This window comes from Anolis carolinensis, unplaced genomic scaffold, assembly GCF_035594765.1.
Source record: "Anolis carolinensis isolate JA03-04 unplaced genomic scaffold, rAnoCar3.1.pri scaffold_12, whole genome shotgun sequence".
Lineage (NCBI taxonomy): Eukaryota > Metazoa > Chordata > Lepidosauria > Squamata > Dactyloidae > Anolis > Anolis carolinensis.
In genome coordinates this window covers 8,014,635-8,591,350 of record NW_026943823.1, presented here as the reverse complement: position 1 = coordinate 8,591,350, position 576,716 = coordinate 8,014,635, and the positions used below count along the sequence as shown (strand labels likewise).

The window sequence follows — 576,716 nt, the reverse complement described above, 5'->3', positions numbered from 1 at the left end:
CAACAGAGCGGAAGAAGTGGAGATCCCAAGGAACACCTTTGGCTACTCAGGTAAAACAAGTGTTGCTTATATTGTCTTATTTTCGCTCTTCTCTGGGCCCTTCCACACAGCCCTATATCCCAGAACATAAAGGCAGAAAATAATAATAATAATAATAATAATAATAATAATAATAATAATAATAATAATAATAATGGGTGCTGTGCCAAAAGATCTCAGCCGGCATTTGGAAACAATAGACATTGACAAAATTACGATCTGCCACTGCAAAAGGCCACCCTGCTGGGATCTGCACGCATCATCCAAAAATACATCACACAGTCCTAAACACTTGGGAAATGTTCGACTTGTGATTTTGTGATATGAAATCCAGCATATCTATCTTGTTTGCTGTGTCATAATAAAATAAAATAATAATAATAACTTTATTTTTATACCCCGCCTCTATCTCCCCAATGGGGACTCAGGGCAGCTTACATGGGGCCAAGCCCGAATAAAAACAATAGCAATATAAAACACAACAATAGACAAAGAACATGCACAATTATAAAAATTTAAACATTAGCCAATAAAAATCCCACCTTATCTCTCAGATAAACCAGTTTAAAGCAGATCTTGTGGTATTTTCTGCCCTAATATTCTAGGATATAGGGCTGTGTGGAAGGGCCCCAGTATATTTGTCTTTGCTGGTAGGATTTCAATTATTGGCAGACTTGTTTACTTATTTGATCTGCACCTTTCGCCTTCAAAAGGTCTCTAGGGAAGCTCAGGACACCAGAATAAAATCTGAATAAAATCCCACGTTAACTGCTTTGAATATATGGCAGTGTGGACCCAGATAACCCATTTCAAAGCCGATATTGTGGCATTTTCTGCTTTGATATTCTGGGTTATATGGCTATGCGGAATGGCCCTCAGAAAGAATTAAAATGACTGGAGTAAAACTTTCCAAACTGTGCCTGAGAAGATGCTGTGCAAAGGAGAGTGGAATGACCCAAGATGGTATCCTTCTCTATTCTATGTGTAAAAGCGAAACAGATACGGAGTTGAGAAGATCTCTTTCACACAATTATACTTTTTCAACTGGCGTGAGAATGTCCCAGTTTCTTTCTTATCCTCTGTGACGCCTCTAGGCAGCGTGAGCACTGGGAACCAGACACGGAGGCCAATAAACAATCTAATATCTTTATTAAAGAAACAAAGGAGTCAAACAAAAATAAGCAGAATATATAGTCCAGCAATAGTCCTTTCAGGAAAGGTCAAATATAGTCCAGTAAAGTGAAAGTCGATGTCCAGTATTAGAGTTCAAAGTTTTAAATCCAATAACCGAAACACACTCAAACTTCTAACCAGTTTGAGTGGGGAATATAGCAAGGTCTGTCAAAGAGTTCCAGGTTTCAAGTCCGAGGCTAGGATAACAAGGCAAGGCAAAGTTAGTCATGGTAGAGCTGAATCGTTGTCCAGGCTTGGCAGGGAGACGAGATGCAACGCCTAGTCTACTCGAGAGTAACGCGCCACAGAAACTAGAGTCGATGTGAATTCCTCAACTGACACGTTGACACCGCAAAGGCCAGCCCGCGTACAGAACTTTTATGGGACTTCAAATCTCCCCTCAACCCAGGTGTCTGAACACTTTTTCCCAAGGGAAAGTGGACTGAACACAACAACTTGCCAGATGCAAACCTCCCTGGAAACTCTCAAGGGAACTGGTTTAATTAGCGCTTGCTTTCTCTGCTAATCTAGTGCTTTTTCTCCTATTCTCCTTCCCAAAACAATTTTTTATCAAAAGGAGAGCTCTCCGGGGAACCAGGCTCTGATTCAAGGGCTTTTATAATTAACTGTGGGCTAAAACTGTCAACAGGGGATATCTGGAAGGGAGCTGAATCTTGCTGAGTCGGCACAAACCCTATGTCTTCTTTGGTCTGATCCATAATGGCTATGGGGTCATGACTCGAGGGTCTCTTAGACATTACAGCCTCCCACTTTCTTGCTTTTCCCAGTACGCTTAAGGCAAAAGCAAACTTCTGTGATCTCTTCTAACTTTGCTGTTCTTTGTCATTAAGACCTTCTGCCGTCCTAGCCATGCTTTGATATTGCTAGGCTACACGTGTTCTGGTTTTCATCTGGTTCTGGTTTATGCTCTGGCTTTCCTTGGGAACAGTGTTTTATTTGCGAGGCATCATATTAGCCCACTGATCTTTCTTGATGGCAGCCTTTGGCCTGAAGGTTTTAAGAAGTTTTTCAAGTTGTTGGTAGAGCCTTGCTTGACAACTGTTTTTTTCCAATTCCTCACTCTCACCATGTAACAGTTTTTGCTAGGAAAGCACAGTCATTAGACAACTGCATTTCTTAGGGGCATTTTTCTCTCTTCTTTTTCCTTTATTGTTAATCTTTCCCTAATAGTCTTGTTCATCACCGAAAATATTTTGCAGTCTCACTCCAGCAGCAAGGAAACAACTGTTGTGATTATTAGATGACTTTTCCTCCAAAGGCGAACAGGTTTTCTTCCTCATCTGCATCAATGTCTGAAGTTTTTTTAAGTTGTGAAAAAGAAATCCATGGGTTTTTTTTTAATTGTATAAAGTAGTGAGGAGTCATCTTTAATCTTCATACAGCCTAGCACGGTTCTTAAATGATTCAAATATATGTCACCGCTATAACCCCCGAAATGATCTAAAAGGAAGATTTATATGATCCTCTGCATATTGCTGTTTCCAAAGGGGTTAATCTGTTGCAAATAAAATAAAGAAATAAATACAAAAATAGAGTCCGGTAAGCACTGTGCAGACTAACCTATTTATCACGGCCTGAGCTTTGGTGGATTATAACTCCTTCCACCAGATGTTGTGTTATCTAGAATTTGAGATAAAAGCACGCGCAGAGAGAGAATCTCTGAGATTCTGGATAACATTTCATGCATTTGATAAAACCATGGGTGCATCTACACCAAGTATCATCATCATCATCATCATCATCATTTAATTACTTATTAATCGCCCTCCATCCAAGATGCTCTAGGCGATTTACAAGATAAAATTGTATGGGCAAATTTTGGCCCTCCAGGTGTTTTGGACTTCAACTCCCACAATTCCTAACAGCCCCAGGCCCTTTTCCCCCTCAGCCGCTTAAGCCAGGGAGTCCAATGAAGTCTCATTCTCTGGAGGTTTCAAACTGAAGCTAGATGGCTCTTTTTTTGGGGGGGGGGGGGGGCTTTGATTTTGTGTTCCTGCCTGGTTGAAAAAGATTGGACTAGATGCCTTTGGGGGTCCCTTCCAACTCTGTGCTTACACTTCTCCAGATTGCAACATAGTCCGATCCCAGAGGAAGTTCCCATCCAGTTTAATGTGTCTTGCTTTGTATACCTCACAATCTCTGAGGATGCCTGCCATAGATGTGGGCGAAACGTCAGGAAAGAATGCTTCTGGAACATGGCCATACAGCAGTGATGGCCAACCGATGACATGCGTGTCAGCACTGACACGCCTAACCATTTTTGCTGACAAGCTGCCGCATGCAGATTGATTGGATGACTATGTCTTTTGTGACCAAATTCGGTGTGATTTGGTCCAGTGGTTTTGTTGTTTACTCCATGGGAATGATGCACATTACATTATCATGATATCATTCTATTATTATACTATTATTGTACTATATTATCATATTATTACTATTATATTATTATTATATTATTCATTATTCATGACTACACTGAAACTAGAATAGAGAGAAATCAGCGTGGAAACTGCAAGAGGTACCATAGATTGTTGTACATGGAAATAAGGGTAGTAAATAGTTTTTGATTTATTAAATACAGTTATATATTACAATTACAGTAGAGTCTCGCTTATCGAACGTAAACGGGCCGGCAGAACGTTGGATAAGTGAATATGTTGGATAATAAGGAGAGATTAAGGAAAAGCCTATTAGAATATGATTTTACAAATTAAGCACCAAAACATCATGTTATACAACAAATTTTACAGAAAAAGTAGTTCAGTACACAGTAATGCTATGTAGTAATTACTGTATTTACGAATTTAGCACCAAAATATCATGATATATTGAAAACATTAACAAAAATGCGTTGGATAATCCAGAACGTTGGATAAGCAAGTGTTGGATAAGTGAGACTCTACTGTATACATTTTTGTTATTTAAACTACACATATTGCGAAATTATGGGTTTTTTTCTCGAAGTGACACACCACCCAAGTCTTGCTAGGTTTTTTGGTGAATTTTGACACACCAAGCGCAAAAGGTTGCCCATCATTGCCATACAGCCTGTAAAATTCACAACAACTCAAATGTAACATAGTGTAAAGAAGGGTAAAAAAAGAAAAGAAAAGCAAACATATTAAGAGAGTTTGAGTAAACAGCTGGTGACAAGGTTTTGTTTGTTAAAATCAAACTAAGGGAAGTTTGAAGGGCAAAGCCGGAGCCTTGAGGAATTACCCGATGGGACACAATATTTGCTGACCAAATGATTATTATGGTAGAAGCTTGTCGAAGTTCAGGGACACCGGCCACCTCCAACTCCTTTGATGCAGGGCTTGCAAAATGCATGGCAAATAACCATGTTTTCCTCAGTGCAAGATGGCATCTCAGATAGTGGTGAAGGCTTCTTGTTTGTGCGGCCTCAAAGAACTTTAGCTCAGTAAGGTTGGAAAACAAAAATGTTCCCCTTGGACCTAATTTTTTGTTCCTGGTTTGAAAGCGTTGTTGTTTATTCGTTCAGTTGCTTCCGACTCTTAGTGACCTCCTAGACCAGGGGTCCCCAAACTTTTTAAACAGGGGGCCAGTTCACGATCCTTCGGACCGTTGGAGGGCCGGACTATAGTTGGCCACTGAGCAATAATAATAATAACAACAACAACAACAACAATAATAAAGGGTTGGAAGAGACCCTTTGAGCCACTGAGTCCAATCCCCTTCTGCCTTTGTGCACCAAAAGCACAAGCAAAGCACCGACAGATGGCCACCCAGCCTCAATGATAATAATAATAATAATAATAATAATAATAATAATAATAATAATAATAATAATGAGGGTTAGAAGAGACCCTTTGGGCCATTTAGTCCAATCCCCTTCTGCCTTGTGCACCAAAGCACAAGCAAAGCACCCCTGACAGATTACCACCCAGCCTCAATGTTAATAATAATAATAGTAATAGTAATAATAACAACGATCTGCCAACTGCAAAGGCCACCCTACTGGGATCTGCGTGCATCATCCGAAAATACATCACACAATCCTAGACACTTGGGAAGTGTTCGACTTGTGATTTTGTGATACGAAATCCAGCATATCTATCTTGTTTGCTGTGACATAAAATAATAATAATAATAATAATAATAATAATAATAATAATAATAATAATAAAGGTTGGAAGAGGAGACCCCTTGGGTCATTTAGCCCAACCCCCTTTTGCCCTTCTGCCGTGGGGGCCGGATAAATGGCTTCGATGGGCCGCATCCGGCCCCCCGGGCCTTAGTTTGGGGACCCCTGTCCTAGACCATCCCAGGCCAGAGCTGTCGGCAGTCGGCTCCTTCAAGGTCAAGCCAGTCCCTTTAAGGATACCGTCCATCCATCTTGCCCTTGGTCGGCCTCTCTTCCTTTTTCCTTCCATTTTCCCAGCATCGTGATCTTCTCCAAGCTTTCCTGTCTCCTCATGATGTGGCCAAAATACTTCAGCTTTGCCTCTAATATCCTTCCCTCCAGTGAGCAGCCACTGGGCATTATTTCCTGGAGGATGGACTGGTTGGAGATTCTTGCCAAGGTCCAAGGCACTCTCAGGATTTTCCTCCAGCACGAAAGTTCAAAAGCATCTCTCTTCCTTCGCTCAGCCTTCCTTATGGCCCAGCTCTCGCATCCATAGGTTCAATCAATCAATTTATTAATGCTCCGACCAATGGTCATGTGCATTTATAGAAACAATATCAAACAAACATCTATACAAAACACTGTAATATCCAACAGTTAAAAGTAGGATGCAAACAGAGCATGCAAAACATACATTGTGAGGTGCAGCAGCACAAGTGCAACATGTGCTGAAAACTGCACAATTACCGGTAAAATGCCAATACAGTAGAGTCCCACTTATCCAACATAAACGGGCCGGCAGAACGTTGGATAAGCAAATATGTTGGATAATAAGGAGAGATTAAGAAAAAGCCTATTAAACATCAAAAGAGGTTATGATTTTACAAATTAAGCACCAAAACATCATGTTATACAAAAAAATTGATCGAAAAAATAGTTCATTACACATTAATGCTATGTAGTAATTACTGTATTTACGAATTTAGCACCAAAATATCACGATATATTGAAAACATTGACTACAAAAATGCGTTGGGTAATCCAGAATGTTGGATAAGTGAGACTCTACTGTATGTAAGATCAGCCAATTAAAAAACATAAGTAACAATATAAACCAAGCATCTATAGAAACAGTGTAAAATTCCACAGTTAAAAGCAGGATGCATGGAGTATAAAACAGCTTGCAAAATATAACCAGTAAAAAGCCAGTATAAAATCATAGAATCATAGAATAGTAGAGTTGGAAGAGACCTCATAGGCCATCCAGTCCAACCCCCTGCCAAGAAGCAGGAAATCGCATTCAAAGCACCCCCGACAGATGGCCATCCAGCCTCTGCTTAAAAGCCTCCAAAGAAGGAGCCTCCACCACAGTCCGGGGGAAGAGAATTCCACTGTCGAACAGCCCTTCTCACAGTGAGGACGTTCTTCCTGATGTTCAGGTGGAATCTCCTTTCCTGTAATTTGAAGCCAAATATCAGTCATGTTAAAAACTAGATAAAAGCATCCCCGGCGCAGTCGACTGTAATGTCCACAATCAGTCTTGCTCTGATTTTATTTGCTGTCAAGTTAAAGAGCGAGACCTTATACATGATAAAAGGTAGAAGATCTTTTCTGCAACCGTGTTCGATTGTAGTTAACATAGAATAGGCCCTAAGAATTTATTTCTTGGTGCAGCATCCATAGGTTACTATGGGGAATACCACTGCTTTGACTATGCGGACCTTTGTTGCCAGTGTGATGTCTCTGCTCTTCACTATTTTGTCAAGGTTGGCCATTGCTCTCCTCCCAAGAAGGAAACGTCTTCTCATTTCCTGGCTGTAGGAATTTTCATGCCTAGAAATACAAAGTCTGTCACTGCCTCCATGTTTTCTCTCTCTATTTGCCAGTTATCAATAGGTGTAGTTGCCATCATCTTGGTTTTCTTGATGTTTAACTGCAACCCAGCTTTTGCACTTTCTTCTTTCTTTCCCTTGGTGATAAGGCTCCTCAGCTCTTCCTCGCTTTCGGCCATCAGAGTGGTATCATCTGCATACCTAAAGTTGTTAATGTTTTTTCCAGCAATTTTAACTCTGGCCTTGGAATTATCAAGTCCCACATGTCGCATGATGTGTTCTGCATACAAGTTGAATAGGGAGGGTGAAAGTATGCAGCCCTGCTATACTCCTTTCCCAATCTTGAACCAGTCTGTTGTTCCATGGTCTGTTCTTACTGTAATGTATATTATCATTTATTGTATTGTTATGATTTGTTGTTCTTTTTATATTCTGTTATAGTGTATTGTTCTGGGCATGGCCCCATGTAAGCCGCCCCGAGTCCCCATTGGGGAGATGGTGGCGGGGTATAAATAAAGTTTATTATTATAATAATAATTATTATTATTATTATTATTGCTATTTGGATGTTATACAGATTCCAGCATAGTCGTAAATGTGTAGCACGTTTCTTCCTGATAGTTGGGGGGGGGGGGGGGGGAACAATTATCTGAGGCTGAGAGAGTGTGACTTGCTGAAGGTGCATAAATTAGTGAAAAAATTCCTAAAAATCAGTGGATGATCAGATCATTCTGAAACTTTTTTTTCATGTCAGGAGCAACTTGAGTCGCTTCTGGAGTGAGAGAATTGGCCGTCTGCAAGGACGTTGCCCAGGGGACGCTCGGATGTTTTGATGTTTTACCATCCTTGTGGGAGGCTTCTATCATGTCCCCGCATGGAGCTGGAGCTGATAGAGGGAGCTCATCCGCACTCTCCCCGGGTGGGATTCGAACCTGGCAACTTTCAGGTCAGCAACCCAACCTTCAAGTCACGAGGTTTTAGTCCACTACGCCATCGGGGGCTCCTGAAGTTCTGAAACTGTACACAAATGATGCTCTACTCATGTTCTGTTGCTGTGGGAGAATTCAAAAGGATACCTCTCTTGGGTTTTTTTTTAAAATGTTATTTGTAAAAACTTTATTAAAATTTCCAAAAAAATCAGAGGATGAGAGAAACATTGCGAAACTTGTCAGGCTAACGGTCGGAAATGTGTCCTACAAGTCTGCCAAGTTTCATCTTGATAGACCTACAAATGACAAAGAAACGAGGATTTAAATTTCCCCCATTGGATGAGATGTCAATGGAGATCCTGTTTTTTATCATTGTGACGCGCTCAACCTACAGGGGGCGCTCTCATTTTCCCTAGAAGGGAGGGGGGGAAAGAGGATTCATTTGCGCATGCTCGTTTCCCTTCGGGCTCTCCCCCGGCGGAGGGTTGTCAGCTGCCGGAGTGAAGCGAAAGTTGCCGAATGACTGGGAGAAGAAGAGATTCATTTGCGCACGCGCATTTCCCTTCGGGCTCTTCTGAGGCGAAAGCGGCCGATTCATTTGCGCCTGCGCAATACGCGAAAAAGGGAGGGCGAAGCAAAGAAAAGAAGGCGGGGTTCTAAACTCCTCCCCTTTGGTTAGGCTCCTCCCCTTCGCCGAGGGAGAGGCCGCTGCGCAGCAACAGGAGGAGGCGGAGGAGGAAGAAGGAGCAGCGGCGTCGACGAACAGCTTCTTCAGCCGCAGCCCCGAGGCGGAGGAGGAGGAGGACCACCCGCCGCCATGGTGAAGATCGCCTTCCAGTCGCCCTTCGCCCACAAGGACGAGCCCAAGAAGGAGGCCGCGGAGGCGCTGGTGGCCGACAAGGTGAGGGGAACGCAGCCAAGGCTTTCGCCTGCGCCACCGGCCGCCATTTTGTGTCCGTGGAAAAACAGAAAAGCCCCGGATGTAGAGTGAGGGAGAGCAGCCAGGGCAGCCCCCTCCCCCCTCTTCTTCCTCGGGAAAGGAGACCCTCGGGGCACAAAATGGCGGAGGCACCCCCTCCCTGCCTTTTCATCCTTCCCAGCGTTTTGTGGGGCTTTTAAATATATACACATTAAGTGCAGTAGAAAAGCACATTTTGATTCCATGCACAACATTATTTAAAATGTGGGATGTATAAAGTGTATTTTATTAGGATCATATCCTGGATCCCAATATATGGTGTATATAAAGATACGCATACGTATACACACACACACGGTATATAAAAAGTGTATATTATTAGGATCATATATTGGGTCCCAATACATGGTATATAGGTAAAGGTAAAGGTTTCCCGTGACGTTAAGTCCAGTCATGTCTGACTCTGGGGGTTGGTGCTCATCTCCATTTCTAAGCCGAAGAGCCGGCGTTGTCCATAGACACCTCCAAGGTCATGTGGCCGGCATGACTGCATGGAGCGCCGTTACCTTCCCTCCGGAGCGGTACCTATTGATCTCACATTTGCATGTTTTCGAACTGCTAGGTTGGCAGAAGCTGGAGCTAACAGCGGACACTCACTCCGCTCCCCGGGTTTGAACCTGGGACCTTTTGGTCTGCAAGTTCAGCAGCTCAGCACTTAAATACACTGAGCCATTGGAGGCTCCTATATGGTATATATAAAGATATATATAAAGGTGTGTGTGTATATATATATATAATGTACATTATTATTAGGATCATATCTTGGGTCCCAAGATATGGTATATATAAAGATATGCATACATACATATATACACATACACACAATATATATAATGTGTATATTATTAGGATCATATCTTCAGTCCAAACACAGCATATATAAAGATATACATATATATATATATATATATACACACACACATACCATATGTGTGTGTGTGTTGTATATATTATGTCATATCAAAAGCATTGCATAAATTAGTATAAAACTGATAAAAAAATAGAAGGAGCACAAGTGGCTTAATATCTTTTGACCAAAAACGGGCAACAATTCTTCCTCTGTACATGAGGCAGGACACTGCAGACAAGCATACAGATGCAGAGTTGTCTGCTCTGCTCAACAGTCACACAAGGTGGAGGATTCTTTTAGGTAGTGCCATTTTGCCAGGTTGTCTTTTGATCTGCCCACTCCACTTTTGAGTCTGTTCAGGGGCTTCCAAGTTGCCCATTCTTGGTTTGCCCCTGGAGGCAGACCTTCGTAGGGGGGCCTCTAACTGGGATTTCCTGGTTTAGCTGCCCAGAGGGCAGCTCTCGCTAATGCTGGGGGAACATCAAGAGGAGTGGTGGTCCTCTTGAAGTTTTTCCTTGATTTGAGTCTACTGGGAGGAGCCTGATAGCCATGCAGTGGGTGTCTTTCACAGTGTTTAACCTTATTTCTCTCACAATTAGCAGCAACTTCCTGTTGCACATGGGGGAGGGATGATAGCTAGCTCGTAGAGTTTATCAACAAGTGTAGGTTTAAGACATCCTGTGATTATTCTGATGTTTCAGTCAATGCTATGTTCACCTGCTTCGTATGGGCAGACTTGTGCCAAACAGGACAGGCATATTTGGCTGTTAAGTAAGACAAGGCCAGGGCTGATGTTCTTATTAATTTTGGGTCTGCACCCCAGGTATATATGGTATATATAAAGCACATATTATTATTAGGATCATATCCTGGGTCCCATTCACTACACAAAGAATATACACTGTTATGTGTGAACCTGTTACACTTCATTGCATGTATACATGTAAGAAAAGGCACAAGCAGATTGTACCTGTGGTTTAGTTCCAATAGAAACCACTCATCCCTAAATTTAAGACTGGACCTATGTCCACACAGATACCTTTTAAGACAGTGAAGGTTTACAATCACAAATAGGGTTGTGTCTTAAACCATGATCCTAAAACATTTTGATAGAAACCAGTTCTACAAACACACCTAAGATTTCCCATAACAGAACATAATAAAAGACCTCACCCAACAAGACTTTGCTTGGACAGTCTTGCCAGATTTCCTGTCTGGCAGCTTGAGCAGTAGCAATGTGCACCCAGACTCCTGTCAAATGTTCAAATGGGAGGCTGATTTATTTGTTGTTACAGATGTTTCCTTTGTCCTTAATCACTTTCATTTTAAGTCCAATGATTTTGCCCAGAGCCAAGATATCCATGAACCCTCCTTTGCTTTTTCCAGCAACGGTGTGGGAGGCTTGTTTTGTCAGCATTTTCCATTTCACTCTTGCTATTTTAGCAGCCAAATCAATTGTGGAGAATTGACTTAAAGAGTTCATGTACTGTTAATGCATGATTTAAAGGGTGAAGCCTACAGATCAGAGGAAAGGGAAGAAAGGAGTGGAGAGAGTAGTGTAAAAAATACTTGCCAGAACCTTTGTTTACTGAGATTCCTGTATAGTTTAATATTTGAATAATCGTTTATTGCACATGAGCAAAGCTTATGTTTACTGCTTCCTCCAGACAGATAGAAGGTTTAAAGGCTTACTAAAACATAGGATGACACCTGGCCACTTAGCTACTTATCTCAGGCATGTTCAAAAGAATGTTCATGGTGTCTGGCTTCATAGCTCTTGTTTATAGAAAAATATCATTTGTTGGTCCTTGTTAGAAGGGGAAGCTAAAAATCAATATTAGTAAACATAGTTTTTTCATGTTGGAGTGATTTCATATGTGACTTCAGAGTTACACCTGGTAGATTACGTTACATAAAACGTAATCTACTATGTTCTCTGACTAGTGAATGAGATTTTTAAAGAATTAAAAAGTATTTCAAGAAGACTTCAGTTGAAATGGCATGTACACCATTTTCAGTGTACATGCTGTTTAACTTTCTATTGTTCGTGGCAGGAGTACATAGGTATTTGTTTCAAATGCTGATAGGAAAATAAATCAGCATTGCTTGAAATTCCTCCTAAAATGTGGGAGCAGTCTGTTTTTGCTTGTACAGCTAGCTAGCTCGTCAGTATCTATAGAATTCCTAAGCTAAGAGGCTCTGGGCAGGTTGCAGCCTGACTCTTGACGTCTCCCAGTTATGTGCTTTCAGTTGAGTGGCATATTTAAAGCCGTAAAAGGCATCTTGGATTTCCACATGCTAGCATCAAATGACAAGTTTCTTGAGTAAGCTAATAGAAGAAAGTATCCTGTTTTTACATATCCATGCAGGCCCTTCATGAAGGCGAAGAACCACATATTAAGAAATATATCAGGATTTTATCTATCTAGGCTACTAATACTTGCATGTGTTTTGATAGTTAGATTTTTTGGCATTACATTTTTTCAAGCCAAAATCTCTAGTATTGTTTGTTGACACTCATAGCCAGGGGTCCCCAAACTAAGGCCCGGGGGCCGGATGCGGCCCTCCGAGGTCATTTACCTGGCCCCCGCCCTCAGTTTTATAATATAATATATTGTATATACATATAATGTTGATAATAATATTATAATGTAATACAATATAACACTAATAATAATACCATATAATAATATTAATTATATATTCTATATTACATATAATGTTACTAATATTACAGTATAGTGGTATAGTTCAATATAGTAATATATAATGCTAATATTGTGCTATGCTAATAATATAATATATTGTATGTACATATAATTTGTAAGCCACTCTGAATCCCCTTTGGGGTGAGAAGGGTGTGATACAAATGTAGTAAATAAATGCAGTAAATAAATAATAAATAAATTTTAGACTTAGGCTCACCCAAAATCTGAAATGACTTGAAGGCACACAACAACAACAACAACCCTAATTAACTTGACTATCTCATTGGCCAGAAGCAGGACCACACTTCCCATTGAAATCCTGATAAATATATGTTGGTTAAAATTGTTTTTATTTTTAAATATTGTATTGTTCTTTCATTGTTATTGTTGTTTTTGCACTACAAATAAGACAAATGCAGTATGCATCGGAATTTGTTTGTATTTTTTTTCAAATGATAATCCGGCCCCTCAACAGCCCTCGGCTTAAAAAGTTTGAGGACCCCTGCTCATAGCTGTTTGAGTGGTTTGTTTTGGATTCTGGAAAGTACCAGAATATTTTTGCATAACAGAATTTATTCTGACTCTGGTGCTGACACTTCTTTTTGACCACCTCGTGATAATGTTCCTCTTTCAAACCTGTGTGTTGATAGATAGGGATTTCCCACTTCACTTTTCATGGAAATTTGTCATTTTGCTTTTTGTTAGATTAGTTTTAGGGTACTTTTGACTCTTAAATTGGCATGAATGAAAATCCATTATAACAATCTAATTTACCTATGTAAATATAATTTAATACTCTGAGTATAACTCAAGTGTTACAGGGAAACTTGTGTTTGAATCCTCAAACTGAATAAATTATATCTGCTGAACATTCTAGATTATGTGTGTTGCACTTATCTAAATAGCTTTTTGTTCTAGAAAAAGCTAAGCCCTTAAATTGTGGGAGAAACCTAATTTCACTGATAGAAAACTCAAGAGGAGAGCAGTTACAATAGACAACCCATGGAATTACATTTGTGAAGTCCCTCAATAAAATGTTCCACAATATATTATACTCTTCTCTGTTGCTTACATTTTATGCTGTTAGCATCCTTGTGCTTTTGACGATGAAGACTTTAAAAATAAACGTGAAAGTGGGCAGCATGAGTCATAACCATAAGTGTGCTAAAGGATGGTTAAAATATCAGAAATATTTTAGTGGCTTAGAAGATTTAGCTCTAGCATAATTCTGAAAGTTGATAAAGGATTCCTATTCAGCTATAATCTTTGAAAGGGATGTGAAACAATAAATATTTTAGTTTTGTTCAAAATTATTACTGAGAAATGTTTATGATGAGACCTTCCTATAGAGTTTTTTCTGGTACAGTACTTTGTCTTTTACCCCAAGGAACGATGTTATCTTCCCAATTCAAGATCAGGAGTAATTAAAGAAAATCTTATTTCCAAGACAACAAAGAACTTAAGGATATTCTCTTTCTCTCCCCTTCCCAGGATCCGGAAGTTGCAACACACGGCCATGAAAATTCATCTGGAAGATGTCTTCTGACACTCTTGGGTCTTGCATTTATTTTAGCAGGAGTAGTGGTTGGTGGAGCATGCATCTACAAGTCCTTCATGTCAAAGGTAAATGGAAAGATTGGCCTTTTCTTTTTATTTTGCTGGAATAAAGTTGGCAAACCAAACACAAACATTTCAAAGTGATATAGTCCATGCATGACATATAATTGAGTTGTAGCGTGGGCATAAACATCAAACTTGCATACAAAAGTTTTGTCAGTGAAGAACCATGACACTTAAAAGGAACTATATATCCACATTTCTTTTAAGGGAGTGGATGTGTTTCTGGAGAAGGGAGAACTCTGTTTCTTCTCTCTCTTCTTTTGGATGCCTTTACTGCTTGTTAATGTCAGTACATTAATCTGTTGCTAAGGATGTTCTAGAATAATTTGTTGGCCATGGACAAGTTAGGAACCAGTTCTAAGGTTCTTGAAGCAACATTTTCTAGCTATCCTTGACCAATCAGAACAATTGGGGGGAAACCCACTCAATATAGCATTTATCTAAGCATGAAATGCTGTGTCCTGAGTTAAACAATTTTTGAACATACTGCAGTTTTAGATAAAGCCATATTCAAGTAAAAGAGGCTTTTTATCATTGGGAACAGTCTGAAACATGGTTCTACATGTTTCTATCCGTTGTAGTTATCACTTCAAACATTTAATGTTTGCTATTGTGAGCACATTCATGAGCATATTTGAAATGCACCATAGTTTTCATCTTCTTGACAGAAGTTTAATCAACAAAGCATTACACTAGGAAATTCCTTGAATTACTGCAAAATTAATCACCGCTTGTAATAAATTCACTATCATTTATTCTCAGCACCACCAGGCATGGAAATATGGAAAGTCAGTTTATTTAGTTTGACAAAATAACGGAGTTATTCATCTGCTACTTTTTATGGGTTTACTATGGCTGCAAACCTTATTAGGTACATCGAATGAGATTGGATAGAAAATGCTTTGTACATTTGTTTGTTGTTTAAGAATTGTGAAATGCCCCCATTCTTTCTTTCAAGCCTGCTATCGCAAAACCACAGTTTTTCAATTTCAGTTGCAGAACAGAGTTTTTTCAGCTGCAGTAAATTGCAAATATGATATTAGCTCTTGTTTGCATCACATCACTCTTTTAATTCAGGAAACATTTAGGAGTGACAATATCCCTAAAGTCATTCAGTTTGCTGAAGCTTTTTAACATTATGATGTGTCTCCTCTTTGTCATTTGTGGAGAGCCCAGGACATATGGGAGGGAGAAAAACTTGGCCTAGGGCTTTATCTGCAGAGAGTCTGCAGTGTTACACTGCTTTTTGAGAGAGTAACAGACAGGCACCTACTGCAGCTATGACTAGTTTTTCAAATTTTCCGCCTGCTTCAGCAGTAAATGGATGAAGAGTCCTTTGGGTGTAGTAGCCAACTGAGTTATTTGCCCCTTTGTACCCATTATTCCAGTTCTGAAACGATTTCATAGCTGCTTCCTTTTATTTGTAGAACAAAGTGTTCCGGGGGCAAATGTGCTACGTGGGAGAGGACAGCCAGGACCGTGCGGGGGAGCCGTATTTCCTGCCCATCGCTGAGGAAGCTGACATCCGTGAGGCCGATAACATTGCCATAATCGATGTTCCCGTTCCCAAATTCTCAGACAGTGATCCTGCTGCGATCGTTCATGATTTTGACAGGGTGAGTTTGTTGTTCAATGTCTCGTGTTCTGTTTGGTAACGCATAAAACTTTGCATGTTACTGCTACGTGAGAACCTGCTTTCAGTTTAAACTACTGCTCTGATTAGGAAATCAAACTTCTTTCTACCAAAACTACAGTTTTTGAAAGCAGCCATTGTCCCTATTTGACCTGGAACATTTCCCATGTTCCCCGTTTTAGAGAAAGCTCTTTTCCTGCAGCAGAAGGAATGTTGGTGGCGGGGAATGCTTCCTGTTTCAGGAAAGGAACATGTCTGCACTTCCAGTTGCTTCAATAATCTCATAATGTAAAACACCAAATGAACTTTAGATGGGATTTAAAAACAGTAACCATAAATTAGTTTGCAGTCCATGTACTGAGATTTCTTCTTGTCTTTTTACAGCTCCTTACAGCCTACCTTGACTTGCAGCTGGGCAATTGCTACGTGATCCCTCTGAATACCTCCATTGTTATGCCCCCACGGAATCTGATTGATCTTTTTGCAAAATTAGCGGTGTGTATTCATTTGTCTCAGTTTAGTATGGGAAGAGACAGTTCTTGTCCTTGACAATTTGATATAATCCCTGTAGCAGTACCTTCTTTGAGGGTGTCCCTGAAAACTTCAAAATTGACCGGACTTGCTCAGCTTCAGAGTAGACACTGTATCCAAAAGTACTGTTACAAAATTACTTCAAAGGAAACAATGTGCTTATTTTGAATGATACAAAAAGCAACAGTTTAGAATTTCCAAAATAAATTGTGGGAAATTATTTATAAATATTGGCTTGCCTAATATGAAGAGTATTTTTACATATCTGAGGTTGTGATTTTTGACTATTAAAGAAGTATGGGACCTTGTACATGAGGGAAGTAAAAAAGAATTTACTGAGATTTGTATTTTTAATGAGGCGGAATCTAGATCTGGCATGTTGCTTTTGCCATCTGAAGAACTGTATGCCCTGTAGTGTCTTAAACTGTTTTTCAGTAGACTAAAACTGATAATAATTCTCTTTGGGGTATGGGTTTCTCTGGCCTTTTTAAAATGAGTATCTTAAATGATGGGGGACAGCAACAGATTAAATATTGCAGTTGATTTACAACTGCAAAGAGAGATACTGACTTTGTAGTCTTTAAAATGTTGCAGGAAGTCAGAAACCAGACTTCCTTCTGATGAAACACAATGTAGAAACAGAAAATAACAAAAGTAACATCATATTTGGTCCTTTTTGTTGTGTTTTTACAATCTCCATTAAACTGTCTTGAGTTGCTAAATCTAGGCCCAGTTACCCATTGATTATATCCAAAAAGGCCAGATGAACTTTGTCTTTAGAAAGCTCTTGTTGTGACACCAGACATGGTCAGAATTGCTTAGTGGCTGAACTGGGAATTGGATAGCCGTGTCTTAGAACAGATATTTTTTTCCATTGGTATTAGCTATGGATTTCTGGTGTCCCAAAAAGTCTGCAAATGGGCATGAACAATTTATTTCTTGACAAATAAAGCCTGCCGATATGCATTGACAAGAGCAAGGTCATATCTGAATGGAGAAAAGACAACAAAGCCAAGTTGCTTATAACCTCCGCAATAATAACTTGAATCAGAAGATTCTGCTCCCTGCCATTACTTTTCAAATGTGACATGATATTACACGTTATATGTTTTTTTCCCCTTTGCAGACTGGTTCATATTTGCCTCAGACTTATCTTGTTCGTGAGGAAATGGTCGTGACAGAAGAGATTGATAATGTTTCAGATCTGGGCATCTTTATTTATCAGCTCTGTGTAGGAAAGGAAACCTTCAGACTTCAACGCAGAGAGAAGATAAATGGTGAGTTTGGGGTTTGGCAGTAAACATGATTTAAAGAGGAGGATATTGTATAATGCAGAAGGTTTATCATTTCAGAAAATAGATGGTATTTCAGCCTGAAACATTGGATCAAAGCAGTGAAAAGTCAAAATTTGATTTTTAGTAGTGGTTAAGCATAACAAGAGCTTAACCATGTTCACTCCTGGAAATAGTGGAACATTTGAATTGCAAAATTTCAGCTAAATTTTTCTTGACCAGAGTTTTTTCTTGTTTCGTGTGTGTTAGAGATAGCAATGTGTGTATCTGTTGCTTTTCTGATTATTGTTGGTGAAACACTGTTCTCATGGTGTTTTGAACTAGAATGTGTGTTTGGGGATGGGACCCACAGTTTAAGAAGCCCTGGTTCATGGGCCATTGACAGCCTTCCTAGAAGAGAAAGAGGCTGCTATGTTCTCACATGAATTGTTCAATTTAAGTGAATGGCCATTCTGGCCTTTTCCTCCTCCCTCTAGGCCTCCAGAAACGTTCGGCTGAGAAGTGCCATTCAATCCGGCACTTTGAGAACATGTTTGTCGTGGAGACCAAGATCTGCCAGCAGTGAAAGCATTTCAGGGCGGAGACTGACAATCGCGCATCTTCATTGCGAAGTCCAAGCTTTACATCTTAAGAAACTTCAGAATTAAAAATGTGCAGTGATAATCAAAAGCCTTATGCTTTTTTTTCCCTTTTGTGAATTGCTTAGATTTTAAAGACAAAAAAAGGGCAAACACCCAGATTCTCCATCGCTTTTCCTTTGGCTCCCAGGTGCTGCCGAATTTTCCAGATACTTATTGTAAATGGAAACTTACTGGTACTTGATGAAATACCAATTAGTCACCTTGAATGTCTATTTCAGACTTTATTATCAAAAAGAAAAGCAAAAGCACATGCACCCGGCTCCTTGCATACTCATGTTAATCCTCACCTGACTCCTCACAACATGGTGAAACTCATGCATTGATCTCTGGTTTGCACATTTTTGCTTAGATTTGTAAAATTGTTCTGCACTTGGTTTCTGCTATAGAAGAAAAACAACACACATCGGAACTTCTAAGGTTTAGTTGAACTTTATGTGTGTAGCATGTAAACTTTAACCTTGGTAATCATAAGCAGCTAATATTGCTTTCTTTTTCCATTTTGTGCAATTACTGTATTGAACATGTATGTATATTTGGAACCTTCCTTAAAGCTGACCTGGCTACCTTCCTCCCCCCCCCCCCCCCCCCCTTTTCTTTTGTTTTTGTGATATTTAGTTGTATATCAAAGCACAGGTATTCCTTAAAGCTTTTATGTTTAGTATTTTGATGATGCTGGACTAGTTTCAGCGTCTTAAATATATGATGAGCTTAATGTAATGATGACCGGATTTGGCCCAATTGTCAATGTTTCCATAGCTGTGAATTCCCTCCCGGCCGATCTTTACGAAACTTTTAGAGCAGATCTTCTTATCAGCAAATTAGCACCAATAATGCAGTATTGTCCAAGCAGATGACTGTGGAACACGATGGGAAAGGGATGGCTAGCGCTGCTAATGTGAGTGTTTTATAAGGGACTTTATATTTCACACGATCTTGCAACCCTCTAATAAATGTTTCTCTTAAGACTATGGTAGTGACGTCTTTTTTAAACATTTAAATAGTCTCCAATACGATACTAGCGTCGCTTCCTGCGATCCCATGTTGCCAGGCCTCCAATGGCTGTAGAGCAGAGGAAATTCCATAAGTCTTTGTTGCTCAACCAGGTAACAAGCAACAAAATCATAGAACAATGGAGTTGGAAGAGACCTCATGGGCCATCCAGTCTAACCACCTACTGAAATTCCCTCTTGTCTGTGTTGACTTACAATAACCCCCCATTTTGTTTTGTTTTTTGTGTGTGTGTGTGTGTGTTGGGAGCAACTTCAGAAACTGCAAGTCTCTTCTGGTGTGAGAATTGGACATTGCCCAGGGGACACACTGATATTTGATGTTTTTACCATACTGTGGGAGGCTTCTCTTGTCCCCGCATGGGGAGCCGGAGCTGATTGAGGGAGCTCATCCACTCTCTGGATTTGAACCGCCAACCTTTCGGTCAGCAGTCTTGCTGGCACAAGGGTTTAACCCATTGCACCACCCCCCATGATTGCCAGGGTCTTTCTTGGGAAAGGAATTCCCAGAGGTGGTTTTGCTAGTCTTTTCCTCTGAAATGGGGCCTGGGATCCTACCCAATCCCTAACCAATGCCAACCCTGCTCAATTTCCAAGGCAAGGCATGACCTTGGGGGCATTTATTCCTTCTAGTCTTTGCCTCACCTGGGAGAGAACCCCCTTCGTTTTTAAGAAATGTTTAAGAAAACTGCACAAAACCGAAGCAGGTCAATATATGAGATGTGTCAAGGGTTTTCTGGCCATCCTGTGGATATATATACACACACATATATTGGTGTGTATATACACGTCACAAGGGGTTATTGCTATTATTTTGGCCCACCCACCTCTGCATTTGTTAGATGCCAACTGGTGAAATAGAGTATCTGCACAAGAGATACTGAAAAGGGAAATAAATGTCACCCCACCCCAGCAACATACAAATGCAGACCTATGCGCAAAGTAAAGCAACCCCCCCCCTCCCAAATTCATGCTATTGGATTGGTGTGCAGAGCAAGAGATAATGTAGTTGTGTTTTCGCAGGCTTTCAGAGCCAGGTTGTTGTGAGTTTTCCAGGCTGTATGGCCGTGTTCCAGAAGCATTTTCTCCTGATGTTTCACCTACATCTATGGCAGGCATCCTCGGAGGTTATGAGGTATATTGGAAACTCTGCAAATGGGGTTTATGTTTCTGGAATGTCCAAGGTGGGAGAAAGAACTCTTGTCTGCCTGATGCAGGTGTGAAGGTTTCAATTGGCCACTTGATTAGCATTGAATAGCCTTTCAGTTTCAAGGTCTGGCTTCTTCCTGCCTGGGGGAATCCTTTGTTGGGAGGCGTTCCAGACATGAATCAATCAGGGCCTGCTAACACCTCCCAACAATGGATTCCCCCAGGCAGGAAGAAGCCAGAAGTTGAAAGGCTATTCAATGCTAATCAAGGTGGCCAATTGAAACATTCACACCTGCCTCAAACAGACAGAATTTCTTCCACGGATATATAAACCCCAATTACACAGTTTCCAATATACCTCAAGACCTCTGAGGATGCCTGCCATAGGTGAAACATGTTGTTGCCTGACCCTATATAATTTTTTGGCAGTACTTTGTTTACTGTTTTATTGTTTATATGCGTGTTTTATATGCTTTTTATGTGTTACTGTTTTTAAATGTATTTGATATTGCATTTTATGATGAACTGGGCTTTGTCCCCATGTGAGCCGCCCCGAGTCCCTTCGGTGAGATGAGGCGGGATACAAAAATAAATGTATTATTATTATAAACATCAGGAGAAAATGCTTCCGGAACATGGCCATACAGCTCAGAAAACTCACAGCAACCCACTGATAATTTAAGTTTTTTTTTCTTTTTATTAAAAAAATCTAATCTTTTACCAAGTTTTCCCTCTTTGCTTCATTGTTCCCTCTTCCCTTCATCTCCAAAAATGGTTCAATGAAGGAGTGCGTTTGGGGGAAATACAAGTGGTGCAATTTCCTAGTGTGACCAGGAGATGTCAGCAAAGAGGCACCTTTTATTACAACCCCATAGGCTCAAAAGAATGCAACTTTAGTTTGTGGCCACTGGATGGCAGCAAAGGACCGTGCATTGGAGCCACAGAGCTCATTACAGCAATTGCATTAGAAGTACTCTGCTGCAAAGCTTAAGCAGCTGAGGGGGCGGAAAGGAAGGGGCCTGAGGCTGTTGGGAATTATGGAAGTTGAAGTCCAAAACACCCAGAAGGCCCACGTGTGCCCATGCATGATCTAGACACTGCTGGTTGAAACACGTGGCCAGGAGAAGCCGGGACAGTATCGCCCGTGGACGAGACACCTCCAGATAATGGACAGGATGAGCTTTAGATTACACTGACCAATGCACGTTTTGGTGCTTCAAATGTAAGCCCTGTTTCGGGGTTTATTTGATCAGCTAATTCTAAAAATGGCACCGGTTTCCCCCTATCAGCTCTAGTATTTGAGATACAGAACATACGCCATTTGCCATCGAAAATCATGGTAACCATATCTAAGAAACTAGAGCGGATGCAGTTTATCCAATGTTGTTTTCTGAATCAGTGCCCCAAATAACTCGGGGAACAGGCCTAAACACCAAGAAACAAAATGAGAGTGACTCACTATCCCAGGTCTTTCTCATCAGAAAGGTAGAAACCAGGGAAGGGGATCATGTTTTGATTGCTTGACCAGTGAGCAAAAAGACCGTAAAGAGGGTAAGAGTGTTTCCTAGTTTCAATATATGCAATTAAAGGAATACTTTAAGAAAGACAAACAATTAGGCTTTTTAGATTAGTATCTGGGACAAAATACTAAAGACAAATACGAAACTAATCACAAAAATATATAAAATCCCGTTGCAATGGTCGACAAACCAAGCAAATAAAAGATTGTATGGTCAAATGGGTTGCCAACATTGGACATAATATAAAAATGGAAGAATGGGAGAAATTAAGTTATACATACTCCTATGATTTAAAGGAAAATTGGTACAAGATACAACACCGGTGGTATATGACACCGGATAAATTAGCGAAATGCTATAGAAATGTACAACCGAACTGTTGGAAATGCGAAAATCATATATGCACTTTTTATCATATGTGGTGGACTTGTAACGAAGCAAATAGGTTTTGGAGGAATATACACGAAAGAATAAAAAAAATATTAAAATTAAAGTTTCCAATGAAACCAGAATACTTTCTATTAGGTATAACAGGTTCAACTTTTAATAAAAATCAAGATAAACTACAGTAGAGTCTCACTTATCCAACATAAACGGGCCGGCAGAACGTTGGATAAGCGAATATGTTGAATAATGAGAGATTAAGAAAAAGCCTATTAAACATCAAAATAGGTTATGATTTTACAAATTAAGCACAAAACATCATGTTATACAACAAATTTGACAGAAAACATAGTTCATTACACATTAATGCTATGTAGTAATTACTGTATTTACGAATTTAGCACCAAAATATCATGATATATTGAAAACATTGTCTACAAAAATGCGTTGGATAATCCAGAACGTTGGATAAGTGAGTGTTGGAACAGCAAGAGTGTCCCTCTGGGCAGCTAAACCAGGCAATCCCAACTGGATGGCCCCCCATGACGGTCTTCCTTCCTCCAGGGGCAAACAAAGAGTGGGCAACTTGGAAGTCCCTGAACAGACTCAGAAGCGGAGTGGGCAGATCTAAAGACAACTTGGCAAGGTGGCATTACCTGGAGGAACCCTCCACCTTGTGTGCCTGTGGAGCAGAACAAACAACTCTGCATATGTATGCTTGCCCACAATGCCCTGCCTCATGCACGGAGGAGGAGTTGTTCAAAGCCACTGACAATGCGGTCACTGTTGCCCGCTTTTGGTCTAAAACTATTTAGCTGCTTGTGATTTTCTTTATTTTATCACTTTTAAATTTATTATGCAATGCTTGGCCCTCTGAGTTATCTCACAGACAGCAATTCTGGGTCTCATCTCATATTGCTTCTGGTTTTCTCCCCCAAAGAAGCCAGACACAGGAATCTTCATTCCCCTCTCCTATGTGGGCATCCTTCTGAACCTCTTCTCTACCGTCATCACTATCATTCCCCTATCCTAGAATGGTACATCCAGCCTAGCAAAGGAGGGGATTCAGTTCCCGAAGAGCTTACATTTGCCTTCTAACCCTCAGGACGGGCATGTTGGAAGTGCAATGCACATGTTGGTCATTTCAGCAACATTGCAGATAATCGGCAGACTGGTCATTCTTTGTTTTAAATGCAATTTTTTGTCCTGTATTTTTGTTTTAATTGATATATTGTATTACTGTTTTACCTTTTTATAGTGTGATTTGCATTATTGTTGCCTATGTTTTGTCCTATGTTGTTTTGGTCTCTGCCCCATGTAAGCCGCCCCGAGTCCCCGCGGGGAGATGGTGGCAGGGTATAAATAAAGTTTTATTATTATTATTATTTTATTATGACACAGCAAACAAGATAGATATGCTGGATTTCATATCACAAAATCACAAGTCGAACACTTCCCAAGTGTCTAGGACTGTGTGATGTATTTTCGGATGATGCCTGCAGATCCCAGTAAGGTGGCCTTTTTTAGTTGGCAGATTGTGATTTTGTCAATGTCTATTGTTTCCAAATGCCGGCTGAGATCTTTTGGCACGGCACTCAATGTGCCCATCACCACCGGGACCACCTGCACTGGTTTCTGCCAGAGTCTTTGAAGTTCAATCTTGAGGTCCTGAGAGCGGCTGAGTTTTTCCTGTTGTTTTTCGTCAATGCGACTACCACCTGGGATGGCGACATCAATGATCCAAACCTTTTTCTTTTTCACAACTGTGATGTCTGGTGTGTTGTGTTCCAGAACTTTGTCAGTCTGGATTTGGAAGTCCCACTGTATCTTTGCGTGCTCATTTTCCAATACTTTTGCAAGGTTTGTGATCCCACAAGTTCTTTGCTGCTGGGAGGTGGTACTTGAGGCATAAGTTCCAATGAATCATTTGGGCTACATAGTTGTGCCTCTGTTTGTAGTCTGTCTGTGCGATTTTCTTACAGCAGCTGAGGATATGATCAATGGTTTCGTCGTTTTCATTGCACAGTCTGCATTTTGGGTCATCAGCTGATTTTTGGATCTTGGCCTGAATTGCCTTTGTTCTGATGGCTTGCTCCTGGGCTGCAAGGATCAGGCCTTCTGTCTCCTTCAGGGTCCCATTCGTGAGCCATAGCCAGGTATTATTATTATTATTATTATTATTATTATTATTATTATTATTATTATTATTATTACTACATGTGACAAAGGCCAGAGATTTAACAAGATCCACCCCTTGGCTGCAAACTGCCAACACCCAGTTTCAAATCTTTGACAGTTATAGAACCTGCCTTTGAACTGGCTGCTGGCTAGGTTCTCAACTGCCATGGAGCCCTCCAGTGCCATCACCAGGGCAACCCGTTCAAACCATCACCAGATCCTTCATCTCTCAGATCAGGCAGAAAGATCTCTGAAGATCTTCCTGTCTTTTCTGGTCTGAGATCACTCTGTTGGAGAAGCCTTTCCTTCTCCCTGAAGGGATTATTGATGGTAGGCTTATCTTCTTGAGCAGTTTGTCTTTACTTTCTGAATTAGGGCATAGCAGGATCTTTGGACTGCCATTTCCCTCTTCTTCCTTACATCAGTGAGATACCTCTGAACCATTTTTGTCACTTTCCTTTGATTTGCCCATCTCAACATTGAGGATTCACATTCAGCATTCAGAGAGCTGTAGAGTTGAACACAACTACTTCCACTTTAGTAGGCACTTATCCATATTGGTGTTAACCAGTTTATGCCACAACTGGTCTTTATTGAGTCAAAAGCTGCTGCTGAGTCAACAGAGGCAACAAATAGGTGTTTAGTGGGTCCATGAATTGCTTGAAAGGGGTAAGATGTGACCTTCCAAACTGCTTTTATCTAAAAGTCATCTCTTTTTTTGTCCTTCTACCGATGAAAAACTGAAAACACAGACACCCTCTGGTTCCTCTCCTGACTCCATCTTGGGGGTCAGTCCCGAAAAGAAGTCTCCTCTTTCCATACAAGCTCAGGATCTAACTCCTTGCGAGTCTCACTTTAGCAGATGTTGCCATAGGACAGGACTCATGTGTACATGACTCCTTATTTTCTTGTCTTTTCAGCCAACCTGCGTCATGGACAAGGAGTCTGTGGAGAGGTCCGTCTGGAGAGAGAAGAAGGCCCACATCACCAAGTGGTTTAGAGGCCCCCATTATTGCTTTCTGGGGTTCCTGCTTGCCCTTGTTGGATGGTTCTTCTGCATTTTGGCCCTAGAAAGCCAATGGCAAATCCGGCAGGTGGGAAACATCCGAGGAATCCAAGAGCTTAAGATTGGGCCATGGAAAGTCTGTTTTGAGCACCATCCTCTTGCCCAATACGTGAAGACACACTGCATACAATTCTACCAACTAGAGAATTCCGCCCTAACTGGAATGGTGGTGGTTCGGTTTCTGAATCTCCTCCCTCTCCCTCTCCCTCCTCCTCCCTTTTTAAGAGGAAACAGAAACTTATTTTATTCAGTTTCTGCTCAGCAGCACTAGTGATATTGCTAGTTGGCATTGTTTTCGCCTTGCGGTTATTAACCACAATACCAAACAACCTTGTAGGTAGCACCATCCTCTTGCCCATGATGTGAAGACACACTGCATAAAATTTAACCAATTAGAGAATTGCGCCCCAACTAGAATGGCGGTGGCTCAGTTTCTAAATCTCCTCTCTCCTTTTTTAAAAAAGGAAACAGAAACTTATTTTATTCAGTTTCTGCTCAGCAGCACTAGTGATATTGCTAATTGGCATTGTTTTCGTCTTGAGGTTATTAACCATGACACCAAACAACCTAGTAGGTAGCACCATCCTTTTGCTCAAGATGTGAAGACACACCAGGGCCGGTTCAAGGCTATACGCAACTACGCGGCCGCTGGTGGCGCTGTTGTCCCAGGGGCGCCAGAGGCGCCTGTGCGTGTGCATGCGCACGCGCGCACCCCTGCCTCCTCCTTCCAGCCAGGGTTTCAATCAGAAACCCCACACCAACATTCACGCACAGCACCATCGCCCAAAAGCGCCCTCCCTCTTCTCCCTCCCTCCTTCCTCTTTTACCTGGTCTCCCTTTCTGCCTTGAAGCCAGGCTTTGAGGCTGCGGCGGGGGCGGGGCCTAAGGGCACGCACCTCCCAGGAGACCACGCCCCCTGCTTCCGAAGGAGTGCCTTGGAAGTGCCCTTCGGCCCCGGCCCTTCCGCAGCCCGTGCATGGCCTGATGAAGATGGCGGTTTCCATGGGCTGTCTGGCCATGTTCCAAAAGCATTCTCTCCTGATGTTTTGCCTGCATCTATGGCAAGCACCCTCAGTGGTTGCAAGGTCTGTTGGAAACAAAGCAAGTGGGGTTAATATATCTGTGGAATGTTCAGGGTGGGGAAAAGAACTGTTGTCTGAGGCACGTGTGAATGTTGCAAATGGCCACCATTATTAGCATTAAATAGCCTTGCAGCCTCAAAGCCTGGTTGCTTTTTGCCTGGGGTAATCCTTTGTTGGGAGGTGTTAGCTGGCCCTGATTGTTTCCTGTCTGGAATTCCTTTGTTTTCTGAGTGGTGTTCTTTATTTACTGTCCTGATTTTAGAGTTTTTAAAATACTGACGTTTCACCCACACTTCAAGTAAATCACCCCAGCTTTGCCATCAGAGTTGTCAGAGATTGAAAAGAAGGTCTGCTCATCATTCTCATGCTCAGCAGAGGACAAGTACCATAGTTATCATGCTGAGTATATTCTCTAAAATGCCAAACCCTAGTTACTGTAGCCCTATTGAAGCTTCTATCTGAGTAAGAAGGCTAAAATTACCATATTTACATCAATCTCAGCCACACCTTTTTTGCCTAAATGACTATTCCAAAATTGAGGTGCACATTACATTTGTGTAATACAGTAAAGACAAGTGGGTTGCTGTGAGCTTTCTGGGCTGTATGGCCATGTTCCAGAAGCATTCTCTCCTGACATTTTGCCTGCATCTATGGCAGGCATCCTTAGAGGTTGGAAACTAATCAAGTGGGGTTTATATATCTGTGGAAAGTCCAGGGTGGGAGAAAGAAAGAACTCTTGTCTGTTGGAGGCAGGTATAAATGTTTCAATTGCTTGGCTGCTTCCTGCCTGGGGGAATCCTTTGTTGGGATGATTTATTATTATTATTATTATTATTATTATTAGGCCTTGCTCCAGGGAAGGTTCTTCTGCTGTGGCTCCCTACCTACCTATCTACCTTTCCACATATTTTCCACATTGTGTGTATGTGTATGTATATATAAGATGCACACACACACACACACACACATACAAACACATATGCAGGGACCATATGTGCTGTGTGTGTGTTCTATTCACCTCTACCTTCTACCTTTTATTTTTCAGTGATTGGTTTGTCGGGGGGAGGGGGGGGGCAAAAATACTACTTGCTTACACTTGAAAATTTCCTAGGGCCGGCCCTGAGACACACTGCCTAAAATTTAACCAATTAGAGAATTGTGCCCCAACTAGAATGGCGGTGGCTCGGTTTCTGAATCTCCTCTCTCCTTTTTTTAAAAAGAAAAGAAATTTATTTTATTCAGTTTCTGCTCAGCAGCACTAGTGATATTGCTAGTTGGCATTGTTTTCGCCTTGAGGTTTTTGATGGCCCTTCTCAGTTGTCTCACAAACAGCAATTCTGGGTCTCATCTCATATTGCCTCTGGTTTTCTCCCCCAAAGAAGCCGGAGACAGGAATCTTCATTCCCCTCTTCTATGTGGGCATCCTTCTGAATCGCCTTTCTGTCGTCATCACTAGCATTGTCCTATCCTGGAATGGTCCATCCAGCCTAGCAAAGGAGGGGATTCAGTTCCCAAAGAGCTTCAATTTGCCTCCTAACCTGCAGGACTGGCACGTTGGAAGTGCAATGTACATGCTAATCCCTTACCTTCCCATACCATGCTTCCAGTGTGAGATTGGTTACTATTTTCTAATTCCTTGCAATTATAAATCTCGCCACTGTGAGTAAAATAATCACTAATTCTTTCTTTTCCATTTGTAAATTCACCTTTGTATTCATTCATTCATCATGCTAACCTAGCACCCGGAGAGATGTTTAATCCTATAATGTTACTGATTTCTATAAATATGTGGTTCCAAAATCTCTTCCACTAGGGGGCATTCCCACCATGGATGAAAATATCTCCCTTTGTGCATGCCATGTCTCCAACAGAGGTTACTTTGCTTCCTATCCATCTGGTGTATAACCGGTGTGGTATCTCCAGATGACTTTGTATACATTTTCTTTTCATCTTATTGACAGATTTGTAACCACTCTCCACTTGAGAACCTGATATCGAGAGGTCAATCACCCCCTGCTTTCAAGTTAATCTGACCTGCGGCAGGGAGTTCCACAGGTCCCAAGACCCACAATTGGATGGAATGGGGTGGGAACATGATCCAGTCTGCAGCCACCCATCTGAAATGCTTCTTCTGATCTCTTTCCTAACCCCAACCTTGTAACAAATCCCCTAATAAAATGTTTCCTAACTTGCAACTTTATTCCTGCCTTTTTGATACTTTGTGTCCTTTTCCTTCCAAAAATAACAAAAAAAGCCTTATAAACTACCTTTTGGGGCCGTGGGAAGCCACTGGCCAACCCAGGGGGCCTCCATAGGCAACCTGGGGGGAACAGAACCACATCTCTCCAAACCGCGGATACGGAAACCCCTCACTAACCCCCGTAACCGCGGGTCCGCCAAAACGCTCCGTTTCGGTGGCATATTCTTCCTGACTAAATCCTAACACTAACTGCTATCTCACTTTTTGCGCCAAGGGCTCCTGTGCTCGGAAAATAACCTTTTTGTTTTAAGAGCCAAATTTAAAGGGACAAACAGCTGATTATTGAAACTCACTGGCTCCGCTCTCCTCATCCACGCCTGGGGATCGCAGCTGGGGATTTCAGCAATGGTTCCCCGAAGCTGCGACCCTGAAAGATTCTCCAAGGACCAAGGGCCAGCTCTGGGCCCCCGCAGAATGGGACTTTGCCTGGGATTCACCCTCCTTCTAACCCCATGTAGACTGCCAGGCTGCTGCCAAGAGATCCGGATTTTCCACTATGTTTTAATGCTCTAATTTCTCTCATTCCACCCTTTATATGGACTGTATGCTTATATGTTTATGAAATATTAGAATCAATTCTTTATTAACTATTTAGCCAAATGTAACTTGGTCTATGGGTTCCCTGGAAGACCCCCAAACTCATCGGTTTCCCCTTTACATATATTTTATTACAGAGAAACCCAGGTTTTCCCTTCCCTTTAAAACCGGAGGGAATCTGAATTCCCTCCCCTCTGTCCTCAGACGAACTGCGATACTGCCGGATTGCCTACCCCCAGCATACATTTTCATTCATAACTCACTCAATTTTGCACCGAGAATCACCCCTTTTCATATTTATGGCTAGAATCGCCTAATCTTTAAAATACAACCACCGGAGACCATTTTGGACCGTTTTTTCTCTCCTCGTCAGCTGATTGTCAAACTGCGTTCTTTGCGTAAACAGCTTCCCGCCTTGCGCTATTAGCGTAGGAATGGAAAATAAGCTATAAATGTTATTATTTAGTACTTTTTTTTGGTAATTTTGGGGTGAAATGGCTAGAATATGATTCTCTATATTTCTAAATTCCAATATCTCTTTTCCTTGTGCCTGACCTCGCCCTGACCTTCTACCCAGTTTTTTTTCCCTTTTTGTTCTCTTCCTGGAAGGAAGCGCCCCGCCGATTGAAAGGGAGCAATCAGCTTATCATACAAAGTTAATCCCAAAGTACATTTGCATGGGACAAGGACAAAGGAAATCCTCCTGGTCTCGGAGCTGGTCCATCAGCGAGGATCTCTGCATGGAAGACTTAGTCATTTTGCTTTGGGGATCCAAAAGAGCCTTAGGAAAGCTTTTTAATCCCCACAACAATAAAAACTTATTTTCTATATTTCACGTCCACGCCAGTCTCACATTGTAGGTAATCAAGGAACCGTTCAAGACAGGAAAGCTGGACATAATCCTATCAATGTCTCATCCAAAAAGACAATAACTCTAGACTCCCCTTGTAGGCAAAAGCCTCGGGGGGTTGATTTGCAGCCCGATTACACATGAATCATTCATCAGTACATTGTCTCTCCCTGTCCCGCCTCCCTGCCTCCTGATTCACTGCCGCGGAGACGAAGAAAGCCCGTGATTGGTTCCTGGAGCAAGGCGGGAGACCAAGCCTCCTCCCAGCTGGAACGTGCCGGCCAATTAGCAGCCAGTGGGCGGGAGGAAGAGGGCGGGAAATTTGAAGAGGCTTCACTTTGAAAATATAAAAAAAGTATAAAAAATGGCATTTTTCTTTGTATCCACATGCTTTGCCTAACAAACTATCGCGGCATCGCATCCGCTTCAGCTGAATCGCAATAAAGATCACCTCGGTGGCATTTCCTTCAACTTTGGCTGAGTCTTTCATTTCGTCTCAGGAAAATCAATGGATCTATAGATTGGGCTTCCCTGGCTCGCCAAAGTAGCGATCCCTCCTTGTTGGGATCATATTGTCTCCCCTCACTGGGGCAGACTTCCCAAAGTTCGCGGTCGATTTCAAACCCTTTTCCAATTGAGATCCGTCAGAGGCCCTAGGTCTCCCTCCCAGACCTTTTCCAACAGCTTCAGCCCCATTTCTTCCCCTATTAATCATTTGTATATTTTCCCAATTCATCCTTTCCCTGATATTTCTTGCTTTTAAAGTTTACTTAGCCATTCTACATATTTATGTAGCTCTCTACACCTGGAATTTTGACCTAACCAGTCCTTTTCCCAATTATATCATTGTTGTCTCTCAAACCCATTCAGGACACCTTCTTGTTCTAACTCAGTGATTCCCAAAGTGGGCGCTACTACCCCCTAGTGGGCGCTGCAGCAATCCAGGGGAGCGGTGATGGCCACAGATACATATATATTTCTGTTTAATTGCTATTAAAAAAATTAAAAATTAATTTCCAGGGCGCTGAGTAATATTTTTTCTGGAAAGGGGGCAGTAGGCCAAATAAGTTTGGGAACCACAGTTCTAACCTGTTAAACCCACCCCTCGACTTTTGTATCCATTCCTTCCAAAAAGAGCCATTTCCACCTCCATTAATCTTTTATTCTTAAGTTTAATTCTCAGACTGAGAGGGACGTGGATTTAAAAAGAACTTTCAAAGATACTTGTAATGACTATAAGGCCCTATGCCATCACACCCAGGCACCTTTTAAAGCTTTAAGATGTGCTTCTTCCTTTGCCCAGGTAAACTGCAGGGGCCTTACTTAGAAACTCTGGAAATCCCAGTAACCAAAGACACTTCAAGTTGAACAATCAAACAATATTTTGTTTTCACAAAGTCCTTGGCAGACTTGGCACACGTAGTTAAGGTTGCAAATATAAACAGTCAACCTGGTGGTGCAATGGGTTAAACCCTTGTGCCAGAAGGACTACTGACCAAAAGGTTCATGGTCTGAAGCCAGGGAGCGGGGTGAGCTCCTGTCTGTCAGCTCCAGCTTCCCATGCAAGAACATGAGGCCTCCTACAGGATGGTAAAACATCAAACATCTGGGCAATGTCCCCTGGGCAACGTCCTTGCAGACGACCAATTATCTCACACCAGAAGTGACTTGCAGTTTCTCAAGTCACTCCTGACACAAAAAAAGTATAGAGCGTGAAAATATCCCAGGTGCTGGAAACCCCAGTCAGCACGGCAGATAGGAGATTTGGGGTTCCAAAAAATAGCCTTTCCAAGGTCTGTCTACAATTTGGATCTATAAAATGGGGCCTGGAGGTGGAGTTGGGGAGCAATATTGAAATCCACCTTTCCCTATTTTTCAAATACGTTTGGAAATCCATGAGGATTTGGTTCCAGAGGATGCTCAAGCCCCACTAAATACGGTGGGGTAGGTAAGTCAAGTGGTGTTCCTTTCATAAAATGGTAACAAAGTTTTCTTTTGGGAATTTGAAAAAAATATTTTGAAGCTGTGGATAGCTGAGCCTGCAAATACAGATGCTGTGGATACAGAGGGCCGACGGTGTCAGTCATGTTAACCAAATCAGCAACTGACTGAGACCTCAGTAGGCCTGCTGCCTTTGCTCATGGCACATACTGTCGCTTGTCAGAATCCAGACAGTGTTTCCTTCCTTCACCCACCTGCAGCGTTGCCACGTTTGAGCTCTGCTTGCTCCGTCGGGTTCTTCCGATCTCGCCTTTGCAAAGCTGTGGTTTCCATTTGGCTGTTATAAAGAAGGCAGAAGAGAGCGAAGGTGTTGGTAGAACAAAGCCTTATTATACGTGTGGGAAGCAGGTGTTTTTGTTCCAGTCAGAGATGTTCATGTTGATAAGTTGGTGATGCAGACGTTCTTTGCAAAGCAACCCCAAGCAGCTAAAGACAGTATGTCTATCCTCCAACAATCCAGAGGAAATCTAAGGCAGGTTAGTGCATTATCGGAGTGTGAGCAACTTGGAAAAAGTTATTCATGAGGAAAATGAGATGCTTCAGCAGTTTGCTTTTGCCTGAGCCTATTGGGAAAGATGACTTAAATGCCTTACAGGCATCAGATCCCATTTGATCTTGGAAGTTAAGCATGTTCAGCCGAGGTCAGCACTTGGATGGCATATTAGGCAAGGTTTTCCCCTGACGTTAAGTCCAGTCGTGTCCGACTCTGGGGGTTGGTGCTCATCTCCATTTCCAAGCCCAAGAGCCGGCGTTGTCCATAGACACTTCCAACGTCATGTGGCTGGCATGACTGCATGGAGCGCTATTACCTTCCATCCGGAGCTGTACCTATTGATCTACTCACATTTGCATGTTTTCAACCTGCTAGGTTGGTAGAAGCTGGGGCTAACAGCAGGAGCTCACCCCGCTCCCCGGATTCGAACTGCCAACATTTTGGTCAGCAAGTTCAGCAGCTGAGTGGTTTAACCCGCTGCGTCAGAGGGCTCCCTGCAGTCAGTGTTTCGGGCCTAAGTAGATGACCTTTCAAAACCCTCATTCAAACTCTAGCTTTGGAATAATATAAATGACGTTCGGAATAGAACACCACGACACAGGTGAGATGTTTTTTTACTTCATTTATTATCATTATGATTCCCATACATTGCAGAAATAGCCCTGTGCAGGAGAAGAATCCAAAGTGCGACAACAGAAAAAAAAAGTTTGTCGCTAAGAAAATAGGCAAAATATCACCTCGAAAATTTTTGGCATCACATTGCAAACTAATGGGTTTTTCAAAAGGAAGAAACAGATATATAATAGGTACAAATGTTAGAAGTTTCTCTATCTATATATTTTTCCGTAAAGTCAGGAAAAAGAGCGTTAGAAAGAATCATTCCAAAAAAAGAGTTAATGTACTATCGTTATATATATATATATACACACACACACATATATATTTATACATACTTATATATATTCTCACATTTAAAAATATTTGGCACACAAGTTATAAAGTTTGATGTGTTTTTAAGGCTTTCAATGGCCTTGCAGCTTCAAAGCCTGGCTGCTTCCTACCTTGGTTGCGAGGTGTTAGTTGGCCCTGATTGCTTCCTGTCTGGAATTCCCCTGTTTTCTGAGTTTGGTTTCCATACATTCTGTCGGGAGAGGGAAAAAAAATATTCAAATCCAATCCCTATATAATACAGATAGAATTGTATTTACAAGAGATCCAGAGTGGTTGTGCAAAACGGTAACACAGAACCAAGAGTGTATACAAATGAATGGAAATAAATTTCTCCTGCCAATAAATTACAGATAAACAAACAAATACTATTTTGTTTTTCCCATTTCTATTCTGTCCCAGAGTCCTCATGAAAAACATAAAAAAGTCCAAAATTCAGTGCAATATTTGTCATCCACTTGTGCTTTTTGTTTTGTTTCCCCTTTTCTTTCCATCCTTTTTTCCTTCTGCATTTTTGGAAATATATGTATATATTAAAATGTGCAGGTTTGTAAAGTTGTGGATGGCAAACTTCAATATTTCCATTTCTTTCTTTTTTCATTTTTAGTTAGGAAAAGTAGCCAAAATTCCTTCTTTTTGGGCTAATTTAAACTCCCGGTGGAGATTTGTCAGAAATGTTTTTCAGCACGTTGTTGATCCAGTCGTTTTCGATGATAACTGAAATCAGAGAAATGCTGACATCAATAATGCAAATACTTATTTTTGTCCAAATTTCTATCACATTTTTGGAGGAAAAAAAGGGGATTTCAGCTGAAGCTATTGAAAGTACTGCAAATCCCATCATCCGTGGTCCATTCTCCCCCAAACCTCACCTGAACGTAAAGTACATCATGGGGGTTAAATGTGCCAAGTTTGCTGCAGGTGTGTCATTCGTGGCAGTTGTAGTTGTCAGTGGAAGTGGCAGCCAATCAGAAAGCTGCCACATACATACACACATACAAACGTATAGTAAAAGTGATATATTTATTTTTATGTATCTGTTTGTGGGTGGCCTTGTGTCTTCCAGATTATTATTATTATTACTATTATTATTATAATATTGGGGATAAGTTTCAAAATTATGAATATTATTACTAAAATATAAATACATAACATATACTTATAATATTATTTTTAAATATAATGTAATTATTATTGGAATAAGTTCCAAGATATGAAGATTACTATTATTATGTGTTAGCATTCCTAGCCTTTACCTTTGAACACAGCATAAGGGACGCACTTCCCAGGAGCTTCCATCAGGAAAGCCTTCAGATCTTGGTCTAAACTGACTTTTTTGGCTCCTTAAAAGGCAAGAGAGAAGAGAAAAATGTGAGAACCTTGCAGCATGATAACAACAAAAACAAAGGGAGGGAGCTTCCCACCATCGAGACAGAAGACTAGAGTGGCATCTTCCCGCCATAAAGAAACAGCACCATTTGGCCCATAGACTTTGCAAATGATTTAGAGATAAGGTTAGATGCAATGCTTCCAGGTTAGGGTTCTCTTTTGGCAAAAGAAAGAAAATAAATGAAAAAGAGTGGCTAAAGAAAGAGCAAATATAAAGCCTGAAAAAAGTTACTTTTGGACTATAGGATGCTTAATATTTTGTTGGGACATATATTGTGTGTACATGTATGTATGTGTGTTTGTGTAATAATAACCATGTGTGCGTAATAATAATATGGGAAGTCAATTATTTCTATCACCCCCATGCCAATTATAATAGGTAAGTATTTTAATGAACCTATCTGAAGGTGCATCTACACTACCAAATTGATGCGGTCTGGCGTCACTTAGACTCCATGCTATGGAAAACAGTAAAAGAGCATGTTTAAGAGTGCCTCCCATAGGACATAGGTAAGGTAAAGGTTTCCCCTGATGTTAAGTCCAGTCATGTCTGACTCTGGGGGGGTTGGTGCTCATCTCAATTTCTAGGCCTAAGAGCCAGCGTTGTCTATAGACACCTCTAAGGTCATGTGGCTGGCATGACTGCATGGAGCACCGTTAACCTTCCCACCGGAGCGGTACCTATTGATCTACTCACATTGGCATGTTTTTGAACTGTTAGGTTGGCAGAAGCTGGAGCGAACAGCAGGTGCTCACTCCGCTCCCGGGATTTGAACCTGTGACCTTTTGCTCAGCAAGTTCAGCAGCTCAGACATTTTTATTTATTATATTTATTATTATCTATCATATTTTTATTTAAAGCTCTATATATTATATTTATTATATATACATTTATTATGTTCCTAACCAACATTCTATCTTAATTATTATCTTTATTATTAATCATTCTTATATGGACTATATTTCCTATATTTATTATGCACAATCATATATTTATTGTATTTATTATACCTAATTTATTATGTTTATGAAGAATCCTGACTATGACATTACAGATATAGATATATCTGTAATAGACATACAGGAGCCGCCGGTGGTGCAGTGGGTTAAGCTGCTGAGCTGCTGAACTTACTGACCAAAAGGTCGACAGTTCGAACCCCGGGAGTGGGGTGAACTCCCGCTGTTGGTCCCAGCTTCTGCCAACCAAGCAGTTCGAAAACATGCTAATGTGAGTAGATGAATAGGTCTAGAATATACACACACATACACCTCATATTTACTGTCTTTTTCCTAGGTGTTTCCACTGTTCCTGGGAAGGAGGAAGAGCGCAAAATGATGGTGACAGACGTGATCAAAGTGAATGGGAGCCTCTTCTGGTCCTATGGCTGCTGTTGCGGTACTGAAGGCCTGGGCAGCAGAGAAACCAAGGACTACATTGATATGTATATAGGAGGGCATACATGATGTGCTCAGAATCAGGACCTTTATGCATCTCTACCTATCTGTCCATGCTTCCATCTTGATCTCCATTCTCCACCTCCTTCATGATCTCCAAATTGACCTTGATCTTCACTTTCACCATTCTCACCTGGATTGTCCACTATTTTTTCTTTTGCAGGTGCTGCCCATGGCCTCTTCAACCTGGACCACCTAATCTCTTCTTTGGGGCCCAGAGCGTGCGGCAAAAGAAACCCCACTGAGTGCAACGCTGAAGGTAGCCCCTCCTGAAACAACAAGGCCCTGCCCTTAGGACTTCCACTTTAGAAGAGACAGGAAGAGGGAAGAAGGAAGGAAAAAGGAAGGAAACAGGGAGGAGGTAAGTAGGAAGGAAGAGAGACAGAAGGAAACAAGAGGGAAGGAAAAGGGAAAGAGGGAAAAGGAAAGGAAGGGAGGGAGGAAGACAGGAGGAAATGAAAGAGGGAACAAATGAAGAAAATTCCTAGGAAGGTATTCTCTCTAGTAAGCTTTAGGTGCTAAAGTACACATTTTAATCAAATCCATGAATTAAATATGCAAACGTGGAAGGTTATCAGTATATGCAAAATTACGTATCGGCCATACTTTGTTTTTTGCTTTGTTTTTTTTAAGACAGGAAAACAGGCAAAAGTATGCCAGTAAACCCATAAACAGGTCAGGGAGAGCCAGCAAGGACTTCATTAAAAGGTTAAAGATAGGCATGGAAGAGACCCCGTAAAGGGGTGAGGGAATGCAGTCGGGGACCCCATAAAGAGGCCAAGTAATGCCAGCAAGGTCTTCATTGTAATTTTAAGTATTGGCAGCAGAGACCGCGTAAAGAGGCCAGCACATCCACAAATCAAAGGCATACATTATCCCATAATACACACATCAGTTTTCAAAGTCTGCAGTAGCCCCCACCCAAGAATGCAACAACAGTGCAATAACAATCACGATGCAAAAAAGGAAAAAAGACCTGCCCAAACATGAGTTGGAACAGGTGGGTGCTTACCTTTGATGTCTTCTTCACCTGGCTCAAAGTGGTCCTGGCGGTGTGTCACGCAGGAAGGCCGCATGGGTTTTCTGCTGAGAGCAGAGGCAGAAACCCTGCAGCCCTCCAAGCAAGGAGGAGGCCCCTCCAAGAACACCACAACAAGTCTTTCCCCTTACCTGGCCCTCTAGCCAATCATCCAATCCAAGCACCACTCTGTACTGTTTCTAAGAAGAAAACCATTGATGTTTACAAAGGCTGCCAAAGACCCTTCTGAATGTATGGCGTATAAGAACATGCCAAAAACTCTCATTCCAAAGACAAGAACTACCATATGCTTAGACATGCTCTGAAACATCATTCCAACAACCACAGTAAGCATCGGAAAGAACCTGTCCCAAACCTGAAAGGATTGTAAAGCAACAAAAGGACTGAGGAAATATCCAAAGAGAGCCATGTAAGATGGGGATGGGCTGACAAATTTGGAAGGTGCTCAAGTTGGAGGAAAGACCTCCATATTGCCAATGCCACAGGTCAAGATCAAAATAAATAAAGCCCTTGATTTTAGGCAGCACCAGAAAGTGAAATAAAGCACAAAATAAAACTTGTTTCCTAATTTAGATAGGGTCTCACTGACAAATCATGTCATTTGTATGGTTTATAAATTCAGAAAGAACCTACACAATTATTCTCACTACCATTGACATTGGCCATTGACATCCACAAATCAAAGGCATACATTATCCCATAATACACATCAGTTTTCAAATGTTGCAGTATCCCCCCACACACACACACACAATGCAACATCAGTGCAATAACAATGCCCACAGTGCAAAAAATAAATAAATAAAAAACCTGCCCAAGCATGAGTTGGAACAGGTGAGTTCCTACCTTTGATGTCTTCTTCACCTGGCTCCGAGTGGTCCTGGCAGTGGGTCATGCAGGAAGGTTGCATGGCTTCTCCGGAAAGAGAGGATGCAAAAATGCTGCACCCCTCCAAGCAAGAAAGTCTCTCAGGGACGACGACGACAAAAAAAACTTCCCCTCAAGAAGTTGTTGCCTCAGGGCGCGCTTATATACTTCCCGCCTATTGCCCAGTCCCGCCCTAATCCCTTTATCCGGGCCTCCCATTGGCCGCTCGCCGTGCCAATCAACAGCGGCTTCTTTTTTACCTCGGCACGCGCTTTATATACCTCCCGCCCATTTGCTTGGCCCCGCCCAAACCTCCCTTCATCCTGGCCTCCTACTGGCCTCCCGCCGTGCCAATCAAGCTATTGGGCATGCTGCTTAGAACAAGTTCGAGAGGGAAAATTAACGCATGCGCAGAGGGCGTTTTGGACAGCTGCGCTTCATCCCAAGCTTGATGTGAATCGAAATGACGTCACTCTGGCGCCACCTGACGGCAGAACGGCGAGTCGGCGAATGTCGCCTGAAAGTGAACGGGAAGGCCAGGCCGGACGCTCCTCCGCGCGGTCCTAAAGCCCGCTCACTGCTCCTTGTTTGGACCTTTGTTAACCGAGGTCGCTTCAGCTGTTTAGATCTATGGCTTGAAGATTCAGAGTGGGCAGGGGGCCCTAAAGGCCATCTAGACTGACCCCCCTTTTTTTACCAGGCAGAAATATAGAATAATAATTATTATTATTATTATTATTATTATGTAGTATGGGACTCATAAGGTTGGAAGGAACCCCAAAGGCCATCTAGACTGACCCCCTTTTTGCCAGGCAGAAATATAGAATTATTACACTATATTATTATTATTATTATTATTAGTAATAGTAGTAGTAGTAGTATGGGATTCATAGAGTTGGAAGGGACCCCAAAGGCCATCTAGACTGACCCCATTTTTTTTGCCAGGCAGAAATATAGAATTATTATACTATATTATTATTATTATTAGTAGTAGTAGTAGCAGTAATATGGGACTCATAGAGTTGGAAGGGAGCCCCAAAGGTCATCCAGTCCAACCCCAGGACAGAAGGCACCATCAAAGTACCATACTAGATACCAGAGGCTATATTTCAGAGGAAGGGACTTGCATTCATTGCCTATGAAAACCCTCTGAAATTCATGGGGTTAATATAAAATGAAGGTGCATGTACCCACATACTAGGAAGCGGAGGAGTCTGCCTTTGTTTCCCCCCATGGCAGCCTTACAAACAACACAGTAGCCAAATCTGATATGGTACAAAAATATATATTTAAAATAAATTACCTCCTTCAGACATATTAAATTAACACTTTATAGTCATTTTGACATGTCCAAATTTTTTTTTGAAAAGTTCAGCAAAAGCAAAATGTGTCGCTTTGGAGCTCTGATACATTTCAGAGAAACAAAACATAAGGAGCACCCCGACTTTCAATTCATTTAGATTGGAATCTCCCAATGTTTGCAAATGTTTTCATATACAACAGTAATTCCCAACCTTTTCTTGACCAGGGACCACTTGTAGTCTATACAGGAAGGAAAGAGCTTCAGTTGTGACAAAATGTGGAAATTACACATAGATCCATCTAGGTCAAGGGTTGCTTAGCTTATCCAGGTCTGGATTTGAGTTTCTAAGTATTTGCCATGTTAAGGTGGCAACTTGGTTGCGGTTTTTTTCTGAGACATTTCTGGTCTTTAAGAGCTTTGCAACCTATCAATTGTTATCTCAGAATATGGAATGTCAATTTGAAAAACAAATTGTTAATGCTGGCCCTTAGAATGGACAAGATTAATTCGTTGCCACTAATGTGGAATCACATAATCTTTTGCAAATACTGATTTTTTTTTCTGTGTCAGGAACAACTTGTGAAACTGCAAGTCGCTTCTGGAGTGAGAGAATTGGCCATCTGCAAGGACGTTGCCCAGGGAATGCTCGGATGTTTTGATGTTTTGACCATCCTTGTGAGAGGGTTCTCTCATGTCCCCGCATGGAGCTGGAGCTGACAGAGGGAGCTCATCCACACTCTCCCCGGGTTGGATTCGAACCAGCAACCTTCAGGTCAGCGACCCAACCTTCAAGTCAGCAGTCCTGCTGGCACAAGGGTTTAACCCATTGTGCCACTGGGGGGCTCCTGCAAATACTGATAAAATCACTTAATTCATAACATGTGTTTTATTGTATGCTGTGTATTAATTGTTTGTTTTATTTGATTGTTGTGATCATTGTTTCTTAGTTATTGATATTGGTTTTAATCTTGTTATACTTTGTCTCTGTTTTGGGCTTGGCCCATGTTAGCCGCCCCAAGTCCTTTCGGGGAGATGATGGTGGGATAGAAAAATAAAATATTATTATCATTATTATTATTATTATTATTATTATTATTATTATTATTACAGTAGAGCCTCACTTATCCAACATTTGCTTATCCAACGTTCTGGATTATCCAATGCAGTCTGCCCTTTAGTAGTCAATGTTTTTGTAATCAATGTTTTCAATACATTGCGATGTTTTGGTACTAAATTCGTAAATACAGTAATTACTATGTAGCGTTACTGCATATTGAGCTACTTTTTATGTCAGATTTGTTGTTAAACATGATGTTTTGGTGCTTAATTTGTAAAATCATAACCTAATTTGGTGTTTAATAGGCTTTTCCTTAATCCCTCCTAATTATCCAACATATTCGCTTATCCAACGTTCTGCCGGCCTGTTTATGTTGGATAAATGAGACTCTACTGTATTATTATTATCATTTCCAGAACTAACTGTGGGATTCACAAAGAGTGCTGGGCCTCACCAAACTACAGCTCCCAGGGTTCGGTTGCACTGAGCCATGGCAGTCACAAGTGGTACTAAACTGCATTAATTCTACAGTGTAGATGCACTCTTTGCTTTAGGCAGGGCCAGATTGGGTGTTAGTACAGTAGAGTCTCACTTATCCAACGTAAACGGGCCGGCAGAATGTTGGATAAGTGAATATGTTGGATAATAAGGAGAGATTAAGAAAAAGCCTATTAAACATCAAATTAGGTTATGATTTTACAAATTAAGCACCAAAACATCATGTTATACAACAAATTTTAAAGAAAAAGTAGTTCAATATGCAGTAATGTTATGTTGTAATTACTGTATTTATGAATTTAGCACCAAAATATCACGATGTATTGAAAACATTGACTACAAAAATGTGTTGGATAATCCAGAACGTTGGATAAGCGAGTCTTGGATAAGTGAGACTCTACTGTATTTTGATCTTAACTATGTGACAGAGGAGAATCGTTCTCTAAAAAGAGAGATATTCTCCAGTGTCACAAAGTTAAGGCACTTCATACAGGACACCTGGAATGGTCGTGTTTATCTTTTAATGATGTCTTGAAATAAATCTAAGGATGCATTTGCAGAGAGGATTCAGCATCTCCAAGCATGCTTTTCGGGAGGGCTTTCTTCAGTTGTGTCAACCCATCCTTTGGCCACCATGGCTATGAAATCTGATTTTCAGAAAGCAGAGCTCCTTATCTGACTGTGGGATTATTCCTCCTTCGTTCTTTGGACAATGACACTGATGCGGGACAACAACTGCATGCACTTTGGGCTAACCAACACTCTTCAGTTTTACCAGGAGTAGACAAAATGTGGTCTGGTGTGAAAGGTTTTGAGGCTATGAGGCATTGTCAGTGCTTTTGAGGGGGAAAGAGGGGATGCCAAGCCCTGCAGTGCCCAAAGAAGAACAGGCATATCCATAGGAAAACATAGGATCGTATCACACGAGGCAGGTGGATCACAATTACAGCAGGATAATAGTGAGACTTATCACATGGTGTCATTCCTCATCCCGTTGGGAGATCATGGGAAGGAAAGAAACAGGAGGTCATGAACTGAATATTTGTGCTTGTAAATTAAAGACTTTCCAGGGAGAGAAGAAGAGCATTGTCATATGATAAATCCAAGGCAAAGATAGTGTCCTGCTGGAATTGCAATTTGCATGCTTCATGTGATAATCTCCTTACAAGAGCATACCACCCGAACAGAATCTACTAGTGCAGTGGTCCTCAACCTGTGGGTCCCCAGATGTTTTGGGCTTCAATTCCCAGAAATAACAGCTGGTAAACTCTCAAGTCCTTGCATGGAGCTGGAGCTGATAGAGAGAGCTCATCCACGCTCTCCCTGGACTGGATTCGAACCGGCAACCTTCAGGTCAGCAATCCAACCTTCAAGTCAGCAGTCCTGCCGGCACAAGGGTTTAACCCACTGCACCACTGGGGGCTCCTGTAAATACAGTAGAGTCTCACTTATCCAACATTCTGGATTATCCAACGCATTTTTGTAGTCAATGTTTTCAATACATCATGATATTTTGGTGCTAAATTCGTAAATACATTAATCACTACATAGCATTACTGTGTATTGAACTACTTTTTCTGCGAAATTTGTTGTATAAGATGATGTTTTGGTGCTTAATTTGTAAAATCATAACCTAATTTGGTGTTTAATAGGCTTCTTCTTATTCTCTCCTTATTATCCAACATATTCGCTTATTCAACATTCTGCCAGCCCGTTTATGTTGGATAAATGAGACTCTACTGTATTGATGAAATCACTTAATTCATAACATCATTTCCAGAACTAATTGTGGGATTCACAGAGTGCTGGGCCCGACCAAACTACAGCTCCCAGGATTCCGTAGTACTGAGTTGGTAAACTGGCTGGGATATCTGGGAGTTGTAGGCCAACACTCTTGGTGAGCCACACGATGAGAACCACTGTACTAGTGGAATCTTTAAAAGTCAAGTAGTCCATAGAATAGCAAGAATATCAGAACCTCACTCATGCCTGACCAATACAATTTTGAGCTCACTGAAGCCATATCAGTGAGTACTATTGGGTTTCTCCATTGCATCCTCAATGGCACCCCCTTGCGTTGAGTCAACTTGGTTTCCGTAGCGCCTGTTGTGGAGCTGAATGCTGTCCTGTAAATCCTGCCTTGAGAGCCGTCTTCGGAACTCATCTGTGGTAAAATAATAAATGACCGGGTCCACGCAAGAGTTCAAGCTGGCAAGGCACAAGGCCACTGCATGGAATATCAGGATCACCTTTCGAGAGTAGCAGTCCTTGATCCTGTTGGCTTTCACCAAGTAATCCAGTGGGAAGCTGACGTGGTAGGGAGCAAAGCAGATCAGGAAGACCACTGCACAGGTCAGGATCATCTTGAGGGCTTTCTGTTTCTCTCCAAGGTCTTGGGGGACCAAGTTCTTCTCCTTGAGAGACAAGACGGTCTTCCATGAACAGTACAGGATGATCAGCAAAGGAGTCACAAATCCAACCAGTTCGCCAATGGTCATCATCACAATGGAGATGGTCCCATCGACGGTCTTAACGGGAAGATCCACGAAACATTTGTTGTTCGTGTGGGTCTCGTTGGAGGTAAGCCGTAGGAGGGGGAAAGGCAGGCAACCCAGGCAGACGACAACCCACCCCGCCAAGGAGATGTAGATGTCGTAGATGCGCTTGCAGTCACTGAACTTGAAGGGGTACATGACGAACAAAAAACGCCGCACGCTGATGCAGACTAAAAAGAAGATGCTTGCGTACATGTTGACGTATTTCAAGTAGAAGCAAAACATGCAGACCCCTCTCCCCAGGTGCCAGCTTTCGGACAGGTAATAGAAAATCCGAAGCGGCAAAGATAGAACCTGTGCCAAGTCCGCCACAGCGAGGTTCATCATGAAAATCACGGCTCGCTTGGTTTCTTTCATGTAGCCATAAAACACCCAGAGAGCTAGAATGTTCCAGATCAGTCCTGGCACCAGGATGATGGTGTACATGATGGCGTAGAAGCGCTTTGAGAAATCATTCTCTCCATTGCATTCATCACCGCCCACCACCATTGTGCTTTTCACAAAGTGCTGGAAAAGCGTAAGACGATCAGCTCAAGATTTGAGAAAGGAAATAGGACAATTTGAGAAGCAGCAAATGCAGAATCCAGGTGTGACACGCTTTCTTGACATTCTCTTGGGCTTTTATGAAACCAAATCTTGCATAATTGCTGCTGGTCACAAAATCTTTGGGCTTTTCGGAGGATTCATTTCTTTAGAGATGTTTGGATTTGTTTCTGTAACAATTCAGAGATGATATTCTTCCATTGTCATCCTCTTGAATTTGAGTTTATCCAGAAGCATGTTTAACACGTTGCCATTTGATTTTGGGGAGAAACATGGTCACATGAAACAATCCACGTGCCACGGCCATGCGGTTTCAGAGACAAGCTGAGGAAGAGGGTGTCTTTGGGTCTAGATTCGTCAAATGAAAAACGCATGATGAAAAAGAAGCCAGTTGAAGACGGCTTCTGGTGTAGCTACAGCCATGGACAGATCTTTGTCTCCATTCTGAGGGCCACGTTCAATGGACAACCATATTTCTGATGCTGTTGCAAGTGGCTGTCGTACATCTACAGCTGAAGAAGAACACAAACATCTGTTACTTTCCAGTGCATTTTTACACAATGCAAAATCTAATGGTTGTTCTCATGCTAAGGTTTTTAGCATTCTCTACATGAGCCACCAGCCCAGGCTTTTCTACCTTTAATAGTTGAGTGAACAGAAGTTGTGGGTTTTGTCACCACAATGAAAGAAGAGGACTCTCTTCCATCTGGCAACCCTATAACATCATCATCATCATCATCATTGTAAAGAAGTGTGTTTTTATTTTGATTTATAGATGTCATGTTTAATTTCGTTTTAAAAGTCATTTTTGGCTATGTTTAAAAGGGTAAGTATTAGTTACCAGTGCGAGGGGAATGGTAACCAGTTCAGCATTCTGAGGCAGGTTACCATAACAACGAGGGCGGAGCCAACGTCCGTTTGAAGGAAAAGGAGGGAATGTTTTAAAAAACAGTTGAGTCTGTGGTCAGTAAACCACAGGGAAGGTTAGTTTTAGAGTCGGTGCCCTTATGAGGTACCGAGAGACTGATTCTGGTTGAGGGATCAGGGTGGCTCAAATGATTGGACATTTTGAGTCAATTTTAAAATAAGTGGTGACTTATTTTAAGTTAGTCTGTGATTTTTAGTCACAGGGAAGACACTGGTTCCAGGTTAGGGAAACCAGGGAAACTCAGATCTCTAGTGGTGTTGAATTAAGCAAGTTCGGTGACTTGTTTAGATTTACTTGTAGAGTCTGAGTAGGAAGGGAAAGTAATCCCAGTTAGATCTGAAGTGATCAGTTAATAGTTTTGGTTGGGAAAGGAAAGGAGAAAGTATTTGAAAGAGTATTCATCATAAGTTATATTTGTAACTGATTAAGAAAGTTTAACTCTAAGAAGTAATATTGTAACTACCAAGCTCTGTGCCTGAAATAAACTTGTTTTGTTCTTCCATATCTAAGTCTCTGTCACATATTTTCAAACTAAGTTACGATACCATCTAAAGTAAATGAAAAAGAACAAAGAAGATAAATTCCCCTCTGCCTGACATCTCCACAATTGGTGGCAGCGGAGATAGTATGTGTGTGTGTGTGTGTGTGTGTGTATATATATATATATATATATAAAATTAATAAAAAGATTCCTCCTCTACCCCACATCTCCACAATCATCATCATCATCATCATCATCATCATCATCATCATCATCATCATGTAACTTTTTTAAACATTAATAGAGTATGAACAAGCTTGTTTTCTGCTTCCCTGGAGACTAGGATGCAGAACAATGGCTTCAAACCACAGGGAAAATAGGAGATTCCACCTGAACATGAGGAAGAACTGTTCAGCAGTGGAACTCTCTGCCCCAGAGTGTGGTAGAGGCTCCTTCATTGGAGACTTTTAAACAGAGGCTGGATGGCCATCTGTTGGGGGTGTTTCAAAAGTGATGTTCCTGCTTCTTGGCAGGGGGTTGGATTGGATTGCCCAGGAGGTCTCTTCCAACTCTTTGATTCTATTATTAAAATGCATTAACTTTTTAAATTTCCAGTCTGATGAAAAAGCAGTGGTATGGGATTTTGGATAGAGAAGCAGAGTACAGCCAGATAAACAGAAAGAGCAATGAAGCTTTGGGAAAGCTTTGCTTTTGATTTCTTCGATCTATCAGTCCCTTGGAAGGAGCTGCATTCCTTGTTGTGTTTTAATGCTCAAGTCAGAATGGCAGGATAGATGGAGTCCTTGGCAGCAAAGCCATTAGTTTCAAAGTGCATACACTTAACTTGGATTTGGTTGCAATGAATAAAACACGTTGCCTAATGTTAAATTGTTGGGAGGGAAAAAACAACATTGTCCTTGCAAATTGCTATCATGTCGGCTTCGGCTTAAAGTAACCCTATGAATGAGAGACCTGCAAGGGTGCATTTGGACCAGTGGTTCTCAAACTGTGGGTCCCCAGATGTTTTGGCCTTATAACATCTGGTAAACTGGCTGGGATTTCTGGGAGTTGTAGGCCAAAACACCTGGGGACCCACAGGTTGAGAACCACTGATTTAGACCAGGGGTCCCCAAACTAAGGCCCGGGGGCCGGATGTGGCCCTCCAAGGTCATTTACCTGGCCCCCGCCCTCAGTTTTATAATACAATATTTTTATATCAGTTTTAATAATATAATATATTGTATATACATGTAATATTGATAATAATCTTATGTTATACAATATAATATCAATAGTAATACCATATAATAACAATTATATGTTAGATATTACATATAATATTACAGTATAGTGGTATAGTTCAATATAGTAATATATAATGCTAATATTGTGTTATGCTAATAATATAATATATTGTATGTACATACTGCTGCTCTGAGTCCCCTTCGGGGTGAGAAGGGTGGGATATAAATGTAGTAAATAAATGCAATAAATAAATAATTAATTTTAGACTTAGGCTCGGCCAAAGTTTGACATGACTTGAAGGCACAACAACAACAACAATGCTAATTAACTTGACCTAATTCATTGGCCAGTAACAGGCCCACACTCTCCATTGAAATCCTAATAGGTTTATGTTGGTTAAAATTGTTTTCATTTTTAAATATTGTATTGTTCTTTCGTTGTTATTGTTGTTGTTGTTGCACTACAAATAAGACATGTGCAATATGCATAGGAATTGGTTTTTTTTGTTTTGTTTTGTTTTCAAATGATAATTCGGCCGCTCAACAGTCTGAACGATTGTGGACCAGCCCTCTGCTTAAAAAGTTTGGGGACCCCTGATTTAGACTATAGAATTAATGTGGTTTGGAAACACTTGAACTGCTGTGGCTCAATGTTATGCAATCACGAGAGCTGGAGTTTGGTGAGGCACCGACAATCTTTAGCAGAGAAAGAGAAAGACCTTGTAAACCTACAACTCCCGTGATGCCGTAGCATTGACCCATGGCAGTTTGAGTGATGTCAAACTACGATGGAAGGCATTGGTGCCAGTACATTCCCAGTAGCTTGCTTGTGTGAAGTTGTGAACCCGCCCTGCACCACAAGAACAGTCTGAGTCAGAAGGTGCCAAACTGAGTCAAGATGAGGCGGCCTGGAAATGTCACACCATACTTTCTGCAGTTAAAAATACATGCGGGCATTTTATACCGATGGAAAATCCAGAGATATACTGTGAAAGATGTGCAATAGGGGGATTTTTTAGTATTCTAATAGTAAAGGGCCCCAGTGGCACAGTGGGTTAAACCGCTAAGATGAAGAATTTGCTAACTGAAAAGTCAGCAGTTCAAATCCGGGGAGCGGAGTGAGCTCCCACTGATAGCCCCAGCTTCTGCCAACCTAGCAGTTCGAAAACATGGAAATGTGAGTAGATCAATAGGTACCGCTCCAGTGGGAATAGGTACCGCTCCAGCCACATGACCTTGGAGGTGTCTATGGACAACACCAGCTCTTCGGCTTAGAAATGGAGATGAGCACCAACCCCCATAAGTAAACAATTATGAAAACTACAGGAACTCTTATTTCATCTGGCAAGCTTACAGCTGCCGCATAAACATTTAATGGAATTTGTGCTTCTCAGCTGCAGCCGCTTCATGAAAAAAAAAAGCATTGGGTTTATTGATTGATTGACCGATCGATTGATTGGATGATTGCCCAGTCCAAAAACATCCAAGAAGCAGAGTTCTCTGGGTTGTTTACAATACATTAAAGGATAAAATGCAATAACAGAACAGTAAATAAAAACAGCACATAAAACCAACAGTGAATACATTTACTGTTGCATAGGGCCAGCTAACACCTCCTAACAAAGGAACCCTGCAGGCAGGAGGCAGCCAGGATTTGAAGCTGCAAGGTCATTCAATCAAGGTGGCCAATTGCAATATTCACACTTGCCTCAAGCAGACAAAAGTTATTTCTCCCTCCCTGGACATTATTCCACAAATATATAAATCCCACTTGCCTAGTTTCCAACAGTCCTCACAACGTCTGGGGATGCCTGCCATAGATGTGGGCGAAACGTCAGGAGAGAATGCTTCTGGAACATGGTCAGACAGCCCGGAAAACTCACAGCAACCCAGTGATTCAACAAAACATCTACTACATTTATATATCTGCATGGAGAGATACAGAGTTGTATCTTTTCTGTTTATGCTCCACTATCACGGTGCATTGGGAAACAGAATAATATTTATTACCTAAGTACAAGACAGGCTGAGTTTTGTCTCTGCTATGTTTGCAGACAAAAAGCAACATCACTGCCAGCAATGAACATAATTGTAATTTGGCATTATTATCTAAAGGCATGTTTCTGTATCAAGCCATAAAAATATATGGAGCTTAATTCTGATATACGGCACTCCTTCTCAGAGCAATGGCACTGAATTTAATGTAAATGGAGTAAACTATCACGTTCTGTGGATTGTTATTGGTTTGCTCCTAAGCAGAGACATGCTTGGCTACAATATATTAGAAAAAATTGTTAGGTAAAGGTAAAGGTAAAGGTAAAGGTAAAGGTAAAAGTTTTCCCCTGACATTAAGTCCAGTCGTGTCCGACCCTGGGGGTTGGTGCTCATCTCCATTTCTAAGCCAAAGAGCCGGCGTTGTCTATAGACACCTCCAAGGTCATGTGGCCATGGGCATGACTGCATGGAGTGCCGTTACCTTTCTGCCGGAGCGTTACCTATCCATCTACTCACATTTGCATGTTTTTGAACTGCTAGGTTGGCAGAAGCTGGAGCTAACAGTGGGAGCTCACCTTGCTCCCCGGATTCGAACCTGGCAACCTTTCGGTCAGCAAGTTCAGCAGCTCAGCAGAAAAAATGTTATATAGACAGAATTAAAACAGACCTTTGGATAATGTTACACTGGTAATTTTCCTTGCAAATGAGTTAGATTTTTTTTTAAAAAAAATCAATACAGTAGAGTCTCACTTATCCAAGCCTCTGCATTATCCAAGCCATTTTTGTAGTCCAATGTTTTCAATATACAGTAGAGCCTCACTTATCCAAGCCTCACTTATCCAAGCCTGCGTATTGAACTACTTTTTCTGTCAAATTTGTTGTATAACATGATGTTTTGGTGCTTAATTTGTAAAATCATAACCTAATTTGATGTTTAATAGGCTTTTCTTTAATCCCTCCTTATTATCCAAGATATTCGCTTATCCAAGCTTCTGCTGACCCGTTTAGCTTGGATAAGTGAGACTCTAGTGTACTTATCTCTCTGCAAAATTTTAGTACAAGACCCTTTGAACACACTGCCTTTTTAGGGGTGAATGGTTTGATTTTCCTTTTGTATTTGTACAAACCATACATATAAAAATATTCTCATTTTAGCTGGGATAAAGGATGAATATGCCTTTGTGCTGGTAGTAGTGTATGTTACAAGATACAGTAGTCTCACTTATCCAACATTCTGGATTATCCAACGCATTTTTGTAGTCGACAAGTCGATAAATTGTGATATTTTGGTGCTAAATTCGTAAATACAGTAATTACTACATAGCATTATTTTGTATTGAACTACTTTTTCTGTCAAATTTATTGTATAACATGATGTTTGGGTGCTTAATTTGTAAAACCATAACCTAATTTGATGTTTAATAGGCTTCTCCTTAATTCCTCCTTATTATCCAACATATTTGCTTATCTAAGCTTCTGCTGTCCCGTTTAGCTTGGATAAGTGAGACAAGACCCTTTGAACACACTGCCTTTTTAGGGGTGAATGGTTTGATTTTCCTTTTGTATTTACACACACCATACATATAAAAATATTCTCATTTTAGATGGGATAAAGGATGAATATGCCTTTGTGCTGGTAGGAGTGTATGTTCCAAGATATTCATACAGGCTATATTTCTCTCTCTTTTCAGCTGCTGTTTTGTTAAGATTGTCCTCCCCACCACCATCAATTCCACTCATAATTGTTTAAACTTTGAATAAAAATCAATATGCTCATCCTTTGAGAAGATATTATTTCACTGATAGGCTTTTAAGCAAGAGAAATCTACAATGAGACTAGTTAGATTGGATTCACAGTCAAATTTCGTATAAGATACAATCATCAGCAAGGTTAGCAAAATAAAAGAGCAATAAAACCTACCTTTCCTAATTTCTGTCTTGGCTTCAACTGAATTCGGCAAGGTACAAGTCTAACGTAACCACGGATGCCACCCACCCACCGGTTTCTCACCTCCGGCTTAATATAGAAATGAAAACTGTAACAACTCAGGGTTTTCAAGATCACAAAGCAAGCCTTAGTAGTAACGTGATCACAATGCTTCTGGAAGGCTTTTGCAAATGCCTTGCCGTCAGCGCGTGCAGCATTGATTTTTTCCCAATAGTAAGAGAGCACCTTGTGACCATTGAGCACGATATGCGCCTCAGACAGAGTTCAGCGCCTGTCACATGGCAGAGGTAGAAAAGTCACTGCTTCTATATATAGGCATGGGTTTTTTGGTCTCAAAATGGGATTCAGACTCATCTCGAGTCATGGTCGATTCTGTGGTTGCAAACAGAGCTATTTATCATTCTGCTCCTTGGTGGTATCCCTCAAAGATATTACAGTGGACTTTATTGCACGAACCCACTATTTCACTACAGTCCCACTATAGCAGGTATGGGCAAACTCCGGCCTTCCAGGTGTTTTGGACTTCAACTCCCACAATTCCTAACAGCCGGTAGGCTGTTAGGAATTGTGGGAGTTGAAGTCCAAAACACCTGGAAGGCCGGAGTTTGCCCATGCCTGCACTATAGAGTCAAATCCCTTTGATATCACACCTCCCATTTGCACCAATTCGCCAGTTCGAACTCCCAAACTTGTTCTTCCACACAACCTCGTAATCCTGTTTTCCTGCACAGTAATGCCTCCACCTTCGTTAGTTGGGTTTGGATGAGAATATTTTAATAAATCAAATGCAGAAATAATCCATAGAATGTGCTCTTTAACTACCACTATTCATTTTTCCACATAATCACAGACAATTGGATACATTTCTGCCAAAGATGAACAAATTTTCTGAAGCCGTCACAGAAGAAGTTGACACTCTGTTTCTGCAACCGGCGTCTCGCAGTCCCCATCATGCACAGATCTTCCGATAGCCAAACAAAGCAATAATGTGACCCACATGTTCTTGCGAAATGCCAATTATGCTTGAAAATTCTCTCTGAGCGATACGACAATCGTCCTGAATCAATCTGTCAACCTTTTGCTTGTCACAGGACGTCCAACTCTTTGTTTGTCACGCAAGTTTTTATGTTGAATGTTTTTATGTTGAATGTTTTTATATTGTGGAATGATATTTTAAATTGTAAGTCGCTCGGAGCACTCTGGTGGAGAGCGACTAATTAAGAAATAAAGTGAAGTGAAGTGAAGTGAAGTGAAGTTAGATGTTCCCACCTCAACATCTTTAAACTTACTTGCCCAACAATGCACAGTACTCAAATCAACACAATCACCATAAACAGTTTGCAGTCTCTGATGAATCTCCTTTGGGGTGACACCTTCTGCTGTCAAGAATTCAATGACTGCATGTTGCTTAAGTCGCATTGACTGACCATCTGCACAGGGTTCCATACTTTGCACTTTAACAACATAACTGTTCAATGCTAAGGCTTCCCTCCAAATGGAACTGTAGAGGAGAGTCTACTGAACAAGCCAGTACCTGCTTCATACCAGTACTGCCATCTGCTGAGGAGTTATGAAGATGGAGGCATTACTTTTCATTCAACCCTTGTATGTTGGTTTGACTGTATTGTTGTTGAACACGATACCCACCTCTCTAGGGTTTATGTTCGTGTGCATGTTGTACTGTGGATAACCCATTTGAACCAGGAGTATATGACATCTCATGATCACCATTTTTGGCCGAGCTACTGCTAAAAATAAAAAGGCTTCATGAGGATTGGAAGATCCGAGGAACAAGGAAAGGAAGATCCCAGGGTCAGTGGAGCAGCTTGAACGGATTTGTTCACTCTGTTTACAAATAAAATGCTTTTCTAAAGAGGAGGAGGTCAAGGAACTGTGTTGCCTTGACATTGCCTCAGAATTGAGAGAGAGAGAGAGAGAGAGATTGGAGGCAAATGTCACGTAGTGCCTCCTTCTCTCGTTGGTGGTTTGTGTCTCTGGCTACAATGGCTAAATGCACTTTATTCAGGGTTATGAAATAGTTTGGTGCATTGAAAAGCTGTTAGTGGGTTTGAAAACTGTACTTTTGACATTAAAGTGTGGAAAGACTGTGTTTGTACCTTCTGTGTTGGTTTAAGTCTCTGTTATAATTCCATGCCTTCAAGTCAATGATGGCCTGTGTTGACTCTATCTCAGGAGGCTTTCCATTGGCCTTCCCTAAGGATGTACCTTGCAACTGCCACCAGAAAAATGGATAATCCAACCTGGATTTTAAATCCATTCATTTCACCATTCCTCTAAGTTGAGCATTGCTTGCAGTGTGGAGAAGTCAATAGCCTCAAAGATCTGCTAAGATTCATGTGCATGGATCTGTATAAGCCTGCTGCTGCTAAGTGCTGTTGTTGATACTTATTGACATTGTTGGTTGGTTGGGATTTTGTCTTTGTAAAAAAATATTATCTTTAGAGCTGAAGAGCATCGTTTACAGGATGTCATGTGGTGTTTTTATTCATTCCTTCAAAGCAAATCAAACCCCATGTGGATGGAGAGCGAGCAGGAAGTTGAGCATTTGCATCAAAAATGATCTTGTTACAGATTCAGCAATTTGCTTGGTTTCATTTCTCTGCATATGACAGAGATGGGCTTAACATAAGCAGGCGCCGCTTTTATGAACAGATTCCATTACTACAGGCAGGGAATTTGAAAAGACAGGCTTCTCAGATGGCTAAGACATGGGCTGGCATTCTATTAGTGGATGAGTGCACATCTACACTGACCATTTAGGTCGGTGTGAGACCGGATCAGCTCGTATGTGGCTGCAAGATGCATATGGACTAATATGATTTAGCCGCTGCACCTCAGGTTAAGATAATTTAGGGGAAAAGCCAAATCCCGCACCAGGATTTAGGGTCCCTCCTATGTTATGGTAGTCCAGACAGCCTACCCTTAATCTTGCATCTTTCCACATTAATGTGATTGCATTGATATGTCTATTTGTGGCCCTGTGAACAGACTTCTGCATGTCCTTATAATTCTGTATTCCTGTTCTACACTCTGAGGACACTGTGAACCCAATCGATTATGGATTTAAACCAAACCTGGCACACATACCCAACATGGCCAACTTTGAATACTAGTGGGGTTTGGGGAGGACTGTCCCACTATTTTGGGAATTGTAGATCACCCGCAATCAAAGAACACTGTGAACCCACCAACGATGGATCTGGACCAAACTTGGCACACCAACATGGCCAACTCTGAATACAGGCATGGTTTGGGGGAATTGACCTTGGATTGTGGGAGTTGTAGTTCGCCCACATCCAGAGAACAGGGTGAGCCCAATTGACGACACTGATCTGGACCAAACTTGGCACACAGACCCAACATGGCCAACTTTGAATACAAGTGGTGGTTGGGGAATTGACCTTGGATTCTGGGAGTTGTAGTTCACCCACATCCAGAGAGCACTGTGAACCCAACCAGCGATGGATTTGGACCAAACAGAAGTAGAAGGGACATATCGCCCCAAGGTTGAGGACAGAGAACAATCCACGATTGGGAGCTATTGATGGGCCGGGGAAGGCAAACCGGCAGCAAGATGGACATGGAGTTATGTGTTAGGTACTAAAGGTTGCAGGAGCCCCGGTGGCAAAGTGTGCTAAAGCACTGAGCTGCTGAACTTGCAGACCGAAAGGTCCCAGGTTCAAATCCCAGGAGCGGCTTGAGCGCCCGCTGTTAGTTCCAGCTCCTGCCAACCTAGCAGTTCGAAAACATACCAATGTGAGTCGATCAATAGGTACCGCTCCGGCGGGAAGGTAATGGCACTCCATGCAGTCATGCCGGCCACATGACCTTGGAGGTGTCTACGGACAACGCCAGCTCTTCGGCTTAGAAATGGAGATGAGCACCAACCCGCAGAGTCAGACATGACTGGACTTAATGTCAGGGGAAACCTTTACCTTTACCTTACTAAAGGTTGCAATGTCAGTTTGCCTGCATTGTCAAACTTGCAAGTGTATTATGTCATTTGTTTCTTCATTGCAAGGTCCAAATTCTCATTCAACCGTGCCCAGTGAACAACCTATCCCTCCCCAAAACACACACTTTTCTTGTTTCAGTCTCCTTAACATAGCCATTAATAGACAAGTAACAAAGAAACATTCAACTATGTTGGGTGCGTAACAATAAGGCCACTCTGTAAGATCTCCAGATGACTCTTGGGGGGTCCTGGATGACGGATGTTGCTGTGCTCAAGCTGTAGAAACATCACCAACAACAACAGCCACAAAATCAGAACGGGTGCAACATTTCAAGGTGGTTTTTGGGGTGTTCATTGAGAAGAGAGGCAATGAGATTTTGCACCAAGTCTCCCAGGTTCAAGATTATGGCACTGTTGAATTCGTCATGCTATTGTGTTCTGCTTCATAGGCTCTTTTTACTTTTTACAGGAAATGAGACTAAAGCATTTCAAATGAGGGAGAAAGTGAAACCAAAATTCGGTTTCCGCCAATCCCCAAGGCATTGAGTGCATAACTCACAAAAATCTGGCTTTCCATTTCTGAGTATTCTCCCACATTAGTGCTGAATTAGAATTTACTTAGTTTTCCTTCTGAGAGACTCCTTAACACTTATGTCAGGCAGTTACACTGATCCTTTGATATATTTTAGGGGTTGCACACTTTTCAGAAATGTAATAAATGTGCAAAGTTTGTTTGAAATATTTACTTACAAATCTTCTTTCTTTTTTTGCCTTTTATTTGCCATCTTTCACGGAAATGCAATATATTTCAGCTGTGTTCCTGTTTGCTCTTTTTTCCAGTAAATGCCCGTTTTTCAAAACCAGTTTTCCCCAGCCTAAGAATATTGGATTCCTGCTCCAAGTATATTAGATTTTAGGGAGGCTTATTGAATTTTGAGTGTATTATAATAAAACTAAATAAGGTAAATGATTATTACATTGAATCCTATGATCGCCAAATAGGACAACACATAGACTATAATAGGGAGTCCGGATGTCTGGGAATTATTGTTTTGGTTTATGTCTGTCTTGAAACAGTTTTCTGTATAGTAAACATTCTCGCTTAGGATTGGAGGCAAACAAAGGGGGCATCTATATATATGTGTTTCATAATGATTGTGATTTTTTTAATGCCTTTTAAATTTATTTGTGTGTTTTTCTATTTGATATTACTGTATGCTGTATACTGTATGCTGGTTTTATATCTGTAAGCCGCCCCGAGTCCCTCTGGGGAGATGGTGGCAGGGTACAAAAATAAAATTATTATTATTATTATTATTATTATTATATACAATATATACAATATAATTTACAATAATATATAATAATTATAACATATTGTATATACATATAATATTCATAATATTATATTGTAATACAATATAATACTAATAATACAATATAATGTTAATTATATATTATATTTTACATGTAATATTACTAATAATATTACAATATATTGATACAGTACAATACTAGCTGCGCCCGGCCACGCATTGCTGTGGCGAAGTCTGGTGTTATGGGAAATAAAGTATTGAGGAATTGGTGGTAGTTAAGGTAAAGGGTAAAGGTTTTCCCCAGACATTAAGTCCATTATAAATGGGTTATATAGCTGTGTGGAAGGGCCTTGAGTCTACACTGCCATATAATCCAGTTAAAATCAGATAATCTATATTTTATAGGCAGTGTGGAAGAGGCCTGAGGCCTAACTCTGCCTGTCCCCTGGGCTGAGTGGGTTGCTAGGAGACCAAGTGGGCAGAGCTTAGCCTTCTAACTGGCAGCAATTGGATAAAACACAATTATTCCTCTCCCTCCAATTAGGACTTTATTTTTCTTTTCTTTTTGTTGTATGAACGTAGAGGCATGGACGAGGGGTTGTGCTGCCAAGTTTACGGTTTCTGGGATGTGTAGTTTTGTTCTTTTGTCCTAGGCCGAAATTTCATTACCCTTTTATATATATAGATAGTAATTTATTACCAGTATTGTACTATGCTAATATAATATTGTATGTAAATTTAATTTGTAAGCCGCTCTGAGTCCCCTTCGGGGTGGCATATAAATGTAGCAAATAAAATAATTAAATAATTAAATAAATAAATAAATCTACACTGGAGAATTAATGCAGTTTGACACTTCTTTAATTGCAATGACTCTATTCTATGGAATCATGAGAGTTTGTCTCTTTTCCTCATACCCACCCACCCTTCCTTCCTTCCTTCCTTCCTTCCTTCCTTCCTTCCTTCCTTCCTTTCTTTCTTTCTTTCTTTCTTTCTTTCTTTCTTTCTTTCTTTCTTCCCTTGCTTTCCCTCATAGACCTTTCCAAGCAGCAGCCAATCCTTTGTTTCCCAATCACATGACATAGGGACACTTCACCTAGCCACAGCCAATCCAATTTGTTTCTTTTCTTTCCCTCTCCTCTGGACTCAAAAGGGGTCCTTTTTTTCGTTCAAACTCTTCAGCTATTTTAAGTTAGACAACAAAGAGTATGTGTGCCAAGTTTGGTCCAGATCCATCAAGCCATGCAGCAGCCTTTGTGGATCAAACAAATGCGCACACATTGATATGATTTACCATGTAGGGAATAGAGTTCATGAATGTTAGTGTTAGAGCTAACATACTAAATCATTAAAGACATTTTATTTGAAATGTTGAGATTTGCCAAACAAATCATAATGTTTTGCTTAACTCCAAAAAATTATTAACTTTTCACATTTAAATTTATGCAAATGGCCAGCTATAAATGAAAACAATTTTAGTTATAGCTCTGAGTAATGTTGTTCTTATTTAATAAAAATAACAAATATTAACATTGTTGTTTGAAATATTTAGTGAGGAAAAGATGTTAATTTGGTTGGTAGTGGTTCCCCCCCCCACTCCTTAGGGAGATAGATACACAGTAGGCCTCATGAGATACAGTAGAGTCTCACTTATCCAACGTTCTGGATTATCCAACACATTTTCATAGTCAATGTTTTCAATACATTGTGATATTTTGGTGCTAAATTCATAAATACAGTAATTACTACATAGCATTACTGTGCATTGAACTACTTTTTCTGTCAAATTTGTTGTATAACGTGATGTTTTGGTGCTTAATTTGTAAAATCATAACCTAATTTGATGTTTAATAGGTTTTTCCTTAATCTCTTCTTATTATCCAACATATTCGCTTATCCAACGTTCTGCCAGCCCGTTTATGTTGGATAAGTGAGACTCTACTGTATTAACATTGTTGTTTGAAATATTTAGTGAGGAAAAGATGTCAATTTAGTTGGTAGTAATATTTTTCCCACTCCTTAGCGGGATACATACACAATGAGACCCATGAGATATACAGCTCTGTCCTTCAACATCTTGCTGCCTGTCAGGCCCCATCTACACTGCCGTATAATTTATTTATTTGTTTATTTATTTACAGTATTTATATTCTGCCCTTCTCACTAAACCCTTACTATATACTGTATACTCGAGTATAAGCCTAGTTTTTCAGCCCTTTTTTTAAGATGGAAAAAGCCCCCCTCGGCTTATACTCGGGTGAGGGTCCTGGTTGGCTTATATTTGGGTCAGCTTATACTCGAGAATATATGGTACATTTATTATTATTGGTATTATTACATTTATTATTTTTCTCTATTATTGTTGCTACTATTCCATTTATTTTACTCTATTTTTATTTTATTATTAATACATTTATTATATCACTCTGATCTTATTACAGTAGAGTCTCACTTATCCAACACTCGCTTATCCAACATTCTGGATTATCCAACGCATTTTTGTAGTCAATGTTTTCAATATATCGTGGTATTTTGGTGCTAAATTCGTAAATACAGTAATTACTACATAGCATTACTGCGTATTGAACTACTTTTTCTGTCAAATTTGTTGTATAGCATGATGTTTTGGTGCTTAATTTGTAAAATCATAACCTAATTTGATGTTTAATAGGCTTTTCCTTAATCCCTCCTTATTATCCAACATATTCGCTTATCCAACATTCTGCTGGCCCGTTTACGTTGGATAAGTGAGACTCTACTGTATTATTACTGCATTTATTATTTTACTCTATTGTTATTAAAAGGATACATAAGCACGTTTACATTGAAGAAGATGAGAATAATGATTTGATCAGAGTTGGACAGTCTTATCTTAAATTTGAGCTTTATGTAAATATTCAAAAACATTTAGCCTACTGATGCCTCAATTAATGTAATTTTATTGGTATCTGTTTTTATTTCTGAAATTTACCACCCTCGGCTTATACTGGAGTCAATGTTTTCCCAGTTTTTTGGTGGTAAAATTAGGTGCCTCGGCTTATATTCGGGTCGGCTTATACTCGAGTATATACGGTACATTCATTTTCTGTTGTGCTTGCCCAGAATTGTGCACAGGATTCCAAGTAGACTCACACCATAGAATTAGATAAGAACAAATGTGATTTTGGCAGCTTTATTTGGAACGCCTTGGTAACAGCCTCTGAAAGGGAAGTAACATAAAACATAAATGTTCCAAATCCCAAAAGAATATAGGGATCAAGTTCATAAATAACAAAACAACGACAAATAGTACAAATTGCTCCTTTTTGGCTATCCTATTTCTCACCGTTGATTCGCATAAGGATGACTTTTTGGCAGGTCTTCTTTTCTTTTTCCTGGCGTTCTCCAGTCCAAAAGTTCTATCAATTTGGCATGTTATGCAGGAAAATGGCAGCTGCCAATGGAAGAAGTCATTACAGATGTGGAGACCATCAATATTGCTGCACAGGCAAAGTCCTAGCTTACCTGGGAAGCTTCTATTAGGTCTTTGAGTTGAAGGGAAGTCAATGCATGTCCACCATGGTTGGGTTTTCTGTGGAATGTAGAGACAACAGATTGCCCAGGGCTGCTCCAAAACAAATTGACAATAGCACATGCATTTTTTGGTTCCTACCGGCAGTTCTAGCCCTAATAATTGCTATAAAGTCATTCATAGGCTGACATGCATACATTTATTCTGATAAGTTCTATTTTATTTATTGTGGAAGGAGGCATTCAATGTGCAACATCTCAACTCCCTATCCTGCCAGCTTTAGGCATCTCAGCAACTATTTACCCAATGGAGATTGGAAAGGATGGCATTAGCTCTCTTCTCTATGTTGTAGAACTGTAGCTACGTGCTACCTGGGCATTTCTTCCTCTCCTTTTGTGGGAATGGGACTGAGATTGCCAGATATTTAGCAGGAGAGGTAAGAAGGTGCCTGTGGCCTGAGCTAGGTAAAGGTAAAGGTTTCCCCTGATGTCAAGTCCAGTCGTGTCCAACTCTGGGGGTTGGTGCTTATCTCCATTTCTAAGCCGAAGAGCCAGCATTGTCCATAGACACCTCCTAGGTCATGTGGCCATAGGCATGACAGCATAGAGTGCTGTTACCTTCCAGCCAGAGCAGGAAGGTACTGCTAGGTTTCGAACTGCTAGGTTAGCAGAAGCTGGAGCTAACAGCGGGCGCTCACTCCGCTCCCCGGATTTGAACCTGCAACCTTTCGGTTTACAAGTTCAGCAGCTCAGAGCTTTAACACACTGCGCCACCGGGGGCTCCAACTCTAGAAATGATGGTCCAATTCTGTGCCGACTGGGTGAGTCACATATTATCAAACTCAGAAAACTAAATGACAGCATCACCTTAGGGTTGCCCTAAGTATGAAATAAGGCACTCAACAGTAGCAAATCTAGTGTGCATCTGCATTCTATAGTTAATGCAATTTAACACTACTTTGCCGCAGCTCAATGCAATGGAACTGTAAGAGTTGTAGCTCGACAACGTCTTGAACCTTCCCTGCCAAAAGGTGCTAATCTACAACTCATATGATAACCACAACATGAACCCTGGTGTCAAATTGCATTAATTCTACTGTGTAGCTGCAACTCTAGATTCACCTGTTGGAAGTCATGTCTACCTCCCACTCTTTGGAAAAGACCTTTCCCTTCAAACCAGTTCAGAGAGCCTTGGAATTGGACCCTGTTTGACATGCCCTTTGAACTAGCTTGGTTTCCCCAGCTACTAAATGGTCCCTGCAATCCAGTATGGCGTAGTGGTTTGAGCATTGGACTATAACTCTGGAGACCAGGGTTAGCATCCTATTGGGCTATTGAAACCCACTGTGTGGTCTTGGGAAGATCATATTCTCTTAGCCACAGAGGAAGGGACCGGCATATCGTGCCAAAAGCACATAGAAATGTCACATTTCCTAGTAAGACTCGGGACTTTTTAACATACAGTCCATACAATCAGCAGAAGCCCATTAAGCACAAAGGACAGGAATCAAGTGAAGAACACACGCCTGTCAACTGCCCCTTAGTTATTCAGAAAGGGGAGACTCCATGCCATCCTGTTCCGACCTGTGTGGCCGAAGAGTCCACAAATATGTCATCAACACACTTCTGTTCCTCTTAGCCCGCTCACCCTGTTCCCCTCCCGAGGAGCCCGGGGACCTGCTGCTGTCGAGATTGGTGAGCCGGCTCCAGATGTTGGCACGACAGTTCCGGAACAACTTTTCCTGAAACTCCGATGTCATGAAATAGTAGATAATTGGATCCAGGCAGCAGTTGAGGCTTGCAAGGCAGAGAGAAATGGAATGGAAATACAAAGTCCTGCGGCGTGCGGAGCAGTCTCGGATGGCCTCCTGCTTCACCATCATAAACAGAGGGAAGTTCACATGGTAAGGCGTGAAGCATATGAAGAAGACGGCTGCGCATCCTAAGATCATGCGCCAAGCTTTCTGCTTCTCGTTGGCGTGCTGCAAAGGGGCGTGGGACTCCTGGAGGGACTGTCTCATTTTCCATGTGCAATAAAGGATGATCACAAGGGGGAGCAGAAACCCAGAGAGTTCGGCCACCAGCACCATCGCAATGGAGGTTCCCATGTTCAGTTGTCTCACTCCAAGATCGGCAAAACAAGTGTTGGTGCTATTGGTCAAGCTGGGACTCCTCAAAATTGGGAGAGGCAAGCAAGCGGCCCCCACAACGATCCAGATGGCCGCACTTATGGCTACGTCGTACCGGCATTTCCAGTCCTTGGCTTTGAAAGGATGGCGCAGGAAGAGATACCTTTGGATGCTGATGCAGGTGAGGAAGCAAATGCTAGCATACATGTTAAGGTACTTCAAGTAGAAGCATAACTGGCACAGGAAACCCCCAAAAGGCCAGCTATGGTTGATGTAGTAATACATCCGTAAGGGCAAAGAGATGATGTGGGCCAGGTCTGCTGCGGCCAAGTTCATCATGAAAATGACAGCTTTATTCTTCTTATTGATGAAGCGGCACAAAACCCAGAGGGCGATGCCATTGCCCAGGAGGCCTGGAATGAAGATGACGGTGTATGTGGCTGCGTACAAGGTGGCCTGGAAATCCATGGATGGGTCGGTACAATTTCCTAAAGAATTGTTGTCTCCCATCTTGATCAAGTTGGTAAGATCCCCAAAGGCAACTGGAGTTGAGTAGAAGAGTCCTATTTAAAAAGGAAAACATCATAACATGTTATATTATGTCTTGAACAGAGAGATCAAACACATACTGTGTTTCCCCAAAAATAAGACAGTGTCTTATATTATATTATTTTCGGGGGATGTCTTATTTTTCCACGAAGAAGAATTCACATTTATTGTTGAACAAAAAAAAATGAACATTATATACTGTACAGTAGTTGTCATCATAAACCAGCATAACCAGACAAACTATGAATCCTATCAAGAATTTATTTTTATTACCATTATTTCCATGTACAACACTCTATGGTATGTACATTTACCGATCCTACATTCTCTTTGGAGGGCATGCTTCAAAAAAAAAAAAACTTTGCTAGGTCTTACTTTCAGGGGAGGCCTTATATTTAGCAATTCAGCAAAACCTCTACTAGGTCTTATTTTCCGGGGATGTCTTATTTTCAGGGAAACAGGGTAGAGCAGGGGTCCCCAAACTAAGGCCCGGGGGCCGGATGCGGCCCTCCGAGGTCATTTACCTGGCCCCCGCCCTCATTTATAATATAAAATTTTTATATCAGTTTTAATAATATAATATATTGTATATACTTATTATATTGATAATAATATTATCATTTTATACAATATAATACTAATTATAATACCATATAATAATATTTCTTATATGTTATGTATTACATATATTACAGTATAGTGGTATAGTTCAATATAGTAATATATAATGCTAATATTGTGCTATGCTAATAGTATAATATATTGTATGTACATACAGCTGCTCTGAGTTCCCTTCGGGGTGAGAAGCGTGGGATATAAATGTAGTAAATAAACGTAGTAAATGAATAAATAATTTTAGAGTTAGGCTCGCCCAGAGTCTGAAATGACTTGAAGACAGACAACAACAACAATCCTAATTAACCTGACTATCTCATTGTCCAGAAGCAGGCCCAGACTTCCCATTGAAATCCTGATAGGTTTATGTTGGTTAAAATTGTTTTCATTTTTAAATATTGTATTGTTCTTTCATTTTTTTAAAAAATATTTTTTATTTGATACATTCCAACAATTAACAAAATGTTTGCGATGTTTTGTTCTTTTATTGTTATTGTTGTTGTTTTGCACTACAAATAAGAAGTGTGCAGTGTGCATAGGAATTTGTTTTTGTTTTTTTTTCCAAATGATAATTCGGCCCCTCAACAGTATGAAGGATTGTGGACCGGCCCTCTGCTTAAAAAGTTTGCCATGACCCCTGCCATAGAGACATCTCCTGCTTTAGGGATCAAGGCGTTGTTAAAAAGTGGCAATGGTTGAAAAGGGAAATACAATGTTACTTTAGCCTGCAAATGCAAGACTGAATGGTAATGACAACTCAGTGTAGAGGAGAAAAACAGCATAGTCGACTAAGTAATTTTAAATCTAATTGATCTTTTAGTCTCTGCTGTATGTATTTTTAAGGCATCAAATGGTTACCATATGTAAGTCGCCTTGAGTCCCCTTCAGGGTAGAGAAAGGCAGGGTAGAAATAAGGTAAATAAGTAATAAATACGGTAAATAAGATGGGGAAATTGATACGGAGTTGAAAGATTGAGCCAGGGGTTGAAAGTGCAGTACATACTATGGTATCACAGTGAGTTAAACCCTTATGCTGGTGAACTGCTGACCTGAAGATTGGTTGAACTGCTGACCTAAAGGTTGGCAGTTCAAATCCACAATACAGGGCGAGCTCCTGTCTGTCAGCTCCAGCTCCTGCCAACCTATCAGTTCGAAAACTTGCAAATGTGAGTAGATAAATAGGTATCGCTTCAGCGGGAAAAGGCAGAAGATGGCAATTGCAGGAGATGGCTGTATTTCCTTAAGGAGAGCCATAGACACAAATGAGACATTAAATCTGCAACTCTGAACTCCTTCATCCTCTCCTTTTCCTTTTTCCTCTTCATATTTGTTCATATTTCTGTCAGTTTCTCAAAACTACAAGGCAAAAATTAAGGCAGATATTCCTATTTTCCAATTTACCTTTTCGACAAGGCAAACTTTGTCAAACTTTCATTTATTTTGCACCTTCCAATCCATTACTGGCACCAGAATATATAGAATATATAGAAGGTTTACTTCTATAACTACTTCTTTGAAATTAGATAGAAAGGAAACAGAGCTGAGTGTCGTTGGCACTAAACCCCTCCCGGCAATTCCAGGTATATTTTTTCACAAATTCTTATGAGCCACAATAGGTAGGAAAAGACTTATCTAGTCCAACATTGCTTCCCATTATGGTCAATAAGCGAATAATAATAATAATAATAATAATAATAATAATAATAATAAATATAATACTTTATTTATATTCCACTCTATCTCCCCAAAGGGACTCAGAGCAAATTACAGGGTACATACATAGCAAATATTCAGTGTTGTTATATGGTTGACAACAAAGACAGACAATACATAAACAGAGGCAAAGCTTCCCTCTTTTTTCATCTCCGGCATCTGGAGGCTGTGCTCAACTCGGCCATGGAGAGGTGCTGTTGTTTCATTTTTCCACGCTGAGGCACCATGGAAGCCTTCCTGATCGAATTGCCGGCATGTTTTCAGGGGTGCCAAAGCAATACCTATTTATCTACTCACATTGCTGTTTTCGAACTGCTAGGTAAGCAGAAGCTAGAGCTGTTGGTGGAAGCTCACCCTGACCCTCAGCTTGAACTGCCAACCTTCCGGTCAGCAAGATCTTCTGTAGCTGGTGGTTTAACCTGCTGTGCTAGCCGCGGCTCCCTTTAGAAGCCCTGAATCAAATAATGGAACAGCATCTTCCCACTCACGTTTTCCAACAATGAACATATTGGTTTTCTTCTGCAGGCACCATTGAAGAAAACTTGCAGAAGCATAAGTATATGACTAATTTAACAAGAGGAACTAAAGTCATGGTATTTTTAACCAGATTCACAACATCCTGTTAATGTCAAGGCTTGGGTGTGTCCACTAGCAACAGACATTTTCATACATCTCCAAATGTAATTAAATAATGGTCCTTCCTCTTTGATGTCTCCATGAATGTGTCATAATTTCCCATTCAAAGGATTCCATATCCAGAGAGCCAGGAAATCTCAAACTAATGTGTTTAATGCATGATTTAAAGACAGATCTGTCCCCTAGAAAAGGGAAGTCACACAAGAAATGGTCTTAGGACTATTTGTCGAAATTCAGTTATATGCTGTTCTCCTACTTTAAAGCCTTACATTATGAAGGGTCTCAAAATAGTCATTTTCTGGCATTACCTGCATAATTGTCAGAATAATGCAATTGTTAAAAGTAATGCTACATGACCTTGTAAGACTTTATATAAGATACATTTGGACACTGTAAAATGCATGCAGATTGACACAGCTTAGACAGTTAGGAGTCGTAGTTTGTAAAGTACAGTAGAGTCTCACTTAACCAACATAAACGGGCCGGCAGAATGTTGGATAAGCGAATATGTTGGATAATAAGGAGGGATTAAGGAAAAGCCTATTAAACATCTAATTAGGTTGTCATTTTACAAATTAAGCACCAAAACATCATGTTATACAACAAATTTGACATAAAAAGTAGTTCATTACACATTAATGCTACCATGTTTCCCCGAAAATAAGACAGTGTCTTATATTAATTTTTGCTCCCAAAGATGCGCTAGGTCTTATTTTCAGGGGATGTCTTATTTTTCTATGAAGAAGAAATCACATTTATTGTTGAACAAAAAAATGAACATTTATTATATACTGTACAGTAGTTGTCATCACAAACCATCATAACCAGACAAACTGTGAATCCTATCAAGAATTTCTTGTTATTACCAATATTTACATGTACAACACTCTATGGTACGTACATTTCCCAATTCTGCATGCTCTTGTGTTCTGTTCGGTGGGCTTGCTTCCAAACCAAAACTTTGCTAGGTCTTACTTTCGGGGGAGGCCTTATATTTAGCAATTCAGCAAAACCTCTACTAGGTCTTATTTTCTGGGGATGTCTTATTTTAGGGGAAACAGGGTATGTAGTAATTACTGTATTTACGAATTTAGCACCAAAATATCACATATTGTAAACATCGACTACAAAAATGCATTGGATAATCCAGAACGTTGGATAAGTGAATGTTGGATACGTGAGACTCTACTGTACTGTAGTTTGTTGCTTCACCAACATCTCAGGATTCCTTAGCATTGAGCCATGACTGTCCAAATGTTGTCGAACTGCATTCATTCCACAGTGCAGATGCATCCTCTGACGAAAGCACACTGCTGCAGCCTTTGCTGGCTTGTCTGTTCTTCCTCGACACTTGCCATCTGATGTTGCTTGGCTGCATCTCAGAAATGTTGGAAGGGCATTGGCTTCCCTTCTGGAGTAACAGATATCAATTTAACGCTATTTTTATCAGGACTGCATTGCAAGCAGAGACGGTTAACTATCCTACTCCCTGCACGTTACTATCCTAATAGCCCTGCAGATCTGCAAGACAGATATGACCACGGTTACCATTGGAAGGCAACCAGTGTTCATTCTTTCGCTTCCACAATGGTGCCTGCTTTCTTTCCTGTGGGTCTTGATGTAGTTCCTCTTCACAGAAAGGCAAAAGCCAGAAGCCTTCTCATTTTGATTATTTCTCACCATGTGTGAAAACGTAGCTTCCAAGACAATTTTTCAGACACATGCAAGTCATGCAAACCAAATCCCAAGGGTTGTATATGGACATATATATTTCCTATGCATATATGTCTCCTATCCTCAATACCTGTTATTGAATGTTTCTTATCATTACAATATAGAACAAAAAGAATTGGGTTATTTAATATTTTAAATAATTTTGTGCACGACACAAAGTTTGTGTACACTGAACCATCAGAAAGCAAAGGTGTTAGTTACTGTCTGTGTGGACAATTTTGGATTATGGAGCATTTCGGATTTCCGGACATTCAACCTACAGTTGGAAAATCGACCTTACTGGTATTTGATTCCTTGAAGGAATATATTGATTGGATTTATAACTGTGTCCATTTTAATATAACTGTTTAGGTTTCTGTCTTATGATGTTGTTTTACTATGTTTACTATGTTCAAGTTGTTGTATGACAATTGACTGTTTTTGCACACATGTTGGAAACCGCCCTGAGTCCTCTCGAGGATATGGAGTGGTATATAAATAAAGTTTTATTATTATTTTAAAATCTTAAACCAAACCTAAAACTAAGAATACAGTAGAGTCTCACTTATCCAACATTCTGGATTATCCAACGCATTTTTGTAGTCAATGCTTCCAATACATCATGATATTTTGGTGCTAAATTCGTAAATACAGTAATTACTACATACCATTACTGCGTATTGAACTACTTTTTCTGTCAAATTTGTTGTATAACATGAAGTTTTGGTGCTTAATTTGTAAAATCATAACCTATTTTGGTGTTTAATAGGCTTTTTCTTAATCTCTCAACATATTCGCTTATCCAACGTTCTGCCAGCCCGTTTACGTTGGATAAGTGAGACTCTACTGTATTAACAAAAGACTATTTCTCCCTGAATATGTGTTGTTGAAGGCTTTCCATGGCCGAAATCACAGGGTTGTTGTGTGTTTTCTGGGCTATGTGACCATGTTCCAGAAGCATTATTTCCTGACATTTCACCCACATTTATGGCAGGCATCCTCACAACCTCTGAGGATGCCTGCCATAGATGTGGGCAAAACATCAGGAGAGAATGCTTCTGGAACACAGCCATACAGCCTGGAAAACACACAACAGCCCTCTTCTTGAATACATGAGCAAACTGAACATTGCTTGTTTTCTGCCTTCAAATGGAAACTGGTCACAAAGATGCATATAGCTGGTCCTGTCTTTGTAAGTCAACTCTATTGAATTCAATGCAATTTCCTTCCTTGCAGGCCAAGACCTTTCCATCTGCTCAGTTACTTGTGTATCCTGAATTCCTCACACAGTAGTGTCTCACTTATCCAACATAAACGGGCCGGCAGAATGTTGGATAAGCGAATATGTTGGATAATAAGGAGGGATTAAGGAAAAGCCTTTTAAACATCAAATTAGGTTATGATTTTACAAATTAAGCACCAAAACATCATGTTAGACAACAAATTCGACAGAAAACGTAGTTCAATACGCAGTAATGCTATGTAGTAATTACTGTATTTACGAATTTAGCACCAAAATATCACAATGTATGGAAAACATTGACTATAAAAATGCGTTGGATAATCCAGCACGTTGGATAAGCGAGTGTTGGATAAGTGAGACTCTACTGTACTTGGAACTGAGATCCCTTCTACACTGCTATATAAAATCCAGATCATTTGCTTTGAATTGGATTACATAAATGTAGGCTCATATAATCCAGTACAAAGCAAATCTATATATATAAAAGGGTAATGAAATTTCGGCCTAGGACAAAACAACAAAACTACACATCCCAGAAACACTAAACTTGGCAGCACAACCCCTCATCCATGCCTCTACGTTCATACAACAAAAAGAAAAGAAAAATAAAGTCCTAATTAGAGGGAGAGGAGTAATTGTTTTTATCCAATTGCTGCCAGTTAGAAGGCTAAGTTCCGCCCACTTGGTCTCCTAGCAACCCACTTAGCCCTGGGGACAGGCAGAGTTAGGCCTCACTTAGGCCTCTTCCACACTGCCATATAATCCACTTCAGTGTGCATTTTATACAACTGTGTAGAAGGGGCCTCATATAATCCAATTCTAAGCAGATAATATAAGATTATAATTATACAGTAGAGTCTCACTTATCCAACATAAACAGGCTGGCAGAACGTTGGATAAATGAATATGTTGGATAATAAGAAGGGATTCAGGAAAAGCCGATTAAACATCAAATTAGGTAATCATTATACAAATTAAGCACCAAAACATCATGTTATACAACAAATTTGACAGAAAAATTAGTTCCATGCACAGTAATACTATGTAGTAATTACTGTATTAAAAATTTACCACCAAAATATCACAATGAATTTAAAACACTGACTACAAAACATTTACTACTAAAAAGCAGACTGCATTGGATAATCCAGAAGGTTGGATAAGCGAATGTTGGATAAGTGAGATTCTACTGTAATATATACCACCATACTTTGCCACAGCAACGCGTGGCCGGGCACAGCTAGTAATGTGATAATCTGGATTATATAGCAGTGCAGAAGAGGCCTGACAGGCCACTGATTTCAGTCATTTTCTTTCTGCACGCAACTGTGCTCTGAAATGCAGCTTTCACTTTGCCAAAGGAAACAGGCTCTGGACGAATCTTACCTCTCGACAGTTTCCATTCTTTCAAACGACGACAGCCACCCCATCTAGAAATGAGAATGCCGGAAAGCCAAGGGACCCTCTTGTGGGCTCGGCTGCGTTGCCCATTTTGCTTCACAAGGTTTTTCTCTGACACCTCCGCCGCTCTTCTGGGAACCCGAGCTTTCAAACTGACTGGACGGATTTTTCAGGAGCTTGAAGACGGGAGCAATGACTGTACTCAGAGGAAATCCTGTATCTTGTTTCTCCTTCCCTCTCGAAAGGCGCTCGCCACAGCTCTCTGGACCAGAAACAAATCAACAAATGACATCACAATGATAGGTTTGCCATGAGAGGAAAAGTTTGCCTGTTGGCTTTCTGTGCATTCTTTGCAACCAAGTCCTATTTTCGATCCGCAGTTATTGACTCGGTGTGCCAAAATAGAGGCCAACGTGGGAACTGTTTCCAGGAAGTTTGAATCCCAGTTATGAGTCCATTGGAAACTCTTAAATTGTAATTATTCCATTCCAACCCCACTCTTATCCCTCCTGCCGGCAGTACACATGCAGGAGCCCAAGAAACACTGGATGGCAGTGGAAATTGTTGCAGCTGGTTCACACTGACCCGAAGTCAGTGGAAAGTCTCAATTCTGAGGCAGAATTCGGACATTATTATTATTATTATTATTATTATTATTATTATTATTATTATTATTTACAGCATTTATATTCCGCCCTTCTCACCCCGAAGGGGACTCAGGGAGGATCACATTACACATATAGGCAAACATTCGATGCCTTTTAACATAGAACAGAGACAAGACAAACATAGGCTCCGAGTGGGCCTCGAACTCATTACCTCCTGGTCAGAGTGATTCATTGCAGCTGGTTGCAGCTGGCTTGCTCTCCAGCCTATGCCACAGCCTAAAGAAAGCCACTAAAGAACCACTCCCAGGTGCTGGGCAAGTTATACTTTAAGGCACCTGACCCCATCTGATTTGGAAACCAAGGAGGGTCAGCCAGTAGACATGTCCAAAAAATCGTTTTAAATCATATATCGGAATTATTTCGGATTGTTCTCGCTTTTTGATACACATTCCGAGACATTGTCTCACAGCGTAACCAGCAATGTAATTCGAACCAACCAAGTTGACCCATTCTCTAATTGTTTCTTAATGTTTCGTTATTCCCCCCCCCCAAAATTTTAAACATATTTTTTAAAAATACTTTTTTTAAAAAAATGTTTCTGCAACCTACCTTGAATGGGAGCTTAGCTCAGCCTAACATGGTTCTTTCTCTAAGCAAGGGAATTTCTAGTTTTCAAAGTATCTTTGCACTCCTTGCCAGGGCATTGCTTGGTCCATTTCTAATTGAAGGCATTGGGTTGAGGCTTGTGGGATTACATAGCCAGAGACACCATTGATTTCCAGTGTCCTTCTTGCTTACAAATATAGCAAGGGAATTTCTAGTTTTCAAAGTATCTTTGCACAACTTGCAAGGGCATTGCAAATTTGATGAGGATAGCTCAAGAAATGAGGGCGGGAGAGCCCTTAAAAGTCCCCCCCCCCTCCTTGGGTTCCTTTTTTTTTTTTTTGGCAATTGCGCATGCGCGTCCACCATTTTAGAAACATTTAGAATCATTACGAATTTTCGGAAATATCCGAAATGTTTGGGTGAAAAAATCGGAAATACTTTCTATATCGAAGCGCCAGTGCCCCCTACTTTAGAAACGAGAATTGAAACATTTTTTTCAACGATCGGACATGCCTATCAGCCAGCTTGAAAGCTGAGACCAGATATCCTAAACTGGAGACTAAAAGGAAGACCCTTGGCAAGGCCAGCCTTACTTTCCCTTGCAGCAAGTTCTGACATCTCTATGCAGTGGTTGCTGGAGGGAGGCTGCTGTGGTCTAATAAAGCAAAGCGAACTCCTGCCTGTTGAACTACCACACAATGCAGAGTCACACAGAACTCCAATTAAAGTATATTTAGATTTCAGCCTTCCGAGCGTCGACCTTTGCTCCTGAATATTTCCATCTAACCTCTTCACAGAGCTAGGCTTCTTTCTTCCCACAAGAGCCAGGAGCAAGTCAGTTCAATACTTTCCCACAAAAACAGATAGCGATGCCAAAAGACAACACATCTTGGCATTCCGACATCCGTATTGTCTTTCCAACTCTGTTGTGTGTCTACGAAACATGAACCTCTACAAACGTCACTCTTGACTTCTGGACCGATTCCATCAGCGTTGCCTCCGAAAAATCCTGCAAGTCTCTTGAGAAAAAGACAAATAGACAAGTGTCAGTGTTCTGGCAGAAGAAGCAAGGACCACCAGCATTGAAGCCATGATCCTCTGCCATCCACTTCGCTGGACCAAAGGCCATGTTGTCCGAAGGCCCAAAGATCACTGTTGCTTTACTCTCAGCTCAAGAATGGAAAACTAAATGTCCAGTAAAGCCCAGGCCATGAAAAGAAGAGAAGCAGGTGAAACCCCCCCGGATAGAATAATTAGAAGGAAATTAGAAACACATAAAGGAATGACTGGGCTATGGTATGATGTACTAATTACCTTAACTTATAATACGAAAGAAACGCTTACAGAGATCTGGAAACAGGAAAAAAACTTTACTGAGAAACTAATTGGGTCATGGATCAATAATATTCATAAAATTAATCATATAAGGATCAAAGAAACACAAAGGAAAATAATCACAAAATGGTGTAGAACCCCCCTACAATTGGCTCATATAACGGGAAGTACCTCGAAGAATTGTTGGCATAAATGAGGGGGAATAGGTTCATTCTCCCACATGTGGTGGGACTGTAGAAAAATTCAAATCTTTTATAGCAAAATAAGAAAAGAAATGGAAGAAATAATAGGGAAAGAATTAATATGGGACAAAGCCAGATTTATGTCCCTCACAATAAAGGTAAGGGAAGATAACAATAATTGGACTGAGATTTTAAAATATATGACAGCCGCAATACAAGCCACAATAGCCCGAGGATGGAGGGATGAGACAAACGATTCCAAAGGATCGTTTAAAATGTCATTTAAGCATTACTTACTTTTGGTATTATGTATATTGAAATAAGACATGCATCGCTAAAATTTTGTTAATTGTTGGCATGTAATAAAAATTTTAAAAAAAGAAAGAATGGAAAATGAAATGTCTGTGGACCGTAAAAGAGATTTAAAGATGAGCTTAAAGCTAACTTTAAAAATGAGGACTACACACCGCAAATTGAGAAACCCTGGCCCTCGAGTTTTTAACTGGAGATCAGCTGTGGCCAACAGTGTTGTGGATTTTGAAGAGGCACAGACAGAGAAACCTGCCAAGAAGAAGAAGGCACCTCAATCAAACATTAGTTGTCACCCCAATCTGGAAATATATGTTCTCACTGTGGAAGAAAGAGCATGTGGATCCAGAATAGACCTCCATGGTCATTTACAGATCCTCCACCAAGACTCTATCCTTGGAAGACCATCAGACTCGACTACAAGGGATTGCCTATGATCTGGACTCGGAAGCAACGGCTACAAAAGCCAAAAAAACACAAGGTGCGGGAATATCGCGGATTTTAGCTGAATATCTGGATCTTCGCATTGTATGTCCCTGCAATTGAGTATCACGGAATTTCTGGCTACTAGTATTAAAAAAACTCTAAAATCAAAACAGTAGATGGGAACCAACACTCTGAGGGCAGAGGACAGCTAATGACTGAACAAAGGATGCCCCCAGGCAAGAGACAAAACCTTTCCAATGCTAATTAGGGTGATTAACTGAAACATTAATGCTGGCTTCCCAGTGACAAAGGACTCTTGCCACACCCTGGACTCTCCACAGATATATATTCTTTCCTTTCCTTACTTAGTTTATCCATACCTCACAACCACTGAGGATGCCTGCCATAGATGTGGGTGAAACGTCAGGAGAGAATACTTCTGGAACATGGCCACACAGCCCAAAAGACATACAACAACCCTGTGATCCCGGCCATGAAAACCTTCAACAACACATCACGGATTTTTTTTATCTGGGTTTGTTCCTGAGTTTTAGATGTTTGTTCCTAATTGGCCGGTTTCTAAAAAGAAGGTGACACTTGAGTAGAAGGCAAAAACTTTGTCATGGGAAGAGGAACTTCGTCCTTCACCTGTTTAATGAAGTTTGTGGCAGAAAAATGAAGTTCCTCAGGTGCATCGAGTACTTTCACAGTAAGCAATACACAGTGAAGCAGGAACAGACACTTTCAAATCATTAACAGAATGCCATCATTAGTCTCATTACTCAGACCTTGTTGTATGGCCATCTGTGCAGACAGGTTTGTGCCAGGGAACAACAGGATGATGTTGTTGGGTTATATATGTCAGTTCTTCATTGGGTGTATGCTGACAACATGGGTACAGTTTAGTAAATGGCATGGCAAAAACTTAGTACAGTAGAGTCTCACTTATCCAACATTCTGGATTATCCAACGCATTTTTGTAGTCAATATTTTCAATACATCATGATATTTTGGTGCGAAATTCGTAAATACAGTAATTACTACATAGCATTACTGCGTATTGAACTACTTTTTCTGCCAGATTTGTTGTATAACATGATGTTTTGGTGCTTAATTTGTAAAATCATAACCTAATTTGATGTTTAATAGGCTTCTCCTTAATCTCTCCTTATTACTCAACATATTTGCTTATCCAACATTCTGCCGGCCCGTTTATGTTGGATAAGTGAGACTCTACTGTACTGGCTGTTGGGACATGGATTTGCTGGGTAAAACGGTAAAGGTTTTCCTCTGACATTAAGTCCAGTCGTGTCTGACGCTGGGGGTTGGTGCTCATCTCCATTTCTAAGCCGAAGAGCCGGCGTTGTCTGTAGACACTTCCAAGGTCATGTGGCCGGCATGACTGCATGGAGAGGAATGTAAATACTGAGAGTCAAGGTCATGCAGGTGGCTAATAGAAACAGCCATGTATAACCCAGGAACAGCACCCCATTTTTCCACGCCAGAAGTACACAACCAAATCTGTCTGAACAGATGGCCAGGCAGCCAGGCTGTAAAAAGTGTCAATAATGACAAAGTTCTGTTCCTGACTTGAAAGTGTGTGTTCCTGTTTTATTGTGCAGTGCTGACTTAGGCAATAGTGGTCCTACCCTATGAGGTTTATTTGTGTGGCAGATACTTCATGAAAAGTTTGGAGGGCACAGTTTTTCTGGCCAGGACAAAGAACGGGACTTTTGCAGAGATCCGCATATCTGTATATCCACATATCCACATCCATTTTGGGAGCCTCTAAATCTCGGAACAAAGCAGCAAGTCTGGACAACGAAGGCAGAAATCCCAGGACTAACAGGTCTGTATGTGGACCTCTTCTGGAGTCCTGGGATTTTTTTCCCCTGTTTAAAACTGATGATTTAGTGCTGTCTGGAAGCACTCTGAGTCCACACTGCCATATATCCCAGTTCAAAGCAGATAATGTAGGATTTTATTCAGCTGTGTGGAAGGGGCCTATGTCTCATACTTTAGTTCTGAACTCTCAGTATTTGGGATGTTCTTTAATGAACATTTTTGAGTCTTGGCATTTCCTTCCTTTTCCTCTTTTTAATGAAACGCAGCTGCAGAGATGACGGGCTTTGGGAGAAGGTTTTAAGGGGAAGTGCTTCCTATCATAGCTTCCCAAACATGCTAGTGTTAAACACCGCATCTGCCATGACGGATATACTGTAGTAGATGATCGTTGGTGACGCTGTATATCAGGGGTCCCCAAACTAAGGCCCGGGGGCCGGATGCGGCCCATTGAAGCCATTTATCCGGCCCTCATGGCACAAGGGCAGAAGGGGGTTGGGCTAAATGACCCAAGGGGTCTCTTCTTCTCTTACAACCCTTATTATCATTATTATTATTATTATTATTATTATTATTATTATTATTATTATTTGAAACACAACAAGATGAGTCCACAGCAGACACTCTGCTGGCTCTTGTACTGGATCACATGCCAAACACTTCCCAAGTGTCTAGGTCTGTGTGATGTATCGGCGAATAATGCGTGCAGATCCCAGCAAGGTGGCCTTCTGCAGCTGGCAGATGGTAATTTTGGCAGCACCGATTGTGTTTAAGTGCAGGCCAAGGCCTTTAGGCACTGAACCCAGTGTGCTGATCACCACTGGGACCACCTTGACTGGCTTGTGCCAGAGTCTTTGTAATTCGATCTTTAAATCCTCATATTGTGTCAGCTTTTCCAGTTGTTTCTCCTCAATCCTGCTGTCCCCTGGGATTGCAACATCTACAATCCATACTTTGTTTTTTAACACGATTGTGAGTTCAGGAGTATTGTGTTCCAAAACCCTGTATTATTATTATTATTATTATTATTATTATTATTATTATTATTATTATTATTATTATTAACATTGAGGCTGGGTGGCCATCTGTCAGGGGTGCTTTGCTTGTACTTTCGGTGCACAAAGGCAGAAGTGGATTGGACTCAATGGCCCAAAGGATCTCTTCCAACTATCTTTATTGTTGTTGTTGTTGTTGTTGTTGTTGTTGTTATTATTATTATTGCTCGGTGGCCAACTATAGTCCGGCCCTCCAACGGTCCGAAGGATCGTGAACTGGCCCCCTGTTTAAAAAGTTTGGGGACCCCTGCTGTATATGTTTGTGTGAAATGGTTCAAAATCTGGTGCTGCAGGGTATTATTTAGGCCCTCTCCAGAGCAGGGCCCAAGATGGAAATTGTAAAAGTGAGGAACAAGTAAATAAGAATTAAATAAGCTACAATGTTTAAAAGCCGAGCACTGAATTAAAAGCATTCTAAAATGAGAAAGGAGGGTGTGCAAAACCACTACATCCCTATTAAAATATATGTCCTTATTGGAACATGCTGTTTTATCTGTTTTACCCTGTTTTATTGTTTTGGGCTTTGTCCTGTGTTAGCCACCCCGAGTCCATGCGGGGAGATGGAGGCGGGATAGAAAAATAAAGTTGTTATTATTATTATTATTATTATTATTATTATTATTATTATTACAGTAGAGTCTCACTTATCCAACATAAACGGGCCGGCAGAATGTTGGATAAGCGAATATGTTGGATAATAAGGAGGCATTAAGGAAAAGCCTATTAAACATCAAATTAGGTTATGATTTTACAAATTAAGCACCAAAACATCATGTTAGATAAAAAATTTGGCAGAAAAAGTAGTTCAATACGCAGTAATGCTATGTAGTAATTACTGTATTTATGAATTTAGCACCAAAATATCACGATATATTGAAAACATTGATTACAAAAATGCGTTGGATAATCCAGAATGTTGGATAAGCGAGTGTTGGATAAGTGAGACTCTACTGTATTATTATTATTATTATTATTATTATTATTATTATTATTATTATTATTATTTATGACACAGCAAACAAGATAGATATGCTGGATTTCGTATCACAAAATCACAAGTCGAACCCTTCCCAAGTGTCTAGGACTGTGTGATGTATTTTTGGATGATGCGTGCAGATCCCAGTAGGGTGGCCTTTTGCAGTTGGCAAATCGTGATTTTGTCAATGTCTATTGTTTCCAAATGCCAGCTGAGATCTTTTGGCACAGCACCCAGTGTGCCGATCACCACCGGGACCACCTGCACTGGTTTCTGCCAGAGTCTTTGAAGTTCAATCTTGAGGTCCTGATAGCGGCTGAGTTTTTCCTGTTGTTTTTCGTCAATGCGACTGTCACCTGGGATGGCAACATCAATGATCCGAACCTTTTTCTTTTCCACAACTGTGATGTCTGGTGTGTTGTGTTCCAGAACTTTGTCAGTCTGGATCCCATGGATGACCTGAAGCTGTATGGGAAAATGGAAACTGAAATCCAGTCTCTGACTAACACTGTCCGAATTTTTAGCACTGATATCAGCATGGAGTTTGATGATGATGATGATGATTATTATTATTATTATTCATCAACAGTCACTCTGAGGATGTCAAAACCAAGACAATCAATGCAGAATGAAAAGTAATTGGGAATGGAAATGCAATCAGTAAAGTATTGAGGTTTTGGGTTGCTGTGAGTTTTCCAGGCTGTATGGCAATGTTCCAGAAGCATTCTCTCCTGACATTTCACCCACATCTATGGCAGGCATCCTCAGAAGTTGCGAGGTCTGTTGGAAACTAGGCAAGTGGGGTTTATATATCTGTGGAATAATGTCCAGGGTGGGAGAAAGAACTCTTGTCTGTTGGAGGCAAATGTGAATGTTGCAATTGACTAGCTTGATTTAGCATTGAATGGCCTTACAGCTTCAAAGTCTGGCTGCTTCCTGCCTGGGGAATCCTTTGTTGAGAGGTGTTAGCTCGCCCTGATTGTTTCCTGTCTGGAATTCCCCTTCTTTCAGAGTGTTGTTCTTTATTTATTGTCCTGATTTTAGAGTTTTTAAAATACTGGTAGCCAGTTTTTATTCATTTTGATGGTTTCCTCCTTTCTGTTGAAATTGTCCGCATGGTTGTGGATTTCAATGGCTTCTCTGTGTAGTCTGACATGAAAGGCATTGCAGACTAACTCAACCAGAGATGTCAGCGATAGCAGAGCACTTGACGAACCAACCTGGACGCATATAATATAATTTGAGAACACAGAAATGCTGGACCACTCTCACAACTACTTTGTCTTGGCAACAATCTGCCGTTAAATATAACTCACAGGATGCACCTGGAGGAGTAAAGAATATCCGGATGCCTTTTGAGAATCAAAAGAAGAAGCAGAATATTATCTTGTATATTTGTGTGGGGGAAATCATGGGGGCGTGAAAAGTACTGCTCCTCTGTTCCCCAAACGTCTTCTTTTATAGTTTGTGTTATCAATAGATATTCCTACAAGAGATGTTCCTACAAATTTACAACTAAACCTAGGACCAATGTATATATGGCTAGGGGTGGGGAAACATGGATCAAATATGGTCTAATTTACTCATTCAAACCAATGAATGCCTCAGTTCCCCTAATTTAGCAATGGAAAAACCTAAATCAACCATGCATAGAAAAATATGTGCATTAGGGGAAAGTCTACGCAAGAATGCAAACAGTCATTGAAATAATGTTTTAGGATTTCTTTTTAGATTAAATGTCTGAACCGGCCTTGTATTTATCTGAAAAATTGGTGGGCAGAACTGATAACAGAACTCGTCCACTTTTTTCTTCAAAACTATTATTTTATTCATCTAAACTCTTTTATTGTTTGAATACATGTTTATGGAGATAACAACATATGAGTTCATGGATGGATGGCTGAAAATTCAAGCAGGAGCCCCCAGTGGCGCAGTGGTTAAACTCTTGTGCTGGCAGGACTGCTGACTTGAAGGTTGGGTTGCCAACCTGAAGGTTGCCGGTTCGAATCCAACCCGAATGCAGTTGAGCTCCCTCTATCAGCTCCAGCTCCTTTTGGGAACATGAAAGAAGCCTCCCACAAGGATGGTAAAAACATCAAAACATACAAGTGTCCCCTGAGCAACGTCCTTGCAGATGGCCAATTCTCTCACACCAGAAGTGACTTGCAGTTTCTGAAGTTGCTTCTGACATGGAAAAAAAAGCTGAAAATTCAGACGATGAGTTGGATAAAACCAAAATGGTATTGATCGTCCCGACTAGAACAGCAGGAGCAACTGGATCTCTTGTTGTGTGAACTCAGCTTAAATAACAATAGCCTGAAAAACTAGTAAGGTAGAAGACACTAGGAAAAAAGGAGGCCACCCAACAAGTGGATGGATTGAATGAAGGAAGCCACAGCAAGACCTGAATGAGCAGGGTTCCTTCCTGGAGGTTTCTCATTCGTAGAGCCACCATTAGTTGGTGCCAGCGTGATGGCAAACATCAAAAACAACAAGTTTTACAGAAACCATTCCCTGAAAGCCTTCTGCATAAAACTCCAGTGGTTGGGATGGATGCACTTATGAGAAGATCTGCAACCAGCAGAGAAGAGCTCCAGTTGCTATACTAGCATCTACAGGTAGGTCTCCTAAACCTCCCAGAGATTTTCTTTTGGACCTTTGAAGAAACAAATGCATTCAATGTCCTTCTTCTGGGTACGTCCCACAATAGTGCTCACATTGAGTCCCTGTAAGTCTAACACTGAGCCGCCGGTGGCGCAGTGGGTTAAACCGCTAAGCTGCTGAATTTGCTGACCAAAAGGTTGGTGGTTCGAATCCGGGGAGCGGAGTGAGATCCCGCTGTCAGCTCTAGTTTCTGCCAACCTAGCAGTCTGAAAGCATGTAAAATGTGAGTAGATCAATAGGTACTGCTCCGGTGGTTCGAATCCGGGGAGCGGAGTGAGCTCCCGCTGTCAGCTCCAGTTTCTGCCAACCTAGCAGTCTGAAAGCATGTAAAATGTGAGTAGATCAATAGGTACTGCTCCGGTGGTTCGAATCCGGGGAGCGGAGTGAGCTCCCGCTGTCAGCTCCAGCTTCTGCCAACCTAGCAGTTTGAAAGCATGTAAAATGTGAGTAGATCAATAGGTACTTCTCTGGTGGTTCGAATCTGGGGAGCGGAGTGAGCTCCCGCTGTCAGCTCCAGTTTCTGCCAACCTAGCAGTTTGAAAGCATGTAAAATGTGAGTAGATCAATAGGTACTGCTCCGGTGGTTCGAATCCGGGGAGCGGAGTAAGCTCCTGCTGTCAGCTCCAGTTTCTGCCAACCTAGCAGTTTGAAAGCATGTAAAATGTGAGTAGATCAATAGGTACTGCTCCGGTGGTTCGAATCCGGGGAGCGGAGTGAGCTCCCGCTGTCAGCTCCAATTTCTGCCAACCTAGCAGTTTGAAAACATGTAAAATGTGAGTAGATCAATAGGTACTGCTCCGTTGGTTTGAATCCGGGGAGTGGAGTGAGCTCCCGCTGTCAGCTCCAGCTTCTGCCAACCTAGCAGTTTGAAAACATGTAAAATGTGAGTAGATCAATAGGTACTTCTCTGGTGGTTCGAATCCGGGGAGCGGAGTGAGCTCCCGCTGTCAGCTCCAGTTTCTGCCAACCTAGCAGTTTGAAAGCATGTAAAATGTGAGTAGATCAATAGGTACTGCTCCGGTGGTTCGAATCCGGGGAGCGGAGTGAGCTCCTGCTGTCAGCTCCAGTTTCTGCCAACCTAGCAGTTTGAAAGCATGTAAAATGTGAGTAGATCAATAGGTACTGCTCCGGTGGTTCGAATCCGGGGAGCGGAGTGAGCTCCCACTGTCAGCTCCAGTTTCTGCCAACCTAGCAGTTTGAAAACATGTAAAATGTGAGTAGATCAATAGGTACTGCTCCGTTGGTTTGAATCCGGGCAGTGGAGTGAGCTCCCGCTGTCAGCTCCAGTTTCTGCCAACCTAGCAGTCTGAAAGCATGTAAAATGTGAGTAGATCAATAGGTACTGCTCCGTTGGTTCGAATCTGGGGAGCGGAGTGAGCTCCCGCTGTCAGCTCCAGTTTCTGCCAACCTAGCAGTCTGAAAGCATGTAAAATGTGAGTAGATCAATAGGTACTGCTCCGGTGGTTCGAATCCCGGGAGCGGAGTGAGCTCCCACTGTCAGCTCCAGCTTCTGCCAACCTAGCAGTCTGAAAGCATGTAAAATGTGAGTAGATCAATAGGTACTGCTCCGGTGGCAAGATAACGACACTCCATGAAGTCATGCCAGCCACATGACCTTGGAGGTGTCTACGGACAATGCTGGCTCTTCGGCTTAACACCAACCCTCACAGTTGGAGACGACTAGACTTAATGTCAGGGTAAAACCTTTACCTTTACCTAAGTCTAACAAAAACACGCATCTGAAAGACAGGAGAATGGTTGCCAGCCCAGTTAGACACTGGTCTTCACTGGATGAAAGGCCAGACATGCTAGAATCATTGTCTATGGTCCTCTGTCCGATTCCCAGTCCAGCTGGAGTTATTCTTTAACAGAAGAAGCGCTTTCTTTGCTCATCAGACGGCTCCGGATGGCCAAGCTGCTGTGCCTCAATATCTGACCCTGGAACTCCGACGTCATGAAGAAGTAGAGGATGGGATCCAAGCAACAGTTCAGGCTTGCAAGGCTTAAACAAAAAGGGTGAAGGTACAGGATGGGTTGGCTCAAGGCACAGTCTTGGATGACGGCTTCTTTGACCATCATAAAGAAAAAGAAGACAATGTGGTATGGTGTGAAGCACACCAAGAAGACGGTGGCGCACATGGAAACCATCCGCAACGCCTTCCGCTTTTCCATGGTGTTTTCCAAAGGGACGTGACGTTCTTGGAGTGACACTTTGGTCTTCCAGGTACAATAGACAACAATGACAAGCGGGACAATGAACCCGATGATCTCCGCCACCATTACCACCACAATGGAGTGGGCCTTGCCCCCAATTGGTTTGATTTTGAGCTCTGTGAAGCAACTCTCTGGCTTCTCAAAACTTCTCAACAATGGGAACGGCAGGCAAGCAGCTCCAATCACAACCCACAGCACAACACATATGGCCACATCATGCCTTCGCTTCCAGTTTTTAGCCTTGAACGGGTAGAGCAGGAAGAGGTATCTTTGCACACTGATGCAGGTGAGGAAGCCTATGCTGGCGTACATGTTGAGATACTTCAGGTAGAAGCAGAGCTGGCAAAGGAACCTCCCAAAAGGCCACTTGTAATTGACATAATAATATATCCGCAGAGGCAAGGAGAGAACGTGGATGAAGTCAGCCATGGCCAAGTTCACCATGAAGATGACGGTTTTATTCTGCTTGCTGATGAAACGGCATAGAATCCACAGAGCCATGCTGTTTGTCAGGAGACCCGGGATGAATATGATTGTATATGTGGCTGCATAAAGGGAATGCAGGAATTTGTCACTTGGATCACTACAATTATAGTGTTCTGAACCTGGGCTTGGCAACAACGGCACAATTGCACTCCAGTTAAGGACAAGGTGGGCTGGAAGCGTGATGTATCCGGACCCCCTGCAAAGAAGAAAAGAGGCAGAAGGTTTATAATGTTCACTTTTGATGCAATGCATCGCCATCATCTGGGGGAAGACATTCTGTGCAAACTTCACATTTTAAGGAATCAACACATAATTTTAGCCATTTTCTTCTTCTGTCCTGCAGTTTCCCCAAAGATTATTCACATTATGAGCTTTTATTTGCACCAGTTATACACTTGGGGATGGATTCCCCGGTGGCACAGCAGGTTAAACTGCTGAGCTGCTGAACTTGCTGACCGAAAGGTTGGTGGTTCGAATCCAGGGAGCGGCGTGAGCTCCTCCTATTAGCCACAGCTTTTGCGAACCTAACAGTTCGGAAACATGCAGATGTGAGTAGATCAGTAGGTACTACTTTAGTGGGAAGGTAATGGCACTCCATGCAGTCCCTTCTGCCTTTGTGCACCAAAAGCACTAGCAAAGCACCCCTGACAGATGGTCACCCAGTCTCAATGTTAATAATAATAATACAGTAGAGTCTCACTTATCCAACACTCGCTTATCCAACATTCTGGATTATCCAACACATTATTGTAGTCAATGTTTTCAATACATCGTGATATTTTGGTGCTAAATTTGTAAATACAGTCATTGCTACATAGCATTACTGCCTATTAAACTACTTTTTCTGTCAAATTTGTTTTAAATATGATGTTTTGGTGCTTAATTTGTAAAATCATAACCTATTTTGATGTTTAATAGGTTTTTTCGTAATCTCTCCTTATTATCCAACATATTTGTTTATCCAATGTTCTGCCGGCCCGTTTATGTTGAATAAGTGAGACTCTACTGTAATAATAATAATAATAATAATAATAATAATAATAATAATACAGTAGAGTCTCACTTATCCAACATAAACAGGCCGGCAGAACGTTGGATAAGCGAATATGTTGGATAATAAGGAGGCATTAAGGAAAAGCCTATTAAACATAAAATTAGGTTATGATTTTACAAATTAAGCACCAAAACATCATGTCAGACAACAAATTTGACAGAAAAAGTATTTCAATATGCAGTAATGCTATGTAGTAATTACTGTATTTACGAATTTAGCACCAAAATATCACGATGTATTGAAAACATTGACTACAAAAATGCGTTGGATAATCCAGAACATTGGATAAGCGAATGTTGGATAAATGAGACTCCATTGTAATAACAATAATAATAATAAAGAAAGTGTGAAGAGACCCCTTGGGCCATTTAGTCCAGCCCCTTTTGCCTTTGTGCACCAAAAGCACTATCAAAGCACTACTTAATAATTAAATATTGATTAAATAATAATTAAAATACTGTTATAAACACTCCGGCGGGAAGGTAAAGGCACTCCATGCAGTCATGCTGGCCACATGACCTGATGTCTATGGACAATGCCGGCTCTTCGGTTTAGAAATGGAGATGAGCACCAACCCCCAGAGTCAATCACTACTGGACTTAATGTCAGGGGAAACCTTTACCTTTTTACTATAAACAAAAGCAAAGATTTGGAAGGTGTGCACCAGGTGAGGGAGGAAGCGGGAAAGGCAGGAAGGAGCTGCTGCCACAGGGGCCAGATGAACAGCTTTGATGGGCCACATATGGCCCGCGGGCCGTAGTTTGGGGACCCCGGGCTAGAGCAATGTTTTTTAGTTTTTGAGTTTCCAGATCTTTCGAATTCCTGTTCCCAGAAACTTCAACCAACATGTTCAATTATCAACAGCTTCTAGGAGAAGAAGCCCAATATATATGAAAAGCAAAATATTGAGAACCGACACGCTCAAGCAATCTGGCTGAGACGTCCTTTACTTCAAGTCCAAGTTTCCTGAGGATGCAGCCATTGTAGTGAAAGTAGAACTGCAGTGCTGTTATTGTGATGAGCAAAAGAGACCTTAGAGTCAAAGCTCTCCATTCTCTTTCTGGCAAATTTGCCTAACCTTTTGGGTTTTGTAGCTTTGAGCAGCAGCACAAAATGTTCCCAGTAGCTGTTTAGAAGTTTATTCTCTCTTTCCTAAGGCTTGGCATGGACTGCAGTATCTCCACCCATTCTAAAACAGATCTGTAGTGCTTTAAGGGGTTTCCGGTGCCAAAAAGGCAGGCCCCTTCTTGTTTCAAGTTTGCAAGCTATATACTGACTTTAGCTGAATCAGCAACAGGAGGAGAAGGCAAGTGAACAAGAGGTGGGCGGTAGCCATTTGGCTGGGCAAATCTACATGTGGCTATTTTCAGCAATCGCCTCATCATACAGCTTCCATAACATAAAACTTAACAAAATGTGGACCTCAAATAATGCTTGCATGCTGTTTGGGTCATATATAAATATGAATCAATTTGACCATACCCTCCAACGTTTCATAGTTTGAAACTGGACACATGTGAGGAAGCACAGTATGGTCAAGATGGCAAAGGTTATCAATAAGGAAGAACTGCCCAAGTTAGGAGAGGATGCAGCAGTTTGCTGGACAACACTAGAGAAACACATAGAGAAAGAGAGAGAGAGACCTAATGCTCCTGCATTAAAAAAGAAAGTACAGTAGAGTCTCACTTATCCAACATAAACGGGCCGGCAAAACATTGGCTAAGCGAAAATGTTGGATAATAAGGAGGATGCCTGCCATAGATGTGGGCGAAACGTCAGGAGAGAATATCTCTGGAACATGGCCACACAGCTTGAAAGACATACAACAACCCCATTAAGAAAAAGCCTATTAAACATAAAATTACATTACAATTTTACAAATTAAGCACCAAGACATCATGTTTTACAACAAATTGACAGAAAAAGCAGTTCAATACACAGTAATGTTATGTAGTAATTACTGTATTTACTAATTTAGCACCAAAATATCACGATATCTATATGTATAAAAATATTTCGACAGTTTTTCTCTTAACTTAAACAACAAAACTACACAACCAAATCACACCAAATTTGGCCACAAAAGACATAGTCATCCGGTGTGTGTTTTTACATTTAAAAAACAACAACAATCAAGTCCACCGTCAGACAGTATGAACTATTTAGGAGTTCCTTCCAATGTTTAGATGAAATCCTATTTATTATATTTAGACCTCTTAGTTTGGATTCTAATCACTGACGCAGCAGGCAAAAAATTAGTCCTGACATGTTTGTGTTTTTGTTTAAATTCATCTGCTCAAGCAGTTGTTAAATCAACTTATCAAACTTCAGTTGCATCTACACTGCAGAATTAATGCAGTTTGACACCACTTGAACTGCCTTGGCTCAATGCTGTGGAATCTTTGCTTTTGTAGTTTGGCAGAGAAGGTTAAGGACCTTGTAAAACTACAACTCATTCTATATCAGGCATGGGCAAAGTTGGGCCCTCCAGCTGTTTTGGACTTCAATTCCCACAATTCCTAACAGCCGGTATGAGTTGAATTGTGGGAGCTGAAGTCCAAAACAGCTGGAGGGCCCAACTTTGCCCATGCCTGTTCTATACCATTGAGCCATGGCAGTTCAATTGGCATCAAACTGCATTCGTTTTATAGTGTAGATTTCTCTTATATATACCCTGTTTCCCCGAAAATAAGACATCCTCAGAAAATAAGACCTAGTAGAGGTTTTGCTGAATTACTAAATATAAGGCCTCCCCCAAAAGTAAGACCTAGCAAAGTTTTTGTTTAGAAGAATGCCTGGCGTCTGCCAAACAGAACACCAAAGCATGCAGAATTGGTAAATGTACTTACCAGTTGTACATGGAAATAATGGTAGTAACAGGAAATTCTTGATAGGATTCACAGTTTGTCTGGTTATGTTGGTTTGTGATGACAACTACTGTATAGTATATAATATATGTTCATTTTTTTGTTTAACAATAAATGTGAATTTTTCTTCATGGAGAAATAAGACATCCCCTGAAAATAAGACCTAGCACATCTTTGGGATCAAAAATTAATATAAGACACTGTCATATTTTAGGGGAAACACGGTAGTTACTAAATATTGAAGGTCTTTCATTCATAAATAAGGTCGCCATAATCGAAGTTGATTTGATGGCAATAAACGACAATAAACTAAATATTTTTTTCTGGACTGGAAGTCGACCATGTGATTGAAAAGCCTTACCTCATTGGAATGATCCCGGCTTTGTCAACAATGAATCCTGGAAGGTGGAAACACACTTTTCGGAGCACCTTGCTGTTTTCACATGCGGTTAAAAAAGCCAGGCGATATGTAGCTGCTATCATAGCTGTACAGCTAGGTTTTCTTAACAGGAAGTTTTAAAAGGCCACGTGAATTCGCCCGGTAGTTTAACCGCAGCAGCTTTGTTTACACACAGGAGAGTCTATGTGAGTAAGGACACTGCTGAGGTGGTTGGTGTTAGGCGGAAACATGCAACCAACGTCTAGCCCAGATACATACATGCAAGCAGCATAGTGCCTTCTTTTGGCAGGGACAATTCTAGTGAATCTCCTGTCTGCAGACTTCTTCGGCTGATGTTAAAATGTCCTGGTTTCTCCATCCTTCTTCCACTGTCCACCTTCATCTTCAGTTTATTTCAATTGCTGTATTCAAAGTGCAGGAGTAATTTGCACCTAGTGTTGCAGCGGGTTAAACAACTGAGCTGTTGAACTTGCTGACCGAAAGGTTGGTGGTTCAAATCCGGGGAGCGGGTGAGCACTCACTGTTAGCCCAATGATGGTAATGACTCCTCCTGTATTTGATGTCCAAGAAAAAAAATATAACTATTTCCCCGAAGCTAACCTAGAACTATATTTGCATAAACTGTTTATTTCAGTTTCAAGCTAGCTTCAAAATGTGGCAACTGAAAAGCACAGTGCATGAAAACGCACTGCAGTGCACTTTAAGCCTGATAGTCCAATACAAAGTCAGGGAATCATCCGAAATTGAGCCAAAATTGAGTGTAAACCATATGACATACTGAAACCGGCTCTTCGGAATGGGAATCAGTATGAAACTCGAGCTCCACTGATGCGCACATGCTTTTTCTGGAGAGTGGAGACGGAAAAAAAACATTCTCAGCCCTTGTGATGCTGCAATATGCAGTTACAGTAGAGTCTCACTTATCCAAGCCTCGCTTATCCAAGCCAATGTTTTCAATATATCATGATATTTTGGTGCTAAATTCATAAATACAGTAATTACAACATAACATTACTGTGTATTGAATTACTTTTTCTGTCAAATTTGTTGTATAGCATGATGTTTAGGTGCTTAATTTGTAAAATCATAACCTAATTTGATGTTTAATAGGCTTTTCCTTAATCCCTCCTTATTATCCAAGATATTCGCTTATCCAAGCTTCTGCCGGCCCGTTTAGCTTGGATAAGTGAGACTCTACTGTACTAACTGGGGATTTGGGTGCTGTTATTTAATAGCCCGGACTGTGGCGCAGGCTGGAGAGCAGCCAGTTGCAACCAGCTGCAATGAATCACTCTGACCAGGAGATCATGTGTTCGAGGCCCGCTCGGAGCCTATGTTTGTCTTGTCTTTGTTCTATGTTAAAAGGCATTGAATGTTTGCCTATATGTGTAATGTGATCCGTCCTGAGTCCCCTTTGGGGTGAGAAGGGCAGAATATAAATGCTGTAAATAAATAAATAAATAAATAATTTCTTACATTTTATCCTAATTCTGACACAGGACTCTGGAGACTAGGATTCGAATCCTTGCTCGGCCGTGGATTGGAAATCCACCGAATGACCTTGGGCAAGTCACACTCTCTCGGCTTCAGGAGACAAATCTTGACAAGGAAATCATATGATACAGTTGCTTTAGGATTGTCATAGCTCGGAAAAAAGTTTTGAGCCAGAGGCTGTTAGCTGTTAGCCACTGTATGCATTCTCTTAATGAAACTTTGCTTAAATGACTCATCTTTCTTTCCGTATTGCGGTCTGTTTAGCCGGAGTGGTGTTTCATTCTCTGGCTTTCATGTCAGACAGTTCATGCTCAGCTTGCAGGTGGCGAAGAGGATGTGGCGGAGGGGTATCTGGGCCGTTTGTCCCTCAGGAGTGAGATTGACATCTCTGCAACTGAGTCACGCACTCAGCCCTGTGCTCAACTCCCACCTCACATCTTGCTCAGTTTTTCCAACCCAATGCCAAGGTCTTACAGTGGCTGAAACTGAAGGTGGTGGTTGTCAAACCCTGGAAGAGTTCCTTTTTTGAACTCGGATTTCCAGAATTGTCATTGCCACTAGTTGGTCTGCTGGCTGAGAATTCTGGAAGTGGTAGCCCAGAAAAGTTTTTCCCCCCCGTGTTTGGGAATGTTAAAACAAAAAGGGCATTTTTTTCAAACTGTCAGTAAGACTTTTTTTAAAGACAGGAGGGGGAATAAAAAAAATCTGTGGAGATGATGTGCTCACAGTTTAACAAATAGTCAGAGAGAAGTATAGGCCAACTGTGAGGTGTAGGATGCCTGCCATAGATGTGGGCGAAATGTCAGGAGAGAATGCTTCTGGAACATGGCCATATAATCCGGAAAACACACAATAACCCCAGATATAGGATAGTTGCTTCCTCTTCCTCTTCTTTTTCCTCCTCTGATGAAGAAGATGATGATGGTAGAAGCAAAACAAAAAACAAACAAAAACCCAATCTCAAAACATAAGTTGCAAAGAAAAAGTATAGAACTCTGACATCACTAAGAAGGGTGTTGGAATTAAATAAATACCTCGGTGGCTTCTGCTTCAACTTGGTGAGATCTATTCTGGAATTATTGACTTCTTTTCCCCACCAGGCTCAACCCACAGCTGCTTGGATCTCACTATCCACTGCTGCTCTAAATTGCTTGATAACAATGTTCTGCAAAGTTTCTTCTCTTTCCAGGGATGCATCTACACTGTAGAATAAATGTAGTTGAAAACCATTTTTAACTTCCATGGCTCAATGCGATGGAATCCTGGGAGTTATAGCTTGGTGAGGTAGCAACGCAATTTGGCCTCGAAGGCTAAGAACATTGTAAAACAACAACTCCCAGAATTCCATAGACTGAGCTATAGCCGTTAAAATAGGATCAAACTGTATTCATTCTACAGATGCATCCTAGGATTGGCTCTCTTAAAGACTCACTGACGATTGATTAAGATTGTTTATATGCTTTTATAATTTTATGTTGTTTTAAACTACGGTTTGATTGTTCTGTTTTATGTATGATGTATGTGTTTTAAATTGTCTATTTTATGATGTTATGATGTTGATTGGGCTCGTCCCCATGTAAGCCGCTCAGAGTCCCCCCGGGGAGATGGAAGCGGCATACAAAAATAAAGTTATTATTAAAGAAGGTAAAGGTAAAGGTTTTCCCCTGACGTTAAGTCCAGTCGTGACCGACTCCGGGGGTTGATGCTCATCTCAATTTCTAAGCCGAAGAGCCGGCGTTGTCCGTAGACACCTCCAAGGTCATGTGGCTGGCATGACTGCATGGAGCGCCGTTACCTTCCCACCGGAGCGGTACCTATTTATCTACTCACATTTGGATGTTTTTGAACTGCTAGGTTGGCAGGAGCTGGAGTTTGAACCTGCGACCTTTCAGTCTGCCAGTTCAGCAACTCAGCCCTTTAACACACTGCGCCACCACCAGTGGCCCCAAAAAGTTATTATTATATTATTATAATTATTATCCTAAATCCTTTTTTCCATGTTTCTCCTGATTAGTCACAAGATGGCAGTATACCCCTTAGCTATCTAGGAGTCTATGTCTAACAATTCGGTTTTCATTCTCAAACATAAGAAGAAATTGGGTTGCTGTGAGTTTTCCAGGCTGTCTGGCCATGTTTCAGAAGCATTCTCTCCTGACGTTTCACCCACATCTATGGCAGGCATCCTCAGAGGTTGTGAGGTCTGTTGGAAACTAGGCAAGTGGGGTTTATATATAATTGTGCGCAGGAAAAGAGATTCCACCTAAACATTAGGAAGAACTTACGGCAGGTCTCCTCTGAAGAAAATTGACATTACAGTAGAGTCTCACTTATCCAACACTCGCTTATCCACTGTTCTGGATTATCCAACGCATTTTTGTAGTCAATGTTTTCAATACATCATGATATTTTGGTGCTAAATTTGTAAATACAGTAATTACTACATAGCATTACTGCGTATTGAACTACTTTTTCTGTCAAATTTGTTGTATAACATGATGTTTTGGTGCTTAATTTATAAAATCATAACCTAATTTAATGTTTAATAAGCTTTTCCTTAATCTCTCCTTATTATCCAACATATTCGCTTATCCAACGTTCTCCCGGCCCATTTACGTTGGATAAGCGAGACTCTACTGTATCTTTGAAAGAGCCACTGCCCCATCTCCTTAATGTCTCTCCCTTTGCAAACATGACTTTTTGTGCTGCTATGGTGGAGTGGTCTAAGCATTGGATTATAACTGTAGGAGACCTGGGTTGGTCCTAGAAACCAATGACATACCCTTGAATTTTCTTAGCTTCAGAAGAAGACAAAACCAGCAAACCTCATGCAAGAAAACTTTGTTCTTGGCTCACTTTAGGGTTGCTAGAAGTCAGAGATGACTTGAAGGCACACAACAACATCCAGGGGAAGGAAGAAGGAAGGAAGGGCCTCCGGTGCACAAGTCCGTCATCTGGAAAACATTGTTCTGGCCGAGGAAATGAGAGGTAAGTCCCCACCAAGGCGAGACGGCTGGGCATGGAGGCCGTGTTTGTTTGTGCCGTTCTGCATCTGGTCGCCTGAGCAACAGTTGCCTCCCGTGGTGAGAGAAGAAAGAAAACACATGTGTCCACATGCGCTCGCCTGACATTTTCCACCAACCACAAGCCAACTTGTGGGAATCGAGAGTGGGCGTTTGAGACAGGCAAATGGGCAGTCATTCCCTTGACATGCACAGTGACAGACTAGAGAGATGGGCCGAAACTAACAAAATGAAGTTCAACAGGGACAAATGCAAGATACTTCACTTCGGCAGAAAAAATGGAAATCAAAGATACAGAATGGGGGACGCCTGGCTAGACAGCAGTACATGTGAAAAAGATCTTGGAGTCCTTGTGGACAACAAGTTAAACATGAGCCAACAATGTGATGCGGCAGCTAAAAAAGCCAATGGGATTCTGGTCTGCATCAATAGGGGAATAGCGTCTAGATCCAGGGAAGTCCTGCTCCCCTCTATTCTGCCTTGGTCAGACCACACCTGGAATCACACTGTGTCCAATTTTGGGCACCTCAATTGAAGGGAGATGTTGACAAGATGGAAAGCGTCCAGAGGAGGGCAACTAAAATGATCAAGGGTCTGGAGAACAAGCCCTATGAGGAGCGGCTTAAAGAACTGGGCATGTTTAGCCTGCAGAAGAGAAGGCTGAGAGGAGACATGATAGCTATGTACAAATATGTGAAGGGAAGTCATAGGGAGGAGGGAGGGAGCTTGTTTTCTGCTGCCCTGCAGACTAGGACGCAATGGAACAATGGCTTCAAACTACAGGAAAGGAGATTCCACCTGAACATCAGGAAGAACTTCCTCACTGTGAGAGCTGTTCGACAGTGGAACTCTTCTCCGGAGTGTGGTGGAGACTCCTTCTTTGGAGGCTTTTAAGCAGAGGCTGGATGGCCATCTGTCGGGGGTGCTTTGAATGCGATTTCCTGCTTCTTGGCAGGGGGTTGGACTGGATGGCCCATGAGGTCTCTTCCAACTCTACTATTCTATGATTCTGTGATTCTATGACTTAAAGGGAGAGCCATTGATGTCTTCTGCATGGTGGAAGTTATAGCTCTGTATAAGTGTCTGTATAAGTGGACACCTCTCCCACACAAACACACACACACATTTTTCACTTTTATTATGTGTATAGATATAGAATCCGGGTAGCGGGGTGAGCTCCCGCTGTTAGCCCCAGCTTCTGCCAACCTAGCAGTTTGAAAACATGAAAAGACTAAGGGAAAATACCAATATGTAATCAACGAAAGAGAAAACTCTGAGGTCAAGGTGGGAAGTCAACCAATTTTTTAAATTCTTTTTTTTTTCTTTCTTTCTTCCCCCCCCCCTCCGTTTTTCTCTCTTCACCTACTTTCAGAACCCTTTCACCTCCCTCACTTTCCTATCAATATATTGTTCCACCACTTTCGATGTATTATGTTTCTTTACAAAATAAAGAGCATGAAAACATGAAAATGTGAGTAGATCAATAGGTACTGCTCCAGCAGGGAGGTAATGGTGCTGCATGTAGTCATGCCAGTGGCCACATGACCTTGGAAGTGTCTATGGACAATGCCGGCTCTTTGACTTAGAAATGGAGATGAGCACCAACCCGCAGAGTTGGGCACGACTTGACTTAATGTCAGGGGAAAACCTTTACCTAGATAGATAGATAGATAGATAGATAGATAGATAGATAGATAGATGATAGATAGATAGATAGATAGATAGATAGATAGATAGATAGATAGATAATTTATTTATTTATTTCCATCATTTCTATCCTGCCCTTCTCACCCAAAGGGACTCAGGGCGGCTTACAAAACTGGCAGAATTCGATGCCAATACACAACAATACAAAAGAAGAAAACATAAGCAGTTAAAAACAGATTTAAAACAATACAAAATGCTTGAGCCATTCATCCACAGAACCTTGTACATAAACCTTAGTCCAGACCGAGTCGAAGCCAATGAAACTTATTATCTGAATGCTTGCTCGCATAGCCAGGTCTTCACTTTCTTTCTAAAACTCAAAAGTAATGGAGCCTGCCAGATGTCATTAGGGAGGGAGTTCCACAGCTGAGGAGCCACCACTAAGAAGCCCTGTCTCTTGTCCCCACGAGCCGCACCTGTGAGGCTGGTGGGACCGAGAGCAGGGCCTCCCCTGAAGATCTTAAATTACGTGGTAGGTCACGTTCGGACAAGTAAGCTGGTGTTACACCCCTAGGCAGCGAGAGCACCGAAAACCAACACAAAGACCAATAACAATATAATATCTTTATTAAAGCAAATAAAGTTCCAAAAGGAAATAAGCAGCAAAGTTGAATAACCAATTGACCTTTCAGGAAAGATCAAAATTAGTCCAACAAGTAAAAGTCTTATGTCAAGTATTAGAGTCCAAAGTCCAGAAACCGAAACACACTCAAACTCAGCTTGAGTATTGAGTGGGGAAAAGAGCAAGTGGCAAGAAGAGTTCTCCAGAATAAATGTCCAAAAACAGGATTTCAGGGCAAGGCAGGAACTAGATGTACAGGAGCTGAAACGCAGTCCAAACTTGGCAAGGAGGTAGACCGGCGCCCGGTCTACTCAAGAGTAAGTGCACCGTCAGGCCGCTTGGGATCCAGGAGCTGGAGACGATGATGTTTCTCAATGAGAAGTAAAGTTGTCACCGTGAAGGAAAGTTCTCAGCGCAATACTTTTATTGAAGTTCGTAAGCTCCCCCAAACCAGGTGCCTGACTCCCTAAAACTTCCCAAGAGAACTGAGCTTGTTACAGTCACTGCACCAGGTGTCTAACTCCCCAATTCTTCCCAAGAGAACAGGGCTTAGCCATAGTCACCATGCTCCGCTAATCTGGCACTTCTCCGCAGGCTTTGTTTTTGTGATCCTTCTGTTTGTACAAAGGCTCTACAATCAAACACTAAACTTTCCGGAGAATCTGGGAGAGCCGGCACTGTTTCAAGGGCATTCTTAATTGGCTCTGGCTCGGAGATGTCAACATGAGGCATCTGGAAAGGAGTTGAATCTTGCTGACATGGGAGTAAACCAGAATCTTCTTCATCCTGGTCAGAAATGGCCACAGGGTCAGGGGCCAAAGGTGCCCTAGGCATCACAGATGAGCCGGAACCATTTAGAGCAGGGGTCCCCAAACTAAGGCCCGGGGGCCACATGCGGCCCATTGAAGCCATTTATCCGGCCCCCGCCTCCTCCCTTGCCCAGTGCACGCTTTCCAGAGCTTTGCTTGTTTATAATGGTATTTTAATTATTATTTAATAATTAATTAATTAATTATCAAGGGGGTGCTTTGCTAGTGCTTTTGGTGCACAAAGGCAGAAGGGGGCTGGACTAAATGGCCCAAGGGGTCTCTTCCAATCCTCCTTATTATTATTATTATTATTATTATTATTATTATTATTATTATTATTGACACAAAGACACAGTATAACACAGCAAACAAGATATATATGCTGGATTTCGTATCACAAATCACAAATTCCCAAGCATTTAGGGCTGTGTGATGCATTATTATTATCATTATTAACAACATTGAGGCTGGGTGGCCATCTGTCAGGGGTGCTTTGCTTGTGCTTTTGGTGCACAAAGGTAGAAGAGGGTTGGACTCAATGGCCTAAGGGGTATCTTCCAACCCTCTTTATTATTTTTATTATGATTATGATTAACATTGAGGCTGTATTTGTTCCCGTTTGGTTTTTTTTACTTAAAAATAAGAGATGTGCAGTGTACATAGGAATTTGTTTATAGGGTTTTTTTCAACTATAATCCAGCCCTACAACGGTCAGAGGGACCATGAACTGGCCCCCTGTTTAAAAAGTTTGGGGACCCCTGGTTTAGAGCTTTATAGGCTAAAGCCAGCACTTTGAATCATGCTGGGTAACTAATCAGCAGCCAGTGGAGTATATAATGTATATGTATATGTATCAGGCATGGGCAAACTTTTTGACCAACGTAAACTTAACAGTATATCAATGGAAGACCCCAGGGGCCATCCAATCCAACCCCTTTCTGCCATCCAGAAGAAGCACTGTGGAGCACACTTTGAGAACCGCTGCTCTAGGATATTAGCGTTCCATCTTAATTCGGTCTCATTGGCAGATTTGATAAGCATGTCCTCTCTTCCCCCATCCAAGTCATCCAAGCCTTGTATCGCATCACCCAAGTCATCCTGTCCTTCATTCAGGGAACAAAATGTCTTGAACTCGGGGAAGTCCAAGGAGATTGACATGTGTTTCTCACCCAAAACTTAGTCATCCAGATATTCTGGAAAAGACCTTGGAAGCTCAAACTCCCCATTGCCTCATGAAACCCCCCATTTCCAGCAGATGTTTCTTAACTGAAAGGGTATTCTCCCAAGGGAAGCAAAGAATAACGGAAAGCCGATCCTTCTCAGATGTGAAGGAAGGTGAGGCCATTCAAAACACATTTATCCCGAGGCTACCATATAATGCCAGGAAAACGCTGCACCTTCACTCCTCCACCCACACTCCCATTTGGTTTTTGGCATGTTCCTGAAACAGGATTCTTTTGCTTCCTGCCTTAGTAATTCAGAGTTTGCCCCCAATAGCAAGCAAGGTCTTAGAATCATAGAATCATAGAATAGTAGAGTCGGAAGAGACCTCATGGGCCATCCAGTCCAACCCCCTGCCAAGAAGCAGGAAATCGCATTCAAAGCACCCCTGACAGATGGCCATCCAGCCTCTGCTTAAAAGCCTCCAAAGAAGGAGCCTCCACCACAGCCCGGGGCAGAGAGTTCCACTGCTGAACAGCCCTCACAGTGAGGAAGTTCTTCCTGATGTTCAGGTGGAATCTCCTTTCCTGTAGTTTGAAGCCATTGTTCCGTGTCCTAGTCTGCAGGGCAGCAGAAAACAAGCTTGCTCCCTCTTCCCTATGACTTCCCCTCACTTATTTGTACATGGCTATCATGTCTCCTCTCAGCCTTCTCTTCTGCAGGCTAAACATGCCCAGCTCTTTAAGCCGCTCCTCATAGGGCTTGTTCTCCAGACCCTTAATCATTTTAGTTGCCCTCCTCTGGACGCTTTCCAGCTTGTCAACATCTCCCTTCAACTGTGGTGCCCAAAATTGGACGCAGTATTCCAGGTGTGGTCTGACCAAGGCAGAATAGAGGGGAGCAGGACTTCCCTGGATCTAGACGCTATTCCCCTATTGATGCAGGACAGAATCCCATTGGTTTTTTAAGCTGCTGCATCACATTGTTGGCTCATGTTTAACTTGTTGTCCACGAGGACTCCAAGGTCTTTTTCGCACACACTGCTATCAAGCCAGGTGTCCCCCATTCTGTATCTTTGCATTCCATTTTTTCTGCCGAAGTGAAGTATCTTACATTTGTCCTTGTTGAACTTCATTTTGTTAGTTTCGGCCCATCTCTCTAGTCTGTCAAGATCGTTTTGAATTCGGCTCCTGTCTTCTGGAGTGTTGGCTCTCCCTCCCAGTTTGGTGTCGTCTGCAACTTGATGATCGTGCCTTCTAACCCTTCGTCTAAGTCTTCTGGGGTTGTTTTATGTTTTCCGGGTTGTATGGCCATGTTCCAGAAGTATACTTTCAGAACATGGCCATACAGCCCGGAAAACATACAACAACCCTGTGATCCCAGCCATGAAAGCCTTCGACAACACAAGGTCTTCTAATGGCATAGAATTATGCATCTGGAAAAAAAATCTGATATATAGGTAGGGATAGACACATACCTCTTTAGGATTACAAGTAGGTGTTCTGTCTTCACAAAAATTTTTTTTATATACCACAGCCTCCAAAGGATTATTTTCTTATCAATACATTGACAGAGATGACTAAAGGTACTAGATCCCATCTGATGTCGGAAGCTAAGCATAGTCAACCCTGGTTTGTACATGGGTGGAATATCTCCAATGAACAGCAGGTGCTGTAGGCTTTCAGAGGAAGAAACTGACAAAAGCACCTTTGAGTATTCCTTGCCTAAGAAAATGCCATAAACTGAAGTTCCAAATAAACTGGACTGAATGCTGGACTGGGAGCTATGGGTCCCAGTTAAGCCATGGTTCCATCTGAACTGGACTATAGACTCCTAGGATCTAGTTTTGGAAGTTCCTGAAGTGAGTCTCTGTCTCTCAACTGAATGGAATTGTTGGGATGATAAAAGAATAGGAGAAAAAATTAGATAAACTGCATTGAGTTCATCAAAGGAAAATAGCAGATAAATGTAACTAAAAATAAAATTGAAAACTTCTTCAAACTCAGCCTCAGAAGCCTAGGGATGACTTTTTTATGTCACTCTTGTTTGTCCAGAAAAGGTCAAAACTTACACAACTGCGTTTCCAGGTATTGTTTCCTAGTGTCCTTTGAAATTAGCGGAATACGTTCTAGAAGTTGGAAAATGTAATAATTTTTTGAGGTCCTGCTATGACCAGGCAACTTTCTCTAGCTTGGAGAAGTAATTTTGTTTGTTTATTTGAGATAAAACTTCCAAACAAATCCAATTAGTATTGAATAGGGTTGCATCCACACTGTAGAACTATTGCAATTTGATGTCATTGGGTTGCTATGGGTTTTTTGGGCCGTTTGGCCATGTTTCAGAAGCATTATCTCTTGACATATTGCCTGCATCTGTGGCTGGCATCTTCTGAGGTTCTGTTGGCAATGAAGCAGTGTGTATGTATGTATGTATGTATGTATGTATGTATGTGTGTGTATATATATGTATGTCTGAATATCTATCTATCTATCTGTGGAATATTGTCCAGGGTGGGAGAACAAACCCTTGTCTGTTTAAAGAAAGTGTGAATGTTGCAACTAGTAAGCATAAAGTAGCATTTGAGTAGCCATGAAATTTGCAAAGTCAGTCAGTGACGGTATCTGCATAGAGCAGTGGTTATCAACTTGTGGGTCCCCAGATCTTTTAGCCTACAACTCCCAGAAATCCTAGCCAGTTTACCAGCTGTTAGGATTGCTGGGAGTTGAAGGCCAAAACATCTGGGAACCCACAGGTTGAGAAGCACTGGCATAAAAGAAGCCTGGCCTTTGTTGCCTGGAGGCATCCTCTATTTCAGGGGTCCCCAAACTTTTTAAACAGGGGGCCAGTACACAATCCTTTGGACCGTTGGAGGGCCGGACTATAGTTGGCCACCGAGCAATAATAATAATAACAACAACAATAATAAAAGAGTTAAAAGAGACCCTTTGGGCCATTGAGTCCATTCCCCTTCTGTCTTTGTGCACCGAAAGCACAAGCAAAGCACCCCTGAAAGATGGCCACCCAGCTTCAATGTTAATAATAATAATAATAATAATAATAATAATAATAATAATAATAATAATAAAGAGGGTTGGAAGAGACCCCTTGGGTCATTTAGTCCAACCCCTTTCTGCCTTTGTGTAGTAAAAGCACAAGCAAAGCACCCCTGACAGATGGCCACCCAGCCTCAATGTTAATAATAATAATAATAATAATAATAATAATAATAATAATAATAATAATGGTTGTAAGAGAAGAAGAGACCCCTTGAGTCATTTAGCCCAACCCCCTTCTTCCCTTGTGCCGTGCGGGCCAGATAGATAGCTTCGATGGGCCGCATCTGGCCCCTGGGCCTTAGTTTGGGGACCCCTGTTCTATTTGATGTCACATTAACTGTCATGGGCCAATGCTATAGAATTTTGGGATTTGTATGTGATGTGTTTTCCCTTCTCTGCCAGGCAGTTTTGGTGCTACAACAAAATCAGCATTCCCAGATTCCAAAGAATTGAGCTCTAACAGTCAAAGTGGTATCAAACGGATATAATTTTGCTTTGGGATCTATAGTCCAACAAGTACATTTTCTAAGTTCTGCAAAAAAATTTTTTAAAAAAACCCACACCAGAGAAATTTCTTTTCTTTCTGATCCTGCAGTGAGAGAAATGAGGCTGAAAGGGAGCAGGAGCCTGTCTGGATTTGACGTTTGCTTTCGGCTGGCTTTGTGAACGGATCAAACCCATCATGGGACTGCCTTGGTCTTGTGATGCCCCAGACAGGCCGAAGTAGTCGGCTGCCTCTGAACAACTTCAAAGGGAAGTATATAATGTGAACCCGGTTGACTCTGATGTGATGATAATGAAGTTTTAAAAAAGGAAGGGAAAGCCTGGAATTGTGTTATGAAAACAAAGAAAACTTAGTTGTATTCCCATGCTCTTAAAGGAAATGTGGCTCGGATGCACGCATTAGTGTTTTGTGAGTGATGTTGTTTCATGCTGCCCTTTTTGAAAGTGTCACAAGAATGAGTTCCTTCTTTGGATGGCGCTGAACATGAAGCCACAGACTTCCATGTGGACCCTTTTCATTTCCAAGGCAGGGAATTGGAAACACTTTTGCCACATCATCATCATCATCACCATCATCATCATTATTATCATTTTAATTTTATTCCTGACCTCTCCTTCCAACTTCATGAGTACAGTCTTCAGTATTTTATAGCACCTGTTGTACCTGCACAAGGCATATACAGTAGAGTCTCACTTATCCAACACTCGCTTATCCAACATTCTGTATTATCCAACACATTTTTGTAGTCAGTGTTTTCAATATATCACGATATTTTGGTGCTAAATTCATAAATACAGTAATTACTACATAGCATTACTGTGTATTGAACTACTTTTTCTGTCAAATTTGTTGTATAACATGATGTTTTGGTGCTTAATTTGTAAAATCATAACCTAATTTAATGTTTAATAGGCTTTTCCTTAATCTCTCATTATCCAACGTATTCGCTTATCCAACGTTCTGCTGGCCCGTTTACGTTGGATAAGCGAGACTCTACTGTATATAGGAAAACATGGCTGTTAACTCATAAGCCTATATTAGAAACGTAAGCATGTGTACATACAGATATAGACGTGTATCTGCACTGTAGAGTGATTGCAGTTTGACAACACTTTAACTGCCATGGCTCAATGTTGTGGAATCCTGCAAATCACCTAGTAGTGGATTAAAAACCTGTGCCAGTAGGACTGCTGACTTGAAGGTTGGGTTGCTGATCTGAAGGTTGCCAGTTTGAATCCAACCCGGGGAGAGTGCGGATGAGCTCTCTCTGTCAGCTCCAGCTCCACGCGGGGACATGAGAGAAGCCTCCCACAAGGATGGTAGAAACATCAAAACATCTCTTGGGTAGATGGTCAATTCTCTCACACCAGAAGTGACTTGCAGTTTCTCGACATTTTTTGCACCTTGTCCCAGATCTTTGGATCCAACTCATGATTTTAACATTTTATTTTGTATATTGACCTTTTATGACTGTTTTTATCGATGTTGATGTTTTATTGTTGGTTGATTTGCTTTGTTTTTGCTCTGATTTTATACTGTTGTGTCCGGGCATGGGCCCATGTAAGCCGCCCCGAGTCCCTTCGGGGAGATGGGGCGGGGTATAAGAATAAAGTTGTTGTTATTATTATTATTATTATTTTATTATGACACAGCAAACAAGATAGATATGCTGGATTTCATATCACAAAATCACAAGTCGAACACTTCCCATGTGTCTAGGACTGTGTGATGTATTTTCGGATGATGCGTGCAGATCCCAGTCGGGTGGCCTTTTGCAGTTGGCAGATCGTAATTTTGTCAATGTCTATTGTTTCCAAATGCCGGCTGAGATCTTTTGGCACGGCACCCAGTGTGCCCATCACCACCGGGACCACCTGCACTGGTTTCTGCCAGAGTCTTTGAAGTTCAATCTTGAGGTCCTGATAGTGGCTGAGTTTTTCCTGTTGTTTTTCGTCAATGCGACTGTCACCTGGGATGGCGACATCAATGATCCAAACCTTTTTCTTTTCCACAACTGTGATGTCTGGTGTGTTGTGTTCCAGAACTTTGTCAGTCTGGATTCGGAAGTCCCACAGAATCTTTGCGTGCTCATTTTCCAATACTTTTGCAGGTTTGTGATCCCACCAGTTCTTTGCTGCTGGGAGGTGGTATTTGAGGCATAAGTTCCAATGAATCATTTGGGCTACATGGTTGTGCCTCTGTCTGTAGTCTGTCTGTGCAATTTTCTTACAGCAGCTGAGGATATGATCCATGGTTTCGTCGGTTTCCTTGCACAGTCTGCATTTTGGGTCATCAGCTGATTTTTGGATCTTGGCCTGAATTGCCTTTGTTCTGATGACTTTCTCCTGGGCTGCAAGGATCAGGCCTTCTGTCTCCTTCTTCAGGGTCCCATTCGTGAGCCAGAGTCAGGTCTTCTCCTTATCAGCTTTTCCTTCAATTTTGTCAAGGAACTTTCCATGCAATGTTTTTTTGTACCAGCTGTCAGCTCTAGTTTGTAGTGTATTATTATTATTATTATTATTATTATTATTATTATTATTATTATTATTATCAAGTTGCTACTGACATGAAAAAAATCCAGCAATTATGAGCTGAAAAACCAAACTTAAAAAATCCAAAACCCTGTAGGAGGAGGCATGAGAGTTAAAGTGGTTTCGAACTGCTCTTATTCCACGCTGTGGACGCACTTTGTCTCTCAGCACCCATAGGTGCCTAAATCCAACCTCAGCGCTTCCACGATCAATTCATAAAAGGGCCTTGAATGCAAAAAACATAAAAGGTTCTCAGTTTTGCAATGCGGTCTTGCATTTTACATGAGGAAACTGACCACTGCTCTTGGCCCTGCGGATCTGCAAACAGAAAATGCCGTCAGCCTTGGCAGCCCTTTGGGCGCCAAAAAAAGAGAGAGCGCACTATGCTCAAATGCGAGCTGGTCCTATGTGTGGCAAACTGGAGACCATCCAGCGGAATTACGCTTCTTGCTTTCAATTTGGAAAAAAAAAATGAGACAGTGGTTTCTTTGCAAGCAAAAGCCCCCACTCCTTTGAAAATGAAGAAATGTTGTCAACTTCTCCACTGGAAGGCTAACATTTAAAATCTCCTTGGCATCAAGTGGAACCATGCACTTCATCCCCCCCCCCCCCCAGTTTCTCTGTCGCTTTCAACTTTGGCCTAGTTTTTCCTCTGCTTTTCTATACGTTGAGAACAGCTTTGCTTACTTTCGTGAACTCAGGAGGCGGTTTTGGCTTTCGGAGACGGCGTTCTCAGACTTGGCTGGCGGCTCCAGAATCACATCTGCACGAAAGGGCTGGGGATGGTGTGTGCTTGGATGTGTGGCCATTGAAGGGAAGATTTGTACCCTGCAAGCTGAGCGGTTGGGGGGTTTCGCCCTCCCACCCCATTCAGAGAGAACTGCAGTTTCCACATGGAAAAAAAAGGAAAAGTTGTCTCGTGCCAGGTCTCCAATAGATGCCAGGTTTCTCTCCACAATTAATAGCATTGGGTTCTTCCAAAACAGGGATAGCCAATCTCCGAAATTAAATGAGGGGCCAATTTCTGGCATAAAGGACTTTTTTTCGCAGAAGCACAATGAAATCAATGCCAGCTATTTTCTCTGCCAGGCCACCATGGTAACTCCAGACCCTTCTATGCTGACATGTAAAATCCAGATTATCTGCTTTGAGCTGGATGATATGTCAGTGTGGTCTCATATAATCCAATTCAAAGAAGATAATCTGGATTAAGACGGAGGAAATCTACAGTATCTATATATATAAAAGAGTGATGGAATCCTGGCGACCGCCAAAACAACAAAACTAAACACCCCACAACCTCGAAAATTGACAACACAACCCATCATCCACGCCTCTAGGTTGATACAACAAAAAGAAAAGAAAAATAAAGTCCTAATTAGAGGGAGAGGAATAATTGTTTTTATCCAATTGTTGCCAGTTAGAAGGCTAAGCTCCGCCCACTTGGTCTCCTAGCAACCCACTCACCCAGGGGACAGGCAGAGTTAGGCCTCACTTAGGCTTTTTCCACACTGCCTATAAAATAGATTATCAGATTTTAACTGGATTAGATGGCAGTGTAGACTCAAGGCCCTTCCACACAGCTATATAACCCATTTATAATCTTATATTATCTGCTTTAACTGGATTATCTGGACTCCACACCATTACCCTTTACCTTAACTACCACCAATTCCTCAATACTTTATTTCACATACCACCAGACTTCGCCACAGCAAAGCATGGCCGGGCACAGCTAGTAGCTGTATAAAGGTAAAGGTTTCCCCTGATGTTAAGTCCAGTCAAGTCCAACTCCGAGGGTTGGTGCTCATCTCCATTTCTAAGCCAGAGCCGGCGTTGTCCATAGACGCCTCCAAGATCATGTGGCTGGCATGACTGCATGGAGCGCCGTTACCTTCCCGCCGGAGTGATACCTATTGATCTACTCACATTTGCATGTTTTTGAACTGCTAGGTTGGCAGTAGCTGAGGCTAACAGCAGGTGCTCACTCCACTCCCCGGATTCGAACCTGCGACCTTTCAGTCTGCAAGTTCAGGAGCTCAGCGCTTTAACACGCTGTGCCACCGGGGGCTCCTGTATAGTATAGCTGTACAGACACATTATAAGTAGATACAGACTTTCAAGGAGGCCCCAACTACCTTAGGTATACAAGCCCTGACTTAAAGGTCTCGCATTCATAGGGAGCATCTGATGGTGCAATGGGTTAAACCCTTGTGCTGGCAGGACTGTTGACCAAAAGTTTGGTGGTTTGAATCCGGGAAGTGGGGTGAGCTCCCACTGTTAGCTCCAGCGTCTGCCAACCTAGCAATTCGAAAACATGCAGATGTGAGTAGATCAATAGGTACTGCTTTGGCAGGAAGGTAACGGCACTCCATGCAGTCATGCTGGCCACATGACATAGGAGGTGTCTATGGACAACGCTGGCTCTTTGGCTTAGAAATGGAGATGAGCACCAACCCCAGAGTCGAATACAACTAGACTTAACGTCAGGGAAAAGCTTTACCTAACCGTTGTCTGCATTTGAGACTGACTAGACTAGAATGAGTGTGAAAGTCAATGTGTACTGCTACACTATTAGTTATGGACAACATACTTCAAGAAGTGTCCTCTCCCAGTTCTTCCACTTACAGGACGAGCCCCATTTCAGGTATCTTTTATTTTGGAGGCTAGTAAGGGTTCAAAGGACAGCCATACTGAGCATTAAAAGGGGAAACAACATGTCAGGGGAAATATTCCTGGGACTAGGGAATTTCTTCTACTGTATCAAACTGAGGAAAATAAATATCTGTATCTGCAGAGGATACATTCCTGGACTTTGCATGGACATACGAAATCGTGGATGATAGCAAATCCTATTGAAATGAAAGACTTCTGGCCCAAGAATAAATAACATAGTCAGAGAAGATACAGTAGAGTCTCACTTATCCAAGCCTCGCTTATTCAAGCCTCTGGATAATCCAAGCCATTTTTGTAGTCAATGTTTTCTATATATCGTGATATTTTGGTGCTATATTCGTAAATACAGTAATTACAACATAACATTACTGCGTATTGAACTACTTTTTCTGTCAAATTTGTTGTATAACATGATGTTTTGGTGCTTAATTTGTAAAATCATAACCTAATTTGATGTTTAATAGGCTTTTCCTTAATCCCTCCTTATTATCCAACATATTCGCTTATCCAAGCTTCTGCCGGCCCGTTTATGTTGGATAAGTGAGACTCTACTGTATCTGTATCTGTAGAGGATATGTTCCTGGACTTTGCATGGACATACGAAATCGTGGATGATAGTAAATCCTATTGAAATGAAGGATTTTATGCATATGTGATGGAGGTGCAAGAAAGTTAAAAACTACTGGCAGATGATACATAAGGAAATGGTGAAGATAACTCAGAAGAAATTTGATATGAAACCGGAATATTTCCTATTAGGTGACGGCAGCCAGGATTTGTCTGGCAAAACTATGGAAAACACAAGAAACGCCATCAAGGGAAAATTGGCTTTTAAGACTCTTAGAAATTAAAAACATGGACTTGTTGACTCAATATATAAAACAGGACGATGCTACAAGACATGAGACAAATTGGTCTCTACTGAGAGATTATATGAGTAAAGAAAGTATGAATTATATGTAACTATAGTAAGAAATTAACTTAGGATTTAAATGCACCTAAGTGCGCCGCAGAAATAAATCCTACTTTGGAAAAGGTGTTGTCATGCAAAAGGGCCGGAAGGCGAATTGTGGGGGTTGTTGGTTGTGTGTGTGTTTTTCTCTCTTTTTTTCCCCCCTCCTATGTTTGTATTGTATTTTATGTATTATAAAACTCATAAATAAAAAGTTTTAAAAAAAGAAATGAAGGACTTCTGCCCCAACAATAAATAATATAGTCAGAGAAGATATTTTGTCAAACATGGATGAATGACATTGGGGATACCAGCCCCTCGGATACCAGGTTCATAATGTATCTACTGACTACAAATAATCGGCTCTGCTGAAATCAAGATACAGTAAAACATTTTTATTATTTTGTAGCTTTAAAAGCAAGACGCAAATATGGACCATGTTACTAGTTAAAAATGGGATGATGAGTTTTTAAAAGGCCAGAGAAACATCTGGCTGTGCATATACATACATCGTGTATATGTTCACATATATGCACACATATACACAGTTTCCAGTACAGTTCCCATCTTGGATGGTTTTGAATGGAGTTCCGAATGGAGTCCTATGGGTGGTAGAGAAAGCTCCGGGATCAAAAACTTGATTCAGATGTCACCTCTCCCCCATTTGTGATGGCCCGGTGGCTCATCTCTTCCTGCATGGCTGGCAGGCCAATCTTTGTTAAAGGAGTTTCAGTTTTGAACAGGGAATCCGTTTTGAGGTGTGGAGTTATATAGAAAGACTTCTGGAAGGACTCTGATGTGAAGTAGTAGACGAAAGGGTCAAAGCAGCAGTTCATGGTGGCAATGCACAAGGTGATGGGGTAGAAAGTCCTCACGAATCTCTCCAAGGAACAGTTTGCAATGGCCTGGGAACGAACGAGAGCGTACAGGAAAAGGATGGAGTTGTAGGGCACAAAACACACCACGAAAATGGCCACGTGCACTATAATCATCTTGAGAACCTTCTCTTTGTTGGTGCCAATCTGCGAGAGGGTGGCGGGTTTCCGAAGAGTCCTCAAGACCAAAGAGGAACACGTGAGGTTGAGCAGGAGGGGAATGATGAAGCCGACCACTTCAATAAATATTGTAATCTTGGATAAGTAGGTCTTCCATATCCGTTTGGAAAAGCCTTCAAAGCACGTGGTGCTATTGTTGGTGGTGTTGGTGGTGGAAAACAAGGACGCCGAGATCCCTCCGCTGAGAACCAGAATCCACACCCCCGCGCACACAATGGCTGAATTCCGCCTCGTCCGAATAGTACGAGATCGAAACGGGTAGACGATCGCAAGGAAGCGGTCGACGCTGATGCAAGTGAGGAACAGCATACTCCCGTAAATGTTGGTCAAGAAGGCCGTGCCGGAGATCCTGCACAAAGGGTCTCCAAACGGCCAATGTCGGTTGAAGTTGTAGAAGATCTTGAAGGGGAGAGTGAAGACAAAGAGCAGGTCGGAGACCGCCAGGTTGGTCATAAAAATAGTGGTCTCGCTCCGCATGTTAATACGAAAGCAGAAGACAAACAACGAGGCACAGTTGGTGATCAAGCCCAGGACGAACACCACGCTGTAGACCGCTCCGTAGAGGTTGTACTTGAAGGAATCATCCATCAAACAGGTATGGTTGTTGCTGTGGTTTTCCATGCCAGCTCTGCCTTGTGCAAAGCCTCATGAAGTGGACGCCATGCGTGGAAGTCAGGACGCTCTCTTGTCCTCGAGGAGCATGGTCCAGGGATGCCACTCAAGGTCCAGTTGCCACATAGTCATGAAAGACGCCTTTCTCCTGTGGAAATCAAAGAGGGAAGAAGATATCAGTTCTCAAAGTTTCTATTAGTTTGAAGAAAACAGACCTTCTAAGTCAGGACTTCTGGTCTTTGGGTGTTGTTAGAACTCCAGTTCCTATCTACTCTGCAATCCCAGCAATGGTGAGGGATGATGGGAGCTTACGTCACCATCATCTAGATCAGGGGTCCCCAAACTTTTTAAACAGGGGGCCAGTTCACGGTCCCTCAGACCACTGGAGGGCCGGACTATAGTTGAAAAAAAAACCTATAAACAAATTCCTATGCACATTTTGAAGTAAATTTTGAAGTAAAAATAAATCTTATTTTGAAGTAAAAAAAAAACCAAACGGGAAGAAATACAGCCTCAATGTTAATAATAATCATAATAAAAATAATAAAGAGGGTTGGAAGAGACACCTTGGACCATCTTGTCCAACCCTCTTCTACCTTTGTGCACCAAAGGCACAAGCAAAGCACTCCTGACAGATGGCCACCCAGCCTCAATGTTGTTAATAATAATAATAATAATAATAATAATAATAATCATCATCATCATCATACATCACACAGTCCTAAACGCCAGGGAAGTGTTCAACTTGTGATTTTGTGATACGAAATCCAGCAGAGGTATATATATATATATAAATATATATATATATATATATATATATATACACACACACACACACACACACACACACACACACACACATATACACAGTAGAGTCTCACTTATCCAACGTTCTGGATTATCCAACGCATTTTTGTAGTCAACGTTTTCAATATATCATGATATTTTGGTGCTAAATTCGTAAATACAGTAATTACTGTAATTACATAGCATTAATGTGTAATGAACTACTTTTTCTGTCAAATTTGTTGTATAACATGATGTTTTGGTGCTTTATTTGTAAAATCATAACCTCTCACTTATCCAACATAAACGGGCTGGCAGAATGTTGGATAAGTGAATATGTTGGATAATAAGGAGAGATTAAGAAAAAGCCTATTAAACACCAAATTAGGTTATGATTTTACAAATTAAGCACCAAAACATCATGTTATACAACAAATTTGACAGAAAAAGTAGTTCATTACACATTAATGCTATGTCGTAATTACTGTATTTATGAATTTAGCACCAAAATATCATGATATATTGAAAACGTTGACTACAAAAATGTGTTGGATAATCCAGAACGTTGGATAAGTGAGTGTTGGATAAGTGAGACTCTACTGTATGTATATGTGTGTGTGTGTGTGTGTGTGTGTGTGTGTATATATATATATATATATCGTTTGCTGTGTTATACTGTGTCTTTGTGCCAATAATAATAATAATAATAATAATGTTGATGATGATGACGATGATGATGATAATGATAATAATAATAATAATAATAATAATAATAATAATAATAATAATAATAAAGAGGATTGGAAAAGACCCCTTGGGCCATTTAGTCCAACCCCCTTTTGCCTTTGTGCACCAAAAGCACTGGCAAAGCACCCCTTAGTAAATTATTAATTAAATAATAATTAAAATACCATTATAAACAAGGAAAGCTTTAGAAGGCGCGCAATAGGTGAGGGAGGAGGCGGGAAAGGAGGAGGAGGGAGCCGCCGTCACGGGGGCCGGATAAATGGCTTCGATGGGCCGCATGTAGCTGCCAGGCCTTAGTTTGAGGACCCCTGATCTAGATCAACCTGGCGTCTTTCAGATGTTTAGGACTTCAGTTCCCAGAAGTCTGAGCCAGTTGTAGCCAATCGTCTGGGAGATAAAGTTCAGTGCACTTGAAGACCAAAGTCAAGAACCACTGATCTAGATTCTAGGGCAGTGGTTCTCAACTTGTGGGTCCCCAGATGTTTTGGCCTTCAACTCCCAGAAATCCTAACAACTCGTAAACTGACTGGGATTTCTGGGAGTTGTAGGCCAAGACACCTGAGGACCCACTGCTCTAGGATCTCAATGCTTTATGTGTTGCTTTTACAAACACGTCTCCAATTTCATTGAAATTTGCTATTTCTCAAAACGGCTTTCTGTTTTCCAAGGAAGAAGACAGAGTATATAATAATAATAATAATAATAATAATAATAATAATAATAATAATAATAATAATAATAATACAGTAGAGTCTCACTTATCCAACACTCGCTTATCCAACGTTCTGGATTATCCAACGCATTTTTGTAGTCAATGTTTTCAATATATCGTGATATTTTGGTGCTAAATTCATAAATATAGTAATTACTACATAGCATTACTGCGTATTGAACTACTTTTTCTGCCAAATTTGTTGTCTAACATGATGTTTTGGTGCTTAATTTGTAAAATCATAACCTAATTTGATGTTTAATAGGCTTTTCCTTAATGCCTCCTTATTATCCAACATATTCGCTTATCCAACATTCTGCCGGCCCGTTTATGTTGGATAAGTGAGACTCTACTGTAATAATAATAATAATAACTTTATTTTTATACCCCGCCTCTATCTCCCCAAAGGGGACTCAGGGCGGTTTACATGGGGCCAAGCCCGAATAAAAACAATAGCAATATAAAACACAACAATAGACAAAAGACATGCACAATGATAAAAATTTAAACATTTAAACCTATCTTGAGTTTGAGGCAGGAAACATATAGATTGTGGCAATGGGTGTGAAATTTGGTTCCCTGACTTAGTGACCGATTATGTTGATTATGTTATGTTAAACCACTTAGCTGCTGAACTTGCTGACTGAAAGGTTGGCAGTTCGAATCCAGGGAGCGAGGTGAGCTCCTGCTGTTAGCCCTAGCTTCTGCCAACCTAGCAGTTCAAAAACATGCAAATGTAAGTAGATCAATAGGTACCGATCCATCGGGAAAGTAATGGCCAACCAATAACTTGGGTTGGAAAAAAACACAGTTTTATACATTCTGTCTCAGACTCCCAAGAGGTGGCTGAATACAATCAGAGGAAACTGTGCAGAAGACCCCAGTTGCTTATCTTGGCATGACCAGCTCAAAGTGTGCTGAATATTTTTTTTATCAGTTACATAATGGTGAAGAAGCAAGATGAAGGCATTTCCCCCTCAAATTAAAGTTTTGCTCCATCCCATGAAATTTTCATTCACTCCCCATATTTGAAGACCCTGAAAATCAATCACACCTAGAGCTCTTCTATGTGTTTGTTCGCCTTCCCTAGGAACTTAGCCCAATTGTGTTTCTAAATGCTCAACAGAAGTTTTAAGTTACTGCAATATTAGAAATCTGGGGATCAAGGGAAAAATTCATTAATTGGGCAGAATTAATGGGAGCTGGGCTGTGGCGCAGCTGGCTAGTAACCAGCTGCTATAAATCACTACTGACTGAGTGGTCATGAGTTCGAAGCCCTGGTCGGGTTAAGCCTCCAACCATTAATAGCCCCGGCTTGCTGTTGACCTATGCAGCCCCGAAAGACAGTTGCACCTGTCAATTAGGGAAATTTAGGGACGCTTTATGCGGGAGGCTAATTTACAACACCATAAAACTGCCAGCAAAACACGAGGAAAGGAATGAGGAAGTACAGCCACTACTGGACGGTGAAGCAACAGCTCCCCCTGTGGCCGGAATCGTGAAGCTGGAAAAATGTTTAAAAAAATGCCTCTGAGTCTGTCTAATGTATGTTGTTTGTCTGTTGGCATTGAATGTTTGCCATATATGTGTTCATTGTAATCCGCCCTGAGTCCCCTTCGGGGTGAGAAGGGCGGAATATAAATACTGTAAATAAATAAATAAATAAATAAATAATTCTTATCAGGGCCAATGCCTGCATTTTGCACGCACACAGACAGTCGCTACAACCCGGTTACAGCCAAAAACACACCCAGCTCTGTTTGCAGGAATACATGTCTATGTTTTCAGGAGATGAGCCCACATACCATATGCCACTACAATAGCATCTGTACTATTCATTTTTCCTTGGGTCAACGGAACAATTGTTCTCATGACTCAAATCTTGCCTTCTGAATTCTCAATAGGACTACAGGATGACATGATGTCACTTTGTCGGTGATTCCTGTTTTCTCAATACTACCCACAATATGACCCACAGGGGCCGGGCTGTGGCGCAGCTGGCTAGTAACCAGCTGCTATAAATCACTACTGACCGAGAGGTCATGAGTTCGAAGCCCGGGTCGGGTTAAGCCTCCGACCATTAAAAAAAAAATAGCCCCGGCTTGCTGTTGACCTATGCAGCCCGAAAGACAGTTGCATCTGTCAAGTAGGGAAAATTTAGGTATGCTTTATGCGGGAGGCTAATTTAACTAATCTACAACACCATAAAACTGCTCACGAGGAAAAGAATGAGGAAGAACAGCCACCAATGGACGGTGAAGCAACAGCTCCCCCTGTGGCCGGAATCTTGAAGCTGGAAAGACATTAAAATGCCTCTGTGTCTGTCTAAAACTGAATGTTGTTTGTCTGTTGGCATTGAATGTTTTCCATATATGTGTTCATTGTAATCCGCCCTGAGTCCCCTTTGGGGTGAGAAGGGCGGAATATAAATACTGCAAATAAATAAATAAATAAATAAATAAATACCCTACTTCCCAACTTGCTGAAAATTCAGAAACATAAGGAGGACAATACAGATCTCTGCACAGTGCTGCCTTGCCTTGTCTTATTTGATTATTTTTGGTTATTTCTTTATTTATATCCCAAGTTCTTCCCCTCTGGAAGGAGAAAGTCAGGTTGCCTATCTAATTATCCCCAATATTATGAATTGGCTGGCAAGATAACCTTAGGCTGTATCTACATTGCAATGTAATCCAGTTTCTGAATCCAGATTGTCTACTTTGAACTGGGTTGCTGAGAGTTTTTGCCTATATGGCCATGTTTTGGCAGAATTCTCTCCCAATGTTTTGCTTGCATTTGTGGCTGGTATCTTCAGAGATTCTGTAGGCAGTGATGCAAGTGGAGTGTATGTGTGTCTATATGTATGTATATGTGTGTGTGTTTATATATATATACAGTAGAATCTCACTTATCCAACACTCGCTTATCCAACATTCTGGATTATCCAACGCATTTTTGTAGTCAATGTTTTCAATACTTCGTGATATTTTGATGCTAAATTTGTAAATACAGTAATTACTACATAGCATTACTGCGTATTGGACTACTTTTTCTGTCAAATTTTTTGTATAACATGATGTTTTGGTTCTTAATTTGTAAAATCATAACCTAATTTGATGTTTAATAGGCTTTTCTTTAATCCCTCCTTATTATCCAACATATTCGCTTATCCAACATTCTGCCGGCCCGTTTATGTTGGATAAGTGAGACTCTACTGTATATATATATATATATAGAGAGAGAGAGAGAGAGAGAGAGATAGTAAATAATGAACACCATTCAGAAACAGGAGAACTTCAGACAACAACCAATCAAGGGCCAGTTAGCACCAAACAGTGGATGCCTCCAGGCAACAAAGGCTACACTATATGCAGATACCCTCACTGATTGACTTTGCAAACTTCATTGCTACTCAAATGTTAATTCATGTTTGCTAATCACAACATTCACACTTGTTTTAAACAGACAAAAGGGAAGACACATCATATACAAATGCCCAAAATCTATAGCATTGGCCCATGGCAGTTAATATGACATCAAGCATAGCATGCCTCCAGGCAACAGAGGCCAGGCTACCTCTATGCCAGTGCGTCTCAACCTGTGGGTCTCCAGATGTTTTGGCCTTCAATTCCCAGCAATCCTAACAGCTGGTAAACTGGCTGGGATTTCTGGGAGTTGTAGGCCAAAACACTAGGAACCCCCAGGTTGAGAACCACTGCCCTATGCAGATACCTTCACTGACTGACTTTGCAAACTTCATGGCTACTCAAATGCTAATCCAAGTTGCTAATCGCAACATTCACACTTTCTTTAAACAGACAAAAGGGAAGACACATCACATACAAATGCCCAAAATCTATAGCATTGGCCCATGACAGTTAATGTGACATCAAGCAGAGGATGCCTCCAGGCAACAGAGGCCAGACTACCTCTATGCCAGTGCTTCTCAACCTGTGGGTCCTCAGATGTTTTGGCCTTCAACTCCCAGCAATCCTAACAGCTGGTAAACTGGCTGGGATTTCTGGGAGTTGTAGGCCAAAACACCTGGAGACCACTGCCCTATGCAGATGCCCTCACTGACTGACTTTGCAAACTTCATGGCTACTCAAATGAAACTTCCTAATCGCAACATTCACATTTTCTTTAAACAGATGAAGGTTCTTTCTCCCACCCTGGACAATCCGCAGATATATATACACTCCACTTGCCTCACTGCCAACAGAACCTCTGAAGACGCCAGCCACAGATGCAGGTGAAACATTAGGAGAGAATGCAACTGGAACATGGCCATGCACTCAGACAGGATGCAAATTCAATCTCAAGCCCGGTTGGTTAAAAATATCCGATCGTGGGGATGAGCATGTCTGCTCCAGAAGAGACAATGGGCAAGTGCTCCGAGCGAGTGCACAGCCGTTTCCGATATTATTATCAGCTCAACCCCTGTGAATCAGAAGAAAAGAGAGCAGGAAATGCAAAAAGGTCTTGTTTGGATGCAGAGTTCAGTTGTCGTCTGGGGGTCGAGGTGAGGGACGCAAGGCTTGGGGAGATTAAGCCGGGAAAGGCAAGCCGGGTAGAAGAGTCGGGAGTCCCTGCGATCTGATCCGGCAGAAGGAAACAATCAACTCCAGCATGAAAAAAAGCAGACATTCCAGCTTGCTCGTTTCCTCTTGTAATGTGTGATCTAACATCTGACCCAGCATGTAAAGCAAGAGGGAGCAGATCTAACCAAAGTGGCCCTGCGTTTGGAGCAGATGGCAAACCTCGCCTGCTTGAAGTCGCAAATGTTAGTTGATCGGATGCAAGAGTTTGCTGCAGAAATGTGGATCAGAGCTTTCCAAATTTGGTGGCACACTTTGCAAACGTGCATCGTTCCGCAGCACCGTAATTCAGTTCTACTAGCAAACCAGAAATGAAACCAATCCCTTGCAAGAGATGCACACACATAGAAAAAATATGTATCATGACACACAGTTTGGAAAGCTCTGCTTTGGATACAAGCGTTTGCTTCAGAAATGTGGATCAGAGCTTTCCAAATTTGGTGGCACACTTTGCAAACGTGCATCGTTCCGCAGCACCGTAATTCAGTTCTACTAGCAAACCAGAAATGAAACCAATCCCTTGCAAGAGATACGCACACATAGAAAAAAATATGTATCATGACACACAGTTTGGAAAGCTTTGCTTTGGATGCAAGCGTTTGCTGCAGAAATGTGGATCAGAGCTTTCCAAATTTGGTGGCACACTTTGCAAACGTGCATCGTTCTGCAACACCGTAATTCAGTTCTGCTAGCAAACCAGAAATGAAACCAGCCCCTCATAAGAGATATACACATATAGAAAAAAACGTATCATGACACATAGTTTGGAAAGCTCTGCTTTGGATGCAGGCGTTTGCTGCAGAAATTCAAACCTCTTTGCTTCATTTCTGAAATGAAGGCAGAGAATGTAGCCAGCAGAGAAAAAGAGAAACCTCAAGGACCTTTCCAACACGACAATTTTACCTTCCCTTCCCTTTTCATGATTCAGCACTGTGAGAGCCGATTCTCATAAAAGTGGTACCCAATGGTTGCTTTGGACTCTCTCCCCCAAGGATCAACATAGACACCTGGTTTCCCTTTTTTAAGTTTTGATGCACACACCTATTTCTTCTTCCTTTCTTCCAACCGGACTAGTTGCACGTCTATATTTGGGGCTTCTGTGATGACTGCTTGCATTTATGCCGACTCAGAACATAGGTTTGTCTGTGCCCGGTTGAATAAATATGTGCATTAGTTATATAAAGCATACCAAATAGCACCCACAGCTCTGACCTTTTGGATTTCCTCAAGACTAAGCACTCCAAAGCACAGGAAGTGTAAATACAAGAGCTGGCTATGAAATCCATGCTCCCATTGTTGTCAATTTTTAAAAAAAAACATGTACACAAACACACACTAAAACGTATGATAAAACTATGTTCCCCTAAGCAGCCTAGTGAAAGAAGGGCCATTATTTTTCAACTGCCTCTGTAATAAGTAGTATTTAATACACCCAAATCTCCTGGCCTAGATGATAGAAAACCTTTGACAAAGAGAGGCTCTTTCCCTTCTTTCCTTCCTTCCCCTCATATACATGTCACCTTTCTTTCCCAGTGACATTGCAGATGGCCACTTCACCTAGCGACAGCAATCCCGTGACATCAGACAGCCACTTCACCTAGCGACAACCAATCCCGTGACATCAGACAGCCACTTCACCTAGCGACAACCAATCCCGTGACATCAGACGGCCACTTCACCTAGCGACAGCCAATCCTGTGACATCAGATGGCTACTTCACTTAGCGACAGCCAATCCTGTAACATCAGATGGCCACTTCACCTAGCGACAGCCCATCCCATGACATCAGATGGCCACTTCACCTAGCGACAGCCCATCCCGTGACATCAAACAGCCACTTCACTTAGCGACAGCCAATCCCGTAACATCAGATGGCCACTTAACCTAGCGACAGCCAATCCCTTGACATCAGATGGCCACTTCACCTAGCGACAGCCAACCCCATGACATCACAGAGAGCCACTTCACCTACAAAAGCCAACCCCATGACATCAGATGGCCACTTCACCTAGCGACGGCCAACCCCGTGACATCAGATGGCCACTTCACCTAGCAACAGCCAACCCCATTACATCAGATGGCCACTTCACCTAGTGATAGCCAATCTCGTGACATCAGAGAGGATCACTTCACCTACAACAGCCAATCCTGTGACATCACGGAAGGTCACTTCTCCAAGCAACAACCTTTGCAATACAAATGGACATACATACATACATATTTTGACCTATAGATGGATGGATAGATGGATAGGCAGACAGATAGATATGCAAATGACCTGCGGTCTAACCATTCATGAACAACATGATCTAATCAATTAAGAAAATTAGGAAGGAAGGAAATCTTGAATTGTGAGTTAACTGCTTTGCTCTGTATGGACAGTCTCTGTTAGTGCGGATTCTTGATGCCTTAAAAGGAACATAAACGACATTTCCCATCTGTCTCCATCACGGGAAGCATGCTGCCTGTCCTGGGCCTGCCTGTGACAGTTACATCAAAGCTTCCGATGTCGAGATTGGGTGATTAGATTGCCACACTCCTGTATAAAGAACGGTGATGCACACAGAAGTTTTGTTATGTCGGTGGAACGACATCAGATTGTTGACCAGCCCTGGTTGCAGAGATCTCATGACTATCTTATCACAACAGGATAATTACTAAGGGTTTATTAGAAGCAGAAGTGAACGATGTACAGCGGAGCATTGTTGGACATGCATCGCCATTGGAGAGTGATTCCTTACCATTGGGCATTTGGGGATGCCCAAAATATCTTCAAGGCCAGGAGTTTCCTTCAAGGCCAGGACTGTCTTAAAGCAGCTTCCTAGAATTCTAAGACACGTAGCTAATGTCCAACTAATCTTCTGCTTTCTTCACTTGCATGACGTGCCCAACCCATAGAAGGAGCGTAATTTACAAGCATCACTCTCCCATAGCAGTACATGTCCCTTCTCGTTTGGATGGGGAAATGCTGAGACTTGGGATCCTTCAAGCCCAAGCAAAAGGGTTGGTTGTGTTGCCGTCACATAAATAGACCACTCCGCTGGCAAAAAAAAGCAGCCTGGCTAAAGTCCTTCCCAACACATATCGTTTTCATATACCTGGCAAATTGCAAAGGGCAGAAGTTTAAAAATAACATGTAAACACAGACTTAGTATCTTTGAAAGAGGGTGAAGGGAGTACAGAATCATAGAGTTGGAAGAGGGACCCCAAGGGCCATCCAACCTTATGTCATGCAGGAAAAGTACAATCAAAGCACCTCAACAGATGGCCATTCAGCCTCCAAAGAAGGCACCTCCATTGGACTCCGAGGCAGTGAGTTCCACTATTGAACAGCTCTTACGGTCAAAAGTTCAGGTGGGATCTCCTTCCCTGTCGTTTAAACCCATGGCTCCATTGTCTCCTAGTCTCAATACCTGCACCTTGAATTGGGCCTGGCAAGCTTGTTGTGTGCTCGCTATAGCTAGCTCCTGTTAGAAAAATTCATCTCTCTAGGAATTTCTAAGTCATGTTGGAGGATCTAGAGATTTCCAGAGAGAACATTATTGCGCCAAATTGCTATATGTGTGTGTGTAAAGAAATCTTTGCAAAGGAATCTTTGCAAAAGTTGTTTGCAAGGGGAACTCAGCTTTGCAGAGGCAAGGCCACGCCTAAAACAATGTATCTGTTTGATGGCAGGTGGCTGAGAATGTCAGTTGGAATTTGAGCTTGGAGAGAGAGCACAGAAAAAGACAGGGCTCTCTAGCTACGGTCAAGTAGTGGTTTTGAATATGCTATGCTGTATATATTGATGCTGATTGATTGGTTATTGATCTTATGCAACTACATGGACATTGTACGATTGCAGAACTGTTTTGTATTTCAACTCAACAAGCAAGAGTAAAGTTTCCTTTGTTCTTTTCAATTCCTCTGCCTGGTCTGAGTCTTTTGCACATGGTGTTAACTGGATGCTACTGATTCCGCTATACTCTCACCTGGTAACAAACATGGCTCTAGGAATCTGCAGGTCCTCTCGTGCAATTCTAGGGTCAGCTTCGGCCATAGAGTCATTCTGCAGCCTTCTGCGATTCACGAGTTGCAGAAGCAACAACCATTTAAGAAAACAGGGCAATTCCAGACAGGAAACAATCAGGGCCAGCTAGCACCTCCTAACAAAGGACTACCCCAGGCAGGAAGCAGCCAGGCTTTGAAGCTGCAAGGCCATTCAATGCTAATCAAAGTGGCCAATTGCAACATTCATACTTGCCTCCAACAGACAAGAGTCCTTTCTCCCACCCTGGACATTATTCTACAGATATATAAACCCCGCTTGCCTAGTTTCCAACAGTCCTCACAATCTCTGAGGATGCCTGCTATAGATGTGGGGTAAACGCCAGGAGAGAATGCTTCTGGAACATGGCTTACAACCTGGAAAACTCACAGCAACCCAACTATTTCAGCTGTCTGCAGAGCCTTTCCAGCTACTGAGAATGGTATAAACCAGTGATGGCCAACCTATGACACGCATGTCAGCACTGACACACCTAGCCATTTTTGCTGCCACGCTGCCACATGCAGATTGATTGGATGACTAATGCCTTTTGTGGCCAAATTTGGTGTGATTTGGTCCAGTGGTTTTGTTGTTTACTCCATGGGAATTATGCACATTATATTATATATATATATATATATAATTATTGTAGTACAGTAGAGTCTCACTTATCCAACATAAACGGGCTGACAGAATGTTGGATAAGCAAATATGTTGGATAATAAGGAGGCATTAAGGAAAAGCCTATTAAACATCAAATTAGGTTATGATTTTACAAATGAAGCACCAAAACATCATGTTAGACAACAAATTTGGCAGAAAAAGTAGTTCAATACGCAGTAATGCTATGTAGTAATTACTGTATTTATGAATTTAGCAACAAAATATCACAATATATTGAAAACATTGACTACAAAAATGCGTTGGATAATCCAGAACGTTGGATAAGCGAGTGTTGGATAAGTGAGACTCTACTGTATATTATTATATTATTACTATTATATTATTATATTATTCATTATTCATGACTACACTGAAACTACAATAGAGAGAAATCAGTGTGGAAACTGCAAGAGGTACCATAGATTGTTGTACATGGAAATAATGGTAGTAAATAGTTTTTGATTTATTAAATACAGTTATATATTACAATTATATATTTTTGTTATTTGAACTATATATATTGTGAAATTATGTTTTTTTTCTCGAAGTGACACACCACCCAAGTCATGCTAGGCTTTTTGGTGAATTTTGACACACCAAGTGCAAAAGGTTGCCCATCATTGGTATAAACGATGTAAAAGAAAACAATTCATTGATCGAATTAATAAATAAAATGGCACGATTCCTACATTCCCACCCCAGTTCCTTGAAAGGCAAGAATGAGTCTGAATTCATGGAAAGGTAGCTGCCTTCCCTTTAGTGGCTGAAGAGGAGGGGGAAATGTTATTAGACATCAATTAGTCATCTTTGTGTCTTTCTGGCCATCTTTGCATGCTCTGATACTAGCCAGAGGATGTGATTCACCGCCGTTCTTGCCGTGGAGGAGAACACAGCCGTGATAAAGAAGGCCAAGGATTTCCTGTGCAGATCACAAGCTCTGCAATTCCTTATCCCTTGAGCTGCAGGACACACGGGGCCGGATCCAGATACAGGCAAACGCAACTGGCCGGATGGGGAAAGCGTTCTCCTCTCTACTCCTATAGCTCCGTTTTCCATATCTGATCTTCCCAAAAAATATTGCAGAAGGACCTAAACAAAGGAGGCGAGCTGGGATGTATGCAAGAAGGAGAGAAACCAAGTGGAAGGAAACCTAGTGGATCAAGTCTCGAACCTATCTCCATGCATTCATAATGTTGTCGTGAATATTTGTATTTTATACTAGCTTGGGTATCCAGCGTTGCTTGGGTTATTTTTAATTTAATTGAAGTCAGTACCCCTCAAACCCAACCAGTATGTTCAGTTGGTCATGGAAATTACGTGTGCCAAGTTTGGTTCAGGTCTATTGTCGGTAGGGGTCCCGTGTCTCCAGATGTAGGTGAACTACAACTCCCAGAAATGAAGGTCAGTTCCCCCTCAAACCCGATCAGTATGTTCAATTGGTCATGGGAATTATGTGTGCCAAGTTTGGTCCTGGTCTATTGTCGGTGGCGGTCCTAGTGTCTCCGGATGTAGGTGAACTACAACTCCCAGAAATGAAGGTCAGTTCCTCCTCAAACCCAATCAGTATGTTCAGTTGGTCATAGGATTTCTTTGTGCCAAGTTTGGTCCCGGTTTATTGTCAGTGGGGGTTCCGGTGTCTCTAGATGTAGGTGAACTACAACTCCCAGAAATGGAGGTCTGTTTCCTCAAACCCCTCCAGTAGGTTCAGTTGGTCAGTGGGGGGTCCCGGTGTCTCTGGATATAGGTGAACTACAACTCCCAGAAATGGTCAGTTCCTGTGAAACTCTTCCAAGAGGTTCAGTTGGCCATGGGGGTGCTGTGTGCCAAGTTTGATCCCGGTTTATTGTTGGTGACCCTGTGTGACAAGTTTGGTCCTGATCTATTGCCGTGGGGGTCCCGGTGTCTTCGGATGTAGGTGAACTACAACTCCCAGAAATGGTCAGTTTCATCTCAAACCCCTCCAGTAGGTTCAGTTGGCCATGGGAGTTGTGTTTGCCAAGTTAGGTCGAGGTCTATCGCTGGTGGGGATCCGAGTGCTGTTTGATTGCAGATGACCTATAAATCCCAGTACCTACAACTCCCAAATGCGAAGGCCAATTCTCCACAAATCCCTCCAGTATGTTCTGTACCCCTTCAGTATGTCCAAGGTGGGGGAAAGAACTCTTGTGAAACAAGTGTAAATCAGGTCCAGCTAACACCTCCCAACCAAGGATTCCCCCAGGCAGGAAGCAGTCAGGCTCTGAAGCTGCAAGGCCATTCAACGCTAATCAAGGTGGCCAACTGCAACATTCACACATGAGTTCCTTTTCCCACCCTGGACATCATTCCACAGATATATAAACCCCACCTGCCTAGTTTCCAACAGACCTCACAACCTCTGAGGATGCCTGCCATAGATGAGGGCGAAATGTCAGGAGAGAATGCTTCTGGAACATGGCCATACAGCCCGGAAAACTCACAGCAACCCAGTGATTCCGGCTATGAATGCCTTCGTGTAATGTGTAATGTGTTGTCTCATGTGCGAATGTTGCAATTGGCCACCTTGATTAGCGTTGAATGGCCTTGCAGCTTCAAAGCCTGACTGCTTCCTGCCTGGGGGAATCCTTGGTTGGGAGGTGTTAGCTGGACCTAATTTACACTTGTTTCACAAGAGTTCTTTCCCCCACCTTGGACATACTGAAGGGGTACAGAACATACTTTCTTGCCAGCAACTTTGGAAATGAAAGCCATTGAATAAGAAGAAGAATATGAATAAGTTTCTGTCTTTGTTTGTTTGCTACCCATGCGAATGTGCCAGTTCCACAGAAGCACCATTTGTCTTCAGACAAGCAAAACAATTGCTCTTTATATGTCCCTGAATCAATTCAGTCGCACCGGTGAACATGTATATGGGTAGCACAATCATATATAATATAATATCTATGTATATAACAAAAGTGAACATATGTATGTATATGGGTGGCAAAATCATATATAATTTAATATAATATCTATGTATATAATAAAAGTGAACATATGCATGTATATGGATGGCAAAATCATATATAATATGCTATAATATCTATGTATATAATAAAAGTTATCATATGTATGTATATGGGCGGCAAAATCATATATAATATGCTATAATATCTATGTATATAATAAACATGAACATATGTATGTATATGGGTAGAAAAATCATATATAATTTAATATAATATCTATGTATATAATAAAAGTGAACATATGTATGTATATGGGTGGCAAAATCATATATAATATACTATCATATCTATGTATATAATAAACGTGAACATATGTATGTATATGGGTAGCAAAATCATTTGTAATATAATATAATATCTATGTATATAATAAAAGTGAAGATATGTATGTATATGGGTAGCAAAATCATATATAATATGCTATAATATCTATGTATATAATAAATGTGAACATATGTATGTATATGGGTAGCAAAGTCATATATAATATAATATCTATGTATATAATAAATGTGAACATATGTATGTATATGGGTAGCACAATCATATATAATATAATATATATGTATATAATAAACGTGAACATATGTATGTATATGGGTGGCAGTGTATGTATGTTTGCAGCAGATTTCTTATAGGCGCCCACTTCCAGAAATCACTGTTACTCCCACCAATGATGGATCAGGACCAAACTTGGCACATATGACCAACAGAACATACTGGAGGGGTTGGGGGGGGGGGTGATCCACCAGGATGGGAGTTGTAGTTCACTCTACATTCAGAGATCATTCTGAACCGCACCAATGACAGATCTGGACCAAACTTAACACACATCCAGAGAGCACTGAACCCAGCCAGTGATGGATTTAGACCAAACTTGGCACAGATACCCAAAGTGGCCAACTTTGAATACCTGAGAGATTTAGGGGTGATTGACCTTCATTCTGAGAGTTGTAGTTCACCTACATCCAGAGAACACTGAACCCAGCCAGTGATGGATTTAGACCAAACTTGACACACATACCCAACGTGGCCAACTTTGAATACATGCGAGATTTAAGGGTGATTGACCTTCATTCTGAGAGTTGTAGTTCACCCACGTCCAGAGAGCAGTGAACCTAACAGTCAACGGATTTGGACCAAACTTGGCACACATACCCAACATGGTCAACTCTGAATAGCTGCGGGATTTAGGGGTGATTGACCTTGCATTCCGGGAGTTGTAGTTCACCCACATCTAGAGAACACTGAACCCAGCCAATGATGGATTTGGACCAAATTTGGCACACATACCCAACATGGCCAACTTTGAATACATGCAAGACTTAAGGGTGATTGACCTTCATTCTGAGAGTTGTAGTTCACCCACATCCAGAGAACACTGAATCCAGCCAAGGATGGATTTGGACCAAACTTGGCACACATACCCAATGTGGCGAACTTTGAATACCTGCAGGATTTAGGGGTGATTGACCTTGCATTCTGGGAGTTGTAGTTCACTTACATTCAGAGAGCAGTGAACTCAGCAGACAATGGATTTGGACAAAACGTGGCACACAGATCCAGTGTGGCCAAATTTGAATTCTGCAGGAGTTTAGCGTGATTGACACACGATTTTGGGAACTGTAGTACACCCACATCCTTATGCATTTTTCAATGGGAGCATTCATAAATAACAAAAGCAAAGACTGACTTTTTCTAATAAATAGGACTGCAAGCTACCAAACCTAGGCATTATGGGGTACCTAAGCTAGATATATACAGTAGAGTCTCACTTATCCAAGCCTCGCTTATCCAAGGTTCTGGATTATCCAAACCATTTTTGTAGTCAATGTTTTCAATATATCGTGATATTTTGGTGCTAAATTCGTAAATACAGTAATTACAAAATAACATTACTGCGTATTGAACTACTTTTTCGGTCAAATTTGTTGTATAATATGATGTTTTGATGCTTAATTTATAAAATCATAACCTAATTTGATGTTTAATAGGCTTTTCCTTAATCCTTCCTTCTTATCCAAGATATTCGCTTATCCAAGCTTCTGCCGGCCCGTTTAGCTTGGATAAGTGAGACTCTACTGTATGTGTGTGTGTGTCAAGCAGTGGATGGTAGAATCTGATATACAGAAATGCAATTCTAATATTTTTATTTATTTATTTACATTTAGAACAGATCCCAATTGTTTACAATAATGCTTCAAGACAAAAGAAGAAAAGTAGAAACACAAAACAATGAAAAATAACCAGATTGATCATAAGGTTCTATCAAAACTACACAGTATAATACATGATAATGTTTTTGAAGTTTTGTTCTGTCGTTCCTTCAAGTCACTTTTGAGCCCCAATTTGGGAGGAAAAGTGGGATTAATACAATATAATATCATAATACAATATAGCACCCACCTTCCAAGCATGGGCAAACTTTGGCCCTCCGGGTGTTTTGGACTGCAACTCCCACAATTCCTAACAGCCTACCGACTGTTAGGAATTGTGGGAGTTGCAGTCCAAAACACCCGGAGGGCCAAAGTTTGCCCATGCCTGAATTACATTCTATTAAATGAATGCAGTTTTGACACCACTTTCACTGCCATGGCTCAATGCTATATGATACAGGGAATTGATAGTTTGGGAAGGCTAAAGCCCATGTCAAACTACAAATCTCATGATCCCATAGCTGTGAACCAGGGCAGTCCAAGGGGTGCCAAACTGCATTAATTCCACAGTGTGGATAGCTACAGGCCTTGGTTAAGGGAGGGTGCAATCTTTCAATTTGCAAGGGGATTGACTTACCCAAGAGAGCCTAGGAGGATGGGATGTGTAGTACCAGGACGTCGGAGCTTTAGGATCCCCGCCATGCATGCATTTGATCCATATCCTTGAAACTTTCTTTTTAAAGTTCCTAATCCAAGAGGAGGCAGGGAAAAAAAATCCTCCAAGAAGGAAAGAAAGGAAAAGCAAGCAGGGCTTGTCCTCCTGTCCCAGTTCCCCAAGACTTGCGGCTCTACTGGAAGGAAAGAAAGAAAGAAAGGACAAGAAAGGAAGAAAGGAAGAAAGAAAGGAAGAAAAGGGGGCCTTTGCAAACCTGCAGGGAAGGGAGGGAGGGGGGAGGAGGAGGGGATGGAATCCTCGCTCAGTCGCGCTCGCTTCTGATTGGCTAAGGCGCGGGTCCTGGGAGCCCCGAAGCCACGCCCCCTCTTGGGGGCTTTATTTTCCCCTTCCTTCCTTGCTTGCTTCCTTTCTTGGCTGGGCATGAATGATGCTTTCCTCTGTCTTTTCTTTGGGAAAAGTCCATAAGAACACACCAATCCCTTACCAAAAAAATCACAAGCATGCAACTGCTGAAAGATTTCAATGAGTAAGGCTTAAATCAGATTATATGTATGTATATAAATAATAATAATAATAACAACAACAACAACAATAACTTTATTTTTGTATCCCGCCTCCATATCCCTGAAAGGTCTCAGGCGGCTCACATGGGGAAATTCAACAACATAGTTAAAATGAGCTTATTAATCTATATATATAAAAGGCTTTTGGCATCACGGCGACTCACAAAACAACAAAACCCAACTCCCCGCAAACTCTAAAATTGGCAACACAATCCATCATCCCCGCCTCCAGTAAAATACAACACAATCACACAAAAAACACAATCACAACACCAAAAAAAGTCCAAAACCCACAACAGGCAATGTACGCATGCGTGCGGAACTCAAAGTATTTTTCGGGACAGCATGGCTGCCCAGGATCAGCTCGCTCCCTCTCTCAGGTCCCCCCTCCTTCTCTGCAAACCCTTACCAGGTGCCTCCTGGCCTTTTCCCGGCAGGCCCCGGCCCCTTCCTTCTGGCCATTCAGGCTGCACCCAGTCTCCTCCGGGACCTCGGGGCCCACACCTTCCTGCACCCATGGGCCTCCCTATCGTTCCTCCACCGCCGGACCTCCTGGCCCCGCCCCCTCCATGGCTTTCCAACTCCCAGGGCCATAATGTGGGAGGGAACTTCTACTATTCTTATTCTTATTGCCATGCTTTCTATATTTTGTAATATATATATAAAATACAAAATAATAAATACAGCCAGACATTGGAGCTGCAAGGATATTCAGTGCAATTCAACCAGACCAATAAAAGATTAACCTTCGTAAAAGGCGACCAGGCTTTGAAACAGTGATACTACTCTGAAGCTGACCAACCAAAGATTTCCCCTAGGTAGCAAGCACCCAGGCTTTGAACCACCGAGGCTATTCATTACAATTCTACCACCCCTAAAAAACATTCCCCTAAAAGGCAACTACCTAACCTTCCAAGCAGCAAGCCTATTCCTTTCTATTCCACCTCACCAAACAAGGATTCACATAAGAAAATGGCCAGGCTTTCAGGCTACAAAGCTATTCACTGTTATTCCACCTACCTAACAAAGAATTCCCATACGCCACAGCAACGCGTGGCTGGGCACAGCTAGTATTTAATAAAAGCATCACAAAACAATATAAAGCAAAAACAATATAACATAGTATAAAATACAGTAATAATAATAATAATAATAATAATAATAATAATAATAATAATAATACTTTATTTATACCCCGCCACCATCTCCCCAACGGGGACTCGGGGCGGCTTACATGGGGCCATGCCCAGAGCAATACAATATAACAAAATATAAAAGAACAACACATCATAACACATTGAACAATACAATAGATAATAATATACATTACAACGCAAAATCAGGGAAACAATAAAAACAAGGGCGGGCCACATGAACACTAAGTTAAAACTCGGGGTGAGAAAGAAATAAGAATAAAAACCACAAAGAACAGGGTCATAAGATAGTGGTACAGTCTAGAGGATAGACATTGGAGGGGAGCAACAGAAAAGAAGTATATAGTAGTTACTCTCCAAAAGCACAACGGAAGAGCCATGTTTTCAGGTCTTTCTTGAAGGCTACTAATGTGGGGGCTTGCCCACATTAGAGTCTCACTTATCCAGCACTCGCTTATCCAATATTCTGGATTATCCACGCATTTTTGTAGTCAATGTTTTCAATATATCATGATATTTTGGTGCTAAATTCATAAATACAATAATTATTACACAACATTACTGTGTATTGAACTACTTTTTCTGTCAAATTTGTTGTATAACATGATGTTTTGGTGCTTAATTTGTAAAATCATAACCTAATTTGATGTTTAATAGGCTTTTTCTTAATGCCTCCTTATTATCCAAAATATTCGCTTATCTAACGTTCTGCCGGCCTGTTTATGTTGGATAAGTGAGACTCTACTGTAATAACAACAACCAGTGGCCTAAAATAGTAAACAGTTTCTGAGCTTGGGCAGATGGAGACAGGATACAAAAATAAAATTATTGTTAATGTATATTATTTTATTATGACACAGCAAAAAAGATAGATATGCTGGATTTTGTATCACAAAAATGTATATTATTATTATTATTACAAAAATAAAATTATTGTTAGTGTATATTATTATTATTATTATTATTATTATTATTATTATTATTAATAATAATAATACAGTAATAATAATAATAACAATAATAATAACTTTATTTTTGTATCCTGCCTCCATCTCTCTGAAAGGACTCGGGCAGCTTACATGGGGAAATTCAACGACATACAGTAGTTAAAATGAGCATATAAGTATTCAATAAAAGCATCATTAAAACATTATAAAACAACAACAATATAACACAGTATAAAATAACAGCAGCCAGTGATAACAACAACAACAACAACAACAACATTATTTTGTATCCCGCCTCCATCTCCCTGAAAGGACTTGGGCGGCTCCCATGGGGAAATTCAACGACATATGGTAGTTAAAATGAGTCTATTAGTATTCAATAAAAGCATCATAAAACAATATAAAACAACAATATAACATAGTATAAAATAACAACAACAACCAGTGACCTAAAATAGTAAACAGTTTCTGGGCTCGGAGAGATGGAGACGGGATACAAAAATGAAAGTTATTGTTAATGTATATTAATAATAATATTATAATAATAACTTTATTTTTGTATCCCGCCTCCATCTCCCCAAAAGGACTCAAGCAGCTCACATGGGAAAATTCAACACCATAGTTAAAATGAGCTTATTAGTATTTAATAAAAGCATCATAAAACAATATAAAACAACAACAATATAACACAGTATAAAATAACAACAACAACCAGTAGCCTAAAATAGTAAACAGTTTCTGAGCTCGGGGAGATGGAGACAGGATACAAAAATAGTTATTTTTATTTTTATTATTATGTATCAATATATATGATTATGTATCAGCAGTTGCATTGGTTGATTGTGATACATATTGTTTATTGTTCTTAGGTTTCATTGCATTTCTATTTCATATTGTTTGCTGTTCTTAGGTTCTATTGTATCTTTTATGGAACTGCATTTGAATATGTGCATTTGTAGAATCGAAAAAAACCCATGTTCTAAGAATTTACTCCTAGATTTGTATACATACATGCTTAGATTATATATACACAACATCCGGTTTCTGTCTCCTGCAGAATTCTGAGCTGTTTAAAGCCCCCTTCCTTAAAGTGGATTTAAAGTGGATTTAAAGTGGATCTAAGCTCTAGTGCGATGAGATCCTCTGACAATATATTTTAATCACTTGATGTAACGTCACCAGGTTTTCGAACTAGCAATAAAGGTCAGTCGAAATTCGTGGTTAGAAGTAAAAAAAAACACATTCGCACATATCTCTTCTACCTAAACATCAAAACGAAAGTGAAGCAAGCGCTCTATATTAGCTGGGCTTAGATGCAGAGGATCCCCACAAAAGTGAGTGGAAAGCAAATTTACAAATGCTGGGGTTTTTTTACCCTAGAGAACTATCTAAAATTCCTAAAGAGAACATATTAATCAATCAAACAAACAAATAATTAAAAATCCTCATATGTCAAATATGCAAATGTTCAAGACCGACCACCCAAGGCAGGGGTCCCCAAACTAAGGCCCGGGGGCCGGATGCCGCCCATCGAAGCCATTAATCCGGCCCCCACGGCACAAGGGCAGAGGGGGGTTGGGCTAAATGACCCAAGGGGTCTCTTCTTCTCTTACAACCCTTATTATTATTATTATTATTATTATTATTATTATTATTATTATTATTATTAGAAACACAACAAGATGAGTCCACAGCAGACACTCTGCTGACTGTTGAATTGGATCACAGGTCGGACACTTCCCAAGTGTCTAGGACTGTGTGATGTATCACCGAATAATGCGTGCAGATCCCAGTAAGGTGGCCTTCTGCAGCTGGCAGGTGGTCATTTTGTCAGCGCCGATTGTGTTTAAGTGCAGGCCAAGGTCTTGAGGCACTGCACCACTGGGACCACCTTGACTAGCTTGTGCCAGAGTCTATGTAATTGGATCTTTAAATCCTCATATTGTGTCAGCTTTTCCAGTTGTTTCTCCTCAATCCTGCTGTCTCCTGGGATTGCAGTATCGACAATCCATACTTTGTTTTTTAACACGATTGTGAGGTCAGGAGTATTGTGTTCCAAAACCCTATATTATTATTATTATTATTATTATTATTATTATTATTATTATTATTATTATTAACAACAACATTGAGGCTGTCAGGGATGCTTTGTGCTTTTGTTGCACAGAGGCAGAAGGGGGTTGGACTAAATGGCCCAAGGGGTCTCTTCCAACCCTCTTTTTTATTGTTATTATTATTATTATTATTATTATTATTAACATTGAGGCTGGGTGGCCATCTGTCAGGGGTGCTGTGCTTGTGCTTTCAGTGCACAAAGGCATAAGGTGATTGGACTCAATGGCCCAAAGGGTCTCTGCCAACCCTCTTTATTGTTGTTGTTGTTGTTGTTGTTGTTGTTGTTATTATTATTATTAATTAATGCTCGGTGGCCAACTCTAGTCTGGCCCTCCAACGGTCCGAAGGATCGTGAACTGGCCCCCTGTTTAAAAAGTTTGGGGACCACTGAACTTGAGTGTCAGTCAATTGAGCCAAAGGCAGAACGGAGGCACTGGAAAACCCTTTCTTTTCCCTCCAGCTGCCACACTCAGCCGGGGCATAAACAAACCATGAAGGTTTATTCCGTTTGCAGGGAGAGCAGCAAACAAACAGGCCTTTCTGCTCCCCATGTACACGTCCAGTGTGCCCTTGCCACACAGTGCCTGGCTGCAATGGGCATCTGTCCAGTGGGCTCAGGCCGTTTCCTGGATTTCACACACAGAAGCTTTGGATGTCTTGCAAAATGAGGAAAACAAAAAAACCCAATAGCTTTTATTTCCCCTTCCCGCAATCTCTCTCTTCCCCATCCCCATCACATGAATGCCACTGTCTAGAATCAGAATTGAGCATTCAAGCCTGCCAATTTGGAACAGAAGTTTGACCAGTTTTGAATACGGACCCGGAGGATACGGGGCCATTCAGATGGCCATCACGGGCCTCGGGGTGAAGGGCGTGTGGGCGTCCTGGCCAGCATGGTTTGTTTACTCCCCGGTTGAGTTTGCAGCAAAGAGGGCTTTTGTGGCTGCCACAGCTCAGGAGAAAGAAGGTGGACTAGATTAAGTGCAATGCGCTCACGTCCCAACATTTCCTTTTCATTGGCGAATTGGGCCTCTTAACAATCTGGGATGCAAAGAAATCAAGTACAGTAGAGTCTCACTTATCCAAGCTTCTGGATTATCCAAGCAATTTTTGTAGTCAATGTTTTCAATATACAGTAGAGTCTCACTTATCCAACATAAACGGGCCGGCAGAATGTTGGATAAGCGAATATGTTGGATAATAAGGAGGCATTAAGGAAAAGCCTATTAAACATCAAATTAGGTTATGATTTTACAAATGAAGCACCAAAACATCATGCTAGACAACAAATTTGACAGAAAAAGTAGTTCAATAGGCAGTAATGCTGCATAGTAATAACTGTATTTACAAATTTAGCACCAAAATATCACGATATATTGAAAACATTGACTACAAAAATGCGTTGGATAATCCAGAACGTTGGATAAGCGAGTGTTGGATAAGTGAGACTCTACTGTATCATGATATTTTGGTGCTAAATTTGTAAATACCGTAATTACAACATAACATTATTGCGTATTGAACTACTTTTTCTGTCAAATTTGTTGTATAGCATGATGTTTTGGCACTTAATTTGTAAAATCATAACCTAATTTGATGTTTAATAGGCTTTTTCTTAATCCCTCCTTATTATCGAAGATACTCACTTATCCAAGCTTCTGCCGGCCTGTTTAGCTTGGATAAGTGAGACTCTACTGTATCAAAATGGAGCCATATTAAAGCAAATATATGAACATTTTTTTCAAGTCAAAACTACTTTCCCGTGCCAACCTCTCCAAAGACAAATGATCCAAAGGGAAGTCATAAGTCGCCAGGAAGCAAAGCGGTATCGCTCTTTGATGTCTCCATTTTTTTTGTCTCAAGTCACAGCAGGGAATCATCTATTTCTGTCACCAAGCATCAGTATGAGATATATATATATACATAAAGCAATAACATCTCAGCAATTGCTGTTCTGTTTATACATCAGTTTTGCTGACTTGAGTGCCTTTGAGTTTAACCCAAACAGCTGTACTAACCTGAGATGTTTATTTCTAAGGCCACCTGCTTAACAATGAATGACTACATTGGCTCCTCCACATTTGCGGGTTTAACTCTTCACGATGGAATTTTTTCCTGCTCTGTAGGTGCAAGGTATGTCTTCTACACTGCAGAACGAATGCAGTTCGATCCCACTTTAACCGCCATGACCCAGTGCTATCATGGAAGCTGTGGTTTGGAGAGGCACCAGCACTCTTTGGCAGAGAAGGCTAAAGGCCTTGCAAAACTACAAATCCAAGGATTCCATAGCATTGAGCCATGGCAGTCAAAGTGGTATCAAACTGCATTAATTCTACAGTGCAGATGCACCCTCAAGCAAGAGCAAACTCCTGCAGCCTTGCCTATAGCATGTGTGTTCTTCCTTGTCAATAATTTTGGGCATCTTGATGCACTCTTGATGCCAAGTTGGCCATATGTGTCCCGGTTTTTATTTATGAAATATTAGGATATGAAATGGACCCGCAGTAGCGCAGCAGGTTAAACCCTTGTGCCGGCAGGACTGTTGACTTGAAGGTTGGGTTGCTGACCTGAACGCTGCCGGTTCAAATCCAACTCAGGGAGAGCGCGGATGAGCTCCCTCTATCAGCTCCAGCTCCACGTAGGGACATGAGAAAAGCCTTCCACAAGAATGGTAAAAACATCAAAAATCTCCGGGCAAATGTCCCCTGGGCAATGTCCTTGCAGATGGCCAATTCTCTCACACCAGAAGTGACTTGCAGTTTCTCAAGTCACCCCTGACATGAAAAAAAGGATATGAAATGGCTATTGTGCCATGATCACTCTGCTATCTGGTTCATGAGACATCTATATCCCATCTTGCTTTCATGGATCTCAAAGAGGAGCATGAATGAAAATAATCCACAGTGCTAGGCAGGTCAAATTTTGAGCGAAGAGCCTCAAAATAGCCATGGGAGCTGCATGTGGCTTATAACCCACATATTCCCCACCCCAGTATAGATCTGGTATGACTTCCCTATATGTTTTGGATTATACATCCCATAATCCTTTTTGATTAACCATAAAGGAAAGAGCTTCAACAATTTGAGTCTGAAAATATCTGAAGGGCCAAACTCTACTCCTGGGCTCAGTTGGGGCTGCACATTTTTAAATGGCTTATTATTGGGTCAACTGGCCATCTGTTCTTAAGAATATGACCAAATGCTCCTCCAGATTTGTGCATTCAATGTATGTTGTGTTCCACCGGAGTGACAAAAGAAGGGAGGATGTGGCAAGATCCCTGCTTAGCAACAGTCTGGAAATTTTCTTTAAATCTGGACAAACAAATGTTCCCCGCTCTTGGCTGGGGCTTTCATCCGTAAGCTTTGTCACAGATCTGGGTGAGACTACAATCCTGCGGTCGGTTTTCCTTGATAAAAAACATTGGCTCTGCGTCTCGTGCAGGAACTCGGGAGTAAAAACACAAGGCAAAGTTTGCTTAGCCAGGCAGTAACAGGAGCCAAGAATACGTTATGAAGTAAAGCTCCATTTCCAATCTCTTTGCTGCAGAGAAACCCTTGGAGTGGGTGGTAGCTGCTGATCCAGTTTCAGTCATTCGATGTCGAATAGTTCAGCCTTTACTAATCAAGTTCCAGCCCAGTTTTGGGATTGAAAACAGCTCTGATGGCATTGACCTATGATGACTCTCAGCATCTGCCAAATGAAGCAATGGCCTCATTCTGCCTCATGTCTGCACACCATTCCTGGACCTGACTTTGGTGGCTACTGAAACTATCCATCGGTCCCCAATTATTTGGGGCAAAGCTTTGGGTACAAATTCTGGAAACTACTTGGGAGCCCAATTTCTCCCCAGGGATATGTGGACACCCAATACTAAACCAGAGCATGTTGAGAAGTCCATTTCTGGATCTGAACATTTGTGCTTGTCTTTACATTAAAAATGCAAGGAGCCCTGCGATCTATGGGAACATCCACACTATAGAATGAATGCACTTTGACACCACTTGAACTGCTGCGGTTCAATGCCACGGAATCAAGGGAGCTGTTGTTTTACAATGTCCTTGTCTATGTCCTATTGGATCCCCGGTGGCGAAGTGTGTTAAAGCACTGAGCTGATGAACTTGCAGACCGAAAAGTCCCAGGTTCAAATCCTGGGAGCGGAGTGAGCGCCTGCTGTTGCTCCAGCTTCTGCCAACCTAGCAGTTCGAAAGCATGCCAATGTGAGTAGATCGATAGGTACATCTCCAACGGGAAGGTAATGGCGTTCCATGCAGTCATGTTGGCCACATGACATGGGAGGTGTCTGAGGACAACACTGGCTCTTCAGCTTAGAAATGGAGATGAGCACCAACTCCCAGAGTCAGACATGACTGGACTTAATGTCAAGGGAAACCTTTACCTGTCTATCTCTACCAAAGAGTGCTAGTGCGCCACCAAACTACAACTCTCACGATTCCATAGCATGATGCTATGGCAGTGAATGTGGTGTTAAACTGCATTCATTCAACAGTGTGGATCAAGCATGGGCAAACTAAGGCCTAGGGGGCCTGCTGGGTGCTTACTCAGGCCCTCCTCATTTTCCCTGTCATCTCAGCATAAGGACACGGTGACCTGCTGCATCCTTATGCAGAAAGGACAGGGAGGAAGGCACGTAGCAGCAGCTGAGAGCCCTCTGGACAGCTCTCAGCCACAGCACTGCGAGCGAATAGACTAAAAGTGAATCCCGCAAAAACTGAGATACTCTGGCCCAGCCAGCCACCAGAGTTAATCCAGTCACTGCCTGACTTTGATGGGGAAGTTCTGGTTCCGTCTGCTACTGTTAAAAGCCTTGGGGTTGTGTTGGACTCATCGCTGACGATGGAGGCCCAGATCACTGCCATAAGTAAGCAGGCCTTTTTTCATCTTCGCCAGGCAAGGAAATTGGCATCCTACCTTTCGACAGAAGCATTGGCAACAGTAATCCATGCAACAGTCACCACTAGGTTGGATTATTGTAACGCCTTATACGCCGGCCTTCCGGAGACAAAAAACCCAGAAGATCCGAATGGTCCAAAATGCGGCGGCCAGGCTGCTAGCGGGATCATCTATAAGATCCCATATTACACCGATTCTGAAACAACTGCATTGGCTACCAATAGAACATCGGATCTCTTACAAGATACTGATCCTGACATTTAGAGCTCGAAATGGCCAAGGACCATTATATCTTAGGGACCACCTCATTCCTTTTTTCATCAGTGGTCACCGCAATCCTCCCAGGAAAATCTCCTATACGTACTCGGCCCTAGGGAGGTACATCTGGAAGCTACAAGGCGTAGAGCCTTTTCGACCTATGCGCCAATTCTGTGGAACTCATTGCCTCCATATGTTAGAGCAATGTCGGAGTTGCGACCTTTTGGAAAAGTGCTGAAGACGTGGCAGTTTGGTTGTGCATTTAAGTAAATCAAATCTAATTTGCCAAATAGTCACTGTTAAATGTTTTTATATTGTGGAATGATATTTTAAATTCTAAGTCACTCGGAGCACTCTGGTGGAGAGCGACTAATTAAGAAATAAAGTGAAGTGAAGTGAAGTGAAGTGAAGTGAAGTGAAATCCTCTTCCTGGCATAAGGACAATGCGAGTGGCCCTGTCCTTATGCCGAGAGGACAGCCCAAGGAAGGCACGCAGTGGCTAAGAGCCCTCCGGAGTGCTCTCTGCTGTTGCCTGTCTTGCCCTCCTCCCGGCATAATGCCGAGAGGACAGTCCGAAAGATGAATTTATCTTCTGGGTGCTTCTAAAAAGAGGCAAATCATCCTTTAAAAAAGATACAAGACAGGAGGCCCCAAGAAGTCTGGAGATATCAACAGCTACCAAAAAAAAATCCTTGATCCCCATCCACATTGCCATATAATGCAGTTTGTAACTGCATTATATGACAGTGTAGTTAGAGTCTCAATTGCTGCATGAAGCCACAGGGCTGCGTTTTGTTCACCTCTACCTTAGAGCAAAGGACTATTCTGCCTGTTATCTTAAGGGACGGGGAAATCAACTAATTCAGTTTCTCAAAAATTAAAATTGTCAAGTTCTTTCCAGCCTAAACATAAAAAAAGGAATTTGCCTATTTGGGTAGATTCTTCCAAAGCTGAAGTGAAACTCAACACGTACAAAGACCAAAAAGTGTACAGAAAAATCCAATAAGTGTCATTATTGGAGTTCCCAGACCTCAAGGTTTGGCCAACGCTTTCACTGGATGTCTGGGTGAAAGGGAGGAATCTCAGGGTGAGAACAATGCCTTGAAAAATGTGTATGTGTTTTCGTGCTTCATGTGGGAAGAAAGAGGAGGGAAGTTGTTGAGGGAAAGTTTTGAACGGATGACTGATGAAGCGCCACGTCTCGTGTTTCCCCGCACCACATCTGCTTTCCCATAAATGAAGCAAGACATCTGCATGGTCATAAATAGCTCGATTTTAGTAATACCCCTTTCCTTTTCTTTAGTCTTTATTTTTTTTTTCATGACCTTGGTGGGATTCGAACACACAGCCCCTTTTCCATGGATTGTAAAAACAAAGCAGTATACAGTTCAACATTCATGCAATGTTCATGATAAAAGGCTGCACTTAGAAAAGGAACTTTAGGTAAAGGTTTCCCCTGACCTTAAGTCCAGTTGTGTCTGACTCTGGGGGTTGGTGCTCATCTCCATTTCTAAGCCGAAGAGCCAGCGTTGTCCTTAGACCCCTCCAAGGTCATATGATCGGCATGACTGCATGAACCACTGTTACCTTCCCGTGGGAGCAGTACCTATTTATTTATTTTTTGAATTTTTTTATTAAGTTTTTGCAGTGTTACAAAGGAAAGGGGTAATCTGAGGGAAAGCTGTGTGAGAGGGGTAGGTATAGTTCACTGGTTGGGGGAAAAGGGGGGAATATAGATAGAAAAGGAAATGGGATAGAATAAGAGGTCAAAAAGGGGTAAGGTAGCTTTTTTTAGCAGAAAGGTCAGCCTGTCCATGTTTTTAATGTCCATTAGTTTCTCCAGCCACGATTCTTTAGTGAGTTTTTCCCCACCTTTCCAGTTTCTTGCTAATACTATTCTGGCTGCAGTGATAACATAAGTGAATATTCTCTCTTTATTATCTTTTTCTCTTTTTGAATTTGTTTCTTTCTCTTTTTTAAAATTGTATAGCCCTAATAAATAGTATTCTGGTTTACAATCAAATTCTACTTTTATGACTATTTTATGACTGTTTTAACTGTTTTAATCGTTTTAGTTTATTGTATAACAGCATCAACTGCCACTTGTAAGCCGCCCTGAGTCCCCTTGGGTGAGAAGGGCGGGGTATAAATAATTGAAATAAATAAATAAAATAAATACTTTAAAGATTTTTTTACATTCCCTATGTATTGTCCTCCAAAACTTTTTAATTACCTTACAGTTCCACCACATGTGGAAGTATGATCCAACCTGTTTTCTACAGTGCCAACATATATTATCTCTATCTTTATACATGAGTCCTAATTTTTTTGGTGTCAAATACCACCTGTGTACTGTTTTTAGCCAATTTCCCTTTAATTCTATTGAGTAGCACAATTTGGTCTTTTTATTCCAAATAATGGAGCAGTACCTATTGATCTACTCACATTTGCATGTTTTTGAACTGCTAGATCAGGGGTCCTCAAACTTTTAAAGTGGAGGGCTGGTTCATGATCCCTCAGATTGTTGAGGGGCCGAATTATCATTTGAAAAAAAAAACCCTATGCACACTGTACATGTCTTATTTGTAGTGTTAAAAAAACCTAACAACAATCATTTATTTATTTATTTATTTGCGACGTTTATATCCCGCCCTTTTCACCCCAAAGGGGACTCAGCAGCTTACAAGTTGTATGTACATACAAATATTAGCATTATATATTACTATATTGTCCTATATCACTATACCATATTATTGTTAGAAATATTAAATTTAATATATAATATATAATTATCATAGAATCATAGAATAGTAGAGTTGGAAGAGACCTCATGGGCCATCCAGTCCAACCTCCTGCAAGAAGCAGGAAATCACGTTCAAAACACCCCTGACAGATGGCCATCCAGCCTCTGCTTAAAAGCCTCCAAAGAAGGAGCCTCCATCATAATTAATATTATTATACAATATTATTACATTGTATTATTATTATTAGTTGCCCTGAGTTCCATACTGGGTGAGAAGGGCGGGGTAAAAATACTGTAATAAATAAATAAGTAAATATTGTATTGTATTACATTATAATATTATTATCAATATTATATGTATACACAATTTATATTATTACCATAGCACAATATTAGTAAATGAATGAACAATACAATATTTAAAAATAAAAACAATTTTAACCAACACAAACCTATCAGGATTTCAATGGGAAGTGTGGGCCGGCTTCTGCCCAATGAGATAGTCAAGTTAAGTAGGATTGTTGTTGTTGTGTGCCTTCAAGTCATTTCAGACTTTGGGCATGTCTAAGTCTAAAACTGAGGGCGGGGGCCAGGTAAATGATCTTGGAGGGCCGCATCTGGCCCACGGGCCTTAGTTTGGGGACCCTGTGCTAGACTGGCAGAGGCTGGGGTTAAGAGCAGGAGCACACTCCGCTCCCCGGATTCAAACAGTCAACCTTTTGGTCAGCAAGTTCAGCAGCTCAGTGGTTTAACCTGCTGCACTGCAAAGGGCTCCAAAAGGAACCTTATCCTCTGGATCAGGGGTCCTCAAACTTTTAAAGCCGAGGGCCGGTCCACAATCCTTCAGACTGTTGAGGGGCCGGATTATCATTTGAAAAAAAAAAATACAAACAAATTCCGATGCACACTGCATATGTCTTATTTGTAGTGCAAAAATAACAACAACAACAAGAACAATGAAAGAACAATACAATATTTAAAAATAAAAACAATTTTAACCAACATACATTTATCAGGATTTCAGTGGGAAGTGTGGTCCTGCTTCTGGCCAATGAGATAGTCAAGTGAATTAGGGTTGTTGTTGTTGTTGTTGTTGTGTGCCTTCAAGTCATTTCAGACTTTGGGTGAGCCTAAGTCTAAAATTTATTTATTATTTATTTACTGCATTTATTTACTACATTTGTATCACACCCTTCTCACCCCAAAGGGGACTCAGAGTGGCTTACAAATTATATGAACATACAATATATTATATTATTAGCATAGCACAATATTAGCATTATTTATTTATTTATTATTTATTTGGTAATATAGTAATATATTACTACAGTAGAGTCTCACTTATTCCAACACTCGCTTATCCAACATTCTGGATTATCCAACGCATTTTTGTAGTCAATGTTTTCAATACATTGTGATATTTTGATGCTAAATTCGTAAATACTGTAATTACTACATAGCATTACTGCGTATTGAACTACTTTTTCTGTCCTATTTGTTGTATAACATGATGTTTTGGTGCTTAATTTGTAAAATCATAACCTAATTTGATGTTTAATAGGCTTTTCCTTAATGCCTCCTTATTATCCAACATATTCGCTTATCCAACATTCTGCCGGCCCGTTTATGTTGGATAAGTGAGACTCTACTGTATATTGAACTATACCACTATACTGTAATATTATTAGTAATATTATATGTAATATAGAATATATAATCAATATTATTATATGGTATTATTATTAGTGTTGTATTGTATTACATTATAATATTATTATCAATATATATGTATATACAATATATTATATTATAAAACTGAGGGCGGGGGCCAGGTAAATGACCTCGGAGGGCTGCATCCGGCCCCCGGGCCTTAGTTTGGGGACCCCTGCTCTGGATAAACAAAGCAAGTGTTCTCTCGCCAAGCAGTTTTGAGGAGTTGCTGTCAAGCTCGACAGCTCGATTGTCACCCTGGTCCCTGGTTCAGTTGTGTCTTCCTTGTGTACACAGTCACTCCACTTTTCATTTGCCCAGGAGATGTCGAAGCAGGATCCATTGTTCTCTGCAGAGGAGAAGGAAGCCGACGCACAAAAGAAAGGCAGGATCCTGAAGGGGGTTTCCCAGCCAGGCGCATTGTTGTTCCGCTCACAATAGTTTTTCCTGTTCAATAAGATAACATCCTGTACGGCAATGGGCTCTTTTCTTTTTAATCCACATCCCAGGGGTGCATCTACATTGCAGAAATAAGACAGTTTGGCACCAATTTAACAGCAATGACTCAATGTCACGGAATCATGGGCCACATTCACCCTCCAGGAAAACTTTGCAGGGTTTTCCTGCAAATTCTGTAAATAACAGATAGATAGATAGATAGATAGATAGATAGATAGATAGATAGATAGATAGAGATACTAGATATAATTTCTTCTGTGTATTTTAATATACTGTATATACCCGAGTATAAGCCTAGTTTTTCAGCCCTTTTTTAGGACTGAAAAAAAAACCTCCTTGGCTTATACTTGGGTGAGGGTTCTGGTGGGCTTATATTCAGGTTGGCTTATACTCAAGTATATATGGTATATTTATTATTTTTCTCTATTATTATTAGTATTGTTACATTTATTATTTTACTCTATTAATTATTATTATTACATTTATTATTTTTCTCTATTATTGTTGTTACTTTTACATTTATTTTACTCTATTTTTATTCTTATTAATACATTATTATACTCTATTATTACATTTATTATTTTACTGCATTTATTATTATTGTTATTATTGTTATTACATTTATTATTTCACTCTATTATTATTAAAAGAATACATAAGCACATTTACATTGAAGAAGATGAAAATAATGATTTAATCAGAGTTGAACAGTCATATCTTAAATTACAGTTTGATGTAATTCAAAAACATTTAAACTACAGGTGCCTCATTTAATGTAATTTTATTGGTATCTCGGCTTATACTGGAGTCAATGTTTCCCAGTTTTTTTGTGGTAAAATTAGGTGCCTCGGCTTACATTCGGGTCGGCTTATACTCGAGTATATACAGTATGTATTTTGTAGAAATATGGTATGTGTTTTATATAATATTTGTGATGATAATCTGTTTTTAGCTATGTTGTAACCCACCTCGAGGCACGAGGAGCATTAGGTAAGAAATAAAGTTGTTGTTTTTGTTGTTGTTGTTGTTGTTGTTGTTGATATATCAGTTTCCCACAAATGTTTCTAAACACATGTTTCGGGAACTTCCTGGCCCCTAGGAGGCATTTTGAAGCAAAAATGAAATGGGAAAGTGTTTGCAGTATTTCATTTTGATCCCTGGGAGGATTCCAAACACAGTGGAAACATCCTTTACATCACACATATATTTGGGGACATTTCAAAGCTAAACATTTTTGAGAAACTTTTTTTATCCCCCTTTTTTATCATGTCAGAAGCGAATTGAGAGCATACTGCAAGTGGCTTCTGGTGTGAGAGAATCAGCCATCTACAAAGACGTTACCCAGGGAACGCCCGGTTGTGTTACCATTCTGCTGGCAGGCTTCTCTCATGCCCCTGCATGGGAAGCTAGAGCTGACAGATGGGAGCTCACTATGTCTCGTGGATTTGAACCACCAACCTTCAGGTCAGCAGTTCAGCACAAGGGTTTGTTCCATTACGCCACCCTGGCCCCTGAGGGTTACAGAAATTTTTACCTCTGAGGGTTACCAAAATGATTTTGGGAGTCATGTTCATTCTACAGGTTGTTCCTTGCTCACCCTGTACTAATGCTTTTTCTAGTGGACACTTCATTTTTTACAACCAATGCGTTTTGCATGGCACTGTTTCCTAGTACAGTAGAGTCTCCCTTATCCAACATAAACAGACCGGCAGAACATTGGATAAGTGAAAATTTTGGATAATAAGGAGGGATTAAGAAAAATGCCTATTAAACATAAAATGACATTATGATTTTACAAATTAAGCACCAAAACATCATGTTTTACAACAAATTGACAGAAAAAGCAGTTCAATACACAGTAATGTTATGTAGTAATTGTTGTATTTACAAATTTAGCACCAAAACATTGCAACATTTACTACAAAAACATCTATATATATATAAAAGGGTAATGAAATTTCGGCCTAGGACAAAACAACAAAACGATACACCCCAGAAACACTAAACTTGGCAGCACAACCCCTCATCCATGCCTCTATGTTCATACAACAAAAAGAAAAGAAATATAAAGTCCTAATTAGAGGGAGAGGAATGATTGTTTTTATCCAATTGCTGCTAGTTAGAAGGCTAAGCTCTGCCCACTTGGTCTCCTAGCAACCCACTCAGCCCAGGGGACAGGCAGAGTTAGGCCTCACTTAGGCCTCTTCCACAGATTATCTGATTTTAACTGGATTATATGGCAGTGTAGACTCAAGGCCCTTCCACACAGCTATATAACCTATTTATAATGGACTTAATGTCAGGGGAAAACCTTTACCCTTTACCTTAACTACCACCAATTCCTCAATACTTTATTTCCCATACCACCATACTTCGCCACAGCAACGCGTAGCTGGGCACAGCTAGTTTACTACTAAAAGGCAGACTGGCTTGGATAATACAGAACATTGGATAAGTGAAGCTTGGATAAGTGAGACTCTACTGTATTTGTGTCTGTGAGCTTTAAAAAAACCCCACATTTTTGGAACAGTGTTGGAGGAAGAGAAAAAGAAAACCTCTTCTGAAATGGTTATTTGATCCCAGTGGAGGGTTTCTGGAACAAAAACTGTGACTGAGGAAATCGGCTGCTATATAAACCAGCTACTTTTCTCCATCTATAAACATCTCTTTGGCACTTCTGCGCCTTTTCAATTATTCATAGGCAGCCTGTTGCCAATCCCCTTCTCACGCCATCCTCCCAAAGATGCCGAAGGGGGGCTTCCAAAAAAGTACAAACCCACTCCATGCTTCTTCGCTTCAAGTCACCTCCTCGTGGTTTCTCTTGCATGTTTACCCATATTTTGAACACCGCGGAGAGTGGTTTCTGGAAGAGGGATGGCTAACATAAGGCCATGGCTTGCACACATTCAACTCGGCCTTTCTTGCACTTCTCCTGGTCCTTCTGATGGAAACGTAGTGCTAAAATTCAGCAGCACCATCGTTTCAGACGGGAAGGAAGCACAATTTGCAGGAATGTGTCATCCAAGAGTATTCCCTTCAACTATTTAGCAGAGACAGTCCCAATTGATTTTGTCGTTTCACTTTTTCAGCAGTTTTTAAAATGTCCTAGTTTCTCTCCCTCCCTCCCTCCCACTTTCTTCCTTTGTCCTCGGCTTCCTTTAATTGCTGCAAACTGAATTCTAAGTGCAAAATAGTTTGCACAACTCAGCACAGAAAAGAAGTTAGGGGCCAGGCTGTGGCGCAGGCTGGTGAGCAGCCTGCTGCAATAAATCACTCTGACCATGAGTCATGAGTTCGAGGCCAGCCCATGGCGGGGTGAGCACCCGTCAATTAAAAATAAAAAATAGCCCCTGCTCGTTGCTGACCTAGCAACCCGAAAGATAGTTGCATCTATCAAGTAGGAAATAAGGTACCACTTATAAAAAAAAGTGGGGAGGTAAATTTAACTAATTTACGATGTTGGAATGAGGAAGTGAGGAAGTGCCATCAGAGTGGATGATGAAGCAGCTGCTCCCCCTTGTGGCCAGAATCGAACATCCCCTCAGGAGAAGGTTAAATTGCCTCTGCATCTGTCTGTCTCTGTCTTGGTTCTATGTGTTTATGGGCATTGAATGTTTGCCCTATATGTATATAATGTGATCCGCCCTGAGTCCCCTTCGGGGTGAGAAGGGCGGAATATAAATACTGTAAATAAATAAATAAATAAGTCAGAGTCCAGTAGTCCTAGCTATAAAGGTTTATTAGGAAAACATGTACAAAGGGGGGAAAGGCATTTCCCCAAAGGGCGGAAGAGTAGAAAATCCAAAATAGCAGTACTCCAGAAATGTCCAAGTACATAAAGTCAAGAGAGTCAAAATCTACAGCAGTCATTCAAACATAAATCCATAAGCATGAAACAGGAACTTTTTCCAAGGCAAACCCTTCAAGGACCAAAGGCAAAAACAGGAAACTTGAATTATGAACTTGAGAGCCGAGACAGGAGAGAGCCAGCTTTATGAGAAGTGTAAAGCTAACACCACTTAATTTAAGCCCGACCAAGTAGCCATGGCATCATACCAAATGCACCTGGGCTTCAAGCTCTTCTCACGGATTCTCTCAGAACATCTAATTAGATGTGGGTGAAACTTCAGGAGAGAGTGCCTCTGGAACATGGCCATACAGCCCCGAAAACACACAACAACCCTGTGATTCCAGCCATGAAAGCCTTCAACTGCACATCTAATTAATCTATTTTTCACTACCTCCATTCTCAAACCTAATCTGGCTTCTTGGGAAAACTCCTCTTCGGCCAAAGGTCATTTCAAACTGGTTTCACTTTTCTTGGTTGCTTGGGAATGATCTCAGGGATGCAAAACATCATTCCCAACTGTCTACAATTCTCTCCTAGCACTGACAGACTCATCACTTTCAAACCCCTCATCCTCTGACATGTCAGAAAAATCCTCCACCGCTTGCTGAGCCACAACAAAAGCAAACTGCTGCATCTTCTCCTATTTATGGGCTTTTCCTCATTCATGATCCTTACCATCTTTTTCATGCTCTGACATTGCTTGACCACGTGCAACCCCCCCCCCCCCCCCCGCTTTTAATCTATGAAAAGAGGGAGGATATTGAAGAGATATGGAGCCCCGGTGGCGAAGTGTGTTAAAGCGCTGAGCTGCTGAACTTGCAGACTGAAGGGTCCCAGGTTCAAATCCCGGGAGTGGAGTGAGCACCCGCTGTTGCTCCAGCTTCTGCCAACCTAGCAGTCCGAAAACATGCCAATGTGAGTAGATCAATAGGTACCGCTCCAGTGGGAAGGTAACGGCACTCCATGCAGTCATGCCAATGGCCACATGACCTTGGAGGTGTCTATGGACAACGCCGGCTCTTTGGCTTAGAAATGGAGATGAGCACCAACCCCTAGAGTCGGACACGACTGGACTTAACATCAGGGGAAACCTTTATTGCGCCAAATTGCTATATGTGTGTGTGTGTTTTGCAGATCTCTGCAAAAGGGGAACTGAGCTTTTTGCAGAGGCAAGCCACGCCTCAAACAATGTATCGGTTTGCTGGCAGATGGCTGGGTTTGTCAGTTGGTAATCTGAACTTGTGGGGAGAGCACAGAAATGGAGAAGCTCTCTAGCTACGGGCAAGTAGCAGTTTGAATATGCTATGCTGTAAATAGAATGCTGATGTTATTGATCTTATGCAACTACATGGACATTGTACGATTGCAGAACTGTTTTATATTTCAACTCAACAAGCAAGAGTAAAGTTCTTTTGTTCTTTCAATTCTTCTGCCTGGTGTGAGTCTTTTGCACATGGTGTTAACTGGACGCTGCTGGATTCCGTTATACACGTTAATAACCATTACCTTACTATTCAAGAGATACTAAAGATGATAAATCTCTCCACCAGGCAATACATGGCCGGCTGTTTTGCACATTGCATTTGATAAAGTATATATATATTTCCTTGCTTTTTAACTTGGTCAAAGTTTAAATCTCTCTCTTGTGTTTTTTTGCTAAACCATGAGCTGTAAGACCTGAATCCGTGCCTGCCAAAATAACTAGCATCTATTACGAACATTAACAATCAAAGCCCGTAGTTATAGTTGTTTTCCTGGGCATGAGTACTCCAGCTGCTGGTTTGCAATGTTTACTGATGTTTCCTGTTCAGTAATTAAGAAATTATTGCCTTGTTTAACCCGCCATTCTGCCTCTTGGCAGAGAGGAGTTAACTCTACCGTCTTCCTGTGGATAACCAGTCATCTCGGTCAGTGTCCTTAAAGGATTATGACTAGGGCTTTATGACAAATGTCACCATGAGTTTCTTAGTACTTTTTAAAAATGTTTAGCTTGGACCGATGCAAGTTCATAACATTTCTGCTGTGGAAATGACTGCAATGACTCCACTAATAACACAGTCCTGCTGTCTAAAGTCATGCCGTTAATGTTGTCATGCTCCTTACCAGGCAATTCAACACGGAGGGAAGACATACGTCAGTTTCCCTGTTTTCAAGCCCTAAATTGAGGTTGCTGCAAATGATCGCATTTGACTTCATATTCACATGAAAGCGTGGTTTCATTTTTATGCACATTTCTCTTAATGCATGCATTTTTGTGCAGTCATGCATAATGAACACATAAAGTTGGACCTTGGCATCGGCTGGGGTTTGTTTCTAACCCTTTCCACAGTAGATACCAACATTTGTGGGTGCTCAAGTCCCATGATATAGACAATGATTTAGCAAAATGACATCCCTTATATAAAATTATAATATTACATATTGATTTTGGGAATATTTTCAAGCAGTGTATGGTTGAATCCATGGATGCAGAATCTGTGGATATGGTGGGATGACTGATAAAAATGTTCTTATATATAAAGGTATAGGTATCAGTTTCCCCTTGACATTAAGTCTAGTTGAATCCAATTTGGTGCTCATCTCCATTTTTAAGCCAAAGAGCCGGCATTGTCCGTAGACACCTCCTAGTTCATATGGCCTGCATGACTGCATGGAGCACTGTTACCTTCCCGCTGGAACGGTACCTATTGATCTACTCACATTGGCATTTTTTCGAACTGCTAGGTTGGCAGAAGCTGGAGCTAACAGCGGGCGCTCACTCCACTCCGCGGATTCGAACCTGCGACCTTTCAGTCTGCAAGTTCATCAGCTCAGCACTTTAACACAGTGCACCACCGGGGGCTCCTATAGTAGTATAGTACAATCTATATATATAAAAGAGTAATTTTGGCCTAGGACAAAACAACAAAACTACACATCCCAGAAACACTAAACTTGGCAGCACAACCCCTCATCCATGCCTCTACGTTCATACAACAAAAAGCTTCAGCTACTCCAGAAAATGGCCAGGCTTTGAGACTGCAAGGCTATTCACTGCTATTCCACCTGGCCAACAAAGGATTCCCATAAGCCCCAGCAACGCGTGGCCGGGCAAAGCTAGTATAATATATAATACAGTAGAGTCTCACTTATCCAAGCTAAATGGGCCGGCAGAAGCTCGGATAAGCGAATATCCTGGATAATAAGGATTAAGGAAAAGCCTATTAAACATCAAATTAGGTTATGATTTTACAAATTAAGCACCAAAACATCATGCTATACAAAAAAATTGACAGAAAAAGTAGTTCAATCTGCAGTAATGTTAGGTGTAATTACTGTATTTACGAATTTAGCACCAAAATATCACGATATAGTGAAAACATTGACGACAAAAATGGCTTGGATAAGCGAGGCTTGGATAAGTGAGACTCTACTGCACTAATATTGTGAAAATAGACATGTATTTGTGAATGTGTTCCTCCTAATATACACATTTTATGCATTTTTTCCAGAAATCAATTTTGCCATTGTGTGAATTAAGAAAGAGAGTTGATTTCGGGAAGAAAAGTCATATACATCTTATACATAGCCCGAAGGTAATTTTATTCAACATTTGTAGCAATGTGGTGCTTGAAACAAAGTTCATGTACACTGAATCATCAGAAAGCAAAGGTGTTAGTATCTTAGCCATCCATATGGACAGGTTCAGAGTTTAGTGCTTCAGATAAGGGATGCTCAATTTTATATACAGTGTTTCACCGAAAATAAGACAGTGTCTTATATTAATTTTTGCTCCCAATGATGCTCTAGGTCTTATTTTCAGGGGATGTCTTATTTTTCCATGAAGAAGAATTCACATTTATTGTTGAACCAAAAAAAAGAAAGAATAGTTATTATATACTGTATAGTAGTTGTCGTCATAAACCAGCATAACCAGACAAACTGTGAATCCTATCAAGAATTTTTTGTTACTACCATTATTTCCATGTACAACACTCTATGGTACATTCATTTATCAATCCTGCATGTTCTAGTGTTCTGTTTGGCGGGCATGCTTCCAAACAAAACCTTTGCTAGGTCTTACTTTTGGGGGAGGCCTTATATTTAGCAACTCAGCAAAACTTCTACTAGGTCTTATTTTCTGGGGATGTCTTATTTTAGGGGAAACAGGATAGCTGTGCATCACAGCTAGGTGGATAATGTTATGATACTGTATAGCCACCAGGTGGAGCTGGACATATTTGTTCTTATCTGTGGCCGATCTACAAGTTCTTCTGTATCTTCTATGACTGTGGATACTAAGTATTTGCATCTGCACTGGAAGAAGGGTATGTGGACCCATGAAAGCATAACAGCTGGAAGACATTAAGCCTGTTTATAATACGGGAAGGGATTTCCCGTAAAACCCTACCCTGAAATGCGTGAAGTGTTTTCTGCAGTGCAAAACTAAAATTACAACGAGAGCCTGTGAGCAGCAAAGCTTGAGAAAACAGGAGGTGAAATTACCAGCGAGAACAGAAGGCAAACATTTGACAGTCGCGTTACTAAATCACCGTGAAACCATCCAGAAATCGATGCTACAGTCCTATTCATCAAATGGCCTGGGAAATATCCAAGAAGTACGGACGTCCAGAGAAACAAATGTAAACACAAGTTGTGTGTGACAGTAAGGCTGGATGAATTGAGTAGCATCCTTTTGTACTGTCAAATAGTGGAACTCGCCTCCAACCAAATGAAGTCTCTTGCCGTAAGGCTGATTGCCAGCCATGGGATGACACAGTTTTGGACTTCAACTCCCACAATTCCTAACAGCCTATCGGCTGTTAGGAATTGTGGGAGTTGCAGTCCAAAACACCTAGAGAGCCAAAATTTGCCCATGCCTGGTGCAGCCTGATAAGGACTATCATTTGCAGCAATTGAAGCAAGCTGAAAACAAAGGAGGAATGTAGGAGAAGGTATGAGAAACTGGGATATTATAAAAGCAGCTGAAAAAGTAGGATGACAGAGGATTAATCAGGACTGTCCTTGCCAAATCAGAACAGTCGGAAGCTCTGTTGGATGTGGCTTTACTTTTTTTCTCTCCTTCATCTCGGAAGGACACATATTTGAGAATTTGAAAACCAATGACCAACTTGAGTTAAAGTTTGAAATCAGGCAGGATTCCTCCCTCCTTTCGGAAAAAAAAGTTAAGACTTGGCTGTGGGACCAGGCTTTCAATTAACAGTGGCAGTATCCATTATAATATATGGCTCAGGATGAAGTTGACAAACCTGGTTTTGGACTCGGAAAGCGCCTAAATATTTATTTATATGTGTATTTATGAATGTTTTTAATGTAATTTAATTTTAAATCGAGTTGAAATATTATTGTAACTGTTATATACTGTATATACTCGGGTATAAACCTAGTTTTTCAGGCCTTTTTTTAAGACTGAAAAAGCCCCCCGCAGCTTATACTCGGGTGAGGGTCCTGGTTGGCTTATATTTGGGTCAGCTTATACTCGAGAATATATGGTACATTTACAGTAGAGTCTCACTTATCCAAGCCTCACTTATCCAAGCTTCTGGATAATCCAAGCCATTTTTGTAGTCAATATTTTCAATATATCATGATTTTTTGGTGCTAAATTCGTAAATACAGTAATTACAACATAACATTACTGCATATTGAACAACTTTTTCTGTCAAACTTGTTGTATAACATGATGTTTTGGTGCTTAATTTGTAAAACCATAACCTAATTTGATGTTTAATAGGCTTTTCCTTAATCCCTCCTTATTATCCAACATATTCGCTTATCCAAGCTTCTGCCGGCCCGTTTAGCTTGGATAAGTGAGACTCTACTGTATTATTTTACTCTATTATTATTGGTATTATTGCATTTATTATTTTTCTCTATTATTATTGCTACTATTACATTTATTTTACTCTATTTTTATTATTATTATTAATACATTTATTATTTCACTCTGATCTTATTATTATTATTATTATTATTGCATTTATTATTTTACTCTATTATTATTACTTGTATTATTTTCCTGTATTTATTATTTTATTATGACACAGAAAACAAGATAGATATGCTGGATTTCGTATCACAAAATCACAAGTCGAACACTTCTCAAGTGTCTAGGACTGTGTAATGTATTTTCGGATGATGTGTGCAGATCCCAGTAGGGTGGCCTTTTGCAGTTGGCAGATCGTGATTTTGTCAGTGTCTATTCTTTCCAAATGCTGGCTGAGATCTTTTGACACGGCACCCAATTTATTATTATTATTATTATTATTATTATTATTATTATTATTATTATTATTACATGTATTATTTTACTCTATTATTATTAAAAGGGTACATAAGCACATTTACATTAAAGAAGATGAGAATAATGATTTGATCAGAGTTGGACAGTCTTATCTTAAATTTGAGCTTTATGTAAATATTCAAAAATATTTAACCTACTGATGCCTCAATTAATGTAATTTTATTGGTACAGTAGATTCTCACTTATCCAACATAAATGGGCCGGCAGAACGTTGGATAAGCGAATATGTTGGATAATAAGAAGGGATTAAGGAAAAGCCTATTCAACATCAAATTAGGTTATGGTTTTACAAATTAAGCACTAAAACATCATGTTATACAACAAATTTGACAGAAAAAGTAGTTCAATGTACAGTAATGCTACGTAGTAATTACTGTATTTACGAATTTAGCAACAAAATAACACAAAACATTGACTACAAAAACATTGACTACTAAAAGGCAGACTGTGTTGGATAATCCAAAATGTTGGATAACTGAATGTTGGATAAGTGAGACTCTACTGTATCTATTTTTATTTCTGAAATTTACCACCCTCGGCTTATACTGAAGTCAATATTTTCCCAGTTTTTTTGTGGTAAAATTAGGTGCCTCGGCTTATACTCGGGTCGGCTTATACTCGAGTATATACGGTATGTGTTTTATAATGTAAGCCGCCCTGAGTCCCCGTAGTGGGTGAGAAGGGCGAGGTAGAAATGCTGTAATAAATATATAAGTAAAAATAAATAAAGGTTGCTTTTTTTTTTTTTGCAGGGTTGCCAGATTCCTGCCCGGAAAGTATGCTGGTGGAGTAAAGGGGGATTCTGGGAATTGCAATCCAAAGAAATGTAGCTTTCTCTAGTTGGATACAGCAGTGCAACCTTTCTCTGAAATACACCTGGGAGGCTCTTCCTGAGATGGGTATATTTTGGGGAATTCTAGACAGAGACTGATATACCGAAAACTGAGGACATACTGAGTCCCTTCTTGCCACACATCTGTATAAATACCCAGTGTCAATAGTTCCCCATTAGCCCCGTGTGGACTAAGTGGGATGCTTTACAAAGGGACGCATTTTTGAAAAACCACCCCCCAGAAATCAAATAAAACGTGGAGCCAGGGACATGAAACAAACCCACAGAGGTGTTACAAGGCAACAGGGTTTGCAAAAGATCTGAAGGAGTCGGGCCGGAGCTAATAAACCACCTTGGCTGGAGCCTGCAACCTCCCTGGCTTGCTATAAGGGAATTATTTCATGAGAAAAGTGTCATGAAATGGGAAAGAAAGTCTCTTTTACAGACAAAACCTAGAAGATCCCTATTTCTTGCTTCTTCCTACCCTCCGGCATTCAGATCACAAATTAGCACCTACTAGAAAAATTCATTCTGATTCCTTTTTGACGAAGTGACCAAAATGCCCACATTCATATTCAAGGAAAGAATTAAAAAAGGATAAATGTGGGAGATTTCCTGGACAGATTTCCTATTTTCATCTTCATAATAAATGTGACTATGATCCGATAGTCAGTCATCGCTGCTTCTGCTACTGGCAGACTCGACTTATTCTGTCACCATTAATATTCCTCCTTATTTTTGGAACCGTCATCCATGGAATTGTATTTAAACTTGAAGCTATGGATTAATTTAACATGTCAAGTCAGACCAGGAACCCAGATGCAAACAAGTATAAAATATAACTTTATAATGACTTCAGCATGGGTATGCCTTATGTTTTCAGCTGTAGAATGGTTCACACATGTTCATCATATCTATTAAAATGGAGTTTAAGGGCTCTGGATGTCAACAGTGGAACAAATGTGGGCATATGTGATTTGTTGAACGTTTTCACTCTCATGAACAAAGTCAAGGAATATCCAATCCTCCAGAGATGGCTGCCAATCATTCTTGCTACCAAAAATGATTAAAGAGGGGAAACATTCATCTCCAGCCATGGGACAAGATCCAGATGGATGAAGGCACAAAGACAAAGAGCAAATGACACTCAGCGCCCTGTATCCATGGTTTCCGCATCCACAGAGTCAAACATGCTTGTCAGTATTATTTTTAGAAATCTAGAAAACAATGCTTTTACCAATTTATATAAGATACAACATTTTGGTTTGCCATTGTATACAGTGGGACTTGAGCATGCTCAGATTTTGGTATCCACTAGAGTTGTGTGCGCAACCCGTTTCACTTTGTTACATTTGTTCTTTTGTTAGTTTCATTACCTTTGGGAATACATAATGGGAAGCCCTCTCCTTGCATGAAAATCAGCTCAATACGAAAGCAAGTGGGAGCCAATCCTAGCTTGTCACCTGCTTTTTGTGAGTAGCCTCCTTGCCTTGGAGTGTGTGTGTGTGGCATGCAGCCTGCCTGCAGCCGAGCACCTCACCTCTAGAATAAGAAACAGAACTTGCCTGTTGCCTTCTTGCTTTGGAAAGTAGGTATATGGTATTCACGCCCAGAAAGCGTGCCTGCCTGCCTGAAACCAAGCACCTCTCCTCAAGAAGCATGTGTCTGCCTGCAGCTGAGCGCCTCTCCTTAAAGCGTGCGCCAGTGCCTGCAGTCGAGCGCCTCCTCTAGAATAAGAAACAGAACTTGCCTGTTGCCTTCTTGCTTTGGAAAGTGGGTGTGTGGTGTGCAGGCCCAGAAAGCGTGCCCGCCTGCCTGAAACCAAGCACCTCTCCTCAAGAAGCATGTGTCTGCCTGCAGCTGAGCGCTTCTCCTCTAGAGTAGAAACAAATTAAATGCCTATGACAGGAAGGGGACCCTGGGAAGCCTTCCCCCCATAATGGATCAATAGAAAATGGATCTTTCAGTACCCCAAAGCGAAAACAGATTTCTGCCCTCCCCATTTCAGGAGAACCCCAAAAAACGGATCGAGACACAAAAGCAGGAACATGAAATGGTTCAAGGTTTACCCCGAAAGCACAACCCTAATATCTACAAGATTTTGGTCCTGGAACCAAACACCAGTGGATACCAAGGCTCCAGTGCATTCAATACCCGGGGCACTTTGGATACTACCGGTACCAATGGTTCATTCCTTAACTAATCTATCAAACTGTCGCACCTCCGGCTAGTTTCACCTTGCTATATACACCAGGCTGCACACAAGGTTGAAGTCTTTTGTAGTTTATTAGGAAATAGAAAATGAAATAGTTCTTTAAAAGCAAAGCAAAGTTCCAAAAGATTGTTACAAAGCAAGGCTTCAAAGGATAATCCAAGAAAGGAATACACAAGGTCCCAAGAGAGCATGACAAAGTCCCAGGAACATGAATACACCAAGGCTGCAAGATAAGCTAGGAAACGAGAGCTTGCTTCTTGACTTGAGCAAGAAGTTGCTTTGACAAAGGTTTGTCTCCCAACACACTGTTTTAATATCCTTTGCATAGCATGAAAGCATTTCTTTGGCCTCTGACCTCCTTCTTGTTTGCTATTCTCACACTCCTTCGAACCCTGAATTGCAAACAGCCAGCTCGATCTAGAGATTCTGTTTCATCAAGGCCAGCCAGCTCATTATCATCTATCTGCATGCTATCAGACTGAGAACTGTCCTCCTTTTCTGAGTCAATTTCTGGCTAGTTTCAGTATCAACATCATTTTCTGCTGTGGGAAAAACTCCCTGTTCCTCATCTTCTACAACAGAGACACTCTGAACCTGAATTCCATAATTCCCATCAGAATCATTTTGAACCTGAATCCCATAATCCCCATCAGAGTCACTCTGAGGTTCCAGCTGAGTCACAACACAAACTTCCTAATTGACTGATGTCTAAAGTGGAGTCGGAAAGCGGTCATGGCTGGTAGCTTCGATGGCCCCATCTACACTGCCATATAACACAGTTTGAAATACAGTTTGCAAAATGGACTTCAGCTGGACCTTTCTCCGAGAGCTGGACTCCGCATCAGCACTCCACCTTTGAGCCAGGAAGCTGGAAATTGAAATGGAGAGGAGTTTGATTACAAATGTCAGTCCGATGTCTGGGATTTTACTCATTGGCTAAACACATTCAAACCATGTGCCTTGCTAGACAATAGAACAACAGAACATTTTGCCCCATACCTTTGCTCCTACAAGAGCCAGGAAATGTGCTTCCTCCTTTTTAATGAAAGCTTTGAATCCAGACTAGATGCCATCCAATGGGCCGTTAGTGGCATCCGGATGGCATGGAAACCCATTATCGAACCCATTGCTCAAGATCATGTTAAAGGTGTGAGAGTCGGTTCACAGTTTTCTGCGCACATGGTTCTCTTTAGTTTGTTCCATATTTGTGGTTTTTCAGAAAGTTTCCCTTCAAGGGCAGGGAGAAAACTTGTCTAAATCTGCTTAGCTGTTGTCTGGTTTTAATGCAAGGCTGAATAATTAACCATATGAAACAGCTGAAACTTCAGAACAATCTGAAAAGCTTGGAGGGTAGAATCGTTCCATGTTATCTTTGGGTTTCTTTCTGTCTTTTTTCTTAACGTACATGGGATCTGGTATTGGGAGAGGCTGCATTTGGCAGAAGTCGTATTTTGCCTCTTGTTCTAAACATTTCTGGTCTTCGTGCCCTTGGGCCTTCCCAAATCTGTTGCAGCTGTCAAGGGGCAGTCAATTATCTCTCTTAAATCCAGAGCTGTATATCTCCTGGTTATTGCAAAGAGCCCTTTTGCAAGAGAATGGAAACACAAATGTTTAGTTAGAGCTGGGTAGCCAAACATACAGCTGCATTCCTGGAAGAGTATCATCTATACAAATCCTCTCGGGTGCTTTTGTATGTTTTGAAGAAGGAACTGCTCAGCTACAGCAATTCCTTAAAACATTTTTATTTCATCCTTACATCCATGTTTGCTTATGGCTGGGACTAAATGAATGGACAGATCGAGATGTCATTCTTGTGTGCCTTTGTGGCCCCTTCCACACAGCTGTATAAAATCCCACCTTATCTGCTTTGAACTGGGTTATATGGCAGTGCGGACTCAGATAACCCAATTCAAAACAGATATTGCGGATTTTTTACCTTAATATTCTGGATTATATGGCTGTGTGGAAGGGCCCTGAGTCAAGTTTTCCTTGGCAAGATTTGTTCAGAGTTTGCATTTTATATATTTATTTATTTATTTATTTTTCAAACTTATATGCCACCACTCCCCTAGGGCTCGGGGCGGCTTACAAGAACCGGCTAAAATCAACAATTTAAAAACATCTTTAAAATATCCTAAAAGCACCTTTTAAAACATCAATTTGTATTAATCTGTAGTGAAGAGTCACCGGTGGCACAGCGGATTAAACTGCTGAGCTGTTGAACTTGCTGACCAAAAGGTTGCGGTTCAAATCTGGGGAGCGGGGTGAGCTTCCACTGTTAGCCCCAGCTTCTGCCAACCTAGCAGTTCGAAAACATGCAAATATGAGTAGATCAATAGATACCGCTCCGGCAGGAAGGTATCTTGATCTAATCACCAGCATTTTCTGGCATTTCTGGATCCCTTTAAAATATCTCCCCGCTTTTAAGCAGTACCTATTTATCTAGTCATATTTATTATTTTATTTTATTTTATTTCCAACATTTATATCCTGCCCTTCTCACACGAAGGGACTCAGGGCGGCGTACAAAATTGGCAACAATTCGATGCCTACACATAATTAAAACAGCAATGAAAATCCAATAAAACAATTAAAACAATATAAAAATATAAAACATATGATATTTGCTTTCGAACCGCTAGGTAGGCAGAAACTGGGCTAAAAGCCAAGAGCTCACCCTGACCCGGGCTTTGAACTGTCAACCTCTTGATCAACGAGATTAACCTGCTGTGCTAAAGCTCGGCCACACGTCAGAAAAAATAACAATGAGAGCTCAGGAAAGTGCCTTTTTGGCCGAACCCCAAAATTCCCCAGCCAGCAATGGCATGTAGATCATATTATCTGGGCAATACTGGGAGCTGTGGTTCCAAAAGAGTAACTTTTCCAAGCTTTGTATCTATGAAAGTATGCTACTTCCAGTGGTTCTCCTGGCTATAGCGGAGCCATTAGCACATGGAAGGCATTTGCACCGTACATGTTTCTTTAAAACCGGTGTCAGCCAATGTTTCCAGCGTTTCTTACATAAGTGGACTTGCCTCCCTCCGAAAACTTTATTCAAGAAGGTTGTTTTCATAACCACGAAGGGAAGGGCAGTCAGTGTCGGTGATGTTGTTTGTGGCAGATGATGTCTCAAGATAACAAAACCTGATGCTTGCTGGGGCTGCTCAGAATGCTTTGATATTTATGATAAAGAGACCGAAGACTTGTCTCTCTTTGCTCTCATTGTTTCAACAGTTTGCTAAGAATTTGACTTTTTTCACTTTCCCCCCCATTTTTCCCATTTTTAAAAACTCAGAAAAATTTACTGATCAGGTGACTGGCTTTCTTGAGCCTTTTCCACACAGTTGTATAAAATCCACATTGAACTGAATTATAAGGCAGTGTGGACTCAGATAATCTGATTCAAATATTGTAGATTATTTGCCTTGATATTCTGGGTTATATGGCTGTACGGAAGGACCCTGAGATGCAGAGAAAATGTTTCAAAGAGCTTTTGCTCTTTCATCAAAAGACAGGATTTTAGATTCAAGTCAAGAGGCAACTACAGTCTGCAAGACCTGAGTCCTGGGAGTTGTAGTTTTGGGAGGTTTTTAGCCTTCTCTGTCAAAAAGAGTGCTGGTGCCTCATCCAATGACAGTTTCCAGGATTCCATAGCATTGAGCCAGGGCAGTTAAAGTGGGGTCAAACTGCATTCATTCCTTGTTGCAAATGCAACTAAAGACCATTTCTGTGCAGGCCAATTAAAATAGACTCAATTTCCAACTGCTAGGGGGGGGGAGTCTCCATGATATATTTATTTATTTATTTAGGAAATTTCTATATCAACTTTCTCCAACGGACTCAAGGCAGTTTGCAACAGCATAGAATATATATATATATGTAATGTACGTTTTCCCCATGGAATAAACAACAAAACCACTGCACCAAATCACACCAAATTTGGCCACAAAAGACATAATCATCCCATCTATATCTTTCAATCAAAAAACCCTAGAAAAATAGTCCAAATTACAGAGGATGAGGAAGAGCCGTTCTCCCCGTGGCTGCCAGTCAGAAAGGTAGGCCCCTCCCCCTTTAGGCCCCGACTTCTTTTTTCCTAGCAAACCCCTCAGCCACAGTGGTGCCCAGGGGACAGGCAAAATTCATTTAAGCCTCATCCACACTGCCTATAAAATACAGATTATCTGATCTGAAACCATTCCCCTACAATAATAATAATAATAATAATAATAATAATAATAATAATAATAATAATAATAACTTTGTTCTTATACCCCGCCCCATCTCCCCGAAGGGACTCGGGGCGGCTTACATGGGGCCATGCCCAGACACAACAATATAAAAGCAAACAAAGCAATAAAACAAATCAATCAACAATAAAACAACAGTAATTGATAAAAACAATCATAAAAGGTCAACATATTAATAAGGTGTTAAAAACATGAGTTGAGTTCACGGATCAGGGCCAAAGTGCAAAATAATACAACACAAGTACCCAGCCTTCTAAGCAGCAAGCCTATTCCTTTATATTCCAGCTCACCAAACAAGGATTCCCATAAGAAGAAAACAGCCAGGCTTTGAGGCTGCAAGGCTATTCACTGTTATTCCACCTGGCCAACAAAGTATTCCCATAAGCCACAGCAACGCGTGGCCAGGCACAGCTAGTACAATATAAAAGAGACTATTACAATGAACCCAAATAGGTTACATGCATAGTCCTTCCTTGTAGGACGTTAAAAGTATCATTAAAATAATTTTATTTATTTTCGTGTCAGGAGCAACCAGAGTTGCTTCTGGAGTGAGAGAATTGGCCGTCCGCAAGGATGTTGCCCAGGGGATGCCCGGATGTTTCGATGTTTTATCATTTATTTATTTATTTATTTATTTGCAGTATTTATATTCCACCCTTCTCACCCCGAAGGGGACTCAGGGCGGATCACATTATACACACATAGGGCAAACATTCAGTGCCCGTATACACATTGAACTGAGACAGAGACAGACAGACGCAGAGGCAATTTAACCTTCTCCTGAGGGGATGTTCGATTATGGCCACAGGGAGGAGCAGCTGCTTCATCATCCACTCTGACGGCACTTCCTCATTCCAGGTCGTAAATTAGTTAACCTTGCCTCCCCACTTTTTAAATAAGTGGTAGCTTATTTCCTACTTGATAGATGCAACTATCTTTCGGGTTGCTAGGTCAGCAACGAGCAGGGGCTATTTTTTATTTTTAATTGACGGGTGCTCACCCCGCCATGGGCTGGCCTCGAACTCATGACCTCATGGTCAGAGTGATTTATTGCAGCTGCTCAACAGCCTGTGCCACAGTCCAGCCCCCCTCCTTGTGGGAGGCTTCTCTCATGTCTCCGCATGGAGCTGGAGCTGATAGAGGGAGCTCATCCACGCTCTCCCCGGGTGGGATTCGAACCTGGCAGCTTTCAGGTCAGCAACCCCAACCTTCAAGTCACAAGGCTTTTATCTCCTAGGCCACCGGAGGCTCCTAGTAAAATAAATAAAAACACGTAAAAACTTCCCGGATGGAGAGAAAATATAATTATAAAGTGCTTTAAATCCTGGGCTTCTATTACAGATCAATTAAAAGCTATTCCAAGCAGGAAAGTCTTTGGATTTTTCCTAGAGGACATGAGAGCAAGGGCTGCTCTAACCACTTCTAGCAGCGCATTCCAGAGTTTTGGTGCCGTGCCCGAGAAAGTGCCATCTCTGGACAGTGTTAAGTGAAGACTGTCCCTAATCTGGGTGGAGATTAGCATCTCACTACTCAACTTTAAGTGTCTGCCCGGTCTATATAGTAAGACACGAGAAGGTGGGGGGAGGGGGAGGGAGGAATAATTCTCCCTCAATTACTTTCACTTTCTCCTTCTCTTCCCCTCAATTTACCCCTCAATCATAATAAAAACAACAACAACCATAACAATAAACAGCTTCACGGGCAAGAAGCAACCAGGCACTGAAGCTGCGAGTCCATTCAGTGCTAATCAAGCTCACCAATGCCAACATTGGCACTTCCCCTCCAAACAGACAATACAAGACAGTCTCATTTATCCAAGCTTCACTTATCTAATTTTTATTAATACACTAGCTGTGCCCTGCCCTGAAGTGGATTATATGGCAGTGTGGAGTCAAAATAATACAGTTCAAAGCAGATAATATAAGATTCTAAATAAGTTATATAGATGTGGAAGGGCCTTGAGTCTACACTGCCATATAATCCAGTTAAAATCAGATAATCTGTGGAAGAGGCCTAAGTGAGGCCTAAGTCTTCCTGTCCCCTGGGCTGAGTAGGTTTGCTAGGAGACCAAGTGGGCAGAGCTTAGCCTTCTAACTGGCAGCAATTGGATAAAAACTATTATTCCTCTCCCTGTAATTAGGACTTTATTTTTCTTTTCTTTTTGTTGTATCAACCTAGAGCTGTGAATGATGGGTTGTGTTGTCAAATTTCGAGGTTGGGGGGCCTTTAGTTTTGTTGTTTTGTCCGCCACCCTGATGCCATCACTCTTTTATATATATACTAGCTGTGCCCGGCCACGCGTTGCTGTGGCAAAGTGGTGGTGGTATTGGTTAAAAATTGTTGTGTAATTTTTATTTGATGTTATTTGCATTTTTTTAATTAAATTTATTGTAAGTTATATTTTTATTTATTATATTTTATTATTTTCTTGTATTATTTTAGTTATTTTCTGTTATTATAGTATTTTATTGTATTAATTTTTTAGTGTTTTTTATTTTATTTTTTTTGGTTGCTAGGAGACCAAGTTGGAGGAGCTTAGCCTTCTAACTGGCAGCAATTGGATAAAAGCAATTTTTCCTCTCTCTCGAATTAGGACTTTATTTTCCTTTTCTTTTTGTTGTATCAACCTAGAGGCTTGGATGATGGGTTGTGTTGTCAAATTTCGAGGTTGGGGGGCCTGTAGTTTTGTTGTTTTGTGGGTCGCTGTGATGCCATCACTCTTTTATATATATAGATAGATAGATGGTGTCTCAAGTATATACATTAATCTGGTGTAAGAGGAAACTGTCTGGAGCTATTCTGGCGTCTTGAAAGGGATGTCTAACAGACCCACTAGAAGCAACTTCGTCAAAGAGGCTTTCTGGTGACATTGCTTCTGTTCCAGTCACCACAGGTGCCCAACCACGTGACCAGGACAAGTGACATCTGTGAAGGAGCTGTGTCCGATGGTGGCGACAGCGGCACTAATGCTGTCTCCATGCCAGAAGGGCTCCGGGGTCACTGCACTGGGACAACTCCAGAGCAGTTTGCCCCCAAATTACTTAGATAAGCGTAGATTCAGCCTGAGTCAACTTCCCAGCAGTTGACAGCAAACAAACCAGAGAGTGTTCCTTCTAAGTCAATAGGAGAAAGAGTTATGTGTCGCTTGAATAAACTGCTCCATTTATGGAGAACAAACAAACAAGTCCCTACATTATTTTCTCATCTGTGACAACCCCCAAAAGATAGAAGGAGGAAAGGAGACAGTTCCTGAGTCTCTCTGGGGAGAGAGGACAGTCTAGAAATAAAGTTTTATATTATTTTTATTGTATGACACAGCAAACAAGACAGATATGCTGGATTTCGTATCACAAAATCACAAGTCGAACACTTCGGACTGTGTGATGAATTTTCGGATGATGCGTGCAGATCCCAGACGGGTGGCCTTTTGCAGTTGGCAGATCGTAATTTTGTCAATGTCTATTGTTTCCAAATGCCGGCTGAAATCTTTTGGCACAGCACCCAATGTGCCCATCACCACTGGGACCACCTGCACTGGTTTCTGCCAGAGTCTTTGAAGTTCAATCTTGAGGTCCTGATAGCGGCTGAGTTTTTCCTGTTGTTTTTCGTCAATGCGACTGTCACCTGGGATGGCAACATCAATGATCCAAACCTTTTTCCTTTCCACAACTGTGATGTCTGGTGTGTTGTGTTCCAGAACTTTGTCAGTCTGGATTCGGAAGTCCCACAGTATCTTTGCATGTTCATTTTCCAATACTTTTGCAGGTTTGTGATCCCACCAGTTCTTTGCTGCTGGGAGGTGGTCCTTGAGGCATAAGTTCCAATGAATCATTTGGGCCACATAGTTGTGCCTCTGTTTGTAGTCTGTGTGATTTTCTTGCAGCAGCTGAGAATATGATCAATGGTTTCATTGGTTTCCTTGCATAGTCTGCATTTTGGGTCATCAGCTGATTTTTCGATCTTGGCCTGAATTGCCTTTGTCCTGATGGCTTGCTCCTGGGCTGCAAGGATCAGGCCTTCTGTCTCCTTCTACAGGGTCCCATTCGTGAGCCAGAGCCAGGTCTTCTCCCTATCAACTTTTCCTTCAATTTTGTCAAGGAATTTTCCATGCAATGTTTTGTTGTGCCAGTTGTCAGCTCTAGTTTGTAGTGCGGTTTTCTTGTATTGGTTTTTTGTCTGCTGTGCTTTGAGGAGTTTCTGATTTTTGACTTAATCAAAGCAGGTTCTTCATTTTGCTATATTATTATTATTATTATTATTATTTTCTCCTATCTTTCTTCAGGTCAGTGATGAATAACCCTCTGTCTCTAACCATTAGAATTGGAAAACTTACTCCCTTTTCTATTGAATTTTTGTATGTTATCAATATAAGAAGGGATGAGACCCTGATGGTGCAGTGAGTTAAACCCTTGTGCTGACAGGACTGATGACTTGAAGGTTGCATTGGTGTTTGAATCCTACCCAGGGAGAGCACGGATGAGCTCCCTCTGTCAGCTCCAGCTCCATGCAGGGACATGAGAGAAGCTTTCCATAAGGAAGGTAAAAACATCAAAACCTTTTGGCATCCCCTGGGCAACGGCCAATTCTCTCACACCAGAAGCGACTTGCAGTTTCTCAAGTTGCTCCTGACACGAAATATATATATATAAGAAGAGAAAGAACTATGGTTCTACCTACAGACAGGGTAGTTGAAATATTTTGTATGCTCTACATCTGTCTCTTGAACCTCCCAATTAATCCTTTGTCATCCCACTTGTTCAGTTGCTTGTCCAATGTCCTAGTTTCTCTCTCCCTCTCTCGCTTTCCCTTTGGGCATAATTCAATTGCTGTCAACTGAATTCAAAATGAAACAGCGCTTCCACTCAATTCTTGCAGGAAACCAGGGAAGAGAAGAGAGTGCAGAATTTTGCCCTTCTCGGTAAACTATGGACTTTATCACATCAATCCGCTCTGCTTGGGCAGCAAGCTACTCAAAACAATGCAAGCTGTTGCTTATCGTGTTCCCTGCTCTTTGCATTCCTCAGCTCTTGTGATCCCACCTCTCGCTTTCTTGACTTTGGCTTATTTGCAAGCTGGGTTTTGTATTATTGCTTTGTGCCTGTTTACAAGTCAGCAAACAATTCCTCTCTTTATGTGACCTCTTCTGATCCACTCCCTTTGCCTGGATCTGCAAAATGCTACACTTTGTGGATTCCATGTGTCAACTCAGGCCAGAACGTGATCTCTCCAGTGCCACCTCCTTGAAACCCTTCCTTCGCTCTTTGGTTCTGCCACAAAACAACAACAACAACAACAACAACAGCAACAGCAACAACACAAGCTGGAAGAAGCTGCAGCAGTTTGCTTTTGCCAGGTTGTCTGAGAAGGAAAGGATTCTGTCCTCCATCCCTCCCTCTGTTGAGATAATGGAAAGCAAACTACCGTATATACTCGAGTATAAGCCAACCCGAATATAAGCCGGGGTACCTAATTTTACCAGAAGAAAACTGGGAAAACATTGACTTGAGTATAAGCCGAGGGTGGTAAGTTTCAGAAATAAAAATAGATACCAACAAAATTACATTAATTGAAGCATCAGTAGGTTAAATGTTTTTGAATATTTACATAAAGCTCAAACTTAAGATAAGACTGTCCAACTCTGATCAAATCATTATTCTCATCTTCTTCAGTGTAAATGTGCTTATATATCCTTTTAATAATAACTAGCTGTGCCCGGCCACGCGTTGCTGTGGCGAAGTATGGTGGTATAGCAAATAAAGTATTGAGGAATTGGTGATAGTTAAGGTAAAGGGTAAAGGTGTGGAGTCCAGATAATCCAGTTAAATCAGATAATATAAGATTATATGGGTTATATAGCCGTGTGGATGGGCCTTGAGTCTACACTGCCATCTAATCCTGCCATCTAATCCAGTTAAAATCTGATAATCTGTTTTTTATAGGCAGTGTGGAAGAGGCCTAAGTGAGGCCTAACTCTGCCTGTCCCCTGGGTGAGTGGGTTGCTAGGAGACCAAGTGGGTGGAGCTTAGCCTTCTAACTGGCAGCAATTGGATAAAAACAATTATTCCTCTTCCTCTAATTAGGACTTTATTTTTCTTTTCTTTTTGTTGTATCAATCTAGAGGCGTGGATGATGGGTTGTGTTGTCAATTTTTGAGGTTGTGGGGTGTTTAGTTTTGTTGTTTTGGCAGTCGCCAAGATTCCATCACTCTTTTATATATAGAGATAGAGTAAAATGAATATTTACATAAAGCTCAAACTTAAGATAAGACTGTCCAACTCTGATCAAATCATTATTCTCATCTTCTTCAATGTAAACGTGCTTATGTATCCTTTTAATAATAATAGAGTAAAATAACACATGTAATAATAATAATAATAATAAATACAGGGAAATAATACAAGTAATAATAAATAGAGTAAAATAATAAATTCAATAATAATAATAATATCAGAGTGAAATAAAAAATGTATTATTATCAATAATAAAAATAGAGTAAAATAAATGTAATAGTAGCAACAATCATAGAGAAAAATAATAAATATAATAATACCAATAATAATAGAGAAAAATAATAAATGTATCATCTATTCTCGAGTATACGCTGACCCAAATATAAGCCAACCAAGATCCTCACCCAAGTATAAGCCGAGGGGGGCTTTTTCAGTCCTAAAAAAAGGGCTGAAAAACTAGGCTTATACTCGAGTATATACAGTACTTTCTTGCTCTGAACTTTGTAGCAATTGGAGTAAACTGAAGGAATGGGAAGAAGATAGAGAAATTGGGACAATAGTAATAATAATAATAATAATAATAATTTTAAAAAATCTTTATTTATATCCCGCTTTTCTCCCGCATGGGACCCAAAACAGCTTACAACATATTAAAACCACATAAACAACTATCAGAGCTAACTATCAATAATATAAGCATAATAGGATAAACAGATTAAGAAAAACAACTACAATATACATTCAAGTTAATGAGGCATCATATCGAGACATATATTGCACTCTACTGCAAACCATAATATATGAACTGAAAAATGAGACAATTTCTGACAAATCGGGACAGTTATAAAGTATGAAAACAGGGATTTGGTAATGAGTACTATGACTGATCATGTCCTTTCTATGAGAAATTCTAAATAGAGCGCCCAGGCCGACATTATCAACTTAAGGAACTCTCTGCTACATGTTCCTAAACGAGAAGATCACTTGAAGTCATTATCTAGAAAAGAACATTATTGTTCTGAGTGTATTTCTTGCCTTGACCCTGCATTCAATGAGGAAGTGTGCACAATTGCACAATGAGAATCTCTAAGAGCTTGGGGGATTGTTTTTTGAAGGTCAAGTCATGTCTATAATTAGGCTCCATCCATAAATGGTTTCAGCATTATTTGCATGTACAAGGCGAGAAGCTACATACAGACAACACTCAAGGCGCAAGTATTACGGGGTAACAAGGATCACAACTCTATTGGTTACAGCTGATTGAAAGGGTGGCTTCAGCGGCTGAGAGGGAAAAGGAAAGGGCCTGAGGCTGTTTGGAATTGTGGGAGTTGAAGTCCAAAACATCTGGAGGGCCAAAGTTTGCCCATGCCTGTGCTAGAGAGTGACATCAAGAGGTGGGATTCTTCTCCTCTCTTCCCTTTCCCCTTCTCTAAACAATCCATTATGTTTTCTAGCATGGATGCTGAATTTTCCTATACAGTAGAGTTCCGGTTATCCGAGATAAATGGGTGGGCCGAATGTCGGATAACCAGAACTGTTGGATAATAGGGAGGTCCTATTATCCCTCCCAGCAAGCTGGGCACTTGCGGAAGGGAAGAGCCTCCTCCCTTTGGCAATTGGCCGGTTTAGAGAAGCCCGGGCCGCGCTGCTGGCTAGCAACATGGCTAAGGCTTCTCCAAAGTGAGGGTGCTTGCCAAAGGGAGGTGGCTTTTCCTTTCTGCAAGAGCCTGGTTTAGAGAAGCCCGGGCTATGCTGCTGGCTAGCAACATGGCCCAGGCTTCTCCAAAGTGCCGGTCGCTTGCCGAAGGGAGGTGGCTCTTCCCTTCCGCAAGTGCCTGGTTTAGAGAAGCCTGGGCTGCGCTGCTGACTAGCAACACAGCCCAGGCTTCTCCAAATTGAGGGTGCTTGCCGAAGGGAGGTGGCTTTTCCCTTCTTCAAGAGCCCGGTTTAGAGAAGCCTGGGCCACCCTGCTGGCTAGCAACATGGCCTGGGCTTCTCCAGTGTGAGGGTGCTTGCCGAAGGGAGGAGGCTCTTCTCTTCCGCAAGTGCCTGTTTTAGAGAAGCCCGGGTCGCGCTGCTGACTAGCACCACAGCTCGGGCTTCTCCAAATTGCGAGTGCTTGCCGAAGGGAGGTGGCTTTTCCTTTCCGCAAGAGCCCGGGTTAGAGAAGCCTGGGCCACCCTGCTGGCTAGCAACATGGCCCAGGCTTCTCCAACATGAGGGTGCTTGCCAAAGGGAGGAGGCTCTTCCCTTCTGCAAGTGCCTGGTTTAGAGAAGCCCGGGTCGCACTGCCGACTAGCAACACAGCCCGGGCTTCTCCAAAGTGAGGGTGCTTGCCGAAGGGAGGAGGCTCTTCCCTACGGCAAACATCCGATTTAGGGAAGCCCGGTGCATGTTTCTAGGCAGCAACATGCATCGGGCTTCCCTAAATTGGATGCTTGCCAAAGGGAAGAGCCTCATCCCTCCGGCAAGCACATCGGATAATACGGTAGGTCAGATAACCGGAAGTCGTTTAACCAGAACTCTACAAGGCAGTTTTGTTCCCTTTGAGCTGAGGGAGGAGGTACACCTGGAAGCTACAAGGCGTAGAGCCTTTTCGACCGATGCTCCAATTCTGTGGAACTCATTGCCTCCATATGTTAGAGCAATGTCGGAGTTGCGACCTTTTGTAAAAGCGCTCAAGACTTGGCTGTTTGGTTGTGCATTTGAGTAGATCAGATCTAGTTTGCCAAATAGTCACTGTTGAATGTTTTTACGTTGAATGTTTTTATATTGTGGAATGATATTTTAAATTGTAAGTTGCTTGGAGCACTCTGGTGGAGAGCGACTAATTAAAAAATAAAGTGAAGTGAAGTGCAGTGAAAAATATCTCATCTTTTTCTGCATTTTACTTAACCTCCATTTTCAAGATCCTTGCTATTTCTAATCGAACCATTCACAGCTTCCCTTTATGTGATCTTCCCTGGCAATGAGCTAAAGGCCGAGTTGGAAGCTGTGCCGTATTGTGCCGGGCTGATAGAACGATAGCCTCTCCAGCTGTTTTGGTCACATCTGCTTTCGCTCCATCCTGAGCAACCCCCGAAGGATTGCCTTTTGTCCCTGCCAAACCCAATTATAGCTGGGAGGAGGTGATGGAATGGCGAGAGGTGCAAACGTGCATTAAATCAAGCCTCCAACATTCACAGGTCACACGATTGTCATCTCCACCACGTCTCCAATTTGTGCAAAGGTGAAAAGCCAGATTCCTTCCAGAAATTCCATGTTAATCCAGGATCACAATAAATACCGAAACTAAAACGGGGAGGAGGGGAAGGGCAGAAGAATGTCTGGATTCTTTTCCTTCTGCAAGCGATTTTTCTCTAAGTTTCAGATTGAAGGCTCTCCCTCTTAAATGGGCTCTCACATCTGAACAAGCAAAACTCGAACCCTTCTATCCATCCAGCTTAGAAAAGATCTGGCTCTGCTGTATCCTTAGGTCAGGATTCGGTGAATAATACAGCCCAGCTGTCTCGATTTGGCAGGGACAAACCTGATTATTCCTCCACCATCCCCCCTTTTCTCCACCTCCCACTTTTTTGGACTGTATGGCCATGTTCCAGTAGCATTCCCTCCTGACATTTCACCTGAATCTGTGACTGGCATCGTCAAAGGTTCTGTTGACAATTAAGCAAGTGGAGTAGACATCTGTGAAATGTCCAGGATGAGAAAAAAACCCTTGTCTGTTTGAAGCAAGTTGAATGAATTATAGGCTGCCCATTTTCGTTAGCGGGAACCAAATACAAAAATGAGACGACAGAATTGAAACGAACAGCAATTCCATACAAAAGCACAACACTAATATATATATAAAGGTTTCCCCTGACCTTAAGTCCAGTCATGTCTGACTCTGAGGGTTGGTGCTCATCTCCATTTCTAAGCCGAAGAGCCAGCGTTGTCCGTAGACACCTCCAAGGTCATGTGGCCGCTGGCATGACTGCATGGAGCACCGTTACCTTCCCGCTGGAGCAGTACCTATTGATCTACTCACATTGGCATGTTTTCTAACTGCTAGGTTGGCAGAAGCTGGAGCTAACAGCGGGCGCTCACTCCGCTCCCGGGATTTGAACCTGGGACCTTTTGGTCTGCAAGTTCAGCAGCTCAGAGCTTTAAAACACTTCACCACCAGGGCTCCATGTTGCAATTAGCAAGCTTGAATAGCATTGAATAGCCATGAAGCTGCAAAGCTTCAGTCTGGGCTTTAGCACAGCAGGTTAAACCACTAACCTGCAGTAAATTTTGTCAATCAAAAGGTTGACAGTTCGAAGCCCAGGTCAGGGTGAGTTCCCGGCCTGTAGCCCAGCTTCCGCCTACCTAGCGGTTCGAAAGCAAAATGTGAGTAGATAAATAGGTACTGCTTAAAAGCAGGAAGGTATTTTAAGTCACCCATAAGGAAATGTCAGAAAAATGCCGGTGATTAGATCATGGAGGAAGTTTACAAACAAAACTCTTTGGAGTGACAGCATTCCCCGTGGCCGGAACCGAGCACAAGCCTCCAAGATGCCGAAGATGGGAAAAGCCTATATCTATACCTCTGTCTATGTACAATTGTTTGTCTTGTCTGTGCATAAAAGGCTGAGAGGGAAAAAGAAAGGGCCTGAGGCTGTTAGGAATTGTGGGAGTTGAAATCCAAAACACCTGCAGGGCCCAAGTTTGCCCCTGCCTGATCTATATGTTTCTGAGCATTAGTGAAACTAGCCAGTGTTTTTTGTATGCATTGCAGTGCTTTCAGAAATGTACACGCAAAGCCCCGGGAAGGAAAGAAGTTGTGTTTACCTCCTTGAAAGCACAAATATTCTCATCTGAAGAAGAACAACAGTATAAAACATTGCTCTCTTTTCTTTTTCCAATGACTTACAGATGATGTGCACTCCAAGTAAATGCATTCCAATGCCCACGATGTGTGCAATTTGGGTTAGTAAGGTGCAGGATTCTTCGGTTCTTGGGTAATTCTTCTCCATTGTGTTTATTTGACATTCCCCACCACCCAAGAATATACATAGCCTAGCCCACAATTTCAACTTTGAGGGAACACCTTAAACAACCACATGGAAATAGGAAGCATGTGGCATTCTTTTTTATCTCCTCCTCCTCCTCTTTTGCTCCTGGCTTGCTCGGTGTTTGCTTTTCACAGCTGCGCCCAGCATCTGGTTTTCATCTCATCTCCTCACTGTATCCACCCACCCAGATATAGAACAAATATGAGTCTCTGGGTATGTCATCTTTCTTCAACCCTCTTGTTTCGTAACTCTCCTTTGGGGCTGGTGAACGTGATGTCCAAATGACCTCTTCTCTCGGGTGCCTACAGATTGAGGAGTCAGAGTCAGGCTTAGTCACTAGGCATGTCCGATCGATGGAAAATAATGTTTCAATTCTCGTTTCTAAAGTAGGAGGTGCCGGCGCTTCGATATAGAAAGTATTTCCGAATTTTTCACCCAAAAATTTCGGATATTTCCGAAAATTCTTAATAATTCTAAATGTTTCTAAAATGGCGGACACGCATGCGCAATCGCCAAAAAAAAGGAAGCCGGGGGGGGGACTTTTACAGGGCTCTCCCGCCCTCATTTCTTGAGCTATCCTCATCAAATTTGGTACAGTGAGAGATCACATTCAACACTCTTTGCTCAACAAATTGCAGAATGGTTCCTGTCTCCTATGATTTTTGGCTAATTTTCATAACTTTTTATAATACACTATTTTTCAATATTTGAAGAAACCTGTTCCTGGTTTGAAAGTCTTATTTCCTGTTCAATTGGGTTCTTATCACTGTGAAAGTCCCTCTTCTACTTGTGTAGATTTTAACAAAACATTAAGACACATTTAGAGAATGGGCCAACGATGGTTCAAATTACATTGCTGGTTGCGCCCAGGGACAACGTCTCGGAACTCGATTCAAAAAGTGAGAACAATCCGAAATAATTCCGATATAAGAATCAAAATGATTTTTGGACAACCCTATTAGTCACATCTGGAGCAGAAACTGTTGAAACCACTGAGATTTAAGTCAATTGTTGCCTTCAATGATTGTGCATCATCTTCTACACAACTATTGAAGGTGCAAGAACCCTGTCCTCTTTGTTCTCCTATCTCTCTTGCTTCTGTGTGCATTTATCCCAACTGTTAACATGCAAAGATCATTCATTGGTGTAGCTCAGTGGTTCCCAACCTGTGGTTCATGGACCACCAGTGATCCCCGAGAACTAAAATATGATCCACAACCTCACCGTTACTACACTGTTGCAACGAGAGCGGCTGGTCACTCGAAACCCTCCGAGACAACTGGGAGAAGCTGACTACCCACAAAAGACGCAACAACAAGCCTCCTGACTGCTGCTTCTCCTCCTCCCTCCCTCCGAGCAGAGCCATTCCATGTGGCATCTGGAATCGGGGGCGCCTTGGTGTCTTCATTTAAGGCCTGTTCCTGGATTATTTGGGGTGCTGATTCAGAAAATTGCATTGGATAGACCACATCAGCTCTAGATTATTAAGGGTTGGGAACCACTGGTGTAGCTGAAATGAGATTCACTATTCCTAGGTGTTTGGCAGCTGCAGCTGGCTAGGAGTGTTTTTCAATGAGGGTCATTGGGGGATGTAGAATCCAGTTTCCCAAAAATCTCATTTTTAAATGGATATGAGCAGATTTTGAACTCTTACATTTGAAAAGGCAGGCTACAACACATAGACTTTAAGCTATCTTAGATAACTTAGGAGCCTCCGGTGGCCTAGGGGATTAAAGCCTTGTGACTTGAAGGTTGGGTTGCTGACCTGAAGGCTGCCAGGTTCGAATCCCACCCAAGGAGAACGTGGATGAGCTCCCTCTGTCAGCTCCAGCTCCATACGGGGACATGAGAGAAGCCTCCCACAAGGATGGTAAAACAACAAAACATCCGGGCGTCCCCTGGGCAACATCCTTGCAGACAGCCAATTCTCTCAGTCCAGAAGCAACTCAGGTTGCTCCTGACATGAAAAAAAATAATCTTTGATGCTTGGCTCTGTGTGACCTGGTTTTCACTTGCGAAATGATGGAAATGCTGGAGCTCACATCATGTTGGTGATGTTTTCATTGGCCATCCTAACCTGTGGTGCAGTGAGTTAAACTGCTGAGCTGCTGAACTTGCTGACAAAAAGATCAGTGGTTTGATTCCGTGGAGTAGGGTGAGCTCCCTCTGTTAGCCCCAGCTTCTGCCAACCTAGCAGTTCGAAAACATGCAAAAGTGGGTAGATCACTAGGTACCGCTCCGGCAGGAAGGTAACGGCACTCCATGCAGTCATGCCAGCCACATGACCTTGGAGGTGTCTATGGACAACGCCGGCTCTTCAGCTTAGAAATGGAGATGAGCACCAACCCCCAGAGTCAGACACCACTAGACTTAATGTCAGGGGAAAACCTTTACCTTTACCTTTTCAACTTTGATTATGGTATTCAGACATGAGACCACAAGAGGGAGACATTTTCCTTTTTAAAAAGAAATGGGAAAGAATGTGTCTATTTTAAAAATCATTTCCAGTTACTTTAATACTCTTATATTACAAAATTGCTGTTATCAAACAATAGGCAGGCGATGTTCTTTTACTGTCAGCATTGGTAATTTCAGCTCTTCTGGTACTGGATCCCCTTTGAATGTGTCTCAGGAGCCTGAAAGATCCTCATGGAGATAAAATATAGATTGATCCATACTAGATCATTTGCTGGGTGTCGCAGCCCAAAATCTCTATCCGCAGCGCAATGTGTTTATTCCAGCGGCGTGGGTGTATCCTCAAATACTGCGCAAAAATGGGAGAATCCAGGAAATTTACCACTGGGCTGACATGATCTTGATTTCCCTGGAAAATCTGAAAGATAGGGAATAATAATGAATATTTCTCCAGGACGTTAAAATTTCCAGAGAAATCTATATATATAAAAGGGTAATGAAATTTCGGCCTAGGACAAAACAATAAAACTACACATCCCAGAAACACTAAACTTGGCAGCACAACCCCTCATCCATGCCTCTACGTTCATACAACAAAAAGAAAAGAAAAATAAAGTCCTAATTAGAGGGAGAGGAATAATTGTTTTTATCCAATTGCGGCCAGTTAGAAGGCTAAGCTCCGCCCACTTGGTCTCCTAGCAAACCACTCAGCCCAGGGGACAGGAAGAGTTAGGCCTCACTTAGGCCTCTTCCACACTGCCTATAAAATACAGATTACCTTATTTTAACTGGATTATATGGCAGTGTAGACTCAAGGCCCTTCCACACAGCTATAGAACCCATTTATAATGGACTTAATGTCAGGGGAAAACCTTTACCCTTTACCTTGACTACCACCAATTCCTCAATACTTTATTTCCCATACCACCATACTTCGCCAAAGCAACGCGTGGCCGGGCACAGCTAATAACTCTATAAAAGTCAATTCATTGCAGTTAATGTTCCAAACTATTGAAAAGCTGTGTTGTTGAAGGCGTTCATGCCCAGAATCACTAGGTTGCTGTGAGTTTTCTGGCCATGTTCCAGAAGCATTCTCTCCTGATGTTTCGCTCACATATATGGCAGGCATCCTCAGAGGTTGTGAGGTCTGAAGATATATAAATACCACTTGCCTAGTTTCTAACAGGCCTCACAACCTCTGAGGATGCCTGCCATAGATGTGGGTGAAATGTCAGGAGAGAATGCTGCAGGAACATGACCATGTAGTCGGGCCGTGAGCCGGGCTGTGGCGCAGCTGGTTAGTAACCAGCTGCTATAAATCACTACTGAACGAAAGGTCATGAGTTCGAAGCCCGGGTCGGGTTAAGCCTCCGACCATTAATAGCCCCGGCTTGCTGTTGACCTATGCAGCCCCGAAAGACAGTTGCACCTGTCAATTAGGGAAATTTAGGGACGCTTTATGCGGGAGGCTAATTTACAACACCATAAAACTGCCAGCAAAACACGAGGAAAGGAATGAGGAAGTACAGCCACTACTGGACGGTGAAGCAACAGCTCCCCCTGTGGCCAGAATTGAGAAGCTGGAAAAATGTTAAAAATGCCTCTGAGTCTGTCTAATGTATATTGTTTGTCTGTTGGCATTGAATGTTTGCCATATATGTGTTCATTGTAATCCGCCCTGAGTCCCCTTCGGGGTGAGAAGGGCGGAATATAAATACTGTAAATAAAATAAATAAATAAATGTAGTCCAGAAAACCCACAGCAACCCCAATGAAAAGTTGGTTATTATTAAACACCACTTTGTAGTCTGCTAAAGGCCACTACCTTCTCTTTTCCATCTCGCAAAACAGGACTCCAATGTGTGCCGTCCTGGCTGCTTGAGAGAGAAAATTCCTGCACAAACATGTGGGTGAAGACGGCCTTTGCACCTTGGGTCACCAGCCCTGTCAACCGCATGGTCTTCAGAAAGTTCACCTGGAGCCATTCGGCCGTGCCATCCACCTGCGGAAGAGACAGAGCATTAGCAGCTTTGGGCTGTTAGGAATTGTGGGAGTTGAAGTCCAAAACACCTGGAGGGCCCAAGTTTGTCCATGCCTGATCTATATGTTTCTGAGCATCAGTGAAACCAACATTGGAAGTAATACATTCCAATACTATCCCCTGGTGGCGCAGCGTGTTAAAGTGCTGAGCTGCTGAACTTGCAGGCCGAAAAGTCACAGATTCATATCCGGGGAGCAGAGTGAGCTCCAGCTGTTAGCCCCAGCTTTTGTCAACCTAGCAGTCCCAAAACATGCAAATGTGAGTAAATCAATAGATACCACTCTGGCAGGAAGGTAACGATGCTCCATGCAGTCATGCCAATGGCCACATGACCTTGGAGGTGTCTACGGACAACGGCGGCTCTTCGGCTTAGAAATGGAGATGAGCACCAACCTACAGAGTCGGACACGACTGGACTTAATGTCAGGGGAAATCCTTTACCTTTATCTTAAAAGGTAAAGGTTTCCCCTGACGTTAAGTCCACTCGTGACCGACTGAGTTAAACTGTATTGTTTGCTACCAGAGGATGTTCACCAACTTGGATAGATTTAAAATGGGATTAGCCATAATGATGGGAGCTCAAAGAATGTCAGTGGCTACTGGTCATGATAATTTGCCATTACCTTTCATTCTGTATATTTAGTTTCTAAGGAACATATTCAACAGGGTGCCTCATATTCTTTTTCTGGACACTCATAATGACATGGTTGAAAACGGTGGGAACAAAAAGTTGGGCTAGATATGGACTCATCCAGACCAATCAAAAGTCCCAGATTTTGTCCCTGTTCTTTCCAATTTTATACTGGCATAAAGTAAACTGACCTGGGGAATTAATATATAAAAATGTCTGCCTATCCCAATCTCGGGGCCCCTGGTGGCACAGTGTGTTAAAGCGTTGAGCTGCTGAACTTGCAGACCAAAAGGTCCCAGATTCAAATCCAGGGAGCGGAATGAGCGCCCGCTGTTAGCTCCAGCTCCTGCCAACCTAACATGCTAATGTGAGTAGATCAATAGGTACCGCTCCGGTGGGAAGGTAACGGCGGTCCATGCAGTCATGCTGGCCACATGACCTTGGAGGTGTCTACGGACAACGACGGCTCTTCGGCTTAGAAATGGAGATGAGCACCAAGCCAAGAGTCGGACATCAGGGGAAACCTTTACCTTTATCCCAATCTCTTGCCTCCAATCATATTTACCTTTGGTCTCCAAGCATTGGTTCTGCCCTCCAAGTGAAGCCTGGCTTGAAAGGGGGACCAAGTGGTGAAGACACTGTCAATGTAGGAAGAGGCTGAGATCTGTTCATCGGAGATGGTTTTGCTTTCCATTCCCAGCGGCATGGAGCAACCTAGCAGAGAAAGAGAGAGAAAGATATGACTTTATATCAGGCATGGGCAAACTTCGGCCTTCTGAACAGCCACCTCTGAACAAATCAACAAAACCTTATGACAGTTCCACCTTAAATTTGCCATAGGGCAGAAATGACTTGAAGGCGCACAACAATGTGGACATTCCTTTTTTCTCTCTCTTTTTCTTCTCCATTGGTCTTTCTTTTGGAATGTTAATCCAAGAGTAGGTACTATGTTGTTTTTATTGATTTATGCAGAAGGATCCAACCATTCCCTACCAATGTTTCTATGGGCAAATAATTATCTCCAATGTGCAACAACGCATGTCACTTGGTGGGCACAAAAGCAAGAATGTATTGTGCATTTGCCATGCATATGGGCCATTTTAAGGTACCTGTATTGATCTATAAAGCTCTACATTAACATATAGGAAATCGATGCATACTGCACATGTCTTATTTGTAGTGCAACAACAACAAACAAAAAATAAAATATTTAAAAATTAAAACAATTTTAACCAACATAAACCTATCAGGATTTCAATGGAAAGTGTGGGCCTGCTACTGGCCAATGAGATAGTCAAGTTAATTAGGATTGTTGTTGTTGTTGTGTGCCTTCAAGTCATTTCAGACTTTGGGTGAGCCTAAATCTAAAATAAGGGGCCCCTGGTGGCACAGTGTGTTAAAGTGCTGAGCTGCTGAACTTGCGGACCAAAAGGTGCCAGGTTCAAATCCCGGGAGCGGAATGAGCGCCTGCTATTAGCCCCAGCTCCTGCCAACCTAGCAGTTCGAAAACATGCAAATGTGAGTAGATAAATAGGTACCGCTCCGGCGGGAAGGTAACGGCACTCCATGCAGTCATGCCAGCCACATGACCTTGGAGGTGTCTACGGACAACACCGGCTCTTCAGCTTAGAAACGGAGATGAGCACCAACCCCCAGAGTCAGTCACGACTGGACTTAACGTCAGGGGAAAACCTTTACCTTTTTAAAGTCTAAAATTATTTATTTATTTACTACATTTATATCCCACCCTTCTCACCCCGAAGGGGACTCAGAGCAGCTGTATGTACATACAATATATTATATTATTAGCAAAGCACAATATTAGCATTATATATTACTATATTGAACTATACCACTATACTATTATGTAATATGTAATATATAATATTTTATATGGTATTGTTATTAGTATTATATTGTATAACATAATATTATTATCAATATTATATGTATATACAATGTATTATATTATTAAAATTGATATAAAATATTATATTATAAAACTGAGGGCGGGGGCCAGGTAAATGACCTTGGAGGGCCGCATCCGGCCCCCGGGCCTTAGTTTGGGGACCCCTGCTATAACCCATGAAACACAGAAGCTTGGAACCCGCACAGTTTTGTGAATTTGTATCTTTCATGTGTGCGTTGTTTGAAGGTTCCTGCCAATGCTCTAACTATGCAGTTTTGCGGTTGAAATAGATGCAGGCTGTCATGGACATACTGTTCAGGTCACAGCCGATGAGCTCCATGCGTAACGTGTTGCGGATGTTGAAGTAGTTCGGGCGAAGGCGGATATAGCGCGCGACAATCGGAGGGTCGAAGGAATTGTCTTTCACACCAGTCGCACCCACGTTTCCAAAGAATAACTGCAGGTGAGAATGAAGAAACAGCAAGTTTATGTGTGTGGCAAGGCAACTTTAACATGACTTTTAAAAGGCGAAGGACTCAATTTCTTGAATCGGTCACGTTTTCCTTTCCCTGGTGTCCCCTTTTCGTCTTCTTCATCCAGAAGTGCAGCCAGAAGTGAAAGCAGCACTCACCATCTCAGAGCTGGTGGCATTGCCTTTATAAGCCTTCCACCTCTCGCCATCCAGGCTGTAGAAGATGACAAACTGGGAAATGTAGAGCTTGGAGAACTTTTGACGTGCTCCTTGCGTCTTGATTCCATGGATGATCTTTGGATGCAGCAGATCCACCTGGGCAAGAGGAGAAAATACTTTTTTTTGGTGAATGTTTTCAATGCACATAATCAGAGATGATGACACTAACCAAGGGGAAACAGGAATCTGTTTGATTCAGGCCCTTTCTACACTTCCATATAAAATCCATCTTATCTGGTTTGAACTTAATTATATGGCAGTGTAGACTAATGTGGATTATCTGCTTTAATACTCTGGATTATATGGCAGTGTAGTAGGGGCGTAAGAAGGAACTGGGTGTGCTATTTTAATTGTTTACAGGAGAGAAATGACTTGCTGCTTTTGAATCCTTATCTGATCAAATTCCCTAGCTTAAGAACTGGAGAACCTACCTGAATCCAAGCTTTCTCCTGGTCCGTACTCCAGGCATTGATTGACCCCGATTTGTGCAACCTGGATAAACTCGGGACCCATTCACCTTACAAAAAGAAAGACATTAAAACATTGGGATGTTATATGGTAGTCCACAATGTGCTATTCTGCTGCTTCATGGTGGCAAGGAAACCACAGTGGGCTCTCAAGTCCAATGCATTCAGAGTGCAACTTTGCTAGTTTCTAGCAGTACATCTACACTGTCGAATTAATGCCATTTGACACCACTTTAATTGCTGTAGATCAATACTATGAAATCACAGGCAGGCCTTTAAAGAATTTTCCTATAGAAAGAGGGTGCCAGATGTTTATAATTTGTGGTTTTGATTGTGTTCGTGGAGCTATCAATAAATAGACTCACATTCAAATAATAATAATAATAATAATAATAATAATAATAATAACAACAACAACAACAACAACAACAACAGTGGCATTGAAGAAGGGAAAAATCATTGAAAGTGAGGGCATAAATATGCCTAATGGCCAAACAATAAAGTGTCACCAGCCAGAAGCCTATAAATATCTGGGCATATTACAGATGGACAACATCAAGCAAGAACATGTGATGACTGTGGTCAGCAAAGAATACACACAAAGGGTCAGAAAAATTCTCAAAAGCAAGCTCAATGGAGGCAACACCATCAAGGCCATAAACACCTGGGCCATACCTGTCATAAGATATACTGCTGGCATTATAAACAAGACACAGGCGGAACTGGACAAGAAAACAGAAAAACAAGAAAACTCATGACCATCCATCATTCACTGCACCTTCGCAGTGATGTTGACCGGCTATATCTGCCTAGAAGATCAGGGGGCAGAGGACTCTTACAAGTCAAACAAGCAGTCAAAGAAGAAGAACATGCCCTGGCAGAATATGTAAAGCAAAGTGAAGAACCTACTTTGATTGAAGTCAAAAATCAGAAACTCCTCAAAGCACAACAGACAAAAAACCAGTACAAGAAAACCGCACTACAAACTAGAGCTGACAGCTGGCACAACAAAACATTGCATGGAAAGTTCCTTGACAAAACTGAAGGAAAAGCTGATAAGGAGAAGACCTGGCTCTGGCTCACGAATGGGACCCTGAAGAAGGAGACAGAAGGCCTGGTCCTTGCAGCCCAGGAGCAAGCCATCAGAACAAAGGCAATTCAGGCCAAGATCGAAAAATCAGCTGATGACCCAAAATGCAGACTGTGCAAGGAAACCGACGAAACCATTGATCATCTCCTCAGCTGCTGTAAGAAAATTGCACACACAGACTACAAACAGAGGCACAACTATGTGGCCCAAATGATTCATTGGAACTTATGCCTCAAGTACCACCTCCCAGCAGCAAAGAACTGGTGGGATCACAAACCTGCAAAAGTATTGGAAAATGAGCACGCAAAGATACAGTGGGACTTCCGAATCCAGACTGACAAAGTTCTGGAACACAACACACCAGACAGCACAGTTGTGGAAAAGAAAAAAGTTTGGGTCATTGATGTTGCCATCCCAGGTGACAGTCTCATTGACGAAAAACAACAGGAAAAACTCAGCCGCTATCAGGACCTCAAGATTGAACTTCAAAGACTCTGGCAGAAACCAGTGCAGGTGGTCCCGGTGGTGATCGGCACACTGGGTGCCATGCCAAAAGATCTCAGCCGACATTTGGAAACAATAGACATTGACAAAATTACGATCTGCCAACTGCAAAAGGCCACCCTATTGGGATCTGCACGCATCATCCGAAAATACATCACACAGTCCTAGACACTTGGGAAGTGTTCGACTTGTGATTTTGTGATATGAAATCCAGCATGTCTATCTTGTTTGTTGTGTCATATAATAATAATAATAATAATAATAATAATAATAATAATAATAATTTTATTTTTCTATCCCGCCACCATCTCCCTGGAGGGACTTGGGGCGGCTAACATTATTATGACTTACCATGGTGACTTGACGCTGTAATCTGAGAGTCTGCAATGTACCCAGAAGCCAGGCCCAAAGGCGTTTGACACCCTAAAACCAAATATTAGGAGAAACTCTAAGCTTTTAAAAAGAAACTGAGAGCTATATAAACTTTAAAATATGTATTCCGAATACAGGTTTTTCTTTGAAATTCCAGTGGAGCACGAACTATGAAATGTACTTGAAATTCAACCTCAGTGTTTGGAATTCCTGATGTAGATTTAGAGACGAAAAATAAGCCCCTTGCTTTTGCATATCTTCTAATCAGAGCCTATTTGGAAAGAAACCTATGCTAAGTACCAAGACTGCATCCAGCTCACGGAGCCTTCATACAGAAACCCACTCCTAATTATGCTCACATTTCTTCATGCCATCTATTTATAGAGTGGAGACTTTGTTTCGTTGCCGTTAAGAGGCATATCACCAAGGTACGGAAATCCTTGCCAATCTACTGAAGATCACAAGTGTTTTTGTACTAGGCCTGGGCTGTGCGAGACCATGCAGATCCAGATTAGATCTTCACAATCATTTACAGATCCACCACCAAGACAATCATACTCAGCCACAAGTGATCACCCATGAGAAGAAGCATAACTAGTTGCCTACTGCAGGAAGGCACCAAACCCGTTCCATAAAATAAGCAACCATCTGTAAAGAAGTGTTTTTTTATTTTGATTTATAGATGTCATGTTTGTTTAATTTCATTTTAAAAGTCATGTTTGGCTACTATGTTTAAAAGAGTAAGTATTAGTTACCAGTGCGTGGGGGATGGTAACCAGCTCAGCATTCTGAGGCAGGTTACCATAGTAACGAGGGCGGAGCCAACTGCCGTTTGAAGGAAAAGGAGGGAATGTTTTAAAAAACAGTTTAGTCTGTGATTTTTAGTCACAAGGAAGACACTGGTTCCAGGTTAGGGATACCAGGGAAACTCAGATCTCTAGTGGTGTTGAATTAAGCAAGTTAGGAGACTTGTTTGAGCTTATGTGTAGAGTCTGAGTAGTAAGGGGAAGCAATCCCAGTTAGATCCACAGTGATCAGTTAATATCTTTGCAACCATTATCTAAGTGTCTATAAAGAAGTTACTGTAACCACTAAGCTCTGTGCCTGAAATAAACTTGCTTTTGTTCTTCAATATCCAAGTCTCTGTCACCTATATTCAAAACTAAGTAACGCTACCATCTAAGTGAATAATAAAAGGAAGAAAGAAGAAATAAATTCCCCTCTGCCTGACATCTCCACATATTGGTGGCAGCGGTGGGATTCCTCCCTGCCACATCACCACACCATCCATGAAAGAGGGCTATGTCCAGTTACTCACGCTTGTCATACACTAAGAACAGGGCGCTCATTCCAGCCTGCTCATGCTCCCCAACGGCACACTCCACGCGCCAAATCCCAGGATGGGATGGCTGCATTTCCACCGTTTCAAACGTTCCTGCAAAAGGGAGAAGATAAGATTTCATAGCTAGAGTTGCCTGTTTCCTTCTGACCACAGGACTCCAAGGGATGGAGTAGTAGAGCCATCTTTGCTGCTTTTGGGACAGACTAATGCCCAAGGCACTGTCAAAAACTGAAAACAAGAAAGTAAAATGAAAGCTTCTGGTAGATGTTAAATGTGTCCATTTTGCAACATGAGTCAGTCATACAAAAAACTAAAACTAGAAGACTGCGATGTTAGTGAGGCTGACTTCAGGGCTCACGACAATAGCCAGACAGGGTTGTTGTATGTCTTTCGGGATGTGCGGCCATGTTCCAGAAGTATTCTCTCCTGACGTTTCGCCCACATCTATAGCAGGCATCCTCAGAGGTTGTGAGGCATGGATAAACTAGACAAGGAAGGTAAATATGTATCTGTGGAGAGTCCAGGATATGACAAGAGTCCTTTGTCAGTTGGAAGCCAGCACTAATTTGTTTATTTATTTATTTATTTATTTATTTATTTACAGTATTTAGATTCTGCCCTTCTCACCCCAAAGGGGACTCAGGGCGGATCACATTATACACACATAGGGCAAACATTCAACGCCCATAAACACATAGAACCGAGACAGAGACAGACAGACACAGAGGCAATTTAACCTTCCTTTGAGGGGATGTTCAATTCTGGCCACAGGGGGGAGCAGCTGCTTCATCATCCACTCTGATGGCACTTCCTCATTCCAGGTTGTATTAGTTAAACTTGCCTCCCCACTTTTTTTATAAGTGGTACCTTATTTCCTGCTTGATAGATGCAATTATCTTTCGGGTTGCTAGGTCAGCAACGAGCAGGGGCTATTTTTTATTTTTAATTGACGGGTGCTCACCCCGCCACGGGCTGGCCTAGAACTCATGACCTCATGGTCAGAGTGATTTATTGCAGCTGCTCAACAGACTGCGCCACAGCCCGGCCCTTAATGTTTCAGTTAATCACCCTAATTAGCATTGGAAAGGTTTGTCTCTTGCCTGGGGGCATCCTTTGTTCAGAGTCATTAGCCGTCCTTGGGGCTCCTCTGCCCTCTCCACAGATATATATTTACCTTCCTTGCCTAGTTTATCCATGCCTCACAACCTCTGAGGGTGCCTGCCATAGATGTGGGCGAAACGACAGGAGCGAATACTTCTGGAACATGGCCACACAGCCCGAAAGACATACAAAAACCTTGTGATCCCGACCATGAAAGCCTTCGACAACACAATAGCCAGACAGTTCCCATTGAGCCTTCACATTCCAAGTTCAGATATAGGGAGGCAATGAGCAAGGTATGCCCGTCCCTTTTCTGTCTTACCAGAATAGAGGTTGTAGACCCCCATGCGGTACTCTTGGTCCTTTCTGATGGTGAAGACTTGTCCGTGGAAGTGGACAGAATGGATATCCTCAGCATCACCTGCATTCAGCAGGTACCACCTGACCCTCTGGTGTTGACCCATCACAAGCCCTGGCAACGTGTCTCTCACATAGCCATTGATAGCTGACAGAAAGAGAGGAAGGAGAAAAAAAAAGAAGAGCCAAAATGAGAAGTGGGCAACAAGGCTTCCCAAACTGGGCAAACAGCATGGACCATGGTGACAACTAGTTTATGGTGGACAAGGCAGCTTCCTCATTGAATAGAACTGTTGAACTACTAAAGCAGGGGTCCTCAAACTTTTTAAGTGGAGGGCCAATTCATGGTCCCTCAAATTGTTGAGGGGCCAAATTATCATTTTTTTTAAAAAAGATGAACAGATTCCTATGCTCACTGCACATGTCTTATTTGTAGTGCAAAAAAAAAAAACCCAGCAACAATTACTTATTGATTTATTTACTACATTTATACCCCACCCCCTCTCACCCCAAAGGAGACTCAGAGTGGCTTACAAGTTGTATGTACATACAATATATTATATTATTAGCATAGTACAATATTAGCATTATATATTACTATATTGTACTATAGCATTATACTATTATATTATTAGTGCCTACGGCCATACCACCCTGAACATGCCCGATCTCATCTGATCTCGGAAGCTAAGCAGGGTCGGGCCTGGTTAGTACTTGGATGGGAGACTATTATATTATTAGTAATATTAAATTTAATATATAATATATAATTAATTATTATTATATTATACAATATTATTATATTGTATTATTATTATTATTATTATTATTATTATTATTATTACCGCCCTGAGTCCCTTATTAGGTGAGAAGGGCGGGGAAGAAATACTGTAATAAATAAAATAAATATTATATTGTATTACATTATAATATTATTATCAATACTAGCTGTGCCTGGCCACGCGTTGCTGTGGCGAAGTATGGTGGTATGGGAAATAAAGTATTGAGGAATTGGTGGTAGTTAAGGTAAAGGGTAAAGGTGTGGAATCCAGATAATCCAGTTAAACCAGATAATATAAGATTATAAATGGGTTATATAGCTGTGTGGAAGGGCCTTGAGTCTACACTGCCATATAACCCAGTTCAAATCTGATAATTTGTATTTCCTAGGCAGTGTGGAAGAGGCCTAAGTGAGGCCTAACCCTGCCTGTCCCCTGGGTGAGTGGGTTGCTAGGAGACCAAGTGGGCGGAGCTTAGCCTTCTAACTGCCAGCAATTGGATAAAAACAATTATTCCTCTCCTTCTAATTACGACTTTATTTTTCTTTTCTTTTTGTTGTATAAACTTAGAGGCATGGATGATGGGTTGTGCTGTCAATTTTTGAGGTTGTGGGGTGTTTAGTTTTTTTGTTTTGTTGGTCGCCAGGATTCCATCACTCTTTTATATATATAGATTATATGTATACACAATATATTATATTATTACCATATCATTCATTTACAATATTTAATTTACAATATTGGTAAAGGAAAGAACAATACAATATTTAAAAATAAAAATAATTTTAGCCAACATACTGTAAACTTATCAGGATTTCAATGGGAAGTGTGGGCCTGCTTCTGGCCAATGAGATAATCAAGAAGGATTGTTGTTGTTGTGCTTTCAAGTCATTTCAGACTTTGGGTGAGCCTAAGTCTAAAATTTAGGGCGGGGGCCAGGTGAATGGCCTTGGAGGGCCGCATCTGGCCCCTGGGCCTTAGTTTGGGGACCCCTGTACTAAAGCATTATTCAGTACTTCGCCCCATTATATTCTATTACTGCAAAAGGTTTACTCTAGTTGAGTACCAACTGGAAAAAGAAACTGAAGAGTATACAGGAGAGATGGAAAGAGGGTTCTTACCATAGAATGAATGGTTTGTTTTCAAGACAAGATCATCTGTACTGACTCCACAGAAGGGCAAGCAGGTTCTCTCGAGGTTCTCAACATAATACCAGCTTTTTGTCTCATCAAAGACCATGAACAGCAGAGTGAATTCCTGGATAGACAGTTGCCGAAGGTGGGTCGAGCTCAGCACACCAGGGTGGCAGATCACCAGGGGCCCAATGAGACCGGAGTGTAGGTCTTTCTCCTGGGATGGAAGGAGGGAATGGGAGAAAAGGTCAGTTGGGAGCAAGTACAGTAGAGTCTCACTTATCCAACATAAACGGGCCAGCAGAATGTTGGATAAGCGAATATGTTGGATAATAAGGAGGCATTAAGGAAAAGTCGATTAAACATCAAATTAGGTTATGATTTTACAAATTAAGCAGCAAAACATCATGTTATACAACAAATTTGACAGGAAAAGTAGTTCAATATGCAGTAATGCTATGTAGGAATTACTGTATTTATGAATTTAGCACCAAAATATCACAATGTATTGAAAACATTGACTACAAAAATGCGTTGGGTAATCCAGAATGTTGGATAAGCGAGTGTTGGATAAGTGAGACTCTACTGTATATCCTTTGGGGTTTAACCTTGAAGGTTTCATTCCTAGTGAGGAAGAAATCACAACACCTTGATGATGTTTCTTAACATGTTGATTTCAAAGCATGGCTTGTTGGAATGAGGTTAAACCCTTGTGCAAGCTGAACTGCTGACCTGAAGGTTGGGTTGCTGACCTGAAGGCTGCCAGTTCAAATCCACGAGACGGAATGAGCTCCCGTCTCTTAGCTCTAGCTTGCGGGGACATGAGAGAAGCCTCCCAGCAACACATCCAGGCGTCCTCTAGGGCAATATCTCTGTAGACAGCCAATTTTTTCATACCAGAAGCGATTTGCAGTATGCTCTCAAGTCACTTCTGACACGATAAAAGTAACTTAGGTCATTGTGTATGAGGATTGGTCCCACAGTGACTAAACAACACATGAAGCAGATCCAGCTTGACCCTGGGCAAGGCTTGAATCCTGAGCCAGGATTTGGGTTCTCCCTGGGACACACAATGGCAGTCCCCTATTGTCCCCTACAACTATGTTGTGACTGATGAAGATGATTATTATATTTATTACCTGCCTTTCCTTGCAGCTTGAGGCAAGGTTCTCGTGTCATGTGGGTGTCACAGGTGGAAACAGGCATGACACCGGATCAGCCCCGCTTTACTGATCAGTGTAGATGGGCTTAGCGCTAACCTGAACCTCTTCTAAGCACCATGAAATGATAGTACAGTGATGGATGTTGCAATTAGCAGGCTTGAATTAGCATTTGAGTAGCCAAGAAATTTGGAAAGTCAATCAGTGAGGGTATCTGCATAGAAGGAATCTGGCGTTCATTTTTTTTTCCTGAGATAAGCTATTACTGCCGCCAGGAGCTGCCAGGAGTTGCCGGAGATAAGGCCGTCTGGCAGTCGAGCGGACAGGGGAAAGGAGAGCGAGAGACAAAGCATTTTGGAATGGCTTCAGAAAACCTTAATTCTACTGATTCCAAGCTGGATAAATTGATGGAAATGGTACAAGGGCTGCAAAACTCAATGGAGCTTCTTGCTACTGAGGTCATAAACACTAAGGAGCAAATGCAGCTTATTCTCCAGCAACAGACAGGCTTTGAAGCTAAAATAAAAGCCTTGCAAAAATATGTGCACTTCTTGAACCAGAAAGTGATAGATTTGGAGAATCGCCAACGGCGTAGGAACCTTCTATTATTTGGTATACCAGAGTATATAAGTGATAATGATCTGATCACTTCATTGAGTGAATGGTGGATTGAACTGCAGGTTCCAGCTACAGGAGGGATATTGATCGTACACACAGGATTCCTTCATATGTTAAAAAAGATAAAAACAATAAAAAACAAAGACCAAGAGAAGTGATAATTGCTTTTGCCAGAGAGTCCATCTGTTTAAAAGTCTACAAGTTCCTGAGAAAAATTCCAGACTTAAAATATAATGGAAATACAGTATCAGTCTTTCAGGACTTGGCAAAATCAACTAGAAATGAAAGAGCCTCTCTCTCAAGGCTGTTACAGATAGACTCAGAACAGAGAAGATTAACTACACCTGAATCTGGCGTTCATTGCCTGGAAGAGTTGCCAGAAAATAGCCCTGCACAGCAGAAATGTCATTTGAATAATTTAAAAACAAAACCTAAGAACTACAACAAATACTGCAATCTGCTTGACATGTTTTCCCCATTTAAAGAAACCCATAGATAGCAGAATAAGAAAGCACACCTCTTCTACATACCAGATCCACACTAGAGAAGTATGCCCACGCTTTGCAGTCAAATTCATGGGTCGTAGGAGCCATTTGCTGCAAGACCGTGAAGGAATACTCCCTGATCTCGCCTGGCTGCACTTCCTCCCTCCACGGCTGCCGCCGCTCTTCCATCGTTCCCTCGTAGGGCAGCAAGTTGGAATGGAAGGAGTACGGGCGAGAAGCCATGTTCTTAAATGTCACCTGGGAGAGGGAAGAAAGAACCCCCCATTTAGCCTTGGTGACAACAAAGACCAAGAAAGACAAGCACATCTGTCTTCAAGACTTTGTATTTATTTATTTATTTATTTATTTATTTGCAGCATTTATATTCCGCTCTTCTCACCCCAAAGGGGACTCAGGGCGGATCACATTACACATATTAGGCAAACATTCAATGCCTTTTAACATAGGACAAAGACAAACAACAACATAGCTCCGAGCGGGCCTCGAACTTATGACCTCCTGGTCAGTGATTCATCGCAGTTAATTGCACTGGCTTGCTCTCCCGTCTGCGCCACAGCCCCGGGCTGTGTATTCTTTTAATCTAAAAGATTAGCCATAGGTGAGACAATTTTGGATGCTTCTAGTGCAGGCATGGGCAAACTTTAGCCCTCCAGGTGTTTTGGACTTCAACTCTCACAATTCCTAACAGCCGATAGGCTGTTAGGAATTGTGGGAGTTGAAGTCCAAAACACCTGAAGGGACAAAGTTTGCCCATGCCTGTTCTAGTGGGATTTTGGAAAAATTATTTTCGTCCATACATTTGTGTGCAGAAAAAAAATTGTACGTTTCTGGCAGAAACATACAGGTTTCTGTTTGAAACTGCATCACTGTTGCACCTCAGAATAGTTCACCTTGCTGTAGACACCAGGCCACACACAATAGAAAGTCTTTTGTAATTTTATTGAGCAAAAGCAGAATATATATAATATCAAAGCAGGCAGAGATATAGTTCCAAAAGTAGCTGCAAAAATATAGTTAATAAATCCAATAATCATCCATTTCCAAAGATACAATAGTCCACAGGTTACAAGGATTCACGAACAGGAGAATTTCCAAAGCAGGAATAGAATGAAGACATAGACCATCCTTTGACAGAGATTTGCCTCTGAACACACTGTTTTTAAAAACATTTCTTTTCCCTTCAGTGGCCTCCCGTTTCCCAGCTAATCTAAGGCTACGCTGTGGCATTCCTTTCCATTGAAAACAATCAGCCCGAGAGAGCAAGGGGGCTTCAGACTCGGCATCAAGGCCAAACAGCTCATTATCATTATCTTGCACCTGAACGGGAGTCTGAGACAGATCAAGCTCGTTATTTCCCCTGGGAATGTTTTCTTGATTCACATTCGAGACAGGCTGCATCAGAAGTTCATCCACAGGCTGCACTTCTGAACCAGCCTGTGTCTGAATTCCATTGCATTCATCTTGAAATTCATCTTGTATCCCATCATCTGGCACCTGCATCTGCAAACCAAAATCCCCTTCCTCATCTTCACTCTGGCATTGCTGCTGAGTCACAACAATCATACAGACTTAACACAGTTTAATTGTATTGAACTACATTCTATTGAAATTTCACCCTCCAGCTCTGACTTCCTCGTGTTAAATAATGTCTCACCATGATGACATCTCCAACCTGTCCCCGGATATATGGCCCCAAGATGCCCAAATGTTCATCCAACTCTCCGCAGACATATGGCTGAGTAAAGGTCCGATCAAGGTACCCTCTGTAGACAACTTTCTTATACTTCGTGGATGGCTTGTTCTTCAAATCCCTGTGAAATGGAAACAAGAGGATGATGGGCCAGCCCTATCCATTACGTATTGTAACTATTTGTGGAAATGCAATGGGCAGAGATGTGCATGCCACATTACCTGCCCTATGCACTTAAGCTAGCCATTGCTTTGTTAATTTCATACATAGAAGTCAAGCAGATTGGCACATAATTTCAATGGACTGTTCAATGGCTAGATTAAGTTGTGGTCAGCTATTTTAATAGGTTCTACTTGTAATATTCATTCATCATTTCTACTAAAACTTTTTTAAAATCATGTCAGAAGAGACTTGAGACAATACTACAAGTTGCTTCTGGTGTGAGAGAATTGGCTGTCTACAGAGACGTTGCCCAGGGGACATCCGGATGTGTTACCATCCTGTTGGGACGCTTCTCTCATGTCTCCGCAAGCTAGAGCTGACAGGCGGAAGCTCACCCCATCTTGCATATTCGAACCGGCAACCTTCAGGTCAGCAACCCAACCTTCAGGTCAGCAGCACAAGGGTTTAACCCATTGCACTTCCATAGTAAATACATAAAAGTATATGTTTCTTTCTCCAAGATGCTGGCCTTTTTTATGCTGCTACTAATGTAAGAACTCTTAGAGTTCTAATAGTCTTTTATGTAATGTTGACTTAGGATGGAAAGATTTGAGTTCAGTTCGTCATGTCAGCACTTGGAAATGTTACATTTTTGGTCTACAGCTCCTGGAATCCTAAAATCCTACAACTATATAAAACTATTTGCACTTTTCTGGTCCACTACCCTTTTTAGGAGCCAACCCAGGTTTTTATCAAAGTGTGTTTATTGTTTATTGGTATATGTGATTTTATTTGTTTATGGTTTGTTTTTTATTGCTGAATTTTATATTGTTTGTTGCCTGGGCTTGGCCCCATGTAAGCCGGCCCGAGTCCCCTTGGGGAGATGGGGCGGGGCATAAAAATAAAGTTATTATTATTATATTATAACTCAAGTGGACTGAGAGATTCTGGGAGTTGTAGTTCAAAAAAGGTCAACACTACCTCACATCTGTTCAACCTTACAGGATGGAATGGGGGCACATTAGGCCATTCTGAGCTGCTTAGAAAAATGACAACATAGAAATGAAGTGTTGACATTACAATTGGGCTGCCCTAAAATCCTACACAGATGCTAAATACCTTCCCCCTCCCATTAGAGATTTGGATATTATGGTTTCAGCAACATGTGATATATCCAATGATGTTTTTGGATCTGTCCCCAGAAGTTCCACCAGATTTCACATCCTTGTATTATACCGTTTTAAGAACTAATCAATTCCCAGTCTCCTGACTTCTGCCCCAGCCAAAGAGGATGGATAGAACTTACTGGTCTGGGAGATACGGTGAAGGAAGATGACTTCCATAATCCCACATCACTTCAACCGCTGCAATGTAATATTGCCGTACTTTCCCTGTCATAGTCCGTGGATCATGCTCATCTTCTCCATAAATGTCAAATTCCTCCAAGGTCTCTTCTGTGTTACTGTAGTCGTCATAGTCAGATGGCCCTTTCAGATTCTTTGAGAAGTTTGTCTTGACTGGTCTGCTGAAGCCAGAAGGTGATATGGAATTGATCATTTCTGTGCTTTCACCTTTCCTGGGTGTCTGAATGTCGGCCTCTGTTCCTCCCCCCTGTTTACTCCTGAGGGGAGGAATATTGCCTCCTTCACCACCAAATTCCTTGACTTCATCCGTTGGTTCATCTTGGAGGTTCTGGTTGATGGTCGAGTCCTCTTGAGCAAGCACATCATTGTCTGCTGAGGCCCTTTTGGTTGAAATCCCAAGCTCCTCCCTTTTTGTGGCACCAAACAAAGACTCGTTCCTTAATGTTTGCTCATAATCTACACCAGAATCTCTCAGATGTGATTCCAAAGGAGTTTCTAGATCAACACACTGCATCGCTGGGGATTCCTTTGCTTCAGTAAGTCCAACCTCATTGGTCTGCTCAGTGGTCTTCTGGGGGGTCGAAGTGACATCTGTGTGCTCTCTTCCTGCAACGACAGTGGGGCTCAGTCCTGGTTTGTTTTTTATATAATAGTCTCTCAAAGTTATTGTTCCCCTAGACTCAGGAATCGCATTAGTACTTTTGGCATCCTCCAGTTGAATGAAGCGTCCGACTTTTGAGTTTTGTTTGCTTCCATCTTGAGTGATTGTCTCTGTTATTTTTGATTGAGAAACAGAGATGTTCATGGAATGTGAGTCTGAGACGTATCTGACTGAGTTTGGTGGAGGAGATGCAACTGTTGTCCTGCCAGGAGAAGCTTTTTGATTCCCTTCTGCTGCCTCAACTATGATATTTGCCTTTGGTATAGAAGCCTCACTGTTTCCCTTCTTCATATTAACACTGAGCAAAGCTTGTCCTTCAGCTTCACTAGAACTTTTTGTTTCATTTATCATTGATGTACTTGTTTCTTTTGATGTGACAGAAAGCACCTTCAGTGACCGTTTCTCCAAGTGGCCACCACATGCAGGGGAACCCGGTTTGCAGGATGTCATCTTTGTTTCATCTGCCAACTTTTCATGACTCTGAAAGTCTAGTTGCGATCGTACCTGGCTCTCTCCTTTCCTTTCAGGCTCTTCAGAAACGGTGCCATGTCCCAAGTCAACTGATTGTAACGAAAATGTATGACCTTGGTGAAGAACATCTTCTTTTTCTTCAGAAACCTTTAATTTGGCATCTGTTGGCCTCAGTTGTGTAACATTTTTCTCTGTAAGTGTATTTAGGGGTTCTAAGGAATGTAGGATACTCTTGGGTTGACTCCTACTGAGGATGGCTTCGTTCTCCCTTCCAGATTGATTGTTGCCTTGGTTAACATCTTGGGAAATGTCTTGGTGTGTTAAATTATCTGTTCCTTCATAATAGTAAAAGGCATGTGTTCTATCATTACTATCCAGCTTGTCATTAGTAGATATAGCATTGTCTATAATGCTTAAGGAGCTAGTCAATCTATCTGAATCTATTGTCTTGCCATTCTGTGCAAAGAAGGAGTTGTGTTCATTCAAAACATCTGGGCTTTCAGTCGTTCTGTCCATTCTCAGTTGCGTCATCTTCTCTTTCCCAACCTGAAAAAGTATGCTATTTATTCCCTTTAGATCTCCACTTGTAGATGTTGAGGTGCTCTCATTTTCCATAATTTTGGAAGTATGTGATACTGACTGTAATGATTCTCTGATTGCTAGTGTTTTGCTCTCTTGGCCGCTTGCTTTATAAGATGAATCATTGTTTGGATCTTGGGAGACAGCGTCATAGTTCTGCAATAATACCTCTTTAACTGCGGGGCTTGTTGTTGCTCTTGGCGGACCAGTGTTTTGAATTTCCAGTGATATATCTTGAAAAACCGGCTCATTTTCCAAATCATTTAATGATGCAGATGCACTGGTCATGTTGAAGGAATTGCTGTCATTCAATACTCCTTCCCCATTCGACACTGTATTTGCCATCAATGCACCTTCCACTGGAGTTCTTTCAAGTGTGATGGAACCTGGACCTCTTTTATTTAGTTTTGAAAGGCTACCATCAATTATTGCCTTCAGAGTCTGATTTTCGGCAAATACTGCATTACCAAACGCCTCTTTGGATTGATTTGTGGTAACAGGACTTTCATGAAATATCTCCACCTTTTCCACTGGATGAGATGAAGGTGGCCTTTTATCCTCTCCTTTCTCCCAATGTACCAATTCTTGTAGCATCCCGGCTCTTTCTCTTTCTTTGGGCATTTCTAAGCCAAGTTTTTCATGACCCAGATGAGTTGTGGTCTCAAATAAACTCTCATTATGGTGTGGCTCTTCATGAGCAAGAGATGAGTTTCTCAAATGTTCTTGGAAGCTTTGCGTTGATGGGGTTGACAGTGTGATTGATTCTTCTGCAGCTGAAAAAACATTATTAGGTACCATGTTGAAGGATGGATCTTGTGGTGAAGATGAAGATATGTCATCCAGATATAACGTTTCTTGAGGTTGCGATAATGGGTCTGTAGAGTTGGTGTTCCTGTTTAATTTGGTAAACTGGTTGGGTTGTCCAAGATATACAGCTGAATGTTGATTTTTATTCAATATTTCATTATTGGAAGTAGAGTTGGCATTATTATTATCATCAGTCTTTATGTAAGGCTGGAAAGGGGCTTTCTTCTTGCGGAAACCTCTTGGTTGTAGGATGTTGGCTTGAATCATGTAGTCCTCTGGAATGGTTTCCTCATAATCATAATCTCCCTCCTCGGACTCCACTTCTTGTGAGCACTTGAAAACAATCAATTTGGCACTCATTCCTCGTTTTCTAAAGTCAGGATTCAAGCATCCCAGTGTCCATATACCTGTCTCAGATGAAGATCAAAATAAACAATGAGAAGGGGGAAACAAATGTTTACATAAGCAATATTTGGTTGCTAACTTTGATGCAAATTATCATCATTATCATCATCATCCATCAGATGTAGTCCCCATTGTAAACATTTCTATAATATATATAGACATGAGCGAAAAGAAAGCACATTCAAAATTTCCGATATTGCAATTGCAGGAGCTCCTCTGAAGAAAGTGATGATGGCTATGTTGGAACTCCCGCTCTGCTTGCTGTGAGCTGAATGCTCAAACTATAAGTACCGTATATACTCGAGTATAAGCCGACCCAAATATAAGCCGAGGCACCTAATTTTACCACAAAAAACTAGGAACACTTATTGACTCAAGTATAAGCCAAGGGTGGGAAATGCAGCAGCTACTGGTAAATTTCAAAAATAAAATTAGATACCAATAAAATTACATTAATTGAGGCATCAGTGGGTTAAATGTTTTGAATATTTACTGTATTTCAAAGAAAAACAGTAAACTAACTCTATAAGTGGAAAAGCAACAATAACTTTATAATAATAATAATCATCATCATCATCAACAGCTTCATTTGTCCCCTGCCCTATCTCTCTCCTCCTGGGGACTCAGGCCAGCTTCCAACATAGTAACAGGCAAACATATAATGCCTACATAAACAATGTAGAGCTAGATATAGATCTATCATTATATATACTAATTTCACATGTGTATTTCCCCTTGAAACCTTTGCAAATCCCCTCTCTATGTGCATTTTCTCCTGCAATATTTGCAAACCCTATTTATCAATATTTATATCTATCTATCTGTGTGTGTGTGTGTGCCGCACACATTTTCCCTCTGCACTTGCAAACATGTGAGGGTAAAATTCATATAAAATATATAAAATTAATGTATACATATAGGAACAGATATACATGGAAATCTCTAGTTATCTATATTTACATAGGATTTGCAAAGACCTGTAAACATATGAGGGGAAAATTCATATATTAATGTATTTGTAGGGGGAACATCTATATAAATATTTAGAAGCTTTGGGGCATGCGTTTACCCAAGGAAGAAATGCAAGTAAAGCCCCCCTAAAAACAACTTTGTCCTCTTTTCTCCGGCCCTTTCCCACCTCTTTTCTTTCTCCCTTTTTCAAACTCTAAAAGTAGCCAGAAAAGGCTTTTAAAAACTTCTCTCCCCCTCCCAAAAAACCCCACCTCATTTTTGTTTCCTTAGGAATAAAAAGAAATGCACACCTTCTGTTGCTCTCTTTTCCCTCCTTCCCTCCCTTTGGACTCAAATGTTCTTGCAATAATAGTAGTAGTCGTCGTCATAATAATAATAATAATAATAATAATAATAATAATAATAATAATAGTAATGAATCGTGCAAATTTGCAATAATATCTTTTTTTCTTCCCCTTCTGCCCATGCAAGGGTTTCTCTCACACTCTCCTTTCGCTTTTGAAAACATTCGCTTCTTCTCTGTCTCTCTCTCTCAAAAAATATAAGATAACCAGCCTGGGAGGAGAAGCAGAGGAGGGAGGTTTTGGAAAAGAAAACATACTGTGGCCTCCAGGCTCCGCTGCTGGCTTGACCTTGACCCAAATATAAGCTGGGGGAGGCTTTTTCAGCTCATAAATAAGGGCTGAAAAACTCGGCTTATCTTCGAGAATATACGGTATTCTATTTTTGTAGTTTTTGGATGCTCTGCTGTTTTTGGGTAGTTTTCCTTAACAGAAAATCCTAATAAATTTAATCTAGGTGAACAATGTAGACTTGTCATTTATGCCCAAGAGCAACAACCTCTGCCTGCTTTTCACAAGCAATACAAGAAGTTCATTTAAAAACATAGGAAGGTTAAAAAAAAGCACACATATCATACAAAAGACCAATCAAGCATAAAATGCTATTATCACTGTATTTTTACAGATAGAGATGGGAAGTGATACTTTTGGGAGTTTCTCCCTTGGGTGATACATATACTGATTTGAATGACTGAAAAACATCATTCATTCCTGAGTCTCAATATGTCTTAGACCAATCCTGGCCTGGAGCGGAAGTTGCCAAGGCACCTTGAGTTGAATTCCTTCAGAAAAAAAGTGGAGATAAATGTATCATTCAATTTCCTGGTCAAAGAGAGATAATAGGAGTAGCAATCTAGTGATGGAGGATACCATGAGCAGCATTTCATTCTCACTAACCTGGGTTCTCCATGGACATGAAGACAGTCTCTCCGGAGAGAGGGAAAAGCGTGAGGATCTCCTCAAAGACTGTATTGTGCTTGAAGGTATTTCCCGAGAAGAATACGGACAGGACATCCGTCTGGGCTCCGACGCTGAGGATGTACCAATACACCACTTCGTTCCGGCAAAGCCGTATCTCTAGGTTATTGAAAATGTAGCCGTTGATGCCTGCAAAAGAAGAGGGAAGGAAGGAACAGCATTGACTGCAGGTGAAATGAACCACAAAAGCTCAGTTTCCAAAATGAAGAGGTAGGTGACAAAACAGACTTCTTGAATTATGATATATGAAGAAAATCATTGTTACTCAAAATAAAAATAGGCACATTTTGTGTTGAAAGAAGAACTGTGAAGGATTAAATGTATAGCTTTGAAAAGTTTCTTTCTTGTACTATAGCTTTCAGAATCTTTCTAAAAAAACAATGTTTAGAAAAACCAAAGTTTCCTTTCTATCTTTTCTCTACATCTATATATAAATCTTATTATAAAACAAATCTTAATAAAGAGTATATATAAAAAAGAAAAGCCAAAGTTCCTAAGCACTTTTCAAAGGCCTCTGCATGGCAGTTGTACCTACAAGGTCTTTAACCTTTTCCGCCAAAGAGTCCTGGTGCCTCAGCAAACTACAAATCTCAGGATTCCATAGTTATGGAAACATCCCTCCATATCTATGAATATGGAGAGAATGTGGGTTGCTGTGAGTTTTCCAGGCTGTATGGCCATGTTTCAGAAGTATTCTCTCCTGACGTTTCACCCATATCTATGGCAGGCATCCTCAGAGGTTGAGAGGTCAGATGCCTGCCATAGATGTGGGCAAAATGTCAGGAGTGAATGCTTCTGGAACATGGCGATACAGCCTGGAAAACTTACAGCAACCCAGTGAAAGGCATGAAAGCCTTTGACAACACAATGGAGAGAATTCACTCAATTGATGGAATTCACTCAAAATATAAGCTTCACATGATCTGTATGGAAAGCAACCATTAGAACAGAATAGTGGTCAGTGTATCACCAGGTGGTGTCGAATTTGAGGTGACAGTGTTTGTATTTAGATCAGCAAAGCCTGAAATAAATATAGAGAAATTCAAGCCCAAAAGGAAATGGTCATGTCTGATACGCAGTTAGCGTGAGCTGATTTGCTGTCTTTCCCACACCATTCATGCACTAACCCAGGGGTCCTCAAACTTTTAAAGCAGAGGGCCGGTCCACAATCTTTCAGACTGTGGAGGGGCTGAATTATCATTTGAAAAAAAAACCCCGAACAAATTCCTGTGCACACTGCACATGTTTTATTTGTAGTGCAAAACAACAACAATAACAATGAAAGGACAATACAATATTTAAAAATGAAAACAATCGTAACCAACATAAACCTATCAGGATTTCAATGGGAAGTGTGGGCCTGCTTCTGGCCAATGAGATAGTCAAATTAATTACGATTGTTGTTGTTGTTGTGTGCCTTTAAGTCATTTCAGACTTTGAGCGAGCCTAAGTCTAAATTTATTTATTTGCTCCTTTACTACATTTATTTATTACATTTATATCCCACCCTTCTCACCCCGAAGGGGACTCAGAGCAGCTGTATGTACATACAATATATTATATCATTAGCATAGCACAATATTAGCATTATATGTTATTATATTGAACTATACCACTATACTGTAATATTATATGTAATATATAACATATAATTAATATTATTATATGGTATTATTATTAGTATTGTATAACATAATATTATTATCAATATTATATGTATATACAATATATTATATTATTAAAAATGATATAAAATATTATATTATAAAACTGAGGGCAGGGGCCAGGTAAATGACCTCGGAGGGCCGCATCCGGCCCCCGGGCCTTAGTTTGGGGACCCCTGAACTAACCTCTTCTTCTCTGGGGGCTACTTACTGTGCATGACATTGGAGGCATAGAAATTGGGATCACGGGGGTTGACATTGGCGGCATCAGAACAGGATCGGTTGATATTCTCTGCCAAATACCAGCTGCGGTTTTCATCGAAGACAGAAAACAGCACGAACCTTGCTTCATCCGACATAATCTGGGAGAAGCACAAAGGAAGATAGTTGGAGTGTTTAACTAGATTTGGTTTAAAGAATTGTTGAAATGATGGTGGGATTGGAGGAGAGTATTCATAACTCCCCTTGCTTCCTTCTTGCCTTCAGGAACAGCCAAAAACAAGACTACTATGACTTCTATATGATAGTCTTCAGCTATCCTCCAGGCTGCATACCCAACTCCAGCCTTTCCTCATAGGAGTTTTCCACTCTTCTCAACATGTTCCTGCTAGTCAATATCCTTCCTAAATTGCATGCAAAGTCATACCCAAGTGGAGCAGAGTATTTCTTGTAGTCTATTTTTTCTTAAGTGAACCACAAACAATTTCATTCCTCTTTCTAACTGCTACATTACACTACTGATCCATTTTAAGTAGGATCACACTGGGACTGTATTACAAATAAACGTTTATTTATTTATTTATTTATTTACAGTATTTATATTCCGCCCTTCTCACCCCGAAGGGGACTCAGGGCGGATCACATTATGTACATACAGGGCAAACATTCAATGCCCATAAATACATCGAACCGAGACAGAGACAACAGACAGACAGACGCAGAGGCAATTTAACCTTCTCCTGAGGGGATGTCCGATTCTGGCCACAGGGGGGAGCAGCTGCTTCACTCTGATGGCACTTCCTCAATTCCTCATTCCAAGTCGTAAATTAGTTAAACTTGCCTACCCACTTTTTATAAGTGGTACCTTATTTCCTACTTGATAGATGCAACTATCTTTCGGGTTGCTAGGTCAGCAACGAGCAGGGGCTATATTTTATTTTTAATTGACTGGTGCTCACCCCGCCACGGGCTGGCCTCGAACTCATGACCTCATGGTCAGAGTGATTTATTGCAGCAGCTGTTTACCAGCCTGCACCACAGACCAGCATAAGGAGAGTGGGCACAGTCTCATAAAATCATTATACACATGAAAATCATTAAAGTCTAGGCTAAAAGCTAGAATACAGAGATATATTAAAAGGCTAAAACACAACTGTATTGTTGTTATCATTATGAGGGGTTGGTTTAACATTTGATTTGCGAGTAAGACTGAATTACTGTTACAAAATGATGCATGTCAATAGAGTGCGTCACCAACATGAAATACAGTAGTCTCACTTATCCAAGACTCGCTTATCCAAGGTTCTGGATTATCCAATGCATTTTTGTAGTCAATGCTTTCAATATATCATGATATTTTGGTGCCAAATTCGTAAATACAGTAATTACAACATAACATTACTGAGTATTGAACTACTTTTTCTGTCCAATTTGTTGTATAACATGATGTTTTGTTGCTTAATTTGTAAAATCATAACCTAATTTGATGTTTAATAGGCTTTTCCTTAATCCCTCCTTATTATCCAAGATACTCGAGTATATACAGTATTTATGCCAGATGAATTGAGGAGAGTGGGAAAACTTCCTGTTACTTTGGGGTTTTTTTATTTGTGTACTATCTGATATCTACACCTATGTATTTACGTCTTGTATTGCAATTATGTCTTTATTCAACTGTTCTTATTGTTATAAATCAGTCAATAAATTATTTTTTTAAATGCAGCAATGGGTCAACCTGATTGCCTCTTTGGTCCATGGTCTCTTTCAGGCAAATGAGTAAAGGTCCGATTAGCCCAGATGCTAAATCCTTAGCCGGCTTGACGGAGCTGGAATAGTAGCGCGTCAGGCAACGGGGATCAGATCGGGTTGGGCCGTCCTCGGGCATTATTTTCCACCTGTATATAAACACCTGGCCAGGCCGAATAGGCAACAGTTTCATATTGAGATCTGGAAGGAAATGAACCACAAGACAATCGCTGTATCTATCACCACACTTTGGAAATACAGTAGAGACTCGCTTATCCAAGGTTCTGGATTATCCAAGGCATTTTTGTAGTCAATGTTTTCAATATATCATGATATTTTGGTGCCAAATTCGTAAATACAGTAATTACAACATAGAATTACTGCACATTGAACTACTTTTTCTGTCCAATTTGTTGTATAACATGATGTTTTGGTGCTTAATTTGTAAAACCATAACCTAATTTGATGTTTAATAGGCTTTTCCTTAATCCCTCCTTATTATCCAAGATATTCGCTTATCCAAGGTTCTGCCGGCCCGTTTAGCTTGGATAAGTGAGACTCTACTGTAGAAGTAGGCTTCACATTTCAGCTCACCCCACTCTGGTCACATTCAGTAGCCTCATAACCATGTTGCAAACACATGCTGAACATAATAAAATCTAAAGAATTATGTAAATACGGTCACTATTTCATTAACGTGTATGATTAGACATAATATTCCCATTTTCCTAATACAGTAGAGTCTCACTTATCCAACATAAACGGGCCGGCAGAACGTTGGATAAACGAAAATGTTGGATAATAAGGGATTAAAGAAAAGCCAATTAAACATCAAATTACATTATGATTTTACAAAGTAAGCACCAAAACATCATGTTTTACAACAAATCAACAGAAAAAGCAGTTCAATACACAGTAATGTTATATAGTACAGTAGAGTCTCACTTATCCAAGCTAAACAGGCCGGCAGAAGCTTGGATAAGCAAATATCTTGGATAATAAGCAAGAATTAAGGAAAAGCCTATTAAACATCAAATTAGGTTATGATTTTACAAATTAAGCACCAAAACATCATGTTATACAACACATTTGACAGAAAAAGTAGTTTAATACGCAGTAATGTTATGTTGTAATTACAGTATTTACAAATTTAGTACTAAAATATCACGATATATTGCAAACATTGACTACAAAAATGGCTTGGATAATCCAGAGGCTTGGATAAGTGAGACTCTACTGTAATTACTGTATTTATGAATTTAGCACCAAAACATTGCAATGAATTGAAAGCATTGACTACAAAAACATTGACTACTAACAAATTGACTACAAATAAAGATAAAATGAATTTACAGTAACAACACTGTCGAAAATTAAAAGTTTAGTCCTTGCTGCTAGAGAAACAGCTGTGGATCCGGGGAGGAGGCTGACTGCGTTGGATAATCCAGAACGTTGGATAAGCGAATGTTGGATAAGTGAGACTCTACTGTAGTTCCTTTGGCAAAAACATTAAAAGAGAAATTAACTAAGAATATAGCTATTAATGTATTCCTCCCACTGCCGTTCCATGAAATGTTTTCTTCATCCGTCTTACTTTTGGCCTTTTTCAGCTGGAAAAACGAGGTGACGTTGCTGATGCCATGGGGATATATGTTGTATGGCCGTCCAGCGAGGTTCTTAAACATAATCTGAAATGACAATTGCCAGTTCGATTAGGGATCTTTAAAAACTTTATAAGACTGGGATAGGCTTTTAAGAGTATGTCGTGTTGTTCTATGGTTTGTATATAGTCTTTTAATGAACAATACCTAAGTAACACGTATATTTATACTTTACTCATGCATATACCCAAATTGCACAGGTATCATTGGGAAAATTACCCACCAGCTTTCTCTTTTCTCCAATTCTGAGGACACACAATGTCTCCATTGCAATACTCTGGCATTTTAGTTTTCCTGGGCCTTTCCACACAGCCATATAACTCAGAATATCAAGGCAGATAATCCACAATATCTGCTTTGAATTGGGTTATTTGAGTCCACATTCATAGAATCCAGTTCAATGTGGATTTTATACAGCTGTATGGAAGTCAAAGAGATTTGGTGCCACAACAAGCTGCAGTCCTACAAATCTTACAAATCTATAGCCATGGTTATATTTCTGAACCAAATACTTTTTAAAATATATTTTTCTTCTTTTTTTTTGCCTCTCCTAAAAAAAATTCTTTTTTTCCCTTTCTCCTTTTTTTCTCATTCTATCTTTCCTATACCCACCATTGTTCTCACTCTTTCTATGTACAGAAACACTTAATAAAAACATTTTTAAAAAGAGAGAGATTTGGTGTCACAACAAGCTGCAATCCTACAAATCTTACAAATCTATAGCCATGGTTATACTTCTGAACTAATAATACACTTCATTTATATTCTGCTCTATGTCCCCGGAGGGACTCAGAGCAGATTACAGAACACATAAAGGCAATTCAGTGCCTTTAACACAACAACATACAATACACAAACAGAGGTAAAGTTCTTCCCCCTTTTTTCATCTCCGGCGTCTGGATGTGATGCTCAACTCCGGCCATGGGGAGGTGATCTTGTTCTGTTTTCTATGCCAAGGAGCCTGTTATTTCTGATCATGATGCTGGCATAACAATAATAATAATAATAATAATAATAATAATAATAATAATAATAATAATACTTTATTTATACTCCACCACCATCTCCCCTCAGGGACTAGGGGCAGCTCACATTGTTACAAAAGTAACAACACAAATAGATTAGCACAATATACACAGGTTAAAACACAATAAGGTAATAATACAAAAGTTAATACAACAGTAATAATATCAAACAACCACCAATACAATTCAGTCAAACTTCATAGGTGGGGGGACTGCAGCAGCAATATAAAGATAGAATCATTAGATTAAAATACCCAGATAAGAGGGACCTAGTAAAATTCAGAATAGAATTATAATGAGGCTGGTCATCCAATGGTTGTCTCTCCAAAGGCCAACCTAAACATCCAAATTTTCAATTGTTTCTTAAATCAAGCACCTGCTCCTCCAGTGTATGTTTTATAAAGATATTAGAATCAATTTCATCACTTGGCTTTTAAAACATCCAGGCCGCATTGAAAGATACTACACCTCTCTGCTGCTCTCAGACTCCTGTTCTGCAATAACCTATAGTGTTGCCAGGTTCTGTGCGGCAGCAATTTCCATCAGATGGACGATGACTGACCCCACAGGGCCTGTAGCCAGAGCAATCTGTTATAACTGAAATACTGCAAATGCTCCCTCTATCCCCCTCCAGAGCCTCTTAGTGGATCAATATTTACTATTAGCTGACCCTGCTAATAGTCTGCTTTTAATTTGTTTTTATTATAGAATGTTTTTAACTTGTTCTTTTATCTGACTTTTATGGGAACTGCGATTCCCCTTTTCAGGCACCTGTGCCCATTTCCATATATTCTGGTCATAGACCATAATAAATTGCTGCTGCTGCAATTGTTTCTTAAAAGAGGATAGAGAGGCATGTTTTGCATATCTACACAGGGCACCCTTTTACCTTCCTACCGAGGCAGTACCTATTGATCTACTTGCATTGCATGCTTTTGAACCGCTAGGTTGGCAGAACTAGGTCTGTAAGTACTCATGACCTTTCCAAACCATTGACTTCAGTATGGAGTTTCTCTCTCTCTCTCTCTCTCTCTCTCTCTCTCTCTCTCTCTCTCTCTCTCTCTCTTTTGGTCTCTATCTCTGTCTTTCTCCTTTCCCTTTTTACTTACCATAAATTCATCCCCAACTTCTCCTTTGAGAACCGGGCCCAGGATCCCCATATGAGCTGGGTTTGACGCTTTCCGACTCGTGAAGGTCCTATCCTCATATTCCACAAATCTCACTTTCTTGTACTTTGAGCCAATCCGCTGGGGACCAGGTGCCAGAAACTGTCTACAAAAGAGAAAGCGTCTGTGTAGAACCGCCCCAGGCCCCAGGCCTGAGAGAAGACCACGCACCAGCCACGTACTTATCCTGGTTGGAGCGCTTGTCTGGGGCATAGTCCCAGTCCACCTCTTCTGCTGCAATGTAATGCTCCCACATCACAGACAGCCTCTTGGCACGGGAACGGCCGGTAATCCTGGGTGTAAAATCTTCCATCTTGATAACCACAGTTTCCATATCATAGTCCTCATACTCATCTTCATCCTCACTTGGCTCTGCCATCCTCATCTTCTTCTCAGGTGGGTCTGGACAGGCATCCACCTTGATGAAGGTTTCCATTCCAGCTGGAAGGAAACAGAAAACAATGCCTTCACTGTATTAGTGACATATATATTCCATCTTTCTTCCAATTTGTTCAAGGGAATTGCATGGCTCCTCCTACACACTTTATCTCTACAACAAGACCACAGTGAAATAAGATGGAACACCAGAAAACCATATAGACGTTCTGATACTGCATTTTCCCTAGGACTGGAAGAATTGCTTCCCTTGCCTAATTGGAACTTAATGAAATTTGAAGTGATAATGAGAGAGGATGGTGCATTCAACCTCCTATTTTCAGTATTCCTTCTTTTTTTGCTCTTCTGGAGGCTTCATGTTTGACCAGGCGTGGACAAACTAAGGCCCGGAAGCTGGATGCGGCTCGCTGGGTGCTTACCACAGGCCCTCCTCATTTTCCCTGTCCTCTCAGCATAAGGACACAGTGACCCACTGCATCCTTATGCAGAAAGGACAGGGAGGAAGGCACGCAGCCACTGAGAGCCCTCTGGAGTGCTCTCAGCCACTGCATGTCTCGTCCTCCTCCTGACATAAGGACAGAGCAAGTGGCCCTGTCCTTAATCGAGAGGACAGCTCAAGGAAGGCACGCAGCAGCTAAGAGCCCTCTGGAGTGCTCTCAGCCACGGCATGTCTCGTCCTCCTCCTGACATAAGGACAGAGCAAGTGGCCCTGTCCTTAATCGAGAGGACAGCACAAGGAAGGCACACAATGGCTAAGAACCCTCTGGAGCACTCTCTGCTGTTGCCTGTCTCGCCCTCCTCCTGGCATAATGCCGAGAGGACAGTCCAAAGATGGGGTGGGGTGGGTGGGAGGATTGGGGCAGTTGCTGCATGGCTTGTCTTCCTCCTGGCATAAGGATGGGGTGAGCAGCCCCATCCTTATGCCAGGATGACAACCTGAGGATGACCTAGGTCCTGCCCCGCCCCCTCCCAGCCACACTATCTCGGTCGGGCCCACAATGTGGCCCCAAGGCATAAAAGCTTGCCCATGCCTGGCCTAGACAGTAAATATGAGATTTGTACATGGCTTCTCCATCTTTGGTCCACAGTATCTCATCATAGTTTACTACCTTGTTGATGGGATGGAATTTGGCAGAACATCTGAAACGTGCCATTGGTTCTGGGCGTAGTCTCGGCAGTGAGAAACGTGGCTGGGGAGATGTCCAGAGTGGCCTGCCGGTGGTCTCTCACAAGAAAAGAGTGTCCCTCGAAGAAAATGGAGTGGACTTCAGGTCTGGTTCCAAGGCCAATGACATACCAGTAGATGGGCCTCTTCTGACACACCTTGAGCTCTGTAAGGAGAAAGGTGTCATAATAGGTCCTGGGATAACAAACCGGAGCTTTGATTTTTAATTACAGCCCTTGTGCTTCCTAATCTACTTTCCTCAGGCTGCTCTAATCCCTCTGATCTCAACTGGCATGCTTACCGTAACCGAGAAAAAGCAATCCCTGTTGCATCACATTTTTGATCTTGAAGAGGCAACTCAAAGAGATGGACACCTCTAGAACATATTTGTCGATTGACATCTCTATCTAGCACTTCTTTTTCAAAGGACATTCCTGTTCTGATATATCAATAATCCATCTACCTGAATGTTGACACTGCCCTTGGGATGTGGCTATAAGCACAATCGTATTAAGGGTTTGCCCATCATTACTTAACATGACAGTGAAAGATAGCATTTTGTAATATAGCCAATCAGACTTTTGTGCGAAATCTAATGGTGCATAATTTTATCTCCTCTTTCTCTTTTTTCTCTTTGCAGATAAGGGAACATGTGGTGCTTACCAGGTAGGGGGGAATGCATGAAGCCATTGATAGTGTGCATCTGAGCCCCGCTGTTTGCAGAAAAGGCATTCTCTGTAGTGTTGGGCTGGGTGTACCAGCTTTTGCCTGACAGGGAAAAGAGAGAAAAATCAGCTGGTACATCTGGACTAGTGTAAAAATTAAAACATTCTAAAATTGACTTAAATTAGCAAGGAGAACAATGACGGAATTACAATTGCCCACTCTATGGATATTTGCTCAGTGATCAAAATGTGAATTTTGGACTTCTGCTCCCAGAATTCCTGACTATTGGTCAAATTGTCCAGGGCTTCTGATAGGTAAAGGTAAAGGTTTTTCCCCAACATTAAGGCTAGTTGTGTCCAACTCTAGCGGTTAGTGCTCATCTCCATTTCTAAGCCGAAGAGCCGGCGTTGTCCGTAGACACCTTCAAGGACATGTGGCCAGCATGAATGCATGGAGCACTGATACCTTCCCACCAGAGCAGTACCTATTGATCTACTCATATTTGCATGCTTTTGAACTGCTAGGTTGACAGAAACTATGGCTAACAGTGGGAGCTCACCCCGCTCCCCAGATTCGAACCGCCGACCTTTCAGTCAGAAAATTCAGCAGCTCAGCAGTTTAACCCGCTGCGCCACTGCGGCTCTGGTGCTGAAGTCAAAAACACCTGGAGGAACAAAAGTTGGGAACCACTGCATTACGTGGTGGATGAACAACACCATCTCGCTGAATTGTGACACTCACAATGTGCAGAAAATGTGCAACAATAATAATAATAATAATAATAATAATAATAATAATAACAGTCGCATTGACGAAAAACAACAGGAAAAACTCAGCCGCTATCAGGACCTCAAGATTGAACTTCAAAGACTCCGACAGAAACCAGTGCAGGTGGTCCCTGTGGTGATCGGCACAATGGGTGCTGTGCCAAAAGATCTCAGCCGGCATTGGGAAACAATAGACATTGACAAAATCACTATCTGCCAACTGCAAAAGGCCACCCGGCTGGGATCTGCACACATCATCTGAAAATACATCACACAGTCCTAGACACTTGGGAAGTGTTCGACTTGTGATTTTGTGATATGAAATCCAGCATATCTATCTTGTTTGCTGTGTCATAATAAAATAATAATAATAATAATAATAATAATAATAATAATAATAATAATAATAATAATAATATCTCAGCCGGCATTTGGAAACAATAGGCATTGACAAAATTACGATCTGCCAACTGCAAAAGGCCATCCTACTGAGATCTGCACGCATCATCCAAAAATACATCACACAGTCCTAGACACTTGGGAAGTGTTTGACTTGTGATTTTGTGATATGAAATCCAGCATATCTATCTTGTTTGCTGTGTCATAATATAATAATAATAATAATAATAATAATTATTATTATTATTATTTTATTTTTATACCCCGCCCCATCTCCCCGGAGGGACTTGGGGTGGCTTACATGAGGCCAAGCCCGGACATCAACAATATAAAAACAGAGCAATAAAACAAATCAATCAGCAATAAAACAAGTCATAAAAAATCACATACAAAAAATATAATGATAAAATCTTAGGTTGGATCCCGAGAAACTGGGCCGAAAGTGCAAGTTGTGTCGGTTGTGCAACTTTTCCTCTGCAGTCTTGGAAATATATGTAGATGTGCTACATGAAACAAAAATGTCCAGTACTTTTTGCATGTTGACTGCTACAGGCATAGGACACCAAAAAGATGGCATCAAGATCTTGTTTACAATCAGCACTAAATCTTTAGTAAACCATGGGTTTTATTGTACTAGTTTCACTGAACTATATTGTGAGACTGAGGAGGAAAGGGAAAGGGCCTGAGGCTGTTAGGAATTGTGGGAGTTGAAGTCCAAAACACCTGGAGGGCCAAAGTTTGCCCAGGCCTGGTATATACTGTACAATAAATTGATTTTTACTTCTCTTCTCACAATAATTGCCACAAACCTCTCACCATTCTTACCTTCATCAAACACAGCAAAGAGCAGCACGAATTCCTGCAGCAAGCTCTTGGTTTTTCTACTCATCAATGTCCCTGCAGAAAAAGAAACCTCTGAATCAAGCAAAACATTAAGATTTAATGTCTTCGATGTATGTATGTATTACTATACAAAATCCCAGAATACTTGTAAAGTATCTATACAAACATACGATAGTCTATGTACAAAGAAAATGTGTCCAAATGACATATATTGTTACAGTTCCCCATACAAAGCTCAATTTGGCCGTACCCGACAAAATAAAAAGGAGCAACAGCTCTAACACAAAAGTTATTCAAGTCTAGTATTGGTTCCAATGTATATAGGCTTCAGGGATACATAGTCAATGAAAATATCTTCCAAACAATTTAAACAGATGGTTGGTTGTGTTGCTGTGTACTGGAATGAAGAAAATAATGATGCAGCACCGCTCTCAAAAAAGTCTTCGAAAGTAAAGTCCAAATAAAGTCCCAAGTCTACAGGGGTCCCGGGTATTTTTGACCCTGTTTCAGGGAGAAAATCCCCTTCTTCAGGAGTTGTTAAACTCAGCAACAATGAATTTCTATCTAAAACAAAATATAGAGTAACAAGTATTTTACCAGCAGTATTAACAGAAGTAAAGGTAACCCATATAACAGTATTATACTTACATAGTGCCTAATTGCTTTCACTGAGTGACTCTGCTTGTGGTGATTTCAACTGCGAGTGATTCTGGAGGTTCATTCAAAGGTTTTTAAAGAGTACTTGATAATTTAGATGCATGCATGCACACAGAGAGACATGTATTCCAGGTTTTGGAATTCCACACAAGGGATACTTGCCCTGTATTGTTGTTGTTGTTATTGTTTGTGGCTTTCACATCTAGGAATCTTACCTGGTTTACAGACCAGCAGAGGCCCTATCAAGCCCGAGTTAACATCCTTTACGCTGTCCGCTTTGGAGGAATAGGCATAAGTCAAACATTGAGGGTCGGCTCCAGTTGGCCCATGTTCTTGTGAGATCTCCCACACATATGTGTGAATTTGTCCAGGTTTCACCGCATCATCTTCTTTCTCGGTCCAACTCGTTTGATCGTGATAGCCGGCTCCTGAAACCAGATTAGTAGCTTCTTCAACATCACTTTTACTGAGCCCCCATCTACACTGCCAAAGGTAAACGTTTCCCCTGACATTAGGTCTAGTTGTAATGAGCTATACAAAACACAATAATGGTTCAAAACATAAGTAGTACACAATATGTATATTAGAGCATCATATACATATTACAATCACAGAATTAATGCTCAGTCCTTTGGTATATAACCCAAAAGTATCTAACTCAGTATTATAAATCAAACAAAATGATATAAGTCTCTGCAGTCCTAAAAGGATTAGATTGGCTTAAAGGCAAACCAATTCAGAGTCTCTGCAGTTCTGGAAGGATTCCTCAGGACTCCGCAGGTTTTGAAACAATAGTAAAGCCAAGGAGACAGAGCCAATATTGATGTAGATCCTGAGTAGCTGGTTATTGCCTGGAGTAGGTGGTAATATATCCGTTTACGCTGTTTACAACTGGTTCCCGGGTTTTATCCCAGTTTCGGTAACCCTTCTTCTGGTAAGCGGCAAATGTTTTATTATTTCTTTATTCATGGTTCTGCTTCAGGTATTCTTAACGGAAATAAGAATAAAAGGAAATTTGTCTAATGTGCTCTTTATAAGATACAAATCACAAATTATATAGACATGTAACCCGGGAACCAGTAAACGGCGTAAACGGATATATTACCACCTACTCCAGGCAATAACCAGCTACTCAGGATCTACATCAACATTGACTCTGTCTCCTTGGCTTTACTATTGTTTCAAAACCTGTGGAGTCCTGAGGAATCCTTCCAGAACTGCAGAGACTCTGAATCGGTTTGCCTTTAAGCCAATCTAATCCTTTTACGACTGCAGAGACTTATATCATATCATTTTGTTTGATTTATAATACTGAGTTAGATACTTTTGGGTTATATACCAAAGGACTGAGCATTAATTCTGTGATTGTAATATGTATATGATGCTCTAATATACATATTGTGTACTACTTAGGTTTTGAACCATTCTTGTGTTTTGTATAGCTCATTACATTGTTTAGACTAGACATCTGTGTTTATCCAATAGTATATTAAGTCTAGTTGTGTCTGACTCTGGGGGTTGGTGCTCATCTCCATTTCTAAGCCGGCGTTGTCCGTAGACATCTCCAAGGTCATGTGTCCGGCATGACTGCATGGAACGCTGTTACCTTTCCGCCGAAATGGTACCTATTGATCTACTCACATTTGCATGTTTTTGAACTGCTAGATTGGCAGAAGCTGGGGCTAATAGAGGGCGTTCAAATGAGAAGAGGCTGCTGCAATTTGCTTTTGCCTGGATCAAGATTCGGCAACTTCCTCTGCCTTCTTTTCCAGTTTGAACTCGGTAAGCTGAGTACAAATGGAAAAAGTGGGAGGAAAGAGAAACTGGGACATTTTAAAAACAGTTGAGAAAGTGGGATGATATAGGGTGAATCAGGACTGTCCAAATCAGGACGGCTAGAAAGAGAAGATTTAGAAAACAGTTTAGTAGGTAAGGTCAAACCTACCTTCAGAAGCTTTCCAAAAGGACACTCCAATCGCGTGGATGCTGAAAGGATGGGAAGCCATGTTTTTAAAGGTCACAACCACTTTGTCGTGGGCTTCGGCTTGGATAGTTGGGCCCAAAAGACCTGATGAAGAGGAGATATCAAGCGAGTGACATTTTTTGGTTGGGCAGAAAACATAACATTTCATTGGGAACCAAAAGTTGAATCTCTTTGAATCTCCTTTGGAAGCTGGCTTGAGAAAAAAGCAGGTTATAAATACAGTAGAGTCTCACTTATCCAACGTTTTGGATTATCCAATCCATTTTTGTAGTCAATGTTTTCAATGCACTGTGATATTTTGGTGCAAATATAGTAATTACTACATAGCATTAATGTGTAATGAACTACTTTTTCTGTCCAATTTGTTGTATAACATGATGTCTTGGTGCTTAATTTGTAAAATCATAACCTAATTTGATGTTTAATAGGCTTTTTCTTAATCTCTCCTTATTATCCAACATATTCGCTTATCCAACGTTCTGCCAGCCCGTTTATGTTGGATAAGTGAGACTCTACTGTAATAGTATTACTACTACTACTAGGTAGTACGAAAGGTTTTCTCCTGACATTAAGTGTAGTTGTGTGTGACTCTGGCGGTTGGTGTTCATCTCCATTTCAAAACTGAAGAACCGGCGTTTTCCATAGACACCTCCAAGGTCATATGGCCGGCATGACTACAGGAAGCGCCATTACCTTCACGCTGAGCAATACCTATTGATCTACTCACACTTGCATGTTTTCTAATGCTAGGTTGGCAGAAGCTAGGGCTAACAGTGGGAGCTCACCCCATACCCTGGATTCGAATTGCTGACCTTTTGGTCAACAAGTTCAGCAGCTCAGTGGTTTAATCCGTTGGGCCACCAGGGGCTCCACTACTACTATTACGGTAGAGTCTCACTTATCCAACATAAACGGGCCGGCAGAACGTTGGATAAGCGAATATGTTGGATAATAAGGAGAGATTAAGAAAAAGCCTATTAAACATCAAATTAGGTTATGATTTTACAAATTAAGCACCAAGACATCATGTTATACAACAAATTGGACAGAAAAAGTTACTCTACTGTAATAATAATAATAACAATAATAATAATAATTGATGTCAGGAGTATGCTTAATGATATACCCATCCACACATACCTGTTCTCCAAATAATAAAAGATTGCAGAGAACTACAGTAGCGTCTCACTTATCCAACATTCGCTTATCCAACGTTCTGGATTATCCAATGCATTTTTGTAGTCAATGTTTTCAATACATCGTGATATTTTGGTGCTAAATTCATAAATACAGTAATTACTACATAGCTTTACTGCGTATTGAACTACTTTTTCTGCCAAATTTGTTGTATAACATGATGTTTTGGTGCTTAATTTGTAAAATCATAACCTAATTGGATGTTTAATAGGCTTTTCCTTAATCCCTCCTTATTATCCAACATATTCGCTTATCCAACGTTCTGGATTATCCAATGCATTTTTGTAGTCAATGTTTTCAATACATCGTGATATTTTGGTGCTAAATTCATAAATACAGTAATTACTACATAGCTTTACTGCGTATTGAACTACTTTTTCTGCCAAATTTGTTGTATAACATGATGTTTTGGTGCTTAATTTGTAAAATCATAACCTAATTTGGTGTTTAATAGGCTTCTCCTTAATCTCTCCTTGTTATCCAACGTATTCGCTTATCCAACGTTCTGCCGGCCCGTTTAGTTTGGATAAGTGAGACTCTACTGCAGTTAGAAATAAACTGAAAGTAATGTAGTGCTTTCATGTGTCAGAATGTGATCAATACTCCTGATCTACTTCGGAATTGTTGCACGTTACTGCGTTTTGCATTAACTGCCGTTTTGGATCAATCTATGGCATATTATGCAATATCTAGGTAATGGAAACCAAGTCTAAGCACAAAACGCATTTAGCTTTCATATACGTCTTTTGGACATCTTCATGCAATTTTTAAAAACAATTTTGTGCCTAAAACAACGTTTGCGTACATTCAAACACCCATGTGGAAATGTCCAGACTTAAGGGTGTTTCAGGCTTTGGATTTCCACACAAGGGATGCTAAACCTGTAAAAATGGATGAATTCCAAAAGAAAGGTATTTCATCTTACCCATCCAAGCTGGCTTAGGTTTGGTTTGTGTGAACGTAGAGTCCGTGTATTCCATATATACAGCCTTCTTGTACTGAGTGATCGTGGTGCGGGAGAATGCCCTGGGGAAAGAAAAGGATTTTTGTTAAAATACAGTAGTGTCTCACTTATCCAACATAAATGGGCCGGCAGAACGTTGGATAAGCAAATATGTTGGATAATAAGGAGAGATTAAGGAGAAGCCTGTTAAACATCAAATTAGGTTACGATTTTACAAATTAAGCACCAAAACATCATGTTATACAACAAATTTGACAGAAAAAGTAGTCCAATGCGCAGTAATGCTATGTAGTAATTACAGTAGAGTCTCACTCATCCAAGCTTCGCTTATCCAAGCTTCTGGATTATCCAAGCCATTTTTGTAGTCAACGTTTTCAATATATCATGATATTTTGGTGCTAAATTCGTAAATACAGTAATTACAACATAACATTACTGCATATTGAACTACTTTTTTTGTCAAATTTGTTGTCTAACATGATGTTTTGGTGCTTAATTTGTAAAATCATAACTTAATTTGATGTTTAATAGGCTTTTCCTTAATCCCTCCTTATTATCCAAGATATTCACTTATCCAAGCTTCTGCCGGCCCGTCTAGCTTGGATAAGTGAGACTCTACTGTACTGTATTTACGAATTTAGTACCAAAATATCACGATGTATTGAAAACATTGACTACAAAAATGTGTTGGATAATCCAGAATGTTGGATAAGTGAGTGTTGGATAAGTGAGACTGTTTTATAGTCGTGTTATTGATATTGATTGTTTTATCGGGCTAGGCCCCATGTAAGCCGCCCCGAGTCCCTTCGGGGAGATGGGGCGGGGTATAAAAATAAAGTTATTGTTGTTATTATTATTATTATTATTATTATTATTATTATTATTATTACTGTAATTGAAATGCTTGGCATTGATACCACCTACAATTGCTTTGGATCCTGATTGTTGCACTTTGTCTTCGTGTCAGGAGCGACTTGAGAAACTGCAAGTCGCTTCTGGTGTGAGAGAATTAGCCATCTGCAAGGAGATTGCCCAGGAATGCAGTGATGTTTTGATGTTTTGATGCTTAAGCGACTTTTGAGTCCAGCAACAGAGAATTTACATGACGTGTACAATGCATGTAGGATCTGCATGGTTGATATATTGAGCCATGATCTCCAGGCATGAAAGAAATATTGGGTTGTCCCTGCTGATGCCATTTAAAAGGGAAAAGACATAAAGCAGGGAGTGTTCAAAGTTCTTAGGCGCCTTTCGTCTGTAAGAATTCAGAAGAGGAAGCCAAAGTCAACAGGGCTTCCCATTGTATTCAAGAAGTTTCAACAATCTGGGTCTTCTCGTTTGGCAACAGGAGGAGTGACTTTCCAGCTTGAAGGCAGCAGGACTCATTCATCCCACTCCTGTTGAAAAAACAGCATTTTATGGGCTGAACAAACTGGAAGGTCCTCTGGAATGTATCTGCTCTACAAACATACCGCCACTTTCCATGCAGAAACCAGATAACGGCATGGAGGAAATTATGCCCCGCTTGTGCATTGAAACGTACCACTTCTGCCTACTGTTTTGGTTTCCATGCTTTGTAGCACTTCTCTTCTCTGTGTTCTCAAAGGCTTTCATCGCCAGAATCACTAGGTTGCTGTGAGTTTTCCGGGCTGTCTGGCCATGTTCCAGAAGCATTATCTCCTGATGTTTTGCCCACATCTATGGCAGGCATCCTCAGAGGTTATGAGGTCCATTGGGGTTTATATATCTGTGGAATATCTAGGATGGGAGAAAGAACGCTTGTCTGTTTGGGATGCTCCCAGGCAGAGCCGGCCCTAGGTATTTTTCAAGTGTAGGCGAACAGAATTTTGGCGCCTGCCCCCCAAACCAATTACTGAAAAATAAAAGCATTGGCTAAGATAAAATGTTGGATAATAAGGAGGGATTAAGGAAAAGCCTATTAAAAATCAAATTACATTAAGATTTTACAAATTAAGCACCAAAACATCATGTTTTACAAGAAATCAACAGAAAAAGCAGTCTCGACTGCGTCCCCGTATGTTTTGCGCCCGAAGCGACCACTTAATTCGCCTCATTGTTGGACCGGCCCTGCTCCCAGGCAATAAGCCAGTTTTTGAAGCTGCAAGGCTATTCAATGCTAATCAAGCTGACCAACTGCAACATTCATACTTGCCTTAAGTAGACAAGAGTTATTTCTCCCACCCTGGACATTATTCCACAGATATATAAACCCCACTTGCATAGTTTTCAACAGATCTCACAATCTGTGGGGATGCCTATCATAGATGCAGGCAAAACGTCAGCAGAGAATGCTTCTGGAACATGGCCATACAGCTTGGAGAACTCACAACCTTATCATACCTCTGACAGCACATGCACTAAATTAGGGAAGTTCCATTAGAAATATTCAGACTACCAAAGGCTTTGGATTTCCCCATATTAGCGATGCAGCTACACTGTAGAATGAATGCAGTTTGACAACCCTTGGACTGTCATAGCTTGGACTGCATTGGAATCATGGGAGTTGTAGTTTTACAAGGTTTTTAACCTTCTCCACTGGTGCTTCACCAAACTATGGCTCCCAAGAGTCCATAGCATTGAGACACAAAAATGAAAGTGTTGCAAATTGTGTTCATTCTACAGCGTCAGTGTGCCTTCTGAGAACACATTTTGACAGCCGTGGACCAAAACTTATTTCTCCATCTCTATTATATAGACAACAAATGTTACCTCTTTTGATTGTTAGGTTCATAATTCCAGTCTATCTCCACGGCTCCAATGTAGTATCTTCTGCTGATGGCCACACTCTTCTCCAAGAGGCACCAAAGAATGACGAAGAAGGAGCTCCACATAGTCTGCCATACACCGAGTAAGTCCAAGAAACTGAGAATCAATTTGGAAACGAACCCAGAAGCATGTGGTCTGTTGCTTTGACTATTCAATGGCCTTCATCCTCACCAAAAAGCATGGAGAAACAGGACGCAAAACGACAGGTTCGGACAAGGCTTTGACGCGTTTCAATGTGGCTGCTGGACAGGGAAGTCCAGCAATGTACTGAGATGGGACGTGTTTGCTACCAGCAGGGAGGGGAGCAACAGGATGGAGCAAGGAAAGCCAAAGGAAAAGAGCTCGGGCGACATTTAACCTCTTCCTTGCTGCACAAATTCAACTTTGGGATAAAGTTGTGGATGTTAAATACAGCATTGTAAGGCCAGGCATGGAAAAAATCATCATCATCATTTTGATCCCGGCATAAAGCTGCATTTGCTGGCATCCAATGTGGAGGTTGCATTTATGAAATGTTTGCAAAAGTGACCATAAGTTGAAAATGTTGCAGTCCAAAAAGTACATTTTCCTAACCATTGGTATTAGCCATTGGCTGGAACTTAAGAAGTACCCTGGCATGTTCCACACAACCCATATGTGATGTGTATTCTAAACAATAACATCCCAATACGTGGGTTGGAAACCACCTTTGCAACCATTTTACCTCTTCAGGTGTGCCAGACTAAAAATCGACTTCTTCTAGAAATGTTTGCAAAAGTGACCATAAGATGAAAACGTTGCAGTCCAAAAAGTACATTTTCCTAACCATTGGTATTAGCCATTGGCTGGAACTTAAGAAGTACCCTGGCATGTTCCATACAACCTATATGTGTATTCTAAACAATAACATCCCAATACGTGGGTTGGAAGCCACCTTTGCAACCATTTTACCTCTTCAGGTGTGCCAGGCTAAAAATCGACTTCTTCTTGATTTATCTGCCCAATCTACAATAGCTCCATCGTTGATGCTTTGCCATTATTACATTGCACTTTATTGTCCATTTTAGCTGTGAAACTACCTCTCCCCATTTTGGAATATTCTGCACTTTGACCTAGATCTGTGTATTAGTCTCTTGTTTTTAACATTTTATGCTGTATGTTGATTTTAATGACTGTTTTATTGATGCTGATGTTTTTATTGTTGGGATATTTGTTTTATTGTTTTGTTGTTGTTATTATATTGTTGTATCGGGCAAGGCCCCATGTAAGCCGCCCCGAGTCCCTTCGGGGAGATGGGGCGGGGTATAAAAATAAAGTTATTATTATTATTATTATTACAGTAGAGTCTCACTTATCCAACGCTCTGGATTATCCAACGCATTTTGTAGTCAATGTTTTCAATATATCATAATATTTTGGTGCTAAATTCGTAAATACAGTAATTACTACATAGCATTACTGCGTATTGAACTACTTTTTCTGTAAAAATTTGTTGTATAACATGATGTTCTGGTGCTTAATTTGTAAAATCATAACTTAATTTGATGTTTAATAGACTTTTCCTTAATCTCTCCTTATTATCCAACATATTCGCTTATCCAACGTTCTGTCGGCCCGTTTATGTTGGATAAGTGAGACTCTACTGTATTATTATTATTATTATTATTATTATTATTATTCTAGTAATGTGTCTCTTTTTTCTTTCTTTCATTGCTTCTGCATTTTTAAAATTCCTTGGTGGGAAGATGGTGGTGAGAGATCAAATCCATAAAATCCATAATTTTGACCCCCAAACCTGCCTCCAACTTAAACATAAGGTCGACTTATACATGAGTATATATATGGGGTCGCCACTTCTCTGCAAGTCTGAAATTCCCAGAACTCCTTCAGTGCAGTTAAACAGTAAATTCAATAAAGTTTTGCCACAATTACACCAGCACAGAGAAGAAATCTAATTAATCCCATTTTCCTGTTGAGGAATTTACTAACTCATGGAAAAATATTAGTAGTGGGGCCTGCAAGGCTGGGATAAGAACATTGTGAAAGCGGCGGATACGGAAACATAGATTGCCTTCAAATAAGTAACTAGCTCTATTGTTTTCGGCGATAACCTCTTCTCTACATTCATGTCTAACTTTTGAAAAATGATGCAAGGAACTGATAAGGAGGTTTCTTATCGTGCTTATATATATTTTTGTCAGAACCTGTCCAATGGGGAAGTTTTGATGGAGTGTTTCGTCGTCTGTGTTGCACTCGGTGAACAAGGCATAAGTCCCCATTCTGTATCTTTACATTTCATTTTTTTCTGTCTTAGTGGAGTATTTTGCATTAAAACAAAATGCATTGTCAAAGACAGCAAAGCAGTCTAAAGCAACACAGTGCTCAATGTGAAAATGGCTCTACGTGAATACTTTGGAGTAGACACAAGAAGCCAGTCACGCATAATGCAATGCAAGGAAGGCAGAAGCCAAGAAAGGAAAACAAACCACATTCTGATGGCAAGAGATACAGCCTAATTTTTCCTCCACAGACACTTCCTATACCACACATAATTACATACAGTAGAGTCTCACTTATCCAACATAAACAGGCTGGCAGAATGTTGGATAAGTGAAAATCTTGGATAATAAGGAGGCATTAAGGAAAAGCCTATTAAACATCAAATTAGGTCATCATTATACAAATGAAGCACAAAAACATCATGTTAAACTACAAATTTGGCAGAAAAAGTAGTTCAATATGCAGTACTACTATGTAGTAATTACTGTATTTATGAATTTAGCACCAAAATATCATGATATATTGAAAACATTGAGTACAAAAATGTGTTGGATAATCCAGAATGTTGGATAAGCGAGTGTTGGATAAGTGAGACTCTACTGTATATACATACATGCGCACACTGTGATGTCCACACTGTCACTATCCTCAAGCTGCATGCTATTTTACTTTTGTGTTGAATGTTTTCATGGTCAGAATTGCTGTGAGGTTTCCGGGCTGTATGGCCATGTTTCAGAAGCATTCTCTCCTGACGTTCCGCCCACATCTATGACAGGTATCCACAGAGGTTGTGAGGTCTGTTGGAAACTAAGCAAGTGGAGTTTATATATCTATGGAATGATGTCCAGAGTGGAAGAAAGAATTCTTCTCTGTTGGAGGCAAGTGTGAATGCTGCAATTGTCCACCTTGATTAGCACTGAATAGCCTTGCAGCTTCAAAGCCTTCAAGGGGGAATCCTTTGTTGGGAGGTGTTAGCTAGACCTGACTTTTGCATGATGAAGAAATATAATCAGAAACTGTTGTAACTCAGCTGGTACCTCAGAGTGACTCTGATGAGGATAATGGGATTCAGGTTCAAAATGTCCCTGCTGTGGAAGATGAGGAACAGAGAGTGCAAGTTCATTTTCCCACAGCAATAATAATAATAATAATAATAATAATAATAATAATAATAATAATAATAATAATAATAACAACAACAACAACAACTTTATTTTTATACCCTGCCTCTATCTCCCCAAAGGGGACTCAGGGCGGCTTACATGGGGCCAAGCCCGAATAAAAACAGTAGCAGTACAGCAAGGGTGATGATACTGAAACTAGCCACGTGCAAATTGACTTGGAAAAGAAGGACAGCTCTCAGTCTGATAACGAGGCTCAGCAAAAGAACGAGCAGGCTGGCCTTGATGAAATGGGCTCCTTAGATCGAGCTGACCATTTGGAATTCAGGGTTCGGAGGAGTGTGAAATCGCAAACAAGAGGGAGGTTAGAGGCCAGAGAAATGCTTTCATGTTTTGCAAAGAGTATTAAAGCAATGTGTTTGGAGACAAACCTTTGTCAAAGCCACTTTTGTTCAACCAAGAAGCAAGCTCTAGTTTTCCTGGATTATCTTGCAGCCTATGTGTTCATGTTTCTGGGACTTCGTCATGCTCTAATGGGACTTTGTTTATTCTTTGTGAGTTCCTGAATTATTCTCTAAGGCTTTATTTTGTAACTATCTTTTGGAACTTTTACTTTTGCTTTTTAAGAACTTTTTGTCATCTATTTTCTAATAAACTGAAAAGACTTCAACCTATGTGCAGTTTGGTGTATATAGCAAGGTGAAGCTAGCCTGTGGTGCGACAGCAACAATTTTATGGCAAGTTTTCGTGAATTATGTGATTCTTACTGACCCAAGAGACAGGTATATATTTGTGAAAGAAAAAAAAGTAATACACTGAATTTAAAAAAAACCATTCAGTTCAGGTGTTTGCGGTTTAGTAGAACTTCTCAAATTAATAGAATTTAGATTTCAGTTACTGTGCCTCAGATTAGGATAATAAACATACTACCTTTACTCCTATCTCATTTGGATTACTATTAATTAAATATGGCTACCAATTGGACACCCAAAGGAATAGGCAAGAGGACAGTATGGATTATCTGGATTATCCAAGCCGTTTTTGTAGTCAATGTTTTCAATACATTGTGATATTTTGGTGCTAAATTCGTAAATAAAGTAATTACTACATAGCATTACTGCGTATTGAACTACTTTTTCTGTCCAATTTGTTGCCTAACATGATGTTTTGGTGCTTAATTTGTAAAATCATAACCTATTTTGATGTTTAATAGGCTTTCCCTTAATCCCTCTTTATTATCCAAGATATTCGCTAATCCAAGCTTCTGCCGGCCCGTTTAGCTTGGATCAGTGAGACTCTACCGTATTGAGGAACTGGTGGTAGTTAAGGTAAAGGATAAAGGTTTTTCCCTGACATTAAGTCCATTATAAATGGGTTATATAGCTGTGTGGAAGGGCCTTGAGTCTACACTGCCATATAATCCAGTTAAAAACAGATAATCTGTATTTTATAGTCAGTGTGGAAGAGGCCTAAGTGAGGCATGACTCTGCCTGTCCCCTGGGCTGAGTGTGTTGCTAGGGGACCAAGTGGGCGGAGCTTAGCCTTCTAACTGGCAGCAATGGGATAAAAACAATTATTCCTCTCCCTCTAATTAGGAGTTTATATTTCTTTTCTTTTTGTTGTATGAACGTAGAGGCATGGATGAGGGGTTGTGCTGCCAAGTTTAGTGTTTCTGGGATGTGTAGTTTTGTTGTTTTGTCCTAGGCCGAAATTTCATTACCCTTTTATATATATAGATGTGTAATGAACTACTTTTTCTGTCAAATTTGTTGTATAACATGATGTTTTGGTGCTTAATTTGTAAAATCATAACCTATTTTTATGTTTAATAGGCTTTTTCTTAATCTCTCCTTATTATCCAACATATTCGCTTATCCAACATTCTGCTGGCCCGTTTATGTTGGATAAGTGAGACTCTACTGTAGTGCCTTATGAACACTCTTGTTTTGTTTGTAGAATCTAGGCTCAGCATTATTATTGTTGTTTTAATTAGTAAATGTTTTATTAGACTGCTGCGCTGTAACATTAAGAGATGAATTCCACTTATCAGGACATTACTGTGCATTGCAACGTCTGTATACATCGAGAGCTGGAGCATGCCAGGATAGCCATGCTTCACATTACATGATCTTCGCTGAAAGTACTTTCAGAAAGCTGAAAGTAGAGAACTAGCCCTAGCAAACCTGGAAATTTCTGACTCATCCTTTGACAAGTAAATGGCTGTTATGGCTGAAGAATTTCCCCCTTTGCAAGCATTACTCATTTTGCTCATTGTAAAAACAAGTCACCTTCCTTCCTGGGCCCTATGAAAGTGAGATGATTCATTAAAATCTTTTCTGCAGATCTTCTACTACAACTATCACTGTTACGTTGTTCATATATTTGGCTATACATACCTTTTAAGGTACTTTTATGTCTTTATTACACTCATCTGAATCTTATTTCAGACATCATGAGTTGGAACCTTTTCTCAGAAGACAAGTGATAAGACAGCCAGGTGACCTGTGGTAGGATGTTGTTTGGACTAAGGCCAATAGTAGGACAATGTGTTGTCGAAGGCTTTTATGGCCGGAATCATAGGGTTGTTGCGTGTTTTCCGGACTGTATGGCCATGTTCCAGAAGTATTCTCTCCTGACGTTTCGCCCACATATATGGCAGGCATCCTCAGAGGTTGTTAAGTATATTGGGGGGAAAAACTAAGCAAGGAAGGTTTATATATCTGTGGAAGGTCCAGAGTGAGAGAAAGAACTCTTGTCTGTTGGAGGTCAGTGTGAATGTTGTAATTAATCACCTTGATTAGCATTTATGGCCTTGCCAGCTTCATGTCCTATCTTCTTCCTATTTGGGGGAATCCTTTGTTCAGAGGCATTAGCTGCCCCTGATTGATACATGTCTGGAATTCCTCTGTTTTCAGAGTGTTGTTCCTTATTCTGATTTTAGAGTTTTTAAATACTGGTAGCCAGATTTTGTTCATGTTCATGGTTTCCTCCTTTCTGTTGAAATTGTCCATTTGCTTGTGGATTTCAATGGCTTCTCTGTGTAGTGTGACATGATAGGCGTTAGAGTGGTCCAGCATTTTTGTGTTCTCAAATAATATACTGTGTCCAGGTTGGTTCATCACGTGCTCTGAAATGGCTGACTTCTCTGGTTGAGTTAGTCTGCAGTGCCTTTCATGTTCTTTGATTCATGTTTGGGCGCGAATAGTAGGACAGTTGGATGTCGGGGCAAGTGCAGCTCCAGATAATGGCAACCTCTCCAAATCCAAGAAGCTGGAGGCAGTGGGAGCTTCTGCTCCATAGAGGAAGATGTCAGACTCCCATTACGCTGAATACGTGACACCATCCTTTTCTGAATGATCGAGAAATTACTACGATCACAGCAGATGTTAAATAGGCAACACTGATTAACTAAATCAGAGGCATCAAACTTGTGGCCCTCCAGATGTTTCAGACTCCTACTTCTAGAAGCCCTTGCCAGCTTGTCCAATAGACAGGTGTAAAGGGGTTATTACTACGTATAGGGGGAGGGATCTTTTTATCCCACCGCTGCCACCACTTTGTAAAAAATCTTAATTACAAAGAGCTGCCACCAATTTGTAATGGAGCTAATTATGACTGCCACCAATTTGGAAAGATGGAACAACCAATTGAAATGATCTAGCCACCAAAGACTCAGGAAGAAGATCTTTTACGTTTTATTCCTTTCTTCTTTTACTTATTTACTTTAGATGGTAGCATACTTGGTTCAAAATATATATGACAGAGGCTTCGATGTTGGAAAAACAAGAACAAGTTTATTCAGGCACAAAGCTTAATGGTTACAATGAAGTTTCTCACGAAGAGTTACAATACTTGAATAAGATGAATCAACTCTCTAAAATATTACTTCCTTTACTTTAGGAAATTCAATTCCTCAGCAACTTTTATATCACAGTCACCCCTGTGATCTGCTTTCACAGACTCTCTGTTCCTTACTAGGACACAGATTATATTAAATAAGTCACCAAAGTTATTTTAAACTGACTCAAAATGACCAATTGAGTCTCCCTGATCTCTTTAACCTAGGTTCAGTCTTCCCTGTGCCTCATCAGAGCACAGACTGGCTCTCTTTTTTAAACTCTGCTCTTCCTCAGCAAAAGGCAGTTGGCTCTACCCACTTCTCCATGGCAACCAGCCTCTGGGTGTTGAGAGCAGCAACTGCAATACTTACCCTTCTAAAACACAAACACACAATTAAACATAACATTTGTAAACCAAAAATTTGTACTTCATTACAACAGGAATTCTAGGAGGTGAAGCCGAAAACACCTGGTGGGCTACAAGTTTGACACCATGAGTTAGATACTTGATGATATGAGATCACAGGACGTAAAGCTTCCAGCAGCTCCCCTGCAGCTTTGTTGATCACAACCAATTGTTCCTGTTAACTGTTAGTAATGTGGTTTTAGACTGGCTTCAATTAATGACTCTGGATTCATCTACATTGGCCGCTTCATGGAGAATAATGCTATGAATTGCCTCCAGAGGCAGCCACCCACAACGTAAGATGTAGTGGAATCCAGCCAGTCCAGACAGACCAAGACTGCTTCAGCATTGCTGGACCATCACCTTGACACCCCCAGCCATCTCTCAGTGATGGCATCAGCAGAGGTGGTCCATGCAACCATGGAGAAGGAATGGCACAGGCCAATTCCGGCTCATATTTAATCCATTTTACTCCACAATAAAGACCAGCAATTTCAAAACATCATTGGGAAAACCAGAAACAACTACATGGTGAGTATGGACCGATGTACGAACCCCTCTGTTTTGTACTAGTCGCTCTTTTCCTGATTACTTGATATTAATTCAGGGCTCCTCTCTACCCAATGTGATCTTAAATGAATCTATTGCACTTTATCTATTTAAAATAACTCATAATGTGCACCTTGCTTATCCGCTATTGCAACCTCATTGTTTTTAATTCGATGTTTTAATACCGCGTTGTGTTTTTTCAGCTGCTTGTTCTTTGATGTTTCATATTTTATTGTTTTGTATCTGATTTTGCTGTAAGCCACCAGGAGTCCCCTTCGGGGGGAGATGGAGGCGGGATATAAATAAACTTATTATTATTATTATTATTATTATTATTATTATTATTATTATTATTTTCCTACCTACTGGCTTATCTGAGTTCTTATAATGACTCCTGGACCATCCTTTTCAGTTGACCTTGATTATATTGGACAACTTGTATCAGACCATTTACAAAAGTAACTTCTCAATGGCTTTTGCACCACTTCTACCTGGCTTTTGGGTCACTTATTGACTGCAGCATGGGACAGAAATAGCTTCGGATGAGATTTGCAACAGATGTTTTTAGCTGGGGAGGGGGTAGTAACAGCTATAGAAGGCATGGGCAAACTTCAGCCTGAGGGAGACATGGGTTTAAAAAGAATTTTCAAAGATACTTGTAATGACTATAAGTCCCATATGTTTTGATTGACCTAAGTTGCAAAAGTCCTATGTTTGAGGAAGGCCTGCACTTGAGAGAAAATGCTGATGGGAAAAGAGTTGTTCCAGAGAAAAGAAGTTACTTTCAAATAATAACAATACATCAAGTCAGAACCGGTTCCCATACGATTTCGAGCATATACTTGTAACAAGTCAGGGTCAATAACATGAAAGCACCATTGTCTAAAGCAGGGGTCCCCAAACTAAGGCCCGGGCGCCGGATGCGGCCCTCCAATGTCATTTACCTGGCCCCCGCCCTCAGTTTTATAATATAATATTTTTATATCAGTTTTAATAATATAATATATTGGATATACATGTTATACAATATAATACTAATAATAATACCATATAATAATACTAATTATATGTTATATATTACATATTATATAATAGTATAGTGGTATAGTTCAATATAGTAATATATAATGCTAATATTGTGTTATGCTAATAATATAATGTATTGTATTTACATACAGCTGCTCTGAGTCCCCTTTGGGGTGAGAAGGGTGGGATATAAATGTAGTAAATAAATGCAGTAAATAAATAATTAATTTTAGACTTAGGCTCGGCCAAAATCTGACATGACTTGAAGGCACACAACAACAACAACAACAACAACAATCCTAATTAACTTGAGTATCTCATTGGCCAGTAGCAGGCCCACACTTTCCGTTGAAATCCTAATAGGTTTATGTTGGTTAAAATTGTTTTCATTTTTAAATATTGTATTGTTCTTTCGTTGTTGTTGTTGTTGTTGCACTACAAATAAGACATGTGCAGTATGCATAGGAATTTGTTTGTATTTTTTTTTTCAAATGATAATTCGGCCCCTCAAGAGTCTTAAGGATTGTGGACCGGCCCTCTGCTTAAAAAGTTTGGGGACCCCTGGTCTAAAGAATTACATGTTGTTACAGCATAGAAAACCAATGGGATTTCATGATGGTTAAGATGCTTGTGATGTAGACAACATTAGACAAATGGGGTAAATTATCTTTGTAAGCCAATAAGGATATGCTTGCTAATTTCTGCGGAGGTGATAAAACCCTTGCAACCATTTTGGAAATTCGGACAAATCCTTTGATTTCATGTATGCATTTGGGACATTGCTATGGCCACACAATAAATAGTTCTTTTGCAGTTTGAAGACTCAACTTTTGTGGTGTTTTTCCTCACCCTCTTCACAGAAAAAGGGGCCTCCTGCTTTTGACTTTGGATTAAGAGGAGTATTTTTTACATCTTTTACATCCTTGCCCCTTCAAGCCCTCCAGGTGTTTTGGACTTTAACTCTCACAATTCCTAACAGCTGGTAGGCTGTTAGGAATTGTGGGAGTTGAAGTCCAAAACATCTGGAGGGCCCAAGTTTGCCCAGGCCTGGACTCTATTCTCTATTCTACTCTGTTTCTAACTTTTTTAAGCATAAATCCTAGAATTCTCCACCCATCAAGCTGGAGCATTTGGGTTTTGTGCTAGAAAAAGTAACTTTTCAAAGCTCTGCCTACATTCTGTGTCCCAGAAAAGATACCCGGCTGTGGTGATGGTGGAAATCCCTGGCACAATGAACTCATCCTCCGGGATTCCCAAAAGCACACCCAATTTTTTTTCTGGGGACTTTCCTATCTGACTGACTGGAAACCTTCAGCCTCTACCTACACTTTCTGCCTTGTGCAGGAAACAGCCCTGGTGACAGCAAATGTAGTCACTCCTCTGGTGTTAGGCCTAGGGGAGAAAATGCATTCTGACCCTGAATATGGGACAAGAAATTTATGAATATTTTTAGTTTGTTTGTTGACAAACCGTGGGTTCGCTAGCAAAAAGCTTTTGTTTATATTTTTATGGTTTTCCATAACTTACTGTAAGCTCTGGTGCAAAATATATTTCCCCTTTCCAATTTAGCATCATTATTGGTGCTAAATTGGAAAAGGAAGATATATTTTGCATCAAAGCCGCAGTGGCGCAATGGATTAAACCCTTGTGCCGGCTGGACTGCTGGCCTGAAGATTGGGTTGCTGTTTCGAATTCGCAAGACGGGTTGTCAGAGTTTTATATCATTTTAAAAAAATATTTTTATTAAGCACTTTTAAACATAAAAAGAGTGTGTTGTGACTGCGCCTTCGGGGATTATGGTTGATGGGGATGGAATTCGAAGAGGAAGAAAAAACCCTCGTGATGAGGGTTCACTGGAGGAGTTGCGCAGGAAGCGACTTAGAGAGCTATATGGGGGATCTTCTGAGGAAGATTCAGATGGGGAGATGGATGCTGAGGAACAGGTGGTGGCTGGGGAAGCGGGCACTGAATGGGCACAGCCACCGGAGATGTCTGGGGATTTTGGGGTCTATGGATACTTCTGAACCTGGGGTTTCTGCAGGAGCTGATCCCAATTGGGATGCTTGGAGAAGGGAGGATGGTTCTTTAAGTGTTCATGGGGCTAAGTGTGGGCGGGATGATTGGGACTCCGACGAATTGCTAGGTACTCCAGATCCACGAGCTCTAGCTGTGTGGAGCTCAGACTCTGAGTAGATTTAGGACACCTGGTGTTTGGGTGTGAGTGTTTGGTCACCCAGGAGGAAGGGGAATAAAATGGGAATGTTTGACCACTGCACCTTGCGTGTGGCAAGGTGTTGCTGAGGCGCCATTGGGATCTCTGTGTTTCCATGAAGACTGGACTTGGACTATGATTTGAATCTGCTGTTATCACCTAGCTTGGCTCTCGCTGTGTCTTATCGTGGACCTGTTTTGGATGACTGCACCCTCTTCAGACCTTGGATCGGAATTTGACCTTGCTACTGCCTTCGCCCTGTGATTGATGACTACTATCGGCTTTTGACTCCTGGCTTGCTCTTTGGACACCGCTGTTATCTCCTGACCTGACCTTGGAATCCCGGACGACGTCTTTTCACCATCCTTTTGGAGCCTTCGGCTTTATCCACATTGTGGAAGCAGTCTACTGCATTCTTAGTTTGTTTGTTTGTTTCCTGACCAATTTGGTGTTTTCTTTTGGGAACTGTTCCTTTGAAAACTACAGAGCCGGCTGGCAAGGCTTGGACTCAGAAAGTGCAGTTTGCACTAAGTTTGTTTAGCTTTGTTTTTACCTGCTTGTGTTGCTGAATTATATTTTTGTTTGAACTGCTCTTGAAGCACTGATAGTGAAGTGTTTCAAGGTTTTTTCTGTGTTAACATTACTATTTGGCTTATCTGCTGAATAAACTCTATTTTTGATCGCTAATTGGCGTCTGACTCTTGACAGAGTGAGAACAATAATAAGTATAGAAAAGAAAGTGAAGGGTGTCATAGGGAGGAGGAGAGATAATAATAAAAAAATAGAAAAAGAAAAAAATTAACAACAATAATAATAAAATTAAAAAAAGAAAAAAAGAAGAAAGAAAGAGTACTTCCCGTCTTTTCTTCTGGGTAATGAAATATTTTGTATTTGTTATTGTTATAAGTCCACTCCGACATTATGTTTTTGTAAAAAGTTCTTCTTGTTCTATATAAGTTGTCAGTAATTACCAGTCTGTTTCTTTTTTTGGTTTACCCTGATGGGTCCTCAAGTAATATGTCAGTGTATCCATGTTCTTTATATCCATAATTTTTAATATCCATTCTTCTTTAGTTGGTATTTCTGTTGATTTCCACTTCTTTGCATATACAGTAGAGTCTCACTTATCCAAGCTAAACGGGCCGGCAGAAGCTTGGATAAGTGAATATCTTGGATAATAAGGAGGGATTAAGGAAAAGCCTATTAAACATCAAATTAGTTTATGATTTTACAAATTAAGCACCAAAACATCATGTTTTACAACAAATTTGACAGAAAAAGCAGTTCAATACGCAGTAATGTTATGTTGTAATTACTGTATTTACGAATTTAGCACCAAAATATCACGATATATTGAAAACATTGACTAAAAAAATGGCTTGGATAATCCAGAAACTTGGATAAGTGAGACTCTACTGTACTATTCTGGCTGCTGTTACGAAATAATTAAATAGAATCTCTTGATTCTTGTTGAAATTCATATCAGTCATTCCTAATAAGAAGTATTCCGGTCTCAATTGGATATTTATTTTGATGATCTTTTGTATCATTTCATGTATTTTTTTAGAGTTTTATATCATTTCTTAAGTGAAAATGGGTAAGTGATTGTAAGGATCATGACCAATCACTGTATGGCCAGCAACAATCAAGCCACCTGCTAAAGATGGAGTACTAATAGAGACTAAGTACATTATGTTATTCAAGGTTGAAAAGAGGTTGGAGATTGGAGAGTTTGGAGCTTGACTTTGAACGCTGAACTGGAGTTGCTGGAGCTGATTTGTCCAAGTTGGAGTTGCCGGAGGTGTATTATTGCTGCAACGTCTGAAGAACAAGACTGTGGCATCTTGCTGAAGATGAGGACTTTATTGTTTACAAATCATTATGTGGAAGCAGCTGAATAATCCAAGGACTCTGCTGTATTTGTAAATCTATATATATAAAAGGGTAATGAAATTTCAGCCTAGGACAAAACAACAAAACTACACATCCCAGAAACACTAAACTTGGCAACACAACCCCTCATCGATGCCTCTACGTTCATACAACAAAAAGAAAAGAAAAATAAAGTCCTAATTAGAGGGAGAGGAATAATTGTTTTTATCCAATTGCTGCCAGTTAGAAGGCTAAGCTCCGCCCACTTGGTCTCCTAGCAACCTACTCAGCCCAGGGGACAGGCAGAGTTAGGCCTCACTTAGGCCTCTTCCACACTGGCTATAAAATACAGATTATCAGATTTTAACTGGATTATATGGCAGTGTAGACTCAAGGCCCTTCCACACAGCTATATTACCCATTTATAACCTTATATTATCTGTTTTGAACTGGATTATCTTCAGTCCACACTGCCATATGATCCACTTCAGTGTGCATTTTATCCAGCTGTGTAGAAAGGGCCTCATACTTTGCCACAGCAACGCATGGCCGGGCACAGCTAGTACCTTTATATAAATCTTTTCTTGTTAAAGAGGCAGTTTGTTTTGGATATTCTCCTTAACCAGAAGACGAAGCTTCTGAAGAAAGGGGGTTGCAAATTTAGAACCCCAACTGACGGGCGTGACAGGGGTGAGCTCCCGTCTGTCAGCTCTAGCTTGTGGGGCCATGGGAGAAGCCTCCCAGCAGGATGGTACCACATCCGGGCTTTCCCTGGGCAAACTACAAAGCAAGAAGTGAGTTTTTGAAATATTGCATTAAAACGTAAAAAGAGCTAAAGCGGTTGTGAACACAATTTTTTAATCAGTGTAGACAAACCCTCAATTTGCATGTCACAGCTTTGCACTACAGTGGACACAATGTTGGAAAAAGTTTTAAAAATATGCTAAAGGTCTAGATTTTATATGAAAAACATCCTTTCTCCCCCACAAGATACATTTTATCAGGACTGTTTCAAGATATACAATGTATTTATGGTTTCTTTAGTGTGTGTGTGTGCCTTCAAGTCATCCATCAACATATGGTGCAAAACTACTTACAAAACATTGTGCCCTCTCCTATAGAATCCCTTCCCATAATATTAGAAAGGATAACAAGTTATTGGAAATTACAGTACGTTATTGTACTAGACTTCTCTTTCCCAAATTGAGATCCACTGTATTTCACATCTGGCCCTTTGTATCCATGAATTCTGAATCAACAGATTCCATCAACCCTGTCTTTAGTATTTTTTTAAAAAAATCCAAAAAACTAAGCTTAATTTTTCCATAGCTTAATTTTTATAAAGGGGACACCATTCTCCTATGCCACTATATATAATAGGATTGGACCATCCAGCAATTTGATATCCACGGGGACTCCTGCAACCAAAAGCAGTGGATACCGAAGGTCCATTGTGTTTGTTTTTAAAAAATTATTATTCCAAGTTAACATTCTGAAAGTGACAAGTGAAAATAACCATTGCAAAGATTTTTGAATTTCACTGATGAATGTTGATCCTATTTCACGTATGCTGATGCATAGCTACTATTTGCCACATCAGACTTAACTGAACCTTTGTTCTTACCCCAACTCTTTCAGAAATAAAATTGCTCATAGCACAAAAGGAGCATTTATCAGTGACAATCACTATATCTGATGCATTTTATTCTGTTCCATCAGTCGGAAATAATTTCATAGTTTATCCCACCCCAAGTCTCCATTAAATGCAGCACTTTATCCATCTTCTTCACCCATTGAGTTTACAATATACACTCCTTGCACTTTGGCCCAGTTTGCTCTTGCTTAATTCCTATTTTGCTTTTAAATTATGTTTTATTATGTTATTGTTGCTATTGTATTATTTTACTATGTTACTGTGTATAATTGTGGGGTTGTTGTATGTCTTTCGGGCTGTGTGGCCATGTTCCAGAAGTATTATCTCCTGACGTTTTGCCCACATCTATGGGAGGCATCCTCAGAGGTTGCGAGGCATGGATAAACTATGCAAGGAAAGTAAATATATATCTGTGGAGAGTCCAGGGTATGACAAGAGTCCTTTGTCAGTTGGAAGCCAGCACTAATGTTTCAGTTAATCACCCTAATTAGCATTGGAAAGGTTTGTCTCTTGCCTGGGGGGCATCCTTTGTTCAGTCATTAGCCATCCTTGGGGCTCCTCTGCCCTCAAGAGTGTTGCTTCCCATCTACTGTTCTGATTTTTGAGTTTTTTAATACTGGTAGCCAGATTTTGTTCATTTTCATGGTTTCCTCCTTTCTGTTGAAGTTGTCCACATGCTTGTGGATTAACAGAAACATTAGTGCTGGCTTCCAACTGACAAAGGACTCTTGTCACACCCTGGACTCTCCACAGATATTACCTTCCTTGCCTAGTTTATCCATGCCTCACAACCTCTGAGGATGCCTGCCATAGATGTGGGTGAATCGTCAGGAGAGAATACTTCTGGAACATGGCCACACAGCCTGAAAGATATACAACAACCCTGTGATCCCGGCCATGAAAGCCTTCAACAACACATGTGTATACAGTAGAGTCTCACTTATCCAACATAAATGGGCCGGCAGAATGTTGGATAAGTGAATATGTTGGATAATAAGGAGAGATTAAGAAAAAACCTATTAAACATCAAAATAGGTTATGATTTTACAAATTATGCACCAAAACTTCATGTTATACAACAAATTTGACAGAAAAAGTAGTTCATTACACATTAATGCTATGTAGTAATTACTGTATTTACGAATTTAGCACCAAAATATCACAATGCATTGAAAACATTGACTACAAAAATGTGTTGGATAATCCAGAACGTTGGATAAGCGAATGTTGGTTAAGTGAGACTCCACTGTAATTGTGTTTTTATCTTGATGCATTTTTACCTGCTGATGGTGTGTGTTATGTGTTTTATTATGTGATATTATGTGTTATATTTTATTTTGTTTCATTGTAATTACCTGGGCTTGGCGCCATGTTAGCCTTCCTGAGTCCCTTTGGGGAGATGGAGGCGGGGTATAAAAATAAAGTTGTTGTTGTTGTTATTGTTGTGTGCTTTCTTAATCACATTTATACCCCACATTTCATCCAATGGGCTCAAGGCAGTGCACATGTCCCTCTGTTTATCCAGTTTAACCTCATGACAACCCATGAAATAAGTCAAGCTCTGACAGAGTGTGATGAGTTTATGTTTCATTTCTTCGTAAACCTCCATCTCCCTAAATTGTCCCTGCTGCACCATGCTGAGTGAAGGTCCACTGGCGACATGAGAGAGAGTGTTATTTCCAGAAAATGAGAATTAAAAAAATAGAGGGAAGGAGGAGCCAGGTAGTTTCCCTGTCTTGTCTTGTTCTGCCTATTTCACTTTGATGTATCTTGGATGCGCCTTGCTGAGATCTGTAGATCGGGGTTGTCCCTGTTGAGGTGAGTCAGAGGAAGAGAAAGGGGCCTCGGCAAGAAAGGGGAATTCACCTGCTGGCAAAGCTATTAATATTAGGACGGCAAACCACATCTTGTTCAGAGAAGCCGGCACAGCCTTGGAGGGATACAGCCATGTCGCAACGGCCTGTTCATGCATGAAAGGACTATTGATGGCAACATGTTTCCAACCTATTGAAAGGCAACTTGAAGTAGAGAACCAAAAGAAATGGCTTTTCTGGGGATGGAAGTTCCTGATGAACAAGGTTAGATTTTTTTAAAATTTCTCATCTCCCTTAATAATTACAGGATGTATCTAAATGTGCTGGCCCTTCCTGAGAACATAGTAAGGTGCCAAGAGAAGTCCACATGGCAAAAAGATTATATAGCTGTCCATGTGTATGATCTTGTAGAGGAACTAGCTAAACCAGTGGTTAAGATCATCAGTGGTCAGTACAGTAGAGTCTCACTTATCCAACATGCGTGAGTTAGGGCCTTTTACCCTAGCACTCAAGACCTGGCTCTTTACTAGAGCTTTTAATCTATGTTAATTTTATCAATATTTGTATGTATGTATTTTTATCCTTTACAATTTTATCTTGTAAATCGCCTAGAGCATCGTGGATGGAGGGCGATTAATAAGTAATTAAATGATGGGGATGATGATAAACGAGCCGGCAGAACGTTGGATAAGCGAATATGTTGGATAATAAGGAGAGATTAAGGAGAAGCCTATTAAACATGAAATTAGGTTATGATTTTACAAATTAAGCACCAAAACATCATGTTATACAACAAATTTGGCAGAAAAGGTAGTTCAATATGCAGTAATACTACATAGTAATTACTGTATTTACAAATTTTGCACCAAAATATCATGATATATTGAAAACATTGGCTACAAAAATGTGTTGGATAATCCAGAACGTTGGATAAGCGAGTGCTGGATAAGTGAGACTCTACTGTACTTGGAAATGTTACCTTTTGGATAACAACTCCCGCCACCCCAAATTGTGATAGTGGAGAATTTTGGGGTCTGTAGTCCACACAAGTCTCCTTTTCAAGGTGTGTCAGTGGTTGTTACCAGACTGCAGCAATATTAGAGGCAGCATGAGGACCAGCACTTTGAGTGTTGAGCTATAATTGTAGAGACCAGTTGTAGTCACAGAAACCTATTGATGGACTTGAGGAGGGTCACATACTCTCAGCCCTAGGAAACCCCATGATAGGGTTGCCTGAGGGCCACCATAGGCCAGAAACAACTTGAAGGCATGCAATGACCACAAATATTCCTGGAAATGGGTGGAATATTAAACAGAGAGCTTAGTTGTCCTTGTGTCCTACTGGTGGGCTTCCTGAAGGTCACTGATAGGTCAGTATAGTAAATTAATGTTGTATTAGGGCATTAGACAAAGAAATGAAGTTGGGCTGCATTGGCGCATGACATTAACTGTGACTTTGGATCAGTCATATGTTTTCACAGGGAATACATCACAGGAATATGCTCAAAACGTCACCAGCATCATGATCATCTGGAACGGCCCTTGGTTGAGCCAAGAGGGACCAGGACTCCTTGGGATTGGATGCCAATGGGCTGCTCAGTAGTCGGTGTAGAATCTGTCTGATGATACCCACAGCTACATCTGATTACTGGGTTTCCTGTGGCATCAGGAATCTGCGATCGCCGATTAGCAACACTTTTACATCAACAATATTGGAAGTGCGGCTGCAGCGTGGCCTTTCTTTCTCTATCCAAGAATCCCCTTCTTGCTGAGGTTTCATCCTGAATCGATGGATGCAGCCAAGAGACCGATGGGGTATTATTATGTACAGGCCGAATCCCAGTTTCCTTGAAACACTTGAAAACTTGTTTTTTGCTGCAACGGGAACAATGGATTCAAATGGCAGGAAAGGATATTCCACCTAAGTCCCAATCAGGACACAGACCGGTAGAGGGAAAAACAAAGATTTTTCATTCTCAGTGACCAAAGAAGATATCAGCAGAGTTAGTGCTCAACAGACCTCATAACTTCTGAGGATGCCTGCCATAGATGTGGGCGAAACGTCAGGAGAGAATGCTTCTGGAACATGGCCATACAGCCTTGAAAACTCATAGCAATCCAAGGGGAGATATTTCTGTAGCTGAGCTTTTCTGTAGTTGAAGAGGAGCAATCTTTCGACATTGAAAAAACAGTTCAAAGGGGAAAAATAAATAAATTCATGTTCAATTCCGTCCGTGTCTAATTACAGAAGAGTCTCATTTATCCAAGCTTATTATCCAAGCTTGGATAAGCGAATATCTTGGATAATAAGGAGGGATTAAGGAAAAGCCTATTAAACATCAAATTAGGTTATGATTTTACAAATTAAGCACCAAAACATCATGTTATGCAACAAATTTGACAGATAAAGTAGTTCAATACGCAGGAATGTTATGTTGTAATTACTGTATTTACGAATTTAGCACCAAAATATCACAATATATTGAAAACATTGACTACAAAAATGGCTTGGATAATCCAGAACCTTGGATAAGCGAGGCTTGGATAATAAGGAGGGATTAAGGAAAAGCTCATTAAACATCAAATTAGGTTATGATTTTACAAATCAAGCACCAAAACATCATGTTATACAACAAATTTGACAGAAAAATTGGTTCAATACACAGTAATGTCATGTTGTTATTACTGTATTTATGAATTTAGCACCAAAATGTCACTGTATATTGAAAACATTGATTACAAAAATGGCTTGGAGAATCCAGAAGCTTGGATAAGCAAGGCTTGGATAAGTGAGACTCTACTGTATGAGGGTGTCCATTTCTCGATAACATAGAATCCTAGAGTTGGAAGAGACCTCATGGGCCATCCAGTCCAACCCTATTCTGCCAAGAAGCAGGAAAATCACATTCAAACCACCCCCGACAGATGGCCATCCAGCCTCTGTTTAAAAGCTTCCAACAAAGGAGCATCTATCACACTCCAGGGCAGAGAGTTCCACTGCTGAACAGCTCGCACTAGCATTTTACAAATGGAAACCAAGTCACCTAGCGCCATTATAAGGCTATCATTATTCACATTTGCCCCAGCCTGCTGGAAATGAGACGGATAACCTCTGCGAGGTTGCATCCACACTGCCAAATTACTGCAGTTTGACACCACTTTGGCATCCTCTAATGGGAGCTATACTCTGGTGAAGCATTGTGAACTACAACAGAGTATTCCTAGCCATATAATGCAGTTCGAAAGTGGATTATATGCTCAGTGTAGACTCATATAATGCAGTTCATATGAGTCTATACCAGGCCTGGGCAAACTTGGGCCCTCCAGGTGTTTTGGACTACAACTCCCACAATTCCTAACAGCCTGCCGGCTGTTAGGAATTGTGGGAGTTGTAGTCCAAAACACCTGGAGGGCCCAAGATTGCCCAGGCCTGCTCTACACTAAGCACATAATGCAAAATAATCCCCTGTTAAGGATACGGAGGTCCGCCCCCTAAATGCCAGGGTAGCCATGGCAACTAAAGCGGATTGCAACGGCTCCAATTGTATGACGCGGAAGTAGCGTTGCCTAGGAGACCAACAATCAGGCCGCCATTGGCGCAAAGGCGCGGAGTGGGCGGGTGCAAACGCGGTGGGGGGCGTGGCCTCGTAGGCTTCCCCGAACGAGGGCGAGAGAGAGAGAGATGGACTCGGACCTGGAGCTGGACGACGACGACGAGGAGGAGCCAGAGCCGGAAGAGGCGGGGCTAACCGTGCCGACGTCACCCGAGCCTGGCGTCCATTCGGCCTCCTCATTGGTCCGCCTGGAGCAGGAGGCCAAGCGGCGGAGGCGATCCGAGTTGCAGCAGGAGAAGGAGCGGGCCGCCGCCATCATGGCCGGTGAGCGATGGCAATTAAAACGGTATCAAACCGCGTTAGTTCCACAGTATAGATGGGGCGGGGTTCAGTGCACACAAACTTTCTTCCAAGCACCAAATTATTTTCAAAATGCTTCTGTATATAGGTTAAAGTAGGTCAGTTTTATAACATAAAAGGATGTTGCTAGGTGAAGTGGCCCTCGATGCTGCTGTCGCTAGGTGAAGTGGCCCTCTATGATGTTACTGGGAAATAGGTTCTGTTTTGTACCATTGAGTTTGTTGCTAGGTGAAGTGGCGCTCTGATGTCACTGGGAAATAGGTCAGTTTTGTACCATAAAGTTTGTTGCTAGGCCAAGTGGGCCTCTGATGCCACTGTTGCTAGGTGAAGTGGCCCTCTGAGATGTCACTGGGAAATAGGTTTGTCTGGTCTGTTTTGTAGCTTAAAGGTTGTTGCTAGGTGAAGTGACCCTCTATGATGCCACTGGGAAGTAGGTCTGTCTGGTCTGTTTTGTGCCGTAACAGTTGTTGCTAGGTGAAGTGGCCCTCCGTGATGCCCCTGGGAAGTAGGTCCGTCTGGTCTGTTTTGCACCATAAAGCTTGTTACTAGGTGAAGTGGCCCTCCGTGACGCCCCTGGGAAGTAGGTCTGTCTGGTCTGTTTTGTACCATAAAGCTTGTTGCTAGGTGGAGTGGCCCTCTGTGATGCCACTGGGAAATAGGTCTGGTTGGTCTGTTTTGTATCATAAAGCTTGTTGCTAGGTGAAGTGGCCCTCTGTGATGCCCCTGTGAAGTAGGTCTGTATGGTCTGTTTTGTACCATAAAGCTTGTTGCTAGGTGAAGTGGCCCTCTGTGATGCCACTGGGAAATAGGTTTGTCTGGTATGTTTTGTACCATAAAGCTTGTTGCTAGGTGAAGTGAACTTCTTTGATGCCACTGGGAAGTAGGTCTGTCTGGTCTGTTTTGTACCATAAAGCTGTTGCTAGGTGAAGTGACCCTCTGCAATGCCACTGTTGCGAGGTGAAGTGGCCCTCTGTGATGCCACTGGGAAGTAGATTTGTCTGGTCTGTTTTGTACCATAAAGCTTGTTGCTAGGTGAAGTGTCCCTCTGTGATGCCACTGGGAAATAGGTCTGGTTGGTATGTTTTGTACCATAACAGTTGTGACTAGGTGAAGTGACCCTCTGCAATGCCACTGCTGCAAGGTGAAGTGGCCCTCTGTGGTGCCACTGGGAAGTAGGTCTTGAAACCTTGTCCCAAATTGCATCCTGGGACGATTATTGGTTCTTTCAGCAGCCTCTCCTTTTCCGTATGCTTTCAGTGCAACAGTGAAACATAGATTGCGAGGCAGACTAAAAAGCAGTTGTATAATTGGCTTTCTTTTATGCCTTCTTCCTATTAACGTGCAGGAAAGCAAGGTATTGATGAGGTGCTGGACCTGGCCGAGTACACCAAGAGGCGGCCCTGGTGGCGAAAGCTCTTTAAGCCAAACTCGGGGTCCAGCGCGGAAAAATACAGCGTTGCCAGCCAGCTGGCCATTGGAGGAGCCACAGGATGGTGAGGCGCTTTGCTTTGTGTGGGCTTTGTGTGCATTGCTGGGAAGGAGGGAGGAAGAGTAGGGCAAACTTTGGTCCTCCGGGTGTTTTGGACTTCAACTCCCACAATTCCTAACAGCCGGTAGGCTGTTAGGAATTGTGGGAGTTGAAGTCCAAAACACCCGGAGGACCAAAGTTTGCCCATGCCTGCTCTATACTCTTATATTTTCTTACTTTTGTATACTTAAGTGCCATTTCCCTACGTTTCGATGTGCAGGTGCACTGGCTTCATTTTCCAGAAGGTTGGGAAGCTGGCTGCGACTGCCGTGGGAGGCGGCTTCTTTCTGCTCCAGGTTGGTAACTATATAAGCGTATTTTGAGACTTCCAAAATACAATTTTGATCAGGGCTGCAAACATTTCCTTTATGGTCTACCCAGAATCCTGCAAGCAGTGAGCCCCAAAGGGTATTTTTTCTAACCTGTAGTTATAACATGTGTGTTTTTTTCACACGAGTGAGCCATTTAGGTCATTATCTGGATTCCAACCCCAGGCCAGGCTTGTGTAGCCAATATTTATTTATTTATTTATTTATTTACAGCATTTATATTCCACCCTTCTCACCCCGAAGGGGACTCAGGGCAAATCACATTACACATATAGGCAAACATTCAATGCCTTTTAATATAGAACAAAGACAAGACAAACATAGGCTCCGAGCGGGCCTCGAACTCATGACCTCCTGGTCAGAGTGATTCATTGCAGCTAGTTGCAGCTGGCTTGCTCTCCCGCCTGCGCCACAGCCCAGATTGAACATGCAATGAGTTTTCCCTACTGCTCCTTGGCAGTACTGCATTGTGGTCACATTTTGATGCATGTTATTGGGAGTGAACAGAGAACCATTGGGATCCTCTGTTTTCATAGATCAGGCCCAGGGAACGTATGGTGAAGTGGCCTAGCCAGCCAGTTTAAAGCATGAATGTTGTGAGGTTTCCAGTCTGTATGGCCATGTTCCAGAAGCATTTCCTCCTGACATTTCACCCACATCTATAGCAGGCATCCTCATAGATTGTGAGGTAAACTTCAGAAGAAAATGCTTCTGGAACATGTACAGCAGGGGTCCTCAAACATTTGAAGTGGAGGGCTGGTTCATGGTCCCTCAGATTCTTGAGGGGCCGAATTATCATTTGAAAAAAAAACCCAACTAATTCCTATGCACCCTGCACATGTCTTATTTGTAGTGCAAAACCCCCCCAACAACAATTATTTATTTTTGTATTTACTACATTTATATCCCACCCTCTCTCACCCCGAAGGGGAGTCAGAGTGGCTTACAAGTTGTATGTACATACAATATATTACAGTGCTAGCTGTGCCCGGCCACGCGTTGCTGTGGCGTTGTCTGGTGGTGTTGGTGAGAAATTGTTGAGGTAGTGGTGGTATTGAATGTCTATTGTATGGTTGTCTTTATGTTTAGTATGCACACTGAAGTGGATTATATGGCAGTGTGGACTCAAGATAATCCAGTGCAAAGCAGATAATATAAGATTCTAAATGGGTTATATAGCTGTGTGGAAGGGCCTTGAGTCTACACTGCCATATAATCCAGTTCAAATCTGATAATCTGTGGAAGAGGCCTAAGTGAGGCCTAACTGTGCCTGTCCCCTGGGCTGAGGAGGTTGCTAGGAGACCAAGTGGGCAGAGCCTAGCCTTCAAACTGGCAGCAATTGGATAAAAACTATTATTCCTCTCCCTGTAATTAGGACTTTATTTTTCTTTTCTTTTTGTTGTATCAACCTAGAGCCGTGAATGATGGGTTGTGTTGTCAAATTTTGAGGTTGGGGGGCCTGTAGTTTTGTTGTTTTGTCCGCTGCCCTGATGCCATCACTCTTTTATATATATAGATTAGCATAGCACAATATTAGCATTATATATTACAATATTGTACTATACCACTATATGGTAATATTATTAGTAATATTAAATTTAATATATAATGTATAATTAATATTATATTGTATTTTTATTAGTATTATTATATTGTATGGCATTATAATATTATTAATAATATAATATGTATACACAATATATTATATTATTACCATAGCACAATATTGGTAAATGAAAGAACAATACAATAATTTAAAAAAAAACAATTTTAACCAACATAAACCTATCAGGATTTCAATGGGAAGTGTGGGCCTGCTTCTGCCCAATGAGATAATCAAGTTAAGTAGGATTGTTATTGTTGTGTGCCTTCAAGTCATTTCAGACTTTGGGTGAGCCTAAGTCTAATACTGAGGGCGGGGGCCAGGTAAATGACCTTGGAGGGCCGCATCCAGCCCCCGGGCCTTAGTTTGTACAGCCTGGAAAACTCACAACAACCCAGTGATTCCGGCCATGAAGGCCTTCAACAACACATTAAAGCATGAATGTTAAACTCTTGTCTTGTCTTTAATCTCTGTTCCATGCTTTTTAATAAGTATTTTATAGAAATACATTTTAATATGTATCTTTTCTATAAATATGTATATTATTTATAGAATTTTTACAATGTTTATGTATTTTAATTGTGTTGTAACTTGCCTTGAGCCACAGGAAGAGATGGGTAAGAAATAAAATAATAATTATATGGCCCTACAGATGCTGTTAAACTCCAGCTCTGGGCAGAATATGTCCAGTGTTCCTACTATCCCCATTAAAGTAAGCTATTGAGATCTAGGCCCAGGTTACTCATCTTCCTTCCCTTGACTCCATAGAGCATTGGTGTCAAACTTGTGCCCTTCCAGTTGTTTTTGACTTCAGCTCCCAGAATTCCTTACCTTTGGACAAACTGGCTAGGGCTTCTGGGAGTTGGAATCCCAAACATCTAGATGGCCACTAGTTTGACACCTCTGCCATAGAGAAAGGTGTGTTCACTCCCATGTCCTACAATGCAGCACATTTGAAGGATAGATCTCCCAACTGAGCTAGGCAGAAAGGAAACTACAGTAGAGTCTCACTTATCCAAGCTAAATGGGCCGGCAGAAGCTTGGATAAGTGAATATCTTGGATAATAAGGAGGGATTAAGGAAAAGTCTATTAAACATCAAATTAGGTTATGATTTTACAAATTAAGCACCAAAACATCATGTTTTACAACAAATTTGACAGAAAAAGCAGTTCAATACACAGTAATGTTATGTTGTAATTACTGTAGAGTCTCGCTTATCCAACGTAAATGGGCTGGCAGAACGTTGGATAAGCGAATATGTTGTATAATAAGGAGAGATTAAGGAAAAGCCTATTGAACATCAAATTAGGTTATGATTTTACAAATTAAGTACCAAAACATCATGTTATACAACAAATTTGACAGAAAAAGTAGTTCAATACACAATAATGCTATGTAGTAATTACTGTATTTACGAATTTAGCACCAAAATATCATGATTTATTGAAAACCTTTGGAGTTTTAGAAAAGCCTTAAAAACATGGCTATGTGCCCAGGCTTTTAACGAATAAATGATAAAGACGACCCAGACTGTTATATGGATAAAGTTGGAGGATATTGGACGAACGGATTTTAAGCATATGTTTTATGTTTTATATTTTATACTGTATTTAATTGGTTGTAATATATTTTTATATGTTGTTGTTTTTAATGATGTATCGGCATCAAATTGCTGCCAATTGTACGCCACCCGGAGACCCTTCGGGTGAGAAGGGCGGGATAGAAATATTGGAAATAAAAATAAATAAATAAAACATTGACTATAAAAATGCGTTGGATAATCCAGAATGTTGGATAAGCAAGTGTTGGATAAGTGAGACTTTACTGTATTTACAAATTTAGCACCAAAATATCACGATATATTGAAAACACTGACTACAAAAATGGCTTGGATAATCCAGAAACTTGGATAAGCGAGGCTTGGATAAGTGAGACTCTACTGTATAAGTAAATTGCAAGGGATGTATTTCAGATCTTATTTACCTTCTTACTCATCAGACCAAGTAGGAGGAATCGTGGAATCCATTGTGGAAAAATCCGTATGTAAAATGCCAACATTACTTTCATCGCAATTTCCTACATTAAAAGCCCTTTGAAGGATTACTCTCCTAGGACCACAGTGATGTCGATGGAGGGTAGATGGGAGCAAGTCTTCCAGAAAGACCTGGGTTTGGGTACATAATATGCTTCAGAGCACCTTCCCCTTTTCCAGGTTGCCAATCACACGGGATACATCAAAGTCGACTGGAAAATGGTTGAGCGAGATGTGAACAAAGCGAAGGAGCAGTTGAAGTTCCGCAGCAGCCCTAACACTGAGCTACCGCCAGAGGTGAAGACCCGAGTGGACGAGGTGAGATCTTTCAGCTGGCCACTTAGAAGTGGTACTTTATGAAGCAAGAAACATCATTTTAAAAAAACATTTTGATACTCATACATTATGATCCTTAGTCCCTTTTTCTGCCAGACATCAGTCTCCAGACATGTTGGATTGCCAGCATTCCTTTTGTGGGATGTGCTGGCTGGGCTTCATAGTTCACTGACATCTGAAGAGCTGTAGGATTCACCTTTCTGTGAGCATTAGATTGTGTTGGGTCAGTGGGCTCTTGCTGGACATCTGGGCACTTGTTTGGTTGAACAGTGCATCAAGGGAAGAGAGATACTCATACCTTCCTCTTTTACGTCTTCCTAACTGGCTGCTGAGCCATGCAAATGTTGCCATGTCTTAAGAATTGATACAGCAAGGAGCCCTAGTTTGGCCAACACAAGTCTCCTTTCTCTTCTACCCAGGTGATCCGCTTTTTGAAGAAAAATGTTATCCTGACTGGAGGGTTCGTTGGAGGGTTTCTGCTTGGCTTGGCGTCTTAGGAGCCGACCAGATCAAGCTGCTCTACCGTTCCCTGTACAACTGCCATTTCCTCTCCAGTTTCTGACTCCATTGGCAGACTTGTCTGCAGGAACATTCTCCCTCTTGAATTGTCTTCCTCTTTGTACATGCATCATTGCTGCCAAAAATATCGTCCTTGGGGCTTTCCCCATTTTAATTTATTGGCTGGTTGGTGGGAGGAAGGATTAGACTCAAAGTCAGTTATTACCATACTGGATACTATCGGTACCTTTTAGATCTTTCAGAATGTCCCAGTGGGGTGACCTATTCAAAATATTGTGGCTATCCGTATAATAATCACTCCCTTGTCTTTATATGCACTTTCTTGTTTTGTTTATTTTCTTTCAAGCCCATTCTGGGAGGACAAGGGAGGATCCGGGCCCGTCATGAAATAATAGTATTTAGCATTTGCCTGGTTCTTCCTTGAACAGGCTCTGTATACTGCTCGGCAGAGCCAGAGCTGGAAAACACAGATCCTCTTGGCATTGCACAAACTGTTATTTATACCTCTGGCTGAATCCAGAGAGCTGGAATGACATGTGGAAACTCTGACTGCTCTGCTGTATTTTCTGCTGTCCTCCAGCTGAAGGAGGACTGGCAAGCAGGAAGATCTTTCTCCCTAAAAGTATTATTTAGAATGCTCACCAGTCATAGCCTTGGATGGAGTAGACATTAAAGATGAACTATGCTCTCGGTGGTGGTGAGGATAGAAGATGACTTGCTAGAGTTGGGAGGCTTTTTAGATAAAAATGGTATTTTTAGCAGCTGCCATTGTGAAATGAGAGTAGAATTGCATATTTTCTGCCACTTTCTTTCATATGGTACTCTCGCTCCATGAAATGGTATGAAGACCAGATTGAGAAATGTTGGTTTATCTCTGCAGGAGATCTGTGTTAGGTGGAAGGCTAAAGTTTGCATTTCTCCTGATACTTATGGGCTATATTTCCAATTCCTCCAGCATATAATTGTTTTTCCAGTCACTGCAGGAAAATATATTAATTCATTGCATGCACATATACTCAACAACAAATACCCATAGCTAGTTAATAGCTGTGGATAGGAGGGAGTTGCCCAAGCAATATCAATTTAGGGTTCTATAGATGGGAGAAAGCAGATGCTTAGTGTGTATTTTCTCTTGCAGTTCCTGCTTTGATATCCCTTGCACTAGGTCAGTCTGTTCCAGCAGACATTGTTTTAAGTTTTCATGAACTAGAGGCTCTTTAATCATGTATTAAGAAGTTGTAGTTCAGGAAGTTTTGCGCCACAATAAACCTCTTCCTTTATTGGGTGTTATAGGATAGTTGTATGTTTAACTGTTGCTGAACTTGCCAAAGCTTTGGAAGAGGGAAAACATCAATAACTTGTTTTCCTAGAGATTTTCAGTCTGTTTTGAAAACTTATACCTAAAACTGTAATAAGACAAATCCCTTGGTCTCATTGCAGAATCAATCCCTTCTTCAAATCATATAAAATATGTGCTACTTCTCTTGGCCATACAGAAGTTTTTGTTATACCTACCAAGGTTAACAACCAAGGCTTACATGATCTGGAATATGAGATTGGGCCATGCATGGTGAGGTGAACAGTTGCTTCATGTGGTCCTCCCTCTTGGCATGGGTTTCCCATAGCTTTGGATAATCACCATTACTATTTTAGCTGAGAGCCTTTTGAGTGGATTGAATGAAGGGCCTTCTATGTGCATAGCAAGTGCGCTACCACAGAGCTCTTCAAATCCTCTTCAAATGATGTAAGCGATCGCTTTAATCTTCAGAGAGATGGGATGGGTGATCCCTTGCACCTAAAAGATGTTGACAACATGATAGGACTTTCACAATTCAATGTTGGATGTGGCAGGAATAAAGCTGGCAGGATCTGGGTTGTCTATACATTTTGTGTTTGGAAATAACTCATAGTTTGGGCTATTAAAATGCCTCAAATGTTAATGACATTGCTGCAAAAGCTTGCTTCTGCCAAAAAAAGAAAAAGGGAATTGCCCCATTTTCTTTTTTCCCCCCAGTCCATTTCGATAATTGGGTGTTGTCAGTTCTTTTGTGCAGTTTTTGCCATAACTGCTTCAGTGACGGTTTCTAGGCCTTAATAACTATCTAGCAGCTGACCCATATGAAAAGTCCCCCAGTCCCACTAATGTTTATCCAAAGTACTGAGTGCAGTGTCTTTAGTGAAGGGACAATCTCACATCATTGTGTTTGGGGTCACAAAAAGAAGTTCAAACCCAGTAACCAGCTGCACTTAGAGAAACACTTAGGTTTTTACAGTGTTTTTATATGGTATTTAAATTAAATGTTTGCGTGGAGTGAGAATACAAAATAAACCATTTTTGCTGAGCTTCCTTTGAGTGCTATGTTTGTTTACTCTCAACATTGAAAATAAACACTGAAAGCAGGCATGACTTCTGAGTGGTGGACAGAGCTGGCCATTTGTATCTCTGACATTGCAGATGGGAATGGTTGCAGAATGAGCCATATTTAAGAGAAGATCCATTAAAATCAGTGGGACCTGAGTTAATGAGACACATGACTTCCACAAGTCTATTCTAAAAGTCTAGCAATAATCTCATTTTAACGAATGCTGTGTCTTATCCCAGTTCAATTAGAGAGGATGCTCTAGTTAAAGAGGCTGAATATATCTTTCAATTAGAATTAATCTACAGCCTCAGTTCAAGATATCTTTGTACACAGTACCTTTGAGGCTACTCTATATTCCTATAGAAGTGTAGGCCATAAATCAAGCATTGGCTATTTTGATAAGACAATGGTTTTCTTGAGCTTCAGGCAGACACCTAAGCCTATTGTTAAATAAGATGCTGGAGACTGAATTTAGTTGCTGCTGCTGCGTGCAAAGCACATACTAATAATACAATTTAATAGTATAAATTATATATTTTATATATATTATTACTAATAATATTACAATATATTGATATAGTACAATATAGTAATTTATTGCCAGTAGTGTACTATGCAGATAATATAATATTGTATGTAAATTTAATCTGTAAGCCGCTCTGAGTCCCCTTTGGGGTGAGAAGGGCGGCATATAAATGTAGTAAATAAATAAATAATAAATGAATAAATAAATACTCTGCCTAAAGCTGCATCTCTTCCCCTGGGCACAGAAAAATGACCTCTCCTGATCAAGACCATCCATCCATCTAATTGAGTGTTAAACTCACATCTTGTGTTTACTATATTTTCATCTTTGTTCTATGTATCTTAGTATATGTATTTCATAAACATACATTTTGATATGTGTATTTTATATGTTAAAGATGCGTTTTTAGCTATGTTGTGACCTGCCTCAAGCCACGAGGAGAAGTGGGCAAGGAATCCAACAACAACAGTAATAAGTGAAATACTGACGAGCTAGAAGTCTTCATCAATAATTCTCAGGCCTCAGAATATCTGCACACATAACACTATTACTGCTTTTCAACAATAGTGACCATTACTTAGCTGATTGATTTCCTGTAGGTCTTCAGACAGATCATAAACAAGACAAAAGAGTCTATGGACAAGGGTCACTGTGCCCATAACTTAAGTTTGTTGGCTTCTATTATGCAATAGTTGTTTTTGATCCTTAAGCTCTTCCAGAAGAAATCAGATTTCTAGACCAAAGGTTGGCAAAGCCCACCCCTCCATTTTTAGAAATAGTATCACCCCAGTAAGAGCTGGCCCATGACACCAGAATTCACATACACGTTCTAGTAAATCTGTGTGCACATTATGCAAAGGAAATTGGGACAAAGGTTGATTTAAAATGAAAGGGAAGAAAAATGTGATCTTCAGTGCCTTAATTTTTTAAAAAAAACTAGTTCTGAGTCCTGTGTTCTTTGTTTTATTTTTTGCAGCATGGAATTTAAAAACATTCAACACACACTTATTCCACTGGCTTTGGTGATGCCTGCTGACTAATGCACACAGAACATTGCACTGGTTTTGAAATTATTCAACAATGATGAGGTACTAGATTGATACAAGGGTACTAAAATAGGCTCAACATCTCCTGGGTTGTCTTCAGCAGGGTCTAAATTGGGTGAGGAAAGTGATGCTACAAGCACACTCCAATTCCATTCATTGGAATGGCACTTTGCTCACATAAGTTGCAGAGTGAAGGGTTTTTAAAAAATACCTTTCACCACTCTGACTCCATAAAGTGACTATTGCTTTACAAAGGCGAGGGAGAGCTCCACATCACACTATAATTATCCCTGAAATTTCAACAGCATTCACATAAATCAGTATTGTGCAATTGGAGATCAGTGCTACTCAATCTACAATCCAAAGGATCGACCGGATAGTCCAAAGGTTAGATGGGTTGCAGACAAGGATACTGAGGCACACAGGTAACCTAACTATTGCTGTGCTGAATGGAGAAGGCAGCTTCTGTTGCCAACGTTGTCTGCACAGCAAAAAGGCAGGAGGAGGGCAGCTTCTGAGCAGCCTGGGAAATCCTCATTTACTGGAAATAAAGGTTCTGCAGATTCACAACAGACTAATTTACATACTATGTCTAACAAGATTGTCTGAAACTTGAACGAACAGCAAAAAGGACTGCTTGGATTCCACCTAGCAGTGGAATATTGCTACTCGTGACAACAGATTTCGATGACACTGAACATTAACACACCAAATTGTTCTACTCCAATCTAATCCACAATAAGGCTAAAGCAGGACTACATTTTGATGGTAGAACTGCTGAACAGCTCTAATCTTAACAGACACTTGTTGCTTTCTTGCTGTGAATGTCTGAAAGAAGAGCTGGCTTGCATCCTGGAATGTGCTCCAATGCAAGCGGGATGGATGAGGTATTGTGCAGCTACATAGTTTGCAGGAAAGGCCTGTGCTCCCCAGCAGTCCGTGTCTCCTCAGGATCGTGGGGTGGGAAATCCCTTGGGAGCCAGAACTGGCTTCTGTTTCGCTTTTTCCTCCGACTCAAACCCCGAACAAGAGATAGATCTGCCCTTTGGATACCGGACACAACATTTTCTCATCTCCTGGATGGCAGCTTCACATTTAGATTCCACATAGTTGTTTGCTGGAAGGAGGGGGAAAAACAATTTGAAAACTAGTATATGATCACCCCTCATTGAGAGTCACGTTTTAAGAATACTGCCCTTACAGTAGTCACGTTTTAAAAATACTCTTTTCCAGCCCCTTCCCCTTGTGTTTCATATTTACATTAAAAAGGTGGGGCTTTGCTGTGCAAATACCCACCCCTTGATAGAAGTGAACATTGAGATTCATAATCTTAAGCTAAGAGGACTGCAAAGACCATACCTTACTGGAAATTTTACAATATGATTTGGAAAATTTGTGTTATAACATATCTGCTGACATCCGTAGAAGAATCAATTTAAAAACAGCAATGTAATATGTATTAGTACTGGTAATTAATATGTTGCTTTGAGTTTCTCAATAACTGTTCTTTACATTGGATGGAAAACAACAACTAAAAACACAATTAATTGGAGTTGGAGAGAGCTGGATTAAAATGACAGGAAACCCAATCCCTGCTGTTCATTACAGGAGATTAGGGCTGGCAGTGGATTAGGCTAAAAACTGCACTCCTTTGCTGATGAGAGCAGGTTAAAGCTTTCCCTTCTCATAAGTCTTGCTCAGCCACCATGTGAGGTTGGCATATTCAAACCCTACTGAATCATAAATCAGACTGAATGATCTCGCGCCACACTCTCTTAGTCTTACCTCTCTTGCACATCTATAGCCATAAAAACAAAGTAAGAAATAAAACAGCCATGCATTCCACTTTAAATGCATTAGAGGAAAGACAGGATGAACCAACCAACCAAATACATTATTAATATTACAGTATTGCTGCTTCAGGAGTTTAAAAAAACACATCAGGTTATTGAATAGAAAGAGAAAATATTAGATGGCTCTGAATAATAAAATCAAAGAAGAGCCAAGAGATGTGGTATACCTTGCAAACATTTCTGGATTTCACAGGCATATTTCTGACAGGGATCCTTCTGAGCCATGGCCGGGGGAGCTAAAAGAAGAGGAAAGCATTATATTAGTAAGAAGTGTAAGAACTGACTAGGAAATTAGCAAAACACAATGTAAGTCGGTGTGAGAAGAGCTTTTTCTCTCCAGATGTTTTGAACTACAATTCCCATGCTGCATGGAGCTAATGGAATTTTTAGGCCAAAGGTTTTTCACTCTTGGTCTAAATAAAGCCTGTATGAACTCCAAAAGAACTTGGGAAAGCAAGATTAAGGCTCTCTTCATATCTTTTACTGCCCAGAAACAAGACTCCACTCTTGAGACCTCACTCCACCCACTGCCATCATCAGAGCGAGTTCTCCTTATCCACCCAGGTGAACCTATACAACACAAGCACCTCCTGCCTCCCACAAAGTTTGTTGAACAAAGAAGACCGAGAAATATTTGAAAGTCTGAAGGTTTTCTTTCTTGATCAGATCGGTACTTTTCACTCTTGCAATTCCAGAGTTCTTTCCCCTAACCCACACAGCCTTGCAAAATGCCGGTTTTTGAAATGATATGAAGAGGAGCACGTCCCTGATGCTACTCTCTACTGAAAAGCACCTCTCTTCAATCCAAATGCTAACATGCTTAAGGAGGATTGTATCTATCAAGGGACAGCAACTGGTGGTGAACTTTATTGAGACAAAAGTGTTTTAAACAGAGATCATAAAAAAGAGCAAAGGTTGAATGTTGGAGACAGGGTTCTCCCCTGGATGCCAGCGCCCTGTGTAACAAGAAAAGGGTGAAGTAACTTCTGGTCACGCTAGAACAGACAACTAATACACGAACCAAATTTACAGCAGCCATAGAGAACAGAATAGTGTTAATTGGGAAAAAACTTATGAAGTGTATTACTAAATAACACTAAGAGTTGATCTCATCCAGCATTGCATCTCAAGCAATGACCATCCAAATTCTTCTGCAGACCTCTGCAGAACAGCACTGGTGTAGCTGCTACCTCTTGTTGACCCTTAACATGTGATAATCTTGGTGCTCTGATCTTTTTCCAACTGAAGCATGAGGATCCCATGCTGCGTACCTAAAACTCCCCCTGTTATTTCAACTGGGCCATGGGAACACTTCTCCACAGTCTGTCCTAAGGTCTCAGGTGGCACTGTTGTGGGCTGTTAAGAGAGCTGCTGGGCACACTCTGCCACAGAGGCAGCGGCATTGCAGTGTTGGGAGTGACCACATAAAAAACAAACAGGGACAGCATCCTAGAGGCACAGCTCCTGAAAGACAAAAAACCATCATTAAAGAACTACTGCGAGTGGAATGGAAAAAACTGAGGAAGAAGCCGTTGGGGGAGGGAAGAGAAAGCAATACTTACTAAATTTAATCACTTGACAGGAGTTTCAGGAGTAGCTCCTCCACTCCAGTGATCTGCAAGAGACAAAAAGAGCTTTCAGATCAACTCAGTCATCAGTGCCAGCTTTTCAAAAACTCACAGCTAAGCATGTTTGGGGTTCTACCTACCATTAAATGGTGTTCGATGCCCCAGTTGCGGGAGTTACTATCCCGATACTGCTGTCCCTCTGAGAGCTGCCACATGTGGGGCAGCTGGGATGCAGGGAGGCGGCTGGGGCGCATCGCCTCGCCCAGAGGGACCTGGACCCTTCTTATCCGAGCTTGGAGGGTGCCTGCTTCCTGGAGGAGAAGCATAAAACAACGAAGAAAGGGCAGAAAATGTGAGCAGTTGCTTAAACAGTTCAAGCCAAACATCAAAGTCATCCAAACAAAAAAGTGCAGGGAGTATTCTTACTTGCCTCTTCGGGTGTCACTAGCCATGTCTTCTGGTTCTCATCACAATAGACACCCGTCCGTCGCACCCAAAGGCGGACAGGTGGGGACAGGGCATCACCGTCTTCCTCTCCTTCTGCCATTCCCAATTACGTTGCTAGGAAGGCCCTCCCTCCATTCCCCTTCTACACATGGTCCCCTTGGCCTTGGAATAAAGACACGGAATGAACTGTTAGTTCTCTACCCACCTAGCATGTGGTTCTGTTGTACAAGCATATACCTCAGTTAACACAGCCTCTCAACCAGAACGTTCTTTTTGCAGCCCACCAGCTCCTTTTGCCTGAGTACATTTCCCGCTTTAGGTTTTTAGCAACATCAGCACTGGGAGGATGATGAAGGAGGACCAGAGAATCTGATTGCAATGTCCGAAGAGTAAGCATTGCAATAAAATTTGATGTGGGGAAGTGTGGGATTCTACTGCAGCCAATCCTATTGGAGTTACATTTTCCTGCCTCCAACAGCCAGATAAATGGCAGCTGTTTCCAGAATCCCTTACTGTTTATGTGAAATCAGCAAAGCAAAAAGGGCCTGCCTCACCAGCTAGCCCTGATACATTAAAAAGATCTATAGGTTTAACCACCAAAATGGAAATAATGAGAAAAGTGGAAGAAAGTGAGTGAAAATCATATTTGGAAGAAGCCTTCAAATGGGCTCTAGAAAGTTCAAAATGTTTCAATCTCTCATGCAAGGCTAGCCTGATTTGGTTTCTATATACCCATATTGTTAGCTCTGAGTAAAAAAAGTTTGCTGGATATTATTGTTATTCTTCCTTTTTTCCTCTTTGGTTTTGGTGTACAGGAACAGACCAATCTAACTATTTAAAAATGCCCAAGGATATATCTGCTTTGTTAACTGAGGCATAAAAACTTGTTTTTTAATGAAACGTTTAAAAAATGAGGAAAGGGGTTAGTAGGGGAGAAATTTAGGAAATATATGCCTTCCACACTGTAACCGTAGAAGGAATTCAAAATGAGTTACACCTCACCTAAAGGGCACATTTCATCTTCAGAAAGAAGTAGTGCTACAGAGCCATGACTTGTAATCTGACTTTGTTCAGTGAGACCTTTATGTCATCTGCAAAGTATTTGAGGATTCATGCTGTGTGACTGACTGAATCTGTCCAGGAGATACCTTAGTTGACAACTTAATTGGTACTGAGTCCTTTCAGCAGCTTGTCTTCCTGTCTCTTCTTTCCTTTCTCTGATGTTTTTTCTTCATCTCTCTACTCTCTGCTTCCGTGGGGCATCAGAGAAGGGAGGATCTGGGCTGGTCTCATTCTGGCAGAAAATCTTGAAGTCAGAGGAACTGCACCAATCATACCTCTGCTTTACTTCTTTCTTCTGCTGTTCTTAAAATACTATATGCTCAGTTGTGGTCCTCCAGATACCCACCAGCCTTAGTAAACATGCCCAATAGTGAGGACCGATGAGAGCTGTGATTCAAAATAACCGGTCAGTCATAGTAACTACCTTTGCTGGCAATAATTAAGAGAGAAAGAATTCAAAACAATGAGAAGGAGGAGGGAAATTTGCTATCTCACTTCCTTCCAAATGAGCAGGATATTCTCCTGCCCTTCCTTTCCCTGCTCTAACTAAATGGTTAGGCAGTGTTTTCTGGTCTAGAATCACAAACGGTATTTCAAAGAAAGAAGATGCTTCTTCCCAGTCATTGGTGACGTGGTGATCTTCGTGCACACGGACAATTATTTTATTATCCCATTGATTATACAAAGTGAAACACAAATGAAATATGTACAAGAATATCATCCTACAGATGAAACTTCTTATGGCGTTCTCAGTCCCAAACTGGATAAAGGATGAACAATAGCAAAATGCAGATCAGGAAAATCATACTTTAGTAATGTAAGGAAAGAAACAAGAAATCTGATATAAAGATTTTAGGGAGAAAAAATGTATGTTTTCCCAGTGGACAGAAAAAAACCAACATTCTCTTTCTTTTGGTAACAAGCAGTTAAACAGCAACAAGATTCTGAACTTTTATAAAGGGAAAGTCGGCTTAACACGTAAATACATTGAGAATATAAATCTAGTAAAAATGGAGGGGACTCAAGTGTCAACTCCCAAGAGAAAAGCGCTCTTTGCACCTGCAATCAGACTGAAAAAGGCCAATTCTCGAGCCAAAAGAATTCATTCAAGCCCTTTTGCTAAGCATGCCATATGCTGAGGAGGGCGCAGACTTGAGAAACTGTGAGTCAGTGCTATATAAGTTCCATGCAACCTGTTTCCAAGCAGGAAGTAGGACTCAGATCATGAAATCGGCACACACAATGCTGTTCCTTCCCCCATTTTTAAGAAATTGAAAGGCAATTCAGACACCCTTGGAATCCATAGTTACTAAGCTGACTGTCCTCTTTCCACAATTTCAGTGTTTTGCATGAACACGAAATTTATCAAACTCTTAAACCACTATATATTTTTTTGTAATTGGTTATGTTAGAGTGAATGACCTTAATAGGATTCATGGGGAAATAGTGCAGTGATGCCGGTTGAATGCTGTATTTCTGAATGTGTGAATTGAAGGCCTCTTGGGACATTTGAGGCGCAGTTTGGAAGGGTGGGGCAACTTTGCTGAGAAAACTTTCACTTCTGAATCAATCCTGCCTAGGCCAACCAGATAAGTGCTGCTGGGAAAGTGCAAGAAAGAGCCTGACTCTTTTCAGTGCCATGAATAAATGATGTGATTTTGAATCTGCCACAACAGGCTGACCCCCAGTCTGAATTATCTGGGTTATGGGCCCTGGGTTATCTGAGTCCACACTCATATATTCCAGTTCAAAGCAGATGTGGGAATTTATTCAGGAGTGTATATTAGATAGTTTCTCTCTTTATTTTTATATGTATAGAAGAATCAAGAAGGCAGAGCCACACCACTCTTTAGCCCAAACAAACAGTGGGAAATCTGGTTTACCTGAAGAAGCAACGAAACTGGCCTATACCCGGGAAACCAGTCGTAACCATCCCCGGCACCACAGATCACTTGGCCATCCCAGATACCCTACAACGGATTGGTATCAACATCTAGAAACAACAATCTATTTATTTAACCCTTAAGACATCGTGATATGTCTGGTATCCAAGAGCTACTCTGAGAAGAACTTATAAAGATGATATATTAATTACTGAACTGTCTTTTTCTATGCTCCAGCAACACTTGAGAACACTATCAAGAGGGCAGTAGATTCTGCTTGTTTTTCATTTATTTGATTGGACAAGATTGTAATCAATCTAGAGACTACAACAGTTTTATGTTAAGGCCTATGTGAAGGGTTGCCTTTATGTACATATGCATGTTAAGAACTGTTTATTTACCTTGATTCAACGCTGCGACAGCAATTTTGATTGTTATTAAGTCAACAATAAGACTTTATCTGGTTTTGATTTCTATTTGACATAACTGACACTTAAACTATAAATAGGAATAGTTTTTCCATAATACCTTTGTAAGTGTTGCTAAGTGTATTCCTTTATGTTAAGAACTATACTAATGTAGTGAAAGAGAATATAAGTAGTGGATACCTAAAGTAAAGTATTCATTGCAATATATACTATTAGTAAACATAAGAGTTTCCAGAGGGCTATGATCTACCACTATCCAGTTTAGATTGTTGTTAATATGACACCATAATCCCCTTCTTTTGCAGCTTGTATAACAAGTGCCACTAAAAGTTGTTTATATAGAAGATAATATTACATTACCAACGTAGTATCCTCACATTATATACCATACTTTCCTTTTTACGTTTCACTGTAGATTATAGACATCTGTGCTTTGAGTTACAACAGGCTGACCCCCAGTCTGAATTATCTGGGTTATGGGCCCTGGGTTATCTGAGTCCACACTGCCATATATTCCAGTTCAAAGCAGATGTGGGAATTTATTCAGGAGTGTGAAAAGGGCCTCGGATAACCCAGTTCCAAGCAGATATTGTTGGATGTTCTTCCTTGATATTCTGGGTAATGTGGCTGCGTGGAAGGGCCCTTCGTGACCTTGGGCGAGGCACACTCTCTCAGCCTCAGAAGGAAGGCCAAGGCAAACCCTTCTGGGCCAATTCGGAGAAGGGTTGGAACTCGAGGGGACACAGAACAACAACAATAACAACAAAAACAACAAACCAGGCCGGCTTCCTTTAAGGGGGAATGCGCCCCGCTGAGGAGTTCCCATGGCAACAGGCGAGAGGCCTGCACGGAGAGGGCCAAGCCTTCGCTCGAGTAGGTCCACACACCCCTATTTATTGAGCCCTCCCCTTTTCCTATTCGTTTTCCAGCTTCCCCCAGTAATGGCAGCAATAATAATGACACACTGTCCCCGTTCTCCCAACAGCAGAACCGACCTGGCACGGCGTTAGCAGCGGAACCGATACAGCGCGTCTTGCGGGAGCTGGCCGGGCGCTTCCGGTTAAGGGATGTTTGGGGACCGGAACCGGAAGTCGGCGTTGTCCGGGAGACGCGGAAGGAGAGGGGTCTCGGGGATTGGCTGCTGGTTCTCCGGCCTGGGAGAAGGTCGGGATGGCGGTGCAGGCGGCCCACCTGGAGGCCGACGCCTTCCTGGTCTGCCTGAACCACGCGCTGAGCACCGAGAAGGAGGAGGTCATGGGCCTCTGCATCGGGGAGGTGAGGCGTCCGCGCGCAGGCCCAGGCCTTGCTGCCCTTCCTCCCGTCTCTTGGGCCCCTTCCACACAGCTGAATAAAATCCCACATTTTCTGCTTTGAACTGGAATATATGGCAGTGTGGACTCAGATAACCCAGTTCAAACCAGATATTGTGGGATTTTCTGCCTTGATATTCAGGGTCCTGAGGGCCCTTCCATACAGCTATATAATTTATTATTATTTATATATCTCCCTCATTTCTATCCCGCCCTTCTCACCCGAAGGGACTCAGGGCGGCTCACAGTCTGGCAAAAATTCAATGCCAATATACAATACAAAAAGATAAAACATAAGCAATTAAAACAATTGGATAATTTAACAAAATACAATAAATGCATTTAAAACAATAGAGTATAAAATACTTGAACCATTCGTCCGCAAAACCTTGTACATGAACCATGATCCGGCCCGAGTCAAAGCCAACAGAATTCACTCATCAAATGCTTGCTCACAAAGCCAAGTCTTCACTTTTTTCCTAAAACTCAGAAGGGATGGAACCTGCCGGATATCACTGGGGAGGGAGTTCCACAGCCGAGGAGCCTCCACTGAGAAGGCCCTGTCTCGTCCCCACCACTGAGAAGGCCCTGTCTCTCGTCCCCGCCACCGTGAAGGCCCTGTCTCTCGTCCCCGCCACCGTGAAGGCCCTGTCTCTCGTCCCCACCACTGAGAAGGCCCTGTCTCTCGTCCCCACCACCGTGAAGGCCCTGTCTCTCGTCCCCGCCACCGTGAAGGCCCTGTCTCTCGTCCCCGCCACCGTGAAGGCCCTGTCTCGTCCCCGCCACCGTGAAGGCCCTGTCTCTCGTCCCCGCCACCGTGAAGGCCCTGTCTCTCGTCCCCGCCACTGTGAAGGCCCTGTCTCTCGTCCCCGCCACCGTGAAGGCCCTGTCTCTCGTCCCCGCCACCGTGAAGGCCCTGTCTCTCGTCCCCGCCACTGAAAAGGCCCTGTCTCTCGTCCCCATATAAAATCCCACATTCTGCTCTGAACTGGGGGTCTTTCCACACAGCTATATAACCCAGAATATCAAGGCAGAATAACCCACAATATGTGCCTTGAACTGGGGCATAAATACAAGGAGCTATCAATAAGGGTTGTTTTCTGGATTTATCTCCAGGTCGACACTAGCCGAATTGTCCACATTCATTCTGTGATCATTCTCCGGAGGTCGGATAAAAGAAAGGACCGCGTGGAGATTTCTCCTGAGCAGCTCTCGGCTGCTTCAACGGAAGCAGAGATATCCTTTGATGGAAATTATGGGGTATCTATGAAAAACAGTGGTTTTTTAAAAAATTAAGAATACTTTTTTTTGTCTCGTATACTTTTTAGAAGTGATTTACATTTGTAACTAGTCTGATATTACATGAGTCAGCTAAGCTTAGGGTGTAGTCATATCTAACATTTTTTAAAACAAGACCTTAACTAGCACACAGATTGGCTGAATTAACAGGGCGGCCTATGAGAGTTGTGGGCTGGTATCATTCTCATCCACATATAACAGTCTGGCCATCTCATGTAGGTAAGAGAATTCTCTTTGAAGTTTGTCCCTTGTATTGCCTAGGATGGTATGGATCATGTGTGACCCTCCCAATGTTGCTGAGCCACAGCTCTTATCAGCCTTCTCCTGCATGGCCAGTACCGAGCAACCCCTGTAAGGTGGTGGTTATTAATCTACGTAATAGGCCATCTCTATGGCATAGGGGTGAAGCAGCCAAAAAGGAGGGTGAAGTGCCAGTGGACAAATCTTTTTTATTATTATTCAGTGCCTTAGCTGGACAATGGTGGATGGGACTAGTTCTTTTTTTCATTGATGTGGGGTTTTTATTGTATTTGTTTGTATTTCAACAAAAATGACTTTAGGGATTCTTTTGAGCTTGATTGCAGCTTGCATTATAACATAATCTATCAGATGTCCTCTCTTTTGTGTTTCTTTCCAAAGTTTAGCTGTTTCTGCATAAAAATGACATCTGTGTCTGGTTTGAGTATTCAAGAATGATGACCCTATGGTTACTTTTCAAGGAGGGACCTGGGAACTCTTGACTTTGTGGTTTGTGTTTCCTGTTTTTTATGTACATAGATGTCCGTACACAAGCAATGTATCAAATGATGGACCAAGGCTTTGTGGGGCTTATATTCTCCTGTTTCATTGAGGACAAAAACACAAAGGTAAACAGGATACAGATAAATGGCATCCACTCATGTCTCAAAGCAAATATCTCACTTATCTGTCCTTGTGTGAATGAACATTCTGTTTGTATTTAGAGCAGGAACGGGGAATGTGTTGGCCTCCACCTGTTGTTGTCTTGAATTTTTCCCCAGCCCTGGCCAACATAGTCAGTGGAGGGGATTGCAATATCCAAAATGCTTATGTTCTTTATCCAGGCATTAGAAGGGTTATGTCATGTCCCGCAGTTAATGGTGGTTGGTATATTGGAATGCCTAGGAGTTGATGGTGGTTAGTATATATAATACTTGGCAGTCTGGTGATGGATAATATAGAATCATGATTAGCAGGGTGGCGATGCTGCAAAAGGTATGGAAGGGGTTAATCTCCCTTTTTATTTCTGTCTCCCACCTCTTCAAAGAGTGGATATGAATCAGGTTAAGGGTTAGGGTTAGGGTTAGGGTTAATAAACTGAAATAAACTGTTGTGTTTGGGGATGGGTAAGTTAACATGACTAATTTGTTTTTCATGAACTTGTGTCTGCTGATTTCTTCAGACAGGCCGGATTCTGTACACTTCTTTCCAGTCCATTCAAGCCCAAAAGAGCTCAGAGTAAGTTGAAGAGTTCAGCAAAGCCTTGCCTTTTAAGTGGAACTTGCCTCCAAGTAAGCACGAATAGCATTGTTCTGTAGAACTCTAGTGTCCACATATAGGACAATTACACTGATATTTTTCTGTTTTCTAGATACGAAAGGATTGAAATTCCAATTCACGTTGTTCCTCACAACACCATTGGGAAAGTGTGTCTTGAGTCAGCTGTTGAACTGCCTAAGATTTTGTGTCAAGAGGAGCAGGATGCTTATAGGAAAATTCACAGGTAAATCAAGTGTTTCTTCTTTCCCAAATCACAGGGATGATCAGTATACTATGGGTGGCTTTTCAAGGTCCCTTCTATCTTTTTTGCATAAAGTAGAACAACGTTGGGCTATTCTATTTTATGATGTTTTCTATATTTTTTTTTCATTTTTAGTCTTTATTTTATTTGTTGTCATTTTGTTTATTAAGTTACAGTTAGGTTGTTTTTATTGTCTAATGTGCTTTGTCTTGATGTAAACTGTATGGTTTTCTTTGGGCATGTAATGGTTGCCATATGTTGGAAACTGCCCTGAGTCCCTTCGGCGAAATAGGGCGGTCTATAAATAAAGTTTATTATTTTATTATTGGACACCTTAGGCCCTAGGGGCAAATTAGGCCATCTGGACTTCTCAGAAAGCAATATTCCTATGACACCACCTCTCCCTGGCTTCTTATTTTTTTATATCCTGCTTTTCTTTCAAACAAGACTCCAAATGCTTTTGAGTCCCATTCCTAGATTTTAGACTTACCCCTTCTCAATTCCAAAAAAAGTTGAAATGTCCAGAATACATCTACTTTATAAGAATCAGTATGCTACTGAATGCCAGGTGCTAGGGATAAACCATGGGAGAGATCTTGTTGCCTTTGTGAGAGCTGCATGGAAGCATCTGGAATGGATGGGCGTTTTTGTTTTATCAACAATATCCTTATTGTACATTAAAGTAGTGTGATTGGAGGGAAGGGGGTGTAACATCAAATAAAATGGGAAGAACTGATACAATATAAAATTGAATAAACTGTGTTCTTCGCTTAGCCATCTTAATAGTTTCCTTTGTCTCTTTTTTTGTTTTTCCCTCACTATGTTTAGCCTTACTCATCTGGATTCAATAACAAAGATACACAATGGCTCAGGTAAGGGTTTCCAATTCAAGTGCACTGACATGTTATTTTGGTTGTTTACACATTTTTAAAGTAAGTAGGCTTTTGAGCCCTGATAATCAGTAACTGGTTGTTCTTCTACACCAAGAGTTTGCAAGTATAGTGAGTTTATTTATATGTGAACAGGTTTTGTGAAGAGGTGGTACTGCATATACTAATGTATAAGTCAAGGGCAGATTTTGGGGGCCAAAAGTATGGATTTTTATATGACTTGTTGATAAATTAAGGGTCATTGCCCTTTCTGTGCCATTTTCCCAGGATTGGGTGGTCTTACAGAAGAAACACCAAGATTTGGAAAAACTCTTATGTAGTACAGATGTGTTGATTTGTGATTATGGAGGTTGGTGAAACATTTCATGGTTTGATAGCATCGTCCCCTGGCACTCTAAAGCAACCCATGGGGGATTTTCTTCCTTGCCCTTCTTATCACTACTCTGTGCTAAATTGACCTGGATATGATCACTCTTGGAGCTGAAAAAGTTAATTGCTAAGACTAATTTTGCTGGCACGTCGACCTGCAGATAGAGAGGGCTTATCTCGAGTAATGGTTGCATCTGCCTTCCTTGCCAGTGTTCACGAAGAACCTCTGCAGCCAGATGTCAGCCATCAGTGGCCCACTCCTGCAGTGGCTGGAGGACCGTTTGGAGCAAAACAAACAGAGGATGCTGGAATTGCAGCAGGAGAAAGAGGAGCTTCTCAAAGAGCTGGCTGCCCTGGAGTGAGGGAATGCGGGCTTCGTTTTGTCCAGGGAGACATTCCTCGGCTTGACCCTGTCCTCACTTGCTGCTTCTCCTGGGACTCTTTCCATGCTGCCACAAAATCAGAAGGACCCTAGAGCATGGATTATCAGTGTGCAGGGCATTGGAGAAAGGTGCAAGTTAATTTTTGCAGCAATTGACTCTTTTCTCACACAACAGTTCTCAGAGCTAAAGATGTGTGTGTTGGAATAATATAGACTTGGCAGTTCTTGTCCTGATACACCTCTAGGGGTAACTAAATCACTTGTTCTTATGTGTGAATTGGCCTCTTTGGTGATGGCAGAGAGAGACATGGGTCCTCTTCTTTCTCAATTGACAAATATTATGTATGTAAACGGCAAAAAATTCAATTGGTGACACTTCACAAAGCAAGACCTGTATCTTATTGTCTGTCTTTATGAATAAAGTCAAAGTGAATAGAGTTTTACAACTGTGTGAAGTGTGTTGCCTTCATAATGCTCCCTTATGCACCCTCGCTGCCATCTTAGCAGGGTGTTGTTTGAACTGCATTGGAGATAGTTACATATAGTGACTATAGAAGAAGGAGTCAAACAATGCACATGGTTTACCGTTTCTGGACAGCACTTTGTCGAAATATTTTATCCACAACACCCTGAAAACAATCTGGTCCAACATATCCAAAGGGCGCAAGGACTGGGGGTGATGATTATGAAAACAATCTTTATTTATTTGTATTTATTTATTTATTTATTTATATGTGTATTCCTGCCTCTCCAGACAGGGTACAACTAGGCAAAGCAAGGCAAAATGTTTGGAAAGCTTTGGTGTAGACATTTTAGTCATTTTTAGTCAAAAAATTAACTCAATTAAAGTGTTCCAAGGGATTCAGCAGACAGATTTGTTCCTCATCATATGTCGCCAGCTAATCCCGCCAACTGTTGTCTTTACTTGATTTAATGGAATAATTTCTATGCAATCAGAATTTTGCATACATTCGAACACAAATTATTCAGTCTTGAAACAGTGATATGTATTTTTAAAAATTTGCTGCAGGGGGGCAGCGTTGGAGAAGGGAGAACTTATCAATGGAATAAATAAATACACAATATTTAAAAACAGAAAGACAATGGGTCCATCTTGTGGTTAAGGTGCAAATGTACACTGCTTATAGGAATGTGCCTGCAATGCATAGAAATGATGGTGGAAGAAAGAACTGACATGACAGAACAGTTTCAGACCTGTATTGTCAGAGAGCTGTAATAATAATCATAATCATAATAGTAATAATAATAACAGTCCTAGACACTTGGGAAGTGTCCGACGTGTGATCTAATACAACAGCCGGCAGAGTGTCTTCTGTGGACTCATCTTGTGTTTCAAATAATAATAATAATAATAATAATAATAATAATAATAATAATAATAATAATAATAATAATATGTTGTTGTTGTTGTTGTTGTTGTTGTTGAAGGCTTTCATGGCCGGAATCACAGGGTTGTTGTGTGCTTTTCGGGCTGTATGGCCGTGTTCCAGAAGTATTGTCTCCTGACATTTCATTCACATTTATACCTCACAACCTCTGAGGATGCCTGCCATAGATGTCGGTGAAACGTCAAGAGTGAATACTTCTGGAACATGGCCATACAGCCCGAAAAACACACAACAACCCTATAATAATAATACTTTTATTTCTTAACCACTCTCCTCATTGCTCCTCATAACCCCAAGAAGGGTTATAATCCTCAAGACGCCAAGAAAAATAATAATAATGTTGTTGTTGTTGAGCTGTGTAATGCATGCCATAGTCACCTATTGTTGACATGAGGTGGAGTCAGGACCACATTCTGGAAGCCCAACACTACCATTAGGGAAAATGAGACAACCATCTCTGGTGCCAGAGGCTCATGCCATCTCTGACACCAAATAGATGTGAAGGATCCTTTTTCCCAGGCTGGTCCCAAAACTCCCAACTCCTAGGAATCCTGCTGAGTCTCATAGTGTCTCCATTATTGCGGGTTTGGGATTGCGATCATGTGTTGGTTCTGTAGTTTTGGATAGCATAGGGAAGGGTGAACACTCCTGTGGTGTTTGTTTTGCTGTCTGTGCACAACATTATGAAAACATTGAGTATAAAATGCAATATACGAGAACAAAGCATTCCTCTGCCACCAGACATTTATTAATGGATGAATGGCATTATTTTAAGATGGGCATAAACTCTTAATACATTTTAATATTTTAATGCTTAATGGTTTGAATAACATAAATGGTGTGGTTGCCTTTTTAAATATGTGTACCTATAATTCAAATGCTTTCATGTTGTTTTTAATTAATGTTGATTGATATTGATTGAGGGGTTGGGGTAGGGGAAGGAGGCAGGATTTAACAAAAAGCAAGCAAGCAAGTAAATAAATAAAGTATATATGACACATATGTGAATTTTGCAATCCCATCTCCAAGATGGCTCATGCAAATACTGGTATTCCGAAAGCTGGAATCTAAAACACTTGTTGACAAATAAATGGAAAGCTGCTTATGACAGCTAGGTTTATAGTCATTCCAGAGGGGTAAGATAAATGCAAAGATTTTCCCCTGACATTAGGTCTAATCATGTCCGGCTCTGAGAGTTGGTGCTCATCTCCATTTCTAAGCTGAAGAGCCGGCGTTGTCCGTAGACACCTCCAAGGTCATGAGGCCATTGGCATGACTGCATGGAGCGCCATTACCTTCCTGCCGGAGCGGTATCTATTGATCTACTCACATTCACATGTTTTCGAACTGCTAGGTTGTCCAGAGGGAACAAATCTGCTTGGATTTTAATGTATTGTTCATTATATTATTTTGTTTAATGTTGAAATGCAAAATTATGGTATTTGGAAAAAACAGGAAACGGTACACTTGGACTCTAAATGGTGTACACTTGGAACAAACTAATAGCTACAAATATCTAGGCATTACGTTTTCATCATCTGGTGCTTGGTCTAATCATATTACTCATAGTATACAAAGAGCAACAAAAGCAGCAGGTTCCATTTACAAGCTGTACCATCATAGATACCCAGGCACAATCAGGCCTGCCCTGGAAGTCTTTAAGAAAAAAATAATGCCAACACTCATATTTGGGGCCGAAATTTGGGGGCACACCAATTTGGCCAAGATCGAAGCCTTCCAAGTTAAGCAGCTTCGCATTCTCCTGGGACTTTCCAGAACAACACTGATGGCTGCTGTAAGGGCAGAGCTAGGAATGCTCCCAGTAAAAGCTCAAATTTTCAATTACTGGTCAAAGGTAAATCAGATGAATTCCAGTAGACTTCCTCACCTATGTTTTGAGGATCAAGACCAGCGTGCCCACAAGTCATCATGGGTAGTGGCCTTAAACAATGAGATGGCTAAAATTGGCCTTCCTTTACAATTTTTGAATGATCTAGGACCTAGGGCAAAACAAGTGCTCATGCAACGCACTCATGATATCTATGCTCAATTGGACCTAGCAAGTATAGGTAGGTCTTCTGCCACAAAGTTTTTAGACTCCCACAAAATGAATACTCATTTAGAACACTATCTGACTATTCCATTTCCATTGCCCTTAAGAAGAATATACACCAGGACCAGGTTTGAACAACTCGGTATTATGATGCCAACTGGTCGCTACTGTAACATCCCAAGAAATGAGAGATTTTGTGTCTGGGGAGATCAAATCGTGGAAGATATCGAACATTTTTTGATTGACTGCCCAGCATATGCCGAACTTCGACACAGTTATTTACATCCATTACTATCTAATTTTAGGTTTCCCAACAGAAATGATCTTCTGACAGTCCTCTTGCAAGGACAAGAAAGATCCACCATAATCAGAGTCAGCCTTTTTATCCTGAAAGCTATCAAGAAAAGAGCACATTTCCTGAAAGAAGAATCAGGAAAATAAGATTTTGTCGGCAAACAGATGGTCAGCTGCCTGTCCTCCCATCCTTTTTGCCTTGTTTTTATTTATGTTGCACTTTGAAATGGTCATATGACTGGTCAAACAAATAAATTATTATTATTGTTGAAATGTTTTAAGTTTTTGTCAAATATGTTGTGTCGTTGTTGGGCTTGTCCCTGTTGTGAGCCACCCCGAGTCTCTTCGGGAGATGGGGCGGGATACAAAAATAAAGTCTATTACTATTTATTAGGAGAGGATAGCAATAATATGCGGATGACACCCAACTCCTTCTGCGCTTGGAGCCTGGAGCAACGTCAATACCAAACAATTTCACCTTATGTCTGGAGGCTCTGTCGAACTGACTACGTGCTAGTAGACTGAAGGTGAACCCGGCGAAGACCGAGATTCTCTGGCATGGCCGCTCGACTGGTCTGACCACTTGTTACCCACCTTTGATGGTGCTGCCCTATCTCCTTTGCCTACCGTTAAGAGCCTGGGTGTCGTTTTAGATTTGCAGCTGACAATGGAAGCCCAAGTCGCTGCTGCCAGCAAACAGGCCTTTTTCCACCTACGACAAGCGAGGCAACTGGCACCCTATCTATCTGATGAGGCTCTGGCAACGGTCATCCATGCCACGGTCACGTCTAGGCTGGACTATTGCAACGCCCTGTATGTTGGGCTTCCGATGTCCACGACCCGAAAGCTCCGTATTGTTCAGAATGCAGCAGCCAGGCTACTCACAAGAACACCCATGAAATGCCACATAACACCAGTGCTGCAGCATCTGCATTGGCTTCCAACTGATTACCGTGGTCTATATAAGATGCTAGTTCTGACCTTTAAAACTCTTTACGGCCAGGGCCCATCGTACCTTAGGGACCGTCTCTCCTTCTCCCATCATCGGAGGTTGCAACGACCATCCCAACGCGACTTACTTTATATACCGGGTCCTAGAGATGTGCACTTGGAAAGGACCAGACGCAGAGCTTTTTCTATTTCTGCCCCTGCCTTATGGAATGCCTTGCCGCCCTATATGAGAGCCATGCGTGAGTTAGGGCCTTTTACCCTAGCACTCAGGGCCGTAGCCAGAAAAAAATTTCGGGAGGGGTTTTGAAAATTTCGGGGGGGGGGGGGTGTTGAACCCCTAGCACACACCCCTCCCCGCTACAAACCTGTCAATATCTGCTTGAGATAGTGCCTGGAGGGACTCTTAATGCTTTGGATCTCATAGACTTAGCATGGGGATTTGGTTAACCAGTTAAAATTCATGAGTAAACCAGGTTTTTTTTATAACCTGAAAAATTTCGGGGGGGGGGGTGTTTGAACCCCTAAAACCGCCCCCTCGCTACAGGCCTGCTAGCACTCAAGACCTGGCTCTTTACTAGAGCTTTTGATCTAGGTTAATTTTATCAATATTTGTATGTATGTATTTATATCTTTTACAATTTTATCTTGTAAATCGCCTAGAGCATCGTGGATGGAGGGCGATTAATAAGTAATTAAATGATGATGATGATAATAATCTGGATCTGGAGCTCTTTAAGGTGATGTGAATTTGGAAAATGTATTAAATCTTGACCTGGAAACCCTACTTTGAACTCAGTTTGCCACAATGGAAAGTGGAAGGAAGGCAGAGAAATGAAGACATTTGAAAGCAGGGGTCCTCTGTTTCATCGTTGGCCCACGACGGTCATTTCCTTAGACTTTATACCAGGCATGGGCAAACTCCAGCCCTCCAGGTGTTTTGGACTTCAACTCCTACAATTCCTAACAGCTTCAGGCCCTTTTCTTTTCCCCTTTAGCCGCTTAAGCGATAGGGTTGCTCTAAGTTTTAAATGACTTGAAGGTGTGCAACAGCAACAAACAATAGTCCAGCCCACCTACAGTCTGATTGAGAGTGAACTAGCCCTCTGTTTAAAAAGTTTGAGGACTATCCCTGTTTGGGACATTCGGAGGGTATGATACTGAAGATAAGCTAAATACATTTCTTCACAGGGAAAGGGATGTGCTTAAATTATACCTGGACAAGTTTTTCTGCCTTGTCTTGTGCCAGGCGAGCCAAATCGCCGACAGGATAGGCTTTGTTTACTTTCCAAAGCTTGTTTTGCAAGTAGGCTAGAAAATATCGTGCAACTCAATAGCAGGTACAGTAGAGTCTCACTTATCCAAGCCTCGCTTATCCAAGCTTCTGGATTATCCAAGCCATTTTTGTAGTCAATGTTTTCAATATATCATGATATTTTGGTACTAAATTCGTAAATACAGTAATTACAACATAACATTACTGCGTACTGAACTACTTTTACTGTCAAATTTGTTGTATAACATGAGGTTTTGGCGCTTAATTTGTAAAATCATAACCTAGTTTGATGTTTAATAGGCTTTTCCTGAATCCCTCCTTATTATCCAACATATTCGCTTATCCAACATTCTGCCGGCCCATTTATGTTGGATAAGTGAGACTCTACTGTACCTCTTTTTGCTTCCATACTTTGTACTAATCTTGCCGCAGTCCCTATAAGGAAGAGCAGTTTGTCTTGATTTTCGTTCAGTTTTACATTTGATATGCCTAATAGATACGTTTCGGGTAATGGAGGCAATTTTGTTCTTATTATTATGTTCTTACTATTATTCTTATTATTACTATCCACGATTAGATCTTAAAATTATTCGACATAATCCAAATGGACATTTTGACTCAGAGATTAAAAGATGTCAAGGAAAACAACAGACTGGTTGGGCTTCAGAGATTTTATTCGAAAAGACGGATACAAACTAACTAACTTATCCGACGTATGAAAATACGCCGAAATATTGAGATTGTTAAACCAGAAAAGAAAACAGACAACGGTAATCTAAAACCTTCAAGAGGACAATGGGAAGTCACATACTCTCCCCCACACACACTTTTTTCTTTCTTTTTTTCCCCTTCTTTTTTCTTAATTTTTATTCTCATCTTTTTGATTTTTTTTCCTTTTTGTTCTCTCTCTCTCACTTTCTTGTTTTCTCCACTCTCTCTTACTATCCTCACACAATTGTTTTCCTTGCTTTCACTGTAAATTTTTTTAAATAAATAAGAAAGAAAATATTGTGCAACTGTTTCCAAGCGAAAAATAAATCCTTATACTCTCACAGTTTTGTTACTGATTGTGTTTGGGGGAAATTGACCTTGATGGGAGTTATAGTTCACCTACTTCGGGAGAAACTGTGACCCCCACCAACAATAGACTGGGACCAAACTTAGTACAGGGAATCCCCATGACCAACTGAACCTACTGCAGGGGTTTGTGGGAATGGACCTTGATTTTGGGAGTTATAGTTCACCTACCCCGTTTCCCTGAAAATAAGACATCCCCAGAAAATAAGATCTAGTAGAAGTTTTGTTGAATTGCTAAATATAAGGCCTCCCCCGAAAGTAAGACCTTTGTTTGGAAGCATGCAGGATCGGTAAATGTACATAAAGGTAATAACAAGAAATAATAATAATATAATAATAATTTTATTCTTGTATCCCACCTCCATCTCCCAGAAGGGACTCAGGGCAGCTTACACAGGACAAGCCCAACAACAACATAAATTTACATACGAACAGAAATTTAAAACAGTAATTTAAAAACAGTATAGCAATAAAATATAATATAGAAATTCTTGAAAGGATTCACAGTTTGGTTATGCTGGTTTGTGATGGCAACTACTGTACAGTAGATAATAAATGTTCATTTTTAAAAATTCAACCATAAATGAATTCATTCTTTTTTGTGGAAAAATAAGACATCTCCTGAAAATAAGACCTAGCACATCTTTGGGAGCAAAAATTAATATAAGGCACTGTCTTATTTTTGGGGAAACAGGGTACATCCAGAGAAACTGTGACCCCCACTGACAATGGACTGGGACCAAACGTGGCACAGAGAAGCCCCATGACCAATTGAACCTACTGCAGGGGTTTGTGGGAATGGACCTTGATTTTGGGAGTTGTAGTTCACCTGCATCCAGAAAGCACTGAATCAGATGTCAGATCTGGACCAAACTTGGCACACAGGCCCAACATGGCCAACTACGAATACTGGCAGGGTTTGGGGGTGATTTCCCTGGGAATCTGCGAGTTGTAGTTCACCCTGATCCAGAGAGCACTGAACCCAGCCAACGCTGGATCTGGACCAAACTTAAGTGATATATGACCTAACATCCCAAAACAAGACTTTTTTCCGAATTTCCCTGCCTTCCTCCATTATACAATGGATATTGTTTTTTAGCTTTCTTGATGTTTTTCCTGCTTTTGCAGCGGGGGGCGGGGCATTTGGTAGCCACGCCCTTTGGAGGAGAGGTCAGGCTTCGAGAGGGAGTGGTAATATGAGGCCACGCCCACAAGGGGGCGTGTCACTCCGTGTCCCGCCCCTTCGGCGGCGTCCTTACCTTGGGTGTGCGCGCGCCTCAGTCCCGGATCCGGAGGGCGATGGCGCTGTCGCGGGTGGAGCGCGTGCTGGTGCTGGCGCTGCGGCTCTTCTCCTTCGCCTACCTGGGCCTGGTCAGCCTGGTCTCGTACGCCTCCGCCGCCCTGGCCTCGCTGGCCCTGGCCCCGGCCTCGCCTCCGACCCCCGAGGCCGCCAAAGCGCCCCCCACGCCCGCCACGCCCTGCAGAGTCCGCCGCGTGGTCCCGCCGCCCCAGCACCCGCTCCTCCTCCTCTCCGCCCGGGAGCTGGCCCGCAGGATCCGCCGCAAGGAGGTGGGCTGATGGGATCTGTAGTTCCCAGGGGCCCGGGGGAGGGTGGGGGGCGTGCCTCTGAGCATGTGCAGCGGGCCCGCCTCGTCCTCCTGGCCTCCTCCCTCACGCGTCCTGTGGAACGATGCCACCTTAAGAATTCCATCTTAAACATGCCACCCCAATAATGTCACTTTATAATACCACTCTAATGATGCCATCCTAATAAAGCCACCTTAAGGATGCCATCCTAATAATGCCACCTTTAGGATGCCATCCAAATAATGCCACCTTAAGGATGCCATCCTAATAATGCCACCTTAAGGATGCCATCCTAATAGTGCCACCTTAAGGATGCCATCCTAATAGTGCCACCTTAAGGATGCCATCCTAAGAAAGCCACCTTAAGGATGCCATCCTAATAATGCCACTGTAAGGATGCCACCCTAATAATACCACCTTAAGGATGCCACCCTAAGGATGCCATCTTAATAATGCCACCTCGAGGATGCCATCCTAATAATGCCACCTTAAGGATGCCATCCTAATAGTGCCACCTTAAGGATGCCATCCTAATAGTGCCACCTTAAGGATGCCATCCTAAGAAAGCCACCTTAAGGATGCCATCCTAATAATGCCACTGTAAGGATGCCACCCTAATAATACCACCTTAAGGATGCCACCCTAAGGATGCCATCTTAATAATGCCACCTCGAGGATGCCATCCTAATAATGCCACCTTAAGGATGCCATCCTAATAATGCCACCTTAAGGATGCCATCCTAATAATGCCACCTTAAGGATGCCATCCTAATAAAGCCACCTTAAGGATGCCATCCTAATAAAGCCACCTTAAGGATGCCATCCTAATAAAGCCACCTTTAGGATGCCATCCTTATAATGCCACCTTTAGGATGCCATCCAAATAATGCCACCTTAAGGATGCCATCCTAATAATGCCACCTTAAGGATGCCATCCTAATAGTGCCACCTTAAGGATGCCATCCTAATAGTGCCACCTTAAGGATGCCATCCTAAGAAAGCCACCTTAAGGATGCCATCCTAATAATGCCACTGTAAGGATGCCACCCTAATAATACCACCTTAAGGATGCCACCCTAAGGATGCCATCTTAATAATGCCACCTCGAGGATGCCATCCTAATAATGCCACCTTAAGGATGCCATCCTAATAATGCCACCTTAAGGATGCCATCCTAATAATGCCACCTTAAGGATTCCATCTTAAACATGCCACCCCAATAATGTCACTTTATAATACCACTCTAATGATGCCATCCTAATAAAGCCACCTTAAGGATGCCATCCTAATAATGCCACCTTTAGGATGCCATCCAAATAATGCCACCTTAAGGATGCCATCCTAATAATGCCACCTTAAGGATGCCATCCTAATAGTGCCACCTTAAGGATGCCATCCTAATAAAGCTACCATAAGGATGCCACCCTAATAATGCCACCTTAAGGATGCCATCCTGATAATACCACCCTAAGGATTCTGTCCTAATAATACCACCTTAAGGATTCAGTCCTAATAATACCACCATATGGGTTCTGTCCTAATACCAACTTAAGGATGGTGTCCTAGTAATGCCACCTTACGGATACCACCCTAATAATGCCACCTTAAGAATGCTATCTTAATAGTACCACCTTAAAGATGCCACCCTAATAATGCCATCTTAAGGATGTCTTCCTGATAATACCACCTTAATGATGCCACCTGAATAATTTCACAGAACAATACCACCATAATAATACCACCCTAATAATGCTACTGAATGATGCCATCCTAATAATAACTTCTGCCTCCTCCGAGGCACTCTCATTGCCCCAGAGGACTTGGGAGGTGTGTGTACACAGTACCAGGCCCCTAAAATGAATTGAATCATGATTTGCGGTTTTTCCAGTTCCGTAAAAAGTGGGCATGCCAGGAGAGAGAGAGTGGCTGCTTGCCCCGGGGATCGTAAATAGCCTTCCCTTCTCTTCCGGCTTAATCTGGGATTAAGGAAAGGACCGTAAAGTCAGTTTGAATTGCAGTGTGTCTGTCGCTCTCCTTTACCTGTTTAGATACCTGTTGAAGCAGTTTCAGAAATGCTGACACCTTCTGCCAAGAGCCTTAGGTCTTCCTGTTTCTGGCTTGGTTTGGAAAGAATGCCCTTTCCTCTACTTTCTCAAGCGTTGTTGTTGTCAGTTGCCGGCAAGTTGACTTTTAACCCCGGCTTTTGCATTTCCTTCCATGAGTTTCCACAATAGTCATGTTGAGTCTCTGGCTGCATCTGAACCACATCAGTTAAAGTGGTGTCAAACTGTGTTAAATCTACTCCGTAGTCTCTCGAACTTGGCCAACAATCTGGGATTTGAAGTTCAAAACACCTGGAGGACCAACGTTTGGGAAACACTTGTGCAGATGCACCCTTTGCTATTATTTTCTGCTAGTACAGCAGAGTCTCACTTATCCAACACTCGCTTATCCAACATTCTGGATTATCCAACACATTTTTGTAGTCAATGTTTTCAATACATCGTGATATTTTGGTGCTAAATTCGTAAATACAGTAATTACTACATAACATTACTGTGTATTGAACTACTTTTTCTGTCAAATTTGTTGTATAACATGATGTTTTGGTGCTTAATTTGTAAAATCATAACCTAATTTGATGTTTAATAGGCTTTTCCTTAATCTCTCCTTATTATCCAACATATTCGCTTATCCAACATTCTGCCGGCCCGTTTACATTGGATAAGCGAGACTCTACTGTATTGTAATGCCATCTACCATCCTTCCTTTTCTCCAGCTTGTGTGCATCCTTTCCTTCACTCTAATTCAGCTTCCTGTGTGATGCATACGAGTTAAACAGATCCGGTAATAATAACATGCCTGACTAGTTTGGTTTCCAGGGATTGTTATAGCCACAAGACCATTATTATGTTAATTTCCCATGAAAGCAAAGTGATGCTCAATATTTTATAGCGACGCCGTTTGCTATATATATACAGAGCAGGAAATGCCAGGTGTGTGAGCTGGGTTCAGAAAAGGAAGCGGTGCTAGAGATCATCTTGCAAACATGTTTATTATATGTGGAATTACTGAGTGCACCGAAGGTTTTGAAAGGAAAATCAGCCTGTGCTTTATAGTAAAGCCTTCAATTGTATAGATAATAATGCATTTCTCTTAAAGAAATGAGTATGCCACGATAATTGTCCTGTTCTCAGGACAGAATATGGAGGAAAAGAATGGTTTCTAAAGCTTAAGGTAAAGGTTTCCCCTGACGTTAAGTCCAACGTGACCGACTCTGGGGGTTGGTGCTCATCTCCATTTCTAAGCCGAAGAGCCAGCGTTGTCCATAGACACCTCCAAGGTCATGTGGCCGGCATGACTGAATGGAGTGCCGTTACCTTCCCACCGGAACGGTACCTATTGATCTACTCACATTGGCATGTTTTCAAACTGCTCGGTTGGCAGGAGCTGGAGCTAACAGTGGCCGCTCCCGGGGTTTGAACCTGGGACCTTTCGGTCTAAAGCTTAGTATCCCATTATTTGTTTTATTGTTTTATGCACTTATTTCCTGCGTTTCCATCTCATTTTCCTTCCAGTCCATCTAGTGTTGACGTCTGTTTCGGGATCCCGGAGTAAAATGTTTTACATTTTAGTACAGCACACAGAAATGTACAGTAGAGTCTCACTTATCCAACATAAACGGGCCGGCACAACGTTGGATAAGCGAATATGTTGGATAATAAGGAGAGATGAAGGAGAAGCCTATTAAACATCAAATTAGGTTATGATTTTACAAATTAAGCACCAAAACATCATGTTATACAACAAATTTGATAGAAAAAGTAGTTCAATATGCAGTAATGCTACGTAGTAATTACTGTATTTATGAATTTAGCACCCAAAAATCACGATATATTGAAAACATTGACTACAAAAAAGCGTTGGATAATCCAGAACGTTGGATAAGCGATTGTTGGATAAGTGAAACTTTACTGTATTTGCTTTTTGTGTGTGTCAGGAGTGACTTGAGAAACTACAAGTCGCTTCTGGTGTGAGAGAATTGGCCGTCTGCAAGGACGTTGCCCAGAGATGTTTTGATGTTTTTCCCATCCTTGTGGGAGGCTTCTCTCATGTCGCCGCAAGGGGAGCTGGAGCTGAAAGAGGGAGCTTATCCGTTCTCTCCCCAGGTTGGATTCAAACTGGCAACCTTCAGCTCAGCAACCCAGCCTTCAAGTCATCAGTCCTGCCGGCACAAGGGTTTAACCACTGCGCCACTATGGGCTCCTATTTGCTGAACTACCGTGTTTCCCCGAAAATAAGACAGTGTCTTATATTATTTTTTACTCCCAAAGATGCGCTAGGTCTTATTTTCAGGGGATGTCGTATTTTTCCATGAAGAATTATTCATATTCATTGTTGAACAAAAAAAATGAACATTGATTCTATACTGTACAGTAGTTGTCATCACAAACCAACATAACTAAACCAGACAAACTGTAACAAATTTCTTGTTACTACCATTATTTCTATATACAACTGGTATGTAAGCTGCCCCGAGTCCCTCTGGGGAGATGGAGGCGGGGTATAAAAATAAAATAATAATAATATTAATGTACATTTACCAATCCTGCATGCTATGGTGTTTTGTTTGGCGGGCGCCAGGTATGCTTCCAAACAAAAACTTTGCTAGGTCTTACTTTTGGGGAGGCCTTATATTTAGCAATTCAGCAAAACTTCTACTAGGTCTTATTTTTTGGGGATGTCTTATTTTCAGGGAAACAGGGTATGTCCTTAATCCAGATGCAGGAGGTTATAGGTATTTCACTGTCAGATTAACAGCTTTCCTCTGTTGACTCTTGTTGCCATTCCCCGTTGTGTTTGTAAACATTGGGCTCGGATATATGGCTTGTAGCTTGTAGCCATATATCTCCCCAACCCACTTTCGTAAGAAGGGGTTTGGCCTTCATTCAGATACTGTTAAGTCGTATCTTTTATCAGAACCGCTTCTTGCAATCTGAATGGGAAGGGCCACTAATCTCGGGCATCTTTCCAGAGCAAAGTGCAGGTGCAGATTTGCTCTTCCGCAAACCTTTAGCTTCTGCATGGAAAAGCCCAGAGCTGGGAAATGGAGAGGGTTGTTTTTAGAGAACGTGCGTTTCAGAGCCATGTTTTTCCTTGACCTCAATAACATGTTATCAGGAGAAAAACAATGATCAAAGAACGGGGAAATGCAGAAAGTATTGCAGTGACTTGTAACAGTTTGCAAGATTCATTAGTAAGACGTCAACAACTCCCTTGAAACCTTGAAGGCCTTAATGAAGTGTTTTCTAATTTGTCTAAGGAAGCACATGTTCTCACAGTTCTTTCTACTTCCATGGCCAATTCTATGTCAATATTCACTTTACCATTATTTTAGGGAGTGGTTTGTCATTAGGTGTCGTAATTTCTTTTGAAGGTATTTTTAAACCACTGGTACAGCTTGCTGACGGCGCTTCATACAGTCATGCCGGCCACATTACCTTGGTGGTGTCTATGGACAACGCCGGCTCTTCAGCTTAGAAATGGAAATGAGCACCAACCCCCAGAGTCAGATACAACTATACTTACTATCAGGGGAAAACCTTTACCTTTAGAGGTTCGGGTGGCATCTTGTGCTTCGAAGGGCAGCATTTATTTTATTTTATTCCTCTTAGAGTCATACTGTTATAGTGTTATAGTACAAAAGTCCCATTTTCTTAGTGTACTGATGCATAAAAATATATTTAAAACAAGGCAAGGGAAGAGAAAAAAGCACTGAAGATGAAGCACCTTGCTTATCCACTATTGCAAACTCATTGTTTTTAATTTGATGTTTTAATTCTGTGTTGTGCTTTTTCACCTATTGTGTATATTTTATTATTGGTTTTTGTTTTTGTCCTTTGATGTTTTATATTTTATCATTGCTTGTATTTTTATTTTGCTGTAAGCCGCCCCGAGTCCCCTTCGGGGGAGATGGAGGCGGGATATAAATAAACTTATTATTATTATTATTATTATTATTATTAATCAATGAAGGGCCATGGAAAATCAACTGGCATGTAAACACTGCCATACAATGCAGTTTCAGAATGGAACTGGATTTTCTTGCAGTGAGACTCATATAATCTTCCTAACATTCTTTAGTGGATGATTGTGTGTGCATTATTGTGTTCTTATTCGAACTTTTGTAACTAAAGCCACCTCGCATCCAAACCTTGGAAGAAAAGTGGAGTGTAAATCAAACAAAAGAGCCAAGGTGCTTCAAAGAAATCATTTCATATAAACACCAGTAGCCCCGGTGGCACAGCAGGTTAAACCTGTGAGCTGCTGAACTTGCTGACAGTTCAAATCTGAGAAGCGGGGTGAGCGCCCACTGTTAGCCCCAGCTTCTGCCAACCTAGCAGTTCAAAAATGTGAATAGATCAATAGGTACTTCTCCGGCGGGAAGGTAACAGCACTCCATGCAGTCATGCCAGCCACATGACTTTATTTATTTATTTATTTATTTATTTACAGTATTTATATTCCGCCCTTCTCACCCCGAAGGGGACTCAGGGCGGATTACAATGAACACATATATGGCAAACATTCAATGCCAACAGACAAACAACATATATAGACACACACAGAGGCATTTTAACATTTTTCCAGCTTCACGATTCCGGCCACAGGGGGAGCTGTTGCTTCACCATCCACTAGTGGCTGTACTTCCTCATTCCTTTCCTCGTGTTTTGCTGGCAGTTTTATGATGTTGTAAATTAGTTAAATTAGCCTCCCGCATAAAGCGTACCTAAATTTTCCTACTTGACAGGTGCAACTGTCTTTCGGGGCTGCATAGGTCAACAGCAAGCCGGGCTATTTAATGGTCGGGGGCTTAACCCGACCCGGGCTTCGAACTCATGACCTCTCGGTCAGTAGTGATTTATTGCAGCTGGTTACTAGCCAGCTGCGCCACAGCCCAGCCCATGACTTTGGAGACATCTAACGCTGGCTCTTCAGCTTAGAAATGGAGACGAGCACCAACCCCAGAGTCCGACACGATTAGACATAATGTCAGGGGAAAACCTTTATCTTTACTAAACACCTTTATCTGATCTCTTACAGGTGTCATGTGTGGATGTCATTGAAACGTACATCGCAAGGATCAATGAAGTCAACCCACTGATCAATGCAGTTGTCAGAGACAGGTGAGCCTTACCAAACCCAAATATGGAAAATGGTATTAGTTGTACACAGTGGAATATCTGACCTGGCAAAGGCCATGCTATCTGATAGGTTTTGATCTAAATTGTTGTGGGTGATGATTAGGGAAGTAAAAAGTAGGCAGGTCTGCTGTTCTACTTTATTTTCAATTCTATCCAAAGACTACTTTCCCAGCCATTCATATTTCTAATCAGCTCTTCCATGTGATTCTGACTTGCTGCACATCACAATAAAAATAACTAATTTGTAACTTGCCTAATTCTAAACAAAGGGTGCTCAGTCTCCAAGCAAATTTGGGACTTTCTTGCCTTTTCGCTGACCTTGTGCATTCCATTTTCAGACTGAAAAGAGAGCTGGCTTGCCAGGAGAGAGGGAAAAATCCATCTAATATTGTGCCTTGCCTTCAGCAGTGACCTTTCAGATGTCCCTGGGAAGTTTGCAAACAATCACCCATTGTTTTTTTCCAAATATAACCTGCTCCATTGGGCTTAATCTTTTTCACTATGTAACATTTCAGAAATCTCAGAAAGCGTTATTCCCTTTTTAATTGTGCAGTATTTCCTTTGAAAGTAGTTATTATACTCCAGAAACTTGGAAGTATAAAATTTAAATAGAATGCTAGGAAAAATGAATATGACAACAAAGTGAACACCTCTGGGAGGCTCCTTAGGGTTCAGGTAGAGACGGGTGCATTTTCTTTCTGTCCTTCCATTGCTCTCAGGTTTGAGGCAGCTCTTCAAGAGGCTCACGAAGTTGACAAGCTGCTCTCTGAAGGACATGATGATGAAGAGGCGCTGGAGGAGAAGTTTCCCTTCCTGGGGGTCCCAGTCACCATCAAAGAGGCCTTTGCACTGAATGGTGGGTCATTGGGGGTATTTGGCTTCACCCGTTCTGTTCCTTTAAACCTTTGGGGAGATGGTGGCAGGTAATAATAATAATAATAATAATAATAATAATAATAATAATAATAATAATAACTTTATTCTTATACCCCGCCCCCTCTCTCCGGAGGGACTCGGGGCGGCTTACATGGGGCCAAGCCCGGTTACAAGAATAAAGTTGTTGTTGTTGTTATTATTATTTGAAACACAACAAGATGAATCCACAGCAGGCACTCTGCTGGCTGTTGTATTGGATCACACGTCGGACACTTCCCAAGTGTCTAGGACTGTGTGATGTATCGGCAAATAATGCATGCAGATCCCACTAAGGTGGCCTTCTGCAGCTGGCAGGTGGGGATTTTGTCAGTGCCGATTGTGTTTAAGTGCAGGCCAAGGTCTTTAGGCACTTCATCCAGTGTGCCCATCACCACTGGGACCACCTTGACTGGCTTGTGCCAAAGTCTTTGTAATTCGATCTTTAAATCCTCATATCGTGTCAGCTTTTCCAGTTGTTTCTCCTCAATCCTGCTGTCGCCTGGGATTGCAACGTTGACAATCCATACTTTGTTTTTTAACATGATTGTGCGGTCAGGAGTATTGTGCTCCTATTATTATTATTATTATTATTATTATTATTATTATTATTGTTATTATTTTATTATGACACAGCAAACAAGATAGATATGCTGGATTTCATATCACAAAATCACAAGTCGAACACTTCCCAAGTGTCTAGGACTGTGTGATGTATTATTATTATTACTATTATTGTTATTACAGTAGAGTCTCACTTATCCAACACTCACTTAACCAACGTTCTGGATTATCCCAACTCATTTTTGTAGTCAATGTTTTCAATACATCATGATATTTTGGTGCTAAATTTGTAAATACAGTAATTACTACATAGCATTACTGCGCATTGAACTACTTTTTCTGTCAAGTTTTGGTGCTTAATTTTTAAAATCATAACCTAATTTGATGTTGAATAGGCTTTTCCTTAATCCCTCCTTATTATCCAATGTATTCGCTTATCCAACATTCTGCTGGCCCGTTTATGTTGGATAAGTGAGACTCTACTGTATATACAACCCGGTGGTTCCTTTGCGGGAAGAAAATGTATGGTCATCCCTGCACTTTTGCAGGGACACCTGTGAAAGTAGGAAAATCACAAAGAAAAGAAATATTTTGTTGAAGGCTTTCGTGGCTGGAATCACTAGGTTGCTGTGAGTTTCCCGGGCTGCATGGCCATGTTCTAGCAGCATTCTCTCCTGACATTTCACCCACTTCTGTGGCAGGCATCCTTAGAGGTTGTGAGTTCTGTTGGAAACTAGGCAGGTGGGGTTTATATATCTGTGGAAGGTCCAGGGTGGGAGAAAGACCTCTTCTCTGTTGGAGGCAAGTGTGAATGTTGCAATTGGTCACCTTGATTAGCATTGAAAAGCCTTGTGGCTTCTAAGCCTGGCTGATTCCTGCCTGGGGAAATCCTTTGGATATTATTATTTATTGTATTTCTTATTGTGTTGTGATGTGTTGTTCTTTCATATGCTGTTTATATTGTATTGTTTTGGGCATGGCCCCATGTAAGCTGCCCCGAGTCCCCGTTGGGGAGATGGTGGTGGGGTATAAATAAAGTTTTATTATTGTTATTATTACTATTATTATTTATTTGTTGAGAAGTGTTAGCTGAAACTCTAAAATCAGGAGATTAAATAAAGAACAACTATCTGAAAATGGGAATTTCAGACATGAAACAATTAGGGCCAGGTAACACCTCCCAAGAAAGAATTCTCCCAAGTAAGAATTATCCAGGCTTTGAAGATGTAAGGATTTTCAGTGCTAATCAAGGTGATTAATCGCAACATTCACACTTTCATCAAAGAGACAAGAGTTCTTTCTCCCACCCTGGACATTATTCCACAGATATATAAACCCCATTTGCCTAGTTTCCAATATGAACCATGCTGCCATTTGGTAAACAGTTACTTTTTCCCTGACTCTTGTTTATCTGTGGAATCTCTGACCAGTTTATTCAAATGTTGTTTTCCTTCCCACGGTAGGCTTGCCCAATACTTCTGGCCTGGTTAACCGCCGCAATATAATCTCTGTCTCCGATGCTGTGGTCGTGTCCCGGCTGAAGCAAGCTGGCACCATCCCTTTGGGTGTGACCAACTGCAGCGAGCTGTGCATGTGGTACGAGTCCAGCAACCGTGTCTACGGCCGGACCAACAACCCCTATGACCTGGAGTGCATCGTGGGAGGCAGCTCAGGTGAGCAGGCGGCGTCTGTTTGGGACCGAGGTAGTGAAATTGGCCCTGGTTTGTCCAGTCTGGTGTGAGGGTTAACTGTCTAGGTTAATGATGGGCAACCTTTTGCGTTTGGTGTGTCAAAATTCACCAAAAAAAACCTAGCATGACTTGGGTGGTGTGTCACTTTGAGAAAAAAAAAAAAAAAAACATAATTTTGCAATATGTATAGTTTAAATAACAAAAATATATAATCTATATATATAAATGAGCGATGGCATCACGGCGACCAACAAAACAACAAAACAGAACAAAAATGAAAGTATGCATACTCCTAGTAATAATAATAGTAATAATAATTTTATTTTTGTACCCCGCCACCATCTCCCCAGAGGGACTTGGGGCGGCTCACAGATATAAAACCAGCATACAGTGATATCAAATACAAATATCAAATACAAAAACACACAAATAAATTTAAAAGGCATTAAAAATCACAATCATTATAAAACACATGAAAAACACAGCAATAAAAACATAAAATGAGCTGGGCAAAGTGCACCGAGTGGAACTTGTAAACAAGAAGGAAGTTAAGGTGCTACAAGGTACTGATGGAAAGATGTTCAATCCACTGAAAAAATATCAGTCACTGAAATATATATATTTCTAATCTATATATATAAATGAGTGATGGCATCACGGCGACCAACAAAACTGCAGGCCACGAAATTTGACAACACAACCCATCATCCACGCCTCTAGGTTGATACAACAAAAAGAAAAGAAAAATAAAGTCCTAATTAGAGGGAAAGGAATAATTGTTTTTATCAAATTGCTGCCAGTTAGAGGACTAATCTCTGCCCACTTGGTCTCCTAGCAACCAACTCAGCCCAGGGAACAGGCAGACTTAGGCCTCGGCCTCTTCCACAGATTATCTAATTTGCACGGGAATATATGGCAGTGTAGACTCAAGGCCCTTCCACACAGCTATATAACCCATTTATAATCTTATATTATCTGCTTTGAACTGTATTATCTGGACTCCACACTGTCATATAATCCACTTCAGTGTGCATTTTATACAGCTGTGAAGAAGGGGCCTCATATAATCCAGTTCTAAGCAGATAATAAAAGATTATAAATATAATATGTAATAATTACTGTGATATAGAATCATAGAATAGTAGAGTTGGAAGAGACCTCATGGGCCATCCAGTCCAACCCCATTCTGCCAAGAAGCAGGAAATCGCATTCAAAGCGATTAATAATAATACAGAACAATATAATCTCTAAAATCAGGACAGTAAATAAAGAGCAACACTCTGAAAGCATAAGCCACAGCAAAGCTAGTTGTAATATATAACTGTATTTGATAAATCAGAAACTATTTACTACCATTATTTCAATGTACAACAATCAATGGTACCTCTTGCAGCTTCCATGCTGATTTCTCTCTATTCTTGTTTCAATGTGGTCATGAATAATAAATAATATAATAATAATAATATAATAGTAATAATATGATAATATACTACAATAATAATAGAATGAAATGTAATGTGCATAATTCCCATGGAGTAAACAACAAAACCACTGGACCAAATCACACCAAATTTGGCCACAAAATACATAGTCACCCAATCAATCAGCAAAAATGGCTAGGCGTGTCAGTGCTGACACTCGTGTCATAGGTTGTCCATCAGTGGTCTAGGTTGACAGACGAGTGAGGACAGAGTTGATGTATGAACTGTATAAACAAGTGACTTGTGCTCCAGTTGATTTTGTACGACATAGGATTGCGTTGGAGGTTTCAGAATAATTTGCAAGTCAAATATGCATAGCTGATTGTTTGGCTGGATCTGCAAGTGCCTAAGATCAAGTAAAAGTAGTGAGTGGTTGCACATTCTCTTGAAATTGGTGCCACTCTCAGCCTACTCTCGTTGTTTATGTATGTATGTATTAGTTTCACTCCTGAATAAATTCTGCAAATGGCAAGGGTGTGCGTTACTTTAATGTTTTTCTCTGGCCCAACTGCCCATGTGTTGTTTGTGTTGATTCAGGAGGAGAAGGATGCATCCTGGCAGCGGCTGGCTCCGTGATTGGCGTTGGTGCAGATATCGGGGGCAGCATCCGGATGCCTGCGTTCTTCAACGGGATCTTTGGGCATAAGCCCACCACAGGTACGGGGAATTCCTCTAGTTCAGAAACAATTCATCAGAAGCATCTGCGAAGGGACAGAAGATAGTTCAAGGATTTGAGCATTAATTTGAACAGCCTCCTTGACTTCCCCTTGGGGTAGAGAAAGGCAGGATATAAATATTGTAAATCTATATATATAAAAAGGTAATGAAATTTCGGCCTAGGACAAAACAACAAAACTACACATCCAAGAAACACTAAACTTGGCAGCACAACCCCTTATCCAGGCCTCTACATTCATACAACAAAAAGAGAAGAAAAATAAAGTCCTAATTAGAGGGAGAAGAATAATTGTTTTTATTCAATTGCTGCCAGTTAGAAGGCTAAACCCCGCCCACTTGGTCTCCTAGCAACCCACTCAACCCAGGGTTGCCCAGGGGACAGGCAGAGTTAGGCCTCACTTAGGCCTCTTCCACACTGCCTATAAAATACAGATTATCAGATTTTAACTGGATTACAGTATATGGCAGTGTAGACTCAAGACCCGTCCACACAGCTATATAACCCATTTATAATCTTATATTATCTGCTTTGCACTGGGTTATCTTGACTCCACACTGCCATATAATCCACTTCAGTGTGCATTTTATATAGCTGTGTAGAAGGGGCCTCATATAATCCAGTTCTAAGCAGATAATAAAAGATTATGAATATAATATGTAATAATTACTGAGATATAATAATACAGAACAATATAATCTCTAAAATCAGGACAGTAAATAAAGAACAACACTCTGAAAGCATAAGCCACAGCAACGCGTGGCCGGGCAAAGCTAGTAAATAATAAATAAGTAAACATGAAGAAAACTTTGGGTCAAAATGATGTTTTGCCCACATCTGTGGCAGTCATTCTCGGAGGTTGTGAGGTCTGTTGGAAACTAGGTAAGTGGGGTTTATATATCTGTGGAGTAATGTCCAAGGTGGGAGAAAGAATCTGTTTGAAGCAAGCGGGAGTGTTGCAGTTAGCATTGAATGGCCTTGCAGTTTCAAAGCCTGGCTGCTTCCTGCCTAGGGGAATCCTTTGTTGGGAGGTGTTAGCTGGCCCTGAGTATTTTATTTGCTGCTTGCAGTGTGATTTTTGTAGTGTGGGTAAAGAGTGGGTAGAAAGTAGGTTATCAGAGTTAAATATTAACAGTATTAAAAATAAATAGCTGAAACCCTTAAAACCTATTCAGGGATTATTTATGGCTAAAACCACAGCACCCACTACTTGAGATCTGCTGTGTGATTTGTTGAAGAATCCGGAAAAGGCTGATTATAGAACTGCACTAGTGGACCTAGAGATGCTGTAATCAAACGCATAAATAGTTATATTTACTTATTTTATTTATTTACTGTACTTATACCTCTCTCTTCTCACCCCCGAAGGGGGACTCAGGGCGGCTTACAAACTATGGCAATTATTCAATCCTAGATTCAGATCATAACAATATCAATAAAACATATTATAAAATTGTAAAAAAAAAACACATACACATCAATTAAAATAGTATTTCAAATGATTAAAACATATTAAAACATATCAAACTTACACTGCACTGAGCCATGATTACAGGTCTTATAGTCCAGTGGCTTAAACCATAAGTTATACCGTATATACTCGAGTATAAGCCAACCCAAATATAAGCTGAGGCACTTAATTTTACCACAAAAAACTGGGGAAACATTGACTCCAATATAAGCCGAGATACCAATAAAATTACATTAATTGAGGCATCACTAGTTTAAATGTTTTTGAATCTTGACGTCAAACTGTAAATTAATATATGAGTGTCCAACTCTTATTAAGTCATTATTTTCATCTTCTTCAATGTAAATGTGCTTATGTATCCTTTTAATAATAATACAGTAAAATAATAAATGTAATAATAGAGTAAAATAATAAATGCATTAATAATAATAAAAATAGAGTAAAATAAATGTAAAAGTAACAACAATAATAGAGTAAAATAATAAATGTAACAATACCAATAATAACAGAGAAAAATACGGTAATAAATATACCATATTTACTTGAGTATAAGCCAACCTGAATATAAGCCCACCAGGACCATCACCTGAGTATAAACCGAGGAGGTTTTTTTCAGTCCTAAAAAAGGGCTGAAAAACTCGGCTTATACTCGAGTATATACAGTAGTTATATAAGATATATAAACATCACTTGCCTAGTTTCCAACAGACCTCACAATCTCTGAGCATGTCTGCCATAGATGTGGGCGAAACGTCAGGAGGGAATGCTTCTGGCCATGCACCCCAGAAAACTCACAGCAACCTATCAATAGTTAATTCCACAAAAGACTAACTTGCATATCTGGAGGACCAACTGTACCCACCTGGACTAATACAAGACCAGAAATATGGGATTTCTTATGCATAGTCATAGATTTGTGTGCCTGTATGTTTGTGTAGGTGTGGTTCCCAATGAAGGCCAGTTCCCTAATACCATGGGTACCCGGTCAAATTTCCTGTGCACCGGCCCAATGTGTCGCTTCGCAGAAGACTTAGAGCCCATGTTGAGAGTCATGGCAGGACCAAACATCTCTAAGTAAGTGATTTTTGTTGCTTTGTGATACATAAAGCGAGCCATGACCTGCAGGGAAACAGAGATATTTTTGTGTCTCTTTTCAGGGCCCCTATGATTGTTGCTGAATCATAGAAATCCTCAAGGCTAGAACAATAATTCCATTGTTGTGGAGTCCACTGCTAACATATGATTCTGCAAAAATAGTTAGAAAGAATTAGTGTTTATCAACGAGCTGCTCAAGGACAAAGTTCACTATATAAAAAATGAATTTTTAGATTCCCTTTAGTGCACCAGGCTGCATGCAAGCTTTTAGGCCATTTAGGGGTATGGAAGGCATTTCCACCATACTCTTTCTTGCTCACTTAAAAGTGTAAATAATGCTGTATAAATGCTGTAAATAATAAATAAATAAATAATATTAAACATTAAATTAGGTTATGATTTTATAAATTAAGCACCAAAACATCATGTTATACAACAAATTTGACAGAAAAAGTAGTTCAATACACAGTAATGCTATGTAGTAATTACTGTATTTACAAATGTAGCACCAAAATATCATGATGTATTGAAAACATTGACTACAAAAATGTGTTGGATAATCCATAACGTTGGATAAGCGAGTGTTGGATAAGTGAGACTCTACTGTAACAATAACAACAACACACAGTCCTAAACACTTGGGAAGTGTTCGACTTGTGATTCTGTGATACGAAATCCAACATATATGTCTCGTTTGCTGTGTCATACTATGCCTTTGTGGCAATAATAATAATAGTAATAATCTATACACATAATAATAATAATTATAATAATTATAATAACTTTATTTTTGTATCCCCCCTCTATCTCCCTGAAGGGACTCAGGGGGGCTCACATGGGAAACAAGCCCAATGACATAGGTTAAAACACAAATAATAGAATTAAAACATTGTAACAACATAAAAACACATCAACAGCAAATTAAAATCTATACAATAATAATAACTAAATATTCAGAGGGTATAATTTTATAGAACTTTTGAATAGGGCTCCTGGGTGGTTTGCTTTTGAATTTCTTCTAATTCTTATATTTCTATTAATTATGAAAATAAAAACACAGTCAGCAAACTCAACACATTTAAGCATTTGCAAACAATTAATGCAAACATATCTATCTGTTTTAACGTTGTTAAACCACCGTGAGTCCCAGAGCTGTTGCAAGCCAAATTATTATCAGTATCCCTTCCTCCTCAGGCTGAAGCTGGACGAAGCCGTATCCTTAGAAAACATAAAATTCTATTCAATGGAGCACGACGGAGGTTCAGTTTTCGTTTGCCGAGTGGACAGAGAAATCCTCCAAGCACACCGGAAGGTAAGAGGAAGCTACGTTGGGTTCATATAAGAACTTCAACTACCAACATCACCATCTTCATTTATTTATATTGTGTCATCGCCATACATGGTGCTTTGCAAAAAAGGTAGAAGAAAACACTTCCCTGCCCTCAGGCTTACAATGTAAAGACATGATACAAAAGGGAAAAGAAATGACAGTGTGGGAGGGGATTAACGACAGCAAATGCTGCTGCTTCTCCCTCTGAAATCAGGGCAGTGGCAGTTGGACGGATGGAGAGCTTTATATTTCAGACCGAGGCATGATGAAGCTGTGCCTGCCTCTTCTCTCTCTCTGAGGCAAGGGCAGTGGCAGTTGGGACGGATGGAGAGCCTTATATTGTAGGCCTAGGCATGATGGAGCTGTCCTGCCTCTTCTCTCCCTGAGGCAAGGGTAGTGGCAGTTAGGATGGATGTAGAGCCTTATATTGAAGGCCAAGGCATGATGGAGCTGTGCCAGGCTCTTCTTTCTCTCTGAAGCAAGGTCAGTGACAGTTGGGACAGATGGAGAGCCTTATATTGTAGGCAGAGGCATGATGGAGCTGTGCCTGCCTCCTCTCTATTCCTGAGACAGGAAAAGTGGCAGTTGGGATAGATGGAGAGCCTTATATTGAAGGCCAAGGCATGATGGAGCTGTGCCTGCCTCTTCTCTCTCTAAGGCAAAGGCAGTGGCAGTTGGGACAGATGGAGAGACTTATATTGTAGGCCGAGGCATGATGGAGCTGTGCCTGCCTCTTCTCTCTCTCTAAGGCAAGGGCGGTGGCAGTTGGGACGGATGGAGAGCCTTATATTTCAGACCGAGGCATGATGGAGCTGTGCCTGCCTCTTCTCTCTCTCTAAGGCAAGGGCGGTGGCAGTTGGGACAGATGGAGAGCCTTATATTTCAGACCGAGGCATGATGGAGCTGTGCCTGCCTCTTCTCTCTCTCTAAGGCAAGGGTAGTGGCAGTTGGGACAGATGGAGAGCCTTATATTGTAGGCTGAGGCATGATGGAGCTGTGCCTGCCTCTTCTCTCTCTCTAAGGCAAGGTTAGTGGCAGTTGGGACGGATGGAGAGCCTTATATTTCAGGCCGAGGCATGATGGAGCTGTGCCTGCGTCTTCTCTCTCTCTAAGGCAAGGTTAGTGGCAGTTGGGACGGATGGAGAGCCTTATATTTCAGGCCGAGGCATGATGGAGCTGTGCCTGCCTCTTCTCTCTCTCTAAGGCAAGGTTAGTGGCAGTTGGGACGGATGGAGAGCCTTATATTTCAGGCCGAGGCATGATGGAGCTGTGCCTGCGTCTTCTCTCTCTAAGGCAAAGGCAGTGGCAGTTGGGACAGATGGAGAGCCTTATATTGTAGGCCGAGTTATGATGGAGCTGTGCCTGCCTCTTCTCTCTCTCTCAGGCAAGGGCAGTGGCAGTTGGGACAGATGGAGAGACTTGTATTTCAGGCCGAGGCATGATGGAGCTGTGCCTGCCTCTTCTCTGTCTCTAAGGCAAGGGCGGTGGCAGTTGGGACGGATGGAGAGCCTTATATTGTAGGCCGAGGCATGATGGAGCTGTGCCTGCGTCTTCTCTCTCCCTGAGGCAAGGGCAGTGGCAGTTGGGATGGATGGAGAGCGTTATATTTCAGGCCAAGGCATGATGGAGGGCGGTGGCAGTTGGGATGGATGAAGGCCTTTCTATGTCAGCCCTAGGCATGATGGACCTGTGTCTGAATCTTCTTCTCTCCCTATGCGGCAAGGGCAATGGCAGCTGGGAATAGGTTGGCGGCAGGACCTGTCATGGTGACAGGTCATTTGGATTGCAGTTTAGGTGAGTGTCCACTTAGGCCAGTGATGGCCAACCTATGACACGCGTGTCAGCACTGACACGCCTAGCCATTTTTGCTGACACGCATGCAGATTGATTGGATGGCTAATGCCTTTTGTGGCCAAATTTGGTGTGCTTTGGTCCAGTGGTTTTGTTGTTTACTCCATGGGAATTATGCACATTACATTTTTATATATATATATATATATATATATATATATATATATATATATATATATTCATTCTATTATTATTCTATTATTATTGTAGTATATTATTATATTATTACTATTATATTGTATTATTATTGTATTATTCATTATTCATGACTACATTGAAACTACAATAGAGAGAAAACAGCGTGGAAACTGCAAGAGGTACCATAGATGGTTGTACATGTATATAATGGTAGTAAATAGTTCTTGATTTATTAAATACAGTTATATATTACAATTATATATTTTTGTTATTTAAACTATGTATATTGTGAAATTACGGTTTTTTTCTCGAAGTGACACACCACCTAAGTCATGCTAGGCTTTTTGGTGAATTTTGACACACCAAGTGCAAAAGGTTGCCCATCATTGACTTAGGCTCTATGAATTTGCTCCATATGACCAGCCTGAAGCATAAACACATTTAAAGAAGCCATCATGTGTCATGATATGTGTCATATGTGTCTTTATACCCTGTTTCCTGAGGCACAGCACTAGTCAGAACTAATTTACACATTCAGCTGTTGGTCACCAAATGGACTGCTAAATCAAATTATATGCTTGCTTGATATTGCTTGATATTGGAAATTACAGAACTTAACAGTCCATTTGACAGAAAAGCAGAAATTTATCTGACGGTGGTTCTCGCTTTCTCTTTTCCTTCTGCCTAAGGTTGCAGAGCGCCTGGAGACAGATCTGGGCGTTCAGGTTCAAAACGTGGCCATCCGTGACATGAAATATTCCTTCCAGATATGGTCTGTCATGATGACTGCCAAAGACAGCACTGGGAAGGTAGGTAAAATGCAGACCTGGGGCCTAAGCTTGCTTCCAAAAGTTTTTATTGCCTACTGATATTTGTGAAGACATATTTCAGCCAGTGTTTTTCATACTTTGAATCTTCACACACACACAAAAAGTTTCTGCATCTTGTGTCATCTTTTGAGGAAGCCTACAATACGAAGCATGGGTTTGGCTGAGTAAATTGCTTTCGGTCCTGTAGATATTTGGAAGAAATCTCCACAATGTCTCGTATGTGCCCCAGAACACAACACTGAATTAATCGTGGCAAGCAAACTGTCTTTCAGGGTTGCCAGTCTTCTAATGGGGTGAGAGAGGTCCTAGTAGACTTCCAGAGAACTCAGCATTTCCTCAAAACATGCTTTGGAAAAGCCCTGCCTTGTGCCTGACCTATACAGTTCTCTTCTAAGTCAGTATGAAAAGAGATGTACAGTAGAATCTCACTTATCCAACATAAACGGGTCGGCAGAACATTGGATACCGTATATACTCAAGTATAAGCTGACCCTAATTTAAGCCAAGGCACCTAATTTTACCACAAAAAAACTGGGGAAACTTACTGACCCGAGTATAAGCCAAGGGTGGAAAATGCATCAGCTACGGGTCAATTTCAAAATAAAAATAGATCCCAATGAAATCCCTGCAATATTTGCAAGCCCTATGTTTATATCTATCTATCTAGACATTTCTCTTTCTCTTTATAGATTATATCTGTATAGGATTTGCAAAGACTTGCAAACATGAGGGGGAAATTCATATATAAAATTAATGTAGATAGATAGATACAAATATAAAGGTACATAGGGATTGCAAAGGCTTGCAGGGGAAAATGCCTATGTATCTGTAGCAGAGATTAACAAATATTTCAGAGGGAAATGCTTTTATAAGATTAATGGCTATATATACGTATATATATTCTTCTTCCTGACTTGCAAGGGCTTCTTTCCCTTTTCAAAACATTCCCTTGGTTAAGAGCGAGGGAGGCTTTGGAAAAGTAAACACTGATAAGAGAGGGTAAGATGAGAGATAAATATGTCATATATTGCAAGCAGTGGCCTCCGAGCTCCGCTACCGGGTTGACCTTGACCTGATTATAAGCCGGGGGAGGCCTTTTCAGCTCATAAAAAGGGCTGAAAAACTCGACTTATCTTCGAGTATATACGGTAAGCGAAAATGTTGGGTAATGAGAAGGGATTAAGGAAAAACCTATGAAACATAAAATTACATTATGGTTTTACAAATTAAGCACCAAAACATCATATTTGAAATCCAAAACACCTGGAAGACCAGAGTTGGAACGCACTGATATACTGTAGATTAAGCATCTCTAGAATCCCATATTGAGCATACAGGAATGGCAACACTAGAAAACCAAAGTTTGGTAAACACTGATATTGGTCAACTGTCTCCAGGATCTCGTCTGGAACTGGGTGGCTCTGTGTTGGGAGGGCTGGGCTTGTTGGGAGCCTTGCAGAATGGGACTGGACTATATAGCCTCTTAAGGGAGGGGTCTCTAGGATTCTATGCCTCTAATTATCCTTGCTTGGGTTAGAAGAGAAGGAGGAGGAGAAGAAGGCCAAAAGTGCAAGTCGTTGCAAGGCTGTCAGAGGTAAAAGAGGGAGAAGGAAGAGGAAGAGAAGGGAAAGGAAGGGAGAGAGAGAGGATCTGGATCAAAGTGTGTGTATGTGTGTGTATAGGAAGAAAGAGGCCATGTAAGGAGATGACAGGAGGCAGCCAGTCCCCACCCCCCACTCACTAGCCCCGGCTCAGCCTCTCCTTGCCCCCTTCTGCCCTTTCCCAAACCCGGGCCGCTGCCTTGGCTTCTCCCCCCCCCCCCCCCCCGCCCCCCAATTCCTTCCTTCCAATCACGAACCCTTTTCCCCAATTGATTTGGAAACAAGGCTGGGTTCCCTTGCATACAAATGGCCCCCCAACGAGAAGATTCAGAGAGCCACCTGCTCTTGCCTTGGATTGAATGAAGGAGCACCTATCAAAGGGTGCAATGTTTCCAATCCGCCACAAGATGGCGTTGGATAATACAGAGTGTCGGGTAAGCGGAGGTCGGATAAGCAAGTCTACTGTAGTATAAATTATTATTATTATTATTTATTCTTTCTGATATTTCTACCCCGCCCTTCTCCCCGAGGGGACTCAGGGCGGCTTACACAACTGGCAGGAACACTACCAGTATATCATAATACAATCTATATATATATAAGGGTAACGAAATTTCGGCCTAGGACAAAACAACAAAACTACTCATCCCAGAAACACTAAACCTGGCAGCACAACCCCTCATCCATGCCTCTACGTTCATACAACAAAAAGAAAAGAAAAATAAAGTCCTAATTAGAGGGAGAGGAATAATTGTTTTTATCCAATTGCTGCCAGTTAGAAGTCTAAGCTCCGCCCACTTGGTCTCCTAGCAACCCATTCAGCCCAGGGGACAGGCAGAGTTAGGCCTCACTTAGGCCTCTTCCACACTGCCTATAAGATACAGATTATCTGATTTTAACTGGATTATATGGCAGTGTAGACTCAAGGCCCTTCCACACAGCTATATAACCCATTTATAATCTTATATTATCTGCTTTGAACTGGATTATCTTGACTCCACACTGCCATATAATCCACTTCAGTGTGCAGTCGGACACAACTGGACTTAATGTCGGGAGAAAACCTTTACCCTTTACCTTAACTACTACCAATTCCTCAATACTTTTTTCCCATACCACCATACTTCGCCACAGCAACGCGTGGCCGGGCACAGCTAGTAAAATAATAAAACAGTTAAAATAGTTAAATAACATAATAAAGTACAATATATAAAAGATTTAACTAAGTGCAACGCCGAATATATACGCCAATCATCCATCAGACCTTGTGCAAGAGCCTTAATCCAATCCATATCAACACTAACTGAATTGTTGCCTAACTAAATTGTTGCCTTACATTAAGTAGTACTGATCTGCAGACCAGCTAAAAGCGAGAAATGTTCCAGGATTTGCTCCATCACTGCTTCTTAATGTATATTATTTATAGGAGGCACCATCATTCACAGAGCTTCTCGGGGATCATGGAAAGCCAGTGTGGCCCTCTTGGGAGCTGGTGAAGTGGATGATGGGATTGTCAACACACACCCTTCCAGCCATTGGTATTTTCTTGCTTCTTAACTCAAAATTGTTAAATATGTGCAATTCTTTGTTTTTCAACCTGTTGTCATTTTTCACTGTAGTGTTTCTTTAAAGTTAGTTTTCATTGTTTATTTTTATGCTGTCTTTTCCCCACTATAAGGGATTCTAGGTGGCTCAGAATAAATGCATGGCGACATTCATAAAATAATTCAAATACTGTATATTAAGGGGCCATCAAATGTAAGGCACACCCCATTTGTTGTACTCCAGGATAGGAAAGCACCTCTGTACTTAATCACCACACTCCAGTCCAAGTTAAATCAGCAAAGCAGTTTATTGAAGATTATATAAAAAGCAGTTCAGCAAGAATTAGTAAAAACTACCAAGTCTATGTGTAAGAAGTAGTCCAAAACTTTCAAGGTGCAGGAGTACAGTGTTCCCTCACTACTTCGCGGTACACTTTTTGCGGATTTGCTATTTTGTGGTTTTTCAATAAACTCTAAAAGACTATTATAAATCATAAAAAATTACAATTTACAGCTAAGGAAGGGAGGAAGGAGAAGCCAAAGGGAGAGAAAAGGATCCCAAGTGGCAACAGTAGGAGAAGGAGGCGATTTATAACACATGATTGGTTGATAAAGGCTTAAAATAACGTGTAACTACTGAAATAATGTATAAATATTAAAATATAGTGTCCCTACTTTGTGGATTTTCACTAATTGCGGGTGGTCCTGGAACCTAATCCCCCGCGATAAGTGAAGGAACACTGTAGTTTCAAAAACCCCAAGACAACAGGAATACAAAAGAACCAGGAATACAAGACAGCATAAAATTCAATACAAAAATCCAGGAACAATCCTTCAAACTTGGAAGCATGAAACATGAATAAAGACATGGAACTAGAGTTCCCTTCGCAGGCTTGACTAGGACTTGACGAGAGCTGTAGTCTCTATTACCATTGACCAGACTGACTGGCAAAACCTTCCAGCCTCTCTAATATACACATAAAATTGTGACTTTTCCCCTGATTTCCTGATAAGGGCTTTTTCTGTAACAAGCGCTGTGACCTTTAGAGATTCTGTTGAGCAGCCCGAAGTTTATGAAAAGTAAGTCTCCTATACACCAGCTCATTATCCTCTCCACCAGGGATTTCATCCTCTCAACTCATTTCAATAGCATCTGGGCCCCAGCTTCTCTTGAAAGTCTGACAAGTAGATGCAATGATACATGTAACCGCAAAAAGCGCTGGCCATCCGTGAGAAGATGGAAGCGGAGAGCTGTGATATTAATGCCAATAACAAAATCCAAATTTAAAATTTACTATGGACAAGCCATTAGTTTTACTTATCTTTGCCCCCGCTTAAACCTTACTTTAAGGGAATAATTAATTTTAATTTTAATCTTTTTATTCTGTATTTGCACAAATACCTAGGAGTGGGTTGGCAGGCTACTAGGCCGGATGCTTTGTATCTATACATGGTTTTACTGTATGTATGGGTAAGTGTGTACGTTTTGTATGTTTCATATGTTTTGATATGGTCAAAATTGACTAATCAATAAAGAGTTGTTGTTGTTAATACGTGTAATTATAACCCTTCATGATGCACAAGTGTGTCACACCAGTCCCGACTGCCCTCCTTTTAGCCAGTTCATAACCTGGCTTCCAGTTTGGCTTTTTGGAGGTCACTCATCAGCTAAATTTAGATTGCTCGTCATATTTTTGATATAATCATGTTTACATCCAGAAGATGACACCATGTATTTTTAGAAGGAGGATGTTGACCTTGATGACAGGGTCTACTTGGTGAGAAGGCAAGTCATCTTTCAAGTAGTGCTGAACAGGAAGTTCTATTTGGAAATGCCTTTTATATCAAATCCTCCCAAGTAGAACATTTTATCTTGGTCCAGAAATTATTTGTCTTTGACCAGTGTGTTATCTCTTCATTCTTTTGCCCTCCCTTAGCACTAGGACTGACTGAGAAGATTGTGAAATACAACACTCGATTGAATTGCAGACTAACAGCTATGGCAAAGAATTTGCAGAAAGAGGTGGTGGATTTACTGGGGGAGGATGGCGTCCTCTTATACCCTCCGCACCCTGTATTAGCGCCCCGGCACAATACTCCCCTGGCAATGCCGTTTAATTTTGCCTATACAGGTAAGAAGCTATCCGTGCTTTTGACTGTATGTTCCTGCATGGCAGAGGGTTAGGCTGGATGGTCCTTGTAGTCTCTTCGATTCTATGGTCGTTGGCATCTGGGGTTGTTGTGAGTTTTCTGACTGTATGGCCATGTTCCAGAGGCATTCTCTTCTGACGTTTTGCCCACATCTATGGCAGGCATCATCAGAGGTTGTGAGGTCTGTTGGAAAAATTAAGCAAGGAAGGTTTATATATCTGTGGAAGGTCCAGGATGGGAGAAAGAACTCTTGCATGTTGAAAGCCAGTGTGAATATTGTAATTAATCACCTTGATTAGCATTAATGGCCTTGCCAGCTTCATGTCCTGGCTTCTTCCTGCCCGAGCGAATCCTTTGTTCGGAGGTGTTAGCTAGCTGTATTAAAAAACTCTAAAATCAGAGCAGTAAATAAGGAACAGGACTCTGAAAACAGAGGAATTCCAGACATGAATCAATCGGGCAGCTAGCACCTCTGAACAAACAATAAAACAAAACATATACTATTAAAATCAAAAAGTTAAAACAACTCAATCTTAAAACCAATTACCGTATATACTCGAGTATAAGGCAAGTTTTTCAGCCCTTTTTTAGGGCTGAAAAAGCCTTGCTCGGCATATACTCGAGTGAGGGTCCTGGCTGGCTTATATTCAGATCAGCTTATACTCGAGTATACAGTAGAGTCTCACTTCTCCAACATAAACGGGCCGGCAGAATGTTGGATAAGCGAATATGTTGGATAATAAGGAGGCATTAAGGAAAAGCCTATTAAACATCAAATTAGGTTATGATTTTACAAATTAAGCACCAAAACATCATGTTAGGCAACAAATTTGGCAGAAAAAGTAGTTCAATACGCAGTAATACTATGTAGTAATTACTGTATTTATGAATTTAGCACCAAAATATCACAATATATTGAAAACATTGACTACAAAAATGCGTTGGATAATCCAGAACGTTGGATAAGCGAGTGTTGGATAAGTGAGACTCTACTGTAATACCAATAATAATAGAGAAAAATAATAAATGTACCATATATTCTCAAGTATAAGCTGGCCCAAATATAAGCCAACCAGGACCCTCACCCGAGTATAAGCCGAGGGGGGCTTTTTCAGCCTTAAAAAAAGGGCTGAAAAACTAGGCTTATACTCGAGTATATACAGAATATATGGTAGCTTGTGTGTTTGTGGATTGCAGTTCCACACATCCAAAGTACCATCATCGCTGTATTTATAGGTAACAGTGGTGTCCGGTTTCTGATTTTTCTGTGCTGTTTGTCCTCTTCTAGCCATCTTCAACATCCTGGGATTGCCGGTGACTCAGTGCCCGCTGGGTTTGAGCAAAGAAGGTCTCCCGCTGGGCATCCAAGTGGTGGCTGCTCCCAACAATGACCACTTGACTCTGGCCGTGGCCCGGTACTTGGAGAAGGCCTTCGGGGGCTGGGTCTCCCCTGGTGCCTCCTCGCTTGACATCCCTGGGACCCAGTGATGGCAGACCGGAACCCAAAGGCCACGCGAAATGAACAGCAGGCGGCTTCATCGGAAGCTGCAAGGACTCCGATGGCTCTCTCCACAACTGCAGTCCAAGGGAGAGTAAATGGGATCATACAACTTCATCCTCCACGTTAGATAAGGCTGAATCTGACACAGTGGAGGGAGCATTGTCGCAAAATATCATGACAATCCTAGAGGGAATAATGCACTGTGCTTCTCAGGACAATCATCCTTTTTCAACTTAGAGCAATCCAATTATCAGCTGTCAGGGAGGGTGGTTTCTTTTGTTTATGGGCACTGATCGGTCATTTGTTAGAACAGGGTTCCAGTTCCCTTCTTTCCTTATTATTTATTCCTACTTTGTGTTGTCGAAGGCTTTCATGGCCAGAATCACTTGGGTTGTTGTGCATTTTTCGGGCTATATGGCCATGTTCCAGAAGCATGCTCTCCTGACGTTTCACCCACATCTGTGGCAGGCATCCTCAGAGGTTCTGTTGGAAGTGAGGCAAGTGGAGTGTATATACAGGAGAGTCTCACTTATCCAACACTCGCTTATCCAACGTTCTGGATTAGCCAACACATTTTTGTAGTCAATGTTTTCAATATATCGTGATATTTTGGTGCTAAATTCATAAATACAGTAATTACTACATAGCATTACTACGTATTGAACTAATTTTTCTGCCAAATTTGTTGTCTAACATGATGTTTTGGTGCTTCATTTGTAAAATCATAACCTAATTTGATGTTTAACAGGCTTTTCCTTAATGCCTCCTTATTACCCAACATATTCGCTTATCCAACATTCTGCCGGCCTGTTTATGTTGGATAAGTGAGACTCTACTGTAATATATCTGTGGAATGCCCAGGGTGGGAGAAAGAACCCTTGTCTGTTTAAAGAAATTGTGAATGTTGCAATTAGCATTTGAGTAGGCATAAAGTTTGCAAACTAAGCAAGAGAGGTTTATATATCCAACATAAACGGGCCGGCAGAACATTGGATAAGCGAAAATGTGGGATAATAAGGAGGAATTAAGGAAAAGCCTATCAAACATCAAATTATGTTATGATTTTACAAATTAAGCACCAGAACATCATGCTTTACAATAAATGGATAGAAAAAGTAGTTCAGTACATGATAATGTTATGTAGTAATTACTGTATTTATGAATTTAGCACGAAAATTTTGCAATTTATTGAAAAATTGACTACAAAAACATTGACTACTAAAAGGCATACTGCGTTGGATAATACAGAACGTTGGATAAACAGAGCTTGGATAAGCGAGACTCTACTGTACTTGTGGAAGGTTCAGGGTGGGAGAAAGGACTCTTGTCTGCTGAAGGCCAGTGTGAATGTTGTCATTAATCACCTTGATTAGCATTAATGGCCTTGCAAGCTTCATTCCTGCCTGGTGGAATCCTTTGTTCGGATGTGTTACAGAGGAATTACAGACATGAATCCATCAGGGGCAGCTAACACCTCCAAACAAAGGATTCCCCCAGGCAGGAGTTAAGCTTGCAAGGCCATTAATGCTAAACAAGGTGATTAATGACAACATTCACATCAGCCTCCAACAGACAAGAGTCCTATATTTATTCATTTATTTACAGCATTTATATTCCGCCCTTCTCACCCCGAATGGGACTCGGGGCGGATCACATTACACATATAGGCAAACATTCAATGCCTTTTAACATAGAACAAAGACAAGACAAACATAGGCTCCGAGCGGGCCTCGAACCCATGACCTCCTGGTCAGAGTGATTCATTGCAGATGGTTGCAGTTGGCTTACTCTCCAGCCTGCGCCACAGCCCGGGCTTTTCCCCACCCTGAATCTTTCACAGACATATAAACCTGCTAAGGTGGAAAAAATGTTTGTCTGTTGGAAGGCAAGTGTGAATGTTGCAATTAATCACCTTAGTCAGCATTGAAAGGCCTTGCAGCTTCAAAGCCTGGCTGATTCCTGCCTGAAGTAATCCTTTGTTGGGAGGTGTTAGCTGGCCCTGATTTATTCCTGTCTGGAATTTCCCTGTTTTCAGAGTGCTGTTCTTTATTTGCTGTCCTGATTTTAGAGTTTAAGCTAACACCTCCCAACAAAGGATTTCCTCAAGCAGGAATCGGTCAGGTTTTGAAGCTGCAAGCCTTTTCAATGCTAATCAAGGTGATTAATTGCAGCATTTACACTGGCCTCCAACAGACAAGAGTTCTTTCTCCCACCCTGGACCATCCACAGATATATAAACCTCACTTGCTTTGTTTCCAGTATGCCTCACAACCTCTAAGGATTCCTGCCATAGATGTGGGCAAAATGTCAGGAGAGAATGCTTCTGGAACATGGCCATGTTCCTACTTTTTAGATGAGGCCAGAGACCAAAAGCATCAGAGGGATGTGCTGGAGATTTCCTCAGAGGAGATGGGTGTCTTCAAAACATCTCAGACTTTGCACAAAGCATCTAGCTGGGCAAGGAGTAGAGCTGCACAGCTTCATGGATCATTGCTCTGTTCTGGTCTTTGTGTTCTCTTCACTGGCACTTTACTCAGCTCTATATGTAGGGCAGCTTTCTGATTCTGGCAATAACGCGCTGTTGAATCTGGGACAACTTCTTGCAGGGGATCATTGATCGAGCTTTCCTCCCTCTGTCCTTCCCTCTTCTCTCCCAGGAGCAGTGCCTTGCCTTTTAGATTTGAAACTTAAACCTTATTGGGAGAGCGGCTGCTCTGTTCCAATGATCTGCATCATCTTTATTACATTCCAAAATCAAGATTGGGTACATTACAAAAATAGGGGGTTCTTAACAGCCAAATAAAATGAAATGTTATTGAGCCGACAACAGAAAAAGAACATACATACATTATCTATCACTGAGATAAGTGTTGCTGTTTTATACGAGGGCTATCCAGAAAGTAATAATAATAATAATAAAACTTTATTTATACCCCGCCACCATCTCCCCAACGGGGACTCGGGGCGGCTTACATGGGGCCATGCCCAGAACAGTACAATATAGCAAAATATAAAACAACATATCACAATACAATTAAACAATACAATAAATAATCATATACACTGCAATACAATACAATACAATACAATACAATACAATACAATACAATTATATATATATATATATATATATATATATATATATATATATATATATATAAATAAAAACAGCGGGCCGCATGAGACACTTAATTAAAACTTGGGGTGAGAAAAGGATAAGAATACAATCAGGGAGTAGATTACGTTTTGGAATTAAAATTGAACAAAGTATAGGAGAAAACATTTACTATATGCAGTTGAAAGCCAGACCCAAATACAGTAGAGTCTCACGTATCCAAGCCTCACTTATGCAAGTTTCTGAATTATCCAAGCCATTTTTGTAGTCAATGTTTTCAATATATCGTGATATTTTGGTGCTAAATTCATAAATACAGTAGAGTCTCACTTATCCAAGCTAAACGGACCGGTAGAAGCTTGGATAAGCAAATATCTTGGATAATAAGGAGGAATTAAGGAAAAGCCTATTAAACATCAAATTAGGTTATGATTTTACAAATTAAGCACCAAAACTTCATGTTATACAACAAATTTGATAGAAAAAGTAGTTCAATACACAGTAATATTATGTTGTAATTACTGTATTTATGAATTTAGCACCAAAATATCACGATATATTGAAAACATTGACTACAAAAATGGCTTGGATTATCCAGAGGCTTGGATAAGCGAGGCTTGGATAAGTGGGACTCTACTGTACAGTAATTACAACATAACATTACAGTAGAGTCTCACTTATCCAAGCCTCGCTTATCCAAGTTTCTGGATCATCCAAGCCATTTTTGTAGTCGATGTTTTCAATATATCATGATATTTTGGTGCTAAATTTGTAAACACAGTAATTACAACATAACATTACTGCGTATTGAACTGCTTTTTCTGTCAAATTTGTTGTAAAACATGATATTTTGGTGCTTAATTTGTAAAATCATAACCTAATTTGATGTTTAATAGGCTTGTCCTTAATCCAAGATATTCACTTCTCCAAGCTTTTGCTGGCCCGTTTAGCTTGGATAAGTGAGACTCTACTGTACCACCTCTCAACATAGTCCCCATTGAAATCTAGGCACTTCACATAGCGATAAAAGAGTTTGGAAAGGCCTTCCCTACCAAACTTTGCTGCTTGGCTTGTGTCCTCAGCCAGGTGGGCGTCCCTTCCTGCAGCTGCGCATGTGCATGCGCTCAACTTTCCCCCATGCTCGTCCTGAATCGCTCTTTTAAGGTTTTGCAAGAAGCACACCTTTCCTGTCTCCAAAAACAGTCGCCATAACCTTTCTTGCAAGCATTTGCAAAACAGAAGAGCCATCCAGGACGAGCGTGGGGGAAAGTTGAGCGCATGCACATGCGCAGCTGTGGAACGCAAGCCAAGCGGCAAAGTTTGGTGGGAAAGGACTTTCCAAACTCTTTTATCACTATGAGAAGTGCCTGGATTTCAATGGGGACTATGTTGAGAAGTGGTATTTGGGTCTGGCTTTCAACTGCATAATGGTAAATGTTTTATCCTATACTTTGTTCATTTTTAATTCCAAAACGTGATCTACTTTCTGGATAGCCCTCGTATTTCTGACCTTAGGCACTTTTAACCAATATCTCTTGCTGTTGATTATCATAGAGCTGGGCCCAAAATGTGCTTGAATTTTAGGGATAATAGTATATATTATTATGTAAATAGGGGGTACTCTTTCCCCTAGGGCTGAACTAAGAGGCGTCTGCAGGACCATTTCCCCCCTGGTTGGGTATCCTTATAATTTGTATATTAATAAAAATACTTAATATATATTCCTTTGTGCTCAACTTGCAATCTTTATCACAATGCAGTATGATAAGGCATTGTATTGTGGGTAATTCAGGAGTGTGGTTGGACTAAGCCACGTCATGGGAGTGGCAGAGGCTAAGTAAACTATTGGGGACAATGCTTTCTGAGTCTTAACCTCTTTCTTTTTTGGGCGGTTAAGTAAAGGATTGAAGCATTTATTAGCCTCCTCACCTGCTTGACTATACACATAATAAAAGGGAAAATATGTATGTATGTGTGTGGTTGGGATGTCCACTTACACAGATAGACTCCCACTCCCACAAATAGCTCTAACTCCCACTACTCTGGAGACACCAATGGCCCTCCCTCCAATGACATTACAGCGAGCGCCATAAACATGTCCAAGAGCCCTACCAATGTCCTACACAAACACCATGCTGCCCAAGTGAAAGCTTTAATACAGGGACCATGTCATCCTAGATGTTCTGTTTTTCCTCCACCACAGACATCCCAGTGTTTCTTACTCTCTCCATTGGTGTGGAATTTGCATGACCCCACCCATTGCCTCTCCCATAACCCTTTCCTATTCTTTTCTATGGCACACAGCAAACAGAGGAATTAATTGGCAACTGAACATACTGGAAGGGTTTGGGGAGAATTCACCATGATATATAGGAGTTGTAGGTAGTGGATGTATAGTTCACCTGCAATCTGAGAACACTCCGAACTCCACCAATGATGGACCTGGAACTAATGTCGCACACAGAACCCCCATGACCAACAAAAAATACTGGAATTTGGGGAAAATAGACCTTGACATTTGGGAGTTGTAGTTGCTGGGATTTATAGTTCACCTACAATCAAAGAGCCCCTTGAACCCCACCAATAATAAAATTAGGCCAAATTTCCCACACACAAAAATACTGGTCTCTGGTGACCCCTCTGAACCCCACTGTCCCCCCCCCCCAGGGGTCCCGACCCCCAGGTTGAGAAAGGCTGCCGCACAACAAACACAAGTAAATACCCCTGCCCAGATCCCAAAACAAATGTGGTTTTCAATGGCTTCTCTGTGTAACCTGACATGGTGGTTGTCAGCGTAGTCTAGCACTTCTGTGTTTTCAAATAGATTTGCAAACAGGATCTGCAAACCCCACCTCCTCTAAGGTGACTGAAACCACTGACATAGGGAAGCTGATGAAACACAACCTACAAACTATTTACAGACCCACTAAGAAAATGCAACAAATGCTACATTGAGCAAAGGATCGGAGCGATCCTCTCACTTCTGCAGGAGTATAATAATAGTAATAATAATAATAAGGATCGAAAAATCAGCTGATGATCCAAAATGCAGACTGTGCAAGGAAGCTGACGAAACCATTGATCATATCCTCAGCTGCTGTAAGAAAATCGCACAGACAGACTACAAACAGAGGCACAACTATGTGGCCCAAAGGATTCATTGGAACTTATGCCTCAAGTACCACCTCCCAGCAGCAAAGAACTGGTGGGATCACAAAACTGCAAAAGTATTGGAAAATGAACACACAAAGATACTGTGGGACTTCCGAATCCAGACTGACAAAGTTCTGGAACACAACACACCAGACATCACAGTTGTGGAAAAGAAAAGGGTTTGGATCATTGATGTCGCCATCCCAGGTGACAGTCGCATTGACGAAAAACAACAGGAAAAACTCAGCCGCTATCAGGACCTCAAGATTGAACTTCAAAGACTCTGGCAGAAACCAGTGCAGGTGGTCCCAGTGGTGATGGGCACATTGGGTGCTGTGCCAAAAGATCTCAGCCAGCATTTGGAAACAATAGACATTGACAAAATTACGATCTGCCAGCTGCAAAAGGCCACCCTGCTGGGATCTGCGCGCATCATCCGAAAATACATCACACAGTCCTAGACACTTGGGAAGTGTTCGACTTGTGATTTTGTGATAGGAAATCCAGCATATCAATGTCTATTTCAATCTTGGCCTTGATTGCCTTTGTCCTGATGTCTTGCTCCTGGGCTGCAAGGATCAGGCCTTCTGTCTCCTTCTTCAGGGTCCCATTCGTGAGCCAGAGCCAGGTCTTCTCCTTATCAGCTTTTCCTTCAATTTTGTCAAGGAACTTTCCATGCAATGCTTTGTTGTGCCAGCTGTCATCTCTAGTTTGTAGTGCGGTTTTCTTGTACTGGTTTTTTGTCTGCTGTGCTTTGAGGAGTTTCTGATGTTTGACTTCAATCAGAGCAGGTTCTTCACTTTGCTTTACATATTCTGCCAGGGCATGTTCTTCTTCTTTGACTGCTTGTTTTACTTGTAAGAGTCCTCTGCCCCCTGATCTTCTATTATTATTAATGTAATAATAAGTTTATTGCATACTGTGCAACTGCAAAGTCAATCAGTGATGAATAAATCCAAAGTAAAAAACAAAACACAACAAATTATGTCATCTCACCATTATAGTCCCTGTCATAACAACCTATCAAACTGGATTGTTGAACAGAGTTCTTTTTCCCTGCAGAGAAATGAACTTGATCCAGAATTTGAGTGTCATGCGAAAAGGAGGCAGCTGTGACAGTCCTATTTTCACCTGGAATCACCTGATCCATAGTGATCTGCTTTAGTTGCATTGACTGGCCGCTTACGTTCCACACCTAAGTATTGAACGTAACCACCAAAGCCATCCCTTATTGCTCCACCTCCAGTTTGCTTGGTAAAGAATGCACTCACTAATCCTCCAGAATCCGGTAAGGTGGGGTTACCTGAGGAATCCTCTTTGCTTGTTTCTTCCGTGTTGTGACTCTGGCTGCAATGTGGGGCCTGAAGGTAGACGCAAGCCAAGCCGGGCCCCGCAGCAAAGATCCATGGCGGTTGCGACATGGATTGTTCTCCTACTCCTCATTGATCGCTCCTTTCAGCAAGGTCAGTTTCTGGTTCTCAAGTTGGCAAGGAAAAGTCTTTGGCCAGCTTTATCGCTTACCTTCCCAATCACTAACACCTGGGGAAAACACTTGCTCTTGTGTTTGAGGAGGAAGAGGGGATTGAGATAAGGTTTTTGGTAGGATCTTTCTGATCTTCCAAACGATGGAAAGTGCCAGGTAGGCAAGTATTCCTTATTATAAACAAGGGTAGTTAACCTTTACTTTTAATAGACAGAACAAGGTGTCAAAATATCCATATGTTGGGGATAAAGACACAAAAATGTGCATCGTATCTGTTATGATTGAGCCTCGTGGCTCTGTTTCTGACAGGCGTGGGCGTAAGACTCCTCGAGAGTCGGATACTCTCGAGGAGCGAGAGAGAAAAAGACTGCGAGACATATTTGCAGCACCCTCTGACGAAGAATCTTTCGAGGGGTTCACGGAGAGAATGGAGGAAGGGCTGGTTAGCTCAGAGGAGGATGAGATGGATTGGACTCGGGTAAGGGAGGAATTGGGGGCCACTGGCCATGATGGGGCAGAAGATGAATGGGGACCTTCAGGATTAGACCCATGGCTTAGCTGGAGGGATGGGACGGGATCCACAGCTGGAGATGCTGTTGGGCGTAGTCAGAGGTGTTCCAGCTCTGACGAGGAAAGTGATGAGGAAACGCCCGGGTTAAGGAGGGCAGCTGACAGTGATGAAGATTTGTAACTGGCATAAAATGGGGCTTGGGAGCAATTGCAAATTGCGTCGGGCAAGGTAATCTGGGCAAACGCTTGGGATTCGTGTGTGTGTGTGGGACGCTTCCCTGAAGACTTGTGTGCTTTCCTGTGCTGAGACGTAAGTTGATTGGAATCCAGGGTCAGACGGCGGGAGGGATTGTGTGGGCATTTGTTTGTGCAAACCTGTGCTTACTCTTATTAGCTTGACCTTCCGTCGTCTTCTTGACGGACGCCATCTCCTGCTTTGAGAACTCGGACTGAACTGACCACGGCTTGTCTTCCCCCCTTCTTGGACTTGGAAAAACTACAAACGTCTGCTTCTGGCTTTGATCTACGGAACGGAACTGGTCTACTCTACTGCTAAAATCCCTGGCTGATTTGTTCGTGTTGGAATCCTGTCTGCTGTGTGTGTGTGTGGGAGCGACGCAAGTTACTCTAAACACAGTGTTGGCAGCAGAGAGGTATCTGCTGCCAATTAGTTGCATTCTTTATCTTTTGTTCCTTGGCTTTCGTTTTGTTTATACCCAGGCTGAAGAAAGCAGTTTGTTTTTACCCGGATTAAACTCCGGTTTAATCCGGTTTATCTTTTGAACATTTACTTTTGCCCCTTTTTGCTCCTAAAGGCAAAAATTGCCTGGCCCTTGTGTTTTACGGGCATTTTTGAGTTCTGTAATCAAATAAACTCTGTTACTTTGAATCTTGTGGCGTTCTGTCCTTGACAGATTGCCCGACGCCCATAAAAGGTTTATTGCAGCAATAAACCCGTCAGGAAGACGATGGATGAGTTAAGGGTCAAATTAGACCAATTGCAAACGGCTTTTACCGTTAGCCAAACCGCTCATGCCGTGAAAGGACATGTTTTGACTCCTGAACGCTTTGACGGAACCAGGTGCAAGTTGCCAACCTTTTTGGCACAAGTGGAGCTTTATTTTTCTCAGCTCAGTGCTCATGCTTATCCTACAGACACTAGCAAAGTGGCCTTTATTTTGAGTTTGTTGACCGGTCCCGCAGGACAATGGGCCACTAATTTAATTTTGGGAAATGACCCAGTCAAGGACAATTTGAATAATTTCAAAAAGTTGTTAACTGATACTTTTGGGGATCCTCTCCGCACGGAGAACGCTGGGTGGGCTCTGTATCGGTTGAAACAGGGAAAGGGGACTGTTTTGGATTACTTAAATAAGTTTAACCTGTATCGCCACCAGCTGGATTGGGGGGAAAATGCATTCATGCTTTTATTTACTGCCGGGTTAAGTGATATGCTCCAGGATGAATTAGCACGCTTGGAGCCGGCTGAAAGCTGGGACGCCTTAGTAGCTAAGGTGCTGCGTTTAGACGCAAGGTTCGAGGCTCGTAAACATTCAAAAGCAATGTGTGCGCCACCCATGCATGTAACCAGGGCACCTGTGGTGATGGGGGAAGAGCCCATGGAGCTTGGGGTCTTTAAAAAACTGTCTACAGAGGAAAAGAGCCGTAGGAGGCAGCTGGGCTTGTGTTTGTACTGTGGGAATGCTGGGCATTTTGCCAAAAGTTGTAATGTGAAACCTTCCCAGCTTTCGGGAAAAGGCCAGCCCTAGTGCGACGTGAGTCCAACGCACTAGGGCTCCTCAAGCAGTCAACTGAGGGGAGGAAGCATGTTTTCGTACCCATTACATTATCTGTTGGGGGAAGGGAACTTGTTTCTACTTTGGCACTGCTGGACTCGGGGGCCACGGTCTCTTATGTAGATATTGAGTTTGCTAAGAAGCATGGCATTCCTAAGGTGCGCAAGGCATGCGACGTGTGGGTGGAAGGAGCAGATGGGAGACTGCTGGAGACTGGGGTGGTTAACCAGGAAACCTCAGCAGTAATGTGGGAGGTGCAGGGAGTAACGGGAACGTTTGTGTGGGATATTACGAGCTTGCCTAGATATGATGTGATCCTGGGGATGGATTGGCTAGCTGTAGTAAACCCACAAGTAGATTGGGCAACACGTAAAGTGATTTTAAAGAGGCAGGACTGTTGCACTCTAAATGTTACTCATTCTGATATGGAGGGAGTGCCTGCTGAGTATGGGGAGTTCTCTGATGTATTTTGTAAAAAAGAAGCGGACAAATTACCACCGCACAGGCCATATGATTGCGCCATCAAGTTGGCAGAAGGTGCGAAACTGCCAGCAGGGAGGCTGTATGCCTTGACTGTACCGGAAAGGCAAGCTTTGCGGGAGTTTCTAGATGAAAATTTAGCCAAGGGGTTTATTCGCCCATCTAGTTCTCCAACTGCGGCACCAGTATTCTTTGTAGCCAAAAAGACTGGGGAACTTAGGCTGGTCTGCGACTATCGGATCCTAAACAAATACACCATTCGGGATAGGTACCCGCTCCCTTTAATCTCGGAACTGTTATCAAGGGTGCAAGGGGCTAAGGTCTTTACCAAGCTTGACCTGCGGGGGGCCTATAACTTAATCCGTATACGGGAAGGGGATGAATGGAAGACGGCATTTAACACGTGTTTCGGATGCCACGAGTTCCGAGTCATGCCTTTTGGGCTTTGTAATGCTCCTGCGGTCTTCCAGAGGTTCATGAACGATGTGTTCAGGGACCTAATTGACCAATTTTTAGTGATTTATTTGGATGATATCTTGATTTTTTCTAAGGACGAGAAAGAACATCGTCAACATGTCAAGCAGGTTCTGCACCGACTGCGGGCTAATGGGCTTTTCGCCAAGGCTTCCAAGTGCGTCTTTCATGTGCCTGAAGTGGAGTTCCTAGGTCATGTAGTGTCAGGTAGGGAACTTAAAATGGACCCACATAAGGTTGACGCCGTCAACTCATGGCAGGAGCTGAAGACTAAGAAGGATGTACAAAGGTTCTTAGGTTTCGCTAATTACTACCGGGAGTTTATTCCGAATTTTGCAAAGCTCACGGTACCTTTGACGCAGCTTCTGCGCAAGAAACAGCCATTTGTGTGGGGGCGGGAAGCTCACGAGGCATTTCTACAACTTAAGTCTAGTTTTCAATCGGACAACATACTAACCCATCCTGATGTTGACAAACCGTTCGTGGTAGAAGCGGACGCTTCTAGCTACGCGTTGGGGGCTGTATTGTCTCAGAAGGATTCCTCAGGGACCTTGCGTCCCTGTGGATTTTACTCGCGGCAACTAACACCCTTCGAGCAGAACTATACCATATGGGAGAAGGAGTTGTTGGCGATTAAGGTAGCGTTTGAGGTGTGGCGGCACTGGCTTGAAGGGGCACGGCACCAGATCGTGGTCAGGTCTGATCATAAGAACTTAGAGCACTTGCAAACAGCAAAGAAGTTAAACCAGCGTCAAATCCGCTGGGCTTTGTTTTTCTCCAGGTTTAACTTCAAGGTGCAGTTCGTGGAGGGGAAGGCAAACTTGCGGGCCGATGCTTTATCCCGCAAGCCAGAATTTAAGACCAATGAGCAGGTAGTATGTCAGACCATCTTGCCTACTGCCTCGCTGTGTGTTGTAGATAATGAGCTCGGGTTACATGACCAGATCCTTGAGGCTCAGAAAGATGATGTGTGGACTCAGGAGCAACTGATGTTGCTCTCAGCAGGTAACCGTACCATACTGCCGCATCTCCAAGATCAAGACGGGGTATTGGTGCGTAGGGGGCAGGTTTACGTACCAGTGGGGGCCCTCAGGTTGGAGGTGATTAGAGCCCACCATGACGAACCCATGGCTGGGCACTTTGGCAGGTTCAAGACCGTACAGCTTATCACCAGGAGCTACTGGTGGCCAAAGATGCGGCAAGACATTCTGCGCTTTTGTGACAGCTGCGCCGTTTGCCAGCAAAGTAAGACGCCTGTTGGGCGCCCTAGAGGGTTGTTGTCGTCTTTACCTGTTCCGGAGAGGCCATGGCAAATCATTTCCATGGATTTCATTTCAGATTTGCCTAAGTCTGGGGGTTATACTTGTATTTGGGTGGTGGTGGATTTATTTAGTAAACTGGCTCATTTTATTCCTTGTTCAACCATTCCGGCGGCCCCTACGTTGGCCTTACTATTTACAAAGCACATCTATCGCTTGCACGGAGCACCCGAGGTGATTATTTCCGATAGGGCTCCGCAATTTGTGTCACGCTTTTGGAAACACTTCCATGAGTGCTTGGGGACTAAGTTAAACGTGTCGTCCGCCTTCCATCCGCAAACGGATGGACAGTCGGAACGGGTTAATGGGCTCTTAGAGCAGTATTTGCGTTGTTTTTGTTTAGATCAACCCACGGCTTGGGTGAAGTGGTTACCGGTGGCGGAATTTGCTTACAACAATGCGGTGCACACGTCTAGTCAGCATACGCCGTTTGAGCTTACTTATGGCTTTCACCCACGGGGAGGTGTGGCGCCGTCGACCAATGTGGTCTCTTCGGACCCTGTGTACCGCTCTACGGAAATGGCTGCATTGCATGATGTTGCCCGTCGCTTACTGTTGGAAGCTAAGGCAACGCAGAAGACTCAGGCTGACCGCCACAGGCAGGCAGGGGAGGAGTTGGAAGAAGGGGATGTGGTGTGGTTATCTTCCAAACATATTAAACAGGCTGGGGGAAAGTTTGCGCCTCGGTACTTGGGTCCCTTTCCTATCGTTAAAAAGATTTCTTCTGTTGCGTTTCGTTTGCGTTTACCGTCTAGTTTAAAGGTCCATCCAGTCTTTCATCGTTCGCTGTTGAAACTTGATACCTCTAGTCGTCGTGGTGCTATAGCGGAGGGTATCACTGCCACTTCTCCGCCATCGGGGGAGGAGGCCTTTGTGAGAGGGGATAGTGTTATGATTGAGCCTCGTGGCTCTGTTTCTGACAGGCGTGGGCGTAAGACTCCTCGAGAGTCGGATACTCTCGAGGAGCGAGAGAGAAAAAGACTGCGAGACATATTTGCAGCACCCTCTGACGAAGAATCTTTCGAGGGGTTCACGGAGAGAATGGAGGAAGGGCTGGTTAGCTCAGAGGAGGATGAGATGGATTGGACTCGGGTAAGGGAGGAATTGGGGGCCACTGGCCATGATGGGGCAGAAGATGAATGGGGACCTTCAGGATTAGACCCATGGCTTAGCTGGAGGGATGGGACGGGATCCACAGCTGGAGATGCTGTTGGGCGTAGTCAGAGGTGTTCCAGCTCTGACGAGGAAAGTGATGAGGAAACGCCCGGGTTAAGGAGGGCAGCTGACAGTGATGAAGATTTGTAACTGGCATAAAATGGGGCTTGGGAGCAATTGCAAATTGCGTCGGGCAAGGTAATCTGGGCAAACGCTTGGGATTCGTGTGTGTGTGTGGGACGCTTCCCTGAAGACTTGTGTGCTTTCCTGTGCTGAGACGTAAGTTGATTGGAATCCAGGGTCAGACGGCGGGAGGGATTGTGTGGGCATTTGTTTGTGCAAACCTGTGCTTACTCTTATTAGCTTGACCTTCCGTCGTCTTCTTGACGGACGCCATCTCCTGCTTTGAGAACTCGGACTGAACTGACCACGGCTTGTCTTCCCCCCTTCTTGGACTTGGAAAAACTACAAACGTCTGCTTCTGGCTTTGATCTACGGAACGGAACTGGTCTACTCTACTGCTAAAATCCCTGGCTGATTTGTTCGTGTTGGAATCCTGTCTGCTGTGTGTGTGTGTGGGAGCGACGCAAGTTACTCTAAACACAGTGTTGGCAGCAGAGAGGTATCTGCTGCCAATTAGTTGCATTCTTTATCTTTTGTTCCTTGGCTTTCGTTTTGTTTATACCCAGGCTGAAGAAAGCAGTTTGTTTTTACCCGGATTAAACTCCGGTTTAATCCGGTTTATCTTTTGAACATTTACTTTTGCCCCTTTTTGCTCCTAAAGGCAAAAATTGCCTGGCCCTTGTGTTTTACGGGCATTTTTGAGTTCTGTAATCAAATAAACTCTGTTACTTTGAATCTTGTGGCGTTCTGTCCTTGACAGTATCTTTACGAACATGGGGATTATGTTAATTTGACAGAGGAATGGCTAAGTCAACTGAAACCAATACTTCCATGTGATACTGTTAAGAGTTACTTCCTCATTGTGAACCTTGCATGCCATGAATTCTGACTCTTATTGCTGTCTGGGAAACCCAGTAATAATTTTATATCTATTGAGTTTATGAGAACTTTGTGGATCCATGAATCTGTTCTCAATCAGGTGTCTTTTCTGTTCCGTTCTTTAAGGAACTTGGCTTCTCCCACCACAGAATGTAACATTATCTTCTGAAAACTTTTACTCCTTCTTGACGTGGAACCCAGCTCCGGACGCCACCAGAAATACTCAGTATGAAGTGGAGAGGACTAATGGGTATGTTGGTGCGTCATTCCTGCCTCCTTCTCCCTTTATTTCTGGACATGGAGAACCTATTGATTTCAATTGTTGTTGGCTTCTGAAGGCCATTATTCTTCATAACCACTAGCCATGTTGGCTGAGGCTAGTGCAGGCATGGACAAACTTTGGCCCTCCCGTTGTTTTGGACTTCAACTCCCATAATTCCTAATAGCCTGGCTGCTTCCTGCCTGGGGGAATCCTTTGTTGGGAGGTATTAGATGGCCCTGGTTGTTTTCTTTCTGGAATTCCCGTTTTCAGAGTGTTGCTCTTTATTTACTGTTTGGGTCAGGGGTCCCCAAACTAAGGCCCGGGGGCTGGATGCGGCCCTCCAAGGTCATTTACCTGGCCCCCGCCCTCATTTATAATATAATATTTTTATATCAGTTTTAATAATATAATATATTATATATACATATGATATTGATAATATTATTATTTTATACAATGTAATACTACTAATAATACCATATAATAATATTAATTACATGTTATATATTACATATAATATTACAGTATAGTGGTATAGTTCAATCTAGTAATATATAATGCTAATATTGTGCTATGCTAATAATAAAATATATTGTTTGTACATACAGCTGCTCTGAGTTCCCTTCGGGGTGAGAAGGGTGAGATATAAATGTAGTAAATAAATGCAGTAAATAAATAATTAATTTTAGACTTAGGCTTAGCCAAAGTCTGACATGACTTGAAGGCACACAACAACAACAACAACAACAACAATCCTAATTAACTTGACTATCTCATTGGCCAGTAGCAGGCCCACACTTTCCATTGAAATCCTAATAGGTTTATGTTGGTTAAAATTGTTTTCATTTTTAAATATTGTATTCTTTCGTTGTTGTTGTTGTTGCACTACAAATAAGACATGTGCAGTATGCATAGGAATTTGTTTGTATTTTTTTCAAATGATAATTCGGCCCCTCAACAGTCTGAAGGATTGTGGACTGGCCCTCTGCTTAAAAAGTTTGGGGACCCCTGGTCTGGGTTATATAGGTGTGTGGTAGGGCCTTGAGTCTACACTGCCATATAATCCAGTTCAAATAAGATAATATTCATTTTATAGGCAGTGTGGAAGAGGCCTGAGTGAGCTCTATTGTGACTGTGGGTTGCTAGGAGACAAAGTGGGCGGCACCTACCCTTCTAACTAGCAGCAAGGGGGAAAAATGGCTTTTCCTGGTCCTCTAATTTGGACTTTATTTTTCTAGGGTTTTTTGTTTGAAAGACATATTTTGGATGACTATGTCTTTTGTGGCCAAATTTGGTGTGATTTGGTTTGGTGGTTTTGTTGTTTACTCCATAGTAAAAAGAACATTACATTTATATATACAGTAGAGTCTCGCTTATCCAAGCCTCTGGATAATCCAAGCCATTTTTGTAGTCAACGTTTTCAATACATCGTGATATTTTGGTGCTAAATTCGTAAATACAGTAATTACAACATTACATTACTGCATATTGAACTACCTTTTCTGTCAAATTTGTTGTATAACATGAAGTTTTGGTGCTTAATTTGTAAAATCATAACCTAATTTGGTGTTTAATAGGCTTCTCCTTAATCCCTCCTTATTATCCAAGATATTCGCTTATCCAAGCTTCTGCCGGCCCGTTTAGCTTGGATAAGTGAGACTCCACTGTATATAGATTAGTTTTTCCAGGAATGGCATCTATTGTTCCTAGCATAACTCCAGTCCTTCTAAAAGCAAAAACTTTTTAATCACCGCTCCTACCATTCTTTTAATTATTTTTTCCAACTCTACTGATGGATAATGATAGTCCTCTCATAATAACAAATCCTGATATTTGCCTTAGGTAAGGATTCAATCACAGGATTGTATTTTCTGTTCTTAAGTAGCAGATCCTTTCGTGATTGGATCCAAGTGGCGTCATGCGGAGAAAACAACCTGAAACCCACTCAAAGGTGCCAGCTTCGTCTCTCAGAACTTCCCGGTAGTTTGTTCAACTTTTATAAAGCCAGGGTGCGAGCCAAGCTTGGAGCCCGTTTGTCTGAATGGGCCATTTCAGAAAGTCTGCAATTGTACAAAGGCAGTGAGTATGCTTTTTTCTATGAAACCATGAAAGCGCTGAGCTGCTGAACTTGCGGACTGAAAGGTTGCAGGTTCGAATCCGGGGAGCAGGGGTGAGCTCCCGCTGTTAGCCCCAGCTTCTGCCAACCTAGCAGTTCGAAAACATGCAAATGTGAGTAGATGAACAAGTATGACTCTGGCGGTAAGGTAACGGCGCTCCTTGGAGGTGTCTATGGACAATGCCGGCTCTTCGGCTTAGCAATGGAGATGAGCACCAACCCCCAGAGTCAGACACAACTAGACTTAATGTCAGGGGAAAACCTTTACCTTTAACATGAGGGGGTGGAGTTTTGCAAGGCCTTTAGCCTTCTTTGCCAAAGAATGCTGATGCCTCACCAAACTACAAATCTCAGGATTGCATAGCATAGAGCAGAGGTCCCCAAACTTTTTAAACAGGGGGCCGGTTCATGATCCTTCGGACCGTTGGAGGGCTGGACTATAGTTGGCCACTGAGCAATAATAATAATAATAATAATAATAATAATAATAATAATAATAATAATAATAAATCCAGCATATCTATCTTGTTTGCTGTGTCATACAATAAAACAACAACAACAACAACAACAACAAAGAGGGTTGGAAGCGACCCTTTGGGCCATTGAGTCCAATCCCCTTCTGCCTTTGTGCTCCGAAAGCACAAGCAAAGCACCCCTGACAGATGGCCACCCAGCCTCAATGTTAATAATAATAATAATAATAATAATAATAATAATAATAATAATAATAATAAAGAGGGTTGGGCCATTAAGTCCAATCCCCTTCTGCCTTTGTGCATCAAAAGCACTAGCAAAGCACCCTTGACAGATGGCCACCCAGCCTCAATGTTAATAATAATAATAATAATAATAATAATAATAATAATAATAATGTGATTTTGTGATATGAAATCCAGCATATAAATCTTGTTTGCTGTGTCATAAAATATAATAATAATAATAATAATAATAATAATAATAATAATAATAATAATAATAATGGTTGTAAGAGAAGAAGAGACCCCTTGGATCATTTAGTCTAACCCCCTTCTGCCCTTGTGCCATGGGGGCCGGATAAATGGCTTCGATGGGCCGCATCCGGCCCCCGGGCCTTAGTTTGGGGACCCCTGGCATAGAGCCATGGCCATTAATTTGGAGATGCCATCCCTCAAATAGAGGATCCAGTTGCAGCTCCTGAAGCAGATTTCCCTTTGGCTTTGGCTCTGCACTAAGATGATTGTGAGATGAGACTCTAATGTGCACCATAGGTTTGGGAGTTCCTTTAGCCAAAAAAAGGTGAGCATTGGATTCAAGTAAATGCGGTATATCTTTGCAGCAGCACATTGTTAAACAACAGCTTTAGCTGCCATTAAGTGGCGAAAACTCACAGCAACCCAGTAATTCCGTCCATGAAAGCCTTCAACAACACATGATAGAAAGCCTTTGCTGCTTTTCCAGACACAGGTTCTGAAATCACCAGGATCATTGACAAGGAGCCCTTGAGTCCCTTCTCTTCCTTTGTCACAGGTGTCCTCGGTCCTCTGGATCTGTTTCTGGCCGTCGCAGACCAGGATCTGACCGTCTCAGTTTTGTTGCCCCAAATGCCACTCAATAACACTGTCAGGAGAATCATTGCCTCCCTTCTGAAAGTCCGCATCATCCTTAAAGAAGAAGGTGATGACAACACCAAGGAAGTAAGGCTGCATAAAGATCTACTGGTGGAGGATTGATCTTTTATTTCTGTTTCAGAAGTCTTTAAGCCGCTCCTCATGGGGCTTGTTCTCCAGACCCTTGATCATTTTAGTCACCCTCCAGCTTGTTAACATCTCCCTTCAATTGTGGTGCCCAGAATTGGACACAGTGTGGTTCCAGGTGTGGTCTTTTAGTCAGGAAGAATATGCCACCGAAACAGAGCGTTTTGGCGGACCCGCGGTTACGGGGGTTAGTGAGGTTTCCGTATCCGTGGTTTGGAGAAACTTGGTTCTGTTCCCCCCAGGTTGCCTATGGAGGTCCCCTGGGTTGGCCAGTGGCTTCCCACGGCCCCAAAAGGTAGTTTATAAGGTTTTTATTGTTATTTTTGGAAGAAAAAGGACACAAAGTATCAGAAGGCAGGAATAAAGTTGCAAGTTAGGAAACATTTTATTAGGGGATTTGTTACAAGGTTGGGGTTAGGAAAGAGATCAGAAGAAGCATTTGAGATGAGTGGCTGCAGACTGGATCACGTTCCCACCCCATTCCATCCAATTGTGGGTCTTGGGACCTGTGGAACTCCCTGCTGCAGGTCAGATTAACTTGAAAGCAGGGGGTGATTGACCTCTCGATATCAGTCTGATCAAGGCAGAACAGAGGGGGAGTATGACTTCTCTGGATCTAGACAATTATTTTTATTTATCGTATCAGAAGCAAACCAAGGGTACAGTTGTAATGTATTTAAAAACATAAAGTTAAAAACTTGGCATGATACTAAATATCCTTTGATCAGTAGCTGGCCACTTGGAGTGCCTCTGGAGTTGTTGTAAGAAGATCCTCCATTGTGCATGTGGCAGAGCTCAGGCTGCATTGTAATAAATGTAATAAAGCCAAGCCCACTAGGCAGCCCCATGGCAAAAAAGTTTGCCCATGCTTGATCTAGACCAGGGGTCCTCAAACTTTTTATGCAGAGGGCCGGTCCACAATCCTTCAGACTGTTGAGGGGCCAAATTATCATTTGAAAAAAAAACCCCAACAAATTCTTATGCACACTGCACATATCTTATTTCTAGTGCAAAACAACAACAATAACAATGAAAGACCAATACAATATTTAGAAATGAAAATAATTTTAACCAACATAAACCTATCAGGATTTCAATAGGAAGTGTGGGCCTGCTTCTGGCCAATGAGATAGTCAGCTTAATTAGGATTGTTGTTGTTGTTGTTGTTGTTGTGTGTCTTCAAGTCAATTCAGACTTTGGGTGAGCCTAAGTCCAAAATTATTTATTTATTTATTCATTTACTACATTTATTTACTACATTTATATCCCACCCTTCTCACCCCGAAGGGAACTCAGAGCAGCTGTATGTACATACAATATATTATATTATTAGCATAGCACAATCTTAGCATTATATATTACTATATTGAACTATACCACTATACTGCAATATTATATGTAATATATAACATATAATTAATATTACTATATGGTATTATTATTAGTATTATATTGTATAACATTATAATATTATTATCAATATCATATGTATATACAATATATTATATTATTAAAACTGATATAAAAATATTATATTATAAATGAGGGCGGGGGCCAGGTAAATGACCTTGGAGGGCCCCATCCGGCCCCCGGGCCTTAGTTTGGGGACCCCTGATCTAGACAGTAGGCTCCTTTTGCGACATAGACCACTGCCTCGACCCCTAGCTCAGTGTTGGAGTCCCAAAATATTTGACAATAATGAAAAGTTTCTGAATGCCAGCCACTTACACAAATCTGTTAGCAACAACTTGCAGTGTTTACGGTAGATTTTGCAACAAATGCTTCAGCCATACTCCACTAAAAGGAAAATACCGTATAAGCCGACCTGAATATAAGCCGAGGCACCTAATTTTACCATAAAAAAAACTGGGAAAACATTGACTCCAGTATAAGCTGAGGGTGGTAAATTTCAGAAATAAAAATAGATACCAATAAAATTACATTAATTGAGGCAACAGTAGCTTAAATGTTTTTGAATATTTACATCAAGCTCTAATTTAAGATAACTGTCCAACTCTGATCAAATCATTATTCTCATCTTCTTCAATGTAAATGTGCTTATGTATCCTTTTAATAATAATAGAGTAAAATAATACATGTAATAATAATAATAATAATAATAATAATAATAATAATAATACATGAAAACAATACAAGTACAGTCTCACTTATCCAACATAAGTGGGCCAGCAGAATGTTGGAAAAGCAAATATGTTGGATAATAAGGAGACATTAAGGAAAACCCTATTAAACATCAAATTAGGTTATGATTTTACAAATTAAGCACAAAAACATCATGTTATACAACAAAGTTGACAGAAAAAGTAGTTCAATATGCAGTAATGCTATGTAGTAATTAATGTATTTACGAATTTAGCACCAAAATATCATGATATATTGAAAACATTGACTACAAAAATGGCTTGGATGATCCAGAAACTTGGATAAGTGAGGATTGGATAAGTGAGACTCTACTGTATTTGGGTCTGGCTTTCAATTGCATATGGTAAATGTTTTCTCCTACACTTTGTTCATTTTTAATTCCAAAACGTAATCTACTTTCTGGATAGCCCTCGTATAAAACAGCAACACTTATCTCAGTGACAGATAATGTATGTATGTTCCTTTTCTGTTATCGGCTCAATAACATTTCATTTTATTTGGCTCTTAAGAACCCCCTATGTATTGAAAACATTGACTACAAAAATGCATTGGATAATCCAGAATGTTGTATAAGTGAATGTTGGATAGGTGAGACTCTACTGTAATAATGAATAGAGTAAAATAAATGCAATAATAATAGTAATAATAGTAAGACCAGAGTGAAATAATAAATGTATTAATAATAATAATAAAAGTAGAGTAAAATAAATGTAATAGTAGCAACAATAATAGAGAAAAATAATAAATGTAATAATACTAATAATAATAGAGAAACATAATAAATGTACCATATATTCTCAAGTATAAGCTGACCCAAATATAAGCCAGCCAGGACCCTCACCCGCGTATAAGCCGAGGGGGGCTTTTTCAGTCTTTAAAAAAGGGCTGAAAAACTAGGCTTATACTCGAATATATACAGTAATAATTTATTTTTCTATCCCACTTCTATCCCACCACAGCCTGTTTAGCATGCCTTGCAAATGCTGATTTGTGATCAGTAAATGTTTGATTTACTTGTTCATACATACATGTAGGTGTACAACCAAAGATTCTGAGACAACTTTGATTTTTCTTGTTGTTTTTAAATGTTAAGGATGGCTCTTTTTTCCTTTTGAGGTAGGAAAGTAATCATTTAATTGATGGTGTTTTATGTAATTGCGTTGTGTCCTCCTCCCCACAAAAATCTATGGGACTCTATTTTACAATTTTTCTGTTGTTATATTTATTTATTTATTTATTTATTTACAGTATTTTTATTCCGCCCTTCTCACCCCGAAGGGGACTCAGGGCGGATCACATTATAACACACATAGGGCAAACATTCAATGCCCAATATCAAGCCAATATTGTAATCTTTACGGAATGAGGCAAATTGGAGTTGAACACTAATACTGAAAAGTGCCTAGTGCTTGGAAGCAAAAACTCAAAATCCTCACTTAAAAAATTAAAGCATTAGTAAAACTCATTATATAATTTATTTACGAGAAATAGTTTTCCAAAATATACTTCTATTGGTAGATCCCTCAAAGGATATCTATACAAAATTCCTTAAACCTAAGATCAAGTCAAGGGGTGCTGTGGTTTTTAACTTTGAATATGTTTTAATTGATTTTAACTGTGGATTTTTAAAATACTGTTTATATTTAATTATTTTTTAATGTTTGCATATTTGTACATTTTAAATTGTATGCTAATACTTTTATGCTAAGCTGCTTTGAGTCTTCTTTGGGAGAGATAAAGCGGGATATTATTATTATTATTATTAATAATAATAATAGTAATTATTATTATTATTATTATTATTATTATTATTATTATTATTATTACTAGCTGTGCCCAGCCACGCGTTGCTGTGGCAAAGTGGTGGTGGTATTGGTTATAAATTGTTGTGTAATTTTTATTTGACGTTACTTGTATTTTTTAATTACTTTTATTGTAAGTTATCTTTTTATTTATTATATTTTATTATTTTATTGTATTATTTTTTAGTTATTTTCTGTTATTATAGTATTTTATTGTATTAATTTTTTAGTGTTTTTAATTATTTTTTAGTGTTTTTTATTATTTTTTATTGGGTTGCTAGGAGACCAAGTTGGAGGAGCTTAGCCTTCTAACTGGCAGCAATTGGATAAAAGAAATTATTGCTCTCCCTCTAATTAGGACTTTATTTTTCTTTTCTTTTTGTTGTATCAACCTAGAGGCGTGGATGATGGGTTGTGTTGTCAAATTTCGAGGTTGGGGGGCCCTATAGTTTTGTTGTTTTGTCGGTCGCCGTGATGCCATCACTCTTTTATATATATAGATTATTATTTTATATACCTATATGTCTGGGTTCACATAAAAAAAACTTCAGGCAGAAAGGGGTCCCAAGAGGAAACATTTAAGAAGCCCTAGCATAGACAAGTCCTGTGAGAGAAAAAAGAAGGAAGAAAGAGGCAGAGGGAAAAGAGACACACCACACAACCTCTGAGGATGCCTGCCATAGATGTGGGTGAAACGCCAGGAGAGAATGCTTCTGGAACATGGCCATACAGCCCGGAAAATGCACAATAACCCTATTGATTTTAAACCTGTCTGGCCAGGTGTGCTGTTTGGAGAGGAGTGGGAACTGGGCTTACAGGTTTGGCAGCCAAACAACCTCTGCTATTGGGGTGTGCTTGGCCACTTTCAGCCCTCGCCCGCCCAGATACTTGTTGAAAAGAGGCTGTGTATGTGTGTCTGTCTATGCGTGTTTGGCTTGCATGTTCTCTTGGAAAGGGACCAGTTAAGGTGGCACTGTAGGAGTCAGGCAACAGCGGTGAATGCTGAAGATGTTGCAGGAGATGGAGGCTTTTGGGGTTGATTTTCTTGTCCCTTTCATCCTGTAGAGATGTGGCAGGGAGGAATCTTTTTATCCCACCGCTGCCACCAAGTTGTGGAGATGTCAGGCAGAGAGGAATTTTTTTTCTTTATTCTCTTATTCTTTCTTATTCTTATTCACATTAGATGGTAGTGTTACTTAGTTTTGAATATAGGTGACAGAGACTTGGATATTGAAGAACAAAAACAAGTTTATCTCAGGCACAGAGCTTAGTGGTTACAGTAACTTCTTTAAAGGCACTTAGATAATGGTTGCAAAGTTATTAACTGATCACTTTGGATCTAACTGGGATTGCTTTCCCTTCCTACTCAGACTCTACAAATAAACCTAAACAAGTCACCTAACTTGCTTAATTTAACACCACTAGAGATCTGAGTTCCCCTGGTTTCCCTAACCTGGAACCAGTGTCTTCCCTGTGACTAAAATCACAGACTATGATTTAAACCTCCCTGTGATTCCCCCGATCACAGACTAAACTGTTTTTTAAAACATTCCCTCTTTTTTCTTCAAACGGCGGTTGGCTCCGCCCTCGTTACTATGGCAGCCTGCCTCAGAATGCTGAGCTGGTTACCATCCCCCACGCACTGGTGACTAATACTTACCCTTTTAAACATAGTTAAACCTGACTTTTAAAACGAAATTAAACATGACATCTATAAATCAAAATAAAAACACACTTCTTTACAATCCATTCCCCTAATAGTGAGTATAGGCATACCTCAGTTAACAAAGCCTCTTACAAAAAACCCCCCCTTCCTTTGCACAAAGTATATTTATAGAAGTCCAGCCCAGCACTCCTTTTCTTGTTCTCTATGTAGCCGGAAGTTAGGACCCAAGTCTAAACATGGCATTCATTTATATTTCATGCACATCTTATATAGTTAATTATTTTAAAATCATTTTGTGCATGGAAACCATCGTAAAAAGCAAAAGCATCAGCCACTTATGCAGACAATTTTGGATTTCTGAGTACAGTAGAGTCTCACTTATCCAACATAAACGGGCCGGCAGAACATTGGATAAGCGAATATGTTGGATAATAAGGAGAGATTAAGGAAAAGCCTATTAAACATCAAAATAGGTTATGATTTTACAAATTAAGCACCAAAACATCATGTTATACAACAAATTTGACAGAAAAAGTAGTTCATTACACAGGAATGCTATGTAGTAATTACTGTATTTACGAATTTAGCACCAAAATATCACAATGCATTGAAAACATTGACTACAGAAATGCGTTGGATAATCCAGAATGTTGGATAAGTGAGACTCTACTGTATTTTGGAATCCCGAATAAGAGATACTCATCTTGTATTGCCAAGGTACAAACTTCACACTTGTCCACTTGTTACTGTTTTGATAACATGTCTAAGGCTCTGGCTTGAAACTTGGCCTTTGAAATTCAGAATTTTATAGCAGTCTAGGGGAGACCTGAGTTTCCATGAGCCAGGATAAATTTATTTATTGTTTGTTTGTTTATTTATTTATTTACAGTATTTATATTCCACCCTTCTCACCCCGAAGGGGATTCAAGGTGGATCACAATGCACATATACATGGCAAACATATGACATATAGACAGACACAGAGGCAATTTAACATTTTCCAGCTTCTGGCTTCATGAGGGTATGCTCGATTCCGGCCACAGGGGGAGCTGCCGCTTCATCGCCCACTTGTGACACCGAGTCCTTGATGGAGTACTTCCTCATCCCTTTCTGCACACTGCTGGAAGTTTTTAATGGTGTTGTAGATTAGTTAAATTAGCCTCCCCACATAAAGCGGTACCTAAATTTTTTACTTGACAGATGCAACTGTCTTTCAAGCTGCTTAGGTCAACAGTGAGCTAGGCTATTAAATGGTCGGGAGCTCAATCCAAACCGGACTTTGATGAATAAACATTTTGGGAAGATGGTAGACTACCATTTGTGGCTCAGGTATAGAAAATAGATATGTGTATCCTGGCTTCAGGCTATGCCACCTCGCCTCTCCTTTCTCTATCATGTTGGTCTGTGGTTATTTGCTGTTTTTAAGTGTGCATGTTAACATCGAAACATTTACCTCCTTTAGATAACTATGAAACTCAGCACAATGAATCACACATTTGAGAGTTTGAAACCAAATGCAAACTACTGCATCACAGCTACAGTGAAGGACCAGCAAGCAAAGGAGGCTGTGAAGTGTATCAAGACGCCCAGGAAATCCGCATGTAAGAGAAATGGATGTCAATAATACTATTGCTTGGTTTTAGCATACTGATCTTTCCCCATTAACTACAATTATATGCTGCCAGTCCTCCAGCATGTTCAAGGGGTCTTCTCTTCTTTAACAGAGAGAAGATTTTGCTACTGTTATGAATCGTAATGTAAATAATCTGATATGCAGAATGTACAGTAGAGTCTCACTTATCCAACACTCGCTTATCCAACATTCTGGATTATCCAACGCATTTTTGTAGTCAATGTTTTCAATACATCATGATATTTTGGTGCTAAATTTATAAATACAGTAATTACTACATAGCATTACTGTGTATTGAACTACTTTTTCTGTCAAATTTGTTGTATAACATGATGTTTTGGTGCTTAATTTGTAAAATCATAACTTAATTTAATGTTTAATAGGCTTTTTCTTAATCTCTCATTATCCAATATATTCGCTTATCCAACATTCTGCCGGCCCGTTTACGTTGGATAAGCGAGACTCTACTGTATTTTCATTCACTGGATCAAATTTGGCACAAATACCCGACATGCCCAAATTTGAATACTGGTGGGGTTACTGTGGGGATTGATGTTGTCATTTGGGAGTTGTAGTTGCTGGGATTTATAGTTCACCTACAATCAAAGAGCATTCTGAACTCCACCAGTGATGGAATTGAACCAAACTTGGCACACAGAACTCCCATGCCCAACAGAAAATACTGGAAGGGTTTGGTGGGCATTTATTTATTTTATTTATTTATTTACAGCATTTATATTCCGCCCTTCTCACCCCGAAGGGGACTCAGGGCGGATCACATTACACATATAAGGCAAACATTCAATGCCTTTTTAACACAGGACAAAGACAAACAACATAGCTCTGAGCGGGCCTCGAACTTATGATCTCCTGGTCAGTGATTCATTGCAGTTAATTGCACTGGCTTGCTCTCCCGTCTGCGCCACAGCCTCGGGCATTGACCTCGAGTTTAGGAGTTGTAGTTCATCTACATCCAGAGAGCACTGTGGACTCAAATAATGATGGATTTGGACCAAACTTGGTACAAATATTCAATATGCCCAAATGTGAACACTGATCCATTGCTCTTAACCTTTTTCAGATGATGACCGGACTCCCTTGGTCAAAACACTCATCGCTCTGCTTGGGTTAACCCTTTTGTGTCTGCTTGGAGGAGCCTCCCTTAAGCACCTTAAGCACTATCTCTACCCAAGCTCTTCAGAAATGGTCTTCCCCAAATCACTGGTGAGTGATTTTGTTCCACATTATGGGATTATTTTGTCCTAATTCTCTCCTGATGTTTCATCCACATCTATGGCAGGCATCCTCCATAGATGTGGATGAGGTTGTGAGGTCTGCTGGAAACCAGGCAAGTGGGGTTTATATATCTGTGGAAGGTCCAGGGTGGGAAAAAGAACAATTGTCTGTTGGAGGCAAGTGTGAATGTTGCAATTAATCACCTTGATTAGCATTGAATAGCCTGACAGCTTCAAAACAGGGGAATTCCAGAAAGGAAACAATCAGGGCCAGCTGACACATCCTAACAAAGAATTCCCCCAGGCAGGAAGCAGCCAGGCTTTGAAGCTGCAAGGCTTGTTAATGCTAATCAAGGTGGCCAATTGCAATATTCACACTTTCCTCCAACAGACAAGAGTTCCTTCTCCCACCGTGGACGTTATTCCACAGATATATAAACCCCACTTGCCAAGTTTCCAACAAACTTCACAACCTCTGAGGATGCCTGCCGTAGATGCAGGCGAAACGTCAGGAGAGAATGTTTCTGGAACACGGCCATACAACCCAGAAAACTCACAGCAATCCAGAATGTTTTTCGTAACTTGGGGACTGCCCTTATTGCTTATATTATTATTATTATTATTATTATTATTATTATTATTATTATTATTATTATTATTTTATTATGACACAGCAAACAAGATAGATATGCTGGATTTCGTATCACAAAATCACAAGTCGAACACTTCGCAAGTGTCTAGGACTGTGTGATGTATTTTCGGATGATGCGTGCAGATCCCAGTAGGGTGGCCTTTTGCAGTTGGCAGATCGTAATTTTGTCAATATCTATTGTTTCCAAATGCCGGCTGAGATCTTTTGGCACGGCACCCAGTGTGCCGATCACCACCGGGACCACCTGCATAAATTATTATTATAAATAATAATAATAATAAATATTTTATCATTATTATAAATTATTATTATTATTATTATAAATTATTATTATTATTGGCTCATTTTGGGGTGGGGTGGGGATTTACATTGGACTGATGATCTGCTCATTGTCCACAGACATTTGTGAATATGAACGCATTGACTTTGAGGTCCTTCTTTGAACCGGACGATGGTTCTGTCACTTCTCTCTCAATGCTGGAAATATTACCTTCCAACAGTATTGCGATGACAGAGCAGGAAGGATCCCAGATCCAGATGGATAGAGGCGGATGGGTCTACTGTGCCAATGGCTTATATCCTGACAACATGGACAATGAGGATTCTTCCCTGTTTCCATTTGCTGTTGCAGACTCCCTTTCTTCCAAAGAGCTGCTGGGAAATGAACTTCAAACACAATGGGCATATAGTACTTCTCAGGAGCTCTTGGGGTCTTTTGAACATCTACCTCCTGCAAGATCTGGATGTCCCCTTTATGGTTTGGGAACAGTTTCCTGGGAACTGACAAATAAAAGCAAGGATAAAAACAGAGAGAGGAAGTGTCCATCTCTAGGCAGGACTGATATTCCCCTTAGTTCTGTAAAGCTCCAGTCTGAGTTGGACGTACAAAGGACTTACGTTACAGTGAAAGATGGAGGTGTCTACGCAGAACCTTTCCTCCCACAGGCCTCTGAGTCACAGACTCATCCAGGACAGAGCCATTCATCCAAAGACGGGAAGCTTCCTGACAGATCCGACCTGGAAACAAGGGATAGAAACACCATCTGTTTCTCTGGCTATGAATGTCGCCCACCCATTCTTCCTTGTGAATTGTAGTTCCATAGTGTGGAGTTGTCAGGCAGGGGGAAGAAAACTTTTTTAAAAATCCTACCTCTGACACCGATTGCGGAGATGTGGAGGAGTTTCTATTAATTAATTATATTTATATTATATATCCGCTGCCACCATATAAAGATGTTTTTATAATGCTGCCACCAAAGGTAAAGATGTTTATAATGTGACTACCAGATGTTAAGGGGATGATCAACTCTTGCCACCACTATTGGAAGATTTAGCCACTGGCTACTTAGAGAGGAGACTTTTAAATCTTTATTTTTCTTTCTTCTTCTTTATTCTGGATGTGTGCATATATGACAGACTGAGATGTTTGAGAGAACAATAACAAGTTTATTCAGGCACAAGCTTAATGGTTACAATAACTTCTCCTCTTGGTTGAGGCACTTAGATTAACAGTTGCGATAACAGAATGAGGTGTTTCAAACTTCTTAAAATGTCACTTCTTTCTTTACTGCTCTAAACTGCAGTCACCCTGTGAATTTCAGTCACAGGCTATCTGTTCCTTATCTGGAAACAGACTACCTTAAAATAAGTCACCAAACGTATTTTAAACTGACTCAAAAACCAAACATTTGAGCCTCCCTGATTCTCCAACTGAGAATCAGCCTTCCCTGTGTCTCAACAGAACACAGACTCTAAAATAAACCTTCCCTGTAGTTCTCTGACCACAGACTGACTGACTGAGTTTCTTTTCAAACAGTATTTTGTTACAGTATTTCTACCCCTCCCTTCTCACCCAATAGGGGACTCAGGGTGGCTAATAATAATAATAATACAATATAATAATATTGTATAATATAATAACATTAATTATATATTATATATTAAATGTAATATTACTAATAATATTATGGTATAATGGTATAGTATAATATAGTAATATATAATGCTAATATTGTGCTATGCTAATAATATAATATATTGTATGTGCATACAACTTGTAAACTGCTCTGAGTCCCCTTCAGGGTGAGAGAGGGTGGGGTATAAATGTAGTAAATAAATAAATAATTGTTGCTTGGGTTTTTTTATTTTTGCACTACAAATAAGACATGTGCAGTGAGCATAGGAATTTGTTCGTTTTTTTTAAATGATAATTCAGCCCCTCAACAATCTGAGGGACCATGAATCGGCCCTCCACTTAAAAAGTTTGGAGACCCCTGATATACAGTATATAAAATGCAAAACAAAAAACCATTTTAAAAGCTTTCTTTGGCACAGTTATCTTTCAAAGAGCTTTCTGTCTGATATGTCATTTTTGCTTATAATGTAAATAGATGAACAAATACAAAGCTTTTCCAGTAATACTGTTTCGGTGTAGCAAGCATATAAACAAGTTCATCACTGCCAACATGCGAGTTGTAGCACTGACCTATAAATGATTGAAGCTTTATTAAATATACACAGAAAACCAAGAAGGTTTTTCTTTCCAGAGATGAGAGAGAAGGAGTAACCCTCAGGCAAGACAGAAATAAGCAACTCATTTTGGATTGTAGTCGAAAAAGCAACCTTTCCAAGCCCTGCTCTCTTTTGCTTTGCAGCAATCAGATTAGTGGGATGCCAGTAAGAATTTTTCATCCCAATGGCACTTGACATCCAATAAATAAAAGCAAAGAGACCAGCAACTGTTAGAATGGGAAACAGATGAAGTATATGTCAAGGAGGTAATGATAAAATAGGCGTGGGATGTTGGACGTGTTACCAGGTGAGTGTACAGCGGAATCAGCAGTGTGCAGTTAACACCATGTGCAAAAGACTCAGACCAGGCAGAGGAATTGAAAGAACAGAAGGAAACTTTACTTGTTGCGTTGAAGTCAAATAAACAGTTCAGCAATCATACAATGTCCATGTAGTTGCATAAGATCAATAACCAATCAATCAGCATTCAATATATATACAGCATAGCATATTAATCAGCTACTTGACCGTAGCCAGAGAGCCTGTCTTGTTTATGTGCTCTCTTTCCAAGCTCAAATTCCAACTGACAAACCAACTGACAAAACCAGCCATCTGCCATCAAACTGATACATTGTTGTTTTAGGCGTGGCTTAGCTCTCTGCAAAGCTGAGCTCTTTTACAGAGATCTCCTGCAAACTTCTTTGCAAGGATTTCTTTACACACACACATAGCAATTTGGCGCAATAGGACGTACGATAAATATGATAGAATGGGAAGAGTTATGGAGAAAAAAACAAAAATATACATATGCTGTCGAGATGGAGGAGAACTGGTATAAGATGTTCTTCAGGTGGTATCTTACTCCAGAGAGACTGAGCAAATTTAGTAAAGGAAAAGGTAACGGCAAATGCCGGAAATGTAAGAAACACAAAGGAGACTTTATACATATGTGGTGGGGATGTAAAAAAGTAAAAAAATATTGGCGGGAGATCCATAAAGAGATTGTGATGACTCATGGGCCTTGTAGTCCCACTCCTAGTGTCCCTGTGGCAGATGAGGAGGAAAACATGGGGTTTTCTCCGGATCAACAACAGCCGGAATCCTTCCAGATGCCTGATGTTGATGTTCTTGCTCAAGATCCAATTAAAACAGACCTTGAGCAGCTCTCACCTCCCTTCGCTAGGAGACAGTTCTTTGCTGCAGACAGGGGAGTGAAAGAGCGGGTTCGCAGGAGTTTAAGAATTGCAGCCAAACAAGACACTGATTAGCCATGTTTCCCCTGGGAAAATCCAGGGAGTCTCACATCTGGAAAGTTGGGTTTCGTTTCCTATTCTCTAGGGAAAGAGAGTGCTGGACACCTGTTTGGCGGGAAAACGAGACCCAGTTAAAGGTGCCTGGCACGGTTGATTCTGTGCGGAGACAACAGAGCAGCTTCAGGAGTGATTTCGTGTCTCTAGCCTTGTGTGGACTTTGCAAAGTCCGCAAATCCAGTTTCCTTGCCTTGCCTATTCAAGAATTCAAGAATTGCCTTGCCTCGTTTCTAGTCACGGACCTTGTTCCTAGAATCAAGTTTTGTTTCCAGCCTTGTTGTGGATTTTACCTTGGACCTTGGAAGACCCTGGACAATTCCCCTCACTATTGCTTGGCAATAGTGTGTGTTTCGGTTTATTGGATTTTATCTTTGGACTCTAATATCATTTAATGGACAAAATCTTTCTGGACTATATTTGACCTTATTTGAAAGGTCTGCCTCTGGACTATATTTTCTACTTGTTTTTATTATTCTTATATATTTTCTTAATAAAGATATTAGATAGTTTATTGGCCTCCGTGTATGGTTCTTGGTGCTCCGCTGCCTTGAGCGTGACAGAGATGGAGAAAATACTGCAAAAAAAAGTTTGCGCTAAAACCAGAGTATTTCCTATTAGGAATTACAGATTTCCAGATGGACATCAATACGAATAAGCTGTTTGTATATTTGGTAACTGCCGCTAGGATTTGTTTAGCACAACTATGGAAAACTCGTGAAACTCCTGCCTTGGAAAAATGGTATCTAAGAGTGATAGAGCTAAAGAACATGGACATTTTAACACAAATAGTATCACAGAACAACACAAAAAGGCAGAGGACAAATTGGAGTAAAATGGACCGATATCTAGAAAAGATAAACAATTAAAAAAACAAAGAAAGAAAATTATTAGTAGAACAATATAGAATAGGGAAAGACAACAACCCAAGGCCAGTGGAACTATAATATCCAATGCTGGAAAAGGAATAGATAGGAAGAAAACTGAACCTGCTAAGCAGAGGACCTGGAAGATGCTACAAAGACGTTTTTGCGGGGGGATGCGGTGGGTACACCCTTTTTTTTTTCTCCTCCCTTCTTTTATGGAATACTTCTCAGACTCTTTACTTAGCTCATTTTGTAAAATGTGTTCCCTTACTTTTTATGTATTAATAAAAGCATTAATAAAAATATTTTTAAAAAAATAAAAGCAAAGAGAGAGATGGAAGAGTGGTAGAAATACCGGAAATAAATAATAAATAGAAGTTGTTCGGGCAAGATTCGGAAAGCGATGGTGGGCATCGCAGGACAAGACGGATTGGTGTCCAGCTTCATCCATCTCTCTTCTTTTCCCTTGATGGTGAAGGCTTGGCATTGCAGAAGGGAAATGAATCTGTCAGCAATGAAGGTGACAAATGAGCTTAATCTAAGCAGGTGAAGTGACTTCTCCAGAAAGATGCAGGGATGACTCTTTGTTCACATTCTGTAGCCCGAAATGCCATATAATACTTGTTTTGGTTGTGGCATGCAACCACCATGAGGTCCAGAAGAAAACAAAACAAAGTGTATTGTTGTTGTTGTTGTTGTTGTTGTTGTTATTATTATTTATTGTTATTACCCCTAAAACTCCGTTGATAATGTTCTCTGCAGAATTTGAGGAGTTGCCCAAAATATTTCTTTATTTCTTTATTTACAGTATTTATATTCCGCCCTTCTCACCCCGAAGGGGACTCAAGGCGGATTACAATGAACACATATATGGCAAACATTCAATGCCAACAGACAAACAACATATATAGACAGACACAGAGGCATTTAAACATTTTTTTTCCAGCTTCACGATTCCAGCCACAGGGGGAGCTGTTGTTTCACTGTCCACTAGTGGCTGTACTTCCTCATTCCTTTCCTCGTGTTTTTCTGGCAGTTTTATGATGTTGTAAATTAGTTAAATTAGCCTCCCGCATAAAACGTACCTAAATTTCACCACTTGACAGATGCAACTGTCTTTCGGGGCTGCATAGGTCAACAGCAAGCTTTCGGGGCTGCATAGGTGAACAGCAAGCCGGGGCTATTAATGGTCGGAGGCTTAACCCGACCCGGGCTTCGAACTCATGACCTCTCGGTCAGTAGTGATTTATTGCAGCTGGTTACTAGCCAGCTGCGCCACAGCCCAGCCCCCTTAAAAATAAAGTAACTTTCCAGTATTCTCTGTTCATTATTGCTGTAAACCTTGCATATCATACTTATTTACAGATTACAGAAATGTGTATATAGTTCAATTAAATTGTGTTTTTATTGCGATGTATTTTCATCTTCTGATAAACTGTATTAAGCATGTATTTTTATTTTGTTTTAATGTAACTACCCGGGCTTGACTCCATGTTAGCCACCCTGAGTCCCTTTGGGGATTATTATTATTATTATTATTATTATTATTATTATTATTATTATTATTATTATTATTTTATTATGACACAGCAAACAAGATAGATATGCTGGATTTCATATAACAAAGTCGAACACTTCCTAAGTGTCTAGGACTGTGTGATGTATTTTCGGATGATGCGTGCAGATCCCAGTAGGGTGGCCTTTTGCAGTTGGCAGATCGTAATTTTGTCAATGTCTATTGTTTCCAAATGCCGGCTGAGATCTTTTGGCATGGCACCCAGTGTGCCCATCACCACCGGGACCACCTGCACTGGTTTCTGCCAGAGTCTTTGAAGTTCAATCTTGAGGTCCTGATAGCGGCTGAGTTTTTCCTGTTGTTTCTCGTCAATGCGACTGTCACCTGGGATGGCGACATCAATGATCCAAACCTTTTTCTTTTCCACAACTGTGATGTCTGGTGTGTTGTGTTCCAGAACTTTGTCAGTCTGGATTCGGAAGTCCCACATTATCTTTGCATGTTCATTTTCCACGACCTTTGCAGGTTTGTGATATTATTATTATTATTATTATTATTATTATTATTATTATTATTATTATTAAAGACGTGGTTGGTCTCAATTAATGCCTTTAATGTTAAGGGGACCTTGGATGTATATATAGCTGCGGGGTCAAATTTGGATTGCAACAAATATTTCAGTTGGGTTGCTGTGAGTTTTCCGGGCTGTGTGGCCACGGTCTAGAAGCATTCTCTCCTGACATGTCACCCACATCTATGGCAGGCATTCGCAGAGTTTATGAGGCAAGTGGGGTTTAATTATATATCTATGGAATGTCCAGGGTGGGAGAAATCCAGATTTTCTGGATTAAAAAACTCTAAAATCAGGACAGTAAATGAAGAACAACACTCAGAAAACTGGAGAATTCCAGACAAGAAACAATCAAGGACAGCTAACACCTCCCAACAAAGGATTCCCCCAGGCAGGAAGCAGCCAGGTTTTGAAGCTGCATGGCTATTCGGTGCTAATCAAGGTGGCCAGTTGCAACATTCACACTTGCCTCAAAAAGACGCGAGTGGTGCCATCTATATGTCGAACTGTAAGTTGCAAGATTTGAATGGTTGTATCATGCCTGATTTTGCCTTTACCCTGTAAATGTAGTTGGATTGATTGGTTATTTATAGCTGTCAATCAATTTGTTTGCACCAGTTATATTGCTCCCTCAACTCAATTGTTTGACTCCACCTCTTCCTGGAGTAGGACAGTGTTTCCTTATTTCATTCCACCATCAAGCTTTCTATCAAATGGACGTAAGAGAGGGACTTGTCTCTAAAAGCCCTTGATTAAGTTACCTCTCAGCACCAATTCTGAGGTTCTTACCCTTGAGACTTATGCTTCATGTTCAGGGCCAACCTGGACGACATTGAGGAGACTCAAGCGCCTTCAAATCAGTTCTTTGGCATCAGAGGAAGACTGTGTCTTCAAACATAGGCCATTTGGACTGAGGCTGAGGATTGCTCCGGCATTCACAGCCATTGAGAAAGAGGGACCTGGAAAAGCTTCTCAGCTGCAGAGCTCCTTGGATTTAAGACAACCAAAGACTGTAATGTATATTTTCCTTTACCCCTTTGAAACTTCCAGCTTATTGGGATAACCTTTTGTGAACAATAAAACCAGTTTTGAGTTATCTACAGTGTTTTGGTCCTTGGGAGTTCCAGTTTCCCTAAAGGACGGCAAGAAGCAATCCCCTGGGGAAAGATGTCATGTCCATGCCTCTTTCGCTAAGAGTTATAGCCCCAGGCGCGACGGTACAACAACAGTCTTTCTCCCATCCTGGGCATCATTCCACAGATATATAAACCCCTTTTGCCTAGTTTCCAACAGACCTCACAACCTCTGAGGATGCCTGCCATAGATGTGGATGAAACGTCAGGACAAAATGCTTCTGGAACACAGCCCTGCAGTCTGGAAAACTCACAGCAACCCACTATAAGAATTATTTGACTCCCTGTTATTTTTTTGACCTCAGTAAAGGTTTGACAGGAAATGATGCGAAATCTATCCCCAAGGCGGAGGTTCTTGTTGCTGAGTAGTTGTTATGGGGGCTTGTTCATGAGAAAAGTAGGCGACAATATTTGCAGGGAAATATCTGCTGCAAAGGAAATGCAAATCTGGATTGTGTAGGCCAAAAAGATTAACGCTGTCAGACTGTCACTTCCATTCAGTTGTGTCCGTCAATGAGGGGTTGACGTCATGATGGCCCATCTCCCCTTGAAGATCCATGGCTGAAGACAAACAGTGATGGACTCTCTTTGATCCAGACCAAACATTTGTTAAGCACTCGCTGTTCAAGCGATGATAGGATGGGAGCACAAAGGGAGAATGGTGTGTTGGGATGACAAACCCATAATCAGCCTGTTTTGTCACGCTGATGGATGGCTCGGGTGATGAGAATCACTTGGACGATGGTGATAACATATTGATCTTGAAGAGATAAATGGGTAGAGAGGGTATAAAAGGGGTTTGCCTCCGCCTGAGCCGTCTCAACCCCTTGGCAAGACTCTCCGCGGAAAGACTACCAATGGAGATCCATTCCCAGGTATTGCTGTATGTCATGGTAGCCCTATCCGCCTGGTCCTCGGATGCCTATCCTGCTCATCCGGATATTGAAGGTATGCAAGGTAAGGACTATAAATATGTGCGAAATTTTTTCCTTCATTTCCTTCATGCCATCGTTTCATGTTGACCGTTCATCTACACAAAACAAATGGTGGCATTTTCGTACAAAAACGACAGACAACATGACAATGAAAGCCGCAGTCATCGTGCTTGCTTTCGTTTTCCTTTCGTACTGACAGAGGGCTGCATTCCCATTACAGCTAATGTGTACCAATGGGTATTATAATATTCATTTATTTATTTATTTATTTATTTGCAGCATTTATATTCCGCCCTTCTCACCCCGAAAGGGACTCAGGGCGGATCACATTACACATATAGGCAAACATTCAATGCCTTTTTTAACATAGAACAAAGACAAACAAACATAGGCTCCAAGCCGGGCCTCGAACTCATGACCTCCTGGTCAGAGTGATTCATTGCAGTGATTGATTACAGCTGCTCTCCAGCCTGCGCCACAGCCCAAGCCCAACCAATATTAATAACGATAGCTACTCTAGGAATCTTGAGCCTGGAAAAGGAAAACCTGCATTACATCTGATGTGTGCCGGCCTAATATATATGACTACCTTTGAGTATGATGTGATGAGCCTTCTTATAATGTTACTAGCTGTGCCCGGCCACGCGTTGCTGTGGCGAAGTATGGTGGTATGGGAAATAAAGTATTGAGGAATTGGTGGTAGTTAAGGTAAAGGATAAAGGTTTTCTCCTGACATTAAGTCCAGTTGTGTCCGACTGCACACTGAAGTGGATTATATGGCAGTGTGGAGTCAAGATAATCCAGTTCAAAGCAGATAATATAAGATTCTAAATGGGTTATATAGCTGTGTGGAAGGGCCTTGAGTCTACACTGCCATATAATCCAGTTCAAATCTGATAATCTGTATTTTATAGGCAGTGGGGAAGAGGCCTAAGTGAGGCCTAACTCTGCCTGTCCCCTGGGCTGAGTGGGTTGCTAGGAGACCGAGTGGGTGGAGCTTAGTCTTTGAACTGGCAGCAATTGGCTAAAAACAATTATTCCTCTCTCTCTAATTAGGACTTTATTTTTCTTTTCTTTTTGTTGTATGAACATAGAGGCATGGATGAGGGGTTGTGCTGCCAAATTTAGTGTTTCTGGGATGTGTAGTTTTGTTGTTTTGTCCTAGGCTGAAATTTCATTACCCTTTTATATATCTATATATATATAAATATATATAGATAGGCTGAAAATCCATTTTGAAAAAGAACCAGAACAAAGATTCATCTAGTCATGAGAAATGGAAGCTATCCAGATGTGGATGGGCTGCAACTTTTATTGCCTGACAATTTGTCGTTCTGATTGTTATGAAGAGTATGGATGGTTGGAGATTCCTCATCTAGGGTGCATCTACACCAGGCATGGGCAAACTTGGGCCCTCCAGGTGTTTTGGACTGCAACTCCCACAATTCCTAACAGCCGGTAGTGGAGAGTTTGGCTTTGTTTATTTATTATTTATTTATTTACAACATTTATATTCTGCCCTTCTCACCCCGAAGGGGACTCAGGGCGGATCACATTACACATATAGGCAAACATTCAATGCCTTGACATAGAACAAAGACAAGACAAATGCAGGCTCCAAGCTGGCCTCGAACTCATGACCTCTTGGTCAGAGTGATTGGTCTCAGCTGGCTGCTCACCAGCTTGCGCCACAGCCCGGGCCAAGTTGTTTTCAATTACCATGATTACACCATAACTTTATCTGTGCACTATGGGACATACATACTCCTTTATCCATGTTCTGTTCAGATTTGCCTCCTACAGATTTCAACCTGGTGGACAACACCATGGGATTCATACCTGACGATGCGCCTTCCCTGGGAGTCCATCCGTCCCACAATTTGAACTCAGCACTCTCAGTTCTGGAAGAAGGAAGCAATCAGATCCAGAAACATGGCTTGTGGTATGGTGAGTGCAACTACCTTGTATGGACTCCCCCCCCCCAGTACCAATATATCCCTGCCCCTTGTTAGTTCTGCAATCAGTTCATCCTTAGTTGCAAACAACCAAACGGGTGGTCAGGAGAGCAAATCCTTAGGTGTTTGTTATGGAGACATTTCCAGATGTGTTTTTATTATTACAGGTGGCAAGGAGGCCTTTCAGGATGATGCTTCTGACAATCTGGTGAGTGTCCAAGGCATATCCTTTTCCTTTCAATGCAAAATGGGACACTTTTAAGTGCCTAGCACTCTTATTAAATCCTAGACTTCTGCTAGATCCAAATTGCCTGTGTAGTAAATATTTACAATAATAATAATAATAATAATAATAATAATAATAATAATAATAATAGGTAAGGTAAAGGTTTTCCCCTGACATTAAGTCCAGTCGTGACCGACTCTAGGGGATGGTGCTCATCTCCATTTCTAAGCCGAAGAGCCGGTGTTGTCCATAGACACCTACAAGGTCATGTGGCTGGCATGACTGCATGGAGCGCCGTTACCTTCCCGCTGGAGCAGTACCTATTGATCTACTCACATTTGCATGTTTTCGAACTGCTAGGTTGGCAGGAGCTGGGGCTAACAGCGGGCGCTCATTCCACTCCCGGGATTTGAACCTGGGACCTTTCGGTCTGCAAGTTCAGCAGCTCAGCGCTTTAACACACTGCGCCACCATCAGGGCCCCCAATAATAATAATAATAATAATAATAATAATAATAATAATAATAATAATAATGTATTATCTGTATCTGTATGTTGTGTTCCAGAACTTTGTGGGACTTCCGAATCCAGACTGACAAAGTTCTGGAACACAACACACCAGACATCACATTAGTGGAAAAGAAAAAGGTTTGGATCATTGATGTTGCCATCCCAGGTGACAGTCGCATTGACGAAAAACAACAGGAAAAACTCAGCTGCTATCAAGACCTCAAGATTGAACTTCAAAGACTCTGGCAGAAACCAGTACAGGTGGTCCCGGTGGTGATGGGCACATTGGGTGCCGTGCCATTTGGAAACTATAGACATTGACAAAATTATGATCTGCCAACTGCAAAAGGCCACCCTACTGGGATCTGCACGCATCATCCGAAAATACATTACACAGTCCTAGACGCTTGGGAAGTGTTCGAGTTGTGATTTTGTGATACGAAATCCAGCATATCTATCTTGTTTGCTGTGACATAATAAAATAATGTATTATCTGTATTTCCTTGCAAGTCAAGGCAGGGTACAACAGAACAATACAATGCAATACTATTAAAATAGATATAAGACCACATCAATAAAATTGAAGTTAAAATTCACAGGTTAATGTGGACTAGATAGGTAAACTCTGCTTCTGTTGGTTAGCAAAATTTAGGTTTGTATAGCTCAGTAGAGTCTCACTTATCCAACACAAACAGGCCGGCAGAATGTTGGATAAGTGAATATCTTGGATAATAAGGAGGGATTAAAGAAAAGCCTATTAAACATCAAATTAGGTTATGATTTTACAAATTAAGCACCAAAACTTCATGTTATACAACAAATCTGACAGAAAAAGTAGTTCAATGTGCAGTAATGTTATATTGTAATTACTGTACTTACAAATTTAGCACCAAAATATCATGATATATTGAAAACATTGACTACAAAAATGCGTTGGATAATCCAGAATGTTGGATAAGCGAGTGTTGGATAAGTGAGACTCTACTGTATATGAAAGGTAAAGGTTTTCCTCTGACATTAAGTCTAGTCATGTCCACCTCTGGGGGGTTGATGCTCAGTTTTTCCCCTTGGCCCGGCTGCGTGTTTTTAGCTCTGTTTTTAACCATTTTATGCCGTGCGCTGACTTTTATAACTGTTTATTGATGTTATGTTTTTATTGATGCAACATTGTTTTATTGCCGATCTTGTTTTATTGTTTTATTGCTGTTATTATATTGTTGTCGGGCATGGCCCCATGTAAGCCGCTCCGAGTCCCTCCGGGGAGATGGGGCAGGATATAAAAATAACGTTATTATTATTATTATTATTATTATTATTATTATTATTATTCATTTCCATTTCTAAGCTGAAGAGCTGGTGTTGTCCGTAGACACCTCTAAGGTCATGTGGCCATTGTCATGACTGCATAGAGCACCATTACCTTCATGCCAGAGTGGTACCTATTGATCTACTCACATTTGCATGTTTTCGAATTGCTAAGTTGGCAGAAGCTGGGGCTAACTGCGGGAGCTCACCCTGCTCCCTGGATTCAAACCCCCGACCTTTCTGTCAGCAAGTTCAGCAGCTCAGCGGACTGGATTTCTATCCTATCTTATCTGATTTGTCATTGATCCACTCCTTTGGGCTTCATGCAAATGTATGATTTGTCAGAATATAAAATTGTGCATTTTTCTTTTCCATTCCTGACCAAACAGCTTAGCCATTGGTTCGTCCCATCTGCATTGAGTGGATGAAAGTCACTACCGTGTTTCCCCGAAAATAAGACAGTGTCTTATATTAATTTTTGCTCCCAAAGATGCTCAAGGTCTTATTTTCAGGGGATGTCTTATTTTTCCATGAAGAAGAATTCACATTTATTGTTGAACCAAAAAATGAACATTTATTATATACTGTACAGTAGTTGTCATCATAAACCAGCATAACCAGACAAACTGTGAATCCTATCAAGAATTTCTTGTTACTACCATTATTTCCATGGTATGTTCATTTACCAATCCTGCATACTCTGGTGTTCTGTTCGTTGGGCATGCTTCCAAACAAAAACTTTTCTAGGTCTTACTTTTGGGGGAGGCCTTTTACTTAGCAATTCAGCAAAACCTCTACTAGGTCTTATTTTCTGGGATGTCTTATTTTAGGGGAAACAGGGTATGGAGCACCAATGCTGGGAGCATCTTTAGGTGTGATGTTAGGAGCTGTCACAGTCAAGCTCTTGGTGTCATAAACAATGTTTTCTAGATTGAAGACATCAAGACCCTCCTCTGGAAGCTTGCAGCCGCAGACAAGCTCCGAAGCCAAGCTTTTGTCAAAGCAGACCAGTCTCCTCAGAAGCCGAGCAAGAGAGGTGAGACATTCTTGGACTTCTCAGCGTGAAAGCAGGTTTATGGCACAGGGCTCCTTTCTGAAGACTGAGAAAGATAAATGTCATGATTGTTTATTAGCCTTGTTTCCGTTCGTGCCAAGCGCTATGCAAGCCTTTCTATTCCAGATTTCCAGGTATGCCTTCCACAGATTTTGTGCTATAACTCCCATCATGTCAATGATAAGGAATAACAGAAAGAAGAACATTAATGAGACAAATGACATGGAATAGAACTATTAAGTAGATATGTGTGTGGGAGAGAGATATGGGTCGCTGTGAGTTTTCCGGGCTGTCTGGCCATGTTCCAGAAGCATTCTTTCCTGACATTTCGCCTGCATCTATGGCAGGCATCCTCAGAGGATGTGAGGTCCATTGGAAAAATTAAGCAAGGAAAGTTTATATATCTGTGGAAGGTCCAGGATGGGAGAAAGAACTCTTGTATGTTGGAAGCCAGTGTGAATGTTGTAATTAATCACATTGATTAGCATTAATGGCCTTGCCAGCTTCATGTCCTGGCTTCTTCCTGCCCGGGCGAATCCTTTGTTCGGAGGTGTTAGCTAGCAGTATTAAAAAACTCTAAAATCAGAGCAGTAAATAAGGAATAGCACTCTGTTCTTTCTCCCACCCTGGACGTTATTCCACAGATATCTAAACCTAACTTGCCTAGTTTCCAACAGACCTCACAACCTCTGAGGATGCCTGCCATAGATGTGGGTGAAACATCAGGAGACGATGCTTCTGGATCATGGCCAGCCAGCCCGGAAAATTCACAGCAACCCAGTGATTCCGGCCATGAAAGCACAGAAAGATAGTCTTGGGAAATTTGATGGAACCACAACTTATTATTTGTTAACCTGGAGTGGAGTCTGGAAACAGTGAAATAAGTTTAGTCCTATACAAGTAGATAATACCATAGGATATAGGACTATAAATATAGAATATGTACTGTATATACTCGAGTATAAGCCTAGTTTTTCAGCCCTTTTTTTAAGACCGAAAAAGCCCCCCTCGGCTTATACTCTGGTGAGGGTCCTGGTTGGCTTATATTTGGGTCAGCTTATACTTGAGAATATATGGTACATTTATTATTTTTCTCTATTGTTATTGGTATTATTACATTTATTTTTTTTCTCTGTTATTGTTGTTACTATTACATTTATTTTACTCTATTTTTATTATTATTATTAATACATTTATTATTTTACTCTGATCTTATTATTATTATTATTATTATTATTATTGCATTTATTGTTTTACTCTATTTATTATTACTTGTATTATTTTCCTGTATTTATTATTATCATTATTACATGTATTATTTTACTCTATTATTATTAAAAGGATACATAAGCACATTTCCATTGAAGAAGATGAGAATAATGATTTGATCAGAGTTGGACAGACTTATCTTAAATTTGAGCTTTATGTAAGTACAGTGGAGTCTCACTTATCCAACATAAACGGGCCGGCAGAATGTTGGATAAGTGAATATGTTGGATAAAAAGGAGGCATTAAGGAAAAGCCTATTAAACATCAAATTAGGTTATGATTTTACAAATTAAGCACCAAAACATCATGTTATACAACAAATTTGACAGAAAAAGTAGTTCATTACAGATTAATGCTATGTAGTAATTACTGTACAGTAGAGTCTCACTTATCCAAGCCTCGCTTATCCAAGCCTCTGGATTATCCAAACCATTTTTGTAGTCAATGTTTTCAATATATCATGATATTTTGTTGCTAAATGCATAAATACAGTAATTACAACATAACATTACTGCGTATTGAACTGCTTTTTCTGTCAAATTTGTTGTTAAATGTGATGTTTTGGTGCTTAATTTGTATAATCCTAACCTAATTTGATGTTTAATAGGCTTTTCCTTAATCCCTCCTTATTATCCAAGATATTCGCTTATCCAAGCTTCTGCTGGCCCGTTTAGCTTGGATAAGTGAGACTCTACTGTATTTACGAATTTAGAACCAAAATATCACGATATATTGAAAACATTGACTACAAAAATGCGTTGGATAATCCAGAACGTTGGATAAGCGAGTGTGGGATAAGTGAGACTCTACTGTATTAAAAAAACATTTAACCTACTGATGCCTCAATTAATGTAATTTGATTGGTATCTATTTTTATTTCTGAAATTTACCACCCTCGGCTTATACTGGAGTCAATGTTTTCCCAGTTTTTTTTGTGGGTAAATTAGGTGCCTCGGCTTATATTCGGGTCGGCTTATACACGAGTATATACGGTATTTATTTTATGTTAAAACTAACTTAGGTATCTGCGGCTAAGAATAATATGAGTGGACAATGAAGATGATGTGAACTGTGCTCTATATCCCAGCATCTGATTCCAGATTATCCGCTTTGAACTGGATTATATGAGTCTCCATTGTCATGGCTGCATTTTTAAGCACTGAAATGTAAATCCTTTCATGGCCTTAACTCTTTTCCTTCCATTCCACTTTTTTTTTCCTTTTTTGCAGCTTGTTTTTGGAAGTATTGTGTCACCAACTGAGGGCAAGGAACCGCCTGGCTTTTTCTCTGTATCCATGCCTGCTTCTTTGGATCCTTCTCAAACAGCATCTTCAACCCCGTCCTGTCCAAATTGTGGGTTACCTGTTACATCACAACTTTTCATCTTAAGCAAACCATAGTCATGTTATGATGTGAAATAAAGCTGCACAGCATTGCAATTTCAAGCCACAGCGGGGGCAGCTTGAAGTGGCTTTGAGAGAGCATTTGCAATACAGATCTAATAAATATCCTCTAATACAACACATTAATACCTTGACACAATACTTGGTCTTGTCCGTATTATAATCGAACTAGCTGTGCCCGGCCACGCGTTGCTGTGGCGAAGTCTGGTGGTATGGGAAATAAAGTATTGAGGAATTGGTGGTAGTTAAGGTAAAGGGTAAACGTTTTCCCCTGACATTAAGTCCAGTCATAACCAACTCTGGGGGTTGGGGCTGATCTCCATTTCTAAGCCGAAGAGCCGGCATTGTCCGTAGACTCCTCCAAGGTCATGTGGCCATAGGCATGACTGCATGGAACGCCGTTACCTTCCCGCCGGAGCCGTACCTATTCATCTACTCTCATTTGCATGTTTTCGAACTTCTGGGTTGGCAGAAGCTGGGGCTTTAGATAATCTGTGGAAGAGGCCTAAGTGAAGCCTAACTCTGCCTGTCCCCTGGACTGAGTTGGTTGCTAGGAGACCAAGTGGGCGGAGCTTAGACTTCTAACTGGCAGCAATTGGATAAAAACAATTATTCCTCTCCCTCTAATTAGGACTTTATTTTTCTTTTCTTTTTGTTGTATCAACCTAGAGGCGTGGATGATGGGTTGTGTTGTTAAATTTCAAAGTTGGGGGGCCTGTAGTTTTGTTGTTTTGTCCGCTGCCCTGATGCCATCACTCTTTTATATATATAGATGAAGATGAGAGTGGAACTTTGTTATTTCTGCCCCAGTATTTCTCCATATTTAATTTTTTTCTCTTCTCTTTGAGGCAGATAAAACTGAGAGTGCATCTATCTACACTACAGAATTAATGCAGTTTGACACTAACTGCCATGGCTCAGTGCTATGGAATCCTGTGAGTTTAGTGAGGCACCAACACGCTTTGATAGAGAAGACTAAAAACATTGTAAAACTACAATGCCCAGGATCCCATAGCATTGAGCCATGGTGTCAAACTGCATTAATTCTACTAATGTAGATGCACTTTGAGAGTGACTGACTCAGGGTCATCTTGTGGGTTCTTGTCTTTGTAGAAATCCAAACTTGGACCTCCCAAGTCTAGAAAAGTACACCAGATTTTCACATTTCTGCTCTATCATTGGTCAATAATAATAATAATAATTATTATTATTAATTATTATTATTATTATTATTATTATTATTATTATTATTTTATTTTTATACCCCGCCACCATCTCCCCAGAGGGACTCGGGGCGGCTCACAGATATAAAACCAGCATACAGAGTATCAAATACAAAAAACACACAAATAAAATTAAAAAGCATAAAATAAAATCAAGGTCAAGGCTTCAAATAAACTTGCCAAAGTCGAGCCTTTGTTAGCCGGGGAAATAAACTCACCCGCTAATTGACATGTATATAAAATAAAATTTATTTGTGTTAGAATGAGACATTGAAAACTAGAAGATACGTATTTCCAAAGACAGAGTTTTCCTTGTTTTGTGCAACAAAGGATGCAATCAGGGCCAGCACACACCTCCCAACAAAGGATTCCCGAGGCAGGAAGCAGCCAGGCTTTGAAGCTGCAAGGCTATTCAATGCTAATCAAGGTGGCCAGTTGCAACATTCACACTTGCTTCCGACAGACAAGAGATCTTTCTCCCACAGATATATAAACCCCACTTGCCTGGTTTCCAACAGACCTCACAACCCCTGAGGAAGGATGCCTGCCATAGATGTGGGCGAAACATCAGGAGAGAATGCTTCTGGAACATGGCCAGACAGCGCGCTCAGGTATAACTCAAGCAACAGTTGCTTCCAGATGGTTTTGTGATGAAATGGGCTGAGACCAATGAAAGCATATTATGTCACATCCATCTTTAAGGTACTAGAGACATCCTGTTGCTTGTGCTCGAAAATATCTTCAATGTAGTCATTCCTCTGACTGTCTCCAGCATTGCATTATATATATATATTTAGATTTCAGTCAAAATTATACACACCGCTATTACTCTTATACAGTATATCTTATGCTAGCTGTTCCAAATCTGCCTGAAAATTCAGCATGTTACACTGGGAACCACGCACATCTGAGACTCAACGTCATAATCGACAACGAGTGCAATGCAAGTAGATATGTGCAAAACTAACTTTAAGCAAGCCTAGAAAAGTTAGTGTCTGGACTTCATCCATGAAACATCGACGAAGTCTAGAACAGAACATAGCATGCCATATATTGGATTTTCTTGGTGGATCTGTAGATACAAGGGTTGAATGAAAAGTAATGCCTCCACCTTCGTAACTCCTCAACAGATGGCAGTTCTGGTCTGCGGCAGGTACTGGCTTGTTCAGTAGACTCTCCTCTACAGTTTCATTTGGCAGGAAGCCTTAGCATTGAATGGTTGTGTTGTTAAAGTGTGAAGTATGGAACCCTGCGCAGAAAGTCGGTCAATGTGACTTAAGCAACAAAGAGTTAGACAGCAACCACCGAGTTTCACAAGCAAAAAGTTGACAGGTTGATTCAGGACAATCGTCATATCACTCAAACATAATCGGCATTTCACAAGAATGTGTGGATCACATTATTGCTTAGCTTGGCTATCGGAAGATCTGTGCACGATGGGTCCTGTGAGACGCCGGTTGCGGAAGCAGAGTGTCGACTTCTTCCGTGACGGCTTCAGAAAACTTATTCATCGTTGGCAGAAATATATCCAATTGTCTGGTGATTATGTGGGAAAGTGAATAGTGGTAGTTAAAGAGCACATTCTAAAGATTATTTCTACGTTTGATTTATTAAAATATTTCCATCCAAACAAAGGTGGAGGCATTACTTTTCATTCAATCCTCGTAGTTTGTAGATTGTGTTTCTTCATCAGCTTCTCTATCCACAACCTACAAACTATCTATCTACAGACCCACTAAAAATATCCAACAAATGCTACGTTCAGCAAAGGACAAGAGGGATGTTCTCACATGTTTATATATCTCATTTTTGGTATCTTTTGGTGGAGTGAGCACTGAGCAGACCACTTTGCATATGGCCCAAGCAGAGCTAATGAAAGGCACAACACCAGGCAGGTAACCTCACACTCTTCTCGGACCAGGTTATTACTTCGCTCACTTCAACAACTGTACGTGCAAAGAGTACAAATCCAACTCACACAATCAACTCATCATAGGAAGAAGATAAATGTGGCAGAAGAGTGACGGGACAGATGTGAAGGCATTGAAGAATTCCTTCAAGTCCGCTGTGGTTCAGCATCCAAGGTAAGGCTCCCTGGCAAAGCTCTCCAGTATGGATTAAGAGTTATCAGTTTCAGGCACCAATGGTTCCAACCCTTAGCTCATCTTCTTGGCCACGCTGGCATACGTGCGTTCAATCTCTCCATCCGCTGGGCAGGTGTGGCTGAACTCATCACGGGCGTACGCATAGTGAAGGTAGCGCCAAACCGCGGTCATCTCTAGCGGGATCTCAAAGTTGCGGTATTTCTTTGCAGCAATCTGTGCGGCAAGGTGGGAGAGGCGGAATGGACGCAGAGAGAGGAAAGAGGAGATTATTTTCCTTTGGATGGATGTGAAGAAGTCATAGTTATTATGTTTAATTTTAACTGTTAGAGTATGTATTTGTGTTTAGTTGACACAGTACCTGAAACAGAAGCCATCTTGTTTCAATCCACAGTAGTGCTGTTACCAAGGAGCTGGCTAGCTCACCAGAGGGAGAAGTGGGCGGAGCCACAAAAAGAAAAAAATAGGAGTTTTTAAAAAAAGAAGCCAGGGCGTGTGTGGCTGGAGGCTTTTCAGTCAAGAAGGGCTGAGGAGACAGGCCTGGCCAAAATCTTTAGTCAAGGCAAACTAAAGGGAGCCTAGTCAAGATCTCTAGTTGGGAAGGACTAGTGATCAGGAATTTGATCGGTAGTAGATCAAATTAAAGGTTTTTATTGTATTTGGGATATTGTTCACTAAGGAGCTCAGCTGAGGTTACAGTTCGCTACAATTTATATCATCAGTAGGAGAGTGAGAGTGGAAGTACACCAGAGACTACTGTTGTGGTGGTTATAAGAGTTATTAAACCACTTGTTTATCTAAAGTTCCATAAGTAAATCAGTCAACCTGCAACCATAAGCTTTGTATGCAATAAACTTGTTGTTCTTTGTTAACAACGACTCATCTCATCTCATCTGCATCTATGGAGCCAAATTTCATTGGTGATAATTCAAAAGCCTCACGTTGGTGGCAGTTACCTTAATAAATCACCTAATTGGGGAAGAGTAATAGTCACAGTTACCACAGAAAGGGAACAACAACACAGAAATCCCTAACTACAGAGACAGAGGCTGGGATCTTGAAATAAAGATCACCCCCTGTAATCCTTCCCCTCATATAAAGGTGATATATATATAATCTAGAGGGATTAAAAGATTCAAAAATCCCCTCAGCAGTGGAAACAGCATTTATAATTTGCTTTGACACCATTACAATTGGCTTGAGTCTTCCCAATTGGCTTTAGCGCCATCGCAATGGAATCTCAAAGGGTTGTAAGAAAAAATGGCACCGTTCATTAATAGTTAAGATCAGGGGTCCTCAAACTTTTTAAGTGGAGGGCCAGTTCATGGTCCCTCAGATTGTTGAGGGGCCAAATTATCATTTTTTTAAAAAAACAAATTACTATGCACACTGTACATGTCTTATTTGCAGTGCAAAACCCCCCCAATAACAATTATGTGTTTGTTTGTTTGTTTACTACATTTATACCCCACCCATTCTCATCCCAAAGGGGACTCAGAGCAGTTTACAAGTTGTATGTACATACAATATATTATATTATTAGCATAGCACAATATTAGCATCATATATTACTATATTGTACCATACCACTATATTATTAATAATATTACATTTAATATATAATATATAATTAATATTATTATATTGCATTATTATTAGTATTATATTGTATTACATTATAATATTATTATCAATATTATATGTCTATAGGTACACAATATATGATATTACAGTAGAGTCTCACTTATAAACGGGCCAGCAGAACGTTGGATAAGCAAATATGTTGGATAATAAGGAGGGATTAAGGAAAAGCCTATTAAACATCAAAATAGGTTATGATTTTACAAATTAAGCACCAAAACATCATATTATCCAACAAATTTGACAGAAAAAGTAGTTCAATACGCAGTAATGTTATATTGTAATTACTGTATTTACGAATTTAGCACCAAAATATCACGATATTTTGAAAACATTGACTACAAAAATGGCTTGGATTATCCAGAGGCTTGGATAAGTGAGGCTTGGATAAGTGAGACTCTACTGTATTATATTGTATTACATTATAATATTATTATCAATATTAAATGCATATAGGTACACAATATATGATATTATTACCATAGCACAATATTAGTAAATGAAAGAACAATACAATACAATATTTAAAAATAAAAACAATTTTAACCTACATAATCCTACCAGGATTTCAATGGGAAGTGTGGGACTGCTTTTGGCCAATGAGATAGTCAAGTTAATTAGGATTGTTGTTGTTGTTGTTGTTGTTGTGTGTCTTCAAGTCATTTCAGACGTTGGGTGAGCCTAAGTCTAAAACTGTGGGCGGGGGCCAGGATAAGATCATAGCAACAACAACATTTTATTATGGTCCAAATATCCTTATTGCACCGTAGGTGTACAAGGTATGCAGGTAAATGAGATTAACAACGTCCAGTTGATTAAACACACGAAGGCACTCACTCACCTTGATGATGTTGAGTTTGGGGAGCAGGTTGCAGTCTGCTAAGGTCATCCAGTTCCCATCCAGGAACTTCCTCTGAGACACTAACACTTCCTCTGTGGAATCCTGGTCAATTTCCTCGGGGATCGGCGTGCTTAAATACTCATCCAGCCGTCTGAACTCTTTCAACAACGCTTTCTCCAAATCTGAATCACAAGAAGCAACCACAGAAGGCTCTTGTTTACCATTTTGCTCCAATCCGTTGATTGACTTACTACCATTAAATTATAATGGGTCAACAGTTATTTCATTGTGCAATGAAAATGCAACACTGCAGTGTCACAGGATGTACAAGAAGAAACCATCTTGGAGAATTTTTTTGTATAAGGCTAAGAGCAGCTTTCAACTTCTCTCCTAGTATTTGCACAAGCGTATACTCCGTAAGAGGGGCCGTGGTGGTGCAGTGGGTTAAACTGCTAAGCTGCAGAACTTGCTGACCAGAAGGCTGGCAGTTCAAATCCGCAGGATAGGGAGAGCTCCTGTCGTCAGCCCCAGCTTCTACCAATTTAGCAATTCGAAAACATGCATATGTGAGATCAATAGGTGCCGCTTCAGCATATAGTACTTGGGATTAATCCATTCCCTCTATTGCTTTTCCAGGGGAAATTGATATAATACTCTGCTTTAAACATGTCTGCATAAGAAGGAAAATAATAAGTTTTGTTCTTACTCTTGTTGGCTTCCTTGTGCGGGTTCTTGATATATGCAGAAAATTTGGCAAAGATGTTCCTGCCCACGTCCAGAGACTCCCTGTTTTTCGGTGTGAGCCGGGGATACCTAAATGGGAAGTCCAGCATTAATGTCAAAAACAGCGCGTCCACAGCTCAAGGGCATGGTGTTGCCTGTTTCCCTTATTGTCTAGAGATCTCACAAAATCAAGAACGCTGAGACAAGGTTTTAGAACAATTAATATCTAATTTGAAGAGTCAGGAAATAAAAATGTAGATCTTTGTTCTTTGTGGAACATCATAGCACAATAGGAAGGCAACGAAGGATTTAATGGCCATGTTAGCTGGGGATGGTGGGAGTTGAAGTCCAACACTAATGGTATGGGCATTTGATCATACCCTGTTTCCCCGAAAATAAGACATCCCCTGAAAATAAGACCTAGTAGAGGTTTTGCTGAATTGCTAAATAGAAGGCCTCCCCCGAAAGTAAGACCTAGTTTTTGTTTTTGTTTTTGTTTGGAAGCATGCCCGCCAAACAGAACACCAGAGCATGCAGGATCGGTAAATGTACGTACCATAGATTCTTGTACATGGACATAATGGTAGTAACTAGAAATTCTTGATAGGATTCACAGTTTGTCTGGTTACGCTGGTTTGTGATGACAACTACTGTACAGTACATAATAAATGTTATTTTTTTGTTGAACAATAATTGTGAATTCTTCTTCATGGAAAAATAAGACATCCCCTGAAAATAAGACGTAGCGCATCTTTAGGAGCAAAAATTAATATAAGACACTATCTTATTTTCGGGGAAATACGGTAATCACCTAGAACTTGTGGAAAGAAACAGATTTGTAGATCCTAGCAATACAATTGCTAACCATCGGAGGGCATTGCTGTATATTTATCAATGCTTTATTAAGGTCTTGAAATGAGAAGAGGGCTGACTCTATAATAAACTCTCTAAATCGACCCAAGCAGAGCATGGAAAAGGTGATCTCTTTTTGTTATAATCTAAAGTATAGTCTCCCAACTTGGGACACCATGTGATCCCTAAGATCCTTCTACGCACCTGCCAAGTTATGACTTTCCTGTTATTTTAGTTCATCCCTATACTATTGCTTTTTTTTACCCAAGTCTCTCTATCATAGAATCATATACAGTAGAGTCTCACTTATCCAACATAAACGGGCCAGCAGAACGTTGGATAAGTGAATATGTTGGGTAATAAGGAGAGATTAAGGAAAAGCCTATTAAACATCAAATTAAGTTATGATTTTACAAATTAAGCACCAAAACATTATGTTTTACAACAAATTGACAGAAAAAGTAGTTCAGTACATGGTAATGCTATGTAGTAATTACTGTATTTACGAATTTAGTACCAAAATATCATGATGTATTGAAAACATTGTCTACAAAAATGCATTGGATAATCCAGAATGTTGGATAAGTGAGACTCTACTGTAGTTGGAAGAGACCACAAGGGCCATCCAGTCCAGCCCCATGCCAGGTCGTCAAAGTCCCTCCGACAAATAGCTTCTCCAGCTATTTACGATCAGGAAGTTCTTTCTAACGTTTAGGTGGAATATTTTTTCCTGCAGTTTGAATCCTTTGCTCTGTGTCTTAGTCTCTAGAGCAAAAGGAAACAAGCTTGCCCGTTTCTCAACATGATGCCCTTTCGATTTTTTAACATGTCTATCATGTCCCCTCTCAGCCTTCTTTTTTCCCATCTAAACAAACCCAGTTCCCTAAGCCGCTCATCGGAGAGCTTGGTTTCCAAATATTTGATCATTTTGGTCACCTTGTCAATGGCCTTCTTTAATTGTGGTTCTGGAGACGGCTTCATTTAGATTAGCTAGATATTCCTGTACTGCCTCTTTACCTATTTTGTACTGCTTTTCTCCTATTGCATCCTCTGCTCCATCTTCCCCAAGCTGAGCACTGTTAAGACTAAGGCAAAGAAGGTGTTGAGTAGTTCTCCTTTTTCTCTGTACCCTATTCACATTTTGCCACCATGTTTAACTGTGTTAGGTTCTCAGCTTTTTTTGGAGAATTATCACGGGCTGGCATCACTTTCAGCTGCAATTAAATAAAATACCTCGGTGGCTTCTGCTTCAACTTGGTGAGATCTATTCTGGAAATATTGGCTTCTTTTTCTCACCAGACTTAACCCACAGCTATTTATTTTATGCCTTTTAATTTTATTTGTGTGTTTTTTGTATTTGATACCACTATGTGCTTGTTTTATATCTGTGAGCTGCCCCGAGTCCCTCTGGGGAGATGGTGACGGGGTATAAAAATAAAATTATTATTATTATTATTATTATTATTATTATTATTATTATTATTACTTGGATCTCACTATCCACTGCTGCTCTAAATTACTCAACAACAACAGGATCCCTACTACATGGCTAACCTAGCAACCCTTGAACAGGTAGCTTACAGTTTTCTTTCCTTTGACACATATACATAAATATGATCTACCCATTCCTCCCTCTGTGAGTGATTTAGTGCAGTGGAGGATCTTTTGTAAATGCTTAGTCCTTTAAAACCGGCTTTTGTTTACTGCAGCTGCAACTGGACAATTCGGAGACTGGGTGCCAACTATGAGCGCATATATCTTGGCTGCGCTCCCACCAGTTTGGACCTGGAGTGTTTCTCTTGGCTCGGGGAAGGTGTTTTGTTGAGTAAGAAGCATGAAGCCAAAAGCAAAACAAGGAATCCGGGCCAGATCAGATCGAGGAAAAGTCCCTTTTGGGGGCCAATGGGCAAGGGGGAGATCTTAGGAGCATAATTTTGAGCAAAATATTGAGGCATGTATAAAATCAACTTTCTAGTGACCTCCTTTTCTTAGTTGTTCTTCTTCTTTTTGGGGCTTGTCCACCTCTCTCTCCTTCCAACCCTCCCCAATCTTTTCCCTGCTTCAACACAGAACTTCCTCCCATTGTTTCAATCTCTCTGGCTGAACCTATTTCCTCCTCGGTCCCAGGTGGGAAACAGATGAGCCTGCTGAGCAGTCCTCCTTTTCTCTCTTATCCGGAACAGTTGGATCTCCCATCCTACCCTGCGCAAGGCCACAACTTGTTTGCATGCTTCATCGTTTCAATCTATATCTCTATCCAATTCTTGAGCATCCAGACAGAGTTAACCCTTAGGGCTGGCGAGTTCTCTCAAGCCACAAGACCTATGCTACATCTTCATTGGATCTTTCTGTAAATATAAACACCATAGCCCAAAAGAAAGTAATTTCCCCTGCTTTTAAACTCAGAATTGTAAAAAGTTCTCTCTTGATTTCAGCTCTAAGTGTGATATATATGAAGTAAAGATGAAGGTTTTCCCTGACATTAGTCATGTCTGACTCTAGGGGTTGGTGCTCATCTCCATTTCTAAGCCAAAGAGCTGGTGTTGTCCATAGACACCTTCAAGGTCATGTGGCCGGCATGACTTCATGGAGCACCTTTACCTTCCCGCTGGAGCAGTACCTATTGATCTATTCACATTTGCATGTTTTCAAACTGCTAGATTGGCAGAAGCTGGGGCTAACAGTGAGAGCTCACCCTGCTCCCTGGATTTGAACCGCCGACCTTTCAGTCAATGAGTTCGGCAGCTCAGTGGTTTAACCCACTGCGCCATCAGGGGCTCCCGTGATATATATTACTGCATCTATATAGTTTGGAAATATTGTTCCTTAGTGTTCTATTTGAAGCCAGCTCTTGAAACCCAGCGCTTTTATATTAATACTAGCTTTGCCTGGCCACACATTGCTGTGGCTTATGTGAATCATTTGTTGGCCAGGTGCAATAGCAGTGAATAGCCTTGCAGCCTCAAAGCCTGGCCGTTTTCTGGAGTAGCTGGAGTAGCATCCTCAATTGAAGAGCCATTTTGAAGCCTGGCTCCTCCCTTTGTCGGCGAATCCTTGTTTGGCCAGCTTGAACTGCACTGAATAGTCTTGCAGCTTAAAAGCCTGGCAGCTTTCTACATAGGGCATCCTTGCTAGGCCAGCTTAAATGGGACGGAGTAGCCTCGTGGCTTCAGAGCTTGGGGGTTTTCTATCTAGGGGAAATCTTGGTTGGCCAGGTTGACTAGCACTGAATAGCCTTGCTGCTTGCAAGCCTGGCTGCTTTCTACCTTGCGGAATCCTTGGTTGGCCAGTTTGAATAGCAACTTGTTTAAGTTAAGGGAAAAACGGTCAGAACATATATATATATAGATAAATTACAAAGAGTGTGTCCACCAAACCAACTTGTCTCCTAATTTACATTCATCTGAAATCCATAGGAAATCATAAAGATTTTAAAGGATCTCTTGCTGGAAGGAAGTGAAAGAAACGTCGGTTATTTTGCAAGCAAATACTTAGGTGGTGAGAGAGTCTGTTCGAGAAAGTCTTCGATCTTCAAGAAGTCCGTTTTCAGCTCCTTGTTGAACACCAAGAACGGAGGCTTAATCCCAGGTGCCAGATCTCTCAACTCGTCTGGTTTCCTAAACAGGAATGAGAAGGCATGGTTTGTAAGGAAATACTTAGTGATGGGCCTAATATTCACGCATCTTTATGATTGATTTGGAGGAGGGGTCCCCAAACTAAGGCCCGGGGGGGCCGGATGCGACCCATCGAAGCTATTTATCCGGCCCCCACGGCACAAGGGCAGAAGGAGGTTGGACTAAATGATCCAAGGGGCCTCTTCTTCTCTTACAACCATCATCATCATCATTATTATTATTATTATTATTATTATTATTATTATTATTATTATTATTATTATTATTATATTGTATGACACGGCAAACAAGATAGATATGCTGGATTTCGTATCACAAAATCACATTATTATTATTAACATTGAGGCTGGGTGGCCATCTGTCAGGGGTGCTTTGTTTGTGCTTTTGGTGCACAGAGGCAGAAGGGAATTGGACTCAATGGCCCAAAGGGTCTTTTCCAATCCTCTTTATTATTATTATTATTATTATTATTATTATTATTATTATTATTATTATTATTACTATTATTGACAATGATACTGGGAGGCCATCTGTCTGGGATGCTTTGCTTGTGCTTTTGGTGCACAGAGGCAGAAGGGGATTGGACTCAATGGCCCAAGGGGTCTCTTCCAACCCTCTTTTTTATTGTTGTTGTTGTTGTTGTTGTTGTTGTTGTTGTTGTTATTATTATTATTTTATTGTATGAAACAGCAAACAAGATAGATATGCTGGATTTCGTATAACAAAATCACAAGTCGAACAGTTCCCAAGTGTCTAGGACTGTGTGATGTATTTGTTATTATGATTATTATTAACATTGAGGCTGGGTGGCCATCTGTCAGGGGTGCTTTGCTTGTGCTTTCAGTGCACAAAAGCAGAAGGGGGTTGGACTAAATGGCCCAAGGGGGCTCTTCCAACCCTTTTTATTATTATTATTGTTGTTGTTGTTGTTGTTGTTATTTATTATTATTACTATTATTATTATTAGTTTATTGTATGACACAGCAAACAAGATAGATATGCTGGATTTCGTATCACAAAATCACAAGTCGAACACTTCCCAAGTGTCTAGGACTGTGTGATGTATTTTCGGATGATACGTGCAGATCCCAGTAGAGTGGCCTTTTGTAGTTGACAGATTGTGATTTTGTCAATGTCTATTGTTTCCAAATGCCGGCTGAGATCTTTTGGCACGGCACCCAGTGTGCCCATCACCACCGGGACCCCCTGCACTGGTTTCTGCCAGAGTCTTTGAAGTTCAGTCTTGAGGTCCTGATAGCGGCTGAGTTTTTCCTGTTGTTTCTCGTCAATGCGAAGTGTCTAGGACTGTGTGATTTATTATTATTATTATTATTATTATTATTATTATTATTATTATTATTATTATTATATTGCTTGGTGGCCAACTATAGTCCAGCCCTCCAACGCGCCGAAGGATCGTGAACTGGCCCCCTGTTTAAAAAGTTTGGGGACCCCTGATTTGGAGGATGGGATAGTAGATACATGTGAATCAACACATGCAAGTTTCATCCAAATCCACATGCTTTTTTGCTCTTTTTTTGGTGAGACATTTACTATTTTTTTGGAGGAAGGTGCAATTGGACCACTCTAAGGACAACTTTCCATCCCTTTGTGCCCAAAGGATGCCTGTATTGACCTCTCAGACCTACCTTGTCATATCTACTGTTGTCACATTGAACCGGGCACCTTTGAGCCACAGAACCATGAAAAGGCTTTGGCAGAAGGGACAGTTTCCGATGTTTTCTCCATCCAAGCCGGCCTGTAGAAAAGGCAAAATGGGTCATTGGCAGTTCTCAGAGACGTTGCTGAATGCTGACATTAAGGCACAGCCAAAATCCTAAATGACATACACGTTGTAAGTACAGTAGAGTCTCACTTATCCAAGCCTCGCTTATCCAAGCTTCTGGATAATCCAAGCCATTTTTGTAGTCAATGTTTTCAATATATCATGATATTTTGGTGCTAAATTCGTAAATACAGTAATTACAACATAACATTACTGCATATTGAACTACTTTTTCTGCCAAATTTGTTGTATAACATGATGTTTTGGTGCTTAATTTGTAAAATCACAACCTAATTTGATGTTTAATGGGCTTCTCCTTAATCTCCTGATTATCCAAGATATTCGCTTATCCAACGTTCTGCCGGCCCATTTATGTTGGATAAGTGAGACTCTACTGTAATAATAATAATAATAATAACAATAATAAAGAGGGTTGGAAGAGACCCCTTGGGCCATTGAGTCCATCCCCTTCTGCCTCTGGCACCAAAAGCACAAGCAAAGCACCCCTGACAGATGGCCACCCAGCCTCAATGTTAATAATAATAATAATAATAATAATAATAATAATAATAATAATAATAAAGAGGGTTGGAAGAGACCTCTTGGGCCATTGAGTCCAACCCCCTTCTGCCTCTGTGCACCAAAAGCAGATGCAAAGCACCCCTGACAGATGGCCACCCAGCCTCAATGTTAATAATAATAATAATAATAATAATAATAATAATAATAATAATAATAATGAGGGTTGGAAGAGACCTCTTGGGCCATTGAGTCCATCCCCCTTCTGCCTCTGGCACCAAAAGCAGATGCAAAGCACCCCTGACAGATGGCCACCCATCCTTAATAATAATAATAATAATAATAATAATAATAATAATAATAATAATAATAACAAAAATAAGACCCCTTGGGTCATTTAGCCCAATCCCCTTATGCCCTTGTGCCTTGGGGCCCAGATAAATGGCTTCGATGGGCCGCAACCAGCCCCCGGGCCTTAGTTTGGGGACCCCTGTTCTACTGTAATGCAAATTCTGCAAACAGAGTTATTTTAACTATGATAGCGTGGCCAACAAGAAGACACATAAAAGCAACATGATCAAATACACTCACTTGTTAAAGTTCTATCTACAATTTTCTAAGACAGATCAGTAAAATGGTTAGTAGAAGATGTTAAGGAAAGTGCTTGGGGGAGCATAGTGTCACTCAGCTCTCATGAATGGAGTGGCTGCACCATTTCCAGGCCAAATCTTGAAGAGATACTCCTTTTCTGGAAACTGAACATTGTTATTTTTGTTTCTATTTTCAAAGCAAACACCACATTGTTTCTGTTTCCTGAGGTGGAATGATATCAGCAATGGAAGCAATAGCGAAACCCCTTGGTATGCTTTTCCAGCCTATTGTGGTAATCTTTATCTTCGCCGACCACGATTGAGAAGGACTCTGGGAAGTGAGATAAAAGATCCGAGGAAAACACCCAGTGCTTCTGGTTGGGAAGAACAAGAGAGCCGGCCTATTGTGGGTCGGAAGGAAGGGAGTTTTGTACAGCAACACAATGTGTGTGTGTGTCCAGGGAGTCTCAAGGGGGTGGGGGTGGAGGGGAGGTACGGTAAACTTTTCCGTCTCAGTCATGGAATGGAAAAGTTCACCATATTCCTACTTCTTTCCCCTTCTGTTCTTTAAAAATTAGCAAAGGCACTATCTAAGGGGATTTACCAATCATTCAGCTCTTTCCCAGAAATCCATCTATGTTTTCCTTGAACACCATCCAGATCTGTCCTAAGATATTGTGCTGCCTGAGGCAGTCCCCATCCCAGACCCAACTTCAAAGTGAACACTATCCAAGGTCTGTTATTGTATTGATACGTGAGATCCCAACACTCTCCGAAGCATCTTGTAAGAATCCTTAGTAGAAGAAACCAGTGATATAATTCAGTGTTGACTTCATACCCCTACCCTGAAAAAATCCTGCTTGAAGCAGATGCTTCACTGGGTTTTTGTGTGTTTTCCAGGCTGTATGGCCATGTTCCAGAAGTATTCTCTCCTGACATTTTGCCCACATCTATGGCAGCCATCCTCAGAGATTGTGAGATATTCCACAGATATATAAACCCCACTTGCCTAGTTTCCAACATACCTCACAACCTCTGAGGATGCCTGCCATAGATGTGGGCGAAATGTCAGGAGAGAGTGCTTCTGTAACATGGCCAGACAGCCTGGAAAACTCACGGCAACCCAAGATGGCAAATGTTCTTAAAGAAAGACTGGACAAAGTGGAAAAGCTGCAGCATGGTGCGAGCCAAAACCAAGGTCACCACAACATCTGTTATAGAACTCCAATATGCCGATGACAACGTAGAAGCATACAAGAAGCTCGGCCTCTCACTGAACATCGAGAAAACCAAAGTGCTCTTCCAACAGGCACCAGCTAATCCCTCTGCAATGCCAGGAATACAGCTTAACGGTGTCACATTAGAAAACGTTGACCATTTCTGCTACCTTGGCAGCCACCTCTCCACAAAAGTCAACATTGACACTGAAATACAACACCGCCTGAGCTCTGCGAGTGCAGCATTTTTCCATATGAAGCAGAGAGTGTTTGATGACCGGGACATCCGTAGAGATACCAAGGTGCTTGTTTACAAAGCCATTGTCCTCCCAACCCTGCTCTACGCCTGCGAAACGTGGATGGTATACAGACACCACACCAAACTCCTGGAGCGTTTACATCAGTGTTGCCTCAGAAAAATCCTGGAAATCTTTTGGGAAGACAGGCGGACAAATGTCAGTGTGCTGAAAGAAGCAAAGACCACCAGCATTGAAGCGATGCTCCTACGCCATCAACTCCGCTGGACTGGCCACGTTGTCCGAATGCCCGATCACCGTCTCCCAAAGCAGTTACTCTACTCCGAACTCAAGAACAGGAAACATAATGTTGGTGGGCAGGAAAAGAGATTTAAAGATGGGCTTAAAGCCAACCTTAAAAACTGTGGCATAGACACTGACAACTGGGAAGCCCTGGCCCTTGAGTGCTCTAATTGGAGGTCAGCTGTGACCAGCAGTGCTGTGGAGTTCGAAGAGGCACGAATGGAGGGCTTAAGGGAGAAACGTGCCAAGAGGAAGGAGCATCAAGCCAACCCTGACCGGGACCGCCTTCCACCTGGAAACCGATGTCCTCACTGCGGGAGAACATGCGGATCAAGAATAGGTCTCTTCAGACACCTGTGGACACCCCCCCAAGACCCTATAACTGGAGGACCATCATCCTCGGCCTACGAGGGATCGCCTAAGTAAGTAAGTAAGTAAGGTGATGTTAGAGTGCTGGAAAGGTCTCCAAAAGACCAGGGTTTGAATTCCCACTTGGCCATAGAAACCCACTCCACAAGTCACACACTCTCAGCCTTAGAGAGAGCCAATGCCAAATGTTCTGTGAGTAACTCCTGCCATCTTTCCCACCATAATAGGGTTAGGAGCCAGCATGACACTTTAGCTTTGGAATATGATTTTTGGAGCCAATTTTTCAAACATCGCTCAGGCATGAAATCCACAATGTGACCCTCTCTCAGTCTCCAAGGAAGGCAAGGCAAATCTCTTCTGAATAAATCTTGCTATGAAACCATGTGATAGCCTGAGCTTAAAAATGGCTTGAAAGCCCACAACAGGAACAACACTCGCAGTGCTGTTGTAATCTAATGTCAACTTGAATAACAATAACAAATGAGCATACAGTAGAGTCTCACTTATCCAACATTAGCTTATCCGACGTTCTGGATTATCCAACACATTTTTGTAGTTATTTTTTTTAATATATTGTGATTTTTTTGGTGCTAAATTCATAAAAACAGTAATTACTATGTAGCATTAATGCATATTTAACTACTTTTTCTGTCAAATGTGTTGTATAACATGATGTTTTGGTGCTTAATTTGTAAAATCACAATCTAATTTGATGTTTAATAGGCTTCTCCTTAATCTCTCCTTATTATCCAACATATTTGCTTATCCAACATTCTGCCGGCCTGTTTATGTTGGATAAGTGAGACTCTACTGTACTTTAAAAATACACACGTGCATAAATATATACATTAAAAAGTCTCTTATCTGTCCCTTGCAAATGTATTTATGTCTTCGACAATGTGTGGTTTGCAATGACAGCACTGATAAGCAATGTGGAAGCATCAGCAAAACAACATCTTGACTGGAGCAAAACAAGATCCGTCATCAGATCAGCTACTCTGATCCAGCTTAACACAGACAGAGCACTCCCAAGCTGCGGTAACCTTCACAGGGGAAAACTGGAACAGCAATATCAGAGTTTAGTTAAAATGGCAAAAGTGACGAATGAAGAAGAATACACAGGCTGGGAGAGGCAGCAACTGTTTGCTTTTGCCTGGGCCTCCTGGGAAGGGCAAGGTTGCAATCTTTTCTCAACTCCTGCTGAGTTTTAATAAACTGAGGGAGGGCAAAGGGAATTTGAAAATCAGCTGGAAAAGTAGGAAAGCAGAGAATTAATCGGGGATGTCCCTGTCAAATCAGAACAGTTGAATATTGCCATAATGAAACTAAAACTCACTTTGCCGCTAACCTCTTTTGGGTCCAATGAATACACATGAATATATTCTTGCAACTTGATCAGCAATGTAATTGTTTCTTGCACCTAATTGAGGCCAAAAACCTTGTAGATCATCAGTCAATGGCAGCAAATCAAAGCTTTTGGTTAGCCCTAGCTTCTTACAAGCCATTTTCCAACAAGTGCAAATACAGTAGAGTCTCACTTATCCAACATAATGTTGGATAAGCGAATATGTTGGATAATATGGAGGCATTAAGGAAAAGCCTATTAAACATCAAATTAGGTTATGATTTTACAAATGAAGCACCAAAACATCATGTTAGACAACAAATTTGGCAGAAAAAGTAGTTCAATACGCAGTAATGCTATGTAGTAATTACTATATTTATGAATTTAGCACCAAAATATCACGATATATTGAAGACATTAACTACAAAAATATGTTGGATAATCCAGAAAGTTGGATAAGCGAGTGTTGGATAAGTGAGACTCTACTGTATGTAGTTCCATAATATCAGACCCAGTAAAAGCCTGGGTGGCTCAGTATGTTAAAGCGCTGAGCTGCTGAACTTGCAGACCGAAAAGTCCCAGGTTCAAATCCGGGGAGCAGAGTGAGCGCTTGCTGTTAGCTCCGGCTTCTGCCAACCTAGCAGTTCGAAAACATGCCAATGTGAGTAAATCAATAGGTACTGCTCCTGCAGGAAGGTAACAGCGCTCCATGCAGTCATCCCACATGACCTTGGAGGTGTCTACGGACAACGCCGGCTCTTCGGCTTAGAAATGGAGATGAGCACCAACCCCTAGTCGGACATGACTAGACTTAACATCAGGGGAAACCTTTACCTATCGTATATACTTGAGTATAAGCCGACCCGAATATAAGCCGAGGCACCTAATTTTACCACAAAAAAACTGGGGAAACATTGACTCAAGTATAAGCCGAGAGCAGTAAATTTCAGAAATAAAAATAGATACCAATAAAATTACATTAATTGAGGCATCAGTAGGTTGGGCTCGGGCTGTGGTGCAGGCTGGAGAGCAGCTGCAATGAATCACTGCAATGAATCACTCTGACCTGGAGGTCATGAGTTCGAGGCCCGCTCGGAGCCTATGTTTGTCTTGTCTTTGTTCTATGTTGAAAGGCATTGAATGTTTGCCTATATGTGTAATGTGATCCGCCCTGAGTCCCCTTCGGGGTGAGAAAGAAGGGCGGAATAGAAATGCTGTAAATAAATAAATAAATAGGTTAAATGTTTTTGAATATTTACATAAAGCTCTAATTTAAGATAAGACTGATCAACTCTGATTAAATCATTATTCTCATCTTCTTCAATGTAAATGTGCTTATGTATCTTTTTAATAATAATAGAGTAAAATAATACATGTAATAATAATAATAATAATAATAAATACAGGAAAATAATACATGTAATAATAAATAGAGTAAAATAATAAATGCAATAATAATAATAATAAGATCCGAGTGAAATAATAAATGTATTACTAATGATAAAAATAGAGTAAAATAAATGTAATAGTAGCAACGATAATAGAGAAAAATAATAAATGTAATAATACCAATAATAATAGAGAAAAATAATAAATGTACCATATATTCTTGAGTATAAGCTGACCCAAATATAAGCCAACCAGGATCCTCACCCGAGGGGTGAGGATCCTGGTTGGCTTATATTTGGGTCAGCTTATACTCAAGAATTAACGGTACATTTATTATTTTTCTCTATTATTATTGGTATTATTACATTTATTCTAGTATTTTAAAAGGGCTGAAAAACTAGGTTTATACTCGAGTATATACAGTGCTTTAAAAGCCTAAGAATTCGGCAGCTACTGTTCTTATGCCCACCTCCCTTTTGAGATGGCATTCCTCTGCATTGACTTCCAAGAGTAGTAACCCAACTGTGCTCTACCTGCTCGTTTTGCACCCATTTATCCATGAGAACCTCACCTTTACAAACAGCTCGATCTCTGGTTCTTTCAAGGGATTGTAAAGTCGGCTCGCCATCGTCTCTCCGTTAGAAGGCTGCCCAAGTTCTTCTTTTGCTGTGGTTGCCCCTCCGCAAACCTTGGCAATGAAGGAGGTGGGAATCCAGGCAGAAGGGTGGCTTTGCTGGGCTCTCTGGAAAAGATGAGTCTCACTCACTTCCAATGTCGCAGAGCTGCAAGCGGGCCTTTCCTTTTAAGTTTCCCTTCCTTTCGTCCTTCCTCCAAAACTCAAAGCCAGAAAAGGCACGGAGGTGTGCTGAGCGACCTTCTGCTTGTTGTGAGTCAGCAGGATGGACTATCAGCAAAGGGCAAGCTGCGGTCTTCTCTGCCTATCGAGGAGGCCAGATGTTGCCCCGACTCTTTAAGAAATATCCTTCTGTGCTCTGACTGTAAACACCACAATTGCCAAGTTTTCTATCACAGGAAGTAAGCGGGGAAGTTTCCCATTCTTCCGTGATTTGACAGGCTGCTTATTTAATCTATCTCTGCTCAACTGAAGGTGGAGGTGCAAATTCGCCCTCCCAACGCATCCTAATTTGTGTCCAAATGTGAGTTTGGGAATGGCTGGAATGCCACCTCTCAATGTGTTGTAGATATCCAAGAAATGTCTAGAGCAGAGGTTCTCAATCTGTGGATCCCCAGATATTTTGGCCTTATTTATTTATTTATTTATTTACAGTATTTATATTCCGCCCTTCTTTCTCACCCCGAAGGGGACTCAGGGCGGATTACAATGAACACATATAAGGCAAACATTCAATGCCAACAGACAAACAACATATATAGACAGACACAGAGGCATTTAACATTTTTTTCCAGCTTCACGATTCCGGCCACAGGGGGAGCTGCTGCTTCACTGTCCAGTAGTGGCTGTACTTCTTCATTCCATTCCTCGTGTTTTGCTGGCAGTTTTATGATGTTGTAAATTAGTTAAATTAGCCTCCCGCATAAAGCGTACCTAAATTTCCTTAATTGACAGATGCAACTGTCTTTCGGGGCTGCATAGGTCAACAGCAAGCCGGGCTATTTAATGGTCGGGGGCTTAACCCGACCCGGGCTTCGAACTCATGACCTCTCGGTCAGTAGTGATTTATTGCAGCTGGTTACAGCTGGAAACTTCAGGAGAGAATGCTTCTGGAACATGGCCATACAGTCTGGAAAACTCATAGCAACCCAATGTCTAGAGAAATGAACTGCATTAATTCCATAGTGTAGATGCACTCTGTGTGTGTGTGTGGGGGGGGGGGGGCAGGATGGAGGCTTTTGGAGGCCTTTAAATAGAGGCTGGATGGCCATCTGTTGGGGGTGCTTTGAATGCGATTTCCTGCTTCTTGGCAGGGGGTTGGACTGGATGGCCCATGAGGTCTCTTCCAACTCTACTATTCTATGATTCTATGATAGGATGGAAAACCAAGAAGGGGGGTATATGGAATACTCTACCAAAGAACATTGCTGGCTGGCTCTGAACAGAATCACTCCCTGATATGCCATTTTTTTCATGTCTTCCCAGTTACTAAACTGCTGGTATCATAGTCACAGTATTTCTTATGAGATCTGTTGGCTAGATCAGCCAAGTTCTCTTGCGTTCTTATCTGTTATGCTTCATTTTAAGTCCTTTCACCAGCAAATGCATCACATTCTCTCTCCTTGATCGGAAAGGTCAATGTTTTCCTTCCAAACCAATTTAACAAAGCAAGCAAGCTGGAGGAAACCATGCTGGACGTCTCTGGAGCAGGGCATGAGACGAAAGCAGGTGATGTTTATCCCGCTGCGTTGTGCTTTCTGCCACAATAGCTTCCTTTCACAGCTCGGTTTAAAGTGCTGAATGGGTTCTCCCTCTGAGACACTCGTGTCTTGTCCTCTTTGTCCTTGCTGACCTCGGATTTCTCAGCGGATGGATTTTGTGGGCTGTGGTTGGTGACTGAGATAGTCCCTGAACCTGTGGGGCTTTCAATCAAATGCATTTGCGGAATGCTGGAAGCTTAACTCTTCTGAAGCACATTGGCCAAGACGAGCAGATCTTGGACATCTTAGAATATCTGTCTATCTAGAAGAGTACTGTATGGATACAGCAAGCACTCCGGGTTTGTCGGTCTGCAACTTTTGCCACACTAGCTGAAAATGTTACATTACTGGAGAGCACCAGGTTAGAAAAGGCAGGTCTTGAACTACTTTCTATGAACATTTTGTAACATGTGAAGCCATCACTCCTATTAGACACTGATCCATCTTGTCTTGTCAGCTCTAGAGGTTGCAAGATATTGCACAAATATTTCACACATATAAATTTTACTGCCTTACTTCCAATCTCGAATATGCTCACTATGCCTTGGGTATTGATTGGTTGAGTATGTTTTTGCTGTATTTTATATGCTTTGTTTTATATGTTTATATGCTTTAAATTCATTTTGCTGTTGTATTTTGGGCTTGGTCCCCATGTGAGCCACCCCAAGTCCTTCTGGGGAGACGGGGCAAGATATAAGAATAAAGTTATTATTATTATTATTATTGTTGTTGTTGTTGTTGTTGTTGTTGTTGTTATTATTATTATTATTATTATTATTATTATTATTATTATTATTATATTATGACACAGCAAACAAGATAGATATGCTGGATTTCATATCACAAAATCACAAGTCAAACACTTCCCAAGTGTCTAGGACTGTGTGATGTATTTTCGGATGATGCGTGCAGATCCCAGTAGGGTGGCCTTTTGCAGTTGGCAGATTGTGATTTTGTCAATGTCTATTGTTTCCAAATGCCGGCTGAGGTCTTTTGGCGCGGCACCCAGTGTGCCCATCACCACCGGGACCACCTGCACTGGTTTTTGCCAGAGTCTTTGAAGTCCAATCTTGAGGTCCTGATAGTGGCGGAGTTTTTCTTGTTGTTTTTCGTCAATGCAACTGTCACCTGGGATGGCGACATCAATGATCCAAACCTTTTTCTTTTCCATAACTATGATGTCTGGTGTGTTGTGTTCCAGAACTTTATCAGTCTGGATTCGGAAGTCCCACAGTATCTTTGCGTGCTCATTTTCCAATACTTTTGCAGGTTTGTGATCCCACCCGTTCTTTACTGCTGGCAGGTGGTACTTGAGGCATAAGTTCCAATGGATCATTTGGGCCACATAGTTGTGCCTCTGTTTGTAGTCTGTCTGTGCGATTTTCTTACAGCAGCTGAGGAGATGATCAATGGTTTCGTCAGCTTCCTTCCACAGTCTGCATTTTGGGTCATCAGCTGACAAGTGTTGTTGTAGTTGTAATTATTCATTCTCTGGGGTTTTGGATAGGACTTTTTCTAAGGCCCACCTGGAAAATATGCCGGCCACATGACCTTGGAGGTGTCTACGGACAACGCCGGCTCTTCAGCTTAGAAATGGAGATGAGTACCAACCCCCAGAGTCGGACACGACTAGACTTCATGTCAGGGGAAAACCTTTGCCTTTACCTTCAACAGGAATCCAGCCCATCGAGAGGAAAAATGAATTGAGGTTTCAAGCCCAGTTCCAGTTTGAGATAGAAAGAGAGAGGGAAAAAGAGAGACCTCAAGGTCCAGATCCATGTGTCATATTATTGGACATCGTGAGACCTTCTTCTAAAGTTTTGTTTGTCTTAGAGAAGAGAACTGTGGACACAGGCAGTGCCTTGGATATTTTATTTCCTCTACAAATATACCAAAAGTGCATTAAGTGAAACCAAACGTTCCTTCAAAGCATGTAACTGATCCTCGCATACAAAGAAAACACATTTTTGGACTCTAATTCCTAGAATCTCCCAGTCTGCATGGTTAGAGACCATGTTGGATGTCTTCTTCATTGAATAGTACTACAAAAAGTATCTTTCCAGCCTCTGAGCCACAGGAGGTCTTCCATTTCCAAAGCATATGAAAGAGCTTTCTCATCTAAAAAGCAGTTTCTACATCTGTGCACACAAACATTCATTGTGTTGACTGTTTATTGCCTATGTTTTGTTTTGCAATTGTTGTTTTTTGTATTTTCTGTCACACCTTGAATGTTTTGTTTGAGTCCCTCTGGGAGATGGTGGCGGGATAGAAATAAAGTATTATTATTTTATTATGACACAGCAAACAAGATAGATATGCTGGATTTCGTATCACAAAATCACAAGTCGAACACTTCCCAAGTGTCTAGGACTGTGTGGTGTATTTTCGGATGATGCGTGCAGATCCCAGTTGGGTGGCCTTTTGCAGTTGGCAGATCGTAATTTTGTCAATGTCTATTGTTTCCAAATGCCGGCTGAGATTTTTGGCACGGCATCCAATGTGCCGATCACCACCGGGACCACCTGCACTGGTTTCTGCCAGAGTCTTTGAAGTTCAATCTTGAGGTCCTGATAGCGGCTGAGTTTTTCCTGTTGTTTCTCGTCAATGCAACTGTCACCTGGGATGGCAACATCAATGATCCAAACCTTTTTCTTTTCCACTACTGTGATGTCTGGTGTGTTGTGTTCCAGAACTTTGTCAGTCTGGATTCAGAAGTCCCACAGTATCCTTGATTGTTCATTTTCCAATACTTTTGCAGGTTTGTGATCCCACCAGTTCTTTGCTGCTGGGAGGTGGTACTTGAGGCATAAGTTCCAATGGATCAATTGGGCCACATAGTTGTACCTCTGTTTGTAGTCTGTCTGTGTGATTTTCTTACAACAGCTGAGGAGATGATCAATGGTTTCGTTGGTTTCCTTGCACAGTCTGCATTTTGGGTCATCAGCTGATTTTTTGATCTTGTCCTTAATTGGCCTTAATTAAGGCCAAATGCAATTATTATTATTGTTGTTGTTGTTGTTGTGTTTTGGGTGTCAACTTTCAGGAAAACACAATTTTGTACTCCTACTTCCATCTTACAAACTGGAAAAAAATCTTCATAAAGAGTTGGATATGAATTATTTTGATGTGTTGCATTCAGGCATTAAGATATATAAGGCTGGCACTGAGTGGAGTGTCGGACCTCTTTCGGTTAACACAGGCACACACTCACTGCCGGCAACACAAAGAACCAACTCATTGTTAATGGACAATAGGAGTGTTTGAGTTCCAGCAGCAGAAAGAGATGAGAAACACGAATGGGTTTGGAGTGAGAACAACGCTGGGACCCAGGCAATAGCAGGAACTCTAGGATTCAGTGGAAGATGCAATGCCTGGATCTCAGCTGCTGAGTTGGCTTTGGATTGTTGAAACGGCTGTGGGCTTCATCTATTTTTCAGCTTTGCTGGAGGCAGCGCCTGAGTTTTCAGGTGAGTCTGGATATGAGTTGAAGCAAAACTGGAGGGAGGGAGGCTCTGGTTTAGTATCTCTTCTATTGTGACTGATGTCTCTGATGGGGAAAGGGTCCTCAAAGTCTAAATATCAAAATTTACATAGAGACTCAGATGCAAATTGAAAAACAGCATTATGTAGGAAATGAATTCTAAAGTTTAAATGATGCTGAAGCCCTGATACTTTTAGCTATTTCTCTTCATCTTCTTACAGGCTGATGAGAGAAGGAGGTGAATGCTCTTTCTATCAGAACTCTAAATATAATTGAACACTATTGAATGCTGGAAAGCCTTCGCTAGACTAAACTGGAATTTCATTATAGAAATACTGAATAAGTTTTTTATTATGTCAGAAGCGATTTGAGAACATACTGCAAGTCGCTTCTGGTGTGAGAGTATTGGCTGTCTACAGAGATATTGCCCAGGGGATGTCCCGATGTATTGCCATCCTGCTGGGAAGCTTTTCTCATGTCCCTGGAAGCTAGAACTGACAGATGGGAGCTCACCCCATCTCATGGATTCGAACTGGCAACCTTCAGGTCAGCAATCCAGTCTTCAGGTCAGCAGTCCAACCAGAACAAGGGTTTAACCCATTACACCACTGCGGCTCCTTACTAAATAACTTAAGATATGGAGAAAAATGTATGACTGGAATACAAGCCATACACACAGAACAGAGAGCTAAAATTAAAATTAATGGACACATGATCAAAATGTTTCCAATACAGAGAGGTGTGAAACAGGGGTGTCCCCTCTCACCCTTGTAGAAATCTGAGCAAGGAAATTACACAAAGATGAAAACCTAATAGGAATAAAAATGTAAAGTCAAAAATATAAAATAAATTTATTTGCGGATGACATTATCTTAATGTTAGAAGACCCACTGAAGGAATTTCCTAAAATGATACACCTGGTTAATCAATTTGGATTAGTTGCGAGACTTTCAATCGAACAAAAATATTGGCAACAAAGTTAAATAACAAAGAAAAAGAAGAACTAAGATGAAATCTATTTTGAAAGCTCTGGAAAAGAAAGGAGTATGGACATTGCTGGAAGGGCTAAAAATCTAGAACTGCTAAGCTTACCTTGGATCAGATCTGCCTCCTAATTTCACTTCTAAGAGTAAATTGGGACTATAGGTATCTCTAAGGCCTCTTCCACACAGTTGTATAAAATCCCACATTATCTGCTTTGAACTTGGGAGGTCTAGATTTTTAGCCTGCAGATGAAATTATCTTATTTGCGGATGACATTATCTTAATGTTATCTTGCAAGAAATTATCTTAATGTCAGAAGACCCACTGAAATAATTTCCTAAAATGAAATACCTGGTTAATCAATTTGGATTAGTTGCGAGACTTTAAATCAAATATAACTGGGTTATATGCCAGCGTGGATGCAGATAACCCTGTTCAAAGCAGATATTGTGGATTATCTGCCTTGATATTCTGGGTTATATGGCTGTGTGGAAAGGCCCTAAGTGAGTAAAGAGTTCGAATCCCACCTGGGGAGAGTACGGATGAGCTCCCTCTATCAGCTCCAGCTCCATGCGGGGACATGAGAGAAGCCTCCCACAAGGATGGTAAAAACATCAAAAACATCCGGGCGTCCCCTGGGCAACGTCCTTGCAGACGGCCAATTCTCTCACTCCAGAAGCGACTCAAGTTGCTCCTGACACGAAAAAAAAAGTAAAGATGTTGGGAGTTGTAGTCTAACATGCCTAGAAGGTCCTGGTGTAAATGGAAACACACCAAATTGATAAGGCATAACATTATTGTCTTCCCAGTCTGCTGAAGCCCCTTTGCTTTGTTTCCCATCCCAGGTTACTTACAGAAGGTTTTGAAGAACCAGACTGCCCACGCTTGCGATGGGAAGCAGCTGACCATCATATGTCCCCATAGGACCTCCATTGTGGTCCTCTCTGCTTTCTATGGGCGCCGGGTGCCCAGTCAAAACCTTTGCCCCACCTCAGGGGACGTCTCTTTGGAAAGCACCGAGTGTGCGTCTGCCACAGCCCGGCAGGTACGAGACCCTCAAGTTCAGGTTGTGAAGAGCATAAAGAGGGAATTTTTTTCCAAAGCCTGGGAATGTTGCTTTCTGGTTACAGACAATGTGGAAAGCCACATTTGATCTTGTAGACCAGTGGTTCCCAAACTTATTTGGCATGCCGCCCCCTTTCCAGAAAAAATATGACTCAGCGCCCCTGGAAAGGGGAGGGGCGTGGCTTAGAGGGGTGGGCGTGGCTCCTGCAAAAGAGGGCGGGGCTGAGCCTCTCCCCTAGTCCAAGAGGCAGGGCTGCGAGGGGAGGTGGGCGGGGCCACAAGTGGGCGGCCAGGACTGGGTGGAGTTACGAGCTCTGAAGCAGGGCTGAGCTTCTATCCCTATCCTGTGGTGCCTACCAGGACACAGTGGGTGGGGCTAGAGGAGGGGGCAGGGCCTCTTCCCAAGTGCCTGACAGGACTGAACCTCTACCCCGCCCCCGTGTTCTAACCAGCGCCTCAGGGGAGGAATACAGAGGCTCAGCCCTGTCTCACGCTCTTGGGAAGAGGCCCCGCCCCTACCCCTAGCCCCGCCCTTTAGTTCTAAAAGGCCTCTCAGGAGAGGTATAGAGGCTCAGCCCTGTCTCCGGCACTTGGGAAGAGGCCCTGCCCCCACCCCTAGCCCCGCCCTTTAGTTCTAAAAGGCCTCTCAGGAGAGGTATAGAGGCTCAGCCCTGTCTCGCGCTCTTGGGAAGAGGCCCCGCCCCCACCCCTAGCCCCGCCCTTTAGTTCTAAAAGGCCTCTCAGGAGAGGTATAGAGGCTCAGCCCTGTCTCGGGCTCTTGGGAAGAGGCCCCGCCCCCACCCCTAGCCCCGCCCTTTAGTTCTAAAAGGCCTCTCAGGAGAGGTATAGAGGCTCAGCCCTGTCTCGCGCTCTTGGGAAGAGGCCCCGCCCCTACCCCTAGCCCCGCCCTTTAGTTCTAAAAGGCCTCTCAGGAGAGGTATAGAGGCTCAGCCCTGTCTCGGGCTCTTGGGAAGAGGCCCCGCCCCCACCCCTAGCCCCGCCCTTTAGTTCTAAAAGGCCTCTCAGGAGAGGTATAGAGGCTCAGCCCTGTCTCGCGCTCTTGGGAAGAGGCCCCGCCCCTACCCCTAGCCCCGCCCTTTAGTTCTAAAAGGCCTCTCAGGAGAGGTATAGAGGCTCAGCCCTGTCTCCGGCACTTGGGAAGAGGCCCTGCCCCCACCCCTAGCCCCGCCCTTTAGTTCTAAAAGGCCTCTCAGGAGAGGTATAGAGGCTCAGCCCTGTCTCGCGCTCTTGGGAAGAGGCCCCGCCCCTACCCCTAGCCCCGCCCTTTAGTTCTAAAAGGCCTCTCAGGAGAGGTATAGAGGCTCAGCCCTGTCTCGGGCTCTTGGGAAGAGGCCCCGCCCCCACCCCTAGCCCTGCCCTTTAGTTCTAAAAGGCCTCTCAGGAGAGGTATAGAGGCTCAGCCCTGTCTCGGGCTCTTGGAAGGAGGCCCCGCCCCCTTCCCTAGCTCCGCCCTCTGTGTCCCAACAAGAGCCTCAGGAGAGGTATAGATCCTCAGCCCTGTCTCGGGCTCTTGGGAAAAAGCCACGCCCACTCCTCTAGCTCCGCCCCCATGTGTCCTAACAGGCACCTCAGGTGCTCAGCCCTGTCTCCGGCACTTGGGAAGAGGCCCCGCCCCTCCTCTGGCCCCACCCCTGTGTCCTAATTGGTGCCATCACTGCCCCCCTGGATCGCTGCAGTGCCCACCGGGGGGCGGTAGCGCCCACTTTGGGAATCACTCTTGCAGACTCACCAATAGATATTGGAGGAATGTGTCAGCTTACTGTGTTCACATTAAAGACTGGGAATGAGGCAAATTGTAGTCCAACGGAACTGTTTCGGAAAGTTTGGAAAGGGCTATTCTAGTGGATGTCTGCAAGATTTGAGTTTTGTCATCCCACAAGAGCCATAGTTGGCACTTCAATAATAAACCCAGTGCATCTCTTTGAAAATGCAACAACCACCGAACTGTCAAGACAGAAATTAGCCCGTGTGTCATGTTGGTGAGGTGTAGCGACTGGATCTACACTGCCCTGTATCCCAAGATCTGATCCCAGATTATATGAGTCTACACTGCCAAATCATCTGGGATAAGCAGATAATCTAGGATCAGATCCTGAGATATAGATCCAGCCTAAGAGGCCAGGAAATGAAGAAAGCAAACAATTCAATGACTTTCTCAAAGGGCATGATGCCACCTAGCGGTTAGCTGATCGTTTGCATTTGGCTGTTATTGTTTGTTGTCAAGTTGACTTCAAGAGGGCATCTTCACTGGCCAGAAAAGACAATTATACTTCTCTTCAGGAGCCCCGGTGGCGCAGTGTGTTAAAGCCCTGGGAGTGGCGTGAGCAGCCGCTGTTAGCCCCAGCTTCTGCCAACCTAGCAGTTCGAAAACATGCCAATGTGAGTAGATCAATAGGTACCGCTTTGGCAGGAAGGTAACAGCTCTCCATGCAGTCATGCCGGCCACATGATCTTGGAGGTGTCTACAGACAACGCTGGCTCTTCGGCTTAGAAATGGAGATGAGCACCAACCCCCAGAGTCGGACAGAGTCGGTAAACCTTTACCTTACCTATACTTCTCTTCATTCCCTGCTTGTTTCCCCCAGAAAATGATGGACGAGTGTCAAGACCAGCGATGGTGCCATTTCTCGGTCCACAGCCGAGTGTTCGGACCCGACCCTTGTCCAGGAACCCACAAATACTTGGTGGTTTCATACAAGTGCCGACCAGGTCAGTCAGCTCAAGTCGCTTCAAAGACTCGGGCTCTTTGGCAATGACACTATACGGTGATCGTTCTTTGAACATTTCCATCTCAGGAGTGATTAGTGACGACTCTCTGGCTGTCTGGGAGGAGATGTGGAGGTGAAAGCCACAGCAGCCTGTCCTGTTTGCTGTGCTTGGAAATGATTTCATCCAGAATTACCTGACTGCAGTTTTAAGCAGGAATTGGAAAGATTTTCTTCTTGAATAACTTTCCCGACCAGAATTCCTAGAGAAATAACATCTGGGGAAATAACTTTTCCCAATTCTGGTTCTGAAATCAGTAGTGGATGTCGTATTTGTATACCTACCTGCTTGTAAGAGCTTGCATATAGAAGAAATAGTGACTTTTGTGTATTTTTTTTGTGTCAGGAGTGACCTGAGAAATTGTAAGTTGCTTCTGGTGTGAGAGAATTGGCTGTCTGCAAGGACGTTGCCCAGGGGACACCTGGATGTTTTGATATTTTATCATCCTGTGGGAGGCTTCTGTCATGTCCCTGCACGGGAAGGTGGAGCTGACAGATGGGAGCTCACCCCATTCCCTGGATTCAAATCGCTGACCTTTCAGTCAGCGATTCTGCCAGCACAAGGGTTTAATCCACTGCACCACTGGGGGTCTTTTTGTGTAATGACCCCCACTTATGTAAATCTGCTCTAATTGATGTTAACACCTATTGCCATATTATTTACCTTGTGCAGTATTATTTACTTTGGCCTAGGATTGCATCAGAACTTTACTGCAGCCATTGTACTATATGGTTTAACAGTTAATGGTGTTCTGATAAATCTTTGTATTATTGTTCTTGTAAAGTTTGCAACTTTGTGGAACAGTTGGCCTTCCGTATTCATGGATTCTGCATCCACAGATGCAACCATTCATAGTTTGGAAATATTTTTAAAAAATCCAAAAATCAAATCTTGATTTACCATTTTGTATAAGGGACAACATTTTACCACACTGTTTTTGAACTGTTTTCAGGACTGGAGCATCTACAGGGGTCCTGGAACCAAACACCAGTGGATGATAATAATAATAATAATAATGATAATAATAATAATAATAAGAATAATAAGAATAATAAGAATAATTTACAATAATAATAATAATAATTTATAATAATCATAATAATCATAATAATCATAATCATAATAATAATACAGTAGAGTCTCACTTATCCAAGTCTTGCTTATCCAATCCTCTGGATAATCCAAGCCATTTTTATAGTCAATGTTTTCAATATATCATGATATTCTGGTACTAAATTCGTAAATACAGTAATTACAACATAACATTACTGCGTATTGAACTACTTTTCCTGTCAAATTTGCTGTATAACATGATGTTTTGGTTCTTAATTTGTAAAATCATAACTTAATTTGATGTCTAATAGGCTTTTCCTTAATCTCTCGTTATTATCCAAGATATTCACTTATCCAAGCTTGGATTAGTGAGACTCTACTGTAATAATTCTTTATAATAATAATAAATATTATTAATTAATAATAATAATTCATTGACAAAATTACGATTTGCCAATTGCAAAAGGCCACCCTACTGGGATCTGCATGCATCATCTGAAAATACATCACACAATCCTAGACACTTGGGAAGTGTTCGACTTGTGATTTTGTGATACGAAATCCAGCAATATCTATCATGTTTGCTGTGTCATACAATGTCGTTGTGTCAATAATAATAATTCTTTATTTATATGCCGCTTTTCTCCTGCAAAAGGACCAAAAGCGGCTTCCATCATGTCAAAATACAATACAAATAGCCTACTAATAGCCTAATGTATACTAAAATATGTGGATTAACACTAAAAATGTGGACTGATAATATGTTAAATAAAAACTAACATGGGGTTACACAAAGAGAGTGAAAGCTTGTGTTCCTTCCCAGCCAACCACCGTTTGAAGACAGTGTGTGAAGATGAGAAGCTGAGGCTGCAGTGCCGAAACAAATCTGTCCTAGCCATTTACTCTGCCGTCTATGGGAGACCTTTGCAAGGGAAGCTGGAATGTTATTCTGTGAATGAGACAGGAGCGGACATAGGTATGTAAGGGAAGCGAGAGGCCAGGTGAAGTCCAAGCGACTGTGGGGTTTGGATGTTCTTCCGGGGAGTAAGAGGAACACATCTACTGGGAGAAGGGTTAGTTTCCTCTTCTCACTTTCTCACCAGCATTGCTTGTGTTTCACACAATTTTTTTCATGTCAGGAGTGACTTGAAAAATTGCAAGTTGCTCCTGGTGTGAGACAATTGGCTGTCTGCAAGGACATTGCCCGGATGTTTTAATGTTTTTACCATCTTTGTGGGGCCCCTGGTGGCACAGTGGCACTGAGCTGCTGAGCGTGCGGACCAAAAGGTCCCAGGTTCAAATCCCGGGAGCGGAGTGAGCCGGTCACATGACCTGGAGATGTCTATGGACAATGCCGGCTCTTCGGCTTAGAAATGGAGATGAGCACCAACCCCCAGAGTCAGTCACGACTGGACGTAACATCAGGGGAAACCTTTACCTTTACCTACCATCTTTGTGGGAGGTTTCTCTCATGTCCCCACATGGAGCTGGAGCTGATAGAGGGAGCTCATCCACGCTCTCCCCGGTTGGATTCGAACCAGCAACCTTCAGGTCAGCAACCCAACCTTCAAGTCATCAGTCCTGCCAGCACAAGGGTTTAATCCACTGTGCCACCGTGGGCTCCTACCCTTCAGACAATTGTAGCACTTTGATACCGGGGCCGGGCTGTGGCGCAGGCTGGTAAACAGCTGCTGCAAGAAATCACTCTGACCATGAGGTCATGAGTTCAAGGCCAGCCCATGGCAGGGTGAGCACCCATCAATTAAAAATAAAATATAACCCCTGCTCATTGCTGACCTAGCAACCCGAAAGATAGTTGCATCTATCAAGTAGGAAATGAGGTACCACTTATAAAAAGTGGGGAGGCAAGTTTAACTAATTTATGACCTGGAATGAGGAAGTGCTGTCAGAGTGGATGATGAAGCAGCTGCTCCCCCCTGTGGCCAGAATCAAACATCCCCTCAGGAGAAGGTTAAATTGCCTCTGCGTCTGTCTGTCTGTTGTCTCTGTCTCGATGTGTTTATGGGCATTGAATGTTTGCCCTATATGTACATAATGTGATCTGCCCTGAGTCCCCTTCGGGGTGAGAAGGGCGGAATATAAATACTGTAAATAAATAAATAAATAAATAAATAAATTCTCTACTAGTTCTAATGACCCACCAAACTACAAATCCCAAGCTTACATAGGATGGCAATTAAAGTGATATCTCCATACTACAACCGTATAAGAGAAAGAGTCCAAACTTGGTGAATTGTGCACATGACTGAAGATGGAGAACCTGGGGTCCCTTTCCTCTCTTTGGCTGACTTTCTTCTATCGATGTTGTAGAGTGTGTGGCCCCGGATGCCTTAAGGAGAGTCTCCCGGAGATGCCACAGGAAGCAGAACTGTACCATCCTTGCAAATAAGTCCACCTTTGGTGACCCCTGCTTTCCTGGTGTGAAGAAGCAGCTGAGAGTCTCCTACACATGTGGTAAGGACATTGGGATTTGTAAGCATCTCCAGCTCCCCAAAATTGAATGCAACAATAAGTTGAGAGCCAGCATGGTGTAGTGGTTTGAGCATTGAACTACATCTCTGGAGACCAAGATTTGCTTAGTCATTGAAACCTAATAGATGACTTCAGGCAACTTGCATACTCTCAACCCAAGGAAAAGAAATGTCAGGGTTGCCATGATTTCAGTTTTCGTCTCAAGGAGTAGATATTTTGTAAAGGCAATGGATGTTACCATTCAACGCCAAGCCATTCATACTTATTTCCCATAGATGAGTTGCAAAGTTTTGGTAAAATATAACAATATTGTATAACAATTTAATAGTATATAATGCTAATATTATGCTATACTAATAATATAATATATTCTATAGGTATAGATAAAGGTAAAGGTTTTCCCCTGACGTTAAGTCCAGTCATGTCTGACTCTGGAGGTTGGTGCTCATCTCCATTTCTAAGCTGAAGAGCCGGCGTTGTCCATAGACACCTCCAAGGTCATGTGGCCGGCATGACTGCACGGAGCGCCATTACCTTCCCACTGGAGCGGTATCTATTGATCTACTCACATTGGCATGTTTTGGAACTGCTAGGTTGGCATAAGCTAGAGCTAACATCATGCTAATCATGCCACTCCCGGGGTTTGAACCTGGGACCTTAGACATATAATATTGATAATAATATTATAACGCAATACAATTTAATAATAATAGTAATAATAGTACATTATTATAATTGTATATTATATATTACATGTAATATTACTAATAATACTGCAGTATAGTAGTATAGTATAGGGTATAGTGGAGTATAGTGGAGCCTCCGGTGGATCAGTTTTGTTAAAGTACTGAGCTGCTGAACTTGCAGACTGAAAGGTCCCAGGTTCAAATCCAGGGAGCGGAGTGAGCGCCCGCTGTTAGCCCCAGCTTCTGCCAACCTAGCAGTTCGAAAACATGCCAATGTGAGTAGATCAATAGGTACCGCTCCGGCGGGAAGGTAACGGTGCTCCATGCAGTCATGCTGGCAACATGACCAAGAGGTGTCTACGGATAACGCTGGCTCTTCGGCTTAGAAATGGAGATGAGCACCAACCCCCAGAGTCGGACACGACTGGACTTAACGTCAGGGGAAACCTTTACCTAATGGTATAGTACTATATAGTAATATATAATGCTTATATTACGCTATGCTAATATTATAATATTATATAATAATATTATAATAATATTGTATGTACTTGTAAGCCACCCTGAGAGTGCAAATAAATAAATAAATAACTACAGTCTTTTTCACCAACACCTTTGAGGATTACAGCTAAGCCTAACACAGGCAGCATATGGTGTTTTTCTCATTGATACTTCTTAAACCTCTTGTGTTTTCAATCTGGACAGCAGTAGATCCACAGCAACATCAGGTATGAGAACATTAAATTTCCTGATGTGCTTCTGGTAGCAAAGCTAATGCTTTATAGGAGGGTAATGTTCCCACCTATCTATAGTAAGGGCAAAGAAAGTCACTGCTGGGCCAGAGCAAAGGCCAGTAGAGACCACAGTGTTCTCTTTCCCAAGGCAGCCAAACATGTGCTCTGGTGGGATTTCCATGTGCTATAAAAACTCTTCTCACATTATTCTCCAACTACCAGAGGGAGCAACTATGACACTTTCCCCTCTCCATTAAATGACCCTCAACCTATCCACGGGTCATTTCAAAATCCATAATTTTGCCCCCAAAACCTGCCCTACATGAAGTTGATTTATACATGAGTATAAACATGGCCAGCAATAATAATGAGAACAATGGAAAGTAGAAGCAGATCTCCAATCCTCCTCGTAACACAATACTTCTCCTATTTCCTCTCAGTGCCAAGGAAGTTGCTTGAAGAAGTGGGACATGACTCCCGGGAAGACCCTTTTGCCATCTCGGATTACACACATGGTAAATGCCTTTGCCTCGACCATTGGTCAATTTCTGGAACAGGAATTACCTAGTAGAAACTTCTCACAGACGTTATATGTGAGTGGGTGGGTTTAGGCCAGTAATGGCCAACGTATGACACGCGTGTCAACACTGACACGCCTGGCCATTTTTGCTGACACGCTGCTGCATGCAGATTGATTGGATGACTATGTCTTTTGTGGCCAAATTAGGTGTGATTTGGTCCAGTGGTTTTGTTGTTTACTCCATGGGAATTATGCACATTACATTTGTGTGTGTGTGTGTGGGTAATGAAATTTCGGCCTAGGACAAAACAACAAAACTACACATCCCAGAAACACTAAACTTGGCAGCACAATCCCTCATCCATGCCTCTACGTTCATACAACAAAAAGAAAAGAAAAATAAAGTCCTAATTAGAGGGAGAGGAATAATTGTTTTTACCAATTGCTGCCAGTTAGAAGGCCAAGCTCCGCCCACTTGGTCTCCTTGCAACCCACTCAGCCCAGGGGATAGGCAGAGTTAGGCCTCACTTAGGCCTCTTCCACAGATTATCTTATTTGAACTGGATTATATGGCAGTGTAGACTCAAGGCCCTTCCACACAGCTATATAACCCATTTATAATCTTATATTATCTGCTTTGAACTGAATTATCTTGATTCCACACTGCCATATAATCCACTTCAGTGTGCAGTTGGACACAACTGGACTTAATGTCAGGGGAAAACCTTTACTCTTTACCTCAACTACCACCAATTCCTCAATACTTTATTTCCCATACCACCATACTTCGCCACAGCAATGCGTGGCCAGGCACAGCTAGTATATATATATATATATAATATCATTCTGTTATTATTCTATTATTATTGTAGTATATTATCATATTACAGTAGAGTCTCACTTATCCAACACTCGCTTATCCAACGTTCTGGATTATCCAACGCATTTTTGTAGTCAATGTTTTCAATACATCATGATATTTTGGTGCTAAATTCGTAAATACAGTAATTACTACATAGCATTACTGCATATTGAACTACTTTTTCTGTCAAATTTGTTGTATAACATGATGTTTTGGTGCATAATTTGTAAAATCATAACCTAATTTGATGTTTAATAGGCTTTTCCTTAATCCCTCATTATCCAACATATTCGCTTATCCAACATTCTGCCGGCCTGTTTATGTTGGATAAGTGAGACTCTACTGTATTACTATTATATTATCCATTATTCATGACTACATTGAAACTAGAATAGAGAGAAATCAGTGTGGAAACTGCAAGAGGTACCATAGATCGTTGTACATGGAAATAAGGATAGTAAATAGTTTTTGATTTATTTAATACAGTTATATATTACTACTAGCTGTGCCCGGCCACACGTTGCTGTGGCGAAGTATGGTGGTATGGGAAATAAAGTATTGAGGAACTGGTGGTAGTTAAGGTAAAGGGTAAAGGTTTTCCCCTGACATTAAGTCCATTATAAATGGGTTATATAGCTGTGTGGAAGGGCCTTGAGTCTACATTGCCATATAATCCAGTTAAAATCAGATTATCTGTATTTTATAGGCAGTGTGGAAGAGGCCTAGGTGAGGCCTAACTCTGCCTGTCCCCTGGGCGGAACTTAGCCTTCTAACTGGCAGCAATGGGATAAAAACAATTATTCCTCTCCCTCTAATTAGGACTTTATTTTTCTTTTCTTTTTGTTGTATGAACATAGAGGCATGGATGAGTGGTTGTGCTGCCAAGTTTAGTGTTTCTGGGATGTGTAGTTTTGTTGTTTTGTCCTAGGCTGAAATTTCATTACCCTTTTATATATATAGATTATACATTTTTGTTATTTAAACTATTATACATATTGTGAAATTATGGGGGTTTTTTTCTCGAAGTGACACACCACCCAAGTCATGCTAGGTATTTTGGTGAATTTTGGCACACCAAACGCAAAAGCTTGCCCATCATTGGTTTAGGCAAACACTCCTTCTAACATTGACCTTAAATACTGTATACTTTGTCCTCTGCCAATATGTCATTGGTTCAGTGTATCTTTACTGACTGGCAGCAACTCTTTAACACAATTTCCCAGTCCTCTTGGAAATGCTAGAGCTTGAACCTGTGGACTTCTACGTACCTGTGGAACATGGGCTCAGCTCACATTTCCCAAAGGAGAGATGCCTTTCTGTTGCCTTCTGAACCCTTGCTGTGTCCCCTTGTTTGCTGCAGGTGGCTGGTACACCGGGCCAAGGCTGCACAAGCTCCAGGAAAATCTGATGATATTTACTAATTCTCTGGAAACTTTTGCTCATATGTGGGGTATGTGTAATTTCCCTGGTTGTGTGGGATGGACAGTGGTGGGAGGCCGGGAGCAACAGGCTCTTTGGGACCAAAACGGGAACAATGCTGCACAAATTTCCTTTCTCGCCACAAATGCATACAAGCAAACATGTCAGGAACCACATACCACACTAAAGTTAAGACTGGTAGCCTAGACTTCTCATGAGGACCATTTCTCATTAGACTTTGGGCAGACGTTATTTGTGCTTATCAGCCAGTCCTGATTTGGCAACAGAGAACTGCCCATTTGACAAATCTGGCAACCATAGCTGGCCTCCCTGAATTCTATTTTATTTCTTGCCAGGTACACCCTGGTCATATTTCCCATCTCACACCTGTCTGATGAAAATAGAAACTCCTGAAATGTTTTTTTAAAAAGTGATCCAATGAGAGATCTCTTCCACTGCATTGATTTCATTTTTCGGAAAATGCTTTGTTATTTTTCAGTGGCCAAACTCCATGGCCAAAATCTTACATTGTCAAGTGTAGCGGTAGGAGTTTGGCACACAGTGCTTTGCACTACAGGCCCCATCACCATCCTCAAGACTCACTGTTTTATTGCAGTAGCCATTGACACCTAATGGCCATTATATTGCAGTTTGGGAGCAGATGGGATAGAAAAAGCATCTGGCTATGTTTCTATGGCCAGATGCAGGCTGATGGTATCATCCACTGAAACCTCCAGAGGATCCCAGTGGATCTCAGAAGAAGAAGACTTCAGTCTGCACTTGGGTACGAGAACACAGCCAGAATCTTCTCTGGTCGTCTCCACTTTGTACAGGAACACAGCCAGAATCATCTCTGGTCCCCTCCACTTGGTACAGGAACACAGTCAGAATCGTCTCTGGTCCCCTCCACTTGGTACAGGAACACAGCCAGAATCGTCTCTGGTCCCCTCCACTTGGTACAGGAACACAGCCAGAATCGTCTCTGGTCCCCTCCACTTGGTACAGGAACACAGCCAGAATCGTCTCTGGTCCTCTCCACTTGGTACAGGAACACAGCCAGAATCTTCTCTGGTCCCCTCCACTTGGTACAGGAACACAGCCAGAATCATCTCTGGTCCCCTCCACTTGGTACAGGAACACAGTCAGAATCATCTCTGGTCCCCTCCACTTGGTACAGGAACACAGCCAGAATCGTCTCTGGTCCCCTCCACTTGGTACAGGAACACAGCCAGAATCGTCTCTGGTCCCCTCCACTTGGTACAGGAACACAGCCAGAATCGTCTCTGGTCCCCTCCACTTGGTACAAGAACACAGCCAGAATTGTCTCTGGTCCTCTCCACTTGGTACAGAAACACAGCCAGAATCGTCTCTGGTCCTCTCCACTTGGTAAAGAAACACAGCCAGAATCATTTCTGGTCTTCTCCACTTGGTACAGGAACACAGCCAGAATTGTTTCTGGTCCTCTCCACTTAGTACAGGAACACAGCCAGAATAGTCTCCGGTCCTCTCCACTTGGTACAGAAACACAGCCAGAATCGTCTCTGGTCCTCTCCACTTGGTAAAGAAACACAGCCAGAATCATTTCTGGTCTTCTCCACTTGGTACAGGAACACAGCCAGAATCATCTCTGGTCCTCTCCACTTGGTACAGGAACACAGCCAGATTCTTCTCTGGTCCCCTCCACTTGGTACAGGAACACAGCCAGAATCATTTCTGGTCCTCTCCACTTGGTACAGGAACACAGCCAGAATCTTCTCTGGTCCTCTCCACTTGGTACAGGAACATAGCCAGAATCGTCTCTGGTCCTCTCCACTTGGTACAGGAACACAGCCAGAATCGTCTCTGGTCCCCTCCACTTGGTACAGGAACACAGTCAGAATCGTCTCTGGTCCCCTCCACTTGGTACAGGAACACAGCCAGAATCGTCTCTGGTCCCCTCCACTTGGTACAGGAACACAGCCAGAATCGTCTCTGGTCCCCTCCACTTGGTACAGGAATACAGCCAGAATCGTCTCTGGTCCCCTCCACTTGGTACAAGAACACAGCCAGAATCGTCTCTGGTCCTCTCCACTTGGTACAGAAACACAGCCACAATCATTTCTGGTCTTCTCCACTTGGTACAGGAACACAGCCAGAATCGTCTCCGGTCCTCTCCACTTGGTACAGGAACACAGCCAGAATCATCTCTGGTCCTCTCCACTTAGTACAGGAACACAGCCAGAATCATCTCTGGTCCTCTCCACTTAGTACAGGAACACAGCCAGAATCGTCTCCGGTCCTCTCCACTTGGTACAGAAACACAGCCAGAATCGTCTCTGGTCCTCTCCACTTGGTAAAGAAACACAGCCAGAATCATTTCTGGTCTTCTCCACTTGGTACAGGAACACAGCCAGAATCGTCTCTGGTCCTCTCCACTTGGTACAGGAACACAGCCAGATTCTTCTCTGGTCTTCTCCACTTGGTACAGGAACACAGCCAGAATCATTTCTGGTCCTCTCCACTTGGTACAGGAACACAGCCAGAATCTTCTCTGGTCCTCTCCACTTGGTACAGGAACATAGCCAGAATCGTCTCTGGTCCCCTCCACTTTCCACTAGCAATGGAATGGCTGTTGTCGGAGGTTATCAGGGTGCAGGTTTTGGATACTACAGAGGGAGGAAGGGCAATAACAATCTTCCCAATGACCCAAAAATACGCAATCATAAAGTGGACTTATGCTCAATATATCACTAACAGAATGGTGGCCTGTGTGCAAAAAGGAACACAGATTGATTGGGAGACTTTCCTGGTCAGTGGAAATCAAGAAAATAATAATAATAATAATAATAATAATAATAATAATAATAATAATAATAATAATAATAATTTTCATTATTATTATTATTATTATTATTATTATTATTATTATTATTATTATTATTACATCACACAGTCCTAGACACTTGGGAAGTGTTCGACTTGTGATTTTGTGATACGAAATCCAGCATATCTATCTTGTTTGCTGTGTCATAATAAAATAATAATAATAATTTATACCACCACCACCTCTCCAAGAGGATTCATAGAAGCACTCAAAGTGCATTCCCTGCTAGAGAAATGTGAACCAGATGGAGAAATACTTTTAAATGTATTATTTGTTTCCATAGCGTGGTTGTATAGTATGTTGAGCTTTTGTAAGTCCTGAGGCAGAGCAAAGGCCAACATGGCACTTCCTACCTGTCCTCTCCCAACTTTGGAGATCTGAGGAGACATGTTCTATGAAGTTCTTCAGTTCTTTACGGTGTAGTGACAATTGTGGCCCTTTAACAGCCATCAAGTGAAGGGATGCTGTTTAGTTACCAATTGGGGTATAAGAGGATGACATTTGTACCCTCTTCCAAGCAATGAATAAGGCTGCAACGAGGAGTTACAACAGGAATCCTACTTCTGGTTGGTTGGATGGATCTTCTCCTTACATCCCAATCAGTAGCTAAACAGGCCTCCTTGGATAGATGTGGCTTCTGGCTGTTTAAGATGAACTTGGTGTGGCTGGACTAGGAGATGTTACGTAATTACATAGACATAGCTTAATAGTCAATGTAGGATACTGACACATAAGGCCATAGGACAACCCTAGTGAGCCCATACCATACCAAAACCTTCTTCAGCTCAATTCTACAAGGACTGCAAATGAGTTGGGCTTTTGATCTAGTAGGAGACATTAGTAGATACAAGAGGTTGTTTCTGTCTGTGTACCATTTTGTTCTCTTGCAGGAGTTCCAGAGAAAGTTGGCTTTTATTTCCTGTGTGGGGTCTCTGGGGGGCTGGTGCTCCTCCTCCTCCTCTTTGTGCCCAAAGTGGCCTTGCTGCGGGATTTCAAGGAGGTCTTCAAGGCCACAAAGCCAAGCGACAACCTGGAGATGGAGCGAAACAAGTTGCGGGACGAGCCGGAGGAAGAGACTCGTGACGACAGCTCGTCCAACTCTTCCTTCCGCCACCTCACCAACCTCTACCATAACTCCAACAACATCTTTGGGCCGGAGCTGACTGCGGCCCTGGAAGGAGCAGTGGAGCAAAGAGGCCACGAGGGAGAGGAGATATGGATACCCAAGGAGTCCAGCCCATACGCCATCCACAAAATTAAGTCTGCCACCAAATGAGGATGCATGACGGGATGCCAAGGTTGGTCTGTCTTTGGAAAAGAGATATGGACCTGGTGTGGTTCTGTTACCATTCCATCTGCAAAATCTCCAAGTCCTCCAAGAGCACGGTTGGGAATTATATGGCTCTCCAGATACTGATGGATGGCACCTTTCTGTAGTTCTGGCCAATGGTGAGGAATGCTGGAAGTCAGAGCTCAACTACATTTGGATGGTTGTTAAAGTCTCGGCCATTTGGTAAAACATTTTTTAAAATGTATATGGATTAAGTGACTGTTGTGTTTATGTTGCTTCTTTGTATTTCTTGTGCGGAAAGTAGTTCACAAATGTTGGTGCCAAAAAAAGAGAGGGAACCCCCTACTTGTTCCTCTGTATTAGTAGGTAAAGATTGGTAAAGGTTTTCCCCTGACATTAAGTTTAGTTGTGTCCAACTCTGGGGGTTGGTGCTCATCTCCATGTCTAAGCCAAAGAGCCAGCATTGTCCATAGACATGTGGCCACAGGCATGACAGCATGGAGCGCCATTACCTTCCCACCAGAGCGGTACCTATTGATCTACTCATATTTGCATGTTTTCGAACTGCTAGGTTGGCAGAAGCTGGGGCTAACAGTGGGAGCTCACCCCACTCCCCGGATTTGAACCTCCGACCTTTTGGTCAGCATATTATTTGCACTAATATCATTTCTGGGAGGTAGAACGGTGCAACTACGTTACATAGGGTTTGGGGGATATTTTCCTTTGTACACATTTTGAGACTGCAGTGAAAGGCCAGTGTGAGGTGCTCCTCAATCCTTTATGTCTCCGTCCCTTAAGTACAGTAGAGTCTCACTTATCCAACACTCGCTTATCCAACATTCTGGATTATCCAACACATTTTTATAGTTAATGTTTTCAATATATCGTGATATTTTGGTGCTAAATTCATAAATACAGTAATTACTACATAGCATTACTGCGTATTGAACTACTTTTTCTGCCAAATTTGTTGTCTAACATGATGTTTTGGTGCTTAATTTGTAAAATCATAACCTAATTTGATGTTTAATAGGCTTTTCCTTAATGCCTCCTTATTATCCAACATATTCGCTTATCCAACATTCTGCCGGCCCGTTTATGTTGGATAAGTGAGACTCTACTGTAATATCTTTCCTGCAAGACTTTTCATAGTATGTTTACACAACAAAGATTGTGTGTTAGAGAGGAAAGATTTTCAGCAGAAAGTTCCCATTCCAGCTATGCTAATTTTCTATGCTATGGTGAGCAATGACTCAAAATGTCCCTTACTTCAGAAGTGTTGTTTCTGTGCAAGTGTTTGTGAGCATTCAGTCAATTAAGCAATTAATCCATCAACTCAGACTCCAACAAGCAATTCTGTAAAGCAAGTGGCAGCCCTACAATTAAATTGGACCATATAAGGTATCTTAGGAAGTCCAGCTGGCCCCCAATTGCCAGCACGAATCCCACCCACTCATTGCTCAGTATTTAACTCTTATCATTGCATTTTCTCTTCTTCGTTTTGGCGACCGGTTGGATTTGGAAAACGTCATCACACACAGAGCCAGCATTTTGGTTTTTAAAAGACATTTAGATAGTATATTTCCAAGCTTGCAAGGAGTTAAAAAGTACAACATTCAGAAATATAAAAAAGTCTCTCTATGCATTTCCAGTTACTGTACAATGGCAAGAAATGGAATTCGAAAGAGGGTCTTGCACCCTGCGCTTTAAATTTGAATCGGTACATACAAGAGTCAATAAAACGCTTTCGTCTTGTGACAGCTCACGATAAGATAAGACTAATACAAATATAGAGAGAGCTAGATTAAGAGTGTTTCCAGATGAGGCTTTTTATTGTCCCAGTGCCCTGCATTAAAGAGAATTCAATGGGGTGCCAAGGGGTGCTGTTGCCCTCTATTCAGCCTCCTCCCTCATTTCCCCACCATTTGTTTTGCCTTTTTGTCTAACTACAAAGCAACGGTGGGAAAGACAGCATCGCTCCACCGTTCTGGTTCTGTTAAGAGCCTCCGATCTGGAAAGATCCTAAATATAGGTAGGCGACTTAGATTATTACCTTGGCTGTACGGAAATGCCTCGGGAGAAAAAAGTCTGTCTAATCCACTTCGGTGCAGAGCAAGGAAAACACATTCTTATGAGAAGCTGCCTTGCAAAAAAAGGGAAGGGAAAGATAAATGTTACTTTTTAAAAAGGAAAATAGAGGGGAAAGGAATAAATAGTCCACGCATTTCCTACCGCACGAGGATATTGATACTTTTAAGGACACGGTGCCTAGATTAAGGGTTGTTTTTCTATTATACAGTGCAATCTTAAGCATGTTTGCTAAGAAGCAAACCCAGCAGAGTCTGGTATGGTTGCACTTGAAAAAAATAGTATCTGCTATAGAGGGGGGAAACATAGCAAGGGGCTGAGGCAGTTCTTTGAAAGGAAACCAAAGTGCAAATCTCCTGCTGGCAGGCGTTTGGCAACCTGGACAACACTGTAGTACAATCAGATAAAGATTAAGCCACCACTGACCACTTTGTTTCCCTTCCTTTTCGTTTCATTTTTTTTCCTGAGCAGTTCTACACAACACTATACAAAGTTTAATGGCATCTCGATTTTCTTCTTGGCCACATATGCTGGCGGCGCTTTCATCCGGGTGCAGCCAAGCACCAAAACGTTCAGAAACAACCACCGAGTATTGTGTAGCGGTGGTCTACAAAAAAAGAAGATAGCCTCAGGTGTGTGGGGAAAAAAGTACATTCTTCACCAGGAATCAAAGTGCTTGCTTAAAGCCCTTTTTGGGGAGAAAAATTACATACATTTCTTCAAGAATAAGAACTCACATATACCCTTGTTTCCATCTTCTGTGACGATTTCAGACATAAGGAGATTGGAAAGTACATTCCAACTGGTCAACAGTTTTGTTTGGTAGAAGGAGGACGTTCATCCTGCTGGACCGCGAAGAATACGTACATTATTAGCAATGCCAAATGATTGCACATCCCATTGGTTCCTCCCTTTCCTGGAATGGATTGCTCTTGGGGATGCTGGTGGCATTGCGTGGCCTGGCTGCATTTTAAGCAAACCAGAACACCGAAGAGATTTGGTCCAACGGTGCCAGTTGGGGTTGCTAAACACAGCGAGGCTGCTAAACCCTCAAAAGCTGCAAGAACCTTTGCAAACGAAACACGAAGCAGTTTCAAAAAATAAGGCTAGAAGGACATACAAAGGCCCCCTCCCACAGGAAGGGGGGCCGATGTTGCTTCGTTTACCCTGTCAAACGCACATAGATTTTTCCGGTGGGGAGAGTAAAAGAAAACAACAAGCAGAGCTACTACTTGCAGCACAAAACGAGCACTTTTAAAATGAAAGCTTCACATGGATTTTCAGAATGGCATGTTTAGGGAAAGTCTTTAAAAGGCTTCACGTTCAGCACTGAGAGATAACATATTTTTAAAAGAACGACCTTCTTATCCATGCATGTTCAGATACAAATCATAATGTGCCCAATGGAGGTTACTGTCATGAAATCAAATATAAGAATATAGAATCCTGTTGGTGACCTACACTAGCGTAAGTGTTGGTTATGTCAGCATAAGGCACTTTTGGGGTGATGCGTAGTGGCCGTAGAGAAATGGCAGTGAAAGCTGTCAGTATCAGGAGGGAAAGCAGACCAGAAAAGGAGCCACAGAGAAATATCAGTTGAGATGCAGCAGGTGAAGCACAATGTTCAGCCCATGCATTTCTCGCTCTGGTCCATGCCTTTTTCCTAGTCCAGACAACCTGGAGGAACCGACTGCTGCTTACAAGGAGGGAGGTGGCCATTCAGACACTTTGGTCCAAAGGGGGAAAGAAATGAATGTGCACCCATACATAGCGTGAGCCCTCATTCCTTTCCCCATAGAGTCTAGTCCAATTGCTTCTTCGTTGTCTGAACTTTCCCTTCCCACCTAGGGCTTGATAAATGCCATAGAGAGGCTCTAGATCAGTGTTTCCCAACTTTTATTTGACCAGGGACCACTTTCCAACATTAGTCCCAAATGTTGGTTACGAATCCATTTTGGGTCAACTTTAGATTCGGTTTGGTTATTTGGGGTGCTGATTTGGAAAATTGCATTGGATAGACCACATCAGTTTTAGCTTCTGATACAGAACATATACCATCCAGCAGTCACCATCAGCTCGCCCACAGAAAACCATATTTAGTCATGTGGTTTATCCAATGCAATTTTCTGAAGCAGCACCCCAAATAATCCCAGGAACAGGCCGGGTTGTGGCGCAGCCTGCTGCAATAAATCACTCTGACCATGAGGTTATGAGTTCAAGGCCAGCCCGTGGCGGGGTGAGCACCTGTCAATTAAAAATAAAAAATAACCCCTGCTTGTTGCTGACCTAGCAACCCGAAAGATAGTTGCATCTATCAAGTAGGAAATAAGGTACCACTTATAAAAAAGTGGGGAGGCAAATTTAATTAATTTACGATGTTGGAATGAGGAAGTGCCGTCAGAGTGGATGATGAAGCAGCTGCTCCCCCCTGTGGCCAGAATCGAGCATCCCCTCAGGAGAAGGTTAAATTGCCTCTGCGTCTGTCTGTCTCTGTCTCGGTTCTATGTGTATATGGGCATTGAATGTTTGCCCTATATGTACATAGTGTGATCCGCCCCGAGTCCCCTTCGGGGTGAGAAGGGCGGAATATAACTACTGTAAATAAATACATAAAAACGAAGACCACAAAATATTTATTTTGGTTGGGCTGTGTTGTTATCTATCGTAGTAAAGGTGAGGCCACGGGCCATATTTTAGTTCTTGTGGACCACTGGTGGTCCACAGACCACAGATTGGGAACCACTGATCTGGATGGTGCACAAAAGGGATAGTGACTAGCACCTGTATGCTGCCCAAATGGAGATATACCAATGCGTAACCCACACTTATTGCACATTTTAGGATGCTGGCCTTTGTTTCTTGGCAGACAGACAGCTTTCACGATGAGCCACTCTTCTAGTACCCACTGATGCCATTTCTTATGCTGACATAGCTAGGCTGGCCAAATGATAGTGGCAGGATCTTTTCATCCCCTAAGGGTAAATATTTACTTTCTAAGCCTAAATCCTTTAACAACCCCTGAAATCTAACATCACTTTACATTAGAAGGTTTCGCCTAGGCTTCTGACATTTTTCCTAAGGCAAGGGGATCCCCCGTTTCCATCACACACCCGCATCCATTCGCTTTTCACAAGCAAAACTTCTGTCACCAGGACTTCAACAAAGAAGGGAAGCTGGCACTTCAGTTGGATCTCTCTCCCTGGGGGTTATGCCACCCATGTCGACAAATGTGTAGAATCAAAATGTATAATCATTGGTACTTCAGCACATTCCTGAGTTTCACAAGGGCTAGAAAAGTCAGAAACCATACATGCGTACAAGGAGCCCTTTTCCTCCCGACTCTCTTTATTACACCAGCCCACGCACCCCGAGAGGTGCAAATATCTGTTCTGCAGAATTTGTGCTCAAGCAAAGAAAAAAAAAATCAGAATTAAAACAGCCTGCGTTCCTACTGCTTCTCTGGGAGGGTTCAGAGAGGAAGAACAGCATGGTTTTAGTAGCTTGTTATATACAGCTGTTCCCTCCTTATTATGATCAATTCACATGGCACACGTGAAAAAACAGCTGTCATTCCTGGAATGGCCAGAACGTTATCCTTTCCTACAAAAAATCCAAGAACTTATTTTGTTTCCAATGACGTCACCCTGAACATACACTCAGTTTTCCTATATCTAGTGTTACATGATGTTACAAAAACCTAGCCCTTGCTTCTGGATTAATGCACATCAGACTATTGGCTTTAGATCGAGGCACAGGTCACAACATCGTTCGGACAGACACAATGAGATCCAGCCTGGCTCAGTTTAGAACTTTTTTCTCTTTTTCTAATGATCCCACATAGTCCTCTGCATCATAGGAGCCAGGGTGGTGCAATGGGTTAAACCAGGGGTCCCCAAACCAAGGCCCGTGGGGCGGATGCGGCCCTCCAAGGTCATTGACCTGGCCCCTGTCCTGAACCTTAGACTTGGAGTTGACCTAAGTCAGAAACGACTTGAAGGCACACAACAACAACAACCCTAATTTTGGACTATTTCATCATAGTCCGGCTTCCCAACAGTCTGGGAGACTGTGAACTTAAAAAGTTCGAGGACCCCTGGGTTAAACCCTTGTGCCGGCTGGACTGCTGACTTGAAGATTGGGTTGTTGACCTGTTTCAAATCTGCAAGATGGGGTGAGCTCCCATCCATCAGCTCTAGCTTGTGGGGACACAGAGAAGCCTCCAGTAACGCATCTGAGCAATGTCTCTGCAGACCAGTGGTTCCCAAACTTTGAGTCTCTAAATGTTTTGGATTTCAACTCCCAGAAATCCCAGCCAGCTTACCAATTGTTAGGAACTATGGGGGCTGAAGTCCAAAACACCTGGAGGTCCAAAGGTTGGGAACCACTGCTGTAGACGGCCAATTCTCTCACACCAGTATGTTCTCGTCGCTTATGATATGATAAAAAAGTCATCTGCATAAGCTTTTTACTCTACAAAATCACTCTATCTTTAGCCCAAACTTGAGAAGCCAGAGCTCCTTCTTTCTGGAAGGGAGTAATATCCATTACTTGCTGGATCCATCCCAATCCAGCACAGGTCTGAAACTGGGAGGAATGGGATTGAAACACCATGCTAATAAGGCCTTCCAAAAAAGTGGCTCTCCTCCATAAGAATCCTTCTAAACATTGGAGAAAAGCAGAACCCGAACCGTGCCTGCGGTGGAGGGGAGTCATCTCAACGATCAATGAAGCCTCTGAGCTGGAACATTAATTGCAACCCTGATTGTGGAAATCCATGGCAACGGCTGGAGGAACATGTAATTAAAGCCAAGCGAAGCCACGGAATTGAGGCACAGCCGCGTTTTTAAAGCAAGTCCTGCTTCATCTGAGCAGAAGTGGCAGGTACCACCTCCTGGGAGACAAAAGAATATTAATAGAAAGGAGCTTGGCTCTCTCTGAGGCCATCAAAGCACTCCAGAAAGGAATGAGAGACCGGCCTTGACTGGGTGCAAAATCTCCCTGCTGGTTTTGGCCTCAGCCTTTACTAAAGGAGGAAGGCCATGGAGAAAAATCTTGGGAACAAGCTAATAAAAAAAAGGAAGGTAATTGGTCCGAAGAATGAGATGCAAAAGCTAAAATCCTGTAAGAACTGTTTGACCCCACTAAAAGTGACTCGATTATTGCTAATTCATTAATCTGCCATATCCAGAATTCATCCATCTTCAATAACAAGGCAGCTACTATTAAAATCTGGATAGGATTAGGGATGCAGGCAAGGTGAGTTCGGCAGAACTTGCGGAGATGTTTGAGAGCTATATCTGAGAAATATGCACCACGATAAAGGTTCAAAGCATAGAATACAGGAAAGGAGATTCCACCTGAACATCAGGAAGAACTTCCTCACTATGAGAGCTGTTCGACAGTGGAACTCTCTGCCCCAGACTGTGGTGGAGGCTCCTTTTTTGGAGGCTTTTAAACAGAGGCTGGATGGCCATCTGTCAGGGGTGCTTTGAATGCGATTTCCTGCTTCTTAGCAGGGGGTTGGACTGGATGGCCCATGAGGTCTCTTCCAACTCTACTATTCTATGATTCTATGATTCTATAACACAATATGTATATTAGAGCATCATATACATAATAATGTTAACAATAATACAAATAATACAACTGATGACCAAATTCAGTCAGCTGTAGTGGCACACAGTCGTAACTTACAGAGTAGTAACTTACAGAGTATAAAGATTTATAGACTGCAATCATCCAGATTTAAATGCTACACAGAGCAGTTTTCAGTATAAAACATATATCAACCAGATTCCAACTGAAATTTGTTAGCGACACAATATGTTCACATTCAGTCTCTCCAAAATGTAATATGCTAACTAAATATATCAGTGTACAAATCAATTGGCTCAAACCTGGTTTGGAGTCAAAACAAATCAAAGTCTCTGAAGTCTTGGAGCAATTCTATAGGACTCCTCAGGATGTAAATGCAGTCAATTAGCCGTAGCTTCAGTTTGTTGACAATAAATATGTTTTATAAGTTTATATGTATATGTTTTATACTGAAAACTGCTCTGTGTAGCATTTAAATCTGGATGATTGCAGTCTATAAATCTTTATACTCTGTAAGTTACAACTGTGTAACTTACAGAGTATAAAGTTTATACTCTGTAAGTTACAACTGTGTGTCACTACAGCTGACTGAATTTGGTCATCAGTTGTAATATTTGTATTATTGTTAACATTATTATGTATATGATGGTCTAATATACATATTGTGTTCTATGCTTTGAACCTTTATCATGGTGCATATTTCTCAGATATTGTTTAGAATAGACAGCTATGTTTAGTTATCATTATGTTTGAGAGCTAACCAAATTATGAAGACGTGGTCACACACTCTCATATTAAACTGCATTGTATGAGTCTGCACCAGGCATGGGCAAACTTGGGCCCTCCAGGTGTTTTGGACTCCAACTCCCACAATTCCTAACAGCCGGTAGGCTGTTAGGAATTGTGGGAGTTGGAGTCCAAAACACCTGGAGGGCCCAAGTTTGCCCATGCCTGGTATACACTAATCATATAATACAGATCCAAAGACAATTTCTAGCCACTTTGTAATTCAGATTTTCCAATTTTTCCCCTCCCTAATCCATATATAACAATTTGTCATGATATCATGAAATTCCACCTCTTTGGCACACAGAATATTGGCACTCAGTGTTAAGATGCAGGACATCAAGATAGCTAAAACAGCACTGCAGCAAAGCAACTCATAACTCATGTTTCCACCCTTCAACCCAATTTACAGTAACATTTCTCAAGGGCTGGGCTCCAACTCTCGTCATTAATGCGAAACATCAAAGTTGGACCGAAATCCAACATGACGCCAATGGGCATCGCTGGGATTTCAGTCTCCTCCCTGGAGGGCTGGAAAACCCGTTCTGGAGTGTTTTACAGCCCTTTGGGGCACGTTTTGGGATGTGCTTGAAGCACGGCAAGGGGAAGATCGTTCTCCGCCCCTTTACAACGCATTCCTCTCTAGCACAAGCATACAAGCCAAGACATCTGGAAAGTCCTGTCTTGGGAAACACTACTTTGCAACATGATTTGTGGGCCGTTTACAAGGACCAGGAGTCCGGCTGAAAGAGACAGTGCCTCTTGAGACACAGCTGTTGCTGGCAACAAGGCAAGATTTAGCCAGTGAAAGAGAGCGACGGAGAGATTGAAATACTATTTAAACCCTGCATTAGACTGAGTATATTGGAAGTGGGTGCCCTGAATTGCAGACAGCTGGATTCAGAGTCAAATAAAATGGGGTCCTCTTTACATGCCTATTATGTGTAACTAAAGATAGTATACAGTAGAGTTCTGGTTATCCGACTTCTGCTTATCCGACACACCGTATTATCCGACACACCAGAATCTCGCGCCTCCCAGCGGATGCCCAACACTGCAGACTTTTCCCTCCTTGAAAACACCTGGCTTTCTGGGAGGGATAGTAGGGCCTCCCTATTATCCAACAGTTTCAATTATCCGACATTCAGCCTGCCTGTTTTCTTTTTTTTTTCCGTGTCAGGAGCGACTTGAGAAACTTCAAGTCACTTCTGGAGTGAGAGAATTGGCCGTCTGCAAGGACGTTGGCCAGGGGACATTGCCCAGATGTTTTGATGTTTTTACCATCCTTATGGGAGGCTTCTCTCATGTCTCCGCATGGAGCTGGAGCTGGAGCTGATAGAGGGAGCTCATCCACACTCTCTCCGGGTGGGATTTGAACCTGGCAGCTTTCAGATCAGCAACCCAACCTTCAAGTCACTAGGCTTTTATCCCCTAGGCCACCGGAGGCTCCTGGATAGCAGATATAAATATATGGATAGCATAGATAGATAGATAGATAGATAGATAGATAGATAGATAGATAGATAGATAGATAGATAGATATTTTTTTATATAGATAGATAGGGTATACAGCAGAGGCTCACTTATCCAACATAAACGGGCCGGCAGAACATTGGATAAGTGAAAATGTTGGATAATAAAGGAGGGGTTCGAATCTGGTAGCTTCCAGATCAGCAACCCAACCTTCAAGTCACAAGGTTTTAATCCACTACACCACCGGGGACTCTGTTTATGTCGGATAACCGGAACTCTACTGTAGTTGATTTTTGTTTCCTACTTTATAGATATTTTCTTGCTTAAATAGGGGCACTATTTGGTAATCAGAAAAGTTACGCTGTGCTAAAACCAAACCCTGTCCTTTTGCTGTGTGGTAGTGTAGACTCATATAATGAAATCAATGACATTAAGCAGCATTATATGGCAGTGCAGATGGGGCTCAAGACTAACATACTATTGATTCCACCACAGACACAGTCAGCCCTTTTCTAAATGATGACCAACAAAAGGCCATTTAGGACATTTTAAGTCTTGCACCAGATAAAAGCCCCCAAAGGGTCCCACCACCGAGTGTATCTAGGCCAGGCATGGGCAAACTTCGTCCCTCCAAGTGTTTTGATCTTCAAGTGAGGCTAAGGCCAAGAATTGTGGGAATTGAAGTCCAAAACACCTGGACGGAAGGTCAAGTTTGCCCATGCCTGATCTAGATAGAATCCATTCCTGTAACACAAATGCTGCAGCTCAGGAACTCTAAAGAACCACATTATGTTTTGCTCTTAATGGATCTACTATAGGTTCTGTAGAATTATGAGGATGGGCAGTTGTATGACTGAGTTTGGCTTCAATAATTTGACAATATTAAAAAAATACACCCCATATTTCTTACATTTGGGGTTACCATCACAATAGGATGGTCCATGGATGATGGAACCAATACGGAGGATTTGGCAATTTCTGGACTATTGGACCACTGGATAATAAACCAATGAGCTTTGGCCCTGGCAATACATATGCACCAGCCCTGTTTTGTGGATGAGCATCGGATATCAACTAAAGCAACTATCTAAAGCAACAGAGTTTCTTGGTTTGAAGGACACCTGCATTGTCTTCCTAAGTGGCCAGTTTGCAACCTTCAAACACTTGGAAATCGAAACTAACACAAAGAAAGGATTAGATCTGATTCTTAGGGTAAAAATTTTCAAAACAAAAGAAGCCACGACAGATGTATATTGTATCGTACAAGCACTGGAAGTACCACATGCCGAAGAAACCGAACAGTTCCAAATGAGCTTCACTGCGGAGAGGGACTCGGAAGCCCTGAAAATGAGAGAGAGAGAAGAATATTCCGCTCTTCATGCAACTGAGGAAGATGATGGCACATGGGACATCAACCTGTCATTGCCCCGTCACAGGAACATCCATGTCACAGGGACTTCTTCCGACCAACTAAGCTTCTCTCCTCGAAAGCAAAGATGTGCAGCTGTTTCCATAAGGGATGGGTGTGCTCTACATTTAAGACACTTAAAAAAAATATCCGGAGTCTGTCTCCCTGTCCCAGAAGTAAGAACCACGACGGTGTTAATCATGGCCAGCAAACGGACAAAGACTGGTTTTGGCAAAACTCCCAAAGGGAAGTATTTTCACCCCGAAGACCAACCTGGGGGTGGCTTAGAGCCTGTGGGAAGAGACAAGGCTTCCTTCCTCCCACCCGACTCACGGCTGGGTCTTCGGGCTTTGGATGGTCCCGTCCACAGTAAACTCCGTCATGACCCTCCGCGCCAAAGGGTTGGTGCTCTTGAGCAATTCGGCCGCGGATGTGCGGGTGCCGGAGGCGCCCTTCCCGCCTTTCTTCTGCAGGAGAGCCTTGAAGTCTTCGTTCTTGTGGGAGGCCCTTGTGCTGCCCGAAATGTTGTCGCTGCTCAGGGACCCTCCGGCATTTTTGGAGGGCATCTGGGAATTCATCCGGTTGCCAAAGGCATCGCTGGGTTCCTTCCACCCCAGTAGCTTCCGCTTGGACCTGTCAAGGAATGCATTCATCAGAATACCATTTGGGACAGAAAAAGGCAGCACGACCAGCTCAGAAGTGCCCTCTAGGGCTCTACCTTCTGCAATATCAACATTTAGTGGCTTCTAAGAGTTTTTTTCATCAATCCAGCATAGTATATTGGAAGCCATTCAGTAACTATTGTTTTGTGAGTGTGATATATGGAATTCAAAAGGCTGTATAACTCTCTTATCAAAACCAGTTGATGACGCTTGGATGATTCGACGTTTTTACCATCCTTGTGGGAGGCTTCTCGCATGTCTCCACATGGAGTTGGAGCTGAGAGAGGGAGCTCTCCATGGGTTGGATTCGAACCCGCAACCTTCAGGTCAGCCACCCAACCTTCACGTCACCAGTTCACAGAACCCAAAAATGTGGTCAAGATTAAGGCCCTAGCTACACTGTCATTTAAAGCAGTTCAAAACAGCATGTTATAGTCCATAATAATAATACAGTAGAGTCTCACTTATCTAACACTCGCTTATCCAACGTTCTGGATTATCCAACGCATTTTTGTAGTCAATGTTTGCAATACATCGTGATATTTTGGTGCTAAATTCGAAAATACAGTAATTACTACATAGCATTAATGTGTAACGAACTACTTTTTCTGTCAAATTTGTTGTATAACATGATGTTTTGGTGCTTAATTTGTAAAATCATAACCTAATTTAATGTTTAATAGGCTTTTCCTTAATCTCTCCTTATTATCCAACATATTCACTTATCCAACGTTCTGCTGGCCCGCTTATGTTGGATAAGTGAGACTCTACTGTAATAATAATAATAATAATAATAATAATAATAATAATAATAATAATAATAATAATAATATACATCACACAGTCCTAGACACTTGGGAAGTGTTCAACTTGTGATTTTGTGATATGAAATCCAGCATATCTATCTTGTTTGCTGTGTCATAATAAAATAATAATAACAATAATAATAATTAACAGCAGACAAAAAAAAAAGTACAAGAAAACCGCACTACAAACTAGAGCTGACAGCTTACATGGGGCCAAACCCAGGCAACAGACAATATAAAAACACAACACTAAAATTAGTCACTCAACATAAAACAAATGAGGTCACATACGATAAATATACTATGATAAAATCCTGGGTTGGCTCCAAAAAAGAACTGGGCCAAAGAAAGTGCAAGTAGTGTCAGTTACAATCAGAGAGAGGTAGATACCAGAACTATTTAGCTAAGGATAAATAATAATTTTATAATAATAATAATAATAATAGTTATTCTCTTGACATTAAGTCCAGTCGTGTCCGACTCAGGGGGTTGGTGCTCATCTCCATTTCTAAGAAGATGAGCTGGCGTTGTCTGTAGACGCCTCCAAGGTCATGACTGCATGGAGCACTGTTACCTTTCCGCCAAAGCAGTACCTATTGATCTACTCACATTTGAATGTTATCGAACTGCTAGGTTGGCAGAAGCTGGAGGTAACAGCAGAAGCTCACTCCGCTCCCTGGATTTGAACCGTTAACCTTTCGGTCAGCAAGTTCAGCAGCTCAGCGATTTAATCTGCTATGCCACCAGGGGCTATTCTAAATAATATTATCTTATATTAGTCTATGTAGCATTGTACTGCATTGCACTGCTTTGTAAGAGTCTACATTAACCATATAATGCAGTTTCAAACTTCATTATATGGCAATGTAGACGAGGGTTTAAAATTCCCTCTCCATTAAAAAAAATAAGCAAATTTTTTTTGGAGTTTAATACAGTGCACAAAATGTATGATTGCTGCCTGATGAATTCCATAGAAAGATGCAAGGAGATGCAGAAGAGCCTAGCCAGTTCAGCTGCTCTGCTTCCAGATTCCACAGAGGAATATGGAAAAGTTCCTTTTTTAGACTCTCCCAGCCAACATGGTTACCTTTCCAAGCTCTGGTTTATACTAGGAACAAACTCAAGCTTACTACCTTACTATCTTCAGAGAGACTCTTAGGTAAAATGCTTCCTTTCTTTGAATTATATCTAGCTAATTTCCCCCCCCCCCCCCCTTTCCACATCTTTTGTGTTTCTTTTTAGACTCCCAACCTGAAAGAAGCTATCAGGATGGGACCCCACCTGTGAATGACAGTAAATAAATCCTCGGTGGTTCGGGATGTCATGAACACATCGTCCTCCTCCTCTGTTATAGACTCAGCTGTTTTGTCGCTGACAAAGCGCTTCTCTTCGGCTCTCAAGTCCACGGAATTCCCTGGAGGAAACAAAGCAAGGATTTGGGCAAACACAGGGCAATGGAGTGCTGTGTCCTTCTAGCCGGAGCAGTACCTATTAATCTACTCACATTTGCATGTTTTCGAACTGCTAGGTTGGCAGAAGCTGGAGCTAACAGCAGGAGCTCACCCCACTCCCCGGATTCTAACTGCCAACCTTTTGGTTAGCAAGTTCAGCAGCTCAGTGATTTAACCCACTGTGCCACCGGGGACATGGAGATACTTAAATCTAAGTTTTGTCTCTCCTGATTATAGTTGTCGGGACCACAGCTGTGGCGCAGGCTGGTTAGTAGCCAGCTGCAATAAATCACTATGACCAAGAGGTCATGAGTTCGAGGCCAGCCGTTTTGGAGTGAGCACCTGACAATTAAAATAAAAAATAGCCCTGCTTGTTGTTGACCTAAGCAACCTGAAAGACAGTTGCATCTGTCAAGTAGGAAAATTTAGAGACCGCGTATGTGGGGAGGTAAATTTAACTGATTTACAACACCGGATGAGGAAGTACTCATTAAATGTATAATTATGCAGGTTTTTAATGTATATTTTAATTTTTATTGTAATTTTTAAATCTTTGAACGACTTTTAAATCGGATGTAAACTGTTTTTCTGATGTATATTGTAAGCCGCCCTGAGTGCCCTGATGGGTGAGAAGGGCGGAGTAGAAGTGATGTAATAAAATAATAATAATAATAATAAATACTCCATCAAAAAGGATTCGTCGTCACAGTGGATGATGAAGCTGCAGCTCCTCCTGTGGCCGGAATCGAGCAGACCCTCATAAAGCCAGAAGCTGGGAAGTTAAATAGCCTCTGTGTCTGTCTGTCTGTCTGTGTGTTGTTTGTGTGGCGCAGCTGGCTAGTAACCAGCTGCTATAAATCATTACTGACTGAGAGGTCATGAGTTCGAAGCCCGGGTCGGGTTAAGCCTCCGACCATAAAAAAAAAAAATAGCCCCTAGCAGCCCCGAAAGACAGCTGCATCTGTCAAGTAGGGAAAAATTTAGGGACGCTTTATGCGGGAGGCTAATTTAACTAATCTACAACACCATAAAACTGCTCACGAGGAAAAGAAGAGGAAGAACAGCCACCAATGGATGGTGAAGCAACAGCTCCCCCTGTGGCCGGAATCGTGAAGCTGGAAAGATGTTAAAAAAATGCCTCTGTGTCTGTCTAAAACTGAATGTTGTTTGTCTGTTGGCATTGAATGTTTGCCATATATGTGTTCATTGTAATCCGCCCTGAGTCCACTTCGGGGTGAGAAGGGCAGAATATAAATACTGTAAATGAATAAAATAAATACAAAAAAATCCAGAAATCCCAAAGTGCTTACCTGAAAAGTCCTCCCAAGATCCATCTGTAGTGGTTGAGCTGCCATTTGGCTCACTGGCCGCAGGGGATGAGACCTTGCAGGTGGTGAGTCTGGGGTAGGCAGAGTTCTCATCTCCCATAACAGGGCTGATGTCCAGTCTTGTGTCCCCCGCACAGGCTCCTGGGTGGAGTGGGGAGGCCACCAGTGGCAAGTAAAGCATGCTGGGCTTCTTGGGGACAGGGGGCGGGACTTTGGTTTTGCGGCTCTCCTCTCCAGGCGTCCTCTCTCCCAGAAGCTTGAGCTTCATCTCTTCATCCTCCTCCAGGCTGTCCTCAGATAACTGCCGTACAGGAGTGAAAAATGTGCCTGGGGGGCCCCGTCCGGGAGAGACTGCTCCGCCCGGGGAGGGCGACTCCACGGGACCCCAGGCGTCTGTGTCCCACTGGTGGTGCTCAGGTCTCCTGGCCACCATGTAGATGTTGTCTTCAGGAATGGCATGCTGTGGTGTCAATGGAGATGTTGGAGAGCCCGTGGGAGACTCCTCCTGGACCGGCGGGGTCCTATGTAGGAGCATCGGGGGTCGCCGTGAGAGGGGTGGCTTCTCTGCCACGGGTGGCCGGATCTTCTTTCCGGGCTCCTCCACAGGTTCAGGGCTCTCCAGGTTGTCCTCTGTCTCGGAGCGGCTGATGGAGCGCAGGCGGACAGAGCGGAGGTCCAGCTGCGTCACCATGGGCATGACAGGCTGCACGGGGCTCAGCTTTGGGCCCAGCTTGGTTCCGAAGGTGGAGTCTGAATGGTGCCGGCTCACTTTGGCCTTGGCTTTGCGCGAGATCTTCAGCCCTGAAAGATCCAGGTGTGTTGGTGGCGCGAACGGCAGGTCGAAGGAGAGGCGCGACTTGGGGCTCTGCTCCAGGGGAGAGACGGGGGGCAGCGAGGACTTCCTCTCAGGCACAAGGGGTCTCGTCCGCCCGGTCTGGTGCGGAGTATGTCCGAGGACCAGCGAGGTTGGGACGGTTGGGGTTGGGGTCTCAGACTGGCTGGAGTAGCCGCTGGAAGGAGACATCACGCCCGTTGGCCTCCCTGGGGAGGAGGTTTTCAAATTCACTTCAGCGGAGAGCTGGGACGGCGTGGTGGCCCGCGAGATGGAGGGCGAAGGGAGGGACTCGGAGCTGCCTTGTGTTTTGGAAAGCTCAATCATGGTGGCCCCGGTGGTGGTGCTGGAGCCAGAAAGAGAGCAATAGGGCTCGCTGGAGCTCCACTCTGGCATGTACCACTGCTGGGTGTACGGCACACTTTCCAGCTCCCTGGATGCGTCACCTTGGCCGTGGACCTGCACGTCAGGAAGCAAAAACAGGCTTTGCGGGCGCTGATCCTCCGTCCCGGCCTCGTCATCCATCTCCGCCATCTCCTCTTGCACATCCTTGATCAGAGAGACGCTGCGGGTCGGCGGGCAGGGCTTCCGCTTGGCCTTCTTGAGCGAGATGCTCTTGGTGCGCTGCCGCCGTTGCTGTGCCTGAGCCTCCTGCTCCACCGACAGCGAGACGTTGTCTGTGCTCGTGCTGCCTTCAGAACTCGCGCTGGGATAGCTCAGCCCAAAGGTCTCGCTGCCCCCAATGTCCACAGAGCACAGGGAGCCCGTGTCGGTAGGGACCGAGAGAGACCTTTCGCGGAACCGGCACGTGATCCTCCCCCTCTCCACTTGTGGGCAGTCCTCTTCCGCTGGGCTGAGGAGGACCAAATGGGCCTTGCCGTTTCTTTCCCCACAACTTGAGCCTCCGTCGGCAGGGATGGAGGACTCAGGAGAAGTGCAGAAGGACCCAGACCCGTTGTTTCCGACCGCCAGGTCTTTGCTGATGAAGAAGGAGGCGGCTTGGTCAGAGTCTGGGGTTCCCTTGGGGCTGCACGGAGACAACGGAGTCACGCTCTCTGCCGCCAGCTCGCTTTGGCTCATGGAGGGGCTCACGTAGCCGAAAGAGGCTGCACTCCAAGCAGGAGAGAAGACCGGGTCCTCCTTGGGGCCATTGCACGAAGGACTGGCATACATCACCCTGGGGTTTTCTGCATGCCCAGCGGGCACCGGGCAACACCGTCCCTGAAGAGCTCCCCCAAGGTCACTGAAGGTCTTCCTCAGCTGCGGCCGGGGTTGAGGGGACCGGACGTGGTGAGTGGTGCTTCTCCCATTGACAACATCGGGGACAAAGTTGCAGGAAACGGACTCAGCTATGGTTGCCGGAGGGTTGTGAACAGGGCCGTTGCTGTTGCCTAGTAGAGAGAGAGAGAACGAAAGAGTGGAATGAAACACGAACACAGACGTCTTCTTGCTAGATTTCCCTCTTTCTACTGGGTGGGCAAAATTCTCCAATTCTCCAATTTATGTCGTATTCATTTTGAGCCCTGGTGAACACAGGTAAAGGTAAAGGTTTTCCCCTAACATTAAGTCTAGTTGTGCCCAACTCCAAGTGTTGGTGCCCATCTCCATTTCTAAGCTGAAGAGCCGGCGTTGTCCATAGACATCTCCAAGGTCAAGTGGCCATTGGCATGACTGCATGGAGCGCTGTTACCTTTCTGCTGGAGTGGTACCAATTAATTTACCCACATTCCCTGTAATTTCTTAATAGCCCAACCGTTTAGTCCTGATGCTCTCTGTATTTTATGAATATTATTTTCCTATTTTAATTACTGTATATACAGTAGAGTCTCACTTATCCAAGCCTCGCTTATCCAAGCCTCTGGATTATCCAAGCCATTTTTGTAGTCAATGTTTTCAATATATCGTGATATTTTAGTGCTAAATTCATAAATACAGTAATTACAACATAACATTACTGCATATTGAACTACGTTTTCTGTCCAATTTGTTGTATAACAAGATGTTTTGGTGCTTAATTTGTAAAATCATAACCTAATTTGATGTTGAATAGGCTTTTCCTTAATCCCTCATTATTATCCAAGATATTCGCTTATCCAAGCTTCTGCCGGCCCATTTAGTTTGGATAAGTGAGACTCTACTGTACTAAGGTAACGGCGCTCCATGCAGTCATGCCGGCCACATGACCTTGGAGGTGTCTACAGACAACGCCGGCTCTTCGGCTTAGAAATGGAGATGAGCACCAACCCCCAGAGTCAGACATGACTGGACTTAACGTCAGGGGAAACCTTTACCTTTACCTTACTCGAGTATAAGCCTAGTTTTTCACCCCTTTTTCAGGGCTGAAAAAGCTCCCCTCGGCTTATATTCGAGTGAGGGCCCTGGCCGGCTTATATTCGGGTCAGCTTATACTTGAGTAGATAGGTAATCAAAGTTGGGCAGTCTCATCTTATTAAAGTCTTATTATTATCTTAAATTGCAGTTTTATATAAATATTCAAAAATATTTAACCTACCGATGCCCCAAATAATGTAATTTTATTAATTTATTATTAATTTTTATTTTTGAAATTTACTTATAGCTGCTTCATTTCCCACCCTCGTCTTATACTCAAGGCAATAAGTTTTCCTAGTTTTTGTGGTAAAAATTAGGTGCCTCGGCTTATATTCGGGTCGGCCTATACTGGAGTATATACTGTATATATGCTGTTGTATTGTTTTATCTGTTGATCGGGGAGATGGAAGCGGGTTATAAATAAAGTATTATTATTATTATTATTATTATTATTATTATTATTATTTGCATGTTTTTGAACTGCTAGTTTGGCAGAAGCTGGAGCTAACAGTGGAAGCTCACCCTGCTCCACGGATTCGAACCACCAACTTTTCGGTCTGCAAGTTCAGCAGCTCAGTGGTTTAACCCACTGCGCCACAAGTAAACACAAGTAAGGCTAAAACTAGTAGCAGGAATGCCATTCGGTCCAAATAGATCAATGGTTCCAAAATTGGCAAAGAAAGAGCTGGGAGGAAAGGGAACCAATAAAATTTTAAAATATAGTATTAAAAGAACAGACTAAAGAGGAAAATGAACATCCGAAAGGGATAACCAGTATGATATATAAAATATTCATAGAGATTAAAGGTGGGAGGAAAGGGATATTAACAAGGGAAATATGGGAGGAAGAACTGGGAATAAAAGTAGGAGAAAGAAATTGGGAAAAATGATGGAAAGCAAGGCATCTCAAAAATTCATCAATTAGAATAAAAGAAAACTACCACAAGATAGTATGGAAGTGGTATTTGACCCCAATAAAGATACATAATATGGATAAGAGCTTTTCAGAAAAATGTTGGAGGGGTTGTCAAGAAAAGGGGACATATATTCATATGTGGTGGGAATGTAAGTATGTACAGAGTTTTTTGGGAAATGTCATAGTAGAAATAGAGAGTATCATGGAGAAAAAAATCAATATAAACCCAGCGACTATACTATTACAGTAGAGTCTCACTTATCCAACATAAACGGGCCGGCAGAATGTTGGATAAGCGAATATGTTGGATAATAAGGAGGCATTAAGGGAAAGCCTGTTAAACATCAAATTAGGTTATGATTTTACAAATTAAGCACCAAAACATTATGTTAGACAACAAATTTGGCAGAAAAAGTAGTTCAATACGCAGTAATGCTATGTAGTAATTACTGTATTTATGAATTTAGCACCAAAATATCACGATATATTGAAAACATTGACTACAAAAATGCGTTGGATAATCCAGAATGTTGGATAAGCGAGTGTTGGATAAGTGAGACTCTACTGTATCTATTTATAATACAGAGGAATGGAAAGAAAATGAAAAGAATTTGGTAACAATGTTGCTAACGGCTGCAAGGTTATTAATAGCAAGAAATTGGAAAGGGGAGGTGGAAATTAAAATAGAAGATTGGTACAAGGAAATTTGGAAATTAGCAATAAATGATAAATTCACGTGCAATTTAAATGCCAAAAAAGGCCTAAGGAAGACAAATGATTTTGAAAGTATATAGAAGAAATTTATTGAGGAGAGAAGATGGGAATCAACCCCCACCAGAAGAAATGAGGTTCCGGTTGGACTATAAAGAAATGGACTCCGGTGATGGGGACCACAACGGGTAGAACACTGGGGGAAGGAAAAGACTTAATTATATGAATTGTAAAGATTTTTCTTTTCTTTGTAACAAAATTAATAGTGATGTAATAAAAAATATTCAAAAAAATATCCCTATAAAATCAGATATAGGTTGTGCATTGAATGCAAACAACTGGAGAGGCTGGTATTACTGCATTTGAAGGAACATGGACACAAGGCTACCAGGAGTAAGAATTCTGATAAATCTGGGTTCCAGCCCACAGAAGCTTTGCAATGGCACTCACCATAATGTAATTACAGGGCCCTCTTCATTATTTCCCACTCAATATGAAAAGAGCAAACTTATTTTTGGACATCGAGCGGGAGGGGGTCTTATATGCCAGCTCATTTCCTCGCCTCACTTTTTAGCCAGGCAAACCCATGACTGGGGCTTTTAAAAACATTATTAAATCCCCTAGCTCAATTTGTTTGTCCTTTCTAAACTCCTGCAGTTGCCGTGACTCATCTGTTTTGTTTCATTTGTGTTGGCAGCCCGGAAACGTGCGTAGTTTGAAATCTATTGGAACAGCAATTTGCCAGGCTTCAAAAATCAATAATTCTCAACATTTTTAGGAAAGCAAAACTTGGATATTGCACTCCCATACAAAATCCTAAAATTTCCCAATAGTTGATCTTTTGAGTTCCATACAGAATGCTTACAAATAACCCCAGGCACCAAATCCGCCCTTCCAAATGTAAGCGCATTTAAGAATCATGTTTGCAACAAGTTTGGGTTCTACAATGGCTCCGAAGCAGCCTTGACTTCTTTGGCAGCCCCGTCCTTCTGGTCACCTTGGTCTCGCATGGTGAGATGAGGAAAACCGATGACCGTCCGCCTCCGTCGCAGCAAAGACTTGGGATTCATCGCGGTCTCCGTGTTAAAGAGAGAATGGCGTGCACTTGCGTGTCTGGCGAATGGCTGGCCTGTAGTGAAGACAGAGATGTTCAACAATCACATTGAGACAGTGGGAAAACCTGATTTGAGCGACAGAGGACGTAGCTTTATGGAAGACGACAAATGGTGGCTAATATTGAATTTAAGATGATATGGGCTGACTCTTAGGAGAGACTTCAGCTTGAGCCCTACTCAGGCATTTAAACCTGTGAGGCCAGGAGATACTCTAGCCCTGACTCTCGGAGATGTTGCTCTCATCTCCTGAAAAACTATTTGCATCAGAAACTATCAGATTCAGAACATTGATTTTCCAGCTTTTAGTATCACACAGAGAGCTTTTTTGTTCAGTGGCATCATGTGGCTGTTATGTTCCTACAGTGCTGAATTAATTTCCAGGTTTGTAAAAGAGCTATCCAAAGTGTTAGGTCTATTTAGGAATATATTTTAGCACCCTAGAAAACTCCTTTAAAATCTTTAGTAAAACCTGGAGTGGATTCGCCATCCCTGCTGACATGGAAACCATGACCACTACCACAGGAAATTCTCCTCTGTCCTGATGTATTAAATTCGATGGCGATGAAACCAGAATGGCAGAGCATGGGCAAACACATACAGTAGAGTCTCACTTATCCAACGTTCTGGATTATCCAACACATTTTTGTAGTCAATGTTTTCAATATATCATGATATTTTGATGCTAAATTCGTAAATACAGTAATTACTATGTGTGTGTGTGCACACATGCATATATACATATATAATATAATTTACAATAATATATAATACTAGCTTTGCCCGGCCACGCGTTGCTGTGGCTTATGCTTTCAGAGTGTTGCTCTTTATTTACTGTCCTGATTTTAGAGATTATATTGTTCTGTATTATTATATCACAGTAATTATTACATATTATATTTATAATCTTATATTAGAACTGGATTATATGAGGCCCCTTCTACACAGCTGTATAAAATGCACACTGAAGTGGATTATATGGCAGTGTGGAGTCAAGATAATCCAGTTCAAAGCAGATAATATAAGATTATAAATGGTTTATATAGCTGTGTGAAAGGGCCTTGAGTCTACACTGCCATATAATCCAGTTAAAATCTGATAATCTGTATTTTATAGGCAGTGGGAGGCCTAAGTGAGGCATAACTCTGCCTGTCTCCTGGGCTGAGTGGGTTGCTAGGAGACCAAATGGGTGGAGCTTAGCCTTTTAACTGGCAGCAATGGGATAAAAACAATTATTCTTCTCCCTCTAATTAGGACTTTATTTTTCTTTTCTTTTTGTTGTATGAACGTAGAGGCATGGATGAGGGGTTGTGCTGCCAAGTTTAGTGTTTCTGGGATGTGTAGTTTTGTTGTTTTGTCCTAGGCCGAAATTTCATTACCCTTTTATATATATAGATTATAATATATTGTATATGCACATAATATTAAGAATATTATTTTGTAATACAATATAATACTAATAATGCAATATAATAATATTAATTATAAATTATATATTACATGTAATATTATTAATAATATTACAATATATAGATGTAGTACAATATGGTAATTTATTGTCAGTATTGTGCTATGCTAATAATATAATATTGTATGTAAATTTAATTTGTAAGCCGCTCTAAGTCCCCTTCGGGATGAGAACGGTGGGATATAAATGTATTAAATAAATAAATAAATGAATAAATAAATAAATACTACATAGCATTATTGCATATTGAACTACTTTTTCTCTCAAATTTGTTGTCTAACATGATGTTTTGGTGCTTAATTTGTAAAATCATAACCTAATTTAATGTTTAATAGGCTTTTCCTTAATCTCTCCTTATTATCCAACATATTCGCTTATCCAACGTTCTGCTGGCCCGTTTATGTTGGATAAGTGAGACTCTACTGTACATGCTTATGCACACACACAATAACCATGACATATGTGTAGTAAAGTAAAGGTTTTCCCCTGACATTAAGTCTAGTCGTGTCCAACTCTGGGGGTTGGCGCTCATCTCCATTTCTAAGCCAAAGAGCCGGCATTGGGCTCGGGCTGTGGCACAGGCTGGAGAGCAGCTGCAATGAATCACTGCAATGAATCACTCTGACCAGGAGGTCATGAGTTCGAGGCCTGGCTCGGAGCCTCTGTTTGTCTTGTCTTTGTTCTATGTTAAAAGGCATTGAATGTTTGCCTATATGTGTAATGTGATCCGCCCTGAGTCCCCTTCGGGGTGAGAAGGACGGAATATAAATACTGTAAATAAATAAATAAATTGTCTGTAATAATAATAATAGTAATAAAACTTTATTTATACCCCGCCACCATCTCCCCAACGGGGACTCGGGGTGGCTTACATGGGGCCATGCACAGAACAATACAATATAACAGAATATAAAAGAACAACACATCACAACACAGTGAACAATACAATAGATAATACAGTAGAGTCTCACTCATCCAAGACTCACTTATCCAAGCTTCTGGATTATCCAAGCCATTTTTGTAGTCAATGTTTTCAATATATCGTGATATTTTGGTGCTAAATTCGTAAATACAGCAATTACAACATAACATTACTGCGCATTGAACTACTTGTTCTGTCAAATTTGTTGTATAACATGACGTTTTGGTGCTTAATTTGTAAAATCACAACCTAATTTGATGTATAATAGGCTTTTCCTTAGTCCCTCCTTATTATCCAAGATATTCGCTTATTCAAGCTTCTGCCGGCCCGTTTAGCTTGGATAAGTGAGACTCTACTGTAATATACATTACAATGCAAAGTCAGGGAAAGAATAAAAACAAGGGCGGGCCACATTAACATTAAGTTAAAACTCAGGGTGAGAAAGAAATAAGACTTCCAAGGTCATGTGGCCATAGACATGACTGCATGGAGTGCCGTTAACTTCCCGCTGGAGCGGTACCTATTGATCTACTCACATTTGCATGTTTTCGAACTGCTAGGTTGGCAGAAGATGGGGCTAACATGTGTGTATGTTGGCCACAAACATCTGTGAAGATCCAACCTGACAAAATACACATGCTGCTCCAAGGGAATCTCAATGCAAACTGGATAAACAAAGTTCCTGCACTTTCCAGCTCTACTGTGCATTTTCCACATTTCTCCATTCCTGACCATCATATTGATTTCAACCTTCACGTACCTTCTAACTTAAACACTTTGCTCGATCTCCATACCTACCAGAGACGTTGATGGGGACAATGTTAGCTTGGGTTGAACACGGCTGGTGCACCTTCTTCTCGTCCAAGGAAGGCAAAGCACTGCTCCGGCCCCAGGCTGTGTGTCTGTTGGGAGTCGCAGGCAAACTAAGGGAAGGTTCCACGGGCCTGACCCCCAGAGAGGTGGACTCGCTCTCCTTCACTTGCTGGTTTGAAGGCTGTCAGGAAACAGAGGAACAATGAAACAGCAAAATGTATGGTTCTCAATGGTTCTCAACTTTCGGTCATCCAAATGTTTTGGACTTCAACACCCACTGAAAAGAGATTCTGAGCACTGAAGCTGAAAATATCTAGAGGGGCAAAGGTTGAGAACTATTGCTCTGCTACTCCTATATGTCCTGTTTCCCCGAAAATAAGACAGTGTCTTATATTAATTTTTGCTCCCAAAGAGGTGCTAGGTCTTATTTTCAGGGGATGTCTTATTTTCCCACAAAGAAGAATTCACATTTATGGTTGAATTTTTAAAAAATGAAAATTTATTATCTACTGTATAGTAGCTGTCATCACAAACCAGCATAACCAAACTGTGAATCCTTTCAATAATTTCTATATTATATTTTATTGCTATACTGTTTTTAAATTACTGTTTTAAATTTCTGTTTGTATGTAAATTTACGTTGTTGTTTTGCTTGTCCCTGTGTAAGTTGCCCTGAGTCCCTTCTGGGACATGGAGGTGGGATACAAGAACAAAGTTGTTATTATTATTATTATTATTATTATTATTATTATTATTTTATTTTATTTTTATTATTATGACACGGCAAACAAGATAGATATGCTGGATTTCATATCACAAAATCACAAGTCGAACACTTCCCAAGTGTCTAGGACTGTGTGATGTATTTTCGGATGATGCGTGCAGATCCCAGCAGGGTGGCCTTTTGCAGCTGGCAGATCGTAATTTTGTCAGTGTCTATTGTTTCCAAATGCCGGCTGAGATCTTTTGGCACGGCAGCCAATGTGCCCATCACCACCAGGACCACCTGCACTGGTTTCTGCCAGAGTCTTTGCAGTTCAATCTTGAGGTCCTGATAGCGGCTGAGTTTTTCCTGTTGTTATTATTGTTGTTGTTGTTGTTGTTATTATTATTATTATTTCTTGTTACTACCTTTATTTCCATGTTCAACAATCCATGGTATGTACATTTACCGATCCTGCATGCTTCCAAACAAAAACTTTGCTAGGTCTTACTTTTGGGGGAGGCCTTATATTTAGCAATTCAGCAAAACCTCTACCAGGTCTTATTTTCTGGGGATGCCTTATTTTCAGGGAAACAGGGTAGCACCAAAATGTGCAGCATCCCTTTGGTCTTAGAGATACATTGTCAAAATAAAGTATCTCTGCCCACTTCGTGTAGCCTTTGCTCCCCCTTGGGGTGATAGGGTGGAATACAAATAAAGTTTTATTATCATTATTATTATTTGAAACACAACAAGATGAGTCCACAGCAGACACTCTGCTGGTTGTTGTATTGGATCACACGTCGGACACTTCCCAAGTGTCTAGGACTGTGTGATGTATTGGCGAATAATGCATGCAGATCCCAGTCAGGTGGCCTTCTGCAGCTGGCAGGTGGGGATTTTGTCAGCGCCGATTGTGTTTAAGTGCAGGCCAAGGTCTTTAGGCACTTCACCCAGTTTGCCCATCACCACTGGGACCACCTTGACTGGCTTGTGCCAGAGTCTTTGCAATTCAATCTTTAAATCCTCATATTGTGTCAGCTTTTCCAGTTGTTTCTCCTCAATCCTGTTGTCACCTGGGACTGCAACATTGATAATCCATACCTTGTTTTTTAGCACGATCGTGAGGTCAGGAGTATTGTGCTCCAAAACTCTGTCTGTCTGAATTCGGAAGTCCCAGAGTAGCTTGACATGTTCATTCTCTGTAACTTTTTCCAGCTTGGGATCCCACCAGTTCTTTGTTGCAGGCAGATGGTATTTGTGGCACAAGTTCCAATGAATCATCTGAACAACGGTGTTATGCCTCTGCTTGTAGTCTGTCTGTGCGATCTTTCTGCAGCAGCTGAGGATGTGATTTAACTTGGACGTTTACATCTGGACTCACAATCAGTGACTTATACAGTCCTCCATGTGGAACATGAACTCTGGTGGTCATTGGACTCACAAACTCTGAATATAGAGTTTTACTTTCTATGAATGTATGTGTTGGTAACACATGGATTATATTTTGGTTTAGAGACGTGTTTTTTTGAAGCATTTGGTATATTTTGAATCTTTATCATCCTTGGTTGTACATTGAATGTTCTATGACAATAGCATATATAGAAATTACTGTTTTTTAGTTTATAGTATTGGATTACATTTCTACTTATAGTGACCTCTTGCCTGTACAAGTTCCAATGAATCATTTGAGCAACAGTATTATGCCATCATCATCATCATTATCATTATTAGAACAGTGGTGTCCAACTTTTTATCTTGTTGGTGTTTGGGGCTCCAACTACCAGAAGCCCTGCCCAGCTTGTCCTATGGTAAGGAATTCTGGAGCTGAAGTCCAAAACATATGCAGGACAAGAAGTTGGACACCATTGTACTAGAATTTGCTACCTTTCAAGCTATGGGGAAGGAATAGCCAGCACTTGGACTAAGAAGCTTGGGAGACACTGCAAAAAAAGAGTAAGATTTGCTTCAAGCTGTGAAACACTGGATCCGGACTTACCATGTACACAAACTCAAGGCGTTTGGCGGATGGGGGCCGAGGGCTGCAGTCAAGGGGCCTTTCTGGAGAGAGGGGGCTGCTGTAGCGGAAGGTCTGCCCACTGACTCGGCCTTCAGCATATGGCTCTTCGTGCTCCTCTGGAAAGGAGGAAAGTGTAAAATATTATAATCACCACACTGCATACATATCTCAATAAAAGCTTGGAAAAGTTACTTCTTAAAGAATGCAGTTCCCAACTTGACTTGGACTTTCAGGTGGACATAGTGATAGTAAAAATGATAATAGTAATTATTGTTGTTGTTATTGTCATTATGGAGCCCCGGTGGCGAAGTGTGTTAAAGCACTGAGCTGCTGAACTTGCAGGACGAAAGGTGCCAGATTCAAACCCCGGGAGCAGAGTGAGCGCCCGCTGTTAGCTCCAGCTTCTGCCAACCTAGCAGTTCGAAAACATGACAATGTGAGTAGATCAATAGGTACCGCTCTGGCGGGAAGGTAATGGCGCTCCATACAGTCATGCCGGGCACATGACCTTGGAGGTGTCTGTGGACAATGCCAGCTCTTCGACTTAGAAATGGAGATGAGCACCAACCCCCAGAGTCAGACATGACTGGACTTAATGTCAGGGGAAACCTTTACCTTTTTTTTAATTGTCATTATAGCAGGTAAATTTTCTGGTGAGATTGAGGACCTTATCACATCGGGATATAATTTGTTTATATATCAGTATGCACCCCATATTATTTTAGGAGTGGATGCATACTGTATTGTTTCTTGTCTGGAATTTCCATTTTTTTAGTTTTGTTCTTTATTTACTGTCCTGTTTTTTTTAAATACTGGTACCCAGATTTTGTTCATTTTCATGGTTTCTGTTGAAATTGTCCACATGTTTGTGGGTTTCAGTGGCTTCTCTATGTAGGTGGTTGTTAGAGTGGTCCAGCATTTCAGAGCCAGCTGACATCAGCTAATACCGCCCAACAAAGGATTCCTCTGGCAGGAAGCAGCCAGGTCTTGAAGCTGCAAGGCCATTCAATGTTAATCAAGGTGATCAGTTGCAACATTCAAGCAGACAAGAGTTCTTTCTCCCACCCTGGACCTTCTACAGATGTATAAACCTCACTTGCCTAGTTTCCAACAGACCTCACAACCTCTGAGGATGCCTGCCATAGATGTGGGTGAAACGTCAGAAAAGAATGCTTCTGGAACATGGCTGTACAGCTCGGAAAACTCACAGCAATCTGGCTTAAAGTTTGACTAGCATGGTTTTCTGTGATATGATTTACGCATGAAGATCTTGGATGAATGGAGTTAAATGTACATATGTTTTAAACCGTGTATAATGTGTTTTTATTCTGTATTGTTATATGATTTGTATGTGTTGTTTTTAGTGAATTGTTTTGGGCACTGAATTTTGCCAATGTATGTAAGCCGCCTTGAGTCCCCTCGGATGAGAAAGGTGGGGTAAAAATGCTGTAAAAAAATAAAATAAATAAACTTAAAGCAAATGCTGGTTTTAATCATTAATATATCAGAATATGGAACAAATATAAAATGAAATGGCCTTTATGGATTTCACAGTTGCTAGGCATGGTGACAGTTACAAGTACCTATATTTTGAGGTAAGGGTAATGTGTTAAAGTCACCAAGGGAAGAAGACTGGAAAAGATGTCACAGCTTGGGATGACGCAGGATATGGCGATATGGAGCCTTGGAGAGATATTGCGTCCCATTGCAGTGCCTACATTTTGTTGCTGAAGGAAAGGTTTTGGAGCGCAAGTAGAAGAGCTTGCTTTGTGAGTGTGTGTGTGTGAGAGAGAGTGAAGAACACAACCCACAACTCATCCAGAGTCATCTTTTGAGAGCCACACACACCATAAAAGGACTTGAATGGGTGCTGAGTATTGAACCAGGAATCATCGATTTAGAACAGATTGCAAGGGCCTCCTAGTCCAATCTCCTGCGATGCAAGAATACACAGAGAAAAATGTTCCTGAGAAATGGCCTTCCAGTCTCTATTTAAAGACTTCCACAGCAGGAGAGTCTACCACCCTCTGAGGCAATCGATTCCACTGGTAAACAGCTCTCACTGCCGGAGGGTTATTTGTTTTCCTGATTTGAATCCAAGGGTTTCTGTCCGAATCTCAGGAGCAGCAGAAAAACAAGCTTGCTCCCTCTTCTATGTGACACCCCTTCAGATATGTAAAGATGGCTGTTGTATTTCCTCACTGCACCAAAAGCACAGCAGAACAGAACAGATCGTCACTGTGATGTCTCAGAGACCCATGAGTCATGACCCCGCAGCCATTATAGATCAGACTGAAGAGGATATGGGGTTTTTTCCAACTCAGCATGATTCCGTTCCCTTCCAGATGTTCCCTGTTGACAGTTTGGGTCCAAAGCTAATTACAAAAGCCCTTGAAACAGAGCCTGGTTCCCCGGAAAGTGTTTTTGATAGAAAGTCGTTTCTCAAAACACACCACTCTGAGAAGGAGATTTGGAGACGAAGTGCAAGATTAGCGGAGAGAGAGGATCCTAATTAAACCGATTCCCTTGGGAGTTTTCAGGGAGGCTTCCATCTGGCAAAGTTGTTGTCTTCAGTCCGTTTCCCTTGGGAAAATGTGAACTCAGGCACCTGGTTTGGGGAAGATTTTGAAGTCCCATAAAAGTTCTGGGCACAGGCTAGCCATCGCGGTGTCAACGTGTCAGTTGGAAAGTTAACATCGATTCTTGTTCCTGCGTTCCTCAGCGGCCTGACGGAGCGCTACTCTTGAGTAGACTGGGCGTTGCGGCTCGTCTCCCTGTCAAGACTGGACTGCACTTCAGTTCCACCACGACCAACTTTGCCTTACCTTGCTTCCTTGCCTTGCCTTGTTTTTCCCTGCCTTGGACATTGAACCTGAAACTCTCTTGAAAGACCTTGCTTTATTCCCCACTCAAACTGCTTGGAAGTTTGAGTGTGTTTCGGTTATTGGATTGAAAAACTTGATCTCTAATACTGGAAATTTAACTTTATATTACTGGATTATATTTGACCTTTCCTAAAAGGACTATTGCTGGACTATATACTCTGCTTATTTTTGTTTGATTCTTTTATTGCTTTAATAAAGATATTAGATTGTTTATTGGCCTCCGTGTTGGTTTCCAGTGCTCACGCAGCTTAGAGGCGTCACAGTCACTTTCAACCCCTTTTCATAGGCAGTAATAAGGGGAAAGGTAAGAAAAAAAATAAGCAATAGATGCTAAAACATTACATCTGCTCCAAATCCCTGGTGGTCCCCAAAACTGACCACTGGAAAGCAATAATCAAAGGCACTTCTCTCAACCAGGATGCATTTATCCTTCAGTTACTAAGGGGAAACTCTTTCATCTTGTCCCAAAGGTTCCTGCAAATACCTTGGAGCATGCTCTGGAGGTTGAGCTCCGCTTCGTGGTGCAGCTCTTCCATGCCAACAGGCCGGGCCAAGAAGATATTGATCGGTTGATGCCATAGGAGCTTCGGTGGGGTGGGCTTCTTCACATCTGGATCTAAGTTAGAAGTGGCTGAAAAGACAAGGACGGGGAAACAGAAAGGGAGAGAGGTTGAGGACTGAAGCACAGATAAATGAGGACAGCCTCCAGCTCTCCAGATGGATCAAATGGCCGAACTAGCTAGAGCAGGGGTTCTCAAACCTTTTCAGCTACAGAGCACTTTTTGAAGCAAACGTTTCTTGTGGAGCCCTAAGAAATATATATTTCATTATATATTTGTTTGGTTGCATACAGCAAGTCTGATAATGAGACATGTCGCATTATCACAGGATGTCTATGCCCAACACCGCTGGAGAAATTACTGTATGTATTTGAGTATAAGCCTAGTTTTTCAGCCCTCTTTTTAAGACTGAAAAAGCCCCCCTCGGCTTATACTCGGGTGAGGATCCTGGTTGGCTTATATTTGGGTCAGCTTGTATGCGAGAATATATGGTACATTTATTATTTTTCTCTATTATTATTGGTATTATTACATTTATTATTTTTCTCTATTATTGTTGCTATATTACATTAATTTTACTCTATTTTTATTATTATTAATACATTTATTATTTCACTCTGATCTTATTACTGTATTATTATTGCATTTATTATTTTCCTGTATTTATTATTATTATTATTATTATTATTATTATTATTATTATTATTATTATTATTACAGTAGAGTCTCACTTATCCAAGACTCGCTTATCCATCGTTCTGGATTATCCAACACATTTTTGTAGTCAATGTTTTCAATACATCGTGATATTTTGGTGCTAAATTCGTAAATACAGTAATTACTACATAGCATTACTGCGTATTGGACTACTTTTTCTGTCAAATTTGTTGTATAACATGATGTTTTGGTGCTTAATTTGTAAAATCATAACCTAATTTGATGTTTAATAGGCTTTTCCTTAATCCCTCCTTATTATCCAACATATTCGCTTATCTAACATTCTGCTGGCTCGTTTATGTTGGATAAGTGAGACTCTACTGTATATGCTGGATTTAATATCACAAAATCACAAATTATTATTATTATTATTATTATTATTATTATTATTCTAAACTTAAGTGTAATGGCTGAAAATACAGTGTTCTCTGACTTCTTACAATTGTGAGGGATTGGTGTTTCAACAGGTTGAAAGAACGAACACAACCCTCAGGTTAACACCAGAATTCAACGGATGCCTTGTCACACTGTCAATCTAAACTTTTGCCCTCTCCTTCAACCTGTCTCTCCTTGTCCTACAGATTGTTCACTATTCTCCATGAATCAAAGATTCCTTCTATCTAGCTGGTCGGTTTCTTTCATCGCCAAGAGCCTTGAATAGCCATGCAAACAGCAGAACGACTGGGGCATAATGGCACTCCCGTCATGACAGTGGGCGACAGCTTTTAGAACATTTCTCCAAAGGGAAAAAAGAAGGAGGATGTTCTATTTAGGGGTGTGACAGACAAGCCCAACACTCACCCACTAATCCCAGTATGGAATGCAAACCCATCCCTCTATATAATGCGTGGAAGGCAATGTGAAGCATGGAAGCACAGCACCAAGGAGTGCCAAAGCATAGGGCCACTCAACCTGGATCGGGAGACTCTTCCTTCTGTCTACATGAGCAATCCTTCTCCGGAAGCTGACTGAATGCCCAACAGCTCTGCAGGCATGTCCTGTCTGTATATTCCTCCCATTGCCAGCAGAAGGCATCATTCAATGTCCGAAAATGAACTTGATTTACATGTTGGCATCATTTGGTAATGCGCTGCTTCCAAAGCAAACTCTTGGGTCCAGGAGGTCATGAGCAGAGAAAGAAAAGCACATCTGCAAACATTCATTGGTACCCATGCCTTTTGTCACTTTCTACTGCTGTCACTGACCGAAAGGTTGGCGGTTTGAATCTGGGGAGCGGAGTGAGCTCCCGCTGTTAGCCCCAGCTTCTGCCAACCTAGCAGTTCGAAAACATGCAAATGTGAGTAGATCAATAGGTATCGATCCAGCGGGAAGGTAACAGCGCTCCATGCATTTATTTACAGTATTTATATTCCGCCCCTTCTCACCCCGAAGGGGACTCAGGGCGGATCACAATGTGCACATATTATTTATTTACAGTATTTATATTCCGCCCTTCTCACCCCGAAGGGGACTCAGGGCGGATCACATTACACATATAGGCAAACATTCAATGCCTTTTAACATACAACAAAGACAAGACAAACATAGCTCCGATCAGGCCTCGAACTTATGACCTCCTGGTCAGTGATTCATTGCAGTTAATTGCAACTGGTTTGCTCTCCCGTCTGCGCCACAGCCCCGGGCCATTATTATGGCAAACATTCAATGCCATATAAACATAGAGACAGAGACAGACACGCAGAGGCCCGGGCTGTGGCGCAGGCTGGAGAGCAAGCCAGCTGCAACCAGCTGCAATGAATCACTCTGACCAGGAGGTCATGAGTTCGAGGCCCGCTCGGAGCCTATGTTTGTCTTGTCTCTGTTCTATTACATACAATGGCAAAATTAAGGTTTGATTTTTGGAGATTTGGGGAGTACATTTCCCCAACCAGATTTCCTTCCAGGGCCCTTCCACACAGCCATATAATCCAGAATATCAAGGCAGATAATCAACTTGATCTGCATTATCCGAGTCCACACTGCCATATAATCTAGTTCAGCTGTGTGGAAGAGGCCCCAGACACTTTTCTCCTGGAACTGGTGGGAGATAAAGTACAAGGAAGTAAAGACTGAAAGGCACCAGATTGGTGAAAACTGTTTCGAGAGACACATACGCAGTACGAAAGCCGTCATCTCATTTTTTATGCTGGTTTTACATCCTGCGTCCTGGGGATTATTTGCAAATGTTAGCTGATTCTGACTTGTTTTTGCAAGATGTGTTTGATAGTTCCTTAGAAAAGAAGGTTATCGCTGGTAAGAATAGCTGAACGCAGCATCTGCTTCACAGGGGGAAGAAGTAAGTGGGAGAATACTTCTAACGCAGCATTTGCCATCTGCATTTTTTGAACAAAACCTTGCTCTGCTTTTATTTTGAGGGAAATCATAATCCTGCTGCTATTCTGCTTTGGTCGAACCTCACCTGAGAGAACATTGTGTCCAGTTCTGAGCAAAGCAATTCGAGAAGGATATTGACAAGCTGGAATGTGTCCAGAGAAGGGTGACCAAAACGGTCAAAGGTTTGGAAGCCAAACCCAGTGCGGAATGACTGGGGAAGCTAGGAACGTTTAGCTTGGAGGACAGAAGACTGAAGAGAGACATGAGAACCATGTTTCAATATTGGAAAGGATCATGCATGAAGACTAGGATACAACAAACTGCAGGGAAAAAAAGATTCCACACAAACATTAGGAAACTCTGAAGGTCAAAGCTGTTCAGCAGTCAAATATTCTGCCTTGGGACTGTGATAGTGACTCCTAGTTTGGAAGGTTTGAAGCACTGGCTGCCGATATGCTACCGAGCCCAATTCAAAGTGCTGGTTTTGACCTACAAAGCCCTAAATGGTTCTGGCCCATCTTACCTGTCCGAATGTATCTCCCCCTATGAGCCTTCTAGAAGTCTTAGATCATCGGGGGAGGCCCTGCTCTCGGTCCACCAGCCTCGCAGGTAAGGCTGGTGGGAACGAGGGACAGGGCCTTCTCGGTGGTGGCTCCTCGGCTGTGGAACACCCTCCCCAGCAACATACGGCAGATACCAACTCTCCTAGGCTTCAGGAAAGCCTTAAAGACATGGCTGTGCACACAAGCTTTTAATGAATAAGAACATGGACTTTACATGACCTGTACGAAGACTTGAGGATTCTGGATGAATGGATTTTAATCTTGGACATTCTTAAAATTTTATATAATGTGATTTTATTTTGTAATGGTACCTGTTTTATATGAACTTTTGTTTTGTAGATTGTTTTATATGAATTGTTGTTTTTACATTGTTTTTAGGCATTGAATTTTTGCCTATTTACTGTAAGCCGCTTTGAGTCTCCTCGGAGAGAAAGGCAGGGTAAAAGTGATGTAAATAAATAAATAAATAAATAAATAATAAAGGCTGGGTGGACATCTGTCGGCAGTGCTTTGATTCCTGCATGACAGGATGAGGTTGGACTAGATGGCCCTTGGGGTCTTTTCCATGATTCTATGAGGGCAACTGGATGTTGGGAACTGTAACTTTTTCCGAAGTCTGGCACGTTTGCATCCGATTTGGATGCTGCTCACTTAAAGCAAGTACAGTAGAGTCTCACTTATCCAACATAAATGGGCTGGCAGAATGTTGGATAAGTGAATATGTTGGATAATAAGGAGAGATTAAGAAAAAGCCTATTAAACATCAAATTAGGTGATGATTTTACAAATTAAGCACCAAGACATCATGTTATACAACAAATTTGACAGAAAAAGTCGTTCATTACACATTAATGCTATGTAGTAATTACTGTATTTACGAATTTAGCACCAAAATATCATGATATATTGAAAACATTGACTACAAAAATACGTTGGATAATCCAGAACGTTGGATAAGTGAGACTGCACTGTATTAAACTAGGAATGCTTTGCATGCAGATCCTGCAAATCGTCACTGAGCTACAGGGACCATCACAGAAAAGTTTGAAGAAGAAAGTATCTCGGTCTCCTTTGTTTTTACATTCCCTCGCTCAGGCGGTTTCTGCAGCAAAGGGACCCAAAAGAAAGCTTCAGCGAAAAACGGCTCCGATGGCAAAAGAGGATTTCCGGTTGCAAACCGTTTCCTGCCTGTTTCTCGTGAAGATATGGCCCAGGAACAAGGCGGGGAGAAATGGCTGACTCCGCAACTGTGGAAGATTTCTCCCTGCTGAGCTCAGGAACATGCCCAGCCAAATTCATGACTTTGGGAGACTTATTCCAATGGGACACGGATAGGATTGGGGCTGACATGGAGCAATATCCACCAGCATCCCAGCATCTGGGCTTTTTTTGCAGGAACCAAACAGGCAGAGTGAACTTCACATTGCCTTAGAACATCCTGCAAGATTGCACCACATTAGAGACTAGAGGGACAAGAAAATGGTCAACACACACAATTCCCAAGCCCATGCTTGTAGTAAAGGGTAAATGTTTCCCCTGATGTTAAGTCCAGTCGTGTCCGACTCTGCGGGTTGGTGCTCATCTCCATTTCTAAGCCGAAGAGCCTGCGTTGTCCGTAGACACCTCCAAGGTCATGTGGCCATGGGCATGACTGCATGGAGCGCCGTTACCTTCCCACTAGAGCGGTACCTATTGATCTACTCAAATTTGCATGTTTCCGAACTGCTACTTTGGCAGAACCTGGAGCTAACAGCGGGTGCTCACTCTGCTCCCCGGATTTGAACCTGGGATCTTTTGGTCTGCAAGTTCAGCAGCTCAGCACTTTAAAACACTGAGCCTCCGGAGGCACCACCTTAGGCAAACTTATTTTATTAGGTGTTCAATATAATTATTATTATTATTATTATTATTATTATTATTATTATTTTATTATGACACAGCAAACAAGATAAATATGCTGGATTTCGTATCACAAAATCACAAGTCGAAGACTTCCCAAGTGTCTAGGACTGTGTGATGTATTTTCGGATGATGCGTGCAGATCCCAGTAGGGTGGCCTTTTGCAGTTGGCAGATTGTGATTTTGTCAATGTCTATTGTTCCCAAATGCCGGCTGAGATCTTTTGGCACGGCACCCAGTGTGCCGATCACCACCGGGACCACCTGCACTGGTTTCTGCCAGAGTCTTTGAAGTTCAATCTTGAGGTCCTGATAGTGGCTGAGTTTTTCCTGTTGTTTTTCATCAATGCGACTGTCACCTGGGATGGCAACACCAATGATCCAATGTTGTTATTGTTGTTGCTGTTATTGTTGTTGTTATTATTATTTTATTATGACACAGCAAACAAGATAGATATGCTGGATTTCATATCACAAAATCACAAGTCGAACACTTCCCAAGTGTCTAGGACTGTGTGATGTATTTTCGGATGATGCACGCAGATCCCAGTAGGCTGGCCTTTTGCAGCTGGCAGATCGTAATTTTGTCAATGTCTATTGTTTCCAAATGCTGGCTGAGATCTTTTGGCATGGCACCCGTTGTTGTTGTTGTTGTTGTTGTTGTTATTATTATTATTATTATTTTGTTTCTTACCCATCTTTCCTTATGGCTCGAGGCAGGTTACAACATTACTAAAAACACTAAAATATACCTAATAAGGAGGCTGTAGTTGTATTGAACTGTTCTCTGGGTTTAATCAAGGACTTGCTGGGGTGAACATACTCAGGCTTAATCTGGACAAGATTTTAAAAATACTGCTGGTCAAGAGAAAACCAACCTGGAATTGGAATTATTGCCTATTTTAGAATCATAGAATCATAGAATAGTAGAGTTGGAAGAGACCACATGGGCCATCTAGTCCAACCCCCTGCTAAGAAGCAGGAAATCGCATTCAAAGCACCCCCGACAGATGGCCATCCAGCCTCTGCTTAAAAGCCTCCAAGGAAGGAGCCTCCACCACGGCCCCGGGGAGAGAGTTCCACTGTCGAACAGCTCTCACAGTGAGGAAGTTCTTCCTGATGTTCAGGTGGAATCTCCTTTCCTGTAGTTTGAAGCCCTTGTTCCGTGTCCTAGTCTGCAGGGCAGCAGAAAACAAGCTTGCTCCCTCCTCCCTATGACTTCCCCTCACATATTTGTACATGGCTATCATGTCTCCTCTCAGCCTTCTCTTCTGCAGGCTAAACATGCCCAGCTCTTTAAGCCGCTCCTCATAGGGCTTGTTCTCCAGACCCTTAATCATTTTAGTCGCCCTCCTCTGGACGCTTTCCAGCTTGTCAACATCTCCCTTCATCTGCGGTGCCCAAAATTGGACACAGTATTCCGGGTGTGGTCTGACCAAGGCAGAATAGAGGGGAGCATAACTTCCCTGGATCTAGACGCTATTCCCCTATTGATGAGGCCAGAATCCCATTGGCTTTTTTAGCAGCCGCATCACATTGTTGGCTCATGTTTAACTTGTTGTCCACGAGGACTCCAAGGTCTTTTTCGCACACACTGCTGTCAAGCCAGGCGTCCCCCATTCTGTATCTTTGATTTCCATTTTTTCTGCCGAAGTGAAGTATCTTGCATTTGTCCCTGTTGAACTTCATTTTGTTGCTCCCCTTCTGAAAGACCAAATTTGTAGTCTGGGATGCTCTTGGAACCAGAACTGCTCCTGGAAAGCCAGGTTGGTCAGAAGAGCCGGGGCCGGGCTGTGGCGCAGCTGGCTAGTAACCAGCTGCTATAAATCACTACTTACCAAGAGGTCATGAGTTCAAAGCCCGGGTCGGGTTAAGCCTCCGACCATTAATAGCACCTTTCAAGTAGGGAAATTAGGCTACGCTTTATGCGGGAGGCTAATTTACAACACCATAAAACTGCCAGCAAAACACCAGGAAAGGAATGAGGAAGTACAGCCACTACTGGACGGTGAAGCAATAGCTCCCCCTGTGGCCAGAATCGTGAAGCTGGAAAAATGTTAAAAATGCCTCTGAGTCTGTCTAATGTATGTTGTTTGTCTGTTGGCATTGAATGTTTGCCATATATGTGTTCATTGCAATCCGCCCTGAGTCCCCTTCGGGGTGAGAAAGAAGGGCGGAATATAAATACTGTAAATAAATAAATAAATAAATAAAGAGCCTTTTTGGCTGTATCGCCAGCTTTCTTGGGGAAGGCAGAGCTCATGCTTTACTTCCCTCCTGATTAGACTACTGTAATGTGCTTAACATGGGGCGGCCCTTGAAAGGAGCATTTTTATGTGTTTGGAAATATTTTATCTCGGTATTGTTTTAATTGATTATTAATTTCAGGATTCCTTTGTGAGTTGGGACACAAATAAACAGAATGTTAGATTATGCCTTCCCTCCAATGAGTTCAACGCCCGTTACTCTGCTCTGTTCTGCTTCATTTTCAAACGGTCAGGCTGGCTAACCAGCCCAAGCAAAAAACCAGATCCATAGCAAAAAACCAGACTGAGAAGGATTCACCTCCAAACAACAGGAGCAGGTTGCAGAAGACATCCGTGTCCCTGGTCATTAAACAATCCCAAGGTTTTGGAGACCCTGCAAATACTGACTTCATGCTCTGCTGGTCATGAAGCAATGCCCATTCGCTTGGCACGCAGATGTCAAAAGCATCATGGCATTTCAAGTACCAAGCATCCCAACAATAGGGACTGTTCTGAAATGATTCTATGTCCCCCCTCTTGTCTTGGATCCCCTTTGTCCCCCCATTGCATTCCCACACAGAAAGGCTACCGGGACGGTGAGGCTTCCACGAACTTGCAGCCCAGAAGGAAATGTTCTTATGCCTCCTGCGCCCACTTGCTGTTTGAATTCAGGTTGCCACAGCAACCCGACATAATGGGAGGCTTTATCTCCCCCCTCTTTAAATAATTTGACTCGTTGCCATGCCAACAGAGGGAGGGATGCAGGAGCAGAGACTGGATGCTCCGTGTCCCCACACGCCGCCCAGGTCCAAAACTGAAGCTAAGCATCTCACTCTGCACAACCCATGGCACCAATGGATTCACCTGTGCGGTTGGAAGCCAGTGCCTTTCAAAACATTTGTGCGTCCAGACCCCTAAATTTTGTTAATGTGGGATGTTATAAGACATTCAGTATGAAAAACCATGAGATGTAATGAATGTACAATAAGTTGATTCATATGTGTTTAGGTGAAGACAAAATTACATTTAAAGAGGAGGAATTGTTAATGTAGGATTTGTGTATTGGTAGTGTTTAAATGAAATTTGTGTCTTGCCAGTATTGCATACTGATTGCATCATCCAGAGTGTGCTATGGTCTAGAAAGAGTTAATTGCTAAGAAGCTGTAATGACCTTGATGTGTGGCTGGAACTGGGGAGTGTCCAGACACAAGTGTGTGTGCATTGCCGATTGCATCAGATCAGTTCTGTTCTGTCTGCCTAGAGTGAGAGTCCTGTGTCTATTGTCTGCAAGTCTGTTTGTCTTGATTATTACTGAAGTTAGTAAAACTTTGTATATAGTTTTACCAACGTCTCTGGGTGTCTCTTCGTTCTGCGTTCCACTGATTCCATCCAACTACTGCTGCGCTGCGTAAATTACTCTGACAAATTTTGCCTGAAATAGCACATCTTCACCTGTGCTTTGGTAAGCAAACCATATACAAAAACTCTGCGAAACTAAAAAACCCATCATCTTCAGCCAACATTGCTGTCAGTAGATGATCGGTGTTGCAGTCCAGCATGTCCTGATGGCTCCAACTTGGAAGAAGCTATTGCACATTAAACATAAAATATCCATGTCCATCCTTGTCAAAAGATGTTGCTGTGAATGTCAGCGTCCCTCAAAGGCATATGGTATATTTAGAGATGAAACAGGCATTCGAAATAAGGCAACGTTCCTCAAAGAACAGCTTGTGTAATAATGCCAGAGGCATTAGGGAGCATAGCCGTAGAGCACTCAAATTGCCTCTTCCTGGAGTTATTTGTGGCACTGGTTCCGAAAATTGTATTAGATGGACTGCATCAGCTCTAGTTTTTTGATATGGCTATCATGGTTTTCTGTGGGCGAGCAGATGGCAACTAGTAGATGACATATGTTCTGTATCTCAAAAAAACTAGAGCTGATAGGGGGAAATTGGGGCTATTTTGGAAACAGCAGGTCAAATATACCCAGGAATGGGGCTAACGTTTAAATCACCAAAATTATGATTACTATATTTATTTATACCCTGTTTTATCTCCCGGTGGCTCAGTGTGTTAAAGCACTGAGCTGCTGAACTTGCAGACCGAAAGGTCCCAAGTTCAAATCCCGGGAGCAGAGTGAGCGCCCGCTGTTAGCTCCAGCTCCTGCCAACCTAGCAGTTTGAAAACATGCCAATGTGAGTAGATCAATATTTATTTATTTTATTTATTTACAGTATTTATATTCCGCCCTTCTCACCCCAAAGGGGACTCAGGGCGGATCACATTACACATATAAGGCAAACATTCAATGCCTTGACATAGAACAAAGACAAAGACAAACACAGCTCCGAGCTGGCCTCGAACTCATGACCTCTTGGTCAGAGTGATTGGTCTCAGCTGGCTGCAGCTGTCAGCTCACCAGCTTGCGCCACTGCTCCGGTGGGAAGGTAACGGCACTCCATGCAGTCATGCCGGCCACATGACCTTGGAGGTGTCTACGGACAACGCCGGCTCTTCGGCTTAGAAATGGAGATGAGCACCAACCCCCAGAGTCGGACACAACTGGACTTAACGTCAGGGGAAACCTTTACCTTTATCTCCCCAAAGGGGACTCAAAGTGACTTGACACAAAAACATAAATATACCATTTAAAAGATACAAAAATGCAAACATTAAAATAGAATTAAACACAAGCAGAATTAAAAAATTCACAGTTAAAATCCATCAAAATGGTTAAAAACCACAGCACCCCCTGACTAGGTCTTAGACACCAAAAAGTGTACTCGCCAGTGTTACAGTGATGCGCAGGGCTATTACTATGTTAGACTTTCTTTGATCGTTCTGGTTGGGACAGTCTAAAAGCTGCAGTCTAAAATGTGAGGAATGAGAGATAAGACTAGCTTTCTTTCCACTGGAATTGTTGTGAGTGTTTTCGGCTGTATGGCCATGTTCCAGGAGCATCCTGACGTTTCACCTGTATCTGTGGAAAGCATCTTCAGAGGTCTGTTATAAATGAGGCAAGTGGGGTGTATATATATATATATCTGTGTCGTGTCCAGGGTGGGAGAAAGAACCCTTCTCTGTTTGAAGCATATGTGAAAGTTGCAATTAGCAAGCTTGATTACCATTGAGTAGCCTTACAGCTGCAAAGTCAATCAGTGAGGGTATTTGCATAGAGGTGGCCTGGATGTTGTGGCCTGGAGGCTTCCTTTGTTTGGGAGGTGTTAACTAGCAAGGCTACCCAATGCCAGTCAAGCTTGCCAATTGCAACATTCACACTTGCTTCAAACAGACACGGGTTCTTTCTCCCACCCAAGACATTCCACAGATAAAAAACTGAAGACCTGACTATGTACGCAGGCATTTGAAGAATAAGCATGTGTTGGCTTCGACACGGTCTGAATTCCAGCTCTTGTATAAGGTCTTGTAGATGAATGGCATAAGCACTTTGCATTGTTTTAAACTTTGTATATTGTATTTTATGACTGTTTTAACTGTTTTAATGTTTTAGTTCATTGTATATCAGTGTAACGGCATCAATTGGCCCTTGTAAGCCGCCCTGAGTCCCCTTGGGTGAGAAGGGTGGGGTATAAATAATTGAAATAAATAAATAAATTATATATATATACACACACACACACACACCCTGTTTCCCTGAAAATAAGACATCCCCAGAAAATAAGACCTAGTAGAGGGTTTGCTGAACTGCTAAATATAAGGCCTCCCTCAAAAGTAAGACCTAGTAAAGTTTTTGTTTGGAAGCATGCAGGATCGGTAAATGTACATACTATAGATTGTTGTACATGTAAATAAAGGTAGTAACAAGAAATAATAATAATAATAATAATAATAATAATAATAATAATATAATAACTTTATTCTTGTATCCCACCTCCATCTCCCAGAAGGGACTCAGGGCAGCTTACACAGGGACAAGCCCAACAACAACATAAATTTACATACAAACGGAAATTTAAAACAGTAATTTTAAAACAGTATAGCAATAAAATATAATATAGAAATTCTTGAAAGGATTCACAGTTTGGTTATGCTATTTTGTGATGACAACTACCTTACAGTAGATAATAAATTTTCATTTTTAAAAATTCAACCATAAATGTGAATTCGTCTTTTTGGAAAAATAAGACATCCCCTGAAAATAAGACCTAGCGCATCTTTGGGAGCAAAAATTAATATAAGACACTGTCTTATTTTCGGGGAAACAGGGTACACTCCACTTGCCTCATTTCCAACAAACTTCTGAGGATGCCTGCCACAGATGCAGGTGAAACGTCAACAGAAAATGCTTCTGGAACATCACCACACTGCCCGAAAAACTCACAACAACCCCATGATTCCGGCCATGAAAGCCTTCGACAACACACTGAACATTTCTTCCCATTGTCATAGAATCATAGAATCATAGAATAGTAGAGTTGGAAGAGACCACATGGGCCATCTAGTCCAACCCCCTGCTAAGAAGCAGGAAATCGCATTCAAAGCACCCCCGACAGATGGCCATCCAGCCTCTGCTTAAAAGCCTCCAAGGAAGGAGCCTCCACCACGGCCCTGGGGAGAGAGTTCCACTGTCGAACAGCCCTTCTCACAGTGAGGAAGTTCTTCCTGATGTTCAGGTGGAATCTCCTTCCTTTCCTGTAGTTTGAAGCCATTGTTCCGTGTCCTAGTCTGCAGGGCAGCAGAAAACAAGCTTGCTCCCTCTTCCCTATGACTTCCCTTCACGTATTTGTACATGGCTATCATGTCTCCTCTCAGCCTTCTCTTCTGCAGGCTAAACATGCCCAGCTCTTTAAGCCGCTCCTCATAGGGCTTGTTCTCCAGACCCTTAATCATTTTAGTCGCCCTCCTCTGGACGCTTTCCAGCTTGTCAACATCTCCCTTCAACTGCGGTGCCCAAAATTGGACACAATATTCCAGGTGTGGTCTGACCAAGGCAGAATAGAGAGGAGCATAACTTCCCTGGATCTAGACGCTATTCCCCTATTGATGCAGGACAGAATCCCATTGGCTTTTTTAGCTGCCGCATCACATTGTTGGCTCATGTTTAACTTGTTGTCCACGAGGACTCCAAGGTCTTTTTCGCACACACTGCTGTCAAGCCAGGCGTCCCCCATTCTGTATCTTTGATTTCCATTTTTTCTGCCGAAGTGAAGTATCTTGCATTTGTCCCTGTTGAACTTCATTTTGTTAGTTTTGGCCCATATCTCTAGTCTGTCAAGATCGTTTTGAATTCTGCTCCTGTCTTCTGGAGTGTTAGCTATCCCTCCCAGTTTGGTGTCGTCTGCAAACTTGATGATCGTGCCTTCTAACCCTTCGTCTAAGTCGTTAATAAAGATGTTGAACAGAACCGGGCCCAGGACGGAGCCCTGCGGCACTCCACTTGTCACTTGTCCTCCTTTATAGGCGCCACTGTAAACTTTGGATAGAGCGCCAGTGTGGTATAGTAGTTTGAGCATTAACTTTAGAGGCCAGGGTTCGAATCCCTCCTCCAGCATGGAAACCGACTGAGTCACACGCTCTCAGCTCCAGAAAACGATAGGGTCAACATGAGTCGGAAACAACTTGAAGGCACACAACTTTGCAGAAGATGAACTCTGTCTTGGCAAACAACTATACAAAGCCTGTCAACTCGAGATGGATATTCTTGTCGCTGCAACAAGAAGGGAACATTGCTGTATCCATGGATACAGAATGTCTTGTCCATAGCAGGTGTTAAGAATCTCAAAATTAATGAGATACAGGCAGCGAAGTTCAACCTCGCAGGGCAGGCGGTGACAGAGGTACGAGGAGGAAGGGGAAGGAGGAGAGGAGCAGCTTTAATGAGGATGGCATGACAGGAGGCGGAGGGAAGGAGGAAGGAGCAATCTGGCTCCGGGTGAGAAGGTGCCACCTCCACACTCATTCGGCACATTAAGTTCTCCCCATCCTTGCATCTCCATGCTCCAGAAGACTTCCCTTTCTGAATTGGTCCATCTGTCAGGCAGCTGTGAGGATGGGGAAAGCGGTGGCAACCCTATTGGAGCTTATACACAGGTAAATACAAGCCATGACACTCCATTTCCCTACAATAGTGAGTCGTTTTCATACACAACTATCTACAGACCCACCAAGAAAATCAAACAAATGCTCAGTTCAGCAAAGGACAAGAGGGACCCTCTCACCTCTGCAGGAGTCTACCGTATCCCATGCAGCTGTGGACAAGTCTACAGAGGGACCACCAAACACAGCATTGCCCAAACACAAGTCAAAGAACATGAAAGGCACTGCAGACTCACTCAACCAGAGAAATCAGCCGTAGCAGAACACTTGATGAACCAACCTGGTCACAGTCTATTATTTGAGAACACAGAAATGCTGGACCACTCCAACAACCACCATGTCAGGCTACACAGAGAAGCCACTGAAATCCACAAGCATGTGGACCAGGGGTCCCCAAACTAAGGCCCGGGGGCCGGATGCGGCCCTCCGAGGTCATTTACCTGGCCCCCGCCCTCAGTTTTATAATATATTGTATATACATATAATGTTGATAATAACATTATAATGTAATACAATATAACACTAATAATAATACCATATAATAATATTAATTATATATTCTATATTACATATAATGTTACTAATAATATTACAGTATAGTGGTATAGTTCAATATAGTAATATATAATGCTAATATTGTGCTATGCTAATAATATAATATATTGTATGTGCATATAATTTGTAAGCCACTCTGAATCCCCTTTGGGGTGAGAAGGGTGTGATACAAATGTAGTAAATAAATGCAGTAAATAAATAATAAATACATTTTAGACTTAGGCTCACCCAAAATCTGAAATGACTTGAAGGCACACAACAACAACAACAACAACAACAACAACAACAACAACCCTAATTAACTTGACTATCTCATTGGCCAGAAGCAGGACCACACTTCTCATTGAAATCCTGATAAATATATGTTGGTTAAAATTGTTTTTATTTTTAAATATTGTATTGTTCTTTCATTGTTGTTGTTTTTGCACTACAAATAAGACAAATGCAGTATGCATCGGAATTTGTTGGCATTTTTTTCAAATGATAATCCGGCCCCTCAACAGTCTGAAGGATTGTGGACCGGCCCTCGGCTTAAAAAGTTTGAGGACCCCTGATGTGGACAATTAGAACAGAAAGGAGGAAACCATGAACATGAACAAAATCTGACTACCAGTATTAAAAAACTCCAAAATCAGAACAGTAAATAAGGAGCAACACTCTGAAAACAGAAAAATCCAGACATAAGTCAATCAGGGGCAGCTAACAACTCTGAACAAAGAATTCCCCCAGGCCAGGATGTGAAGCTTGAAAGGTGGACTTTACATGACCTATACGAAGAAGACTTGAGGATTCTGGATGAATGGATTTTAATCTTGGACATTCTTAAAATTTTATATAATGTGTTTTTATTTTGTAATGGTATCTGTTTTATATGAACTGTTGTTTTGTAGATTGTTTTATATGAATTGTTGTTTTTACATTGTTTTTAGGCATTGAATTTTTGCCTATTTACTGTAAGCCGCTTTGAGTCTCCTCAGAGAGAAAGGCGGGGTAAAAGTAATGTAAATAAATAAATAAAGGCCATTTAATTAGTTTTTGATTGGTTGTCCTCAGTGTTTGCAGGGGAAAGTGACAAATGCAAATATAAACTATTTTTTTAATCTGAGAGGATATTTCTAGCCATTTCTAGGTCCAAGCTGCACATAGATTTTGACTCAAGGACCAAGTCATGTCTAATGAGAACATATTTGATTTCAGCAGTGAAGCATAATGATAATACTACAGTAGAGTCTCACTTATCCAAGCTAAATGGGCCGGCAGAACCTTAGATAAGTGAATATTCTGGATAATAAGGACGGATTAAGGAAAAGCCTATTAAACATCAAATTAGGTTATGATTTTACAAATTAAACACCAAAACATCATGTTATACAACAAATTTAACAGAAAAAGTAGTTCAATACGCAGTAATGCTATGTAGTAATTACTGTGTTTATGAATTTAGCACCAAAATATCACGATGTATTGAAACTATTGACTACAAAATGCGTTGGATAATCCAGAACGTTGGATAAACGAGTGTTGGATAAGTGAGACTCTACTGTAATAAAAAATATAATGTTATAACCAATTCCAATAATGTTATAACGACATACGCACTATGCTCTATTCGTTTTAATTTTGTATATTGTTTAGTTTTAATGTACAGTAGAGTCTCACTTATCCAAGCCTCGCTTACCCAAGACTCTGGATTATCCAAGCCATTTTTGTAGTCAATGTTTTAAATATATCATGATATTTTGGTGTTAAATTCGTAAATACAGTAATTACAACATAACATTACTTTGTATTGAACTACTTTTTCTGTCAATTTTTTTGTATAACATGATGTTTTGGTGCTTAATTTGTAAAATCATAACCTAATTTGATGTTTAAAAGGCTTTTGCTTAATCCCTCCTTATTATCCTAGATATTTGCTTATCCAAGCTTCTGCCGGCCCATTTAGCTTGGATAAGTGAGACTCTACTGTATATCTAATGTTTCAGTTTCCAAAATTTATCGAAGGCTCATGCAACTTTCCTTTCATAAGAATCCAGGAAAGTTCTCATTTTGGTCAGAAAGTTTAGTCAAATAAACATGCATTACACTCAAACTGAGCCTCCGGTGGCGCAGTGGGTTAAACTGCTGAGCTGCCAAACTTGCTGACCAAAAGGTTGGCAGTTCGAATCTGGGGAGAAGGGTGAGCTCTCACTGTTAGCCCCAGCTTCTGCCAACCTAGCAGTTTGAAAACATGCAAATGTGAATAGATCAATAGGTACTGCTCCAGCGGGAAGATAATAGTGCTCCATGCAGTCATGCCTATGGCCAAATGACCTTGGAAGTGTCTACGGACAGCGTCGGACAAAGACTTGGAAGGGTCATCTAGTCCAACCCCCTGCCATTCATAACTAAGCCCTCCTGACAGATGATCATTCAACCTCTATTTAAAGACTTCCAAAGAAGAAGAGTCCATCAATTTCCAAGATAGTCTATTTCACTGCCAGATATTGCTTTCAGTAAAGAAGTTCTCCCTAATCTTTGGGTGGGATGACTTTTCTTGTAATTTGAACTCACTGGTTCACGTGGAGCAGCATAAAACAAACTCGCTTCCTCTTGAACATGACATTCCTAGAGGTGTTTTAATAGAACTATCATATCCCAGCTCAATCGTCTCTTCTCCCGGCTGAACATACCCAGCTTTATACCAACACCACCTATGAACACAATGTAAGGACACCACACTAGTGAAAGGTATAAAAGTAAATATGCAGAAGATTGTTTTAAACGCTAATGAATACTTGTAAAAGGCAGCCCTGTTCTACTTGGTATTTAAGAAATTTTCTTTTATTTCGCATATCTATAATGCAAAATCCATACCTGTGCCGCACACCTAGACGCAAGCTGCTGTTGAGTAATGCAAAATGTAAAGGTCAGTGATGTCTTTTCTGCCCACTTCCTCCAGACCCCAAATAGCCAAAGAGCTCTTAATTCAAGGTATAGACTCCTCTGACATTGGCACCTTTCACCGGAAACGGGAAAAGTGATATTTTGGGCTACATCTCCCAGAATGCATTATTATTTGGAATAACAATTCTGGCTGCCATTATGATTTTGACATATGATTTTGGCTACTAAACACACTCCTTGTGTTACCGTCTTCTGCTTTAAGAAGGTATTTGGGATAGAGGCAATAATAAGCTCCGGGGATTCGCCTCTTGTCTTTGTCTTAAGAGCATATTTGCAAGTGGTTCTGATTATCAATCAGCTGCTGTTTGTGCTTCAAAACAGCTTCAGGGAATGAACCGGTCCTGCTTCGTTCCGGCTTCAGATATCAGTACTGATTGCACAAGACGGAAAAAGAATTATGGTGCTTCTTGCTTACCTGGCCCATATTTAAACTACCGTATTTTCTCGAGTTTAATACGTCATTGAATCTAATATTCAAAATCCTAGAACTAAGAGTATTTGCTACAGAATGTAATGCACAGTGCACTCTTTTTTAATTTGGCCAAAAAAGCTGTGCCTGCTTAGCACCCCTTCTTTAAAAACTAAAGCGTTAGAGCACCAAAGTGTTAGAGCACCGGTTGAAAGTTGGCGGTTCAAATCTGCGAGATGGGGTGAGTTCCCCTCTGTCAGCCCTAGCTTCCCACAAAGGGACATGAGAGAACCCTCCCAGCAGGATGGTAACACATCTGGGCATCCCCTGGGCAATGTCTCTGTAGACAGCCAATTCTCTCACACCAGAAGCGACTTGCAGTATGTTCTCAATTCGCTTCTAACATAATAAAAAGTTATCTAAGTGTATAAAGATTAAGAAAATAATGAATGACAACGTTAAAACAAATGCTTGTCAATAATTCCGGTACATGCCTGATCTAGTTGAATTCAGTGTGGTCAACCAGCTATGCATGTATGCATTATATAACACTCTTCAATTGTAATGGTTCCCAAAATGGTGCATCAAAACCATAAAATCAGTTTATTTTATTTTAAGGTATTTATGTAGTGTAATCACAGCAAAAAAATTAACATTTTTAACTTGTTTCAGCTGGGCCGGGCTGTGGCGCAGCTGGCTAGTAACCAGCTACAATAAATCACTACTGACCGAGAGGTCATGAGTTCAAAGCCCGGGTCGGGTTAAGCCCCCGACCATTAAATAGCCCGGCTTGCTGTTGACCTATGCAGCCCCGAAAGACAGTGGCATCTGTCAAGTAGGGAAATTTAGGTACGCTTTATGCGGGAGGCTAATTTAACTAATTTACAACATCATAAAACTGCCAGCAAAACACGAGGAAAGGAATGAGGAAGTACAGCCACTAGTGGACGGGGAAGCAACAGCTCCCCCTGTGGCCGGAATCGTGAAGCTGGAAAAAAATGTTAAATGCCTCTGTGTTTGTCTATACTGTATGTTGTTTGTCTGTTGGCATTGAATGTTTGCCATATATGTGTTCATTGTAATCCGCCCTGAGTCCCCTTTGGGGTGAGAAGGGTGGAATATAAATACTGTAAACAAACAAATAAATAAATAAATACATTTACATTCATGGCCCAAAACACTTGGAGATGACAGCAGGTTTATTTTTAAGTGAAAAATTAAGATTATTTACCTCCTGTAGGCTTGTTGTTGCATCTCCAAAAACTATAGAGTTGAATAATTTCAAGCTAAATAAAAGGTTCTGGGGTCTACCAGAAGGGGGAAATGGATCTAGATCAGTGGTTCCCAACCTGTGGTCTGTGGACCACCAGTGGTCCCCAAGAACTAAAATATAGTCCGAGACCTCAGCATTACTACACTGTTGCAACAATAGAAACTGGTCTCATGAAACCCTCTTATATTGTCAAGGCAATGAGGATGTTGGAAGGTGAGAGATTGAGTACCCACAAAAGGCATGACAACAAGCCTCCTGACTGCTGCTTCTCCTCCTCCTCCCTTCCACTGAGCAGAGTGGTTCCATGTAGAACCTGAAAGTGGAGGCACCTGGGGTTATTTGGGGTTCCTAGGGTTATTTGGGGTGCTGATCCAGAAAACTGCATTGGATCGACCACATCAGCTCTAGATTACTAAATATGGTTTTCTATGGACGAGCAGATGGCGACTACTGGATGGCATATGTTCTGTATCAGAAACTATAGTAGATGTGGTCTATCCAATGCAATTTTCTAAATCAGCACCTAAAATAACCAAACTAAATTTAAAGTTGACCAAAAACCCATTATTTTGGTACTAATGTTGGAGAGTGGTCCCTGGTCAATAAGGTCCTTGGTTAAAAAAAAGGTTGTAAACCACTGATTTATATGGAATTCCTTTTCCCAACCTGGTGCCTTACTGAACCTGGTATCATCCTGATGCTTGGGACTACATTTCCATCATGCACAATAAAGATTATTACAGCCTATCTATATATATAAAAGAGTGATGGCATCACGGCAGTGGACAAAACAACAAAAGTAAACACCCCACAACCTCGAAAATTGACAGCACAACCCCTCATCCATGCCTCTAGGTTGATACAACAAAAAGAAAAGAAAAATAAAGTCCTAATTAGAGGGAGAGGAATAATTGTTTTTATCCAATTGCTGCCAGTTAGAAGGCTAAGCTCTGCTCACTTGGTCTCCTAGCAACCCACTCAGTCCAGGGGACCCTTTACCTTAACTACCACCAATTCCTCAATACTTTATTTCCCATACCACCATACTTCACCACAGCAACGCGTGGCCGGGCACAGCTAGTAATCCTATATATTCCAAGCAAAGGAACAAATTAATCAGATAAAACCAAGATAAAACCAATCAAGTCAAATGTTTAAAAAGTCAGATAAAAAAACAACAAGACAAAGCCAGAAGTAACATAAAACCAGAAGTGAAATGGTTACCAGCATTAGGGATAAAACCTTGCAAAAATCTCAAACCATTAAAAAGAGGACCTTAAATGCTTGGGATTTTCCCCAAAAAAGTTTCATCAGGAACCCACAAGAGCATCAAGGATAGGTCTCATTTCAGATACCTTTTGCCTGGTGGTCCGGCAACCCTCTGGACTTTCTCTTTAGTGAGCAAACCGCAGCAGAGTTGCAAATGAAGTTTGCAAAATGGGAAGTGCAGGGAGGGAAGGAGTGATTATGACATACAGAGAATGGTGATAGGTTTACTCCCTTCTTTTTTTCAAAAAAAGAGGGGGCAGAGTTTGTGTTTGCTTGCTTTCACATTTTAATAAGAAAAAATCATGACTTTCTTGGATAGGACGATAAATTTACATGGTTTCTGCTTGCTTCAGAACCATCGGGAAAGCATGAAGGCCTTGCACTGGGGTCAAAATCACTAGGCATCTTTCAAGGCTCTTGCAATGTCTTGCCCTCCTTTTGCATTAAGGCTCAAAGAGGGAATCTTAACCTCCTAATAGGATAGTGGCGGAGCCCCGGTGGCAAAGTGCGCTAAAGCACTGAGCTGCTGAACTTCCAGACCGAAAGGTCCCAGGTTCAAATCCCGAGAGCAGCTTGAGCGCCCGCTGTTAGCTCCAGCTCCTACCAACCTAGTAGTTCGAAAACATGCCAACATGACTGGACTTAATGTCAAGGGAAACCTTTACCTTTTACCTTCATGGATACAAACCTACATATGTCTTTAAATGCAGAACAAAGTGGGTTTATATCCACAAAAACTCATGTAAAAATGACAAGCTAATTTAAAACATCCTGCAACATTTCCTCCCCCCCCCCCCTCCATTATTTTCTCATGTATTACTGGGAGGCTTCCCTTATGTCCCCGCAAGCTAGAGATGACAGATGGGAGCTCAACCCATCTCGTGGATTTGAACCGGCAACTTTCAAGTCAGCAACCCAACCTTCAGGTCAGCAGTTCAGTCGGCACAAGCGTTTAATCTATTGTGCCACTGTATATAGGGTGTGGCAGCCCCCGGTGGCACAGTGTGTTAAAGCGCTGAGCTGCTGAACTTACAGACCAAAAGGTTGCATCTGGGGAATGGAGTGAGCGCCCGCTGTTAGCTCCAGCTTCTGCCAACCTAGCAGTTTGAAAACATGCAGATGTGAGTAGATCAATAGGTACCACTCCAGCGGGAAGGTAATGGCGCTCCATGCAGTCATGCCGGCCACATGACCTTGGAGGTGTCTACGGACAACACCGGCTCTTCGGCTTAGAAATGGAGATGAGAACCAACTCCCAGAGTCAGACATGACTGAACTTAACATCAGGGGAAACCTTTACCTTTACTAGGATAGTGGGTAACAGGCATGGGCAAACTTTGGCCCTCCAGATGTTTTGGACTTCAACTCCCACCATTCCTAACAGTCTCAGACCCCTTTCTTTCCCCCCTCAGCTGCTTAAGCCTGTAGCTTGGTAGCAGAATGTGTGTGCTTTCATGTGCAGGCACATGTGCCCGCAGTTGGTTTCCACATCTGTGTGCCACTCCAGTCAAGCACGCAGCGTGTGCCACTCCACGGAACAGAGCACACAGAAAGAGCCTTGCCCAGTGGTGTGGAAGGTTCTGCTATCCCTCAACATCCATAGGGATGCAAGAGGCTGCGGCAGAGGCACACACCGCTTTCCCGAGGGTGCAGCCTGCGGGACGGTGCCAGTCTCACCCGCTTTGTACCAGCCTGCCTCTGCAGAACAGACCTCCTGTGATACCCACAAGAGGATGAAGGCTGCTGCTAAGTGGTTGCTAAGCAACCCATCTTCCTGTTGTCAGGATCGCGGTTCAGCCAATGATGGCATCTTCCCATTACATCACGAACCTTCAACGTGGCATTGCCAGCGTGTTGTGTTGTGCCCGGCTGAATCCGCTTGGCAAGGTGAAAGGGAACGGAATATCGCCCTGCAGAACTGTCTGGCTCTTGCACAGTTTTTAAAACGGTGGCACGATGTGTTAAAGTGCTGAGGTGCTGAACTTGCGGACTGAGAGATCACAGGTTTGAATCCAGGGACCGGAATGAGCACCTGCTGTTAGCCCCAGCTTCTGCCAACCTAGCAGTTCGAAAATATGCAAATGTGAGTAGATCAATAGGTACTGCTCCGGCAGGAAGGTAACGGCGCTGCATGCAGTCAAGCCAGTGGCCACATAACCATGGAGGTGTCTATGGACAACGCTGGCTCTTAGGCTTAGAAATGGAGATGAGCACCAACCCCCAGAGTCGGACACAACTGGACTTAACAACAGGGAAACCTTTACCTTTAACTATTAGCTCTGCTCTTGAAATATACCAACCATGCCATCTTCTCTCCCTGGGCATCTTGTGAGCCCCTTCTTCCATACTTGTGAATACATGGATGGTTTTGCTTTTGGCTGTTTGAAGTCTCACAGAGCTTAAAAGACAAGTTGCCATGCTGGTTAGAGGATTCTGGGGGCTGTCACACAAATAGTAGCTTTTTCAATAATAATAATAATAAGAAGAAGAAGAAGAAGAAGGAGGAGGAGGAGGAGGAGGAGGAGGAGGAGGAGGAGGAGGAGGAGGAGCAAGCCATCAGAACGAATGCAATTAAGGCCAAGATTGAAAAATCAGCGGATGACCCAAAATACAGACTGTGCAAGGAAGCTGACGAAACCATTGATCATATCCTCAGCTGCTGTAAGAAAATCACACAGACAGACTACAAACAGAGGCACAACTATGTGGCCCAAATGAGTCATTGGAACTTATGCCTCAAGTACCACGTCCCTGCAGTGAAGGACTGGTGGGATCACAAACCTGCAAAAGTATTGAAAAATGAACATGCAAAGATACTGTGGGACTTCCGAATCCAGACTGACAAAGTTCTGGAACACAACACACCAGACATCACAGTTGTGCAAAAGAAAAAGGTTTGGATCATTGATGTTGCCATCCCAGGTGACAGTCGCATTGACAAAAAACAACAGGAAAAACTCAGCCGCTATCAGGACCTCAAGATTGAACTGCAAAGACTCTGGCAGAAACCAGTGCAGGTGGTCCCGGTGGTGATCGGCACATTGGTTGCCGTGCCAAAAGATCTCGGCCGGCATTTGGAAACAATAGACATTGACAAAATTACGATCTGCCAACTGCAAAAGGCCACCCTACTGGGATCTGCACGAAAATACATCACACAGTCCTTGACACTTGGGAAGTGTTCGACTTGTGATTTTGTGAAACGAAATCCAGCATATCCATCTTGTTTGCTGTGTCATACAACAACAACAACAACAACAACAACAACAACACTTGGGAAGTGTTTGACTTGTGATTTTGTGAAACGAAATCCAGCATATCTATCTTGTTTGTGTGTCATACAATAATAATAATAATAATAATAATAATAATAATAATAATACTTGGGAAGTGTTCGACTTGTGATTTTGTGAAACGAAATCCAGCATATCTATCTTGTTTGTGTGTCATACAATAATAATAATAATAATAATAATAATAATAATAATAATAATACTTGGGAAGTGTTCGACTTGTGATTTTGTGAAACGAAATCCAGCATGTCTATCTTGTTTGCTGTGTCATAATAAAATAATAATAATTGTAGACCGCCCTATCTCCCCGAATTGCCAGATCACCTCCAAAAGGATCAATAGGTACCGACCGATTTGGCGGGAAGGTAACGGCACTACTGGTCAATGTGTAAGAAATGACTTGAAGGCACACAACAACAAAGCAGAAAGGTCCTCCTTTCTGCTTTGAGTCCACAGAAATGGGAGATAAGAGTAGAACTTGGGAATGTTACTTTTCGGGCTCTAGCTTACCATATTCCAAAACTTAAGTTTTCCATTCCGAGATGAACTGCACAGTCAAGACTTTCAGCCCTAGCGATTAAGACTCCCTCCACCCTAAATCCCTCTCCTTTTGTTGTGAACCCCAAACACAATTCAAGGAAATTGCCTAGAAGTCAGGGGGGGAGGAAGGAGACTCAGGGCAGAGGCGGAGAGGTGAAACCAGGCACACAAAGGCGGTTCAATGGGGAGGCCTGGAGGGTGGCCCAAATGACCTCACTGGGGCTGCATCCTCCTCTTCCACGGAAGGCGGGCTAGAAAGCTGCAGCAAGCAAGCAACAGCCATTCAAGTCAGCTTCAGATGTTAAACTGGAAAGGAGGGCAAGAGGGAGAAGAATCTAGGCAGAAGGGCACTGGAAGTTTGCATTATACAGAGAGAGAAAATTACGCTTTAACTCATGGGGGAAAACAGGACACAGTTCAGCTGTCAAGATGGAGAGGTATAAGCCTTGCATCACAATACTAAATATATTGAATCACAAGGAGACCCAGCTCTTTAATCTATTGAGGTCATTTTGGATCCGGATTCTCTGGATCCGGATTCCTATCCCTCCCAATTTGATGCCATCTGCAAATCTGACCAGCTGATCCAATAGTCCATCGTTCAAGTCATTGATAAAGACTTTCTGTATATATTTCAGATTTCAATATTAATGTCAAAAATACGTAGTATGATTTTACATAGGATTTGTGCTACATTAGAACAGTAAAGACAAATATCACTTAAGTAAAATAAACATTAAATATTAAATAACAAAAAATAAGGTGTAAACACAACGCTAATCTGGGAATCTGCTATTGCAACACATCCAATGAAGTGGTTTAAAACCAGTATAAAAAAAGATTAGGACTAAGTACGTTCCAGTCTACTTGGAATACACGAAGCTCATTCCAGAAGCGTGTTTAAGAACTGGTCCAAGAGTCCAGAAGAGCCTTGACTCCTAGTGTGACCATCATCCCACTTTCTTTGCTAGTTAAATTGCACCCAATATGCTTTATTATGCCAATTGTTTGCCTTAGAAAGTTGGGCAAATAGTTTTCATAGTTTTCAAAGCCTTGGCATGTCCAGGTAGGACTGTTATAGATTCTTCTCTGAAATCCCCCAAAATGTTGCTAGTTCATGTTTCATGTACAACAAACTGCCTGAACTTTGCAGATAGCCATGCTGGTTACAGAACTGTAGTCTCACACATTTGGAGAACGCCAAGTCTATCAGCTAGATGGAATAATGGTCTAAATTGACACGCTGCATTTCACTTTGCATTTGGCCTAATGAAATATGACTGTTTTGTTGACTGTGTTGCAAGTTCTTCTGTTCCTTATGTACTGACTGTTTGCAATTACAGTAGAGTCTCACTTATCCAACATAAACGGGCCGGCAGAACGTTGGATAAGCGAATATGTCGGATAATAAGGAGAGATTAAGGAGAAGCCTATTAAACATCAAATTAGGTTATGCTTTTACATATTAAGCACCAAAACATCATGTTATACAAAAAATTTGACAGAAAAAATAGTTCAATACGCAGTAATGCTATGTAGTAATTACTGTATTTACGAATTTAGCACCAAAATATCACGATGTATTGAAAACATTGACTACAAAAATGTGTTGGATAATCCAGAACATTGGATAAGTGAGACTCTACTGTATATGCAAGACCAAGATTTGAAGGTTGCTATTTTTGTGTGTGTGTCAGAAGTGACTTGAGAAACTGCAAGTCGCTTCTGGTGTGAGAGAATTGGCCGTCTGCAAGGATGTTGCCCAGGGAACGCCCGGATGTTTGATGTTTTAGTATCCTGTGAGAGGCTTCCATCATTTCCCTGCATGGGGAGCTAGAGCTGACAGACAGGAGCTCACCCCGCTCCCTGGATTTGAACTGCCAACCTTATGGTCAGTAGTCCTGCCGGCATACGTTTTAACCCATTGAACTACTGGGGCTCCAAGGTTGCTATTAATGTGGACTGGGATTGCACTGCAACTCCCATCAGCTCTAGCTGAGACTTGAGGTCCAAGAATATCCAGAGGGCTATACTTTTCGAAGTGCTAAGTTTCCCCATAGCCTCTGGTGTGTGAAATCAATCAAAAATCAATCAATCAAGCACACTGGCTATGTGATATGCCAGCTGAAACAAGACTGGCCCAGTACATGGCTAGTGCCACCCTTAGTAACTGCTGCCAACAGTATCCTCTGAGAAAACAAAACACAGGCACGTCAAAATTCCTTATGACACGTTATACATTTTCCAACATCTAAATTCCCTTCCCCAACCAGTATTCCTTATCTGAGTAGCTGCAATTGCTAATTGCAATATTCACACTTGCCTCAAACAGACAAAAGTTCTTTCTCCCACCTAGACATTTCACAGATAGATAGATAGATAGATAGATAGATAGATAGATAGATAGATAGATAGACAGACAGACAGACAGACTCTGGGGGTTGGTGCTCATCTCCTTTTCTAAGCCGAAGAGCCGGCACTGTCCGTAGACACCTCCAAGGTCATGTGGCCAGCATGACTGCATGGAGCGCCGTTACCTTCCCGCCGGAGCAGTACATATTGATCTACTCACATTTGCATGTTTTTGAACTGCTAGGTTGGCAGAAGCTGGAGCTAACAGTGGGCGCTCACTCCGCTCCCTGAATTCGAACCTGCAACCTTTAGGTCTGCAAGTTCAGCAGCTCAGCGCTTTAACACACTGTGCACCGGGGAAGGTAACGGCGCTCCCTGGAGTCATGCTGGCCACATGACCTGGAGATGTCTATGGACAACGCCGGCTCTTCAGCTTAGAAATGGAAATGAGCACCAACCCCCAGAGTCGGTCACGACTGGACTTAACGTCAGGGGAAACCTTTACCTTTACCTTTATATATACATACACACACACACACACACACACACCTTGCCTCATTCCTACAGGCCTCTGAACAAACTTCTGAGAATGCCTGCCACAGATGCAGGTGCAACATCAGGAGAGAATGCGACCGGAACATAGCCATACAGCCTGAAAAACTCACAGCAAAACATTCCTTACCTGCTTTGTGCCAAGACATAAGCATGGTTCCTATGCTCTCCAACAGCAACAGTCTCAAAGTATCCACTAGAAATCAAATAAATTCAGAGTAATGTATGACAAAACTCTCCTTTGACTCTCTCACTGCTCCAAAAACAGGAGCCAAGTATCAACCAAGCAACTTTAGGTGGGTTGCGTGGCATTCATGCTTCCATCTCAGGACTGGACCCAGAGAGGGAGTTTCCCCTTTTGTTCCCAGTCCGTCGGCCTGATTCTAGTCCTCCTCCACTTTCTCTGGCCCTCGGTGGAGAGGAAATCACCAGGAATTGGCTGTTTGACTCGACTCCTGCTGGCCCATTGTCATTGGCCTGTCCCCGTCTTCCTTCCTATCTACAAAGCCCTGGGAACAGGGAGAACGAGTCCCTGTATGTTTAGTTTTCAGGCGACTGGGGGCTGTTTTTGCACAATTGTTCCTGCACTCTTTCGACTTTGCAAACTTTAGGAAAACAACTGAAAAACTACAAATAACCTAAGTAAATTGGGGACTGTGGAAAAATTCTCCCATCATTGCCCGGAGAGCTGCGGATTCTGATAACAAATGAAACAAAACTGAAACTTTGTGACCGCATCACCCATATTCGGAGACCCCGGTAATGCAATGGGTTAATATGACCTAATGTGACCTTAAATGATTCTAATGCACTTTATCTATTTACGAATTTGTTACTCATAATGTGCACCTTGCTTATCCACTATTGCAACCTCGTTGTTTTTAATTTGATGTTTCAATTCTGTGTTATGTATTTTCGCCTATTGTGCATATTTTATTATTGGTTTTTATTGTTGTCCTTTGATGTTTCATATTTTATCATTGCTTGTATTTTGATTTTGCTGTAAGCCGCCCCAGGTCCCCTTTGGGGGAGATGGAGGCGGGATATAAATAAACTTATTATTATTATTATTATTATTATTATTATTATTATTATTATTACAGTAGAGTCTCACTTATCCAACGTTCTGGATTATCCAACGTATTTTTGAAGTCAATGTTTTCAATACATCGTGATATTTTGGTGGTAAATTCGTAAATACAGTAATTACTACATAACATTACTGCGTATTGAACTATTTTTTCTGTCAAATTTGTTGCATAACATGATGTTTAGGTGTTTAATTTGTAAAAGCATAACCTAATTTGATGTTTAATAGGCTTCTCCTTAATCTCTCCTTATTATCCAACATATTCGCTTATCCAACGTTCTGCCAGCCCGTTTATGTTAGATAAGTGAGACTCTACTGTATTTTGATTTTGCTGTAAGCTGCCCCGAGTCCCCTTCAGGGGAGATGGAGGCGGGATATAAATAAACTTATTATTATTATTATTATTATTATTATTATTATTATTATTATTATTATTATTTTTATTATTAAACCCTTGTGCCGGCATGACTGCTGACCGAAAGGTCAGGGAGCGGGGTGAGCTCCCATCTGTCAGCTCTAGCTTCCCATGTGGGGACATGAGATAAGCCTCCCACAGGATGGTAAAATATCCACGCGTCCCCGGGGCAACATCCTTGCAGACGGCCAATTCTCTCACACCAGAAGCGACGCAGTTTCTCAAGTCGCTCCTGACATGAAAAAAATTATCCATATTTTAAGTCTACACAGCAAGGTATTTATCCCACTTTTCTCCCATGGTTGGGATTCAAAGCAGCCTAAAACATATAAATTTCATACAAATACATCCGACTACGATACATAATCAGTTAAAGCATCATATCCTGATACAAAAACCCAATTAACATATCAAATAAAATAATTTAAAAACATACAGCAAGCGCCATTTAAATATATCCATAACCTCATTTTGCAGAAGTATTGTCAAGCCCCTATATCACATCAATGCGCTGTGGTTTGCGTAAGTGCCATCCAGACCTTAAACTGACTTCAGGCTTTCCTATGTAATCATCTGCAATACCAGTTTGAAACTGCAATAAATGGTCAGTGTAGTATCTACACATCTATTTATTTATTTATTTACAGTACAGTAGAGTCTCACTTATCCAACACTCACTACATAGTATTAATGTGTAATGAACTACTTTTTCTGTCAAATTTGTTGTATAACATGATGTTTTGGTGCTTAATTTGTAAAATCATAGCATATTTTGATGTTTAATAGGCTTTTTCTTAATCTCTCCCTATTATCCAACATATTCGCTTATCCAACATTCTGCCGGCCCGTTTATGTTGGATAAGTGAGACTCTACTGTAATAATAAAAAATATAGTAAAATAAATGTAACAGTAGTAACAATAATAGAGAATAATAATAAATGTAACATATATTCTTGAGTATTAGCTGACCCAAATATAAGCCAACCAGGACCCTCACCCGAGTATAAGCCGAGGGGGGCTTTTTCAGTCTAAAAAAAGGGCTGAAAAACTAGGCTTATACTCAAGTATATACAGTATTTATGCAGCTTCCCTCCTGAAAGGACTTTAACTAGAGCAAGGAATATAAGCCCGGCTGTGAATAGCATGCAGAACGGTAAAGGGGAGAATAATAATCAGTATTGTTTTTGCTTGAACCTCTGTTTCCTTCCCTTTTGCTCTCACTCCTGTTTCCCTTTCCTGTTGGAGCTAAGACTCAAGTTTACTGCAAATCCTGCTCCCAATTTTGGAGGATGTAAATATAAACATAGGTCCCTCGGTGGCGCAGTGTGTTAAAGCGCTGAGCTGCTGAACTTGCGGACCAAAAGGTTGCAGGTTCGAATCCGGGAGCAGAATGAGCGCCCACTGTTAGCCCCAGCTTCTGCCAACCTAGCAGTTCGAAAACATGTAAATGTGAGTAGATCAATAGGTACTGCTCTGTCGGGAAGGTAACGGCGCTCCATGCAGTCATGTCGGCCACATGACCTTGGAGGTGTCTATGGACAATGCCGGCTCTTGGGTTTAGAAATGGAGATGAGCACCAACCCCCAGAGTTGGTCACGACTGGACTTAACGTCAGGGGAAACCTTTACCTTTTAAATATAAACATAGGGCCCCTGGTGGCGCAGTGTGTTAAAGCGCTGAGCTGCTGAACTTGCAGACCAAGAGGTTGCAGGTTCAAATCCGGGGAGCAGAATGAGCGCCCACTGTTAGCCCCAGCTTCTGCCAACCTAGCAGTTTGAAAACATGCAAATGTGAGTAGATCAATAGGTACTGCTCCGGCAGGAAGGTAACTGTACTCCATGCAGTCATGCCAGCCACATGACTTTGAAGGTGTCTATGGACAATGCCGGCTCTTGGGCTTAGAAATGGAGATGAGCACCAACCCCCAGAGTCGGTCACGACTGGACTTAATGTCAGGGGAAACCTTTACTTTTACCTAAATATAAACATAGATTCACATGCATCATACACACAAATATATTCACGAATGATTAAATGGATTAATGCTTATATCTGTGATTCCCAAAGTGGGCGCTACCGCCCCCTGGTGGGCACCGCAGTGATCCAGGGGGCGGTGATGGCCACAGGTGCATTTGCCATATGCTTAATACATATATCTTTGTTTTTATTTATTTATTTATTTATTTATTTCAAACATTTATATCCCGCCCTTCTCACCCAAAGGGACACAGGGCGGCGTACACAATTGGCAACAATTCGATGCCTACACATAATTAAAACATAACAATAAAAATCCAATTAAAGCAATTAAAAAAATATAAAAATATAAAATATATGGTTAAAAATCCATACATCCAAAATCCTCGTGCTGTAGCCGTAAATCAGTACTATTGCTATTATAAATTTTAAAAAAATTAATTTCCAGGGGGTGCTGAGTAATATTTTTTCCGGAAAGGGGGCAGTAAGCCAAATAAGTTTGGAAACCACTGGCTTCTATGAATAAATACCATGAGTAGCCATGAAGCTGCAAAGTCAATTAGAAGGGTATCTATCTGCACAGAGGTAGCCTGGCTGTTGTTGCCTGGAGGCATCCTCTATTTGGGAGATGTTAACTGGCCCCAGATTGCTTGTTGTCTAGATTGTGACTGTTTCTGAGCGGTGTTCATTATTTACTGCCTTGATTTTGGTTTTTTAAAAAAAATACTGGTAACCAGATTTTGTTCATTTTCATGGTTTCCTCTTTTCTGTTGTTCACGTGCTTGTGGACCCAGGCAAGGGTTCTTTCTTCCACCAATATGAATACACCCCACTTGCCTCATTGCCAACAGAACTTTTGAAGACGACATTAGCCACAGATGCAGGTGAAACGTTAGGAGAATCCATATGTGGAAAGATTCTAGAAAAATCTACATCAGATCCCAAGCATTTTGGTCAAGGAATACCAAGCATATTTTCATATAGTCCATAACGCAGATCAACGAAGGCTCTACATTTCAATCCTCCCCCCAGCGATGATTTTTCAACCCCTTTCCATCACCCAAATTGCAGAAATGCAGAGCAGCCAAGGTGAACTAGCCTCCCAGCCCTTTCCTCGGCCAATTGGCTTCCATCAGCCCGCCTCCTGCACAAGGCCATTGCTCCCTCTACCTGCCAATCAATGAGCAGTTTTTAAAAGTCATCTGAATGCCATGGCAACACAATTTTGACAAATCTCCCGTATCTTTTTGTTTTAAAAAAGACCCTCTCTATTGAGTGCGTTGTAAAAAAATTGCACACCCTGCCTGTCTTTCTGAATAAAGCAGAGCAAAAAAGAGGAAAGGAGCTGTCCAAAAACTTGGGAAATGTCTTGAATTGGAATGGCTCCCACCTTCTGCAGAGATTTGCCATCGAGGCTGAGAGTGTGTGACTTGCTCAAGGTCACACAATGGGTTCTTTTGGCTGAGACGATATTTGACGCCTGGGTTGCATCTTCACTGTGGAATTAACACAGTTTAACACCACTTTAAAAGCCATCCCTCAATGCTATAGAGTCATGGGATGGCTCCCACCTTCTGCCATTGCTTTCCTCTGAGGCTGAGAGAGTGTGACTAGCTCAAGGTCACACAATGGGTTCTTTTGGCTGAGACACAATTCGAAGCCTGGGCTGTATCTACACTGTGGAATTAGCACAGTTTAACGCTGCTTTAACTACTATCCTTCAATGCTATTGAGTCATGGGATGGTTCACACCTTCTGCAGAGATTTGTCATTGCTTTCCTCTGAGGCTGAGAGAGTGTGACTTGCACAAGGTCACACAATCTATCTACTTATCTATCTATCTATCTATCTATCTATCTATCTATCTATTTATCCATCCATCCATCTATCCATCCATCCATCCATCCATCCATCCATCTATCCATTTATCTATCTATCCATTTATCTATCTATGCATTTATCTATCTACCTATTTCTCTATCTATCTATCTATCTATCTATCTATCTATCTATCTATCCATTTATCTATCTATCCATTTATCTATCTACCTATTTCTCTATCTATCTATCTATCTATCTATCCATTTATCTATCTATCCATTTATCTATCTTTCCATTTATCTATTTACCTATTTCTCTATCTATCTATCTATCTATCTATCTATCTATCTATCTATCTATCTATCCATTTATCTATCTACCTATTTCTCTATCTATCTATCTATCTATCTATCCATTTATCTATCTATCCATTTATCTACCTATTTCTCTATCTATCTATCTATCTATCTATCTATCTATCTATCTATTCATTTATCTATCTATCCATTTATCTATCTACCTATTTCTCTATCTATCTATCTATCTATCTATCTATCTATCCACTTATCTATCTATCCATTTATCTATCTATCTATCTATCTATCTATCTATCTATCTATCTATCTATCCATTTATCTATTTATCCATTTATCTATCTACCTATTTCTCTATCTATCTATTTATCTATTTATTTATCTATTCATCTATCTATCTATCTATCTATTCATCTATCTATCTATCTATCTATCTATTTATCTATTTATTTATCTATTCATCTATCTATCTATTCATCTATCTATCTATTTATCTATTCATCTATTCATCTATCTATTTATCTATCTACTCATCTATCTAGCCTCTGAGGCTGAGAGAGTGTGACTTGCGTAAGGTCACACAATTGGTACCTTTGACTGAGATGGGATTCAAAGCCTGGGCTGCATCTACACTGTGGAATTAGCACAGTTTAACGCCGCTTTAACTGCCATCCCTCCTGAGAGTTATCATTTTGCAAGACCTTTAGCCTTCCCTAAGAAAGACTACCGGCCCTTCACTACATTTCCCAGGATTCCTCAGCACTGAGCCATGGAAGTTAAAGTGGTATCAAACTGCATTATTTCTGCAGTGCAGATACACCCTGCCGGGGCATATCTATGGTAGCGACAGCCATCTACACAGACAGTTTTCCTCAACAGATATGTATTTTTCTATAAACCTGCAACCCATCTATTTATGGTAAAGCCTGTTCAAACACAAAGCGCTCACCCCAAGATCAAACATTAGTGATATTCTAAACTGTGTACGTCATATGGTATAAAATTAGAAAGAGAATGGCGCTCAGCTGAAGAATTCTAATGATTCAGGACAAGTCAAGCCGGAGTCAGATCTCTGCAGTAACCTGGATTTCCTTTCAACACAATAGGAACGGTCTATGTCGAGAAGAGATCGCATGATTATTCAAAAGTAAGTCCTTCGGGGTTTAATATAGGGATTTTGGCTCTTCCATAGCTTGAAAATATTTTTTAAATGCAAAAAGCAAACCTTGATATATAGGTATGTAAAGGTTTTTCCCTGACATTAAGTCTAGTCGTGTCTAACTCTGGTGGTTGGTGCTCATCTCCATTTCTAAGCCAAAGAGCCGGTGTTGTCCATAGACACCTCCAAGGTCATGTGGCCGGCATGACTTCATGGAGCACTGTTACCTTCCTGCTGGAGCGGTACCTATTGATCTACTCACATTTGCATGTTTTTGAACTGCTAGGTTGGCAGAAGCTGGGGCTAACAGTGGGCGCTCACTCAACTCCCCGGATTCGAACCTGCGACCTTTTGGTCCTCAAGTTTGGCAGCTCAGTGCTTTAACATATTACACCACCAGGGTCCTTGATATATAAAGGACCCCATTTTATACAATGCCATTGCATATAATGGGACCTGAGGAACAGTGGATTCAATATCCACAAGAGATCCTGGAACCAGTGGATATTGGAGGGCCCACTGTACAGCTTTCTTTAAATGTAGATATGCGCTGTTGACCGAAAGGTTGGTAGTTTGAATCCGGGGAGCGGAGTGAGCTCCCGCTGTTAGCCCCAGCTCCTGCCAACCTAGCAGTTCAAAAACATGCAAATGTGAGTAAATCAATAGGTACCGCTTCGGTGGGAAGGGAACAGTGCTCCTTGCAGTCATGCTGACAACATGACCTTGGAGGTGTCTATGGACAACGCTGGCTCTTCGGCTTAGAAATGGAAATGAGCACCAACCCCCAGAGTTAGACACAACTAGACTTAACATCAGGAGAAAATCTTTAGCTTTACTTATGCATGCAAAGGACGGCAGTTTTACAAGATTTCTCAATGCATGCTCACTCAGAAACATGCCTCACCAGACTACAAAGCCCAACATTCCATAGTATTGGGCCATGGTAGCTAAAGTGGTATCAAACTACATTCATTGCCAGTGTAAATGAACTCATAAGTTTCACTTTTAAGGGATTTCATGGAACATATGTTTAAAGATGCATAGAACGCGACTGCAAATCATTTTTGCCACATCTTTGCAATGACTGAGTAAGCATCATGGAAAGTTATTGGGAATTTCAAACTCCCACGCCAAAGAATTAAAGTTTATTTGAGTTCAGGAAAGCATTTTTTTCCCCATGGATCACTGTATGGCGATTTCAGGGGCTTCTATATGTTTGCTTGCTTGCTGATTTAAAAATGTATAACCTATAGCCTATATCATAAAATCTCAGGGTAGTTGTACAAATAAAAACAATCCAAATAGATTGAAATACAGTAGAGTCTCACTTATTTAACACTCACTTATCCAACGTTGTGGATTATCCAACACATTTTTGTAGTCAATGTTTTCAATATATCGTGATATTTGGGTTCTAAATTCATAAATACAGTAATTACTACATAGCATTAATGTGTAATGAACTACTTTTTCTGTCAAATTTGTTGTATAACATGATGTTTTGGTGCTTAATTTGTAAAATCATAACCTACTTTGATGTTTAATAGGCTTTTTCTTAATCTCTCCTTATTATCCAACATATTCGCTTATCCAACGTTCTGCTGGCCCGTTTATGTTGCATAACTGAGACTCTACTGTAATTTCGAACAAGCATATGAAACAAGTTGAGAAGTTAAAAAAATAAGTTAAACCTGTATAAAACAATATGCACAAGTTACATTGGTGATATCATGACATGCTTTTACTAGGTAACTAAATGAGATTGGGGTCAGACTAAATGACCTTCAGGTATCCTTCTGTCATTAACATATAATGCATAAATATTTCAAGTTAAATTGGTGAGGTCCTCACCATGTTTTTACTAAGTAATTAAATGAGATTGGGGCCTGACTAAATGACATTCATGTATCCTTCTGTTATTAACATACAATACATAAATATTTCAAGTTAAACTGCTGAGGTCCTCACCATGTTTTTACTAGGTAACTAAATGAGATTGGGGTCAGACTAAATGACCTTCAGGTATCCCTCTATCATTCACGTATAATACATAAATATTTCGAGTCAAATTGATGAGATCCTTGCCATGTTTTTACTAGGTAACTAAATGAGATCGGGGTCAGACTAAATGACCTTCAGGAATCCCTCTATCATTCACGTATAATACATAAATATTTCGAGTCAAATTGGTGAGATCCTTGCCATGTTTTTACTAGGTAACTAAATGAGATCGGGGTCAGACTAAATGACCTTCAGGTATCCCTCTATCATTCACGTATAATACATAAATATTGAGTCAAATTGGTGAGATCCTTGCCATGTTTTAACTTGGTATCTATATATGATCGGGGTGAGCCTAAATGACCTTCAGGTATCCCTCTATCATTCACATATAATACATAAATATTTGGAGTCAAATTGGTGAGATCCTTGCCATGTTTTTACTAGGTAACTAAATGAGACCGGGGTCGGATGAAATGACCTTCAGGTATCCCTCTGTCATTAATACAATGCATAAATATTTCAAGTTAAATTGGTGAGGTCCTCAACATATTTTTACTAGGTAACTAAATGAGATGGGGTCAGACTAAATGACCTTCAGATATCCCTCTGTCATTAACATACAATGCATAAATATTTTGAGTCAAATTGCTGAGGTCCTCACCATGTTTTTACTAGGTAACTAAATGAGATCAGGGTCAGACTAAATGACCTTCAGGTATCCCTCTATCATTCACACATAAATATGTTGAGTCAAATTGATGAGATCCTTGCCATGTTTTTACTTGGTATCTATATAAGATTGGGGTCAGACTAAATGACCTTCAGGTATCCCTCCATCATTAATATATGATTTTTACTGGCTTATGACATTTCCATGCAAAGAAACTTTCCTGAAATCTGCAAGATTTTGCTGAGATGAAATTTTCACCATTCATTGCTATGGACTGGGGATGGTGGGACATGTTGTTTGGAGCGGGACAGTATAGTGTACTGGTTTGATCCCTTCTAGGACACTGTCACAAGCTAAAGGAGCCCTACAGAATTTCATGCCATTTGTACCAGGTTTCAGCATCTCCCCCACTTTGGGAAACGGCAGCATTAGCCTTATCCATTCTGCTGTAAGAGTGACTTGATGCCAAGGGAAGAAAATGAAATTGGAGCTGATGGGCGGCAAAGGGAGAGAACATCTCATGCTGTTGCAAGGTGGGAAGAAGAAAAAAGCAAATGCATAGAAAAGTGTGGGTGAAAAGAAAGGGACGGACCCATTTCTGCAGTTAAGTCAGTGTAGGCCCTTTGCTTGTTTTCTCCAAAATACATCCCATGGTGGTTGCTGCTGCAGATTACTCTTAGGAAGCATGCAAAGGGTTGCAATCCTATTGCACAGGCATCTGGACTCTACACTGCCATATAATCCAGATTATCAAAGCGGATAAAACACACTATCTGCTTTGAATTGGATTATAGGAGTCTACACTGCCACAGTAAAGGTAAAGGTTTTCCCCTGACATTAAGTCTAGTTGTGTCCGACTCTGCGGGTTGGTGCTTATCTCTATTTCTAAGCCGAAGAGCCGGCGTTGTCCGTAGACACCTCCAAGGTCATGTGGCTGGCATGACTGCATGGAGCACTGTTACCTACACTGCCATATAATCTGGTAATCTGGATTTTACATGGTGGTGTAAAGGGGTCTCAGAAGTAAACACAAATGAATTCAATAGACACACCAACAAATATTATTGTCTTACTGTGTTTTGTTTTTTGTATATTGTGCAATGTATTTATGTTGTTGTTTTTGTAAATTATGCTGGTTGGGTCTTGCCCCATATGAGCCGCCCCGAGTCCCCGTGGGGAGATGGTGGCAGGGTATAAATAAAGACTATTATTATTATTATTATTATTATTATTATTATTATTATTATTATTAATTATGCAGCTTTAGAGCACCTTTTTCTTATTGGGTTGTTCAGAGGAATCTAATATTGTTGTGTGCCTTGGAAGTCAACTCAAGATGAATAGTGATCCTATTCTATGGTGTTAGGGAGATTCATCAATGGGAGTTTGTCATATGAGGCTGAGAGAGTGTGACTTGTCCAGGGTCACACAATGAATTAAACCCTTGTGCCGGCTGAACTGCTGACCTAAAGGTTGGATTGCTGACCTCAAGGTTGCCGGTTTGAATCCGCGAGACGGGGTGAGCTCCCATCTGTCAGCTCTAGCTTGCAGGGACATGAGAGAAGCCTCCCAGCAGGATGGTAACATATCCGGGCATCCCCTGGGCAACGTCTCTGTAGACGGCCAGTTCTCTCAGACCTTAAGCAACTTGCAGTATGTTCTCAAGTCGCTTCTGGCATGATTTTGAAAAACTCCAAATGTTGGTCTCCCAGAATCCTAGACCAACCCACTACCTAGAAATTGCATATACAACGTTCTCCTTAGGGGAAAATGGAGAAAATACGAAATATCACATATTGGTAGAAGGGCAACATGGGAACTGCTTTGTGTCTCCTTCAGGAGAGATAAAGCAGGATCTAAATAATAATAATAATACTAATAATAATAATAATAATAATAATAATAATAATTGAACTTCAAAGACTCTGGCAGAAACCAGTGCAGGTGGTCCCGGTGGTGATCGGCACACTGGGTGCCGTGCCAAAAGATCTCAGTCGGCATTTGGAAACAATAGACATTGACAAAATCACGATCTGCCAACTGCAAAAGGCCACCCAACTGGGATCTGCACACATCATCCGAAAATACATCACACAGTCCTAGACACTTGGGAAGTGTTCGACTTGTGATTTTGTGATGTGAAATCCAGCATATCTATCTTGTTTTCTGTGTCATAATAATAAAATAATAATAATAATATAAGGTTAAAGTAAAGGTTTTCCCCTGACATTAAGTCTAGTTGTGTCTAACTCTGGGGGTTAGTGCTCATCTCCATTTCTAAGCCCAAGAGCCAGCGTTGTCCATAGACACCTCCAAGGTCATGTGGCCGGCATGACTGCATGGAGTGCCGTTACTTTCCCGCCGGAGCGATACCTATTGATCTATTCACATTTGAATATTTTCAAATTGCTAGGTTGGTAGAAGATGGGGTTAACAGTGGGTGCTCACTCCGCCTCCTGGATTCGAACCTGCAACCTTTCGGTCTGCAAGTTCAGCAGCTCAGCGCTTTAACACACTGCATTATATATTAGGTAAAGGTAAAGGTTTCCCCTGACATTAAGTACAGTCGTGTCAGACTCTGGTGGTTGGTGCTCATCTCCATTTCTAAGCCGAAGAGCCGGCGTTGTCTGTAGACAACTACAAGGTCATGTAGCTAGCATGACTGCATGGAACGCCGTTTACCTTCCCGCAGGAGCGGTATCTATTGATCTACTCACATTGGCATGTTTTCGAACTGCTAGGTTGGCAGGAGTGGAGCTAACAGCGGGCGCTCACTCCGCTCCCCAGGTTTGAACCTGGGACCTTTCGGTCTGCAAGTTCAGCAGCTCAGCGCTTTAACACACTGAGCCACCGGAGGCTCCGCATTATATATATATATTATTATATAATAATATATTTTAATTTATCTATTATAATTTATAATTTATTATATAATATATTATATATGTAATTTATTCTCCTGCCAACCTAGCAGTTCAAAAACATGCCAATGTGAGTAGATCAATAGGTACCGCTCCAGAGGGAAGGTAACGGCGTTCCATGCAGTCATGCCGGCCACATGACCTTGGAGGTGTCTACGGACAATGCCGGCTTTTCGGCTTAGAAATGGAGATGAGCACCAACCCCCAGAGTCAGACATGACTGGACTTAACGTCAGGGGAAACCTTTACCTTTACCTATATAATTTATAATAGTAGTAGTAATAATAATAATAATAATAATAATAATAATAATAATAATAATAATATAACGTTTCAATAGCCTTTTGCCTCCCTGACATGAGTGCAACCAATTCAACTACAAGTCATTTTCTACAGCCACTCCGTATGGGCAAGTCACACTCTCTCAGCCTCAGAGGAAGTCAAATGCAAAACTCCTCTGAGCACATTCTACCAAGAAAGCCTTGCAAAAGATTTGCTTTAGACTCACAATAAATCACAACCACCAACAAGAAGAGAGCCATCCAAATCAACAGGACTTCCGTTATTGACGCTCCTATTATTGTAACCCATCCTCATGCATCCTCTGAGGCCAGAATAATACAAAACTACAATCCCGAACAGACTGAGAGTCAAAGGAAAGGTCATCTACACTGTGGAATGGATAAGCTTTGGATAGCAGATATAAATATATGGATAGCATACATAGATAGATAGATAAATAGATGTAGAGTCTCACTTATCCAACATAAACGGGCCGGCAGAACATTGGATAAGCGAAAATGTTGGATAATAAGGAGGGATTAAGAAAAAAGCCTATTAAACATAAAATTACATTATGATTTTACAAATTAAGCACCAAAACATCATGTTTTGCAACAAATTGACAGAAAAAGCAGTTCCATACACAGTAATGTTATGTAGCAATTACTGTATTTACGAATTTAGCACCAAAACATTGCAATATTTACTACAAAAACATTGACTACGAAAAGGCAGACTGCGTTGGATAATACAGAACATTGGATAAGTGAAGCTTGGATAAGTGAAACTCTACTGTGCACATATACACACACACAAGCTTTGGATAGATATATATGGATAAGATAGCATATATATGTGTGTGTGTGTGCTTTGGATTGTATATATATATAACATATACTGATAGATAGGATAGCATATATACATACATACAAACACAAGCTTTGGATAACACACACACACACATATATATAGCACATATATATAGTATAGAATGTGTGTGTATGCATGTATGTGCATATATCTATGTGTGTGTGTGTGTGTGTGTGTGTGTGTATATAAAAATATGTATATGTATGTATATATAAGCTTTGGGTAGCCTATATGTATGGATAGCATAGAGACAGACAGACAGACAGATCAGATAGTATGCATCTATCTATAAGCTTTGGATAGTGCATATCTGTATAAATATGTATATATAGAGAGAGAGTATATGGATATCATAGATAGGATAACATCTATCTATCTAACCTTTGGATAGTGCATATATATATATATATATATATATATATAGAGAGAGAGAGAGAGAGAGAGAGTATATGGATAGCCTATATAGCATCTATCTATCCATCTAAGCTTTGGGTAGCACATATCTATATAAATATATCTAGAAAGAGCATATGGATAGCATCTATAGATAGAAAGGATAACATCTATCTATCTAAGCTTTGGATAGTGCATATATATATAAATATATTGAGAGAGAGTATATGGATAGTGTCTATAGATAGATAGGATAGCATGCATCTATCTATCTATCTAAGCTTTGGATAGTGCATATCTATATACATTTATAGTGAGAGAGCATATGGATAGCATCTATAGATAGATAGGATAGCATCTATCCATCGATCGATCTATCTATCTAAGCTTTGGATAGCGCATATCTGTATAAATATATATAGAGAGAGCATATGGATAGCACAGATAGATAGGATCTAGCTAAGCTTTGGATAGTGCATATATATATATCTATATAAATATATCTAGAAAGAGCATATGGATAGCATCTATAGATAGAAAGGATAACATCTATCTATCTAAGCTTTGGATAGTGCATATATATATATATATATATATATATAGAGAGAGAGAGAGAGAGAGAGAGTATATGGATAGTGTCTATCAATAGATAGGATAGCATGCATCTATCTATCTAAGCTTTGGATAGTGCATATCTATATACATTTATAGTGAGAGAGCATATGGATAGCATCTATAGATAGATAGGATAGCATCTATCCATCGATCGATCTATCTATCTAAGCTTTGGATAGCGCATATCTGTATAAATATATATAGAGAGAGCATATGGATAGCACAGATAGATAGGATCTAGCTAAGCTTTGGATAGTGCATATATATATATCTATATAAATATATCTAGAAAGAGCATATGGATAGCATCTATAGATAGAAAGGATAACATCTATCTATCTAAGCTTTGGATAGTGCATATATATATATATATATATATATATATATATATAGAGAGAGAGAGAGAGAGAGAGAGTATATGGATAGTGTCTATCAATAGATAGGATAGCATGCATCTATCTATCTAAGCTTTGGATAGTGCATATCTGTATAAATATATATAGAGAGAGCATATGGATAGCACAGATAGATAGAATCTATCTAAGCTTTGGATAGTGCATATATATATATATAGAGAGAGAGAGAGAGAGAGAGAGAGAGAAAGCATATGGATAGCATCTATAGATAGATAGGATAGCATCTATCGATCTATCTATCTAAGCTTTGGATAGTGCATGCATATCTATATAAATATATCTAGAAAGAGCATATGGATACCATATATATAGATAGGATAGCATGCATCTATTTATCAATCTATCAAAGCTTTGGATAGTGCATATCTATATAAATATATCTAGAAAGAGCATATGGATACCATATATATAGATAGGATAGCATGCATCTATTTATCAATCTATCTAAGCTTTGGATAGCGCATATCTATATAAATATATCTAGAAAGAGCATATGGATACCATATATATAGATAGGATAGCATGCATCTATTTATCAATCTATCTAAGCTTTGGATAGCGCATATATATATATATAGAGAGAGAGAGAGCATATGGATAACCTATATTGATAGATAGGATAGCATCTATCTAAGCTTTGAGTAGCACATATCTATATAAATATATCTAGAAAGAGCATATAGATAGAAAGGATAACATCTATCTATCTAAGCTTTGGATAGTGCATATATATATAGAGAGAGAGAGCGAGAGAGAGAGTATATGACAGCATCTATAGATAGATAGGATAGCATGCATTTATCTATCTATCTAAGCTTTGGATAGTGCATATCTATATAAATTAATAGTGAGACCGCATATGGATAGCATCTATAGATAGAAAGGATAGCATATATATTTTTGGCTGCTAAAATGTCCCTGTTCCGACTTACATACAAATCCAACCACAGAAGCGGATCTTGATGGCCTGTAGACACAAGTAAGGAACGCATGAGAGGAAAGGGCCCTGGAGACAGTGATGGGCTTCGCTCAAGCGGGGTCTCTTTAAGGACGGCAGTGCCCAGCATCCCCAGGAGTGGGGAGGGTGGATGGAGGGACGCAGTTGGGGACCACTGGGGCTCCAGGATGCTGCGGGGCGCCGACGCAGCCCATGTGGAGGAGGGGGCGAGGGGTCCGGCTTACCTGTTGCGGCGGCGGGGGCGGGGGCGGAGGGGGCGACGGCGGCGCTGCGGGAGGCCCTCTTGCCCCGGGGGGCCTTGCCCAGCATCACCGGCGGGGAGTTGCCCATCTCCCCGAGCAGCTCGAGCCCCGCGTCCCAGCCAAGCAAAGCCCGCAGCCGCCGGTGGCGCATCCGACGCCGCCTCCGCCGCCGCACAAGCCCCGCCCGCGGGCAAACCGGGAGGGAGGGGGCAGGCAGGGAGGGGGGAGAACCAGCTCCCCCCTCCCACGCGCATCGGGCGCCCGCACTGCACACTTAGCGCGCTTCCATGCCGCTGAGGCTGCCAAGGGCTCAATTAGAACAAGGACACTCCAGCCAATATAATACTCATCATCATTTTTTTTAGTGTCAGGAGTTGCTCCTGGAGTGAGATAATTGGCCGTCTGCAAGGACGTTGCCCGGATGTTTTGATGTTTTACCATCCTTATGGAGCCCCCGATGGCGTAGTGGATTAAAGCCTTGCGACTTGAAGGTTGGGTTGCTGATCTGAAAGCTGCCAGGTTCGAATCCTACCCGGGGAGAGCGCGGGTGAGCTCCCTCTATTAGCTCCAGCTCCATGCGGGGACATGAGAGAAGCCTCCCACAAGGATGATAAAACATCAAAACATCCGGGCGTCCCCTGGGCAACGTCCTTGCAGACGGCCAATTCTCTCACACCAGAAGCAACTTGCAGTATCTCAAGTCGCTCCTGACACGAAAAAAAAAAACAAAAACAAAAAAACCATCCTTATGGGAGGCTTTTCTCATGTCCCTGCATGGAGCTGGAGCTGATAGAGGGAGCTCATCCGTGCTCTCCCCGGGTGGGATTCGAACCTGGCAGCTTTTAGGTCAGCAACCCAACCTTCAAGTCATGAGGCTTTTATCCCCTAGGCCACCGGAGGCTCCTCTACTCATCATCATCACAATAATATAAGCAATGCAGGCAGACCCAAGCCCATAGCCAAGGAGGCGGTTTCGAGGTTCAAACCACCCCTGAAAAATTTCAGGTCCAAAAAAAACCCACCCTGTTTTATTCATGAATTTTAACTGCCAGTGGAGCCCCGGTGGCGAAGTGTGTTAAAGCGCTGAGCTGCTGAACTTGCAGACCGAAAGGTCCCAGGTTCAAATCCCGGGAGCGGAGTGAGCGCCCGCTGTTAGTCCCAGCTTCTACCAACCTAGCAGTTCGAAAACATGCCAATGTGAGTAGATCAATAGGTACTGAAGGTAAAGGCGCTCCATGCAGTCATGCCAGTGGCCACATGACCTTGGAGGTGTCTACGGACAACGCCGGCTCTTCGGCTTAGAAATGGAGATGAGCACCAACCCCCAGAGTCAGACATGACTGGACTTTACCTTTACCTAACCCATGCCAAGTCTATGAGAAGCAAACATTAGAGTCTCTCCAGAACTGCAAGCACCATCCCAACCAAATTTGGATTATCCACACTACCTTTCTACCAATGTACATTGCAATAGCAGCAGTAGCTGGCATGGCCAGGTTCACAGGGTTGTTGTATGTTTTCCGGGCTGTCTGGCCATGTTCCAGAAGTATTCTCTCCTGACGTTTCGCCCACATCTATGGCAGGCATCCTCAGAGGCATGGATAAACTAAGCAAGGAAGGTTTATATATATCTGAAGGAAGTCCAGGGTGAGGGAAGAACTTTATGAAAACACATCCTGGCTACAATATAGACAATTAAAAGAACATTTCAGGAAGGACAAAGAATCTGGATTCATGGACAAAAATACTTTCATGGACAGAATACTGGTATTGGAAAAGAAAGGAATTACAAAAATTTACAAAAAAATGTTGGAATGGAATAATGAAACTGAATTGATTAGAGAATGTATGATCAAATAGGCCACAAATATCGGAAGATCTATAAAAATAGAGGAGTGGGAGGACATTTGGACCAGGAAACTAAAACAAATGTATGCATATGACCTTAAGGAAAATTGGATTAAAATGATATATTGATGGTACATCACACCAGAAAAATTAGGAAATTACTACAGTAGTCTCACTTATCCAAGCTTCACTTATCCAATGTTCTCTATTATCCAGCACAGTCTGCCTTTTAGTGGTCAATGTTTTTGTAGTAAATGTTGCAATGTTTTGGTGCTAAATTCGTAAATACAGTAATTACTACATAACATTACTGCGTATTGAACTGCTTTTTCTGTCAATTTGTTGTAAAACATGATGTTTTGGTGCTTAATTTGTAAAATTATAATGTAATTTTATGTTTAATGGGCTTTTTTCTTAATCTCTCCTTATTATCTGAACATTTTTGCTTATCCAATGTTCTGCCGGCCCGTTTATGTTGGATAAGTGAGACTCTACTGTATAAAGGAGTACAAACTAAATGCCGGAAATGTGGAGTTCAAGAAGGTACCGTATATACTCGAGTATAAGCCGACCCAAATATAAGCCGAGGTACCTAATTTTACTACAAAAAAACCTGGGAAAATATTGACTACAGTATAAGCCGAGATACCAATAAAATTACATTAATTGAGGCATCAGTAGTTTAAATGTTTTTGAATCTTTACATCAAACTGTAATTTAAGATATGACTGTTCAACTCTGATTAAATCATTATTTTCATCTTCTTTAATGTAAATGTGCTTATGTATCCTTTTAATAATAATAGAGTGAAATAATAAATGTAATAATAATAATAATAATAATAATAATAATAATAATAATAATAATAAAGTAAAATAATAAATGTAATAAATAGAATATAAGCCGAGAGTGGTAAATTTCAAAAATAAAAATAGATACCAATAAAATTACATTAATTGAGGCATCAGTAGGTTACATGTTTTTGAATATTTACATAAAACTGTAACTTAAGATAAGACTGTCCAACTCTGATTAAATCATGATTCTCATCTTCTTCATTGTAAATGTGCTTATGTGTCCTTTTAATAATAATACAGTAAAATAATAAAGGTAATAATAATAATATCAGAGTGAAATAATAAATGTATTATTAATAATAATAGAGTAGATAAGGTAAAGGTTTTCCCCTGATATTAAGTCCAGTCATGTCCGACTCTGGGGGTTGGTGCTCATCTCCATTTCTAAGCCAAAGAGCCGGCGTTGTCCGTAGACACCTCCAAGGTCATGTGGCCGGCATAACTGCATAGAGCGCCGTTACCTTCCCGCCAGAGCGGTACCTATTGATCTACTCACATTTGCATGTTTTCGAACTGCTAGGTTGGCAGGAGCTGGGGCTAACAGCGGGTGCTCATTCCGCTCCCGGGATTTGAACCTGGGACCTTTCGGTCCGCAAGTTCAGCAGCTCAGTGCTTTAATACACTGTGCTACCAGAGGCCCCAAAAATAGAGTAAAATAAATGTAATAAATGTATTATTTTACTCTATTAATTATTATTATTACATTTATTATTTTACTTTATTATTGTTACTTTTACATTTATTTTACTCTAAAAATAGAGTAAAATAAATGTAAAAGTAACAATAATAAAGTAAAATAATAAATGTAATAATAATTAATAGAGTAAAATAATAAATGCAATAATACCAATAATAATAGAGAAAAATAATAAATATACCATATATACTTGAGTATAAGCCGACCTGAATATAAGTCCACCAGGACCCTCACCCGAGGGTTTTTTTCAGTCCTAAAAAGGGCTGAAAAACTAGGCTTATATTCGAGTATATACAGTACATTTTATCATATGTGGTGACAGTGTAAAAAAAAAACCTAAAGATTATTGGAAAGAAATACACAAAGAAATTTTAAAAAATTGAAATTAGATTTTGAAATGTTGCCAGAGACTTATTTATTGGGAATAACAAATACAGTAGAGTCTCACTTATCCAACATAAACGGGCCGGCAGAATGTTGGATAAGCGAATATGTTGGATAATAAGGAGGCATTAAGGAAAAGCCTATTAAACATCAAATTAGGTTATGATTTTACAAACGAAACACCAAAACATCATGTTAGACAACAAATTTGGCAGAAAAAGTAGTTCAATACGCAGTAATGCTATGTAATAATTACTGTATTTATGAATTTAGCACCAAAATATCACGATATATTGAAAACATTGACTCCAAAAATGTGTTGGATAATCCAGAATATTGGATAAGCGAGTGTTGGATAAGTGAGACTCTACTGTAACAAATTAGAACAAACTGGTGGAGATGAAAATGGCTAGAAATGGAGGGTGGAGGCTCCTTCTTTGGAGGCTTTTGAACAGAGGCTGGATGGCCATCTGTCAGGGGTGCTTTGAATGCGATTTCCTGCTTCTTGGCAGGGGGTTGGACTGGATGGCCCATGAGGTCTCTTCCAACTCTACTATTCTATGATTCTAAGGAAATGCCAACCTACCAACAAGAACCTGATTTCATTTAGTTTGGCTCTAAACGCCGCTATTAGCTTCCCAATTTTGCCCGTCGTTACAATCCATCAAATCCTCGCTCTGACAGATGAAGCTGGGGTGGTACAGAGAATAACTGGCTGCATGTGGGAGGCAGAACAGACACCAGCAGATGCCGGTTGGTAAAGAGCGAAGAGACGGCGGCAGAAAAGAGTCTCATCCTGGGTGGGTTTGGAGGTGCCCAGTTCAGGGGTTTGGACACAGTTCTTTCTGGAAAGTCCATTTTGAAGGGAAATTGGGACGACAAGGATCTGCATCCCTCTCTTGCCTAGGCCTCTGCTGCCTCCCCCATCTCTGCCAAGACCGAGTACCAGAAAGACCTGGGAAGTTGCTATGGAAACGGAGGCAAATTGGATCAGTACTCAGCATCCCTTGGCAGAGCTGCTTCCTGGGTGGCGGCAAAGGGAGCCCATCCCTTGCGGGTATTTGGGTGCCCATACATCCACCCAGGCAGGGTGGCCCTGCATCATTCTCCGAGGGAAGAAGCAGCAGCTGGAAATCCAAAAGCAGGGGTCCCCAAACTTTTAAAACAGGGGCCCAGTTCACAATCCTTCAGACCATTGGAGGGCCGGACGATAGTTGGCCACCGAGCAATAATAATAATAATAATAACAACAATAATAAAGAGGGTTGGAAGAGACCCCTTGGGTCATTTAGTCCAACCCCCTTCTGCCTCTGTGCACCAAAAGCACAAGCAAAGCACCTCTGACAGATGGCCATCCAGCCTCAATGTTGTTGTTATTATTATTATTATTATTATTATTATTATTATTATTATTATTATTATTAATATTAAGGAGGGTTGGAAGAGACCCCTTGGGCCATTTAGTCCAACCCCCTTCTGCCTCTGTGCACCAAAAGCACAAGCAAAGCACCTCTGACAGATGGCCATCCAGCCTCAATGTTGTTATTATTATTATTATTATTATTATTATTATTATTATTATTATTATTAATATTAAGGAGGGTTGGAAGAGACCCCTTGGGCCATTTAGTCCAACCCCCTTCTGCCTCTGTGCACCAAAAGCACAAGCAAAGCACCTGGGACAGATGGCCATCCAGCCTCAATGTTATTATTATTATTATTATTATTAATAATAATAATAATAATAATAATAATAATAAGGAGGGTTGGAAGAGACCCCTTGGGCCATTTAGTCCAACCCCCTTCTGCCTCTGTGCACCAAAAGCACAAGCAAAGCACCTGGGACAGATGGCCATCCAGCCTCAATGTTATTATTATTATTATTATTATTAATAATAATAATAATAATAATAATAATAAGGAGGGTTGGAAGAGACCCCTTGGGCCATTTAGTCCAACCCCCTTCTGCCTCTGTGCACCAAAAGCACAAGCAAAGCACCTCTGACAGATGGCAATCCAGCCTCAATGTTACTATTATTATTATTATTATTATTAATAATAATAATAATAATAATAATAATAATAAGGAGGGTTGGAAGAGACCCCTTGGGCCATTTAATCCAACCCCCTTCTGCCTCTGTGCACCAAAAGCACAAGCAAAGCACCCCTGACAGGGCCATCCAGCATCAATGTTACTATTATTATTATGAATAATAATAATAATAATAATAATAATAATAAGGAGGGTTGGAAGAGACCCCTTGGGCCATTTAGTTTAACCCGCTTCTGCCTCTGTGCACCAAAACCACAACCAAAGCATCCCTGACAGATGTCCACCCAGCCTCAATATTAATAATAATAATAATAATAATAATAATAATAATAATAATAAGGGTTGTAAGAGAAGAAGAGACCCCTTGGGTCATTTAGCACAACCCCCTTCTGCCCTTGTGCCGTGGGGGCCGGATAAATAGCTTCGATGGGCCGCATCCAGCCCCCGGGCCTTAGTTTGGGGATCCCTGTCCAAAAGCCTTGTACATAAGTTAGATCACTGCAAAGAGTCTTGCCTATATCCAAGCTCCCGGTAGTGAATGTGTGCAAGATATGAAGTTCTAGTATTTCACACAAACTGGTAACATTCTCGCCTTGTTTCATGAAGTTGTGGGCCCAGCATCAGGGAGCTGCTAATACCATTGTGTTCCCATGAACTCACAGGTGCACATTGACTTTCCACTTTTTCCTCCTTTCATGTCTAAGTCTTGATGGCAGCGATAGGAAAATCAAGAGCTGGGTTGCTCTGAGTTTTCCAGGCTGTATGGATCTGCCAATTGCAAAAGGCCACCCGACTGGGATCTGCACGCATCATCTGAAAATACATCATACAGTCCTAGACACTTGGGAAGTGTCCGACTTGTGATTTTGTAACACAAAATCCAGCGTATCTGGATTTGCTGTGTCATACAATAATAATTATTATTAATAATAATAATAATAATAAATTATTATTATTATTATTATTATCAGAAAAAATAAGAAACTCCTCAAAGAACAGCAGACAAAAAACCAGTACAAGAAAACCACACTACAAACTAGAGCTGACAGCAGGCAGAACAAAACATTGCATGGAAAGTTCCTTGACAAAATTGAAGGAAAAGCTGATAAGGAGAAGACCTGGCTCTGGCTCACGAATGGGACCCTGAAGAAGGAGACAGAAGGCCTGATCCTTGCAGCCCAGGAGAAAGCCATCAGAACAAAGGCAATTCAGTCCAAGATCGAAAAAGCAGCTGATGACCCAAAATGCAGACTGTGCAAGGAAACCGACGAAACCATGGATCATATCCTCAGCTGCTGTAAGAAAATTGCACAGACTACAAACAGAGGCACAACTATGTGGCCCAAATGATCCATTGGAACTTATGCCTCAAGTACCACCTCCCAGCAGCAAAGAACTGGTGGGATCACAAACCTGCAAAAGTCTTGGAAAATGAGCACGCAAAGATACTGTGGGACTTCCGAATCCAGACTGACAAAGGTCTGGAACACAACACACCAGACATCACAGTTGTGGAAAAGAAAAAGGTTTGGATCATTGATGTTGCCATCCCAGGTGACAGTCGCATTGACGAAAAACAACAGGAAAAACTTAGCCACTATCAGGACCTCAAGATCGAACTTCAAAGACTCTGGCAGAAACCAGTGCAGGTGGTCCCGGTGGTGATCGGCACATTGGGTGCCGTGCCAAAAGATCTCAGCCGGCATTTGGAAACAATAGACATTGACAAAATCACGATCTGCCAACTGCAAAAGGCCACCCTGCTGGGATCTGCACGCATCATCCGAAAATACATCACACAGTCCTAGACACTTGGGAAATGTTCGACTTGTGATTTTGTGATACGAAATCCAGCATATCTATCTTGTTTGCTGTGTCATAATAAAATAATAATAATAATAATAATAATAATAATAATAATAATAATAATAATAATAATTTATTTATATCCCTCCACCATCAGTTATCCTCGTGTTACAAAAGTTAATTGTGGTGGCACTGCCTTTTGGGATGAAATGGTCAAACTTTTCATCATTGAGTTGCTGTCTGGCCATGTTCCAGAAGCATTCTCTCCTGATGTTTCACCCCCATCTATGGCAGGCATCCTCAGAGGTTGTGAGGTCTGTTGGAGACTAGGCAAGTGGGGTTTATATATCTGTGGAATGATGTCCAGGGTGGGAGGCAAGTGTGAATGTTGCAACTGATCGCCTTGATTAGCATTGAATAGCCTTGAAGCTTCAAAGCTTGGCTGCCTGGTTAGCCTTGATTAGGCTATTAAATGCTAATTAAGGAGATCAATTGCAACATTCACACTTGCCTTCAACAAGAGTTCTTTCTCCCACCCTGGACCTTCCACAGTTATATAAACCACACTTGCTTCCTTTCCAACAGACCTCACAACCTCTGATGCTTGCCATAGATGTGGGCGAAACGTCAGGAGAGAATGCTTCTGGAACATTGCCATACAGCCCAGAAAACTCACAGCAACACAGTGATCCCAACCATAAAAGCCTTCAACAATCACATAAGGTAAAGGTAAAGGTTTCCCCTGACGTTAAGTCCAGTCGTGTTCAACTCTGGGGGTTGGTGCACATCTCCATTTCTAGGCCGAAGAGCCGGCGTTGTCCGTAGACACCTCCAAGGTCATGTGGCCAGCATGACTGCATGGAGCGACTGGGGTTACAGGCTAATATCACCTACAAGCCAATGTGAGCCTGCTCTGATCCAAGTCTTCTCCTCAAAAGAGATTAAATTCTGGCAGACGTTTCCCCCCAGCAAAATATGATGAGGCATCTCTTGTTAAGCATCCGCCTGCCAAGCAGCTATCCATGAAGACGCAGATTTACGCATGTCCCATCTGTCCAAATTTTTGGGTTCACTTGCTGACATCTCCCAGTCAGGCTAGGAAAGATCCCTATCTAAAATTTGGGGAAGTATGATTTATTTATTTATTTATCTACAGCATTTATATTCCACCCTTCTCACCCTGAAGAGGACTCAGGGCAGATCACAGAACATATGCATGGCAAACATTGAATGCCGTTAGACCAAGGGTCCCCAAACTAAGGCCCGTGGGCCGGATGCGGCCCTCCAAGGTCATTTACCTAGCCCCTGTCCTAAACTTCAGACTTAGGGTTGACCTAAGTCTACCTGGTCTTTGGAGGTCTCTTTGCTTACCTATGATCTTATGAGTTCATCTAGATGGTCTTTGAAGGTCTCTTTGCTTAGCTATGGCCTTATGAGACCATCTAGATGGCTTTTGGAGGTCACTCTCCTTACCTGTGATCCTATGAGACCGTCTAGATGGCCTTTGAGAATCCCTTTCCTTACCTATGGTCTTATGAAACCGTCTAGATGGCCTTTGAGAGTCCCTTTTCTTATCTATGGTCTTCTGATGGCCTTTGAGGGTCCCTTTCCTTATCTATGGTTTTCTGATGGCCTGATGAGATCATCTAGATGGTTTTTGGAGGTCTCTTTGCTTACCTATGGTCTTATGAGTTCATCTAGATCAGGGGTCCCCAAACTAAGGCTCATGGGCCGGATGCGGCCCTCCAAGGTCATTGACCTGGCCTCTGTCCTAAACTTTAGACTTAGGGTTGATCTAACTCTGAAATAACTTGAAGGCACACAACAACAATTTAGGACTATTTCATCACAGTCCGGCCCGCCAACCATCTCAGGGACCTTGAACCGGCCCTCCACTTAAAAAGTTTGAGGACCCCTGCATTAGACATACAGGACCGGCAACAGATAGAGGTATATGTTAGCATTTTTCCAACTTCGGCATCCTGGAGGTTGTGCTTGATTCCAGGAGTGCTGTCACTCCATCCGCTATGACGACAAGCCCTTGGTCACAAACTTTCCTCCTGTTCTTTGATCGCCGGCATTTTTGGTATTTCCTTTTATGGTGCCGTAAAATACCTCCCCACTTAAGCGGTGCCTAATTTCTCTACTCACAGCTCACAGCTGTTTTCAAACTGCTTAGGTGGACAGTGAGCTGGGCTGAAGGTCGGATGCTCACCCCAACCTGGGCTTCGAACTTGCCAACCTTTCGGTCAGCAGAGATTTATTGTTGCTAGTGATTTTCCAGCTGTGCTAAAGACCAGCCCCAACAGATGTTACTGCAATTCAACTACAATGAGTCACAAACAGCAAGGGATAAGAAGAGTTTTGCTCTGACACAATGGTGGATCAACACATTTTGTTGTTGTGTGCCTGCAAGTCATGACCAACTGACAGCAAGCCTAAAACAAAGCTATTATTACTGCTCAAATTGTTGATGATGTTGATTATGCTTTTATGCAATTATTATGTTTTAATTCATTGGTCTGTATTTTAAACTGTTGTTGTCTGGACTTATCTCCATGTGAGCCGCCACGAGTCCCTTCAGGGAGATAGAGACGGGAGACAAAAATAAATTTATTATTACAGTAGAGTCTCACTTATCCAAGCTAAACAGGCCAGCAGAAGCTTGGATAAGCGAATATCTTGGATAATAAGGAGGGATTAAGGAAAAGCCTATTAAACATCAAATTAGGTTATGATTTTACAAATTAAGCACCAAAACATCATGTTTTACAACAAATTTGATAGAAAAAGTAGTTCAATACGCAGTAATGTTATGTTGTAATTACTGTATTTACGAATTTAGCACCAAAATATCATGATATATTGAAAACATTGACTACAAAAATGGCTTGGATAATCCAGAAGCTTGGATTAGCGAAGCTTGGATAAGTGAGACTCTACTGTGTTAGTATAAAGCTACCACGGAGTTTTCTTGGCAAGATTGGTTTGGAAGAGGCTCTTATAAGGCTGAGAGAATGTGACTTGTCCAAAGTCAACCAACGAATTTCCATGATAGAGCAGGAATTCGAGCCCTGGTTTCCAGAGTCATCATCCAATATTCAAACCACTACAGCGTTCTCCAATTTTTAGAACAAGGAGCCTGGTTTCGATTGGACCAAAACTCAGGTGACATGACCTAAAAAGCACTCATCTGCACAACCTTAAAGGCATGTATTAACTAGTGAGCAAAATGGCACTGAAAACACAAATCTTTGGTGTTGGCTGCCTGAGATGTCAACCTCGCTTTCTTGCAATGGATAAGTAACAGAACTCGACCATACCTTGACAAAGCCCAGCTCTGCCCAACTGAATACAGTAGAGTCTCACTTATCCAACACTTGCTTATCCAATGTTCTGGATTATCCAACACATTTTTGTAGTCAATGTTTTCAATACATCGTGATATTTTGGTGCTAAATTCGTAAATACAGCAATTACTACATAGCATTACTGCATATTGAACTACTTTTTCTGTCAAATTTGTTGTATAACATGATGTTTTGGTGCTTAATTTGTAAAATCATAACCTAATTGGATGTTTAATAGGCTTTTCCTTAATCCCTCCTTATTATCCAACATATTCGCTTATCCAACATTCTGCCGGCCCGTTTATATTGGATAAGCAAGACTCTACTGTACTCCCATTCCTTCTCTTTCCACTCCATTTCATCACGGGACCCTGTTCAACACCAGCCCCCTCCTCTTAAAAATACAGCAAGCACCAGGGAACATTTTTATTGCCAGTCCAAACAGGCTTTTATTTGTCAAGGCCTGGGATTCAAATAGAAGCAAGGAGGAGGACTGGAAACAGATGGTTTCACAGAGAGAGAAAGAAGGGGGAAATAGAAGAAAACTTGGGAGGGCTCAATATTTCACAGCTTCTACATATTAACACCTTCCTTGCCATGTTTCATACACTTTTATATACACAACATCAGTCTAATGAGCTCCGATGCAGAAATGTGGCTTCATTCAATCCACCCAAACGTTAATGCAGGGAGAGACTTGGACCCTTCTGTGCATCATTATGCAGATGATTTGCAGTTCCTTGATATGGTGAAATTTTTTTATTTCCTGCTCCCTCTTCCTTCCTTATCTCCGAAGCCGGATTTTCTGTTCGATTGAGATAATACGTAACCACAGTCTCTAACTCATTCGTGTTTCTTATGAGATACTGCAACTTACTGAGAATTGCCTTCCCAAGCCTTGTAACTTTTGGATTATTTGCAAACTTCAGCTCCCATGGATCTTTGTCTGGGACTAATGGGAATTGCTGTTCTAAACTAAACCCCATTTCTCATGGCACTTTGGGTGCCTCATTTTTGCAGCTAGGAACGATTTATTTTATTTATTTATTTACTACATTTATATGCCGCTCTTCTCACCCCGAAGGGGACTCAGAGCGGCTTACAATTCAAATGTACATACAATATATTATTAGCATAGCACAATATAAGCAATTAAATTACTATATTGTACTATATAATTTTATGGTAATATTATTAGTAATATTACATTTAATAAATAATATATAATAATATTATATTTTATTATTAATTAGTATAATATTGTATTACATTATAATATTATTATCAATATCAATATCAATAACAATCCCTCTCAGCAAGGGCCGGCCCAGCGGCAAAAGTTAAAATCCCAATTGTGACTGGGTTGCTGTGAGTTTTCTAGGCTGTATGGTCATGTTCCAGAAGCATTCTCTCCTGACATTTTGCCCATGTCTATGGCAGGCACCCTCAGAGGTTGTGAGGTCTGTTGGAAAGGACAGTGCAATTCCAGACAAGAAACTATCAGGGCTAACACCTCCCAACAAAGGATGCCCACAGGCAGGAAGCAGCCAGACTTTGAAGCTGCAGAGCTATTTAATGCTATTAGGTTCCTTTCATCGGGGTATTTTAATCTAATGATTTTATCTTATATTGCTGCTATAGTCCCCCCCCCCCACCTTTGAAGTTGACTGAATGGCATTGGTGGTTGTTTGATATTATTACTGTTGTATAAACCTTTGTTTTAACATCTGTTTATTCTCTTCTTGTGTTTTAAACTGTGTATATTGTTGGTGTATTTGCGCTGTTACTTTTGTAACATTGTGAGCCACCCCGAGTCCCCACGGGGAGATGGTGGCGGGGTATAAATAAATTATTATTATTATTATTATTATTATTATTATTATTATTATTAATGCTAATCATGGTGGCCAATTACAACATTCACACCTGCCTCAGACAAGAGTTCTTTCTTCCACTCTGGACATTCCACAGATAAATAAATAAACTCCACTTGTCTAGTTTCCAACAGACCTCACAACCTCTGAGGATGCCTGCCATAGATGTGTGAGAAACGTCAGGAGAGAATGTTGCTGGAACATAGCCAGACAGCCTGGAAAACCCACAGCAACCCAGCTACGTGATTTTCATATCCCTGCCATTAAGACTTAAGCATAAAAGGAGGAAAACTCACAGTGATAATGTGGAAAGCCATGAAAGCCTGCGACAATGCACCAAATGTGACTGTCAGTTGGGGTCAATGGCTTTTTACATTATCAGACCTCTAAGGCTGATATAATAGTGCACTGGGACAGAGATCAAGGAGAAAAAGGAAAACAGAGGATTTACTTATTAGCAGGACAAAGATATCTCCATGTTTTTCCTGCCTCTTCTGAGTTTATCTGCAAATCCTCACAATCTACCTGGAGGAGAGGATGAATTTTCCCAGCCACAAATATGTTGCAATGACCTCAGAGTATTTTGGAGTAGCTTGAGTTGCTAATTAAGACTATTTATTTATTGCTTTGTTTTTAAGAGCTGTCCCTGGTGAAGATGAAAAGGGCTAGAGGTGATCTGTTGATATGGATCGGCACAATCGGCCACATTCCCAGACTCTTCCAAGGCTATGCCAGAGGGCCAGAAATACTGAGCAACTGGACGTTTACCAACAGAAAGGAGGAAACCATGAAAATGAACAAAATCTGGCGACCAGTATTAAAAAAACCCCCATCAGAATCAAGACAGTAAATAAGGAACAGGAGAACTCCAGACAGCTAACAATCAAGTCCCAGTTAACACCTCCCAAACAGGGGTGACTCCAGGCAATAAAGGCCAGGCTACCTTTATGCAGGTACCCTCACTGATTGACTTTGCAAACTTCAGGGCTACTCAGTGCTATTCAAGCTTGTTAACTGCAATATGCACACTTTCTTTAAACAGACATGGGTTTCCCCCAGGTAGGAAGCAAGCAACCAGGTTTTGAAGCTGCAAGGCTATTCAATGCTAATCAAGGCAGCCAATTGCAATATTCACACTTGCCTCCAACAGACAAGAGTTCTTTCTCCCAACCTGGACTTTCCACAGATATATAAACCCCACTTGCCTAGTTTCCAAAAGACCTCACAACCTCTGAAGATGCCTGACTTAGATGTGGGTGAAACGTCAGGAGAGAATGCTTCTGCAATATGGCCATACAGCCTGGAAAACTCACAATAAACCAGGCAAGGGTTTTTGTTCCCACCCTGGACATTCCACAGGTATGCACACATTCCACTGGCCTCATTTCCAAGAAAACCTCTGAAGATGCCATTAGTCACAGATGCAGGCAAAACGTCAGGATAGAATGCTGCTGGAGCATGTCTCTACAACCAAGCTTCGAAGCTGCAAGGCTATTCAATGCTAATCAAGGTGGCCAATTGCAATATTCACACTTGCCTCCAACAGACAAGAGTTCTTTCTCCCAACCTGGACTTTCCAGATATATAAACCCCACTTGCCTAGTTTCCAACAGACCTCACAACCTCTGAAGATGCCTGCCTTACATGTGGGCGAAACGTCAGGAGAGAATGCTTCTGCAATATGGCCATACAGCCTGGAAAACTCACAATAACCCAGGCAAGGGTCTTTTCTCCCACCCTGGACATTCCACAGGTATATACACTGGCCTCATTTCCAAGAAAACCTCTGAAGATGCCATTAGTCACAGATGCAGGCAAAACGTCAGGAGAGAATGCTGCTGGAATATGTCCCTACAGCCCGAAAAGATCACAGCAATCCATATTAGTTCATAAAGTTTCCATCTCCTTTTCTAAACACAAGCTCAGGGTGCATAAAGTACACAAAAGAATTGGAATCCACCTGTGCATTTTTTGCTAAATTAAATAAGTTAGAGCAAGATCACAATCAATAAAGTAGCATTTGAAATCATCACTCAATTTTTTACTCTTTCAAAATCAGGACAAAGTCCTGTCTTTTTATCCTTTGTTCACTCTTATGCTGGCAGGGCTGCTGACCCAAAGGTTTGCGGTTTGATTTGTGGATCAGGGTGAGCTCCCATCCGTCAGCTCCAGCTTCCCGTGCGGGGACATGCAAGAAGCCTCCCACAGGATGGTAAAGCATCCGTGCGTCCCCTGGGCAATGTCCTTATAGACGGCCAATTCTCTCACACCAGAAGCGACTTGCAGTTTCTCAAGTCGCTCCTGACATGGACAAAAATAATTTCTGGAATCACAATAGCAATTCTAAGCAACTTTGCTAAATAAGTATATGCATTAAAAGATTGCCTCTGTCAACATGGAAATGCAAATTCTCTCTGTATTTCACTAATGTGTGGTTGGTCTAAGAGAAAGCAATTTCTCAGGATTATGGGATTCTGCGCAAATGTCTGCCTCCAAACATTCCTCCCACACGCTGCATTTTCTCCTTTATTTTGTGTTGCATCACTTTTATGTAAGTCACCTTGTGCCTTCTTTTTTCCCCAATAAAATGACATGGTATAAATTTAGACAAAATCAGAACAAGAACAAGGAGTGATTGTTAACCTGGCTGGGGGTGATTATACGCCTGGAAGAGCTCGGAGAAGTTACAATTCTTCAAATCCTTGGCTAGCAAAAGTTCAACTGGTGGGAGTGATTCTAAGAGTTACCGTGCAAAAGTAACTTTCACAAAATGTGACCCTGGCCCCTTCTACACTGCCATATAAAATCCATATTATCTGCTTTGAACTGGATTATATGGCAGTGAAGACTCAAATAATCCAGTTCAAAGCAGATAATTATGAATCTGGATTATTGTTGGATTACTGAATTATGATGTTCAATGTTTTTATATATTTAATGTATTCATCTTGGAATGTAATTATATGCTATGTATCATTGTGTTTTAGGGCTTGATCCCCATGTTAGCCACCCCAAGTCCCTTTGGGGAGATGGGGCGGGGTATAAGAATAAAGTTATTATTATTATTATTATTATTATTATTATTATTATTATTATTATTATTATTTTATTATGACACAGCAAACAAGATAGATATGCTGGATTTCGTATCACAAAATCACAAGTCAAACATTTCCCAAGTGTCTAGGACTGTGTGATGTATTTTCGGATGATGCGTGCAGATCCCAGCAGGGTGGCCTTTTGCAGTTGGCAGATCGTGATATTGTCAATGTCCATTGTTTCCAAATGCTGGCTGAGATATTATTATTATTATTATTATTATTATTATTATTATTATTATTATTATCTGTCTGAAGCAACTGTGAATGTTACAATTAGAAAGCTTGATTAGCATGGAGTAGCCTTGCAGCTGCATAGAGGTAGCCTGGCTGTTGTGGCCTGGAGGCATCCTTTGTTTGGGAGGTATTAACTGGCAAGGGTACTGCATGCTAATCAAGCTTGCCAATTGCATCATACGCACTTGCTTCAAACAGACAAGGGTTGTCAAAGGCTTTCATGGTTGGAATCACTGGGTTAATTTCAGTTTTTCGGGTAGTATGGCCGTGTTCTAGAAGCAATCTCTCCTGACGTTTTGCCCACAAAAGTCTCACAACCTCTGAGGATGCCTGCCACAGTTGTGGGCGAAACATTAGGAGAGAATGCTTCTAGAACATGGCCATACAGCCCAAAAAACTCAAAGCAACCCAGACAAAGGGACATCTCACAGATATATATACAGTAGAGTCTCACTTATCCAACATAAACGGGCCGGCAGAACGTTGGATAAGCGAATATGTTGGATAATAAGGAGGCATTAAGAAAAAGCCTATTAAACATCATGATTTTACAAATTATGCACCAAAACATCATGTTCTACAACAAATTTGACAGAAAAAGTAGTTCAATACGCAGTAATGTTATGTAGTAATTACTGTATTTACGAATTTAGCACCAAAATATCACGCTATATTGAAAACATTGACTACAAAAATGCGTTGGATAATCCAGAACGTTGGATAAGTGAGTGTTGGATAAGTGAGACTCTACTGTATATATACACACCCTCCACTTGCCTCACGTAAAACAGACCTCTGAGGATGCTTCCCACAGATGCAGGCAAAACGTCAGGAGAGAATGCTACTGCAACATGGCCATACAGTCCGAAAATCACAGCAACGCAAATGAGTGAGTGTCTCTAAGCATGCACAGAGTGCAGCATTCTTTTTCACTTCCACGCCCCTTCTCTAGCTCACTCCCAATATCATACACACACAACACACACACAAACACACACAGGTCTGAACAGAATAGAAGGAAGAAGGCAACCATCCATAGGGCATAAATTCCAGGCAAGCTTTGCTCCGGACACATTTTGTGGGAGAATGCAAGCCCTGCTGGACAGCACAGGTCCCCAATGCAAACCATCCCAGGATATAACATGCCCTGCCCCACTTCCCACAACTGCAGTTCCAACCAGCTGCCTGCCAAAACCCTTCTCCAGCCCCACACACTCTCTCCCCATCTGGCACCACTAGACAGAGGCAGCGCACACACTGTTGACATACTTGGGCTGCGGCTGCAAAGAAGAGCCCAGGAAGATCCGCCGCCCGCCGCTGTCCAGCTCCCAAGTGGGTCACAACTTCCCAGGCGCTTCCAAGGCCCTCTCTTTTCCCAGGAAAACCCCTTGCCCCAGGCTGGGGAGGGTCTGGAGTGGCTCACCCCTCTTGCTGGCTCCCTTAACTCAAGCCAGACTGGCTTCAGGCGAAACAGTCTCCTGCAATTGATTCCACCGACCAGGCCCTTCTTAAAGGCACAGGCTCAGAACTACTGAGTGATGGGATGCTGCTACATGCAAAGTGCTTCCCAGCATTCCCCCTCCGCACTGAAAATACCTTCAGGACATGGGACACTGAGCACCCCCCTTTCCAAGTGCAGCAGACTACAACTCCCACTCACTGGGGCCAAATAAGATTGGGAAAGTAGCCCTTAACCTTTGAGGTACAAACACGTACACTATCTATCGGTTTGTTGGAAGCACCGTATAGACCAGGGGTCCCCAAACTAAGCCCTGGGGGCCGGATGCGGCCCATTGAAGCCTTTTATCCGGCCCCCATGGCACAAGGGCAGAAGGGGGTTGGGCTAAATGACCCAAGGGACCTCTTCTTCTCTTACAACCATTATTATTATTATTATTATTATTATTATTATTATTATTATTATTATTATTATTATTATTAACATTGAGGCTGGGTGGACATCTGCCAGGGGCAATACTAATGGCTTTTGGTGCACAAAGGCAGAAGGGGATTGGACTAAATGGCCCAAGGGGTCTCTTCCAACCCTCTTTTTTATTATTATTATTATTATTATTATTATTATTATTATTATTATCATCATCATTATCATTGAGGCTGGGTGGCCATCTGTCAGGGGTGATTTGCTTGTGCTTTCGGTGCACAAAGGCAGAAAGGGATTGGATTCAATGGCCCAAAGGGTCTCTTCAAACCCTCTTTTTATTATTATTGCTGTTGTTATTATTATTATTATTAATTATTGTTCGGTGGCCAACTATAGTCCGGCCCTCCAATGGTCCAAAGGATCGTCAACTGGCTCCCTGTTTAAAAAGTTTGGGGACCCCTGGTATAGACCCAAATATGTTTTTTCTTCTGTGGTTTCAAAGATGTTGTCACTCTCCTCCTCGTGTGCTTTTTTTGAAAGTCAGAATGACAGGACAGATTCATTGGCCTACTTTTCACAAGCCCTGCTGCTGAAATCGAGTATTCGTACCAGTTGAGCAGCCCTCGTCCAGAATTCCAAAATAATCCAAAATCTCAAACTGTCTCCACAGATGACTGAGACATTCCCAACCTTTGCTTTGCTTTCTGATGCTTCAACATGCTTTTGTTTCATGCACAAAATTATTAAAAAATTATTGTCTATAACATTATATCCAGCCTACATAAATAAGGGTTTTTGTAATCGTGTCAGAAGTGACTTGAGAACATACTGCAAGTCACTTAAAGTGTGAGAGAATTGGCTGTCTACAGAGACGTTGCCCAGAGGATGCCCAGATGTTAGCTGGGAGGCTTCTTTCATGTCCCTGCAAGCTAGAGCTAACAGATGGGAGCTCACCCCATCTCACGGATTCAAACCAGCAACCTTCAGGTCAGGAACCCAACCTAAAGATCAGCAGTTCAGCCGGCACAAGGGTTTAACCTATTATGCCACTGTATATAAGGTGTATATAAAGGAATTCCATGCTTAGACTTGGGTCCCATCTCAAAGATATCTTATTATGGACATATAGGCAAATTTAGGGATTCTACCGTGCCCAGGGGACACCCAGATGTGTTACTGGGAGGCTTCTCCCATGTCCCCGTAAGCTAGAGCTGACAGATGGGAGCTCACCCCATCTCACGGATTCAAACTGGCAACCTTCATGTCAGCAACCCAACCTTCAGGTCAGCAGTTCAGTTGGCACATGGATTTAACCTATTACATCACTGTATATAAGATGTATATAAAAGAATTCCGTGCTTAGACTTGGGTCCCATCTCAAAAATATATTATGTACATACTGTATATGCAAATGTAGCGATTCTACATTGCCCCAGGTGATGCCAGGATATGTTACTGGGAGGCTTCTCTCATGTCCACGCAAGCTAGAGCTGACAGACGGGAGCTCACCCCATCTCGTGGATTCGAACTAGCAATCTTCATGTCAGCAATTCAGTTGGTACAAGAGTTTAATTATTGCACCACTGTATATAAAGTGTATATAAAGGAATTCCATGCTGAGACTCAGGTCCCATCTCAAAGATATCTTATTATGTACATACAGTAGAGTCTCACTTATCCAACGTTCTGGATTATCCAACGCATTTTTGTAGTCAATTTTTTTAATGCATTGTGATATTTTGGTGCTAAATTTGTAAATACAGTAATTATTACATAGCATTAATGTGTAATGAACTACTTTTTCTGTCAAATGTGTTGTATAACATGATGTTTTGGTGCTTAATTTGTAAAATCATAACCTATTTTGATGTTTAATAGGCTTTTTCTTAATACCTCCTTATTATCCAAGATATTCGCTTATCCAACGTTCTGCCAGCCCGTTTATGTTGGATAAGTGAGACTCTACTGTATATGCAAATGCAGGGATTCTTAAATCCAAAACACTTCTGATCCCTTACGTTTCGGATAAGGGTTACTCAACCTATGCAAAAAAAAAAAAAAGATGAAAAAATACGATTCTGATGCAAGTCTTGGGACTTTTGGCACAGATATTCGAGGGCAGGGCTGCCTTTCATCCTAAAGCCTGCGTTCCTGGATATTCCCATTGTTGTGGTGGATCTACAGGGTCAAGGATCAAGGACCTTCTCATAGGCAGAGGTGTGGACAATTGACCTTAGCTAACCTGAAGTCCTCGAGGCACTTGGATGGGTGTGGTGGACACATTTTCCCAGCAATTGAGAGATTCTTGTTGTAATGCAAACTATAGAGGATGGCTTGGACTTGGACTACAAAAGGGATAATCCTTGTGGATATGTAAACTAGAACTAGTTTGTTGCGGCAATTGAAAGCAATTGCTTATATTCTTATATGAAGGTTGGTTTTCAAAGCACCATTATTACCCTATTCACAGTCAGAAGGCAGATCATCATGCAACAGTTTTAGTTTCATCTGCATGAAGATCACTACACACCCCAAGGAGGAGACACTGATCTTTTGTCCTATACTTAAACTATGGAAAGTTTATCTCCTGACAGCATTTACGAATTTGCAGACATATGAGGCCAGCCTTAGGCAAGAGATAAGCCAGTTCAAAGAATGCAAAGGAACCAGGAGGAAAAATGCATCAACCACTAACCACCAGACCAAAACATTGTAATAAATCTGCTCAAACCCCAGGGCTGGAAAAAAGTTGAAACACAATCAAATTGTTGCTACTCTTGTTTGGTCAGGTTGAGGGCTTTCTTAATCTGTATATCTATATACAGTAGAGCCTCACTTATCCAATGTTCTGGATTATCCAACGCATTTTTGTAATCAATGTTTTCAATACATCGTGATATTTTGGTGCTAAATTTGTAAATACAGTAATTACTACATAGCATTACTGTGTATTGAACTACTTTTTCTGACAAATTTGTTGTTAAACATGATGTTTTGGTGCTTAATTTGTAAAATCATAACCTAATTTGATGTGTAATAGGGTTTTCCTTTATCCCTCCTTATTATCCAACATATTCGCTTATCCAACATTCTGCCGGCCCGTTTAAGTTGGATAAGTGAGACTCTACTGTATATAAAACAGTGATGGAATCAGGGCACCGGACAAAACAACAAAACTACAGGCCCCCCAACCTTGAAATTTGACAACACAACCCATCATTCACGGCTCTAGGTTGATACAACAAAAAGAAAAGAAAAATAAAGTCCTAATTAGAGGGAGAGCAATAATTGTTTTTCTCCAATTGCTGCCAGTTAGAGGGCTAAGCTCCGCCCACTTGGTCTCCTAGCAACCCAATAAAAATAATTAAAAACACTAAAAAATAATTAAAAACACTAACAAATTAATACAATAAAATACTATCATAACAGAAAAAACTAAAAATAATACAAGAAAATAATAAAATATAATAAAAAGATAACTTAAAATAAAATTAATTAAAAAATACAAATAAAATCAAATAAAAAATCCACAACAATTTAAACCAATACCACCACCACTTTGCCACAGCAACGTGTGGCCGGGCACAGCTAGTATCAATATGAAGCCACATTTGAATTAAGCATTCACAGATTAGAATTACTGGCTGACACACATTTTGATGCCTCAAATGTTAAACCAGTTTTGGGCATATCTGATTCCTTAAATGGCGCCAGATTCAGCTTTAGTTTTTTGAGATACAGAACCTATGCCATCTACCAGTCAACATCTGCTCACCCATAGTAAATTATGATAACCATGTCTACGAAGTTAGAGCTGATGCAGTCTATCCAATGCAATTGTCTGAATCGGCCCCAAATGACCCAGAGAACAGGCCTAAAAAAAAAAAATGTATTTGTTGGGTTGTAGCATAGTAGGTTAAACTGCTAGCTGCAGGAAATCTGTTGACCGGAGGGTTACCAGTTCAAAGTCGCAAGTCGGGGTGAGCTCCCGACTGTCAGCCCTAGCTTCTGCAACCTAGCAGTTCGAAAGCATGCAATACGAGTAGATCAATAGGTGTGTATTGCATGTCATTGTGTAAAAGGCACTGAATATTTGCCTTACATGTGTCTCTGTAATCTGTAATCTCTGTAATATTCACTTATCCAAGGTTCTGCCGGCCCGTTTAGCTTGGATAAGTGAGTCTCTACTGTAGTATTATCATTATGTATCATTATGGGTTACTCTATTTGCAGCTGCTTCACTGCTGAAATCAAATATGTTCTCATTAGACATGACTTGGTCCTTGAGTTAAATTCTATGGGCAACTTGGACCTAGAAACGGCTAGAAATATCCTCTCAGATTAAAAAAAAATAGTATATATTTGCATTTGTCACTTTCCCCTGCAAACATTGAGGACAACAAATCAACAACTTCCCTTCTATCCCCCAAAAAGATGGATTAAAGATGAACTAGGATTGACTCTAGCTTTAGATGGAGAAAAACAACTTCTTTGGAAATTGGGCATCAATGGAAGTTTCCCCACCAGCCATTTCATCCTGAATCTCCCAGGCTTTCTCTTGTTTAAGGCAGTACATGAACTGCCCCATGAATAATAATAATTATTATTATTTGTGATCTCACCAGTTCTTTGCTAATAATAATAATTATTATTAGTAGTAGTAGTAAAGAACTGGTGGGATCACAAACCTGCAAAAGTATTGGGAAATGAGCACGCAAAGATACTGTGGGACTTCCGAATCCAGACTGACAAAGTTCTGGAACACAACACACCAGACATCACAGTTGTGGAAAAGAAAAAGGTTTGGATCATTGATGTCACCATCCCAGGTGACAGTCGCATTGACGAAAAACAACAGGAAAAACTCAGCCGCTATCAGGACCTCAAGCCTGAACTTCAAAGACTCTGGTAGAAACCAGTACAGGTGGTCCCGGTGGTGATGGGCACACTGGGTGCCGTGCCAAAAGATCTCAGCCGGCATTTGGAAACAATAGACATTGACAAAATCACGATCTGCCAATTGCAAAAGGCCACCCTGCTGTGATCTGCGCGCATTTTCTGAAAATACATCACACAGTCCTAGACACTTGGGAAGTGTTCGACTTCTGATTTTGTGATACAAAATCCAGCATATCTATCTTGTTTGCTGTGTCATAATAATAATAATAATAACAACAACAACAACAACAACAACAACAACAACAACAACAACAACAACCTGGAAACAATAGACATTGGAAACAATAGACATTGACAAAATTATGATCTGCCAACTGCAAAAGGCCACCCTGCTGGGATCTGCGCGCATCATCCGAAAATACATCACACAGTCCTAGACACTTGGGAAGTGTTCGACTTCTGATTTTGTGATACGAAATCCAGCATATCTATCTTGTTTGCTGTGTCATAATAATAATAATAATAATAATAATAATAATAATAATAATAATAATACTTTATTTATACCCCACCACCATCTCCCCGTGAGGATTCGGGGCGGCTCACAATGTTACAAAAGTAACAGCGCAAATACATGAACAATATACACAGTTTAAAACACAAGAATATGGTAAAACAGAAGTTAAAACAAAGGTTTATACAACAGTAATAATATCAACAGATAACTGAACAGATAATCAATTATCTTCCTGCCCTCCGAGATAGTAGAAGACTCTATCCCGATACTTATGCCAAAGGAAGGAGATCCCAATAACCTTCCACACATCATATAAAAGAGAGCAATTTATATCTGGGATTGGCTTGCAACCCCTCTCCCTTTATAACTATCTTTATATCCTTAATTCTTCAGGAAGGATAAAAACTTACCAGAATACAGTGATGCTTCAGAGATATAGTGCAGCAAAAGCTTTTCTGTGCCATTTATGAGATGTAGAAAGAACTATTATCCACCACTGGCAAACTCTCCCTCCTGATAAATGCACACACATACATATGGGAAGGGTGTGTTATTCCAAAAAAAAGGGGCTAGAAGAGAAAACTCAATGCAAGAGCAAAGGGCATATTGGAGTAACTATACAAAGGGGGAAAAAGAAATCCATTGAAAAGACTAAAAGATTAGAACAAAGAGGGTGTGACGTAACCCTGAGATGAATAGTGGCTCCTAGAGTCCTCCAAACCATCCGCCCCTTGATCCACTCCTTGGATAAACAGACATTTTCATGGTTGTTGGTTTTGCTGCCATTGAAATTGGGTTGAAACAGTGAGCCACTTAAGAGAGGCAAAGACAGGAGGGAATGAACCAAAACTGTGAGGGCCATTCACCCCTTGGGAAAATAAAAATGCCTGGTATGTCATCTCTGCGTTGTTGTGAATTTTCCAGGCTGTATGGCCATGTTCTAGAAGCATTCTCTCCTGACTTTTTGCCCACATCTATGTCAGGCATCCGCGGAGGTTGTGAGGTCTGTTGGAAACTAAGCAATTGGGGTTCATATATCTGTGAAAGGTCCAGGGTGGAGGAAAGAACTCTTGTCTGTTTTGAGGCAAGTGTGAATGTTGCAGTTGGCCAACTTGATTAGCATTGAATAGCTTTGCAACTTCAAAGCTGGTTGCTTCCTGCCTGGGAGAAACATTCAGGGCCAGTTAACAGCACCCACCAAAGGATCCCCCCAGGTAGGATTGCAATGGAATTCTCCTTGAGGAAAAAGGAGCTGAGCATAGAAAAAGTTACTTTTGAACTACATGTCCTTGATCTTCTGCAAAGTGATTTCTTCCAATTCTGGGAAAGAATTCCTAAACTTCAACTGGGCCAGGATGCTAAGAAGCCCAGCTGTTGACATGGACCGGTTACTAGGAACACATGTTCATAGATTCATAGATTCCTCTCCTAGCAATACTATCTGCTGGCCAATATTCACACTGTAAAGATAACACACAGAAGAGTGTTATTATTTATGACAGGAAAAGTCATTGGAGCAGTGCATTCCCTCGGTGCTCAAAATTGTTCAGTCCATTATGGGATAGCTGAGGTGCAGTCATTGGGGAGAGTATGGATATCTCTATATATAAAAGGGTAATGAAATTTCGGCCTAGGACAAAACACCAAAACTACACATCCCAGAAACACTAAACTTGGCAGCACAACCCCTCATCCATGCCTCTACGTTCATACAACAAAAAGAAAAGAAAAATAAAGTCTTAATTAGAAGGAGAGGAATAGTTGTTTTTAGCCAATTGCTGCCAGTTAGAAGGCTAAGCTCCGCCCACTTGGTCTCCTAGCAACCCACTCAGCCCAGGGGACAGACAGAGTTAGGCCTCATTTAGGCCTCTTCTACACTGCCTATAAAATACAGATTATCAGATTTGAACTGAATTATATGGCAGTGCAGACTCAAGGCCCTTCCACACAGCTATATAACCCATTTATAATCTTATATTATCTGCTTTGCACTGGATTATCTTGACTCCACACTGCCATATAATCCACTTCAGTGTGCATTTTATACAGCTGTGTAGAAGGGACCTCATCTAAGCAGATAATATAAGATACTTTATTTCCCATACCACCATACTTCGCCACAGCAACGTGTGGCCGGGCACAGCTAGTATGTATATATGTGTGTGTGTGTGTGTGTGTGTGTATGTATATGTATATGTGTAGATATATGTGTGTGTGTGTGTATGTATATGTATGTATGTGTATGTGTGTGTGTGTATATATACATATACATATACATATACACACACACACACACACACACACACACACATATATATATATATATATATACATACACACTAGCTGTGCCCAGCCAGGCGTTGCTGTGGCGAAGTATGGTGGTATGGGAAATAAAGTATTGAGGAATTGGTGGTAGTTAAGGTAAAGGGTCCCCTGGGCTGAGTGGGTTGCTAGGAGACCAAGTGAGTGGAGCTTAGCCTTCTAACTGGCAGCAATTGGATAAAAACAATTATTCCTCTCCCTCTAATTAGGACTTTGTTTTTCTTTTCTTTTCTTTTTGTTGTATCAACCTAGAGGCATGGATGAGGGGTTGTGATGTCAATTTTCGAGGTTGTGGGGTGTTTACTTTTGTTGTTTTGTCCGCTGCCGTGATGCCATCACTCTTTTATATATATAGATATGGATAGATTGATAGGCAGGTAGATGTGCTTTTCCACCTACAAGGAGAAAGGATGCTAAAGTTGGAGAAGTTACTCACTCATACTGCCACCTATTGGATTTTAAGAGCCAATGCACTTTCCCTGGGCCTCGAAGGGATGAGTGAAGCCAACCTTCATTATGGCTTTTTCTCCAAGAGGAAAATGTGCCAAGATGGTAAAAACAGGGAAGTAGAAAAGTGCCTTCTATCAGTGCCAGAATTTGGAGGCTGACCATTAAACAGAAGGGGGTTGAGTGTCTGGAAAACAGAGTTGGATATGTTGTATCAAAATCCAACCTTGTAGCCTCAAAACTTTCCCTCGACTTATACATGAGTCCGGCTTATACATGGACATATACAATGGTTACTATTGTACTCCTAAGGTACTCAAGGTAACATCCTCCCCATTTTATCTTCCCAACTGTGGGGCAGGTCAAGCTGGGGGAGAATGGCTGGCTTGAGGCAAAGAACAGAACTTGGATCTTCCAATAGTATAACCACTGTTCTATATAGGCCCATGGAATTGTATCCAGCAATACTTGAGCCAGTCCTCTGGGTGTTGTTTTTTTCTTCAACAGTCTGACAGCTTTTCAGACTGGAATTTGACACTGTTTTACATCACTGCACCTGCCATTCTTATTCCTCCTCAGCTCAGATCAGTTCTGCCTTAGGGAAATCGCACAATCCCTGTCCAGTGTGGAGCTGTAGCCCAAAAACTTGATATATTATCCAATTTCGGCTCAATGTGCCTCTAATTCATGAGTTCACTTGAGCCTCAGACCAATGGATATCAAATGCCCACATTTCATCATCAAATTGATATCAATTTAAAGATAATCCACATACAGTAGAGTCTCACTTATCCAACATAAACGGGCCGACAGAACGTTGGATAAGCGAATATGTTGGATAATAAGGAGGCATTAAGGAAAAGCCTATTAAACATCAAATTAGGTTATGATTTTACAAATGAAGCACCGAAACATCATGTTAGACAACAAATTTGGCAGAAAAAGTAGTTCAATACGCAGTAATGCTATGTAGTAATTACTGTATTTATGAATTTAGCACCAAAATATCACGATATATTGAAAACATTGACTACAAAAATGCGTTGGATAATCCAGAATGTTGGATAAGCGAGTGTTGGATAAGTGAGACTCTACTGTACAAAGAATGGATCTACACTGGCGTATAATCCAGTGCAAAGTAGATAATATGGATTCAGGAACTGGATTATGTGGCAGTGTAGATGCCTCCTATCCTTCCGTAGGAAGGTTAAAACTTGGTTGTGGGGCCAGGCTTTCGAATAAGAATTAGCAGCGCTAATTATTATTATGTACGCCAGAACTCAATTGACAGACCCAGTCTTTTGAACTTGGACACACCCATTTGTATTTCAGAATGTTTTTATGAATGTTGATGTAAGTTAATAATTTTAATCTGATTTATAGTGTATTGTATAATTTTTATATGTGTGTTTATTGTAAGCCACCCTGAGTCCCCTCTCGGGTGAGAAGGGCGAGATATAAATGTTGTAATAAATAAATAAATAAATGGGGCCAAATAAAACTATTCAAAATTGGGTTGCTGTGAGTTTTCCAGGATGTGTGGAGATGTTCCAAAAGCATTCTCTCCTGACGTTTCACCCACACCTATGGCAGGCATCCTCAGAGGTTGTGAGGTCTGTTGGAAAGGACAGATATATAAACCCCACTTGCTTAGTTTCCAACAGACCTCACAACCTCCGAGGATGCCTGCCATGGATGTGGGTGAAATGTCAGTAGACAATGCTTCTAGAACATGGCCATACAGCCCGGAAAACTCACAGCAACCCAGGGATTCCACCCATGAAAGCCTTCAACAACACTATTCAAAATGATGTGTGTACCTCTTAAAGGTGTTGACAAATGTCACTTATTTGGTTTATAAACATGTCCACACTTAGAACTGTTTTGGACAGTACACAAGGCTTGCTGAGCAAAAACAACCTTTACCCTCTGAACTCAGGCTGCAGCAACTGAAGTAAGATGAGGACAAAGGGGAAAAGTGTAAAGAGGAAAGGTAAACTGGGGCATTTTAAAAGAAACTGAGAAAGTGAAATGGACAAGGATTAACTGGGACTGTTTGTGCCAAATCAAGACAGTTGGGAAGCATGCAACGTGCAATAGGCAGCAGCCCTTGTGGAATCCCTTTCCAGATTTCAAAGAGACAAAAAGCAAACTCCGTACTGAAACAAGGCACGCAATAAGCGGTGATAAAAGAAACACTTGGAGATCCTGAAAGCGATAGGCCTTGAGCAGCCACACTAATTGAATCACAGATAATCCAGGTCTGACATCTCGACCCCCTGGGCCGGCTTTCTATAATCCAATTCTGGCACCTAAAGGATAAAAGTCTATTCAAGCCTAACAAATTGAGAAAGCCCAGATGTTCTTACGAGGGGGGGAAAATAATACCACCCAGTTCATTCTTGCTTTGCTCCCAAAACCGAGCCATTCGTATTGCAGTCAGAAGGTGGCAGCAGAAACCAAAGGTAATTCCTGTGAGAATAGAAGTGTTTTCATTCCTCCTTGTGACAATATTCCATACAAGACAGGGAACCTTTGAATTTCCAGGTGTTTTTCCTTATAACTTTGTAGCATTTCTGAGCAAAGTCTCACATGGGACAGTGGGATCTGTAGGGTGCATCTATACCAGTGATGGCCAACCTATGACACGCGTGTCAGCACTGACACGCCTGGCCATTTTTGCTGACACGCTGCTGCATGCAGATTGATTGGATGACTACGTCTTTTGTGGCCAAATTTGGTGTGATTTGGTCCAGTGGTTTTGTTGTTTACTCCATGGGAATTATGCACATTACATAATACACACACACACACACACACACACACACACACAGAGTAGAATCTCACTTATCCAAGCCTCGCTTATCCAAGCCTCTGGATCAGGGGTCCTCAAACTTTTAAAGCAGAGGGCCGGTCCACAATCCTTCAGACTGTTGAGGGGCCAAATTATCATTTGGAAAAAAAAACCGAACAAATTCCTATGCACACTGCACATATCTTATTTGTAGTGCAAAACAACAACAACAACAATGAAAGACCAATACAATATTTAAAAATGAAAATAATTTTAACCAACATAAACCTATCAGGATTTTAATAGGAAGTGTGGGCCTGCTTCTGGCCAATGAGATAGTCAGGTTAATTAGGATTGTTGTTGTTGTTGTGTGTCTTCAAGTCAATTCAGACTTTGGGTGAGCCTAAGTCCAAAATTATTTATTTATTTATTCATTTACTACATTTATTTACTACATTTATATCCCACCCTTCTCACTCCGAAGGGAACTCAGAGCAGCTGTATGTACATACAATATATATTATTAGCATAGCACAATATTAGCATTATATATTATTATACTGAACAATACCACTATACTGTAATATTATATGTAATATATAACATATAATTAATATTATTATATGGTATTATTATTAGTATTATTGTTCCGTCCCCCAGGACGATGGTTTGCCTTACCTATTGGTCGTTTGTTTGTTTTCCCTCCTTTACATTTTGTTTGAGCCTCTGGCTGCAAAAGCCTAGGAAAAGTGGCTTGGAATCTGCAAGAGCTGGCTGCAGTTTTCTTTGCAGTGATTGGTCAAAGAATGCAACATCTTAGGACCGCCCTTTTTACCAGGGTCTAGTCTCCATTTTGGAGCTTCATTCTGGCTATAGTCTTCCAACGTGCTGGAGCTGTGCAAGGCTAACTGGGACAAATCATCCTCAAAACCAGGCCAATCTAAGCCTATCCAAATTAGATAAGTATTGAATTATACTGATCTGGAATAGGAATTCTAGTTAGAGGAGCAGGGTTATTCCATCGCTTCTAGAACTAATCTTTGCTGTAAAGATAGGGAAGGAAAGAGTTTCTCCTTCTAATATAGACAGCGTGATTAGGGTATAGTGGTTTTATAATCACCTTTGCCTTCTGGAACCAGGGATAATTCTGCAACTAAAACCTATGGAAATTTGTTTCATTTTCTGCAACTTTAAGATCTGTGCCAGGTTTACAACCTTGTATGAATAAACATCCTTTTTTGAAGTTATCCAGACTCAGTCGTTCAATATCTATAGGACAGCTTATAGGGATTTGCAGTTCGCCCGGATAAAGGACAGCACGTTTCAGTTTTATAGTTTTTTATTGTCCGGCGGACGGCATAATTATATTGTATAAAATGATAATATTATTATCAATATCATATGTATATACAATATATTATATTATTAAAACTGATATAAAAATATTATATTATAAATGAGGGCGGGGGCCAGGTAAATGACCTTGGAGGGCCGCATCCGGCCCCCGGGCCTTAGTTTGGGGACCCCTGCTCTGGATAATCCAAGCCATTTTTGTAGTCAATGTTTTAAATATATCATGATATTTTAGTGCTAAATTCGTAATTAAAACATAACATTACTGCGTATTGAACTACTTTTCCTGTCAAATTTGTTTTATAACATAAAGTTTTGGTGCTTAATTTGTAAAATCATAACCTAATTTGATGTTTAATAGGCTTTTCCTTAATCTCTCCTTATTATCCAAGATATTCGCTTATCCAAGCTTCTGCCAGCCCATTTAGTTTGGATAAGTGAGACTCTACTGTATGTGTGTGTGTGTGTGTGTGTGTGTATATATATTCTATTATTATTCTATTATTATTGTAGTATATTATCATATTATTACTATTATATTACTATTATAATTTTCATTATTCATGACTACATTGAAACTAGAATAGAGAGAAATCAGCATGGAAACTGCAAGAGGTATCATAGATTGTTGTACATGGAAATAATGGTAGTAGGCCCGGGCTGTGGCGCAGGCGGGAGAGCAAGCCAGCTGCAATTAACTGCAATGAATCACTCTGACCAGGAGGTTATGAGTTCGAGGCCGCTCAGAGCCTATGTTTGTTTGTCTTTGTTCTATGTTAAAAGGCATTGAATGTTTGCCTATATGTGTAATGTGATCCGCCCTGAGTCCCCTTCGGGGTGAGAAGGGCGGAATATAAATGCTGTAAATAAATAAATAGTAAATAGTTTTTGGTTTATTAAATACATATATTACAATTATATATTTTTGTTATTTATACTATACATATTGGAAAATTATGGTTCTTTTCTCAAAGTGACACACCACCCAAGTCATGCTAGGTTTTTTGGTGAATTTTGACACACCAAGCACAAAAGGTTGCCCATTACTGATCTATACTGTAGAAATTTGACACCATTTTGGCTCAATGCTAAGGAATCATGGTAGTTGTAGATTTATATGGTCTTTATCCTTCTCTTTGGAGCCCCTGCTGGTGCAGCGGGTTCAACCAAAAGGTTGGTGGTTTGAATCCAGAGAGCAGGGTGAGCTCCCGCTGTTAGCCCCAGCTTCTGCCAACCTAGCAGTTCAAAAACATGCCAATGTGAGTAGATCAATCGGTACCGCTCTGGTGGGAAGGTAATGGCACTCCATGCAGTCATGCCAGTCACATGACCTTGGAGGTGTCTACAGACAACGCTGGCTCTTTGGTTTAGAAATGGAAATGAGCACCAACCCCCAAAGTCGGACACGACTAGACTTAACATCAGGGGAGAACCTTTACCTTTACCTATCCTTCTCTTTATCCTTGCCATTGCCCCATCAAACTACACATCCCAAACTTCCACAGCATTGAGCCATGGCAATTAAAGTGGAGTCAAACTGCATTAGTGCTACATGTAGACGCACTCATAGTCTACACAACACCTAGAAATCAATGATAACTGATGCCTTTGGAGATACAGTCATTAATTAATCAGCCCCAGAGGGTTTTTAATAATCTATCCTGTATTTATTACGATTTTACCATTTATGTTTTAAATGCAATTTTTATCCTGTATTTTTGTTTTAATTGATATATTGTATTACTGTTTTATCTTTTTATAGTGTGATTTGTATTATGTTGCCTCTATTTTGTCCTATGTTGTTTTGGTCTCTGCCCCATGTAAGCCGCCCTGAGTCCCCGTGGGGAGATGGTGGCGGGGTATAAATAAAGTTTTATTATTATTATTATTTTATTATGACACAGCAAACAAGATAGATATGCTGGATTTCATATCACAAAATCACAAGTCGAACACTTCCCAAGTGTCTAGGACTGTGTGATGTATTTTCGGATGATGCCTGCAGATCCCAGCAGAGTGGCCTTTTGCAGTTGGCAGATTGTGATTTTGTCACAAGGATCAGGCCTTCTGTCTCCTTCTTCAGTGTCCCATTCGTGAGCCAGAGCCAGGTCTTCTCCTTATCAGCTTTTCCTTCAATTTTGTCAAGGAACTTTCCATGCAATGTTTTGTTGTGCCAGCTGTCAGCTCTAGTTTGTAGTGCGGTTTTCTTGTACTGTTTTTTTTTCTCAGGGCATGTTCTTCTTCTTTGACTGCTTGTTTTACTTGTAAGAGTCCTCTGCCCCCTGATCTTCTAGGCAGATATAGCCGATCAACATCACTGCGAGGGTGCAGTGAATGATGAATGGTCATGAGTTTTCTTGTTTTTCTGTCCAAATCGTCCAGTTCCATCTGTGTCCAGTTTATGAGGCCATTATTATTATTATTATTATTATTATTATTATTATTATTATTATTATTATTATTACTACTACAATGGCTATAATTCACGAGAGTTCACACAAGAGTTAACAGAAATAAATAAAACCCGGGCAACAGATCCACTTAACCGACAACTTCTCAAAAAGTAAAGCGATCTATTTCGACAGAGAAACACAGAGAAATTATATCTGTCACCTCATTCTCCCTCCTCCTGGAGCTGTTTGACATTAAACAATTACACTATATAACATAACAGCTGCAATTCACCCTAAAATATATGCTGGGAGGGGAATGATGGGAAAGACTTACCTGTTAAATTTCTGCAAAGGATCAGAAGTCCAGAGGAAAAAGCACTCTTCTCACATGTGCACGCACGATGGCTTGCCTTTGCATCTGCTTACTACTACTAGAGTGCCTGGCTGTCAGCATTCACTACTGTCTGTCCCATCTTCCTTGGCTTGATCCTTCAGGGAAATAACTGTTCCACGCTGTGCAATGAACCCAGGAAAGAAAGGCTTCTGAATGCGAGGGGTGTCGCTCATCCCTCTCTTTCACTCTTCCCAACACAAAATGATGATTCTCCGGGCAAACACACTCGGCGCATTCAGCCAGGCTCCGGGAGCATGGCAGTCCCCCGGTCGGCTTCAGCGCCTTGACTGAAGCCACACTTTGTGCCAACAGCGGCTTCCCTGTGCACACCCGCACCCGTGGCCCTCAGTGCATTGCCAATGGGCACAGTGTGCTTGGTACTTTAGGGAAGCGTTGCCAAGAAGGGCAGGCTGGGAGGGGAGGCTTCTGAGAAGGGCTCCGCTTCTAACGCGGATGTGGTGGGCTTCAATTGAACTGTTGTCTGCTCTTCCACAAGGCCTTGACTACTACAACGGGCATAAAGCGGGCATCTCTCTCTTTCTCTGGGTACTAAGCAAATCAGTGACTCCAACAGAACCTACAAAAGTACCATCCAAAACCACAGGAGTGGAATAGCATGAATTAAGGTTTGTCAGTACTTTGGAAGTACAGTAGAGTCTCACTTATCCAACATAAACGGGCCAGCAGAACGTTGGATAAACGAAAATGGTGGATAATAAGGAGGGATTAAGGAAAAGCCTATTAAACGCCAAATTACGTTACAATTTTACAAATTAAGCACAAAAATATGCTTTACAACCAAAAGCAGTTCAATACATGATAATGTTATGTAATAAACTTCGCAATGTATTGAAAATTTGACTACAAAAACATTGGCTACTAAAAGGCAAATTGCGTTGGATAATATTTATTATTTATTTATTTACATCACTTTTACCCCGCCTTTCTCTCCGAGGAGACTCAAAGCGGCTTACAGTAAATAAAAGCATACGGCACTTTATCACTCATTTCCATGACAAAGCACTTTATGAAACCTGTCCCCGCTGGTTTGTTTTTAACTCTCTGATTTTATTGCTTGGATTTTAATGCATTTATTATTTATTTTGTGAATCGTTGGAATGTTTTTGGTCAAATGTCTTGTGTTGTTGTTTTCGGGCTTGTCCCTGTTGTGAGCCGCCCCGAGTCCCTTCGGGGAGATGGGGTGGGATATAAAAATAAAGTTTATTATTTATTATTATTATTAGGCAAAAATTCAATGCCTAAAAACAATGTAAAAACAACAATTCATATAAAACAATCTACAAAACAACAGTTCATATAAAACAGATACCATTACAAAATAAAATCACATTATATAAAATTTTAAGAATGTCCAAGATCAAAATCCTATAATACAGAACGTTGGATAAGCAAAGGTTGGATAAGCAAGACTTTACTGTATGTACGAGGGTTGAATGAAAAGTAATGCGTCCACCTTTGTAACTCCTTAACAGATGACAGTACAGGTATGTGGCAGGTACTGGCTTGTTCTTCTACAGTTCCATTTGGTGGAAAGCCTTAGCATTGAACGGTTGTGTTATTAAAGTGTGAAGTATGGAACCCTGTGCAGACGGTCGGTCAACGCAACTTAAACAATGTGCAGTTATTGAATTCTTAATAGCTGAAGGTGTCACCCCAATGGAGATTCATCAGAGAATGCAAGCTGTTTATGGTGATTGTTTTGATGTGAGTCCTGTGCGTCGTTGGGCGAGTAAGTTTAAAGATGTTGAGGTGGGAACATCTGACTTACATGGCAAAGAAAGAGTTAGACGTCCTGTGACAGCAACCACCGAGTTTCACAAGCAAAAGGTTGACAATTGTCGTATCGCTCAGAGAGAAATTTCAAGCATAATCGGCATTTTACAAGAACGTATGGGTCACATTATTGCTGGTTGTGGAAACAGGGAGTCAACTTCTTCCATGACGGCTTCAGAAAACTTGTTCATTGTTGGCAGAAATGTATCCAATTGTCTGGTGATTATGTGGAAAAGTGAATAGTGGTAGTTAAAGAGCACATTCTAAGGATTATTTCTGCATTCGATTTATTAAAATATTCCCACCCAAACCCAAGTAACAAAAGTGGAGGCATTACTTTTCATTCAACCCTTGTATGGAGCCCCCGGTGGAGCAATGGGTTAAACTGCTGAGCTGCTGAACTTGCTGACTGAAAAGTTGGCAATTTGAATCCAGGGTACAGAGTGAGCTCCCACTGTTAGCTCCAGCTTCTGCCAACCTAGCAGTTCAAAAACATGCAAATGTGAGTAGATCAATAGGTAATGCTTGACGGGAAGGTAACGGCACTCCATGTAGTCATGCCAATGGTCACATGACCTTGGAGGTGTCTACGGACGCCGGCTCTTTGGCTTAGAAATGGAGATGAGCACCAACCCCCAGAGTCGGACACGACTGGACTTAATGTCAGGGGAGAACCTTTAGGTTTCTTGGAGATGAAACTTATTGTCTTGTAACTTGAACTAAACTCAGAGCATGAAGGTTTTTACAAGGAGCACATTTTCCAGTATTTCCCAACCATCTGACCATGTTGACTGGGAGACTGTGGGAGTTGTTTCCCAAGAAGTAACTCCTTCACGCTCTGGCCAAAGCGCATGCAACTCAAACAGCTCCCTTGGTTATCTGTGTGTTAGAATTTGCAGATTGCCGATTCCTTGGAGCAGAGCCTGTTGCATTGTCCCCTCCACTCCCTTGGGATTAAACTAATAACAGACAAGTATAATGTTTTTCAAAGAAACGCCTTTGTTGTGGCAGAGGTGGAGTGTGGTCCTGAAGGGCTTTAATACTAATTGGAACCATGTGCACATCGGAGCAGATCTCCCCTCCGCGCCTGTGGTTGAGAAGACACGCCAGTCTTTAAACAATCTTGATGTAGTAAAAAAGGTGGTTGGTGAGGAGGGATCAACCAGGCTGCCAAAGAGATGAAAGAGAGAAGAGGGCTTCGCTTTCGTTGGTGCAGGAATCGTTTGTGCCTGGAGCCAAGGGCTTTGCTAGGAGCCATTTGCAAATCCCACTTATTGGGTGGTCTCCTTTTCGTGTTTGTTTTGCCTGCCTGGATTTGTGGTCCCTTGGCACGTATTAAAGGTTTACAGAATAGCAATCTGCTCAGGGATTGCCTGGGAGGTTAGAAACAAGCAGGCACTTCTTTGGTAGACGCTAACACTGCAAAAATAAGATGAATTCAAATAATAATAATAATCATCATCATCATCATGACCATTCATCATTCACTGCACCCCCACAGTGATGTTGACCAGCTATATCTGCCTAGAAGATCAAGTGGCAGAGGACACTTGCAAGTCAAACAAGCAGTCAAAGAAGAAGAGCATGCCCTGGCAGAATATGTAAAGCAAAGCGAAGAACCTGCTTTGATTGAAGTCAAAAATCAGAAACTCCTGAAAGCACAGCAGACAAAAAACCAGTACAAGAAAACCGCACTGCAAACTAGAGCTGACAGCTGGCACAACAAAACATTGCATGGAAAGTTCCTTGACAAAATTGAAGGAAAAGCTGATAAGGAGAAGACCTGGCTATGGCTCATGAATGGGACCCTGAAGAAGGAGGCAGAAGGCCTGATCCTTGCAGCCCAGGAGCAAGCCATCAGAACAAAGGCAATTAAGGCCAAGATCGATAAATCAGCTGATGACCCAAAATGCAGACTCTGCAAGGAAACCGACGAAACCATGGATCATATTCTCAGCTGCTGTAAGAAAATCGCACAGACAGACTACAAACAGAGGCACAACCATGTGGCCCAAATGATTCATTGGAACTTATGCCTCAAGTACCACCTCCCAGCAGCAAAGAACTGGTGGGATCACAAACCTGCAAAAGTATTGGAAAATGAGCATGCAAAAGATACTGTGGGACTTCCGAATCCAGACTGACAAAGTTTTGGAACACAACACACCAGACATCACAGTTGCGGAAAAGAAATAGGTTTGGATCATTGAGGTCGCCATCCCAGGTGACAGTCGCATTGACGAAAAACAACAGGAAAAACTCAGCCACTATCAGGACCTCAAGATTGAACTTCAAACACTCTGGCAGAAACCAGTGCAGGTGGTCCCGGTGGTGATCGGCACATTGGGTGCCATGCCAAAAGATCTCAGCCGGCATTTGGAAACAATAGACATTGACAAAATTACGATCTGCCAACTGCAAAAGGTCACCCTACTGGGATCTGCGCGCATCATCCGAAAATACATCACACAGTCCTAGACACTTGGGAAGTGTTCGACTTGTGATTTTGTGACACGAAATCCAGCATATCTATTCTGTTTGCTGTGTCATACAATAATAATAATAATAATAATAATAATAATAATAATAATAATAATAATAATAATAATTTATTTATATCCCTCCACCATCAGTTATCCTCGTGTTACAAATGTAATTGTGGCAGCATTGCCTTTTGGGATGAAATGGTCACACTTTTCATCATTGAGTTGCTGTCTGACCATGTTCCAGAAGCATTCTCTCCTGACGTTTCGCCCACATGTATGGCAGGCATGCTAAGAGGTTGTGAGGTCTGTTGGAAACTAGGCGAGTGGGGTTTATATATCTGTGGAATGATGTCCAGGGTGGGAGAAAGAACTTTTGTCTGTTGGAAGCAAGTGTGAATGTTGCAATTGGCCAGCTTAATTAAAAGTAGCTAGTAGATGGAGCAATTCAATGCAAATTAGGGTGATTAACTGGAACATTTATGCTGGCCTCCAACTGACAAGAGTTCTTCCCTCACCCTGGACTTCCCACAGATATATATAAACCTTCCTTGCTTAGTTTTTCCATACCTCACAACCTCTGAGGATGCCTGCTATAGATGTGGGCGAAATGTCAGGAGAGAATACTTCTAGAACATGGCTATACAGCCCGGAAAACATACAACAACCCAGCTTATTTAGCATTGAATGGCCTTGCAGCTTCAAAGTCTGGCTGCTTTCTGTCTGGGGGAACTGGCCACCTTGATTAGCCTGTCATAGATGTTTTCCTGATATAAGAGAGTGTTATTAAAAGGAACTCACAAATAAGAAGCTAACCAACAGGCAATGAGTGGGAGGCTGGTAGATTAATTCAGTAGGCCTTTGTTTAGAATGTGTAGTTGGATGTGGTCGATAAAGTTGTGTTAGTTACTTTTGTATATATATAAAAAATGTTTTTGTTTTGTTCTCTATGGCAGTTGTTTCTACTTTGTTTTTCTTTGAACTCTTAATTTGGGTTTGTGTTATTGTTGCATTTGATAAGTATGTTTCCCTTCCTTTCCTTCAAAACTATTCACATCAAAGAGACAGAGAGAGTCAGATTACGGTAAATAAAGGTCAGATCGGAGGAGCAATGTCTTCTCAATGCCTCAGTGGTTTTGCTGTTAGCCCAGCCCCATAATTTGCCTCGCACTCTAGATATCTTCCACTTGGAAACATCTTGTGTTGGGCTTCGTGCCCGTCCGAAAGCCATGTGTAGGAACACAGGCGGATCCTCTGCATTCCCTCCTGCCTGTTCCAAGCCACAGCCTGCAAGGTCAGAAGCCAGAAAACGTCAGAATTTTGCAGCAAGAACCAATAAACAGCGTATGTCTCCCAGGCCAAGGTGGGCTCTGCTCCCAGAAACGACTTGGAATCCAATCCTGGAGCAAAGAACGGGGTTAAATCATTCCAAAATAACTATTCACTTTGACACTTATGAGCGGGAGGGAGTGAAGCATTATGTCTTTGGCCAAATTCTGTTTTGGATGCTCCAGAGAAGGAGACTCCACTGGGAAAGATCCCTAGAGGGCATCTAGTCTAAACCCCTTCAGCCAGGCAGAAAGGCACAATCAAAGCCTTCCCAACAGACAGCCACCCAGCCTCAGTTCAAAATAATGATGACAAAACAGACAAAAGCCATTGCTTTCTGGTGGTTCAATGTATACAAACCTTGTTCCATGCAAAAAACTGTTTTTAAAAGTATGTATAAGGTGCATAAGATGTCATAAGCATAAATGAAATCCATGTTTAAACTTGGTTACTATCCCCAAGATTTCATGTTTTGAGAGAAAAAGCTACCCTGTTTCCCCTAAAATAAGACATCCCCAGAAAATAAGACCTAGTAGAAGTTTTGCTGAATTGCTAAATATAAGGCTTCCCCCAAAAGTAAGACCTAGCAAAGGTTTTGTTTGGAAGCATGCCTGCAGAACAGAACACCAGAGCAGGCAGGATCAGTAAATGTACGTACCATAAAGTGTTGTACATGGAAATATTGGTAGTAACAAGAAATTCTTGATAGGATTCACAGTTTGTCGGGTTATGCTGGTTTATGATGACAACTACTGTACAGTATATAATAAATGTTCATTTTTTTGTTCAAAAATAAATGTGAATTCTTCTTCATGGAAAAATAAGACATCCCCTGGAAATAAGACCTAGAGCATCTTTGGGAGCAAAAATTAATATAAGACACTGTCTTATTTTCTGGGAAACACGGTAGGTATAAAGGAGGAGGAGGAGGAGGATAATGAAATACAGTAGAGTCTCACTTATCCAACATAAATGGGCCGGCAGAACGTTGGATAAGTGAATACGTTGGATAATAAGGAGAGATTAAGGAGAAACCTATTATACATCAAATTATGTTACGATTTTACAAATCAAGCCCCAAAACATCATGTTATACAACAAATTTGACAGAAAAAGTAGTTCAATACGCAGTAATGTTATGTAGTAATGACTGTATTTACGAATTTAGCACCAAAATATCACGATGTATTGAAAACATTGACTACAAAAATACGTTGGATAATCCAGAACGTTGGATAAACAAATGTTGGATAAGTGAGACTCTACTGTAATTTCATGATGTAAATGCAAGTACAGTAGTCTCACTTATCCAAGCTTCACTTATCCAATGTTCTGTATTATCCAACGCAGTCTGCCTTTTCGTAGTCAATGTTTTTGTAGTAAATGTTGCAATGTTTTGGTGCTAAATTCGTACATGCAGTAATTACTATATAACATTACTGTGTATTGAACTGCTTTTTCTGTCAAATTTGTTGTATAACATGATGTTTTGGGGCTTGATTTTTAAAATCGTAACATAATTTGATGTATAATAGGCTTCTCCTTAATCTATGTAAGTTTTGGATAGCAGATATAAATATATGGATAGCATAGATAGATAGATAGATAGATAGATAGATAGATAGATAGATAGATAGATAGATAAACAGGCTGGCAGAACAAATATATGGATAGCTATCTATCTATCTATCTATCTATCTATCTATCTATCTATCTATCTATCTATATAATACTATCCATATATTTGTTCTGCCGGCCCGTTTATGTTGGATAAGTGAGACTCTACTTCAAAATCCAAACAAATCTGGAATACTTCTGATCCCAAAACATTTTTAACTACATATGCTCCACTTTGGTGGCCCATACCCTGAAATGGATGCTGCCAGATAATGTGATGAATCCTTATGTTTCGAATGATCTTCAGGCTTTGCAGAGCTGGAAAGTGGGTTTTGTTGTCCAGAACAAGCATCTACCCAACAACAGACTGAGATCACCACGAGGCGGTGCCAAAACATTTTAATTCTGACTCAACAGTCACATGGGAAAAGAAAATACTGTACTAATAATATTAAACAAGAAATAGCATCACCCAGAAAGTCATCGCTTATTAAAAACAAAGGGAGAGAGCAACTCCTCTTGCAACAATGTGTTAGTTCTGGCCTTCAAAAGGGTGAACCTATCCTCTGATAAGGACTTGTTGTCTTCTGCTATTTTCCAAACAGGATGGGAAACGTTGCTTTTTCGACATCTACTCCCAGAATACTCCATGGTCATGAGAGATGGAAACCAGAGTCCAACACTGATCTTTTCCAAGATCGGCTCCTTCCCAACAAACGTCAAGGTCAAAACCTAAACCCGGTGTTAGTCACAAAGAGAGATGCTGCATCAATGGGATCTGCCTATTGCTGTCTTGCCCTTCAACAATTGATAAAGGATACATCTACACTGTGTAACTAATGCAGTTTAACTGCCATGGCTCAAAGTTAAGGTCTGGCCCAATTTCTCCATGAGTTATGGCTAGCTCTTTTTCATTTTCCGAAAACACAAGAGGCTAAACTGCTGTGCTGCAGAAAGGTCAGCAGATCGAGCCCAGGTTGGGGATGAACACCCGCCATCAGCCCACCTAGCAGGTCGAAAGCAGAAATGCGAGTAGAGAAATAGGTACTGCTTTCAGCAGGGAGGTTATAAACATGCCTTTAAAGGATATCGATCAATTGGGAGGATTGAAGATGGAGCGACAGCACACACACACATACACAACCCATGGCCAGAGTTGAGAAAAGTCACCAAAATGCGGGAAATAAGAATGGAACCTCTTCTGTGTTGCCTATCCTTGTTAATTGTATAATCGGCACTGAACGTTTCCCGTATATGTCTTAGAACAGGGGTCCCCAAACTAAGGCCCGGGGGCCGGATACGGCCCTCCGAGGTCATTTACCTGCCCCCCGCCCTCAGTTTTATAGTATAATATATTGTATATACATATAATATTGATAATAATATTATAATGTAATACAATATAACACTAATAATAATACCATATAATAATATTAATTATATATTCTATATTACATATAATATTACTAATAATATTACAGTATAGTGGTATAATTCAATAAAGTAATATATAATGCTAATATTGTGCTATGCTAATAATATAATATATTGTACATATAATTTGTAAGCCACTCTGAATCCCCTTTGGGGTGAGAAGGGTGTGATACAAATGTAGTAAATAAATGCAGTAAATTAATAAATAATAAATAAATACATTTTAGACTTAGGCTCGCCCAAAGTCTGAAATGATTTGAAGGCACACAACAACAACAACAACAACAACCCTAATTAACTTGACTATCTCATTGGCCAGAAGCAGGACCACACTTCCCATTGAAATCCTGATAAATGTATGTTGGTTAAAATTGCTTTTATTTTTAAATAATGTATTGTTCTTTCATTGTTGTTGTTGTTGTTGTTTTTGCACTACAAATAAGACATGTGCAGTGTGCATCGGAATTTGTTTGTATTTTTTTTTTCAAATGATAATCCGGCCCCTCAACAGTCTGAAGGATTGTGAACCGGCCCTCGGCTTAAAAAGTTTGGGGACCCCTGTGTTAGAATAATAGAATCATAGAACAGTAGAGTTGGAAGAGACCACATGGGCCATCCAGTCCAATGTTTCCTGCCAAGAAGCAGGAAATCGCATTCAAAGCACCCCTGACAGATGGCCATCCCGCCTCTGCTTAAAAGCCTTCAAAGAAGAAGCCTCCACCACAGTCCGGGGAAGAGAGTTCCACTGCTGAACAGCCTTTCTCACAGTGAGGAAGTTCTTTCTGATGTTCAGGTGGAATCTTCTTTCCTGTAGTTTGAAGCCATTGTTCCGTGTCCTAGTCTGCAGGGCAGCAGAAAACAAGCTTGCTCCCTCCTCCCTATGACTTCCCTTCACGTATTTGTACATGGCGATCATGTCTCCTCTCAGCCTTCTCTTCTGCAGGCTAAACATGCCCAGCTCTTTAAGCCGCTCCTCATAGGGCTTGTTCTCCAGACCCTTAATCATTTTAATTGCCTTCCTCTGGACGCTTTCCAGCTTGTCAACATCTCCCTTCAACTGCGGTGCCCAGAATTGGACACAGTGTGATTCCAGGTGTGGTCTGACCAAGGCAGAATAGAGGGGAGCAGGACTTCCCTGGATCTAGACGCTATTCCCCTATTGATGAAGACCAGAATCCCATTGGCTTTTTTAGCTGCCACATCACATTGTTGGCTCATGTTTAACTTGTTGTCCACAAGGACTCCAAGGTCTCCAAGCCAGGCATCGTCCCCCATTCTGTATCTTTGCATTCCATTTTTTCTGCCGAAGTGAAGTATCTTGCATTTGTCCCTGTTGAACTTCATTTTGTTAGTGTTCTGTAAAGCTGCTCTGAGAAGGGTGGGAAATAAATACTATAAATAAATAAAAAAATGTCAATTTCCCAGTCTCAAACTGAGTGCTGTGATTTGCCTGACAGCCAAGAACAAATGTTGAAGCACTGCAAGGTATTAATGAGTCATGGCTATACTATGGATTTGTAGTTTTATTTTTCCTGTGAAGTTGTCTGACATTATTTCCATTTCACAGAGGAGTCCAACTTCCTGTCTGTCCATTGCCAGTTCTGCAGTTGGGACATGTACACCATCTCAAGGGACGAAGGAGTTCACTGACTCCTATTTCCTGCTGATAAATCCCAGCTTCTCGCCACTTTCAGGGTTTGGAATCTCCTCCAGTTTGGCAAGAGATCTCGCAAAGGACGGAATCCAAAATCTGGGAAACATCTGCACTCCACCCTGTGGGAGTGAAGGACCAGCACCTCCTTCCTGTGTGTTAGATCCAATCTAAATGGTGTTCTCGCTTTAGGATTCATACCTCCTCCCCCTCCAAACCCCACCCCTCAGTGAAAACCCCTTGCTTTCCAACACACTGCAAAAGCAAAAGGAGGATCCAGTTACAACAGTACATGTTTGGCTTGTTCCACACATCGCTCGCTCAGAACTAAAGCACGGCAGTTCTTCGTATTTTTATTTTTCCACATTACTTTACCACCGTTATTTGTTCAAACCACGAGGGTCATAAGCCAAGAAAGCTAGAACACCATATATTGTGTTCAATGTTACAAACTGTGAAGCAAGGGAACCAGATTCAAATTTGCTCTCAGATAATGACCACTTTTGAGTCAACTCGGCCATTACAATGGGCCTTGGCATCTACAGGGGAAAATCTGTAGATGCTCAAGTTCCATTAGAGGAAAATGATGTTTCCTATATAAAACTAGCTGTGCCCGGCCACGCGTTGCTGTGGTGAAGTCTGGTGGTATGGGAAATAAAGTATTGAGGAATTGGTGGTAGTTAAGGTAAAGGGTAAAGGTTTTCCCCTGACATTAAGTCCATTATAAATGGGTTATATAGCTGTGTGGATGGGCCTTGAGTCTACACTGCCATATCATCCAGTTCAAATCAGATAATCTGTATTTTATAGGCAGTATGGAAGAAGAAAAAGTAGTTCAATATGCAGTAATGCTAAGTAGTAATTACTGTATTTACGAATTTAGCACCAAAATATCACGATTTATTGAAAACGTCAACTACAAAAATGCGTTGGATAATCCAGAACGTTGGATAAGCGAGTGTTGGATAAGTGAGAGTTTTTATTTCTGGATAAGTGAGACTCTACTGTATCTGTTTTTATTTCTGAAATTTACCACTCTCGGCTTATACTGGAATCAATGTTTTCCCAAATTTTTTGTGGTAAAATTAGGTGCCTCGTCTTATATTCGGGTTGGCTTATACTCGAGTATATACGGTAAATGGCAAATCATCCGATACATAACTCCAGATCCAATTCTACACTGTTTTGAGCACAGAACTTGGATTTAAGGTTATTTACACAATTTTTTCTCTAGCTGGGGGAAGATAGCTTTTGAAGTGCACCAACCTGGGAAAGTCTAAAAGTTATAATTCTAAACCTGATGTTTTCATGAGTTTGTAACAGTCTGTTTATTCTTTGTGCAGGCTGGGCCATTCTGAGCATCCCCAAACATAGCTTTCCTGAGCTCTGGCAAATGCCAGTTCCTGATGAGTCCTGCCACGGCCTGAGTCGCTACAAGATGCTTTTGGCACGCAACATTTGCCTCCGCCGAGGGCGAGCAGAAGGACAGCCCTGAGCAGATGGCCAAACAAAGCGCCGCCGGATGAGAGCTCAATGGGGTCCATCAAAGGAGCCCAAAACACCTGCAGAGTGCAAAGCGGAAGCGGTGAAACAAAACCCTTGGAAACTGTCCTGTAGATGAAGCCTTCGCTCAAAAATTGTAATGTATTGAATCTTTTATTTTAATGAGATTGGTCATTGCTCTCCTTTCAAGAAGGAAACATTTTCTGATTTGCGTCTGCAATCTTTGCGCCTAGAAATACCAAATTCTGTCTCTGCCTCCACGTTTTCTCCTTCTGTTTGCCAGTTATCAATTAGTCTGGTTGCCATCATCTTGGTTTTCTTGATGTACAGGAATTACAGTAGAGTTTCACTTATCCAACATTTGCTTATCCAATGTTCTGGATGATCCAATGCAGTCTGTCTTTTAGTAGTCAATGTTTTTGTAGTCAATCTTTTCAATACATTGTGATGTTTTGGTGTTAAATTCATAAATATAGTAATTACTACATAACATTGCTGCATATTGAACTGCTTTTTCTGTCAAATTTGTTGTAAAACATGATGTTTTGCTGCTTAATTTGTAAAATCATAATGTAATTTGATGTTTAATATGCTTTTCCTTAATCCCTCCTTATTATCCAACACATTCGCTTATCCAATGTTCTGCTGGCCCATTTATGTTGGATAAGTGAGACTCTACTGTTTTACTATTAGTGTAATAGTAATAATAATAATGAGTTGCTGTGAGTTTTTTGGGCTGTATGGTCATGTTCCAGGTGCCCCGGATGGTGCAGCGTGTAAAGTGCTGAGCTGCTAACTTATTTATTTATTTATTTATTTACTACATTTATATCTCGCTCTTCTCACCCTGAAGGGGACTCAGAGCGGCTTACAAATCAAATGAACATACAATATATTATTAGCATAGCACAATATAAGCATTAAATTACTATATTGTACTATATCATTATATGGTAATATTATTAGTAATACAGTAGAATCTCACTTATCCAAGCTAAACGGGCTGGCAGAAGCTTGGATAAGCGAATATGTTGTATAATAAGGAGGCATTAAGGAAAAGCCTATTAAACATCAAATTAGGTTATGATTTTACAAATTAAGCACCAAAACATCATGTTATACAACAAATTGGACAGAAAAGTAGTTCAATACGCACTAATGTTATGTTGTAATTACTGTATTTACGAATTTAGCACCAAAATATCATGATATATTGAAAACATTGACTACAAAAGTGGCTTGGATAATCCAGAAGCTTGGATAAGCGAGGCTAGGATAAGTGAGACTCTACTGTATTACACTTAATATATAATATATAATTAATATTATTATAACTTGTGGACAGAAAGGTTGCAGGTTGGAATCTGGGGAGTTGAGTGAGCTCCCACTGTTAGCCCCAGCTTCTGCCAACCTAGCAGTTCGAAAACATGCAAATGTGAGTAGATCAATAGGTACTGCTCCGACGGGAAGGTAACAGCGTTCCATGCAGTCATGCCAGTGGCCGCATGACCTTGGAGATGTCTACGGATAACGCCGGCTCTTGGGCTTAGAAATGGAGATGAGCACTGGACTTAACGTGAGGAGAAACCTTTACTTTTACTTACGGGCTTGCAGGGCAGGTTTTTTTTTGTTTTTTTTTAGGGTCAGGAGCAACCGGAGTTGCTTCTGGAGTTAGCGAATTGGCCGTCTGCAAGGACGTTGCCCAGGGGACGCCCGGGTGTTTTTGATGTTTTTACCATCCTTGTGGGAGGCTTCTCTCATGTCCCCGCATGGAGCTGGAGCTGATAGAGGGAGCTCATCCGCACTCTCCCCGGGTGGGATTCGAACCTGGCCGCTTTCAGGTCAGCAACCCAACCTTCAAGTTACGCTGCCAGCCCGCGCTGCTGCTGGTGTGTAGACGCACGCGGGGGGCGGCTGGCTCACCTGCGCGGGGTCCTTCCTCGCGTGGGCGGAGCTTCCCTCGGAGGCGCCGGAGCCGGGCGCGGAGGCGTCGGGCGCGGAGGGCCAGCTCGCCCAGCCGGGCTTCCAGCTCGCCCAGCAGCGCCGCCGAGTGTCCGGCCAGGTCGGCCAGCTGTCGGAGCAGCCCCAGCGCCGCCGCGCCGCCCACCTCGCTCAGCAGCGCCAGCCGAGAGGGACCCAGGCCCGGCGGGAGGAGGCGGCGAGGCTCCACGCAGCGCTTCCAGAAGGGCATCGCCGCCCCACGACACGCACGGGGACCCCAAAGAAAGAGTCCGAGGGGGGCTCGCCTCTCCCACTCCCTTTCTCTGCCTTTGCTCTCACTCTCCGATCCCCCTCTCCCTTTCCCTCCCTTCCCGCATTCTCTCCCTCTTTCTCTCTAACTCTTCCTCCGTCCCTCCCTCTCTTTCTCTTTCTTTCCCCCTCCCTTTCCCCCTCCCTCTAGTTCCCCTTCTGTCATTCTCTCCCTTCCTTCCTTCCTTTCTCTCCCCCCTTCTTCTTCTTCTCTTTCCCTTTGCCCCTTTTCTCTTTCTCTAGTTCCCCTTATCTCTTTCTTTCCGCCTCTTTCTCTCTAATTCTTCTCCTTTCCCACTCTATCCCTTTCTCTCTCCCTCCAGTTCCCCTTCTGTCATTCTCTCTCTCCTTCCCTCTTTAATTCTAATTCCCTCCCTCTTTCCTTCTCTCCCTCCCTCTCCCTATCTCTTTCTCTCAAAGTCCCTCTCTTTCTCTCCCTCCCTCTTTCTCTCTAATTCTTCCCCTTTCCCACTCTATCCCTTTCTCTCTCCCTCCAGTTCCCCTTCTCAGTCAGTCAGTCAGTAGCCTTTATTTCGGTCAACAAACCATTGGCTAGGATCAAGTTATAGTACAGATGTAGTACAGATCAAGTACAGATGGAATACAGCATTTGAGTAATTTATGACAATTGCATTTGACTTATGGTTAATAACAGGTATGTGCAAACTCTATTGGCTATTTGACTAACTTTATAATCTAAAACAAAAACTGTTTGCAGATTAGTAAACTGTCCCCTAGATATTCTTTGTTATACTCTCAACACTTACAGATTTTTCATGAAGCACTTGCGGCTTTTTGCCGCTGAAAAGAGAAATTTAGCCACCTGCTCCGTTATCCTTTTGTCAAAGTCAGACAGTAAATAACTGCGGTACCAATTTAGGGTTCTTCCTGGCCATTTAGTGAGTAGAGGTGATATTAACCTTAATCTATCATCTTTGTAAATTGTACAAATAAAAAGTACATGTATAACAGTTTCGACATTTCCCTCCCCGCAAGGGCATGCTCTGTGTTCGTATTTAATGCCTTTGTATCTGCCCTCTAGTATGGCTGATTTGAGTGCATTGAATCTGGCCCAGCTAAAAGCAAGGCGAAACTTTGGTATATTTAAGTTTTCTAGATATTTAGCACCTCCCATAGAATTAAATGTTAGGCCTAGAGTCAATGGGGAGCATGTGGAGCGCGCCTGAGTCATTGAGGTTTGTTTGTCTATGTCACTAATTCGCTCTGCTAAGATCTTCACAGTCTTTTTATACTCAAAACCCCTCAGTATATTCTCTGAAAGCCCCAATTGCCTAAACTTCTCATTTAATGCTTTGATTTGGTGGGATTTGAAGAGGTCTTTTTGAATCAAATATATATATCCTGCTTCAGGTCCTTTATATATCCTCTCAATCCAATATCCTAGGGCCCTTCTCCAAGCTGTTGATTCCAATGAGGCTGTTCCTGATTCAAGTCTTAAAACAGCAGATGGAACACAATTGGGGACAGCGAACAGTTTTCTAAGGAACCCTGATTGAACTTGTTCAGCTTTAGATGAGAAGCCTGTGATCCAAACAGGAATTGCGTAAAGTAGCTGGGCTGTTACCTTTGCTTGGAAAACCTTTATTGCAGCGGGGATATATTGACCACCTTTTGTGTAGAAAAAGCGTATTATAGCTTTACTACTGGATAAAGCATTTTGTATTGCCATTTTTTGATGACAACCCCAGGAGCCTGAGGCCTGAAAGGTCACCCCCAGGTATTTAAAGGAAGAAACTTGTTGTATTAAGTTTTCTCCTATATACCAGTTGTGTCTGGCTCGCTTTTTTGAGAAAATCATGATTTTGGTTTTACTGTAGTTTATCTTTAGCTGATTTTTCTCACAATATTCGTAGAATGCCCTCAGCACTCGCTTGAGTCCTACCATGGTGTAGGATATGAGGGCAGCATCATCTGCATACAGCAATAGGGGTATATTGGTGGATGAAATTTTAGGGGGATGTCCATTTGGTAGTGAAACATGGGCGGCCAAGTCATTCAGGTATAAATTAAACAAAATAGGGGCCAGGATACAGCCCTGGCGCACCCCCCTGTTGACAGCTATTGGTTTTGAGAGGTTGCCTTGTACACCACATCTTACTTGTGTTGTAGTGTCTGAGTATAAGCTCTTGATCAGCCAGAGCAATCTTTTGTCGATTGTGGTCTCCTGCAGTTTTTGCCACAGCAAATTTCTTGGGACAGAGTCAAACGCGGCTTTTAGATCGATGAAAGCAGTATATAGTCCCTTGTAGGGACTTTTTTGGTATTTTTCAGCTAGGTGGTTTAGCACAATACAGTGGTCTATGGTAGACCTCCCTTTTCTAAAGCCTGCCTGTTCCTCGCCTATTATTTTTTCGGAGTCCAACCAGTCTAGGAGCCTGTTATATAAGTGGCGAGAATAAAGTTTTCCCACCACCGAGAGCAGGCTGATGGGACGGTAGTTTGCTGGGTCGTTTTTGTCCCCTTTTTTATAAATTGGGATTATAATAGATTTTGACCACGGGGCAGGAATTAGGGCTGTGCGGTTAATGTGTGTGAAGAGGGGGGCCAGAAAGGCTGTCCACCATGAGATGTTGTTTTTTAGATGTTCGGGGGCTATTTGATCTGGGCCTGGGGCTTTACCGTTTTTCAGTGATGAAATCAAACTTTTAATCTCCCTACCGGTCACCGGGGACCATTGTGGTGCATCTGTGCTACCGAAGGAGATCACTGGATTTTCTTCCCACTCCCTTCTGGGTATCTCTTCATTTGACCCATATAGTATAGTAAAATACTTTTCCCACACCTGAACTGGTATATGGCATTTGGGAGAGGTTTTCCCAGATCCCAGCATTCCCGTGACCAGGGTCCAGAATTGCTTGGAGTTGTTGTTTAAGGAAGCATCTACCAGGGCATCCCATCTTCTATTCATTTTCTCCCTCTTGTTTCTCACTAACATGGCTTTGTATTGTTTTTTGATTGTATAGTACATTTTGGGGAGATTCTGGGAGTTTTCTGCTCTATAGGACTGGTAAATCTGGTTTAGCTTCTTTTTTAGTATTGCACATTCCTTCTGTGTATCTGTTGTCCCCTCTCCTTGGCTTTGGGTCCTAAATCTGCCTACTAATTTTTTTCCTGAGACTATTAATTCTTCTGTGAGATGTGAGTATTTTGATATTGCTTCCTCCGCACTTTCTGTTTCTGCTATGATCTTTCCCAACTCCGCCAGCAAGAAGGGGTCTGAAGTTGCTGGAGGTTTGTTTTGCTTCTTTGTATCCCATCTAAGTCTGTTTCGTCTTATGTCTAGGGTGGAATTATCTAGATAGTGTTGTGGACTTAAGCGTTGCGCATTAGGAAGACTTACTATATAAGAAATCGGGAGATGGTCACTTTCTGTTCTGGATACTGTGGTGAAATTCTCTATATGTTTATACATGTGATTAGCTACCAGAACGTAATCTATCACACTGCTGCCACTTCCTGATATATAGGTAAATTCGGCACATCTCTCAAATTTAGGGTCTCCATTTATTATGTTTAGGGCTAGTCTTGATGTCAACTGCGCTAAGCATATCCCAGCTAAGTTGATCTTGTTATCCTTAGATTTCCTGTCAATCTTGTTTAAGTGGTCTTCCAACTCTTCCAGGTGCCATAACTTAGAGGCAAATAAGGTTGTATTATCAGGGCCCAGACGAGCATTAAAATCTCCTGTAACAATTAGTTTAGATTTTGGGAAGCGTGATTCCAACATTACTATGTAATCTTCCAGTTCCTCCCAAGTGCGGGTAAGCTCTAGCTTTTTGGGGCTGGGGGGAATATATACGTTGACCAGGAGTATCTGTGTAGGCCCATATTCTATGTGACAAGCCATAGCTATATGGCTGCAATTGTCAACTGATTTGATTTTTGCCCCAAGGGATGTGGACAGCAGAATGGCCAGGCCTGCTTTCGGTCGCCCTCTATCATTTTCCATTTTAGCCGGGGAGTCAATTATAGTGTATCCGTTGAAATCTATAGGCCCTTTACTCCATGTCTCCTGAAGCGAGATCACATCAAACTTCCTCAAAAATTTGCTTACCCCTTCCTCTTTACTTCTGGTCTGCCATCCTGCTATGTTCCAAGATAGACAGTTCAGGTTAGATGATTTTGTTTGCAATGTTTTCACTTTTGGGACTGTTGGAGGTTGCGGAATGATGGACTGGGTGGGACGTGTTTCATTTTTTAGTATATTCCTGACTAGTCAGTGATCACCCTTAGAATGGCTCACTGGTTCTGTTTGTCGCCCTCCTCTAGCCCTTCCATACGTCATGTCCGTCTCTGCTAGATCCCCTATGCAATGTTCTGGCTCAGGTTGAATTTTATCCCCCTTGGTCATCCTGCTGAGAAGCTCTACCCGTAGCAAAGTCAGTCTGTCTATTATTTCCCTTTGACTTAATTGTGGCAAGCATTGGAATGTTTCCAGCAGGTCACTTTCCTCATCTATGTATAGCTCACTAAAGGGTGTTTCAGTTATGAGCCAATTGGGCACTGATTCCAGCTGCTTTGCTAGAGGGAACTGTTTTAGAGGTTTAGGGGTATCTGTTAGATCTATGAGATTGGCTTCATTGCAATGGATTTGGTTAGACCTGGAGAGTTGTTTAGGTTCCTGTTTGAATAGTGGGAAGGGAGGGGAGCTGTTAATAAAGTACCGAGAGATGGACATCCCGAGCTCCATAAGTTTTTCCTTAAGGCAATACAGTTTGTTAGTTACTTGCTTGTTTGTACATGTTATAACTGCCCGGGCATGTGAGTAGTTGTAAAAGAGGTATTCTATCTGGGTTATTTCAGCTAGACTAATGACATTGCACCCCACAACTTCTAAAACCCTTAGAAGGTGGCCTTTCCGTTCTGCTGGTGAGAGGAGGCCCAGGGGCTTAGGGTAGTTAGAGATCACCAACTTGTTTGGCACAAGTATCATCTCCCAATCCCCCACATCTGGAACATCAAAGTTCTTTACCCATTTCTTTTCATTGTTGTCCTTGTTTTCCTTTCCTTTAGCAAAGACGGTTTCCCAGGGATCCTGTGTGACTTGTGGGTCTGCTAGTATTGCTGGGTCACACAGAAGGGGTGTCGCTTGATTGACTTCCAGGACATCAAGAACTGTTCTTTGCTTGATCTGATTTATTGATGTCTCATTTTTAGATTCCGGTTTACAATTTATTTTGTCTATCTTATCTTTAGGGGGCTTCGCAGTAGTACCTCGATCTTTCTTCTTATCTGTGTGTTTATACTTGAGGATCTTTTGAGAGTTTAAATTTGATTGTTTTACTGTGGATGTGGCCACTTTCTTCCTTTCTTGATCTTTTTGAAGACTTCTGCATTTGTACTTTATCCTTTTGTGAGCCTTGCTGTGTTTGGGGGGACTTATTGTGTTGTTGTTTTTGTTCCTTGCCTTTTTTCCAAGATGCCCTTTTATGCTGGAGTCGTTGACCTCCGTGTTTTGATTTAAAGTTGGGAAGGTTTTCTCCTTGCTTGCTTCCTGTTTGACCATAAATTGAGTTATTGTAATCAGGAGGGCATTGGTTTCTGCAAGGTAAATCTTTATAGTCTGAATATCAGCGTTCAAACTGGTTAATTGGTTGACCAGATCCTCTGCAATGAGTGGTTTTTTGAAGGCCTCTGATGTTAGATTTGTCTCTAGATCGCCCTCTGTTATATTCATAGGGACCTCCACCACGTCTTCATTGGGGGATGTTAAAACATGTCTCCTGTGCCCTCTCCTACTATCCAGATTATCCAAATTGTCAGTAGCGAAGGCAAACTCCTCAGCAATACTTATGCCTGAATTCTCATAAGGATTAAAAATTACCCGACAGTGATCTAGGGTCCAGTCGAGAGGCGAAGCTGAGGGGGTGTTCTGTTCCTGCTCCAGCTCCTGTATTTTGACTATGGGAGAGAAGTAAGTTTTTATCTCTGTTTGTTTTGTTTTCTTTCTTTTCCCAAACGGGGGAGATGAGATTAGCGGAGACAGGGACTTGTCACTGTTTCTGTAGGTCTGTCTTGTTCTGATTACCATGGTTCTTTTAAAATGAAGTCACAGAGTCTTTAAGCAACCAAGAGTTTTAGGTACTAGTTAATAACTGTTAGTTGGTATTTGATAGAGATTGCTGCAATGACTTTGATAAAGCACGCCAATATATCTTGATATGTTTTAATACTTGGCCTTTATCTGCAGTCCTTATATCATCTACTGTTTTGTTCCTTGCAGTTTGTACCTATTTAGCAGAGATTAGTGCTTTGAAAGAGCTCTGAAGTAAAACAGCTCAAAGAGTGTTCCTTGAGTCAGCAGCCTTGAGTAGTAGAGGGCTCTCTGCTTCCTAGTATGTACTCCAGGGTAGCAGCCAGCAAACAAAAGGAGACCAGGAAAAAAAAGTAAAAAGTAAAAAAAAAATATTTTAAAAAAACCTTTGGAAAACTGGAACACTGCAAGCCATCCAGCCAGCCGGGAAGAAAGCAGTTTGAGGCAAGCAGAGATTCAGCAATGTGATCCTCTTCTTACCTTCCCTCCTTCAAGGGAGGCTTAGGCTTAGGTGTTTTCCAAACAGTTGCCGATAAAATCTTTAAAACTGCATTAGCTTCATATGAACAGTCTTTAGTAAAAGCAAGGAGTTCAAGGGCAACAGTCTTCAATTAAAATTGAGAGTTTAAGATAATATAAAAGCAATAAGATAACAGCTTCAGAACTTGCCCTTGAGCACGGCTGACGCTGCTCCTCCCGTTGCTCCTTCTGTCATTCTCTCTCTCCCTCCCTCTTTAATTCTAATTCCCTCCCTCTTTCCTTCTCTCCCTCCCTCTCCCTATCTCTTTCTCTCCCTCCCTCTTTCTCTCTAATTCTTCTCCTTTCCCACTCTATCCCTTTCTCTCTCCCTCCAGTTCCCCTTCTGTCATTCTCTCTCCCTCCCTCTTTAATTCTAATTCCCTCCCTCTTTCCTTCTCTCCCTCCCTCTCCCTTTCTCTTTCTCTCCCTCCCTCTTTCTCTCTAATTCTTCCCCTTTCCCACTCTATCCCTTTCTCTCTCCCTCCAGTTCCCCTTCTGTCATTCTCTCTCTCCTTCCCTCTTTAATTCTAATTCCCTCCCTCTTTCCTTCTCTCCCTCCCTCTCCCTTTCTCTTTCTCTCAAAGTCCCTCTCTTTCTCTCCCTCCCTCTTTCTCTCTAATTCTTCCCCTTTCCCACTCTATCCCTTTCTCTCTCCCTCCAGTTCCCCTTCTGTCATTCTCTCTCTCCTTCCCTCTTTAATTCTAATTCCCTCCCTCTTTCCTTCTCTCCCTCCCTCTCCCTTTCTCTTTCTCTCAAAGTCCCTCTCTTTCTCTCCCTCCCTCTTTCTCTCTAATTCTTCCCCTTTCCCACTCTATCCCTTTCTCTCTCCCTCCAGTTCCCCTTCTGTCATTCTCTCTCTCCTTCCCTCTTTAATTCTAATTCCCTCCCTCTTTCCTTCTCTCCCTCCCTCTCCCTTTCTCTTTCTCTCAAAGTCCCTCTCTTTCTCTCCCTCCCTCTTTCTCTCTAATTCTTCCCCTTTCCCACTCTATCCCTTTCTCTCTCCCTCCAGTTCCCCTTCTGTCATTCTCTCTCTCCTTCCCTCTTTAATTCTAATTCCCTCCCTCTTTCCTTCTCTCCCTCCCTCTCCCTTTCTCTTTCTCTCAAAGTCCCTCTCTTTCTCTCCCTCCCTCTTTCTCTCTAATTCTTCCCCTCTTCTGCCTCTTTTTTCTTTCCCCCTCTTTCTTTCTCTCTCCCTCTCCTTCCCCTTCTGTCATTCTCTCCATCCTCTCTTTCTCTAATTCAGGGGTCCCCAAACTTTTTAAACAGGGGGTCAGTTCATGATCCTTCGGACCGTTGGAGGGCCGAACTATAGTTGGCCACCGAGCAATAAATAATAATAATAATAATAATAATAATAATAATAATAATAATAACAACAACAATTATAAAAAAAGTGAGATGGAAGAGACCCTTTGGGCCACTGAGTCCAATCCCCCTCTGCCTTTGTGCACCGAAAGCACAAACAAAGCACCCCTGACAGATGGCCACCCAGAATCAATGGTAATAATACAGTAGAGTCTCACTTTTCCAACATAAATGGGCCGGCAGAATGTTGGATAAGCGAATATGTTGGATAATAAGGAGGCATTAAGGAAAAGCCTATTAAACATCAAATTAGGTAATGATTTTACAAATGAAGCACCAAAACATCATGTTAGACAACAAATTTGGCACAAAAAGTAGTTCAATATGTAGTAATGCTATGTAGTAATTACTCTATTTATGATTTTAGTACCAAAATATCAAAATGTATTGAAAACATTGACTACAAAAACATTGACTACAAAAATGTGTTGGATAATCCAGAACGTTGGATAAGCGAGTGTTGGATAAGTGAGACTCTACTGTAATAATAATAATAATAATAATAATAATAATAATAAAGAGGGTTAGAAGAGACCCCTTGTGCCATTTAGTCCAACCCCCTTCTGCCTTGGTGCACCAAAAGCACTAGCAAAGCACCCCTGAAAGATGGCCACCCAGCCTCAATGTTAATAATAATAATAATAATAATAATAATAATAATAATAATAATAATAATGGTTGTAAGAGAAGAAGAGACCCCTTGGGTCATTTAGCCCAACCCCCTTCTGCCTTGGTGCACCAAAAGCACTAGCAAAGCACCCCTGAAAGATGGCCACCCAGCCTCAATGTTAATAATAATAATAATAATAATAATAATAATAATAATAATAATAATAATGGTTGTAAGAGAAGAAGAGACCCCTTGGGTCATTTAGCCCAACCCCCTTCTGCCTTGGTGCACCAAAAGCACTAGCAAAGCACCCCTGAAAGATGGCCACCCAGCCTCAATGTTAATAATAATAATAATAATAATAATAATAATAATAATAATAATAATAATGGTTGTAAGAGAAGAAGAGACCCCTTGTGCCATTTAGTCCAACCCCCTTCTGCCTTGGTGCACCAAAAGCACTAGCAAAGCACCCCTGAAAGATGGCCACCCAGCCTCAATGTTAATAATAATAATAATAATAATAATAATAATAATAATAATAATAATAATAATAATGGTTGTAAGAGAAGAAGAGACCCCTTGGGTCATTTAGCCCAACCCCCTTCTGCCTTGGTGCACCAAAAGCACTAGCAAAGCACCCCTGAAAGATGGCCACCCAGCCTCAATGTTAATAATAATAATAATAATAATAATAATAATAATAATAATAATAATGGTTGTAAGAGAAGAAGAGACCCCTTGTGCCATTTAGTCCAACCCCCTTCTGCCTTGGTGCACCAAAAGCACTAGCAAAGCACCCCTGAAAGATGGCCACCCAGCCTCAATGTTAATAATAATAATAATAATAATAATAATAATAATAATAATAATAATAATAATAATGGTTGTAAGAGAAGAAGAGACCCCTTGGGTCATTTAGCCCAACCCCCTTCTGCCCTTGTGCCCTGGGGACGGATAAATGGCTTTGATGGGCCGCATCCGGCCCCCGGGCCTTAATTTGGGGACCCCTGCTCTAATTCTTCCTCTCTCCCTCCCCTTCCTCCCTCTTTCTCCCTAATTCTTTCTTTCTCCCCCTCCCTTTCTCTTTCCTTCCCCCTCTCTTTCTCTCTAATTGTTATTCCCTCCTTCTTTCTCTTTCTTTCCCCTTCTTTCTTTCTCTTTCCCTCTTTCTTTCTTTCTTTCTCTCCCTCCCTCTCTTTCCCCCTCCCTTACGGGGACAATTTCATCCAAGATTTCCCGATTTTCCTCCACCACAGACATCCCAGTGTTTGGCATACAGAACCCCCATGACTAACTCAACCTACTGGAGGGGTTTGAGGGGACTGACTCACTATAGTGGGAGTTATAGTTCATCCTACAGCCAGAGAGCACACTCAACCCCCCCAATGATGCATCTACATCAGTGATTCCCAAAGTGGGCGCTGCAGTGATCCAGGGGGCAGTGATGGCACCTATTAGGAGACAGGGGCGGGGCCAGGGGAGGGGCAGGGCGGGGCCTCTTCCCAAGTGCCGGAGACAGGGCTGAGCACCTGAGGCGCCTGTTAGGACACATGGGGGCGGAGCTAGAGGAGTGGGCGTGGCTTTTTCCCAAGAGCCGGAGACAGGGCTGAGGATCTATACCTCTCCTGAGGCTCTTGTTGGGACACAGAGGGCGGAGCTAGGGAAGGGGGCGGGGCCTCCTTCCAAGAGCCCGAGACAGGGCTGAGCCTCTATACCTCTCCTGAGAGGCCTTTTAGAACTAAAGGCCATTTATTTATTTTCCGAGCCCAATTTAAGGTGCAGGTGCTTACCTACAAAGCCCTGAACGGTTTGGGACCATCCTACCTCCGTGACCGCATCTCCGTCTACGAACCCACGCGTTCACTTCGGTCATCTGGAGAGGCCCTGCTCGTGATCCCGCCTGCGTCGCAAGCGTGGTTGGTGGGGACACGAGACAGGGCCTTCTCCGTGGTGGCCCCCCAACTCTGGAACACCCTCCCCAAGGATCTCAGACAGGCCCCTACATTGGCAGTCTTCAGAAAGAACTTGAAGACCTGGCTGTTCCAATGTGCCTTCCCAGATTAATAGGAAATCTCCAATACCAAGTCCCATAAGCACTTTATTAGAATTAAGATCGCATATCGCACTCTGCACTTGCCCTATAAGCCTTATATATCACCTGTCACATCAGCACTTTTAATTGTGTACCCATTACTCTGGCCCGGCCCAGTTCTATTGTGTTTAGCGTATTGTTATTGCTTGTGGTTTATACTGTTTTAATTCTTTTAATTTGCCTTTGTTTGTATTGTTATATTGTGTGTTGAGGCCTTGGCCTTTGTAAGCCGCATCGAGTCCTTCGGGAGATGCTAGGGGGGTACAAATAAAGTTTAATAAATAATAATAATAATAATAATAATAATAATAATAATAATAATAATAAAGGGTGGGGCTAGGAGTCGGGGCAGGGCCTCTTCCTAAGAGTGCAAGACAGGGCTGAGCCTCTGCATACCTCTCTTGAGGCACTTGTTAGAACACGGGGGCAGGGTAGAGGTTCAGCCCTATCAGGCACTTGGGAAGAGGCCCCGCCCCCTCCTCTAGCCCCGCCCCCTGTGTCCTGGCAAGCACCGCAGGACAGGGATAGAAGCTCAGCCCTGCCTCAGAGCTCGTAACTCCACCCATCCCAGTCTTGGCTGCCTATTTGTGGCTCCGCCCCCTCCCCCTCCCAGCCCTGCATCTTGGACTAGGGGAGAGGCTCAGCCCCGCCCTCTTGAGCAGGAGCCACGCCCACCCCACTAAGCCACGCCCCCTTTCCAGCGGGGCGCTGAGTCATATTTTTTCTGGAAAGGGGGCAGTAGGCCAAATAGTTTGGGAACCACTGATCTAGAGCAAACTTGCCCAACCTAACAAACTTTTAAGTACTGATGGAGGTTCTCGGGGTTAACCTGGCATGATGTGAGTTGTAGTTCACCCACAACCTTATGCATTGGTTCTAAAATTCATAATGGACTTTTTCAAATAACCCAGGCAACACCTGGAACCCAAGCTAAGAAAGTGTTCTTAGCAAACTTGAAGTGAGCTGCTGTCATCTGCTGGCCAATGTATAAAATGCAATCAATGCATTTTGGTGGAGAATCGCTAACATTTTAGAATGTCTCTGTTTTCATTCAGAAGGCAACATATTTTCTCTAATATGATACTTAAATGTTTTTATTTTGACTAGTCTCAAGTATGAAATGTAGTTTCTGGTAGCTTGAGAGCTATTGTTAAAAATGCCTAATACTATAGTAAAGGTAAAGGCTTCCCCTGACGTTAAGTCCAGTCATATCTGACTCTGGGGGTTGGTGCTCATCTCCATTTCTAAACCCAAGAGCCGGAGTTGTCCATAGACACCTCCAAGGTCATGTGGCATGACTGCATGGAGCGCCGTTACCTTCCCGCTGGAGTGGTACCTATTGATCTACTTACATTGGCATGTTTTCGAACTGCTAGGTTGGCAGAAGCTGGAGCTAACAGCAAGCGCTCACTCCACTCCCCAGATTTGAACCTGGGACCTTTTGGTCTGCAAGCTCAGCAGCTCAGCGCTTTAACACACTGAGTCACTGGAGGCTCCTAATACTATATCCCATGCTATATAGTTTATGGTATGATATGGTATGGTATGGCATGGCATGATACCGGATGAAAATCTCCTTCCTGGGCTCATAGCAGACTGGGCAACTTGGAAGGTACTGAACAGACTGCGCTCTGTCACCACGAGATGCAGAACCAACTTTAAGAAATGGGGCCAGAAAGTGAAGTCCACAACATGCAAGTATGCAGAAGAGCAAACCACAGACCACCTATTACAATGCAGCCTGAGCCCTGCCACAGGCACAGTAGATGACCTTCTTATAGCAACACCAGAGGCACTCCAAGTGGCCAGCTTTTGGCCAAAGGAAATTTAGTATCAGGCCAAGTTTTTAACTTTGTGTTTTTAAATACATTATAACTGTATTCTCAATTCGCTTCTGGTACTATAAATAAATAAATTCTGCTTGATTTCTTCTCACACCTGAATATTGATGCAGATCTTTCCCTTGGAGAATAGTTTTGACCCATATATTCGCATCTACATTTGTTTAAGTGTATTGTTCAGGATCCAGGGGGAACCCCGGTGGCGAAGTGCGTTAAAGCGCTGAGCTGCTGAACTTGCGGACCAAAAGGTCCCAGGTTCAAATCCCGGGAGCGGAATGAGCGCCCACTGTTAGCCCCAGCTCCTGCCAACCTAGCAGTTCAAAAACATGCCAATGTGAGTAGATCAATAGGTACCGCTCCGGCGGGAAGATAACGGCGCTCCATGCAGTCATGCCGGCCACATGACCTTGGAGGTGTCTATGGCCAACGCCGGCTCTTCGGCTTAGAAATGGAGATGAGCACCAACCCCCAGAGTCGGTCACGTTGGACTTAACGTCAGGGGAAACCTTTACCTTAGGATGCAGGATAGATCCTGGTCCAAACAGGCCACATGTGGAAGTCATAGTTCTACTGTATTCTGCTTTGGTCAGACCTCCCCTGGATTAACCCTGTGTGCAGTTCTAGGCAAAACAATTCAAGAAGAATATTGACAAGCTGGAATGTGGCCAGAGAACGGCAATCAGAAGAATGATCAAAGTTTTGGAAACTAAACCCTACAATGAATGACTCAGGGAGCTGCGTATGTTTAGCTTGGAAATAAGAAGACAGAGAGGGGAAATGATAGCCTATGTTTGTCTTGTCTTTGTTCTATGTTAAAAGGCATTGAATGTTTGCCTATATGTGTAATGCGATCTGCCCTGAGTCCCCTTTGGGGTGAGAAGGGCGGAATATAAATGCTGTAAATAAATAAATAAATAAATAACCTGTCTTGATATTCTTGCTTATACGTCTGTGTGGAAGGGCCCTGAGTTTATGGTGCCATATAGCCCAGTTCTAAGCAGATATTGTGGATTATTTGCCTTGATATTCTGGGTTATATCGCTGTGTGGAAGGCCCCTAGGACACAATGGAGCAATGGATTCACATGACACTAAAAAGATTCCACCTGTAAGAGACTAGCCCAGAAGGAAAGTAAAGGAGAGAATTCCAGGAGAACAATAAAACAAGCCTTTTATTGTTATCACAGCTGATGATAAGGCAAACAGCCGTAGGCACCCATTTTAGTGGGTCCGTACTATGCAAATGGCCGTCGCAACATGTGCATAGCAAACAAAGATTATATACCTCTGGCTTATCTAAAATTTGACCAATGCCTGAGGGTCTTCCTCACCTTCCACACCCACTTGGCACAAGTGATACCAATGACCTAACTTGTTTACTCTGATCTTTCTTCTCCCGTTGGAACTTCCTGGAGAAAGGCACCAGCTCACAGGAAGGGACGGGCATATGCACAGGCAAAGCTACATAAGTTTACTACTTTCTGGCTTATGGTCCCTTCACACCCAAACATTAGGAAGAACTTCCTGCAAGTAAGACATGTTTGATGGTGGAATTTGCCTCCTGGAAGTCTGGTGGAGTCTTCCTTTTTGGAGGTTTTCAAGCAGAGGCTGGATGGCCATCTTCCAGGAGTGCTTTGACTGTAGGCTAGCTGGCTTTTGGAGTCTCTTCCAACTCTATGATTCTAAACCCAAGAGCCAGGTAGAACTCAGCCCGGGTGATATGGAACTCTATCCATACTGCTTCATGAAGGATATGTTGCTGAACCGGTACTGAAAATGTTATTTAGGACACGTGTGGGAATGCAATTCTTCTTCACATTGGCAATATTCATGTAAGGCATTTTCACTCCATGTATCTTGTATCTGTCTTGTATCTGTGGGAGGTCACTACACTTCCCCATGATCACCAATGTTTTTTTTAATTCTACAGCTGCTTGCAAAATAAGTTCCTCTGAAATGTAAAATTGTATTCTGTGTCTTCTGAGGCCCAGACCAGAATACCTCATTCTGCTGCAAACGGCGTTCAACACCCTTTTGATTGCCTTCCATCAGCATGCAGCAGGGAGAAAATGTCACTCAGTGGTGATCAGTCAATGTCAGTTCTGGTTACAGTGATGAATGTCTTCCCTGGCTTAAACGTGGTAGATCACGTCAGTAAAGCACTTGGATTCTGCAAGCATTTTAAAGCATACTTAGTGGTTGAAAACAGCTGGAGATAAAAACTACTAGGATCTTCTTCTATTGTTGTTTGGTAATTGACAACTTATGGTGACCTTAAGTATCTCAGGGCTTTCTGGAGTATGTGACATGCCCAAGGGTTGCTCAGTAGGTTTTTGTGGCAGAGAAGAAAATTGAACTTTATTTATTTGTGATATCAGAAGCGAACCAACGGTACAAGTTGTATTTGAAAACACAAAGCTAAAGAAAACATAACAACAAGAACTTGACATTATACTAAATGTCCTTTGACTAGTAGCTGGCCACTTGGAGTGCCTCTGGCAATGGAGAAGCTCCTCCAAAGCTCTATGGAGCAGCTATCTCTCGAACTAAGAGAGATAAGAGAAAAGATGAGTGAAATAGTATCCAAGGAGGAAAAAAATCAAGCCAGGATCCAGTCACTAGAAGTGGAAGTTAATTATTGGAAATCAAGGGTGGTGGCTCTAGAAAACCATTCCAAGTGCAGAAACATTTGCTTACAAGGGATTCCTGAGTATATAAAAGACGAAGACTTGATTAACTCTCTCAGGCTGTATTGTAGTAAGTGGTCTGTGGTTTGCTCTTCTCCACACTCGCATGTCGTGAACTCCACTTTGTATCCCCATTTCTTTGTAAGACAATTACCTTCAAAGGGTCCTAGCTCAGGAGGGAAATCAGGCAGAAAAACTCAGTCTCGTGAGAGATGCAAAAAGAAAAGTTTATTTTCACCACAGCTGTGAGAAGGCTGTAACCATGCAAGAAGGCTGTAACCATGCAAATGGCTGCCGCAACATGTGCTTAGCAAACAAAGAATTTATACCTTGGGCTTATCTAAAATTGACCAATGGTCTTCCTCACCTTCCACACCCACTTGGCATAAGTGATACCTGTGACCTCACTTGTTGATTTCAAGCTAACTTTTGGTCTTGGAACTTTCTGGACAAAGGCACCAGCTCACAGGAAGGGAGGGGCATATGCAGAGACAAAGCTACATAGGCAAAAGTTTACTATTTTCTGGCTTATGGTCCCTTCATCTTAAGGTTGGTTCTGCAACTCATGGTGCCAAAGCACAGTCTGTTCAGTGTCTTCCAAGTCACCCAGTCTTCTGTGTGCCCAGGAGGGTGTCTCTCATCCGGCATCAGCCACTGATTAAGATTTTGTGTTTTTGCCTGCCACTTTTGGACTCTCGCTTGCTGGGAGTATCTCTGTAGATCTTAGAAAACTATTTCTAAGTTGAACTAATCTATAGAGTTATAATCCAACATCAACCCATTATGCTATATTATATCCTCTACATTAGTCCAAAGAAGGGTGACCTCTTGGAACATAACTCCTTGCGGTTTGCAGGTTGTTGTTGCTTTGATCAATTTATTCTATGTCAGTGCATTGTTTTCTATTTGGGAAGGGGAGATACCTAGCCCTAGATGTAGCGATTTCTTGAATCTGTATTGTTGTTGTCAATTGGCTTCAAGCTGACTTTGACTCATGTCCATCCTATGAATGATAAATTTCCAAATCACACTATTGTTCAGGACTGTGGCTTCCTTGGTTGAGTTCATCCATCTAGAACAGTGGTTCTCAACCTGTGGATCCCCAGATGTTTTGGCCTTCAACCCCCAGAAATCCTAACAGCTGGTAAACTGGGAGTTATAGGCCAAAACACCTGGGGACCCACAGGTTGAGAACCATTGATCTAAAACATGACAGTTCTCTTTTCCTATTATCTTCCATCTTTCCAAGTCTTTTCTAGTGGGCCATGTCTTCATGGAATATGTCCAAACAAAGACACTTCCCATTTGGTCATATTGGTTACTAGGGACATCCATGGCATCAACAGAACTCCCTCCAACACCACATTTCAGATGAGTTGATTTTCTTCCCAATAGCTTTCTTTACAATGCAGTTTTCAGAACCATACACAGAAATTGGAAATATAATGACATAGGCATATTTGGCTTTGTACTCAAGATACAACTTTATACTCCAGGATCTTATCTAGTTCCTTCACAGTTAGCCTTCAAAGTCTTCATTTCTTAAAATTGTATTCATACATTTTCATATATAATAATCTTTATTAAAGAAGAGATAGATTTCTTTTACATAAAAGTGGGGGAACAATCTAAGTAAATAGAAAAGTAGGAAATATAAGAACTTAATTAAGAAAAAAGAGAGAAAAAGAGAGAGAGAGAAAATAAAAAATAAAAAGTTAGCCTTCAAAGTCTTCATTTCTTAAAATTGTCTTCCATACATTTTCCATTTGTTTTTTTTAAAAATGTTTTTATTAAGTGTTTCTGTACATAGAAAGAGTGAGTACAATAGTGGGTATAGGAAAGATAGAATGAGAAAAAAAAGGAGAAAGGGGGGGAAAAGAAAGGAAAAAAAAGAAGAAGATATATATATATATATATATATATATATACATACATTTTCCATTTTGATTCATATCAGAGTTCTTTAAAAAGACAGGGCAAGTGGTTTGCTCAAGCCAGAATGTAATCCTTCAGTTTGGAAAGGCAAATTTTCTCCTCTGAGACTTTTTGGGATCCTACATTGCAGTCTATGTTTCGCAACTTTATAAATCTGTAGCTACATTGCAGAAATGCATGGAAACCCTTTTAGTGAGTTGCAAAGTTGTGCATCCAAACAGTAGTAACACAATCTCTGGTGTCCATTGTTGGGCCTTTCCCTAGAGATATGGCATGGGATTGCCTTGTGATTGTACATTTGCACTTCGGATCTGACCACTATATCAGTCTAAGGCCAGTTTAATCTTTTTGGAAGAGCTAATCACAAAGACTAACAGAAGTGCGTTGTTGTGAGTTTTCCAGGCTATATGGCCACGTTTTAGAAGCATTCTCTCCTGACATTTCGCCCACATCTATGGCAGGCATCCTCAGGAGAGAATGCTTCTGGAACATGGCCATACAGCCCGGAAAACTCACAGCAATCCTGTAATTCCAGCTATGAAAGCCTTCGACAACTAAAAGTGTTTGGCCTGCTATTCTTCCTGCAACCAGCAAGTGGCGGTGAATACTCAATGATAAAAATGCATTGGCCTTTCTTAATAGCGCAGATTGACATCCCCAAAAAGTGGGCAGAATGGAAATTTCATTTTTCTAGTGGTCAGCATAAAAACTCCAGGGATGAACCAAAGCATGCAAGGTTGGTTTCATTTCTCCACCTTTCTCCCTAGCAATGGAGGTTGCCCAGTGTCTTTCATTTTCCTAATTATTCACCCATCCCTGCAGTGTTTTCCTTCACCTATTTTAGCAGGAAGGCAATGTTTGTAACATTCCAAAGGCTTGAGACTGTGATACAAAACCTATTTATGAAAGACTAGCTGTGCCCGGCCATGTGTTGCTGTGGCGAAGTATGGTGGTATGGGAAATAAAGTACAGTAGAGTCTCACTTATCCAAGCCTTGGTTATCCAAGCTTCTGGATTATCCAAGCCAATGTTTCCAATATATCGTGATATTTTGGTGCTAAATTCGTAAATATAGTAATTACTACATAGCATTACTGCACATGGAACTACTTTTTCTGTCTAATTTGTTGAATAGCATGATGTTTTGGTGCTTAATTTGTATAATGATTATCTAATTTGATGTTTAATAGGCTCTTCCTGAATCCCTTCTTATTATCCAACATATTCACTTATCCAACGTTCTGCCGGCCTGTTTATGTTGGATAAGTGAGACTCTACTGTATATTTATAATCTTATATTTTCTGCTTAGAACTGGATTATATGAGGCCTCTTCTACACAGCTGTATAAAATGCACACCGAAGTGGATTATATGGCAGTGTGGAGTCAAGATAATCCAGTTGAAATCTGATAATCTGTATTTTATAGGCAGTGTGGAAGAGGCCTAAGTGAGGCCTAACTCTGCCTGTCCCCTGGGCTGAGTGGGTTGCTAGGAGACCATGTGGGAGGAGCTTAGCCTTCTAACTGGCAGCAATTGGATAAAAAACAATTCTTCCTATCCCTCTAATTAGGACTTTATTTTTCTTTTCTTTTTGTTGTATCAACCTAGAGGCGTGGATGCGGGGTTGTGCTGTCAATTTTCGAGGTTGGGGGGCCTTTAGTTTTGTTGTTTTGTCGGTCGCCGGGATTCCATCACTCTTTTATATATATAGATCTGAGCTGGCAAAGCAATGGGAGCAGTGGGAGGGGCAGAGTCTAAGAAGTGAAGGGGTGTATTTTGTGGAAAGTAAGGTGTGGGCGGAGCACAAGCGACAGTGAAGGTCCACTGTAGCAGTTGTGTGCAAGAGGGAGATGCATTGTGAGGATGTGAGGCAAAGGAGGCAGTGCTGTGCATGTGATGCACATGAAGCAAGGGATGGGCATTGTGGGAGCATGAGGGAGCAGTTGAAAAGGTGGGACAAAAAAATATTAATTGGGACACATCTACGTATTTTTGGGGACTTTGAACACATAGCTTTGTCAGTTCGTTTATACCTTTTCCTGATGTTTTTTTCTCAAATGAAAATAGACATTTTTCAATGTCATTACTATGATAAAAATCGATTTCCCCTGCTCCGCCCCATCTTTAGCTGAGCTGTTTCATTGCATCATGGAAGGCAGGTCTGCAAAGCAGAAGACAACTCAAAGGATGACGACCGGAGAGATGCAATCGGTTTTCTTTCTCCTTTTCCAAGCAGCATTAATGTGGTCTGAACTGCCTTGCAGCCGCAGGGAGGAGACAGAACCGTTCTCCTGTTATAGAAGCATTGGATGCTTATCATCGGAATTGAATAGGACCCTGTCAATCCTCATTAACGTTCAGTAATGAGAGATTATGCAAGCTCTCAACTCAACCCAACAAAAAAACACGCTATTTCCCTTCCCGTTCCTTGCTTTTGCTTTCAAACCTGCTCCCTCTCTTTTCCCTTTTCCTGGTAATCAACTGCAAAATGTTATTGTTTCCACAATCTTTCTTATTCTATTATTGGTTGCTTGTTATCTTCCCACCATTGATCATTCTTGGGGCTTAATTATTTCTATACAGCACTGCATGCAATTGCAAACCCAGTGAATCTCATCAAAGTAACAGCAGCAGGCCTCCAAAAATCAAATTGACGTCCCTTAAAAATCGTGACGGCGCTCCATGAAATCACGATGGCCACATGACCTTGAAGGTGTCTATGGACAACGCTGGCTCTTCAACTTAGAAATAGAGTTGAGCACCAATTCCTAGAGTCATGCCTATCAACAACAACAACAATTCTTTATTGATTAGTCACTTTTGACCATATCAAAACATGTAAAACATACAGTATGTACACACCTATGCATACATACAATAAAACCATGTAAGGATACAAAACATCCCGACCTGCGGCCTAATAACCCGCTCCTAGACAAATACAGAGTAAAAAGGTTAAAATTAGTAATTTCCTAAGGTAAGGTTTGAACGAGGACAGGGGTAAGTGAAACAAGTGTCTTGTCCATAGTAAAAATTCCTAGAGTCAGACGCGACTAGACTTAATGTCGCAGGGAAACCTTTACCTAAAAGTGATAAAGTTTTACTTTTTGCACTCATTCAATCATCTGTATATAAAATAGCCCTCTACATCAAGGGTTCTTTTTTACGTTTATACCCTGCTTTTGTTCCAGGAACCTTAAAGCAGCATATCCAGTTTACTTCAATTTATTTTATAGCATATCCTTGACATAGGCACATAAGCTCCCACTTTCCTGTTTGGTCCATATCTCTGCAATATTGTTGTAGCTCAGTAAGTGATTGAGGATTTTTCTGATTTCTCTGACATGTCAGAGGACTAGGGATTTTATGGGTTTCAAAGTGAAGAATCTGTCAGTGTTAGGAGAGAATTGCAGCCAGATGAGGTCGTTGTTTTACATTCCACAGAGGAAAGTGAACCCGGGTTCCATGAGAAATGGCCTTCGACTGATGGGGAGTTTTCACAGGAAGGTAGATTAGGCTTGAGAATGGAGGGAGTAAAAACAGGCTAATTAGATGTTCTGAGAGACTCTGTGAGAAGACTGTGAAGCCCAGGTGCATTCAACATGATCTCATGGCTACTTGGTCGGGCTTAAATTAAGGAATCCTGGCTTCATGCCTTTCAGAAGAGACAGCGTTGCCAAAGGGATGGCTTTCCTGTCTCAGTTCTCAACTTCAAGTATTCTTAAGTTACCTGGTTTATGCCTTTGTTTCCTGGAAGGGTTTACCTTGGAAAAGTTCTTGCTTTCTGGTTTATGGATTTATGTTTGAAGGACTGCTGTGGACAGATCTGGCCCTAGGTATTTTTAAAGTGTAGGCGAACAGAATTTTGGCGCCCCCCCCCCAAAAAAAACCCAATCACTGAAAATAAACGCGTTGGATAAGCAAAAATGTTGGATAATAAGGAGGGATTAAGGAAAAGCCCATTAAACATCAAATTACATTAAGATTTTACAAATTAAGCACCAAAACATCATGTTTTACAAGAAATCAACAGAAAAAGCAGTCTCGACTGCGCCCCCGTATGTTTTGCGCCCCAAGCGATTGCTTAATTCGCCTCATTGTTGGACCGGCTCTGGCTGTTGATATTGATTTTCTATACTTTGGCATTTTTGGATTACTGCTATTTTGTATTCCCCATTCTGCTGGCCCTTTTGGAATTTCCCTTTTCCCCTTATTTACCTGCTTTCTTCAATTTTTAGATAGAACTACTGGACTTTTGTGTGATGCTGGGTGAAAAAGTATTATCAGTGCTAGAATGCAACAAATATGTTATTCTCCTCTATTGCTACGTTCCAGTCATGATGTTTGTGCCATTACATTTCCATGATGCCTATGAAAACAAATGAAACGTGTGTAACATGGGGAATACACAGGGAGTCTTCTGACCTTGTGGTTGTTGTAGCTATTGCTGTTGTCAAAATACAAATTATCCAAGACTTGCTTATCCAACGTTCTGGATTATCCAACGCATTTTTGTAGTCAATGTTTTCAATACATCGTGATATTTTGGTTCTAAATTCATAAATACAGTAATTACTACATAGCATTACTGCGTATTGAACTACTTTTTCTGTCAAATTTGTTGTATAACATGATGTTTTGGTGCTTAATTTGTAAAATCATAACCTAATTTGATGTGTAATAGACTTTTCCTTAATCCCTCCTTATTATCCAACATATTCGCTTATCCAACATCTTGCCGGCCCGTTTATGTTGGATAAGTGAGACTCTACTGTATTTTGTATTCACCATTCTGCTGGCCCTTTTGGAATTTCCTTTCCCCTTTTTTCACCTGCTTTCTTCAAATTTTTAGATAGAACTACTGAACTCTTGTATGGTGCTGGGTGAAAAGGTGACTAATGATTCTAATGACTCATGCATCTTAATATTTTATAATTCATGTTTTAATAGAGTTAATATAGCTTTTAATTGATTTTGCTGTGTTTCTCAAGTGTTTTATAATGATTGTGATTTTTAATGCCTTTTAAATTTATTTGTGTGTTTTTGTATTTGATATTATTGTATGTTGGTTTTATATCTGTAAGCCGCCCCGAGTCCCTCTGGGGAGATGGTGGCGGGGTACAAAAATAAAATTATTATTATTATTATTATTATTAGTATTAGTATTATTTTGGTATTGTGGTTGTTTTATTGAACTGCCACTGTTTTATTGAATGTGTCTTTGGGGCAATGGAATTTGCCGACTGTTGTAAGCTGCCCAGAGTCCCTATGGGTGAGAAGGGCGGGGTAGAAATGATGTAAATAAATAAATAAAATGTAAATAAATGTGTTTTCAGTGCTAGAATGCAACTAATATGTTATTCTCCTCCATTGCTACAGTCCAGTCATGATATTCACGCCATTACATTTCCATGATGTTTATGAAAACAAATAACACGTGTGTAACATGGGGAATCCGCAGTGAGTCTTCTGACCTTGTGGTTGTTGTAGCTATTGCTGTTGTCAAACTATAGCAAAAGAAAGCCAACCATTATAAGGCATCCACACCTCCTGGACCGGTTGGCCTTGTTGTTTGTCATTAAAATAGTGAGGAAAGGAATGTTTAATTTAGAATGGCCTTTTCCTGATGGATTACACCATGATTTATTTATTATTTTATTTATTTGCGACATTTATATACCGCCCTTCTCACCCCGAAGGGGACTCAGGGCGGTTTACAAGTATATATACATACAATATATTATATTATACAACTATATCGCAATATTATTAGTAATATTGCATGTAATATAAATATACAATTATAATAGTGAATTATAATTATTATTACATTGCATTACATCATACTATTATTATTAATATTACATGTATATACAATGTATTATAATATTAGTATAGTATAATATTATTATATATCATTATATCATTAAATTGATACAGGAGACATGGTGGAAAGATGTTTTATGATAATATGTTTTAGACTATAACAATTGCATTCATTTACTTGTTACATTTCTATTCCCTCTGTCCTCAGTTGGGTTCTAAGGACACATGGCTCACCTTTTCATTTTAGCTTCACAATAGTCCTATGAGGAAGGCTGAGTTGACAGAGTGACTGGCCCCAGGTTGCACAATGAGTTTCGTGGTCCAGCCACTATTTCAGGGTATTTATTTATTTATTTACAGTATTTATATTCCGCCCTTCTCACTCTGAAGGGGACTCAGGGCGGATTACAATGAACACATATATGGCAAACATTCAATGCCAATAGACAGACAACATACATTAGACAGACTCAGAGGCATTTTTAACATTTTTCCAGCTTCACGATTCTGGCCACAGGGGGAGCTGTTGCTTCACCGTCCAGAAGTGGCTGTATTTCCTCATTCCTTTCCTCGTGTTTTGCTGGCAGTTTTTTATGGTGTTGTAAATTAGCCTCCTGCATAATGTGTCCCTAAATTTCCCTAATTGACAGGTGCAACTGTCTTTCGGGGCTGCATAGGTCAACAGCAAGCTGGGGCTATTAATGGTCGGAGGCTTAACCCGACCCGGGCTTCGAACTCATGACCTCTCGGTCAGTAGTGATTTATAGCAGCTGGTTACTAGCCAGCTGCGCCACAGCCCAGCCCCTAAGGGTAATACAGAATATAGGTGACAACAACTGTTCAAGCCAAGTGAGTAAAAAGATTGAGATCAATACTGAAAAATAAAAAGTTAAAGTATTGAAATGGAAAAAGCATTTAAATCAGAATTTAGGGAAATTATTTGTGAACTAAATTCCTAGAATCCCTAAGCAAGCACGACCAGAAAATGGCTTAAGGTTTGGAGAAAAAGTAGTTCAGCATTTTCCATCTCTGATGAAAATTACTGAGTCTGCAGGCATTCATTTTCCATCGTATGCATTCCTTTTTCTTATGACATTTTTTTAAAAAGCAGTTCCTCAGAAACGCCCTGCTTGACAGTCTCTGATGGGATTAACTGTCAAGAAGTAGATCAGTCGCTGACGGCTGTCTTGACACCATGCTCTCGTCACGGCTGAACCTTTTTCCTCGAAAGCCCAACAAGGAGAAGATGGATGAGGCACTGAGGCGGCTGGATGCCAGCAGTGCGAGCAGTGAGCGAAAGAAGGAAGGAAAGGAGAGAGGCAACAAAGCACGGGGAAACAAATGGGTGCTTTCCCCCAAAAAATGCACCTAGAGCTTCAGATCTTTCATCCGGTTCTTCTGCAATTGCTCATTCACCGAGACCTTCTCATGCCTATACATTCTTCTTTTTTTCCGGTGCCCATATTAGTGGATAGAACATCCATGTGCGAACACCATATATGCTAAGATAATGTATAGCCATGGTGGTGGTATAGCGATGCAGTTTGAAATGCTCGTTCTCATTGCCAAGTTCACAAAGAGAATCTTCCTTTTCCTTCTCCTCTCCATCCCTGAGACCAGATCACCCGGATTTTCACCATCCAGACTGCTCTGCTCTCTGTCCTCAGGGCGGATTACAATGAACATATATATGGCAAACATTCAATGCCATCAGACAAACAACATACAGTATAGACACACACAGAGGCAATGTAACATTTCCAGCTTCATGAAGGTATGCTCGATTCCGGCCACAGGGGGTGCTGTTGCTTCATTATCCACGAGTGACACCGAGTGCTGTACTTCCTCATTCCTTTCCGAGTGCTGCTGGCAGTTTTATGGTGTTGTAAATTAGTTAAATTAGCCTCCCACATAAAATGTACCTAAATTTCCTAGTTGACAGATGCAACTGTCTTTCTGGTTGCTTGGGTAAACAGCAAGCTAGGCTATTTAATGGTGGGGAGGCGTAACCCAACCCTGGCTTCAAACTCATGACCTCTCAGTCAGTAGTGATTTATTGCAGCTGTTTACTAGCCAGCTGCGCCACAACCCGGCCCTTTCTCTTAGTAGCAGTGGCTTCTTCTCTGTATGATCAACCTGTTGTCCATTTGACAGTGTATGCCTTCCCCAGTATTATAATGGCACTTTATAGCCATCATAGCTGAGTGGCCACCCTTCCCTGATGACATGATATATTTGCACTTTTAGCACTTTGGCCTAGATCCTTTGAACCCAAGCTATGATTTTAACTCTTTATCTTGTATGTGGTTTTTTATGACTTGCTTTTATTGTCTGATTGATTGGTTTTATTGTTTTGTTTTTATATTGTTCTGTTCGGGCTTGGCCCCATGTAAGCCGCCCGAGTCCCTTCGGGGAGATGGGGCGGGGTATAAGAATAAAATTATTATTATTAATATTATTATTATTCTGGACCTGAAAGCTGCTGGAGTGGAACTGCTCAGATGGTGCCGGCGACATTGTCGCGGTTGATAAAAAAAAAAATCTTGGTGCTCCAAATGAGCATGCCCTCCAATATTTCACAGATGGAAACTAGGACACGTAGCCAAGCAACATTAGAGCACGGTCAAGACTGTGAATGTTATCAATGAGAAAGAATGCACAACCTAGAAGAGACTGTGGAACAGGCATGGGCAAACTTCAGCCCTCTGGGTGTTTTGGACTTCAATTCCCATAGTTCCAGCCAGTTTACCGGCTGTTAGGAATTGTGGGAGTTGAAGTCCAAAACCCCTGGAGGGCCAAAGTTTTCCCATGCCTGCTAGAGCTGTTTTTGCTTGAGTCTCCTGGGAAAGGCAGGATTCTGCCCTTTGTCCCCATTAAGTGAGTGTAAACTATTTTGAACTCAGAACTTTATCATACCAGCTTGAAATCTCATAGCAATTGCATTGTTTAAGCAATCAGAAACATGACAGATTTGAAAGGGACATTTTCGCATACAGTGTTCTCTCACTTATCACGGAGGTTAGGTTCCAGGACCACCCGCAATACGTGAAAATCCGCGAAGTAGGAACACTATATTTATTTTTAAATTAAACATTATTTTAGTAGTTATACACTATTTTAAGTCTTTATCAATCAACTAGCTTTGCCCGGCTACGTGTTGCTGTGGCTTATGAGAATCCTTTGTTGGCCAGGTGGAGTAGTAGTGAATAGCCTTGCAGTCTCAAAGCCTGGCCGTTTCCTGGAGTAGCTGGAGCTTTTTGTTGTATGAACGTAGAGGCATGGATGAGGGGTTGTGCTGCCAAGTTTAGTGTTTCTGGGATGTGTACTTTTGTTGTTTTGTCCTAGGCTGAAATTTCATTATCCTTTTATATATATAGACTAGCTGTGCCCGGCCACGCGTTGCTGTGGTGAAGTCTGGTGGTATGGGAAATAAAGTATTGAGGAATTGGTGGTAGTTAAGGTAAAGGGTAAAGGTTTTCCCCTGACATTAAGTCCAGTTGTGTCTGACTGCACACTGAAGTGGATTATATGGCAGTGTGGAGTCAAGATAATCCAGTTCAAAGCAGATAATATAAGATTATAAAAGGGTTATATAGCTGTGTGGAAGGGCTTTGAGTTTACCCTGCCATATAATCCAGTTCAAATCTGATAATCTGTATTTTATAGGCAGTGGGGAATAGGCCTAAGTGAGGCCTAACTCTGCCTGTCCCCTGGGCTGAGTGGGTTGCTAGGAGACCAAGTGGGCGGAGCTTATCCTTTTAACTGGCAGCAATTGGATGAAAACAATTATTCCTCTCCCTCTAATTAGGACTTTATTTTTCTTTTCTTTTTGTTGTATGAACGTAGAGGCATGGATGAGGGATTGTGCTGCCAAGTTTAGTGTTTCTGAGATGTGTAGTTTTGTTGTTTTGTCCTAGGCTGAAAATTCATTACCCTTTTATATATATAGATTGTGTGTTGATAAATCGCCTCCTTCTCCTCCCGTTGCCACTTGGGCTCCTTTTCTCTCCCTTTGGCTTCTCCTTCCTAAGGCTGTAAATTGTAATTTTTTATGATTTATAATATTCTTTTAGAGTTTATTGAAAAACCGCAAAACGGCGAATCTGCAAAAAGTGAATCACGAAGTAGTGAGGGAACACTGTACTCTCCACCATTGTGCATCTGCTTTGTTGATTCTAGGTTCTGCATTTAGTTATTGTTTAGTAAAGCCCTGCAGATAAAATATAGGTAGCAATTGCTAGGAGGAGTGATGTATGAATAACATCAGTGCATCAGGTGGAAGAGTTTAAACTATTTCCCCCCCTGTTGTGTTGTTATTGCGATCGTTCTCCTAAACTTGCTACTTGGCATCAACAGAATACTGAGCTGTCTAGTTTTCAAGGATGATTCGGGTGTTGTTTTTTTATTAGGCAATTATATCCCACTGCTATCAAGGCAACAGCCTATGAAATCATGGGGTTTGTACTTTGGTGAAGTTTGGAGCTTCCTGGTTGGAAAATCTCAATTTTTTTTAGTGTCAGGAGCAACTTGAGAAACTGCAACTGGTGCGAGGGAATTGACCATCTGCAAGGACATTGCCCAGGGGACACCCGGATGTTTTGATGTTTTTACCATCCTTGTGGGAGGCTTCTCTCATGTCCCAACATGGAGCTGGAGCTGATAGAGGGAGCTCAGCCACACTCTCCCTGCGTTGGATTTGAATCGGTAATCTTCAGGTCAGCAACCCAACCTTCAGATCAGCAGTCTTGCCAGCACAAGGGCAATCTCAATGCCCTTCCCTGAGCTGCAAACCACAGGATTCCATCGGACGGTATCATAGCAGTTAAAAAGGAATTTAGTGCTACAATTGTGTAGCTGAAAGAACCCAAAGCCACAACCTTTAAAGAAAAGACAACCGTTAAAAGGAGGGCTTGGCATAAATTCACATAAAAAAGCCCCCATGTACATGGAATGAAGCCGCAATGAAAAGCAGCCTCCGGAGTTTGCAAGTTTGCATTACGGATATGGAGGATAATGGAGACATTATTCTTTTGCAGCCCGGCAGTTTTCTAGCACACATGGTGCTATCCAAGGATTCCATATAAAGTAAAATATGACACCTCTAAAACCGTGAGATGGGAAAAGCTGCCGGGGAGGATTTTAAAGAAAGAGCAGCAAGGATGGAGTTAAGCATACCCTGCCTCCCCGTTGTGCCACCATTTCTGCCACTCCACTCAAAATTGCTACTCCTTGAATGTAATGTTTATCTTTAAAACACCTAGGGCTTTTGCATGTTTATTTGTTTTATTTTATTTTTGCCCCAGAGGAAAAGAGAAAGAGCACAGAAGCCCAATGTTTTTCTAAACAAGTGAGTGGAAAACAGACGTTTTTTCACTTCCTGATGCTTGTCCTGTCACTTGTTTGAACCGCCAACCTTTTGGTCAGCAAGTTCAGCAGCTCAGCAGTTTAACCTGCTGCACCAGCGGGGGCTCCAACAATAATAACAACAACAATGATAAGAGCACTTTATTTATATTCCGCCCTTCTTGTGAAGACTCAGAGCGTATTACAATATAAACAGATACAGGCAAACATTCAGTGCCCTGTTACAATACAATGAGGCACACTTACAAAAACAAAGGCAAAGGCTTCTCCTTTCATTTCCGGCTTCGGAAGTGGTGCTCATTTGCTTTGTCACCTCCTAGTTGTATGACCAACATGACTGCTTGGAGCGTCTTATCTTCTTTTTTCTTAAATTTTGTGTTCGTGAAACTTAATAAATACATTTCCGGTTCTGATTTAAATTTAATTCCTACAATTTATTGTGTCATTTCGTGAACAGTCTTCCAAAATTCTTTAATTTTCTCACAGGACCACCATTGATGAAAAAATGTCCCAATTTTTCCCCCGCATTTCCAGCACATATTAGATTTCTTTTTATTAAATTTTGATAGTTTTTCTGTCCTCCCCCCCCTTCTTGAAGATAGGGACAATATTTGCCCTCCTCCAGTCTGCTGAGACTTGTTCTGTTCTCTAAGAATTCTCAAATATTATTGCCAGTGGTTCTGAAATTACATTCAGTTGGAGTGCATGCACAAATATGGGATGGGTGACATCTGACTTGATGGCAGTACAGTCAACCCACCACATTAGCAGGGGATCCAGGATTGCCACAAACCTGAGACACTTGTCACTATCAGGCCAGGATAGTTAGACTGTATGACAGGCAAAATCAAACACGCTAATCGCATAGTGTGATAGTGTGATCAACATCTTTATTAACGACTTAGACGAAGGGTTAGAAGGAACGATCATCAAGTTTGCAGACGACACAAAACTGGGAGGGATAGCTAACACTCCAGAAGACAGGAGCAGAATTCAAAACGATCTTGACAGACTTTCAGATGGGCCGAAACTAACAAAATGAAGTTCAACAGGGACAAATGCAAGATACTTCACTTCGGCAGAAAAAATGGAAATCAAAGATACAGAATGGGGGACGATGCCTGGCTTGACAGCAGTGTGTGCGAAAAAGACCTTGGAGTCCTCATGGACAACAAGTTAAACATGAGCCAACAATGTGATGCAGCAGCTAAAAAAGCCAACGGGATTCTGTCCTGCATCAATAGGGGAATAGCGTCTAGATCCAGGGAAGTCATGCTCCCCTCTATTCTGCCTTGGTCAGACCACACCTGGAATACTGTGTCCAATTCTGGGCACCACAGTTGAAGGGAGATGTTGACAAGCTGGAAAGCGTCCAGAGGAGGGCGACTAAAATGATTAAGGGTCTGGAGAACAAGCCCTATGAGGAGCGGCTTAAAGAGCTGGGCATGTTTAGCCTGCAGAAGAGAAGGCTGAGAGGAGACATGATAGCCATGTACAAATACGTGAAGGGAAGTCATAGGGAGGAGGGAGCAAGCTTGTTTTCTGCTGCCCTGCAGACTAGGACACGGAACAATGGAAAAAAGATTCCACCTGAACATCAGGAAGAACTTCCTCACAGTGAGAAGGGCTGTTCAGCAGTGGAACTCTCTGCCCCGGGCTGTGGTGGAGGCTCCTTCTTTGAAGGCTTTTAAGCAGAGGCTGGATGGCCATCTGTCGGGGGTGCTTTGAATGCGATTTCCTGCTTCTTAGCGGGGGGTTGGACTGGATGGCCCATGAGGTCTCTTCCAACTCTACTATTCTATGATTCTATGAAGCGACTTTGCAGCAGAGCAGCAGCTTGCTTATGGGCCACAGATGCAAAGCACATGCTGCCTGGCGCTTCCACATATGTATCTCCCTTTTGCAGCACCCAGCTTTGCTCTGCCTGGTGGTAGGGCTGGCCCTGTGCTTATAAAGGAAAGACATTTAGGGGTATCACCCGGAGTCCCAACCCCACTTTGATGAACAACTATCAAAATGTTAAGCGTCAGCTCCACTGGCTGCCAATATGCTACCGAGCCCAATTCAAAGTGCTGGTTTTGGCCTACAAAGCCCTAAACGGTTCCGGTCCAACTTACCTATCCGAACGTATCTCCTCCTATGAGCCCATGAGAACTTTAAGATCGTCTGGGGAGGCCCTGCTCTCGGTCCCACCTGCCTCACAAGTGCGGCTGGTGGGAACGAGGGACAGGGCCTTCTCAGTGGTGGCTCCTCGGCTGTGGAACTCCCTCCCCAGTGACATCTGGCAGGCTCCATCCCTTCTGAGTTTCAGAAAAAAGGTAAAGACCTGGCTTTGCGAACAAGCGTTTAATGAATGAATTATGATGGCTTTAACTCGGTCCGGACTAAGGTTTACGTGCAAGGTTTATGTGGACGAATGGATTAAGTATTCTATTATACTGTTTTAAATGTATTTATTGGATTGTTTTAAATTGATTGTTTTAATTGCTGTTTTATTTTTCTACTGTACTGTGAGCCACCCTGAGTCCCTTCGGGTGAGAAGGGCGGCATATAAATGATGGAAATAAATAAATAAATAAATAATTCTCTGAATTTTATCTATGAGAGCTATGGAGATCTGAAATGATGTCTGAAAGGCGGAGGATTAGCGGTTAAAGAACTACACGAAGCTTCTTTTGGCTCGCTGCTGGATTTTCTGCTTTATCCGCTCGCCTGTTTCTTGCTCCCCTGACCTTGTCACAGTGGCGGCATCTCAGGATGCCGTGAGACCGGGAGAAGTGACAAGGCGCCTCCTGCCCGGCTGCCCCGAGGAGAGAGTATGCCTGGGCCAAGCTATAATTACATTGCAGCGGCAGAGAGGAGTAATTCTTTAACTGAAGGAAGAGACGTTCCTTTGGAAAATGTCTCTGGCAGTCTGATTATGGGGTGAATTTCACTGGTGAAATGGGTTGTGAAATTCATCAGTGCTGATACTAAGGGCAGCTGTCCGGATCACGTCGATGCAGGGAAGCAGAATCTCCCGAGGATGTTTCTCTAATAAGAGAAGGAAGATCTGGTAATTCCATTGATGTTCTTAATGGGGGTAAAATAACGGGTAGCGAAGACCGTCACGCCTCATCCAGTCGGTGTCCAGTCAAGGATCTGGTCATTTGAGCTGGTCATTGACCGTAATAAAAGTTTACATTACATTACAGTCAAGGATCTGCATCAGTGAACTTGCAGAGAAAGCGTCTAAGGTTCACATAGAAATAGTTTGGAAATCTTCCCCCAAGTTCCTGAATTGGAAAATGTAGCTTTCAGCTTTTTTTATCGTGTCAGAAGTGACTTGAGAACATACTGCAAGTCACTTCTGGTGTGAGAGAATTGGCCGTCTACAGAGACGTTGCCCAGGGGACGCCGGGATATGTTAGCTAGGCGGCTTCTCTCATGTCCCCGCAAGCTAGGGCTGACATATGGGAGTTCATCTCGTCTCGCGGATTCAAACTGGCAACCTTCAGGTCAACAGTTTATTTATTTATTTATTTACAGTATTTATATTCCACCCGTCTCACCCCGAAGGGGACTCAGGGCGGATTACAATGAACACATATATGGCAAACATTCAATGTCAACAGACAAACAACATATATAGACAGACACAGGGGCATTTAACATTTTTTTCCCCAGCTTCACGATTCTGGCCACAGGGGGAGCTGTTGCTTCACTGTCCACTAGTGGCTGTACTTCCTCATACCTTTCCTTATGTTTCGCTGGCAGTTTTATGATGTTGTAAATTAGTTAAATTAGCCTCCCGCATAAAGTGTACCTAAATTTCCCTACTTGACAGATGCAACTGTCTTTCAGGGCTGTAAAGGTCAACAGCAAGCTGGGCTATTTAATGGTCGGGGGCTTAACCCGACCTGGGCTTCGAACTCATGACCTCTCGGTCAGTAGTGATTTATTGCAGCTGGTTACTAGCCAGCTGCGCCACAGCCCGGCCAGCAAAGTTCAGCCAGCACAAGGGGTATTAGCTGAGGATATAAAAGTACAGTTATACATGTGATGCCATTGCACACTGTTGGGTTCTGCATGTTCCAAGTGTGTATTCACACTGCATCCTAATGGCATCGTTGTGCATTATATATCAATGCAGAATGAGTATTTTATTGTGCAACTTCACAATTCTGTAACAAGGTGGGATAACCTAACTGAATCTGAAAATATGCTCTCTCTCTATGCTCAGGCTCTTGGCCATGAATTATTACAAAATCTCTGTGGACCGAGCTGTGATGCAGCTGGTTAGTAGCCAGCTGCAATAAATCACTACTGACCGAGAGGTCATGAGTTCGAAGCCAGCCCGGGTCGGAGTAAGCTACCGACCGTTAATAGTCTAGCTTGCTATTGACCTATGTAGTCCGAAAGACAGTTGCATCTGTCGAATAGAAAATTTAGGTACCGCTTTATGTGGGGAGGCTAATTTAACTAATTTACACCACCATAAAAAGTTCCAGCAGCGTGTGGAAGAATGAGGAAGTACTGTATCAAGGACTTGGTGTCACTAGTAGACGATGAAGTGGCAACTCCCCCTGTGGCTGGAATCGAAGCCGGAAGCTGGAAAAATGTTTAATTGCCTCTGTGTCTGTCTATATGTTGTATGTCTAATGGCATTGAATGTTTGCCACGTATATGTGCATTCTGATCCACCCTGAGTCCCCTTCGGGGTGAGAAGGGCGGAATATAAATACTGTAAATATTTATTTATTTATTTACAGCATTTATATTCCGCCCTTCTCACCCCGAAGGGGACTCACATTATACATATAGGCAAACATTCAATGCCTTTTAACATAGAACAAAGACAAGACAAACATAGGCTCCGAGCGGGCCCCGAACTCATGACCTCCTGGTCAGAGTGATTCATTGCAGTGATTCATTGCAGCTGCTCTCCAGCCTGCGCCACAGCCCGAGCCCATACATAAACAGCCCATGATTTCCAGCAAGGCTCTTCCACTTGCTATTGGGAGCCTTGCAGCAAGGACTGGAGCAAGGATGTTATGTATGCAAAGCAGGCCTTTCCCACACTTATTTCTCCTTTGCACTTCTGTGTGACAAGTTACGCTGCCAATGTTCCTTGAGAAAGAAGGGCGAAGACAACAATTTCACTCCGCATCTCTTTGATTGCAGTAAGAAACTCATTCCTTAAGAGGATCACGCACAGGAACGATCCAGCGCTTGTTGCCGAACACATTCCTCTCCCTTTTTCCCACATGCTTTGGTGTCCATAGCTTAATAGGAAATCTACACGACACATTTCAAAGGCATCCCTGGGAGAATTAACATTCATCATTTTTCAGGCAACACGACAGATGCCGGTTTAATAAAACCAAGGGATTTCTAGGTCATTGCAACTTTCTCTCATGCCTAAGTCATGAATACAAAATGTTTCCATGCAATGTCCATTAGCTGCAAAGAATGTTTTCTGTCACTTACCTGTAATCTAGCTTTGCAAAATCCTATTATGAATGGGCCCAACACTCTCTGCTTTTTTAAATCGGTCCATTATCATTGCTTATGTCATTGCTTATTCACACTGCTGCTCCAACACACCTATAATTTGGCTGCCTTTCCATTCTGCCCAGTGAAACCCAAAAAGTTTGCATCGTCCTGCACCAGTAGATTGAAGGTCAATGAAATACATTGATATGTTCATTGCAGAGGTTGCAATTTCACACTGCCTTGCATCACAATCCTCAGTCATTGACACATGATGTGCAATATACCTACCTACCTGATATAAAATACCAAATGAGACCAGAACCCTTATTATTAGGGATTTCAGAAGAAAATCTAAAAGAAAATGACGAACTTCTACTCAACTATATGATGACGACAGAGAGAATTATTTACGCAAGGAACTGGCGACAAGAAAAGACACCGGATGTAGACCAATGGTTAATAAAATTAATGGAAATAAAGAATATGGACTGATTGTCATACTTATTAACTAAACAACAAGGATTACCAAAGAAAAGTACCGACTGGCAACCACTATTAACCTTTCTTACGAAAGAAAAGAACTTTAAAATAATACATACATAGAACACCCACGAGAGAAAACAAGAAAAATACAGAGTATAAGGAAGCTACAATTACAGTACAGTCTCACTTATTCAACATAAACGGGCGGGCAGAATGTTGGATAAGCGAATATGTTGGATAATAAGGAGGCATTAAGGAAAAGCCTATTAAACATCAAATTAGGTTATGATTTTACCAATTAAGCACCAAAACATCATGTTAGACAACAAATTTGACAGAAAAAGTAGTTCAATATGCAGTAATGCTATGTAGTAATGACTGTATTTACGAATTCAGTACCAAAATATCATGATGTATTGAAAACATTGACTACAAAAATGCATTGGATAATCCAGAACGTTGGATAAGCGAGTGTTGGATAAGTGAGACTTTACTGTATAACGAAAAATAAAAACATTGGGGTAGACCCCTACATAGACTATAGTCAATATGGATAAAGATGGAAGTCAACTGAACTCCAACACTTTTTCATCCTTTTTTTTCTTCTTCTTTTTCTCTCCCCTTCCTTTTTTCCTACTTTACTATAATCCACAATGTTCACCCACTTTTATTGTATCTTTTGGAAAAATTCACAAAAATATTTTAAAAAAAGTCCAGTCATGTCTGACTCTGGGGGTTGGTGCTCATCTCCGTTTCTAAGATGAAGAGCTGGCATTGTCCGTAGATACCTCCAAGGTTATGTGGCCGGCATGACTGCACAAAGCGCCATTACCAAGATGGGGTTGCATAGTCCTATATCTCCGCAGGTCGATATTTCCACTACACTGAGGGCATATTGGTTTGCTGCCTCTGGGTCCATGAATTCGCACAAAATAGTGACTCAGAAGCCATTGCACTTAATCATATTATGGAACTAGGCACACCTAGATACATGGATAAGACCAAAAATCTTTTCACAGGAAAATTAAAAAAAAAAACTCTGCCCAGATTTAGATCCCAGTTCTCTTAAAATCAGAGTTTCTGGCACTTCCAAGTAAAAGTTTCCCCTGACATTAAGTCTAGTTGTGTCCAACTCTGGGGGTTGGTGCTCATTTCCATTTCTAAGCCGAAGAGCTGGCATTGTCTGTAATAATAATAATAATAATAATAATAATAATAATAATAATAATAATAATAATAATAATTTATTCTTATATCCCACCCCATCTCCCCAAGGGAACTCGGAGCGGATTACAAAGGGACCATGCCCAAAGAGCATAAAAATACAACAGTAAAAAAAAATCTCAAAAGTGATGCACTCAGGAGTCAACAGCATGTGGTGGTTTGAATGCTGGACCAAGACTATGCTCAGTCATATCTGGGTGACGTTCGGCAAGTCACTCTCTTTCTGCCTCAGAAGAAAGCAATGGCAAACCACCTCTGAACAAATCACATGAAGCCAACATCATAGGTTTCCCTTTGGAGCTCCAGGTGGTGCAGCGGATTAAACCGCTGAGCTGCTGAACCTGTTGACCAAAAAGTCGGTGGTTTGAATCTGGGGTGCAGGGTGAGCTCCTGCTGTTAGCTCCAGCTTCTGACAACCTAGAAGTTGGAAAGCATGCAAATGTGAGTAGATTAGGTACCATTCTGGTGGGAAGGTAAGGGCGCTCCATGCAGTCATGCCAGCCACATGACCTTGGAGGTGTCTACGGACAACGCTGGCTCTTCAGCTTAGAAATGGAGATGAAACTCCATAGTCGGACATGACTAGAGTTAATGTCAGGGGAAAACCTTTACCTACCTACCTTGGTTGCTTTAAGTGAGAAATGACCTGAAGTCAAACAGCAACTACAGTAGAGTCTCACTTATCCAACATAAACGGGCTGGCAGAATGTTGGATAAGCAAATATGTTGGATAATAAGGAGGCATTAAGGAAAAGCCTATTAAACATCAAATTAGTTTATTATTTTACAAATTAAGCACCAAAACATCATGTTATACAACAAATTTGACAGAAAAAGTAGTTCAATACGCAGTAATGCTATGTAATAATTACTGTATTTACGAATTTAGCACCAAAATATCACGATAAATTGAAAACATTGACTACAAAAATGCATTGGATAATCCAGAACGTTGGATAAGTGAGTGTTGGATAAGTGAGACTCTACTGTACTACCATATAAGTACACAACTATAGGATGGGTGACATCTCTAGTCTGCTTTGCTTAGACCTCACCTGGGTCTGGTGGCTACTTGTCAGAGACCCTTTGGCCATGGATTTCTGCTCTTGGTAGACTTTGGACTGGATGGCTTTTCAAATCATAGTTTCTTCCAAATCTATGAATATTTGAGAACCAGTCATTACTAACCCCATCTTCCACGAATCTATCACATTTTGCGATAATAAATTGCAGTATTTAAGTCTGCACTGTTTGACAAAGTGATTTGTTTTATCTCCCCTTAATCTTCTATCATTCAGCTTCGGTGGATGAACTCGTATTATGAGAGACGGAGGGAAATGCCTCCCTATCCAATTTAACACCGTGCATAATTTCATCTGCTTCTATCAGGTCTCTTTTTGTTCATCTTTTATGCAGAGCTAAACAGCCCAAAGATTTTAATTGGATCCATACTTGTGGCCCAACACTTACAAGTGCTGCATCGATGGTTGTGGCGGCACTTTTAAGACTTTTGCCAAGGAAAGCAGCCCGAGATGACTGCAGAAACTGAACTTATTGTCTTGGCTTAAGGGACCACAGAACCTAATTTATTTTTTATTTTAATTCCAATCAGTTAGAGAAGCAAGTAAAGATAAGGATGTGAAGCATTCATGAATCTTGTGTCGCATGGTCAGGAGGTGTTGGGTGTTATCCTTTTCTTTCTTTATCTTTTGAGAAATTTCCTCTACCGACTATCAGATATATATTCTCTTTAATTAGGTCTATCGCTGATGTTTCTGGTCTTGCTTCTCCCTCCATCACACACAATCCTTTCTAGAAGACACTGTTGATGAAGAAGAAATTTGCACTAACAAAAATATTGTGTTTTGAAAGACTATTAATAATAATAATACATTTTATTTATATTCCGCTCTATCTCCCCAAGGGGACTGGGAGTGGATTACAACATATACAGATAGGCAACGTTCAGTGCCTTTAATACAAGTAGCAATGACATACAAATACATAGAACAAAGGTAAAGGTTTCCCATTTTTCATCTCCAGTTTTCTGGTGGAGGTGCTTAACTCTGGCCATGGGGAAGTGCTCTGGTTCCATTTCTCAGCTGAGGAACCTGATGGTCATAGACACCTCCTGGTGTCGCAGCTCAGGCTAAGTTCACCTTGCTATAGATACCCAGTCAGACACACAAGTAGTCTTTTGAGGTTTTTATTAAGCAAAGCAGAATATAAATCAAGCAAGCAATCAAAAGGTAATTCAAAGTTGTAGTGAAAGAGTCAATAGGTCCAATAGATGCACAAAGTATCTAAATGTCTAATAATCCAAAAAGGCTAGGTCCATAGGTTCAAACAGCATGGCAAGTACAATAATCCATAAGGCAAAGAATTAGTCTATAGAGTCCAAAGAACAAGGTCCAAGAATCCAAGATAATCCACAAGGCAAGGTATTAGTCCATAGAGTCCAAAGAACAAGGTCCAAGAATCCAAGATAATCCACAAGGCAAGGTATTAGTCCATAGAGTCCGGAGAACAAGGTCCAAGGATCCAAGAACGCTGGCAAGGTAAAACATCCACACAGATGAAGCGATGAATTGCTCTGACAAAGAATAATCTGTGAAAGCATACTTTAGTAACAACTCAGGAATGCATTTCTCTTCCCACAGCTAGACTCTCGTTTGCGCGCTAAACGCTCACTTCTACGGACCTGGGAACCCATCCAAGACAAACGGTCCTCTCTAGATAACTCATTGCTTGTGCTACCGTTATCTTGCACCTGGTCAGGAGCTAAACCGTCGCCCTCATTATTTTCCAAGGCTGAAGTTTCTCCCTCATCATTTCTCAAGAGAAGAATGTCAGCCTGACCGTTATCTGTTTCTCCTGGAATCAGCAGTTCATCCTGCTCAAACTGAAACTGCATCTCTGAGCTGACTTCAGCTTCAGACTGCTGATCTTGAATCCCAAAACCAAAATCCACTTCATCTTCATCCTGAATCTGGCCAACCTGTGGCTGGGATACAACACCTGGTTGTGTTGCCAGCATGGCTGCATGGGTGCTTTTATTACTTCGAAGTGGTACCTATTGATCTACTTACATTTGCATGTTTTCATACTGCCAGGTTGGCAGGAGCTAGGGCTAACAGCGGGACCTCACCCCAACCCGTGACTAGAACTCCCAACCTTTGATTTGACAGTCAAATCTGCATTTGATCAGAAAAAAGGAGGAAGTTTACAAACAAAAGAAAGCTCTTTGGCAGAGAAATGGAGCAGCAGCACCCTCCAGTGGCCAGAACCAAACACAGCTTCCAAAGATGCCGAAAGATGGGAAAGCCTATATATATACTCTATCAGCTGTCTGTCTTGTCATTGTTATAATCGCCATTGAATGTTTGCCGTAAATGTATTCTGTGATCCGTCCTGAGTTGTTGTGGCTCAGCCATCATGGCCCAGGTTACATCGAGACTTGGAGTCAGAAACAGATGAGGCAGCAGAATTTGAAGACATTCCTGCTCAGAACTCAGGCCCTATGGCCTTTCAGGTGCCGGATATCATAGATCCGCTAATTGGCAAACATTCTGAATTCTCTCCAACGTTAACCACACCAGATGGTACAGACTTGGGGGAGAATGGAAGTTTTAATCGGAGAGATTTTGTTACCAAAGATAGAAGTAGAAAACAAGAACTGAGAAGAAGTCAAAGACTCACTCTCAAACTAGATAATGATTAGTTTTCCCATGAGAACTTTCAGGGGGCCTGTACTCCCTAATTCTTACAGACTTGGGATTCTGTTAAAAGTACTCTGCACTGTATTTTCATTGCGGTGTCAACTTTGCCTTTCCTTGGAAGAGATTCCAGTTTCTAGCTCCTTGCCTTGTCTTCTAAATCTGTGCCAAGTTTCCAGTTTCAGGAGAGCCGTGCCGAGCTGCTTCTCCCAAGAAGACCTTGCCTTGTTACCACGGCTTCCTTGTTCCTGGATCGAGATTGACTCTGCTTTGTTTACCTTGCTTCTTTGACTTTGCTACGGGACTTTTCAAGCGGATTTGCAGTGCTTTGTTTTCCGCTATTGTTTCATGGACAAACTTTGATATCTAAGGGAAGCTATCGAGCTTTACTTGTGGATTACAAAATGGACATTGATGAACTCTTTCTGATTTGCAATAGACTATATATTATGGACTATTTCTTACTTTGACTTTCCACCTTAAATGCGCATCTATAAATGAGTGATGGCATCACGGCGACCCACAAAACAACAAAACTACAGGCCCCCCAACCTCAAAATTTGACAACACAACCCATCATCCATGTCTCTAGGTTGATACAACAAAAAGAAAAGAAAAATAAAGTCCTACTTAGAGGGAGAGCAATAATTGTTTTTATCCAATTGCTGCCACTTAGAAGGCTAAGCTCCGCCCACTTGGTCTCCTAGCAACCCACTCAGCCCAGTGTTAATAAAAGAATAAAAAATAAAATAAATACAAATAATACAATAAAAATAATTAAAAACACTAAAAAATTAATACAATAAAATACTATAACAAAATAACTAAAAATAATACAACAAAATAATAAAATATAATAAATAAAAAAGATAAGTTACAATAAAATTAATTAAAAAAATACAAATAACGTCAAATAAAAATTCCACAACAACTTTTAACCAATACCACCACCACTTTGCCACAGCAACGCGTGGCTGGGCACAGCTAGTAGACCTATATATTTACTCTGCTTCAATAAACAGCTTGTGTGTTATATTGGCTCCTGCCTGGTTTTCGAGTACTCGCGTTGCCTTGGGGTGCAACGTGAGTCCTCTTTGGGGTAAGAAGGGTGGAATATAAATACTGTAAATAAATAACATCATGATTAAATCATAACAACACCCACCATCCACAAATAATACATAGTCAATACAAGTAAGTACAGTAGAGTTCCGGTTATTCGACATAAACGGGCGGGCCGAATGTCGAATAACTGGATCTGACGGATAATAGGGAGGCCCTATTATCCAGCAAGCCGGTTGAAGGAAGTGTCCCATGCACGTTGCTAGGTAGATAGCAAGCTACCTAACAACGCTCAGGGGTGCTTCCTAAGCCGAGTGCTCACCGCTCTGCCCCTTGGGAAGCGCCCGTGTGCGTTACTAGGTAGCTTGCTATCTACCTAGCAACGTGCACAGGCGCCTCCCAAGGGGCAGAGCAGCGAGCACTTGGCTTAGCAAAGCGCCTGTGCGCGTTGCTAGGTAGCTTGCTATCTACCTAGCAACGCGCATGGGCGCTTCTCTGCTCGCCGCCCTGCCTCATGGGAGGTGCCTGTGCGCGTTGCTAGGTAGATAGCAAGCTACCTAGCAACGTGCATGAGCGCCTCCCAAGGGGCCTGGGACGTCGGATAATACGGAGTGTCGGTTAGCCGGAAGTCGGTTAACCGGAACTCTACTGTATGTGCAACCAATTAAGAATAAACATTCCATAACCCATGTTATGGATATTAAGTAGTGGTGAGCTGGAACCATCTTGAAGGTCTATTCAACCTATTCCAAGAGTTTGAAGTCTGCTATTCAGTACTGGGCAAAGCAGCAGGTATAGATTTGTATTACTCATCTTTATGGATTACCTATGACTGGAAGCATCTCCTTGTATCATTTGAGGGTAAGATACAGATCCTGCTCTATTTACAAACTGCCATCATCATTGCTGTGATCCTTCCAATGGAGGTGCCCGGCTTGCAATTGTTATATTTCTCTTTGTTACGAGTTGCTGGACAATATAAGCTTCTGCCACAATGATGAAGTTGCTGTGGGTCACCAATGCATCTGGCCGACAGCCAAACGGCATTAGAGCACATTATTCCTGTTTCTGTTCAACCAGCCCTTCTATAAAAAAAACCCAGCCAGGATGTTTGCAAGCCAGGCACAGCAGCTGTTGGCTTTGTTTGGAGAACATTGCTGGCCGCATTTCAGTACCCTTTATCTGTCAAGTGAGCTAGAAAAAAGAGCGTTCAAGATGGGAAATAGCTCAAAGCAGTGAAGCACTGGGTACATTGGGTGGCACCAAGCACATGGGCTAACAGAGGCTCCGGGAGAAAGAGAGGAAGGGCAGCACAATGTGGGCACCCTCCAGGATTTATGTATTTATTTATTTACAGTATTTATATTCCGCCCTTCTTTCTCACCCCGAAGGGGACTCAGGGCGGATTACAACGAACACATATATGGCAAACATTCAATGCCAACAGACAAACAACATACATTAGACAGACTCAGAGGCATTTTTAACATTTTTCCAGCTTCACGATTCCGGCCACAGGGGGAGCTGTTACTTCACCGTCCAGTAGTGGCTGTACTTCCTCATTCCTTTCCTTGTGTTTTGCTGGCAGTTTTATGGTGTTGTAAATTAGCCTCCCGCATAAAGCATCCCTAAATTTCCCTAATTGACAGGTGCAACTGTCTTTCGGGGCTGCATAGGTCAACAGCAAGCCGGGGCTATTAATGGTCGGAGGCTTAACCCGACCCGGGCTTCGAACTCATGACCTCTCGGTCAGTAGTGATTTATAGAAGCTGGTTACTAGCCAGCTGCGCCACAGCCCGGCCCCAGGATACCAGTTGTCTGTGGAATAGCTGTGAACCGATCCTGAGTGCTTTTTCATAAGCTCAGCAATACAGCAATAAGGCTATCAAGTCATTGTAATAGAACCTAATCTTGGGTAAGGCATAAGGTAAAGGTAAAAGTTACATTAACTCTAGTTGTGTCCAACTCTGGGGGTTAGTGCTCATCTCCATTTCTAAGCTGAAGAGCCGGCGTTGTCTGTAGACACCTCCTAGATTATGTAGCCGGCATGACTGCATGGAGCGGTGTTACCTTCCCGCTGGAGATCCTATTGATCTACTCACATTTGCATGTTTTCAAATTGCAGAAGCTGGGGCTAACAGTGGGAGCTCACCCCGCTCCTCGGATTCGAACATCCAACCTTTTGGTCAGCAAGTTCAGCAGATCAGAGGTTTATCCCACTGCACCTCCAGGGGCCACAAGAGTAAGGCATAAGGCTCAGTTATTCCAGAACTATTTGCTTCATGGGACTAAAAGTGGCATATATGCATTAAAAAATGTTAGATGCAGAGAAGTCAATATCTTGTGTGCCAACTCTCTATATACCCAGAATAGGTATAGACTCAGTATAGCCTCCATACTTTGTTTAAACGTCTACATCAGATTGTATCTTTCCAAGGAATCTGTTCCAATGTTGAACAACTCAGGAAGTTCTTTCTAAAGTTTGGTCACAGAATCCTTTCTTGCAACATGAATCCATTGGCCTTACTCCCTGAAGCAACAGGAAAAAGTTCATTTCAGTGACAATCACTATATCTGATGCACTTTATTTTGTTCCATCAGTTTGAAATAATTTCATCCTACTAAATGCAGCACTTTATTCATCTATCTCACCCACTGGGTTTACAATATACACTCCTCGCACTTTGGCCCAGTTTGTTTTTGTTAACTCCTGTTCTGGTTTTAATTAACTATGCTATTGTCACTATTTTATTTTTACTATGTTACTGTGTATAATTGTGTTTTTATCTTGATGTTTTATCTGCTGATGAAGTGTATTATGCACGTATTTTATTTATTCTTTTGTAAGTATCCGGGCTTGGCCCCATGTTAGCTGCCCCAAGTCCCTCTGGGGAGATGGAGGTGGGGTACAAAAATAAAATTATTATTATTATTATTATTATTATTATTATTATTATTATTATTACACAGCAAACAAGATAGATATGCTGGATTTCGTATCACAAAATCACAAGTCGAACAAGTGTCTAGGACTGTGTGATGTATTTTCGGATGATGCATGCAGATCCCAGTAGGGTGGCCTTTTGCAGTTGGCAGATCGTGATTTTGTCAATGTCTATTATTATTATTACTAGCTGTGCCCGGCCACGCGTTGCTGTGGCGAAGTATGGTGCTATGGGAAATAAAGTATTGAGGAATTGGTGGTAGTTAAGGTAAAGGGTAAAGGTTTTACCTTACATTAAGTCCATTATAAATGGGTTATATAGCTGTGTGGAAGGGCCTTGAGTCTACACTGCCATATAATCCAGTTAAAATCAGATAATCTGTATTTTATAGGCAGTGTGGAAGAGGCCTAAGTGAGGCCTAACTCTGCCTGTCCCCTGGGCTGAGTGGGATGCTAGGAGACCAAGTGGGCGGAGCTTAGCCTTTTAACTGGCAGCAATTGGATAAAAACAATTCTTCCTCTCCCTCTAATTAGGACTTTATTTTTCTTTTCTTTTTGTTGTATGAACGTAGAGGCACGGATGAGGGGTTGTGCTGCCAAGTTTCGTGTTTCTGGGATGTGTAATTTTGTTGTTTTGTCCTAGGCTGAAATTTCATTACCCTTTTATATATATAGATTATTATTATTATTATTACTACTACTACTACTACTACTACTACTAATTTAATCTTCTGCATAACCTTCAAAGATCTAGTGGACTTGAGGTATTGTCACTGTGTTTTTGGACCCAGGATAAGTCCTTTTCCCCAAGGTCAAAAAAGTCACTTACTGTTCTCTTAATGTTTCAAAAAATAAAGTCTCAGACAGTGTATAGAAATCAGAGGTATAAAAAAATCAGACAAGGCAAGATGTAAACCATACAGTCATGCAAAATTAGAGTTCCTCTGCCATGCAAAACCTGATCAAGTTGCAGCCCTGAGCTCCCCGCCTGCCCACATTTTGCATTAGAAACATATCTGGAACTGAAATCTGTGGGTCTGGGAATCTGTTCTGAGGCCAAACAGATTTCTTGGTCTAGCCATTGTTGGTATCAGGGCACCTAAAAGTGGCCAACAATCTTCCTGCTCCTCCAAATAAAGTCAGGAGGTCAGTCACCGACTCCAGCAGATTGCTGCTCCTTGTAACTGGGCCACCTTTGTTCTGAGACATTTCTGAGCACAAACCTCACACAAAGGTATTGCAAATTGTTCAAGATTCAGGCTAATGGTGGGTATCAAAGGCAATTCTCAAACCTTGCAGCAGTAGGCCAAAGGACACTCGGCTGACCTACTTTTTGTTCGTTTCCTCGCAGCTTTCTCCTGAGTGCAAAACTGGATTTATGGCAGATTTGCTGCATCTCCCTGCTGCTAGTTTCTCCCTTTTTTTTTAGCTTGTCAAAACGATTGTGCCGAATGTTATGACTTTTGAAAGCCGATTTCAGCGGTCAGTAGAAGGTCTGAATGTTGATGTTTACTTGTGCAAGGTTTACCTGGCACGGCTGTTTCATTTCATATGCATATACAGTAGAGTCTCACTTATCCAACATAAATGGGCCGGCAGAATGTTGGATAAGCAAATATGTTGGATAATAAGGAGGCATTAAGGAAAAGCCTATTAAACATCACATTAGGTTATGATTTTACAAATGAAGCACCAAAACATCATGTTAGACAACAAATTTGGCAGAAAAAGTAGTTCAATACGAAGTAATGCTATGTAGTAATTACTGTATTTATGAATTTAGCACCAAAATATCACGATATATTGAAAACATTGACTACAAAAATGTGTTGGATAATCCAGAACGTTGGATAAGCGAGTGTTGGATAAGTGAGACTCTACTATATTGACATGATGAAACAAAGGAAATGGATCTACTTTTTCATAGGGTAAGAACAAGTTTTCTATGTTATTTCATTCCGTGTTATTTCTATTTTTATACCCAGAAACATATCTCTTTCATTAATGCAAGTCTGTCTGTATATTATTCAATTTCCTTCTCTCCCTTCCTTCATTGATTTTGTGTCATCCTTCCAGCAGTTCTTAAGTTTTTTTCCCCTCTTTGAAGGTTTTAGGAAGACATGTGGTTGCCTTGGGCTCCTACCTATCCCTCATGCCCAGATCATTCTGTTTTTGTCAGAATCTATATCTGGAGGATGACTTAGCTAGTCAAGAGTGCTGCAGTAGCAATTGTGTGGGACTTTATAAGGGCCATCCCATAACTCTGCGCCCAAGGAGATTCCTAAAACCGATGCTGATTCATCTCAACAAACCCATTCCTGTCTCTTCCAATTCTATGATTGTATGATGGAGAAACATACCATGCGAGTGTGGAGAATAGTTGCAAATGATGCCACCATGTCTGTAAACATCCTGGAGCTGTAACTCAGTGAACTGGATCAGGTATATCACTTATACCAGGGGTCCCCAAACTTTTTAAACAGGGGGCCAGTTCACGATCCTTCGGACCGTTGGAGGGCTGGACTATAGCTGGCCACCAAGCAATATAATAATAATAATAATAATAATAATAATAATAATAATAATAATAATAATAATAATAATGTGATTTTGTGATACGAAATCCAGCATATCTATCTTGTTTGCTGTGTCATACAATAAACTAATAATAATAATAATAATAATAATAATAATAATAATAATAACCCTGCTGGGATCTGCACGCATCATCCGAAAATACATCACACAGTCCTAGACACTTGGGAAGTGTTCGACTTGTGATTTTGTGATACGAAATCCAGCATATCTATCTTGTTTGCTGTCTCATAAAATAATAATAATAATAATAATAATAATAATAATAATAATAATAATAAAAAGAGGGTTGGAAGAGAGCCTTTGGGCCAGTTAGTCTAACCCCCTTCTGCTTTTGTGCACTGAAAGCACAAGCAAAGCACCCCTGACAGATGGCCACCCAGCCTCAATGTTAATAATAATCATAATAATAAATACATCACACAGTCCTAGACTCTTGGGAACTGTTCGACTTCTGATTTTGTTATACGAAATCCAGCATATCTATCTTGTTTGCTGTATCATACAATAAAACAATAATAATAATAATAATAATAATAATAATAATAATAATAATAACAACAACAAATAAAAACAACAACAATAATAATAATAAAAAAGAGGGTTGGAAGAGACCCCTTGGGCCATTGAGTCCAATCCCCTTCTGCCTTTGTGCACCAAAAGCACAAGCAAAGCACCCCTAACAGATGGCCTCCCAGTCTCAATCAAGATTGAACTTCAAAGACTCTGGCAGAAACCAGTGCAGGTGGTCCCGGTGGTGATGGGCACACTGGGTGCTGTGCCAAAAGATCTCAGCCGGCATTTGGAAGCAATAGACATTGACAAAATTACGATCTGCCAACTGCAAAAGGCCACCCTATTGGGATCTGCACGCATCATCCGAAAATACATCACACAGTCCTAGACACTTGGGAAGTGTTCGACTTGTGATTTTGTGATATGAATTCCAGCATATCTATCTTGTTTGCTGTGTCATAATAAAATAATAATAATAATAAAGAGGATTGGAAGAGACCCTTTGGGCCATTGAGTCCAATCCCCTTCTGCCTTTGTGCACCAAAAGCACAAGCAAAGCACCCCTGACAGATGGCCACCCAGCCTAAATGTTAATAATAATAATAATAATAATAATAATAATAATAATAATAATAATGTGATTTTGTGATACGAAATCCAGCATATCTATCTTGTTTGCAGTGTCATACAATATAATAATAATAATAATAATAATAATAATAATAATAATAATAATAATAATGATGATGATGATGGTTGTAAGAGAAGAAGAGGCCCCTTGGGTCATTTAGTCCAACCCCCTTCTGCCCTTGTGCCGTGGGGGCCAGATAAATAGCTTCGATGGGCCGCATCCGGCCTCCCGGCCTTAGTTTGGGGACCCCTGACTTATACTATAGCACAAGTGGATAAGCTGTTCCCATTTTCCCATTTTGCAAGATCAGATTACTTTGGAAAGCAATTTGCCTCTTCTATAGCATATCCAGGGTCCACAACAACGGGAAAGATACTGTGTTGTCACTCTCTCCAAATGACAATAAAGGAGGTCATTTTCGCAAACATGTTACTGTTATGATATGTATCGCATCCATTTGTTTGCTCTGTTGATGTAACTGGAAGACAGATAGAAAGCAATCCACTTGCTAGCATTGGCAACTATTTAAAATGCTTTGTGTCAATAAGAATGTTTTGCCCAAAGTATTTAACAAAACGTTGCAAATGCTGTCTAGTTTTTTTTCTTTTATCCAATAAGAATATTGTATGCAATACTTATTATTATAATCTTATCATATAATAATACTAATATATTACAGTAGAGTCTCACTTATCCAACGTTCTGGATTATCCAATGCATTTTTGTAGTCAATGTTTTCAATACATCATGATATTTTGGTGCTAAATTCATAAATACAGTAATTACTACATAGCATTACTGCGTATTGAACTACTTTTTCTGTCAAATTTGTTGTATAACATGATGTTTTGGTGCTTAATTTGTAAAATCATAACCTAATTTGATGTTTAATAGGCTTTTCCTTAATCCCTCCTTATTATCCAACATATTCGCTTATCCAGCGTTCTGCCGGCCCGTTTATGTTGGATAAGTGAGACTCTACTGTAATTATAATACTACCCATAATATATAATAATATATAATGATAATATTGTGTATGTGTACATTTTCAGTTGTAATGTTTACAACTGTATATCAATCAGTCAGTCAAAACACACAAAGCCTTGTCAATATATAACGCACACAAACATTGCAAAACTTCTATAAACATGCATATTTAGCCATTGGATGACCAGCCTCATTATTATTCTATTCTGAATTTTACTAGGTCCCTCTTATCTGCGTATTTTAATCAAATGATTCTATCTTTATATTGCTGCTGCAGTCCCCCACCTATGAAGTTGAGTGAATTGTATTGGTGGTTGTTTGATATTACAGTAGAGTCTCACTTATCCAAGTTAAACCAGCCGGCAGAAGCTTGGATAAGCGAATATCTTGGATAATAAGGAGGGATTAAGGAAAAGCCTATTAAACATCAAATTAGGTTATGACTTTACAAATTAAGCGCCAAAACATCAAGTTATACAACAAATTTGACAGAAAAAGTAGTTCAATAAACAGTAATGTTATGTTTTAATTACTGTATTTACGAATTTAGCACTAAAATATCACGATATATTGAAAACATTGACTACAAAAATGGCTTGGATAATCCAGAAGCTTGGATAAGCGAGGCTTGGATAAGTGAGACTCTACTGTATTACTGTTGTATAAACTTTTGTTTTAACTTTTATTACCTTATTATGTTTTAACCTGTGTATATTGTGCTAATTTATTTATGTTGTTACTTTTGTAACAATGTGAGCCGCCCCGAGTCCCCGCAGGGAGATGGTGGCGGGGTATAAATAAAGTTTTATTATTTTATTATTATATTATTATTGGAAAACATTTATTTATTTATTTATTTATTTATTTATTTACAGTATTTACATTCCGCCCTTCTCACCCCGAAGGGGACTCAGGGCAGATTACAATGAACACATATATGGCAAACATTCAATGCCAACAGACAAACAACATTCAGTTTTAGACAGACACAGAGGCATTTTTAACATCTTTCCAGCTTCACGATTCCGGCCACAGGGGGAGCTGTTGCTTCACCGTCCATTGGTGGCTGTTCTTCCTCTTCTTTTCCTCGTGAGCAGTTTTATGGTGTTGTAGATTAGTTAAATTAGCCTCCCGTATAAAGCGTACCTAAATTTTCCCTACTTGACAGATGTAACTGTCTTTCAGGGCTGCTAGGTCAACAGCAAGCCAGGGCTATTTTTATTTTTTTTTATGGTCGGAGGCTTAAACCGACCCAGGCTTCGAACTCATGACCTCTCGGTCAGTAGTGATTTATAGCAGCTGGTTACTAGCCAGCTGCGCCACAGCCCGGCGTCACATTGGTGAGGTGGAGGAAATAGAAGAGAGAGATTCCATTTATATTTGGCTGCGGCTTCAACCATCATTGAGGAAACTGACCCTTTTGCTTAAGGAACCAGAGAGCATAAATTATGGGAATGTTACCAGACTACAACCCCCTAATTTCTTTCCTGAAAGGTGTTGCGACAGAAGGCGCCAGCACATTCAATTCCCCACCTGCACATAGCATTCTGGCTTGGCAATTTGAAAGAGTCAGCCAAATGATAGGATGTTCCCCTTCCCACATCTTGCATGGTTAGGCTAATGCTGAGAGACAACCTCTCCCACCCTCAAACTGTGAATATGGATTCCTGGGGATTTATCATCAGGTACTTCCCGGTTAGAATCATAGAATCATAGAATAGTAGAGTTGGAAGAGACCTCAAGGGCCATCTAGTCCAACCCCCCGCTAAGAAGCAGGAAATCGCATTCAAAGCACCCCCGACAGATGGCCATCCAGCCTCTGCTTAAAAGCCTCCAAAGAAGGAGCCTCCACCACGGCCCCGGGGAGAGAGTTCCACTGCCGAACAGCCCTCACTGTGAGGAAGTTCTTCCTGATGTTCAGGTGGAATCTCCTTTCCTGTAGTTTGAAGCCATTGTTCCGTGTCCTAGTCTGCAGGGCAGCAGAAAATAAGCTTGCTCCCTCCTCCCTATGACTTCCCCTCACATATTTGTACATGGCTATCATGTCTCCTCTCAGCCTTCTCTTCTGCAGGCTAAACATGCCCAGCTCTTTAAGCCGCTCCTCATAGGGCTTGTTCTCCAGACCCTTAATCATTTTAGTTGCCCTCCTCTGGACGCTTTCCAGCTTGTCAGCATCTCCCTTCATCTGCGGTGCCCAAAATCACGCGTAATTGTTAACTGAGTTTCCCTTCCAAATCCTGTGGGTTGCTTCTATATTTGTAAAGGAGAAGTATGCTAAGGGCTTATTTACAGGGCCAGAAGAGATGATGATTTCATATCAAGTCCTACCACAAAAATTGGAACCAAATACAGTAGAGCCTCACTTATCCAAGACTCGCTTATCCAAGGTTCTGGATTATCCAAGGCATTTTTGTAGTCAATGTTTTCAATATATCATGATATTTTGGTGCTAAATTCGTAAATACAGTACAGTAGTCTCACTTATCCAACACTCACTTATCCAACGTTCTGGATTATCCAATGCATTTTTGTAGTCAATGTTTTAATATATCGTGATATTTTGGTGCTAAATTCATAAATACAGTAATTACTACATAGCATTACTGCGTATTGAACTACTTTTTCTGCCAAATTTGTTGTGTAACATGATGTTTTGGTGCTTCATTTGTAAAATCATAACCTCATTTGATGTTTAATAGGCTTTTCCTTAATGCCTCCTTATTATCCAACAGATTCGCTTATCCAACATTCTGCCGGCCCGTTTATGTTGGATAAGTGAGACTCTACTGTAATTACAACATAACATTACTGTGTATTGAACTACTTTTTCTGTCAAATTTGTTGTATAACATGATGTTTTACATCATGACGACCCAGACTGTTATATGGATAAAGTAGGAGGATATTGGACGAACGGATTTTAAGCATATGTTTTATGTTTTATATTCTATACTGTATTTAATTGGTTGTAATACATTTTTATATGTTGTTCTTTTTAATGATGTGTCGGCATCGAATTGTTGCCAATTGTACGCCGCCCTGAGTCCCTTCGGGTGGGAAGGGCGGGATAGAAATATTGGAAATAAATAAATAAATAAATAAAATGTTTTGATGCTTAATTTGTAAAATCATAACATAATTTGATGTTTAATAGGCTTTTTCTTAATCCCTCCTTAAAAGGTAAAGGTTTTCCCCTGACGTTAAGTCCAGTCATGTCTGACTCTGTGGGTTGGTGCTCATCTCCATTTCTAAGCCGAAGAGCCGGCGTTGTCCATAGACACCTCCAAGGTCATGTGGCCATCGTGATTTCATGGAGCGTCATCCCGATTTTTAAGGGATGGGGTTGCCAGAGCAGTACCTATTGATCTACTCACATTAGCATGTTTTCGAACTGCTAGGTTGGCAGAAGCTGGAGCTAACAGCGGGCGCTCACTCCGCTTCTGGGATTTGAACCTGGGACCTTTCAATCTGCAAGTTTAGCAGCCCAGTGCTTTAACACACTTCGCCACAGGGGCTCCTAATCCCTCCTTATTATCCAAGATATTTGCTTATCCAAGGTTCTGCCGGCCCGTTTAGCTTGGATAAGTGAGACTCTACTGAACTATGGTTTTCTCTGCATATTTCCAGATTGTCCCTTGTCCCCTACTACCATAGGAATTCTCTCAATCGCATTCCTGTTGGGAGTATGATGTACCTGTTTATTTGCAGATTCGCAGAAGCAGAGCTTGGAATCATTATTTCATGGGTTCTATCTATGGAGCCCCTGGTGGTGCAGTGGATTAAACCGCTGAACTGCTGAACTAGAGAAACTCTGCAGAGGTCAGGTTCACAACAGTGAGCCAACGAGGTTGCCTTCATGGGAGAAAAAGAAGGCAATAATCGAATCATACAGTTAAATGGTCAGAGTAAAAGGGAGGCAAAGTGGAAGCGAACCGCTAACCCTCTTCATCTGGTCATCATTTAACCAGTTTCTTCGTGTTTTTCTTCCTCGGCCTTCACACACACACTGCACGGTGGGAAAGAAATAGCTTTATCTGCATGACAAAAGGGCCGGGGTCTGTTTTGCCAGGGCACGGTCCCAAACAAGGGACTGGAAATGAGACTCTGACAGAAGCCCAGCTTTCATAATTGGCAATCAAGCCATTGTTAGCGCCTGACAAGCTGGCAACATGTGAGTAATTATCTAATTAACCCCAACCCGGCAGAGGCAATGGAGAGGAAATGGGAAGCACTTTCTTCCACGGTTGTTAAAGCTTCCCTCTCTTTCCCAGCAGACTTTCGGAGTGAAAAGGTTCAAGCATCAAAGGAGTTGGGTGAAGACGGGAGGTCTTTCGAGATGAGGGCAGCAGGCCACACATGGAGAAGGCAGCAATGATGCATCTCCGGGAAGCCAGATGGAAGCCAGATGGGGTGCCACAGGGCATGGTAGCAACTGCAAGAGTCGATTTCTTGGTTTGCATAGTTGCAATATTTGATATTATGCATTTGGATCAATATAATAGGGAATACTGAATCACATAGCACTCTGAGACATGGAATCCATATAAGTAGGAGACCTTTAATGCCTGTATGTATGTATGTATGTGTATGTGTATATATATATATATATAAAAAATACTAGCTGTGCCCGGCCACGCGTTGCTGTGGCGAAATATGGTGAGACTGTACTGTATATTGATAATCTTATATTATCTGCTTAGAACTGGATTATATGAGGCCCCTTCTTCATAGCTGTATAAAATGCACACTGAAGTGGATTATATGGCAGTGTGGAGTCAAGATAATCCAGTTCAAAGCAGATAATATAAGATTCTAAATGGGTTATATAGCTGTGTGGAAAGGCCTTGAGTCTACACTGCCATATAATCCAGTGCAAATTAGATAATATGTGGAAGAGGCCTAAGTGAGGCCTAAGTCTGCCTGGCCCCTGGGCTGAGTAGGTTGCTAGGAGACCAAGTGGGCGGAGCTTAGCCTTGTAACTGGCAGCAATTGGATAAAAACAATTATTCCTCTCCCTCTAATTAGGACTTTATTTTTCTTTTCTTTTTGTTGTATCAACCTAGAGGCGTGGATGATGGGTTGTGTTGTCGAATTTCGAGGTTGGGGGGCCTGTAGTTTTGTTGTTTTGTCCGCTGCCCTGATGCCATCACTCTTTTATATATATAGATACAGCTTAGAATCATAGAATAGTAGAGTTGGAAGAGACCTCATGGGCCATCCAGTCCAACCCCCTGCCAAGAAGCAGGAAATCTCATTCAAAGCTTAATTTATAATAATATATAATAATATAATATATTGTATATATATATATATATATATATATATATATATATATATATAATATTGATAATATTATAATGTATTACGATATACAGTAGATTCTCGCTTATCCAACGTAAACTGGCCGGGAGAACGTTGGATAAGCGAATATGTTGGATAATAAGGAGAGATTAAGGAAAAGTCTATTAAATATTAAATTAGGTTATGATTTTACAAATTAAGCACCAAAACATCATGTTATACAACAAATTTTACAGAAAACGTAGTTCAATACACAGTAATGCTATGTAGTAATTACTGTATTTACGAATTTAGCACCAAAATATCATGATGTATTGAAAACATTGACTACAAAAATGCGTTGGATAATCCAGAATGTTGGATAAGCGAGTGTTGGATAAGTGAGACTCTACTGTAATACTGATAATAAGACAATTTAATAATATTAATTATATATTATATATTAAATGTAATATTACTAATAATATTACAATGTAATGATATAGTACAATATAGTAATTTAATGCTAGTATTGTGCTATGCCAATAATATAATGTATTGTATGTGAATGTAATTTGTAAGCCGCTCTGAGTCCCCTGTGGGGTGAGAAGGGCGGCATATAAATGTAGTAAATAAATAAATAAATAAACTAAACCACAGCATATTGGAAAGGCAGCCTTGACTCATACTGAGGGACCATAAGCCAGAAAATAGTAAACTTTTGCCTATGTAGCTTTGCCTCTGCATATGCCCCTCCCTTCCTGTGAGCTTGTGCCTTTCTCCAGGAAGTTCCAAGGAGAGAAGAAAGCTCAGAGTCAGAGCCGGCCCTAGGTATTTTTCAAGTGTAGGCGAACAGAATTTTGGCGCCCCTCCAAACCAATCACTGAAAAATAAAAGCGTTGGATAAGCGAAAATGTTGGATAATAAGGAAGTATAAAGGAAAAGCCTATAAAACATCAAATTCCATTATGATTTTAAAAATTAAGCACCAAAACATCATGTTTTACAACAAATCAATAGAAAAAGCAGTTCAATACATGGTAATGTTATGTAGGAATTACTATATTTGCCAATTTAGCACTAAACATTGAACAGGGATATAGGGCAGTGTGGACTTAGATAACCCAGATAGCCCTCAGTACCTCTAAAATCAGGACAATAAATAAAGAACAACACTCTGAAAACAGAAGAAATCCAGACAGTAAACAATCAGGGGCAGCTAACTCCTCCCAAAAAAAGATTCTCCCAGGCAAGAAGAAGCCAGGCCTTGAAGCCACAGGGCCATTAAATGCTAATCAAGGTGATTAATTACAACATTCACATCTGCTTCAAAGAAAAGTTCTTTCTCCCACCCTGGACCTTCTACAGATATATAAACCCCACATACCTAGCTTCCAAGTTCCTACAGACCTCACAATCTCTGAAGGCCCCAAAGGTGGGCTTGCGTGGTGCGAAGGTGGGTCTGCGCTGGCCGGAAGGCCCGAAAGAGAAGGAGGTGGAGAGTGGTGCCCTCCTCCCAGGACGATGGTGCCCCCGGGACGATGGCGCCACAGGCAAATGCCTATTTCGCCTTATGGTTGGACCGCCTCTGCTCAGAGTAAACAAGTTAGGAAATAGTTTTCTAAGATCTACAGAGATACTCGCAGGAACACCTCAGCAAGCGAGAGTCCAAAAGTGGCAGGCAAAAACACAAAATCTTAATCAGTGGCTGATGCCGGATGAGAGACTCCCTCCTGGGCACACAGAAGACTGGGTGACTTGGAAGACACTGAACAGACTGTTCTCTGGCACCATGAGTTGCAGAACCAACCTTAAGATGAAGGGGCCATAAGCCAGAAAATAGTAAACTTTTGCTTATGTAGCTTTGTCTCTGCATATGCCCCTCCCTTCCTGTGAGCTGGTGCCTTTCTCCAGAAAGTTCCAAGACCAAAAGTTAGCTTGAAATCAACAAGTGAGATCACAGGTATCACTTATGCCAAGTGGGTGTGGAAGGTGAGGAAGACCCTCAGCTATTGGTCAATTTTAGATAAGCCAAAGGTATAAATTCTTTGTTTGCTACAACATGCTTTTCAGACAGCCATTTTCATGGTACAGCCCTCTGGGGTATGTATGGCTGTTGCCTTCCTACAGCTGTGGTGAAAATAAAGTTTGCTTTTTGCATCTCTCACGAGACTGAGTTTTCTGCTTGATTTCCCTCCTGAGCTAGGACCCTTTGAAGGTAATTGTCTTACAATACGCGCTTCCCAAAATGTGAGATCTTCAGCAGAAACCCTGTTGTATGTTCTTCTGCTCCAAGCAGTCCGGCCAGTGAGTATATAAGACAGGGTCATTTCTACAACATCGCCCAGTTCTGGAACTTTATGATAAGAATAGGTCAAAAGATAACTAAGTACCCTCAGATCAACCAGGAAACCTCCTGGCTCAGTGAAATTTAAACCTGGATTTCTTTGCTTCTAGTCCAGCATAGACTCTAATTATTTTATTTATTGTGTCAGAAGTGATACAGCCAGTTGCAATGTATTTAAAAACACAAACAAAGTTAAAAACCTGGCATTATACTAAATGTCCTTTGACTAGTAGCTGGCCACTTGGTGTTGCTAAGAGAAGGTCCTCCGTTGTGCATGTGTTAGGGCTCAGGCTGCATTGTAACATGTGGTCTGTGGTTTGCTCTTCTCCACACTTGCATGTTGTGGACTCCTCTGTGTGGCCAGGAGGGAGTCTCATCTGGCACCAACTAATAATTAATGTTCCAGGATTTAGCCTGCTACTTTTGGACTCTTGCTTGCTGAGGTATTTCTGCGAATATCTCTGTAGATCTTAGAAAATTATTTTTAAATTGAACTGATCTACAGCCTGTTCGGCACTTTCCAAGTTGCCCAGTCTTCTGTGTGCCCAGGAGGAAGTCTCCCGTTCAGTATCAGCCATGGCTTGAGGTTCCGTGTTTTAGCCTGCCACTTTTGGACTCTTGCTTGCTGAGGTGTTCCTGTGAGTATCTCTGTAGATTTTAGGAAGCTGTTTCTTGATTTAAGGCATTGTGTGCTGGCTGATATACGAACAGGGGTGGGCCCGGGCTGTGGCGCAGGCTGTTGAGCAACCAGCTGCAGCCAGTGCAACAAATCACTCTGACCAAGAGGTCATGAGTTCGAGGCCAGCTTGGAGCCCCGTGTTTGTCTTTGTCTTTGTTCTATGTTAAGGCATTGAATGTTTGCCTGATATGTGTAATGTGATCCGCCCTGAGTCCCCTTCGGGGTGAGAAGGGCGGAATATAAATACTGTAAATAAATAATAATAATAATAATAATAATAATAATAATAATAATGTCCTTTCATTATTGGCTGCTACTTGGAGTCGTATGCAAGTCAGATGTTTGTAACTTGGGAGTTGCCTGAAAATCCTCCCACTTTTTCAACCTGATATCAGCTGCCTTACATTGCTAATGGCCGCTGTTGCTTCCAGAAACCAAACACAGTACATGCAGCTTCAAAAACCTATTTAGGAAGAAATACAGCGTCCTCCTTTCTGTGGCAGGTACAACATCATTAATGCACAGTGCAGTGTCCTGAGATAATTGAGTCATGTCTTTTGCATTACGAGTAATTCCTTTTTCCAATTAAGGCAGCCCTGTGTTTGCAGCTTGTTATTGGGGGCAATTAGCACCTCTCCCTGGCTTGGCTTAATTAACTTTTCATACCGGCTTCCATGTTGAGCATCCTTGATTTCAAGGCGAACGCTATGGGGGCCTCCCATAGCATTTAATTACCATGCTCACATCACACACGTGCGCATACACTCTTACACACCCCAACATCATGAGCATGGCTTCACTTAGTCCTTTTGATCCTCTGCAACCGTCTTTGTTTCCGTTCTCAGTCTAAAACTGTGGCGTTCCAACACAACATCCCGGAACATGTATCATTTGGGTCAGGGGACGGTTGGGATGGAGCCGTGCAAATTGTAAGAACAATTTAAGCTGCTCAGAGAAAGTAGCTCACGCCTCGAGATGATCGCTCAATTTCCTGATTCATTTACACAAGAGCCTTTAATCACCTCACGATTCATGTATTGTAAACAACCCTTTGATGTTCTAAATCAGGGATGCAAATGCAGCTATAAAAGTGACAAAGAAAATTAAATTAATCCACAGCAAACCGTCAGAGGGAACCTTTTGTTTCTCCATCGGAAAGCCCTGTTTGAAAGGGCCTCTCTTCCTGGGCTTGGCACCGAAATATTCCCCGGAAAGAGAACAATAGATTCCAAATTTTCAGTAGAGTATTCTAAATCCATGCCGAAGGCCATCGAGAAGCAAGTTTAAACAAGGCCAAAAGTTTTGATCAACTACTGGGGCGGAGATTTCCTGCTCCATTGGGCAGAATGGAAGAAGGACGCTTGAATGTTTATTTATTGTTAATTGTTTCAATTATATATGCTGTTATGTGTTCTGCTTTTATCTGTTTAATTCTTGGGCTTGGTCCCCATGTGAAACACTCCAAGTCCTTCGGGGAGATGAAAGCGGGTCGTAAATAAAGTACAGTAGAGTCTCGCTTATCCAACGTAAATGGGCCGGGAGAATGTTGGATAAGCGAATATGTTGGATAATAAGAAGAGATTAAGGAAAAGCCTATTAAACATTAAATTAGGTTATGATTTTACAAATTAAGCACCAAAACATCATGTTATACAACAAATTTGACAGAAAAAGTAGTTCAATATACAGTAATGCTATGTAGTAATTACTGTATTTACGAATTTAGCACCAAAATATCACGATGTATTGAAAACATTGACTACAAAAATGCGTTGGATAATTCAGAATGTTGGATAAGCGAGTCTTGGATAAGTGTGACTCTACTGTATTATTATTATTATTATTATTATTATTATTATTATTATTATTGAGTTTTGTTAGTTATCTACATCAAAAGTGTGAGAACATTATTTTAGAGTCGAAAGCAAGAGAGAAAGGTAGGAAAAGAATCGTCTATAAAGGAGAGATGGAAGTGAGTTATAAATAAAGTGTTATTGTTATTTATAATATTTTAATTGAGTTTTGATAGTTAGCTACATCGAAAGTGTAAGAACATTATTTTAGAGTCAAAAGAAAGAGGGAAAGGTAGGAAAAGAATTAACAGTCTATAAAGAGAAAAAAGAATAATAAGAATAAGAATAAGAATAAGAATAAGAAAATTGCACAGACAGACTACAAACAGAGGCACAACTATGTGGCCCAAATGATTCATTGGAACTTATGCCTCAAGTACCACCTCCCAGCAGCAAAGAACTGGTAGGATCACAAACCAGCAAAAGTATTGGAAAACGAGCACGCAAAGATACTGTGGGACTTCCGAATCCAGACTGACAAAGTTCTGGAACACAACACACCAGACATCACAGTTGTGGAAAAGAAAAAGGTTTGGATTATTGATGTTGCCATCCCAGGTGACAGTCGCATTGACGAAAAACAACAGGAAAAACTCAGCCGCTATCAGGACCTCAAGATTGAACTTCAAAGACTCTGGCAGAAACCAGTGCAGGTGGTCCCGGTGGTGATGGGCACACTGGGTGCCGTGTTAAAAGATCTCAGCCGGCATTTGGAAACAATAGACATTGACAAAATTACGATCTGCCAACTGCAAAAGGCCACCCAACTGGGATATGCACGCATCATCCGAAAATACATCACACAGTCCTAGACACTTGGGAAGTGTTCGACTTGTGATTTTGTGATATGAAATCCAGCATATCTATCTTGTTTGCTGTGTTATAATAAAATAATAATAATAATAAAATAATTATAAGAAAAGAAAAAAGGGTTTCGTACGACTTCCATTCTTCTTCCTTCCCTTTAATTCTCGTATATTTATTTCATCAGGAAAAAATTCTTTCCCTCTTGTCCGTTGTTTCTCTTGTGTCTTTATATTTAGAATTTTGTTTTCATGTAGTTATCGATCAGAGACCAATCAGTCATTTTTACTCCTCTGCCGTTATTCTTTTTCAGTAAAAAAAGTCAATCTATCCATGTCCTTTATTTCCATTACTTTCTGCAGTCATTATTATTATTATTATTATTATTATTATTATTATTATTATTATTATTATTATTATCTTTTCGACCGGAAGATTGGCAGATCAAGCTGCAGGTCAGGGTGAGCTCATGCTGTCAGCCCCAGTTATCGATCAGAGACCAATCAGTCATTTTTACTTCTCTGCCATTATTCTTTTTCAGTAAAAAAAAGTCAATCTATCCATGTCCTTTATTTCCATTACTTTCTGCATCTATTATTATTATTATTATTATTATTATTATTATTATTATTATTATTATTATCTTTCTGACCAGAAGGTTGGCAGTTCAAGCTGCAGGTCGGGTGAGCTCCTACCATCAGCCCCAGCTTCTTCTTACATAGCAGTTCAAAAGCAGCAATGAGAGTAGATAAATAGGTACCACTTTGGTGGGGAGGTGAAAGGCACCCCTGAAAACATGCTAGCAATTTGATCAGGAGGACATCCATGGATAACAGGCTCCTTGGTGTGGAAACATGAAAACAACAGCACCTCCCCATGGCCGAGTCGAGCACAGCCTCCAGGTGCCGGAGATGAAAAAAGAGGGAAGCCTTGCCTCTGTTTATGTACTTTCTGTCTTTGTTGTCAATTGCATAACAGCACTAGCTGTGCCCGGCCATGCGTTGCTGTGGCTAGGACTTTATTTTTCTTTTCTTTTTGTTGTATGAACGTAGAGGCGTGGATGAGAGGTTGTGCTGTCAATTTTCAAGGTTGTGGGGCATTTAGTTTAGTTGTTTTGTCCGGTGCCATGATTCCATTACACTTTTATATATCTACTAGCTGTGCCCGGCCACGCGTTGCTGTGGCGAAGTATGGTGGTATAGGAAATAAAGTATTGAGGAATTGGTGGTAGTTAAGGTAAAGGGTAAAGGTTTCCCCCTGGCATTAAGTCCATTATAAATGGGTTATATAGCTGTGTGGAAGGGCCTTGAGTCTACACTGCCACATAATCCAGTTCAAATCATATAATCTGTATTTTATAGACAGTGTGGAAGAGGCCTAAGTGAGGCCAAACTCTGCCTGTCCCCTGGGCTGAGTGGGTTGCTAGAAGACCAAGTGGGCGGAGCTTAGCCTTCTAACTGGCAGCAATTGGATAAAAACAATTATCCCTCTCCCTCTAATTAGGACTTAATTTTTCTTTTCTTTTTGTTGTATGAACGTAGAGGCATGGATGAGGGGTTGTGCTGCCAAGTTTAATGTTTCTGGGATGTGTCGTTTTGTTGTTTTGTCCTAGGCTGAAATTTCATTACCCTTTTATATATATAGATTGAATGCTTGCCATATATGCACCCTGAAATCCTCCCTTAGTCCCCTTGGGGAGACAGAGCAGAATATAAATAAAGGAATAGGATAATTATTATTCCTATTTTCCAAGTTGAAAAGTAATTTTAGAAAAAGAAAAAAATGTACTTATAAAAACTGCAATGGCACTAGTTCCCTAAAACCATGATGCACTTGTATATATTGAATGGACAGCATCAGATACCGGCGGACCCTCCATCCTTTTTCCAGGAAGATAATCAGTTTTCTGATATCAGGCAATTAGGAAGGAAGCAAAAAGGCCTATGGAGAGAAAACTAATGAAAACAACTGTTTTTTCTTTTTTTGTTCAAGGAAGATTTTTTTAAAAGGACATCAAATCAGGCCTGTAGGCTTAAACAAAGCTCTATCTCCGATTCCACGCAGATTCTCTTTCCCACAGCGGCAAATCAGATGCCTCTGGGAAGACCAGAAGTAGGACATAAATATCATCTCCGCTGTTGCTCCTCGCAACTGGTATTTGGAGAGCGGCTGCCTACTATTCGAAAGTAGCAGAGCTGTCATGATTAGGAGCTGCGGAGAGCTTTCTTCCTCCAGCAGTCGGTCTCATCTCAATGTGAGATGAACATTTTTCACATCTTGTAGTAGGAAATTACAGAGCTTAACAATACAGCGCATAAAGCAGTGCAACTCAACCTAAGTGGTGTAGAAGACTGATATTTTTCCTCCCAGTATGTCAGGAACGCATTTTTCCCCCCTGTAAAACCTCTCTAGCATGACCCTGGTCCATGGACCACTGCTATCAATGAACCAATCCATGGACCAATGCTATAAAGCACTTTCTTCTTGCCTGGCCCATCCTGAGGTTCTATCATTACGGGATGGGAAGAAAAAAATTAGTGAACTCCTACTCCAGTGTTGGAGAATCTTTAGCTCTCTGGCTGTTGTACAGTACAACTCCAGTCCTCCCCAGCAAACAAAAGCCCCGGGGCCGGGCTGTGGCGCAGGCTGTTGAGCAGCTGCAATAAATCACTCTGACCATGAAGTCATGAGTTCAAGGCCAGCCCGTGGCGGGGTGAGCACCCGTCAATTAAAAATTAAAAATAGCCCCTACTCGTTGCTGACCTAGCAACCCGAAAGATAGTTGCATCTATCAAGTAGGAAATAAGGTACCACTTATAAAAGTGGGGAGGCAAGTTTACCTAATTTACAACTTGGAATGAGGAAGTGCCATCAGAGTGGATGATGAAGCAACTGCTCCCCCCTGTGGCCAGAATCGAACATCCCCTCAGGAGAAGGTTAAATTGCCTCTGCGTCTGTCTCTGTCTCTGTCTGATGTGTTTATGGGCATTGAATGTTTGCCCTATGTGTGTATAATGTCATCCGCCCTGAGTCCCCTTCGGGGTGAGAAGGGTGGAATATAAATACTGTAAATAAATGTAAATAAATAAATGATCATAGAATCAGATCCAACATCATCTAAAGCAGTGGTTCCCAGCCTGTGGTCCACATGAACTAAAATATGGTCCACAGCCTCACCTTTACTACTGATAATAACACAGCCCAATAAAAACATTTTTTCTCTTCATTTTTAGGCCTTTTCTTGGTTTTATTTGGGGTCCTGATTCAAAAAATGGCATAGGATAGACCATATCAGCAATAATAATAATAAATAATAATAATAATAATAATAATAATAATAATAATAATAATAATAATAATACTTTATTTTTATACCCTGCCTCCATCTCCCCAAAGGGACTCGGGGCGGCTTACATGAGGCCAAGCCCGAATAAAACAGCAAACAACATCAGAAAATACAAACAAAAAGTAAATTAACATTTTAAACATAATAATAATAATAACAACAACAACAACAACAACAACAACAACAACATATATGTATAAAAGACAATACATGTAAAAACATTGATTTGGCCCCCAAGTAGATAAAATAGAATGCACTGGGTAAAGTGCAGTGAGTGAAAATTGTAAACGAGGTGCTATTGTTGAATAGAAGAGCAATTTGGGTTTAGTGTAGATGACTAAATATGGTTTTCTATGGGCAAGCAGATGGCGACTAGACTCATAGAATCATACAGTTAGAAGAGACCTCATGGGCCATCCAGTCCAATCCTCTGCCAAGAAGTAGGAAATCACATTCAAAGCATCCTCGACGTATGACCATCCAGCCTCTGCCTAAAAACTACTGGATGGCATATGTTCTGTAGCAGAAACAAGAGCTGATGTGACCTATCCAATGCAATTTTCTGAATCAGCACCACAAATAACCAAACTGAATCTAAAGTTAACCAAAAACTTATTTGTAACCCTTTTGGTACTAATGTTGGAGAATGGTCTCTGGTCAAAAAAAGGTTTGGAACCACTGATCTAAAGGTTGCAGTTTACAATCGTCAGCAGTCCTGCTTCGAGTTCTCCCTCTCCATCACACTCACACATGGAAACCTAAGAGCTGGCAATACGTTCATCTTAAATTCATCAAACGGGCAGAATTACTTTTTTTTTCAATCAGGAGAAACAACAATATCCGAAAACCAAGAGATCCCTTGCTCTGCCCAATGCAACTTACATTAAAGGAGACTGACTCCAGTTTAAAACCACTTCTTTCCATGGGATGATATTGTTCTGCCCCAAACCCCATAGGATACAAGAGACAGTGATCCAGGTTGAAACCATTTCTTTCCATGGCAACCTATGGTTCTGCATTAAAGCCCGTAGGATACAAGAGACTACGGATGATTGGAAAATGAAACAGGATGGGAAACTTTTTTTGGTACATATCCCTCCTGTTTTTCAGTAATACACAGGGGAGTAAAGTTCAATAAGAGACAGGAGCTCTGAACAGGATTGCTGGCCTGTGTTCAGAGTTCCCTTCTTTCAAGACATTAATGCCTCTTTTCAACCCTGGAGCATGTGATGAGCTCCGTGCCTCTCCCTGCTTGAAAAAAGGCTGAAATGGGGAAATTTCTCAATGTGATGAGGTCAGATTGCCATAGTTCTCTCCTTTCAAGATACTTCTGCCTCTTTTCAACCAAGGAGGGCTATGCATGACAGGCAGGAGCAGTTTTTTTTATTGTGTCAGAAGCGACTTGAGAAGATACTGCAAGTCGCTTCTGGTGTGCGAGAATTGGCTGTCTACAGAGATGTTGCCCAAGAGATGCCCGGGAGGCTTCTCTCATGTCCCTGCAAGCTAGAGCTGACAGATGGGAGTTCACCCTAGCGCATGAATTTGAACCACCAACCTTCAGATCAGCAACCCAACGTTCAAGTCAGCAGTTCAGCCGGCACAAGGGTTTAACTTGTGCAATAAGCTCAGTGCTTCTCCATGCTTGAAAAGAGGCTGAAGTGTCCCATGACTGGGAAATTTCTCCATGTTTTTTTTTAAATGTTTTATTTATAGTTTTAAATGTGTACATAAAAACAATAGAACAATAGAACAATCCAGTAAAATAAAGGAAAGAAGAAGAAGGAAAAAAAAGGAGAAAAACAAGAAAACAAGAAAACCTCCCCGCCACCCAAACAAGAAAAAGGAAAAAAAAAAAAGGAATTTCCACTTCCAAGATCATCTGTGTCACATCATCTTATCATCTTCTTTTCTCCCCTTTCTCACCGGTACAACATCCCTATATCCCATTTAAGCCTGAGGTTTCAATAAACATAGTTATAAGAGTTTGATTTTGTCTTTTTTCAAATATTGTCTCAGTTTGTCCCAGTCAGTCCATTGTCTTGATGACATATTTTGTGATACTTTTTTTGCGTTAGTAAGTCCATATTTTTAATGTCTATTAATCTCAGCATCCATTTCTCTATTGAGGGAATTTCTTGCGTTTTCCATAGTTTCGCTAAACATATCCTAGCCGCTGTTACCATATTTGTAAAAAGCTTTTCAGTGTTGAGGTCCATTTGGAAATTCGTAATACCTAAAAGAAAATACTCTGGTTTTAAATCAAATTTGTATTGGAGTATTTTCTCCATTTCTTTATGGATTTCTTGCCAAAACTTTTTTATTCTCTTACATCCCCACCACATATGCATAAAATCTCCATTATGTTTCCCACACTTCCAACATTTCCTGTCTCCTTTGCCCTTACTGAATTTTATTGCGCCAAATTGCTATGTGTGTGTGTAAAGAAATCCTTGCAAAAGTTGCTTGAAAGAGATCTCTGCAAAAAGGTAGCTGAGCTTTTTGCAGAGGCAAGCCACGCCTAAAACAATGTATCAGTTTGCTGGCAGATGGCTTGGTTTGTCAGTTGGTAATCTGAGCTTGTAGGGAGAGCACAGAAAAGACAGGCTCTCTAGCTACGGTCAAGTAGCAGTTTTAAATATTGAATGCTGATTGATTAGTTATTGATCCTATGCAACTACAAGGACATTGTACGATTGCTGAACTGTTTATTTGACTTCAACTCAACAAGTAAAGTTTCCTTTGTTCTTTCAATTCCTCTGCCTGGTCTGAGTCTTTTGCACATGGTGTTAATTGGACGCTGCTGGTTCCGCTATACACACCTGCTAACAAATTTTGCAAGTCTTTCTGGTGTGATGTACCATCTATAAAAGATCTTGTACCAGTTTTCCTTCAATTCTATTGAATATGTAAATTTTAGATTCCTCTTCCATATCTTCTCCCATTCTGCTAGGTTAATTGTATGGCCTACCTCTTTCGCCCATTTAATCATGACCCCTTTCACCTGTTCCTCTTCCAAAATTTCTCCATGTGATAAGGTGGTTACACTTCTCCTGATCCTCAATGTGGTCTTATCATTTTCTGGGTCATCTCTTCCCACAACCTTAATTCTTTGTAAGAGTAGAGACAGGAAAACTGGTTTCAAATGGAGACATCTGAATACAGGGAAAGGGTTTTGGCTGCTCTGCTTCCCCTCCACTTTCAGACGGAGTGTCTCTTGTTTTGATTCTTCGTCACCAGGCTCTTCAGTTCCAGCTGCTTCGCGGCAAAGAGGCTCGAGGCTTTCAGATGTTCACAGCTCAGGCTGGCCACCGCCTGCCAGAGAGAGTCCAGCTTCCTCCTCACCTGCTCCTCGTAGTTCATGAAAGCCTATGGGCCAGAGAGCGGTGGCGGCAGCTGGATCGTCTATCACATATTCAGCAACATGCCAAAGCCATTTTGCATCCACACTGCGCCACGGAGGCACACGTCCAAACACAGTGGCAGGATTCCTGCTTACAAAATGCAGCTCTTCTGCCATCCGTGTATTCCGGTCAAGGCCTATCATGTATATCTTCATTTTTCTACACTTTGCATAAAGTCTCAAAGAGATGAGGGCTTCCAAACAAAGGAGGGGTTCAAATGCATCTCCTGTTAAGAAAGGGACTTCCAAAGCCTGGGAGCAGCTATTCCCAGTATCCCAAGGCCTCACCAATTAATTACAGTAGAGTCTCACTTACCCAACATAAACGGGCCGGCAGAATGTTGGATAAGTGAATATGTCGGATAATAAGGAGAGATTAAGAAAAAGCCCATTAAACATCAAAATAGGTTATGATTTTACAAATTAAGCACCAAAACGTCATGTTATACAACAAATTTGACAGAAAAAGTAGTTCATTATACATTAATGCTATTTAGTAATTACTGTATTTATGAATTTAGCACCAAAATATCATGTTATATTGAAAACATTGATTACAAAAATGCATTGGATAATCCAGAACGTTGGATAAGTGAGTGTTGGATAAGTGAGACTCTACTGTAATTGCACTGGTGAAGATGGTGTGATTGGGAAAAAGCCCTCCCTTGCAGATCTTCAAGCATGCATTGCTTTCTATCAGGAGATAAGTAAAGATAAAGGTTTTCCTCTGACATTAAGTCCAGTCGTGCCTGACTCTGCGGGTTGGTGCTCATCTCCATTTCTAAGCCGAAGAGCCGGCGTTGTCCGTAGACACCTCCAAGGTCATGTGGCCACTGGCATGACTGCATGGAACGCCATTACCTTCCCGCCAGAGAGGTACCTATTGATCTATTCACATTTGCATGTTTTCGAACTGCTAGGTTGGCAGAAGCTGGAGATAATAGAGGACGCTCACTCCGATCCCCGGATTCGAACCTGCGACCTTTCAGTCTGCAAGTTCAGCAGCTCAGCGCTTTAACATGCTGCGCCACCGGGGGCTCATATATCAGGAGATACGGTCTTTCAAATAGTTTGGACTCGCACCATGTAGGGATCTGAATTCCAAATTATGCTTTTTGATTAACCTTCTTTCCCCCATGAAAACACAGCCATTAGGACAACATCTAATGCCCCACAGAGAAGCAAGAGCAGAGCATTTCGTGCTTGCTTATTTATTTTTGTTTATTTATATACCTCTCCATCCTGTTGAATCCCAAAGGTTTCCAGAACAGAGAACAATGAAACCCAATCTGCGTCATGGGCCTGCCAGCCAAATGGTGGCTTTCAAAGAGAATGCTTAATAAGTCACACATCGCTTGCCTAAACTCATTTATATTCATATACACACACTCTTGTATCTAAAATAATCCCTATCATCCATCTCATCATGGTAGGAGACTATCGATGCATCTACACGGTAGAATTAATGCAAGTTGACACCTCTTGAACTGCTACAGCAATATGCTATGACCAACTGAACATACTGCAGGGTTTAGTGAGAATGGAACTTGATTTTGGGAGTTATAGTTCACCTACATCCAGAAAACACTGAACGCAGCTGACGTCAGATCTGGACCAATCTCGGCACACAGACCCAACATGACCAACTGTACATACAGACCTAGTTTGGGGGTGATTGACCTCGTGTCTGGGAGTTGTAGTTCACCCTTATCCAGAAAACCCTGAACCCAGCCGACGATGAATCTGGACTAAACTTGGCATACAGACCCAACATGGCCAACTGCGAATACTGTCAGGGTTTGGGGGAGATTGCCCTAGGAATCTGGGAGTTGTAGTTCACCCTTGTCTAGAAAGCACTGAACCCAGCCAATGACTGATCTAGACCAAACTTCGGTAATATTACCTGACATCCCAAAAACAAACAATGCCTTCTTTTAAGAACCCAGGCACCGGCGGGTCCCTATGCTAGTAGGTATATAAAATAGGGATAATATCAGTATTTGCAAGGCTTGCTAAACAAGCTGTTTTTCTTTTTGTGTAGTCCAGCTGAAGCATTTTCTGCAGAATCCACAGTAAACACTGCATGTTGTTGCTAACAAGTGCCGTTCAGAAACCTTTTAGTGTTGCCAAATTTTTCGTGGTCCCAACATCGAGCTAAAGGGAACCCATTTGGGATTGGGTCCCACTCTGGACTTCATCACACGCAATAAAATCAGTGTTTCTACACATTTAAGAAAAGACTATCGACGGAGTCTATCACATGATGCAACCTCGTACATTGGGTTTCAGATATTACGCCATTTCTAAAGTATGGTTTTTTTTCCTACACTTCCTAATTCAATTTTGTATGATCTATGTATTTTATCCTGTTTTGGTGTGTTTACCTGGACTTGGCCCCATGTTAGCCTCCCCGTGTCCCTTCAGGGGACAAAAATAAAGTTGTTGTTGTTGTTGTTGTTATCAGGGGACAAAAATAAAGTTGTTGTTGTTGTTGTTGTTGTTATTATTATTATTATTATTGTGTTGTCGAAGGCTTTCATGGCCGGGATCACAGGGTTGTTGTATGTCTTTCGGGCTGTGTGGCCATGTTCCAGAAGTATTCTCTCCTGACGTTTCGCCCACATCTATGGCAGGCATCCTCAGAGTTTGTGAGGATGCCTGCCTCTGAGGATGCCTGCCATAGATGTGGGCGAAACGTCAGGAGAGAATACTTCTGGAACATGGCCACACAGCCCGAAAGACATACAACCCATTATTATTATTATTATTATTATTATTATTATTATTATTATTATTATTACAATATGAGATGAACTAGAACAATAATATTATAACAATATACAGCAGGGTCTCACTTATCCAAGCTAAACGTGCCGGCAGAAGCTTGGATAAGCGAATATCTTGGATAATAAGGAGGGATTAAGGAAAAGCCTATTAAACATCAAAATAGGTTATGATTTTACAAATTAAGCACCAAAACATCATGTTATACAACAAATTTGACAGAAAAAGTAGTTCAATACACAGTAATGTTATGTTGTAATTACTGTATTTACGAATTAAGCACCAAAATATCATGATATATTGAAAACATTTACTACAAAAATGGCTTGGATTATCCAGAGGCTTGGATAAGCGAGACTCTACTGTATATAAAAAGGCATCAAAACAACCAATATCAATTTCACTTATGCAAAAAATGTGCCCATGAGAAACAAACGTGTACAAAAATGCATATATTTTGGAGGAAAGTACACACAAAAATACATGAGAATATTTTAAGGGACGGTAGATGACATAATATGACATGAAATTGGAACATAATGGAAATCCTGTCATGATTTTGGGATTTCTCTTTCCAAAGAGGGTCATAAATGTTCACAACAATGCTACTTAGTTCAGCCTCCTTAAAATATATATCTAAAAGCATCATTTCTTCCCTTCATGCTCTCTCAAGTAAAAGAAGGCGAGGGTGGGAAAGAAGTAGAAATCCCCACAGAATGGTGATGGACTATAAGAACATGATGTACTGATTTGAACTTTAGAATACAAGGGGAGGCGAGGGATGACTTATTTGAGTGTGGACTTCTTTTTTAATTCCCCATGAAATGGCAAAGCTTTCGCTTTGACATTAAGTCTAGTCTAATCCAACTTTACGGGATGGTGCTCATCTCCATTTTTAAGCCAAAGAGCCAGCGTTGTCCATAGACATCTCCTAGGTCATGTGGCTGGCATGACTGCATGGAGCGCTGTTACCTTCCCACCAGTTTGGAAAGCTTTGCTCTATAGAACCAGCCCCAGTTGTGTTTTATGTGTGTTGTCATCATGTTTGCAAGAGCTCTAGCCGTCCAGTTCTCTTGGAAAGTCTGCAGGCAAAATCCTGCTGTTCTGTCTCCGCTCACTTTTCCAGCCGGACTCCCTTGCTCTCACCTTGTATGTGGTTCCATGAAGTGAATGCTCCCCGCACAACCTCCTGGCTGAGGTGCTGGGCATGTAATGAACAGCTGCAGGGCCCTCTAATCACACTGGCAATTAGGGCTGTAATTAGAGCGGCTTGCAAATGGGTTCTCATGCTGATAAAACATGACAGAACGGAACATTTTCACTCACTGTCAGCTGCCAGACAATCTGCTACCCATCTAATGGCAATTTAATTACAATTCCTTCACCACCTTTCAGGTTCCTGAAACGGCCCTGCTCCGTGGCCTGGGAGCGCAATGACACCTGACAGCGGGTCTAATAGCTCTGAATGGGAATTGGCCGGCCTTTTTCCTTCCAGAATGGCTGGGTCAGCAGCTTCAAATGTTTTTGGTGATTAGATCGACCAAGAGGCAGGTAGGTAGAAGCGTCATCAAAATGCAGTTTCTGGGAGGATGGACTAAATATCACAGGCCATGGGAAATCCCTCAAAGAAACCCTAATACAGGCAGTCCCCGAGTTACAAAACAGGATTAATAATAATAATAATAATAATAATAATAATAATAATAATAATAAGGGACCCTGAAGAAGGAGACAGAAGGCCTGATCCTTGCAGCCCAGGAGCAAGCCATCAGAACAAAGGCAATTCAGGCCAAGATCGAAAAATCAGCTGATGACCCAAAATGCAGACTGTGCAAGGAAACCGACAAAACCATTGATCATATCCTCAGCTACTGTAAGAAAATCTCACAGACAGACTACAAACAGAGGCACAACTATGTGGCCCAAATGATCCATTGGAACCTATGCCTCAAGTACCACCTCCCAGCAGCAAAGAACTGGTGGGATCACAAACCTGCAAAAGTATTGGAAAATGAGCATGCAAAGAGACTGTGGTACTTCCGAATCCAGACTGACAAAGTTCTGGAACACAACACACCAGACATCACAATTGTGGAAAAGAAAAAGGTTTGGATCATTGATGTTGCCATCCCAGGTGACAGTCCCATTGACGAAAAACAACAGGAAAAACTCAGCCGCTATCAGGACCTCAAGATGGAACTTCAAAGACTCTGGCAGAAACCAGTGCAGGTGGTCCCGGTGGTGATGGGCACATTGGGTGCCGTGCCAAAAGATCTCAGCCAGCATTTGGAAACAATAGACATTGACAAAATTACGATCTGTCAACTGCAAAAGGCCACCCTGCTGGGATCTGCATGCATCATCCGAAAATACATCACACAGTCCTATACACTTGGGAAGTGTTCGACTTGTGATTTTGTGAAACGAAATCCAGCATATCTATCTTGTTTGCTGTGACATAATAAAATAATAATAATACACTTTATTTATATTCCGCCCTTCTCCCCGAAGGGACTCAGAGAGGATTAGGTAAGATCAAGGTTTCCCCTGACGTCAAGTCCAGTCGTGGGGGTTGGTGCTCATCTCCATTTCTAAACCAAAGAGCCGGCGTTGTCCATAGACACCTCCAAGGTCATGTGGCCACGGGCATGACTACATGGAGCACCGTTACCTTCCCACCGGAGCGGTACCTATTGATCTACTCACATTTGCATGTTTTCGAACTGCTAGGTTGGCAGAAGCTGGAGCTAACAGCGGGCGCTCACTCCACTCCCCGGATTCGAACCTGTGACCTTTCGGTCTGCAAGTTCAGCAGCTCAGCGCTTTAACACACTGCGCCATTGGAGAGGATTACAGTATGTATAAAGCAGACAAAGACAAATATTAAATGCCTTATTTACAATCACATACAATGAGACACAGCCCCAGTGGCGAAGTGCGTTAAAGCACTGAGCTGGAGACCGAAAGGTCCCAGGTTCAAACCCTAGGAGCGGCGTGAGCAGCCACTGTTAGCTCCAGCTCCTAGGTCCAAGTTGCACATAGATTTTAACTCAAGGACCAAGTCATATCTAATGAGAACATATTTGATTTCAGCAGTGGAGCAGCTGCAAATAGAGTAACCCATAATGATACATAATGATAATACAATGCCCACCAAACCCTTCCAGTATTTTCTGTTGGGCATGGGAATTCTGTGTGTCAAGTTTGGTTCAATGCCATCATTGGTGGAGTTCAGAATGTTATTTGATTGTAGGTGGACTATAAATCCCAGCAAAGTAATCCCAGGGCGGCTTACAAAAAACACATATATAAAAATTATACAGTGCAATATAAATCATTTTAAAATTATTATTAACTTACATCAGTATTCATAAAACACATTATAAAATACAGATAGGCGTGTTCAGTTCAAAAGACTGGGTTTGTCGATTGAATTCCAGCGTACATATTATTCTGGCAGCAATAATACATTTGGGAGTTGGAGCAGCTGCTTCATTATCCATTGTGACACCAAGTCCTTGGATATTTCCTCTTTCCAAATGCTGCTGGATGATTCTTATAGCGTTGTAAATTAGTTAAATTAGCCTCCCCACATAAGTGGTACCTAAATTTCCTACTTGATACCCTGTTTCCCCGAAAATAAGACGTCCCTGAAAAATAAGACCTAGTAGAGGTTTTGCTGAATTGCTAAATATAAGGCCTCCCCGAAAGTAAGACCTAGCAAAGTTTTTGTTTGGAAGCATGCCCATTGAACAGAAGACCAGAGCATGCGGGATCAGGAAATGTACCATAGATTATTGTACATGGAAATAATGGTAGTAACAAGAAATTCTTGATAGGATTCACAATTTGCCTGGTCATGCTGGTTGTGATGACAACTACTGTTCAGTATATAATAAATGTTCACTTTTTTTCTTCAACAATAAATGTGAATTCTTCTTTATGGAAAAATAAGACAGCCCCTGAAAATAAGACCTAGCGCATCTTTGGGAGCAAAAATTAATATAAGACACTGTCTTATTTTCGGGGAAACACGGTAGATGCAACTATCTTTCGGGTTGCTTAGGTCAACGAGCAGGGCTGTTTTTTATTTTAATTGTCAGGTGCTCACTCCAACACGGGCTGGCCTCGAACCCATGACCTCTTGGTCAGAGTGATTTATTGCAGCTGGCTACTAACCAGCCTGCGCCACAGCCCGGCCCTTAAGCAAGCAGTTGGCCTGCATTTCAGATTTTAACCTTTCACCGTTGTCAAACACCCTTTTATAGTATCAAACTGAGCCAGTTCCGTTACCCTTAAGAAGAATATATTCCAGGGCCAGGTTTGAACAACTCGGGATTATGGTGCAAACTGGTCGCTACTGTAACATCCCAAGAAATGAGAGATTTTGTGTCTGGGGAGACCAAATAGTGAAAGATATCGAACATTTTTTGATTGACTGCCCAGCATATGCCAAACTTCGACACAGTTATTTACATCCATTACTATCCAATTTTAGGTCTCCCAACAGAAATGATCTTCGGATACTCCTCTTGCAAGGACAAGAAAGACCCACCATAATTAGAGTCAGCCTTTTTATCCTCAAAGCTATCAAGAAAAGAGCACATTTCCTGAAAGAAGAATCAGGAAAATAAGATTTTGTCGGCAAACAGATGGTCAGCTGCCTGTCCTCCCATCGTTTTTGCCTTGTTATTATTTTTCTTGCACTTTGAAATGGTCATATGACTGGTCAAACAAACAAATTATTATTATAGTATCAAACTGAGCTTTACAAGCAGAAAAGCTGTGTGAGGTATGCATAAAACAAAACTGTGCTGGGAAAATGTGTAACTTGCATTTGTCCGACTTGGCAGAGCCTCGCTTGCTCTTGGCTCTGTCTGCTGCTGAAATGTCAAGCTTTTCTCAAATTGGGGTTCAGGTCCAAAGGTCCATCACCTTGCCTTGAGGAGTGGCACTTCCAAAACCAAGGTCTATTATTTACAGCTTAAGCAAGCATCTTGGCAACTGCTCACAAGTCATTTGGTGCTTAGCCTGGTTTCCAAACACATCAGGTGCCACTCATACACCAAGGAGACTGTTTCCTAATGTTTTCCAATGGGTCACTGGGGGAGCGTGACCTACGAGGCCTTTGGTGCAGCACAACAGTGGTTAATGGCCACAACAGGACTTTTCCGGAGGTGAAGGTCACACTATGAACAAGCACTCCGTTCCCAGAGCAGGACCTGGACAGACTGCAAGAGCTGAATCATTCGTGTTAAATGGTGGACTGCCCTGAGTACAGACTTTGCCCAGAACTGGTAAAGAAAGCCTATGGACAAATTGCACTGTGTTTCGGAGTTTGGGCCTAGATGCCTGAACTAAAACAAGGAGCATCTAACTGCCCAACAGTCTCGATTTGGCAGAGAAAGTCTGAATTAATTTTGTCATTCCAATTTTTCAGTTGCATTTAAAAAAAATAATTTTATTAAAAAAAATAAAATTTTAACTACATAAAAAGTGGGGGAACATTTTAGATAAAGAAAAGTAGGAAAAAAGGATAAAGAAAGAGAGTAAAAAAAAAGGGGGGGTGTAAAATAAGGGGGGACCACTGGGTTGGGGAGAACAAAAGAGAAAAGTCTGTACTTCCATTCGTCTTTTTTGCAGTCTTTTATGATTCATTTAATCTTCTTTATTTTTTCTTTATTTACCTGTCTTCACCCCTATTCCTAATTTTTTCTATTGAATCTTCCCTTCTTAAATGGATATACAGTAGAATCTCACTTATCCAACATTCGGTTATCCAACGTTCTGGATTATCCAATGCATTTTTGTAATCAATGTTTTCAATACATCGTGATATTTTGGTGCTAAATTTGTAAATACAGTAAATACTACGTAGCATTACTGCCTATTGAACTACTTTTTCTGCCAAATTTGTTGTCTAACATGATATTTTGGTGCTTAATTTGTAAAATCATAACCTATTTTGATGTTTAATAGGCTTTTTCTTAATCTCTCCTTATTATCCAACATATTCGCTTATCCAACGTTCTGCTGGCCTGTTTATGTTGGATAAGTGAGACTCTACTGTACATAAAAAGTGAGGGAACATTTTAGATAAAGAAAAGTAGGAAAAAAGGATAAAGAAAGAGAGTTAAAAAGGGGGAGGGGTAAAATAAGGGGGGACCACTGGGTTGGGGAGAACAAAAGGGAAAAGTCTGTACTTCCATTCGTCTTCTTTGCAGTCTTTTATGATTTATTTAATCTTCTTTATTTTTTCTATATTTACCTGTCTTTACCCCTATTCTTAATTATTTCTATTGGATCTTCCCTTCTTAAATGGAGATATGTGTGTGTGTGTGTGTGTGTATACAGTAGAGTCTCACTTATCCAAGACTCGCTTATCCAAGGTTCTGGATTATCCAATGCATTTTTGTAGTCAATGTTTTCAATACATCGTGATATTTTAGTGCTAAATTCATAAATACAGTAATTACCACATAGCATTACTGCATATTGAACTACTTTTTCTGTCAAATTTGTTGTATAACATGATGTTTTGGTGCTTAATTTGTAAAATCATAACCTATTTTGATATTTAATAGGCTTTTTCTTAATCTCTCCTTATTATCCAACATATTCACTTATCCAACATTCTGCCGGCCCGTTTATGTTGGATAAGTGAGACTCTACTGTATTTCCATTCGTCTTCTTTGCAGTCTTTTATCATTCATTTGATCTTCTTTATTTTTTCTTTATTTACCTGTCTTCACCCCTATTCCTATTTTTTTCTATTGGATCTTCCCTTCTTAAATGGATATATATACCGTATATACTCAAGTATAAGCCGACCCGAATATAAGCCGAGGCACCTAATTTTACCACAAAAAAACTGGAAAAACATTGACTCCAGTATAAGCTGAGATGCCAATAAAATTACATTAATTGAGGCATCAGTAGTTTAAATGTTTTTGAATCTTTACATCAAACTGTAATTTAAGATATGACTGTTCAACTCTGATTAAATCATTAATCATTTCCCAAGTCCTTCTGGACACATCTGGACATAATGCTGAACTAGGAAAGCCTTTGGCCTGATCCTGAAGCCTCTTCTGATGTCCTTATGAAATGCCTCAAAGAATTTAATAGAATAAATTAAATTTAAGAATTTAATTTGATGTTTTGGTTCTGTCTTATGATGTTGCTTATTATGTTTACCATGTTTAACTTTGTTGTATGGTGTTTTTTGACAATTGAATGTTTTTTATGTTCATGTTGGAAATTGCCCTGAGTCCTCTCGAGGAGATGGAGCGGTCTATAATAAAAGTTATATTATATTATATTATATTATATTATATTATATTATATTATATTATATTATATTATATTATACTAGCTGTGCCCGGCCACGCGTTGCTGTGGCAAAGTGGTGGTGGTATTGGTTAAAAATTGTTGTGGAATTTTTATTTGACGTTATTTGTATTTTTTTAATTAATTTTATTGTAACTTATCTTTTTTATTTATTATATTTTATTATTTTGTTGTATTATTTTTAGTTATTTTGTTATTATAGTATTTTATTGTATTAATTTTTTTAGTGTTTTTAATTATTTTAGTGTTTTTTATTGTTTTTATTGTATTATTTGTATTTATATTATTTTTTATTCTTTTATTAACACTGGGCTGAGTGGGTTGCTAGGAGACCAAGTGGGCGGAGCTTAGCCTTCAATTGGATAAAAACAATTATTGCTCTCCCTCTAATTAGGACTTTATTTTTCTTTTCTTTTTGTTGTTGGAACCTAGAGGCAAGGATGGTGGGTTGTGTTGCCAAATTTCTAGGTTCTGGGGCTTGTACTTTTGTTGTTTTGTGGGAGGAACGGACACCATTACTCCTTTATATATTATATTATATTATATTATATTATATTATATTATATTATATTATATTATATTAAAGTGTTGCCTTCTTATCCTCCATACTCCCTTCCCTATGTCGGCCCCACCAAACACATAAGGAAGACTGGCATCTCTCCTTTACCTTTCCGATCGCTCATTCCAAATGCATTGAGTGACGCAATGGTTTAAACCCTTGTGCCGGCTGGACTGCTGACCTGAAGGTTGGGTTGCTGACCCAAAAGTCGCCAGTTCGAATCCACAAGATGGGGTGAGCTCTCATCTGTCAGCTCTAGCTTGCAAGGACATGAGAGAAGCCTTCCAACAGAATGGCAACACATACCGGCAATATCTCTGTAGACAGCCAATTCTCTCACACCAGAAGCAACTTGCAGTATGTTTTCAAGTCGCTTTTGACACGATTTTTTTTTAAAAAAAGCATGGATTGGGTCCATCTTTGCTCTCGTTCTTTGCTTTCTCGCAAGCAGCTTTCGAAAAGCTTGTGGATTCATTCCAACAAGAGCAGCTGCTATACAATCCTTAACCCCATCTCTGAGATGAATCTTTTATGGGAGAAAGCCCTGAGCGAAGGAACAGAGAGAGAAATGTTTAATTTTACAGTGTTGGTTGGCACCATATGTTCTCTGCCTTATAAATATTGTACAAACTTATGTTCAGACAGGCTCAAGCTGCATCGGAGCATCTCATTTTCCCACAATGGCACAGGCACAATGCTTCCTCCTCTGCCAGCCAAAACCACGTTACGGAGGGAGGAAAAATAAATCTCATGGGGTAGGACCACTATTAGCCAAGTCAGCACTGCCCAAAGAAACAGGAACACATACTTTCAAGCCAGGAACAGAACTTTGTCATTATTGACACTTTTTAAGAGCCTGGCCATCTGTCCAGACAGATTTGGTTGTGTATTTGTGGCATGGAACAATGGGATGCTGTTCCTGGGTTATACATGACTGTTTCTATTAGGCACCTGCATGGCCTTGGCTCTCAATATTTACATTCCTCTCCAGCACATTCATATCTCAACAGGATATGAATGGCTGGGTTGCTGACCTGAAGGTTGCTGCTTCAAATCCAACCTGGGGAAAAAGTGCGGATGAGCTCCCTCTGTCAGCTCCAGCTCCATACGGGGACATGAGAGAAGCTTCCCACAAGGATGGTAAAAACATCAGAAACATCCAGGTGTCCCCTGGGCAACATCCTTGCAGACGGCCAGTTCTCTCACACCAGAAGCGACTTGCAGTTTCTCAAGTAAGTTTCTCAAAAAATATCCCAACAGCCAGTAGTAAGTTTTTGCCGTTTACTAAACTGTACCCATGTTGTCATCATACACCCAATGAGGAACCAACATGTATAACCCAAGAACATCACCTTGTTGTTCCCTGGCACAAGTACACCATGAAACCTGTCTGCACAGATGGCCATACAACAAGGTCTGATGAACTACAGTAATGATGACATTCTATTCCTGTCTTGAAAGTGTCTGTTCCTGTTTCATTGTGTACTGTGTAATGTGAAAGTACTTGTTGAAGCCCAGGAAATTCATTTTTCTGCCACAAACTTCATTAAACAGGTGAAGGACGAAGTTCCTCTTCCCGGGACAAAGTTACGGGATTCTACAAGACAACCAAAATGTGATGTATTTTTGGATAGCCTTAGGC

General features: G+C 41.3%; 15 protein-coding genes, 2 long non-coding RNA genes and 1 other non-coding gene across 31 annotated transcripts; 9 read left to right on the top strand and 9 right to left on the bottom strand.

The window, feature by feature from the left end:
- The first annotated feature begins 8,760 nt into the window (after positions 1-8,760).
- itm2a (integral membrane protein 2A) lies at positions 8,761-19,303 on the top strand. Its single transcript, XM_003227793.4, has 6 exons — positions 8,761-8,982; positions 14,110-14,241; positions 15,666-15,854; positions 16,256-16,366; positions 17,529-17,679; positions 18,171-19,303. Exons 1-6 carry the CDS (start codon positions 8,899-8,901, stop codon positions 18,257-18,259), a joined length of 756 nt encoding a protein of 251 aa, XP_003227841.1. The 5' UTR covers positions 8,761-8,898; the 3' UTR covers positions 18,260-19,303.
- Positions 19,304-25,480: 6,177 nt separating this feature from the next.
- LOC103280857 (uncharacterized) lies at positions 25,481-28,921 on the top strand. The gene is made up of 2 exons (XR_507508.3): positions 25,481-26,724; positions 28,683-28,921. It is a non-coding gene; the product is annotated as an uncharacterized LOC103280857 (long non-coding RNA).
- Positions 28,922-42,292: 13,371 nt separating this feature from the next.
- Positions 42,293-52,358, bottom strand: gpr174 (G protein-coupled receptor 174). Its single transcript, XM_003227801.4, has 2 exons — positions 51,086-52,358; positions 42,293-45,028 (listed from the first exon to the last, which is right to left on the bottom strand). The coding sequence occupies exon 2, from the start codon at positions 44,460-44,462 to the stop codon at positions 43,443-43,445; it is 1,020 nt and encodes a 339-aa protein (XP_003227849.1). The 5' UTR covers positions 44,463-45,028; positions 51,086-52,358; the 3' UTR covers positions 42,293-43,442.
- Positions 52,359-59,562: 7,204 nt separating this feature from the next.
- On the bottom strand, positions 59,563-73,798 carry p2ry10 (P2Y receptor family member 10). Of its 2 annotated transcripts, XM_062963805.1 has the most exons (3): positions 69,899-73,795; positions 61,563-62,606; positions 59,563-59,975 (listed from the first exon to the last, which is right to left on the bottom strand). In XM_062963805.1, the coding sequence occupies exons 2-3, from the start codon at positions 62,551-62,553 to the stop codon at positions 59,947-59,949; spliced, it is 1,020 nt and encodes a 339-aa protein (XP_062819875.1). In that variant the 5' UTR covers positions 62,554-62,606; positions 69,899-73,795; the 3' UTR covers positions 59,563-59,946. The 2 variants fall into 2 exon arrangements, with proteins under 2 accessions (XP_062819875.1, XP_016853088.1); XM_016997599.2 differs by having other exon boundaries at positions 59,563-62,606; positions 69,899-73,798.
- Positions 73,799-78,100: 4,302 nt separating this feature from the next.
- LOC100563831 (putative P2Y purinoceptor 10) lies at positions 78,101-92,267 on the bottom strand. Its single transcript, XM_003227802.4, has 3 exons — positions 88,414-92,267; positions 86,899-87,487; positions 78,101-82,812 (listed from the first exon to the last, which is right to left on the bottom strand). The coding sequence occupies exons 2-3, from the start codon at positions 87,018-87,020 to the stop codon at positions 81,774-81,776; spliced, it is 1,161 nt and encodes a 386-aa protein (XP_003227850.1). The 5' UTR covers positions 87,021-87,487; positions 88,414-92,267; the 3' UTR covers positions 78,101-81,773.
- A 13,523-nt stretch (positions 92,268-105,790) lies between these two features.
- On the bottom strand, positions 105,791-124,706 carry lpar4 (lysophosphatidic acid receptor 4). Its single transcript, XM_062963770.1, has 2 exons — positions 124,391-124,706; positions 105,791-107,225 (listed from the first exon to the last, which is right to left on the bottom strand). Exon 2 carries the CDS (start codon positions 107,084-107,086, stop codon positions 106,040-106,042), a length of 1,047 nt encoding a protein of 348 aa, XP_062819840.1. The 5' UTR covers positions 107,087-107,225; positions 124,391-124,706; the 3' UTR covers positions 105,791-106,039.
- A 45,785-nt stretch (positions 124,707-170,491) lies between these two features.
- On the bottom strand, positions 170,492-213,127 carry LOC100564027 (coagulation factor VIII). Its single transcript, XM_062963773.1, has 26 exons — positions 212,801-213,127; positions 210,032-210,132; positions 207,871-207,993; positions 206,141-206,353; positions 205,251-205,322; positions 203,257-203,361; positions 202,538-202,759; positions 201,215-201,473; positions 200,976-201,138; positions 198,775-198,868; positions 197,170-197,381; positions 195,427-195,577; positions 193,471-193,680; positions 188,280-191,262; positions 186,776-186,932; positions 185,146-185,358; positions 182,826-183,054; positions 180,891-181,073; positions 179,444-179,560; positions 178,105-178,176; positions 176,124-176,209; positions 175,633-175,788; positions 175,314-175,458; positions 173,658-173,806; positions 172,246-172,422; positions 170,492-170,839 (listed from the first exon to the last, which is right to left on the bottom strand). Exons 1-26 carry the CDS (start codon positions 212,920-212,922, stop codon positions 170,684-170,686), a joined length of 6,870 nt encoding a protein of 2,289 aa, XP_062819843.1. The 5' UTR covers positions 212,923-213,127; the 3' UTR covers positions 170,492-170,683.
- Positions 213,128-231,188: 18,061 nt separating this feature from the next.
- On the top strand, positions 231,189-231,278 carry mir222b (microRNA mir-222b). Its single transcript, NR_163046.1, has one exon. It is a non-coding gene; the product is annotated as a microRNA mir-222b (primary transcript).
- Positions 231,279-233,240: 1,962 nt separating this feature from the next.
- On the top strand, positions 233,241-242,219 carry LOC103280859 (FUN14 domain-containing protein 2). The gene is made up of 5 exons (XM_062963705.1): positions 233,241-233,487; positions 234,869-235,016; positions 235,272-235,347; positions 239,198-239,335; positions 239,773-242,219. The coding sequence occupies exons 1-5, from the start codon at positions 233,292-233,294 to the stop codon at positions 239,848-239,850; spliced, it is 636 nt and encodes a 211-aa protein (XP_062819775.1). The 5' UTR covers positions 233,241-233,291; the 3' UTR covers positions 239,851-242,219.
- A 1,489-nt stretch (positions 242,220-243,708) lies between these two features.
- Positions 243,709-252,127, bottom strand: cmc4 (C-X9-C motif containing 4). 2 transcript variants are annotated; one of them, XM_003227796.4, is made up of 3 exons: positions 252,044-252,127; positions 245,828-245,896; positions 243,709-244,924 (listed from the first exon to the last, which is right to left on the bottom strand). In XM_003227796.4, exons 2-3 carry the CDS (start codon positions 245,883-245,885, stop codon positions 244,755-244,757), a joined length of 228 nt encoding a protein of 75 aa, XP_003227844.1. In that variant the 5' UTR covers positions 245,886-245,896; positions 252,044-252,127; the 3' UTR covers positions 243,709-244,754. The 2 variants fall into 2 exon arrangements, with proteins under 2 accessions (XP_003227844.1, XP_008119337.1); XM_008121130.3 differs by lacking the exon at positions 252,044-252,127 and adding an exon at positions 246,932-247,073.
- Positions 246,986-252,133, bottom strand: mtcp1 (mature T cell proliferation 1). Of its 4 annotated transcripts, none has more exons than XM_062963707.1 (5): positions 252,044-252,133; positions 247,655-247,837; positions 247,369-247,535; positions 247,223-247,275; positions 246,986-247,124 (listed from the first exon to the last, which is right to left on the bottom strand). In XM_062963707.1, exons 2-4 carry the CDS (start codon positions 247,773-247,775, stop codon positions 247,228-247,230), a joined length of 336 nt encoding a protein of 111 aa, XP_062819777.1. In that variant the 5' UTR covers positions 247,776-247,837; positions 252,044-252,133; the 3' UTR covers positions 246,986-247,124; positions 247,223-247,227. The 4 variants fall into 4 exon arrangements, with proteins under 4 accessions (XP_062819777.1, XP_062819779.1, XP_062819778.1 ...); XM_062963709.1 differs by lacking the exon at positions 252,044-252,133 and adding an exon at positions 251,826-252,037; XM_062963708.1 differs by lacking the exon at positions 252,044-252,133 and adding an exon at positions 248,678-250,087.
- On the top strand, positions 252,133-257,503 carry brcc3 (BRCA1/BRCA2-containing complex subunit 3). Its single transcript, XM_062963704.1, has 8 exons — positions 252,133-252,323; positions 253,475-253,595; positions 253,790-253,876; positions 254,435-254,523; positions 255,078-255,133; positions 255,267-255,398; positions 256,245-256,288; positions 256,886-257,503. Exons 1-8 carry the CDS (start codon positions 252,219-252,221, stop codon positions 257,035-257,037), a joined length of 786 nt encoding a protein of 261 aa, XP_062819774.1. The 5' UTR covers positions 252,133-252,218; the 3' UTR covers positions 257,038-257,503.
- Positions 257,504-265,347: 7,844 nt separating this feature from the next.
- On the top strand, positions 265,348-296,578 carry faah2 (fatty acid amide hydrolase 2). The gene is made up of 11 exons (XM_003227803.4): positions 265,348-265,683; positions 272,806-272,888; positions 273,626-273,762; positions 275,846-276,055; positions 278,092-278,211; positions 280,640-280,775; positions 281,991-282,108; positions 284,805-284,924; positions 287,973-288,084; positions 290,028-290,222; positions 291,530-296,578. Exons 1-11 carry the CDS (start codon positions 265,414-265,416, stop codon positions 291,727-291,729), a joined length of 1,701 nt encoding a protein of 566 aa, XP_003227851.1. The 5' UTR covers positions 265,348-265,413; the 3' UTR covers positions 291,730-296,578.
- A 135-nt stretch (positions 296,579-296,713) lies between these two features.
- Positions 296,714-323,821, top strand: LOC100563049 (interferon alpha/beta receptor 2). Of its 3 annotated transcripts, none has more exons than XM_016997600.2 (7): positions 296,714-299,473; positions 306,356-306,479; positions 308,377-308,570; positions 310,114-310,280; positions 317,434-317,572; positions 318,686-318,828; positions 319,891-323,821. In XM_016997600.2, the coding sequence occupies exons 1-7, from the start codon at positions 299,272-299,274 to the stop codon at positions 320,584-320,586; spliced, it is 1,665 nt and encodes a 554-aa protein (XP_016853089.2). In that variant the 5' UTR covers positions 296,714-299,271; the 3' UTR covers positions 320,587-323,821. The 3 variants fall into 3 exon arrangements, with proteins under 3 accessions (XP_016853089.2, XP_008119338.2, XP_062819828.1); XM_008121131.3 differs by having other exon boundaries at positions 308,374-308,570; XM_062963758.1 differs by having other exon boundaries at positions 308,374-308,570; positions 320,123-320,413.
- A 13,679-nt stretch (positions 323,822-337,500) lies between these two features.
- Positions 337,501-355,829, bottom strand: clic2 (chloride intracellular channel 2). 3 transcript variants are annotated; one of them, XM_062963950.1, is made up of 7 exons: positions 355,395-355,829; positions 348,719-348,828; positions 346,926-347,051; positions 342,566-342,672; positions 341,860-342,041; positions 339,739-339,794; positions 339,458-339,593 (listed from the first exon to the last, which is right to left on the bottom strand). In XM_062963950.1, exons 1-6 carry the CDS (start codon positions 355,449-355,451, stop codon positions 339,780-339,782), a joined length of 597 nt encoding a protein of 198 aa, XP_062820020.1. In that variant the 5' UTR covers positions 355,452-355,829; the 3' UTR covers positions 339,458-339,593; positions 339,739-339,779. The 3 variants fall into 3 exon arrangements, with proteins under 3 accessions (XP_062820018.1, XP_062820019.1, XP_062820020.1); XM_062963948.1 differs by lacking the exon at positions 339,739-339,794 and having other exon boundaries at positions 337,501-339,593; positions 355,395-355,817; XM_062963949.1 differs by lacking the exons at positions 339,739-339,794; positions 346,926-347,051 and having other exon boundaries at positions 337,501-339,593; positions 355,395-355,819.
- A 4,600-nt stretch (positions 355,830-360,429) lies between these two features.
- Positions 360,430-377,714, top strand: LOC100565072 (protein eva-1 homolog C). 2 transcript variants are annotated; one of them, XM_062963946.1, is made up of 8 exons: positions 360,438-360,684; positions 362,528-362,727; positions 365,354-365,477; positions 367,411-367,563; positions 368,919-369,062; positions 370,941-371,015; positions 373,243-373,332; positions 377,055-377,714. In XM_062963946.1, the coding sequence occupies exons 1-8, from the start codon at positions 360,585-360,587 to the stop codon at positions 377,438-377,440; spliced, it is 1,272 nt and encodes a 423-aa protein (XP_062820016.1). In that variant the 5' UTR covers positions 360,438-360,584; the 3' UTR covers positions 377,441-377,714. The 2 variants fall into 2 exon arrangements, with proteins under 2 accessions (XP_062820017.1, XP_062820016.1); XM_062963947.1 differs by lacking the exon at positions 373,243-373,332 and having other exon boundaries at positions 360,430-360,684.
- A 1,290-nt stretch (positions 377,715-379,004) lies between these two features.
- Positions 379,005-498,821, bottom strand: nhsl2 (NHS like 2). 4 transcript variants are annotated; one of them, XM_062963943.1, is made up of 8 exons: positions 498,417-498,821; positions 408,250-408,396; positions 404,860-404,996; positions 402,143-402,338; positions 398,840-398,971; positions 393,035-395,275; positions 391,555-391,687; positions 379,005-389,438 (listed from the first exon to the last, which is right to left on the bottom strand). In XM_062963943.1, the coding sequence occupies exons 1-8, from the start codon at positions 498,682-498,684 to the stop codon at positions 389,135-389,137; spliced, it is 3,558 nt and encodes a 1,185-aa protein (XP_062820013.1). In that variant the 5' UTR covers positions 498,685-498,821; the 3' UTR covers positions 379,005-389,134. The 4 variants fall into 4 exon arrangements, with proteins under 4 accessions (XP_062820013.1, XP_062820015.1, XP_062820014.1 ...); XM_062963945.1 differs by lacking the exon at positions 498,417-498,821 and adding an exon at positions 484,623-485,502; XM_062963944.1 differs by lacking the exon at positions 498,417-498,821 and adding an exon at positions 451,460-451,866.
- On the top strand, positions 441,994-467,420 carry LOC134294082 (uncharacterized). The gene is made up of 2 exons (XR_010001065.1): positions 441,994-442,094; positions 464,985-467,420. It is a non-coding gene; the product is annotated as an uncharacterized LOC134294082 (long non-coding RNA).
- Positions 498,822-576,716: the final 77,895 nt, after the last annotated feature.

Bases quoted from the DNA above. Each gene is read 5' to 3' on its own strand.
- LOC100565072 (XM_062963946.1), top strand. From the start codon at position 360,585: ATGCCTGGATCTCAGCTGCTGAGTTGGCTTTGGATTGTTGAAACGGCT. The intron at 360,685-362,527 runs GTGAGTCTGGAT...TTCCCATCCCAG, and splicing joins GGCAGCGCCTGAGTTTTCAG to GTTACTTACAGAAGGTTTTG. The intron at 365,478-367,410 runs GTCAGTCAGCTC...GTTCCTTCCCAG, and splicing joins TTCATACAAGTGCCGACCAG to CCAACCACCGTTTGAAGACA.
- mtcp1 (XM_062963707.1), bottom strand. From the start codon at position 247,775: ATGGCAGAAGGAGAGGAAGACGGTGATGCCCTGTCCCCACCTGTCCGC. The intron at 247,536-247,654 runs GTAAGAATACTC...TCCTCCAGGAAG, and splicing joins AGTGACACCCGAAGAGGCAA to CAGGCACCCTCCAAGCTCGG. The intron at 247,276-247,368 runs GTAGGTAGAACC...TGTCTCTTGCAG, and splicing joins GCATCGAACACCATTTAATG to ATCACTGGAGTGGAGGAGCT.
- LOC100563831 (XM_003227802.4), bottom strand. From the start codon at position 87,020: ATGATAGCAGCTACATATCGCCTGGCTTTTTTAACCGCATGTGAAAAC. The intron at 82,813-86,898 runs GTAAGGCTTTTC...TCTTCTTTGCAG, and splicing joins GCCGGGATCATTCCAATGAG to GGGGTCCGGATACATCACGC.
- brcc3 (XM_062963704.1), top strand. From the start codon at position 252,219: ATGGCGGTGCAGGCGGCCCACCTGGAGGCCGACGCCTTCCTGGTCTGC. The intron at 252,324-253,474 runs GTGAGGCGTCCG...ATTTATCTCCAG, and splicing joins TGGGCCTCTGCATCGGGGAG to GTCGACACTAGCCGAATTGT. The intron at 255,399-256,244 runs GTAAATCAAGTG...CACTATGTTTAG, and splicing joins GCTTATAGGAAAATTCACAG to CCTTACTCATCTGGATTCAA.
- p2ry10 (XM_016997599.2), bottom strand. From the start codon at position 62,553: ATGGGAGACAACAATTCTTTAGGAAATTGTACCGACCCATCCATGGAT.
- LOC103280859 (XM_062963705.1), top strand. From the start codon at position 233,292: ATGGACTCGGACCTGGAGCTGGACGACGACGACGAGGAGGAGCCAGAG. The intron at 233,488-234,868 runs GTGAGCGATGGC...ATTAACGTGCAG, and splicing joins GGCCGCCGCCATCATGGCCG to GAAAGCAAGGTATTGATGAG. The intron at 235,017-235,271 runs GTGAGGCGCTTT...TTCGATGTGCAG, and splicing joins ATTGGAGGAGCCACAGGATG to GTGCACTGGCTTCATTTTCC.
- gpr174 (XM_003227801.4), bottom strand. From the start codon at position 44,462: ATGGTGGTGGGCGGTGATGAATGCAATGGAGAGAATGATTTCTCAAAG.
- LOC100564027 (XM_062963773.1), bottom strand. From the start codon at position 212,922: ATGTGGAGCTCCTTCTTCGTCATTCTTTGGTGCCTCTTGGAGAAGAGT. The intron at 203,362-205,250 runs GTAAGAATGGTG...TTTCCCTGTCAG, and splicing joins CTTTGCTGTGTTTGATGAAG to GCAAAAGCTGGTACACCCAG. The intron at 172,423-173,657 runs GTAAATATGATT...TCTCTTCCGCAG, and splicing joins CCAATGCTTGGAGACCAAAG to GTGGATGGCACGGCCGAATG.
- nhsl2 (XM_062963943.1), bottom strand. From the start codon at position 498,684: ATGCCCTTCTGGAAGCGCTGCGTGGAGCCTCGCCGCCTCCTCCCGCCG. The intron at 398,972-402,142 runs GTAGGTATGGAG...TCTTCACTACAG, and splicing joins TGTCCCCATCAACGTCTCTG to GCCAGCCATTCGCCAGACAC. The intron at 389,439-391,554 runs GTGGGGTCCCAT...ATTCCTTGACAG, and splicing joins TTATTTACTGTCATTCACAG to GTCCAAGCGGAAGCTACTGG.
- itm2a (XM_003227793.4), top strand. From the start codon at position 8,899: ATGGTGAAGATCGCCTTCCAGTCGCCCTTCGCCCACAAGGACGAGCCC. The intron at 8,983-14,109 runs GTGAGGGGAACG...TCCCCTTCCCAG, and splicing joins AGGCGCTGGTGGCCGACAAG to GATCCGGAAGTTGCAACACA. The intron at 15,855-16,255 runs GTGAGTTTGTTG...GTCTTTTTACAG, and splicing joins TCGTTCATGATTTTGACAGG to CTCCTTACAGCCTACCTTGA.
- lpar4 (XM_062963770.1), bottom strand. From the start codon at position 107,086: ATGGAAAACCACAGCAACAACCATACCTGTTTGATGGATGATTCCTTC.
- LOC100563049 (XM_008121131.3), top strand. From the start codon at position 299,272: ATGCACTCACTAATCCTCCAGAATCCGGTAAGGTGGGGTTACCTGAGG. The intron at 306,480-308,373 runs GTATGTTGGTGC...TCTGTTCTTAAG, and splicing joins GAAGTGGAGAGGACTAATGG to TAGCAGATCCTTTCGTGATT. The intron at 318,829-319,890 runs GTGAGTGATTTT...CATTGTCCACAG, and splicing joins TGGTCTTCCCCAAATCACTG to ACATTTGTGAATATGAACGC.
- clic2 (XM_062963948.1), bottom strand. From the start codon at position 355,451: ATGGCGAGCCGACTTTACAATCCCTTGAAAGAACCAGAGATCGAGCTG. The intron at 347,052-348,718 runs GTAGGTCTGAGA...ATTCCTGTTTAG, and splicing joins ACAACAGTAGATATGACAAG to GAAACCAGACGAGTTGAGAG. The intron at 342,673-346,925 runs GTATTTGCTTGC...CTTCCCATTTAG, and splicing joins CAGACTCTCTCACCACCTAA to GTATCCCCGGCTCACACCGA.
- faah2 (XM_003227803.4), top strand. From the start codon at position 265,414: ATGGCGCTGTCGCGGGTGGAGCGCGTGCTGGTGCTGGCGCTGCGGCTC. The intron at 272,889-273,625 runs GTGAGCCTTACC...CATTGCTCTCAG, and splicing joins AATGCAGTTGTCAGAGACAG to GTTTGAGGCAGCTCTTCAAG. The intron at 290,223-291,529 runs GTAAGAAGCTAT...GTCCTCTTCTAG, and splicing joins GTTTAATTTTGCCTATACAG to CCATCTTCAACATCCTGGGA.
- cmc4 (XM_003227796.4), bottom strand. From the start codon at position 245,885: ATGGCTCAGAAGGATCCCTGTCAGAAATATGCCTGTGAAATCCAGAAA. The intron at 244,925-245,827 runs GTATACCACATC...CCCTCCTTCCAG, and splicing joins AATCCAGAAATGTTTGCAAG to CAAACAACTATGTGGAATCT.